Source organism: Carcharodon carcharias, chromosome 14, assembly GCF_017639515.1.
Source record: "Carcharodon carcharias isolate sCarCar2 chromosome 14, sCarCar2.pri, whole genome shotgun sequence".
In the NCBI taxonomy this organism is placed as follows: Eukaryota; Metazoa; Chordata; class Chondrichthyes; order Lamniformes; family Lamnidae; genus Carcharodon; species Carcharodon carcharias.
In genome coordinates, this window is record NC_054480.1 from 96,052,374 (window position 1) to 96,629,089 (window position 576,716).

Below are 576,716 nucleotides of genomic sequence, written 5' to 3' on the forward strand. Positions count from 1 at the left end.
TGGAGCTCTCTCCCTAACAGCACTGTGGGTATATCTATATCACATGGACTGCAGCAGTTCAAGAAGGCAGCTCAGCACCACCTTCTCAAGGGCAACTAGGGATGGACAATGAATGCTGGCCCAGCCAGTGAAACCCACACACCAAAAATGAAGTAAAAACTGCAAGCAAATCAAGGTCTGCAGTCAGCACTCACCTATATCAGCCTGGTGATAGATGAAGGAGTGAACGGTGAGGTTCTCTCCTTGAAAGAATTGTTCAATGGGTTCGAAGTAGTAGTTGCCTTTCTGCATTTGGATAAAGCCTTCAAATCGGCCATCGATAATAGAACCATGGCAAAAGGAGCCTGTGTCACCTGGTGTATAGAAAATGAGTCACTTTAGTCAAGCTGTTTCTTGTGTCCCAGCCTGCACAGCAATAATTTTATTTCGAAATAATTTTTGCCTGATTTTAAAGAAAAGATTGGCCTGTTACTCATGGTTACTCCACATGTATCCCTTTATGACACATAGAAAATATTTTGATTTATGATATAGAGTTCCCTTGCATCCTACTTCAACTAACTCCACCAACATATCCTTATGTTCCCCTTCTCCCTCATATGTTTTTCTAGCTTCACCTTAAAGAATATATATAACACATATATACATGTATAAAGTACAGATATAATGCCTTTCATCACCTCAGGATGTACCAAATGCTTCACGGCCAATAAAGTAAAGTCTTTTGGTTTTGTCTGTGCTTGCAGGCCCATCTCCAACCTCCCTTTCCTCTTCAAAATCCTCGAATATATTCTTGTCTCCCAAATTTATCTTTCACGCAATTTCCACCAATCACTCCTGCTACAGAAATAACACGGATGACACGAAAATTGTTGGGATGGTAAATAGTGAGGAGGATAGCCTTAGATTACAGAAGGATATAGACGGGCTGGTCAGATGGGCTGATCAGTGGCAATTGGAATTTAATCTGGATAAGTGTGAGGTGATGCACTTGGGCAGGACAAACAAGACATGGGAATACATGATGAATGGTAGGACCCTGGGAAGTACCGAGGATCAGAGGGACCTTGATGTGCATGTCCACCGGTTCTTTAAGGTAGTGGTACAGGTAGATAAGGTGGTTAAGAAGGCTTATGGGATACTTGCCTTTATTAGCCGAGGCATAGAATGTAAGAGCAGAGAGGTTATGCTGGAACTGTATAAAATGCTGGTTAGGCCACAGAAAGAGTATTGCGTGCAGTTCTGGAATCCGTATTACAGGAAGTATGTGATTGCACCAGAGAGAGTGCAGATTTACCAGGATGTTGCCTGGGCTGGAGAGTTTTAGTTATGAGGAGAGATTGGATAGACTGGTGTTATTTTCCCTGGAGCAGAGGGGATTGAGGGGGGACATGACTGAGGTGTATAAAATTATGAGGGGCATAAATAGGGTAGACATGAAGGAACTTTTCCCCTTGGTGGAGGGATCAATAATCAGGGGGCATAGATTTAAGGTAAGGGGCAGGAAATTTAGTGGGGATTTGAGGAAAACCTTTTTCACCCAGAGGGTGGTGGGAATCTGGAACTCACTGCCTGAAAGGGTGGCAGAGGCAGATACCCTCATAACATTTAAGAAGTATTTTGACGTGCACTTGTAATGCTATAGCATACAAGGCTATGGGCCTAGTGCTGGAAAATGGGATTAGAATAGTTAGGTACTTTGTTTGACAGATGCAAGCTTGATGGGCCAAAGGCCCTTTTTCTATGCTGTAGACCTCTATGACTCAACCTGGATCACTCTCCACCCACAGGTTAATTATTCATTAATTGAATCTTGTGTGCATTAACTTACAACTGCACCTCCAAAGTCCCAACTATTGACCAGCTATTCATCACAACATTTCTGCAGCTACTGATTTGCTCAGCTGCGCCCTGACCTCCGCCTTTGATGCCCTCATCGCCATTAAAAGTGTTACCCTGTCTCCCTCTGGCTGTCCCCATATGCAAGAGACACAAACCTGAATGAATATGGTGATCAACTGGTTTAACCCTCCACAGCCAGAACTGGCTGGATCACATCCAGCACAGTTCCTGCTCCTATCTGTGAAAACTGCTCTCTATTCCAGGATCATCCTGGGATGTAAAGATAACCCAGAAACCTTTTCTCCATTGCAAACTGACTTCTTAAATGCCTCGTCCCTGTCTCCTCCACCCTCACACCAACAAAAACGAGGAGCTCATGGACTTTGTCACAAAGATTGAAATCCTTTGAACAGCTGCCTCTGCTGCTTCCCTCCCTTCCACTATCTGACCAAGGCAAATTATCATTAATGCTCCTCTCTCCCTTAACCATAAACTCACATCTTTCTCTAGTTTCTCTTCTATCTCCCCTCATGCCCTCTCTGAGCTCATCTTGTCCATGACACCCACCTCCTGTCCCCTTGACCCTATTTTCACTAACTTACTGACCACCAACCTTCTCTTCCTGGCTTCCATGTTAGTTGCCATTGTTAATGATTCGCTCTCTTTGTGCGTTGTCCCTCTCTCTCATAAATTTGCCATCATCACCGCTCTCCTCAAAAACCAACCCTTCGTCCCATCGGCCTTGCAAACAACCATCCCATCTCCAACATCCTTTTCCAAGCTCTTTGCACATGTCCCATGTGACTGTGACAAAGATAAACCTTCCCTCCTGTCTGCAGCTTGTGACATCCTTTGAAATGGTTGACCACACCATTCTCCTTTAATGCCCCTCCGTTGTCATCCAGCTGAATGGGACTGCACTTACCTGCTTCCATTTTTATCTGATCAGTCATAGCCAGAGAATCACTTGCAATGGCTTCTCTTCCTGCTCCCACACCGTTACCTCTGGTGTCCCACAATGATCTATCCTTGACCCCTTCCTATCTAAGTGCTGCCCCTCGGTGACATCATCCAAAGGTACAGTGCTAATTTTCACATGTAAGCTGAAGGCATCCAGCTCTACTCTCCACCGCTTCTCTCAACTTCTTCACTGGGTAGAATTGCCCCAGATTTGCACTAAGTGCGGTAGTGGGCGGGAAAATGGATGTTTTACCTGCCGGCCACAATAGCGGCTTCTCACGCCGTATCATTCCAATCCACCACATTAATTATGCATTCCCGGGAAACACGCCATTTCCGTGGCTGCCAGGCTCTCATTCATCCGTCATGCCATCACCTCCCTGCCTCATCAAGTCGGGCGCCATATTTAAAGTGCAGCCGCGTGCACACCTCTCAGTGCTTCCAGCCCACAACTGCTGCACAAAAGACATGGCCCCAAAAGTCAAGAAGACTGCAGCACCCCCCCTCCTAGTTTAATGACACCTACCTCAAGCGCCTGTTGGGCGCAGTGGAGGCCCATCATGTGTCCTCTACCCCCGCTCTGGCCACAGAACGGGCAGCAACGTTAATCCAGCATAAACAGAAATACCTGGAAAAACTCAGCAGGTCTGGCAGCATCGGCGGAGAAGAAAAGAGTTGATGTTTCGAGTCCTCATGACCCTTCAACAGATCTAAGTAGAAATAGGAAAGGCGTGAAGTATAAGCTGGTTTAATCCAGCATGGGAGACGGTGGCAGAGGTGGTCAGCGCCAATGCCCTGCAAAGAAGGACAGCCACCCAGTGCCAAAAAAGGATGAATGGCCTCCTCCGTTCCGCCAGGGGCCGTCACTCTTCTCATCACTCCCAACTCACACTCTCACAAACCCAACACATGTCCACAGGGCCCTCACTCACTGCTGGTTCAAGGGACAACACCATTCACTCTTTCACACACACCATCATTATCCTCATCCCGTCCATGGGACCACCCACACAAGCCAGGCATACTTATCATCATGATACACTCCCCCCATCTCTATCTATGCAGGACAAGCTAGTACACAACAGGAGGGAGAGGTCACAGACTGGCAGAGGAATGTCTGAAATCAAGGCCCTCATGGACTTTGAAAACAGAGCCATCCAGCTGGCCAGCGAGGATCTGGACCGGTCCTGTGCTGACGGTGAGGTCGGTGCTTCTCTACCAAGTGAGGCTCCAGCAGTGCAACATCCATCAGACAACCATACTGTGAGTGATGCATCCTGTTTCACAGGCCACTGCCATGTACTAATTATCTCCCCTTGCTTTCGCAGGCACATCTGCCAAACAGCCAACAGAGTCCATGACCCAGGGCCTCCAATAAAGCCCTGAAGAAACCTCTGAAGAGGAATCTGGAGGCACCCTCCCTGAAGTCCCATCACACTGCTCACCCAGACCCTCCACCAGTGCAGAGACACACACCTCGGTAGGACTGCATCAGGATTCAGAGGGAGGTGGTGGCATAGTGGTATTGTCACTGGGCTGGTAATCCAGAGACCCAGGGTAATGCTCTGGGGACCTGGGTTTGAATCCCACCACGGCAGATGGTGGAATTTGAATTCAATAAAAATCTGGAATTAAAAGTCTGATGATGACCATGAAACCATTGTTGATTGTTGTAAAAACCCATCTGGTTCACTAATGTACTTTAGGGAAGGAAATCTGCCATCATTATCTGACCTACATGTGACTTCTACATGTGACTCCAGGCCCCCAGCAATGTGGTTGACTCTCAAATGCCCTCTAAACAAGGGCAGTTAGTGATGGGACGCCCACATCCCAGGAATGAATAAAAAAGAAAACAATCTACCTGATCCACAGCAGGCGGAGGCAGGGACTTCCCAGGTCCCCAGCACTCAGAGGCCAGAACGTTGTTGAGTCCGAGTCAGAAGACGAGCCTCTGGACTCGGTCATGTCACAGTTTCTGGAGCTGCAAAGGCAAGCTCAGGATTACCAGGAAGGGATGTCCTCTGCACTCCTCAGATTGCAAGGCACAATGGAGGAATCTGTCTGTCTTCAGGCTGACATGATAATACTGGCATTTCAACACATCAAGGTCAACACTGGCAGGATGGCAGCCGCCATGGAGACCTTGGTCTAGAATGTCTTTCCTGCACTGCTGCGTGGGCTTTACTCCATCGCTGATGCCGTAGTTGGCCTCCAACAGTGTGTATACGAGAGGGGTGTGGGACAGCTCAATCTCACTCCAGCTACCCCTTCTCCTCATGGAGTCAGCAAGGGGCCCTCAGGCACCTACAGGGAGGAGGATCAGCAGGTGCACACCCTGGGGCCATCCACTCAGGTGACTCTGGGAGTATCTGGCCCATCCAAATCCCCTCTTCCCGTGAACCCAGCAGATCCAGCTCCACAGGCCGAGGAGGGTGCCACTGCCACACAGCAGGACCTCGAAAGTAGGCCAGGGCCCTCCAAGTCTCGGCCCTCCAGAGGACGCCCACCAAGGTCAACACAGACAGGGTGTCACAGTCAGCAGGCTGCCTCTACCTCCACTGTGGTTGTCCAGGGAGCGCCAAGATGTAGCGGCAGGGTTAGGAAGGTTAAGAAGATGTAGTTGCACATACAGCCTGGGCACGGGTGTTAATCACTTGTACATAATGTTCACAATTGTAAATAAACTCCCAAGAATGCCTTCCTGCCTGTGGCTCCTTGTTCTGATGAGCAGTGTTCATGTCACTCAGATGTGAAACTTTTCTGCACAAGATAAAGGCAGGTGTCTCAGTCCAGGGCCTCTCCCCTGTGCTTTGTGCAGCCTTCAGACCAAAGTGATGGTCCAGCCTCACACTCCCTGGAAACATTACTGATGCCTGCAACTTAGCTGTGCTGGTCATTGCTGCCAGAATGTAGTGGGCAGGCACCACAGAGTTCTCTCATACTCTCTGTGTGCTCTGAGCACCTTTAAGGTGGGGCTGGCCCCCAACACACCAGCATCTGTGACCAGTGAAGCTGTGCTCCTGAAGGAGTCAGGTGCTGAAGGCAGACAAAGGATCAGATGCTTTTAAAGTTTCATGGCTGTGTCTCTATTATATGACCCTGCTCACAGAGCACAAGCGAGCTGCCCTCGGCCAGCCAGGAGTCAGACATTTTCAGAGGCTGTGTGAAGATCTATGGAGTGTCCTCACTGCATCTTGTCATCACCCTCCTGCAATCGAGTGACAATTAGGACCTCCACTGTATCTCCATGACAGGAGTGTTATCACAGAGGGAATGTGTGCTACCATAAGCCAAACTGGAGCCAAACGTTCACAAATGAAATTTGTGAATCTATGGAGCCTCCTCAATGCATGAAGTCATCATCCTCCACAAATCTAGCAGCTATGAGGGCCCCCTGAGTGTACCTGGCTCATCTGGCTAGTGCGATGGCCTTGTTGCCATCATCATCACCTTTGAGGGCCTCCTCACCCTTATCCCCATTGACATCCTCCTCATTGGAGGAGACCTCCAGCTCCTCCATCTCCTCCTCAGCCAGATCTCCTCCCTATTGCAGCGCCAGGTTGTACAGGGCACACAAGGCAACAACGATCTATGGACAAATTGCAGGGCTCCACCAGACCAGTCCAGGCACTGGAACCTCATCTTCAGCATCCCGATGGTTTGCTCCACCAAGGTGCAAGTTGCAGCATGAGCTTCGTTATACCTTCACTCTGCTGCAGTCTGAGGCTGCCGCATGGGTGACATCAGCCACGGCCTCTGTGGGCAGCTCTTGTCTCCGAGGAGCCAAACCTGCAGGATCTGCGGACCCTGGAAGATGTCAGGGATCTGTGACTGACTGAGGATGCAGGAGTTGTGCACAGTCCCTGGAAACCGTGCACAGACCTGCAGGATGCGGTTGTGGTGATTGCACACCAGCTGCACGTTCAGGAAATGGAAGCCCTTGTGGCTGACATAGTTGACCACGTGTTGCGATGGAGATCTGAGTGCTATGTGAGAGCAGTCGATGGCATGCTGCACCTGTGGGAAGCCCGAGATCTGGGTAAATCCAATTACTCTTGCATCCTGGCTGTCCAGGTCCTGGGCCAAATGCGCAAAATTGTTTGCCCTCATGAAGATGGCATCCGTAACCTCATAGATGCATTTGTGGGCGGATTGTGATATCCCTCAGAGGTCACCTGTGGAGCCCTGAAAGGAGCCACTGGTATAGAAATTGAGCACCACAGTCACTTTCACAGCCACTGGCAGTGGATGCCCTCCATGTCCCCGTGGCACCAACTCCAGCAGCAGGTGGCAGATGTGACCGACCAGTTCTTTAGACATGAGCAGTCTTCAGCGACACTGGTTGTCGGTCATCTGCAGGAATGACAGGCACTGTCTATAGACCCTGGGTCTAGCTAGGCACCGACCAGCGACGGCAGCAGAAGAGACTTGAGGAAGGAAGGGGATGGGTGACCACCAGGCAGTCCAAGAGAAGCAGGCAGGTAGTTCAGGAGTCCCCTGGGGTCCCACTCACAAATCGGTATTCCATTTTGGAAGCTGGTTCCAGGGAGTGCAGACAGAGCCAAGCTTCTGGCACCACCTGCAGCCTATCTGTACAGAAGGGGAGGAAGAGCAATAGTAATAGGGGATTCTATAGTCAGGGGAACAGATAGGTGCTATTGTGGCCATCACTGTGACTCCAGGATGGTGTGTTGCCTCCCTGGTGCCAGGATCCGGGATGTCACTGAACAGCTGCAGGGCATCCCGAAGGGGGAGGCTGATAAGGCAGAGGTCATGGTACATTTTTGGTACCAATGACATAGGTAGGAAGAGAGATGAGGTCTTGCATCAAGAATTCAGGGATTTAGGCAGTAGACTAAAAAGCAGGACCTCTCGGGTTATAATCTCTGGATTACTCCCAGTGCCACATGCTAGCTAGCTCAGAAATAAGAGAATAGCACAGATGAATATGTGGCTTAAGAGTTGGTGCAGGAGGGAGGGTTTTAGATTCCTGGATCACAGGGACCGTTTCTGGGGAAGGTGGGACCTGTACAAGTGGGATGGTCTACATCTGCACCAGAGCAGGACTAACATCTTTGTGGGCGGGTTTGCTAGTGCTATTGGGAGGAGTTTAAACTAATTCGGCAGGGGGAGGGGACACAGAATGTTAGCAGAATAGGGACACATCATAATACAGTAAAAGAATCAAATCAGAGGGAGTACAGCTGCATTAAGTTTCAAGGGAGTAAGGCAAAGCTGGATGGCCTCTACTTTAATGCCAGGAGTATTACAGGTAAAACAGATGAGTTAAGGGTGAGTATTGACATGTTGTGATACAGTAGCCATCACAGAGATGTGGTTGAGGGAGGGGAAGGATTGGCAGCTCAACATCCCGGGATATAGAATCTTCAGGTGAGACAGGGGAGGGGGTAAAAGAGGAGGAGGCATTGCATTATTAGTTAAGGAGTACTGCAGTAAGGAGAGATTATATCTTGGAGGGGGCAACGAATGAAGCGTTGTGGGTAGAGCAAAGGAATAAAAAAAGGGCAGCCACATTGTTAGGTGTTTATTATAGACCCCCAGATATAGACCCACTGGAAGATGTCAGGGATCTGTGACTGACTGAGAATGTGGGAGTCATGCACACTCCCTGGAAAATCGAGGAGCAAATTTGTGCACAATTCACGGAGGTATGTAAAAACAATAACAATAGGGTGATTATATTAGGTGATTTCAACTTTCCTAACATCAATTGGGATAGATGTAGTGTTAAGGGCTTGGTTGGAGTGGATTTCTTGAAAAGGAGAACTTTTTAGGTCAATATGTAGAGGGTCCAACAAGGGACGGCATAATGCTGGACCTAATTCTGGGGAATGAAGCCGGACAAGCAGCTGAGGTGGTGGTGGGCGAGCATTTTAGCGATAGCGACCACAACATGGTACAGGTTAAGTTTGTTATGGACAAAGAAATCGACAAGTTGCAAAAAAATGTTTTGGATTGGAGGAGAATGGATTTTAGTAAAATAAGGCAGGATCTGGCCAAGGTAGACTGGGAACAGTTACTTGTGGGGAAATCTACAGAGGAACAGTGGGGGGCATTCAAAAAGGAAATGGGGAGGGTACAGGCTGAACATGTTCCCTCTTGGGTGATAGGAAGGAGTAACAAGCCCAGAGAACCATGGATAACCAGAGATATTCAGGATACATTAAGAAGGAAAAGAGAGGCTTTTAACAGGTACAAGGGGAGCAAATCAGTGAAGGCATTAATGGAGTACAGAAAGTGCAGGGTGGAGCTTAAGAAAGCAATTAGGAGAGCAAATGGGGGATATGAGAAAGCTCTGGGTGGTAAAAGTAGGGAAAATCCCAAGATATTCTATAAGTATATCAATAGGAAGAGGATAACCAGGGAAAGAATAGGGCCCCTTAGGGAGCAAGGGGGGAATCTATGGGTGGAGCCAGAGGACATCGGTAGAGTGTTGAACAAATACTTCACATCCGTCTTCTCCCAAGAGAATGAGAATGAAGGTATAGAACTCAGGGAGAGAGACTGCGGGGTTCTTGAGCAAATTGATATAGGGGGGTGACAAGGTATTGGAGGTGTTGGCAGGCTTAAAAGTGGACAAATCTTCAGGTCCGGATGATTTGTGTCCCAGACTGCTGAGGGAGGCAAGGGAGGAGATTGCAGGAACTCTGACCCAAATTTTTAATTCCTCCTTGGCCACGGGGAAGGTGCCAGAGGACTGGAGAACAGCTAATGTGATTCCTCTATTTAAGAATAGTTGTAGAGATAAGCCAGGAAACTGCAGAGCAGTGAGTCTCACGTCAGTGGTAGGGAAACTACTGGAGAAAATTCTGAAGGAGTGAATCTATCTCCACTTGGAGAGGCAAGGTTTGATCAGGACAAAAACAGAATTACCTGGAAAAACGTAGCAGGTCTGGAAGCATCGGCGGAGAAGAAAAGAGTTGATGTTTCGAGTCCTCATGACCCTTCGACAGAACTGAGTGAATCCAAGAAAGCGGTGAAATATAAGCTGGTTTAAGGTGTGTGTGGGAGTGGGGGGGGTGGGGGGTGGGGGGGGGGGGGGGGGTGGTGGTGGTGGGGGGCTGGTGGTGGTTTGGGTTGGGGGAGAGAAGTGGAGGGGTTGGTGTGGGTTGTAGGGACAAACAAGCAGTGATAGGAGCAGATGATCTGCTTCTATCACTGCTTATTTGTCCCTACAACCACACCACCCCCTCCAGTTCTCTGCCCCCCCACCCCCCCCCCCCCACACACACACACACACACACACACACAAACACACCTTAAAACAGCTTATATTTCACCCCTTTCTTGGATTCACTCAGTTCCGTCGAAGGGTCATGAGGACTTGAAATGTCAACTCTTTTCTTCTCCGCCGATGCTGCCAGACCTGCTGAGTTTTTCCAGGTAATTCTGTTTTTGTTTTGGATTTCCAGCATCCGCAGTTTTTTTGTTTTTATCTCAAGGTTTGATCAGGTCAGCATGGCTTTGTCAGAGGGAGGTCATGCCTAACAAATTTGATTGAATTTTTTGAGGAGGTGACCAGGTGTGTAGGTGAGGGTAGTGCAGTTGATGTAGTTTATATGGATTTCAGCAAAGCCTTTGGCAAGGTCCCACATGGGAGACTTATAAAGAAGGCAAATGCACATGGGATACAGGGTAATTTGATAAGATGGATTCAAAATTAGTTGTGGGAGACAGAGGGTGATGACAGAAGGCTGCTTTAATGACTGGAAGCCAGTATCCAGTGGCATACCACAGGGATCTATGCTGGGTTCCCTATTATTTGTCATTTATATAAACGACATAGATGACTATGTGGGGGGTAGGATTAGTAAGTTTGCAGATGACACAAAGATTGTCCGGGTGGTTAACATTGAGGTTGAGTGTCTTGGGCTATAGGAAGATATAGACGGGATGGTCAAACGGGCAGATAAGTGGCAGATGGAATTTAACCATGAAAAGTGTGAGGTGATACACTTTGTACGGAGTAACTTGACAAGAAAATATTCAATGAACGGCATGACACCAGGAAGTTCTGAGAAACAAAGGGACCTTGGTGTGTGTGTCCATAGATCTCTGAAGGCGGAGGGGCATGTTAGTGGGGTGGTGAAAAAGGCACATGGGGCACTTGCCTTTATCAATCGAGGCAAAAGTAGGGAGGTCATGTTTGAGTTGTATAGAACCTTGGGGAGGCCACAGCTGAAGCACTGTGTGCAGTTCTGGTTGCCACATTATAGGAAGGATGTGATTACACTGGAGGGGGTGCAGAGGAGATTCACCTGGATGTTGCCTGGGATGAAACATCTAAGTTGTGAAGAGAGGTTGGATAGACTTGGGTTGTTTTCGTTGGAGCCGAGAAAACTGAGAGGCGACCCAATCAAGGTGTACAAGATTATGAGGGGCATGGACAGGGTGGATAGGGAGCAGCTGTTCCCCTTTGTTGAAGGATCATTCACAAGGGGACAGAAGTTCAAGGTGAGGCGCAGGAGGTTTAGGGAGGATGTGAGGAAAAACTTTTTTACCCAGAGAGTGGTGATGGTCTGGAATGCGCTGCCTGGGAGGGTGCTGGAGGCGGGTTGCCTCACGTCCTTTAAAAAGTACCTGGATAAGCACTTGGCACGTCATCACATTCAAGGCTATGAGCCAACTGCTGGTAAATGGGATTAGGTAGGTAGGTCAGGTGTTTCTCACGTGTTGGTGCGGACATGATGGGCTGAAGGGCCTCTTCTGCACAGTGTGACTCTGTGATTCTGTGATTCTGTCTCGCTGTTGCTCCCCAGCAGTGTGTGTGGGAGCCACAGCCGCCACTTCTTCCTGAAGGTGCTGCTCCTCCCTCTGCACAGCCAGGTGCCTCCATCGCTCCGTCATCGTCATTCTCTGTTCCCCATAAGGCATACAGCTAGGTCACTAGGCTCCGTGCTCCTGATGTACTCCTCCTGCAGGATGAAAGAGCCTGGGTTAGCTTGATTGTACTAAGAACATCTCCTGGTTAAGTCTGAAGGCCCCTTAAGGCATCCTGGACAGTGCTGGCCACCACTAGGATGGCCAGGGTTTAGTGCGCTGCATGGCTGCCCGAAACCCCACCCACCTCTGCCCCACTCCACCTGACTGATTGGTAGCAGCTTTGCCCACTGGACTGCATGCTGTGCTCCCAGCTCAGGCACAGGCATTCTCCTAACCCACACTGCAAGGCTGCAATGTTAGCTTGAACCATGGAGACTGGTTTAAACCAGGATGATGATATTGTGAGGGGCTGAAAGCGCCTCCACCAATGACTGCTCCACGGCCGGTTTTAGCAAGAGATTGTACAACATGCCCAGTCATCCAACTGTTCTGCAGTCCACTAAAGTGCTCATTAGTTTGCAGTCTGTGCCCGAAGGGTGAAAAGCTCTGGTGCATTTATTGGCACTTTCAGGCCTCTGTGTTGCTTGAGTGAGCAGATAAGCTAGAGGCCTGACTCCACGCATGTCAATGTGGCTGCGTCTGAACTGTCTCAGCTGCACAGGAATGGTTGCTTTATGCAAGGTTTCCCTAATGTGTGGCCACTTCCCTCTGCTCCCCCACCACCATCAACCACAGGGCAGCCCTTGCCCCCACCCACCGCGCTTCAACCTTGAAGACCAACAGGGGACCTTCGTGAGCACAGTGCAACGTTACTGTGCACTCACCTCCGAGTTCCCCTCAAAGCACAGCCTGCCAAGTGCACACTTTGTAAATGCAGCTGTGAAATACATCGGCATGCAATCACACCAGTGTGCTCAGATGATCCAGTATTAGGGGATGATTCCAGTGAGCTGGGCTTATAATGATATGCAGATGTATTACATGTATTACAATGAAATTCCCAATGTCTGACTGGGAAACGCAGCTGCCATTGATGGGCAGAGTGGACAATTGCAAACTTGTTTCACGACATCATGAAACCGATTCTTGGCCTTCCTGCCATATTGTCCACTCACACCGCTGAACACACCCAACACCAGCGGACACAGAAAATTCTGCCCACTGTCTCTAAATTATCAGATTGCTTATCCAACATCCAGGACTGGATTCACAGAAATTTCCTTGAACTTAATACTGAAGACTGGAGCCGTTATCTTTGGTCTTCATCACAAATTCTATTCCCTGACCATCAATTTTATCCTTCTCCATGGCAACAGTCTGAATCTGAGGCATTCCATTCGCAAACTTGATGCTGTGTTTGAGCTTGAACTGAGGGTTGGATATCACCAGGGAATCTATGTAGATGGTCTAATACCATGAGAAGCGATGCTACTGGAATGAATTTTTCTTTCAATGTATTTGAAGCCTCTCTGTTCATTCACAACATGTAGTATCTCTCCATTGAGTTTATATATCATTTTCCTTTCTACCTTCCTGCCTGCCCATTCCACTAGCCTGTTTATATTCTATTGAAGTCTTTTAAAGTTCTCTCTAGAATTGTGTTCAGAGCCAAGATAAGGGTTAGGCTTAGGGTTAAGAGTTAAATCTAGGGTTTCAATTCATGGTTTCAGTTCCCTGAGGAAATGCTTAATAAATGTTGCATTTTGACGTCAGTCAGTCTTTGTGATTTTTGGGTCCTCAGGTGATTCAGCAGGCTAATCCTGGAGCCACAGGTCTTTGGGCAGCGAGAACAAGAATAGCCCTGAGGAAAGGAGGGTTCTGAAGCCAGGACTCTGCTCTCTCTTTGCGCTTACGTCACTTCTTCACAGCAGAGTTTATGCAGTCAGTTTCCGACAGTGTTGCAGCTTGTTGGATGAGGGGCCACCACATGGTACGGTTTGTGGCAAGCTCCTCCCTGGCACCAATTTTCAATGAGGTCTTCAGGGTGACACTAAAATATTTTCTCTGTCTTCCTTCACATCGGGTGCCATCCTTAAGTCATGAAAAGTGGACCTGCTTCAGAAGCCAATTATTTGGCATGCAGGTGCAGTGACCGGATCAGTGGAGCTGATTTCACATGGTCATGGTTGTGATGCTGGAGGAATTGGCTTCGGTGAGGATTTTGGAGTTTGTTCACCTGTCTTCCCACTTGACTTTGAGTATCCTGCAGAGAAACCACTGGTGGAATTCTCCGGAGCCCATTCATATCGTATATGGTCACATTGTGTCGTATATCGTCATATTGTCTCGTATATGGTAACATGTATATTGTTGTTGTATATTCTGTTGTTATATATTGTCATATGATGTTGGTGTTATTGTTGTGGGTGTAAATATCTAGTTCATGGTCATGTAAATATTTGAGAGATAATTTTTAGTTCTGGGAAATGTAAACTTGTAATGGGTAAAGGTTCAAATGCTGGGCTTTAGAGCTTGCCAGAACATCTCAAGAAATAGCCAGTTCAAAAAGTGAACTCATGTTTGTTTAATAAAGTAAGAATAAAAGAGATGGAGCTATAACACAGCAGACAGGCTTACTTGGCTAAAAAGAGCTGGAAACATGATGTTTGCAAAGCTTGCAAAGAAGAGAATTCCAGTGAGATGTTTTTGTTTTAGGAGTTAGAACTAAATTAGCTTAAAAGCATTTAGTGAACCCTGAAAGGTTGTAAAACCCATTTACTTCGTCAGGTCAAAGAAGAAATTGTAAATGAGGGATAATTAACCTAAAGGTCAGTTTGAGGACATCCCAGAGCAGGCTACATCATCATGGAGATGGGTGGAGTTTAGGGAAGTTCTCTGGTTTCAATGGTGCTGGGCATTTTCTGGAAAAGATAGTAGTAGTTTGGACCTCATGTGGTTTGCAGCTCACTGAGAGAAGTAAATGATAGTTAGTTAGGACTGCATTGTAAGCAGAGTAAAAAAAAAACAAACGTCATCATTGCCTGCATGGAAAGTGGGTGAGGCTTAATCTCAGTTTGAATTTTATGAGGGAACAGAAGCTATAAGACTGTCTAGTTTGAAGCTAGCAGAAGAATCTACAGTGGTCCTCACAGTCTTGTGCCATTGAAAAAACCAAGCAGATTAACTTGGAAGTATTAAAAAGTAACCAGAATAAGGGACTGAGGTATCTACAGCCAAGAGAGGGTCAATGAAACTTTTACCTCTGAGTATAGCTGGAGCTGGAGAGAATTCTCCAGAGGACTGGAGCATACTTATGGGCGGTCTCAACAGAAATAAATAACTAAGATTGACGTCTCTTATAAGAGAATTCTTGGGTGAAGTATAGAGTAAACCTGGGTGTATAACATGTAGTTATAAGCTATAAAGTAATGTTAACAATCAAATTTGTGTTGTTTAATTCTTTTATATACAATAAAGTTTGTGTTTTTTTTCAAAAAGTGAAATCTTGTGAAGTAGTTCTATTGATTAAAATGAGGTGTTTGGATTTCTATTTAAACGTTAATGATCCCTAACTGGATCATAATGTTGTAAATCATCATATATTATTATATTTTATAGCTTGTTGTTGTTAATCAGCATATACTGTCATCATCATATATTGTCATATGTTGTTGTATGTTGTTGCTAATTGTCATATTGCCATATGTTGTTGTGTTTTGTACACAGTTCTTCTTAGGAATCTCTGAAATTACTTGATGGCTGTTAATTTCCTGGAGCTGCTCCTACTCCTTTGTCATTACTTCACCAGAATTCTGATGGAAACCTGTTTATTCATAAAGAAGGTTTCTGCCAACCTTCCTGCAGAGTTATGGAAATGGAATGGGAGCAGCTTTGAGGTGATTCCTAGCTGATGTTATGAAACCTGCTGATGGATTGTGTAATGAATTGACGTACCAGACAGGTTTCAACAAGAAACAGATAAACTTTATTAAAGAGAGCTTTTCAAATGCTACATGCTTGAACAGGATCCTCGACAGGAAGCCCCACATCCTGGATTACCAGTGCTTAGGGGTCATTGGTCAGAGCCTCCAAATGCATCACATGACCCCTGGCAGACAGTAGGAGAGGGTATACCTTCAGTAACTACATTTTCTCTCCTTTTTTTCACAGTTCCTATTTACAGAGAACATCTGAATATCCAACAACATATACATACATACAAGTCAGGTGATTAAAGATCAAGTCTCTGAGGCATTTTCCTTATTTGGTTAGAGTGGCATACCTCTACCACTTGAGGTTCTTCCACAGGGTCAACATGATCAGGATCTGCAGCACCAGATGCATCATTAGAAAGTGGCCATTGCAGGTTAGGCAACTCTGCAGTGACATTGGGTATGTCTATTCTAGATCGATCTGTCACCTCAGGTGACAGATGGTTGGTTGTTGGAATTGTCAGGAAAATATAGTAATTTTCAATATTATTAGGATAAATTGTAAGGTAGGAATTGTGTGTGTTTGTTTGCGGGGGACTTAATTGAATTAAAGATAGCTAGTCTGAAGGCTTTGATGTATCAGGAGAGAAGCTAGGTTTGAAATGTTAAATAGGTAAATGTGGCTGAAGTTTTAAAATGTGAGGTGTAAAGGGAAAATTTGCATTTTTAGATAAACCAGAGTAATTTGAATTTCAAAAGAGGTGGTGAAATGTTACACTTAGCCAGAAGAAGCCAAACAGTGTGTTTATTTTTCCCAAAGCTTACTGATAAAATTGATACTATGAATGATTTTTATTGTTAGAAAGGTAGGGTTGAAAAGACTTATTGGGACAATGGGATTTACATTAAAAAGAGAGAAACCTGTATAAAGGAGATGAGGTTGTGTAAGAAGAAGGAATTATAAGATCTAACAAGTTTTGAAAGCCTCCGGTCTCTAAGCCTCAAGTTGCTGTCTACACAAACTGAAGTGAAGAAAACTCACTTTGAATTTGACTGTTCAGTGTATTGTGTTACTTTGCCTGGGTCTTTTAAAATTTATGTGTCTTACTGTTGCCTTAACGGAGGTGTAACTGGGAGTTAGATTAACTAGGCGAGCTAGTAGTTATCATGGTAGTAATACATAAATCTACCTATGTGCTTAAAATCTTTTTTATTAATAAAGGCCTAATTTAGTTTTGTAAGAAACCTATAAGGCTCCGTGGTCTTATTACTATTGAATTCCAGGCGCATATCTCAAAATAAATACAAATTGTAAAATAGTTGTGGCAGTTGTTTCAAGATTCCCTGTGGGATTTGAACAACTCAGCATTTACTATCCTCTGTGCCATAACAAAATTGGGGGCCCTTTGTGGGATATATTTGAAATTCCTGGATTGGTTTGGAGTTGGTGATTTTAAGGTTACGAGTACGAGAAGCACTTTGAATTCAGGAGTTGGCTTGAGGTTTTCTTTTAAGTGATGAGGCTGCAATATGGCTTTGGCAGTTGCTAAGACTTGTCTGAGAGTTGAAGTTATAACTTTGGTTGATTTACAAAAGGCAAATAAAGCTACGTTAATGGAATTGGCAGATAAGTTACAGTTAAGGTTACCTGAAGGGGTAAGGAAATCAGTTACAATTGAAAGTACAGCACTGCATTTGAAATTGGAAGGAGTACCTGAGAGATTGAGTTCTCCAAAGGGTGTTTCATTGGAATGGGCTCAATTTCAGTTGTAAACGATAAAAGCTTGAGCTAGAGGCAGCAGAAAAAGGAAAGGAAAGAGAAAGGGCATTTTAAATGGAACAGGTAGAGAAAAAGAGAGAGACAGAATTCCAGCCTAAAATGCTGGCAGTTTAAAAAAAGACACCAAGAGGTGAGAAAGGATTTATTTCCAAATCAGAACCCAGTGGCGAGATGTTTAAGTTTGTTCAAGCTCTTCCAAAGTTTGAGGAAAGAGGTGTTGAAGTATTCTTTATTTAATTTGAGAAGAAGGCTAAACAGGTGAAATGGCTCAAGAAAACTGGACATTGTTGTTACAATCCAGGTTGGTGGGTAGAACACATGAGGTTTATGCTTGAACTCAGCATTTACCATCCGCTGTGCCATAACAAAATATCTCCATATCCTGAAGATGGTCCACATGTTTTTGAACAATTCTGTCTTTCAGATAAGGGACCAGTCTCTGAGACAATGGTACCAGGAACCCAACGAAGTCTACTTCCAAAATTTTGCACAAAAACTATGTCTCCTATTGTGAATCTGCGAGCTTTGTTATGAATATCGTGATTCAATTTTTGATTACTGATTCCTCTCTACCTTTCCCTCTAAGGTTGGAAACACCAGACTTAACCTTGCATATAGGCGGCATTTCATCAGTAATTCAGACATAGTTGAATGAGACGTCGTACAATAATTGAGAAGAATATGGGAAAGTTGAGTTTCTCGAGTGCCTTCTGATAACCTCTTTGTTCCAGATTTGAAAGTTTGCACAGCTCTCTCAACTAGACCATTTGATGAGGGATGATATGGGGCTGTTTTAACATGTCTGATTCCATTTAAACTCATGAATCTCGGAAACTCTACTGGTAAAGACTGTACCGTTATCAGAAATGATGATTTCTGGTAGGCTATGTATGCTAAAACAATGACACAGTTTCTTGATAGTTGTGCTCAATGTCAGTTATCTGACTCCATACACATCCATCCATTTAGAATGTACCTAAGAATGGTCCTACATAATCGCTATATAGTCTAATCCAGGGTCAACCAGGCCACTCCCACAGATGCAGTGGAGCTTAAACAGGCAACTTCTGTTGTTGCTGACAATGGAAACAGTGCTTGACCAGGCTTTCAATGTCCTTGGCAATGTCTGACCACCAGACATAGCTTCACGCAAGTATTTTCATCTTTGATATGCCTGGATGCGCATTGTGAAGCTCTGTCAAGAATGGTTCTCTTCCTTGAGAAGGGACGATGACTCTTGATCCCCACAAGAAGATTCCATCTTGACAACTTAACTCAGTTTTACGGGCATGGACTGGTTTACTCTCTTCAGACACTGGTGAATTTGACCACCCATGCAATACAAGGTCTCTGACTTTCAACAAAATTGGATCTCTGCTCGTCCAATTTCTAATTTGCTTTGCACATACAGGCGAAGAATCCAAGAAATTCAGTACAAGGACAATGTCTTGTGGCACTGGAGCATATACAATGCTACCTGGTAATGAGAGATGATTGAGTGTGTCCGCATTTGCAATATGCAAATCAGGACGGTGCATAAAGGCGTATTCATATCCAGATAATATCAAAGCCCAACGCTGTATTTTTGCTGATGCTAAAGGCGGAATGACCTTATCCTCATTGAATAAATCCACTAATGTTGTATGACTGGACACAATGGTGAAGTGTCATCCATGCAGTTACTGGTGGGATTTCTTCACTCTGAATATCACCGATAAACCTTCCTTTTCTACTTGAATAACCCTTTTCGGCTGTGGAGAGGGTTCTGGAGACATAGTCGATTGGCCTTTCTGATCCAATCTGTCTTTTCTTCTGTTTGCCACAGGATTTTTTCTTGACCTTCATTTTGATTTCACAGTCGGCCAAATTTCTCTCCAGTGAAATATTAACTTGGTTCAGTTCGGTATTTGAGTTACCCATGGCTTCGTTATCCACTCACATCTTGGAAAGTTCTACGATTTTTCCTTCTAATGCCTCTTTTGTTTCATTCAGCTGATTCTTCAGCTCTCCTGCCTCTTTCTCGTATCTCTTGGCTTCCTCCAGGAACATTGAACATTGTTGAGTCTTCTCAGTTTCTTCAGTTTGTTCAGAGTGGCACTAAGTTCTTTCTGTTTCTCTTCATGATTTTCCAGAGGAACCAACTCTGACCTGAGGGATCCTTGCAGCATGTGACTGTCCTTCAATTCTCCTGACTCATCCTGAAATACTCTTTGTCGTATTTCCTCAGCAGTTCAGGAACTCCTCCTGTTTTCAGGTTGAGCTTAATTTTTTGTAACCAGTCTCGGCCCAGAAGACTAGGTCCTTCACCTGTCACTAAGATCTCTGGGAGCTCAACTGTCTGTTGCCTCTAAGACACAGGTACTGTGGCGCTGCCATTTACCTGTATGGATTCTCTAGTGTATGTCTTCAATTGAGCAGTTGCCCACTCCAGATTCAGTGGCTGGGTACCTTCGTTTAGGTATTTAAATGTGTGTTCTCCCACCACTGTGGTTGAGGCTCCTGTATCTACCTCCATTATTAGTGGCTTCTCATTAACTTGGATTGTGACAGTGATAGGTTCGGTTTTTACAGCAGTGATGTTATACAGGGAATAGGTGTCAGTATCGGCAGCTTCAGGTTCTGCTGTATTTTTTAATTCAATCATGTTGGTTTGCTGTTTTATGGGCTGTTTTGATTTCGCCCTACATTGCTTTATTACATGACCTTTCTTATGGCAGTAACAGCTTTCTGCCTCCTTGAATCTGCAGGTATCCAGTATGTGGTCACCCCCACATCTATAACAGATTAACCTTGGAGTCACTGCTGAAGTGTTTCTACTAGGCCTTTTAGCATTTCTAATACCAGACCTTGCCTCTTGCTTTGCTGCTGTGTCTCTGGTTTTCACGCCATGCCCAGCGGTAGGTTCCTGCCCCACATGAGGAACAGCGCCATATTGCACATTCTGTAAAGCCTGTGAGTCTCTCACAGCACTTTCCATGGCTAGTGTTATTTCCAGGGAGCACTTCAAATCAATGTCAACCTCTGCATTTAAACGGTGCTGAATGGCGTCATCGTGAACTCTGCAAACTAATCAGTCCAGCAGCATATCACTGAGTGTGTCTCCAAAGTTGCAATGCTCAGTCAACTGCTTCAACTTCGCTATATAAGTTATGATGGACTCTCCCGAAGCCCTCATTCAGGAATTAAATTTAAACTTCTGCATTATTACGATAGTTTCAGCTGAAAATGTGTTTTCACAAGGTCTACTAATTCACTAAAGGACTTAGAATTGGGCGCGTTCAGGGCCGTCAGGCTGTGGATGAGGTTGTATGTCTTGGTACCACATACACTCAAAAGAATTACATAGAAACATAGAAACTAGGAGCAGGAGTAGGTCATTCAGCCCTTCGAGCCTGCTCCGCCATTCATTATGATCATGGCTGATCATCCAACTCAATAGCCTGCTCCCGCTTTCTCCCCATACCCTTTGATCCCTTTCGCCCCAAGAGCTATATCTAACTCCTTCTTGAAAACATATAATGCTTTGGTATCAAATACTTTCTGTGGTAACGAATTCCACAGGCTCATCACTCTCTGGGTGAAGAAATTTCTCCTCATCTCAGTCCTAAATGGTCTACCCCATATCCTCAGACTGTGACCCCTGGTTCTGGACTCCCCACCATTGGGAACATCCTTCCTGCATCTACCCTGTCTAGTCCTGTTAGAATTTTATAGGTTTCTATGAGATTCCCCCTCATTCTTCTGAACTCCAGTAAATATAATCCTAATTGACTCAATCTCTCCTCATATGTCAGTCCTTCCATCCCAGGAATCAGTCAGGTAAACCTCCACTGCACTCCCTCTATAGCAAGTACATCCTTCCTCGGATAAGGAGACCAAAACTGCACACAATATTCCAGGTGTGGTCTCACCAAGGCCTTGTACAATTGCAGCAAGACATCCATGTTCCTGTACTCGAATCCTCTGGCTATGAAGGCCAACCTACCATTTGCCTTCTTTACCACCTGCTGTACCTGCATGCTTACCTTCAGCGACTGGTGTACAAGGACACCCAGGTCTCGTTGCACATTCCCCTCTCTCAATTTATAGTCATTCAGATAATAATCTGCCTTCCTGTTTTTGCTACCAGAATGGATAACCTCACATTTATCCACATTATATTGCATCTGCCATGCATTTGCCCACTCACTCAGCTTGTCCAAATCACACTGAAGCATCTCTGCATCCTCCTCACAGCTCACCTTCCCACCCAGCTTTGTGTCATCTGCAAATTTGGAGATATTACATTTAATTCCCTCATCTAAATCATTAATATATATTGTGAATAACTGGGGTCCCAGAACCCATCCCTGTGGTACCCCACTAGTTACTGCCTGCCATTCGGAAAAAGACCAGTTTATTCCTACTCTTTGTTTCCTGTCTGCCAACCAGTTTTCTATCCATCTCAATACACTACCCCCAATCCCATGTGCTTTAATTTTACATGCCAACCTCTTATGTGGACTTTGTCGAAAGCCTTCTGAAAGTCCAAATAAACCACATCCACTCGCTCCTCCCTCATCAACTTTACTAGTTACATCCTCGAAAAATTCCAGTAGATTTGTCAAGCATGATTTCCCTTTCATAAACCCATGCTGACTCATTCCGATTCTGCCACTGTTTTCCAAGTGCTCAGCTATTAATTCTTTTATAATGGACTCTAGAATTTTCTTCACTACCGACGTCAGGCTGACTGGTCTATAATTCCTTGTTTTCTCTCTGCCTCCCTTTTTAAATAATGGGGTTACATTAGCAACCCTCCATTCTGTAGGAACTGTTCCAGAGTCTCTAGAATCTCAGAAGATGACCACCAATGCATCCACTATTTCTAGGGCCACTTCCTTAAGTACTCTGGGATGTAGATTATCAGGCCCCGGGGATTTATCGGCCTTCAATCCCACCAATTTCCCCAACACCATTTCCCTACTAATACTGATTTCTTTCAGTTCCTCCCTCTCATTAAACCCTGCGTTCCCCAACATTTCTGGTATGTTATTAGTGTCCTCCTTTGTGATGGCAGAAACAAAGTATGTATTTAGTTGGTCAGCCATTTCTTTGTTCCCCATTATAAACTCCCCTGTTTTTGACTGTAAGGAACCTACATTTGTCATCACCAATCTTTTTCTCTTCACATACCTATAGAAACTTTTACAGTCAGTTTTTATGTTCTCTGCAAGCTTACTCTCGTACTCTATTTTCCCCTTCTTAATCAATCCCTTGGTCCTCCTTTGCTGAATTCTAAACTGCTCCCAATCCTCAGATCTGTTGTTTTTTTCTGGCCAATTTGTATGCCTCTTCCTTGCATCTAATACTATCTCTAATTTCCCTTGTAAGCCATGGTTTGGCCACCTTTCCTGTTTTACTTTTGCGCCGGACAGGAATAAACAATTGTTGTAGTTCACCCATGCGCTCTTTGAATGTTTGCCATTGCCTATCCATTGTCTTCTGCTTCTCCTACACAATAATTTTGTTCACTACAAAATAAAAACCAAGGTGTTCTACATACTGGCTCCAGTCGCATTGTAAGGATCGATTCTGCCGAAGAGTGGCATGACTGGTGAGCATTCTTTTCTTTTTTCTTAAGATTCAATGTACTCACAGTAACAAGGTGAGGTGCAGCATTGGAGCTATTTTACCCTCATCGCCCAGTGCTATGACTGATATACGGACAAGTTTCAACAAGAAACAGAAACTTTATTACAGAGAGCTTTACAGATGCTATATGCTTGAACAGGATCCTCAACAGGAAACCCCACCCCCAACCCCAAGCCCTCTGAATTACCCGCACTTAGGGTTCATTGGTCAGAGCATCCAGGAACTTCACATGACCCCTGATAGACAATAGAAAAGATTATACCTTCAATTACTACAGATTGTATCAGATGTGTTTAGTGATGGATTTTTAACGGGCAAATCTGGATCTGTTTCTTCTCACAATCACTTTGTGCATGAGGTGGGCCCTGCATGGCATTAATTGGGGCAAATGATCGCTTGGATTATTTCTGTTCACCATCTTTTGAAAAGGATAGAGGCACTGGGGAAGATGCAGACAAGATTTACAAGGTGATAACCAGGTATACATATCAGGAAAGGGTCGACAAGCTGGGTCCCTTTTCTCAAAAGAAGAAGGCTGAGGGGTGACTTAATAAAGGTCTTCAAAATTCTGAAAGGTTTTGATCAAGTGGATACAGAGAGAATATTTCCTCTTGTGGGGAAAAGCATAACTAGATGCCGTCAATTTGGGAATTATCCAATGAGTGTTTAGAATGTGGAACTCGCTACCACAGAGTGAACCAACAAGCATTTAACGGGAAACCGGACAAATGCATGAGGGAGAAGGGAACATTTGGCTACAATGGCAGATTTAGATGAGGAAAAGTGGGAGGAAACTCAAGTGGAGCATAAACAACAGCATGGACTGGTTGGGCTGAATGGCCTGTTTCTGTGTCATTTATTCTATGCAATATAACATTTAATGCATTCATATGATGATTCTGGCCCCTGTTAAATCATTTAAAGTAAGTGGGGTAACTTCTATATTAAAAAGAGAAAAAAGGAATGTCACACGGATGTGCTAAGTGTTCATTTACTAATTCACAGGACAGTGGTACCTTTACATCATGATCTTCATGGTAAAAACAGAGGACAATCAGTTTATAAACTAACCAAGTTACCTTGCAGATCCCCGGAATAGATGTGGGAGAGGTCAGCATATTCCAAGCCACTTTCAGTTTTAATCCTAAAATCTTCTGTAAACATACTTGAATCTCTTTTCAGTCTAAGGTGAAATTTCCTGGAATAGAGATGTAAATGACTTGTTCAACGTGAGATGGTGGCTCACTGTAAACCTTTTTCAATATTAGTTACCAATTTGTAGATCCACAGGCGATACAGACTCCGTTGAATGTCAACTGAGGCGTTTAACCAGAACATAGGGAGAGATGCCCAGGCCATTGAACCTACTCAATCCACCCGACAGTCTACCCTAAGCAGTGAGTTTACAGACACGTGATGAAAAACCAGTGACTGAGGGTCACAGAAATACATCCAAGTTACAATCCAGAAATAGACATCCCAAGCAACCTGTGTCAGTGTTACCCTCCCACATGAATAAATTTCTCATTTCATTTGTATCCCTTTTTCTTTCATCCACTTCTGCAATCTAATCTTCAAAAATCACTCTCACTCCACATCTGAAGGGTGCTCCACTCTCCTAGATGTCAGCTGTGGCTCAATGGCAGCATTTTTACTCCTGATTCAGAAAGGTGTGGGTTCAAGTCTCACGTCAGGAATGTGATCTGAATCGGCATTCTCCTACGATCTGAGGAAATGCTACACTGTTGGATGTGCTGTCTCAGGATGTGCCAGCCCTCTCAGGTGGATGCAAAAGCTCCCAAGGCACTATGGGAAGGGAGCTCTGGATTTCATCCCAATATTTATTCCTCAACCAGCCTCTTAAACAGATTATCTAGTAATGATCACATTGCTGCTTGTGGGATCTTGCTGTGCACAAATTAACTGCCACATTTCCTACATTACCACAGTAAATACACTGAAGAACTGCGGGTCAGCTGGAAGTTTTAAACAGTGCTATTGGGATACATGTTCTACTTTCTTGATGCCCCTGTGAAAAAAGCAGAATATTTTCTAGATGGGAGCTGTGACATTTGTGAAGCAGAGATGGGGTCAATGAATTTAAATTGTCTAAGAGGTCAGTGGTAATGCTGCTCATTTTGTAGTAGGCACAGATTTCACTTCTGGCAAGGTGCAACTCACCCAGCTGCTATTGTGAGTGTCAGGCAATGAGTAACGGGCTGTCCCAGGTAACACGTTAATGAAGTGAGACCTCCACTGCGAGGTCACCCTGCTCCTGATAATACAGGTATTGTCGGGTGGGGGAAAATGAGGTTCCCTAATGAAATCTCCATTGTGCCCCTTGTTTCACAACTGAAGTTTCAAAGAAATCTCCATGAAACAAGAAGTCACTGATGTACAGCAGAGAGGAAAGGCCAGAAGGAAAGGAGTGTTCCAATGGAAAGAACAACAAATCACCAGATCCCAATGAGGAGACTTTTAACAGTACAACTAATGTCTCCTAGCAATCAGCAGGGCTTCTCCTGTAATGGGCGTGGTTTGAGTTCGAGTGGGGGAACACTTGGATAAGAGTGATCATCGTATAGTAAGGTTTAGATTATTAATGGAGAAGGGCAAGGAATGATATAAAATAGAACGTCCAAATTGGAAGAGGGATAATTTCAAAGGGGTGAGAAGGGATCTAGTCAGGATAAAATGGAACCAAAGGTTGACAGGAAAAACTGTAACAGAACAATGGGTGCTCTTTCAGGCACAAGCTAGGTAGATTCCAACAAGGACAAAAATCAGGGGAAACAAAAACAGAGCTTCTTGGATGATGAGGAATAAGGAATTAGAAGATTATGATGAAACTAAATAAAAAGGGTTTTTGATGCAAGTCCGGTGAATTATACAGTTGAGAACCAGGTCAAATACAATAGGTTGAGAGGGGAGGTGAAGAGGAAAATAAGACTAGCAAGGAGAGAGCATGAGAAGAGAATGGCTGTTAACATAAAGGGGAACCCAAAAATTCCAGCATGTAAATAATGTCAGGAATGTTGGATTTTACAAGATGATTATGTTTTAAAATGTCTCCTTCAGCTTAAGGTGAATCAGAATGTTCTGGGTGGGAGGATGATGGTCATACTAAATCTGTACCTGGTGACAGGCTCACCTGATCTTGTTATCATAGGGGCAGAATTGGAGATTTAAGGATCAAGAAGTCACCAAAATGGGCTTTGCTGGTGAAAGTTGGTTCTGGAATACTTGAGCTGAGTGGAATGATTTTCAAAGGGCACTGGGGGATTCAAGCTGATGTGGTTGGGAGCAGTGAGCCTACTGGAAAACTGGGAGTAACTTGGGACAAAGAAGGTGATTTATGCTTAGAGGTGCAGGACCAGGCTAGAATACTTAATGAGTACTTTGTATTGGTGTTTACTAAGGAGGAAGAATCTGACAAAATATCAGCAGAAGTGGAGATAGCAGAAGTAATGGATTGCGTGAAAATTTAAAGGGAGGTGGTAATGGAAAGGATGGCTATGCTTAGGGTGGATAAGTTACCTAGTTCAGATGGTTTGCATCCCAGGTTGCTGAAGGAAGTGGATGTTAAAATAACAGAAGGACAAGGGAGGAAAAAGTGTCATCCTTATTCAAAAAAGGATGTAAGGACAGTCCTAGCAACTACAGGCTGGTTAGTGTAGCATCAGTAATGGGCCAGGCTTCAGAAACAATAATCAGGAAAAAAATCAACAGGCACTCGGAGAGGTTTGAGTTAATTAAAGAGAGCCAGCATGGATTTGTAAAAGGCAGATCATGCTTAACTAATCTAATTTAATTTTGCTGAAGTAACAGAGAAGGTTGATGAAGGGAGTGCAGTGGATATTGTCTATATAGATTTTAAGAAAGCATTTGACAAAAGGCTGGTTAACAAAATTTAGGCTCATGGAATAGGAGGGTCAGTGTCCAATTGGATAAAAACGAGTCATGGTAAATAGTTATTTTTCAGACTGGAGGATGGATACGATGGTGTTCACCAAGATTCAGTGTCAGGACCACTGCTTTTTATGATGTATATAAATGACTTGGATAATGGAATACAGATCAAAATTTCAAAATTTACCAATGATGGCAAATTTGGGGGAGTGGCAAACGTGGCAAACAGTGAGGATGATATGAATCGCCTACAACAGGATATAGATAGGCTAGCAGGATAGGCAGACAAGTGGCAGATAGAATTTAATAAAGAGAAGTGTGAAGTGATGCATTTTGGCAGAAGGGACAGGGAGAGACAATATAGACTTAATGGCAAGTTCTAAAGCGTGTACAGGGATAAAGAAGCCTGGGGTGTATGTGCATCGATCTTCTGAAGGTGGCAGAGAATATTGAGAGAGTGGTTAGCAAAGCATATGGGATCTTGGGCTTCATAAATAGAAGCATTGAATACAAATGTACGACATACAAACTTACAAACAAGGAACAGGAGTAGGCCATTCAGGCCTTTGAGCCTGCTGCGCCATTTAATAAGATCATGGCTGATCTGATAGTAATCTCAAATCTGTATCCTGCCTATCCCTGATAACCTATCACCCCCTTGCTTACCAAGAATCTATCCACCTCTACCTTAAAAATATTCAGACTCTGCTTCCACTGCCTTTCCAGGAAAACAGTTCCAAGGACTCATGACCCTCAGAGAAAAAATGTCATCCCGTCTCCATTTTAAATGGGTGACCCCTTATTTTTAAACAATGACCCCTTAGTTCTTGATTCTCCCACAAGAGGAAACATCGTCTCCACATCCACCCTGTCAAGTCCCCTCAGGATCTTATATGTTTCAATCGTCACCTCTTACTCTTCTAAATTCCAGCAGATACAAGCCTAGCCTGTCCAACCTTTCCTCATAAGACAACCCACCCATTCCAGGTATTAGTCTGGTAAACCTCTGAACTGCTTCTAATGCATTTACATCCTTCCTTAAATAATACTGACCAATACTGTACACACTACTCCAGGTGTGATCTCACTAGTGCCCCGTACAACTGAAGCATAACCTCCCTACGTTTGTGTTCAATTCCCCTCGCAATAAACAATAACATTCTATTAGCTTTCCTAATTACCTCCTGTACCTACATACTAACCTTTTGCGATTCATGCACTAGGACACCCAGGTCCCTCTGAACCTCTGCACCTCTCACTATTTATATAATATGCTTCTCTTTTCTCCTTCCTGCCAAAATGAACAATTTCACATTTTCCCACATTATACTCCATTTGCCTGATCTTTTCCTACTCACTTAACCTATCTATATCTGTTTGTAGCGTCCTTATGTCCCCTTCACAACTTACTTTCCTACCTACAAAAGCAGGGAAGTTATGCTGAAGTTTTTTAAAGCTCTGGTTTGGCCAAAACTAAATATTGAAGCCAGTTCTGGTTACCATAGTTTAGGAAGGATGTGAAGGTCCTTTAAAGGGTGCAGAGGAGATTTACCAGAATGGTTCCAGCAATGAGAGAAATTAACTACACAATTAGGTTGGAGAAACTGAGGTTGTTCTCTTTGGAGCAAAGAAGGTTGAGGGGAGATTTGATAAGAGTACATGATTATGACCGGTCTGGATAAGGTCAACAAGGAAAAGCTGTTCCCATTAGAAAGATTTGAGGTTTTGGACAACAGATACAAGGGGAATATGAGGAAGCACTTTATACGCAGAGAGTGATAGTGACCTGGAACTCACTGTCCAATGGGGTAGTGGAAATGGAAACAATCAATGATTCCAAAAGGAATTTGGACAGGCACTTCAAGAAAATAAACCTGCAGGGCTATGGGGATCAAGCAGGTGAGTGGCACTGCTCTGCAGACAGCCACCATTGACTCGATGGACAGAATGGCTGCCTAATGTATCAACTGCATTACCCCCATCAATCCTCTCCATTAGAGGTGGTTAGTGCAAAACCAGCTCTGTTCCTCTGTTACACTAAATATCATCTGCAGCAAGATAACTTGTAGCAACATTTGGCATAGAGACAGAGCACTGAAAGTGGCTTTCCTGATAATGAATCTTTCCTGTCACACTCAGGAGGATATCTCACATCAGGCTGCCTGCCGTGCACACCTGTACCAAGCAAGTGACAAAGGCTGCATTTGCAAGGACAGAGCATTTATGTTTGAAGGAACTAGAATACAAAGGTAAAGATGGGATTTTTTAGTAATTTAGAGCCTTGGTCAGACCTCTTCCGGAGAACTTTGTCAATTCTGGGTGCCTTTTATTCATATCGGTTGATTCCCATTCCTGCTATAAAGCTGACAAGTTCAGTTTGGAAAACTGCAGTTGAACCCACAGCCTTTGAGGGAGAAAATTTCAAATGTTCACCAATGTGTGTGTGAAACAGTTCTTCTTAATTTCACTCCTAAATGATCTAGCATTAATATTAAGATAATGTCTTGGATTCACTCAAGAGGCATTCTCTCTTTCTCTCTATCTACCCTTTACCATTTAGACACCTTAATTAGATCATCCTTTCATCCTCTATCAGAGAATAAATACAAGCCACATTTAGGCAAATTTTACTCATAATTTAACCCTTTTAGCCCTGGTACCATCCTGGTGAGTCCCCTCCAAAGGCAGGTAATTCCTCCCGACGTGCAGTGACCAGAGCTGAAATGCGGTACTCCACATGGGATGTGAATGGCACCAGTCCTTGCTGGACACCTCTCTTCGGTGGAACAGTAACATCAGGTGAAGGTTAAAGAATATTTAAGGATAGTTAGACACTCTGTTAAAAGCTCAGTCAGGCTGGGTCAGTCTGCTGGACACAATGTTCAAAGTGAGGGAAGAACTGTACCTGGCTGAAAGAATGATGAGAGTTCAGGCAAGGGATGAAGTTTCCTTTTACAAGAAACTTAACCTTAGACTGTAACACTGGAATTGCATTCCTGGAGCAGATTGAAGCAATGATGCTCAGATTCCTGTCACTGCAGTTATTTCTCACTTTGGAACTGGACAGTTTAATAAGCAATGTACCATATGGTAGCACACAGACATTTCTCCAGAGGAAAGCTCCCTCATTTTCTCTCTTAGCATTTTATTCCTGAACCTTTCGGAGAAGTTCCATAGATATTGCGAAAAGTCACAAGTAAAGTTCCCAAGTGTCTGACCTGTTTCCCAATATCTTCTGAGTAAATGGCAAGATTTCATTATTCAGCTACTTCTTTTAGTTTAAAATCTATTGCAAAACAGTATCAACCGCCTCCTTGTTTCCCAGAAAGAGACAATCCTCCCTTCAAAGTGACCCTGCACAAGTCATGTCAGTCGCAGAATGTTTCTGCTTTCAAGGCCAGGTCAAGTAAACAAGTAAAGATCCCAAGCTACTGGGAGTTGCGCTCCAGTGTAAATGTGTCAGTGCAGAACCTCCAAACTGTCCAAGTCAGAGATGCTGTCCCAAATTCTGGGGGAGGCAATTGTCAGTGTCTGGTCAAGCTCTGTATGACATGCCCCTGTGCCCTTGTTTCTTGACAGGAGGTTCCCACGAGTCTGAGACCCAAACAAGCTGAAGAAAAGCATTTTCTTTGGAGCCTTCCAATGACAATATTAAAGTAGAGAACTGGACGCTTCAGATGAACTCAGGACAGGTCACGAATATTGAAGTGAATTCTACTGAAGCCTTTTGAAAGTTTGAGGAGAAATTTCCTCGGTTGTGGAACAAGCCCCTCAACTGGAATTTAAAGGGCTGGACTAAATGGGGCACAATCCCAGTGGGACAGAGATTGCATATTCCAGGGAGGTGAAAACCACCCCATCAAGTCCTGGAAATTACAGGGCCTAAATGTTTAAAAAATATTCCTCCGTTTTCATCACAGGATCAATTGGCAGGTGAAAGCAAAATATTGCGGATGCTGTAAATCTGAAACAAAAATAGAAAATGCTGGAAAAACTTAGCAGGTCTAGCAACGCCTATGGAGAGAGAAACAGAGTTGATGTTTCAAGTCCATATGACCCTTCTTCAATTGGTAGGTGGTTTAGTGATGAGTACCAATGTATTGTCCAGTTCTATTCCTATTTGATTTTTCGGTAGTAGTTTTGATATAATTGAGTTGCTTGCTTGATCATTTCAAAAGGCAGTTAAGAGTCAATCACATTGCTGTGGGCCTACAGTCTCATGTAGGCCAGACTGGGTAAGGACAGCAGATTTCCTTCCCTAAAGACATTAGTGAACCAGATGTTTTTTTTTAATGAAAATCCAGTAACTTCATGATCATCAATGATGAGAATAGATTCCAACTTTCTTCATTGAATTTAAATTCCCCCAGCTGCTTTCATGGGGTTTAAAATCATCCTGAGCATTAGTCTAGGTCTCTGCATTATTGTCCACTAACATTACCATTATGTTCTTGTGGCCTAATGCTGGCAAGAGCGACAGATAGGCTCCTTATACTGAGGTGGATAGTTAGGTGAATCAATAAAGAAAGACTTGCATTTATATAGCACCTCTCACAACATCCCAAAATGTTTTGCAGTCAGTTAATTTGAATGTTGTAATGTAGGAAACACAACAGCCAATTTGCACATAGTAAGATCCCACAAACAGCAATGTGATAATGACTCAATAATCTGTTTTAGTTGATAGTGCTTGGGGGGATAAATATTGGCCAGGATTTCTTCTCTGCTCTTCTTCATAATAATGCTGTGAGATCCTTTACATCCAACTAGGGAAGGGGCAATACTGGACCTGGTATTAGGGAATGAACCTGACCAGGTGGTCGAAGTTTCAGTAGGGGAGCATTTCAGGAAAAGTGACCATAATTCAGTAAGTTTCAAGGTCCTGGTGGATAAGGATAACAGGTGTCCTTGGGTTAAGGTGCTTATTTGGGGGAAGGCTAATTATAACAATATTAGGCAGGAACTGAGGAATCTAGACTGGAGGCAGATGTTTGAGGGCAAATCAACAACTGACATGTGGGAGGCTTTCAAACGTCAGTTGATAAGAATCCAGGACCGACATGTTCCTGCTAGGATGAAGGATAAACATGGCAAGTTTCAGGAACCTTGGATAACAAAGGATATTGTGAGATTAGTCAAAAAGAAAAGGGAAGCATCTGTAAGGGCAAGAAGGCTGGGAACAGATGAAGCCCATGGAGAATATAAAGAAAGTAGGAAGAAACTTAAACAAGGAGTCAGGAGGGCTAAAAGGGGTCAGGAAAAATCACTGGCAATCAGGATTAAGGAAAATCCCAAGGCCTTTTATATATATGTAAAAAGTAAGAGGGTAGCCAGGGAAAGGGACAGAGGTGGGAATCTGTGTGTGGAGCCAGAAGAACTGGGAGAGATACTAAATGAGTACTTCTCATCAGTATTCACCAAAGAGAAGGACTTAGTGGTCGATTTGTCTAGGGAAGTGTGTGTAGATAGTCTGGATCATGTTGAGATCACAACAGAGGAGGTGTTAGGCGTCTTGAAGAATATTAAGGTGGATAAGTCTCCAGGGCCAGATGGGATCTACCCCAGAGTACTGAGGGAGACAAGGGAGGAGATTTCTGGGGCCTTGAAAGAAATCTTTGTATCCTCACTGGCTATGGGTGAGGTCCCAGAGGACTGGAGAATGGCCAATGTTCCATTGTTTAAGAAGGGTAGCAGGGATAATCCAGGAAATTACAGGCCGGTGAGCCTTACTTCAGTGGTAGGGAAATTATTGGAGAAGATTCTTTGTGACAGGATTTACTTCCATTTGGAAGCAAATGGGTATATTAATGAGAGGCAGCATGGTTTTGTGAAGGGGAGGTCGTGTCTCACTAACTTGATAGAGTTTTTCGAGGAAGTGACAAAGATGATCGACGATAGAAGGGCAGTGGATGTTAACTACATGGATTTCAGTAAGGCCTTTGACAAGGTCCCTCATGGCAGACTGGTACAGAAGGTAAAGTCGCACGGGATCAGAGTGAGCTGGCAAGATGGATAGAGAAGTGGCTTGGTCATAGAACTCAGAGGGTAGCAGTGGAAGGGTGCTTTTCTGAATGGAGAGCTGTGACTAGTGGTGTTTCATAGGGATCAGTGCTGGGATCTTTGCTGTTTGTAGTATATGTAAAGGATTTGGAGGAAAATGTAACTGGGCTAATTAGTAAGTTTGCAGACGACACTAAGGTTGGAGGAGTTGCAGATAGTGAAGAGGATTGTCAAAGGATGCAACGGGATATAGATCGATTGGAGACTTGGGCGGAGAAATGACAGATGGAGTTTAATCTGGACAAATGTGAGGTAATGCTATTTTGAAGGTCTAATACAGGTAGGAATTATACAGTAAATCGCAAAACCCTTAAGTGCATCGACGGGCAGAGAGATCTGGGTGTACAGGTCCACAGGTCACTGAAAGTGGTGATGCAGGTAAATAAAGTAGTCAGGAAGGCATATGGCATGCTTGCCTTCATTGGCAGGGGTATTGAGTATAAAAGCTGGGAAGTCATGCTGCAGCTGTATAGAACCTTGGTTAGGCCACACTTGGAATATTGCATGCAATTCTGGTCGCCACATTACCGGAAGGTATATGGAGGCATTCGAAAGGGTGCAGAGGAGGTTTACCAGGATGCTGTCTGGTCTGGAAGTTATTAGCTATGAGGAGAGGATTGTTCTCACTAGAGCAACGGAGATTGAGGGGCGATTTGATAGAAGTTTACAAAATTATGAGTGGCGTGGACAGAGTAGATAGTCAGAAGCTTTTTCCCAGGGTGGAAGAGTCAATTACTAGGGGACATAGATTTAAGGAGAGAGGAGAAAACTTTAGAAGAGATGCGCGGGGCAAGTTTTTTACGCAGAGGGTAGTGAGCTTCTGGAACTCATTGCCAGAGGAGGTGTTGGAAGCAGGTACGATAGTGGTGTTTAAGAGGCAGCTTGACAAATACATGAATAGGATGGGAATAGAGGGATACGGACCCCAGAAGTGCAAAATGTTTTAGTTTGACAGGCAATATGATTGGCGCAGGCTTGGAGGGCTGAAGGGCCTGTTCCTGTGCTGTACTTTTCTTTGTTCAATCCACCAGTGGGCCAATGAGGCCTCAATTTAACATCTCATCCAAAAGACAGTGCAGCAGTCCCTCAAACCGCACTGACATGTCAGCCTGAATCATGTGTCTCTGGAGTGGGACTTGAATCCAGAACTCCAGTATTTCAGGGGCAATGCTGGGAAAATATTTTTTATACACCCAGAAAATGTTACACACTATTTCAAAAAATGGTGTAAAGATAATCCTAACAACTACAGGCCAGTCAGTTTAACCCACGTGGCATGGAAGCTTTAAAAAACGATAATTTGGACAAAATTAGTAGTCACTTGGGCAAATGTGAGTTAATTAAGGACAGTCAGCATGGATTTATTGAAGGCAAATCATGTTTAACTAGATTACTTAAATTCCTTGACGAGATAACAGAGAGGGTTAATGAGGCCAATGCTGTTGATGTAGTATACATGGACTTCCAAAAAGGTGTTTGATAAAGTGACACACAACAGACTTGTGTGCAAAGTTAAAGCTCATGGAATAAAAGGGAAGGTAGCAACATGGATACAGAATTGGTTTAGTGAGAGGAAACAGAGAGTAGTGGTTTATGGATGTTTTTCAGGCTGGAGGAAGGTTTGTAGTACAGTTCCAAGGGGTTGGTGTTCAGACCCTTGCCCTTCCTGATATATATTAATGATCTAGACCTTGGTGTACAGGTCACAATTTCAAACTTTATGAAAGATACAAAACTTGGCTGTATTGTGAACTGTGAAGAAAATTGCTCAGAGCTTCAAAAGGACATATACAAGTTAGTGGAATAGACAGACAAATGGCAGATGAAATTTAATGCAGAGAAGTGTGAAGTGATTCATTTTGATAAAAAGAACACAGGGAGACAATACAAAATAAAAGATACAATTCTAAAGGGGGTGCAGGAGCAGAGGGAGCTGGTGTATGCGTGCATAAATCATGAGAGGTTGAGGGAGCGGTTAATAAAGCATCATCAGTAGGGACACAGAGTACAAGACCAAGGAAGTTATGTTAAACCCGTTTAAAGCACTGGTTCGTCCTCAACTGGAGTATTGTGTCAATTCTTAGCAATGCTCTTCAGGAAGGATGTGAAGGCATCAGAGAGGGTGCAGAAAACATTCACGAGCATGGTTCAAGGGATGAGAAACTTAGTCACATAGAAAGATTGGAAAAATTTCCTTGGAGAAGAGAATGTTGAGAGGAGATTCAATAGAGGTATTCAAAACAATGAGGGTTCTGAACAAGGCAGATAGAGAGAAACTGTTCCCATTGGTGGAAGGATCGAGAATGGGCGGGCAAAGATTTAAGGTAATTGACAAAAGAAGCAATGGCAACATGAGGAAAATCATTTTCACACTGTGAGTGGTTAGGAACTGAATGCACTGTCTGAGAGGGAAGTGGAGGCAGGGTCAATCAAGATGATCAAAAGAGAATTGTATCATGATCTGAAAAGGAAAAATGTGCAGTGTTGCGGGGAGCAGGCAGAGGAGTGACACTAGGTGAATTGCTGCCTCGATGGACCAGCACAGGTACAATGGGCCAAATGGCCTCCTGTATTGGAAACATTGCGGACCCTATCTCATTTGTCCAAATTCTTAAAATTGTGAACTGTAAGAGATATCATGAACATCCACTTTACAAACTGTCGATGCAGCAATACCCTGAGTCACTCATCACATTGTAATATACCCAGAACCTGAACACATTGCAAATGTACACAGACCCTGCAATATACCCAGGCACTGATCAAGCTGCAATATCCAAACATCCTGATCACACAGAAATATCCGAACACCCTGATCACACTGCAATATCCTCATACCCTGATCACACTGCAATATCCTCATACCCTGATCACACTGAAACAAACTCAGACCCCGATCACACTGCAATATCAAAAGACCCTGGTCAAACTACAATATCCTCAGACCCTGATCAGACTGAAATATGCTCAGAGCCTGATCACACTGAAATATCCTCAGAACCTGATCACACTGAAATATCCTCAGACCCTGATCACACTGCAATATCCTCAGACACTGATCACACTGAAATATGCTCAGAACCTGATCACACTGAAATATCCTCAGACCCTGATCACACTGCAATATCCTCAGACCCTGATCACACTGCAATATCTTCAGACCCTGATCACACTGAAATATCCTCAGAACCTGATCACACTGCAATATCCTCAGACCCTGATCACACTGAAATATCCTCAGAACCTGATCACACTGAAATATCCTCAGACCCTGATCACACTGCAATATCCTCAGACACTGATCACACTGCAATATCCTCAGACCCTGATCACACTGCAATATCCTCAGACCCTGATCACACTGCAATATCTTCAGACCCTGATCACACTGCAATATCCTCTGACCCTGATCATACAGCAATATCCTCAGACCCTGATCACACTGCAATATCCTCAGACACTGATCATACTGCAATATACTCAAACCCTGATTGCACTGAAATATCCTCAGTCCCTGATCACACTGAAATATCCTCAGACCCTGATCACACTGCAATATCCTCAGTCCCTGATCACACTGAAATATCCTCAGTCCCTGATCACACTGAAATATCCTCAGACCCTGATCACACTGCAATATCCTCAGTCCCTGATCACACTGAAATATCCTCAGTCCCTGATCACACTGAAATATCCTCAGACACTGATCACACTACAATATCCTCAGACCTTGATCACACTGAAAGATACTCAGACACTGATCGCAATGAAATATCCTCAGACCCTGTTCACATGGAAATATCCTCAGACACTTATCACAATGAAATATACTCAGACCCTCATCACGCTGCAGTATCCTCAGACCCTGATCATACCAAAATATCCTCAGACCATGATGACACAAATATTCGTACCCTCATCACACTGCAATATCCTCAGACACTGATCATACTGCAATATACTCAAACACTGATTGCACTGAAATATCCTCAGTCCCTGATCACACTGAAATATCCTCAGACACTGATCACACTTCAATATCCTCAGACCCTGATCACACTGAAATATCCTCAGACCCTGATCACACCAAAATATCCTCAGACTCTGATCACACTGAAATATCCTCAGACACTGATGACACTGAAATATCCTTGGACGCTTATCTCACTGAAATATCCTCAGACCCTGATCACACTGCAATATCCTCAGACACTGATGACACTGAAATATCCTCAGTCCCTGATCACACTGAAATATCCTCAGACACTGATCACACTTCAATATCCTCAGACCCTGATCAAATTGAAATATCCTCAGACCCCGATCACACCAAAATATCCTCAGACTCTGATCACACTGAAATATCCTCAGACACTGATGACACTGAAATATCCTTGGACGCTTATCTCACTGAAATATCCTCAGACCCTGATCACACTGCAATATCCTCAGACACTGATGACACTGAAATATCCTCAGTCCCTGATCGCACTGCAATATCCCCAGCCCATGATCAAAATGAAATTGCGTCAGACCATGATAACACTGAAATATCCTCAGACCATGATAACACTGAAATATCCTCAATCCCTGATCACATTGAAATATCCTCAGTCCCTGATCACACTGAAAGATCCTCAGACCCTGATGATGCTGAAATATCCTTAGACCCTGATCACACTGCAGTATCCTCAGACCCTGATCACACTGCAATATCCTCAGAAACTAATCACAATGAAATATCCTCAGACGCCGATAACACGGAAATATCCTCAGACCCTGATCACACTGCAATGTCCTCAGACGCTGATGATGCTGAAATATCCTTAGACCCTGATGATGCTGAAATATCCTTAGACCCTGATCACACTGAAATATACTCAGTCCCTGATCACACTGAAATATCCTCAGAACCTGATCACACTGAACTATCCTCAGACCCTGTTAACACTGAAATATTCACAGTCCCTGATTAAACTGAACTATCATCAGACCCTGATAACACTGAAATATCCTCAGAAACTAATCACAATGAAATATCCTCAGACACTGATCAAACTGCAATATCCTCAGACACTGATCAAACTGCAATATCCTCAGACCCCGATCACACTGTAATATCCTCAGACACTGATCACACTGAAACAAACTCAGACCCCGATCACACTGCAATATCAAAAGACCCTGGTCAAACTACAATATCCTCAGACCCTGATCACACTGAAATAAACTCAAACCCTGATCACAGAACAATATTTCCAGACCCTGATCACATTACAATATCCTCAGACCCTGATTACACTGCAAGATCCACAGACTCTGATAACCATGAAATATACCCAGCCGCTGATCAAACTACAATATACCCAGACCCTGATCAGACTGAAATATACTCAGACACCGATCACACTGAAATATCCTCAGACCCTGATCACACTGAAATATCCTCAGACCCTGATCACACTACAATATCCTCAGACCCTGATCTCACTGAAATATCCTCAGACACTGATCACACTGAAATATCCTCAGACCCTGATCACACTGAAATATCCTCAGACCCTGATCACATTGAAATATCCTCAGACCCTGATCACACTACAAAATCCTCAAACCCTGGTCACACTGAAAAATGCAACCTATAATATTCTCAGATGGGGTCACACTGCACACTGCAATATGTTCAGATGTGATCACACTGCACACTGCAATACACTCAGGTGTGATCACACACTGCACACTGCAATACACACAGGTATGATCACGCTGCACACAGTAACATACTCGGACCTAGATCACAGTGCACACAGCAATATACTCAGCCCCTGAACTCACATGTGCACTGTAATATACTCAGACCCTGATCACACTGCACACTGCAATATACCCAGATCTGATCACACTGCACACTTCAAAATACTCAAACCTTGATCACACTGCACACTGCAATATACTCAGTTCTGATCACACTACACACTGCAATATATTCAGATCTGATCACACTGCACACTCCAATATAGCCAGATCTGATCACACTGAACACTGCAATATACTCAGATCTAAGCACACTGCCCACTGCAATATACTCAGACCTGATCACACTGCACACTGTAACATACTCGGACCTTGATCACACTGCACACTGCAATATACTCAGTTCTGATCACACTGTACACTGCAATTAACTCAGACCCTGATCACACTGCCCACTGCAATATACCAAGAGCTGATCACACTGCACACCACAATATACTCAGTCACTGATCACACTACACACTGCAATATACTCAGAACTGATCACACTGCACACTGCAATATACCCAGCTCTGATCACACTGCACACTGCAATATACTCAGATCTGATCACACTGCACACTGCAATGTACTCAGATCTGATCACGCTGCACACAGTAACATACTCGGACCTAGATCACATTGCACACAGCAATATACTCAGCCCCTGAACTCACATGTGCACTGTAATATACTGAGACCCTAATCACACTGCACACAGCAATATATTCAGCCCCTCAACTCACTGCATACCGTAATACACTCAGATCTGATCACACTGCACACTGCAATACGCTCAGACCCTGATCACACTGCTCTCTTCTATATACTGAGATCCTGATCACATTGCACACTGCAATATACTCAGACCTGATCACACTGCGCACTTCAATATACTCAGATCTGATCACACAGCACACTGCAATATACTGAAACGCTGATCACATTGCACACTGCAATATACCCAGATATGATCACACTGCACACTGCAATATCCTCAGACCCTGATCGCATGGAGATATACTCAGACACTGATCGCACTGAAATATCCTCAGACCCTGATCAAACTGCAAAATCCTCAGACCCCGATCACACTAAAACATCCTCAGAACCTGATCAAACTTCAATACCCACAGACCCTGATCACACTGAAATATCCTCAGACCCTGATCACACTGAAACATCCGCAGAACCTGATCAAACTTCAATACCCACAGACCCTGATCACACTGAAATATCCTCAGACCCTGATCACACTGAAACATCCTCAGAACCTGATCAAACTTCAATACCCACAGACCCTGATCACACTGAAACATCCTCAGAACCTGATCAAACTTCAATACCCACAGACCCTGATCACACTGAAATATCCTCAGACCCTGATCACACTGAAACATCCTCAGAACCTGATCAAACTTCAATACCCACAGACCCTGATCACACTGAAATATCCTCAGACCCTGATCATACTGAAATATCCTCAGACACTGCTAACAATGAAATATCCTTGGACCCTCATCTCATTGCAATATCCTCAAACCCTGATGACACTGCAATATCCTCAGACCCTGATCTCACTGAAATATCCTCAGACCTTGATCGCACTGCAATGTTCTCAGACGCTGATGATGCTGAAATATCCTCAGACCCTGATCGCACTGCAATATCCTCAGACCCCGGTTACGCTGAAATATCCTTAGACCCTCATCACACTGCAATATTCTCAGACCCTGAGCACGCTGCAATATCCGTAGACACTGATAACACTGAAATATCTTCAGTTCCTGATCGCACCACAATATCCTCAGCCCATGATCACAATGAAATTGCGTCAGACCATGATAACACTGAAATATCCTCAGTCCCTGACCACACTGCAATATCCTCAATCCCTGATCACATTGAAATATCCTCAGTCCCTGATCACACTGAAAGATCCTCAGACCCTGATGATGCTGAAATATCCTCAGACCCAGATCGCACTGCAATGTTCTCAGACACTAATGACACTGCAATATCCTCACACCCTGATGATGCTGAAATATCCTCAGACCCGGATCGCACTGCAATGTTCTCAGACGCTGATGACGCTGCAATATCCTCAGACCCTGATCAGACTACAATATCCGCAGAAACTGATGACACTGCAATATCCTCAGGCCCTGATCACACTGCAATATCCCCAGATCTGATCACGCTGTACTCTGCAATATACTCAGATCTGATCACATTGCACACTGTAATATCCCCAGATCTGATCACACTGTACACTGCAATATACTCAGATCTGATCACACTGCACACTGCAATATACTCAGATCTGATCACACTGCACACTGCAATATACTCAGACCTTGATCACAATGCACACTGCAATATTCTCAGTTCTGATCACATTGTACATTGCAATATACTCAGACCCTGATCTCAGTGCAACCTATAATATTCTCAGATGGGGTCACACTGCACACTGCAATATGCTCAGATGTGATCACACTGCACACTGCAATGCACACAGGTATGATCATGCTGCACACTGCAATATATTCAGAACTGATCACACTACACATTGGAATACACTCACACCCTGACCACACTGCACACTGCAATAAGCTCAGACCCTGATCACAATGCACACTGCAATATATCCAGAACTGATCACACTGCATGCTTCAATATATTCAGACCGTAATCACACTGCAAACTGCAATGTACTCAGTTCCGATCACACTGCAATATAATCAGACCCTGTTCACACTGCACACTGAAATATACCCAGATCTGATCCCACTGCACACTTCAAAATACTCAGAGCTTGATCACTCTGCATATTGCAATATACTCAGTTCTGATCACACTGTACACTGCAATATACTCAGACACAGATCACACTACACACTGCAATATACTCAGATCTGAACAGAGTGCACACTCCAATATACCCAGATCTGATCACACTGCACACTGCAATACACTCAGATCTGATCACACTGCACACTGCAATATGCTCAGATCTGATCACACTGCACACTGAAACATACTCGGACCCAGATCACATTGCACACAGCAATATACTCAGCCCCTGAATGCATTGCGCACTGTAATATACTCAGACCCTGATCACACTGCACACAGCAATATATGTTCAGCCCCTCAACTCACTGCATACTGTAATACACTCAGATCTGATCACAATGCAATACACTCAGATCTGATCACACTGCACATGGCAATATGCTCAGACCCTGATCACACTGCTCTCTTCAATATATTGAGATCCTGATCACATTGTACACTGCAATATACTCAGATCTGATCACACTGCACGCTACAATATACTGAGACCGTGATCACATTGCACACTGCAATATACCCAGATATGATCACACTGCACACTGCAATATCCTCAGACCCTGATCGCATGGATATATACTCAGACCCTGATCAAACTGCAAAATCCTCAGAACCCGATCACACTGAAACATCCTCAGAACCTGATGAAACTGCAATATCCACAGACCCTGATCACACTGAAATATCCTCAGTACCGGATCACATTGAAATACCCTGAGACCCTGACCACACTGCAAGCTCCTCAGGCACTGATAACACTGCAATATCCTCAGACCCTGATGACACTGCAATATTCTCAGACCCTGATCACACTGCAATATCCTCAGACCCTGATGACACTGCAATATTCTCAGACCCTGATCACACTGCAATATCCTCAGACCCTGATGACACTGCAATATTCTCAGACCCTGATCACACTGCAATATCCTCTGACCCTGATCACACTGAAATATCCTCAGTCCCTGATCGCACCACAATATCCTCAGCCAATGATCACAATGAAATTGCGTCAGACCGTGATAACACTGAAATATCCTCAGACTCTGATCACACAGCAATATCCTCAGAAACTGATCACATTGAAATATCCTCAGATCCGGATTGCACTGCAATGTTCTCAGACACTGCAATATCCTCAGACTCTGATCATACTGCAATATTCTCAGACTCTGAGCATACTGCAATATCCGCAGAAACTGATGACACTGAAATACCCTCAGGCCCTGATCGCCTGCAATATCCCCAGAGCTGATCACAATGTACACTGCAATATACTCAGATCCTGATCACACTGCAATATCCTCAGACCAGATCAAACTGCAGTATCCTAAGACCCAGATCAAACTGCAATATCCTCAGACCCCGATCACACTGAAATATACTCAGACCCTGATCACACTGAAATATACTCAGACCTTGATCACACTGAAATATCCTCAGAACTTGATCACACTGAAATATCCTCAGAACTTGATCACATTGAAATAACCACAGACCTTGACCACACTGCAAGGTCCTCAGGCACTGATAACACTACAATATCCTCAGACCTTGATCACACTGCAATATCCTGAGACCCAGATCAAACTGCAATATCCTCAGACCCTGATCACACTGAAACATCCTAAGACTTGGAGCAAACTGAAATATCCATAGAACCTCATCACACTGAAATATCCTCAGACACTGATAACACTGAAATATCCTCAGACCCCGATCACACTGAAACATCCTAAGACTTGGAGCAAACCGAAATGTCCATAGAACCTCATCACACTGCAATATCCTCAGACCCTGATAACACTGAAATATCCTCAGACCCCGATCACACTGAAACATCCTAAGACTTGGAGCAAACTGAAATATCCATAGAACCTCATCACACTGAAATATCCTCAGACACTGATAACACTGAAATATCCTCAGACCCCGATCACACTGAAACATCCTAAGACTTGGAGCAAACTGAAATATCCATAGAACCTCATCACACTGAAATATCCTCAGACACTGATAACACTGAAATATCCTTGGACCCTCATCTCACTGCAATATCCTCAGACCCTGATCACACTGCAATATCCTCAGACCCTGATCACACTGCAATATCTTCAGACCCTGATCACACTGCAATATCCTCAGACCCTGATCACACTGCAATATCCTCTGACCCTGATCACACTGCAATATCCTCAGACCCTGATCACACTGCAATATCCTCTGACCCTGATCATACTGCAATATCCTCAGACCCTGATGATGCTGAAATATCCTCAGACCCTGATCATACTGCAATATCCTCAGACACTGATCACACTGCAATGCCGGAAAGACACTGATGACACTGAAATATCCTCAGTCCCTGACCCCACCACTATATCCTCAGGCCATGATCACAATGAAATTGCGTCAGACCGTGATAACACTGAAATATCCTCAGACCCTGATGACGCTGAAATATCCTCAGACCCTCATCACACTACAATATCCTCAGACACTGATCACACTGCAATATCCTCAGACACTGATCACACTGAAATATGGTCAGTCCCTGACCCCACCACTATATCCTCAGGCCATGATCACAATGAAATTGCATCAGACCGTGATAACACTGAAATATCCTGAGACTCTGATCCCACTGCAATATCCTCAGTCCCAGATCACACTGCAATATCCTCAGTCCCAGATCACACTGCAATATCCTCAGTCCCTGATCACACTGCAATATCCTCAGTCCCTGATCACACTGCAATATCCTCAGACACTGATCACACTGCAATATCCTTAGACCCTGATCCCACTGCAATATCCTCAGTCCCTGGTCTCACTGCAATATCCGCAGAAACTGATGACACTGAAATATCCTCAGGCCCCGATCGCACTGCAATATCCCCAGATTTGAACACACTGTACACTGCAATATACTCATATCTGATCACAATGCACACTGCAATATACTCAGATCTGATCACATTGTACACTGCAATATACTCAGACCCTGATCACACTGCTCTCTGCAATATACTCCGAACCTGATCTCAGTGCAACCTATAATATTCTCAGATGGGGTCACACTGCACACTGCAATATGCTCAGATGTGATCACACTGCACACTGCAATACACTCAGGTGTGATCACACTGCACACTGCAATACACACAGGTATGATCACGCTGCACACTGCAATATACTCAGATCTGATCACACTGCACACTGGAATACACTCACACCCTGATCACACTGCACACTGCAATAAGCTCAGACCCTGATCACATTGCACACTGCAATATACTCAGAACTGATCACGCTGCATGCTTCAATATAGTCAGACAGTAATCACACTGCACACTACAATATAATCAGACCCTGTTCACACTGCACATTGCAATATACTGAGAACTGATCACACTGCACACTCCAATATACCCAGATCTGATCACACAGCACACTGCAATATACTCAGATCTGATCACACTGCCAACTGCAATGTACTCAGATCTGATCACACTGCACACTGTAATATACTCGGACCTATATCACATTGCAAACAGCAATATACTCAGCCCCTGAACTCACATGCGCACTGTAATATACTCAGACCCTGATCACACTGCACACAGCAATATATTCAGCCCCTGATCTGACTGCATACTGTAATACACTCAGATCTGATCACACTGCACACTGCAATACATTCAGATCTGATCACACTGCACACTGCAATATACTCAGACCCTGATCGCACTGCACACTTCAATATACTGAGAACTTGATCACATTGCACACTGCAATATACTCAGACCCTGATCACACTGCAAAATGCAATATGCCCAGATCTCATCACACTGCACAATGCAATATACTGAGACGCTGATCACATTGCGCACTACAATATACCCAGATCTGATCACACTGCGCACCGCAATATACTCAGGCACAGATCACACTACACACTGCAATATACTCAGATCTGATCACACTGCACACTGCAATAAACTCAGGTTCCAATCACACAAAAGACTGCAATATACTCAGATCTGATCACTCTGCACACTGAAACATATTCGGACTTAAAGCACATTGCACACAGCAGTATATTCAGCCCCTGAACTCACATGCGCACTGTAATATACTCAGACCCTGATCACACTGCACTCTGCAATATACCCAGTTCTGATAACACTGCACACTGCAATATACCCAGTTCTGATCTCACTGCACACTACAATATACTGAGATCCTGATCAGATTGCACACTGCAATATACTCAGACCCTGATCATACTGCACACTTCAATATACTGAGACCTTGATCACATTGCACACTGCAATATACTCAGACCCTGATCACACTGCACACTGCAATATCCCCAGATCTCATCACACTGCACAATGCAATATACTGGGACCCTGATCACATTGCGCGCTACAATATACCCAGATCTGATCACACTGCACACTGCAATATACTCAGATCTGATCACACTGCACACTGCAATACACTCAGGTTCCGATCACACAAAAGACTGCAATATACTCTGATCTGATCACTCTGCACACTGAAACATATTCGGACCTAAATCACATTGCACACAGCAGTATACTCATCCCCTGAACTCATATGCGCACTGTAATATACTCAGACCCTGATTACATTGCACACAGCAATATACTCAGCCCCTGAACTCACTGCGTACTGTAATACACTCAGATCTCATCACACTACAATATACTGATACCCTAATCACACTGCACACTGCAATACAATCAGACACTGATCACACTGCACACTGCAATATACCCATATCTGATCACACTGTATGCTGCAATATACCCTGTTCAGATCACACTGCTCACTGCAATATACTGAGACCCTGATCTCACTGCACTCTGCAATGTACTGTGATCCTGATCACATTGCACACTGCAATACACTCAGATCTGATCACTCTGCAAAATACTGAGACGCGGATCACACTGAACACTGCAATATACCCACACCATTTCACACTGCATGCTGCAATATCCCCTGTTCAGATCTCACTGCACTCTGCAATATACTGAGATCCTGATCACATTGCACACTGCAATATACCCAGATCTGATCACACTGCACACCGCAATATACTCAGGCACAGATCACAATACACACTGCAATATACTTAGATCTGATCACACTGCACACTGCAATAAACTCATGTTCCGATCACACAAAAGACTGCAGTATACTCAGATCTGATCACTCTGCACACTGAAACATATTTGGACTTAAATCACATTGCAAACAGCAGTATACTCATCCCCTGATCTCACTGCATTCTGCAATATACTGAGATCCTGATCAGATTGCACACTGCAATACACTCAGATCTGATCACACTGCACTATACTGAGACCCTGATCACACTGCACACTGCAATACAATCAGACCCTCATCACATTGCACACTGCAATATACTCAGACCCTGATCACACTGCACACTGCAATATCCCCAGATCTCATCACACTGCACAATGCAATATACTCAGACCCTGATCACATTGCGCACTACAATATACCCAGATCTGATCACACTGCACACCGCAATATACTCAGGCACAGATCACACTACACACTGCAATATACTCAGATCTGATCACTCTGCACACTGAAACATATTCGGACTTAAATCACATTGCACACAGCAGTATACTCATCCCCTGATCTCACTGCATTCTGAAATATACTGAGATCCTGATCAGATTGCACACTGCAGTACTCTCAGATCTGATCACTCTGCAATATACTGAGACGCTGATCACACTGAACACTGCAATATACCCACACCATTTCACACTGCATGCTGCAATATACCCTGTTCAGATCTCACTGCACTCTGCAATATACTGAGATCCTGATCACATTGCAAACTGCAATATACTCAGTCCCTGATCACAATGCACACTGCAATATCCACAGATCTCATCACACTGCACAATGCAATATACTCAGGTTCAGATCACACTACGGACTGCAATATACTCAGACCCTGACCACTCTGCACACTGCAATATACTCAGATCTGATCACACTGCACACGACAATATACTCAGATCTGATCACACTGCACACTGCAATACACTCAGATCTGATCACACTGCACTATACTGAGACCCTGATCACACTGCACACTGCAATACAATCAGACCCTGATCACATTGCACACTGCAATAGACCCAGTTCTGATCACACTGCACACTGCAATATACTGAGACCCTGATCACACTGCACACTGCAATAGACTCAGACTATGATCGCACTGCACACTGCAATATACTCAGGTTCGGATCACACTACGGACTGTAATATACTCAGACCTAGATCACACTGCACACTGCAATATACTCAGAACCTGATCACACTGCAATATCCCTAGATCTGACCACACTGCACACGGCAATATACTCAGACCCTGATCACACTGCACACTGCCACATACCCAGATCTGATCACACTGCACACTGTAATATACTCATGCTCAGATCACACTACACATTGCAATATACTCAGATCTGATCACACTGCACACTGAAACATACTCAGACCTAGATTATATTGCACACAGCAATGTACTCAGCCCCTGAACACACTGCAAACTGTAATACACTCAGATGTGATCACACTGTATACTGCAATATACTCAGTCCCTTATCACACTGCACACTGCAATATACCCAGTTCTGATCACACTGCACACTGCAATATACTCATGCTCAGATCACACTACACACTGCAATATACTCAGAACCTGATCACACTGCACACTGCAATATCCCCAGATCTCATCACACTGCACAATGCAATATGCTCAGGTTCAGATCACACTGCGGATTGCAATATACTCAGATCTGATCACTCTGCACACTGAAACATGCTTGGACCTAAATCACATTGCACACAGAAGTATAATCAGCCCCTGAACTCACATGCGCACTGTAATATACTCAGACCCTGATCACACTGCACACAGCAATATACTTAGCCCCTGATCTCACTGCATACTGTAATACACTCAGATCTGATCACACTGCAATATACTGAGACTCTAATCACACTGCACGCTGCAATACAATCAGACACTGATCACACTGCACACTGCAATATACCCACATTTGATCACACTGCATGCTGCAATGTACCCTGTTCAGAATACACTGCTCACTGCAATATACTCAGACCCTGATCTCACTGCACTCTGCAATATACTGAGATCCTGAGCACATTGCACGCTGCAATATACTCAGACCATGATCACAATGCACACTGCAATATCCACAGATCTCATCACACTGCACAATGCAATATACTGAGACACTGATCACATTGCGCACTGCAATATACCCAGATCTGATCACACTGCACACCGCAATATACTCAGGCACAGATCACACTACACACTGCAATATACTCAGATCTGATCACACTGCACACTGCAATAAACTCATGTTCCGATCACACAACAGACTGCAATATACTCAGATCTGATCACTCTGCACACTGAAACATGCTCGGACCTAAATCACATTGCACACAGCAGTATACTCAGCCCCTGAACTCACATGAGCACTGTAATATACCCAGACCCTGATCACACTGCACACAGCAATATACTTAGCCCCTGATCTCACTGCATACTGTAATACACTCAGATCTGATCACACTGCAATATACTGAGACCCTAATCACACTGCACACTGCAATACAATCAGACACTGATCACACTGCACACTGCAATATACCCACATTTGATCACACTGCATGCTGCAATATACCCTGTTCAGAATACACTGCTCACTGCAATATACTGAGACCCTGATCTCACTGCACTCTGCAATATACTGAGATCCTGAGCACATTGCACACTGCAATATACTCTGACCCTGATCACAATGCACACTGCAATATCCACAGATCTCATCACACTGCACAATGCAATATACTGAGACACTGATCACATTGCACACTGCAATATACCAAGATCTGATCACACTGCACATCGCAATATACTCAGGCACAGATCACACTACACACTGCAATATACTCAGATCTGATCACACTGCACACTGCAATACACACAGATCTGGTCACACTGCACTATACTGAGACTCTGATCACACTGCACACTGCAATACAATCAGACCCTGATCACATTGCACACTGCAATAGCCCAGTTCTGATCACACTGCACACTGCAATATACTGAGACACTGATCACACTGCACACTGCAATACAATCAGACTATGATCGCACTGCACACTGCAATATACTCAGGTTCAGATCACACTACAGACTGTAATATACTCAGACCTAGATCACACTACACACTGCAATATACTCAGAACCTGATAACACTGCAATATCCCTAGATCTGATCACACTGCACATTGCAATATACTGAGACCCTGATCACATTGAACACTGCAATATATCCAGATATGATCACGCTGCACACGGCAATATACTCAGACCCTGACACACTGCACACTGCCACATACCCAGATCTGATCACACTGCACACTGTAATATACTCATGCTCAGATCACACTACACACTGCAATATATTCAGATCTGATCACACTGCACACTGAAACATACTCAGACCTAGATTATATTGCACACAGCAATATATTCAGCCCCTGAACTCACTGCACACTGTAATATACTCAGACACTGATCACACTGCACACAGCAATGTACTCAGCCCCTGAACACACTGCAAACTGTAATACACTCAGATGTGATCACACTGTACACTGCAATATACTCAGATGCTTATCACACTGCACACTGCAATATACCCAGTTCTGATCACACTGCACACTGCAATATACCCAGTTCTGATCACACTGCACACTACAATATACTGAGATCCTGATCAGATTGCACACTGCAATATACTCAGACCCTGATCGCACTGCACACTTCAATATACTGAGACCTTGATCACATTGCACACTGCAATATACTCAGACCCTGATCACACTGCAAAATGCAATATGCCCAGATCTCATCACACTGCACAATGCAATATACTGAGACCCTGATCACATTGCGCACTACAATATACCCAGATCTGATCACACTGCACACCGCAATATACTCAGGCACAGATCACACTACACACTGCAATATACTCAGATCTGATCACACTGCACACTGCAATATATTCAGGTTCCGATCACACAAAAGACTGCAATATACTCAGATCTGATCACTCTGCACACTGAAACATATTCGGACTTAAATCACATTGCACACAGCAGTATACTCATCCCCTGATCTCACTGCATTCTGAAATATACTGAGATCCTGATCAGATTGCACACTGCAGTACTCTCAGATCTGATCACTCTGCAATATACTGAGACGCTGATCACACTGAACACTGCAATATACCCACACCATTTCACACTGCATGCTGCAATATACCCTGTTCAGATCTCACTGCACTCTGCAATATACTGAGATCCTGATCACATTGCAAACTGCAATATACTCAGTCCCTGATCACAATGCACACTGCAATATCCACAGATCTCATCACACTGCACAATGCAATATACTCAGGTTCAGATCACACTACGGACTGCAATATACTCAGACCCTGACCACTCTGCACACTGCAATATACTCAGATCTGATCACACTGCACACGACAATATACTCAGATCTGATCACACTGCACACTGCAATACACTCAGATCTGATCACACTGCACTATACTGAGACCCTGATCACACTGCACACTGCAATACAATCAGACCCTGATCACATTGCACACTGCAATAGACCCAGTTCTGATCACACTGCACACTGCAATATACTGAGACCCTGATCACACTGCACACTGCAATAGACTCAGACTATGATCGCACTGCACACTGCAATATACTCAGGTTCGGATCACACTACGGACTGTAATATACTCAGACCTAGATCACACTGCACACTGCAATATACTCAGAACCTGATCACACTGCAATATCCCTAGATCTGACCACACTGCACACGGCAATATACTCAGACCCTGATCACACTGCACACTGCCACATACCCAGATCTGATCACACTGCACACTGTAATATACTCATGCTCAGATCACACTACACATTGCAATATACTCAGATCTGATCACACTGCACACTGAAACATACTCAGACCTAGATTATATTGCACACAGCAATGTACTCAGCCCCTGAACACACTGCAAACTGTAATACACTCAGATGTGATCACACTGTATACTGCAATATACTCAGTCCCTTATCACACTGCACACTGCAATATACCCAGTTCTGATCACACTGCACACTGCAATATACTCATGCTCAGATCACACTACACACTGCAATATACTCAGATCTGATCACACTGCACACCGAAACATACTCAGACCTAGATTATATTGCACACAACAATATATTCAGCCCCTGAACTCACTGCGCACTGTAATATACTCAGACACTGATCACACTGCACACAGCAATGTACTCAGCCCCTGAACACTTAACAAACTGTAATACACTCAGATGTGATCACACTGTACACTGCAATATACTCAGTCCCTTATCACACTGCACACTGCAATATACCCAGTTCTGATCACACTGCACACTGCAATATACCCAGTTCTGATCACACTGCACACTACAATATACTGAGATCCCGATCAGATTGCACACTGCAATATACTCAGACCCTGATCGCACTACACACTTCAATATACTGAGACCTTGATCACATTGCACACTGCAATATACTCAGACCCTGAGCATACTGCACACTGCAATATCCCTAGATCTCATCACACTGCACAATGCAATATACTGAGACCCTGATCATATTGCGCACTACAATATACCCAGATCTGATCACACTGCACACCGCAATATACTCAGGCACAGATCACACTACACACTGCAATATACTCAGATCTGATCACACAGCACACTGCAATATACTCAGGTTCCGATCATACAAAAGACTGCAATATACTCAGATCTGATCACTCTGCACACTGAAACATATTCGGACCTAAATCACATTGCACACAGCCGTATACTCAGCCCCTGAACTCACATGCGCACTGTAATATACTCAGACCCTGATCACACTGCACACTGCAATATACCCAGTTCTGATCACACTGCACACAGCAATATACCCAGTTCTGATCACACTGCACACTACAATGTACTGAGATCCTGATCAGATTGCACACTGCAATATACTCAGACCCTGATCGTACTGCACACTTCAATATACTGAGACCTTGATCACATTGCGCACTGCAATATACTCAGACCCTGATCACACTGCACACTGCAATATCCCCAGATCTCATCACACTGCACAATGCAATATACTGAGACCCTGATCACATTGCACACTGCAATAGCCCAGTTCTGATCACACTGCACACTGCAATATACTGAGACACTGATCACACTGCACACTGCAATACAATCAGACTATGATCGCACTGCACACTGCAATATACTCAGGTTCAGATCACACTACAGACTGTAATATACTCAGACCTAGATCACACTACACACTGCAATATGCTCAGAACCTGATAACACTGCAATATCCCTAGATCTGATCACACTGCACATTGCAATATACTGAGACCCTGATCACATTGAACACTGCAATATATCCAGATATGATCACGCTGCACACGGCAATATACTCAGACCCTGACACACTGCACACTGCCACATACCCAGATCTGATCACACTGCACACTGTAATATACTCATGCTCAGATCACACTACACACTGCAATATATTCAGATCTGATCACACTGCACACTGAAACATACTCAGACCTAGATTATATTGCACACAGCAATATATTCAGCCCCTGAACTCACTGCGCACTGTAATATACTCAGACACTGATCACACTGCACACAGCAATGTACTCAGCCCCTGAACACACTGCAAACTGTAATACACTTAGATGTGATCACACTGTACACTGCAATATACTCAGATGCTTATCACACTGCACACTGCAATATACCCAGTTCTGATCACACTGCACACTGCAATATACCCAGTTCTGATCACACTGCACACTACAATATACTGAGATCCTGATCAGATTGCACACTGCAATATACTCAGACCCTGATCGCACTGCACACTTCAATATACTGAGACCTTGATCACATTGCACACTGCAATATACTCAGACCCTGATCACACTGCAAAATGCAATATGCCCAGATCTCATCACACTGCACAATGCAATATACTGAGACCCTGATCACATTGCGCACTACAATATACCCAGATCTGATCACACTGCACACCGCAATATACTCAGGCACAGATCACACTACACACTGCAATATACTCAGATCTGATCACACTGCACACTGCAATATATTCAGGTTCCGATCACACAAAAGACTGCAATATACTCAGATCTGATCACTCTGCACACTGAAACATATTCGGACTTAAATCACATTGCACACAGCAGTATACTCATCCCCTGATCTCACTGCATTCTGAAATATACTGAGATCCTGATCAGATTGCACACTGCAGTACTCTCAGATCTGATCACTCTGCAATATACTGAGACGCTGATCACACTGAACACTGCAATATACCCACACCATTTCACACTGCATGCTGCAATATACCCTGTTCAGATCTCACTGCACTCTGCAATATACTGAGATCCTGATCACATTGCAAACTGCAATATACTCAGTCCCTGATCACAATGCACACTGCAATATCCACAGATCTCATCACACTGCACAATGCAATATACTCAGGTTCAGATCACACTACGGACTGCAATATACTCAGACCCTGACCACTCTGCACACTGCAATATACTCAGATCTGATCACACTGCACACGACAATATACTCAGATCTGATCACACTGCACACTGCAATACACTCAGATCTGATCACACTGCACTATACTGAGACCCTGATCACACTGCACACTGCAATACAATCAGACCCTGATCACATTGCACACTGCAATAGACCCAGTTCTGATCACACTGCACACTGCAATATACTGAGACCCTGATCACACTGCACACTGCAATAGACTCAGACTATGATCGCACTGCACACTGCAATATACTCAGGTTCGGATCACACTACGGACTGTAATATACTCAGACCTAGATCACACTGCACACTGCAATATACTCAGAACCTGATCACACTGCAATATCCCTAGATCTGACCACACTGCACACGGCAATATACTCAGACCCTGATCACACTGCACACTGCCACATACCCAGATCTGATCACACTGCACACTGTAATATACTCATGCTCAGATCACACTACACATTGCAATATACTCAGATCTGATCACACTGCACACTGAAACATACTCAGACCTAGATTATATTGCACACAGCAATGTACTCAGCCCCTGAACACACTGCAAACTGTAATACACTCAGATGTGATCACACTGTATACTGCAATATACTCAGTCCCTTATCACACTGCACACTGCAATATACCCAGTTCTGATCACACTGCACACTGCAATATACTCATGCTCAGATCACACTACACACTGCAATATACTCAGATCTGATCACACTGCACACCGAAACATACTCAGACCTAGATTATATTGCACACAACAATATATTCAGCCCCTGAACTCACTGCGCACTGTAATATACCCAGACACTGATCACACTGCACACAGCAATGTACTCAGCCCCTGAACACTTAACAAACTGTAATACACTCAGATGTGATCACACTGTACACTGCAATATACTCAGTCCCTTATCACACTGCACACTGCAATATACCCAGTTCTGATCACACTGCACACTGCAATATACCCAGTTCTGATCACACTGCACACTACAATATACTGAGATCCCGATCAGATTGCACACTGCAATATACTCAGACCCTGATCGCACTACACACTTCAATATACTGAGACCTTGATCACATTGCACACTGCAATATACTCAGACCCTGAGCATACTGCACACTGCAATATCCCTAGATCTCATCACACTGCACAATGCAATATACTGAGACCCTGATCATATTGCGCACTACAATATACCCAGATCTGATCACACTGCACACCGCAATATACTCAGGCACAGATCACACTACACACTGCAATATACTCAGATCTGATCACACAGCACACTGCAATATACTCAGGTTCCGATCATACAAAAGACTGCAATATACTCAGATCTGATCACTCTGCACACTGAAACATATTCGGACCTAAATCACATTGCACACAGCCGTATACTCAGCCCCTGAACTCACATGCGCACTGTAATATACTCAGACCCTGATCACACTGCACACTGCAATATACCCAGTTCTGATCACACTGCACACAGCAATATACCCAGTTCTGATCACACTGCACACTACAATGTACTGAGATCCTGATCAGATTGCACACTGCAATATACTCAGACCCTGATCGTACTGCACACTTCAATATACTGAGACCTTGATCACATTGCGCACTGCAATATACTCAGACCCTGATCACACTGCACACTGCAATATCCCCAGATCTCATCACACTGCACAATGCAATATACTGAGACCCTGATCACATTGCACACTGCAATAGCCCAGTTCTGATCACACTGCACACTGCAATATACTGAGACACTGATCACACTGCACACTGCAATACAATCAGACTATGATCGCACTGCACACTGCAATATACTCAGGTTCAGATCACACTACAGACTGTAATATACTCAGACCTAGATCACACTACACACTGCAATATACTCAGAACCTGATAACACTGCAATATCCCTAGATCTGATCACACTGCACATTGCAATATACTGAGACCCTGATCACATTGAACACTGCAATATATCCAGATATGATCACGCTGCACACGGCAATATACTCAGACCCTGACACACTGCACACTGCCACATACCCAGATCTGATCACACTGCACACTGTAATATACTCATGCTCAGATCACACTACACACTGCAATATATTCAGATCTGATCACACTGCACACTGAAACATACTCAGACCTAGATTATATTGCACACAGCAATATATTCAGCCCCTGAACTCACTGCGCACTGTAATATACTCAGACACTGATCACACTGCACACAGCAATGTACTCAGCCCCTGAACACACTGCAAACTGTAATACACTTAGATGTGATCACACTGTACACTGCAATATACTCAGATGCTTATCACACTGCACACTGCAATATACCCAGTTCTGATCACACTGCACACTGCAATATACCCAGTTCTGATCACACTGCACACTACAATATACTGAGATCCTGATCAGATTGCACACTGCAATATACTCAGACCCTGATTGCACTGCACACTTCAATATACTGAGACCTTGATCACATTGCACACTGCAATATACTCAGACCCTGATCACACTGCAAAATGCAATATGCCCAGATCTCATCACACTGCACAATGCAATATACTGAGACCCTGATCACATTGCGCACTACAATATACCCAGATCTGATCACACTGCACACCGCAATATACTCAGGCACAGATCACACTACACACTGCAATATACTCAGATCTGATCACACTGCACACTGCAATATATTCAGGTTCCGATCACACAAAAGACTGCAATATACTCAGATCTGATCACTCTGCACACTGAAACATATTCGGACTTAAATCACATTGCACACAGCAGTATACTCATCCCCTGATCTCACTGCATTCTGAAATATACTGAGATCCTGATCAGATTGCACACTGCAGTACTCTCAGATCTGATCACTCTGCAATATACTGAGACGCTGATCACACTGAACACTGCAATATACCCACACCATTTCACACTGCATGCTGCAATATACCCTGTTCAGATCTCACTGCACTCTGCAATATACTGAGATCCTGATCACATTGCAAACTGCAATATACTCAGTCCCTGATCACAATGCACACTGCAATATCCACAGATCTCATCACACTGCACAATGCAATATACTCAGGTTCAGATCACACTACGGACTGCAATATACTCAGACCCTGACCACTCTGCACACTGCAATATACTCAGATCTGATCACACTGCACACGACAATATACTCAGATCTGATCACACTGCACACTGCAATACACTCAGATCTGATCACACTGCACTATACTGAGACCCTGATCACACTGCACACTGCAATACAATCAGACCCTGATCACATTGCACACTGCAATAGACCCAGTTCTGATCACACTGCACACTGCAATATACTGAGACCCTGATCACACTGCACACTGCAATAGACTCAGACTATGATCGCACTGCACACTGCAATATACTCAGGTTCGGATCACACTACGGACTGTAATATACTCAGACCTAGATCACACTGCACACTGCAATATACTCAGAACCTGATCACACTGCAATATCCCTAGATCTGACCACACTGCACACGGCAATATACTCAGACCCTGATCACACTGCACACTGCCACATACCCAGATCTGATCACACTGCACACTGTAATATACTCATGCTCAGATCACACTACACATTGCAATATACTCAGATCTGATCACACTGCACACTGAAACATACTCAGACCTAGATTATATTGCACACAGCAATGTACTCAGCCCCTGAACACACTGCAAACTGTAATACACTCAGATGTGATCACACTGTATACTGCAATATACTCAGTCCCTTATCACACTGCACACTGCAATATACCCAGTTCTGATCACACTGCACACTGCAATATACTCATGCTCAGATCACACTACACACTGCAATATACTCAGATCTGATCACACTGCACACCGAAACATACTCAGACCTAGATTATATTGCACACAACAATATATTCAGCCCCTGAACTCACTGCGCACTGTAATATACCCAGACACTGATCACACTGCACACAGCAATGTACTCAGCCCCTGAACACTTAACAAACTGTAATACACTCAGATGTGATCACACTGTACACTGCAATATACTCAGTCCCTTATCACACTGCACACTGCAATATACCCAGTTCTGATCACACTGCACACTGCAATATACCCAGTTCTGATCACACTGCACACTACAATATACTGAGATCCCGATCAGATTGCACACTGCAATATACTCAGACCCTGAGCATACTGCACACTGCAATATCCCTAGATCTCATCACACTGCACAATGCAATATACTGAGACCCTGATCATATTGCGCACTACAATATACCCAGATCTGATCACACTGCACACCGCAATATACTCAGGCACAGATCACACTACACACTGCAATATATTCAGATCTGATCACACAGCACACTGCAATATACTCAGGTTCCGATCATACAAAAGACTGCAATATACTCAGATCTGATCACTCTGCACACTGAAACATATTCGGACCTAAATCACATTGCACACAGCCGTATACTCAGCCCCTGAACTCACATGCGCACTGTAATATACTCAGACCCTGATCACACTGCACACTGCAATATACCCAGTTCTGATCACACTGCACACAGCAATATACCCAGTTCTGATCACACTGCACACTACAATATACTGAGATCCTGATCAGATTGCACACTGCAATATACTCAGACCCTGATCGTACTGCACACTTCAATATACTGAGACCTTGATCACATTGCGCACTGCAATATACTCAGACCCTGATCACACTGCACACTGCAATATCCCCAGATCTCATCACACTGCACAATGCAATATACTGAGACGCTGATCACATTGCGCACTACAATATACCCAGATCTGATCACACTGCACACCGCAATATACTCAGGCACAGATCACACTACGCACTGCAATATACTCAGATCTGACCACACTGCACACTGCAATATACTCAGGTTCCGATCACACAACACACTGCAATATACTCAGATCTGATCACTGAAACATATTCGGACCTAAATCACATTGCACACAGCAGTATACTCATCCCCTGAACTCATATGCACACTGTAATATACTCAGACCTGGATTACATTGCACACAGCAATGTACTCAGCCCCTGAACTCACTGCGTACTGTAATACACTCAGGTCTCATCACACTGCAATATACTGAGACCCTAATCACACTGCACACTGCAATACAATCAGACACTGATCACACTGCACACTGCAATATACCCATATCTGATCACACTGCATGCTGCAATATACCCTGTCCAGATCACACTGCTCACTGCAATATACTCAGAACCTGATCACACTGCACACTGCAATATCCCCTGTTCAGATCTCACTGCACTCTGCAATATACTGAGATCCTGATCACATTGCACACTGCAATACACTCAGATCTGATCACTCTGTAATATACTGAGACGCTGATCACACTGAACACTGCAATATACCCACACCTGATCACACTGCATGCTGCAATATACCCTGTTCAGATCTCACTGCTCTCTGCAATATACTGAGATCCTGATCACATTGCACACTGCAATATACTCAGAACCTGATCACACTGCACACTGCAATAGCCCCAGATCTCATCACACTGCACAATGCAATATACTCAGGTTCAGATCACACTACGGATTGCAATATACTCAGACCTTGATCACACTGCATACTGTAACATACTCAGGTCTGATCACACTGCACACTGCAATACACTCAGATCTGATCACACTGCACTATACTGAGACCCTGATCACACTGCACACTGCAATACAATCAGACCCTCATCACATTGCACACTGCAATATATCCAGTTCTGATCACACTGCACACTGCAATAGACTCAGATCTGAGCACACTGCACACTGCACACTGCAATACACTCAGATCTGATCACTCTGCAATATACTGAGACGCTGATCATACCGCACACTGCAGTACAAGCAGTTCCTGACCACACTACACACTGCAATATACTGAGACCCTGATCACACTACACACGGTAATTTACTGTGGTTCCGATCACAATGCACACTGCAATATACTCAGACCCTGATCACACTGCACACTGCAATATACTGAGACCCTGATCACATTGCGCTCTACAATATACCCAGATCTGATCACACTGCACACTGCAATATACTCAGAACCTGATCAAACTGCACAGTGCATTATCCCCAGATCTGAACACACTGCATGGTGCAAAATACTGAGACCGTGATCACATTGCACACTGCAATATACCCAGATATGATCACACTGCACACTGCATTATACTCAGACCTTGATCGCAATGCACACGGCAATATACTCAGATCTGATCACATTGCACACTCCAATATACTCCAACCTGTGTACTCAGACCCTGATCACTCTGTACAGTGCAATATACTCAGTTCTGATCACACTAAACACTGCAATACACTCAGATCTGATCACACTGCAATATACTGAGACCCTGATCACACTGCACACTGCAATACAATCAAACCCTGATCACATTTCACACTGCAATATACCCAGTTCTGATCACACTGCATGCTGCAATATACTGGGACCCTGATCACACTGCACACTGCAATGGACTCAGACTATGATAGCACTGCACACTTCAACATACTCAGACCTAGATCAGAGTGCACACTGCAATATACTCAGCACCTGATCACATTTCACACTGCAATATCCCTAGCTCTGTTCACACTGCACAATGCAATATACTGAGACCCTGATCACATTGAACACTGCAATATACTCAGATCTGAGCACACTGCACAATGCAATATACCCAGGCTCAGATCACACTACACACTGCAATATACTCAGATCTGATCACACTGCACAATGCAATATACTCAGGCTCAGATCACACTACACACTGCAATATACTCAGATCTGATCACACTGCACAATGCAATATACTCAGGTTCAGATCACACTACGGATTGCAATATACTCCGACCCTGATCACACTGCATACTGTAACATACTCAGGTCTGATCACACTGCACGCTGCAATACACTCAGGTTCAGATCACACTACGGACTGCAATATACTCAGACCCTGACCACTCTGCACACTGCAATAGACTCAGATCTGATCACACTGCACACTACAATATACTCAGATCTGATCACACTGCACACTGCAATATCCCCAGATCTCATCACAGTGCACACTGCAATATACTCAGACTATGATCGCACTGCACACTGCAATATACTCAGGTTCAGATCACACTACAGACTGTAATATACTCAGACCTAGATCACACTAAACACTGCAATATACTCAGAACCTGATAACACTGCAATATCCCTAGATCTGATCACACTGCACATTACAATATACTGAGACCCTGATCACATTGAACACTGCAATATATCCAGATATGATCACGTTGCACACGGCAATATACTCAGACCCTGATCACACTGCACACTGCCACACACCCAGATCTGATCACACTGCACACTGTAATATACTCATGCTCAGATCACACTACACACTGCAATATATTCAGATCTGATCACACTGCACACTGAAACATACTCAGACCTAGATTATATTGCACACAGCAATATATTCAGCCCCTGAACTCACTGCGCACTGTAATATACTCAGACACTGATCACACTGCACACAGCAATGTACTCAGCCCCTGAACACACTGCAAACTGTAATACACTCAGATGTGATCACACTGTACACTGCAATATACCCAGATCTCATCACACTGCACACCGCAATATACTCAGGCACAGATCACACTACACACTGCAATATACTCAGATCTGATCACACTGCACGCTGCAATATACCTCAGGCACAGATCACACTACACACTGCAGTACAAGCAGACCCTGACCTCACGGCAAACTGTAATATTCTCAGATGGCGTCACACAGCACCCTGCAATACACTCAGGTGTGATCACACTGCATACTGCAATACACTCAGATCTGATCACACTGTAATATACTGAGACCAAGATCACACTGCACAGTGCAATACAATCAGACCCTGATCAAACTGCACACAGCAATATACCCAGTTCTGATCACAGTGCACACTGCAATATACTGAGATCCTGATCACACTGCACACTGCAATATACTCAGACCCTCATCACACTGCATACTTCAATATACTCAGACCTTTGTCACACTGCACACTGCAATATACTCAGACCCTGATCACACTGCACACTGCAATATCCCCAGATCTCATCACACTGCACAATGCAATATACTGAGACCCTGATCACATTGCGCACTGCAATAGACCCAGATCTGATCACACTGCACACCACAATATACTCAGGCACAGATCACGCTACACACTGCAATATACTCAGATCTGATCACACTGCACACTGCAATATACTCAGGCACAGATCACACTACACACTGCAATATACTCGGGTCTGATCACACCGCACACTACAATACACTCAGATCTGATCACAGTGCAATATACTGAGACCCTGATCACACTGCACACTGCAGTACAAGCAGACCCTGACGCACTGCACACCGCAATATACTCAGATCTGATCACACTGCACGCTGCAATATACTAAGACCTTGATCACACTGCACACTGCAGTACAAGCAGACACTGATCACACTGCACACTGCAATGTACTGAGCCCCTGATCGCACTACACACTGCAATATACTGAGGTCCTGATTACATTGCACACTGCAATATACTCAGAAACAATTCACACTGCACAGTGCAATATCCCCAGATCTGATCACACAGCACGCTGCAATATACTAAGACCCTGATCACATTGCACACTGCAATATATCCAGATATGATCACACTGCACACTACATTATACTCAGACCCTGACGCACTGCACATCGCAATATACTCAGATCTGATCACACTGCACACTGCAATATACTAAGACCTTGATCGCACTGCACACTGCAGTGTACTCAGACCATGATCACTCTGTACACTGCAATATACCAGACCCTGATCACACTGCACACTGCCACATACCCAGCTCTGATCACACTGCACACTGTAATATACTGAGGCTCAGATTACATTACACACTGCAATATACTCAGATCTGATCACACTGCACACTGAAACATACTCAGACCTAGATTACACTGCACACAGCAATATATTCAGCCCCTGAACACACTGCGCACTGTAATATACTCAGACCCTAATCACACTGCACAAAGCAATGTACTCAGCCCCTGAACTCACTGCATACTGTAATACACTCAGATCTGATCACACTGCACACTGCATTATCCCCAGATCTGAACAGTCTGCACGGTGCAATATACTGAGACCGTGATCACATTGCACACTGCAATATACCCAGACATGATCACACTGCACACTGCAATATACTCAGACCCACATAGCAATGCACACCGCAATATACTCAGATCTGATCACACTGCACACTCTAATTTACTCCGACCTGTGTACTCAGACCCTGATCACTCTGCACAGTGCAATACACTCAGTTCTGATCACACTGCACACTGCAATATACTCCGACCCTGATCTCACAGCAAACTGTATTATTCTCAGATGGAGTCACATTGCACATTGCAATACACTCAGGTGTGATCACACTGCACACTGCAATACACTCAAATCCGATCACACTGTAATATACTGAGACTCTGATCACACTGCACAGTGCAATACAATCAGACCCTGATCACACTGCACACTGCAATATACTAAGACCTGGATCACACTGCACACAGCAATGTACTCAGCCCCTGAACACACTGCAAACTGTAATACACTTAGATGTGATCACACTGTACACTGCAATATACTCAGATGCTTATCACACTGCACACTGCAATATACCCAGTTCTGATCACACTGCACACTGCAATATACCCAGTTCTGATCACACTGCACACTACAATATACTGAGATCCTGATCAGATTGCACACTGCAATATACTCAGACCCTGATTGCACTGCACACTTCAATATACTGAGACCTTGATCACATTGCACACTGCAATATACTCAGACCCTGATCACACTGCAAAATGCAATATGCCCAGATCTCATCACACTGCACAATGCAATATACTGAGACCCTGATCACATTGCGCACTACAATATACCCAGATCTGATCACACTGCACACCGCAATATACTCAGGCACAGATCACACTACACACTGCAATATACTCAGATCTGATCACACTGCACACTGCAATATATTCAGGTTCCGATCACACAAAAGACTGCAATATACTCAGATCTGATCACTCTGCACACTGAAACATATTCGGACTTAAATCACATTGCACACAGCAGTATACTCATCCCCTGATCTCACTGCATTCTGAAATATACTGAGATCCTGATCAGATTGCACACTGCAGTACTCTCAGATCTGATCACTCTGCAATATACTGAGACGCTGATCACACTGAACACTGCAATATACCCACACCATTTCACACTGCATGCTGCAATATACCCTGTTCAGATCTCACTGCACTCTGCAATATACTGAGATCCTGATCACATTGCAAACTGCAATATACTCAGTCCCTGATCACAATGCACACTGCAATATCCACAGATCTCATCACACTGCACAATGCAATATACTCAGGTTCAGATCACACTACGGACTGCAATATACTCAGACCCTGACCACTCTGCACACTGCAATATACTCAGATCTGATCACACTGCACACGACAATATACTCAGATCTGATCACACTGCACACTGCAATACACTCAGATCTGATCACACTGCACTATACTGAGACCCTGATCACACTGCACACTGCAATACAATCAGACCCTGATCACATTGCACACTGCAATAGACCCAGTTCTGATCACACTGCACACTGCAATATACTGAGACCCTGATCACACTGCACACTGCAATAGACTCAGACTATGATCGCACTGCACACTGCAATATACTCAGGTTCGGATCACACTACGGACTGTAATATACTCAGACCTAGATCACACTGCACACTGCAATATACTCAGAACCTGATCACACTGCAATATCCCTAGATCTGACCACACTGCACACGGCAATATACTCAGACCCTGATCACACTGCACACTGCCACATACCCAGATCTGATCACACTGCACACTGTAATATACTCATGCTCAGATCACACTACACATTGCAATATACTCAGATCTGATCACACTGCACACTGAAACATACTCAGACCTAGATTATATTGCACACAGCAATGTACTCAGCCCCTGAACACACTGCAAACTGTAATACACTCAGATGTGATCACACTGTATACTGCAATATACTCAGTCCCTTATCACACTGCACACTGCAATATACCCAGTTCTGATCACACTGCACACTGCAATATACTCATGCTCAGATCACACTACACACTGCAATATACTCAGATCTGATCACACTGCACACCGAAACATACTCAGACCTAGATTATATTGCACACAACAATATATTCAGCCCCTGAACTCACTGCGCACTGTAATATACCCAGACACTGATCACACTGCACACAGCAATGTACTCAGCCCCTGAACACTTAACAAACTGTAATACACTCAGATGTGATCACACTGTACACTGCAATATACTCAGTCCCTTATCACACTGCACACTGCAATATACCCAGTTCTGATCACACTGCACACTGCAATATACCCAGTTCTGATCACACTGCACACTACAATATACTGAGATCCCGATCAGATTGCACACTGCAATATACTCAGACCCTGAGCATACTGCACACTGCAATATCCCTAGATCTCATCACACTGCACAATGCAATATACTGAGACCCTGATCATATTGCGCACTACAATATACCCAGATCTGATCACACTGCACACCGCAATATACTCAGGCACAGATCACACTACACACTGCAATATATTCAGATCTGATCACACAGCACACTGCAATATACTCAGGTTCCGATCATACAAAAGACTGCAATATACTCAGATCTGATCACTCTGCACACTGAAACATATTCGGACCTAAATCACATTGCACACAGCCGTATACTCAGCCCCTGAACTCACATGCGCACTGTAATATACTCAGACCCTGATCACACTGCACACTGCAATATACCCAGTTCTGATCACACTGCACACAGCAATATACCCAGTTCTGATCACACTGCACACTACAATATACTGAGATCCTGATCAGATTGCACACTGCAATATACTCAGACCCTGATCGTACTGCACACTTCAATATACTGAGACCTTGATCACATTGCGCACTGCAATATACTCAGACCCTGATCACACTGCACACTGCAATATCCCCAGATCTCATCACACTGCACAATGCAATATACTGAGACGCTGATCACATTGCGCACTACAATATACCCAGATCTGATCACACTGCACACCGCAATATACTCAGGCACAGATCACACTACGCACTGCAATATACTCAGATCTGACCACACTGCACACTGCAATATACTCAGGTTCCGATCACACAACACACTGCAATATACTCAGATCTGATCACTGAAACATATTCGGACCTAAATCACATTGCACACAGCAGTATACTCATCCCCTGAACTCATATGCACACTGTAATATACTCAGACCTGGATTACATTGCACACAGCAATGTACTCAGCCCCTGAACTCACTGCGTACTGTAATACACTCAGATCTCATCACACTGCAATATACTGAGACCCTAATCACACTGCACACTGCAATACAATCAGACACTGATCACACTGCACACTGCAATATACCCATATCTGATCACACTGCATGCTGCAATATACCCTGTCCAGATCACACTGCTCACTGCAATATACTCAGAACCTGATCACACTGCACACTGCAATATCCCCTGTTCAGATCTCACTGCACTCTGCAATATACTGAGATCCTGATCACATTGCACACTGCAATACACTCAGATCTGATCACTCTGTAATATACTGAGACGCTGATCACACTGAACACTGCAATATACCCACACCTGATCACACTGCATGCTGCAATATACCCTGTTCAGATCTCACTGCTCTCTGCAATATACTGAGATCCTGATCACATTGCACACTGCAATATACTCAGAACCTGATCACACTGCACACTGCAATAGCCCCAGATCTCATCACACTGCACAATGCAATATACTCAGGTTCAGATCACACTACGGATTGCAATATACTCAGACCTTGATCACACTGCATACTGTAACATACTCAGGTCTGATCACACTGCACACTGCAATACACTCAGATCTGATCACACTGCACTATACTGAGACCCTGATCACACTGCACACTGCAATACAATCAGACCCTCATCACATTGCACACTGCAATATATCCAGTTCTGATCACACTGCACACTGCAATAGACTCAGATCTGAGCACACTGCACACTGCACACTGCAATACACTCAGATCTGATCACTCTGCAATATACTGAGACGCTGATCATACCGCACACTGCAGTACAAGCAGTTCCTGACCACACTACACACTGCAATATACTGAGACCCTGATCACACTACACACGGTAATTTACTGTGGTTCCGATCACAATGCACACTGCAATATACTCAGACCCTGATCACACTGCACACTGCAATATACTGAGACCCTGATCACATTGCGCTCTACAATATACCCAGATCTGATCACACTGCACACTGCAATATACTCAGAACCTGATCAAACTGCACAGTGCATTATCCCCAGATCTGAACACACTGCATGGTGCAAAATACTGAGACCGTGATCACATTGCACACTGCAATATACCCAGATATGATCACACTGCACACTGCATTATACTCAGACCTTGATCGCAATGCACACGGCAATATACTCAGATCTGATCACATTGCACACTCCAATATACTCCAACCTGTGTACTCAGACCCTGATCACTCTGTACAGTGCAATATACTCAGTTCTGATCACACTAAACACTGCAATACACTCAGATCTGATCACACTGCAATATACTGAGACCCTGATCACACTGCACACTGCAATACAATCAAACCCTGATCACATTTCACACTGCAATATACCCAGTTCTGATCACACTGCATGCTGCAATATACTGGGACCCTGATCACACTGCACACTGCAATGGACTCAGACTATGATAGCACTGCACACTTCAACATACTCAGACCTAGATCAGAGTGCACACTGCAATATACTCAGCACCTGATCACATTTCACACTGCAATATCCCTAGCTCTGTTCACACTGCACAATGCAATATACTGAGACCCTGATCACATTGAACACTGCAATATACTCAGATCTGAGCACACTGCACAATGCAATATACCCAGGCTCAGATCACACTACACACTGCAATATACTCAGATCTGATCACACTGCACAATGCAATATACTCAGGCTCAGATCACACTACACACTGCAATATACTCAGATCTGATCACACTGCACAATGCAATATACTCAGGTTCAGATCACACTACGGATTGCAATATACTCCGACCCTGATCACACTGCATACTGTAACATACTCAGGTCTGATCACACTGCACGCTGCAATACACTCAGGTTCAGATCACACTACGGACTGCAATATACTCAGACCCTGACCACTCTGCACACTGCAATAGACTCAGATCTGATCACACTGCACACTACAATATACTCAGATCTGATCACACTGCACACTGCAATATCCCCAGATCTCATCACAGTGCACACTGCAATATACTCAGACTATGATCGCACTGCACACTGCAATATACTCAGGTTCAGATCACACTACAGACTGTAATATACTCAGACCTAGATCACACTAAACACTGCAATATACTCAGAACCTGATAACACTGCAATATCCCTAGATCTGATCACACTGCACATTACAATATACTGAGACCCTGATCACATTGAACACTGCAATATATCCAGATATGATCACGTTGCACACGGCAATATACTCAGACCCTGATCACACTGCACACTGCCACACACCCAGATCTGATCACACTGCACACTGTAATATACTCATGCTCAGATCACACTACACACTGCAATATATTCAGATCTGATCACACTGCACACTGAAACATACTCAGACCTAGATTATATTGCACACAGCAATATATTCAGCCCCTGAACTCACTGCGCACTGTAATATACTCAGACACTGATCACACTGCACACAGCAATGTACTCAGCCCCTGAACACACTGCAAACTGTAATACACTCAGATGTGATCACACTGTACACTGCAATATACCCAGATCTCATCACACTGCACACCGCAATATACTCAGGCACAGATCACACTACACACTGCAATATACTCAGATCTGATCACACTGCACGCTGCAATATACCTCAGGCACAGATCACACTACACACTGCAGTACAAGCAGACCCTGACCTCACGGCAAACTGTAATATTCTCAGATGGCGTCACACAGCACCCTGCAATACACTCAGGTGTGATCACACTGCATACTGCAATACACTCAGATCTGATCACACTGTAATATACTGAGACCAAGATCACACTGCACAGTGCAATACAATCAGACCCTGATCAAACTGCACACAGCAATATACCCAGTTCTGATCACAGTGCACACTGCAATATACTGAGATCCTGATCACACTGCACACTGCAATATACTCAGACCCTCATCACACTGCATACTTCAATATACTCAGACCTTTGTCACACTGCACACTGCAATATACTCAGACCCTGATCACACTGCACACTGCAATATCCCCAGATCTCATCACACTGCACAATGCAATATACTGAGACCCTGATCACATTGCGCACTGCAATAGACCCAGATCTGATCACACTGCACACCACAATATACTCAGGCACAGATCACGCTACACACTGCAATATACTCAGATCTGATCACACTGCACACTGCAATATACTCAGGCACAGATCACACTACACACTGCAATATACTCGGGTCTGATCACACCGCACACTACAATACACTCAGATCTGATCACAGTGCAATATACTGAGACCCTGATCACACTGCACACTGCAGTACAAGCAGACCCTGACGCACTGCACACCGCAATATACTCAGATCTGATCACACTGCACGCTGCAATATACTAAGACCTTGATCACACTGCACACTGCAGTACAAGCAGACACTGATCACACTGCACACTGCAATGTACTGAGCCCCTGATCGCACTACACACTGCAATATACTGAGGTCCTGATTACATTGCACACTGCAATATACTCAGAAACAATTCACACTGCACAGTGCAATATCCCCAGATCTGATCACACAGCACGCTGCAATATACTAAGACCCTGATCACATTGCACACTGCAATATATCCAGATATGATCACACTGCACACTACATTATACTCAGACCCTGACGCACTGCACATCGCAATATACTCAGATCTGATCACACTGCACACTGCAATATACTAAGACCTTGATCGCACTGCACACTGCAGTGTACTCAGACCATGATCACTCTGTACACTGCAATATACCAGACCCTGATCACACTGCACACTGCCACATACCCAGCTCTGATCACACTGCACACTGTAATATACTGAGGCTCAGATTACATTACACACTGCAATATACTCAGATCTGATCACACTGCACACTGAAACATACTCAGACCTAGATTACACTGCACACAGCAATATATTCAGCCCCTGAACACACTGCGCACTGTAATATACTCAGACCCTAATCACACTGCACAAAGCAATGTACTCAGCCCCTGAACTCACTGCATACTGTAATACACTCAGATCTGATCACACTGCACACTGCATTATCCCCAGATCTGAACAGTCTGCACGGTGCAATATACTGAGACCGTGATCACATTGCACACTGCAATATACCCAGACATGATCACACTGCACACTGCAATATACTCAGACCCACATTGCAATGCACACCGCAATATACTCAGATCTGATCACACTGCACACTCTAATTTACTCCGACCTGTGTACTCAGACCCTGATCACTCTGCACAGTGCAATACACTCAGTTCTGATCACACTGCACACTGCAATATACTCCGACCCTGATCTCACAGCAAACTGTATTATTCTCAGATGGAGTCACATTGCACATTGCAATACACTCAGGTGTGATCACACTGCACACTGCAATACACTCAAATCCGATCACACTGTAATATACTGAGACTCTGATCACACTGCACAGTGCAATACAATCAGACCCTGATCACACTGCACACTGCAATATACTAAGACCTGGATCACACTGCACACTGCAGTGTACTCTGACCCTCATCACTCTGTAAAATGCAGTATACTCAGATCTGATCACACTGCACACTGCATTGTACTCAGTTCTTATCACACTGTACACTGCAATATACTCAGACACTTATCACACTGCACACTGAAATATACTCAGACCTAGATTACATTGCATACTGCAATATATTCAGCCTCTGAATGCACTGCGCACTGTAATATACTCAGACCTAGATCACAGTGCACACTGCAATATACTCAGACGCTGATCACACTGCACACTTCAATGTACTCAGACATTGATCACACTGCACACTGCAATATACTCATACTCTGATCACACTGCACACTTCAATATACTCAGAAATTGATCACACTGCACACTGCATTATAATCAGACCCTGACGCACTGCACTCCGCAACATACTCAGATCTGATCACACTGCACACTGCAATATACTAAGACATGGATCACACTGCACACTGCAGTGTACTCTGACCCTGATCACTCTGTAAAATGCAATACACTCAGATCTGATCACACTGCACACTGCATTGTACTCAGTTCTTATCACACTGTACACTGCAATATACTCAGACCCTTATCACACTGCACACTGCAATATACTCAGTCTCAGATCACACTACACACTGCAATATACTCTGATCTGATCACACTGCACACTGAAATATACTCAGACCTAGATTACATTGCATACTGCAATACATTCAGCCTCTGAATGCACTGCGCACTGTAATATACTCAGACCTAGATCACAGTGCACACTGCAATATACTCAGACGCTGATCACACTGCACACTTCAATATACTCAGACATTGATCACACTGCACACTGCAATATAATCATACTCTGATCACACTGCACACTTCAATATACTCAGAAATTGATCACACTGCACACTGCAATATACTCAGAATCTGATCACACTGCACAGTGCATTATCCCCAGATCTGATCATAATACACACTGCAATTTACTCAGGCACAGATCACACTACACACTGCAATATACTCAGATCTGATCACACTGCACACTGCAATATACTCAGGCACAGATCATGCTACACACTGCAATATACTCAGACCCTGATCACACTGCATTCTGTAACATACTCAGGTCTGATCACACTGCACACTGCAATATACTCAGGTTCAGATCACACTGCACACTGCAATATACTCAGGCACAGATCACACTACACACTGCAATATACTCGGGTCTGATCACCCCGCACACTCCAATACACTCAGATCTGATCTCAGTGCAATATACTGAGACACTGCTCACACTGCACACTGCAGTACAAGCAGACCCTGATCACACTGCACACTGCAATGTACTGAGCCCCTGATCACACTACACTCTGCAATATACTGAGGTCCTGATCACATTGCACACAGCAATACACTCAGAACCTGATCACACTGCACAGTGCAATATCCCCAGATCTGATCACACTGCACACTGCAATATACCAAGATGCTGATCACATTGCACACTGCAATAAACCACGATATGATCACACTGCACACCGCAATATACTCAGACCCTGACGCACTGCACACCGCAATATACTCAGATCTGATCACGCAGCACACTGGAAATATACTAAGACTTTGATCACACTGCACACTGCAGTACAAGCAGACCCTGATCACACTGCACACTGCAATATACTGAGACCCTAATCACACTGCACACTGCAATACAATCAGACACTGATCACACTGCACACTGCAATGTACTGAGCCACTGATCACACTACACACTGCAATATACTGATGTCCTGATCACATTGCACACTGCAATATACTCAGAACCTGATCACACTGCACAGTGCAATATCCCCAGATCTGATCACACTGCACGCTGCAATATACAAAGACCCTGATCACATTGCACACTGCAATATACCCAGATATGATCACACAGCACACTGCATTATACTCAGACCCTGACGCACTGCACTCCGCAACATACTCAGATCTGATCACACTGCACACTGCAATATACTAAGACATGGATCACACTGCACACTGCAGTGTACTCTGACCCTGATCACTCTGTAAAATGCAATATACTCAGATCTGATCACACTGCACACTGCATTGTACTCAGTTCTTATCACACTGTACACTGCAATATACTCAGACCCTTATCACACTGCACACTGCAATATACTCAGTCTCAGATCACACTACACACTGCAATATACTCAGGCACAGATCATGCTACACACTGCAATATACTCAGACCCTGATCACACTGCATACTGTAACATACTCAGGTCTGATCACACTGCACACTGCAATATACTCAGGTTCAGATCACACTACGGACTGCAATATACTCAGATCTGATCACTCTGCACACTGAAACATACTCGGACCTAGGTCACATTGCACACAGCAATATACTCAGCCCCTGAACTCACTGCATACTGTAATACACTCAGATCTGATCACACTGCAATATACTGAGACCCTAATCACACTGCACACTGCAATACAATCAGACACTGATCACACTGCACACTGCAATATACCCAAATCTGATCCCACTGCACGCTTCAAAATACCATGTTCTGATCACACTACTCACTGCAATATACTGAGACCCTGATCTCACTGTACTCTGCAATATACTGAGACCCTGATCAGATTGCACACTGCAATATACTCAGACCCTGATCACACTGCATACTGTAACATACTCAGGTCTGATCACACTGCACGCTGCAATATACTCAGGTTCAGATCACACTACGGACTGCAATATACTCAGGTTCAGATCACACTACGGATTGCAATATACTCAGATCTGATCACTCTGCACACTGAAACATACTCCGACCTAGATCACATTGCACACAGCAATATACTCAGCCCCTGAACTCACATGCGCACTGTAATATACTCAGACCCTGATCACATAGCACACTGCAATATACCCAGATACGATCGCACTGCACACTGCAGTGTACTCAGGCACGGATCACTCTGCACACTGCAAAATACTCAGATCTGATCACAATGCACACTGCAATAGACTCAGATCTGATCACACTGCACACTGCAATATACTCAGATCTGATCACAATGCACACTGCAATATACTCAGACCTTGATCACACTGCACACTGCAGTGTATTGAGACCCTGTTCACTCTGCACACTGCAATATCCTCGGTTCTGATCACACTGCACACTGCAATATACTCAGGCTCAGATCACACTACACATTACAACACACTAAGATTTGATCACACTGCACACTGAAATTTACTCGGACCCAGATCACATTGCACACGGCAATATACTCGGACCCAGATCTCTCTGCACGCGGCAATATACTCATATCCTGATCACAGTGCACACTGCAGTATACTCAGACCCTGATCACACTGCACACTGCAATATGCCCAGATCTGATCACATTGCACACTGCAATATATACAGATTTGATCACATGGCACACTGCAATATACTGAGAACCTGATCACACTATCCACTGCAATACAATCTGTCCCTGATCACACTGCACAATGCAGTCCACTCAGGTGTGATCATACTGCACACTGCAATATACTCAGACCTTGATCACACTGCACACTGCAGTGTATTGAGACCCTGTTCACTCTGCACACTGCAATATCCTCGGTTCTGATCACACTGCACACTGCAATATACTCAGGCTCAGATCACACTACACATTACAACACACTAAGATTTGATCACACTGCACACTGAAATTTACTCGGACCCAGATCACATTGCAAACGGCAATATACTCGGACCCAGATCTCTCTGCACGCGGCAATATACTCATATCCTGATCACAGTGCACACTGCAGTATACTCAGACCCTGATCACACTGCACACTGCAATATACTCAGATCTGATCACATTGCACACTGCAACTTTTACAGATTTGATCACATGGCACACTGCAATATACTGAGAACCTGATCACACTGTCCACTGCAATACAATCTGTCCCTGATCACACTGCACAATGCAGTCCACTCAGGTGTGATCATACTGCACACTGCAACATACTCAGACCTTGATCACACTGCACACTGCAATATACTCAAATCTGATCACACTGCACAATTCAATATACTCAGGCACAGATCACGCTACACACTGCAATATACTCAGACCCAGATCACACTGCACACTGCAATATAATCAGATATGATCACACCGCACACTGCAATTTACTCAAATCTGATCACACTGCACAATTCAATGTACTCAGGCACAGATCACGCTACACACTGCAATATACTCAGACCCTGATCACACTGCACACTGCAATATAATCAGATATGATCACACTGCACACTGCAATATACTCAAATCTGATCACACTGCACACTTCAATGTACTCAGGCACAGATCACGCTACACATTGCAATATACTCAGACCCTGATCACACTGCACACTGCAATATAATCAGATATGATCACACTGCACACTGCAATATACTCAAATCTGATCACACTGCACACTTCAATGTACTCAGGCACAGATCACGCTACACACTGCAATATACTCAGACCCAGATCACACTGCACACTGCAATATAATCAGATATGATCACACTGCACACTGCAATATACTCAAATCTGATCACACTGCACACTTCAATGTACTCAGGCACAGATCACGCTACACACTGCAATATACTCAGACCCTGATCACACTGCGCACTGCAATATAATCAGATATGATCACACTGCACACTGCAATATACTCAAATCTGATCAGACTGCACACTTCAATGTACTCAGGCACAGATCACGCTACACACTGCAATATACCCAGATCTGATCACATTGCACGCTGCAATATATACACATCTGACCACACTGCACACTGCAATATACTGAGACCCTGATCACACTGTCCACTGCAATACAATCAGACCCTGATCACACTGCACAATGCAATCCAATCAGGTGTGATCATACTGCACACTGCAACATACTCAGACCCTGATCACACTGCACACTGCAATTTAATCAGATATGATCACACTGCACACTGCAATATACTCAGATCTGATCACACTGCACACTTCAATGTACTCAGGCACAGATCACGCTACACACTGAAATATACTCAGACCCTGATCACACTGCACACTGCAATTTAATCAGATATGATCACATTGCACACTGCAATATACTCAGTTCTGATCACAATGCACACTGCAATTTACTCAGTTCTGATCACAATGCACACTGCAATATACCCAGACCTTGATCACACTGCACACTACAGTGTACTAAGACCCTGATCACTCTGCACACTGCAATATACTCAGATGTGATAACACTGCACACTGCAATATACTCAGTTCTGATCACAATGCACACTGCAATATACCCAGATCTGATTACACTGCTCACTGCAACATACTCAGTTCTGATCACACTGTACACTGCAATATACTTAGATCTGATCACAATGCACACTGCAATATACTCAGATCTGATCACACTGCACACTGCAATATACTCAGACCCTGATCACACTGCATACTGTAACATACTCAGGTCTGATCACACTGCACACTGCAATATACTCAGGTTCAGATCACACTACAGACTGCAATATACTCAGATCTGATCACTCTGCACACTGAAACATACTCGGACCTAGGTCACATTGCACACAGCAATATACTCAGCCCCTGAACTCACTGCATACTGTAATACACTCAGATCTGATCACACTGCAATATACTGAGACCCTAATCACACTGCACACTGCAATACAATCAGACACTGATCACACTGCACACTGCAATATACCCAAATCTGATCACACTGCACGCTTCAAAATACCATGTTCTGATCACACTACTCACTGCAATATACTGAGACCCTGATCTCACTGCACACTGCAATATACTCAGACCCTGATCACACTGCATACTGTAACATACTCAGGTCTGATCACACTGCACGCTGCAATATACTCAGGTTCAGATCACACTACGGACTGCAATATACTCAGGTTCAGATCACACTACGGATTGCAATATACTCAGATCTGATCACTCTGCACACTGAAACATACTCCGACCTAGATCACATTGCACACAGCAATATACTCAGCCCCTGAACTCACATGCGCACTGTAATATACTCAGACCCTGATCACATAGCACACTGCAATATACCCAGATACGATCGCACTGCACACTGCAGTGTACTCAGGCACGGATCACTCTGCACACTGCAAAATACTCAGATCTGATCACAATGCACACTGCAATAGACTCAGATCTGATCACACTGCACACTGCAATATACTCAGATCTGATCACAATGCACACTGCAATATACTCAGACCTTGATCACACTGCACACTGCAGTGTATTGAGACCCTGTTCACTCTGCACACTGCAATATCCTCGGTTCTGATCACACTGCACACTGCAATATACTCAGGCTCAGATCACGCTACACATTACAACACACTAAGATTTGATCACACTGCACACTGAAATTTACTCGGACCCAGATCACATTGCACACGGCAATATACTCGGACCCAGATCTCTCTGCACGCGGCAATATACTCATATCCTGATCACAGTGCACACTGCAGTATACTCAGACCCTGATCACACTGCACACTGCAATAAACTCAGATCCTGATCAGATTGCACACTGCAATACACTCAGATCTGATCACTCTGCAATATACTGAGACGCTGATCACACTGAACACTGCAATATACCCACACCATTTCACACTGCATGCTGCAATATACCCTGTTCAGATCTCACTGCACTCTGCAATATACTGAGATCCTGATCACATTGCACACTGCAATATACTCAGACCCTGATCGCACCGCACACTTCAATATACTCAGATCTGATCACACTGCACACTGCAATATACTCAGGTTCAGATCACACTAAGGACTGCAATATACTCAGACCCTGATCACACTGCATACTGTAACATACTCAGGTCTGATCACACTGCACACTGCAATATACTCAGGTTCAGATCACACTTCGGACTGCAATATACTCAGGTTCAGATCACACTACGGATTGCAATATACTCAGATCTGATCACTCTGCACACTGAAACATACTCCGACCTAGATCACATTGCACACAGCAATATACTCAGCCCCTGAACTCACATGCGCACTGTAATATACTCAGACCCTGATCACATAGCACACTGCAATATACCCAGATACGATCGCACTGCACACTGCAGTGTACTCAGGCACGGATCACTCTGCACACTGCAAAATACTCAGATCTGATCACAATGCACACTGCAATAGACTCAGATCTGATCACACTGCACACTGCAATATACTCAGATCTGATCACAATGCACACTGCAATATACTCAGACCTTGATCACACTGCACACTGCAGTGTATTGAGACCCTGTTCACTCTGCACACTGCAATATCCTCGGTTCTGATCACACTGCACACTGCAATATACTCAGGCTCAGATCACACTACACATTACAACACACTAAGATTTGATCACACTGCACACTGAAATTTACTCGGACCCAGATCACATTGCAAACGGCAATATACTCAGACCCAGATCTCTCTGCACGCGGCAATATACTCATATCCTGATCACAGTGCCCACTGCAGTATACTCAGACCCTGATCACACTGCACACTGCAATATACTCAGATCTGATCACATTGCACACTGCAACTTTTACAGATTTGATCACATGGCACACTGCAATATACTGAGAACCTGATCACACTGTCCACTGCAATACAATCTGTCCCTGATCACACTGCACAATGCAGTCCACTCAGGTGTGATCATACTGCACACTGCAACATACTCAGACCTTGATCACACTGCACACTGCAATATACTCAAATCTGATCACACTGCACAATTCAATATACTCAGGCACAGATCACGCTACACACTGCAATATACTCAGACCCTGATCACACTGCACACTGCAATATAATCAGATATGATCACACTGCACACTGCAATATACTCAAATCTGATCACACTGCACACTTCAATGTACTCAGGCACAGATCACGCTACACACTGCAATATACTCAGACCCTGATCACACTGCACACTGCAATATAATCAGATATGATCACACTGCACACTGCAATATACTCAAATCTGATCACACTGCACACTTCAACGTACTCAGGCACAGATCACGCTACACACTGCAATATACCCAGATCTGATCACATTGCACGCTGCAATATATACACATCTGACCACACTGCACACTGCAATATACTGAGACCCTGATCACACTGTCCACTGCAATACAATCAGACCCTGATCACACTGCACAATGCAATCCAATCAGGTGTGATCATACTGCACACTGCAACATACTCAGACCCTGATCACACTGCACACTGCAATTTAATCAGATATGATCACATTGCACACTGCAATATACTCAGATCTGATCACAATGCACACTGCAATTTACTCAGTTCTGATCACAATGCACACTGCAATATACCCAGACCTTGATCACACTGCACACTACAGTGTACTAAGACCCTGATCACTCTGCACACTGCAATATACTCAGTTCTGATCACACTGCACACTGCAATATACTCAGATGTGATCACACTGCACACTGCAATATACTCAGTTCTGATCACAATGCACAATGCAATATACCCAGATCTGATTACACTGCTCACTGCAACATACTCAGTTCTGATCACACTGTACACTGCAATATACTCAGATCTGATCACAATGCACACTGCAATATACTCAGATCTGATCACACTGCACACTGCAATATACTCAGATCTGATCACAATGCACACTGCAATATACTCAGACCTTGATCACACTGCACACTGCAGTGTATTGAGACCCTGTTCACTCTGCACACTGCAATATCCTCGGTTCTGATCACACTGCACACTGCAATATACTCAGGCTCAGATCACGCTACACATTACAACACACTAAGATTTGATCACACTGCACACTGAAATTTACTCGGACCCAGATCACATTGCACACGGCAATATACTCGGACCCAGATCTCTCTGCACGCGGCAATATACTCATATCCTGATCACAGTGCACACTGCAGTATACTCAGACCCTGATCACACTGCACACTGCAATAAACTCAGATCCTGATCAGATTGCACACTGCAATACACTCAGATCTGATCACTCTGCAATATACTGAGACGCTGATCACACTGAACACTGCAATATACCCACACCATTTCACACTGCATGCTGCAATATACCCTGTTCAGATCTCACTGCACTCTGCAATATACTGAGATCCTGATCACATTGCACACTGCAATATACTCAGACCCTGATCGCACCGCACACTTCAATATACTCAGATCTGATCACACTGCACACTGCAATATACTCAGGTTCAGATCACACTAAGGACTGCAATATACTCAGACCCTGATCACACTGCATACTGTAACATACTCAGGTCTGATCACACTGCACACTGCAATATACTCAGGTTCAGATCACACTTCGGACTGCAATATACTCAGGTTCAGATCACACTACGGATTGCAATATACTCAGATCTGATCACTCTGCACACTGAAACATACTCCGACCTAGATCACATTGCACACAGCAATATACTCAGCCCCTGAACTCACATGCGCACTGTAATATACTCAGACCCTGATCACATAGCACACTGCAATATACCCAGATACGATCGCACTGCACACTGCAGTGTACTCAGGCACGGATCACTCTGCACACTGCAAAATACTCAGATCTGATCACAATGCACACTGCAATAGACTCAGATCTGATCACACTGCACACTGCAATATACTCAGATCTGATCACAATGCACACTGCAATATACTCAGACCTTGATCACACTGCACACTGCAGTGTATTGAGACCCTGTTCACTCTGCACACTGCAATATCCTCGGTTCTGATCACACTGCACACTGCAATATACTCAGGCTCAGATCACACTACACATTACAACACACTAAGATTTGATCACACTGCACACTGAAATTTACTCGGACCCAGATCACATTGCAAACGGCAATATACTCGGACCCAGATCTCTCTGCACGCGGCAATATACTCATATCCTGATCACAGTGCACACTGCAGTATACTCAGACCCTGATCACACTGCACACTGCAATATACTCAGATCTGATCACATTGCACACTGCAATATATACAGATTTGATCACATGGCACACTGCAATATACTGAGAACCTGATCACACTGTCCACTGCAATACAATCTGTCCCTGATCACACTGCACAATGCAGTCCACTCAGGTGTGATCATACTGCACACTGCAACATACTCAGACCTTGATCACACTGCACACTGCAATATACTCAAATCTGATCACACTGCACAATTCAATATACTCAGGCACAGATCACGCCACACACTGCAATATACTCAGACCCAGATCACACTGCACACTGCAATATAATCAGATATGATCACACTGCACACTGCAATTTACTCAAATCTGATCACAATGCACACTTCAATGTACTCAGGCACAGATCACGCTACACACTGCAATATACTCAGACCCTGATCACACTGCACACTGTAATATAATCAGATATGATCACACTACACACTGCAATATACTCAAATCTGATCACACTGCACACTTCAATGTACTCAGGCACAGATCACGCTACACACTGCAATATACTCAGACCTTGATCACACTGCACACTGCAATTTAATCAGATATGATCACACTGCACACTGCAATATACTCAAATCTGATCAGACTGCACACTTCAATGTACTCAGGCACAGATCACGCTACACACTGCAATATACCCAGATCTGATCACATTGCACACTGCAATATATACACATCTGACCACACTGCACACTGCAATACAATCAGACCCTGATCACACTGCACAATGCAATCCACTCAGGTGTGATCATACTGCACACTGCAACATACTCAGACCCTGATCACACTGCACACTGCAATTTAATCAGATATGATCACACTGCACACTGCAATATACTCAGATCTGATCACACTGCACACTTCAATGTACTCAGGCACAGATCACGCTACACACTGAAATATACTCAGACCCTGATCACATTGCACTCTGTAACATACTCGGTCTGATCACACTGCACACTGCAATATATTCAGGTTCAGATCACACCACAGACTCCAATATAATCAGATCCTGATCACACTGCACACCGCAATATATTCAGGGTCAGATCACACCACAGACTCCAATATACTCAGATCCTGATCACACTGCACACTGCAATATATTCAGGGTCAGATCACACCACAGACTACAATATACTCAGATCTGATCACACTGCACTCTGAAACATACTCGGACCTAGATCACATTGTACACAGCAATATACTCAGATGCGCACTGTAATAAACTCAGGCCCTGATCACTCTGCACACTGCAATATACTCAGTTCTGATCGCACTGCACACTGCAATATACTCAGACCCTGGTCACACTGCACACTGCAATATACCCAGATTTGATCACACTGCACACTGCAATATACTCAGATCTGATCAAATTGCACACTGCAAAACACACAGTTCTGATCACACTGCAATATACTGAGGCCCTGATCACACTGCACACTGCAATTTAATCAGATATGATCACACTGCACACTGCAATATACTCAGATCTGATCACACTGCACACTTCAATGTACTCAGGCACAGATCACACTACACACTGCAATATACTCAGACCCTGATCACATTGCACTCTGTAACATACTCAGGTCTGATCACACTGCACACTGCAATATATTCAGGTTCAGATCACACCACAGACTGCAATATACTCAGACACTGATCGCACTGCACACTGCAATATATTCAGGTTCAGATCACACCACAGACTCCAATATACTCAGATCCTGATCACACTGCACACTGCAATATATTCAGGGTCAGATCACACCACAGACTGCAGTATACTCAGATCTGATCACACTGCACACTGAAACATACTCGGACCTAGATCACATTACACACAGCAATATACTCATATGCGCACTGTAATAAACTCAGAACCTGATCACACGGCACACAGCAATATACTCAGATCTGATCACATTGCACACTTCAATATACTCAGGCACAGCTCACGCTACACACTGCAATATACCCAGATCTGATCACAATGCACACCGCAATATACTCAGATCTGATCACAATGCACACTGCAATTTACTCAGTTCTGATCACAATGCACACTGCAATATACCCAGACCTTGATCACACTGCACACTACAGTGTACTCAGACACTGATGACTCTGCACACTGCAATATACTCAGTTCTGATCACACTGCACACTGCAATATACTCAGATGTGATCACACTGCACACTGCAATATACTCAGTTCTGATCACAATGCACACTGCAATATACCCAAATCTGATTACACTGCTCACTGCAACATACTCAGTTCTGATCACACTGTACACTGCAATATACTCAGACCCTGGTCACACTGCACACTGCAATATAAACAGATCTGATCACACTGCACACTGCAATATACTCAGATCTGATCACAGTGCACACTGCAAAACACTCAGTTCTGATCACACTGCAATATACTGAGGCCCTGATCACACTGCACAGTGCAATACAATCAGACCATGATCACACTGCACACTGCAATATAATCAGACCCTGATCACACTGCACACTGCAATATAGCCAGTTCTGATCACACTGCACACTGCAATATACTGAGATCCTGATCACATTGCACACTGCAATATACTCCGACCCTGATCGCACTTCACAATTCAATATACTCAGACCTTGCTCACACTGCACACTGCAATATACTCAGACCCTGAACTCACTGCATCCTGTAATACACTCAGATCTGATCACACTGCACACCGCAGTACACTCAGATCTGATCACACTGCACACTGCAATACACTCAGCCCCTGATCATTCTGCACTCAGCAATATACTCAGACCCTCATCACATTGCACACTGCAATATACTGAGGCTCAAATCACACTATAAACTGCAATATACTCAGATCTGATCACACTGCACACTGAATCATACTCGGACGCAGATCACATTGCACACAGCAATATCCTCAAACCCTGATCACACTGCACACTATGACATATCCAGATCTGATCACACTGCACACTGTAACATACCCAGATCTGATCGCACTGTACACTGCAATAAATTGATACACTGATCACACTGCACACTGTAATATACTCAGGCTCAGATCACACTACACACTGCAATATACTCACATCGGACCACACTGCACACTGAAATATACTCGGGCCCAGATCACATTGCACAAAGCAATATACTCAGCCCCTGAATGCACAGTGCACTGTAACATACACAGACCCAGATCACACTGCCCACAGCAATACACTCAGCACCTGAACTCACTGCGTGCTTTAATACACTCAGATCTGATCACACCGGACACTGCAATACAATCAGACCCGATCCTGTTGCACACTGCAATATACTCAGACTATGTTCACACTGCACACTTCAATACACTCAGACCTAGATCACACTGCACACTGCAATATACTCAGAACCTGATCACACTGCACCCTGCAATATCCCCAGATCTGATCACACTGCACAATGCAACATACTGAGACCCTGATCGTACTGCACTCTGCAACATACCCAGATATGATCACACTGCACATTGCAATATACTCAGACCTTGATCACACTACACACTGCAGTTTAATCAGACCCTGATCACTCTACTCACTGCAATATACTCAGACCTTGATCACACTTCACACTGCAGTGTACTCAGACCTGGATCACTTTGCACACTGCAATATACCCAGATCTGATCACAATGCACATTGCAATATACACAGATCTGATCAGAATGCACACCACAATATACTCAGGCCTTGATCACACTGCACACTGCAGAGTACTGAGACCGTGATCACTCTGCACACTGCAATATACAAAGTTCTGATCACACTGTACATTGCAATATACTCAGACCCAGGTCACACTGCACACTGCAATTTACCCAGATCTGATCACACTGCAATATACTCAGATCTGAACACACGGCACACGGCAATATACTCAGATCTGATCATACTGCACAATGCAATATACTGAGACCCTGATCACACTGTACACTGCAATACACCCAGATCTGATCACACTGCTATATACTCAGGCACAGATGACACTACACTCTGCAATATACTCAGATCTGATCACACTGCACACTTCAATATACACAGATCTGATCACACTGCACACTGCAATATACTCAGAGCAGATCACACTGCATACTTCAATATGCTCAGATCTGATCTCACTGCACACTGCAATATAATCAGATGTGATCACAGTGCAAACTGCAATAAATTCAGATCTGATCACACTGCACACTTCAATATACTCAGGCACAGATCACGCTACACACTGCCAAATACTCAGACCCTGATCACACTGCACACTGTAACATACTCTGGTCTGATCACACTGCACACTGCAATATACTCAGGTTCAGATCACACCACAGCCTGCAATATACTCAGATCTGATCACGCTGCACACTGAAATATACTCAGACCTAGATCACATGGCACATATCAATATACTCACATGCGCACTGTAATATATTCAAAGCCTGATCACACTGCACACAGCAATATATTCAGATCTGATCACACTGCACACTGTAACATACTCAGGTCTGATCACACTGCACACTGCAATAAACTCAGACACTGATCACACTACACACTGCAATATACTCAGATCTGATCACACTGCACACTGAAAGATACTCGGACCCAGATCAGATTGCACACCGGAATATACTCAGCCCCTGAAAGCACTGCGCACTGTAATATACTCAGAACCTGATCACACTGCATACTGCAATATACTCAGACGTTGATCACACCGCACACTGCGGTGTACTAAGACCCTGATCACTCTGCACACTGCAATATACTCAGATCTGATCACACTGCACACTGCAATATACTCAGACCTTGATCACACTGCACACTACAGTGTACTCAGACCCTGATCACTCTGCACACTGCAATATACTCAGATCTGATCACAATGCACACTGCAATATACTCAGACCCTGATCACTCTGCACACTGCAATATACTCAGATCTGGTCACTCTGCACACTGCAATATACTCAGATCTGATCACAATGCACACTGCAATTTACTCAGATCTGATCACAATGCACACTGCAATATACTCAGACCCTGATCACTCTGCACACTGCAATATACTCAGATCTGGTCACTCTGCACACTGCAATATACTCAGATCTGATCACGATGCACACTGCAATATACTCAGATCTGGTCACACTGCACACTGCAATATACTCAGACCTTGATCACACTGCACACTACAGTGTACTCAGACCCTGATCACTCTGCACACTGCAATATACTCAGACCCTGATCACTCTGCACACTGCAATATACTCAGACCCTGATCACACTGCACACTGCAATATACTGAGGCTCAAATCACACTATAAAATGCAATATACTCAGATCTGATCACACTGCATACTGTAATACACTCAGATCAGATCACTCTGCACACTGCAATATACTCAGATCTGATCACACCGCACACTGCAATCCATTCAGATCTGATCACACCGCACACTGCAATCCACTCAGATCTGATCACACCGCACACTGCAATCCACTCAGCCCCTAATCACACTGCACTCTGCAATATACTCAGACCCTGATCACACTGCACACTGCAATATACTGAGGCTTAAATCACACTATAAACTGCAATACATTCAGATCTGATCACACTGAATTCTGCAATACACTCAGATCTGATCACACCGCACACTGCAATCCACTCAGCTCCTAATCACACTGCACTCTGCAATATACTCAGACCCTGATCACACTGCACGCTGCAATATACTGAAGCTCAAATCACACTATAAAATGCAATATACTCAGATCTGATCACACTGCATACTGTAATAGACTCAGATCAGATCACACTGCACACTGCAATATACTCAGGTCTGATCAAAATGCACACTGCAATATACTCCGTTCTGATCACACTGTACACTGAAACATACTCGGACGCAGATCACATTGCACACAGCAGTGTACTCAGACCCTGATGACTCTGCACACTGCAATATACTCAGATCTGATCACACCGCACACTGAAACATACTCGCACCCAGATCACATTGCACACAGCAATATACTCAGCCCCTGAACACACTGCGCACTGTAATATACTCAGACCCTGATCACACTGCACACAGCAATATACTCATCCCCTGAACTCACTGCATACTGTAATACACTCAGATCTGATCACACTGCACACTGCAATATACTCAGCCCCTGAACGCACTGCGCACTGTAATATACTCAGACCCTGATCACACTGCACACAGCAATATACTCAGCCCCTGAACTCACTGCATACTGTAATACACTCAGATCTGATCACACGACACACTGCAATACACTCAGATCTGTTCACACTGCACAATGCAATACACTCAGATCTGATCACACTGCATATTGTAATATATTCAGGCTCAGATCACACTAAACACTGCAATATACTCAGATCTGATCACGCTGCACACTGAAACATACTCAGACCTAGATCACATGGCACATATCAATATACTCACATGCGCACTGTAATATATTCAGAGCCTGATCACACTGCACACAGCAATATATTCAGATCTGATCACACTGCACACTGTAACATACTCAGGTCTGATCACACTGCACACTGCAATAAACTCAGACACTGATCACACTACACACTGCAATATACTCAGATCTGATCACACTGCACACTGAAAGATACTCGGACCCAGATCAGATTGCACACAGGAATATACTCAGCCCCTGAACGCACTGCTCACTGTAATATACTCAGAACCTGATCACACTGCAATTTACTCAGCCCCTGAACTCACTGCATACTGCAATACACACAGATCTGATCACACTGCACACTGTAACGAACTCAGGTCTGATCACACTGCACACTGCAATAAACTCAGACACTGATCACACTACACACTGCAATATACTCAGACCCTAATTGCACTGCACACTGCAATACAATCAGACCCTGATCACACTGCACACTGCAATATACTCAGACCCTCATCGCGCTGCAGACTGCAATATACTTAGATCTGATCACACTGCATACTGCAATATACTCAGACGTTGATCACACTGCACACTGCGGTGTACTAAGACCCTGATCACTCTGCACACTGCAATATACTCAGATCTGATCACACTGCACACTGCAATATACTCAGACCTTGATCACACTGCACACTACAGTGTACTCAGACCCTGATCACTCTGCACACTGCAATATACTCAGACCCTGATCACTCTGCACACTGCAATATACTCAGATCTGGTCACTCTGCACACTGCAATATACTCAGATCTGATCACAATGCACACTGCAATTTACTCAGATCTGATCACAATGCACACTGCAATATACCCAGACCTTGATCACACTGACACTACAGTGTATTCAGACCCTGATCACTCTGCACACTGCAATATACTCAGACCCTGATCACTCTGCACACTGCAATATACTCAGATCTGGTCACTCTGCACACTGCAATATACTCAGACCTTGATCACACTGCACACTACAGTGTACTCAGACCCTGATCACTCTGCACACTGCAATATACTCAGATCTGATCACAATGCACACTGCAATATACTCAGACCCTGATCACTCTGCACACTGCAATATACTCAGATCTGGTCACTCTGCACACTGCAATATACTCAGATCTGATCACAATGCACACTGCAATTTACTCAGATCTGATCACAATGCACACTGCAATATACCCAGACCTTGATCACACTGACACTACAGTGTACTCAGACCCTGATCACTCTGCACACTGCAATATACTCAGTTCTGATCACACTGTACACTGCAATATACTCAGACCTTGGTCACAATGCACACTGCAATATACCCAGATCTGATCACACTGAATTCTGCAATATAATCAGATCTGATCACACTGCACACTGCAATATACTCAGATCTGATCACACTGCACACTTCAATATACTCAGAGCAGATCACACTGCGCACTGAAATTTACTTGGACCCAGATCACATTGCACACGGCAATATACTCAGCCCCTGAACGCACTGCGCACTGTAATATACACAGACACTGATAACACTGCACACTGCAATATACTCCGCCCGTGAACTCACTGCACATTGTAATACATTCAGATCTGATCACACCGCACATTGCAATCCACTCAGCCCCTAATCACACTGCACTCTGCAATATACTCAGACCCTGATCACACTGCACACTGCAATATACTGAGGCTCAAATCACACTATAAAATGCAATATACTCAGATCTGATCACACTGCATACTGTAATACACTCAGATCTGATCACTCTGCACACTGCAATATACTCAGATCTGATCACAATGCACACTGCAGTTTACTCAGATCTGATCACAATGCACACTGCAATATACCCAGACCTTGATCACACTGACACTACAGTGTATTCAGACCCTGATCACTCTGCACACTGCAATATACTCAGACCCTAATTGTACTGCACACTGCAATACAATCAGACCCTGATCACACTGCACACTGCAATATACTCAGACCCTCATCGCGCTGCAGACTGCAATATACTTAGATCTGATCACACTGCATACTGCAATATACTCAGACGTTGATCACACTGCACACTGCGGTGTACTAAGACCCTGATCACTCTGCACACTGCAATATACTCAGACCTTGATCACACTGCACACTACAGTGTACTCAGACCCTGATCACTCTGCACACTGCAATATACTCAGATCTGATCACAATGCACACTGCAATATACTCAGACCCTGATCACTCTGCACACTGCAATATACTCAGATCTGGTCACTCTGCACACTGCAATATATTCAGATCTGATCACAATGCACACTGCAATATACTCAGATCTGATCACACTGCACACTGCAAAACACTCAGTTCTGATCACACTGCAATATACTCAGACCCTGATCACACTGCACACTGCAATATACTCAGATCTGATCACACTGCACACTTCAATATACTCAGAGCAGATCACACTGCGCACTGAAATTTACTTGGACCCAGATCACATTGCACACGGCAATATACTCAGCCCCTGAACGCACTGCGCACTGTAATATACACAGACCCTGATCACACTGCAAACTGCAATATACTCAGCCTGTGAACTCACTGCATATTGTAATACACTCAGATCTGATCACACTGCACACTGCAATCCACTCAGCCCCTAATCACACTGCACTCTGCAATATACTCAGACCCTGATCACACTGCACACTGCAATATACTGAGGCTCAAATCACACTATAAACTTCAATATATTCAGATCTGATCACACTGCACACTGTAATATACTCAGATCAGATCACACTGCACACTGCAATATACTCAGATCTGATCACACCGCACACTGCAATCCATTCAGATCTGATCACACTGCACACTACAATATACTCAGGTTCAGATCACACTACAGACTGCAATATACTCAGACCCTGATCACACTGCATACTGTAACATACTCAGGTCTGATCACACTGCACGCTGCAATATACTCAGGTTCAAATCACACTACGGACTGCAATATACTCAGACCCTGACCACTCTGCACACTGCAATATACTCAGATCTGATCACACTGCACACTACAATATACTCAGATCTGATCACACTGCACACTGCAATACACTCAGATCTGATCACACTGCACTATACTGAGACACTGATCACACTGCACACTGCAATACAATCAGACCCTGATCACATTGCATACTGCAATATACCCAGATCTGATCACACTGCACACTGCAATATACCCAGATCTGATCACACTGCACACTGCAATATACCCAGATGTGATCACACTGCACACTGCAATATACTCAGTTCCGATCACAATGCACACTGCAATATACCCAGACCTTGATCATACTGCACACTACAGAGTACTCAGACCCTGACCACTCTGCACACTGCAATAAACTCAGTTCTGATCACACTGCACACTGCAATATACCCAGATCTGATCACACTGCACACTGCAATATACTCAGACCCTGGTCACACTGTAAACTGCAATATACTCAGATCTGATCACACTGCACACTGCAATATACTCAGATCTGATCACACTGCACCCTGCAAAACACTCAGTCCCTGATCACACTGCACAATACAATATACTCAGACCCTGGTCACACTGCACACTGCAATATACCCAGATCTGATCACACTGCACACTGCAATATACCCAGATCTGATCACACTGCACACTGCAATATACTCAGACCCTGGTCACACTGCACACTGCAATATAACCAGATCTGATCACACTGCACACTGCAATATACCCAGATCTGATCACACTGCACACTGCAATATACTCAGATCTGATCACACTGCAATATACTTAGATCTGATCACACTGCACACTGCAGTATACTTCCACCATGGTCCTGGCTCGACTTGAACGTGCTGAAAGGATGCACACATCATCAGCTCTCTCCAATGCAGCAGCTTCAACAAAATATTTCAGTTTTCAAAGGCCCCAGAATCCAGGCAACCACTTTCTAGCCTCACCTCACTTAGAAAGAAGCTTGCTTTTCCTTATTCATTCTCAGGATGTGGGCAGCATTTATTGCCCATTTCCAATTTCCCTTGAGGTGGTGTTGGTGAGCTGCCTTCTTGAACCGCTGCAGTCCATGTGGTGTAGGTATACCCACAGTGCTGTGCGGAAGGGAGTTCCAGGATTTTGACCCAGCGACAGTGAATGAATGGCCAAAAAATTTCCAAGTCAGTATAGTGAGTGGTTTGGTGGGTAACTTCCAGGTGGTGGTGTTACCATGCATCTGCCGCCCTTGTCCTTTTGAAGATAGCAGTCGTGGGTTTGGAAGGTGCTGTCTAAGGAGCCTTGGTGAGTTGCTGCAGTGCATCTTGTAGATGGTACATACTGCTGCCCTTGGTGGTGAAGGGAGTGAACAGTTGTGGGTGGGGTGCCAGTCAAGTGGGCTGCTTTGTCTTGGATGGTGTTGAGCTTCTTAAGTGTTGTGGGAGCTGCACTCATCCAGGCAAGTGGGGAGTATTCCATCACACTCCTGACTTGTGCCTGTAGGTGGTGGACATGCTTTGGGGAGTCAGGAGGTAAGTTACTCGCCGCAGGATTCCTAGCCTCTGACCTGCTCTTGTTGCCACAGTATTTATGCAGCTAGTCCAGTTCAGCTTCTGGTCAATGGTAACCCCCAGGATGTTGATAGTGGGGGATTCAGTGATGGTAATGCCATTGAACATCAAGGGACAATGGTTAGATTCTCTCTTGTTGGAAATGGTCATTACCTGGCATTTGTGTGGCGCAAAGGGCCTGGGAAAGATCTTGTGACCATGGGGGATGAGTACAGTAGGGGTAAAGTGAAGAGTAGGAAACTGGGGCAGTTAGAAGTTATGAATTGGCTTTAGAAAATAAAATCTCTTTGAGTCTATACATTTCAGAATTCGTTATTGTGATTGGAACATAGTGACTTGGCTGAGTGTGTGAGTTGTTAATTGTGGAAATCTGGGCACCACTGGCAAGGTCAGCAGGTACTGCCCATCACTCAGATAAAAGCCAAATACTGCGGATGCTGGAAATCTGAAACAAAAACAGAAAACGCTGGAAAAACATTTCTCTCTCTCCACAGATGCTGTCAGACCTGCCGAGTTTTTCCAGCATTTTCTGTTTTTGTCACTGCCCATCATTCATTGCCCTGAGAAAGTGGGAGCTGACAATTTCTAAAACTAACAGAATCAACACAGCTTATAGCTACCACATGAAACTGGCACCTGTGAACAATCGTGCTATCATTTTTTTAAAAATATTATTCAGTGTGGGTCACATTTTTTGAAAGATTTGTGGCAAAGAAATGGAGCAATACCTTTGGTGAGCAGAGAATTCCAGGTGGATGAATGGCTCCTTTTCATGGGCAGAGGGCTTTGCACAATGATGCTGATAGCGTACTGAACCCCTGTCATACGATAGACCCTCATATCATTTGATAAATGGATTCAGCCTTGCTCCAGACTGCCCTAGAGGAGACAGAGAGTTCCAAATCATGCAGATACTCAGACATAGATTAGCAGACCAGGAACTTGAGATTGATAAAAACGTATTAAATTTGATTATACACTCCTTAGAGTCACTATTTCTATCAGGAATCTTAGTGGCATCTCAACAGGATTCCCCATTGTTTAAGGAGCCAGTCACATCTGCAGCTCCAAACTTCAACCATCAGTTGATGCTTCCAGTTCCACAGCTTTCTGCTCATTATCTCAGTGGGTAAGCTTTGCTTTTGTATTTTAATTTTAGTTTTCGCTCTAATTTTAGGCTATCATAACTTTCAGTCTTCTATTCCCATATAACTTAAATGAGAGAAATGTTATGTACACCTGTAAATCTACCAGTGGCCATTATAACTGTACATCTGTTCACCTACCTGTATCCATTGTGACTGGACCTACATCTGCAGTTTTTTTATTCATTTACCGGATGTGGGTATCGCTAGCTAGGCCAGCATTTATAGCCCATTCATAATTGCCCTTGGTGGTGGTGAGCTGCCTTCTTGAACCGCTGCAGTCCATGTGGTGTAGGTGCATCGACAGTGCTGTTAGGAAGGGAACTCCAGGATTTTGACACAGCAACAGTGAAGGAACGGTGATATTTTTCCAAGTCAGGATGGTGAATGGCTTGGAGGGGAACTTCCAGGTGGTCGTGTTCTCATCTATCTGCTGCTCTTGTCCTTCTAGGTGGTAGTGGTCGTGGGTTTGGAAGGTGCTGTTTAAGGAGCCTTGGTAAGTTCCTGCAGTGCATCTTGTAGATGGTACGCACTGCTGCTACTGTGCGTCGGTGGTAGAGGGAGTGAATATTTGTGGATGTGGTACCAATCAAGCGGGCTGCTTTGTCTTGGATGGTGTCGAGCTTCTCGAGTGTTGTTGGCTCTGAACTCATCCAGGCAAATGGAGAGTATTCCATCTATTCCTGACTTGGGCAGGCTTTGGGTGTAGAGTGAAGAGTTAACATCAGAAGCATACATAATGCCAGTTTAATAATGATGTCAGATCACATGATTGAGAAGTAAGCGAGATTTGGAAGGAGGAGAAGCTCCAACCTGGTGTAGAGGTCCAAATTTGTAAATACTTGCTATAAATAAAGAATGATGGTTTTGAGAAACTACAGATTCAAGCAGCATACTTTGGGAGTATAGACAATCCCCAAAGCCCCCATCTAAACCCTGACCACACAACAAAACATGGTGGCAGTGAGTAAAAGACTCAGGGAACCTTAAAAAGAATATAAATGACTGGAAAGAAAAGAGATCCTTGGACTGTAACTACTGTTTAAATATTGGAAATGTGGTGATCAATTTCTATACAGCAAGATCCCATAAACACAATGTGATAATAACAAGATAATCTGTTTTTATTTGTGATGGTTGAGCAATAAATATTGACCAGGACATTGGAGGGGTTGTTCCACTTTGAATTGGGGCTCTTTCACATCCGCTTGAGCGGACAGACAGGGCCTTTAATGTCTCACCTGAAACACAGCATTTTTAACAATACACTTTAAACTTGTATGCAAGACTCAACTAAGACTAAATACATACTTTGGTTCTGTCTTCACAAAGGAGGGCACTAATAACATACCAGAAATGTTGGGGAACACAGGGCTTAGTGACGGGAGGAACTGAAAGAAATCAGTATTAGTAGGGAAATGGTGTTGGGGAAATTGATGGGATTGAAGGCCAATGAGTCCCCAGGGCCTGATAATCTACATCCCAGAGTATTTAAGGAAGCAGCCCTAGAAATAGTGGATGCATTGGTGGTCATCCTCCAAGATTCTATAGACTCTGGAACAGTTCCTATAGATTGGAGGGTAGCTAATGTAACCCCACAATTTAAAAAGGGAGGCAGACAGAAAACTCTGGGGAATTATAGACCAGTCAGCCTGACATCGGTACTGGGGAAAATTTTAGAGTCTGTTATAAAAGATTTAATAGCTGAGCACTTGGAGAACAGTGGCAGAATCGAATAGAGTCAGCATGGGTTTATGAAAGGGAAATCATGCTTGACAAATCTACTGGAATTTTTCAAGGATGTAACTAGTAGAGTTGATGAGGGGGAGCCAGTGAATGTGGTTTATTTGGACTTTCAGAAGGCTTTCGACAAAGTCCCACATAAGAGATTAGTGTGTAAAATTAAAGTGCATGGGATTGGGGGTAGTGTATTGAGATGGATAGAAAACTGGTTGGCAGACAGGAAACAAAGAGTAGGAATAAACTGGTCTTTTTCCGAATGACAAGCTAGTGAGGTACCGCAGGGATCGGTGCTAGGACCACAATTATTCACAATATATTTTAATGATTTAGATGAGGGAATTAAATGTAATATCTCCAAATTTGCAGATGACACAAAGCTGGGTGGGAAGGTGAGCTGTGAGGAGGATACAGAGATGCTTCAGTGTGATTTGGACAAGCTGAGTGAGTGGGCAAATACATGGCAGATGCAATATAATGTGGATAAATGTGAGGTTATCCATTTTGGTAGCAAAAACAGGAAGGCAGATTATTATCTGAATGACTATAAATTGAGAGAGGGGAATGTGCAACGAGACCTGGGTGTCCTTGTACACCAGTCGCTGAAGGTAAGCATGCAGGTGCAGCAGGTGGTAAAGAAGGCAAATGGTAGGTTGGCCTTCATAGCCAGAGGATTCGAGTACAGGAACATGGATGTCTTGCTGCAATTGTACAAGGCCTTGGTGAGACCACACCTGGAATATTGTGTGCAGTTTTGGTCTCCTTATCTGAGGAAGGATGTACTTGCTATAGAGGGAGTGCAGCGAAGGTTTACCTGACTGATTCCTGGGATGGCGGGACTGACATATGAGGAGAGATTGAGTCGATTAGGATTATATTTACTGGAGTTCAGAAGAATGAGGGGGAATCTCATAGAAACCTATAAAATTCTAACAGGACTAGACAGGGTAGATGCAGGAAGGATGTTCCCAATGGTGGGGAGTCCAGAACCAGGGGTCACAGTCTGAGGATATGGGGTAGACCATTTAGGACTGAGATGAGGAGAAATTTCTTCACCCAGAGAGTGATGAGCCTGTGGAATTCTTTACCACAGAAAGTAGTTGAGACCAAAACATTGCATGTTTTCAAGAAGGAGCTAGATATAGCTCTTGGAGCGAAAGGGATCAAAGGATCTGGGGAGAAAGTGGGAGCAGGCTATTGAGTTGGATGATCAGTCATGATCATGATGAATGGCGGAGCAGGCTCAAAGGGCCGAATGGCCTACTCCTGCTCCTAGTTTCTATGTTTCTATGAACCCACAACCTTCTAACTCAGAAACAAGGGTCTTACCAATGAGCTTAGACTCACAGTTTACTTTGAATTTGGGACTGTTTTCTGCTGAGGGCTCATGGTTTGAAAGGGCACAAGACCCACAGCATTCCCAATCCACATTTGCTAAGTCCTTTTAAAAAAACCTACCCTTCTGGGGTGACTGGCACAATGCCCTTTAAGGAACGCTGTGCAGGCCACGTGATAACCACACTTTCCCGAATGCAATTTTCCTAGGGCCGATTGCATTCGGGGTAGCGTAGGTTTATAAAGTGGGCCTCAAATAGACAGTAGGCCCCTAACTGCCTGACGTCTATTTCAGGCATTTTCCTCTCTTTTGTTGCTTTTAACAAGATAGTGGCTGGGACACTTCTGGAATGTAATAAGCACATGTGCCCTACCTGCCATATTGGATGCTTGGGCACCTGAGCAACAGGTACAACAACATCGATTTTGAGAGTCATGGATTCCATTTATCCTTTTGATGATCTTATCTCCAGGCTCTTTCATCTTTAATGACCAAGCTCTCACTACTCATCTTCTCCACTTAGAATCTCACCACTTGGTGTGCATTTCCTTAATCTTCCAAAATGTATCACTGCAAAATTTTCTACACTAAATTGCACACCGACCCATGTAGAGAATGGTCTACAGTATATCTGCCATAACCCAGAGTGGGAGCTTCATTCTGAATCAAATCTATTGCTGAAGGACTTGGTATTGACATGGGGGGCCCTCCTTGGAAGAAATGCCCCATACCCCAACAATGAAACATCCTGAAACATTACGACAAAATTTATCAACTTATTGCAAATTAGACTTAAGATTCTCTGTTTTAATCCTGCTGAAATTCCTTCCATTCCTGTCATCAAGTCCATGCTCAGACAGGTCCCCCTCTCTCTCTCCCTCTCTCTCTCTCTCTCGGAAGAGTTTGAAGCTTTACTGAGTGAGGATTTTCAACATGTTTTACAGCCTCTTTTGGATTAGAACAAAACACAATGAAACTTTCCTTACCTGGAGGTGCTACAATGGAATAATCAATAGCATGGACAATCAGAGGGATGAAATACATGAATATCCACATGTTCTTTAATTATTGTCCTGTCACCAAACTGATAACTCTCTCAGCTGGTCTTTCAGACTCGTGTCTAGAGAATGAGTCTGATGGAATTTGATAAACTCAGTGGTATTGGATTTGAAGTCTCTGTTGTGAATTGTAGTGGGTTCAATGCAGTTCGTCCCCCCAAGAGCTGGTGCTGCAAAGACTGAAGAGCCTCTGATGGGACAGGAAGAAAAGATCAGTTTACCCTGACTTTTTGTCCATAGAGCCAAGTGCGCAATTGCAAGCACAAACATGCATTTAGGCAAGGCATCCTCAGCGTGTACATGTACACAATGTTGTGCATGTGCCCAAAGTTAGACTATTATAGAACGAGAATGAGAGACTTGCATTTGTATAGCACCTTTCACAGCCTCAGCACATCCCAAGGTGTTCACTGCCAATGAAGTACTTTTAAAATGTTACTGATGTAATGTGGGAAATGTAGCAGCCAAAATGTACACACCAAGCTCCTACAAACAGCGATGATAACGATCAATAATTTATTGCAGTAGTATCAGTGGAGGAATAAATATTGACGAGGAGCATAACTTCAAAATGCTGTCATGGGATCTCTCATGTTCAGCTAAGGAGGCAGACGGGGGCCTCATTGTAATGTCTTATCCTAAAGGTGAAATCTTCAGTAGTGAGGAATTCATTCAGTACCGCACTGGGGGTTTGGGTCTATTTGAATTTATTCATCATCTGAATGGATAGACAAGTGGACAATCAGTGGGACAGATTCCCGAAGAAGATGGTGAGAGCAGTTAGCATTGATCCATTCAGATGCAAATCAGGTAGATTTATTTCACAAAATAACATTCTGGACACAGTATATGAGTAAATAGAGTAAATGCCGGGACTGATGTGTGCATGGGATCCAGAGTGCAGTCGGTGGGGGAAGGCATGTTTAAGGTGGTGGATGGAACATTGATTAACCAGGCAACATTGAGTGTTGCTGCACCCACCAGGGAACTGGAGACTATTCCATCACAATCCCGACTTATGTCTTGTAGATGGCAGAAAGATTTTGGCACATCAGGAAGTGAGCCAATCACCACAAGATTCCTAGCCTTTGACCTGCTCTTGTAGCCATAGTAATTATATGGCTAGTCCAGTTCAGATTCTGGTCAATGGTAACCTCCCAGGATGTTGATAGTGGAGGATTCAGTGATGGTAATGCCATTGAACATCAAGGGACAATTGTTGGATTCTGTCTTGTTGGAGGTGGTCATTGCCTGGCAATTGTGTGGCATGAATGTTACTTGCCATTTGTCAGCCCAAGCCTGAATGTTCAACAGGCAGACACAGACAGTACCTGAGTCCTGAATGGTGCTGAACATTGTGCAATGATCAATGAACATCCCCACTTCTGACCTTATGATGGAAGGAAGGTCATTGATGAAGCAGCTGAAGATGGTTGGGCCGAGGACACTACCCTGAGCAACTCCTGCAGTGATGTCCTGGAGCTGAGCTGAATTGTCTCCAACAACCACAACCACCTTCCTTTGTGCTAGGTATGACTCCAACCAGTGGAGTGTTTTCCCACCGATTCCCACTGACTCCAGGTTGATTAATACACCTTGGTGCCACACTCAGTCAAATATAGCCTTGATGTAAGGACAGTCACTTTCAATCAAGCACAACAGCTTTTAAAGAGCTAATGATCAAACAAATCACCAATGACAGATCAGCTACATTTGATGAAGCTCCTTCTGAGGGGTGACAGTAAGAGACCCTAAGATGGAGGGAGTTTGTTTTGTAGCCAAAGGCCCAAGTGATACTGGATCAGCTTAGATCAATGCCTGGAACTATCCCCTCAGTCTCACCTGGCCATCAAACCTGGATGCAGGTGAGGGAGAGTCTGCTTAGTCTCATTGGGCACAACTGGATGAATGTTGCAATGCTGCCTTACATCTTAACAACGCTTTTACTGTAAAGCTAGCAACAGCATCACTGGGCGACAATACAGCACCGTACAACACTTCACCTATATCTCTAAGCCACAGACGCTCCCAGATATTAACTATGCATTCTCCACCGCTGCCACTGCTATTCATGTCTATTCTGTGCCCCATTAAATGTCCAAGCAATAGAAGGGTAAAAGTCTTGCATTTCTATAGCACCTTTCACCACCTCAGTACATCCCAAAGCACTCGACAACCAACGGTAGCTTTTGAAGTGTAGCAGTATAAAACAGTGCTTACACTAGAATGAATGAACTGTAACTTTTTCTGACAAGGTTATCTATGAGAGAAGTTCATAGGAGCTTCACATTGTTCAATGTATTTGACTAGTGGGTCAAACAGTGAGGTAGCAGCTTTAAAAAGAATACGGCATCACAGACAGCAAATTCTGACATTTATTTGAAAGTGGACGTGTGCACTCACAATAGTCAAATTTCCAATGCTGCTCACCTCATCGGTATTTTTAGTGCAAAGTCCAGGCTTGAAAAAATGCCAAGATTGCTATAATTACACAGACTCACCCTTTCTCTCAGAGTCTTTACTTTATCAAGTTCCTTTTTCCTACCGGGTTGCAAGGAAAGACAACACAATTATCAGCACCTCCAGTCTAACCTCAGCTCCCACTCACCTCTTTATGAGGAAAGTATCCTAGTACTTGTGGTTCTGTAAGTAATGAAGGGGGAGGTTGGAGCCTTCTCGAAGCTTATAGATAGTACTATCTGCTTCTCTTCATTCTCTTGTAATGACTCAATCACTCATTCACACTCAGGCAATAGATGCCACAATATAGAGCTGTATCAAGAGGTGAATTCCTGCCTACATGTTATCAATGTTTCTTTATCTGTTTCTCCAGTTTGCAATTAGGGGAACCCAATGATCAGCCTCAACTAAGCATCTCACTGTACCCTGCAACCCTAACTCTTAAAGTGCCAGAACATGTACCATGGGATCAAACTCCAGAAGGAAGGAGAAGGCATATAACCTGGTAGCCAAACTACTCACACCTCAAAGTGAACCTTGCCAATGTCCATGGAGTCAAGGAGATCCTTTCACTATCATGGCAATGGAACATGCCTTTGCCAGTAAGGGTCCATCTAGAGTTAGCTTTCACAGTTATATTTCACATGCCACAGCATTTAAAACAAATAGAGGATCTGAAGGGCTGAGGAGAGGAGCTCAGTCAGTGAGGCAAACAGGGGTCAGTAAACCAAAGACAGTAAAAGATGGAGTGGGTAAGGTCATTTAATGTCACTAATTCTGTAATTAGTGTGTCTAAGGCCACGGTAACATTTGGAAAATCACAGTATGATTAGATATAGTTAACACAGTTATATGAAAGGGAAATCATGTTTTACATTTTATGGGACCTGAGCAACGTTATCCTAAGTTCAAATCATAATGCATTTTCTTCCTTAAACTCATAGAACAAGTTCTTCTGGAATGAAGCATTAATGTTGAGGTTCACTGACTAAGAAGGGTAGGAATGCTCATGGTGATCACCCATGAATGAACTGAGATAAAGACAGCAAGCGGAAATATAAAACCCCATCAAATCCTTTTATCAAATAGTGATGCTTAAGAATTTGATGGAGAAGGTTTTAACTAAGTCACTGAGTCACGCTTTGTCAATCAGCCCCTTTATTAAAACCTTTGGCATCTTGCCTTAGACCAAACATTAATTTTAAAAAATTACTCCTTGTGCTACGATATCTTCATGGGATACCAGATGAATGATCAGACCCAGACAATTACTCAGCAAGAGATGTCAGAATGTTGTTTCTCAGACTGCTGGGCAAAGAAGGCTGCCAAACCAATCAAATGAAACAGAATTCCCCGTGTGAGGGAAGTATGCTAGCAAATCTCCCTCTTGGTAATGTTTGTACTTAATTGAAGGAATTGTTTGTCTTTTAGTTGTGTTTGTTATAGTGCACACAATGGTAGGTACACCTGGATGACTCATCACAACACCATTGGTGGTGGGAGGAATGAATAGCAGGCATTGCAATGTCACCCATATCCACACCAGAAGCTGCGGTGTTGCCATTACTCTTTAGGTCTTACCTTTAGACATTACCAGGGTCGCCAAATGTCACTAAATTGGGACAATGGAAAACACAAATGACAAATTTGGTTAAAAAACTTTTTATCACAGTTATGTTTGTTGTAACAGGCTCAAGGAGGTTATTACATCACCTCTGCAAAAAGTTAGTATATCATTCTGATATTCATTAATTTCAAGATGCCAAGTGAAACTGTCGTGATAATTTCTAAGAGTCTTAAGATTTTAATACTTTACATGTAATTCCAATATAGTACTTGTATGGACAAACTACACTGTAGATGCTGACTGATTTACTATTAAACCAATTTTTTGAGTTTATTGTCAGAGCATTCTCAAACTGGGAACTATCAAGAGCTGACAGAAGCCTGAGTGGTGAAAGGCAAAGAAGTGAGGGAAACAGTGAGTGAGTTACACCTCAAACATTCCCTAGAAAAATCTAATACAGGAAGAGAATGCCTGACAGCCAACAGAGACACTCGAAAGCTGACTGTGAATTCTGAAGAGTACTGGAAGCCATTGCATGGGTTTGGGCTGGAACAGTCCTTGGCATCTCACATCCAACACTCCAACTCTTGTCTAGACCCTCCCTTCATAAACCTCTTTGTTAAAGCCAATCCAGTACCTTGAACTTCAGAGACCCAGACTGCTGAAATGTCTAATAGGACAGTGAGGATGGACTGAACGCTACTTTGAAATATTTCACCTTTGCAAGTTTCAAGAATGGAGAAAAGTCTGCTGACTTTATAATAGGAACAATGGCCTGCATTTGTAAAGCACCTTTAATGTGGATAAACATTCCACAGAATTGGAATCAGATAAAAATCAACACTAAGCCACATAAGGACAGGTGACCAATAGTTCAGTCCTCCTTGACTGTCTCCTTGTAGGTGGTAAGGAGGACATTAAAGGTGGAGACAGGGAGAGAGGCAGAGAAGTTTAGGGAAGGAATTTAGGTAACACTCTCCACTGGTTGGATTCATATCTAGCGCAAAGGAAGATAGTTATGGTTATTGGAGACCAATCATCTCAGTCCCAAAGCATCACTGCAGGAGTTCCTCAGGGTAGTGTCCTAGGCCCAACCATCTCCAGCTGCTTCATCAATAACTTTCCTTCCATCATAAAGATATGGGGATGTTCATTGATGATTGCACAATGTTCAGCACCATTCTAGACTCCTCAAATACTGAAGCAGTACATGTCAAAATGCAGCAAGACTTAGACAATATTCAAGCTTGGACTGTCAAGCAACATCGCACCACACAAGTGCCAGGCAATGACCATCTCCAACAAGAGAAAATCTAACCATCGCCCCAAGACATTCAATGGCATTACCACCGCTCAATCTCCCCCTTTAGAATTGTACCCTTTATTTAATATTGCATCTCCACATTCTTCCTATCAAATTAAATCACTTCACATTTCTCTGGCACTTGTCTGCCCATGCCACCAGCCTTGATATTTCCTTTCGAAGTTCTACATTACCACCCTCACATTAATCTCTGATTGAGAACTTCTCATTAACCTTCTCAGTGCTGAACTACACATTAATCCTCTCAGCACTGAGAGAGAGAACCACCCATTAACCCTCTCAGTGCTGAGAGAGAACTACACATTAACCCTCTCAGTGCTGAGTCATGCATTAACACTCTGTTCACTAGAGTTTAAAGACTGTTTACTGATGTTATGAATGTAATGGAGATTAAATCAAAATGATTAAAGATGTTTCTAGTATTGTGTGATGATTTTGACATTTGGGTATCTAGTGTGTGTGAAAACTCAGCATCTCAACTCTGAACCTCCCAAACAATCTACAGCAAGATCCCCACAAGTAGACTTTCTTTTTGCCTGACATGGGGAGCATATCCTCTCCCAAGCTGCCCCACTCATGAGCTAACCAATTTATCAAAGGAGTTCTTCAACAGTAGTTAAGCCCCTAATTTACATGTTCACAGGGCTTGGACACCTAAATACATAGGTCCCACAACTTGGCAGTCGGACTAACACTAGCACAGACTAGGTGATTGCTATCCCAGTGCTAAACTAGTCTGCTTCATGTGCTTTCTGCCCAAAAGTAGATACAATGCACACCAACATCTACACTATCTCTGGGGAATCCTGGGGGTGGTTGAAAGGAACACAATGGGTTATGCCGGATACTCTGCCCCTCTACCCATGCATCCAAAACATGGTGGTAGGGACATTCACCAAAACCTTCTCCTTATTCCTGAAAGCCCACTAAGGCCAATAGTGGAAGTTCCCAGTGGGCACCAATGCCAAGCTTGTCAATGTTGGTAATCCTCAATTTCTGAAAGAGCTTTTATTCCTCCTAATTTGTCATAATTAACTTTGGAAGACAATCCAAGAGAAAAAGGAAGAAAGGGATTATCTTAGTCCAGATTGATTGAATCTTCCTGTACTATGTTGAAGATGTTAGCTCAATAGTGCTTTATAGATAGATAATGGCTACTTGCAGGCCTGGACCTGGTAAGTGAAGGAGGCCTAAGTCCTCAGTAATGTTGCCTGATTGTTGTTAGATAGAAGGCTGTGTGCTGTTTAGGTATAGCTGCAGATAATGCCTTGGACATGACTACTGAACTGGGAGTGTCAGCCTGGGTTTTGCCAAACCCCTGGAGTGGACACCATGACTGTCGAACTCAGGGGTGGGAGTCCTATCCCTGAGTCATGGCTGACACTACATATGAATGTAGACAATTACTCGTCAGTCAGGCCAGGAAAACAAATGAATAAAAATCCAATGAAAAATACATTTAAAACTGATCTCCTGAACCAGGTAGCCTCTTTTATCTGATGAGTGATATTGAGTGAGGACACAAAGCAGGGATTAAGTGCAGAGTAAAACCACCTCTACTCTTGAGTGGAAATGTGTCTAAACTTCTTTACTTGATGACTGCACTTAATATGAGTTATTCTTGTGGTAGCTTTGATAACAATGTGAATCCATATTGTGTTTCCTGTCATCAACACATGAAGATTTGGAAGTTTCGTGTTTACTAGAAACAATAGGCCGGATTTTTGCTGGATTTCCTGACTAGTCTGAACCCGTCTTAATAGAAAGTGTCCCTTCAGAACCAATTTTCACTCTGGGCTGTGGGGGGGATGGAGGTGTCCACAGGGCAGCTGAGAGCCAAGTCAGGATGATTAAAAAGCCCCAACTCGGTTCTCTATGCTTTAGGCCCTTTAGACCTCACAGTCCATCAACTCCCATGCCCCTCATGCCCTCCATGTCAACTCATGCACCCCTACCCACCACCTTGGCCCCTTATGGGCCCCAGGCCAAATTAATGCCAACTCTCATCCACCCTACTGAATATCCATCATGGGCAGACTGCAGCAACCATGTTAGGATGAAATAAAATAAAAATTGTAATACAGCCTTCAATATGTTAAAAATAATCCCATTCAAATGTTTAAAATCTCAAGTGGTTAATCTCTTAGATAAAAAAGCTTCTATTCATAAACTGTCTTTGATGTGGGGCTATCATTTAAGAACCTCTTTGAGCTGCCAACCAAACTGTGAACCCAGAACCACTACCATCAGCTGCTTCTCCCACCCCCACCCCACCCCCACAAATGAGATCATTATAGCCTACAGAAAGCAGTGAAGCATTCATGAAAAGCCCCTAGGGAAATGTTAACAGCCATTGTACCTGTTAGAACAGGGTTTTTTTTAAACACCTCTCACTTACAGCAGCTTTTTAAAAAAATTTATCAGGGTATTCAAATGACTTCAGATCATGACAGTTATACAGTCCACCTTTCAAGAGCTTTTATATCTATTCCATAAATTCATGACACTCACACCACAGGTTAAGGCTCTAGCAACAACCAAAATGGGGCGTGTTTGAACTCAGCACTGAGCTCAAATGACCCTGGCCCTGCTGAGTTTGTGTCTCCCTCACGCGTGAATCACACCCCATCCCCTTTTTCCTACCGATGAAAGCTGTCTGTCGGAAATGGGGGTGGGATTTTTGCATCCAGGTTCTGCCTGCCATTTTGAAAGTTCCTTGGAGTCTCCACAACTCTGAAAATCCAGCCTAATGTGAACAATATAAGAGCCACTGAATAAGTGACTACAGGGTCCTTGAAGGCCAATTGCAAGTATTATTGAAGGAAAGTCACAAATGACATCTAATATGACCGTGACAAGGGTAAAATTTCTCTCCTTACCATTCGTGACTTGTCTACAGCCTTTGACATATTCAAAGCTGCTCCACTGTCATTGAACTGGGTGCGACTGCTCACCCTACTTTCATTCTTATCTATCTAATCGTAGCCAGTGTATCACTTGAAATCTCTTCTTATGTTCCCCAAGAATCTATCTTTGGCCCCCTCCTATGAACATAAGAAATAGGAGCAGGGGCAGGCCATACAGACCATTAAGCCTGCTCTGTCATTCTGTATGATCATGGCTCATCTTCTGCCTCAACTCCACTTTCCCACCCACTCCTCATATCCCTTCATTCCCTGAGAGACCAAAAGTCTGTCCATCCCAGCCTTAAATTATTCAGTGATGGAGCATCCACAACCCTCTGGGGCAGAGAATTCCAAGAATTAACAATCCTTTGAGTGAAGAAATTTCTCCTAATCTCAGTCCTAAATAATCAACACCTTATCCTGAGACTGAGTCCCTGTATTCTAGATTCCCCTCCCAGAGGAAACAATCTCTCAGTGCCTATCCTATCAAACCCCTTCAGAATGTTGAATATTTCAATGAGACCACTTCTCATTCTTTTAAACTCCAGAAAATATAGGAAAGAATAATACAAAAGCAGAATACCACAGATGCTAGAAATCCAAAATAAAATCAGAAAATACCAGACACACTCAGCAGGTCAGACAGCATTTGAGGAGAGAGAAACAGAGTTAACATTTCAAATCAATGATGACACTCTCCACAGATGCTGCCTGACCTGAGCATTTCCATCATTTTCTTTAGTCCGGAGAATAGGGGCCCAGTTTACTCAGCCTGTCATAGGGTAATCCTTTCATTTCAGGGGCCAATCTAGTGAACCTTCACTGTACTGCTTCCAATATAAATATATCCTTCCCTAAATATGGAGGCCATCTGCTCATGGTATTCTAGGTGTGGTCTCACCAAAGCCCTGTACAATTGCAGCAAGACTTCTTTATTCCTGTACTCCAATCCCCTTGTAATAAAGATCAACACACAATTTGGATACCTAATTGCTTGTTGTACCTGCATGCTAACTTTGCGTTCCTTGTATGAATAGACTCAAGTCTCTCTGAACATCATCACTTAAAAGTTACATGCCTTGTTAAAAATATTCTGCTTCTTTATTCTTATAACCAAAGTAAATATTCTCACACTTCCCCACATTATCATCCACCTGCTACTTTGTTGCCCACTTACCTAACTGGTCTATATCTCTTTGCAGCCTCTGTGATCTCCTCACAGCTTGCATTCCTACTGAGCTTTGTCGCAAACTTCACCAGCAAACTAGATATACTATTTTCATCTAAGTTATTAGCATAGATTGTAAAAAGCTGAGGCCCCAGCACTGATCCTCGTGCCACTCCACTAGTTACAGCCTGCCAACTTGAAAATGCTGTTTATCCCTACTCTTTGCTTCCTTTTAAACAATCCTGTATCCATGCTAATAAATTACCCCCAACTCCATGAGCCTTTATTTTGCATATTAACCGTTTGTGTGGCACCTTATCAAGTGCCTTTTAGAAATCTAGGTATACTACATCCACTGGTTCCCTTTTATCTACCCTACTAGTTAGATCCTCAAAAATCCTAAAAAAAAAAGTCAAACATGATTCCCCTTTCATAAAACCATGTTGACTTTGTCTAATCATACTATGATTTTCAAAGTACATTGTTAAGACTTCCTTAATAATAGATTCCAGTATTTTCCTGAGGACTGATGTCAGGTTAACTGGCCTGAAGTTCCCTGTTTTCTCTCTCCCTCCTTTCTAGGGCCATTCTAGAATCAAGGAAATTTTGGAAAATCATAATCAGAGCATCCACTATCTTGGCAGTTACCTCTTTTAGGGTGTAGGCGATCAGGTCTTGGTAATTTGTCAGATTTTAGTTCTTTAAGGTTATCAATTTCTCTGCTGATATTAATTCCCTTACATTCCGTATTCTTATAATCCTCTTGGTTACCCTCTGTTGCTAGTATGTAACTTGTGTCTTCTACTGTGCAGTCAGACACAAGATGTTTGTTAATGTTTCTGCCATTTCTTTATTCCCACAATAATTTCTCCTGTGGTAAGAGCACTTAGCTTCCGGCAGAGAGGCAGAGAGGCAGACCTGCAGGAGATATACAGCTAGGGAGCGGATAACTACAGCCCAAGGAGCGAGGCACTTACCTTCCAGGAGGGGGTTCTTGGAGCGCCCTGATTTTATAAAAAGTGAACTGACATCACAGGAAAGTCAGAACTGAATACTGGTTAGCAAGTGGGTTCATCTAGGGACTGCAGCCAGAGCCAAGTTGGTTGGGTGGCACAGGCGGCTCAGCTATATAGGGGGTATGAGGAAGTCTGGAAGAGCAATAGTGATAAGTGATTTTATGGGGGAATAGACAGGCATTTTTGTGGCTGTAGACTTGAATCCAAGATGGTGCATTGCTTCCCTGCAGCCGTGGTCCACATTGGTACAGAAAGAGGGATGTGGTCCTGCAGTCGGGATTTAGGGAACTAGGTAGGAAATTAGCAAACAGGACCTCAAAAGTAGTAATCTCCAGGTTACTCCTGGTGCCACATGCAAGTGAGTGCATAAATAGGAAGGTAAGACAGATGAATGCATCATTGGAAAGATGGTGCAGAAGGAAGGGCTTTAGATCCTTGGGACATTGCGATAGCTCTGGTGGAGATGGGACCTGTACAGTTTAGACAGGTTGCACTTGAACAGAGCCATTTTGCTCATGCTGTTGGGGAGGGTTTGAACTAATTCAGCAGGGGTGTGGGAGCGAGGAAATAATATCAGAGAGGAATACCAAGGTGCACAGAATACTGGAAGAGAAAGATAGCATTAGAATAGAGAATAGTAACTTAATAGGTGGGGTCAGAGTAAAGGAGAAACCAATAGAGTCTAAATCAGGGTTACTGTGCATATATGCGAATGCAAAGTGTGTGCCAAATAAGGTTGGTGAGTTACATGTGCAGATTGCCATGTGGAAATACAATGTTGTTGGGATAACAGAGACCTGGTTCAAAGAAGGGCAAGACTGGGTGTTAAATATTCCTGGATACAAGATGTTCAGGGAGATAGGAATGGAAGAAAAGAGGGAGGGGTGACAACATTGATTAAGGAGAGCATTGCAGTGCTGGAGAAAGAGAGTGTCCTCGAAGGGTCAAAGACAGAATCTATTTGGCTTGAGGTAAGGAATGAAAAAGGTACAATTACATTGATCGGTGTAGTCTATAGGGCACCAGCTAGTGGGAAGATGTAGAGGAACAGATTTACAAGGAAATTACAGAGAGTAGTTATAAAGGGGGACTTGAATTATCCAAATATAGACTGGGATAATAGTAATAGAAAGGGCTCTGAGCAGCAAGGGTTCCGAGAGTGTGCTCAGGAAAATTTTCTACAGCATTATGTGCCCAGTCCAACACAAAAGGAGGCACGGCTAGACTTGCTTCTTGGGAATGAGGTGGGCCAAGTGGATCAAGTGTCAGGAGAACATCTAGGGACAGTGATCACTGTATCACAAGGGTTAGGGGCAATGGAAAAGGACAAAGAACAGTTCAACGTGAGAATTATTAACTGAGGGAAAGCCAACTTCAATGGGATTAGAATGGATCTGGACCGAATACATTGGAGTCAAAGGTTGGCAGGAAAAACTGTAGCTGAACAATGAGCTATCTTCAAAGAAGAGAGAGTTTGGGCACAGACAAGGTATATTTGCTTGAAAGGCAGGGGGAGGGTAAACAAAGCCAGAGCTCCCTGACAAAGAGGATAAAAATTAAGGTAAAGAAAAAGTGTGTTTATAACAGGTGTTAGGTAGAAAATACAATTGAAAACCAGGTTGGATGTAGAATGTTCAGAGGGGAGGTGAAAAAGCAAAGAAGGAGCATGAAAAGAGACTGACAGCCAATATAAAAGGGAATCCGGAAGTCTTCCATAGGCCTATAAATAATAAGTGGTAAAAGGAGGAGTAGGGTAGCTGTGGCATGTCCATCCCAGCATCGTCCTGAGGTCCTCAGCATCACAGATGCCATTCTTCAGCCAATTCAATTCACTCCACATGATATCAAGAAACAGTTGAAGGCACTGGATCCTGCAAATGTTATGGACTCTGACAATGACATCTTCCAAGCTAGGAATCCTGTGGCGAATAACTCACCTCCTGACTCCCCAAAGCCTGTTCAGCATCTACAAGGCACAAGTCAGGAGTGTGATGGAATACTCTCTGCTTGCCTGGATGAGTGTAGCTCCAACACGCAAGAAGCTTGACACCATCCAAGACAAAGCAGCCCGCTTGATTGACACCCCATCCACAAACATTCACTCCCTCCATCACTGACGCAGTAGCAGCAGTGTGTACCATCTACAAGATGCGCTGCAGAAATTCATCAAGGGTCCTTCAGCAGCACCTTCCAAACCCATGACCACTACCATCGAGAATGACAAAGGCACCAGACACATGGGAATATCACCACCTGGAAGTTCCCCTCCAAGCCACTTATCATCCTGACTTAGAAATATATCACCACTCCTTCACTGTCGCTGGGTCAAAATCCTGGAACTCCCTTCCCACCAGCCCTGTGGGTGTACCTACACCAGATGGACTGCAGCGGTTCAAGGAGGCAGCTCACCACCACCTTCTCTAGGGATGGGCAATAAATGCTGGCCCAGCCAGCGACACACACATCCCGTAAAAAGAATTTTTTAAAAATTAGGCTGTTAGATGATGAAATGGGCAAATTACCAGTTTTCCAAAATCTTTGAAGGCTGAATTTTGGAGCTTCTGGTAGGTGTGCACATTGCCATCATAGCCTCAAATTCCCAGAAATTGACCCAAATTTCCTGCCCTTAATGTCAGCCTTCACTCAATGGCAACACTCCTACCTTGGAGTAAGACACTCTCAATCCCACTCCAGAGACTTGAGTGCATAATTCAGGCTGACACTCCAGTGCAATGCTGATGAGAGTGCTGCATTGTTGGAGGTGTTTTTTTTTGGATTTGACATTAGACCAAGAAACATTGGAAGAAGGACATGGGAGCTCTTTCTGTTAATGCAATTTAACCCTCAAACATCATAAAACCTAAACAGATATCTGCAGATTCACCAGAATGCCATTTGTGGGACCTTGCTGTGCACTAGATGACCCATTTCCTTACATTTAGTTGGCTATTAAGTATTTGGGGGCATCCTGAATCAAGTACAGAAGAAATAGGAGTAGATCATATGTCAAGCCTGTCCCACCATTCAGTACAATCATGGTTGATCGTGGGTTTCAATTCCATTTTCCCACCTATTTCCCATATCCCTGGATTCCCTGAGGGACCAGAGGTCTATCTCAGTCTTAGATATATTCATTGATGGAGCATCCACAATCCTCTGGGATAGAGAATTCCAAAGATTCACAATCCTTTAAGTAATTTATTCTCATCTCTTTTAAATGATTAGCCCCTTACCCTTAGACTGTCTCTGTCACATTTTAGATTCCCCGACCAGCAGAAACAACCTCTCAGCGTCTATCCTGTCAAATCCCTTCAGAATCTTGTATGTTTCAATGAGATCATCTCTCATTCTTCTAAAATCCGGGAATATAGGCCCAATTTACTCAGCCGCTCATCATAGGCCAACTCCCTTATCCCACGGATCACTTTAGTGTACTAAGTTGCTAAACAACTTTGGTTTTTACTTCTGATTTGTAGCATTTTTTGTTTAAATTTACAATCATTTTATTTTCTTCCATTAATTTTTGTCTCAATTAAATTGAAAATATCAAAACAGCTGCCACACTCGCTCCCATTCCAAACTCTCCCTAACCTTTCTTTCAGCAGAGAGTGATTGAAATATGGAATGCTTTGCCACCCCAAGGCAGCGATCATTTCATCCTCTTTTGAGAGAGAGCAAGGGGCAGGGAGATTCATTTTGAGGTGCTCTAGCAAAGAGCTTTGCACAAACATGATGGATTGACATTGTGTGCTGCAAGCTATGGCTCTTCAGTGAATGGAGATTATGATGCAATTTTGAGTGAGGTGCAGATTAATTTTTACTAGCAGAGATTGAAATTGGTACAACCATATGGGGCTTAGAAGGCATCAGGGGAAGGGACATCATTTTTTACCCATCTGGGCTGCACCAGGTCTTGAAGCTAAGCTGCAGCTTGCAATCTCACTTTACTGATAAATTCCTATCAGAAAAATGAAGCTTTCATATCTACCAACTGGTCTCACTTCCAACTTTAACCTCCAGCATCGAAACGCTAGATTCAGTAAGAAGTTACGCCAAGGTGTGATAAACAACGTTTCGAGTCAACGTCAACTCTATTCTTCTCCGCCGATGCTGCCAGACCTGCTGAATTTTTCCAGGTAATTCTGTTTTTGCTTATGGTTGCTTGTTGCACATGATGGCTTCAGTTGACAATCTGATACTGGACACTGAATAGTGCACCTACAAAACCCACAATCCTACTGCATTATTGCATCGAGAATAATCAGTTGGGCCAATCCATGGCGGGGTCCATTGGTACATAATGCTTTGCTCACCACAAACTGATAGCATGAGGAAGCCCTAAGTAAGTGTAACATTATCCAAGGATGTGTTTACAGTAACTTCGGACAGATAATTGGAATTTACCCTTATTAGTTCTGGGAAATAAGTTTTGTATTTTTTCATAGTCAACATCATTACTCAATGTCAGAGATAACAAGGAATGTAAACAAAAATTCCCTTTGCACTGTCCCATCAATCACACCCAAGTCAGGCAGAAGGCTCCTGAAAGTCCATCAACATGCCTTAGTTCCAACGTTAGAAAACAGCTCTTTACCGTTCACTAGTAGATCCACCCTGTAGCCCTTCTGAGTGGAACTGATTAACTGATGAATTACACAGCTCTGTACTGTTGAACCACACCCACTTAAAACAGGGTTTGGATTGAAGTCATTTTATTTACAGCCCTAAAGAACGACTAGAGACTAGAGGGTTGTTTGCCTTCACCCTACTCAGTTATAAACCTGTGTAAATTCTGTAAATGTTTTAATCCCTTCTAAAAAGAGTTCGTATATATGGTTCAGGAAAGGGTTGAAGGTTACAGTTCTAAGTTCTGAAGAGTTGATAATTCCTGGTCATTACGTTGGCCCTATTATAGCAATCTCTCATGATATTGTTGGATTCAACACATTTATTGTAAGGAATGAGAGTTTCTTTTTACTCAAAGTATTATTGGTGGATATTCAGCTCCTTCAGATGAGTAGATAATGGGCTATCAATTTGATTGCAATGCCTTTGAAGCCTCCATTGTGGTAGGTAGGAAACGTACTCTCTACGAGGTGGAAGTGCACTGTCCACTATACTGGTGCAGGGCTTGTAACCGAAAGAGATATTACACTCTTTGTATATTCAAATAAAGAGCCAAACTCCTGTTTAAAGATCCCTTTGCAATCCTGAGGCAATCAGGAAAACCAGGCCTGCATGCAGCATAACGGTGGCAAACAAGGTGCTTAAAAATTTTCCACAAATGTGGAGAAGGGAGGAGATGGGAGTGCTTACCCAATCCTTCAGATAGAGGCCATTGTCACTGAAAGCCCTACCTCCTCTGATTCCCCAATAATCAGTACCAACCACTATCTACATCACCCCACCGCCCCAACCCATCCCAAACACCACAGCTTCCTCCCAACCACTGCTACCACCCCTTTAATAATTTACCAGGAAAGTTGCCGGTGTTTCAGTGGTGCGATCTCTCAGTTGCCCTTCATTGGCCAGTGCCTGTGGTGCTATTAGGTCACGGACTCAATAATAGTGAAGCCTGAGACCCTGTACCAAGTGCACCTCATGCCTATCCAAAGCACAGAAATCACTTTGGGCATGCTCCCTCTAGGGCAATGACAATAGTACAAGCTGATGAAGTTTTTATTCCATCAGGTTGGCTGGATTTGAAATCAAATACCAGAAAGTATTAGGTAGTTAACTCTGAATTTCAGGTCAGAACATTCTACATCAGAGCTTGATAAACTTTTATTTCATCTATCCACATCACGCAAGTACTGATCTGATGCCAGGTCTCTGGCAAAGGCACACTCTCAGCTGCCTGGATATGTCAGAATGTGATCCCAGGGAGGCACTAGACCATTGCTTGTTGCAGAAGTGTAAGGGTCAGGGGAACGAACTGGTGATCCACTATCCTGGCTCCATGTACTGGTGCCACTCTGAGAAGCCAGGGATTTTCATTGCTTGTTCCATGCTTGGGTACTCTTCGTGGAATAGAAAATGCTTTTGTATTTGCACCGGCTCCATTATCTACTACAAAGCCAGACAGATCTCCCTCTGTTCCCCCAGCAGAAAAAACATTAATTGAGCATAATTCTCAGCAGCTGCTTTTGAAACTGGTTTCATATTTTAACTATCTTCTCCCTTGACTTGGATGCAATTGTCATTTATGGGTGAACTTTCAAGATCTTCCTCCTCCCTCCCCCATTTGTTTTCCTCCACAAAGTGCTGCAACATGTTCTCACCATTCAAGAATATGGCCATTCAGGTGTCAGCCTCCAACTGGCAGTTGCTAGGAAGTAATGTGCTCTCAAGATCTTGAAATAGAGGGAGCTGAAGAGCTAGGAGTTTAGGAAGAATATTCAAGACAGAGGGTAGCTAAAGGCATTGCTACAAAAGGAGGGGGACTTCGTGACAGGATTTACTACCATTTGGAAGCAAATGGGCGCATCAGTGAGAGGCAGCATGGTTTTGTGAAGGGGAGATCGTGCCTCACTAACTTGATCGAGTTTTATTGAGGAAGAGACAAAGATGATCGACGATGGAAGGGCAGTGGATGTTATCTATGTGGATTTCAGTAAGGCCTTTGACAAGGTCCCTCATAGCAGACTGGTACAGAAGGTAAAGTTGCACGGGATCAGCGGTGAGCTGGCAAGATGGATACAGAATTGGCTTGGTCATTAAAGACAGAGGGTAGCAGTGGAAGGGTGCTTTTCTGAAATGGAGAGCTGTGACTAGTGGTGTACCGCAGGGATCAGTGCTGGGACCTTTGCTGTTTGTAGTATGTGTAAATGATTTGGAGGAAAATGTAACCGGGCTCATTCGTAAGTTTGCAAATGACACTAAGGTTGGAGGAGTTGCAGATAGTCAAATGATACGAGATATAGATCGGTTGGAGACTTGGGCGGAGAAATGGCAGATGGAGTTTAATCTGGACAAATGCAAGGTAATGCATTTTGGAAAGTCTAATACAGGTAGGAATTATACAGTAAATGGCAGAACCCTTAAGTGCATCGACAGGCAGAGGGATCTGGATGTACAGGTCCACAGGTCACTGAAAGTGGCAACGCAGGTGGATAAGGTAGTCAGGAAGGCATATGGCATGCTTGCCTTCATCGGCAGGGGTATTGAGTATAAAAGCTGGGAAGTGATGCTGCAGCTGTATAGAACATTGGTTAGGCCACACTTAGAATATTGCGTGTAATTCTGGTCGCCACATTACCAGAACGATATGGAGGCGTTGGAGAGGGTGCAGAGGAGGTTTACCAGGATGCTGCCTGGTCTGGAAGTTATTAGCTATGAGGAGAGGTTGGAGAAACTTGGATTGTTCTCACTAGAGCAACGGAGATTGAGGGGCGACTTGATAGAAGTTAAAATTATGAGTGGCATGGACAGAGTAGATAGTCAGAAGCTTTTTCCCAGGGTGGAAGAGTCAATGACTAGGGGACATAGATTTAAGGAGAGGGAAGAAAACTTTAGAGATGTGCGGGGCAAGTTTTTTACGCAGAGGGTAGTGAGTGTCTAGAATTCGCTGCCAGAGGACGTGGTAGAAGCAGGTACGATCGTGGTGTTTAAGAGGCAGCTTGACAAATACATGAATAGGATGGGAATAGAGGGATACGGACCCCGGAAGTGCAAAATGTTTTAGTTTGACAGGCAATATGATCGGCACAGGCTTGGAGGGCCGAAGGACCTGTTCCTGTGCTGTACTTTTCTTTCTTTGTTCTTTCTAAAGGAAACAGGATTTTACAAATTAGAGTTGAAGGATCAGAGTATTGTAGGGCTATCAGTTTTGGAGAGAGTGGGGTGGGGTAGGGTCAAGGGCAGCATGAGAATTTTAAATTTGAGGTGTTGGGTGATCTGGAGCTAATGTAGATCAGTGTGGGGGTGGGGAAAATGGGCAAGTGGGATTTGACGTAGGATAGATACAGATAACAGGAGCTGGAGTGCACATGATGAAGGATGGGAGGATGGCAGGGAATAATCAAGTCTGAAGGTACTAAAGTTGTTTATATCACCCTTCCAGTGGCTGATGAGCTGAGGTAGGGAAACAAGTAGATGGTTGTTCCAGGTGAAAATAAGGGGTCTATGATAGAGATGAATTTGACAAAGTGCCATATTGATTTGTTAACAAAACTTAAGCTCATGAATTTAAACAGACAGTGGCAATGTGAATACAAAATTAGCTAAGGAACCAAAAGCAGGGAGTAGTTGGTTTTCAGACTGGAGGGAAACATATAGTGTGATCCCCTCAAAAGCCAGCATTCAGACCACTTTTTTTTGATTATATATGTTTATGTCCTGGTCTTGGTTGTAAAGAGCATAATTTCAAATAAAACAGAAAACTCGTAAATGTAGTAACAGACTTCGGGACACAGACTAGAGAAATGAGCAGATACATGCAAATGAAACAATGCATTTTGCTAGGAAGAATGAGGAAAGCAATATAAACTAAATGGTATGACTTTAACATGGTGGTCAGAAAGACCTGGAAGGTGGGGTTCACATACAAACATTTTCGTGGTTGGCAGGACAAGTTGACAAGGCTATTAAAAAGGCATACAGGATCCAAAGTAAAAGAGCAGGCATAAAATAAAAAAAGGAAATAATGCTAAACCTTTATAAAGCACTAGTTAGGCCTCAGCTGGAGCATTGTATTCAAATTCTGGGAATGACACTTTAGGAAGGATGTCAGGCCCTTGGAAAGGATACAGAGATTTACCAGAACAATACCAGGGATGAGGAACTTCAGTTACGTGGGGAGACTGGGAGAAGCTAGGGATGCTCTCCTTAAAGCAGAGAAGGCTAACAGAAAATGCAACAGGTGTTCAAAATTATAAAGGGATTTGATAGTGTAAATAAGGATCAGTAATCAGAGGTCACTGATTTAAGATAATTAGCAAAACAGTAGAGGGGAGATGAGAAAATTTTTTACACAGCCAGTTACGATGATCTAGAATGTGCTGCCTGAAAGTGTACTGGTAGAAAATTGAATATTAATTTTCAAAGGAGAATTGGATATATGCTTTAAAAAGAAAAAAAATGCAGGGCCATAAACAGGAATGGGAAAACTCTTCAGGCACTCAGAACAGACACGATGGGCCAAATGTCCTCCTCCTTTGCTGTAAGATTCTATGATTGGGTGAAGAGAACTCTTGTACTGCACTAAGTGAAGATTGGGTGAATCTGTTTTAATTAATGCTGATGAAAAATAAAGTTTCCAGGTCATTGTAAATGTAACTAACTGTTGAAAACAAATCGTTTGCTTATGGATGACCTTGACAGTCACTCCTCCTAGCTGTCCCAAATGCAAAAGGAATCCCAGGGGGTATTAATGGAGGAAAATGGAAATGCACACCAAGAAAGCATTTATATTGTGTCTAGTTTTCCTGTTTGCAATTTTTACCATTATATTAATATATAACTTCAGTATTTAAAAAAAGGTGACAGGAAAATGTAACATTATCAAGCATGCATTTATATTAAAAATTACAAGGAAATAGTTGGCCTTTTCATCTGCTAAACATAAAATAAGAGGTTACTAGTCAGGTTATGTGCACCACTTCATGGGTACTAATTTAATCTCTGCACCATGTGCACCCAAAAAAGTTTACATAAACCCTGGCTTCTGTCCCTTCTGGAAAAAAATAACTTGGACTTCAAATTTAATTTATGGATGGTCTTTTAGAGTGAGGGTAAAATAAGATTGGCAACTTTTCTTCAAGGACAGTTAAGAAAATAAGGAGGCGAATCTGGATTTATTCTCTGTCCTTCACCCGAATTCAGACAGATTGAAAAGGACACCGCATGGAAAGGGTTTGGGTTTTCAGCCAAAATAACAGCAATTCAAGCTAGTCGATGTTCATTCCAAAATGCTGAATGTATATTGCAACAAGAAAATGTAACAACTTTTATATTCTTTACTTACCTACATTTAAGATTTGACTCTTCTCTTCAATCAAAATGCCAATGTGATTGCCACATCACCTGCTGGCACATGTTTAGTGGACAATTAAACACGGCACATAGGATTCCCAGGTGACAACAGATTTTGAAAGATTTATAGTTGTCTTGTATGTCAGACAGCCATAGAATTCAAGTAATATCAGTAATCAATGCACTACATGACTTCAAACACGTGATAGAAAAAGGCAAAAATGAATTTATCGATTCTTTGTCAAGACACACTCATCTAACAAAACAAATTATTAATTACAAAGTGAGAACTAGTCACTTTGAAACATACAGTTTAAATACTTCAAGACAATAAACAAAAGTCGACTACAGATTCTTGAAACAAATACTAAAAACATTTTCTTCGTGTGAAGATATTGAAACCATTTTAGTAAGGGCGCTGGTAACCTCCTGAAGCACTTCCTCCTGACATATTTAGTCCTGACATCATTTGGTTCGAGCGGTTATCGAATGTCATGGAGCCTTGTTGGTAACCCCCTTGCATGTAGTTCCCTTGACTGTGAAAACCAAGGATTACAACAGGTTATTTATGAAGGTAAAAATACAAAACATAATTTCTGCTCTAATCTAAGGCTGTGAGAGACAAGCAAGCAACAAGAGTGCGAAGATAGCATATGCCCAGAGTCCAAGGACATACCTTTAGAAAACTGGAGACAGAAACTGGCAACAACTTTACTGAACCCACAACTACATGAATGCAGCACAAGTCAATCAACCCATCATGCTTGTGCTGTTAGCACCATGTTGGATCTATTCTCAAACCAGTTCCTTGCATTCTTCTAAGGTAATTATTTTGCATGTTTAATTAATTTCATATTAAATGCTGTGACTAACTCAGCTTCAAACACACCTTGTGATTATGCATTCAGGTCCTAATGATCATGTGTGTGAATTCCTCAACCCATTTGTTCTTTTAGTATGAGTTCTCGTCTCATGCCTCCTTGTTTCAGATTCAATGAGCAATGGAATTACTTCTTTTTCTCTATTTCCTCACTCAAATTGGTTCAAAACAATGAAAAGGTGTTAGATCCTCTCAATTTTCTTGGCACTAATGAACACAATCCTGATTTTTCCCAAGTTCCTCATTATAACACCTCATTCCGATATCTGAGAATCTGAAAATTCCTTCAGGTAGGCTTCATTAATAAAAGCTGGTAAAGCTACCTTCAGTCAGCTCACCACAACCAGAGTCCTCATCTGGGGTGGGGAGAGGGCATGTGGGGTTGTAACAAACATCAGTAGGTGGTTTGGGGAGTGCAGCATTGCGAGGAATATGTTACTGAGTAGGATGGAAGAACCTTTCACTGGGCAAGACTCCACATGGTCATGGAGTTTGATTATCCTAACAGCAGAGAAGTGTTGTAACATGCCACCCTAATCTTTGCTTATGACAAGTGTTGGCGGTGCCCAGGGCTGCACTAGACAGGCAAGAGCCAGACTTGGTATTAATACTGACTGCAAGTTCTAAGGAGGTACTGGCATCCTAACAGGGGATCGGTGTAAAGAATACTAAAGCTACTGACAGCAACTTTTTATGTCCTTGTTGTGCACTGCCATCCAGTGGATTGAATAGGAGCTGCATGCTAACAGATAGCGAGAATAGCATTTTTTAATCACAACACTGCTTACTTACAAGCATAACTGTTGCTGTAGGCAGCTGTTAACACTTGAGACTGCATAACCCAGGCCTTTTGAAAGCTTTCTGAAATGTAATGCTGAGACCATAGCAATATTTATAACAGGCACAATGGTCTGAATAGCCTACTGTATCATTCAGCGTGGAGGATAAATGGACGGAGATACCCTAAAACAGATCCTTGCAGCCATTGGCTATTTCTCATCAATCCTGGAACGAGTGGCTGAGGGGCAACAACAGGTGGTGGAATGGTGGTATTGTCACTGACTAGTAATCCAGAGAACTAGGGTAATGCCCTTGGGACCTGGGTTCGAATCTCACCTTGACAGATAGTGAAATTCGAATTTAATTAAAAATGCGGAATTAAAAAGTCTGATCAAGTCCAGTCCATAAAACCATTGCCGATTGTTGTAAAAATCCATCTTGGGGCACTAATGCCCTTTAGGGAAGGAAATCTGCTGTCCTTACCTACATGTGACACAGCAATGTGGTTGACCCTTAAATGCACTCTGCATGGAATGGGCAATAACTGCTGGCCTAGCATTTTTAAAAAAGTCTAATATATTGGGAATTTGATAGATTTGGTAAGTGTGAGAAACTTTTTTACCCAGAGTGATTAGAATGTGAAAATGGGGAAGCAGCAGAGGCCGCTAGCAAAAAGGAACTAGATAAATACAAGTGGCAGAAAGGAGTATAATGATATGCTGATAAATAATTCGTGAAGATAAAACACCAGCATATATGTTTCTGTTCTATAAAAGGCTATCTAATTCTGCTCTGTTGAGTCCTTAAACCATTCCTTTACTTATGCCAGTGCTTCACCTTCAATTATATGGGATTTGATCTTTACTACTAGTTTATGTGGCACTCTAATCAATGCTTTTGAAAGTTCATTCATAAATCCATACACTACTTTGTTTACATTTGGTAATGTTAAGCTCTCGGTTACTTAAGGGTGATTTATTCTTCGCAGTTCTGTGTTAAGTATTTCAGTTGGCCTGGTTTAGCTTTCCCTTTTTGAACAGAAGTGTTACATTTTCCATCCTCCAGTTGGAATGAATTTCTAAATGTTATGCACTCCCACCAATGCCCCTACCCAGCTTCTTAGAAGCCTCTAATGACAGGTATGAAGCGTTTCAACAGCACAGAAACTGAGTGCGTCCGGACAGAATGTTATAGTTTTCAACCAATTTTTGGATTTCATGTAAATTACATTAATGAGAAAGTTGTAAGGGCACAGTGCCACATCCAAAAGTCATATTTTGAGACATTATTTATGGTATTTTTTCTGTATTTTACATGCCTGTAGTCATCTAATGGTTTCTTAAGCTTAATTAATTATGCTCCATGAGGCAAGGAAGAGTGGGGTGAACAAGGAAATGATTCCTATTCACACAAAAATAACAGTTATTGCTTCCTAATTTGCTTTGCCTTCCTTTGATCGCAAACTTCGGTACCCATACTTTCTCTTTTCATAGCTGTGCCCCTAGCTGCTTAATTTTCTTTCACAAGTCCATCGTATCTCCACTTTATTCTTGGGATGTAGGCAAAGGCATTCTCTGTCAATCCCTAAATGCAGATGGCATTAAGAATCAACCATATAGTGAGGGACAGTGGACCCATACCAGGTAGGGGTGGCAGTTTCTCTTCCCTTAAGAAGATGACTGACTCAATTAGGATTATACGACAACCCAACAGCTTTTCAGTCATTTTCTAATGCCAGCCCACAAATTACAGAAGTCACTGAATTCAATTTCACAACTTGCAATGGCAGAACTTATAGGAGTTGCTTGTCTAGTATCCTAGCCACTATGTGCATCTTTCACATACTGCTGTACTGAATTTTAATTTCTACCTTTAGGGAACTTAGCCAAATTCTGCTTGGTCAGAAGTGGGAATCTGGGAGGTGCTTCAGCACACATGGGAATAACAGAAATCAAAGTTTGGGCCTGGGCTGTGAGGTAAGGCTGATTCTGGACTCAAGTCGAAACTATATGGGAGCAAAACAAGCACCAAGGGTTAAAGATGAGAGGGTGATCCAGTGGTACAGAAAGAACACATCTGTGATGCTGTCAATTATGTTTAGGAACAAACCAGGAGCATCCGAATCAGCGGAACATCAAGATGCTGCTGCAGGCTGACAGCACAAGCTTCAGTCAGTGTCAGATTGGCTGAGTAATGCATTTCATAAATGCTGATTCTGCTACTGATCTGTTATTTGAAGGAGTATTACACAAATCAGCCAATTGCCCAGTCCTGAAGTTGATGACCTTAGTTGCCAGCTTCATGTTCATGGTTTACCTCAGCATCTTTCTGTGCTCCTGACCGAGGGAGTGCGTTTGGAGTTTAAAAGAGGCAGGACAGCATCAGGTGGGAACAGGATCCAGACATGCAGAAAACAGTGAAAAATGGGCCTCTCTTAAAACTGTTATAAGGTAGAGATCCACTGTATCTGTACAGAACCGAAAACCTTACAGAGCAAAGCTTAGACAGGACAGAACAAAAGTCACAAATAGGTCAGGCAGAGAACAAAAGAGAGGCAGAATGAGTGAAAAGCCCTTGGAATTGGTACTGAAGAAAGATTAATATCCTTTTCTAACGATATGACTGGTCCATGCTGTCACATGATTCTCTTAATGTGGCAATTAGAAATACTGTGACACCGTGCATAGCAAACTGCGTCCTTTCAGCTCTTCAGGTAAATGTGGTCCGGACTACACCAAAGTCTTCCATCACTGGCAGTCGGGAGAGCACTGGAAAACAGCACACACTCTTTTCACTTTCCAATTGAGGAGCATACCTAACTTATAGGTAAAAGCTTATAAGAGCATTACAATTATTTATGTCTGATAGAGGAAATGGTCCAACATAAAATTAAACTGGAACTTGGATGAAAGTGTGGCTGGGTGGTGGTAATTTGGCATAAATTGACAGCAAAATTATGGAAAGAGTACCGGGATGCACCAGAGAAATTGCAAACTTGATTTAGAGTCAGATACCAAAGCTGTCATGTGTGAAATACCTGCATATAAAGTGGAACAGTACTAGACAGGCAGGCAGAAACATTAAAAGGAAAAAAGTACTCAACACAGGAAGGGTTAAATTCCAGTTGTGCTTATCCATATTGCCAAATATTGAATAAAACACATGGACAGAAACTTTATCAAGTCAGACTCCAAGGATACGAGAGTCAGCGTTTTAGTAAGGCCTTAGCTGGCCAATGTTCTTAAGTGGAGCCAAGAAGTGATTTTTGTGCTACTTACTTCTGCAGTCCTCCTCCACCTCCTCTCTGCATATTGTAACCTGTCCCAGATGGGCCAGACATGCCCCGATCGCCACCTGCAACAACAGTAAGTTAGTGACTAACCTTCTAACACTCAATTAGTCATTCAAAAAACATGCAAGCACTTCAGGGAACATATAAGGATAGTAAACCACAAATTACACCTAAATTAAACAAGGCCCAACAAATAGCTACAAGATTCCAGATTTCCACCAGAATATTTCAACCTTTACTTTGTTGTATTATACAACTTTACAACACATTGCTAATTAGCCATCAATAATCTTTTATCCCAAGTATCACCACTGCAACTAACAAATTATTTGACCAGATATATTTGATTCCAGCCCTGCAATGAAATCCACTCAAGGAGTATATAATTAAAATAAAATCTCTGGGTCACTGTGGCAAAAGAGATTCCACATAGTCTTCATTCTGTGCATAATATGCACCCGCTGTACACCGCAGCAGCATAATTTGACATGGCAGAAGGGAGACCTGCACATAGCTGCTACTTGCCAAGTTATATATAACCTGCACAACGATACCAGTTACTTTTGATCTTGAGTGTGTTTCCCCTCTGCGGAGTCAGTTGGATGGCTATGAATGTGGGGTGTGGAGGTACGTGATTTAACCATCTTTCTTCCCTCCATTTTCTAAAAGTAGGTCAGTAAATTAAAAGCAAGTGCCAAAATTCAGGGCTGATCAGACACAGATGCCATCATTTATTTACTGGTTGGATCTGAACAGTGGATGAGCTGCCTTCTTGAACCGTTGCAGTCCTTGTGGTGTAGGTACACCCACATATATGCAGAATATGGTCTTTGCAGAAAGGACTTTAAATTGAATATCACATCATCCACTTGCTCTGAACCCAGTTCCCTTTCAGATGGATTTCCCAGTCAGCAGTTCACATATTGCCATTGTCAACTGTGGACGAGTATGGCACACAAACCACCATCAGGATGAATGCAACATGATTCAACCTCAGGCACCACTTTCCCAATCCCTGGTGATGCTCATAGTGGGGAGGGGAGGGGAAACAAAGGCAAGAGATGAAAATTGTCTCAATTTCAGCGAAATATCTTGCAAATTCTTTTTTGCCCTATTAAACAAGCTAGCTCCAAGAAGCCATGGTCACTGATGACAAGCCACTGGAATATACATAAATCACCCTCTACCACATGTCCAAATTTCTTTAGCCACACAGGATTTACCATCTCTATTCTTTGAGCTGGGCCCAAAGGTCAGAGACAGCTTATCTCGTTTCACTGCTGACTTCAATAATCAAAAATATCCATTAAACATTCATGAATAAATGGAACACACAATGATGTATTTTAGGGGAAACAAAATAAGCACAAGGCAGAAGGGATTAGAAAGATGGCAGGATGAAGCGAAGAGGGTGGTAGGGAACTCATGTGCAGTATTAATGCTGGCAGAGACCACTTGGGCCAAATGGCCCATTTCTGCACTTAGACTCTATATAACTCTATGCTTAACATACTTTGCTGTCACTGCTTCCTTCATTAGGCTAATCTCCCTCAGCGGATTGATATTTTGTTTTATTTGACATATATGTAAACATACATATAAAAGCAGAAAAACCACTGAGTTGCCCAAAATGTCTCTCACAATATTGGATCCTGCCAGGGTAGCAACCGGAATTTCTCAACTTAGAGAACTCTTGGCTTCTACAGTACAGGATATCTGTTGACATAGTTGTGCTGGTTGGCATCACACATGGGTTATCAATGAGTCAGGATATGGGGTAAACCAAAATCCCTGCACTTCAAAACATACTGCAGTAATGGAAGTGCTTGAACCTTTAAAATATTTTTTATTCATTCACAGGACGAGGGCATTACTGGCTAGGAATGAAATCGGACAGAGCACCCGGCATTGACCTAGGCATCGGAAATGACCACGGCAAACCCAGCCCTGTCAACTCTGCAAAGTCCTCCTTACTAACATCTGGGGGCTTGTACCAAAGCTGGGAGAGCTGTCTCAGCCAGAAGTAGTCCATAGTCATACTCTCGGAATCATATCTTACAATGTCCCTTTTGGGAGCTATGCTTGATTCTGCCTGCACCACACTCAAAAAGTGCATTCCAGATCCTAATCACTTGCTGTGTAAAACAACTTTTTCCTCACTTCACCCTTGGTTCTTTTGCCAATCACTTGAAATCTGTATCCTCTGATGTTTCAGCTCTTCTGCCAGTAGGAAAAAAATTCTCTCTATCCACTCTGGCAAGTCCCCTCAGGATTTTGAACACCTCTAGTAAATGTTTCAAGCTTCTTTTCTCAAAGGGGAACAATACCAGCTTCTCCAATCTAGCATCACTGGAACCATTCTCACAAATCTTTTCTACAATCCTTCCAAAGCCTTCATAACCACCCTAAAGTGCACAGTCCAGAACTGGACACAATAAATACTCTAGTTGAGACCGAATTCATCATAACTTCCTTGCTTTTGTACACAATGCCTCTAGTTATAAAGCCCAGGTTCTCACGTCTTTTTAACCACATTCATAAACTACCCTATTAGCTGCACTGTCAGATATGCTGTCTTTCAGATGAGATGTTAAAGTGAGGACCCATTTACTCTCTCGCTAGGATGTAAATGTTGCACTATTCAAAGAGTAAGGTAGTTTAGCCTCGGTGTCCTGGTCAAAATTTATCCCTCAACCAGCAACATTGACAAAGATCTGGTCATTCTCATGTTGTTTGTGGTTCTTCATTGTGCGGAAAGCAACTGCCACATTTCCTACATTGCCACAGTGATTTCACTTCAAAAGTGCTTTGTTGGCCGAAAAACACTTTGGGATAACCTGAAGTTGTAAAAACTACTGGCTTTTTTTAAACCAATTTATTTTAAAAGGAAAGCTCTAGCAGACACAAAGGTCCATGCCAGTTCTACAGTCTCATTCTACTGCTCCATCCCTGTAACCATGTAAGTTTATCTCCAAAAAGTGTCCATCCAATTTTTAAAAAATAATTCATCATCTCTGCTTCCACCGCCACCACCACTTAAGCAGCAACTTGCTTAACTGGGAGTCAGCGTAGGTCAGCAAGCACACAAGGCTGAGGGTGTATGGAAGTTGGAGTGAATTAAGATGAGCAGCAGGATTTTGGATGGCATCAAATTTACAGAGGACAGAATGAGGTAGGCCAGTGAGAAGTACATTTGAATAGTCAACTCAGTGACGCATGTACCTTTAGTACTGCCCTGTATCTAAATGTAAACACTGAGTTTAGTCTCTAGGAATCATATCTGGTGTATGCAGTTTTCACAGTAGAACAGACTGAAACTATGCTGGGAATTACCTGTGAAGTCCAGTATGCAAGTTACTATAGTCAAGGTTGATATCATATCTGGAACACGCCATCTCCACAAGGGAGACAATACATAATCAACCTCCTGAGCATAAAGGAAACGGATCCTGTTGACAGCAAGTGCTGTGAAATTACTGGACACGGATTTTTTTCGTAAAGGACTGAACTCTACCTGGGTATGCACAGGAGGGTTGCTGCTGGCTCAAGTTGACCTTTAGTCTGTCAGTTGAGCAAGAGAGCTCTTACAAGGAGCCTGGTTGTATATATGCCATTCTCTCAAAGCATCAATGTTATGCCCTTTAAATTATAGCAGCTGTTCTACTAATCTGCCAAAAACACATTTCCCACTGCAGGGTAGCTGCAAAAGACGCTGCTGCAATTTTTCAAGGGGACAAAAACACAGCATGGCAATCCGTAAGGAAGCTCAAGCAAAGCAAGGGATCACGTGGCTTTTTGCTGCAATGAGCAGCCTCCATTTGGGCGATCAGTGTGACAGAAAATATCCCCATCTGTTTTAGCAACTGCCTGGAACTTGAGTGGCCAACTACAGAGCATTCTAGGGCTTGCTGTTTGGAAGTCAGGGCCATTCCAATGGAAAATTAGCAAGGTTAGCATCCCATCAAGGTAAATTATTTTAGACATAACTTTGCTGTTTCTTTGTGTGAAGTATCGAAATAAGATAGAAACCACAAATTTATCAAGTGATAAATGCTATTCTCCATGACAAATTTCAGGAGCTTATCCTTTTTTCTAAAATACCCATTCATTGCTCAATTATGGTCATGTATATGATCTCTACAATTGAGGTCAAGGGGTTTTAGCATGCGACCATCAAAAACATGTATTTAGGTGGAAGCTTTAGCGTAGTAAAAAAAACTTCCCATGATACTTAAATCAGATAAAATCTGACACTGAGCCAGATAAGAGAATATTAGAACTGGTGAGCCTGAGCTAATGCAAAAGGCTAAGTATTAAATGAGTGCCTTAAAGGAAAGCGAGGTAGACAGGCACAGTGGTTTACAGAGGCTCTTGAATTAAGTCCTGTGTAGCTGAAGGCACAGCTGCCAATGGTGGAGAGCTGAAAATCAGTGATGTGTTGCTGGCTGAATTGAAGAAGTGTGAGATGTTGAGACTTGTAAAACTGAAGGAGCTTATAGAGAGAGTGCAACTCTGTTTATGACCCTTAGGTTATCAAACAGGTGGCTGAAGATAAATGATTATAGATATTCTGATCTCATCAATATTTTAAAGTTTATAGATAGTAGTTTCATTACATATGTCAATGCCAGAATACCTTCCTGGCAGTTATTAAAGAAAATAACTTCTGCCTCCTGGTTATTAAATTTACGGTGTTTTTATCCTGAGTCAAGAAATTCTAAAAGGCCATCTTCGTTGACTTACATTTTATCCTACCCACAGTTCTTAAATCAGCCATTCTGCCTTATTTTCAGCAAAAAGCTAAAAAGGGGAATATATACATCCTCCAAACTACTACATACTAGCTGATGTCCCACAACTGCTCTTGGCAAATAGACCAACAGACATATGTTCAGCTGAAGAAAAAAAAAGTGAATGGGAACAACTCCAAACAAGTATTTTTTTTTTTCTGTAAGGCATTCTGAATTTTTAAACCAGCTGCATTCATTTTATTTACAACATGAATAGCAGTTCTTGCATTAGTTTGGTGGGATGTTCTGAAAAAATCCTGATTTAAACATGCATATTTAAGTAAAACTTTTTGTGATACTAGGTGTTGCACAAGATATATATGAAGAAAATGCACAAAATCACTCTAGTTTTTCTGTCTGATGTGTTTGCTGCCATTTGCCAGATCCTAAACAGATGGCGAGTAAAGTAACGGTTAAGGTGAGCTGTTTCTCCCATATTAAATACACAAGGTCTATTATGTATGGGTATATAGAAACGCAACTTATCAATTACATAGAATATACTGCACAGAAACAGGCTATTCAACTCAACCAGTCCATGCAGCATTTATGCTGCACTCCAGCCTTAATCTACCTGTGGTGTGTATAGGGAAAACACTATTTACTCAGAACTCAAAAGAATGTACCTCGTTGTCTCTGGGAAGACTTCTTTCTAAATTTTCTCAATGAAGGTGTGCTATACTGTAGTAGTGCGGTAGTGGAGGCAGAAACTCTCAATTCATTTAAAAGGTGTCTGAGTATACACCTGACATTCTGTAAACTCAAGGGCTACAGACCAAGTGCTGGAAAATGGGATTAGGTTGGATGGCTAGTTTTTTGGCCCGTGCAGACACAATCAGCAGATGGGCCTCCTTCTGTGCTGTAAATTTTTCAACATTTTCTAAATATTTGAAAAGGAGAAATGTGCAGGAATCTGGGGAGAAGCCAGGGCAGTGGCATTATGTGAATTGCTCCTTAGGAAAGCCAGCAAGGGCACAATGGGCCAAATGGCCTCCTTCTGTAAAGATTCTATTCTATGCTCCCTCACCCATCATCCAGATCCTTTACAACAAACCTCAGCCTCATTAACTACATGGCATGATATCCACAGCTGAGGGCAGGGAACATGACCTACCAGTAATGCACATCAAAATAGGGACATGGCCATGACATTTTCTGACAATATTTTGAGGCCAATTTTCCTGACAGTGGACTCCAAATTACCTTCACTGTTTAAAAGACAAGTAAAGGCTGCACTTTGACAGGTCAGCAAACATGCTGACAACAGAACATTTACACTCCTGTACCTTCTTAAAATACATTCCAACCACCTATGGCAGTACAGTTGCTAATGGGTCAGTTTAATCTCAGCAAAATATGAGTCTGAATCTGTGTTATTGTCATGGGGGAAAATCAGCAACACTATATTGATATTCAATATAATTAATTTTGATAGCCTTCTTCAGAGAAGTCCATAAAGCTGAACTGTCTCAGCATTTACCTACCATAGCTTCCTTAACTACCCACTCAATTCCATTCCCTATTCCATTTTATTTATCAAACATTTGCCTATTTTTCTTTTCAAAGTAATTATCCACCCCTGTAGCTGGTGTGACATTCCATCTCGCAAGTCTCTGGGTCTGAAAAGCTTCCAAACATCTCCTTTCATTATTCTGATGATGGCCTTAAGTTTATGCGCTCTGGTAAACCAGCTCACTGACCAGTGGAATTAGCTCATGTGTATTTAACTCAAATCCCTCAATTTTTGAGTGCATTCAGGTCACTTTCCCTTTTAAATATTAAAGTATTAACAATGGCTTCTTTTGAGTTTTTTTAAATTCTTTCATGGGATGTGGGTGTTGCTGGCAAGGCCAGCATTTGTTGCCCATCCCTAATTGCCCTTGCTAGGTCATTTCAGAGGGCAATTAAGAGTCAACCACATGGCTGTGGGTCTGGAGTCACACGTAGGGCCAGACCAGGTAAGGACAGCTGATTTCCTTCCCTAAAGGACATGAGTGAACCAGATGGGTTTTTACGACAATTGATGATAGTTTCATGGTTGCCATTACTTTATATTCCAGATTTATTAACTGAATTCAAATTCCAATCTGGTGGGACTTGAATCCACGTTCCCAGAATTTAGCCTGGGTCTCTTTTGAGTTACCAAGCTATAGATGCTGCCTTTGCAAGATGCAAGTAGTAAAAACACTTTCTTTCTTCACATTATTCAGAAACATAATTAGTCATGTTTTTACCTTGCCAATGATCCCTTGACATCATTCCACTATCCATGCTTCCTTGCCAGGAACGATCATGAAATCCATCCATCTTCCGGCTGCGATCAGTATTCCAATCTCGGTTCAAAGGGCTAAGGAAAAGAATAAACCTCTCAATAAATATTAACCAAAAGTTAGAGGGTGCATGTTTAGGTCAAAGCCTCGCACTACTCAATACTGAATAACAGCAAGACACAAGGTGAGACAATTATTGATCAGAAATAATGCCCTCTATTTAATCAGTACATGTCTCTAATATGCTTCATAAATAGAGGCTCTTATAAGGTCTGCTGAAATAGTTTGCTCTTTCTGCCACTGCAGATTAACCAGGAACATTCTCCATTTGCCAGAGATTTCTTGTTTATTGGTGGCCTTTTTGTGGCCATCAAGGTGAAAAAGATCATTTTGAGGAAATGGAAACATTTTTCCATCGGTTCAGCAACAAGCACACCCAAATAAGGAGCTACCTCTATTGGTGCCCTACCAATGTGCTCGGTCCCCACCTCAAGAACACATTGACTCAATTCCACCGCTGATGCTCCTATCCCCAGCAAAACCTTCACAGCCTCTTCTGATAAGGCCCCTAGTCCATTCCCTCAAATCCAAGGGAATGTACATGGTACACAACTGGCTTCATCATCTACAGCCGTGCCTGTGAGCCATTTGCCACCCTCTGCCACCCTGTGCCAAGGTGAAGCGTACAGCAGCATACTGCTTATGTTAGATTAGTAATCCAGGAGCCTAGACCAATGATCCAGAGACATGGGTACAAATCCCACCATGGCAGTTGGGGAATTTAAATTTAATTAGGTAAAATTTAAAAAGTCTGTAATAAAAAACTAGCATTGGTAATGATGACTACCAGATAATTGCATAAAGCCACCTAGTTCACTGATGCTCTTTAGGGAAGGAAATCTTCCATCCTTACATGGTCTGACCTATATGTGACTCCAGACCCACAGGAATCTGGTTAACTCTTAAATGCCGTCCGAAATGGCAAACAAACCATTCAGTTGAATTCACCATCTTCTCAAGGGCAATAGGGGATAGACAATAAATGCTGGCCTTACCAGTGATGCCCACATCAGCTGAATAATTAAAAAATGATGTCATGTCGTAGTTGGACAAGCTTCTGCATAGTGAGGGTTAGAAGCCAATTATGTTGCACGTAGAGACCAATGACATGGAATGAGTAGAAGTCTCCTGCAATTAATTTAATATGCAGTTCCTGAAAATCTAAATAAGAGGCCCTCTGAAATACAATCTGTGGATTACCACCACACCACGTGCTAGACAGTATAGACATGTGAAGGTGTGGCTAGAGGCAAAGAGGGAAGGATTTAGTTATTTAGGACATGAGGGTGAGTTCAGGGACGGAGAGGCTAAACTGCATTGGCACCAAAATACTGACAGAGAAGGTAAATAAAACAGAAGGAAGGATTTAAACCAGTTTGGCAGTGTAAAAGCAACAGACAGCACAGTTATAGGAAGCGTGCTGAGAGTAGGGAATACTCAGTAGGTCAAGAATGGCATTAGATTGAGGAGGGGCAAACAGGATGAATAGAAGCTTAAATGGAGCTTAAATAATTTAAATGGAGAGAGACTGCAGAACTCTGAGGTACAGAAGAATCTGGGTGCCCTGGTACATGAATCATAAAACTTTGGTCTCTTTATTTAAGGATATAAATGCATTAGAAGCAGCTCACAGAAGCTTCACTCGACTGATACCTGGGAATGGGGGGTTATCTTATGAAGGAAGATTGGACAGGCTGGGCCTAAGTCCATTGGAGTTTAGGAGAACAAGAGGTGATCTTATTGAAACATACAAGATCCTGAGGGAACTTGACAGGGTGAATGCTGAGAGGATGTTTCCCCTTATGGGAGAAACTAGAACTAGGGGACACAGTTTAAAAATAAGGGGTCTCCCATATAAGACAGGAATGAGAAGAAATTTTTTCAGAGGGTTGAGTATCTTTGGAATTCTCTTCCCCATAGAATGGTGGAGGCAGGGTCATAGAATATTTTTAAGGCAGAGGTAGATTGACTCCCTCATTAGTCAAGAATCTAAGGTTATCGGGGGTAGGAAAAATGTGGAGTTGAGGTTACAATCAGATCAGCCATGGTTTTATTGAATGGAGTAGACCCGAAGAGCTGATTGGCCTACTCCTGATAATTCATACATACATAAGTTCCAGAAAGAATTGTCAAGCAATGAAGGTCAGTGGCTTAAACAATGTACTTAAAGGTAATACACAAATAAATTAGGTTACCTGGCACTATCCTGAACACTGAAATGCAGGGACACAGGAGTAATGTGTGCCCATAAAATATCTACAGCAGATAAGATATTTGTAACAAGGTGTTATGACTGAGGATAATGGGCGGGAAGGAGAAGCAGCTGGTTGCAGCAATCAGTTACAGGTCACAGATGATCTCGTGGAATTCCAATTTCATTTGCTCCACAGTTGGCAGCATTACCTTCAGCTATCTAGGCCTCAAACTTTGACATTTCTTCCTTAAGCCTCTCCACCCCTCACTTCTCCTTTAAGATGCTCCTTAAAACCTACCTCTTTGACCAAACATTTGTTTAAATATTTCCTTCTCTTCTTTGGTGAATATTTTTTTGTTTAATTATAATCCTGTGAACCATCTCAGGACACGAACATGTTAAGGTGCTCTATAAATTCAAGTGGTTGTGCTGTTCAAACAGATTAGGGAAGTAAATTTGATAACAATTCTGATTGTCATAGGGAATTTTAATCTACTGAGAAATTACTGGTAGGAGGAATAAACTAGAGATGGCGGAGCAATTTAATGTTAGGAAAGAGTGACCATAACAGAATCAAGTTTAGCACTAAACTCACCACGGATAAAAAGAGTACAACAAAGTCTGCTAACTTTAGGAAGGAGGATATTTGGGGCAGTGAGGGAGCAATTAATACAGCTGAACTGGAATGGATTGCCAGAGGAACTAAAGGGAAACTGGTAAACACAAATTACAAAGCCAACCTGCATGGGCAGCAAAGTAAATGGTGCAAGGAAAAAGGGCAAAAATGAGGCCATTCCTGAAATACGGATCTTCAGTATAGGCAAGAATGAGAGGATGGTAGACAAAAAAACCTGCTAGGCCAGGCAATAACAGATAATGAGATTAGGACTGAGGGAGCACAATAAAAACAATGGAAAAGGTAAATGCATCTGACAGTATCATACAAAAACAAAGTCAAATTCCACAAGTACACTGACACCACCTCTCTGACCCCTCTGCTGACTTGGATTTGTCACACTGCTTGTTCAACTTCTAGTACTGGATCAGCAGGAATTTCTTCAAATTAGATATTGTAAAGACCAATGCCATTACCTTTGGTCCATGCTGCAAAAACTGTTGCCTAGCCATGTTTGCCTTTTGACTGAGGTTAAACTGGAGTATTCATAATCTCAGTGTACTTGGGTATTTAGCTAAGTTTCCCATCCTCAAGAAAGCCTATTCCCATCTCTAACATCACTCGATTCTTACCCTGCCTCAGCTCAATTATTTCAAAGCTCCCTAGGCCGACCTCCCACATGCCACACTCTAAACTTGAGCACATCAATTATTTGGGTAGATTGGAGAAGCTGGGGCTGTTCTACTTAGAAATGGTTGAGAGATTTGATACAGGTGTCAAAGTCATGCGGGGTCTGAACAGAGTAAATATAGAGAAACTGCTCCCATAGGCAGGAGGGTCGAGAACCAGGAGTCAAGGATTTAAAATGACTGGGTAAGAAACCAAGGCGACAGAGGAAGAAATATCTGGAATGCACTGCCTGAGTGTGCAGTGGAAGCGGTTTGAATCTTGGCTTTCAAAGGGGAATTGTGTTATTGAAGGAGAAAAAAATGTAGGACTACAAGGAAAGAGCTGCAGAGCGGGGCTATCTAAATTGCTCTTGCAGAGGGTTATCATGAACACAAAGGGCTGAATAGCCCCCTTCTGCGCTGTAACCATTCTGTTATTCCATTCGAAGATTTTACATTCAAAACTCTTGAAGCCCATATCCTAACTCGCATCAAGTCTCATTCCTCTGCTCGTTGACTTACACTGACGTTCATTCCTGCAACACCTCAATTTGAAAATTCTTATCTTTGTATTCGAAATGCTCCATGGCCTCGCCTCTCTATCTCTGTAACCTCTTTCAACCCTCCGCAATCTGAGCTCCACCAATTCTGGCCTCGAGTATCTCCGATTTTAACTGCTCCACCAATGGTAGCTGTGCCTTTAGCTGCCTAAGCCTTAAGCTCCAAAATTCCTTCACTAAGTTTCTTCACCTCTCTACTTGTCTCTCCTTTATACCATTCCTTAAAACCTACCTTTTCAACCAAGCTCTTGGTCTAGTCTCTCTCTTGATATGGCTGAGTCAAATTATAGTGTTCCATGAGGTCCTAGAAAGCTTCTACTATGTTAAAGGCACTATATAAATTCAAGTTGTTGTTGATGAAAGGGGGCATCAAGGGACAACACCACCTTTGAAAAGATGGGGCAATGATTTCAGGTACATAGTACCATTTCTCATGGAACAACTTGCTTACTCTCTCCCAGAACAGAAGGTTGATTTTCAAGGAAATAACAGCCTGTTCCAGCAAAAAAAAATTTATAAGGAAGTGACAGGAAGGTTGATGATGCCAAGAGGCGCTAAGACCACAGGACCAGATGACCTGAACCCAGGGATACTTAGGGAAATGGTCAAAAAAACTGGCTTAATTTTGGTGGGGGTCTTTAGTGAAATATTAGAATTAAGAGCTGCACAGACTGGAGAGAATGGAACAAACCACCTATTTTTAGAAAAGGGAGAAAGGGTAATCCTGGAAATCTCAGGTCTGTAAGTCTGATGACTATAATTGGCAAAATGTTAAGGGTATCCAAAGAGGTATTGTGAAACATCCAAAGAAGTAAGAAATCATCAGTGCAAGGCAGTAGGTCTTATGGGGTTGGTGGGGAGTGGATGGTGGGTGATGCGATAATACTTGTTAGGATTCTTTGAGAAGGTATCACAACTTGTGAATAAAGGAAATTTTACAGACACTGTTTATTCAAACTGCAAGAATTTTAATGTAGGACTGCACTCAGGGTTGGTCCTCAAGATAGAAGAACACAAAATATATAGGCTGTTACATATGAAGGGGACTGGCAACTGTTTGTGCCAAGAGAGCCAGAGTGGCCATATGTGGAGTGGCAGAAATAATTAACAGGTTCTCAAAGGGTCATTGTTTGAAGCGGAGACAAAAAAGAAACTGTCAAATGATGCAGATGACACCAAGAAGCAGCAAATACTACCAGACTGAGCAGATGTACAGGAGTGAGACAAATTGGGGCGTTGGACTGAGAAATGACAAATGAAATTCAGTGTCAATGTGATGTGGCTAGGGAAGGAAAATAAATATTGAAACTACTAAATTAAATGGAAATGATGTAGGAAAGAAATGAAAGCCAGCAGTGATTTATTGAAGGCAAATCGTGTTTGACTAATTTGATTGTGTTCTTTGATGAAATGAGAGAGAAGGTGGGTGAGTGTAATGTGACTGATGTTGAGTATATGGCATTTGATAAAGTACCTCATAATCAGCTTCTTAGCAAAGCTGACACCCATAGGCTTGAAGGGAAAGTGATTGCTTTTCAGATGGGGGGACTTAGGCTGAGTGTGCAGTGGTTATCTCCCAGATATTGGTGTTGGGACCAGGAGCACAGGCTGGTGATAAGGGCAGACGGGCACTAAATAGTTTAAAAAACCAAGACTCCGTTGGGGGGGGGGGGGGGGGGGGGGGGGGGGGGGGGGGGGCGGTGCACACAGGATGGGTGTGGTCTTTGAAGCTGCCAGGACAAGTGGGAATATGGCAAATGGAAAACTTGGTTTTAGTATATACCAAGTATTGTGAGGGACATAGTACAAAAGCAAGTAAATTTTACTAAATCTTTATAAATCACTGGTTAGGTCTCAGTTGGTGTATTGAGGCCACTCTTGGCACTTCACTTTAGGAAGAATTCCAAGGCCTTTTCAGGTGCTGAGATTTACAAAAAATGGTACTAGGATACAGGACTTCAGCTATGAGCAGCGACTAGAGGAACTGGGCTGCTTCTCACTTACAGCAGAGAAGGTTAACGAAGATTGAATAGGTATTCAAAATCATGAAAGATACAGTAAATAAGGGGAAATTGGTTCCAGTGCCGGAAGGGCTAGTAAGCAGAGATGACAGATTTGAGATAACTGGCAAAAGAACCTATGGCAGCATGAGGGAAAATATTGTTACGCAGTGAGTTATGCTGAGGAGGAACAAACTGCCTGAAATAATGGTGGAAGCAGATTCAATAATAACTTTCAAAAGTAAAATTTACTGAGCAATGGTGGGGACAAGGGGTGGGAAAGAATAGAGGTGTGGGGAAAATTGGATAGCTTTTTCAAAAAGCCAGAGCAGGCACGATGGGCCAACTAGCCTCTTTCTGTACAGTATCATTCTACGATTCTAACATGTGAAAAGGATTCGGAGGAATTAGTGGATAGATTCCTAGCAGTCTGTACAAAGTACAATAGTAGTATTTAGGATTGTGGGCTTTATGTCACACAGAACATCATAAAAATCAAAAGATTTGATATATATATATATATATATATATATATTTATATTATATTATCTCCAAATACAGTAAAATAAGTAGTTCTGGTAGTTCTAGGGGTATTCAAGAGCATTAAAATGCTCTGAGTTGAATTCTGAGAATCTGTTCATTATGGCCCTGAGAGTGAGGGAACATGGGATGAAAGACAGAAAAGGGAAAGTAAATGAGCTAATCAGATACATGCATGGGCTGGTCAATGTTTGGAAACTGACTGCCCAGTGCAACAATCTAGACTTATATGTGCATCTGCGAAAAGAAAACATCAACTGAGGGATGCTGCTGAAATGTGCATTGTAACTTTGAACTCACCGGCTAGCCATATGAACCAAAATGATCTTTTCTGATCCTGGTCATTCCTACGTTCCAGTACTATGTCCCACACAATACTTGGTAAAGACTAAAGTGTGGTATCCTTGTTTAAAAATGGTATCAAAGTCAGTGAAAAGAGATCCCAAGACCCTTGACTCACTGCAATTTTCCATTCCAAAATAAACCACTTTCACATATCAATATGATGGATCAGTAACAGAATCACGCAGTGCAGAAGAGGCCCTTTGGCTCATCGAGTCTGCACCGACATGTGAGAAACACCTGATCTACCTACCTAATCCCATTTACCAGCACTTGGCCCATAGTTATGAATGTTATGACACGCCAAGTGCTCATCCAGGTAATTTTTAAAGGATGTAAGGCAACCCGCCTCCACCACCCTCCAGGTAGCGCATTCCAGACTGTCACCACCCTCTGGGTAAAAAAAGTTTTTCCTCACATCCCTCCTAAACCTCTTGCCCCTCACCTTGAACTGACCCTCGTGACTGACCCTTCAAATAAGGGGAACAGTTGCTCCCTATCCACCCTGTCCATGCCCCTCATCATCTTGTACGCCTCGATCTGGTCACCCCTCAGTCTTCTCTGCTCCAACGAAAACAATCTCTCTTCATAACCTAAATGTTTAATCTCAGGCAATCTCCTCTGCACCCCCCTCCAGTGCAATCACATCCTTCCTATAATGTGGCGACCAGAACTGCACACAGTACTCCAGCTGTAGCCTCATCAAGGTTCTATACAACTCCAACATGATCTCCCTACTTTTATAATCTATGCCTTGATTGATCAAGGCAAGTGTCCCATATGCCTTTTTCACCACCCCACGAACATGCCCTGCTGCCTTCAGAGATCGATGGACACACACGCCAAGGTCCCTTTGTTCCTCAGAACTTGCTAGTGTCATGCCATTCGTTGAATACTTCCTTGTCAAATTACTCCTTCCAAAGTGTATCACAGGAGCATCAGAATGTTAGAATTAAATCTTAGCAGCATACTGTGATAATTTTATTGCAGAGATGTAATTCAGTGATTAAAACTACAGTAAAATCTGTCTCCAAATCTTCTACTTGAGTTAGCATCACAAGAATTTTACTCAAATCTGATTCCTAACAAAAATCAGTGACCAGGAATACTCCAACGTCCAACCAAACTCACCATTAAAATACACAAACAGATGCAAGGTAATCGTCCATTTTCATTTGTAACTTTACATTACTTATTGCACACAAGTACTAACAAACCAACTGTACATTCTGATACAGTACTGCAGGAGGTTGTCATTTGGTCCAAAGTCTGCACTGGCTCTTTCGAAAAGTAATCGAGCTAGTTGCACTGCCTTGCTCTTTCCCCAAATATCTCTGCAATATTTTTTCCTTCAAGTATTTATTCAATTCCCTTTTGAAGGTTATTATTGAATCGGTGTACACCGATCTATCAGGCAATGCATTCCAAATCCTAAACTTGTGTATAAACGTTTTTCCACATATTACAACTGGTTCTCTTGTTCATCACTTTAAACCTCTCCCCTCTGGTTATTAACCCTTCAGTCACTGGAAACAGTTTCTCTTTATTTACTGAACCCTTTAGCATTTTAAACACTGGTCAAATCTCCTTGGCCTTCTCTGCTCCATGGAGACCAGCCCCAACTTCTCCAGTCTATTCAAGTAATTATACTCTATTCCAGTACACCTCTTCCCCACACCAGAGCCTTCACAGCTTTCCTAAAGTGTGATGCCCAGAACTGTGGCCTAACTAGTATTTAATTAAGGCTTAGCACACTGTCCCAGTTTTTGTTCTTTACCTCAATTCATATGGCCTGAGATCCAATATGTGTTATCTGTTGCTTTAAATTGCTCTGTCACCTGTAAGATATTTGCACAAACATCCTCTTTGCTCACCTCCATTAAAAATTGCAACATTCAGCATGAATTGTCTTACTAAAATGTATCACTTCACACTTTCCTGCATTAAATTCCATCTGCCAAGCAGAATAAATTTGCTTTTGGACTGAAATAGTTCAAATTTTAGCACCATTTCTGGCTATAACCAGGGTGAATATTGCAGGTTTGCCCTTTACAAAACATGTACGATTATAAATTCTTTCCCTTCTAAATTTCATGAATTACTTCCCTCATTTCTCAGCTCCTGAAGGAGTCAGTACCAGGGGTAACAGTTTGACAGATGCTGAGAGTTAAAACAGTTCATGCTGGTAGTCTAATTCAATCCAACCAAGCTCAGTGACATCCTCAACAAGCAGATATCGATAGAGGAAACCAAAACCAATACCCTGACCTGGGTTTTGAAGTAATTTCAGCACTCCACTGATGCCTGGCTAAGATCAGCTGGCTAAGCAGTGACTAAGAATCAAATCCTGGACTTTGTCAGTCTGTATGCTGCAACACAGTTTTTTTTTGTCAGGGCAGCTATCATCTTCCAGTGATCTGAAAAGCAAATTGAAACCATATTTACCTATCATCATAACGCCTTTTCAGAGTTTGCTCATAGCGCATCTCACGGAAAAGCTCTTCCTTCTCTCGGCGTATTCGCTCCTGTTCTCGCCTCCTCTCCTGTGGGGAAGGGACACAACAGTGGTATAAACGAATACATGCTTCATGACAGTACCTCCTTAAAGCTAACCTGCATGTGAATCATGTCATTTTTAGTAAGATTAATAGGGATTCTACTGTTCCTGGCTCAATATTTGTACCTGTCCAAACCAGTTCGGAAGGAACTTCAAACTTTTAAAAGTACCAGTAAATCACCACATGCTAATTTACAATATTCTCCCAGCCTTCCTTTCGCCCCATTCATTTTCAGTTGGTGCCGTTCAGATCCTTATCCAAGTATATCAATCTTTATGAACATTATTGCTTATCATCTATTAATACTGCTGAAAAGAGAGACATATGCCGAAGCTTTTCATTTTGCACTTATCAGGACAAACACAAGAATGCTAAATTCAAACAATCACAACAATTTATACCACAAGAGAAAACGGATGCTGATTTGTTGGCAAGTTGACTGGCTGGCCAAGCGTTGCCATGGAAAAAGCAATATGGAACTACTGGCTCCTCAAGCTCCTGGGTAATTCAAAAAAGGCACAAGGCTTGAACTGATGTTTGCAGAGAACGGGTCCCTATGTACAAATGTATGTCGCTTCTCACAAACATAAATGAGCCCAACTACTCTATTCCTTCTGTATTTTATTACTAGTCAAATTCCACTACACCGCTCATAATTTTCCACTCTAATTCTTTCAGAAAACCCGTTTTTCACCATCTTCCGCTTCTTTTTTCTCTCTATCTACCTGGCTTTCAATTATTCTTTCTCCATTTCTTACCTTTCAATGCCAATATAAGCCTGCAGCCAGACTGTGAGTGGTGCAGAAATGGTCTCGTCCCTTTCTCTAATTATGAAGCCATACTTCTATTCTCTTGCATTAGCATAATTCTGAAATTCCCTTCAGAATAGCCCAACTGCCATGGAAAATTATCACATTATAGACAAGGACCTCATTCTCATGACAAATAGAATGGTAATTGAAATAGCATACGCTAGTCCGGGGGGGGAGGTGAGAGAAGATGATCATTAGTATGGTGCTTTGGGCATTCTATCATAGAAAGGACAGCAAATCTACAGATCACATACGGTACTGATTCACCAGGACGATGCCAGGGATGGAAAACTACAGCTACAAAGCTCATGATACTGGGACTTTTCCCAGTGGAATGAGGAGGTTAAAAACATAGGACTTAGGAGTAGGCCATTCGGCCCTTTGAGCCTGGAGCATGAGATCATGGCTGATCAGGTTGTGGTCTCAATTCCACTTTCCAGCCTGCTCCCCATAACTCTCAACTCTCATACTTATCAAAAGTCTGTCTAACTCTGCTTTGAATAAATTCGATGACTCAGCCTCCACTGCTTTCTGGGGAACAGAATTTCACAAACTACCTTCTGAGAAAAGATGGACAAAAGAAAAGTTAGCAGATTTAATAGATATTTTTGAAACTGAGGGATGCTGTTCTTTCCTTTTTCATTCCCTATCATTTTTGAATATTTCATAGCAAGGAATGTTTAGTTCCCACTTCCCTCTGGATGAGGCCAAGTTTCTGTTCTTATTATATCACGTTAGCACCTCGAATTCCTCAGGTTAATGTATATTGCATGGTGTTTGCAAACAAGGATAGGGTTTTTTAAAACATTTAATCTTAGGATGAGAGCCAGCATGAGAGCCCATCTCCAATTGCGCTTGAGGTGGTGGTGGTGAGCTGCCTTCTTGAACCACTGCAGTCTGTTGGGTGTACACACACCCATAGGGCTGTTAGGGAGTTTCAGGAACTTGGCCCAGCAATAGTGAAGGAAGGGTGATAAGGGTTCCAAATCAGGATGGTACTTGGCTTGGAGGGGAACTTGCAGGCGGTGTTTTTTTCATGCAAAGGAGCCTTGGCGAGTTGCTGCAGTGCACCTTGTAGATGGTACTCACTGCTGCCACTGTGCACAGGTGGTGCAGAGTAAATGCTGTCTTGATGTCAAAGGCAGTCAATCTCACTGCGCCTCTGGAATTCAGCTCTTTTGTCCATGTTCTGACCAAGGCCATGAACAAATCTGGAGCTCAGTGGCTCTGGTGGAACCCAAACTGATCAGTAAGCAGGTTGTTGCTGGGTAAATGCTGCTTGATAGCATTGACAACAATTTCCATCACACTACTGACGATTGAAAATAGACTGACACGGCGATAATTGGCTGGATTGGACCTGTCCTACTTTTTGTGGATAGGTTGGGCAATTTTCTGCATTGTCAGGTAGATGCTGTTTTTCCTAATCATGCACCTTTCCATTTAGACAACTGTATGTTTTCTCAAAATCTGCCCTTTAGTTTCCTTTCCTTACCCCTTCTATAAGCAATCTTTCTCTTTCCAGTGCCTCTCGCTCCAGTCTCTCTCTTTCAAGACGCATCCTCTCAATCTGCAGTCGGTCTCGTTCCCTTGCCAGCATCTCTCTCCCTTCCCGTTCCCGTCGGCTTTCTCGCTCCCACATCTCACGTCCTCTGCTGCGAAAAGAAAATAAACTCATCAGGATTCATAGAATCTTAAGGGCAGAGGAGATCATTCAACCCATCAGTTCTTTGAAAAATTATCCAATTAGTCCCATTGCTCCATTCTTTGCCCATAACACTGCAAAATTTTCCTTTTCACATATTATCCAAATCCATTTGAAAATTATTACTGAATTTGCTCCCGCCGCCCTTTTAAGCTGTGCGTTCCTGATCACTGGCTGCATATTTTTTTTTGGATTTGCCAATTACTTTAAATCTGTGTCTTTTAGTTACTGACTAGTTATTGGAGAAATATGAGGTGATGCACTTTGGCAGAAGGGATAGGGAGGCACAATATAGATTTAATGGCACAGTTCTAAAGAATGCAGGAACAGGGAGGCCTTGGGATTCATACGCACAGATGGCAGGACATTGACAGAGGAGCTGGCAAAGCATAAAGGATCTTGGGCTTTGAAATAGAGGCATTGAGCACAAACACAGAGAAGTTATAAAGCCCTGGTTATTGCATCCAGTTCAGGTCACAAAACTTTAGGATGTGGAGGTCCTTATGAAGGTGTAGAGATTTATCAGAATGGTTCGAGGGATAAGGGAATTTAGAGTCACAGACTCAAGAGTCATAGAGGTCTACAGCACAGAAAAAGGCCCCTTAGCCCATTGAGTCTGCGCCGGTCAAACAACTATTCTAATCCCATTTTCCAGCACCAGGCCCATAGCCTTGTATGCCATGGCATCGCAAGTGCACATCCAAATACTTCTTAAATATTATGAGGATTTCTGCCTCTACCACCCTTTCAGGCAGTGAGTTCCAGATTCCTACCACCCTCTGGGTGAAAAAATTCTTCCTCACATCCCCTCTAAACCTCCTGCCCCTTACCTTAAATCTAGGCCCCCTGGTTATTGATCCTTCCACCAAGGGGAAAGGTTCCTTCCTGTCTACCCTATGTCCTTCATAATTTTATACACCTCAATCATGAACCCCTCAATCCCCTCTGCTCCAAGGAAAATAACCCGTCTATCCAATCTCTCCTCATAATTAAAATTCACCAGCCCAGGCAACATTCTGGTAAATCTCCTCTGCAATCACTCAAGTGCATACACATCCTTCCTATAACGTGGATTCCAGAACTGCACACAATACTCCAGCTGTAGCCTAACCAGCATTTTATACAGTTCCAGCATAACCTCCATGCTCTTATATTCTATGCCTCATCTAATAAAAGCAAGTATCCCATATGCCTTCTTAACCACCTTATCTACCTGACCCGCTACCTTAAGGGACCGGTGGACATGCACACCAAGGTCCTTGGTACTTCCCAGGGTCCTACTATTCATCTTGTATTCCCGTGCCTTGTTTGTCCTGTCCAAGTGCATCACCTCACACTTATCCAGATTAAATTCCACTTGCCACTGATCAGCCCATCTGACCAGAGTGTAGATATCTTCCTGTAATCTAAGGCTATCCTTCTCACTATTTACCACCCCACCAATTTTCTTGTCATCCACCAACTTACTGATCAACCCTCCTACATTCAAGTCTAAATCGTTTATATATGCCACAAACAGCAAGGGACCCAACACCGATCCCTGTGGAACCCCACTGGACACAGACACCCAGTCACAAAAACACCCCTCAACCATCACCCTCTGCTTCCTGCCACTCAGCCAATTCTGCATCCAATTTGCCAAATTGCCTTGGGTCCCATGGGCTCTTACCATCGTTATCAGTCTCCCATGCGGGATCTTGTCAAAAGCCTTGCTGAAGTCCAAGTAGACTCCGTCAAATGCATTCCCCTCATCTACACACCTGGTCACCTCTATGAAAAATTCAATCATATTGGTCAGACATGACCTCCCCTTAACAAAACCATGTTGACTGTCCTTGATTAATTCCCATCTCTCCAAGTGTAGATGAATTCTGTCCCTCAGAATTGCTTCCAATAGTTTCCCCACCACTGAGGTTAGACTAACTGGCCTGTAGTTCCCTGGTTTATCCCTTCGTCCCTTCTCGTACCACATTGGCTGTCTTCCAGTCCTCTGGCACCTCTCGTGGCCAGAGAGGTGTTGAAAATTATTGCCAGTGCCCCTGCTATCTCCTCCCTTGCCCCACTCAACAGCCTGGGATACATTTCATCCAGGACTGGAGATTTATCCACTTTTAAGCCTGCCAGACTACTTAGAACCTTATCCCTTCCTATGCTAATTTCTTTAATTATATCACAGTCCTTCTGCCTGATTTCCATACCCACATTTTCCCTCTCACCAACACAAAGTATTCATTTAGAACCCTACCTACGTCCTTCCGTCTCCACACAAAACTTACCATTATGTTCCTTAATGGGCCCTACTCTTTCCCTAGTTATCCTCTTACTCTTAATGTACTTTTAAGATAGCTTTGGATTTTACTTTATTTTACCTGCCAATATTTTTTCATGCCCCCATTTTGCTCTCCTAATTTACTTTTTAAGTTCCCCCCTACACATTCTATACTCCTCTAGTGTTTCCGCTGTTTTGAGCCCTTGGTATCTGCCATAAGCTTTCCGTTTTCCTCTTTAACCAATCCTCTATATCCCTCGACATCCAGGGTTCCCTGGATTTGTTGGTTCCACCCTTTATTTTTACTGGAATATGTACTCTCCCTATTTCCTTCTTGCATGAGTCCCAGGGCAGATTTACCCAAATGTAGCTGCTCCTGGTCCATTCTGGCCAAATCATATCTGATCTTATTAAAATCAGCCTTCTCCCAATTTAGAAGTCTGATTTCTGGCCCATCCTTGTCCTTTTCCATAACAACCTTGAATCTAACGGAGTTGTGATCACTATCTGCAAAATACTCCTCCACTGATACCTCTATCACTTGCCCAGCTTCTTTCCCTAAAATTAAGTCCAGGACCTTCTTGAATAACAGTACCACATTGGCTTATTCAAAAGTCTACACTCCTGTACATATGTCTCTTGTAGAACCTTCTTAAAAAGCTCTCCTGGACGCATTTTAAGAATTCCGCTCCCTCTAAACCTATCACACTATGACTAACCCAGTTAATGTTGGGCAAGTTGAAATCCCCCACTATTACTACCCTACTATTTTTACACTTCTCTGAAATTTGCCTATATATCTTCTCTTCTATTTCTCTCTGACTGTTTGGGGGCCTATAGTACAGTCCCAGCAATGTGATTGCTCCTTTTTTGTTTTTCAGTTCTACACATTTATTAAGGTTAGGCGAAGCTGAGATGGTTTCCCTTGGAGCAAGGAAGATTGAGGGGAGGTTTGATAGAAGTGTTTGTAACAGGTTTAGGTAAGGTAGAAAAAGAAACATTGTTCCCATTAACTGATTGTACACAGATTTGAGGTCTTGGCAAGAGATACAATGGTGATGTGAGGAAGAACATTTCTACACAGCAAATGGTAAAGGCCTGGAACTTGCTGCCCATGAGGATAATGGAAGTGGAGATAATCAATAATTTCAGAAGGAAATTGGATGGGCACTTGAGGGAAATAAACTTGCAAAGCTGCAGGCAGAAAGCATGGGAACGGGACTGACTGGACTTCTCTACAGAGTGTCGGCATAGACAGGGCCCTCAACCGTGTCTGGCCCATCTCCCGCGCATCCGCCCTCACGCCTTCTCCTCCCTCCCAGAAACATGATAGGGTCCCCCTTGTCCTCACTTATCACCCCACCAGCCTCCGCATTCAAAGGATCATCCTCCACCATTTCCGCCAACTCCAGCATCTTCCATTCACCCCCACCCCAGCGGCATTCCATAGGGATCATTCCCTCCGGGACACCCTGGTCCACTCCTCCATCACCCCCTACTCCTCAAACCCCACCTATGGCACCTCCCCATGCCCATGCAAAAGATACAACACCTGTCCCTTCACATCCTCTCTCCTCACCGTCCAAGAGCCCAAACACTCCTTTCAAGTGAAGCAGCATTTCAATTGCATTTCCCCTAACTTAGTCTACTGCATTCATTGCTCCCAATGCAGTCTCCTCTACATTGGAGAGACCAAACATAAACTGGGCGACTGCTTTGCAGCATTCCGCAAGAATGACCCAGACCTCCCTGTCACTTGCCATTTTAACACTCCACCCTGCTCTCTTGCCCACATGTCTGTCCTTGGCTTGCTGCATTGTTCCAGTGAAGCCCAACGCAAACTGGAGGAACAGTACCTCATCTTCCAACTAGGCACTTCACAGCCTTCCGGACTGAATACTGAATTCAACAACTTTAGGTCTTGAACTCCCTCCTCCATCCCCACCCCCTTTCTGTTTCTTCCCCCTTCCTTTTGTTTTTTCCAATAATTTATATAGATTTTTCTTTTCCCACCTATTTGCATTATTTTTAAATCTTTTATGCCCTGCTAGTCTTTCCACCCCATCCCCACTAGAGCTGTACCTTGAGTGCCCTACCATCCATTCTTAATTAGCACATACGTTTAGGTAATATCACCAACTTCAACACCTCTGTGTTCTTTTGTCTGTGACATCTTTTGATTATCTGCTCCTATCACTGCTTGCTTGTCCCTACAACCACACCACCCCCCCCCCCTCCACTTCTCTTCCCCACCCCCCCAAACCAGTTTATATTTCACCCCTCTCCTTATATTCACTCAGTTCTGTGGAAGGGTCATGAGGACTCAAAACGTCAACTCTTTTCTTCGCCACCGATGCTGCCAGACCTGCTGAGCTTTTCCAGGTAATTGTTTTTGTGTCGGCATAGACTCCTTCTGACTCGATAACTCTAACAGGCTGTGGGTGCTGGGGTTCACATGGGGCTTTCAAGTCTGAGATTGACAGATTTTTGCTTGCTAAGGGTATCAAGAGATATGGAATCAAAGGTAGATGGAGGGAGTTAGGCCAATCAACATGATCTCACTGAATGGCAGAACAGGCTTAACTGGCTAGAGTCTACACTCCTGTACGTTTGTCTCACTGCCTCCTACATTATTCTATATTTGAGTTGGAAGATCTTTATGTAGTTGACAATTAAGAGATAAAATGCAGTCAATTTGCATATTTTCTCCAAGATCACTCTCAGCATGAAGGCACTGCTAAGTTTTCACTCTTGCTACAAAGCATGCTTAGTTTCTCAACTTATTTTGCAACCACAGAAAGCCTTTATTGTCATCTAGGATAAGTGCTGCAACTCAGTCATACACAAACTTCTGCCTTTTCTTGTGAGAGAGTGCAGCAACTAACTTTATTCACTTGGCTATACTAGTGGCCTGTACTGTTATACAGCCCCACCATTTAACGGGCACACCTGTGAGAGTGCGATTTACCCACTGTACGGAAACAGGGCAACACAATGGCAGTGCTCTATAGAGATTCCCAACCAGGAGGTTTTTAAGTTGGTTTGTCTCAATATAGTCCCCCATGTGTTGCTTTTTCTCATCAGTAGTCTACCCTGTGTATTCCGATGACTGGAACAGTCTCAGATACAAAGACAAGCTCTCTCTGTTCGACGCAGTGAGTGGTCTGACAGACAGGTGGTGCTGAGTGGGAAACTTACAGCAGGTGGGGAGGCATTCTGAGCCAGTTACAGCTGAACACAGCCTAGCCTCCTGGACAGACACAGGTTCCTCACATCACTGGAGCCTGAAGGGAGCAGCACGTGATGAAAGTTCAACTTTTATTTTGAGTATTATTAATTGCAATGTGATTGGATGAGTTCCTCTGCACATCGCTAGCTGCTGATTTATCTGAGTGACTTTTTTTTTCTTAATTGCTTCTAAGTTCACAGAAATAAGTCACTTTTAACTATTAAATAAAATAGAGGGGAATCAATCTCCCTGAAAGCTAAGCTAGTCTCTGTGCCTGTGACAAAACTGTAATAAATCAGGGTCCGATGTGATTTTCTCATTCAACTTCTTCAGCCTGAGTTAATAAAGACACTATTACAGTTGTCCTCATGCCTCAAATCCGGAGCTTCATATTCATGGGAATATGCGGCTGCAACAGACATTATATCCTTTGATGATGCCACTGGCTAGTTATGAAGCGGTAGAGAGAAGAAAATGTGGGGGTAGTGGGGGGGCTTGCTGTGGTTGTCACTGAAAGAGTTATGGCAATGAGGTTGAGTGGGTAGAGTTGCTTAGGGTCCTGTTTATTTCTCCATTTTTCTCGCAATGTCTAATTGTAATTATTATCATTCCCCAATGAATCTCTGAAACCTTCCAAATTAGAAATATTTAAGACAGCAAGTAACGTATGAGACGAATAATGTTTCTTTATTGAACAAACTAGTTAATGTTAAAGAAGCAATGAAATCCACAATAACTACTGCGGATAACAAGCTTGTAATCTCATCCTTAGTGGCATAGAAAATTGCTAAAGCAAAAAAAAACAATTGCTGAGGAGTTGGTATTGCCATGTGAAATTATAAGGGAAATGTTTAGAGAGCAGAAGAGCAAGGACAAACTGAATAACTGCAAGATGTAAGAACTCAATGTTTTGCCCAGGGTTAAAGAGTTGATGCATTCAAGAGGGAACCTTAAGTCTGGAAAGTTCCTGCCTATGAATGGACTACAAATATGTTTGAATCCCTGCATTCAAGGAAAAAATGTTCTTTGTTGAGGTAATAAACTACATGAGGCAGTGGCATAGTGGTATTATCACTAGTAATCCAGAGACCCAGGGTAATGCTCTGGGGAACCAGGTTTGAGTCACGGGTTTGAATCAATAAAAATCTGGAATTAAAAGTCTAATTATGACCATGAAACTATTGCTGATTGTTATAAAAACCCATCTGGTTCATTCATGTCCTTTAGGGAAGGAAATCCTTACCTGGTCTGGCCTATTCTGACTCCAGGCCCACAGCAACGTGGTTGACTTTTAACTGCCCTCTGAAATGGCCAAGCAAGCCACTCAGTTGCATCAAACCACTATAAAGAGATAAGGAATGAAACCGGACAGACCACCCAGCATTGACCTAGGCACCGGAAACAACAAAGGCAAACTCAGCCCTGTTGACCCTGCAAGGTCCTCCTTACTAATCCTAACACCTGGGAGCTTGTAACAAAACTGGGAGAATTGTCTGACAGACTAGTCAAGCAACAGCCTGGCATAGTCACTCTCACAGAATCGTACCTTAAAGATGATGTCCCAGATTCCACCAACACCTTCCCTGTGTGTGTGCTGTCAACGTCCGACTCCAGACCCCATGAAGTCTCATGGCATCAGCATCCCCACCACCGCAACCCATTCCAATAAATGCCGGCCTAGTCAGTGATGCCCACACCTCGTAAATTAATTTTAAAAGTTTCAAGTCCCTTGCGTGAGAATACTGAAGCTAAACTGCCTCCCTCTTTAGAAGAGCCCACTAACATTTCAGGCTGCTCCCTCTGAACTAAATGCTGCTGGAGATGTTTTGTTGAAACTGCTCACATACATACAAATGAGTAGGCCACTCTGCCCTCAAGCCTGCTTTGCCATTTAATAAGATCATCGCTGATCCGATTGTAACCTCAACACCACATGCCTGCCTATCCCCATTAACCTTTCGCCCCCTTGTTATTCAAGAATCTATCTAACTCTGCCTTAAATATGTCCAAAGACTCTACTCCCCTCACCTTTTCAGGAAGAGGGTGCCAAAGGTTCTCAACCCTCAGAAAAAAATTCTCACCTGTCTTTAATGAGCGACCCTTTATTTTTAAACAGTGACCCTTAATTCTAAATTCTCTCATGAGGAAACAGCCTCTCCACATCCACCCTCTCAAAGACCCCTCAGGACCTTGAAGGTTTCAATTAAGTTGCCTCTTGCTGTTCTAAATTCCAGTGGATACAAGCCTAACCTGTCCAGCCTTTCCTCATAAGACAACCTGCCCATTCCTAGTATTAGTCTAGTAAACCTTCTCTGAGCTGCTTCTAACGCAGTTACATCTTCCTTTAAAAAAGGAGACCAGTACTGTACACAATACTCTGGATGTGATCTCACCAATGCCCTGAAGCATAACCTCCCTACTCTTGTAATCAATTCCCAGCAGTGCTGGTGTTGCTTCTTCCACAACACTGAAATTATCGGTCCCGTTTAGTACAATCTGCTTTGCGAAACTGGACCTTCAGTAATGACACCAACTAAAACAAAGTACTAAGCCAGTAAGTTTCGCATGAAGTAAAACAAAAAGTAAGATAGTTACTTGGTAGTGGAGAACTTGCATATTGCTGCAAAAGGACACTTTGCGGCTTTTTGCCTTGCACTCATCAGGACAGGTGCAAGAATACCAAATGTTAAAGGGAATAACAATTTATACTGCATGAGGAAAGGGTGCTGATTGATTGGCAGGTGGACTCTGATTGGTCAAGGCATTGCCCTGGAGAAGGCAACAGGGAACAGTTAGCTTTTGTTTAAATACAAAAAAGACATGTTGACTTTGATTCATGGAGGCATTGCCATGGGGAATGGATCAGGGAACAGCTGTCCCCTGCACTTTTGAACCTTTTTCATTTGAATAAAAAGGTTGAAAATACTTGTTCTACTTGCAGGGGACAGGATGGGCCGGCCAGACATTCCAATAATTGGTGGATCCCATCAAACAGCATGTCCCTTTAGCTATTTAAAACAGGCAGAGTTATTGACTATACTCAACCAGCCTGTGCTTGCAATACTCAGAATATAGCATCCATCATTAGATGTGAGTCTGTGATTGGATAGCACTTACTGAACAATTTGAAGTGTGCTAAGAATTATACCAACCAGTTTAAGATCATCAGTTGAGCTCACAATGTGGCTCACTTTCGCTTGTTAGAAGCTACATATATTTACATGCAGGGTCCTGCCCTCTGCAAACAAAGAATATGCCCAGGAATTGCACCATTTTCAATTGAGCAAAAGCACGAGGGACAACTGTTCCTTGCCGTATTTCTCATGGCAATGCCTTGACGAGAGCCGACTTGCCTTTTTCGAGTTTAAAAATAACTTGGGGGAATAACTGTCACCTGGTGCATTCTCCACGGCAACACCTTGACCAAAGTCCACTTGTTAACCAATCAGCATTCTTTTATCATGCAGTATAAATTGCTGCTCCCTTTGAAATTCAACATTCATGCGTCTGTCCTGACGAGTGCAAGGCGAAAAGTTTTGATAGCAATAAAACATTAAAATATATTCAAACGTACTATCTGCATAACTAATTTTCATACTGAAAAGATTACTAGTGTCACAGTGAGCCTCCAGATTTTGTTTGTAATATGGGAGAGATCCTGGGAAGCAAAGAAGTTGATAATCCCTGCTCTACTATACACTGTATATCACTACTGAAGAAACCAAAGACTATCCAAATCGTAATCCCACACCATTTATAACAGATTAGAACGATTTAAATAAACAACTTGACATTAAGGTGTTACTTCTATTTATTCTTGCATTCAGTAGATGTTAATGAGGTGTGAACACAGCTGTTAACTTATAAAATAAGTTGAGCTTTCTGCTAAAACACAACCCAAATTGACTTTCATGCAAATGGTTAATGGCTTTCGCTTTTTGGTTGATGTAAGCAACTGCCCCTTTTAGTGGCTGGATATTTGTGGGGGATGAGATTGTAGTTTCAATAAAAGGTCTGCAGGAAATGTGTAAACACCATTCTATGAAGTTTCTGCATGTCATCCAAAGTTACAGCAGCTGTAACTCAGATGTTTCAACCCCACTCTAGCAAACACTGATGAGCTTCATTGTCGCCTTTTAACATTGCTACCTTAGCTGTGTGCACTTTCAGCTTTTGTGTTATAAACGTAGGGCAAAGCCCAAGTACAATCTATGAGCTGAGGAGAGGCGGTGGGGTGGGGGGGTGTGTGTGTGTGTGTGTGTGTGTGTGGGTGTGTGTGGGTGTGTGTGGGTGTGTGTGGGTGTGTGTGGGTGTGTGTGAATGAAATGATGGGGGTGGGAGGGTGAGGAATGCGATTTGACGAAGTTCTCAGTACTCCTGATATCTATTTTGAATTGCTTGTCCCTCAGACATTACATTGTGTTCTTAATGTGCAACTGCCCCTAAATTAACATGCAGAATTGCATCATTTTTCTCACTCAGAGCAAGGGAGTAGAGATCATCAATTCAGCAAGTTGAACTGACCTGTGTCGCTCAATTTCCCAGAAGTCTCTCTTATAGTCCCAATGGCGTTCTCGCTCTCTCAGTGCGATCAGTTTATCAAAGGATACGAAGTCTCTTCCTCTATCTCTACTGTGAGATCTTCTGTGACGACTCCTGGACCTTGTCTGTTTTCCAATAGAAATAAAGTAATTGAGGGTTAACTCCAGCCTAAGACTGAATTCATTGGCACTCTAAACCCTACAGTTGTGCATGTTATTTTGAACAATGATCTAAGTCTTCTGCAATTTAAGTCCAATATAACCATGTCAAACCAGCAACGCATAATCTGACTTTGGCTGATACATCATTTGCAAAAAGCACACCACCTGAAGTAAGTGGACAATATCCCATGACTCCTGTCAGCTTTGCTGTCCAACGGAATACTAGATATTTTGCACTTCAAGCCAGCCGCTGAGTGACTTAAAGCCAAGATTGCATCAAAACCAACAATAATCATAAACATCTGATGAAGATAATCCCTACCATCTTTCAGATGAGAAATTAAATCAAAGCCCTGTCCACCTGCCCTCTTTGATGGATATAAAAGATCCCATGGCATTATTCAAAGAACAGGAGAGCTCTACCTGGTCTCTGGTCCAATATTTAGCCCCCAACCAATATCAATAAAACAAATGAGGTCATGTACCTCACAGCTGTTTATGTGACTCACATGTGCTGCTATGTGCAAATTGGTTGCTACATTTCCTACATTACAACAGTGGCTACACTTCGAAAAGGTACTTAATTGATTGTAAAGTGCTATGGGATGTCCTGTGGTCATGAAAGGGAGCTGGCGAGAAGAGGGCCGCGAGACAGGGAGCCGGCAGCACCTAGGGGAACGGGCAAGTGGAGGGCCCCGAGGCAGGCAGTCAGTCAGTCCATTCCAGTCTGTGGCTCCAGAACAAACTGCCCATGTTCTGAGAAAAAACAAGTTTGATGTCACAGGAAAACAGGTAGTTGATTGGGTGGTGAATATTCCTCTTGTCTATCTTTCAAAAAACCTGGGTAATTTTAGTAATTGGAAGGTTTTATTAGTAGGGGAAGCTTTACTAATAGTAATAAAGCTTATTAGACTGGCTGGTGAGTTTATTTCCCACTTATCTTTGCTAGCACATCTCAATTGGGGCAAATAGAACATTTATCGAAATAATATAAGCACAGACAGAAGTAGAGAAATTAATTTAAATTTATCAGTAAAATGATTAAACTTTTAAGAAAATGGCAGGGCAGGTGATGTGTGACAGCTGCAGAATGTGGGACTCATGGACACCAGCATGTTTCAAGGTTCAAGGCAAATATGCCTGCAGTAATTGTCTGTTGCTGGAGCTACTTTGGCTCAGTCATTGAGCTGGAGGCTGAGCTGCAAACACTGCAATACATCGTGGAGGGGGAAAGTTACCTGGACACTGTTCCAGGAGGCAATCATATCCCTTAGGATAGGATGGCCTGATTTGGCCTATGGTCAGGGACAGGAGGGTGTGTCTGCTAGCAAGGCAGGTAAGGGGACTGAGAAAGAAGAAGTGGAGGAGCCTCTGCCTTTGCAATTGTTCAACAGGTCTAAGGTTCTTACAGCCTGTATGAAAGAAAGTGGGGGCTGCAGGGTGAATGATTAAACTGACCATGGCACCATAGTGCAGGAAGCCAAGGGGGAGTTAATAGGAATGTAATGGGAATGTTAATAGAAATAGGTAGTCAGGAACAGAACAGTCAGGGGGACAGTTCTCTGCAGCCAAGAAAGAGAGTTCAGAAGGCTGTGCTGCCCGTCTGGTGCCAGGGTTTGGGCCATGTGCGCTGGGCTGGAGAGGAGCTTGCAGTGGGAGAGGGAGGATCCAGCTGTTGTGGTCCACGTAGGTACCAACGACATAGGTAGGTCCAGGAAAGAGATGGTTCTTACAGAGTTTAAGCAGCTTGGGCTAAAGAGAAACTCAAAGATAATAATCTCTGCATTATTACCAGGGCCATGAGCAAACTGGCATAAAGTAAGTATGATTAGAGAGATTAATGTGTGCTCAAAGGCAGGTGTGGGAGAAGTGGGTTTCAATTCATGGGGGACTGGCACCAGTACTCAGCAAAGTAGGAGCTGTACCGTTGGGATAGTCTTCACCTGAATCGTACTTGCACCAGTGCTCTAGTGAGTCATATAACTAGGACGGCAGAAGGGCTTTAAACTGAACAGTGGGGGCAAGGGATCATGTGAGAAAAGATGTGATAAATTCAGAGAGGGCAAGAAAGCAAGGGAAATGACAATCAGTGTGTGGCAGGAAGGGACAGAGCATGCAAACTTAAGCATTAAAGTAACAACTTTAGGGAATAGTGACCATATGAATTTTACATGAAGTTTTAAAGTGAGTTAGTTCAATTTGAAGCTAAGATCTTTAATCTTGTTAGGAAATAGAGATGGGTTAACTAAGATATATGCGTTTGTGTGTTAAACTGAAAAGTATAATTTATATTTTTTTTATTTGTGGGTTAAAAAGTGAAACTTGGGATCTAGTTTAATTTTATAGTGGAGACAGCAGGTCTAAAGCTCTGTTTGTATATCTGCATTTCTAAGGAATTTTATGACTGTGGAAGAGAAATTAAAGCAACAGGGGTCCAGAGAGGGTGACCCACATCCACAGAGAGAGGGAGAGGGAGAAAGCAGCAGTTTGTGTTCAGTTGGAAGAAGGTACCAGAGCAGGCAGGGCATGAAAAAGGACATAACAAGTCTCAAACTAAAGAAGAAAGTGCCCAAATCCAAGGGAGTGGAACAGGGAAGGTCCCAAGAAGACCCGCAAGTCAAAGGAAGGGCTGGAACATGAAAAAGGTCCTGTCAAGTGAAGTTAAGAGTGAGGAGCAGAGGAAGGCTCCAAGCTTTAAGGAAGAAGGGCTGCAGGAAGGACATTTAAAGCAAGAATGGTTTGTGATAAGTCAGAAGAACGAAAGAGACAGTCTGTAATTCTTTACCATGGGCATGTGAAGCAGTGCTGTACTGTTGAATGCTGAGTCGGTAAGAGTGCATAGAAGAAAGCTTGAATGCATGTCGTGGCCCAGGGGAGAGGAAAATCAGGAGGAGAGTTTGAAACTCTGGAGGGGGGCCCTTTTGGAAGGCATCTGAGAGAAAACGTCAGTTTGGGAGAAGATTTCAAAGCAAGTTCTTTGTAAGTGGAGATTGGAAACCCCCATGTGTGAAAGGCAGAGTTCAGAGAGACTGATTAGCTCATGGTGTAACAAGCGTCGGTGGGGGGGGGTTAGTTGAGGAGAGATGTGTTTGGCAGGTCGCCTAGTGGTTTACATGGGCAGTGTACTTACTGTGAACAATTGTGAGTATAAGATAGCTTTCGTAACTTGTCTTATTCTTACAAATCTGCATACATCTGTAAAGGTATAGTTGTGAGCGAAGGTGTATTGTAATATAGTTCATCTTTTCTTGTTAAATAAATGTTTTATTCTTTTGTTAAAAGTTCATCAGCTGGCTATTGTTCAGTAGCCACTCTCCACGTAACTAAACAAAAAAAAAAGTTAGGATCCATTAAGCCGGGTTCCACCCCAGGATGAGGCTTGTCCAGTAGTAACATCAGCTGACAAAATGAATGGGCAAGAACAAGGCAGATGGACTATAATGTGGAAAAATGCAAAGTTATCCACTTTGGTAGGAAAAACAGAAATGCAGAGTATTTCTTAAATGGTGAGAGGTTGGGAAGTGCTGATGTCCAAAAGGATCTGGGTGCCCTTGTTCACAAGCCATCCGAAAGCTAACCACAGAACCATAGAAAAGTTACAGGAAGAGCTACATTCAGCCCATCATGTCTGCACAGCCAAAAAAAAGAGAAAAAAGTAACTAGCCGCTCATTTTAATCCCACTTTCCAGCAACTGGTCCGTAGCCTTGCCAGTTACAGCATTTCAGATGAGTTTAAAATGTGTTGGGCATTTCAACCTCAACTACCAACTTAGGGAATGAATTCCAGACACCCGATGACCCTCTGGGTGAAAAGCTTTTGCTCATATCCCTTATAATCCTTCTACCAATCACCTTAAATTGATGTCCTCTGGTAACTGACCCCTCAGCTAGGGAAAACAAGTCTTTCCTGTTTAGGCATCTCGATTAGGTCACCACATAGCCTCCTCTGTTGTAAGGAAAACAACCCTTGCCTATCCAATCTTTCTCATAGCTGCAACTTTCAAGCCTTGGCAACATTCATGTAAACCTCCTCTGCACTCTCCAGAGCAATTTTGTCCTTCCTATAATGTGGTGACCAGAACTGAGTACACAATTCCAGCTTGCGGAACAGCTTTATACAGTTCTATCATTACATCCCTGCTTTTGTGTTCAATAGCTCCCCAAATAGAAGAAAGCATTCCATATGCTTTCTTGACCACCTGTCCTGCCAACTTCAAAGACCTGTGGACATGCACTTGCAAGGTGTCGCACTTCCTCAGACCCTCTCAATAGCTTCCCTTTTAGTGAGTATTCCCTTCACAAAAGAATTACCTCGCACTTTTATGGATTGAATTCCATCTGCCACTTCTCCACCTGCTCAACCAAACCACTGATGTCATTCTGGAGTCGACAACTAACCCCTTCACTATCAATTGTGGCCAATTTTTGTGTCATCTGCAAATTTCCCAATCATGCCTCCTACATGCAGATACAAAAAGCAATTAGAAAGGCAAATTGTATGTTTGCATTGACTGCCAGAGGATTAAAGTGCAGGAGTAAAGATGTCTTGCTGCAGTTGTATAGAGCCTTGGTGAGACCTCACCTAGAATAGTGTGTGCAGTTTTAGCTTCCTTACCTAAGGAAGGATATGCTTGCCATAGAGGGAATACAACAAAGATTCACCGGACTGGTTCCTAGGATGGCGGGATTGTCCTATGAGAAAGTTTGAGGAGACTGGGCCTGTATTCTCTAGAGTTTAGAAGAGAGGTGATCTCATTGAGACATACAATATTCTTACAGGGCTCAACAGAGTAGATATAGGAAGGATGTTACTTTTGGCTGGGGGATCAAGAGCAAGGGGACAAAGTCTCAGAATAGGCCATTTAGGACTGAAATGAGGAGGAATTTCTATGCTCAGAGGGTGGGGAATCTTTGTAATTCTCTACCTGAGAGGGCTGAGGAGGTGTTGTCATTGAGTACGTTCAAGGCAAACATTGATAGATTTCTAGATATTCAAAATATCAAGGGATATGGGGATAGCGTGGGAAAATGACATTGAGGTAGATCAGTTATGATCTGGTTGAATGGCGAAGCAAGTTCGAATGGCTGAATGGCCCACTCCTGCTCCTATTTCTTATGTTCTTATATCAATACAAATTCATTTCTTCTTATATCCACCTATGCAATCTAATCTTGATCATTGACATAGATTCTGCCCTAACCACTAACCCTAGAAGTTAATGACAACACCCATAACTCTGAAGGCTTTTCTCTTGTCTATTTCTCTGGCATTTAATCTTGTATGTTGTTTGTTGAACGTACTATTTATAAGAGATATTAGTTTTGGGTCTTCACAACAGAATTTTTTTTTTGAAAAGTCAATCAGAAACAAACCGCACCTATACTTAAAGAAAACATGCTTACAAAGGGAAAGGAATCAAACAATTTCAGCCTATGTCACATTGTGTTTGATCTGGAAAACCCTGGTGCCCAAAAATGACAAAATTAAATTCAGCAGCCCTAAACAAAGAACGATACGCAAGATGTTGCAACTACTCAGATTAGCTCAACATGATGCTCCTCTACACTTCAGGTCACAGGAACTATAGTGACAGGGTGGCAAGTATGCCTCTCACTCCTTTCAGCTGCAGCATACTGCAATCCAGGCAACCAACAATGACCCTTTGCATTCAGCTCCTGTAACTGTAAAACCAGAGTGCTTTTGTATGGCTCAAGGACCCACCCTTCTTCTTTCTCGACTTCTTCTTCTCACCGAGCCTCGACTTCCTAGAGAAAAATCAGAATGGAAGGCACTCACTGAAAATGCAATCACTCCTGTGCTTTTTATTCCACACCAAGCTTGACTTATGGTATTTATTGGGCACACAACGCAGTTTCTCACTCTTAATGGGTGATGGGTTGTGAATTAACAGCATCAAAATAAACAGATTTTTGCTAGTAGTGCTAAGTTATTCAGTCTGGAGGGAGATACACAGTGGTATCCCCCAGAGATGGATATTCAGGTCACTGCTTTTTTTTTTATGTATATACTGTAATGATCTGGGCTTAAATATACAGAGCATAACTTCGAAGTTTATAGGTGATACAAAACTCAGAAATATAGTAAACAATGAGAGCTTTGACAGATTTCAGGACACAGGAAAACTGGTGAAATGGACAGATATACAAATTGAAATTTGATACAGAGAAGCGCAAAATTATATATTTTTTCAGGAAGAATGAGGAGAGACTATATTAACTAAATGGTTATATTTTAAAAGGGGATGCAGGAAAACAAATCAGGGGGTGTATTATACTAATATTTGACAGTGACAGGATAAGTTGAGGCTCTTAAAAAATATGGGATTCTTAGCTTTCTTATACTGACAATATTGTACAAAATTAAAGTTATGCTCCTTCAAAAACATCGCCCAAACCTGCAACCTCTAACGCTTAGAAGCGCAATGACAACAGATGCACAGGAAAACCTCTTCTGGCAGTATCTTATCAAGTGGCGACACACACCAATGGACACATGGCCTGGATCATAGGAATAGGAGGTGACCACTTATCCCCTTGAGCCTGTTCTGCCATTCATTTAGATCAGGTTTGAGCTGTATTTTAACTTAATCTACCTGCCTTGGATCTATAACCCTTAATACCCTTGACAAAAATCTATCAATCTCAGTTTTGAAATTTCCAATTGACCTAGTCACAGCGTTTGTGTGAAGAAGTGCTTTCTAACATCAACTCTAAACAACCCCAGCTAGAATTTTAAGATTATGCCTCCCTGATCTGGACTCTTCTGCCAGGGAAATTAGTTTCTCTCTATTTTATTCGATCAAATCCTTTTATCTGAAAGCCTCAACTAGACCACCTCTTCATTTTCTGTTTTCAAGAAAATACAACCCTTCTTATAATTCAACCCTTTTAGCCCTAATATCAATCAAACCTGTTACTTCAATTGTATCATAATAATGAATTCAGCCACAATACCAGATTTCATCTCACTGCACCAGCATTGGAGAAAGCCCCATTTTTAAATAAAAATAAAAACTTTCCTGTAGAAATCTGATGATTATACTTAGGGCACCCATTACTCTGGCCACTGAGACTACACAGAATTTGTCCTGTGCTGATTTTCTCCCCATTTTCTTCCTGTAATTCATTGGATGGCTACCTATTGTTCTAGGTTTAAATAATGTCAGTTGACATGGAACTTCTATTCCCCATTATTGGAAAATGCAAGTCACCTCTGGTATAGTTTATATACTAGGCAGGCAACTCAATTATCTAACCCACCTAATTTCAGCTTCTTAATTAGTTCACTTTATCCAAATCACTGTTCTCAGCTCAACTGATCGAAGAGCAGCTATCAACAGTGACCCCCCCTTCATTCAGAAGGTACAAGTCAGGAAACTGATGGAATTTTCTCTACTTGTTTGGCTGAACGGGACTGTAACAACATGCAGTTGAGCAGCAGAAAGGAAGACCCAGAGGCAATTACCATCAGTTAGAACAGCTATACAGCCTGTGTCCCCCAGAGCAGCCGACTTCTAATAGAAATCAAAGTCTGACATCACAGGAAAGCAAATAAGTGGCTGGTTGGTGGATATTTTGCTTATTTATCTTTTAAACTCATTTTTGACTCACCTTTGGGGAGCAGAGAGAACTTGACCTCCGGGAGACACCTCGACTCAGAAGCAGATAAATGAGAGGGCGGGGCTCAGGGCCTTCGCTTACCTTCAAGGAGCAGAGAGAACTGGACCTGACCTACTGGGGAGCTCGCTGAGTTTCAAACAAAAAAATCACTGACATCACAGAAAAACCATAAGTTTATTGACTGGTGAGAAACTGCTGTTAGGGAGTGTCTTTAAATAGCTTAAACTTAGAGAAATATGATTTTTAAATAAGTAGCTTAGATTTAAGCAAGAAACACAAGCAAGAGGGAAGTAAAGTTAGGTCATGGCCAAGTAAAATAAAGTAATATAAGTAAACCAAAGTAAAATAAGTTAACATAAGTTAAGTTTAGGCATGAAAAGGGCAGCTCAGTTGTGTGGACTGTGCTTCCTGTAGTACGTGGGAAGTCATGGATGCTACCGGTGATCTAGGCAACTACATGTGCAGCAAGTGTCACCAGTTGCAGAAACTTGAGCTCCGGGTTTCGGAGATCGAGCAGCAGCAAAAGTCACTGTGGCACATCCGTGAGGCTGAGAGCTACGTGGATAGCACATTCAAAGAGGTAGTCACACTGCAGCTTAGGAGCGTGGGACCTGCTCACTAATTGATTTTCCATTTTGGATACTGTTGAGGGACTTGGTTCCTCAGGGGAGTGGAGTCAGAGCCAATTTTGTGACACCCAGGCGGCTCAGCTGTACAGGAGGGGAGGAAGAAGAAAGGAAGGGCAGTAGTGATAGGGGGAAGAGACAGGCATTTCTGTGGCCGTAGACATGGATCCAGGATAGTATGTTGCCTCCCTGGTGCCAGGGTCAAGGATGTCATGGAGCTGCTGCAGGACATCTAAAAGGTACCTGGATCTGAACCTGAAGTGGTGTTACCTACAAGCCTACAGACCAGGTGCTGGAAGGTGGGATTAGAATGGGTGGCTAGTTTTTCTTATGCTGGCCCAGACACGATGGACTGAATAGCCTCTTTCTGTGCCATAACTTTTCTACGGTTCTATGCAGAAGCTAAATATCATTCAAAACAGTCCACCTTGAATGATACTTTCTCTTCCAGCAATATGCCATCACTGGCATACTGTTGCTGCAGCCTGCTCTGACGACAAGGTGCACTGTGGCAACTCGCCATAACTCCTGCCATACCACCTCCCAAACTGACAAACCCCAGCAAATAAAACAATCAGCAACTGCTTAAGATCACCAACTCCAATTCACATACCATTGTGATGTGGACATGTGTCAGTGTTCCTTCTTCAGGTCTGGCAGCATCGGCAGAGAAGAAAAGAGTTGACGTTGAGTCCTCATGACCCTAGTTCTATTGAAGGGTCATGAGGACTCGAAACGTCAACTCTTTTCTTCTCCGCTGATGCTACCAGACCTGCTGAGCTTTTCCAGGTAATTCTGTTTTTATTTTGGATTTCCAGCATCTGCAGTTTTTTGTTTTTATTCCTTCTTCAGAGCTGGGTCAAAAGTTTGGGACTCCCTGTTAATTGCATGTTAATTGGATTTAATTGTATGCATACAAACATACAAATTAGCAGAAGGCCACTCAGCCCTTCAAACCTGCTCTGCCATTCATAACCTCAAATCCATATTCCCACCTACCCCTGATAACCTTTCACTCCCTTGCTTATCAAGAATCTACCTCACTCTGTCTTAAAAATATTCAAAGACTGCACTTCCACCACCTTCTAAGGAAGAGTTCCAAAGGCTCATGACCCTCAGAAAAAAATTCTCATCTCTGTCTTAAATAGGCAACCCCTTATTTTTCAAGTGACCATTAGTTCTAGAATCTCCCACAAGAGGAAACATCCTTTCCACATCCACCCTGTCAAGACCCCACAGGATCTTACATGTTTCAATCAAGTTGCCTCTACTCTTCTAAACTCCAGGAGCAGGTGGTAAGCATTAACTGCTGCCTCTATAAAAAGGAACAGATTAAAACTGTGGTGGTTGGGTGAAGAAATGTTTGCAATGTGCATCTCAGTAAAAAGAAAAATGCTTGTAAAGGTGTGCAAAGATTGGCTCCTGTTCTATCTTTCACCACCTAGCTTTCTGGAATATAACACTCTTTAGATGACAGCATTTTAAGAGCATCTTCACCACATGATTCATGAAGGTTCACCACCACCTTCTCAAGGGCATCTAAAGATGGACAATACATGTTTCCTTGCCAGCAATGGTCACATCCTGAAAATGAAAAAGGCCAGGTGTCTAGAATTCACTAGAAGACCAGAGAAAAGACTCAGGTTACCCAACTGTACTTCCATCCCCTGTGCTGATCTTCTCTTCAATGTTTTGTGAAGTTGTAAGTTTACTGGTAAACTTTGTGCTCTGCACTTTTATACATTTATTCATGAAGGATAAAAATTATTTAATTGGGGCACCAACCCTCAGCAAAGACAGACTGGCCTGATGCTCCAAGAACCTTTAGTCAAAAGATTAAAGTACAAGTACAGTATCCACTTATATTCACTTGAGTTTAGACTGTTGAGGGGTGATCTAATCAAGATATTTAATACTGAAGGATTCAATGAGAGAGAAAGAAGAACTAATTCCTCTTATGGGCAAATCCAGAACATGAAAACATAATGCTAAAATTAGAGCTAGCCCACCTAGACGTGATATCAGAAAGCACTTTTCACACAAAGAGTAGCGAATATCTGAAACTCTTACCCATTTTTAACCCCCACCCTAACAAAAAGGCTGGGGATAGTCAATGCAAAGTTAAGTTGGAGATCACTCAGAGTTTTGTTTGCTAACAGTATCACAGTTTATGGTACCAAGGCAGGGAAATGGAGTTGATGTACAGTTCAGCTATCAGTAATTGAATGGCGAGAGGGACAGAATGGCCTACTGTTTCTTACATTTCATTAATGATCTTTCCAGGCAGTAAAGAGACTTTAATCAATAATGAGTTTCAACCTCAGAGTAAAAGAGTAACATGCTAACCCAATGCACTGCCCATCTAACTCTCCTCATGCACATTTTCCTCAGCCTCCCTTACTTGAGTGTGATCTGTATCCGTCATCATCCATTTCTCTCCTTCTGTCTTTCCTCCCATCCTCCTCCAATTTTTTGGAGCCTCCTCGGTTGTCTTTCCTGTCATCCTTTTTTCCATTCACAGATGATCTGAAATGGAATCGGACTGTTTGACCAAGTCTCATTGACAAATACTTCAGATACATTCTCTTAATACGTTATGTAAAGGCAGAGCAGGGTAAAGTATTTCATATGCAATACAGAGCTTATTTACAATTCAGTGGCAGAATAGCACCGATTGAAAATTCCTGACCTCCATTAAGCTATCAAGACTGAATGAAGGATGGTGGCAGTGTACCAATTAAAAACGGTGCATTCAGGAAGCAGTGGGCATCCCTTGGAACTGGTTATGGGTGTGCAACCGCCCTTCTGTACTGGGCAGGCCATGCAGAGGGGGGCATTGGCACCGGTGACACTCACACACCAAAAATTCTGGACTGATCTGCTGTGCTTGGTACATTTCTGGACAGTCCTACCTCATCAATCAAGATTTCTTGCAACGAAGCTCAGACAAATAGACAGGGCTTCATCTCATCTCTACAACAAGCAACTTCAGGCACTGACTGCTTACCACTGCAGATTTTACAGTACACTGGCAGAAGATTCCTAGTCACCTTAAAAGACAAAATCTGAGATGTTTAAAAGAAAATTATTTTTTTGCAAGCAACTCTATTACATGTAGGTGGTCTAACTTGGACAGGAATAAACCTTCCAACATAAGAATCAGAGAAGCCCAACACATTTAAAAAATATGAAACCCATCCTTAGGGTCATTAGCCATACTAGTGAGTAAAACTTCCCACCTACATGAAGGCACATTAAGAGTTCAGGCAGCAGGCCATATTTTCAAATGTGAATAAAAAGAAGCCATAAAACTCCAGTCCTTTGCAGGAGATGTTTTGGATTGATGGCATTTTTTTCCCTTTTGTTATGATCAACCACTTGAAGTCCTCAGATTCAGGAGGAAGCTTTTCAAGTAAGCAGACTAATTGTCCTGCAAACTGACATGTCCACAGGAAATGATGTGGATCAGCAGCCCCCACAGTCAAGGAATGTCAATGTGCAGGTATCTGAGCTGGAAACCATCCGTAATGGTCCTGTTTTGTTGTGTGTTTAGCCAGGCCTGGCTATGGAGTGTTGTCCATTAGGAACCGAACAAAGTGAACAAAATGATTTTGTTACGAGAATATTGCTTCTTTTTTCAAAAAGAAAGTGCATGCAGGTGCACCACTCACACAAGTACACATAACTAAATGCACATACAACATCACATGCGACAACAGTGCACGCACACAGATGCAGACTTACATTTATATATCCTTAGAGTAAAATGTGCAAGGTATTTCACAGGAACTTTATCAAACAAAATCTGACACCAAACTATCTAAGGAGATATTAGGGCTGATGAGAACAAAGTTGGGTTTTAAGGAGCACCCCAAAGGTGGAAAGAGGGGTAGAGGGAGAGAGATTGGGACAAAACTCCAGCTTGTCACCTAGGCAACTGAAAGCATAATTACCAACGGAGAAGTGATTAAAATCAGGGATTCACAAGAGGCCAGAAATGGAGGTGCGCAAGCTATCAAAGGTTAGTAGAAGGCTATCGGTAGGGAGATATATGGCCATGGAGCAGTTTGAAAACTAAAATGAAAATTTTACGAGGCCGGAAGGGAGCCAACATAGGTCAGGACAAAAGTGATGAATGAACAGGATGTCACAGTAAAGCTTTACTATCTGACAGCCACATACTTGTTCTGCAAAGCCCTGGATAGAAACCAAGCGCAGGAGCATAAGTTGATTCCTTTCCTCCCTAACCTGGGGTAAAACGGCTATAGGTATTACTCCATGCTGGCTAGGGTTGGTATTACTCCATGCTGGCTAGGGTTGGCTAACTCAATGCGAACTGGGCATCAAACCTAGCATCTTCCCAGTCTGTAAGCTGAGTTAGTCACTGGATAAGTTAGCTGTCACTTTTGAGGGAATCTGTATTGTTGGGTTCATGGGTTGTTTGGACTATAATTCCTGGTTCCAGTGCAAGTGTGGAGAGTAGCGGGGGCCAGGCCGCATACGCTCTGTTCCAGTTTTTCTTTTGACAGCTGCTCGGGCATGGCTTGAAATTATGTTTTTTTCTGCTGGAGAGTCCAAGCTAAGAGCCTGGTTCACATCGCATTCGGTTCCGCTGGCGGTCAGAGGCCATCGGCCCCCAGGCCCTACTGCAGAACAGAAGCTGCAGGGCTTGGCCATCCTGACAGCAGTGCGCATGCACGAAGGATTGCGTGAAAAAAAAGACCACGGATTAGGTTACCGCGTGTAAGTAAGCCCATATGACAGGAGCAGACTAAGATGAAGGTCAGCTCCACGCAGCTTAAGTGCTGCCGTGAGCTCCATGCTGCTGAGAGCACTGGGGTCAAAGGCCCCAAGTACCGCATTTGCTTGGTGTAGCTGGGGAAACTGGAGCTCAGAGAAACCTAGTGCCAGCTCAGTGAATCTGACTGTTGGTGCAAAGGAAAGCCTGGGGACAGTGGTGTTTTACTCAGAGTAGCTGGTGAGCTGGAATTGTGCCAGTAATTAGATGCTGGGATGCAGCCTCGGGGATCCAATGGAACACAGTCTAGCAGAGACTGAGCAACTGGGAGGCGAGCAGCTGTTGGGCAGCCCAAGTTGCAGTGGCCGCTGAGGGAAATCAGAAACTATACCCTCGAAAGAGAGCTGAAATCCCTCTTCAGAAAGACAAAGTTGAAAGGATTTTGTGACTCAGTGATCGTTAATGTCTGGGTGGGCTGTTGAGAAATTCATTCTATGTGTCTTGGTTGTGCCTGCTGCTTAATGTGTGCTGTGTTCGGCCACAGCTTACCTGTTAATTATGTTTACTTCATATTAATTCTTGGATGTACAGACAGTGTCGACTGCTTGTTTTGCTGACTTTTGTATAGTAAACTCTCTTATCTTTGTTTAAAACCATGGAATTTTGCGGCTTTCTTCTCTAGTAGCTGGGATTTGAAATTTTGTCTACTTTACAACAAAAGCTGCTGGTCCCTAACTGGATTGTAACAAAATTTTGGTGGTCCGGGGGGGTCTGGTCTGGTCTGGGATCATAACATTTAGAAACCAAAAACACCTTCAGATGAAAAAAAAATAAATCACTCCAGGATTTCAGAGATTCCACTGAAGTCAATTTCCTTCAAAAGTCAAGATAAGCCCAAGATGAGGACAATTAGGGATTGGAAATATAACAGGAATCAACAAAGTGGAATGGAAATTTCTAAGAATATTTTCCAACCATCAGCCATAGCAACATCAGAGTCTCACAATGGGTGTAAAAAATAAGCACTGGTCAGGATATGCAACTCCTGCACAGCATGAGATCAATAGAAGACTACAGGATCTTTTCTTAGGATCACATTAAGCAAAGATTTTGAAGGAAATTTGCCTCTATTTGACAATGGACTGGTTCCAGTGAATGTATAAAGAATAAAAGAAATGAGGAATAATTTCTGTAGCTCAAAGCTACTTGGTAAAACCAAACAGTAGCTGTCGGTAAAGGCACTTACTTGTCTCTAGATTGATCGCCATCATTCGCACTTCTTCGGCTGGAACTCTGTTTGGAGACCTTCTTCACATTCCCTACTTTCTGCTCTGTGCGCTTCTTACAGCCAGGTTCACTCTTGGCCTGAAGAAACAAACAGCACACTGTAACTGTATTTTCATGGAACGGCTATTGCAGTGGATTGCTCAATCATGCACCACATTCATTATTTCCATCTCCAAGTGGAACCCAACATTTCTCCAAATAAAATCACAAATCCAACATATTACTTGGTTCCTATTGTACATGCCACCTCCCTTCCATCTACCTTCTTCTACCCATGCTGCTCAGCATTTGGCTGTTCCGGGGTACTTGTGACATTCACTACATTCCTTCAGGAAAGCGCCAGGTATTTTGTGCAAGAATACATGTCCTTTTTAAACTGAGATGAAAAGGTCATCTTTGGAATCTTTGCTTTCACCACTTAGAGGTTCTATGAAATAATTTCGATGTTCTTGTATATTTCAATACGTTTAAGCTATTGGTCCACTTATAGTGTGTTAATTCCTATTGCTGAATATTAGGTTTGCAGAAAAAACACTGCCTTTTTAAAAAAAAAATCACACAAATCTAAATAAAAACTTGCGTGAAAGAAAAATTATAGCCATTGAGCATTACTTCAGAATTGAAAATAATCATTATCCATCTTGTACCATCTTGACACTTCAAACAATGGACACTCTTCACACACTACTAGAACTTAGAGCTGTACTTCTTGGTTGTTTCATGTCAATTAACAGAATAATTGAGTGCTGCTTTATTTGGACAGAGAGGCTCCACTCAGCTATCTGGCATACAGGAATTTACTTCAGTTTCATATCATAAGAAATAGGAGGCCAGTCAGCCCCTCAAACCTGCTCTGCTATTAAGATCATAGCTGATTTGATCATTGCTTTAACTCCACTTGACCAAAAATCTAACTCAGCCTTGAATATATTCAATGACCCAGTCTTCACTGCTCTCTGACGAAGAAAATTCCAAAGATTAACAGACCCTTGGAGAAGAAATTCCTCATCTGTCTTAAATGGGAGGCCTCTTATTTTTCAACTTTGCCCCTAGTTCCAGGTTCCCCATTCTGCAGTCTCTTTCCATTTAAATAATATTCTGTTTGGTTTAAACTTGTTAACTGCAAGAAAGCTGAGCATTTCCATCTTTAGTTTTATAACTTTTCTGAATAAAACTGGCTCTTATTGAGCCTGTAAAAAGGAAAATTACAGTGCCTGGCTCTCCAGTTTTCAGCAAGTGCAAATAGGTGAGGTGCTCAAAGCTGAAAGGGTACATAGAATGGGCTTCGAAGTAAATATCATGAAATTTATGCAGGGCCTGACTCCATAGGTCAGAAATTGTAGGAGCGGAAGCAGAGGATTCCATGCGATGGGAATTTACTGATGTGACCTGGCTGGCCTGGGAGCAGGGAGCCATGTTGCCATCACCTAGCTTAATATCAATATGCAAATTTTTCTGGATATCTAACATCTGAATTCCTCAAGAGTCAATTTGAACTGGTCTGTGAAAGATGCCAGAATAAATGAGATGTTGAGACGCCAAGTGATGACAATAAACCAGATGCTGCCTTTCCAGAAATATCTCTCTCACTCACAAACAACAACTTCATTTACAGAGGCACACAAAGTGCAGCAAAGTAAAAATCTCAACATGCCGGCTAACAGTTCCCATTAGTACTTTATTTGTGCTCACCATTTCCACAGTGATGGTTTGTCCATTTAGTTCAGACTGATTCAGAGAGTTGATGCTTTCCATTGCCTCCTCGGGTGTCAACATGGTTATGAACCCGTAGCAGCGTGCACCAGGATTACGAGCATCGGTTACCACTTTGGCACAAATAACCTGCATAAAATTTATCAAGTGCAGGAGACACTAGTGGTTTTTCCAAGGAAATATTGTTACATGAAGTCATTTTTGGCTGTTTAAATGTTTACATGCAAGCCAATATTTTATGTAAAGCAAATACTGAAGTTCTCAAACTGTTGGGCTCATCTAATGTAAACAGGTACAGGTGTAATCTCACCTTAAAGAACGGAGACATAGTTTGACGTAAATCTAAATTATTGCAACCATGTCAAAGCAAGCTTTCATTTTTAATTGGCTAAATGGCCAGTTTCCATGCCGCAATTTCTATGACAGTACATTGCTGCCCAGCAACTATATCCTTTCCAACCATGTCGCCCTCAACAGCAACATTCCCTTCCATTCACCAATTTTAGCATGACTTGCATTTATATAAGCACTTTATTGTATTTCTAAGAAACAATTCAGAGTAGTCACGTATCATGCAGCCCGACCAATCTTTTGCCAATAATATCAGTTTACATTCAGCTTTCTTCAGGTTGCTTGCTATCTTCGTTCCTCTTTTTGTACAACCATACAGTCACTAAATTTGGTCTCTTCTACCCTTTCAATGCAGTAATGAAATCATGACTCCCATTCCTGGTCTTAGACCCATTAATTTCAAATGGAGCTCTTAAATTTGCTTCTTTCTTAATCTTTTCTCAACTAAAGCTCAAATCCATCGAACACGAAGTCTGATTCTAAATTTGAATGCAATCCTCCAGCATTTCTCACACTGCTGGATTTCAGACATTAAAAAAAACTCCTTTCATCTTCAGTCTGTCTCTACATCACAACCTTGTCTGTTTTATTAATGTTACTACATTTACTCTCCTGTTCTTCCCGTGCTATAGTTTCACTCCTTCACATTTTCAATGTAATAAATAGCCAGGACTAATTGCACCATCTCCTACTCTCTCTCATTCTCTCCTAAAACCTCCAAGTTATGAAAAGTTTGCCCTTCAGTTGGCTTCTTTCAATTATAAAGCTCAAAGTTAGAAGCTGATCTCACCTACCTACTTCGTTTTTGATTTCACTCTGGTAAAATGGTGTCCCACATAATGGCCCTTTAATATTATCTCTTAATGAATAAACCTCAAGGGATTATATTTGACATTTTGGTCTCACTAAGCTTCAAAAAATATCAGAGATCTATAATATTAATAAATAAGCTGTCATCTTTTTAAATTTCTCCGTGGTTCATACAACACTGGACATGGCACAATCACTGCTCTGCTTTATTCCCTTCAAGCTGATGTGTTGCTGTTATCGGTGGCCAGTCCTACACAGGATCTAGGTCTTAGAATGGACTGGAGCACTGTGTTATTACAGAGAACATGAAGGAAAACAAGCGAGATCCAATAATAATTCAACAGCCCTGTTGGTTTTACTCTAGTCATATTATAAAATAACAGCTTTTAAGCATAAGCTATCTCTGAATACAGTGACACCATCCTTCTCGTTTTGCATCTCATTTGGATATTTCAGCTCCAATGAGCTGTCAACAGTTAGATATCATTAAGTATCTGCTTGACAGAATTAATAGCGCTCATGATTCAGAAGGTTGAGAGTTTAATCCCTACTAAAGGACTCAAGCACATGCTAGGCTGACACTTAGGCGCTGTACCAAGAGAGTACTGCATTGCTGGAAGCACACCTGCTATCTGCTCAGGCGGGCAGTGAATATCCCAAGCACCATTCAATGATTGAGGAGTTCTGGGTCCTGGTCAACATTCCTCCCTCAACTCATAGCACCAGCACCAGAATAACATATCGTGTATCTGTTTTCTCGTTTGTCAGATCTCGCTAATTGGTTGCTGCACATGCTTAAGTAACAATAATCGTACTTGAAAAAGGGTATCCATTGGTTGTGAGCCATCTTGAGAATGTGGCAAACAATATGTAATTACAAGCTCCTCTACCCACCTTCCTTAACAGTAACAACATGAAAACTCATTCTCACCTTGCCATATTTACTGAAGAGATTCTTCAAGTCAGTTGCTCTGGTAGCCGAGGACAGGCCACTCACCCAAAGGTTCTTGCCTGGAGTGTCCAAAGCTCTCCCTACATCAAAGGAAAATGCTCATTCATAATTACTTAACAAGGGAAAAACTGGTGCAATAGATACATAGAGAAAAACTACACAACTTTAGCACTTCAATACTGAGATCAAGAGTAGTCTGCTCCCTCCAACTGTAACAATCTCTGTCCCACACACATCTAAGATTGGCAATATAGGGAAAGAATCTGCTGCAATTCAAAACATCAAATATATGGAAACCTGGGGATTGCACTCTGTGCTTTACTGTGCTTTACAGCATGGGGCACCTGGCCTCTGTCCAGTGCCTCAAACCCATCAAATGTTGTAAAGCTCAGGAATATGGGGAGAATGGAAGCACAAGGCCCAGGCCTAAAAAATCATTTATCCATGAAACTCTCTAAAAAAAAAATGCTGCGGTAGTACAGGGATCTGCGTGCTAGCATTAAAGGATAAATGGGACAGTCACAAGGGCTTTAAACTAGTAAATGGGGAGAGACCTCAAGTGGAAAAGGTGGTATAAATAATCGTAAAATAAATGAGAAGGAAGAGAGTAGAGTAACAGTCAGAAATTGTGTTGGACCCTACAGGTAATGGGAAAACTAAAGTAACTGAATCAGGAGTGCGATATAAGAAGTGTGCATGAAAAAACATCACAGAAAAAGAACAAGTTAGAGTGCATGGCCCAAATAAGCATTCTTTATACCAAAACATGGATTATAAGGTACAAATTGAAATACAGGTACAAATTCAACTCTCAGGATACAACTTGGTAGCCATTACTGGAGCATGGTACCAAGACCGGAAACTGAATATACCAGGTTACAAGATCCAAGATAGGGAAAATGTAGAAGGGGAGAAGTGGCCTTCGTAGTGGAGGATGGAATCATTTCTAAGTTAAGGTGGAGGGAGAGATAATGAGCAGTAAGCAGGCAGAGACAACTTTTACGGGTAGAATTAAGATAGAAAAAGATTTAAGGTTGCAGTGAGAGTTGTGCACAGGCCCCCTCATATCAGCTGTGAAGCAGCAGAATGATTAATGCAGAGATGAGACAAGCATGTAGAAAAGACAGAGCACTTTTAACGAGGGATTTCAATTTTCATAAAGATTGGGATAAGCAGATGAGCTCATGTCTGAAAGGTAGAAAACTTGGAGAACGTTCAGGTTAGCTTTTGTCCTGGAACCGACTAAGGGTTAGGTCATAGTAGCTTTAATAATGAGCAATGAGCCAGATTTAGTTAACAGTTTAACAGCACGTGAACATTGAACTCAGCCATATTGAATGCTATTAGATAAATGTGGAGAAACACGATGCAGGTAGTAAAATTCCAAATTTAAGTGAAGCTGATTTCAATGAGTTGAAACAGAAATTATCCACAGTGAACTGAACAAATCTGTTAATGAAAGAAACAAAAGATCAATGAGAGGTGTTCAAAAGATAATTTAATGTGATAAGGGGCAGGGGCTTCACCTGCAAAAAAAAAATAGCCAGGGATGACTAAAGAGGTGAAACTAAAGCCATGGTTAGATCACACCTGGAGAACCGTGCTCAGTTAGGGCACACCTTAGGAAGGAAATACTGTCCTTGGCTGGAGTGCAATATAGATTAACAAGAACAATAACTGGTCTCCAAGGACTATGAGGAATGTTATACAAAGCAAGGGTGCAATCCATGAAATTTAAAAGATTAAGGGGTGACATGATCTAAGTTTTCAAAACATTATGGACAATTGATAGGGTAGAGAGAGAGAGATACTGTTTTCTCTAGCTGGGAAATATAGGACTGGGTTGGGGGGGGGGGGGGGGGGGGGGGGGGGGGTGGCAGCGCAAAGGATTGAGTCAGGCCTCTCAGGAGTGAAATTAAGTAATACTTCTACAGGCAAACGGTGGTAGACATTCAAAACCCACACCAGTGAACAGAATGTTGGGTCAATTGTTAAATTTTGAATCAGAATAGTTATGGTACAGGAGCCACTCGACCAATCAGGCATGCGATAGTTCTCTTCAAGAGCAATTGAGCTAGTCCCACTTCCGCATTTTCCCTGTAGCTATGAAACTTTCTACCTTCATATGTTTACCCAATTCCCTTCTGGAGTTATGTTTGAATCTGCCTGCACCACACTCTACGGAAGTGCATTCCAGATCCTAATCACTTGCTACATAAAACAACTTTTTCCTCACTTCACCCTTGGTTCTTTAGCCAATCACTTGAAATCTATATCCTCTGGTGTTTCAGCTCTTCTGCCAGTGGGAACAATTTTTTGCTATCCACTCCAGCAAGACCCCTCAGGATTTTGAACACCTCTACTAAATCTTTCAAGCTTCTTTTCTCTAAGGGGAACAATATCAGCTTATCCAATCTAGCGTCCCTGGAACCATTCTCACAAATCTTTTCTGCACTCTCAAAGCCTTCATATCCACCCTAAGGTGTGGTGCCCAGAATTGGGCACTATGCTCCAATTGAAACCAAACCAGTATTTTATAAAGATCCATCATAACTTCTTTGCTTTTGTATGTAATGCCTGTAGTTACAAAGCTGTTTCCCACATGCTTTTTTAACCACATTCACAAGCTGCCTTGTCAACTTCAACAATTGGTGCAGCTATGCTCTCCCCAACACCAGCACACCTCCATTTCTCTATTCCTACATTCCTTTTAGAACAGTTTATATTGCTTCTACTCAGTCTTCCCACCAATATTTAATAATTCACACTCCTCTGCATTTAATTTCATCTGTCACGTGTCCACCCATTCCACCAGCCTGCCTTTATCCTCTTCAAGTCTATTACTATCCTCCTCCTCAGTTCACTATACTTCCAAGTTTTGTGTCATCTGAAAATTTGAAATTGTGCTTAGTACACTCAAGTCCAAGTCATTAACACAAGGAAAAGCATGGGTCCTAATCCTTGGGGATCCCCACTGTACACTTTCTTCCATACTGGAAAAGAACCTTTCAACATTTGTCTCCTGTCATTCAGCCAATTTATATCTGTAGTTTTTGATTAACCAAAAAATATTAAGGGACATGGGCCAAATGTAGGTGTATGGGGTTAGATCACAGATCATCCACGATCTCACTAAGTGCCACAGAACAGGTTCGAGGGGCTCAATGACCTATTCCTGTTCCTACGATTTGTCTGTCACCGAACTCTCACAGTTAGGTTCCTGAAACATTCATGATAATTGTTTTGGTACCAATCAATCTTATTAAAACTGCGAAATGCATAAATGTAACAGTCCAAGAAATTATTAGAAATGAAAAGGCACCCACTTCACATTTAGATTTGGGAACAATCCCATTATATTGGAAGTTGGCAAATGTTACACCACTTTTCAAGAAAGGAGGGAGGCAGAAAACAGTGAACAACAGGGCAGTTAGCGTAACATCAGTTGTAAGTACAATGCTGGCATCTATTATTAAGGAAGTCCTAACAATGCACTTACAAAAGCATAGGATGATTAGAACAAGTCATTATGTATGGTTTTACTAAGGGGAAATCCTGTTTAACAAATTAATTAAGAGTTTTTGAGGATGTAACTAGTAGGGTAGATAAAGGGGAACCAGTAGATACAGGATACCTGGATTTCCAAAAGACATTTGATAAGGTGCCACACAAAAAGTTAATAGGCAAGAGCTCATAGATAAAAGCAAAATACTGCAGATGCTGGAAAAACTGAAATAAAAACAAAAATAACTGGAAAAGCTCAGCAAGTCTGACAGCATTTGTGGAGAGGAAGACAGAGTTAATGTTTCAAGTCCGTATGACTCTTCATCAGAGCTCAGAGTTGGGGATAATATTTTAGCATGGGTAGAGGATTGGTTAACAGATAGAAAGCAGGGAGTGGGCATAAATGGGGTTTTTTCAAGTTGGCAGGCAGTGAGTAGTGGAGTACCGCAAGGATCAGTGCCAGGGCCTCAGCTATTCACAATTTTATATAAATGGCTTAGCTGTAAAGACAGGGTAATGTAACTAAGCTTGCTGATGATACCAGGCTAGGTGGAAAGGCAAATTGTGGGGAGGACACAGGCTACAAAGAGATATAGACAGGTTAAGTGACTGGGTAACAAGATGGCAGATGGAGTATAAAGTAGAGAAGTATGAAGTTATTCACTTTTATTGTAAGAATAGAAAAACAATTTTTTTTAAAAAGGTGTGAAACTTGTAAGTGTTGATATTCAAAGAGACTTATGTGTACTTATACAAGGAACACAAAGTTAGCATGCAGGTGCAGCTAGCAATTAGGAAAGCAAATGGCATGTTGGCCTTTATTGCAAGGGGATTGGAGTACAGGAATAAAGAAGTCTTGCTACCCCCAAAATGTTGTTACAATCCAGTTAGGGACCAGTAGCTTTTGTTGTAAAGTAGACAAAATTTAAAATCACAGCTACTTACTTAGAGAATAAAGCCTCAAGATTCCACATCTGGAATATTGTGCATAGTTCTGGTCTCCATATTTAAGGAAAGATATATTTGCATTGGAGGCGGTACAGTGAAGGTTCACTAGATTGGTCCCTGGGATGAGTGAGCTGTCCTTTGATGAAAGGCTAAGTAAATTGGGCCTATCTTCTCTGGAGTTGAGTAGAATGAGAGGCAACCTCAGTAAAACCTAATGAATTCCGAAGGCATTTGATAGGGTAGACGCTCAGAGATTGTTTCCACTGGTTGGGGTATCTAAAATACTGAGGCACAGTCTCAGGATAAGGAGCCATTCATTTCAGACTGAGTTGAGAAGAAATGACTTCACTCAAAGGGTTGTGAATCTTTAGAATTCTCTACCCTAAACGGTTGTGCATGCTCCATTGTAGAATACGTTTAAGGCTCAGTTAAGACAGATTTTAGCAGAGAATTAAGGGAAATGGGGAGTGGGCGCAAAAGTGGAGTTGAAGCCCAAGATCAGCCATAATCATACAGAATAGTGGAGGAGGCTTGACAGGTCATATGGTCTACTCCTGCTCCTATTTCTTATGATCACATTATACCATTGTTCAGTCTGATAAATAGAAAGGTATCCTGGAAATTTCCTGAGTTGCTTCACTGGAAACATATTGCAAAAGCTCGCAACTCCATCATCCCATCAACATCAGATGCCAAATTTCCAATCAACTCAACAAGCTGTACTGAATCCTAAGCCTAACTCATCAGTCTTAGTCTAGATATTAAGCAATCCTTATAAACAGCACATAGTTAATAGGAAAGAACAGAAAAATATTACATTTTCTGAAGTACAAAAATTACCCCCCCACCTCCATATTTTGTTATGGTAAACCAGCAACAGACGGGAACAAGATGTTCCTTTCACCCAGCGATCACTGGTCATGTGCCACTAAGACAGATGGAAGCTGCCCACAATTTCTTGAGTGGAAATTGGCTGATCAAAAAAGGACCATTTAAAGGCTGAATGAGGGAGTGGAAATAATCTAGGCGAGTCGTGTGGAGAGAAAAACAGACAGATTCGATAAACCAAAAGGGCTGTTTCTGTGTTCTAATATTTTCTGCTTCCGCATCTCTGCTGCCTTCTCACCAACATGTTCACTCAGAAGGACATTACACCTCAATGCTGGTTGCTTCAAGGAAGTGTTAAGGCAAATTAATGGAAGTGAACAGGAAGTACAAGTTGGGATATCTGTTCCACCATTCTATATTTTATTTACCTCAGACATAACAAAAAAGCAGATCAGTAGGTCTGATAAGACACTGGAGTTTAAATCCTAAAATTTGCAGGACCATCAGGCCCTAGCCCCTCTTGCCACCAAGGACAATACTATTTGTCAAAGTAACCCACAGGTTACACCCGGCTGCATTTGGCAAAGGAAGCGAATATTTTTGTTTGAAGTCATCCAATCTTTTGAAACAGAAAAACGCATGCCACACAAACACCCTCTGGCCCAAGCCTCTTGAAGCACTGGAACAGGAGTCAACATCACTACAAACTCTTCTCTTGCCAGGTAAAAGAAACTCTAGCCCTATGAAAATGTTGCTTTAAATAACAAATTGTTAATCACATCAATGACACTCCAAATCACACAAAGTTCATTTTTAAAAAACCTGGTCAGATTCGAGCAATAATCTTTTAAACTCAGCTAAATTTATATTGCCTCCTGCCTATAACATTTTCATTGTCATTAAACTGATATTATAGAAGGTTAGGATTAGCGACTAACTAACTGCAAGGATAATGAGTTGTAATTTTTAGTATTTCTTCAATATTCTGACCATATTTGTTTTAGTTTACTGAATATATGGCTGCTGAATACTATGCAAAACATGAAGCATAAATTGGAGTGGTGTGAGAAGAGGGGTAAGGCAAGCTGACTTGGATTATATTTGTAGTCTATGAGTTACCTTTCTCCTGATTTACTGCATTCTTGGAATCTTTTGCATCCTCTGAGCTAAAAACACAAATGTGGATTTCATTAGACATTTAGAAACAAATAAATAATTTCAAGAGACATCAAGCACCAACATTTCCACGAAGTCTACAAGATAAATTCTCCAATACCTACCCATTATTACAGCTACCATCAGCTGTACATCAATGTGAATGAAACACTTACAAACATGTTGTTTGCAGAGGTGAACATCAATGATGCTTTAGACCCAGCTTTAATCTGATCTGTATAAGAATTGCCTCAATTATATTTTGAAATCAGTGAAGAGTGTACACACAGAGCAAAATCCCCATTTGTAAGCAGTCTTGCAGGTTGGAGGAGAGTGCAAAGAATAAACAAAAGCAGCCTCTAACGATATAGGGGAAAGATTATAAGAGCTTTTAAACAAAAATAAAATCAGGATTAAAATTACCACCACTGCGCAGGACACTTCATCAGACAAGTTTACTGGAATCATCTTAGCATGAATGAAAATCTTGTCTAAAACTAAGAAACAACAAACCTCTTCTGATCACTGCCCTCTACAATCGAAGGTTCTTTCTTAGCTGCTTTGTCAGAACCTTCATCTTCTGGTTTCATTGCATTGTCTGTACATTCCTCAGGTCCAGACTGTGGCTCTTTCTCAATGCTCTCAGCCTCCGTCTTTTCTACTTCATGCTGGCAACTTTCCATCTTGTTCTCACTGTCAGTTGTATCCATCTTCTCAATGTCCACCTTTTCCTTGGTAGGCTGCTGACAGTCCATCTCCATCTTGGGTCCATCCACATGTACTGCACTATCCACGTCCAACGTATTGTCCTCCACTTGAACCTTGGTTAGAGTGCTATTTTCCTCTTCTTTCTGGTAGGCATCCATATCAATCATATATTGCATCAATAGCTGTGGATCTTCAGGGGGCTTCTCCTCTGTAGGAACTGAACTACAAGTTTCCCCCGAATTCTCAGCTACATTCTCCTTTTCTAAGGGATTAATGGAATAGAATAGCACAAGGTTTAATGACAACATTTATAGCAAGTATACACGTGGAGCTAGTATGTTCCCCTACCCTCGAATCCATTGAGAGATTGGAAAACTGAGGGAACATGAAGGATACTGACAGTGTTTAGTGTCACTTTCTCACTTATTCAACTGTAATGTCACAAACGATAGGATAATTGCTCCAGATGTTAACAGGAGCATTTCAAATGGTCAGAACTAAAAATATTTACTCAATTCCTGTAAGCTGAAATGGAATGCCTGGATTGAGGATCCAGAGATTCAACATTTTAACTCCTCAGATACCCTATTTGTAGGTTGACATTTTCATTATAAAACAAATGATTCTCCGTTGTACAACTGACATACAGGACGGCACTACACAAATGTGGTTTACCAGTCCGAAATCTTCAGCTCTTCAATGTAAAAAAAACACACACACAAAATTCAAAAACATTCCAAATGATTTCAAACTGTTTCATTTCCTTACTCTCTTACACAAACTCCTCCAATAAGTTAGCTAACAAATTTGTTTATGATTTTGTAAGACTTAAGAGATAGTTTTATCCATTCTATAAGGCTTCTGTAGTTTGGTATACTTACACATACTATCAAATCTGTAATCAAAAGCACAACTGGTGAAGTGTTGAAATAGCTTTGAAACTCAAGCATATAATCTGGGTAAGCCATGTCTGAAGCTTGATCACCAGTAGTGGTTTCCTACCCTTGCTGTCACCCACAAATGCTAAACATATTGCCTCTCCACCATTTCCTTGAACTCTTTGGTATAAACTTCTCTTGCCCCACAGAGTCAAGTACTAATTTTGTTTCCACTCACCCCAATTGGCCACAAGATTTCTTAACCAGATATTTCTAGGTTTAGTTTTTTTGTTCTCCCGTCCCCCACTGCCAGCTCCCAGTTTTGATCACTTCCATAGGATAGCAGAGACACTGGAAACTCTGGTGCTGGAAGTAGCCAAAACTTGGCTGTGCGGTAGCACTCTTTTCTTCAGGTCAGAAGGTTATGAATTCAAGCCCCACTCCAGAGACTTGAGCACATAATCCAGACTGAAATTCCAGTATTGTACTGAGGGAGTGCTGCACTGTCAGAGGTGATATTAAACCATGGTCCATCTGCTATCTCAGATGGACAAAGTATCGCATGTCACTATCCTTCAAACATCATTGAAATAGATTATCTGGTAATTTATCTCATGGTTATTTGTGCAGAAATTAGCTGCTGCATTTTCTACATTACAATAGCGAATGTCTTCAAAAGTACATCACTGGCTATCAGGTGCTTTGGGACATGCTGAGTTTGTAAAAAGTGTCATGTAAATACAATCTCCCTTTCAGCCTAAAAAACTGACTCATACTAATAATGGACAACATTAATCTCCACTCATCTTTTAACAAACACAGTTATACAGCACCACCTGTACTGAATATCTAAAAGTGACAATTTTTCTAAGAATAAAATGTTAGTGATTAAAACAACCTGCTTAACTCAAATGGGAAGCCATAGTAAACAGCAATCGGTCACCTTTTGAAGGCTCAAAACATCAACTCAGCATTACCAGTCATCACTATAAGATGTACTTAATAGCTCCCCTTCAATTTCCCCTCCTCTCCTGGCCATTCTACAAAGTCTAATGCTTCATCCTTGACACTGATCAGCTGATTGGAGTAGAGGAAGGCCAAGGTTAATCCAAGGTTCTCTCTAACTTCACCTACACATGAAGGTTCAGTATCATATCATCTGCCAACTGGCAGCTTGAACAATCATCAAAACAATTGGGTCAAGGCAGCCAGAAAGGTTATGAATTCAAGCCCCACTCCAGAGACTTGAGCACATAATCCAGACTGAAATTCCAGTATTGTAATGAGGGAGTGCTGCACTGTCAGAGGTGATATTAAACCATGGTCCATCTGCTATCTCAGATGGACAAAGTATCGCATGTCACTATCCTTCAAACATCATTGAAATAGATTAAGAATGGGGCACCTAGATAAAACCCAAGTGTGGCTGAATTTACAAGGAATGTACAACAACGAACCTAACATTTTCCTTCTGGGCGAGAGAAGTGAAAAGCAATTTTGCTATGAGAATCAAATTCAAGGGTATATTCTCTCATCCCCTTTATATGACAGCTTGGCTAGGAAATCATGGGTATGGCTTATTGCATGCTGATCTACATACACAGGGGCCAATCATTGCTAAGAGGAATTATTTAACCCAGATATTAAAAAAAATGTATAACTGTTTACTTCCTTCTTGCAAAATTTGGGCTGTGGTACTTGCTCACAAATAAATACCAAGGGTATTAAGTGATATGGGGATAATGCAAGATTCTGTAAACAAGTTATAATATCAGATACATCTTATTGAATGGCATAACTGGCTCGAGAAATCAAATGGTCTACTCCTGTTATTTCCTGCTTTAAGTACTTTATTGCAGTTTCAGACCCACTAACAACTCAAAATCCCACTTTTGTATTGATAAAAGCAATACATCAACTTTGCCAACTGTCTGTTGTTGAAAACTGAAGAACATTTGTGCTAAGCTGTCTAAAAGCAACCATGCAGTAAAAGCCTTGCAGCATAATTATCCAAATGGACAGATCGCCTCAGTTTTCCATTCTTCCTGTAGCTGTATTATTCCTCAAGTGACCAGTGCTATAAAATGCTGTTACACTCACTACTATGTTTTGAGAGAAAAAAGGGGGCAAATGGGAGAGAAGTATTTAGTAAGAAAGTTACAAGATGATCTTCAACAATACCTGATTCTTCTAGTACCACTTTAGTTTCCTAAAAAGAAGAAAAATATAAACGCATTAGAAATAGTAGCACTATATGCAGTACTATTTATTTAATAACACATACGAACATATGAATAGGAGGCAATTGACCCCTCAAATCAGCTCCATCACTCAATAAGATCATGGCAAGTCCAATTGTGGCCTCAACTCCACATTCCGCTTACCGTCCAATAACCTTTGACTTCTTCATCTACCTCTGTCTCAAAAATATTCACTGACACTGCCTCCACTGCTCTCTGGGGAAGAGAGCTCCAAAGGCACCAAAAGCAATTTCCCAGTTTAAAATAAGCCATCCTGGATGCAACCATGCAGCCTGTTTCATCAATTAACTAATGTAGGGGGGATATTTCCAAATCTTAAAAAAAAACATGCTTGCAGGTGTGGCCTTACTTCTTTCCTTTTTTTAATAAAACGTTGAACTAAAATGATGTTTATTAGATGTAAAAGGAGCAGGTTTCCCTCTCAGGGGCAAGATCTTTTTACATTTCCAAGCTTTGGAATGAATGACATAGCATTGATAAACTTCAGCTTCCAAAATCCAGTCCTCATTGAAAGCAATGAGGGATTAGGCTTTGCTCAGCAATGCAATGTCAAGCATCCAAAACATGATGGCAATGACTGCCCAGTGAAATAAAATGCAGATGTATATTCAAACTGACATTTCGGAAGGCCATTGTAGGAACTTCGCTTGGAATGTTATTTTAATTATATGAGAATTCTTATGTCATCTCAAGGAGAGTAAAAACAAATTCCTATATCAGAACTTGTACAACAATTCAAAATTGAGGAAGTTACGCTTCAATTGCCTAAGCTTTGGTCAGAACCCTTCTGGAATACTTCATTCAGTTTTGGGCATCGCACCCAAGGAAGAATATATTGGCCTTGGAGACTGTGTGGTGCAGATTTGCTAGAACGATACTGACAATTAAACTAAGAGGACAGGTTCTTAAGATCATAAGTAGTAGGAAAAGTAGGTCATTCAGTCCATTGAGCCTGCTTCAGCATTCAATATCATGATTGTGACCATAACTCTACTTTCCTGTCTGCTCCCCATAACCCTTAACTCCTTCATCAATCAAAAAGTGATCTAATTCAGGTCGCATTGGTTTGACATTATCTTCTGTAGTCAAGGAAATGCAAGTGGCAATCTGATCAAGATAATCTATATGGTAGATAAACTATTTTCCTTGATGGAGGGAAAAGTCTAGAACCAGTGGGCAGAGTTTTAAAACATGAGCCCTTGCCCATTTCGGAGTGAAATCAAGAAACAATGTTTTCATAGGGAGGGCAATAGAAATCTGGAACTCTCTGCACAACACCTCCCCCCACAACCCAATGAGTGCATATACTTTTAAAAAAATCATTCAAAAAATGTGGTTGTCATGAAGGCTAGCATATTGCCTATCCAAAATTACCCTTGAGAAAATGTTAGTGGTTGCCTTCTTGAACTACTGCAGTCCATGTGGTGTAGGTACACCCACACTGCTGTAAGGAGCTGCAGGATTTTGATCCAGTGAGTGAAGGAACAGTGATATAGCTCCAAGTCAGGGTGGTATGTGGCTTGGAAGGTAACTTGCAGGTGGTGGTGTCCCCATGTCATTGCCCTTCTAGGTGGTAGAGGTCACACATTTTAAAGGTGTTGTTGAAGGAGACTTGGTGAGTTGCTGCAGTGCATTATGTAGATGGTATACACTGCACCCACTGTGTGTTGGTGGTGGAAGAAGTGAATGTTTCGGTTGGTGGATGGGGTGTCAACGAAGCAGACTGCTTTGCCCTGGACGGTGTCAAGCTTCTTGAGTGTTGTGGGAGCTGCACTCATCCAGGCAACTGGGGAGTATTCCATCACACTCCTGACTTGTGCCTTGTAGATGGTGGACAGGCTTTGGGGAGTCAGGAGGTGAATTATTCATGGCAGGATTCCTAGCCTTTGACCTGTTCTTGTAGCCACAGTATTCATATGGCTAGTCCAGGTCAGTTTCTAGTAAATGATGATCCCCAGGATGTTGATAATGGGGGATTCAGCAATGGTAATGCCATTAAATGTCATGGGGTGATGGTTAGATTCTCTCTTGTTGGTCATTGCCTGGAACTTGAGTCTTGAATTTCACTTGCTATGCTGCAATGACCATGAACATTGGTTGCCTCTTATCAGCCGAGCTTGAATGTTATCAAAGTCTTGCTGCATGAATGCAGGCACTGCTACGAGGAGTTGCGAATGTTACTACTAAACACTGTACAATCATCAACAAACATTCCCACTTCAGACCTTATTTTGAGAGGAGGTCATTGATGAAACAGCCAAATATGTTTGGGGCTAGGACACTACCCTGAGAAACTCCTGCAGCAATGTCCTGGGACTGAGATGCTTGACTTCCAACAACCACACCAATCTTCCTTTAGGCTAGGTATGACTTCAACCATTGGAGCACTTTCCACGGATTCCAACGGACTTGCAATTTTGCTAAGGCTCCTTGATTACTTCACATAAATCTCTTAAATCAGTCATCACCACTTTGCTGATGATGACTGATCGACAGTAATTGACTGGATTAGATTTGTCCTGCTTTTTGGTTACCAGTGCTTAGCTGGGTGACAATTATGTGTTTTCAAGACTGAGACAGATATACTTGTTAGGTAAGGGTATCAGAGGATAGGGAGGAAAGACAGTTAAAGCAGCCATTATAAAAATGAATAGCTGAGCAGACAAAAGGCCTGAATGTTCTTGTATCCAGATTTAAGATAAAGGTGCATTCCATCAAATAATTATGATATACCTAACAATAAACAAAACAATCTATTCAATCTAAAATATCTTTCACCTAATCATTCCTCAAAGAATGTTACATAAGAATGATCTAATGAAGTTCCATCTTACTTCAGCAAGCTGCATTGGCTCCCCCTCCGCTGAATCTTCTGGTGTCCTTTTCAGTTCCTCAACCAGAAAATATTCACAACATTAGCCCAAACAACAATGCTACACAGTCTGCAAGATCAACTGTGGTTCAATTCACAGACTTTACAATTTAAGTCTCCACTTTCCCTCGCCCTTTCCTCATCCAAAGGTAGAATTAATGTCTGGTCTTGACCCAAAAATATCAGGGGAGAATTCTAATATCCAAGTGGATGGGGGCGATGGGGGGGGGGGGGGGGTTTTTAAAAAAATACATGACGGACAAGCAGCCCACAACCTAGCTGCCACCAGTTTTAATGGAGGAGGGTGACCAAGCCGTTTGCAGGTGGTAGATCACTCACCAAAATATCTTAAGGAGGCTGCATGCCTCCATTTTAAGAGAATATTTATTTTTAATAACTGTAAGCTGGGTTTCCTGGGCCTCAAGCAACCCCCACCCTGACCTGAAGGATGGGGAACAGGGCATTTTCATTAAATAAGTGCCTTATCACTCAATGAGGGCGGACAACAGGAGTGTTTTCCCCCAGCCTTCAAGCTGCCTTGTTTATCACACCTCCCCGTCACCCCCACCGCCCTGTTCAAACCCTCCCCGTTCCCAGATGTTCAACCACCCCTCCGCCCCTACAACTGATGTCTGACCCCTCTCAATCACGATGCTGGGCTTGCCTCCAATCCACTACCCTTCCCACTGCCTTCCAGCCCAAAAGCCTGCCAACCTGATAAGCTAGCTGGCTGTTGAGTGGAAAAACTGCATAAAATATTTCCAAGTCTTGTCCAATTGGATTTTCCATCAGCAAATCCTTCCCTTCTCACACTTCAGCGGTAATATAAGGCTATTGGTTTCACGAAAAATTCATAACCAGCTTACTTTTTTAACTGAAGTCAAGTCTGGAATTTGCTTGTGGCCCTTGTCCACATCACCATCTGCATGTCCTGTTTCTGAAATGCCCATTTCTTCTGTATCCTGTACCTGGTCAGCATATGCTTCAATATCCTCCTACAGTGAAGGGAAAATAATTGAGTCAAGAACCATGTACTGCTGGCCATGCTGCAATCCCAAAATCCAGCAGCAATTAATTGTGGGATGTAGATTCTTACAAATTGCCTACATTTGGTTACTGCGTTGGTCACTTAGCTATGTGCAAACACTACTGGGGAGTGGAGAAACAAATAGAAAGGCTGCTCCATTCTGCTCTCAAGACACCTCAATATTAAGTTTAGAGCAGCACAGCTGATTCCTGAAAATACATTTTGAGCCTCCCTTCCTCAGACCCCAATACATAGGGCAGGCATGGCAGGCAGGCCTGGGAGCTTCCGCGAAATGATCCGCCGCCCACGATCGGACTCCGGCCGCGGTTTCACACTGGCTCTTCAATTAAAGCGTGAAACACACACTGACAACCTCAGCGCTGCCGGGTGTGGGCGGGAGGAGTGCAAGTGCAGAAGCTTGCGCACGCGCTGGAGTGCGCTCAGAGAAAGCTCCCTGAAGTCACAGAGCTGCCTCAGGGAGCTGAGGATTTTTAACATGAAAAGTAAAGATTTTAAAAATAAGGAAAAGGGGCATGTGAAAAATGAGTTAAATTTTTTTTTAAGTCACTATTGGAAACCTCCATGGATGAGGTTTCGCAACAAATGCAAAGGCCACCTGGCCTATTCGCCTGCCTGCCAACCTTAAGGTTGGACGGGCAGTGAAAAATTCAATTTAATTAATTGATTAACGGGCTTAACAGGCCTCTTAATTGTCAGCGGGCGCACTGCTGACTCTCGCGTGCGCATGCCCGCCAACCAAAATATCACGCGAGTGCACGATGACATCGGGATGCTTGCCCAACATCATCGTGTGCTATTTCACACTCATGCCTCAGGCGCACACCCTCACGCCAAGCTGAAAATCCTGCCCATAAAGACTTTCATTAACATGACTGGACTCTCATAACTATAACTGTACAGGGTATTGTCTCTAGCCACACCGCATCATGCCATGGATCATCGATTTGTAACTGTACACATTCTTGTGGCAATTCAAGTGGCAATTCCATTGCCACTAACCTGATCACCTAACTGCCTGAGGCTGAACAAGACTGTTCAAAACCTTGGAGTCATATTTGAGCCCCAAGATGAGCTTCCAACCACATGTCCTAACCTTCAATAAGACTGCCCATTTCCTCCTCTGTAATAGCATCTCACCTGCACGCTTCTGCACGCAGCTCACCTGCTGAACCATGCTGGGACCAGTGTTCTGGCGAGTCGCATAACTAGGGCATTAGAGAGAGCTTTAAACTAAATAGTGGGGCATGAGGGATCAAGTTAGGGAAAGTGTCTTAAATTAAAAGGAGAGGATAAGGCAAGAGAGCAAGGTAGAAATATGGGAATTGATAACGAGTGTGGTCAGAAGGGACAGAGCGTAAAAACTTGAAGAGCATGTCAACAGACAAAGCTAGAACAATAAAAGGACAAATTAAAGGCATTTTAATGCTGCACACAGCATTCAAAATAAGGTAGATGAATTGACGGCACAAATGGAAGTAAACAAATATGATCTAATCGCAATTATGGAGACATGGCTGCAGGGTGACCAGAGCTGGAAACTGAATATTCGAGGATATTATTTAGGAAGGCTAGGCAAAGGGGAAAAGGAGGCACAGTAGCCTTGTTAATAAGAACATAAGAAATACGAGGAGTTGGCCATTTGGCTCCTCAAGCCTGCCCTGCCATTCAATAAGGTCATGAATGATCTGCCCCAGGCCTCAACTCCTCTTTCGTGCTAGCTCCTCATAGCCCTCAATTCCCCAATATTCAAAAAATCTATCTACTTCCTCTTTAAATACTTACAGTGATCTAGCTTCCACAACTCTCTGGGATAGAGAATTCCAGGCATTCACTACCCTCAGAAGAAATTCTTTCACATCTCAGTTTTAAATGAGTGTCCCCTTATTCTGTAACTATGTCCCCTAGTTCGAGATTCCCCCTACTAGTGGAAATATCTTCTCAACATCTAGCCTGTCAAAACTCCTCAGAATCTTGTACGTTTCAACAAGATCACCCCTCATTCTTCTAAACTCTAATGAATAAAGGCCTAACCTGTTTAATTGTTCTTGATAAGTCAACCCCTTCATCCCAGGGATCAGCCTAGTGAATATCTTTTGAACTGCCTCCAATGCCACCATATGCTTTCTTAAACACGGGGACCAAAGCTGTACACTGTACTCCAGGTGCGGCCTCACCAATACCCTGTACAGTTGTAACAAGACTTCCCTATTTTTAAACTCCAACCTCCTAGCAATACAGGTCAAATTCCATTTGCCTTCTTAACTACTTGCTGCGTCTGCATGCTAACTTTTTGTGTTTCGTGCACAAGAACACCCAGATCTCTCTGTGCTGCACTTTTTTGGAGTGTCTGTCCATTTAAATAATAGTCTGCCTTTTGATTTTCCCTACCAAAGTGCATGAGCTCACACTTTCCTACATTAAACTCCATCTGCCAAGTTTTTGCCCACTCACTCAACCTGTCTAGATCCCCTTGCAGATTCCTTGTCTTCAACACAACATGCCCTCCTACCTATTTGTGTATCGTCAGCAAATCTGGATACATTGCACTCTGCCCCTCCTCCAAGTCATTAATATAGATAGTAAATAATTGAGGCCCCAGGACTGATCCTTGTGGCACTCCACTAGTTACGTCTTTCCAACCTGAAAAAGACCCATTAATTCTGACTGTCTTCTGTGTGTTAACCAATCCTCAATCCATGCTAATAAATTACCCCCAATACAGTGAGCTCCTATCTTGTGCAATAACCTTTTGTGTGGTACCTTATCGAATACCTTCTGGAAATCCAAGTACACTACATCTACCAGTTCCCCAGAGTTGATTGTGATATCTAAAAAGAACTCGAGAAAATTTGTCAAACATGATTTCTCACAAAACCACGTTGACTCTGTTTGATTGTGTTAAGCCTTTCTAAATGTCCTATTTCTTGCTTCATAATGGACTCTAGCATTTTCCCACAGACAGATGTTAGGCTGACAGGTCTATTGTTTCTGCTTTTTGTCTCCCTCCTTTCTTGAACAGGGGCGTCACATTGGCAGTTTTCCAATCTGCTGGGACCCTCCTGGAATCCAGCGAGTTCTGGAATATTTCCACCAATGTCTCCACTACCTCTGCAGCCACTTCCATTAAAACCTTTGGATGCAGGCCATTAAAACCCTTGGATGTAGGCCATCAAGTCCTAGTGACTTGCCTGCCTTTAGTCCCATTAGTTTGTCAAATACTTTGTCCCTCGTGATAGAAACTGTTCGAAGATCTTTCCTCCCATTAGCCCCTTGCTTACCTGATATCTTTGGGATGTTTATAGTATCCTCCGGCATGAAGACCGATGCAAAATATTGGTTTAAATTGTCTGCCAATTCCCTGTTCCCCATTATCAATTCTCCAGTCACATCCTCCAAGGGCCCCAGGCTCATTTTGGCCACTCCCTTTCGTAGAATGGATGAGATCAGTATAGTAGTGAGAGGGGTCCTTAGACTGAGAGATCAAGAAGTAGAATCAGTTTGGGTGGAGCTAAGAAACAGCAAGGGGCAACAAACACCAAACATTGTGGTATACTGTGCCCTATAGCATGAGAGGTGCACGCAACAAGGGTAATACAGTTATCATAAGGGACTTCAATCTACAGTCAGACTAAGTAAACCGATCAGCACTAATGCTGTGGAGAGCGAATTCCTGAAGTGTATACAAGATGGTTTTCTAATATAGTATGTTGAGGAACCAACTACAGAATGGGCTATTTTAGATCTAGTATTGTGTAATGAGAAAGTGCTAATTAAGGATCTCGCTGTAAAGGAACCTCTACCAGTGACCGTAATATGATAGAATTTTACACTTAAGTTTGAAAGTGATGTAGTTCAATCCGAAACGAGGGTCTTAAATCTAAACAAAGAAAACTACGAAGGTGTGAGGGGCAAATTGACTCTAGTAGACGGGGAAACTACATTAAAAGGCATGACAGGCAATGGCTTGCATTTAAAGATTTAGTACTTGGTTTACAACAAACTTAAATTACTTTGAGGCGCAAAAACCCAGCAGGAAAGGTGACCCAACCATGGCTATCAAGACAAGTTAAAGAGTGCATTAGATCAAAGGAAGAGGTATTTAAGTGGTGAACAAGGGTAGCAAGCCTGAGGATTGGGAGCATTTTGGAACTCAGCAAAGGAGGACCAAGAAACTGATGAAGAAAGAGAAAATAAAATATGAAAGAGAAACATAAAAACAGACTGTAAAAGCTTCTATCGGTGTGTACAAAGAAAAAGATTAGCAAAGACAAATATGGGCTCACTGCAGGCAGGGACAGGAGAGTTTATAATGGAGAATTAGGAAATGGCAGTGACACTAAAGAAAGACTTTGTATCTGTCTTCATGAAGGAAAATACAAAAACCTCCCATGAATCCTGGAGAAACAATAGACTAGCGAGAACTGAAAGAAATTAGTTTTAGTAAAATAAGTGTTGGGAGAAATTAACGGGGCTAAAAACTGATAAATTCCCCTGGACCTGATGATCTACATCCCGGAGTAGTGAAAGAGGTGGGTGTATAGGCAGTGGATTCATTGGTGGTCATCTTCCAAAATTCTACACGTTTCTGCACATTGGAAGGTAGCAAATCTAAGAAAGGAGTGAGAGAGAAAACAGGGAACAACAGACCCATTAGCCTGACATCAGTATGAGGGAAAAATGCCAGCATCTATTCCAAAGGATGTGATAACTGGGCACTTAGAAAATAATGGTTGGATTGGGCAGAGTAAACATTGATTTGTGAAAAGGTGATCAAGTTCGACAAACCTGTTGGAAGTTTTTTGTGGATGTAACTAGCAGAATAGAAATGGGGAACCAGGGATGTGGTGTATTTGATTTTCAGAAGGCTTTCGATAAAGTCCCACACAGGAGGATAGTAAGCAAATATAGAGTGCATGGGATTGGGAATAATATCCTGGCATGGATTAGTGATTAACAGACAGAAAACAGAGTAGGAACAAATGGGCCATTCTCAGGTTGGCAGGCTGCGACTAGTGGGGTACCACAAAGGTCAGTACTTGGGGCTCAGTTATTCATGATCTATATCAATGATTTGGATGTGGAGACCAAATATGATATTTCTAGATTCACTGATGATACAAAACTAGGTAGGAATGAAAGTTGTGAGGAGGATGCAAAGAGGCTTCAAGGGGATTTGGACAGACTAAGTGAGTGGGCAAGAACATGGCAGATGGAATATAATGTGGAAAAATGTGAAGTTAGCCACTTTGTTAGGAAAAACATAAATGCAGAGTATTTCTTAAATGGTGAGAGATTGGGAAGTGTTGGTGTCCAACGGGACCTGGATGTCCTTGTTCATAAATCACTGAAAGCTAACCTGCAGGTACAGCAAGCAATTAGGAAGGCAAATGGTATGTCTCTTGAATTCTCTCCCCCAGAGGACTGTGGACATTGAGTGTATTCAAGACAGAGTATTGATAGATGTCTACATATTAAAGATAAAGGGATATGGAGATAGTGCAGGAAATAGCGTTGAGGTAGATCAGCCATAAATGGCCTACTCCTGTGCTATTTCTTATGTTCTAAACCTTCCATCCACGACTTTATTATCTCTAGACTTAACTATTCCAACGTACTCCTTGTCAGTCTCCCTCATTCTACCTTCCGTGAACTTCAGGTCATTCAAAACTCTGCTGCCAACGTCCTTACTTGCATTAAATCCTATTCACCCACTGCCCCTCTGCTCGCTGACCTACATGGTCTCTGTTTAAGCAACCACTCGATTTTAAAATTCTCATCCAGCCCCACCACCCACTGAGATATCTATATGCTTGAATTCTGGCCTCTTGAGTATCCATAATTTTCATCCCTACACAGCTTAAGGCATAGCCACCAATGGTAAAGGGCTAAGTTCTGGAATTCCCTCTCTCAATCTGTCTCTCTCTAATTCCTTTAAGACACTTCATTGTTACTTTGACAAAGCTTGTTGTCCATTTCCCTAATATCTCCTTGTGTGGCTCGATATTAAATTTTGCTTCACTATTCTCCTGTGAAGTACCTTGGATGCTATATTACATTAAAACTGTTGTATAAACATGAGTTACTGCTGTTCATCCTTCAGTTGAGAGTGGGCTAACAAGTTTGTTATTATACTTCCACCATAAGATGGTGTGGAAACTGTGGAAACCCAGTATTACAAGGCCTATTATTGTGACACATTCTTGAGGTGGCACTGTAACTTCTCTGAAAATAAGCCTAGCTAAAAGAACAGCTCATCAGAGATCTGGTATATGTCCATCAGAAATAGGAGGGTAGTGAGTAGAAATGTCTTAAATATGTCCAAGGGTGGCCTTAAAATGGACCTTTCAGCAATCCAACTAAAGTCAAAGATTGCAGAAGCAGTTAATGGCAAGCGCCCTGGATGCTTCAAGATAGCAGCACAACTATGAGAGTAGAAGCTCTTTTACCTTTATCAGTCATTTCCAACCAAGTGGTCAAAATTAAGACACACTCAGGCTTGTCAAGGTTAAATGACTGGGCCACCTTAATTTGCGTAGTCTGGGGATGCGATTTAAACAAAAAATGAAGGAACTCTGCACAAACTGACCTGTGGGACCTAACTCCTATTTAAACTCCCTCTCTGCAGGTATATATAGCCGGGGAAGATCGTGTTGTATTTAATGGGAAGTCTTACTATTTCCCAAACAATCACAAACTTGCCTGTCAGTACTTAAAACATTCTAGCCTTAGGTATGTCCCCTTGAGGAATAATTAGGAAAGTCTAAAAACAGAGTCTGAAGTGAAACTGAAGTCGAAGGAATTTGTTTTGTGAATCAAATGTACAAAGTCAGCCAGGAAAAATCAAAATTAGAACCTCGGTCAAGTAAAGGAGTAAAATAGTGACAGAGATCAGTTAACCACAGGGGATGAGAGAAGTATTAAGAGCTCCATTAGTCAGAGACAACAGTTAAACTAATAAACTACATACGCTTAAGAGACAAGCTCTTGATAACAAGGGCTATCAAGAAAAGAGGAATAAGATCATAATGACAGATTTATCATACCAACATATTAATAAACACAAACTTGGTAGACAGAGACACGACTAACTCAAAGAACCAGGTTATACAAGCTCCTGAAATCTTTGCTAAATGTTGTAAACTTATCACAAAAGTAACAATCTAGGCTCTTGATACACCCAACTGACTCATTGTTCAAGGTTGTTAGCTTGTCAGTTATAATGTTATCGTAACAAACCTTGTTGGCTTCATATTAATCATGGACACGGCAAAATATCAACTCTTAACAGGTACAGCTGTTGATGCTGAGTTACAGTAAAAAGTTTGAACTGCTTTTGTAACCTTATATTAATTCTGTTGGTTAATATCTCAGTACCTTGTGTATTATTTAACATTAGGATGTTACCATTTGTAATTTCCTAAGTGAGTTAATAAAGAAATGTTAGTTCACAATTTCATGGTGTCACTTTTTCTAAAAATGTTGAGGTAATTCACTCAAAAGCCTATAATTATCCGATAGGTAGCTGGTAGTGTAAATGTTAACACCACCGGGGCCAGATGATGTCAGCCAGTTCAATGAGCCAAATTCAGGCATCTGTAGCGTTCCTCTAAATAAGATATGCTTAATTCCTAGATTGATCTTTGCCAAGGAGTTAAAGTGAAGAGGTTGGATACATCTCGTACTTTGAGATATTAAACATATGGCCCATGAGGTGGTTATAAAAGTTCCTATGGCATTCTTTGAAGAACAGGTTGTCACACCCAACATTTAAGTCCTCAAAAAATAGACTAACCGATGATTCACCACTCTGCTGCTCAGCAAAGAGAATACACAACAAACTCAAAAAGTTAGCTGTGCTGTTTAACTGTGCACAAAGTGGCTAACACATTTGCATACAAACAGCAGTGACCACGCTTTAAAACTGTTAAACTGACTGTAAAGCACACAGTAAAGGATCTACATCTTTGACATTTCTTGTAGGATTTATTGGCTTACTGATCCCAATGATCTTACTTTTTGTTTCTACATTCAATACCTTAAGTGTAGATGGAAAGGGAAAACTGAAACAAAATAGTGAGGAAGCAAGATAGCAATGACTGCAATACAGAGTTCACATTCGCAAAAGGTGAGACAGGGTGCACATACAGGACAACAGTACACAGGAGTCGAATGGACAGCACCCAATTGTAGAAGTCAAAAGCAAAAGTGCGCAAGTGGGATAGAGTTTCAATCATAACTAGGAGGCATACAGTGAAAATCTGTAAACATGTACAGCAGATAAAATCAAAAGCGAGCACAAAGGGAGGGAGGAAGAGAGTCCAAGAGAGAAGCTTTGTTTCTCAATTCAAAAATCACAACCCAAGTTATCTAGGAATCCAAATTACTTTAGCATTAAATTCTTATGTTACTTCATTAAAATTACTGCATAATTCAATAATTTAATATAAAAAAAGACTGAATTACCTGCAGCAGACTGTATATTAGGATCAGATTTTAACTCCCACTACAGGGCAGAAACAGAAGCAGGTGGGTGCAGAATTTCACACCAATGGCCCTGTATCAGTTCCCCAACCTCAATCGCATCCCCGGGCCATTTTCCGAGATGGGCGGGGGTGGGGGGCAGCAATGGAGGCCAAGCAGCAAACGCCAATTTTTATTTTAAAAGTGGAAAAGTTAGAGAGAGGATACTTGCATTTTGGGGCGTACTCTTCCTCAACTACCTACAAGAGCATCCTGCAGCTACTCCACGCTGGGGGGGCCACAGCATCCTTATATAGACGGTGAGGTCACCCTGACCTGACCAAATTGGGGAAAATCACAAGTGAGCAATTGTTAAACAACGTGCAGGCTTCTAATCTCCCTTTGAGCTTGACGGCAGGATCCTGAAACCCACAGGAAAATCATGTCCCTAACTTCAACCAGAGGTATATTTTAAAATTTCTGCCACTCATTGAAGGTGGTTTCTGGTCTGTGACACTATCAGTTCTGAGTACACCAGAGAGAAAAAATCCCAATTCTTCCAATAATTGAACACCCTGTTGAATGCCAACCCATGAAAATTGACCAGTAAACATAGCATGTATAATATAAACCACCTATAAATGAAAATACTGTTATTTACCTCTGGAAAACATTTGCCAGAGAGAAATACAGCTTTATTTTGAGCCTGAGGTAGCTTAATTTGTTTTATTTAACAACCTCAAAACAACATAAACCTTGAACTTTATCTAGGCTAACTTTACCCATCAGAGGTAAAAGCAAAAAACTGCAGATGCTAGAAATCCAAAACAAAAACAAAAATACCTGGAAAAACTCGGCAGATCTGGCAGCATCTGTGGAGAGGAGCACAGTTAACGTTTCGAGTCCGCATGACTCTTCAACAGAACTAAGGAAAAATGAAAAAGGGGTGAAATATAAGCTGGTTGGGGCGGGGGAGACAAGAGCTGGATAGAGGGCCAGTGTTAGGTGGAGATAACCAAAAGATGTCACAGACAAAAGGACAAAGAGGTGTTGAAGGTGGTGATATTATCTAAAGGAATGTGCTAATTAAGGGTAGAAAGCAGGGCGAGCAAGGTACAGATAGCCCGAGTTGGGGTGGATGGGGTGAAGGAATCGAAAAAGGTATGTTCTGGGAGTTTTCTGATTAATGACAAGATTTGCTGTTTGTTAGCCCCTGAACTGCAATCCTACTTTCTATATGATGGACACATGTAAACAGGGAGCCTTTCTATGGTTTTAAAACATTTTGGACAAAAATACAAAAACCATAAAAAGTATAAAATGTCGAACTTTTTGTGGTGGTTTTTTAATATGAATTTAATTGAGCCTATGGTTTTAAAACATTTTGGACAAAAATATAAAAACCATAAAAAGTATAAAATGTCGAACTTTTTGTGGTGGTTTTTTAATATGAAAGCCAGCATAATAAACCAGCCATGTGCTGAGTTACTTTCTCTCAATACTACCCATACAGGCTCCATAAGGTAAAACAGGAACTCTTAAACTTACTTTAGTCAAGGCTTGTTAAACAGTGCAGAATCAATAACCTCATTGTCTCTGGACAGTTCACTTACAAAACACGTGCTGAGTATTTCATCAGTCATGTGCCTTCCCTCTTCTCTCGTGTAGCAGTGCAAGCAATCTCTAATTAACATGTGGCACTGCTCACAATAAATCAGAGCTTGACGGGAGCTAGTCCAGTGACAATACCACTGTGCCATCGCCACCCCCTGAAGTTCAACCCCCATCTTTGTTTAGATGGTGAGCTCATCCTGACCTGGCCAAATTGGGCAAGATCACAAGTGAGTGATTATTAAACACAACGTACATGAAAAGTTCATTTTAATATGTTTTAAAGTGTCAGTATTCTGCCTTTGCAGTCTGCCTAAAAGCAGCTTTACCATAACAGGTACTGCTATAGTCCAGAAGTGCTCAGCTTACCTAACTTTAAACCATGCAGGCAAGATGAATACTTGTTAACTGCGTTACTGGGCCGTAACTTTGGCAATTGAATCTACTGGAAATTTACTTACCTGGAAATCCAGGTCATCCTATGTCGCTTGACCTTCCGACTCAGAGATCCATTACTGCTGCTCATTCCCAGGGCCTACCGCCGAGGGGAGCTTGGTTGCAGGTAAAGAAGCCACGCCCAGCAGCCAAAACCAGGTAAGTTTAAAGGTCAAAGCCAAGATTAAAGGTCTTTGACAAAGCAGGGAGATGGTAAGTGGGTGGAATTTAGGGAGTGGGGTTGGGTCAGTAGAACAGTTATCCAGATGTTAGAAGTGGTTTTAATTCTAAGTTTGTCTGGGTAACTGTTGCTCTATGGCAGTTGGAAACATCCAAAGGTTGCAATTCAAATTGAATTACTGGATGGTTCCCAGTTCAGGGCATATGCCCAAACTAAGTTTAAACTTCCTGGGCATTTGCCATGCAATCCTTACCTGGGAACCTTGGTAGGGCGGGGGATGTCCCCCAGGTATGCTGCCCTACAGCTCTGAAGTTACAGCCCATTGTGGCAAGTAGTTCCAATTACATAATGCCTTTTAATATTAAGCAGCTTGGGAGTTTTTCCTCTGTTGTACTCAGAACTGCTACAGTCAGAGACTAGAAACCTCTGATTGAAATTGGGACAGGATTTTCCTTGGTCTTAAGGACTCCCATCAGGATCAAAAGGAGATCAGAAGTCTGCACGGTGTGTTTAATAATTACTCACTTGTGATCTTGCCCAATTTGGCCAGGTCAGGGTGAGCTCACCATCTAAATAAAGATGGTGGTTGAACTTCAGGGGGTGGCGATGGCACAGTGGTATTGTCACTGGACTAGTAATCCAGATACCCAGGGGAACGCACCCGGATTTGAATCCCACCACGATATATGGTGGAATTTGAATTCAATAAAAATCTAATGAGGACCATGAAACCACTGTTGATTGCTGTAAAAATCCATAAGGTTCACAAATGTCCTTTAGAGAAGGAAATCTGCTGTTCTTACCTGGTCTGGCCTACACGTGACTCCAGACTCACAGCAATGTGGTTGACTCATAAATGCCGTGAGCAACTCAGTTGTATCAAACTGCTACAGTCACAAAAAACGGAATGAAAACGGACAGACCACCCAGCATCGACGTAGGCACCAGAAATGACATCAGCAATCTCCACCCTGTCGGCCTTGCAAAGTCCTCCTTATTAACATCTGGGGGCTAGTACCAAAATTGGGAGAGCTGTCTCACAGACTAGTCAAGCAACAGCCTGACAGTCATCCTCACGTAATCATATCTTGCAGATAATGTTCCAGACACTGCCATCACCATTCCCTGGGTATGTCCTGTCCCACCAACAGGACAGACCTAGCAGAGGTGGCGGCACAGTGGCATACAGTCAGGTGGGTGTCGACCTGGGAGTCCTCAACATAGACTCAGGACCCCATGAAGTCTCATCTGGTCAAACATGGGCAACATCCTGCTGATAACCATCTAGAAGGACAAGGGCAGCAGGCACATGGGAACAGGAGGAGGCAGAGAAGGATCATCCACTTGGCACTTCTGGTTGAAGAGAGTTGCAAGTACTTCAGCTGGGCTCCTCCATCGAGGATGGAGATATTTGTGGAGTCTGCTCCTCCTGTTGGTTGTTTAACTGTCATCAACATTCACAACTGGATACGGCAGGACTGCAGAGCTTTGATCTGATCCACTGGCTGTGGAATCACTTAGCTCTGTCTATAGCATATCACTTCTGTTGTTGAGCATGCATGTGTTGTAGCTTTACCAAGTTGGCATCTCATTTTTAGGTGTGAATGGTGCTGCTCCTGGCATGCTTTCTTTCATTTCTCATTGAACTGGGGTGTCTTTCAGGATTACCACTAAGATTTCCCACTCGGATAGTCCTAAACCTGGATCAGGTGCCACGCTTACTGGTAATGGTAGAGCATGGGACATACCGGGGCATGAGGTTACAGATTGTGGTTGAATATTATTCAGCTGCCACTAATGACCCACAGTGCCTCATGGATGCCTAGTTGAGCTGCTAGATCTGTTCTAAATATATCCCATCAGTATGGTGGTAACACCACACAGCATAATGGAGGGTGTCCTCAATGTGAAGGCGAGCCTTCATCTCCACAAGGACTGTGAGGTGGGCATGCCCATCAATACTGCCATGGACAGATGCATCAGCAGTTGGTAGATTGGTGAAGGCAAGGTCCAGTAGGTTTCTCCCTCTTCTTGATTCAACTGACACCTGCTGCTGACCCTGTCCGGCAGATAAGTCCTTCAGGGCTCAGCCAGTTTGAGCACTGGTGAAGCTCTCGAGCCATTCTGACTGACAGGAACTGAAGTCCCTCACCAGAGTACATTGTCCCTTTTTTATCCTGAGAGTACTCAATATGGAGGAGCAGTGATTCACCAGCTGAGGTAAGGAGGAGGTCATAATCAGCAGGAGGTTTTCATGCCAATGTTTGACCTGATGCCTTGAGACATCATGAAATCCCCAGTCAATGTTGAAGTCTTCCACGGCCACTCCCTCCCAACTATGTACCACTATGCCGCCACCTTTGATGGATCTGCCATGTCATTGTAACAGAACATTTTTTAAAATATGCATTCACGAGGTGTAGGTACACTCACCCATCGAGCCTTCAAGAAATAAAACAAGCATAATAAAACATCACCAAAGTTTGAATGCTTGTTTTGGAAATGTACTACAAGGTGTCATACACTGCCGCTAATCTTCAGTTGTGAAACTGCACACAGATCCAGAATAAGATAGATCTTTTTTAAAAGCCACTGAGATAGATAATTTGGAACAATTGTACATTCTATTCATAAAGCTGTACACAACTCTTGTGACCAACCTTCAAAGTTGACCTTTTATGCTCAAGTAGAGGAAGGGACAATGGAGTGCATCATGGCAAAGGCAGGAGAAATTTTAACTAAAATATTTGAAGGAACGTCTTCAAAAATATAACTGTGGAAACGAAACATGGAGTGCAAGTAGTCAGTTAGGTGTGAATAACTATTGCTATGAAACAGTTATTTGAAATACCAGTGCTGTGAAATAAGAGCATAAGAAACAGGAGCAGGAGGCCATTTGGTCCCTCGAGTCTGCCCCGCCACACAATAAGATCATGATTGATCTGATTGTAGCCTTAGCTCCATTTTCCAGTCTGCCCACCATAACCTTCAACTCCCTTGTAGATCAAAAATTTGTCTAACTCAGCCTTGGATATATTCAAATGTCCCAACCTCCACTGCTCTCTGTGGTAGAGAATTCCGAAGACTAATACCCTCTGAGAAAAAGTTCCTCCTCATCTCCATCTTAAATGGTAGACCCCTTATTTTGAAACTACCCCTAGTTCTAGATATGCTCAGAAGCGAAAACATCCTCTCTGCATTACTCTGTCAAGCCCCTCAAGATCTTATGTTTCACTTGCCTGCTTTCCACCAAAATCATCATCTGCATAGTCTTCGGTCTCACAACCCTCAGCTCTGCATCCTGAAGAACAAACACATAAAAAACAAGGTAATTGCATTTTTATTTTCCAGGAGTAATCATGTCTTATTGTGAGCTGGATAATGGAGTGCACTAAAGCTACTAACTAGTTCGGGACAAAATCAAGTCACTTAGACAAATGCAGGTAATTAAGGAAAGCCATTAAGGGAAAATCATTCTTAACTAATTTGCTGGAGTTTCTTGAGAAGGTAGCAGAGAAGGTTGTTGGAGGAGACACTGTTGATGTGGTGTATATGGATTTTCAAAAGGCATTTGATACAATGCCACAAAACAGACTTGTGAGCAAATTTCTACCTCATGAAAGAAAAGGAAGAATAGGCACTTGGATAAGAAACTGGGCGAGTGACAGGAAACAGTAATGATTAATAGATATTTTTCAGATAGGAGGAAGTTCTGTAGTGGAGTTCCCCAGGGGTCAGATTGGGACCCTTGCTCTTCCTAATATACATTAGTGACCTGGGCTGTGGTGCTCAGGGCATGATTTTAAAATTTGCAGGCGATGCAAAGATTGGAAACATTGTCAACTGTGATGAGGATAGTTTTAAACTTCAAAAGGGTGTAGACATGTTGGTAGATTGGTAGACAAGTGGCAGATGAAATTCAATTCAGATAGGTGCAACGCGATTCATTTTGGCAGGAAGAATATGGAGAGACAGTGTAAAATAAAGAGGAACTCTAAAGGAAGTGCAAGATCAGAGGGATCTCGGTGTATATGTACACAAGTCATTGTTGATGGCAGGGCATGTTGAGAGCAGTTAATTAAGTATATGGTATCTTCTGCTTTATTAATAAGGCATTGAGTACAAGAGTAAAGAGATCATGTTGAACTTGTATAAGACACTAGTTAGGCCTCATTGGGAGCACTGCATCCAGTTCTGGGCACCAGACTTAAGGCTGTGAAGGCATTGGAGAGAGTACAGAGGAGATTGATTCCCAGGTTAAAGAACTGTAGCTAAGACAATTTGAAGAGGTTGGGACTATTTTTCTTGGAGAAAAGGCTGAGAGGTGACTTAATAGAGGTATTCAAGATCCTGAGGGGCATGGACAGGCTAAATAGTGAGAAACTGCTCCCCCTTAAGGGAGCATCAAGAACAAGAGGGCACAAATTCAAATTAATTGGCAAAAGGAGAAAAAGTGATGAGGTTGGAGTCTGAAGCGAATTCCCTGAAAGGGTGGTGGAGGCAGTTTCAATCAAGGTATTCAAAAGGGAATTAGATTGCTATCTGAAAAGAATGTGCAAAGTTACGGTGATAAGGCAAGGGAGTGGGACTAGGTAGAATGTTCTTTCAGAGAGCCAGTTCACGCTTGATGGGCTGAACGGCACTGTAAAGATTCTGTGAACTGCTGACTGCTGCCAGTTGGGCATAAATGTAACCCATACTGATTCAAAGTATCCTCTTCTCCCAATTGCAAGGGTGCCAAGGATCGCCAATGTAGGAAGAGGAACTGTCTACTGAAACTAACAGGATCCTTAAAAACTTCCCACGCTTCAGTTCAACAAGCTAACATAAAAAATACCTTAGTAAAAATTATCTGTATCTTGCAAGTGTATTTTTCTCCTACCTTTGCCCATTTTCTTTGATGTTCTACTGCTGGGGGTCTCTGAGCCAACTGAAATTTCATCAGGATTTCCTCCTTCCTCTTGTATTACCTGAAGACAGCAATCAAATCATTAGTAAGAGGCAAAAACAAAAAATGTATACATCATATTCCAGAAACTAAGAGGTCAGGTGCACCTAATAATGATTCCAGGAGATAGATTTCAGCAGGGCCATAGGTACAAATATCAGATCCAATGAAGAAAATAGGGGAAAAGAAAGTTGATGAGAAAATACCAGCGGGTAACATAAAAAGAACCCAAAAGTCTTTTATAAACATAAAAATAAAAGGGCAGTCAAAGGAAGGGTCGGACTGATGAGGAACCAAAAGGACATCTTTGGAGCAAACAGCATGGCTAAAGTACTAAATGAGTCTTCACAAAAGAAGAGAATGCTGCTAATGTAGCAGTAAAGCAGGAAGTAGATTTAGAACATACCCTAAATAGGATAAAAATAGGTAAAAAGGAGGTATTTCAAAGGTTGGCATTCCTTAAAGTAGAAAGGTCACCACAAGGCCAGATGGAATCCATCCTAGATTACCAAGGGTTGTAAGAGTGGAAATGGCAGAGGCTCTGTTCACGATCTTTCCATCCTCCTTCTATACTGCTGTGCTGCAAGAGGACTGGAGGATTGCAACCATTATTTTATTCATTTATGAGATGTGAGCCTCGGTGGCTTGGCCAGCATTTATTGCCCATTCCTACCTGCCCTTGAGAAAGCCTTCTTGAACCCCTGCAGTCCATGCAGTGTTGGTACCCCCAAATTGCTGTTCGAGACAGAATTCCAGGATTTTGACCCAGTGACAGCAGAAGAACGGCGGTATATTTTCAAGTTAGGATAGAGAGCAGCTTGGAGGAGAACTTGCAAGCAGTGGTGTTCCCATGTGTCTGCTGTCATGGAGTGTTACAGCACAGAGGATATTGGTAGTGGGGGATTCAGTGATGGTAATGCCATTAAATGTCATGGGGCAATGGTTAGATTCTCTCTTGTTGCAGATGGTCATTGCTTGGCACTTGTGTGGCGCGAATGTTACTTGCCACTTGTCAGCCCAAGCCTGGATATTGTCCAGGTCTTGCTGCGTTTGGACATGGACTGCTTCAGTATCTGAGGAAGCATGAATGGTGCTGAACTGCGTGCAGTCATCATTTTCCCTTACAGTGAAGAAATTTCTCATCTCAGTCCTAAATAATCATCCCTTTATCCTGAAACTGCCAGCTTGTTTTAGGTTCCCCAACAAGCTCACCCACCCCCCACAAACCCTCCCCCATCCATTCTCCCTGCTCCGCCCCCACACCTTCCCCACCCCCCTCTCCCTCCACCACACCCAGCCCCATCTACGCTCCCACTCCCTCCCCACCACCGACTTCCCCCTCCCCTGTCAGCCCTAATCCCCCCTCAGCCCCCACCGTCTCCATCCCACAACCTCTCATCGCCCTATCTCCAAACCTCTCCACCCTCTTCCCCCCTCTCCAACCACCTTCCCCTCCCTCCTCAGCCCCCTGCCCAACCACCCTCCCTTCTCCGCCCCCACTCCCTGCCCCCTTCCCCACCCCTTTCCGGCCCCTTCCCCAACCCCCTCTCCACCCCCTTCCCCCCTCTCCGCCCCCCTCTCCACCCCCTTCCCCACTCCCCCCCTTTCCCACTCCCCTCCCTTTCCCACTCCCCCACCCCCTCCCCCTTCTCCGACCCTTACCCACCCCTCTCCACCCCCTTACCCCCTCTGTCCCCCAAACCATTACCCTCTCCCCTCCTACCCCCGTCCCTCCCATACCCGCTGGTTCCTCTGCCCCCCGAACCTCTCCGCCCCCCCCCCCCCCCCACTCCTTCCACCCCCTACCCGTTCTGGCCTCCGAACCTCCCCGCCCCCATACTCTTTCCACCCCTCTCCACCTCCTCCACCCCATCTGGTCCCTCCCCCTGCACCCTCCCGCCCCCATCTCACCTCCCCTTACCCCCTCCTGTACCACCCCCATCTCACCTGCCGGAGACGCTCCGTCAGAACGCTTTTGTTTCCGTTGGTATCTAGATTTCTCTTTTTCAACTCTGCTTTCAAATCCACCACCCTGAGTTCGGTGATCCTGCGTAGGTCACCCTCGCTAACGGAAACTCCGTCCCCGCTCTCGTCCGCCATTGCAGCCTCCCCGCTCACAAACAGCAGCTTCAAAATGGCACCCGGACTCCCTGCCACTCGGTCGGTAATGCGCATGCGCTCCGCCCTGTGAAGCGTCGCCACTGCGCAGGCGTCAAGCTCCCGACTCTTGGCCTCTGCAGATATTTGGACAATGCCTTCTCACCGTGTTCTCTGCCTAAAGACAGCTCCTTGACTCATGGCAGACTTTTCATGTCTCTATACCCTAATCCATTCTTTCAATTTGCCAATAATTTCCTTAAGTTTTCAAGCCATCCAACATTGATGTTCTCTTTTTTCCACTTCTGCTTTGAATCTTACAAGTCCTCTCAAAATCTGCCCTGCCCAGACCCCTCTGCCTTTTCGTAATTACGTTCAGTAAATCTCTTACAAAAACAGAATCACCTGGAAAAACTCAGCAGGTCTGGCAGCATCGGCGGAGAAGAAAAGAGTTGACGTTTCGAGTCCTCATGACCCTTCGACAGAACTTCGAAGGGTCATGAGGACTCAAAACGTCAATTCTTTTCTTCTCCGCCGATGCTGCCAGACCTGCTGAGTTTTTCCAGGTGATTCAGTTTTTGTTTTGGATTTCCAGCATCCGCAGTTTTTTTGTTTTTATCTCAGTAAATCTCTTTGTTCGTTCTCTCTCCCCAGCACTTCATCATTTGTTACTTTTTCTGCCCAGCTGACCCTTTCCATTCTCCTCCAACCCTACATTTCAAAGCTACTTAGCAATTTGGTCTCCTCTTTCTATAAAGTCCACATTTCATTTTCATGCAAAACAACAGTCCAAATCAAACTCTTTATATGTCCCTTTTTGAATTTGTTATTTATCTTTCCCATTAGTAACCACCTCTTCTTACTAAATATAGTCTTTCCCATTGCTATCCTTGTTCTTGTTGCTTTGTTACATCTTCTATCTGCAGATATTATCCTTACTAAATATTGGAATTCTTGCACCTGCCCTAGTTCTTTTCCTTCAATGAATATATGAATATTTCTTGATGATTTTGAGATTTGCACCACTTTGGTTTTGCCAATATTCACTTTCATTCCAAAGTTCATGCCTGTTGTTATTAGTTTATCCAATGAGTGCTTGCTACAAATGCTTTGTCATCTGTGAATCTAATTGATGTTATCATTTACTCCCCAATCTTAACACCAGGTTCCGTGTCTTTCAACGCTTCTTTGATCAATCCTTCTGCATGGACATTGAAGAAGACTGGTGATAAACAACACACTTGTTGAACTCCTCTTCCAATTACACATGGTTCTGATTTTCTATTGACTACTCTTACTGTTGCTGTTTATCCCATGTACAGATTTCTTATGAGTCACCTATTTCCCCAGTTAGCTCCAATGCCATACAGCACTGTCAAGAGCTTAATCCAATCAATCTGATCAAATGCTTTTGAAAATCTTCAAAACAACATATCCAGGAGAAAAAAACAGTTCGGACCAGTACTCGTATTTCCCAATTTTTACTGGTGTTCCACGTTAAGGATAGTTCCTCTCAAAATTCTAAACTGTGTTCAGTCACTAATCTTGAAATGCCAAATGCTTCTCTCATCCCTCTTCCTAGCTGGAATTCAAACTGGTTATCTCCAACATAGTCCTGCGCCTTCCCACCCACTCTCTTTGTTACAATTCTCAGCACAACCTTCAATTCATGAGCAATCAGACTAATTGAACAAAATTCAAAACAACAGCATGCCTTTGGCTTCTCTCTTATTGTCTGCATGAAGTCCTCTGGCCATTCTCCTGAGAAGTAAACAACTTAAATGTTTTTAATCAACTCCATAGGTACTTAATCTATTCCAGCTGCTTTTCCAGTTTTTATCTAATTTATTACTGCTCATACCTCACTCTAATGTTTCTGGTCCAATTAAATCGATGTCAACATTACTCTGTTCTTTTAACTGAATCATTTCACTTTTTACATATAGTTCTTCAATATACTCCTTCCATCTTTTTCTTATTTTGTCAGAGTTTGTTAATAAAAAACTTGCATTATTCTCTACTGCTGTTGTTTTCAGTCCTTTAAACTGAGTGCCACTGATTTCCTTTGCTTTTGCATATGAGGTCCACCCATCCTAGTCGATCCAATTATTTGAGTATATCATACTGTCCTTTTAACCATTGTTCTTGTGCCTTTCCTGTTTCTCTTCTTAACTCGTTATTCTAGTGTCTGTATTTCAGCTTGCCTTCTTCAATATTGATATTCTTCCATTTTCTCCTTTCTTCCATCTTTTGCAACATTACAGTCATAACCTACGGTTTGTTGATCCTTTATCTTCTGATAAATCCTGTGCTGTTTTCTCTCCTTTCATGACAGATTCATTAATTTGTTTCCATTGCTCATTTGTGTTGGTGGTATCCTTGTATTTTCAGGCTAGTGCCTCACTTACTTCATTTGAAAATTCTTCGTTTACTTCTTTCAGCCTCTCGAGGTTCCACTGTTTTCTATGGATTCCACCTTGGACATTCTTCAGCTGGAATACTGTTTTAATTTTCAAGTGATCATAATGTGAGGTCGTATTGGCTCCTGGTTGGGAACCTCTGTCAAAGGACAGGTGTGGTTGCACTTGGCACAGGAGGAAGTGAGCCCTCCCAAGACACCATCCAGCAAAATCCTTATTTTTATATATATATATAATATATATATATATATACAAGCTGGGTAATATTCAAAGAATAGAAATGTGGAATGTACGAACAATGGACAGAAAAGCAAAACTAGAAAACCTAAAGCAAGAAATGGAAAAGAAGAAATTAAGCATCTTAGGATTATGTGAAATACAATGGACAATAGAAGGCAACTTCATGAGTGATGAAATGGAAATGATATATTCGGGGAGAAGCATATGATAGAATTGAAAAATTAATTGAACAGGAGAGCGGGAAAAGCTACGGGAAGAGCTATGCAATTTTTTTTTATTATTCATTCTCGGGATGTGGGCTTCATTGGCTGGGCCAGCATTTATTGCCTATTCCTAGTTGTCCTTGAGAAGGTGATGGTGAGCTGCCTTCTTGAATCGCTGCAGTCCATGTGGTGTAGGTACACCCACAGCGCTGTTAGGGAGGGAGTTGTAGGATTTTGACACAGGGACAGTGAAGTAACGAAGATATATTTCCAAGTCAGGATGGTGAGTGACTTGGAGGGGAACTTCCTGGTGGTGGTGTTCCCATCTATCTGCTGCCTGTGTCCTTCTAGGTGGTAGTGGTTGTGGGTTTGGAAGGTGCTATCTAAGGAACCGTGGTGAATTCCTGCAGTGCATCTTGTAGATAGTACACACTGCTGCTACTGTGTGTCAGTGGTGGAGGGAATAAATGTTTGTGTATGTGGTGCTAATCAAGCGGACTGCTTTAGCCTAGGTGCTGTCCAACTTCTTCAGTGTTGTAGGAGCTGCACTCATCCAGGCAAGTGGAGAGTATTCCATCACACTCCTGCCTTGTGCCTTGCAGATGGTGGACAGGCTTTGGGGAGTCAGGAGGCTAGTTACTCATCGCACAATCCCTAGCCTCTGACCCGCTTTTGTAGCCACAGTATTTATATGGCTAGTCCAGTTCAGTTTCTGGTCAATGGTAACCCCCAGGATGTTGATAGTGGGGGATTCAGAGATGGCAATGCCAGTGAACATCAAGGGGCAATGGTTGGATTCTCTCTTGTTGGAGATGGTCATTGCCTGACACTTGTGTGGCTCGAATGTTACTTGCCACTTGTCAGCCCAAGACTGGATATTGTTCAGGTCTTGCTACATTTGGACATGGACTGCTTCAGTATCTGAGGAATGGCGAATAGTGCTGAACATTGTGCAATCATCACCGAACATCCCCAATTCTGACCTTATGATGGAAGGAAGGTCATTGATGAAGCAGCTGAAGATGGTTGGGCCTAGGATACTACCCTGAGGAACTCCTGCAGTGATGTCCTGGAGCTGAGGTGACTGACCTTCAACAACCACAACCATCTTCCTTTGGGCTAGGTATGACTCCAGTCAGTGGAAAGTTTTCCCCCGATTCCCATTGACTCCAGTTTTGCCAGGGCTCCTTGATGCCACACTCGGTCAAATGCTGCCTTGATGTCAAGGGCAGTCACTCTCGCCACACCTCGCGAGTTCAGCTCTTTTGTCCATGTTTGAACGAAGGCTGTAACTAGGTCAGGAGCTGAGTGGCCCCGGCGGAACTCAAACTGGGCATCAGTGAGCAGGTTATTGCTAAGCAAGTGCCGGTTGATAGCACTGTTGATGACTCCTTCCATTACTTTACTGATAATGGAGAGTAGACTGATGGGGCGGTAATTGGCCAGAACAAAAACAGAATTACCTGGAAAGACTCAGCAGGTCTGGCAGCATCAGTGGAGAAGAAAAAAGTTGATGTTTCGAGTCTTCATGACCCTTCAACAGAACTGAGTGAAATTAGGAGAGGAGTGAAATATAAGCTGGTTTAAGGTATGGGGGGGTGTGGGGGGAGAGAAGAGGGGGTTGTGGTTGTAGGGACAAGCAAGCAGTGATAGGAGCAGATAATCAAAAGATGTCACAGACAAAAGAACACAGAGTTGTTGAAGGTGGTGATATTATCTAAACGAATGTGCTAATTAAGAATGGATGGCAGGGCACTCAAGGTACAGCTGTAGTGGGGGTGGGGTGGAATAAGACTAACTGGGCATAAAAGGTATAGATTTAAAAATAATGGAAATAGGTGGGAAAAGAAAACACTATATAAATTATTGGAAAAAACAAAAGGGAGGGGGAAGAAACGGAAAGGGGGTGGGGCTGGAGGAGGGAGTTCAAGATCTAAAGTTGTTGAATTCAATATTCAGTCCGGAAGGCTGTAAAGTGCCTAGTCGGAAGATGAGGTGCTGTTCCTCCAGTTTGCGTTGGGCTTCACTGGAACAATGCAGCAAGCCAAGGACAGACATGTGAGCAAGAGAGCAGAGTGGAGTGTTAAAATGGCAAGCAACAGGGAGGTTTGGGTCTTTCTTGTGGAGAGACCGCAGGTGTTCTGCAAAGCAGTCGCCCAGTTTGCGTCTGCTCTCTCCAGTGTAGAGGAGACCGCATTGGGAGCAACAAATGCAGTAGACTAAGTTGGGGGAAATGCAAGTGAAATGCTGCTTCACTTGAAAGGAGTGTTTGGGCCCTTGGATGGTGAGGAGAGAGGAAGTGAAGGGGCAGGTGTTGCATCTTTTGCGTTTGCATGGGGAGGTGTCGTAGGTGGGGGTTGAGGATTAGGGGGTGATGGAGGAATGGACCAGGGTGTCCCGGAGGGAACGATCCCTACGGAATGCCGCCGGGGGTGGGGTGAAGGGAAGATGTGTTTGGTGGTGGCATCATGCTGAAGTTGGTGGAAATGGCGGAGGATGATCCTTTGAATGCGGAGGCTGGTGGGGTGATAAGTGAGGACAAGGGGGACCCTATCATGTTTCTGGGAGGGAGGAGAAGGCGTGAGGGCGGATGCACGGGCGATGGGCCGGACACGGTTGAGGGCCCTGTCAACTACCGTGGGTGGAAAACCTCAGTTAAGGAAGAAGGAGGACATGTCAGAGGAACTGTTTTTGAATGTAGCATCATCAGAACAGATGCGATGGAGGCGAAGGAACTGAGAGAATGGGATAGAGTTTTTACAGGAAGCCGGGTGTGAGGAGCTGTAGTCGAGGTAGCTGTGGGAGTCGATAGGCTTGTAATGGATATTGGTGGACAATCTATCAACAGAAATTGAGACAGAGAGGTCAAGGAAGGGAAGGGAAGTGTCAGAGATGGACCATGTGAAAATGATGGAGGGATGGAGATTGGAAGCAAAATTAATAAATTTTTCCAGGTCCCGATGAGAGCATGAAGCAGCACCGAAGTAATCATCGATGTACCGGAGAAAGAGTTGTGGGAGGGGGCCGGAGTAGGACTGGAACAAGAAATGTTTCACATACCCCATAAAGAGACAGGCATAGCTGTGGCCCATGTGGGTACCCATAGCCACACCTTTTATTTGGAGGAAGTGAGAGGAGTTAAAGGTGAAATTATTCAGTGTGAGAACAAGTTCAGCCAGACAGAGGAGAGTAGTGGTGGATGGGGATTGTTCGGGCCTCTGTTCGAGGAAGAAGCTAATGGCCCTCAGACCATCCTGGTGGGGGATGGAGGTGTAGAGGGATTGGACGTCCATGGTGAAGAGGATGCAATTGGGGCCAGGGAACTGGAAATTGTTGATGTGACGTAAGTGTCAGAGGAATCACGGATGTAGATGGGAAGGAACTGGACAAGGGGAGAGAGAAGGGAGTCAAGATAACAGGAAATGAGTTCAGTGGGGCAGGAACAGGCTGACACGATCGGTCTGCCGGGACAGTCCTGTTTGTGGATTTTGGGTAGGAGGTAGAAGCGGGCCATCTGAGGTCGGGCGACTATCAGGTTGGAAGCTGTGGGAGGCAGATCTCCAGAGGAGATGAGGTCAGTGACAGTCCTGGAAACAATGGCTTGATGTTCAGTGGTGGGGTCACGGTCCAGGGAGATGTAGGAGGAAGTGTCTGCGAGTTGACGCTCAGCCTTCGCGAGGTAGAGGTCAATGCACCAGACAACAACAGCACCACCCTTGTCAGTGGGTTTGATGACAATGTCAGGGTTGGACCTGAGAGAATGGAGTGCAGTAAATTCAGAGAGAGACAGATTAGAATGGGTGAGAGGAGCAGAGAAATTGAGACAACTAATGTCATGCCGACAGTTCTCAATGAAAAGATCAAGAGAAGGTAAGAATCCAGAGGGAGAGGTCCAGATGGAGGGAGAATATTGGAGGGGGGTAAAAGGATCCGTTGAATGGGGAGAGGACTCCTGCCCAAAGAAGTGAGCCTGGAGACGAAGACGGCGGAAGAAGAGTTCAGCATCGTGCTGAGCCCGAAATTCATTGAGATGAGGGCATAAGGGTATGAAACTAAGTCCTTTGCTGAGCACTGAACGTTCAGCACCAGAGGGGGGGACGGTCAGGGAGTATAGTGAATAGATGGCCGGGGCTGGGATTGGAAGATGGGGTTGGGATGGAGAGACAGGCAGGGGTGGAGGGTCCTAGATGGGTGTTGGTGTCGATGAGTTGTTGGAGCTTGCGTTCCTTAGCACTTGAGAGAAAGAGAAAAAGTTTCTTGTTGAGGTGTTGGATGAGATGAAGAATAAAATGAAACTGGGGGCACGCGCAGCTTTGAAAAAGGGTGCGACGGTGCTGCTGGAGGGAGAGGTCGAGTGTGTTCATATGGTGGTGCATGGCACTGAGTGTGGATCTCAGAAGGCAGCGGGTAATTGGCGAGGTTGGATTTGTCCTGCTTTTTGTGTACAGGACATACCTGGGCAATTTTTCACAGAGCCAGACAGATGGCAGTGTTATAGCTGTACTGGAACAGCTTGGCTAGGGGCGCGGCAAGTTCTGGAGCACAATGTCTTCAGTATTATTGCCGGATGGTTGTCAAGGCCCATAGCCTTTGCAGTATCCAGTGCCTTCAACCGTTTCTTGATTTCACATGGAGTGGATTGAACTGGCTGGAGACGGGCATCTGTGATGCTGGGGACCTCCAGTGGATCATCCACTCAGCACTTCTGGCTGAAGATTGTAGCAAATGCTTCAGCCTTATCTTTTGCACTGATGTGCTGGGCTCCTCCATCATTAAGGATGGGGATATTTGTGGAGCTACCTCCTCCAGTGAGTTGTTTAATTGTCCACCACCATTCACTACTGGATATGACAGGTCTGCTGAGCTTAGATCTGATCCCTTGGTTGTGGAATCGCTTAGCTCCATCTATCATTTGCTGCTTATGTTGTTTGGCATGCAAGTAGTCCTGTTTTATAGCTTCACTAGGTTGACACCTCATTTTTAGGTATGTCTGGTGCTGCTCCTGGCATGCCCTCCTGCACTCTTTATTGAACCAGGATTGATCCCCTGGCTTGATGGTAATGGTAGAGTGGGGGATATGCTGGGCCATGAGGTTACAGATTGTGTTCGAGTACAATTCTGCAGCTGCTGATAGCCCACAACGCCTCATGGATGGCCAGTCTTGAGTTGCTATATCTGTTTGAAATCTATCCCATTTAGCATGGTGGTAGTGCCACACAACACGATGGAGGGTATTCTCAATTTGAAGGCGGGACTTTGTCTCCATAATGACTGTGCGGTGGTCACTCCTATCGATACTGTCATGGACAAATGCATCTGCAGCAGGCAGGTTGGTGAGGATGAGGTCAAGTATGTTTTTCCCTCTTGTTGGTTCCCTCACCACCTGCCGCAGACCCAGTCTAGCAGCTATATCATTTAGGACTTGGTCAATTCGGTCAGTAGTGGTGTTACCAAGCCATTCTTGGTGATGGACATTGAAGTCCCCCACCCAGAATACATTTTGTGCCCTTGCCACCCTCAGTGCTTCCTTCAAGCGATGTTGAACATGGAGGAGCACTGATTCATCAACTGAGGGAGGGTGGTATGTGGTAATCAGCAGGAGGTTTCCTTGGCCATGTTTGACCTGATGCCATGAGACTTCATGAGGTCCGGACTCGATGTTGAGGACTCCCAGGGCAACTCCCTCCCGACTGCATACCACTGTGCACCACCTCTGCTGGGCCTGTCCTGCCAGTGGGACAGGACATACCCAGGGATGGTGATGGTGGAGCCTGGGACTTTATCTGTAAAGTATAATTCCATGAGGGTGACTATGTCAGGCTGTTGCTTGATTGTTATGGGAGTTTGGAACAACATTATTGGAGAAGGAAGAGATGACAAAAAAATGCGTCTTGGTAATAGAAATGAGTGAGGCCAAAAAGAACAGGACTCATGATAACAAACACATGGTTTGGGGCATCATAAAGTAAAAGAACATACATGGAAAATGTCTGGCAATACAGGAAGATTTCATCTGGACTGTATAATGGTGAGGCAAAGAAACAGGGATTACGTTGAGAACAATGTACTGTATCACACAGAAACAGGCCTTTCAGCCCTTCCTGTCCATGCTGGTGTTTATGCTCCACTCAAACATCCTCCTACCCTTTCTCACCTAACTCTATCAGCATAACCCTCCATTCCCTTCTCCTCATACACCTGCCTAACTTCCCCTTCAATGTATCGACCACTTCCCTTCCTGGCAAGTATAATTTGGCATTTCTGGTGTCATCCTTGCAAACTTTTTTATACACCCTCTCCCCTGACTATTTATTTTATATAATATGTCCTTAGATAAATAGATGACCAACATAGAGATGCATATGCTAGTCACTGCAAATAGTTCCACATCCGCACCATGCTCTGGATACAGAAATTTCTTAAGAATTCATGATTCTGAGTAAGCAAAGTATACCAGCTGTGGTCTAATCGCAGGAGAATCTTGAATTAGGGGACATTGTAACAAAATAAGGGGCCTCCCATTTAAGATGGAGAGGAAGGGGGTCATTAATCTGTGGAATTCACTTCCTCAGAGAGTAGTGGAGCCTAGGGTCAGTGAATATATTCAAGAATGAGTTGGAGAGAATTTTAATCGATAGGGGAATTGAGGTTTATGAGGGAGGGTGGCAGAAAGTGGACTTAAGACCATACAATCAAATCAGCCATGATCTTATTGAACAGCAGTGTCATGAAGCTATTAAATGTATATATTATTCAAAATTATTTTTTTTAAATAGAGGTTTAGTCTGTGGGTGTGTCTTAATTGAATTAAAGCCAGCTAGTCAGGGTGCTTTGATGTGTACTAGTTTTGAGATGTCAGAGAGGTAGAGTGCATTTGCATTTTTTGAGTAGAGCATTGAAGAAGTGGGGTGAAATCTGGCGCCTAGCTAGCAGAGACCAAGCTATATGTTTATATTACTAATAAAATTGGTACTATGAAAGGGGTTTTATTGTTAGAAGAGTTGCAGTTTAAAGAGGCTGGTGATCCAATGAGAATTTACATTCAATGAGCTGTGCTAGTTATAACGGACTGTGTGTGCAGGGCAGAGGCATTGTAATTTCAAAACAGCTGTAAGCCTACAACTGTTTGAAGCACAGGAACCAAAGTGAAAGGAACCTCATTTTGAATTCGTAAGGTGAAAATGCTTTGCCTGCTGTCTGGTTAAGTCTATGGGTGCTGTTGCCTTAATGGAGATTAATTTGGGAATTTGTCGAAAGTTATGATAGTAATTTGTAGCCATGTGTATATATTTAACTTGTGTAAATTAATAAATGTCTCATGTATTTTAATATAAAAACTCTCGAGAACTGGTGATCTAATTCCTGAATTTAGAGCTGCATCTCAAACATACAAAAATAAAAATATAGGTTATGACAGTTGTTTAAAGTTTCCCTCTGGGATTTTTCAATAACCCAATCTTGACAACTGCTGGATCATAACAAGCAGAGTAAGCTTGATTGGAGGGCCAAATGGCCTAATCCTGTTCTCATTCCTTATGAGATTTACAATTTCCTAGTTCTACAATTTCCTGGTTCCTGGGTTTTCTCTTACACCTTTCTTAAATAATGGAGTTACATTTTCCAATCTAAAGGGATAATTCTGGAATCAAGAGAACTTTGGAAGATCATGGCTTTATAGTCCTGGATTGAAACCCATCAGGCACGAGAGATTTGTTAGACTTCAGTGTCATTATTTCGCTGACATTGTATATTTGCTGCTGGACAAGAAGATTGATCCAGAAACCTTTACTAAGTTACATATTTATTATTTTTCATAAAATGAAAAGCACGGGAACTTTGAAACAGAAATAGAAAAAAAAATGGAAACATGCAACAGGTTAGAATCATAGAATCCTAGAGCCTTACACAGATTATACCTGTGCTGGTTAGCATATGCCAGTTGTTAGTAAATACAGATTCTTTGAAAGCTATCCAATTTACTCCCACACTCTAGATTTTCCCCACTAACTCTGCAATTAAGTTCAATTTGTCTTTTGAAAGTTCTTATGGAATCTGAGTGCACCACATTTGGTGCATTCCCAATCTTAAAGTGTGAAAAAATATTCATCAAAATATTCATCACTCCCTTCCAGTTCTTTTGCAAATGATTACTGATCCAATTATCAGAGGAAATAATTTCTCCCTACTTGCTTTATCAAAACCCTCCATTCAACCTTCTCTGCTGTGATATGAACAAGCCCAGCTTCTCCAATCCTCCATATTTCATCCCTTGTATCATTCCTGTAAGCCTCCTTCTACCGTTCCCAAGGCCTTGACATACTTCCAAAAGTATGGTGTCCAGAGCTGTAAACAACACTCAAGATGAGGCCTAATCAGTGATTGGTAAAAGTTAAGTATGCCTTCCATGTTTTTTTATATTCAATGCACCAATTTACAAAGACAAATGTCCCATATAATTTCATAACTGCCTCCTCAACTTGCTCTGTCACCTTCAAAGATTTATGAATACGCACCCCAAGTCCTTCTGCTGTTGTGCTCCCTCAAAACAATTTAGATTAAATTGCTTCTTCACATTGTTCTTCCAAGGCATCACTTTACACTTACCCACATTAAACTGCTTCTGTTAGGTGCATGTCCATTTCACCAATCTGTTTATGTCCTAATGTGCCTGCTAGCCTGACCACTATTTACTGCACCACCAGTTTCATATCATCTGCAAACTTTATCGTGTTGTATAGAAGTGACCTGAACTTGGGTATAGGAGTACAATTTTGAACAATGGTCATAACCATGATCTCTGGAGAACCCCACTGTACACTTCTGTCCAGTAAGAAAAACATCCATTCATTGCTGGTCTCAACCTGCTATCTTTATCCAATTATCTACCAATGTTAATAGCATTCCTTTCATCCCATGTCTTTTTCAAATAAACCTATCATGGTCCGTTGTCAAATGCCTTTTGAAGGGCCATGTATATGGCTGCTGCACTACCTTCATCAGCCTCCTCTGTTCCATCATTAAAGGCCTCAATCAGCTTTCTCAGATACCATTTGCTTTTAACACACCCAGGCAGACAGTCTCTTATTAACCCATACTTTTCCAAGTGAGAATTAATTTTGCCCTTGACAATATCTCGTAGTTTTCTCACCACTGAAGATAGGCTGACTGGCCTGTAGTTACCAGGTATATCCCTCTCCTTTTTTTATAAAGTAAGGTTGTATCATTTACTCCCATATCAGAGTAGAATTGAAAGATTATAGTCAGTCTGCTATCTCCACTTTTGCTTCCTTCAGCAACCTAGAAGAACAACCCCAGCATTTCCAACCTAACCTTGTAACTAAAAACCCTTCCTTAATAATAGATTCCAACATTTTTCTGATAACTGACGTCAGGCCTGCAGTTCCCTGTTTTCTCTCTTCCACTTTACTTGAATGGTGTTGTTGCATTTACTAACTTTCAATCTGTTCTAGAATCGAGGGAATTTTAGAAAATCATAATTTTATGCACGTTATTTCTGCAGCTACCTCTTTTAGAATCATTGGATGCAGGCCATCAGGTCCTGGGAATTTGTCAACTTTCCAGCCTCTATTTATGAAGCCTGAGATCCCATATGCTTCAATAACCACTCTCTCAATATGCCCTGACATCTTCAAGATCGATGCACATGCCTCCATCCCTGTACTATCTTCAGAATTCTGCCATTAAGTCTATATTGCCTCTCCCTGTCCCTTCTGCCAAAATGCATCACCTCATATTTCTCTTTATTAAATTCCATCTGCCACCTGGTTGCCCATTCTGCTCACCTATCCATGTACTGTTGTAGGCAATTCAAAGCGTCTTCGCCATTTGCCATTCCTCCAAGTTTGATTTCATCAGCAAATTTTGAAATTTTACTCTGTATTCCATGATCCAAGTCATTTACATGCAGCTAAAATAGCAGTGGTCCTAGCACTGACCTTTGGGGAACATCACTGTCACCATCCTCCAGTCCAAAAAACAACCATCTATCACATCTCACTGCTTGTATACAGACCCTCCTATTCCATAAGTCTCACTTTTGTTAACCAGCCTTTTATGTGGTCCTTCGTCGAATGCTTTCTTAAAACCCACTGCATTCCCTTCATCAAAAACATCAATTAGTCAAATATGGTCTGCCTTTTCCAAATCTCTGCTGGCTACCCTTAATTAACTCAAACCCACATGGAATGCAGCAGTTCAAGAAGGCGGCTCACTACCATCTTCACAAGGGCAATTATTGCAATAAATGCCTAGCCAGTGACGTCCATACTTCATGAATGAGTTAAAAATCAAATCTCTCCAAGTGCCTGTTGATTTTTTCCCCCTGATTTTGGATTCCAAAACCTTACCTATCCCTGGCCTTTAATTGTTAGGACTGTCCTTACTCCCTTTCTTGAATAAGTGTGTCACATTTGCCAGCCTCCAATACCCCATATCTAGGGGAGATTGAAAGATTAAACTAAAATGAAGCCATTAAACTAAGATTAGGCTGAAAGATTAAGCCCTTCTGCCATCTCCACCCCTCTGGTGACTGGATGTATAGTCACTCCCTCCTGCCAATCATCATGTCATGTGATGTACTGTGGGGGCTCCGACCAGTGAGTTCTTAAAGCGGACAATCCGTGGGGTGGGGCTTTTCTGATGAGCGATCTGGTCAAGGGTGCAAACACTAAAAATGTCTCTGTAATAAAGTTTAACCATCCTTAACAAAACCAGTCTGCTCTACACAGTCATCACAACCCCCACTTCATTTAATAAGCTGGGATGCAAACCATCTGGACCAGGTGACTTATCCACCCTATCCATTGTGTCACAATCACGTAAAAGGCGATCCCCAAAGTGATCTGTGACCTAAGAAATTCTGTAGCCCCCTTTTTTCAAATTGCAAATGATTCAATTCAAAAATAATCAAGAGCAAAGCTTTAGTCTTCAACAGGATAAAAGTTAGTTTATTGCAAAAACACAGCTGTAAGTTACCCAAGTAAAAGTAATAAAGTTACTAACTGAATACATATGAAGATTTTTTTTTACTCATTCATGGGATGTGGGTGTCTCTGACTAGGCAAGCATTTATTGCCAAGTGTAATTGTCTTTGAGAAGCTACCTTCTTGAACCGCTGCAGTCCATGCATTAAATGCAGATAAGAATAGAAGATACTTATAAAGATGAAATTCAGTTCAGTCCTTTAAAATATTGATGCAGGCCCATAGCGTGCATGTGAATTGTTGGTTGTCTGGAGTGAAGGGTTGAAGTTGAAAAGTTTTGATCATCAGCTGTGATGGCTTCTTTGTTGAATATTTGGAGGTTTGCTTTTTCAGGTGGACTCAGCAGCTCAGCAGGTTTTTGGCAGAGAGACGTTTCCTATTCCTCACTAATTCTATGGTTAAGGCACTTGCAGATTACCTGGATTCTTTCGGCCAAACAGTGGTTGATTTCTTAATAGCGTTCTCTTTGTCCTTCCTTGGCCAAGAACCCTCTCTGATGTTGACTCTTAGGATTCTCCTTGGGGGTTTTGCACCCTGCCACCAAGATGGCTTCTTACAGCCTCCTTCATGCAATTCAAAACCACAAAAATGGCTGCTATGTTAATTTTTAATAAGTCATTGTTTCAAATAAGGAAGTTAATTACGCTGAAGTCCTTTGCTGTCCCTTCCTGTCTCCTGTTAGAAGCCAAAGGGTTCTCCCACCTTTTAAAAGATTCAGTGGACATCCCTGGAGGGGGCTTTGCAGTTTAATCTTCGTAGCCAGCTCGAGAGATAACTCTAGAAACAAACACAGAAAGATGCCAGGTTGGCAGTCCACACTTCCATTTTAAAAAAAGGCTTTTAAATTCAATGTAAAAGTTTGAAAATAGAAATATACCTTTAAAAACCTAATACTCCTCAGCAGGAGCATTGCATCCAGTTCTGGGTGTCGCACTTTGGGAAGGATGTGAAGACATTGGAGAGTGCAGAAAAAATCATGAGAATGATTCCAGGGACGAGGCACTTCAGTAATGAAGATAGATTGGAAAAGTTGCGACTATTTTCCTTGGAGAAAAAAAGGCTGAGAGGAGATTAGATAGAGGTGTTCAAAATCATGAGGGATCTGGTCAGGTAGATAGGAAGAAGCTGTTCCCCACTCATGAAAGGGTCGAGAGCGAGAGGGCACAGATTTAAGGTAATTGGCAAAAGAAGCAAAAGCGACATGAGAAAAAACATTTTCACATCGTGGGTGGTTACGGTCTGGAATGCACTGCCTGAGAGTGAGGTGAAGGCAGATTCAATTGAAGCATTCAAAAGGGAGTTAGACTGTTATCTGAAGAGGAAGAATGTGCAGGTTATGGGGAGAAGGTGGGAGAATGGCACCAGGTGAATTGCTCATTCAGTCAAGTTGACTCCTCCTGTGCTGTAACAATTCTGTGAAAAAGTTGTCCTTAGAATCTCTAGTATCATAATTACGGGTTCATGACAAATGCCTCCACCATTTCCACTCCTACCGATATTTAGTCAAATTCCTCTTCCTTAGTAAACACCAATACAAAGAACTCAATATTCTCGCCTTGCCTTGCACCCCTAAGTATACATCACCTTCTTTGTGCATAATAGGATCCATTCCATCTCTTACTACCCACCTACTATTTATATGCCGGGAGAAGAATTTTTGGTTCCCTTTTATGTTGACTGCCATACTATTCTCATATTCTCTCCTTGCCAGTCTTATTTTCCTTTTGACCCACCCTCCCACAAACATATTGTCTCTGAGTTGGTTCCCACTTGAACAATTCACCTGACGTGCATCATACCCCTTCCTTTACTGTTTCTTCATAATCTCTATCTCCTTTGTCATCCAAGAAGCCCTGTTTTTAGCTCCCTTACCTTTCATCCTTGTTGGACTATATCATCCACTGTTGAGGTGCAGTTTTTCCTGCCAGTCTCTGATTCCATTTTATCCTCAAAACTATTTCTCCTGCCTAACATATGTTGCCCAGGTCACGCCATTGTAGAGGAGTGCACTGAGGATGAGGGTTTGGTTGACTCGCAGTTTAGTGTTCTCAGTCAAGCTGCTGTTGTTCTATGCTCTCCTACTCAGCTTAGACCTAACAGCAGCTGCTGTTGAACATCAAGTGACAGATTGCTGGTGATCGTAGAGCCTAGATATGTGAAGCTATCAACAAACCCCTGCATCACATTGTCAATACTGTTAAAAGGCAGTATGGCATCTATATCTGCCTTGATGTGTAACCATGGGTAATTGGCTTCACTATGTTTTCTTCCTTATGTTTCCAGTTCACTTATGTTCAATCTCTCCTCCAATCACACAAATTAGTTATCTTCCAGCTGGGTATTTTTGCCTTGGTTTTTATTTTATCCCTTTTCATAGTTACTTTATAGTTAATTACATTATGATTGCCATAACCCAGTTATTCTCCTGCTGACTAGCCCCACCACCCCCCCCTTCTCATACCACTTCATTCTTCACAATGTGATGTAGCATTGACTAGGCCAACATACTCAATAAGATGAAAGCATTAAGATAAAAGCAAAATACTGTGGATGCTGGAAATCTGAAATCTCATCTCATGTTCTATATATCCTCTGTACATTCCAGTTAGCACAACTTTAGTGTCAACTTTTCCCAATCTGAAGTCTTGTGTTTTGAATACATTCTCCTGAGATCACTGGCAAGGTTGGATGATCCATCTTGTTAAGTGTAATGGGAACAAAAAATGCTGCAAAAACTCAGCAGGTCTGGCAGCATCTGTGGAGAGAGAAGCAGAGTCTTCTTCAGAGTGTACAGAGGATATATACAATATGAGATGTTTAAAGTGTTAATAACCTGATAGAAACAGTTAATAATCTGAAAATAGTTTCAAGAATTCCCACATGACCAACCGGAAATCCTAATATAGGCCAAAGCGTCAAGTTGAGTGATACGTATTTCATCCAATAGGAATGCGTTGCTAGGACAGTGACGTAAACTAGAGACCAATCAAATCCCAGGGTCGGGCGCTCCTGTTCACGGAAGCTGCCTTACGTCATTGTGATTGATGGCCCCACGGATTAATGCGAAGTAGATATGTGTGCGTGACGCAATACGTACAACCAATAGGTTGACACGTTGGAGCGCAGGGGTGGGGTCACCGAGCAGCCGATGACGCGGGTGGAGATCGGTAGCAACTGTTGCCTTGAGAATAAACGCCATAGTCACGGTAGCCGTGGAGACTGTTACCCACCAACAGCTCGGGCCCGCAGCAAGGTGAGCATCGCTTCCCAGTTAGAGTGAGGCCTGGGCCGCCTCTCGGGTTCGGACTCCAAGCCTCGGGGAGGGGGAGCTGGGGAGCGGGACGGGCTCTCCGCCTTCCCCGGGAGCCATGTGCGGCCCCGCGCTCTGTTTACCGCGTCCGCCGCAAAATGGCGGGTTCACCCGGAGCGGCTCCCGGGCCCGAGGGTGGGAGGGTAAGGGGGTGGCCTCGGGGTGCGGGGCGCAGGAGGGGGTTGGGGGTTTGGGGGTGGGGGTGGGGGACTCGGTGCGGAGCTTCCTGCCCGTTGTCCCCATGCCCGGAGTGGTGCCTTGGGGGTCCGTCCCCGCCAGCGGCCTGAGCCCCGATTCCAGCAGCAGGAACGGGTCAGTGGAATGTGGTGGGGGGTTAGAGCGGACTCTCTCTGTCCCAGCGCAGTAAATTCTCCAATGATCCACCTGGCGAGGGTGTATTGTCTCTCTGAGCGTGTCCAACATCAGATAACAGAAGCTGGGAAGAGAGGTTTCTGTGACCTGCGCCAGTGACACTGGGAGCAATTGAAGCTCTTTCTAGTGGTGTCCAGACTGAAAGATCATGGGCTTGATGGACACTTGTCATCAATTTCTCTATCTCTGGGTGATTCGTGAAGAGCTGCTGCTCCCTTCAATTACAACATGAGGAAGTGGTTTAAAGAAGCCCTGAAGTAATTTATTAAAGACTAGCCGTTCTGAGGTTTCTCTAGGACCCGTTTGGCTTTTGTTAACTCCACAGTCTGATGTGTTTCTTGCTCTGTTTTTTTGTTGTTGTAGAGAATTGTTTAGATATGCCTTGTTTGTGATTTATACAAAACAGGTGCTGTAAAAACTTTTTTTTATTAAACTAGTGAATCTACCAGGATTTTCTCAAGTTAAATCAGTGTCCTGTGTAATGTGAGGAGATGAATGTTATACAGCTGTAATTCAGAAAATCAGTTTTTATATTTAAAGGTTTGGGGGGCAAAGAGCATTGTTTAATACTAATTGTTTAGGAATTGTCTATTGGAAGATCAAGGTTATTAGGGTAGATGAGAATGTGGAATTCAAAACACAAGCAGATCAGCAATGATTTTGTTGAATGGCGGAGCAGGCTTGAGGTCTGACTTCTGCTCCTATTTGTTATGTGCTTAGATACTTATGTTGAGGGGTGACATTTCATGGTTACAAGGCAAGAGCAATGAAGACAGATGGGCAATAAGCACGGCCTTGCCAGTGACACTCCTTCCATGGAAAAAAACTACAGCCTTTCCTGAAAATTTTGTTTTCAACCTTAGTTGTTATGTGGCTAAATGTCAAATTGGGGAACAGTGTTGATTGAAGTATTTGAGGGGTCTGTGCTGCAGTGTTAACCTTAAATTAATAATTTAGTAAATTGATCCATCTAGGCCTTCCTGGGCATTTTGTCAGTATGTCCCCTGTGCTGTGAGCTTTCAGAAAGTGATGGAAAATAGGGTGTGCAGCTGCTGATTGTGTTTGGATAAGGGAAATGGCGAGGGAATGGTGAAGTTCGTGGGTAGTGTGATTTTTAAGTGTGAAACGTTTTATTGTATTTGGTGAGTTGGGTGAGGGTCAGGTGGCTCTGATATTTTGTGGTTGAATACACTTGGTTGCTTTTTAAAGATGGTGTGAAATATGGTGCCTGGAATCTGCTAGGTTGAATCACAATTTATATCAATGACTTGGATGAAGGGACTGAAAGGTTGCTTTTTTTGCTAACAAAGTTAGGTAAGAAAGTAAGTTGTGAGGAGATCATAAGTGGCCAGAACTTCCAGGGAGTGGCAATCACAAATGGATTGCTACTTCGCTCCTTTTTATATACCCAGGTCAGCTGGGCCTAGTGATAAATGTGCAGTGGACCTGGTTCCCAAGGCCTTCCAGCACAGAGCAACGATGTTGGGGGAAATACAGCCACGCTGCCATTTTATGGCATTAGCTGCCATAAACCAGTTTAAAGGATGCTGCCAGATCTGCTGAGTTTTTCCAGGTATTTTTATTTTTGTTTTTAAGTTTAAAGGTTCCTGTGTTTAAAAGCATTTTGAGAAGCCAGGAAGAAGGTAAGTGGGTAAGATGGGTTGGGGGGGGAGGGGTCAGTTGCAAGGAGTGGGTGGTGGTTCGGGAGTATTAGTCAGAGGGTGTTGGTGGGGTGAGGGGGGTAGGGTGCAGTTGGCGGGTCAGGAGTGTAAGTGGGGAGTCGGGTTGTCGATATATTTACCCAGGAGTTAGGGGTGGTTTTAATCTTAACTTTTCCTGGGTAACTATTCTGTGAAGAGAGTCAGAGCAGCCTGATTTAAAGTGGAGTTTTGGAGGACTCCCATTGCAAGGTTCCTGGTCAATTCCTGTAATTTCCATACAGCCTTTGTGTGGGACCCACCCCTTGGAGATCCACAAGCAAGTTCTGGGGTGCAATGCCCTCCCACCCACATCCCCAGTCCAAGATGGGAATTTTTTGGTCAAAGGATTTGGGCAAAAAATTTGGCAGATAAAGTATAATGTGGGAATATGTGAACTTCTCCACTTGGACTGGAAGAATAGAAAAACAGTATACTAATTAAAGGGGCAGAGATTGCAGACCTCTGAGGCAGACAGTGATCTGGGTGTCCTTGTTCATCAATCACAAAAAGTTAGTATGCAGGTACAGCAAGTGTTTAAGAAGACAAGTGGAATGTTGTTGTCTCTTGCAAGGGAAGTGGCATATAAAAGTAGGGATGCTTTGCTACTGTTATACAGAGTGCTGGTGAGGTCACTAGAGTACTATGTACAGTTCTGATCTCATTATTTAAGAAAGGATAGGAAGGCATTAGTTCGGCCAACGTTCACTAGACTAATTCTTGTGATGTGGGTTATATTATGAGGGAAGGTTGGACAGCCTGGGCCTGTATTCACCTCAGTTTAGAACAAAGAGGGATGATTTTGAAGCATAAGATCCTGAGGGACCTTTGAAGCTGAAACGATGTTTCCTGCTTGCGGGAGAGATTAGAACCTAGGGACACAGTTTAAAAAATGGAGGTGAGGAGAATTTTTTCCTGAGGGTTGTGTCTTTGGAACTCTACCCTCCAGAGAGCAGTGGGGGCTGGGTTGTTGAATATTTTTAAGGCTCAGTTCGATAGATGTTTAACTAACGAGGGAGTCCAAGGTTATTGGGGATAGTGGGGATAGTGGGGAATGTGGAGTTGAGGCCACAGTCAGATCAGCCATGATCTTATTGAACGGTGGAGCAGGCTCAAGGGACCGAATTGCCTATTACTGCTTCTAATGTGTATGACAGGCAAAAGAGTTATAGAGTGTAAGGTCACATTTGTTGGAATTCTTGAATAAGATTGGTTTAGGGCAAAGCCACCAATTTTATGATTTTTGTGCAATTATGGGAACTTAGCATGCAAAGTCCAAAATGCTAGTAAAATCCTTTTTCAGTTTCAAAACAATTGCCATGGTTGAAAAGATTATCTCAGGTCCTGCAATCTCCCCGGTGAGGGGTTTCTGTGACACAAATTAAGATTTCTTTCCTTGTGCAAATGCAAAAACACAAGCTAGATGCAAGATTAAGTAGTATGAAGAATTTTGGTCAGATATTTGACAAGTTTGCTTGCATTTCATTGCCAAACAACATACCTAAGCCGTTCATTATTTAGTTAAGTTGGACTTGGGATCCCTGAGTACCAGCTTTGTAACTATGCTGAGGTGCTTCAGGGATTCTATGAATTACTTCATTTTGTATAAATGTTCAGCTTCTGTTCAGATTAAGCAGTTTGATATGGGCTGGTGGCAAACACAACCTTGCAGTAGCTGTTACTTGTGATTTGTGTAGTGTCTGAATATTTCAGTGTCTTATCCAAGGAGCTCTCTTTCTGGGTTAAGCTTTCTAGAAAAGGTGAGAACAAAACATAGTTGGATATTTAACACTTTTTGAGTATTGTTTTGCATCTTGGGTGAAGCCACACGCTGCAGCCAGTGAGTGTCTTTGGTGGGGCCTAACCTGAGAGTTGTAGTAGCGGGAATACTTGTTCTTGGTCTGAAGTCAAAAGGTGGGAGAATACGGTTGAATAATGTACAAATCTGTGAACGAAACATCTTGAGTACTTGAAGCCTAAACTTTTGTGTCTGACTGTGACTAAAAATGTATAGATTGAATTGCAAGAATAAAATTATAGCTAAGTTTGTGTGTGCCTGCTGCTGAACAACCAGAATAACTTTTGATGGCGATTTAGAGCTCAGAAGCCCTTGTAGTGGAAACATGCTGGTGCACTGAGTGACCAATCACTTTCGAGTCTCCTGGGGCCTGAGTGCAGACTGTTGAATGCTGATGACTGGGTTCACACCGAGTCCTGGCACATGTGAGCAGCCAGTTTTTTTGAATCTTTTGATTTCATCATTTCAAGCTGAAACTATTAACATGCATCCCAAATATGCATTCATATTCCATTAATGTACCATAGTTGTTGACTCCCAATATAGAAAGACACTTCCATTTGCCACCCATGATATGAAAATTTGGCTGGAGCATTCATATGCAGTTCAAGTTTGAGATTGACTTGCTGTGTACTGACTTTCCTTTTCATGTGGGTCCCCAAGTATTTTATTCTTGGGTAAAAGCAAATTACTGCGGATGTAGGAAAGCTGAAATAAAAAGCTCTGAAGAAGGGTCATACGGTCGAAATGTTAACTCTGTTCCCTTCTCCACAGATGCCAGACGTGCTGAGTTTTACCAGCATTTTTTGCTTTTATTCTTGGATGTCTGGTCTTGCCAGCTATTAAAATGATTCTGAACTTAATGAGATAATCTGGGACTTTGAGGTTTGATTGTTGGAAGCAAGTATGTATCTTGATCTTGTCCTTTACATTATTTTTATATTTGTGTATATTTTGAAGCATTCTTGGTTTTCTAGGTTAAATGTTTGCTTTTATTGGTTTGTTTGGAAATACCTGAGTAAGTTTTCCAATAGCCTGTACAATATTGTCCCTTATATTGACTTTACCTGATATCTCTGTTAGAGAGTGTAGGCAAAGAGCCCACCATCCAAGGAGCTAAGTGGCCAAACCACCTTCGGTTTGGATCTTCACCATCACCCCTGCCCATCCCATTCCTGGCTGGTACACTGCAGGCCTTGCAGCTCAGATTGGGAATTGAGCAGAGTGACCCTGAAGCCTGCAACATTGCCATAGTGCAGCTGTTAGTTTTGTTGTTAGCTTGAACTTGTTTATGTTGATGAAATCCTGATGATGGTGGGGTACAAATGGACCTCTCATGTTTGGGGAAATAATTTGAATTCCACCCAGACTGATGAGAGAGATTAATAATTTCCAAAGCGTTACTCTGTTTCTCTCTCCACAGTTGCTGCCAGACCTGCTGGGTGTTTCCATCAGTTTATTATTTCACATCTCTAGTACCTGCAGTATTTTGCTTTTATTATTTATGAGACTTTCTTCCCTTCGCTGGTTTGAATGGATCTTGATGGAATTAATTTAGCATGATCCTTCTGAATTTGTACTGTACCCTTTCCATTGCTTCAGTGTTCAGTCTGTACCAGACACTGCACTGAATGTTTTAATACAGGTGATGGGCATGATAGCCTTGTAGTTGTGTAACTGAATTGGTGATCCAGAGGCCTGGTCTAATAATCTGGAGAGATGAGTTTGAATCCCACCAAGGATATAAATTAAATAATCTGAACCTAATATCAGTAAGAAAACCTACAGTCCTTATTTGATCTGACCTACATGTGACTCCAGTCTCTCAGCAATGTGATTGACTTTTAACTGCCTTCTGGAATAGCCTACGTAGCCACTCCGTTGTATCAAAAACTGCTGCATAAAACTTTAATCCACATGGACTGCTATGGTTCAAAAAGGCAGTTCACCACCTCCATCTCTCGGGCAATTGGGCATGGGTGATGAATACTGGCATCCCTGGCAACGCTAGCACTTCTTGCCCAACATTCTGTGAAGGAGGAAAAAGAAATCAATTTATTTTAATATTTTTCATCTACCATCACTCATAATTTGAGAATTATGTATTACAACTTATTGGAATCCCAACCTCTTCACATCTTTCGACTGAGTGTGCATTCCTATTCCATGGTTTTTCTCCCAAGATGTGTTCCTGTATACTTCACTGCTTTAAATTGCACTTACCACCTGTCTGTCCATTTCTCCTCTCTAGTAGACTTTGCAAGTGCCAGCTGTGGTTCATTGGCAGCGTTCTTACTTCTGAGTGAGAAGCCTGAGCCCCACTCCAAGACTGAAGTGCACAATTTAGGCTGACACTTGGAGTATTTCACGCAGTTCTGTTCACCATAGTATAAAAGGGACATAATCTTTAGAATGATTGACATAAAGGGAGTTGGTGTATTTGGTGACCGCTTTCGTGCCTTTGGAGATGGTGTGTTTGGCCAGTTCCCTTGGCGGCATGAGGTGGCCGGCACTCAGGATCTCCCTGACTGATATAATATGGCACTTGTTGTAGTGAATGAGGTGTGAAGCCTCTGAGGTGATGTACTCAAATGTTGACAGCAAAGGAATTCATAACACTCATGGCCTTGGATGAGATCCTGGTTGAAGGGTGGACCTGGGTCAACACCCTGTGCGCCATGTGGAATAGCTCTACTTGTGAGATTTCCTCCGTTTATTGGGCGGCTTCTTGGTGAATTTAGTCAGCAACTACTTTGACTTGCGGGTGCACTGCCCTTAGCCACATCCGCCACCTCAGGCATTCCACTCGACTTGGACCAACTCAAGTCAGATAATTTTTGAGCTCAGTTCCTGGAGTACGACTTGAACCCAGAACCTGAGGACTGGGATGAGGAGAAATTTCTTCACCCAGAGAGTGGTCAGCCTGTGGAATTCGCTACCACAGAAAGTAGTTGGGGCCAAAACATTGTATGTTTTCAAGGAGGAGTTAGATATAGCTCTTGGGGAGAAAGTGGGAGCAGGCTATTGAGTTGGATGATCAGCCATGATCATGATGAATGGTGGAGCAGGCTCGAAGGGCTGAATGGCCTACTCCTATTTTCTACGTTTCTAACCTTCTGACTTCAGGTCAAGAGTGCTAACAGCTGAGCCACAGCTGAAAACCTTTGGCCGATGTTTGGAGCAAGGACTTGCCTCCCCGTCAGTGAATTGAACCCTGGTCTCCCGTGTGACAGGCAGAGACACTAACCAGCACTGTGCAGAGAAGATTTACAAGGGTAGTATCCAGAAATGCCTGGGTATACGTACAAGGAAAGGTTTTCTGCCTGGATCAGTGCTTTTCTTTTTAGTTTGCTTTCTTCCTCATTGTCAAACCTGCTTTTGCATCATCAGCAATTTTGCAGTTATGTTTCCCACACCCAAATCCACCTCATCTATTCACCAAGAACAAAGGTGGACTGAGCACTTGCCCTTGGGATCCACCACTTACAACCTTCCTCTAATCTGAGTGACCGTCTATTTACCTTAGCAGCATGGCTGACTGAGGGAAAGCTACATTCTGTGGAAGAGTCATACGGACTCAAAACGTTGACTGTGTTCCTCTCCGCAGATGCTGCCGGACCTGCTGAGTTTTTCCAGGTATTTTTTTTGTTTTGGATTTCCAGCATCCGCAGTTTTTTGCTTTTACTCTTGCACTATATGGTTGAAGCTTTCTAACAAGCCTCCTGTATAACACCTTCTGAAAATTCTTATACACTGCATCCCATGTATTTGTCCACAATCAGGAGAACTTTTATCTAATTTCCAAAAACATTTAAATTTGTTACATACAAACCATGTGACTTACCCAAGTTGTTACAGCAGTGCTGTATAGAATCTAGTTTCAGTAATTATTCCTCTCTGCAATTTTATCCTTGTGACTTTTCATTAACACCCATTTGTTTGCTATTTCTGTAATGAAATTATTCTTTTTAGGAGTGTGATTACAACTGATTGGCATTCTTCTGTGTAATTTTGCCTGAGGAAGAGTTGGGCTCTGTTAATACCTTGCATGCTGTTTTGCGACGCAAATTCATACTGACTTGTTTGCTGTTTACATTTGCACTATTTTGATTGTAGAAAATGGTATAATTAATGTGTGTATCACTCATTAATATCTTGTCATTGTTTAAAGCTAGCCTTCACAGCCTTAAATCCAAATCTACCATCATGAACAGGTTCCACATTATCTTATCTATGTATGTGCTGATTTGAGTAACCAGTCAATTTGGAGTTTAGTAAAGACTGTGTATGACTCTCTCAGGTTGTCCTGCTGCGACTAATGCTGACAGTTCTGCACAGGCTGTAATGTAAGTGACTGCTGCGTCTTCTAGCCTAACATTTTGCCTTGCAAACAATGTGGAGACATAAGTACTAGTCATTTCTTTTGGCAAATGCCTAATTAATTTTATCTTTAATTCCAGCAGATTTTCTAACACAATTTTTGTTTAGGAATGGGTGGGTAGTGTTACTTCAGTGTATAGCTGCACCTTTTCAATATTTTTACTCTGCAAAACCATTTCTTTTTATTAAAACTGTACAACATTGTTAATGGGCAAATAATTCTCAGATCGCCCACAACACAAGTGAATAAAACCTCATTCCTATGTTACTAAATTCAGGGTGCATGCCAGTTGCTGTTTATTCTGTTCCTTTTCTGTTTCTTTGGGATGTGACTGATGGCAAGGTGTTTGCAGATCCTCTTCAAAATTCACTGTGGCATCAATGTGTGACAATCTCAATATCTAACACTTAATGCTTCAGCTTTACAAGGGCTGCAGTCATCAATCAATCATTTTGAAGAGCAATTTCAGTTGGCCCTCTACTAACATTAAAAACTTAACAGGGTTATATGGCTGGCTCCACATCATTCTCTGCTAATGAAAGCAGCAATCCTTACATTAGTGAGCAAATACTAATTAAGTTTTAATTCTGAGCATTACATTTTAGGCATGATGTTGAGGGCTTGGAGAGGGTGTAGAAGAGATTTATGGAAGTGAGAAGTCTTTTCTCTCAGGGTTGTTAGTCTTTGCAATTCTCTTTCCCTGGAGGCAGGGACATTGAATATTTTTAAGGCTGAGTTAGACAGATTCTTGATTGATGTGGGAGTCAAAGGCTAGGCAGGTTACAATCTGATCAGCCATGATACCAAATGGAGCAAGCTTGAGGGGCTGAATCGCTGCCGCCTTATTTGTGTGCTCATAGCAGAAATGGTTAAGGGGGAAGATGTGACATAGGTGTTACAAATCATGAAAGGTTTTGATAGCATAAATGAGAAACTGTTTCCAGTACCAAAATAGTCTGGAATCAGTGTACATGGATTTAAGGTGATTGGCAAAAGAGCCAGGGGTGACATGAGGAAATACTTTTTACAAGTTGTCATCTAGAATTTGCTTCCTAAAATATTGGAGAAATTGAGCCTTGAAGTGGAAACAACATAGATGAGGGTTTCAGCAATGTCATTTGAGGAATGGGCTAGATTCTGTAGGTGGCCTTGCAGATTCACCAGATGTATGGTCTGAAGCTCACCTCTGCCAAATGTTTCATCGCGTGCTCATCAATGTAAAATAGGTTACTGAGGGTTTTGAGGGAAATCAGGAAATAGCTGCATTGGTAAACAATTGGCTCAAGGTGGGTAGCTGTCGAGTGATCAGGGAACCAGGTAGCAAGCAGACCTGAAAGAAAATGATTTTGAGCCTTGCACATAGTAAAGAGGAGCTTTGAAGTGTTTGGGGGTGAAACAGCCATTTTCAGCCCTACTCCCATCACAATGGTGTTGAAGCTGTATATTTAGTTCAGTTAAGGTCCTGGTCACCTACACCTTAGGCCGTAGATGATGGAGGCGTTCAGGGAATGCAAAGGAGATGGCTTTGTTTTCTCTTGTTTGAGATAGTCATAGCCACTCAAGTACAAGGTAATGTTACCTACCACTCATCAACTGAAGCCTGGGTGTTGTCCAGACCCTGCTTTAGGCTGGCATGGATTGCTTCGTTACTGGGAGAGTTATGACTGGAGCTGAAGAATGGTTATTAATGAAGCAAATGAAGATGATTAAAGCACACCAAGTTTTAGATTGTTTCCCAGTCGTAGACTCTCCCACCAGCAGAAATAGGTTATTTCTATCAATTTTATCTGTTCCCCATAATACAAAAATATGAAATAAAAGAAAGAGTAGGCCATTCGACCCCTCGAGCCTGCTCCGTCACTCAGTAAGATCATGGCGGATCTGTTTGTGTTTCGAATCCCATATTCCTGTATACCCCTGATAACCTTTGATTCCTTTGCCTATATGAACTTCAAGCAGATATCCCTTAACTGTATAAATTCCAGGGAATACAGCCTTCCATCTACAATTTAGCGTTTGCTATGTGACCAATTGCACTTCACTAAAAAATTTTAACAATCCAATCTTAACAACTGTCCATCAGCTGGAACAATATCCAACTTTGACTTTGTAGAAAAATGAAAACTGTTGCATCGTGTTTCACTATTTTGACACAAAGAGAATGAAAGCCTTGACGTGAAAATAAATCCTATTTTATAATACGCCACATCTTACACATCATCTTCAATGCATCATCTCACCTTTCTCTCATCTCCCATCTAACCTTGTGTCTCTCTCTCTGAAACAATAGAAACAACTTGCATTTATATAATGCTTTCAGTGTGCTAAGTACCTCAAGGTGCTTCATACAGGCATAATCAGACAAAAATGGGCACAAGCCAAATGAGTTATGACTTGCTGCCCTAAAGGTGTGAAATGTGTGATATAAATGCAAACTGCTTGTCCAAAATGTGTTGTGCTTTACATAAATTGGTTTTTTGAGTGTGGTGACTATCACTTCCTCACAGCTAACTCTCCCAATACTGCCTGAATAATCTCTCTCATATGAAAATGAATGCAGCAGTGCCCACATTCCACACTTAGTCACTACCCATTTTGTTTAGTTTTCCCTCCCATGTGTTTGGGAATGTTACAGTTCATTCAGAGCCCAAGTTGCAATGGCAACTGCACTTTACATGTATGTTATAGTCTGGAGCTATAGATAGTGATGGTAGAGGCTTAAACGCTCTTTCCACCACATGGTTGACCAGGAATCTCTCTTCTGCTCTTACCACCTGCCACTGGAGTGTGTTGGAAGGATTTCTATGTTGATACTCAACCTGTTTGTGGCTTTAAGTCCTGGGGTGGGACTCTAAACTGGAGCTTCTGGCTCAAGAGGCAGGGATGCTACCTACTGCATCACAAGATCTCCTGCAACATGTCTAGCTGATAGCAAAAATACAATAACTTTTTAGCTTGTTTTATGTAATGAATGTGACAGTGCAGCCAATGTGCATTCAGTCCCAAACTACAAAGCCACAAACATCATTGGAGAAATTATCCTCAAACCTTATTGTACTCCCAAATCCTGCTCTTAAGCCAATTTTCATTTTCCTGGTTGACTTCAAGCTTACTCAGAATGGATGCACCTGTACTCAGCTTCAGTGTACTATGTGTTTCAGAGCTCCTGTGGAAGATTTGAAAAATCCCTGATGAAGTTGTGCTGTGTTGCCATCTTGGCTAATGGAGTAATGTTAAAATTGTGCTTCATTTTTGCTCTAAAGGTACGGTCGAATTATTTACAGTTGGCACTTTACTTGCCTGCTGTGGTTTCGTACTCTTACTGTATATCAATGTTGGAAAACGGCCAGTGTGTAAGAAAGAGCAAATTTCCCAAACCCTTGTCCTGCTTTAGTTTTGATGTGATGGCAGATTCTGGAGCCACCTGAGAGTGTATCGTGACTCACTTAGATCTGCATTGCTGGTGAATTTCATGTTTTTCAGGAATGAATTCTGAAACTGATGAAGTTTTTGTTTTGTTTCCTCAGTGGGGCTATTCCTGTTAATTTTAAATGCTAGAAAATTTAATGTGCAAGTGAGCTTTTGATTCAAATAATTAAATTGTCATTGAATACCTTGAGACAGAAGTACTGCCAATCATACCAACAAAAGCTGTTTTTGGATTTGAAGTGTGAAATTGCTCGTTCTTGATTTGCATGGACTGTGATGCAATTCCAGAGGGAAGAGGAGATCATTTTGAAACCATGTGCATCATGATGTCCTTGAGCTATCTTTCAGTGCTTCTGGATGTTTATATTGTGCTGAGGCTTTTTGCTTCAGATCTGATTGGACTCTTGCTGTTTATTTTGGTGGCTGCAATATATATATATATATATATATATATATATGGCTTATGATTGGCAGATATCACAGATTCCTTTGTGGTAACTGATCCAAGCTGTAAAAAGACTCCATTTAGCGTCTTTCATGACTGCCAGATATCTCAAGCTTGCAGACCAATTAAGTTTTTTTGGAAGTGTAGCTATTATTGTCGTGTAGGAAATATGGCCCCACAAATGGCAATTGATCATGACCTGTTTTTGTTATTTGAGATTAATATCGGCCAGGATATCTTCCCTGCTCCTCCTTGAAATAGTGTAATGGGTTCTTTTACTTGAGAGGGGCCTTGGATTAATACCTCATCTGAAAGACAGCACTTCAACAAGGCAGTGCTCCTTCAGTACTGCAGTCAAGTGTCAGCTTTGATTTTTATGCTCAAGTCCTGGAGTGGGACTTGAACACAGAACCTTGTCATTCAGAGGCGAGAGTGCTACCAACTGAACCACAGCTAACATTAGAATGTCTTAGAATTACTTATCTCCTGCAGTGCGCTTTTTCCAACTCTGTTTCCACTGATTTCTTTGTTTTTCTCTTCATTACATGGAGCACAGTCTCTCCCCTTTGAGAAATGTCTTGCTGGTCCCCTAAGGCTTTGAATACTGTAGATTATGTTAATTCTAATCAATAGCTTTTCAGTGCAGCCACACTAAGGCAATGTATAAATGTGACTGATTTAGTTTTAATTGTACTGAAATGGTCATCTCTCTATCCAATAGTCATCAAATGAGGGGGGTATAAAAGTTTGCTCTACCACAGCACATGGGTTGCATGTCCTGACTTGTTTCTGAAGAGCTTTTGAGGGTTACCGCCCAGTTCAATTCTAATAATTTAACATGCAGCTAAACACGATTAGCTTTTGTGATGCAAAGGTGAAGAGATTTCTGCTCCTTTGCAACTCTGCATGGGGCCTGCAACCTGCCTCATAACATTCCACCCATTCAATGTTAGATTTTGAACAAGTAAGGTGATTACCGCTTTCCCTTTCTTTGCCCCTCTCTGCTCAGCAGAATTCCTATTCTTCTTAATCTGACTGAACCTCACTGTGAGTTGGGCAAGTTGACCACTTAATCTTTCAGTTATTGACAGTCAGGACAATAACATATTTTAAAACGTATTCACTAATTCAAACAGTTTGTCATCCTACCCCAGTGTTCAGCAATTGTGTACATGTGGGATGTTTCCTAGGCCTGTGCCTTTTATTTGGAGATTGATACTACATACCAAGATGGAGAAATTTAAAATTAACCATTCTTATTGTAGTGACCAGGTGACCTCAAAGGTTTTGATTTATATGATATGGTGCTTTCTTTGAGCACTCTGAATTGCAATACACCTATTTAAGATTTAGTTTAAGATAAACAAAGTTCTCATTGAGAATGTGCTCCGAACTATCCCTCTGTTAGCATTGCATTTAGCTTTATCCAGACAAATTATGGTTGCTTGTTCCGTACATACATTGCTGCTTCTAGTGGAAGTATGGAAAGAGGCTTCCCTATAAGATCTGCTCTGAAAGCTTATTTTTATGTTGGTGTCTATTTTGTATGCTATTCATCTTTGTGTTTACTCCCAGACATCGGTCTCCAGTTTAATGCTGCAGTTTGTTGTTTTGGATAAGCTTGGTTTATTTAAAGCTGAACCTCCTAAATGGAAGCTTTTCAGGGTCACATTCTGGCTTTATACTAGGCATTCTGGAGTGGGTTGCTTATTACTAATATTAGTCCCTGATGATGCATAAAATAGGCAACCCAATGGCAAGATTCATAATCAGTTGATTTTCAATCCTTCTTTTCATGAAGATCCAATAGTTGGAGTGTAATATGTCTTTTGAAAGGTTATTGTTAAAGTATTCATGTCATTTTATTTGGCTTGTTGCTTCCAATTCTCATTTCCATCACCCCAGCTGTCATCAGGGCATTCAACCGTGTGGTCCATACAATTTGGTCCCCACACAATGTCTGCAGAAAAATCTGCACATGAACACATTTTCCAGCAGGGAAGATTGAATAGTGACTGGGAATTGGAAAGCAGCTGGTCCCTCTCTGGCACAGTGTAGTTAGGATCAACAAATGATCAATTAGATTTTAAAAAGAAATTCATAATCATTTCGAGTTAAACATTTAAATTTCAACATGTTTATAAAGCTCGAATGGATGATCCTAGCCTTAATATGACCATTGAGTCACAGGGTACTAGGTTAAACCACATGTATGTTGTAACTTTCTTGCTGCCGGTACCATCTGTGTTTTCCTCTATTGTAACAGGTGTTGGAGTTTAATTTTAGATGGGTTGAATCCATCATTAAAATAGCAGAGAGGGAATCAAATATTAACAAGTTGGGCATTGGTGCCAAAACTGGCTATTGTGTTTTTAAAATTGCCATATTTATATATCAGTCCAAATGCCATCTTATAAAATAGTATTCATTACTATTTCAGCATGAACGCTTTTTATAAGCTGCTTTGAGAATATTTTATGCCAGTCCCTATAAAATTTTCCCAAGCTTCAAGCTATTTGTAGTGCAGGTAGTTGACAATTCAGTTGGGACATTGTTCTAATAAAGTGGATTTAAAAATCATTAACTTCTCCTTTTGAGCCACCCCCATCCCCCCACCACATTGCTACCCTGTGACAGTACTGAAGCACTGTGATTGCTAGGTTATGCAATATGTTTTGTGCTTTAAATAAATATGTTGGTAAAGTACAAATGCAAAGCAAGTCTCAACAAATGGGTTTTTGTTTCAGAAGTGCTGTCTGCCCTTCATGGATTTTCTATCTAGTATCATTTTTATTACATTGCAATAAATACCAAAACATAGGTCAAATTGATTTGGAGCCCAGCCTCCTTATGACCAGTGTGCAGTATGAGACTTGCACATTTCAATTACAAGGATGAGCTGTTTTAAATTGCTGAGCTTAATTTTTGTAGGTAGATTGGAAGCTTTTTGCTGCTCCTTTAAAGTGAGCAAGTTAGGAATGAAGAAATCCCATGCATATTTGGCATAATTGGTGAAATATTAATGGGTATTTAGTTAATGAGGAGTAGAGGCAGGATTTGGGGTATAGCATTGTTTGGTTTCCAGAGTATTCATTGAGTAGCCTGGCAACTAGCTCCTAGAAACAGAAGTGGACTCGGTCTCCCATGGCAACTGCTGTGATTTAGCAAACAATGTGAGCTAGCACAAACATAGCAGCCACTTTGGCTTGATTTTAATTGAACATCTGTATGTGTTTTTCTGTGATTAAATGGTGTTTGTTACACACACCAGTGATGCATGTCTGAAGGTAACCCTCATTATAGAATATGTTGCAAAGTACAGATAAGTATTCAACCAAATAAAGGTGCACACTGTGCCAAACCATCAACTTTTGGTAAATGAGCACCAGATTTTCAGAAGATGCAAGGCTGGTACTTGCTGTTTTGGTGTACTTTATCCAGAACTGGAACAAAATATTAAACTTCTACAACAACCTTGCTTCATCTCTGATCATGAAGAGCACTTCTTCCTGTTTTACACTTTATTGGCAGCCATCTCCAACAAAGCAAGCTTTGCAACACCTTTCTCTCTCTCTCTCTCTCTCTCTCTTATTACAATAACTAGTGTGGATTGTGCTATGCAATTTTAATTGCAATGCAAGGTAAGAATTAGGGTTGGACAGAAATGGGTCTGTTGTAGCTGGGGTAGAGGGGATATTATATTACTGGAATCCCCTTTGATTGTACAATAAGGAACTTTTTTTCACTAATAGCAGTTGTCAAAAATTTTGCAGCTTTCTAAAATCATGTCATGGATGTGATCATACACTTACCACAGACCATGCTTCAACTGATGATTTAACTGGGTGATGATGCTGCCTACTTCAGTGCAGATCAGGAAGGCCCAGGTTCAATTGTTAGACTGCACTAAGTGAGCTGAGAAGCTATGATTGGTCTCAGCTCCCTGGCACAGCAGGAGCTGGGAATGGGCAGATCAGTCAATGTTATTGCTCCTGATGCCTTGCACTGATAATGTAAATGGTTGAGGACAGAGTTGGGCTGCGTTTTGAAGCCCTTTACAGCTGAATGCTCAACTGAAATTGCTGAAGGCTTGATAAAGTGCCACATAACAGGCTGGTGAACAAAGTTAGAGCTTGTGAAATAAAAGGGACAGTAACAACATGGACCTGAAATTAGCTGAATGACAAGAAACAGTCATGGTTAATTGTTTTTTGGACTGGAGGGAGGTTTATCATGGAGTTCCTTAGGGGTCAGTGTTGGAACCCGTTCTATGTCAAAGATTACGACACAAAATAAGAGCTCATGATGTAGGGGGTAATGTATTAGCATGGATAGAGGATTGGTTAGCAAACAGAAACAGAGTATGCACGAATGGGTTATTTTTGGGTTAGCATGGTGTAATGAGTAGAGTGCTATCGGGATCAGTGCTGGGGCTTCAACTATTTACAATCTATATCAATGACTTAGATGAAGGCATCGAATGTGTGGCTGTTAAAGTTGCTGATGACACAAAGATGGGTAGGACAGTAAGTTGTGAAGAGGAAATGAATCTGCAAAGGGACAGCAGTTAAGTGAGTGGGCGGATATTTGGCAGATGGAGTATAATGTGGGGAAAATGTGAACTTCTCCACTTTGGCAGGAAGAATAGAAAAGCAGTATACTATCTAAATGGAGAGAGATTGCAGAACTGGGGCACAGAGGGAACTGGGCGTCCTGGTACATGAATCACAAAGTTAGTATGCAGGTACAGCAAGTGATTAGGGAGGCAAATGGTTTATGTCGTTCATTGTAAGGGGGAATGGAATATAAAAATAGGGAAGTTTTGCCACAGTTGTACTTTGGTGAGACCGCATCTGGTGTACAATTTGGGCTGCTGATTTAAAAAGGGACATAATTGTACGGGAAGCAATTCAGAGAAAGTTCACCTGACTTATTCCTGGGGTGAAGTAGCTGCCTTATGAGGAGAGGTTGGACAGGTTGAGTACACTGGGAGTTTAGGATGAGAGGTGATCTAATTGAAACTCCTCAGGGGACTTGACAGGGTTGATGCTGAAAGGATGTTTTTCCCCCTTGTGGGAGAGACTAGAACTAGGGGACACAATTTAAAAATAAGGGGCCTCCCATTTAAGAAGGGGGTGAGAAATTATTTCTCTGCAGTTGAGTCTGTGGAATTCTCTTCCTCAGCATGGTGGAGGCAAGGTCATTGAATGTTTTTACAGCAGCATTAGATTCTTGACTAATGATGGAGCCAAAGGTATAGGGGGTAGGCAGGAAAGTGGAGCTGAGGCCACAGCCAGATCAGTCATGATTGTGTTAAATGGGCAGAGCAGGCTCAAGGGGCTGAATGGCCTACTCCTCCTAATTCAGGTGGCAGATGAAATTTAATGCAGACAAGTGTGAAGTGATTCAATTTTGGTAGAAAGGATTTGGAGAGATGAGAGAATTCAGGATACAATTCTAAAGGTGATGCAGGTTACAGAGGGACCTGGATAAATCATTGAAGGTGGCTGGGCAGGTTGAGAGTGTAGTTGAGAAAACATAAGGCAAGCTGGACTTTATCAATAGGAGCATAGAGTACAAAAGCAAGGAGGCTATTTTAAACTTTACTAGAATGTAGGTTTGGCCTCACCTCAAGTATTGTGCCCAGTTCTGGGCACTACACTTTATGAAGGCTTGAAGAGAGTGGAGAAAGGATTCATGAGAATGGTTCCAGGGATGAGGAACTTCAGTCATGTAGCAAGATTGGAGAAGTTGGGACTGTTTTCCTTGGCAAAGAGAAGGCTGAGAGGAGATTTGATAGTGTTCAAAATCATGAGGCCTTTGGAAAGATAGGGAGAAACCGTTCCCATTGGTGGAAGGATCAAGAACCTGAGTGCCCAAATTTAAGATACCATAAATCATGGCATATAAGTTGACCCAGATATTTTGCTGGCCCCAAAAATCATGTTCTTGCATATACCTGGTGTAGAAGCCTACCCCCTTTTTCAGCCACATGTTATACTTACACTAGTGGTCAGCCTCTATTTTTCAGCCCACAAACAGATGTTTTGCTTACCAGTACCTTTATAACTGGGCACAAGGGATCAAGCAGGTGCCTTGGACTATGTTGCAATGATGCTTGGGAGTTTAAGACATGGCTTCAGATGCTGATAATATTTCAAAATGGCAGCCACCCACACCCATGCCGGAATCACTTTCTCCTCGGCCTATGTGTCGACCTGCCCAATTTGGGAGCGGTTTTGAAGCTTCAGCTGTTGATTTATATGTTGACACCTATGGTAATTGGCAAAAGAAGCAATGGCAACATAAGGAAAAATGTTTTCATGCAGCAAGTGGTTAGGACTTGGAATACACTGCCTGGCCTGAGTGTGGTTAGAGGCACATTGTATTTAGGCATTCAACAAGGAATTAGATTTATTATCTGAGAAGGAAGAATGTAGGGCTATGGGGAGAAGGTGAGGAATTGGCACTAGGTGAGTCGGTCCTTCAGGGAGCCAGCACAGACACAGTGGCTTCCTTCTGTGCTGTAACTATTCTATGATTCTGCGATTGCAACTCTGGATGGCGATGGACGCCAATAGATCCCTACCTCATGGCTGGCAAAAGCATTTCAATCACAGATATGACATTAAACTGGTGACCTGACAACTACTTCGTAAACTTTTAACTTTGACTCATTCTGACTTAATCCTAATGTAAATACCTAATGTAAAATTGCGATGAGAATTATACCAGTGTTAGGTGGCCAGCACTTGTTACATGTTATTTTGGGCTATGCTGAGTGGAAGGTTTGTGCAAAGACAGCAAGGTGTCACAGTTGCTAATATGTAGTCAGTGCTTATTACTAAAGTGACCCTTTGGGCTTCATTGTCAGGGTCACGATGACCTTCTGAATCATTGGTGTTTTTGGTGGGATATAAAAGAGGATGTCCCTGATCTTGTATGAAGTTTCTACAAACCCCGTCCCATCATTCTCCGAGTCAGTGATATAACCTCCAAAACTCCAAATGTACTCAGATCTCTCAAAATTACCATCCACATAGTAAATGTTTGTTGACAGATTAATTCTTCGTGAAAAAAAATTACTGCCTGTCACTAGATCACTTTACCCATCTAAACTGGCTTTCTATGGATGAGTATGCTGACATTGCAGATTTCAAGCAGTTGCTTCTTGGAATGCAATTCCTGGACCTTCTTCTGCATTGAGCAGGTATTCACATTGCACCTTGGATTTACTTCAGCTTGCCAGCCCTATTGCAGGGAGGCCCCCAAAAAACCTCTGGAACTGGTCCTGAGACTTGCAGGTCTTGTTTTGAGTGCTTTAGATATGCTTCATAGCCCAATCTTCTGGCACCTTGTGTCTCTGCCAGTGAAAAGGGTAAAGAGACACTGTTTCTGACTGGAGGGGTAAGAGAAATGTGATTCTGGCAGATTTCTACTCTGCTGAATGTTATTTAGATTTGGAACATCTATTGCTGAATGTTACGTAGATTTGGAGCATCTGTTGCAATCAGCCAGGCCATTGATAGATCTTTGCATATTTACATTGCAGTCTGCATAATTTTTACTAAGATAGAAATCACTTTATGTGTAGAAGTTGAAACTGAATTAAAATTGGCTTAAAAGTAAGGATAGTTTTCAATCAAGGGCTTCAATTCCCTTTTCCCGCCCCTTACCCTGAGACAATGTCCTGTGTTTTAAATTCCTGACTGGCGGAAACAATCTCTCAGCATCTACCCTATTAAGCCCCTTCAGAATTCTGTAGGTTTCAATGAGATTGCTGCTCTTCTAAATTCTGGAGAATGTGAGCCCAATTTATTTAACCTTTCATCATAGGACAGCCCCTCATCCCCAAGACTAATTTAGTGAACCAAGTAGTTAGAATTTTCATTTTGGAAGCAAGAGTATGGGAGATTTATTTATAATAGGCTTCCACTAACCAGGTTTTGAATTCTATTACTCTATTTGTCAGGTGATGTCAGCAACAATTTGGCCGACCACTTTAGCATTGCGAGGCATCTCCACTGTTTTCCATGTGGTTGTAGAGATGGATTTGTTACCAGTGGATCTAGACTGATTATAAACTCTTCATGCTCCAACAAGATATAGTAGAACAGGTGATCGCTACCAATATCTCTCTATAGCAAGACGCTGGAGGTTTGTATAAGTAAGTCAGAGTTAACTAACTATCTCTCCTGGCATCACCTGCAATGCTGCTTAGCTTGAACAGTCCTGGCTAAGCTATTGAAAATTTATTGTGCTGAAACACTGAACTGCATCTTGAACCAGCACAGTGCGTAACCTTGTGTTCGTGTAATTGTTTTCCTACTGTTACTGTGGGGAGAATATGGGTTCAAGATTTCAGGGTCATTAACTACCTTTTGAGAAGCAGCTAATAGCCCATCCCAGCCATCAGCTTAAAAAGCTGACTTGTCAGGTTGTCAATGTATGTCTCAGCTTGTTTGATATGAAAATCTTTCTTTTTACTGGGATTGAAGGTCATTGATATAAACTAGATACACAACCTGGAGACTTGAAACCCAAGAGGTTAACTGGAAGGAGAACTGAAAGTTGATAGAACTAACTTCTTCCCTTGCCATTGATCGCAAGCAAACTTGAAGCAACATGGGTTGATGGTTTTAGGATAGAATTTCTAGGTTAGAATTATTTTGTGCCCTAAAAAAAATAAAGCAAGCTGCTGAATCCAACTTCTCTATTTTTCTGAAAAGAGCTTTCTGGCTCTTGTTTTGAATGAAGGTGAATTTTTCTTTAGGCCTAGTTCTAGCAATTTGTTTTTGACCAAATGCTTTCCAGAGTATTCCTGTCACTGCATTTATAGAATTGCCAAAGTTTGAAATGAGTGTCACTTGTATTAAAGTAGGTCAGTAGGACTTGATCACTTCTTCCCCACTGAGATTCTTATATTTAGGATTTTAACTCAGTAAACTGCTGTGCTGCATGACGCTGATCACTGTTGTTTTGGGTGATTTGCTGTGCCTGACTGTATTCTGTAACTTACCTGTTTCCAATCTCCTCTAATGTGTATCTGGTTAAGGCTGGGGAAATTTGAGGAATAGCATTGATAAGATTATAATCAATTGCTGCCTCCATATTGGAAGCAATCAGTCAGGTGGGTGAGAGAGATAAAAACAAAAAAAACTGCGGATGCTGGAAATCCAAAACAAAAACAGAATTACCTGGAAAAACTCAGCAGGTCTGGCAGCATCGGCTGAGAAGAAAAGAGTTGATGTTTCGAGTCCTCATGACCCTTCGACAGAACTTGAGTTCGAGTCCAAGAAAGAGTTGAAATATAAGCTGGTTTAAGGTGTGTGTGTGGGGGGCGGAGAGATAGAGAGAGAGGTGGAGGGGGGGGGGGGGGGGGGGGGGGGGGGGGGGGGGGGGGGGGGGGGGGTGCGGGGGGTGTGGTTGTAGGGACAAACAAGCAGTGATAGAAGCAGATCATCAAAAGATGTCAAGCACTGATTTCAGCTCCGCATTCTTGATCCTGAAAATTACATTTTGATGCATGCCATCCTTTTATTCCGTGATCACTTTTTGGATTAGTAATTAAAGAATAATTAAAACAAAGATAAACCTTTTCTTGGGGTCAAAGCCAACATAGTCTGAATGACACTGGTAGTACATTTATTTCACGTTTCTTAGCTATTTTAATAGATGTTACTAATGGAGTCCATACAGATAGTCTTATTTCCATGTTTGGAATATCTAACTTTTCCAGGACGCACTATTTTTACCTCTGAAAGTAGAATTTTAATAGACACCAAAATGCACAAAATAGTGTGGAAGATTTTGTGGGGATAACCACAGATTCTCCCAGGATACCAATCTCACCCTTGAGCATTCATCCCCTTTCAATTTCACAACTTGCCATGGTTGCAAATTGAACTTTTATGTACCTTCATATACCATGGATATTTTTCTTTGCAACAAAATTGACTAAATGTTGGGTACACATGTTGAGGTCATTACTGGCCTAATGTCCCATTGCATTTAAAGTGCAAACTCTACTTTTATTCAGGGCTCCTGAATTATCATCATTGAACCAGAGGACACAACCTACACATGAAGTACATGGTGGTGAGGTGGAGGGGGATGGGGGGAAATGTGGGGGGAGATAAATTCAAAACTGACCTAGGAAACAGTATATTAATAAGTTAGTTGTCAATTTAGAGATTTGTTTCAGAAAATAATATTTTGGAATGCAGTATATGAGTAATTTGGGACATGATGGCAATGTAGCAGGCTTCGGAGGAACAGGTGACTTTAGACTTCTGGTTAACAGCATGAGATATAGGAGATGGAGTAGGCCATTTGGCCCTTTGTACCTGCTGCACCATTCAGCTACGATTGTAGATGATTTATTTCATATCCACCTTCCTTCACTATCCCCATATCCCTGGATTCCCTTAGTACCCAAAAATCTGTTGACTTCTGTCTTAACTGTACTCAATGATTGAGCATCCACAGCTCTCTGTGGTTGAGCATTTGAAAGACTCAGCCTTTGAATGAAGAAACTTCTCCTGTCCTAGTCCTAAATGGCTGACCACTTTTGACACATTCAGATGACACAAAGCTGGGTGGGAGGGTGAGCTGTGAGGAGGATGCAGAGATGCTTCAGTGTGATTTGGACAAGCTGAGTGAGTGGGCGAATGCATGGTAGATGCAGTATAATGTGGATTAATGTGAGGTTATCCATTTTGGTAGCAAAAACAGGAAGGCAGATTATTATCTGAATGGCTGTAAATTGAGAAAGGGGAATGTGCAACGAGACCTGGGTGTCCTTGTACACCAATCACTGAAGGTAAGCATGCAGGTGCAGTAGGCAGTAAAGAAGGCAAATAGTATGCTGGCCTTCATAGCCAGAGGATTCGAGTACAGGAACATGGATGTCTTGCTGCAATTGTACAGGGCCTTGGTGAGACCACACTTGAAATATTGTGTGCAGTTTTGGTCTCCATATCTAAGGAAAGATGTACTTGCTGTAGAGGGAGTGCAGCGAAGGTTTACCAGACTGATTCCTGGGATGGCAGGACTGACATATGAAGAGAGATTGAGTCGACTAGGATTATATTTGCTGGAGTTCAGAAGAATGAGGGGGGATCTCATAGAAATCTATAAAATTCTAACAGGACTTGACAGGGTAGATGCAGGAAGGATGTTCCCGATGGTGGGGGGAGTCCAGAACCAGGGGTCACATTCTGAGGATATGGGGTAGACTATTTAGGACTGAGATGAGGAGAAATTTCTTCACCCAGAGAGTGGTGAGCCTGTGGAATTCATTACCACAGAAAGTAGTTGAGACCAAAACATTGTATATTTTCAAGAAGGAGTTAGATATAGCTCTTGGGGCGAAAGGGATCAAAGGATCTGGGGAGAAAGCGGGAGCAGGCTATTGAGTTGGATGATCAGCCATGATCATAATGAATGGTGGAGCAGGCTCGAAGAGCTGAATGGCCTACTCCTCCTAGTTTCTATGAGACTGACCCCATATTCTAGATTCTCCAGCCAAGGGAGAGATCTCCTCAGCACCTACCCTGTCAAGCCCCTTAAGAATTGTATATGTTTCAATTAATTAATCTCTCTCTATCATCTCACTCTTGTGCTCACTCACTCCCTCTCCTAAACTATAAGAATTATAGGCCTAGCCTGCTCAATCTGCCAGGCCAATCTCCTCATCCCACAAACTAGTATAGTGAACATGTGTATGCCCTAGGGTAAGGCTTACTACTCTTTGACAACTTTGATCTAATTCTATCAAGTTTACAATCTTCAACTCTTGTTAGTAATGTTTGGACTACTTTTTCTGTGGGGTTTTTGTGTCTCAAAGGAGTGTATATTTTTGGTAAATTATGTATTTATTCTTTAAATGTCAGCCATTGCTTCTTTATTATCATCTCAGCAGAGTTTACAAACTATCTTGGTCACCTTGCCTCTCACGGCTATGCACTTTGCTTCATTTAGGTTTAATACCCTAGTTTTGCAACTTGACTAAATTTTCAAACTCAATATAAAATTCTTTGATACGATCACTCTTCCCTAGAGGCCCCTTTACCAAAAGGTTATTAATTAAGCCATTCTCATTTCACACTGTTAGATCCAAAATAGCCTGTTTTCTAGTTGGTTCCTTGGCATATTGCATGAACTTGTTCCCCGCACAATTACTACAAATGTGGTTTGTCCAGTCTATGCAAAGATTAAAATCCTCCATGATCACTGTATTACCCTTAATACATTCACCTTTAATTTCCTGATTTATACATCGCCGTACACTACAGCTACAATCTGTGAGCTATTCAAAGCCTCCTTTCCTCCATGCCCCCCCCCACCACAAATGTTTTCTGCCCCTCGCTTTACTTGTCTCCACTCAAATTGATTCCACACCTTGATTTATCTGCCCATAGTATCGGTAGGAATGACCACTACGCAGTCCTTGTGGAGACAAAGTCCTGTCTTCTTAATGGGGATACTCTCCATCGTGTCGTGTGGCACTACCACCATGCTAAATGGGAGAAATTTCAAATTGATCTAGTATTTCAAGACTGGACAACCAAAAGGTGCTGTGGGCCATCAGAAACAGAATTGTACTCAGCCATAATCTGGAACCTCATTACCTGGCATATTCCCCACTCTGACATTACTACCAAGCCAGGGGATCAATCCTGGTTCAATGACGAGTGCAGGAGGGCATGCCAGGAGCAGCACCAGGCTGTTTAGCACGCGAGTAGTCCTCAGCAGCAAGTGATGGACAGAGCTAAGTGACTCTACAACCAACAGATCAGATCTAAGCTCTGCAGTTCTGCCACATCCAGTTGTGAATATTAGTGGATAATTAAACAATTCACGGGAAGAAAAGGCTCCATAAATATCCCCACCCTCAATGATGGGAGAGCCCAGCGCATCAGTGTAAAAGAAAAGGCTGAAGCATTTGCAACAGAAGCCAGAAGTGCTGAATGGATGATCTATCTAGGCCTCCTCTTGAGATCCCCAGCATCACAGATTCACATTCATTCGATTCATTCCAAGTGATATCAAGAAATGGCTGAAGACGTTGGACACTGCAAAGGCTATGGACCCTGACAATATCCTGGCAATAGTACTGAAGACTTGTGTTCCAGGACTTGCAGTGCCTCTAGCCAAGCTGTCCCAGTACAGCTACAACACAGACACTTACCCAGCAATGTGGAAAATTGCCCAGGGATGTCCTGTACACTCAAGCAGGACAAATCCAACTGGGCCAGTTACCGCCCTAACAGTCTACTCCCAATCATCAGTAAAATGATGGAAGGGGCCGGTAATAGTGCAATCAAGCAGCACTTCCTTAGCAATAACCCACTCACTGGCGCTCAGTTTAGGTTCCGCCAGGACCTCTCAGCTCCTGACCCCCTGACAGCCCTGGTTCAAACATGGACAAAAGAGCTGAACTCCAGGGGTAAGGTGAGAGTGACTGCCCTTGACATCAAGCAGCATGTGACCAAGTGTGGCATCAAGGAGCCCTAGGAAAACTGGAGTCAATAGGAATCGGTGGTGAGGGGGAAACTTTGCTGGCTGGAGTCATACCTAGCACAAAGAAAGAAGGTTGTGGTTGCTGGAGGTCAAGCATTTCAGCTCCAGGCCATCACTGCAGGAGTTCCTCAGGGTAGTGTCCTAGGCCCAACCATCTTCTGCTTCATCAATGACCTTTCTTCCATCTTAAGGTCAGAAGTGGGTATGTTTGCTGATCACTGCATGATGTTCGGCACCACTCGTGACTCCTCAGATGCTGCATTTGGACATGGGCTGCTTCAGTAAGACCTGGACAATATCTATGTTTGGGCTGTCAAATGGTAAGTAACATTTGTGCCACACAAGTGCCTTCTCCAACAAGAGAGAATCTAACCATTGCCCCTTGACATTCAGTGGCATTGCCACCACTGAATCCCCCACTACCAGCATCTTGGCGGTTGCCATTACCAGAAAGTGAACTGGACGAACCATATAAAAACTTTGGCTGCAATAGCAGGTCAGATGCTAGGAATCCTGCCACCTGACTCCCCAAAGCCTCTCCACAAGGTGCAAGTCAGGAGTATGATGGAATACTCCCCACTTGCCTGGATGAGTGCAGCTCCAACAACACTCATGAAGCTTGACACCATCCAGGACAAAGCAGCCCGCTTGATTGGCATCCTATCCACAAACATTAACTCCCTCCACCACCAATGCACAGTAGCAGCAGTGTGTATCATCTACAAGATGCACTGCAGGAATTCACCAAGGCTCCTACGGCAACAACTTCTAAACCCATGACCACTATCATCTAGAAGGGCAAGGGCATCAGACACATGGGAACACCACCACCTGGAAGTTTCCCTCCAAGTCACCATCCTGACTTGGAAATATGTTGACATTCCTTCACTGTTGCTGGGTCAAAATCCTGGAACTCCCTCCATAACGGCACTGTGGGTGCATCTACACCATGTGGACTGCAGTGGATCAAGGCAGCTCACCACCACCTTGAGGGAAATTAAAGATGGGCAATAAATGCTGGCCATATACCATGAATGAATAGGAAATATTGATAGAGATTGATTGTAATGATTAGTCAGCAACTCCCTTGTTATTTTATCATGTTTTAATTTTTTTTCATGGGATGTGGGCGTGTTGCCAAAGCCAGCATTTATTGCCTGCCCCTGCTTGCTCTTGAAGGTGGAGAGGGGGTGTTTTCTTGAGCTGCTACAGCCTCAGCGCTGTTTGGTAGGGAGTTCCAGGATTTTGACCGAGCGATGAAGGAACAGCTGATATCATTCCAATTCGAGCTGGTGTGTGATTTGCAGGTGAATGTTCAGGTGATGGTGTTCCCATCTGCTCCCCTTGTCCTTCTAGGTGGTAGAGGTGGCGAGTTTGAAAGGTGATGTTGGAGGCTTGACCAGTTGCTGCTGTGCATTTTGTGTATGGTACACACTGCTGCCACTGTGTGTTGGGGGTGGAGGGAGTGAATGTTTAAGGTAAGAGTTGGGTGTCAATCATGTGGCTGCTTTGTCCTGGATGGTGTCAAGCTGCTTGAGTGTTGTGGGAGCTGCACTTATCCAGGCAAGTGGAGAGTATTCCATCATACTCCTGACTTGTGCCTTGTAGATGGTGGACAGGCTTTGGGGAGTCAGGAGGTGAGTTACTTGCTGCAGAATTCCCAGCCTCTGACCTACTTTTGTAGCCACAGTATTGCTGTGGCTGGTCCGGTTCAGTTTCTGGTCAATGGTAACGCCCAAGATGTTGGTCATGCCTTTTCAAATTGAAGGGGAGGTAGTTAGATTCTCTCTCGTACGAGATGGTCATTGCTGGTACTAATGTGGAGTGAATGTTACTTGCCAACATTCAGGCTTGAGTTGATCAGACCTTATGTGGACATGGACTGATTCAGCACCTGAGGAGTCATGAATGGCACTGAATATGGTGCAATCATCAGCAATCAGTGAACATTTCCACATCTTTATGATGGAAGGAAGGTCATTGATGAAGCAGCTGAAGATGGTTGAGTTCTGTTGAAGGGTCATGAGGACTCGAAACGTCAACTCTTTTCTTCACCGCCGATGCTGCCAGACCTGCTGAGTTTTTCCAGGTAATTCTGTTTTTGCAGTGATCATAATGTGACTGAATTTTACAATCATCTTAAAGGATAGAAGATTGTGTCAAAGACTAATATTTTAAACTTAATTAAGGGTAATTATGAGAGCATGAAAGCAGAGGTAGCTAATGTGAAGTGGCAAATGAGGTTAAGGGATAGGTCAACAGAGATGCAGTGACAGACATTTAAAGGGATATTTCAGAATACACTGGAATTTTTATTCCAATGAGGAGGAAAAATTCCAAGGGAAGGACTCATGATCTGCGGTTAACTAAAAAAATTAAAGATAATTTCAAAATTAAAGAAAAAAACATCTGCATAAAGCAGCGTAGGTCAGAACATTAGACAGAATATAAAGAACAGCAAAGAATGACAAAAAGATTAAGGAGGGAAAAATTGGAGTATAAGAGGAAGCTAGCTAGAAAAATAAATACATAGTAAGGGTTTCAATAGATATTTGAAAATGAAAAGAGTTAACCAAGGGAGTGTTGGTCCTATAGCAAGTGCATCTGGGGAATTGATAATGGAAAGTAGGAAGAAGAGCAGATGAATTGAACCGGTATTTTGCATTTGGTTTTCACTATAGAGATGCAAGTAACATCCCAGAAATAACTGTCAAATCAGGAAATGGAAGGGAGGGAGGAACTCTGGAAAAATTACAATCACCAGGGAAATGGTAAGAAGTAAATTGTTGGGGGTGCAGGCTGACAGATCCATAGGTCTGGATGAGCTCCATCCTAGGATATTGAAAGAAGTGGCTAGTGAGATAGTTGTTGCTTTGGTTTTAATTTTCCAAAATTCCCTAGATTTGGGGAAGGTTCCATTAGATTGGAAAATAGCAGATGCAATTCTTCTATTCAAAAAGGGAGGGAGCCAAAGCAGGAAACTACAGGCCAGTTAGCTTAACATCTGTCATTGGGAAAATGTTAGAAGCTATTATTAAATATATTATTGCTGGGCACTAAAAAATTAAAGGCAATTGAGCAGAGTCAACATGGTTTTGTGACAGGGAAGTCATGTTTGACCAGTTTATTCTTTGAAGGAGTCACGTGCTATGGATAAAGGGGAACCAGCGGATGTACTGATTCCCAGAAGGCATTTGATAAGTTGCCACATCAAAGGTTATTGCGGAAAATGAAAGCTCATGGTGTTGGGATAATATATTGGCATGAATAGAAGATTGGTTAGTTCACAGGACACAAAGTAGGACTTTTTTGGTTGGCAGTGTATAACAAGTGGTGTGCCACAGGGATCAGTGCTCGGGCCTGAACTTCTTACAATTCATATAAATGACTTGGATGAAGGGATCGAAGGTAAGATTGTGAAATTTGCTGATGACACAAAGCTAAGTAGGAAAGTAAGTTGTGAAGAGGACATAAGGAGGCTACAAAGGGAAATGGGTTAAGTGAGTCGGCAAGGATCTGGCAAATGTGGAATGGCCCGTTTTGGCAGAAAGAATAAAAAAATTCGATGGTGAGAGATTGCAGAGCTCTGAGATTCAGAGGGGCTTGGGCGTCCTAGTGCATGAATCTCAAGGCCAGTATGCAAGTAAAGCAAGTAATTAGGAAAGCTAATAGAATGTTATCATTTATTGTGAGAGGAATTGATTACAAAGGTAGGGAGGTTATGCTTCAGTTGTGCAGGGCACTGGTGAGACCACATCTGGAGTATTGTGTACAGTATTGGTCTCCTTGTCTTAAGGAAATATGTAAATGTGTTCTGAGAAGGTTTACTAGACTAGTACCTGGAATGGGGGTTTACCTTATGAGGAAAGGCTGGACAGACTAGGCTTGTTTCCGCTGGAATTTAGAAGAGTAAGAGGTGACTTGATTGAAACCTTAAGATCCTGAGGACTCTTGATAGGGTGGATGTGGAGAGGATGTTTCCTCTTGTGGGAGAATTTAGAACTAGAGGTCACGGTTAAAAATAAGGGATCAATCATTTAAGACACAGATGAGGAGAAATTTTTTGAGGGACATGAGTGTTTGGAATTCTTCCTCAAAAGGCATCGAAGCAGAGTCTTTGAAGATTTTTAAGATGGGGCTAAGATAGATTCTTGATTAACAAGGGGGGTGAAAAGTTATCAGGGGTAGGCAGGAATGTAGGTTTGAGGTTACAATCAGATCAGCCATGATCTTATTGAATGGCGGAGCAGGCTCAAAGGGCCAAGTAGCCTAGTCATAATTCGTTCTATCAATGTTTGTATGCTTTATGGCATCCTAAATTGTGAAAGAAGCTTTAAAAATGAAGTTGTTACTTTCAAGCTTCGTAATCACTTGGCAGTCTGCTGAATTACAAATCAATGTTGAAATCATGAAAAAAGCTACAATATGTATTTAATGTTTTATTGTACAGAATTAGTCTCTGGCCTGTAACTGACCACAGATCTCAGTAGTTCTGTGCCACTACTGCATGGATAGTCTGAAAACAGCTGCAATCTTTCTCAGACTAATGCCTTGTTTGTCTTTTCACAGAAACTAGCATGCAGAGTTCAGAGGGTGCATCCGACTCGGCATCGACTGTGACCCTGCGGACATCCGCTGCCGGTCCACCATCTGTGCAGGCTGCTGTGGTACAGCAAGTGGCAGCACCACAACAGGTGCGTATCTAGAGCACTGACATCACTGAGACCCTGGACATCCAATATTGTATTTGAAAAGAACGATGTAGGATGACAGATCTGTCCAGTTCCAAAAACTCTTGCCTCTCAAATATCTATTTAATTATCCTTCAAATCTTTCCTTGCTATCTGGCTTCCTATACAGTGTTAATTGTATAAATGAAGGTTGAATCTAAAAGTTGGTGGGGGTGGGGGAGCATTGGGGACACTCATTCGATAATTACCTGCGCAAATATGAAGGGATGCTTATTGTCACTAGTGTGGTTGTTGTACGGCTATGAGCTACAAATTTGTAATGTTTAACTTTCCAAATGACTTTAAAACAGAGTAAAGATTGACTTTTGGTCTCTGTCACCAACTGGCTATAAAAAGTTTTGCATCGTAACAGAGAATGGTTGCCTACAGGTGAAGATTCGAAAGAATCTTTAAAAGGAGGATTGCAGTCCGATTTAGCTTTTGTGAAGACTGGCTGAAAGCGAATGTAAATTGTCAGAGCATGAATACCCACTGATGTTCTTGGAGTCTGAATCTTGTGGAAGAATGAAGCGAATGTGTGAAGGGGTTATGTTTTCACCACCTCCCCGCCCAGCCTCCAAAGAGGAAACAAGGTATGTCCCTGGCATTGTCACTGCCTAAAATTAGAAAAGTATTTTGTGAGCTGGAAGCCCATCAGTTGGATACTGAGGAAGGTTTGGCTCTTCTGAGGTTTCATGGATGAAATGTACCAGGAAAACGATCTAGTTGATGTTTACGAGCCGTGGACAGAGATTTTGCAAGGTGGCTGGCCATTCCATTGGAGGAATATATCATGGACATTAATAGACTACATGAAAGATCGCATAAATTGAATTTGGTGATCCTTTGTTCAGTTCTTGCATTCGAATTGCAGATTTGTGCTGCGGTGTCGCTTATTGACAGATTCCTGGTCTTAACTGGGTTCATTTCTCAGAAAGAGACTCCCTTCTGGAGCATATGTCTGCTGCGTTGGAAAAAAATCCAGGGGAAGCCGTCATTTCCAGTAGCCTTGTGGTACAAATGGGAGATTCTACAGTGCCACAAAAGTTGGGGGACTCTATGGTTGTGGTATTTCCAGATCGTCCAGATACTGGACACAGGCACCAGCACAAAAGAAGAGTGACAGACAAAAGGAATGAGAATGAAAGCACTTTTAGCAAACCTGGATACCACAACAGACAACAGGATTGGAGCAGCAATAGTAGGTGAATGAATCCCAGGAGTGCCCAGGGAACAGTTAACAGGTGCTTCAGATGTGACTGAAAATATCGTAATGCAATTAACTGCCCAAAGTGGAACAATGGGGCTCTTGGAGTGATGCTTGGCACAGAATTTGGAGGCTGAAGATGATAACGATTAGTCTGAAGGAATTGTACTCGTCACAGGAAGCTTTAGTCTGGTAATTAGTATATTAGTCCTGGATTCATTTAACAATACGGTCTTAGTAGGTGCACCTTGACAGTATGTGGAACAGATCGGCTAAAATATTACCTAGATTTACTCAGTAGAGAGGATAGTAAGCCACTGTATTAATACTGATGTGGTCTCTAGTGAGATACTTTTGCTATTAACTAAGCCTCCCATGAAAAGGCATAAATGAAACTGGACATGGAGCATAATAAAGCAATTGATTTTGGGTAAAACGCTGATCCACTGACTTTCCAATCAGGGCATTATTATATACCTCTAACAAAGCCTGGCATCTGTAATCACAGTATTAGAGAAGTAATAATGTCATCAAGTAGTAATCAGGGAGAAAAGAAACAAATTGTCTTCAAGCTGCACAGACAATTTGCTCACCCTTGTCAAAGATTACAACTTTAATGGGGCAGTTGCCATGGATCTAAGAAATATTTTTCATTTTACATTTTGGACATGGCAACCAGATTTTGTCTTTCAACAGTAGTACATGGGAAGGGCAGAAGGGTGATTGTAGATAAAGTCATGAAGAAATGGATAGGGACCAGACTTGGGACTCCAGCTAAATTTCTGAGTGGAGTCCAGTGAATGGATTATTGTGGGACATGCAGGAGAAGTTACTGGAAAATTTAAATATTGGTTAAATGTTCAAGATGATGGCCAAGAAGTGACATGCAAGGACTGGCAAGATCAGGTAAAAGAATGGAAAATAAAGCAAAGTACAAGATCTAATAGTGGGTCTGAGAGTGACTTGCACTGGAAAATAATCACTTACTGAAGAAGGTCCCTGACCAGGCAAAAGAAGGAGCTTACAATAATCGTCCTGAAAGACATCGAAGTAATGATCAACCCTAGCTCAATGAGGAATGCAGGAGATCATGCCGGGGCAGCACCAGGAATACCAATAAATGAAGCGTCAATATGGTAAAGTTACATGCAAAAACAAAAGCAGCATGCAATAGCCGATGCCAAGAGATCCAACAATGAGTGGATCAGATGAAAGCTCTGCAGTTCTCCACATCCTCTTGTGAATAGTGGTGAACAATTAAACTAACAGGAGGAGGCTCCACAAATATCCCGATCCTCAATGTTTGGGTAACTCAGCACATCTGTGCAAAATGCGACTGAAACATATGCAACTGTTCTCCACCAGAAAATCCATCTCTGCCACCCCCTGAGGTCCCTAGCATTAAAAAACCCCAGTCTTCAGCCAATTCAGTTCACTTTTTAAAAAATTCATTCATGGGATGTGGGTGGCTAGCTCAGCAGTTATTGCCCATCCCTAATTACCCTTGAGAAGGTGATGGTGAGCTGCCTTCTTGAACCGCTGCAGTCCATGTGGTGTAGGTACACCCCACACTGCTGTTAGGGAGGGAGTTCCAGGATTTTGACCCAATGACAGTGAAGGAGCGGCAATATATTTCCAAGTCAGGAGGGTGTGTGGCTTGGAGGGAACTTCTAGTTGGTGGTGTTCCTATGTGTCTGCAGCCCTTGTCCTTCTAGATGGTAGCGGTTGTGAGTTTCGAAGGTGCTGTCTAAGGAATGATGGTGAGTTTCTGCAGTGCATTTTGTCGATGGGGGACATTGTTGCGTTGATGGTGGAGGGAGAGAATGTTTGTGGATTGGGTGCCAATCGAGCAGGCTACTTTCTCCTGGATGGTGTTGATCTTCTTGAGTGCTATTGGAGTTGCACTTATCTAGGCAAGTGGAGAGCATTGTGTCACTCTCCTGACTTATGCCTTGTAGATGGTGGAAAGGCTTTGGGTGGGCAGGAGGTATTACTCGCCACATGATTCCTAGTCTCTGATCTCTTGTAGCCAGAGTATTTATATGGCTAGTCCAGTTCGGTTCCTGTTCAGTGGTAACCCCAGGAGGTTGATAGTGGGGGATTCAGCAGTAGTAATGCCATTGAATGTCATGGGGCGATGGCTAGATTCTCTCTTGTCATTGCCTGGCACTTCTGTGGCATGAATGTTACATGCCAGTTGTCAGCCCAAGCCTCGATATCGTCCAGGACTTGCTACATTTGGGCATGGACTGCTACAGTACCCGAGGAGTTGCGAATGGTGCTGAACATTGTACAATCATCAGCGAACATCCCCACTTCTGACCTTATGATGGAAGGAAGGTCATTGATGGAGCAGCAGGACATTACCCTGAGGAACTCCTGCAGTGATGTTCTGAAACTGAGATGATTGACCTCCAACAACCACAACTATCTTCTTTTGTGCTAGGCATAACTCTAAATATCTGTCTTTTAATGTTATTTTGGGCAGAGTTTTTCCCTTGGGCAGGCTCGTGCCCGACCTGAGCGTGAGTAGAATAGTGCATGATGCCTTTGGGTGAGTATCCCGATGTCATCATGCACACTCGCGATCTTTCACTCGGAGGGCACCCGCCATTAATTCACAGGCCACTTAAGGCCCATAACAATGCAATTGTCTGAGATTTTTGTTGCCCGAGTGATTTACTGCTCGTCGCATGGGCAAAATGGGCAGGCTGCCAGGAGACGTTTCCTCAAACCTCATTTGAGGGCAGGATAAAAAGCAGCATGGCCAGTGTGAGTAGTGGGCTGTTTTGGAGATAGTTTGCAACTGGTTGCTTATTGGTACTTGGCAGGCTCATCTCTGTCTGGGGCTTCATTCTTAGCATTTCCAGGCCTCGTTTCAGGACTCATTGGTGTCTGCCAGGCCCCTGGAGGACTCAGACCATGTGGACCCTTCCAGGTATCAGACAGCCTTCCTTTACCCTGGTAATGGGGTTTGCGGTCTCTTCTGGATGCACCTCCCCTGAGAAGGAAGAGAGGCAGAAGGGAGAGGAGGCCACATGCAGCTTTTAAGGAGGGACCTGTGGGAGGAGAGACGCAGGGCCAGTAGGTAGTTCAAGGTGGAAAGGACCGCAGAAGATGTCACTATCTTGCCAGGGTTTACAGACGGCGATGCAGCTACCTCAATATGTCTGAGGTCAAATGCCGAAGGAGGCTCCGCCTCTCAAGGGAGACCATCACTTCCATTTTTCAGATGATTGGCCTGCGATCAGCTCCGACTGTGTGGTTGGATACCCCTTGCCAGTGGCTCTGAAGGTCACAGTGGCCCTCAACTTCCATGCCTCTGGCTCTTTTGAGGGCTCAGTGGGGGATCTGGTGGAGTCTCAAAGTCATCTGTCCACAGTTGTCAAGCTGGTGACAGATGCTCTGTTCAGGTGGGTACTGGCCTTTATTCTTTACCGTGTGGGCGAGGACAGCCAGGCTGAGTGAGCCCAGAGGCTTTGCAGCGATTGCTGGGTTCCTTCATATCCAGGGTGCCATCGACTGCACATGTGGCCGTCAAGGCTCCTTTGCTAACAGGAAGGGATTCCACTCCATGAACGTGCAGATAGTGTCTGACCACAGGCTGAAGGTTCTGCAAGTGTGAGCAAGGTAATCTTGCAGCTCCCATGACACTTACATCCTGAGAGACTCCAGGTGCTGAGGCTCTTCGGTGCTCCAGCTTGACTGGCTAGATGGCTGATGGGTGACAAGGGCTATCTGTTGATGAAGTGGCTCATGACACCTCTCTGCCACCCAAGGACAGAGGCAGAGAAGCATTACAGTATGAGTCATGGCTCCACAAGGGCGGTGCTGGAGAGGGCCAACAGCCTTCTTAAGATAAGCTTCTGATGCCTGGACCGTTCAGGGATAGCACTAGAACACTCCCCCAAAGCAGTTGTCTGTGATTGTGGTTGCATGCTGTGCTCTCCACAATCTGGTGCCAGCATGAGGGGACCCACTGGAGGAAGATGATCTTGAAGCAGCTGCACAGGCCACAGATGATGAGTCCAGTGGTGATTCCGAAGATGAGCATGGCGAGGAGAACACTGAGGGCGTGGAGCCAGACCTCGGTAACCTCCAAGGAGGCAGAGACACCAAAGATGCCTTGACCCAACGCTCCTTCAGCGAGGCTACCAAAGATCAGCTTCAATGCATGCCAGGGCTGCCGCCTCCATCCCAGATGTCTGAAAGGACCCTTTCATTTGAACACAAAGAACACTCAGTACCTGTACAATTAAGTTCAGAGCCATGTATGTCCAGCATTACATACTGTTGTTCCTCACACCAATGAAGTAAAAAGGTGAAGCATACTCGGGCCATGATGACTGAACCAGGTTTATATCATTTTGACTAGTACAGACTATTTACATCAACCTCTCTGGTCTTAAGTCCCAGACCAGTAAACATTAACGAAACATAAATTAATGTAAAATCACCCATGACCTGTCCCTCTTGTGCTCATGTTGTCTTTAACTTATGCTTGTGAGTGCTATTACTAGGTGCTCCCCATCACTGGCACCAGTATTGGAGCCACCCTGCTGCCTTGTTGGCCTTGATGACCTTGGCGGTCGTTCTCTGGCCAGTGGAGCCTGTGCTGGCCCTGCCTGGGAGGGAGCAGCCAGTGCCATGCCTGTATCTCTCCAGTTGCCGCAGCCTCATCAGCAGCCACGATCACTGGTAGAGGGGCAGAGGAGCTGCTGCAGTCATCCGGAGCGCCCTGAAAGGAGCCCACAGAGATAACCGACAGTCCGTGTGCCAATGTAAGGTCGCTGTGGACCTCCCTGCACACCATTGATGGATGAGCATCTAGCTGAAATACTGGGTGCCTCTCCATCTCCCACACGGGCACTGACCAGCTGAGATCAGTGCCTGTGTGAGGGCTTGCAGGTCTGAGCGCAACCCAGGAACCCCTCATTCTGGCCCTGGAGCTGCCTCTCCATGAGAGCTGCCACTCTCTCAATGGAAGAGGTAGTGCGCTCACCCATGACGGTCAACAGCGTTCGTGCTCCGCATGGACTCCTCCATCATGGAGACCATGGCACACAGACCCTCATGGATCTCCGCCAGATGTTCCCGCACATCTCACTGGACATCCAGCATCTACTGCCTGGACGATTCCAGAGGCTCGTCATCAGCCTTAGATAGAGCATCGTTTGGTCCCCAGCATTCCTCTGACTGTGGGAGCCCTGGGTGCACTCTGCATGATAAGTGAGTGTGAAGCGTACTCACCAATGTGTGTTGAGATACTAGCTGCTGAACTAATGCCCACCGAGGTGCAGGTATCTGCACTGGTGCCTGCTTCAGAGAGCGGGTGTGACACAGGTGACAGTGATGCCCAGTGGTCCTCTGGCGTTGGGGTGGCCCTTCCGGGTCTGGATGGGATGCCTGCTGGCAAGCCTAAAAGGGAGAAGAACGAGATCATTAGTTAAAGTCATCATACTGTCACTGCGCATGCCAGGCACCATGGTGAGACAACAGAGATCTGTATCACAGTGCCATCATCTTCCACCGATCAATGGAGACGCCAGGTTCGAGGCTCACATCAGTGAGGAGACTGCATAATCCGAACGTCTCACCTCTGTGTGCTGTGCCCTGAGAGGCACCCCTGCCTCTCCACACCTGGTTGCATGGGGAGCGTGCTGGCTCTCCAGCTCAAGGGCACCCTGCTCGAACCAGGAGAGCAGCAGCTGGTTGGGTGGGCCTCCACATGTCGGTGCCTTCTCTGCTTGGTTATGGCTTGTCTTCTCATGAAAGGATAGAGAAGCATTGATAAGTCCACTCTCTACCTGTGGCGCCATTGCAACCTGGCCAACCCCAGCTGAGGAACACCTCACAGGGCACATCCGAGTGCTGGCCCTTGAGCCGCAAGGCACTTAGTCCAAGCAGCCAGTGGCCATCTCCTTGGGTCAGCACTGACAGTGGCACTCGGACTGTAGCACTGCTGAGGTCCATGGGGGATGGTTGAACCTTAACACTTCTGGACACTGACCCATGCCAACATGGCACTCACCCTTCTTCAGCGCAGCAGGCCATTGAAGTGCTTCTGGTACTGCACCCATGTGTGCCACGCCACATCATGGCTTGTCACCCGGGCTGCTACCTGTTCCCATGGCCCCTTGGTGAGGTACGGTGGCCGCCGCCTCTTCCTATCCCTGGAGACAGGGGTGTCCCTCCTGGCAGTCACCTCCTCCAGCAGGATGGCGAGGCACTCGTGGAAAAAGTGGGGGCCAAGTGCCCACCTGCCCTGCTCTCCTGCTTGGCTTTTGCTGCCGCACTCGAGTGCATTGTCAGAACGGCAGCCAGACATCCTCCCGACAGCCTTTCTGGGCCGCCTTTATACTGCCCGCCGGGTCGCCATTGGACCTGGTGGCTAACAGGCCCCTGCCCCCGCTTGGCCCTTCCTGGTTAGTGACTAAAAGCGTTTTACACTGGCGGGCCTTAGTTGGCCTGCTAGTGTGAAATCGCAGTTAGGGCCCTATTTAGGGCTGTGGTTGGTTTCACAGCTGCTCCTGGGCCTGCCTGCCTGAGGGCAAAATTCAGCCCTTTGTATGTGCTTTGCGAACATGCACTCTCATGCCTCAGTTCTTATATTCACTTTAAAATTGTTTTTCTATTGCTTCTCCTCGTTCCTCCATCTTAAATGCATCACATCACACTTGCCTGCACTAAATATCATCTGCGATGTGTTTGCCCTTTCCACCAGTCTATCTAGTTCCTTCTGACATTTACTACAATTGAATTTTGTCACCTGTAAGCTTTGAAACTTTTGGCCTCTCCATCTAATCATTAATATTTATATCAAAAGCAGCTCTGACCTGTGGTGAATACTGTTATGCTTCATTCCAGTCTGAAAAGTTCACTATTACTCTCAGCATAAGTATCTATTCTGCCACTTCCCCTTTAATCCCATGGGCTTCACTTATTCTGGCAAGCCTATTACGTAGTACTTGATCAAATGCCATTTGAAAGTCCAATTCTCTACCTACCACACATGGACAAATTCAAGAACCACTATCTCCTTAAGGGCAATTAGGGATGAGTAAGTAATGCTGGCCGTGCCAGGGATGCTTATGTTCTAAGAATGAATTTTAAGAAAAAATTGTGAAGCAGTTGGGGCTTGTCGTTTTTGGGTACTAACTACAAATTGCTTGGTTATTTAATGACCTTTGGGTTCCTACTCAGTACTCATTTCTTATTGCTTAATGTTGGGTTCAGTATTACTGCTTGGGTGGATTCTTGACTACTTCCTGTAACAATCCAGTTTTTCTCTAGGGGTGTGTTAATAATGCCCTGATTTCTTTAATCGTCTGTCATTGTGTGATCTAATTGTATTGCAGATGTCACACATGTAAAATATCTTTGGTTTAAAGTTTTCTGCCTCTGTCATGAACTATTAAAGGAAAGACTTTATCTAGCTTCTTAACACAGGTAGTAGCCTATGACTTTGCAAAGAAAACCACTTGGTGGAAGGTAATAATGGTGACTGTTCAAATGTGGAACATTTGATTCAAATGTAGATTCCTAACTGAAAACCTCAGCAAAGTGGGGCAAAAAATGCAGCGTCCATGTTTGTTTTGCATAATTTCTGGTGTCTTTCGTTTTATGTGGAGGTGTTTTGTCTATTTGCACTTGTATTGATATGACAGATGACATTTATAAAGATCAGCACAGGTTAGTTTATTAGTGGCAGTTATTAAGAAGGAAAACAAAAACAAAATTACCTGGAAAAACTCAGCAGGTCTGGCAGCATTGGCGGATAAGAAAAGAGTTGACGTTTCGAGTCCTCATGACCCTTTGACAGAACTAGGCGAATCCCAGGAAGGGGTGAAATATAAGCTGGTTTAAGGTGGTGGGGGGGAGGTGGGGTTGGGTGGGGGGAGAGAAGTGGAGGGGGGTGGTGTGGTTGTAGGCAAATGCAGTGATAGAAGCAGATCATCAAAAGATGTCACAGGCAGCAGAACAAAAGAACACATAGGTGTCGAAGTTGGTGATATTATCTAAACGAATGTGCTAATTAAGAATGGATGGTAGGACAATCAAGGTATAGCTCGAGTGGAGGTGGGGGGAGCATAAAAGATTTAAAAATATTTTAAAATAATGGAAATAGGTGGGAAAAAGAAAAATCTATATAATTTATTGGAAAAAAACAAAAGGAAGGGGGAAGAAACAGAAAGGGTGGGGATGGAGGGGGGAGGTCAAGACCTAAAGTTGTTGAATTCAATATTCAGTCCGGAAGGCTGTAAAGTGCCTAGTCGGAAGATGAGGTGTTGTTCCTCCAGTTTGCGTTGGGCTTCACTGGAACAATGCAGCAAGCCAAGGACAGACATGTGGGCAAGAGAGCAGGGTGGAGTGTTGAAATGGCAAGCGACAGGGAGGTTTGGGTCATTCTTGCGGACAGACCGCAGGTGTTCTGCAAAGCGGGCGCCCAGTTTACGTTTGGTCTCTCCAATGTAGAGGAGACCGCATTGGGAGCAACGAATGCAGTAGACTAAGTTGGGGGAAATGCAAGTGAAATGTTGCTTCACTTGAAAGGAGTGTTTGGGCCCTTGGACGGTGAGGAGAGTGGAAGTGAAGGGGCAGGTGTTACATCTTTTGCGTGGGCATGGGGTGGTGCCATAGGTGGGGGTTGGGGAGTAGGGGGTGATGGAAGAGTGGACCAGGGTGTCCTGGAGGGAACGATCCCTATGGAATGCCGACAGTGGGGGTGAAGGGAAGATGTGTTTGGTAGTGGCATCATGCTGGAGTTGGCGGAAATGGCAGAGGATGATCCTTTGAATGCAGAGGCTAGTGGGGTGATAAGCGAGGACAAGGGGGACCCTATCATGTTTCTGGGAGGGAGGAGAAGGCGTGAGGGCGGATGCGCGGGAGATGGGCCGGACATGGTTGAGGGCCCTGTCAACGACCGTGGGTGGAAAACCTCGGTTAAGAAAGAAGGAGGACATGTCAGAGGAACTGTTTTTGAAGGTAGCATCATCGGAACAGATGCGACGGAGGCGAAGGAACTGAGAGAATGGGATGGAGTCCTTACAGGAAGTGGGGTGTGAGGACCTGTAGTCGAGGTAGCTGTGGGAGTCGGTAGGCTTGTAATGGATATTGGTGGACAGTCTATCACCAGAGATTGAGACAGCGAGGTCAAGGAAGGGAAGGGAAGTGTCAGAGATGGACCACGTGAAAATGATGGAGGGGTGGAGATTGGAAGCAAAATTAATAAATTTTTCCAAGTCCTGACGAGAGCACGAAGCAGCACCGAGGTAATCATCGATGTACCGGAGAAAGAGTTGTGGAAGGGGGCCGGAGTAGGACTGGATCAAGGAATGTTCCACATAACCCATAAAGAGACAGGCATAGCTGTGGCCCATGCGGGTACTCATAGCCACACCTTTTATTTGGAGGAAGTGAGAGGAGTTGAAGGAGAAATTGTTCAGAGTGAGAACAAGTTCAGCCAGATGGAGGAGAATAGTGGTGAATGGGGATTGTTCGGGCCTCTGTTCGAGGAAGAAACTAAGGGCCCTCAGACCATCGTGGTGGGGGATGGAGGTGTAGAGGGATTGGACGTCCATGGTGAAGAGGAAGCGGTTGGGGCCAGGGAACTGGAAATTGTTGATGTAACGTAAGGTGTCAGAGGAATCACGGATGTAGGTGGGGAGGGACTGGACAAGGGGAGAGAGAAGGGAGTCAAGATAACGAGAAATGAGTTCTGTGGGGCAGGAGCAAGCTGACACGATCGGTCTACCGGGACAGTTCTGTTTGTGGATTTTGGGTAGGAGCTAGAAGCGGGCCGTCCGAGGTTGGGCGACTATCAGGTTGAAAGCTGTGGGAGGAAGATCCCCAGAGAAGATGAGGTCAGTGACAGTCCTGGAAACAATGGCTTGATGTTCAGTGGTGGGGTCATGGTCCAGGGAGAGGTAGGAGGAAGTGTCTGTGAGTTGACGCTCAGCCTCCGTGAGATAGACGTCAGTGCGCCAGACAACAACAGCACCACCCTTGTCAGCGGGTTTGATGACAATGTCAGGGTTGGACCTGAGAGAATGGAGTGCAGTAAGTTCAGCGAGAGAGAGATTAGAATGGGTGAGAGGAGCAGAGAAATTGAGACGACTAATGTCGCGCCGACAGTTCTCAATGAAAAGATCAAGAGAAGGTAAGAATCCAGAAGGAGGGGTCCAGGTGGAGGGAGAATATTGGAGGTGGGTGAAAGGATCCGTTAAACGGGGAGAGGACTCCTGCCCAAAGAAGTGAGCCCAGAGACGAAGACGGTGGAAGAAGAGTTCAGCATCGTGCCGAGCCCGAAATTCATTAAGGTGAGGGCGTAGGGGTATGAAACTGGCGTAGGGGTATGAAACTAAGTCCTTTGCTGAGCACTGAACGTTCAGCATCGGAGAGGGGAAGGTCAGGGGGTATAGTGAATACACGGCTGGGGCTGGGATTGGAAGAAGGAACCTGTTGTCAATTACCTAGGGAATGCTGTCTAATATAGATTAGAAAGGAATGATTTAAGGGCTGATTATAAAGTTCCAGTATTAAAAGATGAAAGATTGTTTGCAGTAATGTATAGTGGGATAAAAATCACTGCAATTATTGGTCACTATTTGCAAAGAGGTTTCTGTTTCTCAAACAAGTGTTGGGTGATCCTCCATATGACAGTGACTGAGAGTGACAGTTTAAGCAGTAGCACTCAAGTTTTAAGTACAAGTGTTCTCATGCAAGGTTCTAAGAATTCACGACGAATTTCTTTTTCTTGGAGTAAGTCTGTGTTGCTTCATAACGCTGTGGTGAGGCAACTTGGAACATTCTATTACCTTCAAGTCACTATATAAATACTTGTTGGTGTTGTGTCCTAGGAACTAACTGAAATCCTTTATATTGATGTATTAATAGCTAATGATCAGATGACTTGTAGGATTTAGATGTGTATAGCATTTAGCACATTCCAAAAGATGGAATCTATATGCTTTATATATTTTTTAAATATATCTCTTTACCTTCTTGGGTTTCAAGCAATGTGAATCTGAAAAGGGTGTATCCTCAAGAGTTAACCAACCTAAAAATTAGAATCCCATTTTTGATCATCCAGTAGTAGCCTTTAGCACTCTTGGGTTAAGTGTGTTGTTTCCTAGGGCACATGTTGAGAGTTTTAACATCTTGCATGAATCACTGGTGAGGCTGTATTTGGAATTTTGTGTACCATTTGAGAAAAGTGATCAGCATTTTTTGTCGGACTTGAAACTCTGAATTTGCAGAAAGACTTGGAAAGGGACGAGACGGAGAAATATTTGAGATGGAACATGATTTCATAAATTCTACGAAATGTTGTGAGGGGGAAATAATGCCAATGCTAGCGGGCCTTCTGACTTGGACTGAAAGTTCAGAACCTGACCAGCCCCTCCTTGATAAATCGGTGAGTAAGTACTCTAGTGTAGCACTGAGCCATTCAGACAGGTTTGGTTCTCAGTCTGATTAAACCATAGCAGCAGTGTGAGGACATTATTATTGGTCTTGGAGACCTATTTTTGATCGCCAGCCAGTGAACCTTGTTGAAAACTGAGTGCCTTAAGCTTTTCTGTGATTCTGCCCTCCCCCCTCCCCACAAGCTGAATAGCCTTTCTGGGATCACTCATGAGAAACAGCCACTTGTGCAAGTCATGAGGGGGCCACTAGCATCATTGAACAGTTTCCAAGCATGAGTTATATCTACAGGAGAGGAATGGAAAAAATTGGTGTACCTTTTCTTTAACAAAATAAACCAGAGGCTATAAGGTCACAATGGTTTAGGAGGGCATAGTGGTGTGATTGTACTCCACACTCAATCCAGGGAATGCCAGCTCAGTTCTCACCATGGCAGTTTGAGAATTTTCAGAGTTCAGTATTTTAAAAAGCTGGTATCAGTAAAAGTGACCATGAAGCTGTCAAGATTTTTGTAAAAACTGCATCTGATTCCACTAATGCCCTTTAGGGAAGGAAATGTGCGGTCCATATCATTTCTGCTTTATGTAGCTCCAGACCTACACAACAACTTGTGTTTGTATAGAATCTTCAATAAAACATCCCAAGGTGCTTCACAAAAGTATTATTAAAAATAAGTATGACACTGAGCTACATAAGGTGATGTTAGGTCAGATGACCAGAAGCTTGGTCAAAGAAGTAGGTTTTAAAGTGTCTTGAAGGAGACCGAGGTGAAGAGGTGTATGGAGGGTACTCCAGAGCTTAGGGCCCAGACAACTGAAGGCAGTTTTGGAGTGACTAAAATTCTGAATGCTCAAGAGGCCAAAATTAAAAGGAGTGCAAATTTGTCAGAGGATTGAGGGGATGGGAGATTTTTTTTCATTCATTCATTCATGGGAATGTCATCTTTGCTGCCTGGGCCAGCATTTGTTGCCCATCCCTAGTTGCCCTTGAGCCTTGAGTGCTGTTTGCAAATATTTTGACCCAGTGACAGTGAAGGAACGGTGATATATTTCCAAGTCAGAATGGCAAGTGACTTGGAGGGGAACTTCCAGGTTGTAGTGTTCCCATCTATTTGCTGCCCTTGTCCTTCTAGATGGTAGTAATCATGGGTTTGGAAAGGAGCCTTGGTGAATTCCAGCATTTTGTAGATGGTACATACTGCTGCTACTGTGTGTCAGTGGTAGACGGAGTGAATATTTGTGGATGTGGTGCCAATCAAGTGGGGCTTCTTTGTCCTGGATGGTGTCAAGCTTCTTGAGTGTTGTTGGAGCTGCACCCATCCAGGCAAGTGGGGAATATTCCATCACACTCCTGACTCGTGCCTTGTAGATGGTGGACAGGCTTTGGGGAGTCGGGAGGTGAGTTACTCGCCCCACAGGATTTCTAGCCTCTGACCTGCTCTTGTAGCTACAGTATTTATATGGCTATTCCAGTTCAGTTTCTGGTCAATGGCATCTACTAGGATGTTGAAAGTGGGGGAGTCAGCGATGATAATGCCATTGAACATCAAGGGGCGATGGTTAGTTTCTCTCTTATTGGAGACAATCATTGCCTGGCATGAATGTTACTTGCCACTTGTCAGCCCAAGACTGGATATTGTCCAGGTCTTGCTGCATTTGGACATGGACTGCTTCAGTATCTGAGGAGTTGCCAATGGTGCTGAACATTGTACAGTCATCAGCAAGCATCCCCACTTCGGACCTTATGATGGAAGGAAGGTATTGATGAAGCAGCTGAAGGTGATTGGGCCTCGGACACTACCCTGAGGAACTCCTTTAGTGATGCCCTGGAGCTGAGGGGATTGACCTCCAAACACCACAACCACCCTCCTTTGTGCTAGGTATGACTCCAACCAGCACAGAGTTTTCTCTTGATTCCTGTCGACTCCAGTTTTGCTAGGGCCCCTTGATGCCACACTCGGCCAAATGCTCTCCCCTCACCTCGGGTGTTCAGCTCTTCTGTTCATGTTTGAACCAAGGCTGTAATGAGGTCAGGAGCTGAGTGGCCCCAATGGAACCCAAACTGAGTGTCAGTGAGCAGATTATTGCCAAGCAAGTGTTGCTTGATAGCACTTTTATTACTTTACTGATCAAGAGTAAACTGAAGAGGTAATTTACTGGGTTGGATTTGTCCTGCTTTCTGTGTAAAGGACATACCTGGATAATTTCTCATGTAGCTGGGTCGATGCCAGTGTTGTAGCTGTGCTGGAACAGCTTGGCTAGGCGTATGGAAAGTTCTGGAGCACAGGTCTTCACTACTATTGCTAGATTATTGTCAGGGCCCATAGCCTTTGCAGTATCCAGTGCCTTCAGCCGTTTCTTGATATCATGTGGAGTGAATCAAATTGGCTGAAGACTGGCATCTATGATGTTGGGGACCTCTGGAGGAGTCTGAGATGGATCATCCACTTGGCACTTCTGGCTGAAGATTGGAGCAAATGCCTTATCCTTTGCATTGATGTGCTGGGCTCCCCCATCATTGAGCATGGGGATATTTGTGGAGCCTCCTCCAGCAAGTTGTTTAATTTTCCTCCACCATTCACAACTGCGGCAGGACTGCAAAGCTTAAATTTGATCCGTTGGTTGTGGAATCACTTAGCTTTGTCTATCACTTGTGCTTGGCATGCAAGTAGTCCTGTGTTATAGCTTCACCAGGTTGACACCTCATTTTTAGGTATGCCTAGTGCTGCTTCTGGCATGCCCTCCTACACTCCTCAATGAACTAGGATTGATCCCTTGCTTAGTGGTAATGGTAGAGTGGGGGATATGCTGGGCCATGAGGTTACAGATTATGTTCGCATACAATTCTGCTGCTCCGATGGCCCACAGCGCCTCATGGATGTCCAGTCTTGAGTTGCTAGATCTGTTTGAAATCTATCCCATTCGTACCACAAAACATGATGGAGGATATTCTCAATGTGAAGTCTGGACTTTGTCTCCACAACGACTGTGTGCGGTGGTCACTCCTCCCGATACTGTCATGGACAGATGCATCTGTGGCAGGCAGGTTGGTGGGGATGAGGTCAAGTACGTTTTTCCCATGCTTACTGACCTACACTGGATCCCAGTCATTCTCATCCTTGTTTTCAACTCCTTCCAAATCCTTTATTTATTCCCTGACCACCTGCTGCAGACTCAACCTAGCAGCTATGTCCTTTAGAACTTAGCCAGCTCAGTCAGTAGTGGTGCTACTGAGCTGCACTTAATGATGGACATTTGAAGTCCCCCACCCAGAGTACATCCTGTGCCCTTGTCACCCTCAGTACCTTCTCCAAGTGGTGTTCAACATGGAGGAGCACTGATTCATCAACTGAGGGGGTAGTAGAACCTCATAATCAGCAGATTTCCTTACCCACGTTTGACCTGATGCCATGAGTCCTCGTGGGGTCCGGAGTCGATGTTGAGGACTCCCATGGCAACTCCCTCCCGACTGTATACCGCTGTGCCACCACCTCTGCTGGGTCTGTCGTGTCCCACCGGCAGGATGATGGTAGTGTCTGGGACATTATCTGTAAGGTGACTATATCAGGCTGTTGTTTGATTAGTCTGTAAGACAGCTCTCCCAATTTTGGCACTAGCCCCCGAGATGTCAGTAAGGACGACTTTGCAGGGTCGACAGGGCTGAGTTTGCTGTTGTTGTTTCTGGTGCCTAGGTCGATGCTGGACTGTCCAGCTTTGTTGTAGCGGTTTGATGCAACTGAGTTGCTAGGCCATTTCATAGGGCATTTAAGAGTCATATTGCTGTGGCCAGACCAGGTAAGGACGTCTGATTTCCTTCCCTAAAGGACATTAGTTGGGTTTTTACAGCAATCAACAATGGTTTCATGGTCATCAGTACACATTTAATTCCAGATTTTTATTGAATTCAAATTCCACCATCTGCTGTGTGGGATTTGAACCCGGATCCCCAGAGTATTATCCTGGGTCTCTGGATTACTAGTCCAGTGACAATACCACTATGCAATCTCCTCCCCCTAAATAGGGATGGGAAAGCCATGGAAGGATTTGAAAACAAGGAATGATTGGTTTGCAGTGTAGGTCAGTGAGCATAGGAGTGATAGGGGAATGGGATTTGGTGCAAGTTAAGACTCTGGCAGCAGTTTGACCTCAAGTTTACAGAAAATAGAATGTGGGAGACCAGCCAGGAGTGCATTGGGATATTCAACTCTTACGGTAATGAAGGGTTTCTGCAGCAGATGAGTTGAGACGAGGTGAAGTTGGACAATCTTACAGTGGTGGAAATAGGCAATGTTGGTGATGGCACCAATCAGGTTGGAAGCTCATTTCTGGGTCAGATATGACACTAAGTTTGTGAACAGATGGCTTGAATCTGACTGTTGCCAGGGAGAGAATAGAAGTCAGTAGCTAGGGAACAGAGTTTGGAGTGGGGACCGAAAACAATGTCCTACAGAGGTGGTGGCAGCGAGGTAAAGGTGGGTGTTGTCAGCATACATGTGAAAGCTAACACTGCCTTCAGAGGATGAGAAATAAGAGGGGAAGCAAGGATAGATCCTTAGGGGACACCAGAGAAAATGGTGCAGGAGCAGGAAGAGAGGCCATTACAAATGATTCTCTGGCTCCGATTTGGGTAGATAGGATGGAAGTACCTGAGAGCAATTGCACCCAGCTCGATGAAGGTGTAGAAGTGTATGCTGTGATCAACTATGTCACAGGCTATGGACAGCTCGAGAAGACCAGGAGGTTTATTTGGACATGATTGGTTCATAACTGCCCTCTGAAGTAGCCCAGCAAGCCACCGTAGGGCAGCAAGAAATAGACAATAAATGCCAGCCTTTTCAGCAATGCTTGCATTCAGGAAATGAAATATAAATTTTTCATCAATTGAGATGAGATTTGAAGAATCTTCTCAGTAGTGAATGCAGTATATGCAACAGCATTCCAGTCAAAGTAAAACCAGAATTACCTGGAAAAACTCAGCAGGTCTGGCAGCATCGGCGGAGAAGAAAAGAGTTGACGTTTCGAGTCCTCATGACCCTTCGACAGAACTGGCTTCGGTTCTGTCGAAAGGTCATGAGGACTCGAAACGTCAACTCTTTCCTTCTCCGCCGATGCTGCCAGACCTGCTGAGTTTCTCCAGGTAATTCTGTTTTTGTTTTGGATTTCCAGCATCCGCAGTTTTTTGTTTTTATTTTTGTTTTTATTCCGGTCAAAGTAGTTGTGTTGATTGATCTCTTTTTGAAATGCTAAAAAAGGATATGGCAATGGAGTTGAATTTTAGCTTGCAGGTGCAGCAAGCAGTTAGGAAAGCAAATTGCATGTTGGCCTTTATTGTAAGGGGATTGGAGTACAAGAATAAAGAAGTCTTGCTACAATTGTACCCAGCTTTAAGAACACACCTGGAGTACTGTGCAATTCTGTCTCCATAGTTAAGGAGGAATATACTTGCATTGGAGGTCGCAGAGTGAAGGTTCACTAGATTCATTCCAGGGATGAGAGGGTTGTCCTAACATAGGCTGAGTATGTCGGGCCTATGTTCTCTGGAGTTTAGGAGATTAAGAGGTGATCTCATTGAAACGGGCAAGATTCTAAAGGGCCTTGACAGGGTAAACAGAGAAGTTGTTTCCCTTGGTTGGGGAATCTAGAACATGGGGCACAATCTCAGGATAAGGGGCTATTTGTTTAGGACTGAGATTAAGAGAAATTTCTTCATTCAAAGGGTTATTAATCTTTGGAAAGCTCTACCCCATAGGATTGTAGATGGCCCATTTATTTAAGGCCAAGATAAACAGATTTCTGGTGTCTCAGGGAATCGAGGGATGTGGGGAGCAAGCGGGAAAGTGAGTTGATGTAGAAGATTAGCCATGATCATAGTGAATGGTAGATATTCAAATATTCAATGGCATAAAGCCCACTCTTATTTCGATAAATGAAAAATGATAGCATGCTCCATGGAATGCACTGTTTGTTTTGCGATGTGGAGCAAGATGTATGTTGGTTTCACCTGGGAAGCTTTGACAATGATGGACTCCACAGTCGGTTACATTGTACATGGTGTGCCAAAGGGCAGCTGTGTTAGACCTTGTGTAATGGGGACCAGGTGCACAGAGTTCTCCTAATTAATTGTGATGAGGTGCAATCCTTACTCTTAACAGTGTAATATTTCCATATCCCAACCTGTAGACCCTTCAATCCTCAAATTCTTGATTTGGTCCCAGCTGCATTGAATTTAAGTTGGTTTATTCCCTATGCCATGTCGTGTGGTCACTAGTGATTCCCAATCTCCCTCTCCTTCTCCCTCCCTCTCTCTCTCTCGTTTAAGTCTATTAGCCGCCATCCAAGATTGGGCAAATGGACTCAGATTTCTGATGCTCAGTATCAGTCACTGATTAAATCTAGACAGCGGTGCTGAGACTGTCGACCAGTAGCTTCCAATACAAGCGATAAATATTTTTTTGAATTTGCCTCTAGCAGAACAATTCATCCATTTAAAATAAATTAATTGAAATCTCATCTAAAATAGCAGAGAGAGAACTTTCAGATTCCAGAAATATTCCATGCCAGTATTCCAAGGCATACTTTTCAGGACTGGGTTCAATGTTTAAAATAAATCTGTAAAGGTAACAGATGGTTAATCAAAAATACTATTGTGTGGAGTAGTTGCATGAGTTTGTACCCTTGATTCCTCCTGTGGCAGTTTTTAAAAAAATGTCACTGAAGGAATGTGAAGAGCATACGAGGCATAATCATAGCAGAAACTGAAAAATCATGAGGCATAGGGTAACTGAAAAGCATTCTCAATTTTAATATCAAAGGCCTAGCCATAGGGGTTGCCCCACCCCCTAGACTGGGATTCATTGGTGCAGAATAGATTTTTAAAAATCTTTAAACTTGGACCAACAAATAAAATGAAAAGTTTAACCTTGCATCCTCCACAAATAACTTAAGGAGACAGTAGCTTACCTTTACTCTTTGTTGCCCACAGCGGCTGGTGGTCCAGGCAACAGGTTCTTCTCAGAAAGGAGGCCAGGTACAGCAACTTCAGGTTCAGAGAGTGCAGCAGGTAAGAAAGGGCGATAAACCTGAAGGAGGCAGCTGTGTGACCTAATCTTCCTCCAACCTTCAAGCTATTTTTATTTTTTCCCCAAGACTTTTAGTGCAGCGCTAAAATATAAAAAGTTACTTTAGGGGTGCAAGACTTTGTCTACGTTTTAATGATTTCTACGTCCACTTTTCTCCCCTCTCCCAGTGCCATGATTTGGGGGAGGGAATAGTTTCATGGTTATCAGGTGGCTCCTGACACTCTGTCCAAGATACTGTTCTTCACTTGTGACCTAGATAACCCTTGGGAATTATATGAAAGGAATGGGAAAGAGGCTGAAAAGTAGCTTGACTTGAAGATGGCCTAGGATCATGTAAAATACTGAGTGCTGCAAGATTTCAATCTAGGTTTGGATAATATTTTCTGTATTTGTTTTAGGTCCAACAGGTGCAGTCGGTCCAACATGTTTACCCGTCACAAGTTCAATATGTGGAGGGAGGGGATGCAGTCTATGCCAATGGGACCATGTAAGTGACCCAAGTTTGATCGACCCTACTCTGTCGCCATTTCTGTTTGTCTTGGCAGCTCTTTTTAATCTCACTATTCTGCCTTCTCTCCACATCCCTTAATAACCCTGCTTCTCAAATAAGCTTCTCTGTTTTAAACCCCTTGGTTAACTTTGCACCTAGAGTCAATCTGAAATGTTTCTCCTGAATTAGATTTGAACTGTCTTCAGGTCAAATTCTAATTTTGTGTCCCCTTGTCCTGTACCCCCCATCTACTTGAAAGAGTTGTTCCCTCTGTTTCTTTAATTAAGAATTTCAATCTGATCACTCCTTAACCCCTTCATCTTCAGGGATTGGAACCCAAATTCACTCAAAATAAAAGCGCAATGCTGGTTAACTCGGCAGGTCAAATCAGAATTTGTTTCAGATGGATGACTTTTGCTAGAACTGGAAAAGTTAGAAATGCAACATATTTTTTAAGTAAAAATAAAAATACCTGGGAAAACTCAGGTCTGGTAGCATCTGTGGAGAGAAACACAGTTAACATTTCAAGTCCGTATGACTCTTCAACAGAACTAAGTAAAAATAGAAAAGAGGTGAAATATAAGCTGGTTTGGGGGGGGGGGGGGGGGGGGGGGGAGAGATAGAGCTGGATAGAGGGCCAGTGATAGTACACTGCAAAAGAAAGGGAGGAGGAATGAGAACACAAAGGGAAGGTCTGTGATGGAGTGATTGATGGGAAAGATCCTGACAAAATGAGATGGTGACTGGACAAAAACAGAAGATGGGTTTAGAGGAGGTATGAATGAGAGAGCGCTGAATTGTCATGAACAATTGCTGGCTGGAAAAAACAGGTTATGATCTGAAATTGTTGAACTCAGTTGAGCTGCTGCCAATAACCTAATTAAAAAATGAAGTGCTGTTCCTCAAACTTGCTTTGAGCTTCATCGGAACAATATGAGGCTGAGGACAGAGGTCAGAATGGAAGTGGAGCAGAGAATTAAAATCATAGGTAACTAGTGTTTTGTCTCGAGTTTGGGGTATACATGGGGTCCCTTTATGGTTTTCCCGTCACTCTAAAAACACTACTATAGACTGTTTGTAAAAACCATTCTTGTTTATATACAGATGTGCTGAACTCCCAATAATTATATGTAAGGGAAGAATGAGTCTGAAGCTGGTCTTTTAACTCATACAGGTTTATTCTTCAGACAGCCCAACCAACAGACTCCCAGTTCCTTTTCCCTGGGAGTGTTACAGCTGTACCCCATTTATGGGTGAGCCAATGCCCATCACTTGTTTTAACAATGCCGTTGCCTTTATGTAATTGCCAGTCAACAGGTAATGGGATGTTCTTCATGTCGCCTGAACCACCACAATAATCGCACTGATTTTTGGTTTAATGTCTCAGCTGACTGCTGCTTCTCACCAGTATCATCTAGACTTTGTGCTCTGTGCTGGAGTAGGATTTCAACCCAGAATCTTATAACTTTGGAGGCAAGAGAGTTACCAACTGGGCCAAAATAACATTTGTATAATGCATCAACTGGTAGGGGCAGAGGGTTGATGATGAATGAAAGGTAGTACAAGAGGCTGATGGGTTAGAGTTGGGATTAAAAATTGACTTGATGTTACAATCAGAACCTAAAATGAAAATGATCAAGACAATCAAACAACTAGCAACACGATCCAACTATTGATTCATCAGGTGCCAAAATCCTAGAGCCATGTAACTAAAACACTTGATTCAAGAATCATTTTTGTACTTTAGCTTCTGATTGTGATTGGTCCTTTTATGCATTTTTATTCCACCCTCCCACCCCACAGCAGTATGTGCTGTTTAACGCAAAAGCGGAGATTGTACCCACCTGTGCTCAGCAGCCTGAGATTTGCTACCTTTCATTCATTTTAACATTGTCAAAAATCACAAGCTGAGTCAAAAGGTATCAGTGACTAAACATGCACTTTTAACAATTCAGGAGAAAAAAATCATAGACTTGTACATTGCATTTTCCAATAATTTCTGTTTGGGTTTTTAGGTTCTTTTACACTTTTTTGAGTTCCATGTTGCAGGCTACCCCTGTAACTGAGCCCAGTATCCTGCTGAGTTTTCACTTGCCCGAATGTATAAGTAAAGTATTCTGAGTATGCCCAGAATCATGAAGAGAAATGTATTGCTTATGCTCTAAGCTAGTGACTATCCCGTGCTCCTATAAGATCTTATTTTGAAAACACAGCAGAATTAACACTATATACTCGATTCTGTAACAAATTTTGGGTTCAAAGTCATTGACAGGTCCTATAAGTTGACCTGGCATTCCTTACAATCAGGACTTTACCTTTATTGTTGAATAGCTAATATAGTGTGAGCCAGGCATTGTGACAGTGCAAACCCTTGTGTGTTATTGGAAACTGTAATCTTGCAAATGCTTGATCTGTCTTCTGGAATGCAGATTGGTACTGTCTCTAGTGAGAGAAAGCCAACAATTAATGACCAGTCTGGTTCATTTTACATGTAATAAATGAGCAACCAGAATGGTAAATTTCATTTCTTCACAATATTTCTCATAACGGAAAATAACAAAGCATATCACGTTATTTGGCAAACCAAATTCTCTAAGGATGAGCAAAATCCCCGAAATCAGTCAGAATTTGAACATGGGAACCGGAATAGACCAATTGGTCTCTTGAGCCTAGTCCATCATTCTGTTAGATAATGGCTGATCTGCAACTCAACGCTGTGTTCCACTTTTTTTTGCCTGCAGACTTGTCTTAACAGGAAGCTAAGAAACTTGGCCTCTGCCTCTCTACTGCAGCTTGTCAGGGATTGGCTGGTTAAGCTGCCAATCAAACTAGTTACCAATTTCCTAGGTGTGGGCTCCTTGACTCTGGCTGGCTAATGCCCACAGGCCCTGTAATGACTGGACTTTGCTCCCTAACTGAAACAGCCAAGCCTGATGAAGGGGTTTGGTGACTCCCCATCTGGCCAATATATCACATGAACTTCCATGATTTCCCTAGAGTAGGCAAGACACACCTCAGCAAGTTGGACCTCTGTTTGTCTAGGAAATCATTCTCTAGCAAAGCACCCCTTTAAAATTAGACAGAATTGAAATGTGAGCTATTGTTCCTCCTTTACTTAGATATTCGGTTGTGATTGGCTGGTTGCACTTTCTCCAGTCCCTTTGACTTGTATTATCCATTCTTCTGCTGCTCTGCATACCTCTGTGCTTGGAGTCAACAGATGGAGCCTTCTGCCTGAAATCACATTCCTAGCAATCCTCAGGTGGGAGAAACCCTGAATCCAGTATCATTATATCAACTGAATTCATGAAACTGTCCCGTTTCTACATTTCCCTGGGAAATAATTTTTTAGCGTGAAGCTGTTTTTTTTCACTGCTTGCGAGCCATCACTGAATTCAAGAAACAGGTTAAATCTTTGACAAAAATGTGCCTGGTGTGAAGGATTATTTCCATCGGCAAGCCTATATTTTCCAAAACACAATTGGTATTTTGTGTAATCTTGAAGCTAGTGTGACTCAGTGATTTATCAGCTTCTCAATATATACAGCAACTCCAGACCAATGGACAAGTAATACTATAAGATCACCTGGCACAGCTACTACTATAGATTGGCTTTAAATAAAATTATCAAGTGTTTCTGTTACCTGTTACAAAAAATGTTTTTTCTTGATTTCCAAGCTGTTCTCTGTGGTGTTGCATTTATTTTCACAAGTTAAGTACAGGTGCTGTTAACTCAGTTAGAAAAGCTCCCCCATTGCAGCTGTTTTTTTAATTGATTCCAGGTCTTTTACCTCCAGTGGTCTATCTCAGTACCATGTGAAGAACTTCCTGTCATCAGTCCTAACTTTGCCTTTTACAAATTTAAGTGCATGCCTTAATTACAAGTAATTTTTCCATATTATTGACTGTTTTGTACCTCTTAAGTTTGCCTCTTAAGTTGTTGTTTTCAAGGCATCAGTCCAAGTTTTCCCAATTTTTCTTCACAACTCAGATTGGCACTAAGAACTAGCCCTGTGGATTTTTTTCTGTACTACCTCCAATGTTTGAGTATCTCCTTAGTGTCTCAATTGCTAAAGTATGACAGTGTTTCAAGTGTAGTCTGGCTAGAACACTCTGCAGTTTGGTCTTGACTTATTCTGACTTCTATTCTTTTGGCCATATGGTTCAACATTGACTTTTTCTCTCCCTTGGTTGGACATGTTGATGATCATGTCCAGTAAGACCCCAAAATTTCTTTATGAATGCAGGGCATAGCCTAATCCTAGACTGTATTGTATTTGTTTTTATTCCTTCCTTTCTGCAGTATTTTACAATTATCTACATAAAGCTTCATATGCCACTGCTCTGTTCAGTTACTTATTTTCAACTCATTCTGAAATTTGAGTGCCTTGCTTATTAGTCCATTACTTGTCTAGCTTGGTATCATCTACAAATTTGACCAAGGTGGATTGAGTTTCAGAGAACAGACCATTGACATTAATTAGGGACTATAGACTCCAAGCTTTGATCTCTAAGAAACCTTCTTGGTTGTCACTTCTAGGTGTCAGCTGTGGCTCAGTGGCAGCACTCTCACTTCTGAATCAGAAGGACATGGCTTCAAGCCCATGTCAAAGAATTGTGCACCTAGTATAAGCTGACGCTACAGTGCAGTACTGAGGAAATGTTGCCCCATCAGAGGGTGCTGCTGTTCAGCTGAGGTATTAAAGCAGGCCCTGCTTGCCTGCAGGTGGATATGAAAAACGCCATACACAATTTGAAGAAGGATAGGGGAGTTCTCCATTGTGTTCTCATTGACCAGCTCCACCAAAAAATCTTGTCACAAAAACAGATAATCTGGTTAGGTATCTTATTGAGGGACTTTGTGTACACGTGCTGCTTTGTTTCCTTACATTACAAACTTCAAAAGCACTTTGGCTGTAAGGTGCTTTGGGATGTCCTGAAATAATGAAAGGCACTGTATAAATGCCTTGTATTCTTTCCATTAGTTATTGTTGTTCCTTCCTTCCCCACCACCCCTTCCTGACATAACTTCTTGAATGGAAGAAAACAATCATTTATTAAGTCAGAATATCATCTATTTCCAAGATTTTTCCTGAATCTCCATAGCTTTGAGTTTAACTAAGTCTTTTGTTTGAAAATGCCTTTTGGATGTCCAGCATAAAGTAGGGTTTTCCAAAATTCACTTGATAATTGCTTAAGAAAATAGGAACATAAGTAGGAGTAGACCATTCCGCTCCTTGAGTGGGCTCCACCTGTCAATAGATCATGGTTCACCTGATGCGCTCTTAGCTTCCACTTTCCTGCCAGTTGGCATAACCTTTGACTCCCTTACCAATCAAAAATTGCGAGGTTTACTAGGTTATCGTTGTATGCAACTCCTGAGTAAACTGTAACTAATTCTGTTACTTTAGCCTTGCTTCACTCAAGTGTAATGTGTACCCCTTTATATACTCAGTTTATGCTGATTATGTATTTATCTTTCATGCTCAGTATTATGCCACTGTCCTCTGCCAGAGTAGTGTTAAACAACCTCACCATGATCTATTGTCTGTAATGCCATGTTATACGTGAAATGGAACTCCCTTGGAGTCTTAAATTCTATTCATTAAGCAAGCTGGAACTGCTGTACTGGCAAAAGACTTCAATATTTATTGCTCTCGAGCATGGACTTTAAACAGGGTCTTCTCAACTGACGTCGGCATCTCTTACCCATTGACCAAAATGCCAACTAAAATAGACTTACCGCCTGATACATGAAAAGCCATGGCCTGATGACCAATATTAACAGAAGTTAGAAGTCTAATAATTCGATAAGCTTTGCATTTAGTGTTTGTTCCTAGGAGCTGGAACCCCAAAATAAGTATATAAGGCGTTGTAATTAAATTACTGTCTGATCACACCTCTGAAGAATTTTTGAATGGTCTGCTGTATGGTTTTACAGGGCACTACAAATTTATATAAGGTAAATCTGTGACCTTTTTACTTCAATTCGGCATCACAGAACTGGCTGGAGGTTTGGCTTTCATGCCTATTGGATCACTTAAAATGTTGGCTTGCCTCTGAATTCTACACTACCCTGTCCAATACCTATCAGAGGTTACTCAAACCAAGCCAACTATCAAGGGAACATAGCAGGCTGAGTGAACTAATCATTTTCTTCCTGCTAACTGATCTTGATGGAGTCAGACACAGTAATCTCTGTGCATTTATACTGCTTTTATTAATACATACTTGAACACAATCATAAGATAAAGCATTGAGGACTAAAATAGTACTTAATGTATATTATTAATCGTGAGTCAACCATCATTGGTACAATAATGCACCTCCCCATCCCACCATTTACTGGCTTCTGTTTTAACTATTATAACTGTCCACAATTGCTTTCAGTTTATGTTAATTTTTTGAAGAGGTAACAAGGCGTAGATGGATGGAATATATCTAGATTTCTAGAAGACCTTTGATAAGGTACCACATAATAGACAAATGACTAAGGTCACAGAATACAGAGTTGGGATGAGTAGTAAAATGGATAGCTGGCTGCAAGACTGTAGGGATAAAGGTAGTTATTCAGAGTGGCAGGTGGTGGAAAGTGGGACCCCATAAGGATCAGTACTGGGAGCCTTGTCTATAATTTATATCAATGATTTAGATCTTGAAATCAAAAACGCAATTTCTAAATTTGTGAGCTACATCAAATTGGTGGTATAGTCAACCCTGAGGAGAGGTTTGCAAGAAAACCATAAACTTGAAGAATGGGCTTGTAATTGTAAATTAAATTCAATATAGGAAAGTATGAATATTACATTTTGGTAAGAAAATGAACAAAACTAGAGGTCATCAATATACAGTAGTCAAGAAATTAAATAGGAAATTCAGAGGAAATGTAATGAGAATGTAGAATTTATAGATGCATTGATGGGGAAACTAGATAAGCATGAGATTCTGTGACAGACGAGAAGATGAGAGGAGGCTGAAGAGGAGCATAAATGCTGGCAATTGACTGGTTAGGCCCTGTTCCAATACTGGTCATTCTATTCTATGCAATTCCGCCTTATTTGTCCAGGGTTGTATAAATCAGGTGGTATGCCTTCTATTTGAACACTTGCATTCACATCCAGGCATGCTTCCACGATTAATTTCTGTCTGTAAATCTTGTAACCCTCCCCTAACTTCCCAGATTCTGGCTTTTTCTGACAAATGTTTTTGTGTTTATTCCCAAATAGCCAAAAGCACCATTCTTATATAGTTAATTTTGCAAAGTAAAATCCTTTTACCCACCAATGTATTATATGACTTAAGGTTTTCCATTTTACCATGAGGATTCCCTTTTAGATGCCAGGGAATGATCTGCAAACCAGGCTGGAAACAAGGCAGATGCTTAACTCCCTTCTAATCAAAATGAAACTAATCTTCCAGGATCTACCCCAAATATTCCTGATCTGGCCCAACAATATAGTCCATTTATCCTAAGTATTGTGAATGAACTTCTTACATGAAATGGCTGTCTGTTGTAAGACATTTTTGTGTCAGTGTTCTGAATGTTGTCTGAACTTCTCAATTCTAGCATTTGGGTTTCCTGAAATTCAGTAATATAACTTGGTGCCCCCTATGTTCGGTATTGATCTGCAAACCAGGCTGGAAACAAGGGAGGTTCATTGCCCTCCTGAATGGCCCTGCCTAGGGGGTTCTTTCCCAGTGGCGCTCTCTCCAGTATACCATCACACTATTCATGGGATTTCAAAAGTGTTAGGTTTTCCTTCAATCTTTGTAAGTTCCCTTTCCTCCCGTTTAAATCTCTATAAACAATTAGAATGATACTGAAGAAATTAGGAAGTGGGGGGGCTGCATGTGCTCACATGTGAACCTTTTGGATCTGTGCTGAAACCTGGAGGTAGTACAGTACAATATGGAATTTGTAAATACTAAAATGGGTTGAGAGATCTACTTGTGCAGGGTTGGAACCCTGATCATGACATTCAGCAAGACCTGGGAGGAGTTTGGAGCATTGGGGGGTTGGTAAAATCTGACAGAATTGAATGGGGCAGAGAGGATTAGGAGAGTTGGACCCAAACTGTAGCAGACTCCTGCTGGATCATAAGATCCCGGCCCCTCCACATATCCGGTATTGGCACCACTAGTTTTTGATCTTTATCTTGTTTTCTGCCACTAAAGTGTAAAGATTCAGCTTGTTAAATTTAATTGACAAACTAAGGGCTGAGGATGTCATATCTTGTGACCATCAGGGATATAGAGTAGAAAATTTGAGTTCCCTAATTTTATGAAGTCTTTAATAAACATATACAGGTTAACTTCTAAAACATAGGTTATTTGCTTATGCAGTTTATACATGAATGTTTAGTATCAAAAGTTCAGTGGAATTTTAACCAAATATCAATGGCTATTTTCCAGTCAATCCTTGGCCATTCTCTAAATGGCCATAGCTCAATGGGCAGCAGCTCATCTGTGGTAGTAGATTCCTCTCATGCTCCACTCTCCTTTTCTGCCCTTTCCCTTTTTTTCTTTCCTTTTGTTGTTTGGTTTTGGGAAAAGCAGAAAAACTTTAACATGGGCAGGATGATGGGATTCTACCGTCTACCATTTAACTGTCCAGGTTATAAGATGAGAAATTCTGGAAATTGCACATGTTCAAAATAAATGTGATTTTAAAACTGGCACTTGTTGGTTTAAAAATATCTAGGCAAAACCCAGACTTTTGAGATCAGCTTGGACTTCAAGAACAAAACTTTAATGAAGGCTTTAAAAGCCACAAGGCAATTTAATTAATTAGTTTAATTGTTATTGTGCGATACACAATTTTCAAACATTTTATTTCAGCACATTTCAGTTAAGGAGGGGGTAAATGGTGGATCAAAAATCTTCAGGCAAAGATCGACAAATCTATGCTACATCTGTTGGTAGATGAACCAACTTGTCGTGGACTAAAATGAATAGCAAAATCCTATAAAAATCTGTGTCTGGTACTATTGGATTTGGATACAATCACATTAAAAAGAGTGTTTGACATTGTTAACATGAGTTTTGGACAAAATTATGTTTCTAAATAAAATATGGGTTGGGATCTTCCACAAAACAGCAACCATCATTGGATTGCTACTCCACTTGAACTTCTCCACACCTAGACGCTGCTCTGCATTTCTTGCTGAGTCTTCTGAGCCCAGCTTCTCTGGAAATGTAGAGCACAGCGTTCATTGGAGAACTCTATTGCAGCACTGTGGCATTGGGGGAAGACAAAACATGCCTCTGTTTTACGGCATTAACTGCTGTATGGCAAGTTTACAGGTCCAGTGTGAATGCTCAACAATGGGTAAGATGGCAAGTCAGTGAAGGGATGTCGAGGTGGGGGGGCGGTGGTGGTGGAGGGGAATCAGTCCTGGAGTTGCCCAGGATTAGGATTATATTGGATTTGGAATTTATGTATTTGGATATTATTATCATATTAGGGTTTACAGTTCCTGGATAACTATTCAGGTAAGTAAATCAGAACTATCTGAAGTTTGGCTCCGAGTTGGAGCTGGAGACATTCGTAGAGGGTCCCAGGGAGCAGGGAAATTGCCCTTCGGAAGTTGAAAGTTCGCAGGCAATTCCCACAAAAGTTAACATATCAGATCTTCCGCAGGGTCCCGATGTGCACCTTGGGCCGTATGTCTGGTCTCCTGATAATTTATACACTGGGAGATCTGGGTCAATGATGCAACTGAATATGCCCAAAGGCTGAAATGGTAGAGATGGCAAGCAAAACCCAATCCCTAGCACACTATATGTGGGAGGGCAGGGATGTAATCTGTTGTGGTGATGGAGTGGGTCAGCACTCCAAACCCTTATTTGAAGTGTAGACATTCCTGTAGGAGGTATGTTGCGGACCTAAAATAGGCTCCCAGAGGAAAACAGTGGAGAAATTGCAGCCTGGGTGAACACTACTTTCATTATCTTCAAGAGGCCAGGAACAGAGGTGGAAAAAAAGGTGCACAGATTGAAGAAGTGGCTAAAGCAAGTCCACATTTTGAGACCTTTCGGTTGCATACATGTAGAAACAAAATGCCTCATGCAGGTTCAAAATTCTTTTGACGCTTGCTGAGGTTAAGGGAAACTTATCTGTTCTTGAAAAGGAGAGTTAAGTGCTACTCATGAAGCTGGGATGGCTCCATTAACTTTGAGAATAGCAAGAAATGGTGATTAGGGAGGGGTTGGCGGTGCACAGGTGATTTTATTATATAGAAGCAAAATATTATGGATGCTGGAAATCTGAAATAAAAACAAAAATGCTGGAAAAACTCAGCAGGTCTGGCAGCAGCTGTGGAGAGAGAAATAGAGTTAACCTATTGAACCTTCTTCAGAGCTGGGATGATTTTATTGACTCTCTCTCTCTCTCTCTCTCTTAATGCATACGGGAAAACCAGTCAATCCAGTTAGACCTAGAGTGAAACAACAATCATCTTAAAGTCAGAACACAGCTGACCAGGAAAATAGACTAAGTTGCTGTGGCGTAATGTAGTATGTATTTTTATATTTCTCATATATGTGAAAGAAAATGAAGTAAAGTTAATAAGATTGATTGATTCTGTTACTCTTCATCCACAAGCTCATCAAATAATGAGGCAGCTTAATGTTTTATATCTGGGTTTGTCAACTGTGTTTTCACCCCATCTATTGAAAATTGGAGAACTGTATGTTAGGAACTGTGTGAAAGACACTATACCCAGTACAGAAGGGAATCCTATCATTACACTCTAGGTTACATTATTGTAAAATTAGATAACGGGTAGCATGGGTACATTCCTGATGAGGAGGGACATAGGCACCACTAAGTGTGATTAGTGGTGAAATTGAGTATTTAAGGTAGACCTGAAATTTGTAACGCTAAACTTCAGCTGCTGTTCAAGTTAGTAGATAATAAGGCCCATGTATCCATGTCAGAAAACATTTTGGCTAGTGTGCTGCTGCTCCGTACCAAGCCCTCCACCCACCTTCTAGCTCTTACATTGCTGACCACATATCCCTACTGCACACATTACAGCTGCAACTTCTAATTGAAAAGCCTTCTTGCACACCAGGAATTTAATACAATCCAGTTTCAGGAAGTATGATCACTTAATTATATTTGGGTTGGACAAATATAATCAACAATCATTGCAGATGCTTGTTTAAACTCCAACATGCCAGGCTACTACTATATTTGTATGACAAGATGGTATTTAATACAAGGGAACAGAGCTGATCAGGGGGATGGCTTCAAAACTACTATTGCTCCCAGAGAAGCCACTCTGATATTGTTCCCTATAAGGTCATTGCGAAGGTAAGAGAAAATAAAATCAGAATTCTTCAAACTTTGGATTAGGACCATCTGTATCTTGTGTTTTACTTCCTTTACTCCCACATGGGTAAACAGGCATCCAATATGAACCCTTATCACCTTTCATAAGCAGTCTGATGGATGGTGCAGCTTGGAGGCAATTCTGTCATTGTCAACACAAAACAATAGCCTGCTGGCATTGCTACTGCACCTATATTCCTCCTGCCAACTTTTGAAAGTATCAGCACTGTGCCGCAGATCTCAAGAATTAGTGAGCTTGAAGTCACAGCAGCAGTGAGTCTCAGTGCAAAGTTAAGAGGCAAGAATTAACTCCCCAGATGGTCTGTTGGCTTCCCATAGTTTCCCAAATGTAACAATACAGCTATGTTTCAAGTCCCTGTTATTCAGCAGGAAAAGCTGAACTGCTGACCAATGTATTAGTAACCTGTATGATGTGTGGAGTCAGTGTATTGCCTCATGATAGCTATGCTCCACAAGAATCGGCTGCATGCCGAGATGGTGATTTTGACTGCCATGGCTGTGCCTTCGTTGCCGTTTGGCTGCAGAGGTTTTTGGCAAAACTTGACAAGTGATTCTGTATTGATCCAGAAACTCTGGAGGTAATGGGCCTCAATCATTGGCAAATAGCTATGGGAAGGGCTGCAAGTGTGGTTGGTTGTATCATGGTGAGTTCAACCAGCATAGCTTAGGGTTCAGTGATTTCCCTCTTGTAGCACTCCAGCCAGAACATAGAGTGCTGGTGCACTCCAAATCAGCTCCCATCATACACTTCATCTTCACTTGCTGTTCATCCTGGATTCCCGCCGATTGTACCTCGGTGCCTTGCACGGTCATGGAAGTTGTTATTGGGAGAACTTCTATTTATGTCCCCTCTCCTCTTGTCTGTTCCTGCTGAAGTCCTGTAAATGACTTGATTAGACTGCACTTTGATGAACGGATTTTATATTCCCAAGACTTTTGAAACACGCAAATGCAGTCAATTATGAAAACTATGGGTAGTTTGTCCCCTTAGGCCCTTTTCCAATTCTCCAATTTCTCACTGCATTGATGACTGAGTAAGCTGATAATTTATCCTATGGCATGCGAAAAGCAAAATAATTTGTAACCCAGCACTCTACGCATCAAGCTCTGAGGTTTTCTTGGGCTCAGCTAACATCTGGGGAGGCGATGGTGTAGTGGTATTGTCGCTGGAATAGTAATCCAAAGACCCAGGGTAATGCTCTGGGGGTTCTGGCTTCAAACACTGCTACGGCAGCGGGTGGAATTTGAATCTGGAATTAAAAGTTTATTAATGACCATGAAACCATTGCCAATTGTTGTAAAAACCCATCTGGTTCACTAATATCCTTTAGGGAAGGAAATCTGTCCTTGCCTGGCCTACATATGACTCCAGACCCACAGCAATGTGTTTGACTCTTAAATACCCTCTGAATAAATGCTGGCCTAAAAAAAAACTCCTCGTGATATTCAATGACATTACCACCACTGACTGCCCCACCGTCAATATCATGGGGGTTATTTTGATCAGAAATTGAACGGGCCTAGCCATATAAATACTGTGGCTACAATTGCAGGTCAGAGGCTGGGAATTCTGCGGTGAATAACTCACCTCCTGACTCCCCAAAGCTTGTCTACCATCAAGAAGGCACAAGTCAGGAGTGTGACCACTTGCCTGCATGAGCTCAGCTCCAACAACACTCAATAAACTTGACACCACCCAGGACAAAGCAACCCCATCCACCACATTAAACATTCACTCTCCCCACCACTGACACAGTAGCAGCAGGGTGTACCATATACAAGATGCACTGCAGCAACTCACCAAGGATCCTTAGACAGTACCTTCTAAACCCATGACCTCTACAATCTAGAAGGACAAGGGCTGCAGATACATGGGAACGCTACCACCTGGAAGTTCCCCTCCAAGCCACTCACCATCCTGACTTGAAACTATATCGCTGTTCCTTCACTGTTGCTGGGTCAAAATCCTGGAACTTCCTCCCTGACAGCACTGTGGGTGTACCTACACCACATGGACTGCAGCGGTTCAAGAAGATGGCTCACCACTACCACCACCTCGAAAAGTTAGGAATGGGCAACAAATATTGGCCTAACTCACGATACCCACATCCTGTGAAAGAATTGAAGGTAAAAAGCTCATTCTTTCTGCAAGTTGCACTGCAGTGAGAGCACGAATTCCACTCTGGCACCTCGGCACCATGCTGGAACACAATACTAAATATTTAGTGTCAAACACTCAATGGAATTCCTCACCAGATGATTGGTTTGAAGAAAAGTTGAGTATAAATTAACTCCCTTGATTCAATATACCAGTACATATGTAATATGTTATAAGAGTAAAACTGAAAATATGTAAGCATTCTTATGGCCATTGTCATGGTAATATGTCAGCAAGTACTTGTTTTACTGATGTGGCAACAGTGCTGTAATAAAGTTTTCACTGTTAAGTGATCACTAAATGCAATGCTTATAACATCAACAGTCAGAGACATGAGTGGCTAGCACCTGCCACTAGATGGTGCTATGTTCTGTTTCCCACCAGTTCTTCCAAATGCTTTCTGAAAACTTTGCTGTTTTCCCTCTCAGCAGCTAAAGTTTCTCATCTCCAAAATAACAGTTTAAATAGGGACTGGGTAAGAGCACAGTCAGTAGGACTAATAAGTTAGCTCTTTAAAATAATAGCTCTTTCTGTGCAGTAGGATTCTATGAAACAAAATAAAATACATGCCTTACAGTAACATAATTAAATTGATGCTGCCTTTTGTGTCGTCTTATGCCTTCATGTTTAAATTATTAGTTCAAAGCTTCTACCACTCCCAAAAGCATAGATTTAGATATTTTACTTTGAGCTGGAATGCTGCTAACTGAATTTAGATCCTCTAACCTATCCCTGGCCTTCCCTTTTGTTCCACCTGACCCTCCCCAGCATAAAACCCATCACATTTCTGTCTCGCTTCAGTTCTGAGTCATATTGGACTGGAAACGTTAACCCTGTTTCTGTCTCTACAGATGCTGCCAGACCTGCTGAATTTCTCCACTTTGTTTTAACTAATACTCAGTATTTTAGTTTAAGCTATTTGAAGGAAAACAAGAGTCAAATTTCAAACTTTATTCTGATTATTTTCTTTCTGTTAAAACTGTGACGCAGGAACAAGAAAATACAGTCTACTGTTGTAGTAGCTTTTAATGCTTCTATAAACTTCAGAAAGTGCAATAAGCTGAGAAAGACAATTTAATTTGTTAATTTAAAAAGAATTTGAGTATTTTTGAAGCAAATGGCCTCAGCCATGTCACCATTTTACATTTCCAATCCGAAGATTTTGTTGTAATTACTTTTGACTACCAGACAGCGACAGGACTTGCTTTTCTTTTAGAAATAACTGACAAACCTCCATCAGTTCCACATACTTGCCATCCTTTTGGTAAGAACACTTTCTGGGAACTTCCATTTTTCCTTTTAAAAATATAGATAGCAAACTTGCATGCAGTATTCCAGATGTGGTCTCACCAGAGTGAAATATAGAATTCAAATGATGTCTTTTGATTTCTATGCTGTTGTGAAGTATCCCAACTTTTTTTTTAGCAGCCTTGGAACATTGCATTGATGGTTTTAATATGTGGTCATTGGTGCTTCCATTTTTGTGTATCCTGTTTGTGACATTATGGCTGTGTTTTGAATTATGTTTACAAGTTTCATCCTGCAAGCTTAGATTTATAAAATTATGAGTTGTTCACTTTTTAGTTCATCAGATGTTCGATTTTTTTTTTTCTGCTGTTTTTGCCAGTTCTTTTTAATGATTAATCACTGTTTGTATCCCCAGCCCAGCAGCATCTCATGGCAAGAAACATATGCAAATATGCACCTCTTTCTAATTAGTCCTCCCACCCTGAGCTGGCCTAGCGATGTTTTGCAAATATCATTGTGTTCAGATTCCAAGTGAGATTTGGTATCATGTAAGGTGGAAATTATAGTCTGGAACTCCCTTTTTTCCACTTTTGTTTTTATTGGACGGTTGATGGGCTGAAGCTAGCGTGTAATTAATAATGTGGGAAAGTATATTTTCCAGCAATTAATGATCCAAGTTTCGAAGTATTTCTGTATTTTTCAGTTTTACAGAAAAGGTAAAGTTAACAGCAAATGTAACCCCTTAGTGCAGGAATGGGGAACCCTTTTCTTATCATGGACCATTCACACACAATCAGTTGCGGGCCCCACACACAATAATCAACTTAATTTAGTTTTTTAGAGAGAATACAGAAATGTTCAACTCACTTTTAATGCGATGACTGAATTTGAGTATATTGTTAAATATTATTATATTACATATTATCCAAAGCAAATTCGTAACGATGATAAATGCTATTTTGAAGGTGCTGTTGTCATAGGTCTATATTTTTAGAAACCTTGCTGCGGGCAGGATGAAATTGAGCAATGGGCCGGATCTGGCCCACAGGCCGTATGTTCCCCACCCCTGCCTTAGTGTGTCCCCATGTCCACCCCCCGCCCAATCCTCGCTCGTTTTATAATTAAAAGCCTGTTTTGAGCAAGACAGTAGGAATCTATGTGCATTTGTGGACAGAATGATTAGAAAGCATATTCTGTAATCCAAGAATTCAATTCAATCTTCTAGCATTTATTGTGCAAATTTATACAAATTCTAGATATTCCTGGCTGTTTATCTTTAAATAGAGTGTTGATTGTTAAATAGGTAATGAAAAATATAGTATCGAGAACAACAGGTTGATGTGATGTGTCTAGTGTGTGAGTGAAGAGAGTTAGCATCTTTCTGCTTTTGTGTGCTAGTTTGCTTCTCATTTTCAGCCTACACCACTGGCTAGCAGCGAAATGAAAAAGAAAGCCAAATGTGTAATTCTCTCCCTGTCAGGACACAACCTCTCCCATAGGAAGTCCACAGCTATGCCTCCTCACGGCAACACACAGAAACTGGGTCCCTTGCAGCCCCAGGCTAAAGCTTCTGAGGAACTCTGAGGAGATTTAGCCCTCAGACGTGCAGTGTGCAGGCCCACCGGCATGTGGACATGCCCTAGCCCTCATGAACCAAACTCCCAGCTATGGGGTGAATAGCTCCACTCCCATGTGGCTAGCTCGGGAGAGTTGAAGGCTAAGGGAGTAAATCCTGATAAAAAATCTGGACTGGAGCCCCAAGGCGGAGTGATATGTCATCTTTCCAGAAACTCCTGTATACAAGCTAGTGCCAAACGTAACGCCTTCCATTCTTTTGGATTCAGGTGGGGAGGTCGAGGAGGGACCCTGACATTTGGGTTGCCCAAGGGCCTCATAGATTTTGCACAGGCTTGTACCCTAGAGAGGACACTGTTTCGCTGCAGTGTTAACACAACATGAAAGACAGCAGTTACAAGCGATGAGCTTAACTTGATTGGCATGGAGAACAGGTCTCTGACAGTGGGAGGGAACATAGTGGCCCGCTGGTCAGCCACTGCCCACCTCAAGTTGAGCAGCCTCCCTGACTAGTAAGGTGTTGACCTGCCACTGTCCATCTGCTTCAATCGGTGTTTGGAGCTTAAGAGTCTTTGCTCAAAAAATGATGGAATCCATTGCACCCGGCAAATAAATGAAAAGAAAGAAGATGCCAGATCTTCGATTAGCAAGTTGGAATGTCCGGACCATGTGCACAGAATTGACAGATGACTTGCAGCTGGTCGATAATGCGTGATGACAGCTGTGATCTACATGGAATGGCTGAACATCAACATGGCTTCCCTACGAGAGACAAGGCTCACCAAGAGCGGATCGCTGAAAGAAAATGTTACACATTCATCTGGCAAGGGAGGAGTTCAAATGAAATACATGAACAGGGTGTAAACTTCACTATAAGGATCTTGCTCCTCTTGATGATAGAATCGTCCCAAGTGTGTTCCCTTCACCCACTTCTCAACTCAAACAGGGCCAGTTAACCTTATGAGTATCTATGCTTCAGTGCTGTGCTCCACTGCAGAAGTGGAAGACAACTTCCACGTGGAGCTTGACACTACTATTAGCTGTATCTCTAGATCAGAACATAAATATCTACTGAGGGATTTCAATGCAACAGTGACTGTGGATCATGAGGCATGGTCCTCCTGCCTTGAACATCATGGCCTGGGTAAGAAATACGAACGGACAGAGACTACTTGTGCTTTCCTGCTACCACACGCTTTGAGTAACTAACACCTCCTTTCAGAACAAACCATGCCATAAAGTGTCCTGGAGACATCCAAGATTGGCACTAGTTGGATATGATCATCATCAAACATGACTCTTTGAATAGCATTCTCAAAACACACAGCTAGCACAGCTCTGACTGTGATACAGATCACTCCCTGGTGTGCATCAGGGTGAGGATGCAGCCCTTGAAGTTTTTTTCATTTGAAGTACAAATGCCACCCTCATATCAACATCAGCCATACTGCTTACCCAGATAAAAACCAACAGTCCTGTGACTCAATTGAACAGGCGTTCTCTGGCATCCCCACACTGGTGTAGGAGCGAAATGGAACATACTTCGAGACACTATCTACAATACCACACTCTCAACATATGGGAAGCAAGAGTGGAAAATGCTGACTGGTTCAAGGCTAACATCACTGTGCTAGAACCTATAATTGAAACCCAGCAGCCTACTGGCATTACTTATAAGAGGGAACTGAGTGAGAAGATTCTGAATGCACCAAGGGCCACTTGAAGTGAAGTCCAATAATCTGCAAGGTAGTGTGCTAATGACTACTGGCTACAACTGTACCAGAATATCCAGATATCTTTTGACACCGGAAATGTCAGGGACATGTATGAAGGGATCAAAAAGGCAATATGTGCATCACTAAAGAAAATGCATTGAAAACAAAACGATGGGAGGTCATCATCGACTGCAATAAACAGTTGGAGAGATGGGTGGAACACTACCTTGAGTTGTAGTTCCAGGAGAATACTGTAGACACTAAGAAAACCTGCCTGGCATGGCAGAGCTGGATATCGAACCCACAGTGAAGGAGCTTAGCAAAGCTAAGCAAACCCACTTGCCATGGGCAAAGCTCCAGGTGCTGATGCTATAGCACCTGAGTTCATCAAGCATGGGAAACCGGCACTCCTGCAGCATCTGTACAAACTGCTGGAGGGAGGGGTCAGTGCCCCAGAATATACGTGATGCAAAGGTTGTGACCCTATACAAGAACAAGGGCGACTACAGCAATTGCAGCAACTGTTGAGACATCTCCATGCTGAGCATCGTGGGAAAAGTATTTGCCCGTGTTGCTGTTGTTACACTGCAGATCCTGGTTGAACACATCTACCCCAAATCCCAGTGCGGTTTCAGAACCGGAAGATCTATAATTAACATGATCTTCTCCGTCTAATAGCTGCAAGAGAAATGCCGTGAACAAGGAGGACCACTATATATTACCTCCATCGATCTCACCAAGGTAAAAGCAAAAAACTGCAGACGCTGGAAACCCAAAATAAAAATAAAAATACCTGGAAAAACTCAGGTCTGGCAGCATCTGTGGAGAGGAACACAGTTAACATTTCAAGTCTGTTTGACTCTTCAACAGAACTAAGTAAAAATAGAAAAGAGGTGAAATATAAGCTGGTTTAAGGGGGTGGGGTAGAGCTGGATAGAGGACCAGTGATAGGTGGAGATAGCCGAAAGATGTCATTGACAAAAGAACAAAGAGGTGTTGAAGGTGGTGATATTATCTAAGGCATGTGCTAATTAAGGGTAGAAAGCAGGACAAGCAAGGTACAGATAGCCCTAAGGCTTGGCCTAAATAGCCAAGTGGTTATGGTACTGGGTTTGTAACCCCGAGATCAAGAGTTCAAATCTCACAGTGGCAAACTTTGAAGCAATGTAACTTCATCTGAAACAGATGGAAACGTGTTTGTACTCGAAAGAGTTACAAAATGTACAGACAGCCCTGGTGGGGTGGAGGGAAGGGGTCGAAATAGGCTAAAAGGTAGAGATAAAACAATGGATGGAAATACATTTAAAAATAATGGAAATAGGTGGGAAAAGAAAAATCTATATAAATTATTGGGGAAAAAAGGGGAGGATCGGAAAGGGGGTGGGGATGGAGGAGAGAGTTCATGATCTAAAGTTGTTGAACTCAATGTTCAGTCCGGAAGACTGTAAAGTGCCTAGTCGGAAGATGAGGTGCTGTTGCTCCAGTTTGCATTGAGCTTCACTGGAACAATGCAGCAGGCCAAGGATGGACATGTGGGCATGAGAGCAGGGTGGAATGTTGAAATGGCAAGCCACAAGGAGGTCTGGGTCATGCTTGCGGACAGACCGAAGGTATTCTGCAAAGCGGTCACCCAGTCTGCGTTTGGTCTCTCCAATGTAGAGGAAACCGCATTGGGAGCAACAAATGCAGTAGACTTAATTGAGGGAAGTGCAAGTGAAATGCTGCTTCACTTGAAAGGAGTGTTTGGATCCTTGGACGGTGAGGAGAGGGGAAGTAAAGGGGCAGGTGTTGCACCTTCTGCAGTTGCGTGGGAAGGTGCTGTGGGAGGGGGTTGAGGTGTAGGGGGTGATGGAGGAGTGGACTAGGGTGTCCAGAAGGCAACGATCCCTGCGGAATGCCGCTTTGGGGGGGGGGGGGTGGTGAAGGGAAGATGTGTTTGGTGGTATCTTGCTGGAGTTGGCAGAAATGATGGAGGATGATCCTTTGAATGTGAAGGCTGGTGATGTGATAAGTGAGGACTTGGGGGACTCTATCATGGTTCTGGGAGGGAGAGGAAGGTGTGAGGGCGGATGCGCGGGAGATGGGCCAGATCTCACCAAGGTATTTGATATGTGAGCAGAGGCTGTCTATTTAAGCTGCTGGAGAAAATTGGCTGCCGATTTGAAGCTGCTCAAAGTGATCTGTTCTTTCCATGACAACGTGATGGATAAGGTCAGCTATGACAGGGCAACACCAAAACCCTTTGAGATCTGCCGCGGGGTTAGATAGGGTTATGTTCTGGCACTGACACTCCTTGGCATATTCATCCCTTTGCTGCTACCATATGCCTTCAGGTCAACTACAGAGAATGTCCACTTGCAGAACTGACGGAAAGCCTTACTCGCCTGACAAATGTGCACCAAGTCCTCAGCAGAGAGTAGGTTGACAATGCCACATTAACATTCCATACTGAGGAACACCTGCAGTGGCAAATGGACAGATTCTCTCACACCTGGACAGAGTTTGGTTTTGACCTTCAGTAGCAGGAAGACAAATGTCATGGCCCAGGATGTTGCCATAACTGCCATCTATCAGCGTTGACAATGTGGCACAATCACAGTGATCTGTCACCTGACGTTGAAATCACATCGCGAAAGCTGCTATGTCCAAGCTGAGTGAGAGAGAGTGTGGAACAACAGCAACCTGACTGAGAACATCAAACAGAGAGTCTACCAAACCTGTGTCTTCAGCACACTCCTCTACAGTGGCGAGAATTGGACTACATTATGATAGGCAGGAGAAAAGGCTGAACAGTTTCCATCTATGCTGTTTCTGTCATATCCTCGGATTCTCTTGGCAGGACAAGCTCACCAACTCGGAGGTCCTGGAGTGTGCTAATACCATCACCGTGCACTCATTGCTAAATCAATGACATCTGCGCTGGCTCGGCCACTTTCATTGGATGGATGATGGCCGCGTACCCAAAGACCTTCTGTCCAGTGAATTGGCCACTGGGTCATGACCTCCTGGGACTTCCGTATCTCTGCTACAAGGACACCTTGTAGCAAGCGAGAAATGAGGGTGGTGGACGTTGAAACTGACAGCTGGGAGAGAGTCACCGACGGCTGCCTGGAAACTGACTGAGGAACATTTTTTTTCTTTAATGGAATATGGGTGTCACTGGCAAGGCCAACATTTTTATCCATCCCTAATTGCCTTTGATATTAATTGCTTGCTAGGCCATTTCAGAGGGCAGTTAAGAGTCAACCACATTGCACCCTGGCAGGGCAGTCTCTGCTACATTTGCTGCAGAGGAAGACAGTGGGCTGAGAAAGTGCACGATTCGCTGGTCTGACCTACATGTGACTCCAAACCCAGTCACATGTAGGTCAGACCAGCGAATCGTGCACTTTCTCAGCCCACTGTCTTCCTCTGCAGCAAATGTAGCGGAGACTGCCCTGCCAGAGTGGGGCGCCAGAGCCACACCAGGTGATGTTCAACAGAAAGTTGACCACCACGACACAAGCCATCATCCTAGGTGATGGAAGGCTGCCACCATCTTGAGCTTGCCTGGCCCAATGAGCAATCAATGAACCAATAAAGCAAAGCCTCTAGCACTCTCTCTTTAATCATGAAACCTCCTGATTTCATGTGACCTCCCAGCTCATAATATGAATTGTTATTAAATTGGGAAACAATCTAGGAAGCCTGGATGGGGGCGCTAGGGTTGGAAGAAATGGACAGTTGGAACTTGTGGCAAGAGAGAGGAGGTTGAGGCAGCATACTGGGATTCGATGACAGACTGTTAGCTGAAGATGCAGGCCTTATGGTAAATTGGGATTCCTGTCTTTAACACAAACCATAGATTCTTTTTGGGGTAGAGTGGGCAACTTGAGATTCATATTTATGTTTATATCAAGTAAATGTGGAACAAAACTATTTAGTCTGTAAAGTAGCATTTTGGAAAAAGTAGTGGTGTACATGTCTGTTCGACCGTGCAGTGCTCTATCCCCCCCGTTCGACCGTGCAGTGCTCTATCCCCCCCTGTTCGACCGTGCAGTGCTCTATCCCCCCCTGTTCGACCGTGCAGTGCTCTATCCCCCCGTTCGACCGTGCAGTGCTCTATCCCCCCGTTCGACCGTGCAGTGCTCTATCCCCCCGTTCGACCGTGCAGTGCCTATGTTCTAAGATTTAGAGAAAGTTACTTTTAATCTTGGCGTTTTAAAGCACAGTGCGTCCTCACAAGTTTAGGAAAAAAGGCCTCTAGTCAATTGGTGGTTATTATATTAAGGTGCTTTAACTTCCGATGGAGTGGCAATTGAGTCGGATTGCCCCTCTGCTCGCAATCACTTACTTAGAAATCCAGGTGATCCTATTTCATTTGACCTTCTGATTCAGGTGTAGTACAGCTGACTCCCCAGGCTTAACGTTGAGGGGAGCTTAGCCACACGCCTCTTTTTTATGGCACTAGCTGCTGTAAACCAGGTTAAGTTTAAAGCTCCAGCCAAGCTTAAAGGTCTTTGACAAGCCAGGAGAAGGTTAAGTTAAGTGGGTAGGATTGAGGGGGGGGTCAGGTCAAATTGGTTGTCGGCCCTCGGGGGATGGGTGTCGGGAGTCAGGCCTGGAAGGGGTGGTGGGGGAAGGTGGGGTTGGGAGGCCTGCGGTCGGGGTAAATAGGGGGTTGGGTGCAGTGAGCAAGAGCCCAGGAGGACTAGTGGAGGGTTGGGGTGGGTCAATACAACAGTTAGCCAGAAGCTAGAAGTGGTTTTAATTATTCTAACTTTTTCTGGGTAACTAATGATGTAAGACAGTCAGAACAATCCAAGTATGTAATTTAAATTGCATTTTCAGTGGGTTCCCAGTGTTTAATAGGTGGATATCCATTTACCAAATCAGGCAGCAGAAGACATTCTGTGAATCACAACTGTTTTATTGTTAAACTATAGGTAGTACAAATACCAGTTTCCGCTCTTCCCTTCTGGATCCTTTCCCAGTCCAGAAGCAAACCCGCCCTACTGGGGATAACCCAACTCTTAAGTACAGGCTTTGAGGAGAATCACCTGCTCTCAGTTCACTCTGAAGCTGGTCCTGGTTTACTCTTAAGGGGACCTGCATTTCTGACATTGTCACCCAGTGCATGATAATTGCCCATGGGAAGTTTGAATTCCCCAGGCAATTGCCATGCAATCCTTAGCTGGAAACCTGGGGTGGGGGTCTCCCCAGTGTATCTTTGGGTACCGCCTAGATACACTGCCCTGGAGCTTGGAAGTTATGGCCCGAAGTATTTTTTGCCCAAAAGACTGTAAGCAACAAGCAATTTGTTTAGCTTGTGTTGGTAATTTATAAGTGTCTCATACCTATTATATTGGATAATCTTGTGAACTTTTCTCAGGGTTTGGCAGGCTGTACTCTCCATCTCTGAATAGAAGCAAATAAAAACAAAATATTGCTGAAAAGAGGAACATGTTGTTGAAGCTTTTCATCTTGCATTCACCAGGACAAACACAAGAATGCCAAATTTCAAACAATCACAACAATTTATACCACAGGAGAAAATGATGCTGATTGGTTGGCAAATTGACACACTTTCTCCATGGCATTAATCATAGGCATTCCAAGTTCCTGGGTAATTCAAAAAAAGCACAAGGCTTGAATATATTCCTTTTGTTTGCAGAGAATGGATCCCTGTGTAAGAATGTATGTCGCTTCTACTAGCAAGTGTAAATGGGCCATGTCATGAGCTCGACTGACCATCTTAAACTGGTTGTTAGTGTAGCTATTAGCACACTCAGCATTGTTCAGCAATTGCTGCCCAATTGCAGAACCACATCTAACAATAGACATTTTGTTTTGGTTTTGCAAGCATGGGCTGGTTAAATACATTGCAAACAACTGAAGGAACATGCTGTTTGACTTGATTTGCCAATCATTGGGACGTACAGCCTACGTTGCATCGGCACTGAAATTCATACACAATGTTGCTCAATTATGTGGTAGGCAGGAAATCCTTTTGGACTGATGGTAGCATCCTGTAGGTGGAAAATGCCACTCGCGTAGCCACTGCATTATAGCAGAGTGAAACTTCTTTCTTAACTTGTTCAAATTTTGAAATACTTTAAATAGAAATACAGGGAACCAGGTCCAGTGAAGACTGCAAAGGTAGCCAGGTTCATTTTTAAACAGAAAGCAATGAGGGAAAGCTCCGTCAGGCTGAGGGAGAGATTGAAGAAGCAGATGTGTAATCAATATTATCTAGTTCTTGTGTCAAGGGGAATAGTAGTGAGCCTGCCGAGTTACACTATTATAGTTATCTATGGTTGTCTGAACCTGTCTGAGGCGTATTCCTAAATATAAGATGCTTAGAATTTTTATAGGGTTGATCTGAACCACGGGACATAAGAGAATATCTAAGCCAAGATCATAAAACATACAAATTAAGGGCAGGAGTAGGAGTAGGCCATTCAACAAGATCACGACTGATCTGATTGTGGCCTCAGCTCCACTTTCCTTCCAACCTCATACTCTTTGACTTCCTTGTCAATCAAGAATCTATCTAAGTCAGCCTTAAAAATATTCAATGAGCCTGCCTCCACTGCTCTCTGAAGAAGAGTTCTACAAACCAGTGACCCTCTGAGAGAGGCATTTCTCCTCATCTGTCTTAAATGGGAGACCACTTATTTTAAACTGTGTCCCCTGGTTTTCCTACAAAGGGAAAACGTTCTCTCAGCATCCACCCTGTCAAGTCACAGGATCTTGAATGCTTCAGAAGATCACCTCTCATTCTTCTAAACTCTAAGGGATACAGGCCCAAATTGTCTTGTTAGTGGTACCCAATAAGATATCAATGTTTTCGACATCAGTACATATAGTGCATGTCGTGTCTTAGAAGAGACATATCCCTTCCTCCCCTCAAAGACTGTGATGTATTCCCTGCTTTGTGTGACTCATAACAAGGATCTACTGTAAAATATCATCATTCTTTGCTTTCCAGTAATGCTATTGATTGAACACATATCCCAGACCCATTACTCCTCTTTGCCCCTTTGCTAATGGTAGATTTTTAAAAATTCTGTTTGTTTTCTGTTATTTTCTAGACGTGCAGCGTACTCCTACCCGGAAACACAACTCTATGCACAGAATCCTGGAGCCTCGTACTTTGAGTCACCGGGAAATGCAGTTCAAGTGACCACGGTGGTATCCTCACCCACTGTGGTGCCATCTCACAGTATGGTGGGAACCGTTGGGATTGCAATGGAAGTAGGAGGAGGTCAGATCATTTCGAGTAGTGGTGGAACATATCTCATCCATGGAGGGACAATGGACAACTCCAGACATCCACTCTCTCATGCCACACGCCCATCACCTGGAACTGTGAGGAAACTAGCTTTGTTCAAATGATTGTGAATCCCTGTGTAATTATTTCCTCTTGTCCATCTTTAGCCAGGAATGTGGGATGAGGGGAGATGACTTACCCCTGTTGCCAAGGTGTTGATTGAGGCCATGGACTCTGTTAGAATTGTGGGAGGCCAGATGGTAGTTCAGTTGCATGGGCACATTTTATGTTACACAGTGCTATGAATTTGTAACACCTTTACCGCATTGCTGCTTGTACACCTGCTGTAGACCAGCACAGGGAGCTGACTGCTAATTAATGTGTACTTTCCTTTAGAAGCCCTTATAGAGAAGACGAACCATGTCTTGGGAGTCTGACGACATAGGACAGCACCTGTCTTGAGTTTTGTTTGAGCTAACTGCTAGCCCTATGACACTTCCTGGGACTCAGTCCAAAACCCAAGACAGTTATGTTTTCACTTACTAGATTTCTAAATAATACTAAAAGCTAGCCAGAATCCTTTTAAAGAACTGCTATGTTGGATGCAGTTCTGTCTAATTTTCTTTTGGGGTACTTTTGCATTCTTACTGGTCGGCTACATCAAATCATGGAATCTTGGTGTTAGCTTGATTGAATTTGAGTCAATCTGCTAACCACTGCTTATGATCATAATTAGCAAATATCTGAGTTTAGTAATCTAGAGGTGTGCTACTCAATAAATCAATCAAGGATAATTGGAGACTTTCAAAATGATTGCATGGAATGTACAGTACAGAACCAGTCCATGGTGGTGTTTATGCTTCACTCGAGCCTCCTTCCCTTCCTGATCTAAGTAAATTGGGACAACCCTCTATTCCCTACTCTGTCTTATGCTGGTATAGCTTCCCCTTAAATACATCTATACTATTCACTTCAACTACTCTATGTGGTAGAAAATTCCATATTCTCATCACTCACTAGATAAAACATTTCTCTGAATCCCTATTTAATTTCTTGGTGACTATATTTTATTGATGGTGTTTAGTTTTGCTCCTCCCTACATGTGGAAACACTTTGTGTCTTACTAAAATCTTCCATAATTTTACAGATCGCTATTAGGTCACCCCTCCAGTTTTCAAGGGAAAAGAGACCCCATCTTGATCGTCCTTTCTGGATGGCTGTAAGCTTGCAGTTCTGGTATCATACACTGTCAGACAGCCCTTCCCTTTTTATCGTGTTCTCATTGGGTCCATGTGACACTAGAGACAGCTTCCCCCCCCCAAACTCCACCACCTCACTTAGTCTCATTCTCGTGCTCTTTTTACAATACCCTTTTAATCATCTCGCTTTTCAAACAGACCTTTTGACAGACCCAGTCACCTGCTTTAAAGGAAGTTGCAGCTCGAGTGGACTGGGAAGCCCTATGTACCTCAACATCCAAAAGGATTCAACAAAATTCCACACAAAGTTATACTGTGAGGATTTGGGAAAACTTTGAGAAAGGATAGGATACTCCTTGAGGATAGAAAACAACATGCGGAGGTGGGGAGTGATGAACAAGGTTCATCCTGCAGTTGTACAAAGCCCAGTGTTGAGACCACCGCTGTTTCCAATTAATCAATAACTTGCCTTACTTTTATCAACATGCTTCCTATAAACCACCATATCAAACATCTTTCGAAAATCTCATAAACAATATTCGGAGTTTTCTCCATCAGTTTTTTTTTTTCTGAAAAAACACTGACTAAATTTGTCAGATAGGAGTTGCCCTTTAGAATTTGCCCTCGCTGTTCTCCAGTTACTCAGCAGGTGACTATTACATTTTATTCCATATTATGACTCTAGCTTACCTCTCTGCTGCATTGCATCTCTATTCGGTCCAACCTTTGAAATGTTATTATGTTTATGAAAACCTTTGGTCATTGCCGGTCTCCATTTCCCCCATGGTCTTTCTAATTTTCTCAACTTTCCTTCTGTCTCCTCCACTGTATTTGATTTTCTTTTGTATCTCCTTGAGATTTGTTATTGGCTTCGTTTTAAGTGTCGGTTGTTCAGTGTTTGCTTTATTTCTTGCTGTATTGGAATCTGTGTCCATCCATCTCCTGTTAGAAACTTTCCCACTCTACTCCCTGATGGTTTATCTGGACTGGTTTCCCTTTCTTTATCTCTGCTCTTTCCCATTAATTATCTTTCATCTTTTACCTTTAGGTTGATATTGAGTCCAATGATATGCTTTGGTTTCCTAGCTTTTGCCATTAACTGCTAGCCCTGTGACATTTCCTCGGACTTAGTCTGGCACCTGGACTAAAAATATACTAATCTAGGAAGCAGTTCTAGGCACAGAGTGGCGACCCCCTCTTTTCTGTGTTACTGACATTACTTTTACCCTAACCACTTTAAAAGGGGGACAAAAAAGGATCAGAAAGCTCCAATAGTAAAGCAATAGTGACCACTGGACCATGTACAAGCTGATAAAGAAGCAGGTCAGATATCTCAAGGATGATAATAGAAAAGTGGAAAATGCCACAGCACCAAATCAACATGAGAAAGTCCTAGTGCTGTAACTGCAAGAGAGTCATGAGAGAGCGTAACATGAGATAAATAAATATCTGAATGACCTCTTGGAGGATTGTTTCTAAAATGAGGACGGCACTAATAATATACATCAAAATAGACTGAAAATGGATAAATTTTATAGAACAGCTGGCACATGCCAGCAACGGAGACTAAATAGATTTGAGGAGCACTGATGGACATTTGAGGGAGTAAATGAGCACCGGGGACATTTTGACTGGAAGCATGCAGATGGAGCTCCCATGTTCATGGGAGGCAGAGGAGGTATACCTGAAAACTGGAAGCCCAATAAGCTGACTTCAGTAATAAGTCATCTAATAAATAGCAGCTATGAAAACAATTTAATAAAGGACAGCCAATATGGCTTTTTCTTGACTAACCTCATAGCTGACATCCTAAAATGATGACAGCCAAATAAACTATCAACATCCTAAAGGCCTTTGATAGAGTAATATGCAAGAAACTCCTTTTATAAACAAAGTGAATAACACAGATAATATACAGATGGAAATTAGGAATGGCCAACTGAAAGGAAACAGAAGGTTGTTTTTTTTTATTTATGGGATGTGGGCATCGCTGGCTGGGCCAGCATTTATTGCCCATCCTTAATTGCCCTTGAGAAGGTGGTGGTGAGCTGTCTTCTTGAACCGCTGCAGTCCACAGTTGTAAAGAAAGCTAAGTTAAAAAGGAAATGGACAGGGAGAGGTGCTGGTACCTCCTGGTTCTGGTGTACATTGCTGATGTATAATCAATCTCAATGAAAGGTTGATAAATTTTGAGATGGTAACAAACTAGGGCATGGTGTTACTTCAAGGTGTTGTAGAGAATGTACAGCACAGGAACAGACCATTCGGTGCAACTGGACTAGAACCAAGACCATAGCAAAATAAAAAAGTGCTCAATAGGGCCTGAGTTGTTAATGGTAAATGAAGTTCAGTATAGATGATGTAAAGGTGATTTATTTTTGAAAGTAAAAATAGAGACATGCACTTCATGCATGGAATAGAATTTGCTAAGGGAGAAATTAAAAGAGATTTGGGGTGTTAACTCATCGCTTACCATGTCAGAACACTTAAGGCAGAATTTTCACCTCAGTGGGTCGGCGCGTGCCCGACTCGCTCGAGTGTGAAATGACACGCGTTGACATTGGGCAAGTGTCCCGATGTCAACGCGCAGTTGCACAATAGTTCGGTTGGTGGCCGCGCGCGGGAATCGACAGTGCTCCCGCTGACAATTAAAAGGCCTTTTAAGGCCATTAAAGTATCAATTAAGTTAAATTTTTTGCTGCCCGTCCAACCTTACAGTTGGGGGGGGGGTGCAGGCATTAAAGGCCAAGTGGCCTTTGCATTTTTTTTGGAAACCTCATCCACGGGTGGGATGAAGTTTCGGACATCAAATAAAAATAAAATAAAATTTTAAAAATTTCACTTATAACATGTCTCTTCCTCTGTCACGAGTAGAGACATGTTATAAGTGAAATTTAAAAAAAATTATTTAATTTTTATTTGATGTCGGGGACATGTTTCATAACATTTTTCACATCTTTATTTTTTTTTTTTTAAACTCTTCATCTCCCTCTGTGCCTCAGGGAGATTCTCAAGCGGCACTTGCGCACATACTTGAAGTTCACGCTCACCCCGCTTGCCTACAAACCCTCCCAAACACAGGCTGTGGTGAGCGCTGCCGCTTATGTTTCACGCTGGGCTGGCCTTAATTGACCCCCCAGCATGAAATCGCCTTCCAGCCTTGATCGCAGTCGGCTTCTCACATACCCCTGCCAAGCCCGCCCAACAAGGGCTAAATTCTGCCCTTAGAGATGAAAATAAACAAAGAAACACAAAAGCAAATATATTGTGGATGCTTGCAATCTGAAATAAAAATACAAACTGCTGAAAATACTCAGCAGACCTAGCAGTACTTGTGGAGAGAGAGCAGAGTTAGTGTCTCAAAACACAAAAGAAACCAGGATGCTGGTCGAGTCTCAAGCAATTATGGGTTATTGAGCTTGTGATAAAACCTGTAGACGTTTGGTCTAATCCTCTGTTGTACAAGTGTCAGAGTTGTCATTCGGTGTATTTTCATTTCCTAGTGTTAGTTTGGCTTTGTTGATCATAGTCTCTGTGAATCAGAAATTAAAGCCTCACATGATGGTGTGAGCACATGACAGAGACAGATACCATCCTTAATATTCATCTGCACAAACCAATACCAGCTTAAAGATCTTGTGCTACTACTTAGGATAAGGAGTTATCCTGATATTGTGGCAATTGTGATGAAATCCTTCCATTTAGAGACAGCTAGCGGAAAGTCCAAAATTGTGTTCCCTCATGCAGCGTCTCAGCTTGGTTATAAAGCTGCACTTTTAGAAAGCCATATTTAGTTACCTGCTTCACACAACTGGGAATGCGGCAGGAAATGAAGGTTACAGTGCACTGATAACCCTCAAGAAAAACAAATTAGGTATCGGTTTAATGTTCTGTTTAATTTTCTAAATATACATGTCAATATTTTGTTATATTTTTAATTTTGAAATTTGAAAGTTGTACTAGTTCTGAACACGAGATGGTTGTGTAATTAATACACCTTATTATTCTTTTCACACATTTGTTGGTCAGGATAATAGATAAATTAGCTGCTTTATGACTTGTTAATCTCATGTTCTTTAATCTGAAATGTAATTTGTTCCAATAGATTGAAATGGCAATCGAGAACCTACAGAAATCTGAAGGGATCACAGCCCATAAAAGTACTCTGTTGAACAGCCATGTGAGTATTTACTAAAGTTTTGCTGTATTCCATCCAGTGAATCTTCATAATTCTGAAGTGATTAGCAATTTCAATATTGAAATTTTACACTGAGAATGATTGCAAAAAGCTGTAGGAAAATATCTATGGATCAAGTTATAATATGGTCTTGAACTACTAAATACTGTTCACATGCTCCTTCAGTTCATTTAGTGTAACTGTCCAGAAATGAAGTCTCTGGTTTTGTTATTTACCCATAAATTATGAACCTCTTATGTTCAAAAGGAAGGGCAGAGTAGTCAGTGTTGTTGTTCACAAAAGCAGACTCATTCACACTGCAATAAGATAAAAGCAAAATACTGCGGATGCTGGAAATCTGAAATAAAAACAAAAATAGCTGGAATAGCTCAGCAGGTCTGACAGCATCTGTAGAGAGGAAGACAGAGTTAACGTTTCGAGTCCGTATGGCTCTTCATCAGAACTAAAGAAAAATAGAAATGAGGTGAAATATAAGCTGTTTGAGGGGGATGGGACAGATGGAGCTGGATAGAGGGAACACTGCAACATGGCAAAGGTTTCCCCATCAGTTTTAGAGGTCCTGCAAATGATTTAAACCCCCTATACTGGGGTAATATTGGCCAGGGTTCTGATAACTCCTGTTTGTGTAGGTAGGCACTGAGGATTAAGTTAGACTCTGCTACTATTTCCTCATTTCCACCTCATTATCGATCACCCTGCAGACACTCATTGTCTTGAATCAAATGAAAAACGCTACCCATAAAGCCCTAGCATAGAAGCAACACTTTGGAAGAGGGATTGAAACATTTGGATGCATGTAAATGGCAATTTAAAATGTATATATTTTTGATCCACAGATAGTATGGTTTGGGTTAAAGTACCGTAAACTCTTCACTTAAACTCTTCGACTTGACTCATGACATTGGTGGAGATCCTGGCACTCATTAATGCTGGAGCAATCACTGCTTTAAAAAAAATACTCCTCACTTATTCAGGGCCTACAGCTGAGAGGTCAGCACTAAATGATACTAAGGAAACCATCTGTCCCAAATACTTTTGGCCTCTGTGATTAGACAGCCACTGTTAAGCAGAATCAATCCTGCCTCAGGATATTGATGTGATTCTGCTTGGAGCAACATCTTCAGAATTTTCTAGATTTTGCCAGGGTACTACATAGTTGATTGTGGATGCTCAACACAGTTGATAAGTGACTCCTCAGTTGTTCCTACAAGGCTACTTTGTCACCAGCAAACTCAGTGTCTCCTTTCTGCCCTGCTTGTATCCCAGACATTTCAGGTTCTGAGGATTTCTACCCAATATGGAAGGCATGGACTTGAACATTCCTCCTGGTGATGAGCAAATTGTTGTCCCTTGTAGATTGAATGTCCTGTGGGCAATATAAAGTCTCCTTATTTTGTTAGGTGCCACTGACCCAGGGTCCCCCACTCCTGTCAGCCCTGCCTGTGGTAGCCATACTTGACCAAATCATCTTGCAATGTGCACGTGGGAATTGATGGTGTCTCTTCATTTTCAGTTCCAGGATGCACTGCATAAGTATTGACTCTGAAAAGCACAGAATCAGATGTATCTGCTGCCCTTGTTCTGGTCGGTAGAGGTTGTGGGTTGGAAGGCGCTGTTGAAGGAGGCTTGGCTAGTTGCTGGAGGGCGCCTTGTATATAGTACACATTGTTGCCACTTTGCATCAGTGGTGGAGGGAATGAACATTTAAGATGGTGGGTGGAGTGCCGATCAAGCAGCTTGCTTTGTCCTGGATTACATTGAGTTTTTTGAGTGTTATTGGAGCTGCATTCATCCAGGAAAGTGGAGAGCATTCCACCACACTCTTGCGTCTTGGAGGCGGCACAAAGATTTTGGCACATCATGAAATGAGCCAATCGCCACAGGATTCCTAGCTTCTGACAACTGCTGATGTCGCAGCAGGGATTTCAATTAACATACCCATCCCAGAAACCTAGCCTTTGAGCTTCTATTTCAGTTAGGGACAGTCTCAAAAAATTTCAGGTTTTGAAACCATTTCATCACAACAATCATCGGCAAACATCCACACATCTGACCTTATGGCGGAGGGAAGGTCATTAATGAAGCAATGGAAGATGATAGGGCCTAGACACTACCCTGAAGAACTACCCTGCAATGATGCCCTGAGATGATTGGCATTTAACTGGTCACAGTAATAGTAGTGGAATTGTACATTCTGCTGTTTGATAGTCACGAATCAAATGCTGCATCAACATGGAAGGCAGTCCAATCATGACTGCAGCCCAATCATGAGTGCAGCCAAATGGGCCCTTGTAGCCGGTGAATGTTAGCGTTAGGTGTGGCAAGAATAAGAATAGTGAAACACTGCACTAGCAAAGCAGGCTTGAGGGGCCAAATGGCTCGCTCCTGTTCCTATTTCTTTCTTATCATTCGCTGAATGTTTAGCTTTACACTGTCTGTTGATAGGACTGGCCCAACATAAGCATCTTCTACTCACTTGGCCTAATTGGCTTGTCTGTAGATGTGTGGAGGTTGTGATCTATAGAAGGACGAACACTTTTCTTGCAGGGTAATCTTCGTTCTTTAAGGAACATTCTTCACATACAGTTCTCACCCACCCAGCTCTTCAAACCTTAAAGGGATGCTCTCCCTATATTTTAATTTTTGACAGAAAGTCATAGACCAGGTACAAGTTTACTCCCAACAGTATGGTGGATAAGTTGGATTGGTAAAAGGTTGAAGGCTTCAAGTAATCTTTATTTTCCCATGCAACACAGGAGACAATATTTGAATGTAAAAGTGCACTTTACTTTAACTTAGCGAAAGAGGCTGCGGTGGGCAATACTTGCAAATGCAGCTGCAGTCAAAATTGTTTTAATTGCTTACTATTTAACTCTTAGCAAACTAATCAGAATTTTGTGTGCTTGTATATTAGTGAACTGACCAATAATCAGAGTGTGCTAAAGTTGGTTTAGTTTAACTGTGTACAGTATGAATGGGTGACACACTGTCTCTATTCAATGCAGCTTCAGTGGCTCCTCGATAACTATGAAACTGCTGAGGGAGTTAGCCTCCCCCGGAGCTCCCTCTACAACCATTACCTGCGGCACTGCCAAGAACAGAAGCTTGACCCCGTCAATGCAGCTTCTTTTGGCAAACTGATTCGTTCTGTGTTCATGGGGCTGAGGACCAGAAGACTGGGAACAAGGTCAGGGTAAAAAAAAGATTGCTCATCAACATAAATGCATGTTGGAAATACAGCCTTGTTTGAACTTGGCCTCCAGTGAACCTTTTCCCATGGCAGCATTGTTGAGGTCAAAGTTGCTTTAGCTATTCTGGATCTAATAAAGAGCCAGTTGCTACACTTGACTGTGAGTGATAGATATTTTTGTTTCCCATTGAAGTCTCAGTTTGAACATCAGCCTTGATATCTGAAATTATACAGTGCTCCAATACTTCGCAAAACTTAAAAATCCTAAAGTCACTAATTATGCCACTGCAGAGCAAGTCTAGTAATGTGTTGGCTGAAATTTTGGAGACTAGAATTAAATGGCTGTGCTTAATTGGGAGTACTACAGCACTCATTTGCTGAGAACCTATTTGATATAACTCCAGTATTTCTATTGCAATGACACCTTGAAATATGTTTCAAAAATGAAAATGATTTTTTTGTGCATGTTTCACTTTAGCTGCTCTCAGTGGCATTCACTGTTTATTCCTTCAACTACCTTTAGATTTATATAATTTTCCTGTGTTGCAGGGGAAATTCTAAGTACCATTATTATGGGATTCGTCTAAAGCCCGATTCACCGTTAAACCGTTTACAGGAGGATATGCAGTACATGGCAATGCGGCAACAACCTGTACATCAGAAACAAAGGTACAATCCTAGCGTCCTACCACCTATCCCACACCCAGGACCCCAATCCTCAGCTAAGATAAAATTCTAGCATCCCACCACCCAACCCATGCCCAGGGGCCACAGTGACCCCAGGACCCTGAACCCCACCTCGCCCACATACACACACACATCCCCAACCAAGGTACAATCCCAGAGCCTCACTACTGACACAAACTATCACAAACTAACACCCAAGAACCACAGGCGTCTAGAACCCAAGCAGCCAAGGTGCAATCCCAAGATCCCATTATCCAAACCTCACCCATGGACCCTGGTCCTCTATTTCATGGACTGCATACTGGCGACTCCACTATTAACATCAACCAAACTGTCGTTTCAGGATTAAGGATGGGCCATAAGTGCAAGGTTCAAGGTCATTGCATGATGGTACAATCGCAGCATATAACAAGCTTGATAGTTGTTGAGTATAATTCTAAATAATCGTGGTCAGCACTGATTGACTGAACTTATACCTTTTATGTTTGAAATTGTGTTAACCCCTTGCAGTAATTCAGTTGTTAAGAAAATGAATCAAATAAAGCTATCTTTCAACAGCATTTTAACTTTAAAAAATGGCCTAATTGGCATCATACTTAAAAATGTGTGAAAAACAGTTAGGCTTGGCAATATTTGTATTTGTAAACTGCTTTATTTGAATAACCTAGTGGTTCTAATTGTTTTCTCTCTTGAATTAAAACAAATTGGCCATGTAAGGTAAAGTCACTATTTCTGATATCTTCATATAGTTTCCTTTTTGTAAGTTTTGGTGCTTTTGTCTTTAGGTTTAAACCTATGCAGAAGTTAGATGGTGTAGGAGACAATATGACTGGAAATGGACAACATGCAGCTCCAACAACCCCAGAGCAATCTGTGGCTGCACAGAGCCAACACCACCAGCAGTTTTTGGGTCAGTCAATTAATCTCATACAGTTGGTTTCAGAAGGAGCTAATCCTCTCCAGATTATTGGGGGCCTCATTTTTAATGTGTTGGGTTTCCAACATCATGTAAAGCTGCTTCAACTACAACGCTAATAGAGTGCTCCCACATTGAGATGCTGCTCATATCCTTGGCACTCCAGTTCTTTCCTCATGTTATTGGTTTTCCAACTCTCTCTGTGCTTGCCTTTATTGATTGGCATGCATTAACATTGTGTTAATTTTTTTAGACATAATCACAGATTAAAACCTGAACTGAAATGTGCCACAAGGTTTGTAATATGTTCAAGAGTTGATGATACTATGAATTAAAAAGCATCATATTTTGTGTCTTGTAGCAAATCTGAAACATTGCTAATCAGTCTGGCTGAGTATGACACCTGGAAGTGCCAGTACAGAGACTATAAGCATTAAAGTGATTATGCATAAACATATAAAAACATTTATTTGTTTATTAACATTCTTTAATTATTGTTGCTTCCAATAGATATGTCTCGTGCATTGCCAGAATTTATTGATGCAGAGATTGGTAGCTCTCCTTTGCCGGAGGATATCACACTAAATGAAGTGAAGACATTACAGACTTTGTACAGAGAGCACTGTGAGGTGAGGTATACTGGATGATAGGAGGTTGGGTGCACAGTTGGGAAGAGGTGGGTGCTTCAAATTAAACCCCACATTGTTGCCTTTTCAGGATCAGTGCAGAAGATGATTATTGTGTTCTCATACTGTTTAATGCCCTGCCTTGTTTTGGGAAGTTGGGGTTCTGCTAAAGCTTGTATTAAGTTACGCTTATATCTTATCGTGTAGAGAATCCTTTCCCTGATACACTTTAATGATAAAAGTTTGTGTGTCTCAACATTGCCCAACCTGAACAAAACCTGTACTTTTGAAGTTCAACACAGGCGTATCCCATTAACGAAGGGAAGTTTTTCTTAATTGTTTTGCAATCATGAGGGAAGATCCAATCTTCCTAATATCTCCACTTTTATCAATTTTTAGCCCATCTAGTGTCTCAACTGCTTTCTCTTTTCCTATGACTTTTGCAGCATCTGCTTCCTCAGGGAAGACAGATGCAAAGTACAGGGTACTCATTTAGTAGCTCAGTCATGTCCTCTACTTCCATGAGTACATTCCTTTCTTGGTCCCTAATTGACTTCACATCATCTTAATAGCACTTAACTATTTATATGCCCATAGAAGACTTCTGGGTTCCCTTTTAGGTTAACTGCCAGTCTCTTCTCATACTCTTTCTTTGCCTCTCTGATTTCCTTTTACACTTAACTCTCTGAACTTTCTATATTCAGCCTGGTCTCATTTGTATTATTATCTTCTTCAGCTTACTCTATCTCTTTTGTCATCCAAGGAGCTCTAGCTTTACCCTTGTCTGAATGTACTCTCCTCTTTAAAGGCGCCCATTGTTCTGCTACAATTTTGCCTGTTAATCTTTGATTCCAATTTATGTGGGCCAAATTGGTTCTCACCCCACTGAAACTGATCCTTCTTTAATTTAGTATTTTCACTCTGGATTGCTCCTTGTCCTTCTCCATAACTAAGCCAGCCTTATGGTACTACAATCGCTCTTCACTAAAGGTTGTCACCAAATGTCACCGGTTACTACCACTGTCCACTTGACTCACCTCATTCCCGTGAACCAGATTCAGCAATGTCTCCTTTGTCATTACAAAAGGAAAATACTGCAAAGATTTAAAATCTGAAATAAAAACAAACGCAGGAAATACTCAGCAGGTCAGGCGGCTTCTGCAGAGAAAGAGACAGAGTTAACGTTTCAGGTCAATGACCTTTCATTAGAACTGTTCTGAGGAAAGATCATTGGCCTGAAACGTTAACTCCTTTTTTTCTCTTGACAGATACTGCCTGACCTGCTGAGTGTTTCCAGGACTTCTATTTTTATGCCTCCTTCCCTTTTAGGCCGAAAACATACTGGTCTAGAAAATTCTCCTGAATACTTCAAAAACTCACCTCCCTCTCTGCCCTTTACACTATTGTTATCCCAGTCTATATTAGAATAATTGAAGTCGCACGTTAATACTACTATTTAATTTTTGTACCTCACTGTAATTTCTCTGAAAAATTGTTCCTCAAAATCTTTTATACGAACTAATGAAATAGGAGTAGAAGTAGGCCATTCAGCCCCTCGAGCCTGCTCTACCATTCAATAAGATCATGGCTGATCAGTTTGTGTTTCGAATTCCACATTCCCATTTAACGCCGATAACCTTAGGAATCTTTACCTCTGCCTTAAAAATATTCAATGACCCACCTCCACCATCTTCGGAGGCAGAGAGTTCCAAAGTCTCACAGCCATCTGAGAGAAAAATATTCTTCTCACCTCTGTCCTAAAAGGGCGATCCCTAATTTTAAACAGTGCCCCCCAGTTCTGGACTCTCCCACAAGAGCAAAACATCCTTTCCACCCTTTTTCAACCATTCAGGATCTTTTATACTTCAATCAAGTCACCCCTCACTCTTCTAAACTTCAATGGAAATAAGCCCAGTCTTTCTAACTTTTCCTCATAAAACAACCCACTCATTCCAGGTATCAATCTAGTAAACCTCCTCTGAACTAACTACAATGCATTTACATCCATCCTTAAATAAGGAGACCAAAATTGCACACAGTATTCGAGATGTGGTCTTATCAATGCCCTGCATAACTGAAGCATAACATCCTTATTTTTATCAAAAACAGAATTACCTGGAAAAACTCAGCAGGTCTGGCAGCATCGGTGGAGAAGAAAAGAGTTGACGGTTCGAGTCCTCATGACCCTTCCACAGAACTGAGGGAATATAAGGAGAGAGGTGAAATATAAGCTGGTTTAAGGTTGGGGTGGAGGGCGGGAGGGGGGAGTGGGTTGGGTGATGTGGTTGTAGGGACTGTCCCTACAACCACACCAACCCCCCCCACCTTAAACCGGCTTATATTTCACCCCTCTCCTTATATTCGCTCAGTTCTGTGGAAGGGTCATGAGGACTCGAAACATCAACTCTTTTCTTCTCTGCCGATGCTGCCAGACCTGCTGAGTTTTTCCAGGTAATTCTGTATGTGTTTTGGATTTCCAGCATCTGCAGTTTTTTGTTTTTATCCTTATTTTTATGTTCAATTCCTCTTATAATAAAGGATAGCATTCCATTAGCTGCCTTAATTACTAACTGCATACTAACTTTTTGTGATTCATGCGCTAGGACACCTAGATCACTCTGTACCTCAGAATTCTGCAGCTATTCTCATTTTTTATTCTTCCTGCTAAAATGAACAACTTCACGTTTTCCTACACTATAATCCATCTGCCAAATTTTGGCCCACTCACTATATCTATCTATATTCGTCTGCAACCTCCTTATGTCCTCTTCACAACATAGTTTCCTAACTATCTTTTTGTCATCTGCAAATTTAGCTAACACGCCTTTGCTCCCCTCATCTAAGTCACTGAAATAAATTGTAAAAAGTTTGAGGCCCCAGCACAGACCCCTGTGGGACTCCACTTGTCACATCCTGTCAAACATGAAAAAACCCATTTATGCACACTCTCTGTTTTCTGCAGGCCAGCCAATCTTCTATCCATGCTAATATGTTATCTCTTACACCATGAGCTTTTCTTTTCCTCAATAACCTTTGATGTGGCACCTTATCAAATGCCTTCTGGAAATCCAATTACAGCACGTCAACTGGCTCCCCATTATCCACAGCACATGTTAGCCCTTCAAAGAACTCCAATAAATTGGTTAAACATGATTTCCCTTTCTCAAAACCATGCTGACCCTTCCCAATTACCTTGAGTTTCTCTAAGTGCCCAGCAATAACCTTGAAGATCGATTCTCACACCTTCCCCATGACAGATGTCAAGCTAACTGGCCTTTAGTTTCCTGTTTTCTGCTCCATCCCTTCTTGAATATTTACGACTTTCCAGTCTGATGGAACCTATTCAGAATCTAGTGAATTTTGGAAAATTAGCACCAAAGCATGTACTACTTCATTAGCCTCTTCTTTTGAGACCGTAGAATGAAGTCCATCAGGACCCGGAGACTTGTCAGCCCGTAGCTCCATCAGTTTGCTCAGTACCGCTTCCCTAGTGATTGTAATTTCACCAAGTTCCTCTCTCCCTTCCATCTCCTGACTTATAGCTATTACTGGAATGTGTTTTGTCTATTCTATGGTGAAGAGAGAAGCAAAATATTTGTCCATTTCATCCATCATTTCCTTATTATCTATCATTCACTCCCCACTGTCACTCTTTAGAGGACCAACTCTCACTTTAATTACTCTTTTCCTTTTAAGTACCTGTAAAAACTCTTGCTATCCGTTTTTACATTTCCAGCTAGCTCCCTCTCGTAATTTAATTTTTTTCTCCTGATTAACCTTTTAGTCATCTGCTGTTCTTTATATTCTGACCAATCATCTGACCTGCCACTCATCTTTGCAGTTATATGCTTTTTCCTTAATTTTGATGCTTTCCTCAACTTCCTTCATTAACCACAGATGGTGGGTCCTCTCCTTAGAATTTTCCTTTAAAGTAGGAATATACTTATTCTGAGTATTCTGGAAAATCCCCTTAAATGTTTGCTACTGCTCCTCTGTTGATCTATCCCTAACTTAGTATCCCAATTTACTTCAGCTACCTCAGCTTTCATGCCCACATAATTGCCGTTATTTAAGTTTAAAATACTAGTCTTAGACCCACTCTTCTCCCTTTCAAACTGGATGTAAAAATTCAGTCATATTGTGGTCGCTGCTACCTAGGGGTGTCTTCACTCTGAGATCATTAACTAATCCTGTCACATTATACAATATCAAGTCTAATATAACCTGCTCTCTGGTTGGTTCCAGAATGTGCTGCTCTAAGAAACTATCTTGAAAGCATTCAGTGAACTCCCCATCTAAGCTACTACTGTCAATCTGATTTTTCCAGTTTGTGTTGATTAAAATCACCTGCGAATATTGCTGTCCCTTTATCACAAGCACCCAATATTTCTCCTTGTATACTTTGTCTTACATTGTCGTTACTGTTAGGGGGCCTGTAGACCACTCCCACTAGTGACTTCTTTTCCCTACTATTCCTCATCTCCATCTAAACCAATTCTACATTCTGATCTCCTGAACCAAGGTCATCTCAAACTATTGCACCAGTGAAATCCATTATCAACAATGCTATCCTTCCATCTCTACCTAGCTTCCTATCCTTCTTGATTGTCATATACCCCTCTGTATTCAGGACCCAATCCTTGTCACCCTGCAACACTCGTCCTGGCACGGTTCAGGTGTAGACCGTCCCAACGGTACAGCTCCCAAGTTCCTCAGCACTGGTGCCAGTGCCCCCCAAACTGGAACCCACTTCTCGCACACTAGTCTTTGAGCCATGCATTCATCTCTCTAATCTTATTTGCCCTACGCTAATTTGCACATGGCTCAGGTAATAATCCGGAGATTATTACATTTGAGGTTCTGCTTCTTAATTTGGTTCCTAGCTTCTCATACTGACTATGCAGAACCTCCTTTCTTGTCCTGCCTCTGTTGTTGATACCTACATGGACCATGACGTCTGGATCCTCCTCCTTCCACTGCAAGCTCCTCTTCAGCCCTGAGCAGATCCCCCGAACCCTGGCACTGGGCAGGCAACACAACCTTATGGACTTTCACTCTTTGCTGCAGGGGACAATGTTAATCCCCGAAGCGGCTTGATTGAAATATATAAGATCCTGAGGGGTCTTGACAGGGTGGATGTGGAAAGGATGTCTCTTCTTGCGGGAGCATCTAGAACTATGAGTCACTGTTTAAAAATTAGGGGTCGCCCATTTAAGACAGAGATGAGAAAGTTTTTCTGAGAGTCGTGAGTCTTTGGGATTCTCTTCCTCAAAAGGTGGTGGAAGCAGAATCTTTGAATATTTTTAAGACAGAGGTAGATATATTCTCGATAGCAAGGGGGCGAAAGGTTATCGGGAGTAGGTGGGAATGTGGAGTTGAGGTCACAATCAGATCAGCCATGATCTTGTTGAATGGTGGTGCAGGCTCGAGGGGCCGAGTGACCACCTACTCCTAATTCTTATGTATTACAGTTAAAGTACAAGGGGCCTTGGTGGGCAGATACACTGGTCATCAAATCTGACATTGCAACCATTTATGGCAATTAAAAAAAGACAAATGGGATTCCTTGGATTTATATCTAGAGGCAGAATGTAAAAGCAAGAAGTAATGTTCAATTTGTGCAAGACTGCAAGCTGAAGTTGCTGCCTCCATTTTAACAGATTTGTAGCTGAGTTACTGTCCCAATTATAGTCTTTGATATCTAACTTATAATCAGTTTGTTTATGATCAGTCTTTCTTGGTTTTCATTGATGGAATATCTCCTGCTTTGCCTCTATTTTCAACCCTAGATTTTCAAATTATGCCAAGATAAAGAGAAATTCTTATTTCAGTTACAACTTGGGCAATCTTGTGGTTTGTATGTACATTTTGATAGGGCAATGATCAAAATATTTATTTTACATTTATAGCTATTTTAGGTGCAACAAGTTAGTTTGATCATCAAAAATATTAACTTTTATTTATTTGCATTGTTAGCAATCTAGATAATGGCATCCTTAAGCAGCAGTACTGGTTTTCTGAAAATACATTTCAGTGGTTTGCAATGCTTTTTCTGACATGTAGTTTTAATTACCTATCCCACCCCACATAACAAATGATGGCTTCCCTTACAGGCAATGTTGGATGTTGTAATAAATCTTCAGTTTCATTACATTGAAAAACTTTGGCAAACTTTTTGGCATTCAACTCCTTCACCAAATGATGGTGCTTCTGTCACTTCAGTGAGGTAAGAAAATTACAAAACTTTGTGACAATCCTTTGATTATTTGACTAAACTGGAAGGGCTGATCTTCTAATTGTGAGTTCCTGTCATAGAGCCACCCTTCTGGGAGTCTGCGTTGTCAAATGCTGGTGTACTACCTACAATTAGCCACTAGTTTTAATTGTTGAAAAATCATGGATGCAATTTGTGATTCGGCAGTGTGCCCTCTGGGCTGTACTGAGGAAGGGGAGGTGGTGGTAGTACTGGGCTGTGCCTTTGGGAGGAGGTGGTGCCGCGCCAGACCCTTGCTTGCTTTCTTTTGGAGGCGAGGGATATGTGGTGGGGACATTCTCTTGCTGCACTGCTTTATGTACAGATAGTGTTGAATTGTTTATGACTGAGGTCCAGGGATGTTAGATATATTGCCCTTGTTTGTACCAGGGTTGCAGTTGCTCACAGAATCAAGTGGTGCTGTAAAGGACTGTTGCTTCTAATGGGAGAGTATTTGCATAGGGCTGAGATATAAGGGATTGATTTGAAATTTTCACTTAAAATACATCTACAGGTTACACATGCTGTGATTGATTATCTTTTGTGCTGAGATACACAATCCTGGCTGGAGATGCAAAATATGTCACTGGTTAAGAAGGGAATTGTTCTTTCTAATATATATTCATTCAGGGGATGTGGGTATCACTGGACAGGCCAGCATTTATTGCCCATCCCTAATTGCCCTTGAGGAGGTGGTGGTGAGCTACCTTCTTGAACTGCTGCAGTCCATGTGGTGTAGGTACACCCACAGTGCTGTTAGGGAACGAGTTCCAGGATTTTGTCCCAGCGAAGGAAAGGGGATATATTTCCAAGTCAGGATGGTGAGTGTCTTGAAGGGGAACTTCCAGATGGTGGTGTTCCCATCTATCTGCTGCCCTTGTCCTTCTAGATGGTAGCGGCCATAGGTTTGGAAGGCGTTGTCTAAGGAACCTTGGTGAGTTCCTGTAGCGTATTTTTTAGATGATACACACTGCTGCTACCGTGCGTCACTGCTGGAAGGAGTGAATGTTTGAGTCCTAGAACAGATTTAAAGTTCTTTACCTTTTGAGGAATTTATTTATTCTCAATACTAGTTCCCTAATGTTCAATGTTTGGTTTCAAACTTGGCTTTTGGTTTCTCTTCATGGGTAAAAGGTATATCAAAGATGCTAAATGCCACATTTATCACATGGATCTGCAGCAGTGTGAAATAAGTGGGTCCAACTCAGTTGGCTATATAATGTTGAGTTTCTATTTGCTGTGTTAGTTGTGAAGTTGCTTTCTGTTTCTCATTTTTGTGTAGTGAGGAGGAGAGTGAGGCTGTTTTCCCCAAAGACAAACTCATCAACCTCTGTAAGTTTGAACCCATTATTAAATGGATGAGGAACTGTGATCACGTGCTGTACCAGGCACTGGTGGAAATTCTTATCCCAGATGTACTGCGACCCGTCCCCAGTGAGTAGCTTGTGATTATTGCTCTTTGCTATTGTACTTCTATTTTCAAACCCTCGCAACCCCCCAAACAGTTGACACACTATGAGCTTTTTTAAATTAATTATCTGAATGTGGATGGCACTGATAAGGCTGACATTTATTTCCCATCCCTAGTTTTCCTGAACTGAGTGGCTTGCTGTGTTCTTCAGAGTTCTTCAGACTCTCAACTTGAGAGTCAACTACATTGTTGTGGAACTGGAGTCACAAATAGTAACGACTGCAGATTTACTTCCCTAAAGGACATTAGTGAACCAGTTGGGTTTTTATGACAATCTGACTGCTTCATGGTTACTTACCAACATCAGATTTTTTATCTCAGTGATGATAGTAACTGACTGATCAGTTCCTTTAAGGATCATTTCAGTTACTCTGGATGCACATAGAGGCCTCGGGAGAGACGTGCGAAGTCTCATTATTCTCCAAGATTTTGACTGTGGGTTTTGGAACACCTTTTTTACCCCCTAAGATACTGGATTATCAGAAAACTACCAGCCCCAACTCTGTCAGTCCCTGCAGACCTCAATGCCAGTGGTCACTGTGCTGCCTGTTTGCTCATTGTACTTCACCTGCCTTCCATGCACTGAAGAATGGAAGAACCAAAATAAAGGCTTATGAATTTGAAGAGAATATAAAGCGGACAAGCAGAATGGAAAGTGTTCGATTGAAACTGAAAAAGTTGAATATTAAGTTATAAAGATATACGATGAGGTTCTAATAAACTAAGGAATCTGTAGCAACACAAAAATGAAAATACCTGGAAAAACTCAGCAGGTCTGGCAGCATCTGCAGAGAGGAGCACAGTTAATGTTTCGAGTCCGAATGACCCTTCAACAAAACTAAGTAAAAATAGAGAAGAGGTGAAATATAAGCTGGTTTAAGAGGGTGGGGTGGAGCTGGATAGATGGCCAGTAATAGGTGGAGATAACCAAAAGATGTCACAGACAAAAGGACGAAGAGGTGTTGAAGGTGGTGATATTATCTGAGGAATATGCTAATTAAGAGTAGAAAGCAGGACAAGCAAGGTACAGATAGCCCTAGTGGGGGTGGCATGAAGGAATCAAAAAAAGGCTAAAAGGTAGTGGTAAAACAATGGATGGAAATACGTTTAAAACTAATGGAAGTAGGTGGGAAAAGAAAAATCTATATTAATTATTGGAAAAAAAGGGGGGAGAAATCGGAAATGGGGTGGGGATGGAGGAGAGAGTTCATGATCTAAAATTGTTGAACTCAATAATTAGGCCATCCGGACTGAATATTCCAGCCTAATTATTGAGTTCAACAATTTTAGATCATGAACTCTGTCCTCCATCCCCACCCCATTTCCAATTTCTCCCCCCTTTTTTTCCCAATAATTAATATAGATTTTTCTTCTCCCACCTACTTTCATTATTTTTAAATGTATTTCCATCCATTGTTTTATCTCTACCTTTTAGCCTATTTCGATCCCTTCCCTTCACCCCACCCCACCCCCACTAGGGCTATCTGTACCTTGCTTGTCCTGCTTTCTACCCTTAATTAGCACATTCCTTAGATAATATTACCACCTTCAACACCTCTTTGTTCTTTTGTCAATGACATCTTTCGGCTATCTCCACCTATCACTGGCCCTCTATCCAGCTCTACCCCACCCCCTTAAACCAGCTTATATTTCACCTCTTTTCTATTTTTACTTAGTTCTGTTGAAAAGTCAAATGGATTCGAAACATTTACTGTGCTCCTCTCCACAGATGCTGCCAGACCTGCTGAGTTTTTCCAGGTATTTTTGTTTTTTGCTTTTATCTAAGAAATCTGTAGAATAGGAACATAAAAGACAAATGAAAAAAGTAAGCAAACAGTAAAGAAAAATAATCAAAAGCAAATTAAAATTTATACATCATTTTGAAAGAGGATTAGAGACGGGCTAGTGAAGTAAAAATAAAGATATAAAAACAAAAAACTGCGGGTGCTGGAAATCCAAAACAAAAACAGAAATACCTGAAAAAACTCAGCTGGTCTGGCAGCATCGGCGGCGAAGAACAAAGTTGACATTTCGAGTCCTCATGACCCTTCAACAGAACTAGGTAGAAATTGGAAAGGGGTGAAATATAAGCTGGTTTAAGGCGGGGGCGGGGGTTGGGGGGGTTTGTTGGGACAAGCAAGCAGTGATAGGAGCAGACAAAAGAACAAAGAGGTGTTGAAAGTGGTGATATTATCTAAAAGAATGTGCTAATTAAGATTGGAGAGCAGGACGAGCAAGGTAGCTCTAGTGGGTGGGGTGAAATAAACCTTGGGTGGAATACATTTTAAAAATAATGGAAATAGGTGGGAAAAAAAAAATCTATATAAATTATTAGAAAAAAACAAAAGGGAGGGGGAAGGAACGGAAAGGGGGTGGGGATGGAGGAAGGAGTTCAAGATCTAAAGTTGTTGAACTCAATATTCAGTCCGGAAGGCTGTAAGGTGCCAGGTCGGAAGATGAGGTGCTGTTCCTCCAGTTTGCATTGAGCTTCACTGGAACTATGCAGCAAGCCAAGGACAGACATGTGGGCAAGAGAGCAGGGTGGAAGTGTTAAAATGGCAAGTGCCAGGGAGGTCTGGGTCATTCTTGCGGACAAACCGAAGGTGTTCTGCAAAGCCGTTGCCCAGTCTGTGTTTGGTCTCTCCAATGTAGAGGAAACCGCTTTGGGATCAACGAATGCAGTAGACTAAGTTGGGGGAAATGCAAATGAAATGCTGCTTCACTTGAAAGGAGTGTTTGGGCCCTTGGACAGTGAGGAGAGAGGAAGTGAAGGGGCAGGTGTTGCATATTTTGTGTTTGCATGGGGAGGTGCCGTAGGTGGGGGTTGAGGAGTAGGGGGTGATGGAGGAGTGGACCAGGGTATTACGGAGGGAAATGATCCCTACGGAATGCCACCGGGGGGGGTGAAGGGAAGATGTGTTTGGTGGTGGCATCATGCTGGAGTTGGCGGAAACAGCGGGCGGAAGATGATCCTTTGAATGCGGAGGCTGGTGGGCTGCTAAGTGAGGACAAGGGGGACCCTATCATGTTTTTGGGAGGGAGGAGAAGGCGTGAGGGCGGATGCGCAGGAGATGGACTGGACACGGTTGAGGGCTCTGTCAACGACTGTGGGTGGAAAATCTTGGTTAAGGAAGAAGGAGGACATGTCAGAGAAACTGTTTTTGAAGGTAGCATCATCAGAACAGATGCGACGGAGGCGAAGGAACTGAGAGAATGGGATGGAGTCCTTACAGGAAGTCGGGTGTGAGGAGCTGTAGTCGAGGTAGCTGTGAGAGTCGGTAGGCTTGTAATGGATATTGGTGGACAGTCTATCACCATAGATTGAGACAGAGAGGTCAAGGAAGGGAAGGAAAGTGTCAGAGATGGACCATGTGAAAATGATGGAGGGGTGGAGATTGGAAGTAAAAATTGATAAATTTTTCCAGGTCCCGATGAGAGCATGAAGCAGCACCGAAGTAATCATCGATGTACCGGAGAAAGAGTTGTGGGAGGGGGCTGGAGTAGGACTGGAACAAGGAATGTTCCACATACCCCATAAAGAGACAGGCATAGCTGTGGCCCATGCGGGTACCCATAGCCACACCTTTTATTTGGAGGAAGTGAGAGGAGTTAAAGGAGAAATTTTTCAGTGTGAAAACAAGTTCAGCCAGACGGAGGAGAGTAGTGATGAATGGAGATTGTTCAGGCCTCTGTTCAAGAAAGAAGCTGAGAGCCTTCAGACCATCCTGGTGGGGGATGGAGGTGTAGAGGGATGGGACGTCCATGGTGAAGAGGAGGTGGTTGGGGCCAAGGATCTGGAAATTGTTGATGTGATGTAAGGTGTCAGAGGAATCATGAATGTAGGTGGGAAGGGACTGGACAAGGGGAGAGAGAAGGGAGTCAAGATAGCGAGAAATGAGTTCCGTGGGGCAGGAAGGGGCTGACACAATCAGTCTGCCAGGACAGTCCTGTTTGTGGATTTTGGGTAGGAGCTAGAAGCGGGCCGTCCGAGGTTGGGCGACTGTCAGGTTGGAAGCTGTGGGAGGAAGATCTCCAGAGGAGATGAGGTCAGTGACAGTCCTGGAAACAATGGCTTGATGTTCAGTGGTGGGGTCATTAGTTGTTTCAATTTCTCTGCTCCTCTCACCCATTCTAACCTGTCTCTTTCTGAACTTACTGCAGTCAGTTCTCTCAGGTCCAACCCTAACATTGTTATCAAACCCGCTGACAAGAGTGGTGCTGTTGTTGTCTGGCGCACTGACCTCTACCTCGCGGAGGCTGAGCATCAACTCGCTGACACTTCCTCCTACCTCTCCCTGGACCATGACCCCACCACTGAACATTAAGCCATTGTTTCCAGGACTGTTACTGACCTCATCGCCTCTGGAGATCTTCCTCCCACAGCTTTCAACCTGATAGTCGCCCAACCTCAGACGGCCCACTTCTAGCTCCTACCCAAAATCCACAAACAGGACTGTCCTGGCAGACCGATTGTGTCAGCCCGTTCCTGCCTCACGGAACTCATTTCTCGCTATCTTGACTCCCTTCTCTCTCCCCTTGTCCAGTCCCTTCCCACCCACATCCATGATTCCTCTGTCACCTTACGTCACATCAACAATTTCCAGTTCCCTGGTCCCAACCGCCTCCTCTTCACCATGGACGTCCCATCCCTCTACACCTCCATCCCCCAACAGGATGGTCTGAAGGCTCTCAGCTTCTTCCTTGAACAGAGGCCCGAACAATCCCCATCCACCACTACTCTCCTCCGTCTGGCTGAACTTGTTCTCACACTGAACAATTTCTCTTTTAACTCCTCTCACTTCCTCCAGATAAAAGGTGTGGCTATGGGTACCCGCATGGGCCCCAGCTCTGCCTGTCTCTTTATAGGGTATGTGGAACATTCCTTGTTCCAGTCCTACTCCAGCCCCCTCCCACAACTCTTTCTCCGGTACATCGATGATTACTTCGGTGCTGCTTCATGCTCTCATCGGGACCTGGAAAAATTTATTAATTTTGCTTCCAATCTCCACCCCTCCATCATTTTCACGTGGTCCATCTCTGACACTTCCCTTCCCTTCCTTGACCTCTCTGTCTCAATTTATGGTGATAGACTGTCCACCAATATCCATTACAAGCCTACCGACTCTCACAGCTACCTCGACTACAGCTCCTCACACCCGGCTTCCTGTAAGGACTCCATCCCATTCTCTCAGTTCCTTCGCCTCCGTCGCATCTGTTCTGATGATACTACCTTCAAAAACAGTTTCTCTGACATGTCCTCCTTCTTTCTTAACCGAGGTTTTCCACCCACGGTCGTTGACAGGGCCCTCAACCGTGTCCGGCCCATCTCCCGTGCATCCGCCCTCACGCCTTCTCCTCCCTCCCAAAAACATGATAGGGTCCCCCTTGTCCTCACTTATCACCCCACCAGCCTCCGCATTCAAAGGATCATCTTCCGCCCGCCGTTTCCGCCAACTCCAGCATGATGCCACCACCAAACACATCTTCCCTTCACCCCCCCCGGTGGCATTCCGTAGGGATCATTTCCCTCCGTGATACCCTGGTCCACTCCTCCATCACCCCCTACTCCTCAACCCCCACCTACGGCACCTCCCCATGCAAACACAAAATATGCAACACCTGCCCCTTCACTTCCTCTCTCCTCACTGTCCAAGGGCCCAAACACTCCTTTCAAGTGAAGCAGCATTTCACTTGCATTTCCCCCAACTTAGTCTACTGAGTTCGTTGATCCCAATGCGGTTTCCTCTACATTGGGAGAGACCAAATGCAGACTGGGCGACCGCTTTGCAGAACGCCTTCGGTCTGTCCGCAAGAATGACCCAAACCTCCCTGTCGCTTGCCATTTTAACACTTCCACCCTGCTCTCTTGCCCACATGTCTGTCCTTGGCTTGCTGCATTTTTCCAGTGAAGCTCAACGTAAACTGGAGGAACAGCACCTCATCTTCCGACTCGGCACTTTACAGCCTTCCGGACTGAATATTGAGTTCAACAACTTTAGATCTTGAACTCCCTCCTCCGTCCCCAGCCCCTTTCCGTTTCTTCCCCCTCTCTTTTGTTTTTTCCAATAATTTATATAGATTTTTCTTTTCCCACCTATTTCCATTATTTTTAAATGTATTCCACCCATGGTTTATTTCACCCCACCCCCACTAGAGCTACCTTGCTCGTCCTGCTCTCCAATCTAATTAGCACATCCTTTTAGATAATATCACCACTTTCAACACCTTTTTTTTTGTCTGTGACATCTTTTAATTATCTGCTCCTATCACTGCTTGCTTGTCCCAACAACCCCCCCTCCCCCTTAAACTAGCTTATATTTCATCACTTTCCTATTTCTACTTAGTTCTGTTAAAGGGTCACGAGGACTCGAAACGTCAACTTTGTTATTCTCTGCCGACGCTGTGCCAGATCTACTGAGTTTTTCCAGGTATTTCTGTTTTTGCAAAAATAAAGATACTTCAATTTGAGGCACTGGTTCTAATTTTTGAGACACTTACTAGAATCCTTTCTATTTCTATCACATGATTTTGAATTTCTTCTAGTTCGTGGTTTGAGCACTGCCTGTCTACAGCCGTTTTCTTAAACCAATCTCCTTAAGACCTAGAAATTGTCCCTGTGTTTCTAATTCATTCTTGGAATTTGGGTGGCACCATCAATGTTGCCCTGAAAAGGTGGTGAAACAATTGGGGGACTTGCTTAACATAGTTAAGAAAGCAATCATTTGGTATGGACTGGAGTCACATATAGGCCAGATTGACTAAGAGCAGCAGGACGTGAATTGGTTTGGTTTTTATTATAGTCTGATAGTTCCGTAGAAACATACAGCACAGGAGGAGGCTATTTTACCCACCATGTCATGTGCCAGATACGTATGATTAATCCCACTCCCTTACTCTTCCTCCATAACTGTGCATATTTCTTCTTTTGAAGTATACATCAAATTCTCTTTGGAAAGTTATTGTTATAATTCCAGATCATAACAGGCTGGTTTTTTTTAACGTCTCCTCTTCTGCCCCTGGTTCTTTTAAATCTGTGTCCTCTGGTTATCAAAACCCTGCCAGGGGAAACTTCCTTTCTACTCAAAATCCCTCATAAATTTGAACACTTGTATTCCCGAGTTTGCTGAAAAAAGAGAGATGCTTTCGAAGCCTTTCATCTTGCATTCGTCAATCAGGACAGATCTGCAAGAATACCAAATCTCAAAGGGAACAACATGAGAAGAGACTGTTGATTGGTTGGCAAGTGGATCCTGATTTAGAAAGTTATTCCCAGGGACAATGCACCAGGGAACAATTAATTGCCAAGCTTTTGTTTAAATTCAAACCAGGCGATTTAACTCTGATTGGTCAAGGCATTGCCATGGAGAATGAACAGGGAATGACTGTTCTTCCAAGCTTTTGTTTAGTTGAAAAAGGCGCAATGCCTTTTTGTTCTTTTTGTTTGCAAAGGACAGGGCCCCCTGTGTGTGAATATATGTACCTTCTAGCAGGCAACCCTGATTGTCTCTCTCCTCTCCTCCACCCCCCCCACCCCCCCCAACCACCCCCCCAATCAGCTAGCAGGTTTGAAGGTCCAGGTGCCGTATTTAAATGCCAGTCCAACGCACAATCTCACACTCTCCAGCTCACCAGAGATGTCTGGCAGACAGAAGAGGAAGGCCAAGAGCTTGAAGAGGAAGGCGGCCCCTCACTTCATGCACCAGGCCTGCCGGGCCTTGATCAGAGGGGTGCAGGCAAACAGACAGGTGCTCTATCCCAGGGATGGCTGCAGGAAGCACAGCGGCCTCACCTCCAGCCTGGGAGCAGGTCCACACGGCTGGCACCTGCAGCTCAAGTGCCACCCAGTGCAGAAAGAGGATGAATGATCTCATCTGCTCTGCCAGGGTAAATCATCCTTCAACACCCCCCAATATGAAACTTTCATCATGGCATCATGCACTCAGAGGGCTACTCCCTTCAGGGATCCTTCACAACTGTTAGCGGGCGGTCACATCAACACTCATTCTCCCACCAAGACTTTCACATCACCACCATCCCATCTATCATGTTGCTCACACTTCATCCTCTGGGGGGCGCTTACCACACAAAGGGGACATGCACCTCACCCAACCTCTGCCCCATCCCTTCTCACCACATGCCTTTCTTCTTCATACAGGTCAAGCTCGTGGACAACAGGCACAAGAGAGCGCAGACCAGGGGAGGGACAGCTGGCATCATCGCCCTCACTGAGTTTGAGGAGGCTGCAGCTAAGCTGGCTGGGGAGGGCAGGAATCGCTCCTGTGGAGAAGGGGAGATCGGCCTCTCCCAGCAACTGAGTATGGATCACAGCTCCATCACTTCATAGAATCCTGACATTCACAGTGAGTCATGTGCAGTCTTATCTAGCTCATGCTCAGTAATTGAAACTCTATTTTCCATTTTCAAGGCACCAGCAGACCGAGGCCCCCAAGCCAGTTCAGCACCAGTCTGAGGCCCCAGGCTTCATCTGAAGAGGAAGCTCTGGAAGAACCGTCATGACACACTCACGCACCCTCCACCGGCTCAGGGAGACATATGTTGGTGGGGCACAGATGTAGATTAGGCTTGGGCTCACTTTCAGGAGAACACTTCACTGACACGTCCACAGCAGTCGGAGACAGGAACAGCCCAGGTCTCTGATACTCGGAGGGCTGCTGGAGACCAGCCCACCCGCTCGGTCTGAGTCAGATGATGACCCTCTGGAAGCAGCCGCCAACTGAATGCTGGAGATGCAACAACAGGCGGCAGAACATCAGGCAGAGATTCGACAGTCATTCAGCAGACTAGAGCGAACGATGAAGGAGTCCGTTCGTGTTCTGTCTGATGTTGTGGCTCCAACATGCAAGAGCCTCGAGGTCACCATGGGAAGGCTGACGACCATCGTGGAGACCTTGGTCCAGCAGGTCTTGCCGGATTTGCGCTCAGCCCTGCACTCCATGGCCACACACCCTGGTGGGCGCCATCAAGATGTAAGTGACATGGGGATGAGGCACCTTGACCCCTCTCCAGGTGCACCATCTCCTGCAGGAGTCAGGGTGGGGCCCCCAGGCACCTGCAGAGAGGATGTGTGTCAACCGGACAACCTGAGGACCTCCTCTCAGGAGACTCCAAAGGTGTGCAGCCCCCTCTGCCTGTGACCCCGTCCACTCCAGCTTCCTGGGTTGTCGAGGGCGCTTCTGTACCTGAGCAGGTGACTCTTGTCAGGCTCGGGGCCCTCCAGGCCATGAACCACAGAGGACGTCCTCCAAGGTCATCAGAGACATCAGGATGTAGCAGTCAGCAGGCTGCCTCCACCTCTGCTGCGGATGTCGGTGTGCATCCAGGCATAGCGCTAGAGTTAGGAAAGTTAAGAAAAATTGATGTCACTTTTGGATTATGGGCATGCTAGACACGTAAATAAATTGCACTTTTGTTAATGCATTTGATGGCTATATGAATGTTCCTGTCAACTGAAGGCCTTGTGATTATGTTCTTTGGAATCCTCTTATTTCAAGGTTTAGCCTTTCTCCCACTCAGTTATAGTGTCCCACTGAGAGATTCACATTCCTGTGATGTCAACCTCAGTTGAGCTAGTCTCTACACCCTTGAGAGTTGTCAGGGAGATTTGTTTAAACCTTTACCGGAAGCGCGTGATGTAAGCATTTCTAAACCTTCTTTCTGAAGAAACATCATTGAGTGAGGACAACCCATCAGCATTGATAATCTAGCAGCATGTGTGTCTCCTCAGTGGTAGTGGCAGCAGAAAAGACATGCATGGGAGGAGGAGATCCCTCGGCATGTCCTCACCTCAGTTGCAGCAGTGTTTGCATCATTAGGTTGTGGCAAAGGCTTTAAGTTTTCTCTCGCATCGCTCTTGTTCCTAAATGGACTCTTAGTTCTCAGAGTGAGCTCACTCACAGGACCTCATGGACCAAAGCAAAGATCATGGCCTGGCAATTCATGAGGCCAGAATGTGCGAGTGTGAATGTGGGACTTGTTCCCGCAGCAAGTGGGTGAACATCCCCTGAGATGAAAGTAAATGGCATTGAGGGTTAGGAGAGATATGGCCAATTCCCCCCACTTAACTGCTGACAGGTTCCAGGAAGAGTAAAGTTATCGTATCACGGGCACGTCTTGCCCATCTTCCTCCTCCACGGCACGTAATCACGCTCATACCGACCCTCAGCAGCACATCACCACACCTGAGCTTCCTGGGCCCACGGATCTTCATCCTTCAAATTTCTCTCATCCTCCTCCCGGTCATCCTCTGGCAGGGGTTCACCTCTTTGCATTGCCAGATTGTGAAGGACGCAGCACACTGCGATGATGCGGGAAACCCTGTCAGAAGTGTATTGGAGTGAGCCACTTGAGCCGTCCAAGCAACTGAAGCACTTCTTCAGAAGCCCTATGGTCTGCTCTATAAGGGAGCGTCTGGAGCTGTGAGCAGTGTTGTACTGAGGGCGATGCCAGCGTTTCAGTGGGTACCCTTATCCCCAAGTAGCCATTCCTGCAGACATAATGGCCCCTCGAAAATCTCAGGCACCTGGGAGTGGCTCAGGATGTAGGAGTCATAGCAACTCCCAGGGTGCCAAACGTGCAGTGTGTGCTTCTGGTGATCACACACCAGTTGTACATTGATGGAATGATAGCCCTTGCAGTTTATAAACATTAGGGGCTGCTGCTATGGAGCCCGTATAGCCACATGGGTGCAGTCTATTGCACCCTGCAATGTAGGGAAGTCTGAGATGTTGGTGAAGCTGATGAATCTTGCAGCCTGGCTACCTTCATCCAGAGCAAACCTGACATCATGATGGGCCTTCCTGTAAGGGGCACCTGTCACCTTCTTTATGCATCAATGTGTTGCGGACTGAGAGATGCTGCACAGGTCACCTGTTGACCCTTGGAAAGAAACAGAGGCCAAGAAATTGAGTGCAGTGGTCACCTTCAAAGCCACTGGCAGGGGATACCCTTCAACTCCATGTGGCATCAGGTCTTCATGGAGAATGTGGCATATGTGATGTACTAGAGCTCGGGACAAGTGCAGACGTGCATGGCATTGCCCCTCTCTCATTTGTAAATAGGAGACTCTTGGACAATAAACCCTAGGTCTGGCGATTCATCTCCATTGTCTGGGGGTCTCCTCCTGAACCTCCTGTTCATGCTCTGGCTCTGCTTGACCATGTCCCTCCTGCTGGAGCTGCAGGCTGAGCCGCACCTTCCTCCTTTGCCTCCTCCATTGCATTAGGACCCTGACAAAGGCAGCATTGAGCCCTGGATCCATATCTGCTTTTGCCTTCTCTCTGAAAGGAAATATTGAAGACATTTTTGATTCAAGGGACAAGAAAGTGAAGCTCAGAAGATGACGCATTTGGAGATTGTAAGGGTCCATAGTTTTTCCTGCCCTACTTGCATGGTGGCTGATGCCACCTTGTCCCAGAGGCATTGGCACACACATCGAGGTGACCAAGATCACAGATATGTAACATCTTGAGCCCTGCATGGGATGCTAATGTTTAAGTGAGACGAGTGACCCAACCTAGCTCTGTGCTCCAATATCTGATGTGGCATATTAATGACTAATCAGTCGTTCATGGTCAACGAGTGGATGCCCTTTGACCCATTAGGAGTGTCAAATCTGGTGAACACGTGACAGGTCTTCATTGATGGAATGACAGGGGGTCAATTAGCTCAGCTGGCTGGATGCTGGTTTGTGATGCACAGTGATTCCAACAGTGCAGTTCAATTCCCATACCAGCTGAGGTCATCCTTCTCAACTTCGCCCCTCGCCTGAGGTGTGGTGACCCTCAGGTTTAACTCACCACCAGTCGTGTCTCTGTTGTGAGAGAGCAGCCTATGGTACTCTGGGAATACGGCGACCATATATGATGTAGCTCTGCCTCCTTCAGTATTGCCTGAATTCCCAAATTCTACATTCCTGTTTTACTCTTGAGATGCAGCGACTGATGTGTAGCCAGTGAGTTCTGAGTAGCCCTTTAACCGTGCTAATGAAGCCGTTTGTTTTAAGTGGCTTTCAGTGCAAGGTCTTCCTCCCTTTCTTCCTAAGCAGGCTCCTGCTCACTTCTATGGCAACAGAGGGCAACCCAAGAAAGGCCCTCCCTTGTGTTTGCCCTTCCCTTTCATTACCATTCCACCGCCTTCCCTCCCCTTTGTCCCTCTCCTGTTCATCGACTTGACCCTTGCCCCTCAGCCCACTCCTGGTTGAAGTGCCAGTCTCTGAAAGTGGAGATGTGCAAGAGTACCACAGTCCCGTGGTGGTCCTTGGGACAATGAAAACAAAGAGCAGGAGCTGTCCAACCCTACAGCCCAGCAGAGTGGTGTTCATTGCAAAAAGACCGGCGCAGCGCTAAGGCAGGTATGTTCCACTCACCAGGAAGTTACCAGTGAACTGAGGTCCGACTTGTGCACAGCACCCCTTTTCAAACGGATTTAAGGCCGATGTAATTTCCCCTGGTATGATGCAAGATTGAGAGGCATGGCACGATTCCGGTGAGCAGCTGTTTTAATGAGCATTCTAATGAATACAAATGTCGTTTGTGGGATAACCAAGCTGCAGTGAACACACCGTCAGGAGAATTGCAACCTGTTTTTACGATGGCGGATTTGCAACTTTTTGCCTGCTGCTGGATTCTCCATTCCCGTCTGCCACAAAACCTGCCATGGGAGGGATGGGAAAATTCCACCTGTTGTGTCTTTTTCAACTAAACAAAAGCTTGGGGGCCAACCATTCCCTGGTCCTTTCCCCATGACAATGCCTTGACCAATCAGTTGACTTGCCCGGTTTGAATTGGCTGGCAGTTAACTGTTCCCTGATGCATTGCCATGGCAACGCCTTTACCAATCTGTTCACAGATGCTGCCAGACCTGCTGAATATTTCCAGGACTTTGTTTTTGTTTCTGTAATGTGCCCTCTGGCCTTGTAGAGATGTGTCGCCATGAATGAGCACCTATCCGACTTGTGTAATCTGCTTACTGGATTTAGTCGGTTTTGCACCGCACAACCAAAATCTGATACAAGTAGTGGATATTACCACACAGACCAGGAGCTTTTACAGATAAAACCATTTATAACTTATTTCACAGGACTTCCTGTCCATGTAAGTTTGCTTTCTGAATTGAAATTTGAACTATATCGGCACTTTATAAAGACAAAACCACAGCCCAACATTTTAAAATGGAAAAATCACACAGCAACAACTTTCGACACTCTTGGCTTATCAAGGTGTAGCTCTGTCCGCTAGTGGCGCTGTAGTACAAGTTCCTCCTCTTCTCACCCCTTGACTTTCTTCCTCAACCTCAGTCTGTTTTTTTTTAAAATTAGGATTTGCTGCATTTTTCGAAAATTTAAATATGTATTGATCAGTTTTTTTCTAGTGCACTTAGTGCTATAGTCCAAATTTCATAGAGCACAACATTTCTCCAGCTCCCCCCCATGTTTAGATTTGGTAGAATAGCTGACCCGGCATTAAAGATCCTTCACTAAGTTGCGTTGATGTGATATGTGATGGGTCTCCTATTTGCTGTCCGTTGGATTTGGTTAGCCCAGTGCTGGCTACAGGATTATGGTACTGAGAACTGGAAATTCAAAAATAACAAATGCACACACTCAGTATCTTTTACTATGCCCTATACCACACGCGAGCACTGTGCCATCTCTCCAGACTCCATTATTGCCTCTGTAGAACTCACTGCTGGGAGGAGGGAACTTTGTTCCCATGCCCTGCCCTCGTACCCCTCAACTGAGGGAGGAGGGTAGGAGTGGTCATGCTTGAACAACATCATCTCTTGCAATCCATCAGGTATGCCATTAATTTTTGGTACTACAGGTGCTTTGACTCAAGCTATTCGGAATTTTGCCAAGAGTTTGGAGGCGTGGCTGATGAGTGCAATGAGCGGCTTCCCTCAGCAGATGGTTCGGACAAAGGTAAGGCTGGATATGATCATCTTTATCCAACACTTCTGCCCTTCAAACTGTCCTTAACAAATTCACCCTGTCAGATGTGTTTTCATGGAATGGAACCAAATGCAATTTTTGAGTTCCTTTTAGAGAGTTTTGGAATACTCAAAACCAAATATGTCCCTGTATTTTTTCCTTTTAATTCTGCTTTTACTGTAAACAACTTGAATATTTTCTGTGGGAAAACGAGGTGAAGGGCCAAGGTTATGGACAACACTGGCAAAGTTGGGAAAAGATAGGGCTAAGGCTAAGAAGTAATTTTTGGGTGATTAAGTTGTAGAAAGAGTGCGAGTAAAGAAACCTTAAAAAAAAGTTCCTTATGTGCTCATTCAATATTGACAGTGTTATATAGGGTGGCTCAGGTTCTTGATTTCTTCAGAGCAAAACTTTTTCTTAACTAAAATAAAATGTTAATGCTCATCCTGTGTATCCCATGTCAAAATTTTTAGCTGTTTATCCATGGAAGGATTTAGATATATTTTTATTGAGTTCAATTTATCTTGCAAAGAATAAATTCACAGAATCATCATTGCTGGAGATGTGGCTTAGAATTCCAACACAGTATCTATTCAGATAACTAATAATGATGGCAGTTCACGAAAAAAATCCCAATAAACATTTACATGAGGTGTTGGAGCAGCCCTGCTTGCTTGAACTCAGTAGGAGTCCACGCCTACGAGGATGGACGTTCTTTTTGACTGGCAGTTCAACTGGTCAGTCCCCGACCACCAACCTAGAGAATGGTTGGTGCTCAGTCTGTTGGCTTTCTGCCTAACACAGGAAAATGTACAGATGGTTTTCATTAGTAAAGAAGCCAGGCCAAGAGGGTGAAGGTGCTCTGAATACAGAGCCAAACAAACCGACTTTTCTCATCCAAAGTATGCATAAAGGTCACTAACAGAGACAGCATGGCATACTTTATTATTTGTCATGTTACAAGGAGTGTTAGGGAAATAAGGCAAATAAGTGAGATTTATTGTAAATTTTACATAAACAATATTTGTGAAATATATCAGCCTGTTGATTTGGTTTTGTCTCACTAAAACATTTATCAGACAACTTTTGAAAGATTGAAGGAGTGCACTTGGTAGAACATACGACACTGTATTATCCAACTTCATTGTTACAGCTTTGGGCACACTCATATGACTAGCTATTGGGCAGCAAAGGTAAACCCCTGATCACAGGGGACTTTTAAGGACAGACCAGTGATAGAAACCCCAGAGTTTGTAGCACCAGTAATAGGAACCAAAGCGACTGATGGCGAGGATGAAATTATTTGCCCATTTGATTATTTATTTTGGGGCAAGAGGCACTGACCAATGCACTCATCTTTTTTTTAAATAAAAATGCAAAAAATGTAACCACCTTCAATGCAATTTAGTCTGTAATTGAAGCTGTTTAACACATCAAGCATTATTGAGGAACCAAATCATGATAAAGCCAGCAACTCATTTTATCTGGAAAATACACACAGCACATTGATTATCCCACTTTGATGATAGCTGAGGATATGGAATGAGGATTTTCAGAAGTGGGTGTTGGGAAGTCTTGTTGTGATGCATTGTGAGCAGTAGTTTGTTGATTGGCTAAGTGCTCTATTGTGTTTTTTTTTAAGGTGGGAGTAGTTAGTGCCTTTGCCCAAACATTGCGCAGGTACACCTCCCTGAATCACCTTGCACAGGCTGCCAGAGCCGTGCTACAGAACACATCACAGATCAACCAGATGCTCAGTGATCTCAACCGTGTTGACTTTGCCAATGTACAGGTGAGATCTCTCAGTTAGATTGTTAATTTGCATCATTTTTTCATCAAACCCCCCATCCCTCTATTCTAAACCCCAACACAATTACAGGTAGCCATGGATTTCCTAAGATTGAGGTAATCCATTTAGCTACATCTGTCAACAACCTCCTTCATGCTTTCCTACCTTTACTCATCCTACCCCTCATACCTTAATTTTGTAGTTTCTCTTCCATCTACCTTGCCCTTTTCAAGGTCAACTCTTAATGAGATGCATCATCTACTCCCAAGGCCTTCCACACCCAACTCTTGACTGCCTCAATCTCTTTATTGGCATACTTGCTTAATACTCCCTTTGCTCAAGAAATCCTTTCAAAACTTCTGTCTTTACCCCGCTTCTTCCTCAAAAAAAAAGCTATTGACCCTTACTGCCCCAACCCCAACATCTGTCTCATCTTTAGCCTCCCTCCCTTTCCTCTGCGTGAGTATGATGTAAGCTGCTAACTAGCTGCTATCTCACCCAAAACTCCATTTAACTTTTTAGTCTGTCTTCTGACCACCTCACATTGCTAAAAGCTCTCTGGCCAAAATTATAGGAAATATTCTCTGTGACAGCAACCACAATGCTTTATCCCTCCTGGTCCCTTTCGATTTCTCCACAGCCTTTTACACAGGTAACCATATTGTTCTCCTCCATTGTCCAGTTTGGTCGGACTGCACTTGTATGGTTCCATATTTACTTGTCCCAAAGTAACTAGACACAGTAACAATGTTTTCCATCAGTCTTGCAGTCCCCCAGAGTTTCCCAGAGGCTATTATCCTTAGGCCTCTCCTCCTCCTCATATACATTATCCATAGGCACAGGGTCAGCTTCCCTTTGTACGTGAATGATGTCTATATCTATCTTTCCTCCAATTCCCTTGACCAAATAGCCACCTCTGACCCATCACACTGTCATGTCTGATATTAAGTTGTGGATTGTCAAAATTTCCTCCAACTTGACATCTGGAAGATTGAAACCTTCCATTTCTCATTTCCACTATTAACTCTGGTTCCTTGTCAATGATTCCAACTCCTTCCTGGTCACTCAATTAGGCAGAATCAGGGTATGCTAAATCTTGATCCTTTTTACTGGCAAAACATCGTCACATCACTGTTAATTCCAACTTTTTTCAAAAATCAGCCATCCATAGCCTTCCCTGCACTGAGTCTTGCGCAAAAATCGTCCATAGACACACAGATCTATACCATCTCCCTGTCCTTGGTGCATTGAATTTAAAATCCTATTCCTTACTCTCTGATCTCTGTACACCCTCACCCCACCTTGCTCTTATCTTTGCAACCTGTTCTATTCTTGCATTTGTTCATTCTGCCTTTGATGCTGCAGCACGGGTTTTCTATGGATCTCCTTTCCCTCTCTCCCCATTTTATTAGTGGCAGAATCTTCAGTCGCTTCAGTCCCATTCTTTGGAACTCTCTCAAGCTCCAATGCCCACCTTACAGTTTTCTCTGCCTTGAAGTACATTTTCCAGTCAGATCTCTGGTTTACTCCCTCACCACAACTCACCATCTGTTCCATTATTATTTATCCCTGTGAAATACTTAATGATGCTATTCTACTTTAGGAACTCTGCAGAAGAAATTATTGTTAGTTGCTAAGTAGACACTGCTGTTTATTTAATTGCTTTTCTTAAATTTGCTCTTATTTTACCAACCCTCCTCTCCCCTCCCCACTCCTGAGATGTTTCCATAGATGCCAGCCTCCTTCCTGCTGTTTGGCAGGGAATTCTGATAGTGGCTAGCTAGGAAGTGACCTTAGACAGATTGGCCATTAGTCTTCTTTCAGCTAAGAGGAGGCTCTATATTTAAAATAGAAACAGAAAGTGCTGGAAAACCACAGCAGGTCTGACATCATCTGTGGAGGGGGAAACAGAGTTGACATTTCGGGTCAAATATGACTCCTCTTCAGAACTATTTCTTCAACGGAATTAGTAGCTTGGCAGTATTGTGAAAAGCTCAATATGTCCCCTTTGCTTTCTGCATGATCTCCCATTTCTCAGTGCAAATTGGGAGATACGGTTAGGACCCTTTACTGTGCTAACCAGTTCAACCATTGGTTAGCTCTTTCCATAAGGCTTAAATCACTAATGTTGGCTCAAAACTCAGCATGTGATATCAAGATCTATAAGAGATTCTATCTCTTTATTGATTTGTAACATTTTTTAAGTTAATTAAGTTAATCCCTGTCATTAAAAGGACCTTAATTTAAGGTCCCGCATGGGAGACTGATAACGAAGGTAAGAGCCCATGGGATCCAAGGCAGTTAGGCAAATTGGATCCAGAATTGGCTGAGTGGCAGGAAGCAGAAGGTGATGGTCGGGGGGTGTTTTTGTGACTGGATGCCTGTGTCCAGTGGGATTCCACAGGGATTGGTGTTGGGTCCCTTGCTGTTTGTGGTATATATAAACGATTTAGACTTGAATGTAGAAGAGTTGATCAGTAAATTGGTGGATGACACAAAAATTGGTGGAGTGGTAAATAGCCAGGAGGATATAGACAGGCTGGTCAGTGGCAAATTGAATTTAATACGGATAAGCGTGAGATGATGCACTTGGACAGGACAAACAAGGCATGGGAATACAAGATGAAGAGTAGGACCCTGGGAAGTACCGAGGATCAGAGGAACCTTGGTGTGCATGTCCACCGGTCCCTTAAGGTGGGAGGACAGGTAGATAAGGTGGTTAAGAAGGCATTTGGGATACATGCCTTTATTAGCCGAGGCATAGAATATAAGAGCAGGGAGGTTATGCTGGAACTGTATAAAATGCTGGTTAGGCCACAGCTGGAGTATTGCGTGCAGTTCTGGAATCCGTATTATAGGAAGGATGTGATTGCACTAGAGAGAGTGCAGAGGAGATTTACCAAGATGTTGCCCGGGCTGGAGAGTTTTAATTATGAGGAGAGATTGGATAGACTGGGGTTATTTTCCCTGGAGCAGAGGAGATTGAGGGGGGACATGATTGAGGTGTATTAAATTAAGAGGGGCATAGTTAGGGTAAACAGGAAGGAACTTTTCTCCTTGGTGGAGTCATCAATTACCAGGGGACATAGATTTCAGGTAAGGGGCAGGAGGTTTAGAGGGGATGTGAGGAAGAATTTTTTCACCCAGAATCTGAAACTCACTGCCTGAAAGGGTGGTAGAGGCAGAAACGCTCATAACATTTAAGAAGTATTTGGATATGTACTTGCGATGCCATGGCATACAAGGCTATGGGCCTAGTGCTAGAAAATGGGATTAGAAAAGTTAGATACTTGTCTGACCAGTGCAGACTTGATGGGCTGAAGGGCCTTTTTCTGTGCTGTAGACCTCTATGGCTATGACTAAAGTAAGAACCACTGTGATTTATCTATTTTTACTTTTCCTATTAATGTTATTTTAGTTGAAGTTGATTTACTCTGCCTCAGCGATGGAATTTGAGAGATTATTTGTCCATCGTGCATGGAGGCCTGCAATTCTACTGATGAGCAGGAAAAGATCTACTAATCCATCTGGCCTGTCCCACACAATGAGTGTCAGAGGGCTGGATTTTAGTCCCCCCCACCGGCGTATTTGAAGGCACCGCCCACTCCTGATCTATCTCCCAAATGACTCTGGATGTGGAAGGCGTCAGGCTGACTGCCTGCCTTTAGGCCTATTGAGGCCCTGGCGTGGTCACATTAGGGTCTTAATCTGCCTCTGCCACTATTATATGTGTGGCAGAGGAAGGTGGAGGCAAAGCAGCTTTCATTGCGGGGTCTCCTGTCGGGCAAAGGTGGCGGGGGGGCTCTCCTTTAGGGGTTCCCCAATGCCCACCAGATTCAACTCCCCAACAACCCCTCCCCACCCTCAGATCAGCCGCCCTCTTTTAAGCCTCCCCACCCCTGGCTTCCATAACCCTCCCAGCCAAAGGGGTCTCCCATCCAGGCCCATCTGAAATACCAGACTTAATTCCGAGTCTGGGCTCCATGACTCTTCTCCTTGGGGATGGCCTGTACCCCAGTAGTGGCTCCCCGCTCAATCCTGGCACTGCTGGGACTACAACCTGATTGGCCAGCAGCTTTCTAAAATGGTACTTGCTCCCCGATGGGGTCGGAAGACCCATACAGAATCAATGAAGGCTGCGCCCAGCATATTATCACTGCAGGGCAGCTGGCTTCCGAGTCAGCGGGCTGACAACCGATTTTTCAGTTGGGTGGCGGGGAATACATCTCCCTGTAAAATCCCCACCCCACAGAGTCATTTATGGCACAGAAGGAGACAATTTGGCCCATCGAGTCCATGCCAGCTCCCTGCAGAGCAATCCAACCAGTCCCACTCCACTGCAACTTTATTTCATTCAAGTGACCATCCGATTTCCTTTTGAAATCATTGATTGTTTCTGCATCCACTGCCCTTGTGGGCAGACAGCTCCAGGTCACTATCACTCTCTGCAGGGGTAAAAAAAAGGTTCTTCATGTTCTCCTGTACCTCTTGCCCAAAACCTTAAATCTGTGTCCCATCGTTCTTGTACAATCAGCTAATGGGAGCAGTTTTTCCTTGCCTACCTTATCCAAACCTGTCATAATCTTGTACACTTCTATCAAACTCTGTTCTCTTTTACATAAGGAGAAAAGCCCCAGTCTTTCCGACTTAAAACTGAAATCCCCATCCCTGGAACCATTCTAGTAAATCTCCTCTGTGCCCTCTCAAGGACCTTCACATCCTTCCTAAAGTGTGGAAGTTCTAGTCACTAGAACACATTTGGGGGCCAAACCAGAACTTTAAAAAGGTTCAGCATAACTTAACTGCTTTTGTATTCAATACCTGTATTTATGAAGCCCAAGATCCCATATGCTTTGCTAACCATTCTCTCAATATATCCTGCTGCCTTCAAAGAGTGATTCATGTGCGCCCCCAGGTCCCTGTGTTCCTGCACATTCTTTAGAACTGTGCCATTAAGTTTTTTTACCTCTCCCTGCCCCTTCTGCTAATCACACCAGCAATACATTTACTCTCCGCTGTTTTTCAAAGTATGTTTGTCTTAAAATCAAATTCTTGCCGTATGGGATTTGTTTTGCTGTATTGACAGTCAAATTGGAGAAAAAGATTACGTCATTATTAATGGCCAGACTGTTCAGAAAAAGCAAGTAACATCAAAAAATTCTTATTGAGAAGTGGGAAAAGGATAAGGGGTCAACACTCCAGAAAAAGGAGCAAGATTGAGAAGTGTGTAGAATATATGAAACATTTCAAATGGAATTGGGAAGTTAGAAACATTAGTAACTTTGGAGGGATGTGATATTGTGGCTATAACAGAGACATAGCTTAGGTATGGACAGGACTGGGGATTCCTGGTTGTAATATTTTCAGAAGAGATGTGGAAGGGGTTGGGGTGAAGGTTAGTGAAGGCTCCTATCACAGCTTTAGAACATAAGGAAGTTCTGTTAAGACACAATGCATATGGATAGAAATACTATTTTATAATGGTATTAAGATAGAGGGAGAGATCTGCAGGTGGTTCAGAGAAATATGTAAGAATGTGACAATAATATTGAGTGATTTTAACTAGCCCAAATAGACTGAGATAAAGGTCATGCTTGCCATCATAATGCAGAATGTATTTTAACATCTAAAACTGCTTCCTCAATCCGCCTTTTCCAGGCAAAGAACATTATTTGATTTAATACGGGAAAATGGACTGAGAGAACAATTGGGAAATGGTGAACTTAGTATAGTTAGGATCAGTAGGGTGACGATGATATAATACACTTTAAGATGCTGATAGAGAAGGACATAAGTATGATGAAAAGGTTAAGTGAGTGGGGAAAGTTCTGGCAATTGGTGTATAATGTGGCAAATGTGAAATTGTCCACTTTGGCAGGAAGAATAAAAAAGAAGCATATTATGTAAATGGTGAGAGGTTGCAGAGCTCTGAGATTAAGAGCTATCTGGGTGTCTTAGTGGATGAATCACAAAGGTTAGTATGCAGATACAGCTGGGACATGTGCATTAATTTCAATAAAAAAATTTTCAGAAATTTAAAATCATTCATGAAACCGCATCCTGCCCATAGATGAGGTTCCGTGAAAAATGCGAAGGCCACTTAGGCTTTTCGCCTGTCCACCAACCTTAAGGTTGGATGGGCAGCTCTGTTAATTATTTTAACTGTTAGTTAAATGGCCTTAATAGGCCTTTGACAGTTCGGCGGGTGCACCAAACTGAAAATCTAAATGACGCCGGGGGACACGCCTGACACCACCCCGTGTCATTTTATGCCTCAGCGAGCAGGACTGACCAATGTAATTCCTATATTTAAGAAAAGGAACCAGAACATGCTCAGGGAATAATAGAATAATCAGCTTAACATCAGTGGTAAGAGAAATAATGGGATACTTATCAAAAATGAGAATAAAAGAATGACTAGAAATGAGAAATATAATAATGAATAGTCAGCATGGATTTCAAAAGGGAAAATCTTGCTTTACCAAACTTATTGAATTTTTTGAATTGGTAACAGAGAGAGTAGACAGTGGTAATGCAGTCGATGTAATTTATCTGGATTTTCAAAAGGCCTTCAATATGATGCCTCATAACAGATTAATGAATAGAATCAGAGAATGTGGGGTCAGGACAAGTGACAGAAATTATTGCTCATTGGCTTCAGAATAGAAAGCAGAGAGTGGGAGTAAAAGGCAGTTATTCAGGGTGGGAAGTGGTGTTCTACAAGGATCAGTGCTGAGACCACTGCTGTTCACAATTTACAGTAATGATTTTAGAATCAAAAACACAATTTCTAACTTTGCAGATGAACACGGGGGTATAGTCAATACTGAGGAAGACTTCAACAAATTACAGGAGAACATTAATAAACTTTCAGAATGGGCAAATAGTTGCCAAATGAAGTTCAATATAAATAAATGTGAGATAATACATTTTGGTAGGAAGAATAAGGAGCTATTTATTACTTGGAAGGTGCAACACTAAGTGGGATAGAGGAACAAAGAGATTCTGAGTACAAATACATCAATTTCTAAAAGTTGTGCCACAGGTTAGCAAGCTTATTTCTATAGAGAGGGGGAAGGAGTTTTAGTTCGATGGAAGCCAGCAATGAGGAATGGACCCCTGACTATGATCGGCTCCCAACGCTATTTCACGCTGGCTGCCCAACTAATGGGCAGCCAGCGTGAAATGCGTGCTAAGAGAAGCTCGGCCGACTGAAATATCGCACGAGTGCGCGATGACGTCAGGATGCTTGCCTGACGTTATCATGTGCTTTTTCACGCTCGATCAGGTCGGGTGCTCACCCCCACATGCTCGAGTGAAAAATTCTGCCCATTGAATTGCAAAATAGATAAGCTTTGCTAAAGCATTGAATCTTGCTTAGACCATTCTTAGAGTACCGTGTGCAGTTCTGGTCACTATTTTATAAAAAGGATATAGAGGCACTGGAGAGGGTGCAGAGAAAATTTATAAAGATGATACAGATATGCAAAGGTACACATATCAGGAAAGGATTGACAGGCTGGGTCCCTTTTCTCTTGAATAAAGAAGGCAGAGGGGTGGGCTATTTAGGGGTCTTAAAATTCTGAAAGATTTTGGTAGAGTTGATACAGAGAGAAGGTTTCCTCTTGTGGGGAAAAGCATAACTATAGGCCGTCAATATGAAATAGTCACCAAGAAACCCAATAGGGAATTCAGAAGAAACTCCTTTACCTAGAGAACGGTGAGAATGTGGAACGCACTATCACAGGAAGTGACTGAAGTGAATAGGATAGGTGCATTTAAGGGGAAGTTAGACAACATATGAAGGAGAAGGGAATAGAGGGTAATGATGGTGGATTTAGATGAGAAAAGTTGAGAGGAAGCTTGAGTGGAGCATAACCACTGGCATGGACTGGTTTCTGTGCTGCATATGCTATGTAATCCTATGTTATGTAAAGGAATAGAAGAGGAAAGTGAATGGTCTAAAGGCAATGATGCTGGATTGGGATAAAGCCAAATTAACTGGGCAGAAAAGTTAGCAAACTTGTCGACAGATCAGCAGTGGAATTCTTTAGTTATTTGATAGATTCCTGTATATTCCTATAAATTAACAAGGGGTTGCATGAAAGTATAGAGTTTCATGGAAAGATAAACTTATATTTTAAAAAGAATGCATAAGGCACAGGTGGACCAACAAATCAATACATTATATTTTTGAGCAATATAGCAACTTTAAATCAGGCTGATAATCATTCTTTGATTTTGTTGTGACAGGAGCAAGCATCCTGGGTTTGTCAATGTGAAGAGGGAATGGTGCAACGACTAGAACAGGATTTTAAGATGACTCTACAACAACAGAGCTCCCTCGATGAGTGGGCATCCTGGCTTGATAATGTAGTGAATCAGGTCCTGAAACCACATGAAGGCAGCCCCAGCTTCCCGAAGGCTGCCCGCCAATTCCTGCTAAAATGGTCTTTCTACAGGTTTGTAAGCTGACAGTTGCATTCCTTCTGAGCTCTTTGCATTAAACTAGTAGGACAGGTGAAGAATTGCAGAATGACTTGAACAATATTTGCAAGTAGGCAGAACCATGACAGTTGAAAGCCCATACTAATAAGTGCCTATACCTTGGATGGAAAAGATAGAGGACATAGTTGACATTGTTGAACTTGCCAGGGAAGAGACTGAAGGAGGTCTGGGAGATGGACAGAGCTTGTTCAGTCAGTTACTGCAATGTAGCAGTTAAGGGAGTTTTTAGAATGCGGAGTCATATTGCCAGATCAGTAGACTGTGTCAGGCCATCATACTGAAGCTGCAAGGTGCTCTGGTAAGGTTGCAGCTTGAATACTATTATCAAGACACATAGGCATCAAAGCACTGGAAAAGTAGAGAAGAGCCACAGGGCAGTGTCTGAGTTCTGGAGTTATGAGGGAAAGGTAGAACAATGTTTCAGCTTCAAAAGGAGCCAAATGAGAGGGGACCTTAATGGCATTGATAATATTTTTAATGTTAAAATGGAATTAAAAAAGTGAATTGTGAGTGCTATAAAACTGATACAAGATGGGCTTTATACTTCAGCCCTGAGCCTTTCTTCACAGAGTGACTAATACCTGGAATGTTCTTCAGGTAGAGTGGAGGCAAAATTCATGTCATTCAAGAGACGATCAGACACCGGGGGAATGGAGAAATTGCAGGATGGTAGGATGAGTTAGATGGGCTGAATGGCCTCTCACTTGGGTGCTTAGCTTAGTGACATATAGTGAGTCAGGTACACTCGAATGGAATTAATGTTGTTGGTTATGATATGAGGAAAAGGTTGTGTGATTACTTCAAAGCAGTGCTTTGGAACAAAGATACTTGTACGTTTGAGTGCTGTTCACTGAAAATATACCCTTCTCCTACTGTCGGCCATTATCCTTTTATACATTAAAAAGGAATTAATAGCTGAGCATCCTGGCTCTGACAATTCAACCTCAGAAATTGCAGAATCCCATAGGCTACCATTGGAACTTTGAAAGTAAAAATGTGATGCAAGATTTACAGAGTCATAGAATCAATAAGGCAAAGAAGGAGTCCATAAAGTCCATCGAGTTCATGCCAGTTTGATGTAGAGCAATCCAGTCAGCTTCATTACGCCACACTATCCTCACTAGTGGCTAACTAATTTCCTTTGAAATCATTAATTGTCCCCCACCCCGCCTGCCCGCTCCCTGCTTGTAGGCAGCGAACTCCAGGTTGTACCTGCTCACTGAATAAATAAGTTCTTCCTCCCATCTCCCCCATATCCCTTACCAGAACTCAAATCTATGTCCCCTAATTGGGGTTAGACAGAAAGTTACAATCAGATCAACCATGATCTTATTTGAATATTATACCTATTGTTTAAAAAGGGTGCAAGGTATAGGCCAGATAATTATAGGCCAAAGTCAGTCTGACTTCGGTGGTGGGCAAATTATTAGAATCAATTCTGAGAGTCACGATAATCTGTCACTTAGAAAGGCATGGATTAATCAGGGATAGCATGGTTTTGTTAAGGAAAAGTTGTGTCTTATTAATTTAATTAAATTTTTTGAGGAAGTAACAAGGAGGATAGATGAGGGTAGTGCAGTGGATGTTGTCTACAAAGCTTTTAGTAAGGCATTTGGCAAGGTCCCACGTGACAGACTGGTCAGAAAAGTAAAAGCCCATGGGATACAGAGCAACGTGGCAAGTTGGATTCAAAATTGGCTCAGCAACAGGAAATAAAGGATAATAGTCAACAGCTGTTTTTGCGAATGGAAAGTGGTTTCCAGTGGCGTTTCACAGGGCTCAGTGTTTCTGGTGAATATTAATGGTTTGGACTTAAATATGGGTGGCAGGATTGGGAAATGTTCAGGTGACAAAAATCGGCTGTGTAGTTGATAGTGAAGAGGATATCTGTACACATCGGAATATCATCAATGATTTGGTTGAGTGGGTGGAAAAGTGGCGAATGGAATTCAGTCCAGAGAAGTGTGAAGTAACGCATTTAGGGAGGGAAAATAAAGCAAGGGAATCCTCAATAAATGGGAGGATATTAAGAGGGGTAGAGGAAGTGAGAGACCTTGGAGTGCATGACCACAGGTCCCTGAAGGTGGCAGGACAGGTAGATGAGGTGATAAAGAAGGCATATGGAATGCTTTCCTTTATTGGATGAAGTATAGAATAAAAAAGCAAGGATGTAATGCTGGAACTATATAAAACACTGGTTAGGTCACAGCGGAATTTTGCATCCAGTTCTGGTCGTCACATTACAGGAAAGATGTAATTGCTCTGGAGAGAGTGCAGAGGAGATTTACAAGAATGTTGCTGGGGCTTGAAAATTGCAGCTATAAGGAAAGATTGGGTAGGTTAGGGTTGTCTTCCATAGTTCAGGGGAGACTGAGGGGTGACTTGATTGAGGTATACAAGATTATGAGGGGCCTAGCCAAGAAGATATAATAATGTCTATAATATTATTGGAAATTATTTTAAAATAGTGGTGTTTGTGTCTACGTGTGTGTGTCTTAATTGGATTAAAACCAGCTGGTCTAGAGGTTTTGATGTATAGAGGAGAAATAGGTTTGAAATGGTAATTAGATAAATATAGGGAAATAGAAGGTGAGGTATAAAGGGGGCAATTTGCATTTTTAAATAGACTATTAAAAAGAGCGAGTGAAATATTACATCTAACCATGTGAAGCTCAGAAACAATGTGTTTATTTTTTTAAAGCTTACTATTAAAGTGGGTATTATGAAAGGGTTTTATTGTTAGAAGATTTAAAGTAAAAAGAAACATAGTGACAATGAGAATTTACATTCAAAGAGGCAAGTATGTATAAAGGAAAGTTGTTGGTATGAAGAGGAGGGATTCTAAGATCCAAAGCCTCTAGCCTATAAACCTCAAGTCTGTCTGCAAGGATCCAGAGCTGAAAGAAACTCATTTTGAATGCGACTGTCCAGGGTGTGCTTTGCCAGGTGCCTGTTTAAATGTGTAGCTGAGAGTCAGATTAATTAGGGGATTTTTGTAGTTATAATAATAATTTTGTAGACATATGTACGTGCTTACAATCTTCCTTGTATTAATAAATGTTTCATTTAGTTTTATAAAAAAAACCTCGAGACTTGGTGGTCTTATTACTACTGAATTCAAAGCCTGCATCTCGAAACATAAAATTGTAAAAATGGGGTTATGACAGTTGTTTCAAGTTTCTCTCTGGGATTTGACAACTCTGTCTTTACCATTGGCTGTGTCATAATAAAATAAAGTAGACAGGAAAGACCTGTTCCCCCTTAGTGGAGAGTTCAAATACCAGGGGGGCATACAGGTGATTGGTAGCAGGACTATAGAGGGAATATTAGGAAAAACTTTTTCACCCAGAAGATGGTAGATGCCTGGAATTCGCTGCCCGGATTGGTGGTTGAGGCAAAAACCCTCAACTCATTTGAAAGGTACCTGGATCTGCACCTGAAATGCTGTAACCTGCAAGGCTACAGAGGGGGTGCTGGAAGGTGGGATTAGAATGGGTGGCTAGTTTTTTTCAGCTGGCGCAGACATGATGGGCTGAATAGCCTGTGGTTCTAACTCATGTGCTTTGTTCACTACTCTCTCGACATGTCCTGCCACATTCAAAAATCTGTTCACATGGACCCCTCTTTAAAACTGCCATTAAGATTATATTGCTTCTCCGTATCCCTTCTACCAAAATTCATCACCTCACACTTATCCGTTTTAAATTCCATTTGCCACTTGTCTGCCCATTCTGCTAGTCTATCTGTGTCCTGTTGCAGCCGATTACTATCATTCTCACTGTTTGACACAGTTCCAATTTTTGTATAATCTGCAAATTTTGAAATTTTGCCCTGCATTCCAATATGTAAGTTATTTATACGTATCAAAAAGGCAGTGATTCCAGCACTGAACCTCAGGGGACACCACAGTCTACCATACTCCAGTTGAAAAATCAGGACTCGCCATTTTCTGTTCTTAAGCCAAGTTTTTATTTTTTTATTCTGTGAGCCTCAATTTTGTTAACCAGATTTTTATGTGGTACTTCGTAAAATGTTTTCTCAAAATCCAAATGGACAACATCCATTGCACTCCCCTCACAAAAAAAACACAAAGTGTCACCTGGCGGTGTACTTGATAATTAATAATGAAAACTCCCTTCATCAACCTTCTCTGTTACTTCATCAAAAAATTTAACTACATTAGTTAATCATGATCTGCCTTTTACAAGTCCAAGCTGGCTCTCCTTAACTAACTCAAACCACTCGAAGTGCCTGTTCTTTTTTCCTGATTATTCTTTCTAAAACTTTACCCACCAATGATGTTAAACTGACTGGCTTGTAGCTATTAGGAATGTTCTTACACCCTTTCTTGAATAAGAGTGTCACATTTGGCACTCTCCAATCCTCTGCCTCCTCCCCCATAGCTAGGGAAGATTATGGCAAGTTCTTCTGTTATCTCCATTCCCATTTATTTTAGCAACCTGGGATGCTAGCCGTCCAGACCAGGCAAATTACTTACTTAGTATAGACAGCCTTTCCAGCACATCCTGACGATCAAATTTCATCCCATTCATCACCTCTAATGTCTCCACTTCTACTAATATTTTGTCAGCATCCTCTTCCTTAGTAAACACTGATACAAAGAACTCATTAATTATTCTGGCTTTGCCCTAGACCTCGAAGGATATAATCATCATCTTTGTCTCTCATAGACCCCATCCCCCTCCTCTGACTTCCCACTTGCTATTTACATGGTGGTAGAAAACTTTTGGATTCCCTTTTGTGTTAACTGCCATTCTATTCTCATATTTTCTCTTTGCCAGTTTTACTTTCCTCTTCACTTCCCTGCTCAACATATTGTACTTGGCCTGGTTCTCGCTTGAAGAGTTAACCTGACATAACACCCCTCCTTTTTTTTGTTTCATCATATTCTCTAACTCCCTCACCATCCAAGGAGCCCGGGCTTTGGTTCCCCTGCTTTTCCCTCTTGTTGGAATGTACCCAGCCTGTACCTGAAATGTCGCTTCCTTCAAAGATCACCCATTATTCAGTTAGATTTTCCTGTCAGTCTTTGGTTCTGTTTTATCCTGGCTATATCCTCTCCTGTCCTATTGAAGTTAGCCCTCTTCTAATTTACAATGGTATCCCAGTATCTTTACAATACAGAAGGAGGCCATTTGGTCCATCAAGTCTGCATTGGCTCTCTGAAAGAGCATTCCACCTAGTCCCACTCCCCTGCCTTATCCCCGTAATCTTGCACATTCTTTCTTTTCAGGTAGCAAGCCAATTCCCTTTTGAATACCTTGATTGAACCTGCCTCCTCCACCCTTTCAGGAAGTTTATTCCTTACTCCAGCCACCTCTAGGTGAAAAAAAATTTCCTTACATCACATTTACTCCTTTTGCCAATTTTTTGAATCTGTGCCCTCTAGTTCTTGAGTGAGAACAGTTTCTCACTATTTACCCTGTCCATACCCCTCAGGATGTTGAATATCTCTATCAAGTCTCCTTTCAGCCTTCTTTTCTCTAAGGAAAAGAGTCCCAACCTCTTCAATCTCTCCTCATAGCTACAATTCTTTATCCCTGGAATCATTCTTGTGAATCTCCTTTGTATTATCTCCAAAGCCTTCACATCCTTCCTCAAGTTTGATGTCCAGAACTGGACACAGTACTCCAGATGAGACCTAACTAGTATCTTGTACAAGTTCAACATGACCTCCTTACTCTTCTACTCAATGCCCCTTCTAAGATACTATATGTTTTATTAACTGTTCTCTCAACATGCCCTGCCATCTTCAATGACTTATGTACATATACACTGAGGTCCCTTTGTTCCTGTACCTCCTTTAGAGTTTCTCCCTTTATTTTTTACTGTCTCACCATATCTTTCCTTCCAACATGAATCACCTCACACTTCTCTGCATTGAACTTCTTTGGTCACTTGCCTGCCCAATCCGCCAGCATGCCTATGTCCTTTTGAAATCCAAGACTATCCCCATCACAATTGACAACATTTCCAATCATCTTATCATCTGCAAATTTTGAAATCATGCCCTGCACACCACAATCTAGGTCATTAATGTATATCAGGAAGAGTAAGGGTCCCAACTCTGACCTTTGGGGAACTCCACTACAAACCTTCCTCCAATCTGAAAAACAATCATTTATCACTACTGTCTATTTCCTGTCACTCAGCCAATTTCTTATCCAAGTGCCTACTTTCCCTTTTATTCCATGAGCTAGAATTTTGCTCACAAGTCTGTTATGTGGCACTGTATCAAATGCCTTTTGAAAATCCATATACACCACATCAACAGCATTTCCCTTATCAACCTTATTTGTTACCTCCTCAAAAAACTCCAAGTTAGTTAAACATGATTTTTCCTTAATGAATCCATGCTGGCTTTCCTTAATTATCCTGTACTTGTCTAAGTGACTAGTGTCTCTGCAATTTCCACTTTCATTTCTCTCAGTATCCTTGGATGCATCTCATCCAGTGCTGGAATCTTATGTATTTTAAGCAAAGATAGCCTTTCCAACACCACCTTCCTCTCGATTATAAATTCTTCTAGTGTACTAGTTACCTCCTTTCTCACCTCAGCCTGGGCAGCATCTTCTTCCTTTGTAAAGACAGATGCAAAGTACTCGTTCAACACCTTCACTATTTCTCCAGCTTCCACATGCAAATCCCCTTTTTTGTCCCTACTTTTTCCTTTACTACCCTATTATTATTTACATGCTTATAGAAGACCTTGGGATTTCCTTTTATGCTCGCTGCCAGTCTCTTTCCATGCTTTCTCCTTGATTTTCTTATTAGTTTCTTCACTTCCCCTCTGGTCCTTCTTTATTCAGCCTGATTCTCCATTGTATTTTCTACCTGACATCTGTCGTATGCATACTTCTCCCTTTACATCTTTATCTCTCTCTCATCAACCAGAGTGCTCTGGATTTATTTGTCCTCCCTTTCCCCTTCAAGAGAATATACCTTGACATTGCCTGCAATATTTTTTCTTTGAAGGTGGTCCATTGTTCACCCACTGTCAATTCTCCCAACATTTGATTCTAACTCACTCGACTCATGCATTCTCATCCCATTGAAGTTGGCTTTCCCCCAATTAATTATCTCTGCTCTGGATTGTTCCTTGTCCTTTTCCATGATTAACCTAAATCTTATGACCCAATGGTCACTGTCCTCTAGAGGCTCTCCCACTGAAGTTTGATCCACTTGGGCCAACTCATTCCCCAGAACCAGGCCCAAAAGTGCATGTCCTCTCATTGGACTGGAAACATACTGCTGCACAAAATTATCTTAAACACATTCCAGGAACTCTCGCCCCTTTTTTTTCCCTTTGTACTAGTCTTATCCCAGTCTTTATTTGGATAATTGAAGTCCTCCATTATTAATACTCTATAATTCTTACACCTCTCTGTAATTTCTACTTTAGATTGTTCCTTGCTCTTCTCCACTACTAATCTGAACCTTTTGATATGATGATCACTCTTACTCAAGTGTTCCTGCACTGACACTTGGTCTACCTCATTCTGTAGCACCAGATCCAGCAATGCCTCTTGCCTATCTGGAACAAAAACAGAATGGTCAAGGAACTTTTCCTGAATACATTTCAAAAATTCCTCCCCATTCTTATCCTTCATCATTATCCCAATCGATATTTGGGTAATTAAAGTCCACCAATATCACTTTACAGTATCTCTGATTTCTTTGCAGGTTTGCTCCTCTCCTTTCTCCCTCTCTCTCCCCAGTTGGAGGCTGATAGTGTTATGATATGACAGTTGGTATTTGCCAGGCTGACCAAATCCATAAGGGAAACTTTGCCACTTTTGAAATTTGTATTTATTACAAGAAGGCTTGTGCACTGAAGTCAGAAGTAGATTCCATTACTGCCTTTAGAGATTTTAAAGATTAAAGTAAAATATTTATTGACAAAAGAAAAAATTTAAACACAAACATAAGATTACAGTTACAGAGTTATAACAGTTCCCAAAATTTCTACTTAACCAGACTCTCAAGCACCACCTCCCCAACCCCCCTACATTTGAAAGCAACATTCCAAATTTATGCAGTTATACAGCAATATTACCACAAGTACCCACTGGACAGTGGGCTTCCAAAGGCTTTTAACACAACTTTGGTTAGTGGAACAACAAATGTATGGCTTTTCCCCAAGTCTGTTTCACACAGTCACCTTTCGGGATCTCACAGGGCCACACTTCACACAGCCTTCCATCCTTCTTTAAATGTATTTCTCCTTTTTTGATCTGTAAATCCCATTGTTTCAACTTGCCTTTAGAAGTTACTTTTCTCAGAATATAAAAATCTTTCATGTTATCATTATGGCCAGCACTTTTGGGAAAAATCAACATAGTAACCTTGCCTTATTTATCTTGCCAGTTGTAAACATTTTCCATGCCTGTGTTTGAAAATCAAACACTTCTCCACTTATCTGAAAATGCAAATTTCATTCACACTGTATCTGCTGAGACCTTACCCTAGTTTACTCTTCTCCATTTCAAATGCCTGTTTTACACCTGACGACTTTGATAATTTAAACCTTGCAGTCTAATTGTCTCTAGTTTAATTAAATTAGCCACACCCACACAAACATAAGCCTGCTTTAAAGTATCCCACAGTAACATTAGGAAAATATGATAGTTCCTTGACAATAGAATACCCTCCCACCCCCTGTAATGTGATCACCCCCTTTTTGCTTCTCAACTCTAACCAAATGGATTCAGTCTTTGCCCCCTCAAGGGCATGCCCTCTTTCCAACACTACAATGTATTTGATCAGTACTGCCGCTCTACCTCCCTTTTTCCCTTCCCCATTTTTCTGAACACTTTTTGTATTCCTGAATATTAAGTGCCTCGTCCTCACCATTTATAAGTCAAACTTCCATTATTGCCACTGCATCATATTCCCACACAGCTATTTGTGCATGTAGCTCACCAACTTTATACACCATACTTTGTGCTTTTACATACATGCATTTTAAATCTGTCACTATATCCCACATGGTGGTGATAGGCTTGCTCCTAACTAATATGGTACTACTTCCTTCTCCAGTACTATCCAACACTCTCACTCCTTTATCCACCTAATTCCTCTTTCTACTTCTATATGTTGGTGCCCGTCACCTTACCGATTTAATTTAAACCCTTCCCAACCACACTAGTGAACTTCCCCACTAGGACAATGGTCCTAGTCCTGTTGAGATGCAACCCGTCCCTTTTGAAAAGGTGCCTCCTGTCCCAGAACTGCCATAGTTTAGAGAGAGTACTCACCATCCAGTCATTTGCCTGCTTTCTTGTGACCTCATACTTTGATTTTTTTTTCAAATACGCTCACTCCGTCTCCTGCACTGTTCTCTCTCAGGCTATCTCTCTGTCTCCCATGGATTCCCCTCCACCATTTCTCACTGTGGGTCTGTGACACTATTCTCTCTTGGACTCGCTAGCAGTTAGGAATCACTATCTTCAGCACAGGTATCAAGTTAAAAAGGGCAGGAGCAACTGATGTAGTTCCTGCATCCCGATACCAAGAACTGATTGACAAGTATAACTGAATTCTAAATCTTCATAATGGTTTCTTAAAGAATGTATATATGAATTATAAACCACGCTCCCATTTGTTCCATTTATTTAAAACTCACGGGAGATTAGCGATACTGCCTTACTTTGGTCTAAAGGAGTAATTCTGAAGAATTTATGACACAGGCTTGAAAAGTGGAGTAAATTGGATGGAGTCACCAAGTGCAATGTCAAATATTTCAAAGTGCACCTGGATTAGAGATGCAAAGGCACAGAAGAATTTCCACAATAATTTGAAGAGAGAATTTCCTATTTCATGTTTAAAGATAAATTTTTTAAAATCCAAAAATTAATTTCACCATATTGCCCTGTAAACACTCCACTGTCTTTCAGCATTAAAGCACTATTGATCCAAATAACTTATCCCAATCTAGGCTACCATATTGCAGTTGCAGAAGTTCTCATTGGTAAAGAAAAAAAGGAATAAACGCTACATTGGTTTCTGCCTGCTGGCTTGCTGATCTGCCACTGCACCCAGCACTGTGGCACTAAATCACACAAGTATAGAAGGTGCTAGGTTCAGTCTGTGCTGAGCAGCTGATATCAGCTGGAACAACAGAATCGGACAGAGTCAGCATGGATTTATGAAAGGGAAATCATGCTTGATAAATCTACTGGAATTTTTTGAGGATGTAACTAGTAGAGTTGATGAAGGGGAGCCAGTGGATGTGGTTTATTTGGATTTTCAGAAGGCTTTCGACAAAGTCCCACATAAGAGATTGGCGTTTAAAATTAAAGCGAATGGGATTGGGGGTAGTGTATTGAGATGGATAGAAAACTGGTTGGCAGACAGGAAACAAAGAATAGGAATAAATGGGTCTTTTTCTGAATGGCAGTAGTGGGGTACCGCAGGGATTGGTGCTGGGACCCAGTTATTCACTATATATATTAATGATTTAGATGAGGGAATTAAATGTAATTTCTCCAAATTTGCAGATGACACAAAGCTGGGTGGGAGGGTGAGCTGTGAGGAGGATGCAGAGATGCTTCAGTGTGATTTGGACAAGCTGAGTGATTGGGCAAATGCATGGCAGATGCAGTATAATGTGGATAAATGTGAGGTTATCCATTTTGGTAGCAAAAACAGAAAGGCAAGTTATCTGAATGGCTATAAATTGAGAGAGGGGAATGTGCAACGAGACCTGGGTGTCCTTGTACACCAGTTGCTGAAGGTAAGCATGCAGGTGCAGCAGGTGATAAAGAAGGCAAATGGTATGTTGGCCTTCAAAGCCAGAGGATTTGAGTACAGGAACATGGATGTCTTGCTGCAATTGTACAGGGCCTTGGTGAGACCACACTTGGAATATTGTGTGCAGTTTTGGTCTCCTTATCTGAGGAAGGATGTAATTGCTATAGAGGGAGTGCAGCGAAGGTTTACCTGACTGATTCCTGGGATGGCGGAACTGACATATGAGGAGAGATTGAGTCGATTAGGATTATATTCGCTGGAGTTCAGAAGAATGAGGGGGGATCTCATAGAAACCTATAAAATTCTAACAGGAATAGACATGGTAGATGCAGGAAGGATGTTCCTGATGGTGGGGGGAGTCCAGAACCAGGGGTCACATTCTGAGGATATGGGGTAGACTATTTAGGACTGAGATGAGGAGAAATTTCTTCACCCAGAGAGTGGTGAGCCTGTGGAATTCATTACCACAGAAAGTAGTTGAGACCAAAACATTGTATGTTTTCAAGAAGGAGTTAGATATAGCTCTTGGGGCAAAAAGGATCAAAGGGTACGGGGAGAAAATGGGAGCAGTCTATTGAGTTGGATGATCAGCCATGATCATAATGATTGGCTAGGCAGGCTCAAAGGGCCAAATGGCCTACTCCTGCTCTTAGTTTATATGTTAACAGAGGCTTCAGCATCCTTGGATTTAGCAGGGCAGATCAGCTAATGACCCTTGCTGGTAGTATGTGGCGTGTTGGTGAGGACAGGATTGGGCTCGGATGTGAATACCCAACTCCACTGTGGTGGAATAGCTTTTCAGCACCATCTGGGTGATTTCATGAAGAATGGGCAAAGTGCCAAAGTATTGAGTACCCATGGAATCATATGCCAGAAAGATTCACCAGCACTCTGGGGGAAAAAGGAGGAGGACTGAATGAATTTCTAGTATCAAAGTAAATCGTCCTCTTGATTTTATGTATGAAACTACTATGGTTGTTTAGAAATGTTCACCTTTGCATATCTTCTGTTCCATGTGAACAAAGCTTTTATGTTTTGCTTGTTTTAAGGTGCTCATGTGATGCTTTTATTTCAGTTCCATGGTCATTCGTGATCTGACCTTGCGTAGTGCAGCCAGTTTCGGTTCATTTCATCTTATCCGGCTGCTTTATGATGAATACATGTTTTATCTGGTGGAACATCGTGTAGCTCTAGCGACAGGCGAAACTCCTATTGCAGTGATGGGAGAGGTATGTAAGCGATCAGTTGTGTGGTATTTAATCAATATAAGGCTGGAGGGTTGGTTTTCTGAAGGATGGAAAATTGTACAGGGCTACAGGGAAAAGGCAGAGAATGGCACAAGGTGAATTGCTCTTTCAGAGAGCCAGCACAGACATGATGGGCCAAATGGCACCAGGTGTGCTGTAACCATTCTAGGCATACATTTTTTCAGTTTATTTGGGGAATATTCATGAAAAAATATTTAATTTGTATTTGTATAATGTTTAAAAATGTCCTAAAGTGCTTCATAAAACCATGAAGGAAATTCATACCAAGTCAAAGAAGGAAAAACTAGAAAAGGCTATGGCATTGAAATCAAGTTTGGAGGTGATGAAGATGGGCTGAGGCAGAGGACAATGCAGGAGTTGTTAATGACCAGGAAGGCACATCAAGCTCATGGCAAGGATAATGGGCATTTGTGCTGAGGGAATGTGATTGGATAATGAACAAACATTCTGACAGCATTGAGACAGTGAAGGTGGGGGGGGTGGTGGGGAGGTAGAACTGCATGTGGAAACTGATCCCCACATCTGCGATCACATTGTCAAGGGGCTGTATGTAAATAAAGACAAGGAGTGGACCAAGGATAGAACTTGGGGGAAGAGAAACCAATCTAAGTGACGATCTAAAAACAAAGGCAGGGTTTTTTTTAAAATCAATTTTCTGAGAGAGATTTTTGGGGAAAGGGAAATAAATATCTATGGAAATGTGCAAGACACCCTGCACTCCAGATCCTACAATGTAGTGGGATATCCTGCCCATGTGCCCAAAGATCTGTGCTTCGGGAATTGACCTGTTCAGTCACATGAAGACACATGACAGACCCTAAGTAGACATCATCTTCAAACCACAGGACAGCAACATGACTTTTAAAGTGCCATTTTTGTTTTAGAACTATTGGTCAGTTTAAGTTGAATAGCAAAAATATGAAGCATTCTCCAAGTTACATGAATCTGGACCAGACTGCCAATGAGTTCTAATGCTATTTGTTCTGTTTCTCCTAGTTTGGTGATCTCAGTTCTATATCTCCTCTCCAAATGGAGAAAGGTAAGAATTTTCTGATTGGTTGCTGCCTGTGATATCTCTGAACTTCAGGTGTGGAGATTCCCAGTGCTACACATCTAATTTCATGATAGAAACATAGAAAATAGGAGCCGGAGTAGGTCGTTTGGCCCTTTGAGCCTGCTCCGCCTTTCAATATGATCATGGCTGATCATCTATCTCAATGCTATACCCTTGCTCTCTCCCCATACCTCTTGATGCTTTTAGAGTCTAGAAATCTATCTCTTTCCTACTTAAATATATTCAGTGACTTGGCCTCCACAGCCTTCTGTGGTAGAGAATTCCACAGGCTCACCAACGTCTGAATGAAGAAGTTTCTCCTCATCTCGATCCTAAATGGCCTACCCCATATCCTGAGACCATGACCCCTGTTCTAGACACCCCAGCCGGAGGAAACATTATCCCTGCGTCCGGTTTGTCCATCCCTGTCAGGATTTTATACGTTTCAATGAGATTCCCCACTCATTCTTCTAAACTCCAGTGAAAACAGGCCTAGTCAACCCAATCTCTCATATGACATTCCTGCCTTCCCAGGAAACAGTCTGATGAACCTCCGCTACACTCCCTCTATGGCAAGTATATATTTTCTTAGGTAAGGAAACCAAAACTGCTCACTGTTCCAGATGTGGTCTCACCACGGCCCTGTACAGCTGCAGTAAGACATCCTTGCTCCTATACTCAAGTCCTCTCGCAATGAAGGCCAAGATACCATTTGCCGCCTTAACTGCTTGCTGCATCTGCATGCTTGCTTTTAGTGATTGGTGTACAAGGACACCCCAAGTCCCTTTGTGCATCAACATTTCCAAATTTATCACCATTTAAATAATACTCTGCCATTTTGGTTTTGCTACTGAAGTGGATAACTTCACACTTATCCATGTTATACTGCATCTGCCATATATTTGCCCACTCACTCATCTTGTCTCAATTACTTTGAAGCCTCTTAACATCCTCCTCACCACTCATGTTCCCACTTAGTTTTGTGTTGTCAGTAGACCTGTGGCAATTTGTTTAATTTGAGCTTCTGAATGAAGGACAAGCATTTAATGTTTATTCAAAAATGACTTACATTTTTTCCTACATATATCAATTATTCTTGGATAATGGATGAAGGTTCAATTTAATAGTTTAGCTAAAGTAGTCTTACTGTGTAAACACACAAAGGAATCAGGGTAGGAATAGGATGAAAGAGAGTTTATTAACTTTAATTTCTCAATTGGCCATATCCGTCATCAGGGATGGAAGTTATATTCCTAAGTCTAATTTGTGGCATTTTGTGACTCTGCTTTAAATGAATTTTTGAACAGATGATGGGAGTGGGATGGAAAGTGAGGTGGATACTGATTCAAGAGGCGTGAGTGAGCCTCCTGTCAAACGGGAGCGTGTGGACCTCAACCATTCCCTTCAGGAGCTGGATGTGTCCACTCACCAGGAACTGATGAATTCAATATAATCTATTTGGACTGAAACAATCGAAACCTCCAGTGAAACGTTTCCAGGACTCTGGTTCAGGAAGAATAACCCATCCTCCAGACTTTGGCTGAGGCCTGCTTAAGACCACAAAAACTAAATGTACAAGGTGCCCAAATTAATCCCATGTATCACATCTCCAACCCTCAATGGCTGGATGCAGTGATAGTTGATGTGGCTGACAAGTTATCAGGGCAGTGATGATCCAGCAGGAAGAACAATATCAGCCAAACGAGTCCTTGTCCATTGGAATTAAATAGCTGGAGCTGCTTGGTGTGCAGAGTCCAAGAAAAATATTTTGCTGTGACCATTTTAATACTGAGACAAAAATGGTTTATGTTTTTAACCCTATTTCAAAATTTCTGCTTTATTCATTATTGCAGAACCATTGTTGGGAAATGCGTCTCTGGTGGGAAACGCTCTTCATTGTCAAAAGAAGGTGGGAGTTTAACTGACCACTAATTTGATTATGGCAGGAAACTCAGTGTTCTATTTTTGTAAATACAAGGAAAGGTTTACTTTTGTAATTGTTTATGTATCTTCCCCGCTCCACTGCAATCCAGAGGTTGACAATACCACTCCAGTCTTTCCTTCAGATGTGTTGTGCACGATTCAATTTCTTTTGTTAAAAATTTTAATCTGCACGTGCAAGGAAGTGCGCCCGGCCTGTGGAACTGCACCTCTGGCTGGCCCACTGAGAACCAGGCTCTGCTCCGGGCGCAGCACACCGTCGGGAGTTGACTGCCCATGAGTTGACTGGGTTTGAGGTAGAAGATTAGCAGGCCGAGTGTGAAATCTTGCCTTTCTAACAGTTCACTTCCTTCAGCTGGGAGACTGATTAAATGGAATCATGGACTTATCTGCAGTCTCAGCTACCTCTGGTTAGCAATGAGCATTGAGTCTGAGCTGGGTTAACCTAACAGTTTTGCTCAACCCCCTCCAACATTAGACACTTCGGTTCTATGTGACTTACCGTATAAGCCAGCTCTGGCATACATTTCTCAGCATGCTGTTACTGCGGGAAAATTGCCTTATTTTACCCATTTTCTGGTTAACAATGAGTCTAGCTACTCAATACATTAGCTAGCGATGAATTAATTGCATGCCTTTATTGGGGTATGATTCCATTTTGTGCATCAGGGATACCAGTACATGCATTACACTGTGCCTTAGGGAAAATACTGGGATATTCAATGAAATGTGCCTGCACTGGTCTGAGACCCAGAGACTGTGAACTAATGTTTAAAACCTGACATTTATACTTATTTTTGCTACTGACGGTTCAGTAACATCAAACATATTGCTTACAATTACAATCGCTAAATATACAAAGTAACTGAAGAAAATACCTTGATACTTTGTCTACTTATCCCTCCAGTTGTGTGTCATATATTGCAGTTTTAAAACATATTTGATAGTCTATTGTTAATGGAAGGAAAATTGCAGTTGAGGCCAGAGCGCAGATTCTGGTGTTGACAGCCGTATTTGCTCTTAAACAGGGCATTTTGTTTTGATTTTTGATCATTCACAAGCCTGACTCTGATTGAGACCAGATATGGTAGTCATTGGGACTCAGGAAGGTATGACCTTTTGTGTAGATTTTGTTCAGGTTTTGTGCCAAGTACACAGCTTCTCATCCAGTCATCATTTTTTGATTGTGATTGGATCAATTCTACAAAACTTAACCATCTTACTGGGGCAGCAGCTCTGATTTACATACAACACTGCCTTAGAATGGGTGAACAAACAAGTTTTTCAATCTGGTAATAAGGTCTTTTTTTTTTCCCTCCTGTCTCCATTTCCCAGGCAAAATTCTTTTTGTGTGAAGGTAAATTCAGAGATTCCCACTCCTCCAGTGGGGAGCTGTTTATGAATTGATGCAGTTGGAAAAGTTAGCCTCCATGGTTGGAAATGTGTGGCCCACACACGTATACCCTGGGAGTACAGGATGCTGAATGAAACTTATTGACACAAGTGCACTTTTAGTTTACTACAGTTGTTAAACATTGAGCTTCCCACCCATGAGTTTTCGTGAAGCAACCAACCAGTGTTAAAGCCTTTCTTGGGCCTTTCTCTGCTGTCCAAGGGCATGGCAGACATTTAGCAAGGGAGATGTTGGTGCATCACAGGTTAGTGTCTTAATGTTGTAATCATGACATCACATGGAAAAACTGGCAAGTTTTAATGCTTTGAAATGACCAAGTTTGTGTAAAGATCCAATCTTGTCACTTGATCTTGAAGAATATGTCTGTCTGCAGACTGCTGTATGTTGGTTCACATTCAGTCAATGTTTCAGCTGCTGTCTCTCACCAATTAGCAGTGTTGCCACTTGCACCTGGGAATTTAAACCTGAATCATGGAGCTCAGTCTCGCCATATGAAACTTCTCAAAATTCTGATCTACTATTCATGTATTCTTCTGAACTTAGTCATGGGGTGAAATTTTATGGCCTCTGCGCTGGCAGGATTTTCCAGCCCCGCCATAGCCAATGGACTTTTGAAGAGTTCATTGCATTTTCCAGCCCCGGCCCCGCCCCTGCTGCGATGAGGCTGTAAAATTCCACCCATGAGGTTTTAACAAATGTGCTGAAAAGCAATTAGAGGTTGTAAACTGATGGTGATTCCATTTTGTGAAGCTCATCTGCATGACTGGCTGATTGTGTTAAATATAATCGATAAAACCTTTTTTTTCTAAATCCATTAAATCAGATACCACAACACATCCAGACCTCAGAGGTTTTGCACCAACTCTAAGGTGGAGGTGAATTAAATTAATATATTTGAGATGAATAGTTATCAGAATGGTCTAGTCCGTTTATAGAGGTGAGGGGTTTAAATTGTGCATTGTAGTGGCTTAACTAGAATTTACTGGTCTAAGTGGATTTCACATGAATACCTAGCCCAGAAGTTTTGTTTTAAACCAAAATTTCTCTTTAAATGTTTAATGTTTCTAATCAATTCTCTACTGCTGAAGCTGAGAAAAGATAAATTCAGTGTCGTTTTCCAGGGAATAATTTTGTGTCATCAACTTTGCTTCGGTTTTTAAAAAAAACTGTTTGAAAAATATACTGATGTAAATTTTTTAGATGTATTCTCTTATTTTGTAATACCCAAGTGCTCCCAAAGTAGTTTTTTTTACCTACCTTTGCTGATGAAGAGGATTTCTGTGTTGTAAACTTCTACTTTGTGTAGTGCACAATTTTGCAATAGAGCAAAAATTACCCAAACCAGTTGGCAAAGGGGTTGCATTGCAAAGGTTAAGAGTGGAGGCTCATGATCAATGTGCAAATAATGATAAATGCACAATATCTTTTAAAATTAAAATCTCAATTCATGTGGTATGTTTTTTGGTTCAGTGCATTAGGCATTACTAGCTATTCCGATTGTTTGGAAACTTAGGAACAGGAGTAGATCAGTCAGCCCCTCCAGCATGTTCTGCCATTAAATTAGATAATTGCTGACTGTGGGCGGAATTATCTCCTACCAATAATTGTTTTACGTTGTCGTAAAACCAGATTGCAATCATCCGCTCCACCCATCAATGCGTTTCCCACCACAGCACGTCTGGAACCTAATTTCAATACTTTAGCATCTCATAAGCCTTGCTCACCGACGCCAAACAGCACATAAGCGATGTGCACCTGGCGATCTGCACTTCGTTCGAGACTTTGAGGTTTGTTTGCTTACCTTGCTTCGGGCTGCACTCGTGGTTATCAGTGCCAGGCTTTGCAGGCAGCACCATGTCACTTTTGGGGGGCACTCATGGGCAGGTTTCTACCTACCAGACCAGCCATAAGGCAGAGGTGGCTTTTCAATGGCTGCAGGGTTAGGACTTGTTTGGGGAAGGGGAGTAGTGGCATCAGGCAAGGGAAGAGGCTACAGGGTGAGGGCTGTACTGGGGAAGGTAGGTATGCTGGGGTACATGTTGATCTGTGCAAGTGGCCTCGATGGTGAGTGCTGAGGAGAAAGTCTCCAGAGGAGATGAGGCCAGATGGAGATGGTGAGGGTGTGTGAGAGAGAGTGAAGGCAGAGTCAATATACAGGACACACACACAGGGGCAGAGTCAATACACAGGACACATAGGAAGAGCCAATACACAGGACACACATACAGGGACAAAGCTAATACACAGGACACACACACACGGGAAGAGCGAATATACAGGACACACGGGGTCAAAACCAATACACAGGGCTAGCAGCATAGATGAGGATCATTCATCCTCTTTTGTGCAGCGTTGACACTGACCAGCACTGCCACCGTCTCCCAAGTCGGATTGGTGAGATTGCTGGACCTCCTGTGGCCAGAGTGGGGGTGGAGGACATCACACCAAGCCTCCAAAAGGCATTCCAATGAAGGGTCACTGAACTCTTCTTGGCTTTCAGGGCCATGTCTTCACTGGAGTAGTCCTGGGCTGCAAACATTGATAATTGTGTGTGTGGCTGCAGTTTAAATATGGCATCCAGAGTGAGGTAACGGTTCTCCCTCCATTTGTAAATTTAATGGAGTAATAGAGACCAGTATTTCTCTAATTGTTTAGTGATGCAAATACATCCAGTGTTACCCCCATCTCTGAACAGAAAAGCTGGCTGAGGTGGTGAGTGACTTGGGCTCACAGCAGCAGATTCTTAGGTCGTTCCCTCTACTTCAGTGTCCACAAATCACACCTAGGACTAGTGCAGCCTTTAACATGATGCAGAATTTGGATGACAGACTGAATGATCTTTCATGGTAATATTGAGTGGCACACCATTTTGTAGGATGGACAGTAAAATTAACCAGACAGCTCTTCCTTTTTAATTCATTCCACTCATATTTACTGCAGTGCTCTCTGTGTGGAATTTTTTTTAGACATTAAGCAACTGAAATGTGACTAAGTAAATTTCAAACATTTAAATAAAGGAATGCAGCAGTGCATAGTCCTGGGAGTGAACAGTCCAGCTTGCTACAACACACAGTAAGGTCTCAGGACCATGCATAGGCCCATAGCTGCCCAGGAAAGAGCCTTCTCACTGGATTTGCTTCATATAAATTTATTTATAATAATTGAATTGAATAATTTAAATACTAAAACATGCACATTGTTCACCTGGACATAGCATCAGGGTAAATCTTTACTCCCTGTAGCAATGTGCCTTTTTGTTATAAACTAAAAGTAAACATGAATGTTGTATTTATGCTGCACATTGTTCCTGCCTCTGAATGAAATGATTCACTGCTGAATTATCAAAGCAAGTAAACCTGTGTATTGTCAACTGGTCAATGAGGTACCTGAGTTAGTTTTAATTCCTGTGTTCTGCATTGTCTCATTGGGATTGGGAATTGTTTTGAGATGTATAGATTCTCCTGTTTGCATATTCTTTGTATTTTAATTTGTAAAACTAGAAATTGATTCCATTTGTCTGTTTTTATTCTTTTCATGTAGTTTATCATACCAAGTGACCTTGGTCAGTCTAACTTACAAGATGAAACTGGTTAGGGTTACCTGTAATATGTGTATAAATTGATGTAAAAAATGAAATTCTAACATTTTGTGTATTGTGATTATTATTGTTGGTTTAAAGCTTTCTTGAGATTTGGTACAAATAGAATCGCCTAAAGAAACTTTCTGGGTTTTTTGTGTGTCATCATTCATAAAATCTGCTTCAGATACTTTGCTTTCCAGTTCCCACATGGAAGTGTCTGAATAATTAACTACTGGGAAAAACGGATTAATTTAGCAGCAGCTCCAACAGTTGCACCTTCTAATATGTGGTTTGAAGGTTGCCAGGGCTGAGTAGCATCCCTTGCTCTCCTCCCCCCACCCCCACAGATATCACCATGCACAGCTTCCTGTTATGGCTGCACATCCAAGCCACATCTGCCAGATATTCAATATCCCCCAATTCTCCTGTAAGTAGCTTCCATGTCCCTTATGATCGAGTTTGCTTTCACCATTCAATTGAATAGAAAATAGGAAAAAAATAGGGGGAGTAGGCCATTCGAGCCTGCTCCACCATTCATTATGATCATGGCTGATCATCCAACTCAATAGCCTGCTCCCGCTTTCTCCCCATATCTTTGATCCCTTTCACCCCAAGAGCTATAATCCAACTCCTTCTTGAAAACATACAATGTTTTAGCCACAACTACTTTCTGTGGTAGCGAATTCCACAAGCCCACCACTCTCTGGGTGAAGAAATTTCTCCTCATCTCAGTCCTAAATGGTCTACCCTGTATCCTCAGACTGTGACCCCTGGTTCTGGACTCCCCCACCACCAGAAACATCCTTCCTGCATCTATAGCTATGAAGGCTCTTAAGTGAGCTGGTTTAATCTCCAATTTTACAAGACAGTTTGAGGTACACTTGAAAGAGACTTGGCTGATTACGAATCAACAGGCTGGTTTATTTTATAAAGAAGTGACCTCAGAGCAAAATTTTAGAACAAATCTCATCTACAGTTTATTTTTAAATCCGAATAACATAAAAAAAATCTAAGCTCACCACACTGCCCCATTAGTGGGCTAAATGCATTCTAATGATTCTGAACTTCAGGAGGAAGCTATCCATCATTAAACCTGGAACTTATCGTTATAAAAACAAAAAAACTGCGGATGCTGGAAATCCAAAACAAAAACAGAATTACCTGGAAAAACTCAGCAGGTCTGGCAGCATCGGCGGAGAAGAAAAGAGTTGACGTTTCGAGTCCTCATGACCCTTCGACAGAACTTGAGTTCGAATCCAAGAAAGAGTTGAAATATAAGCTGGTTTAAGGTGTGTGTGTGGGGGGCGGAGAGATAGAGAGACAGAGAGGTGGAGCGGGGGGGGGGTGGTGTTGTAGGGACAAACAAGCAGTGATAGAAGCAGATCATCAAAAGATGTCAACGACAATAGTACAATAGAACACATAGGTGTTAAAGTTAAAGTTGGTGATATTATCTAAACAAATGTGCTAATTAAGAATGGATGGTAGGGCACTCAAGGTATAGCTCTAGTGGGGTTTTTTTTTATAATGGAAATAGGTGGGAAAAGGAAAATCTTTATAATTTATTGGAATAAAAAAGGAAGGGGGAAACAGAAAGGGGGTGGGGATGGGGGAGGGAGCTCACGACCTAAAGTTGTTGAATTCAATATTCAGTCCGGAAGGCTGTAAAGTCCCTAGTCGGAAGATGAGGTGTTGTTCCTCCAGTTTGCGTTGGGCTTCACTGTAACAATGCAGCAAGCCAAGGACAGACGTGTGGGCAAGAAAGCAGGGTGGAGTGTTAAAATGGCAGGCGACAGGGAGGTTTGGGTCATTCTTGCGGACAGACCGCAGGTGTTCTGCAAAGCGGTCGCCCAGTTTACGTTTGGTCTCTCCAATGTAGAGGAGACCACATTGGGAGCAACGAATGCAGTAGACTAAGTTGGGGGAAATGCAAGTGAAATGCTGCTTCACTTGAAAGGAGTGTTTGGGTCCTTGGACGGTGAGGAGAGAGGAACTGAAGGGGCAGGTGTTGCATCTTTTGCGTGGGCAAGGGGTGGTGCCATAGGAGGGGGTTGAGGAGTAGGGGGTGATGGAGGAGTGGACCAGGGTGTCCCGGAGGGAGCGATCCCTACGGAATGCCGATAAGGGGGGTGAAGGGAAGATGTGTTTGGTGGTGGAGTTGGCGGAAATGGCGGAGGATGATCCTTTGAATGCGGAGGCTGGTGGGGTGATAAGTGAGGACAAGGGGGACCCTATCATGTTTCTGGGAGGGAGGAGAAGGCGTGAGGGCGGATGCGCGGGAGATGGGCCGGACACGGTTGAGGGCCCTGTCAACGACCGTGGGTGGAAAACCTCGGTTAAGGAAGAAGGAGGACATGTCAGAGGAACTGTTTTTGAATGTAGCATCATCGGAACAGATGCGATGGAGGCAAAGGAACTGAGAGAATGGGATGGAGTCCTTACAGGAAGCGGGGTGTGAGGAGCTGTAGTCGAGATAGCTGTGGGAGTCGGTGGGTTTGTAATGGATATTGGTGGACAGTCTGTCACCAGAGATTGAGACAGAGAGGTCAAGGAAGGGAAGGGAAGTGTCAGAGATGGACCACGTGAAAATGATGGAGGGGTGGAGATTGGAAGCAAAATTAATAAATTTTTCCAAGTCCCGACGAGAGCATGAAGCGGCACCGAGGTAATCATTGATGTACCGGAGAAAGAGTTGTGGAAGGGGGCCGGAGTAGGACTGCAACAAGGAATGTTCCACATACCCTATAAAGAGACAGGCATAGCTGGGGCCCATGCGGGTACCCATAGCCACACCTTTTATTTGGAGGAAGTGAGAGGAGTCGAAGGAGAAATTGTTCAGTGTGAGAACAAGTTCAGCCAGACGGAGGAGAGTAGTGGTGGATGGGGATTGTTCGGACCTCTGTTCGAGGAAGAAGCTAAGGGCCCTCAGACCATCCTGGTGGGGGATGGAGGTGTAGAGGGATTGGACGTCCATGGTGAAGAGGAAGCGGTTGGGGCCAGGGAACTGGAACTTATCGTGTTGCTTTTTTGTCCTCTTGTTTCTCAGCTGGACAGGATGCCAAGGGCTTGTGTCCAAACCCTCCTCCAGCTGCTATCAAAGCACTCGCTGCCCTCCTTGTAAACCTGTGCTCATCTTTACTGAAAGGTTCAAATGGAGACTGCCTTTCCGACCATGCCGAGCATGCGCAGTTCCAGCGTGCAACTCCGTGACGTCATTTGGCTGCCAGGCAAAGATGGCGCGGCTGAAATCGTCACAGTTGTGCGACGGCGTTCTTTTTAAGGGCACTCGGAAAGAAATGTGAAACTTAATTTGTACTCATCCATTGTGGGTTATTTAGATTATAAAGGGAAGACACAGATTTAATGCAAGACACTGAACACGCTGTTATGATACCATGACAACATGATGGAATGTGTCACAGCTGCTTGTAACCAGAATCCATATAGCTAAAAAGCTTGAAAAAAGTGCATTTTTGAAAGGAATAACTGCCAAGTTGCCCGTGGAACAAGGAGTGACAGGAAATCGTAGGATTTGACTGTGAAAATAGTATTCTGCCATCCTTAAACTGGAGAAAGCATATGGCCAGTACATAAACATTCACAGGGGATTCCCCGAGAGTGTTTGTAGGGAGATGGAGACCCCGAAGAACACTGACCAACCCTGCGTTTACTGACACTCCCAGGAGCTGCCCCATTTTTAATTTGGTGCATGCGCAATTCTTCTGACGTCACTATGCCATGCAGCCCTTGACTGCGCGTGCGCGGAGGAGTTCGGCGCATGTGTAGACGGAGACTGGTGCCCCGGAATGACATTTAGATTCCTACGCATGCGCATACCGCCATCTTGCGTTGCCAGGAGACACGGTGTCAATGAACCTTGTGTCCTGTTGATTTGAGATTTGGACACTATCCCCCCATTCTTCACTTCATCTCAATCCAACCCACATTTCCAAGAAACCAAGAGTAATCAATTTCTCCCGACTAAAGGTATTAATGAATATGGGGCAATGGATATATTTCTTCAAAAAATACATTATAAAATGTAGTAAAAATGCTTTACAGTTCAATTTCGTTCAATACAGAATCTGGCACTCTGACACACTTACATTTATGGGTTATGTTTACAATATGTGTTTTATGCCAAATATTCTCTGGTGCATTGGGCTTCAACCCCTAAGAGTACTACTTTTTTATTCATTTACGGGTGTGGACTTCGCTGGCTGGGCCAGCATTTATTGCCCATCCCTAATTGCCCTTGAGAAGGTGATGTTGGAGCTGCTTTCTTGAACTGCTGCAGTCCATGTGGTGAAGGCACACCCACAGCGCTGTGAGGGAGGGAGTTCCAGGATTTTGACCCTGTGACAGTGAAGGAACAGTGATATATTTCCAAGTCAGCATGGCGAGTGGTTTGGGGGAAACTTCCAGATGATGGTGTTCCCATGCATCTGCTGCCCTTGTCCTAACAGATGTTAGCAGTTGTGAATTTGGGAGCTGCTGTCTAAGGACCCTTGGTGAGTTCCTGCATTGCTTTTTGTAGATAGTTACAATGCTGCCACTGTGCGTCGGTGGCGGAGGGAGTGAATGTGGAAGGGGTGCCAATCAAGCGGGCTACTTTGTCCTGGATGCTGTCAAGCTTCTTGAGTGTTGTTGGAGCTACACTCATCCAGGCAAGTGGAGAGTATTCCATCACACTCCTGAATTGTGCCTTGTCAATGGTGCACAGTCTTCATTCAGAGAGTCAGGAGGTGAGTTACTTGCTGCAGGATTCCTAGCTTCAGACCTGCTCTTGTAGCCACAGTATTTATATGGCTAGTCCAGTTCAGTATCTGGTCAATGGTAACCCCCCCCCCAGGATGTTGATTGTGGGTGTTTCAGTGATGGTAATGTCATTGAAAGTCATGGGGCGGTGGTTAGATTCTCTATTGTTGGAGATGCTCATTGCCTGATATTTGTGTGGCGCGAATGTTACTTGCCACTTGTCAGCCCAAGCCTGGACATTACCCAGGCCTTGCTGCATTTGGACTTGGACTGCTTCAGTATCTGATGTTAGGAAATAGAGGCAGTTTAAGTAAGTTATATTGGTATTTGTGGGTGCTAGGAATGAGTTTTAGCTTTAAAGTTTTAAGTTTGATTTGAATTTTTGTATCTGTGTGTTAAGAAAAGGTCAAATTTCACTTTAAAAAGGTGCCCTCATTTTTAATTAGAGATTTGCGACTTAAGCTAAGGTAAACAAACAAGAGTGGAAGAATTGGACTGTTGCCTAGCAACACGTGCCCAGAGAGACAGGTCCCTCCCACAGACACACACATAGAAAAGCTAGAAACAGCAGTTTGTTTTGGAAGCTGTTGGAGTTCAGCTGGCTTTGAAGATAGCTGCCAGAGAAGCAGCCTAAAAGGGGACAGATATCTAGTCCTAAGCTAAAGAAAAGACACAAAGAATCCAGGGGAGTAGAACAGGGGTAAGTCCCAAGCAGATCTTCTAGTCAGAGGAAGGACAGGAACCTGGAAAAGGACCTGTTAAATGAAGTTAAGAGTGAGGGGTAGAGAGAAAAGCCCCAAGCTTCAGATTTAAAGAGACAAGAGCTGCAGAAGGCAGTTTTAAGGGGGAACCTCTTGCAAGAGGCAAGAAGGTCCAAAGAGACAATTGAAGGTCTGTATCTCTTTGCCATGGGCATATCAGCAGCAGTACTGTTGACGGCTCAGTCAGTGAAAGAGAGTGCATGGGAGACAGCTTGAATGCATGTGGTGACCTAGGGGAGAGGAACATTGAAAGGGGAGTTCAAAAGCCTGGAGGTGAACCCTTGTGGAAGGCATCTGAAAGAAAGCGTCGGTTTGGGAGAAGATTCCAAAGCGAGTTCTTGGAGAGTGGAGATGGGAAACCCCTAAGTGTAAAAGACAGAGTGCAGTTAATCGGGTTTGCTCATGGTGTCACAAGTGTCTGGGGGGAGTTGAGGAGAGATCCATATCATCTGGTTGAGGTGGCATCTGTCGCTTGGTTTCAGAGTGTGGTCTGTCTGACCACAGGTACCAATTGGTACATGGACTGTGTACTTGCTGTGAACATTAGTGTATAAAATAGCTTTTCTAACTTGTGTTATCCTTACAAATCTGTATACATCTGCAAAGGTATAGTTGTGGGTGAAGGAGTATTGTGATATTGTTCATCTTTTCTTGCTTATTAAGTGTTTTATTCTTTTGTTAAAAGTTCATCAGCTGACTTCCATGACTCTGTTCAGTAGCTACTCTCCATGTATCTAAACAAACAAATAAAAGTTAGCATCTATCAATCTGGGCTCCACTCTGGGATCCAGCTTGTCCAGGGGTAATCTCAGCTGGGATCATAACACTGAGGAGTTGTGAATGGTGCTGAACATTGTGCAATTATCAGCGAACATCCCCACTTCTGATCTTATGATGGAACAAAGGTCATTGATGAAGCAGTTGAAGATGGTTGGGCCGAGGATACTACCCTGAGGAATTCCTGCAGTGATATCCTGGAGCTGAGATGACTGACCTCCAACAACCACAACCATCTTCCTTTGTGCTAGGTATGACTCCAACCAGCGGAGAGTTTTCACTTTGATTCCCATTGACTCCAGTTTTTGCTAGGGCTCTTTGATACCACATTCGGTCAAATGCGGCCTTGATGTCAAGGGCAGTCACTCTCACCTCACCTCGGGAGTTCAGCTCTTTTGTCCATGTTTGAACCAAGGCTGTAATGAAGTCAGGAGCTGAGTGACCCTGATGGAACCCAAACTGAGCATCAGGGAGCAGGTTATTGCTAAGCAAGTGCTGCTTGATAGAACTGTTGATGACCCCTTCCATTACTTTACTGATGATGAGAGTGGACTGGTGATGCGGTAATTGGCTGGGTTGGACTTGTCCTGCTTTTTGTGGACAGGACATACTATGATGAGTGAAGGCCTAAGACTCTGGCTTTTACCCACTAAACCTTTCTGGTGGCTGACCCAAGCTTTAGTGTGTCCCTCAGCATGTAGACCTGGACCTTGGAATGAGTCTGCAGCACTCAATCATGGATAGCTCTTTCCTAAGTTTTGGGAAGACCAAAGAGTGTCTTTCAGCAAGTTGATGATCCTCCAGCTACAGTTGATGTTTGTCTTGATGTGTGTCCCTGGGAACAGCCCGTAGAGCACAGAGTCATGGGTTACAGAGTTACTCGGGATGAACCTTGACAAAAACCACTGTATCCCTCTCCTGACCTTTGCGTGTATATTTGGAGTTAGGTCACAACTCAGCCATGTCCTCATTGAATAACAGAACTGGCTCAAGAGACTAAATGGGTACTTCTGTTCCTAATTAACCTCTTGTGGGTTGAATTAAACATTCAAACTTGAAAAGAACATAAGAACTAGGAGCAGGAGTAGGCAATTCAGCCCCTCGAGCCTGCCCCACCATTCATTACGATCATGGCTGATCTCATTTCGGCCTCAACTCCAATTTCCCGCCCTCTCCTCATAACCTTTCAACCCGTTACTAATCAAAAATCTGTCTATCACCTCCTTAAATTTATTCAGTGTCCCAGCATCCACTGCACTCTGAGGTAGTGAATTCCACAGATTCACGACCTTTTGAGAAAAGTAATTCCTCCTCATCTCTGATTTAAATCTACCACCCCTTAGCCTAAAACTATGGCCTCTTATTCTAGAATGCCCCAGAAGGGGAAACATCCATTCTATGTCTATTTTGTCTATCCCCTTTAGCATCTTATATATCTCAATTAGATTTCCTCTCATCCATAGAACCATAGAAAAGTTACAGCACAGAAGGAGGCCATTCGGGCCATCTTGTCCATGCCAGCCCGAGGATACCCAGGTGCCCTTTCTAACACCACCTTCCTGCACCTGGCCCATAGCCCTGCGAGTATTGGCCTAAACTGCTCAACTGCTCCTCATAAGACAAGCCCCGCATCTCTGGAATCAATCTAGTGAATCTCCTCTGAACCGCCTCCAATGCAACTACATCCTTCCTCAAGTAAGGGGACCAAAACTGTGCACAGTACTCCAGGTGCGGTCTCACCAATGCCTTGTACAGTTGCAACAACATTTCCCTATTTTTATACTCTACTCCTTTTGCAATAAATGCTAAAATTCCATTTGCCTTCCTTATTACCTGCTTCCTTATTACTAGCTTTCAGCAATTCATGCACGAGGACAATCAGATCCCTCTGCACTGAAACATTCTGAAGTTTCTCTCCATTTAAATAATGAGTCGCCTTTTTATTCTTCCAACCAAAATGGATAACCTCACACTTATCCACGTTAAACTCCATCTGCCAAATTTTGGCCCATTCACCTAACCTGTCCATATCCATTTGTAAATTTCTTATTTCTTCATTGCACCTTACTTTTTCACCTATTTTGGTGTCATCTTCAAATTTAGCTATAACACCTTCTATCCCTGAATCCAAGTCATTAATAGAGATTGTAAATAGTTGGGGCCCAAGGACTGAACCCTGTGGCACCCCATCCAGAAAAAGATCCATTTATTCCGACTCTGCTTTCTGTTGGTTAGCCAATCCTCTATCCAAGCTAATATATTACCCCTAACTCTGTGTGATCTTATCTTGTGTATTAATCTTTTGTGTGGCACCTTTATCAAAGGCCTTCTGGAAATCCAGATATACTACATCTACAGGATCCCCATTATCCACTTCGCTTGTCACATCTTCAAAGAACTCTAGCAAATTAGTCAATAATTAGTTCCAATATTAGTTACACTGAAACCTTTTTATGGTCAAAATGTCAGAAATGCTGAAATATAACACTCTACTTGTACCAAATCTTGATCTCCCTGACAGTTTATAGAACCAAATGTGTGTGCGCATGCGCGCGTGTGTATGTGTGTCACATTCCCGGACCGCCGCTTCAGAGGGAGCGAGAACAATACAGGTCTGACCCAACGTTCACCTCTGGGTATTGAAGACTGGTCAGACAAGTTGTCAGTCAAAGGTACCAGTGTGAATAGAAGTTAAACCCTGCTGCGGACGCATATGAACCCATTTTGGCTATTCAGCTAAGCACCCTGTAAGGTACAGTGAGTAGAGGTGATCTGCCTGCAGGTAGGCCCTCTGCTCCTCGCAGTTTTGTGCTTTTGTGTTCAGTTGCACATGGGAGCCTCCTATTTTCAATTTCAAGTTGTCTAACATCATCAATCTCTTTCTTGCTCTTGGTCTACATCTCTCTACTCTTCCCACAATGACCTCCTTCAGTAAGTTCTCATGCCTTAGAATATGGCTAGTTGATGATATTCACTGACTAACCTTTACTGCTCCACCCTGTGCCAATGCAAGGGTTTCTGCTACCTTTGGTGAACTTTCTGCCTGGCTGCACCTCCCAACTTTGGAAAATGCATACTTCAAAATGACTCCATTCACAATTGCTAAAAAATAAAATTCCCAAACTCGTGTATGTATCCATGGCCTGCCATGCCTTCAGCCCTCACTCCAGTCTCAGAAGTTTCCAGTCATACTGCTCAGTGCTCGTGCTGCCTCTCAGATGTGCACGCTCTGCAGCCCGCTCCCACACCTTTCGCACATCCTCAACCTACATCACAAGATCATGACACCCAGCCAAGATATGGTCTAGCCTGATCAGAGTTCACATGCCAACCAATCAGCACTCTCTTCTTTACTACAAAAACAGAATTACCTGGAAAAACTCAGCAGGTCTGGCAGCATCGGCGGAGAAGAAGTCCTCATGACCTTTCGACAGAACTTGAGTTCGAGTCCAAGAAAGAGTTGAAATACAAGCTGGTTTAAGGTGGGGTGGGGGGGGGTTGGGTGGGGAGAGAGAGAGAGACTCTCCCCCCCTCCCCAACACACCTTAAACCAGCTTATATTTCAACTCTTGGACTCGAACTCAAGTTCTGTCGAAGGGTCATGAGGACTCGAAACGTCAACTCTTTTCTTCTCCGCCGATGCTGCCAGACCTGCTGAGTTTTTCCAGGTAATTCTGTTTTTGTTTTGAATTTCCAGCATCCGCAGTTTTTTTGTTTTTATCTCTCTTCTTTGCTGTTGGTTTATCTTGCGAATCTATCCTGATGAGTACAAGACAAAAAGTTTCAACAGGATGTCTCTTTTTTCAGCAATACTCAAGTTTTATAATTTACATTTAATGACAAAGTCCAAATTTTGAACCAGGGCTGCAGGTAAGCCACACTTCTCTGGATCACTGTAATGTTCATGTATTTACCTCAAAATTTTTAGACTGAGAGAGAAACAAAGGCTAAATGGGATTGGGAGTTGAGCAGCCAAGAAAACTAAACCAGGCTAGCTAGACAAAGTCAAATTGAAAGATCCAGTGTTATTGTGTCTAAATTGTTCAACTAAATATTGCAGGATGTGGCAACCAGAAAGGATAGGGATGGAAGTGGGGTGGGGCGGGGGTAGTAGGCTGGCTGTACTAATTAACCAACATAATGGCTGTAGAAAATGGGACATTACAACAGAAAACCAGAAACAGAATCCATATGGATTGAAATAAAAGATAGGAAGGGATTGATCACACTAAAAGAGAAATATAATGGACCACCTAACAGTGGAAAGGAGGCGGAGGAAGAAATATGTAAGTAAGTAAAGGACATAGTATAATAATCATGGAAGGTTTTAATGGCCCCAGATAAACGGCAAGAAGAGGCAGCAAAAGGGAAAAAGTAAGTGGAGCTTTAATGGGGGATTTGAACTTACATATCGATTAGGACAACCAGACTAGCACATGTCAGAAAGGTAGTGAATTTCATGAGTGTATTCAGGATCCTCCTATTCCTTCAGGTCCCATGCCCAAGAGAGCATTAGTGATCATGGACTTCCATTGGATTGGTCCATGGTTATGCTTGGCAAAGTACTGCAGTGGTTTGCTATTGCCTTCTGCAGTATGGCTGACCAGGAAACTCTCCCACTCTGACCGCCTGCCATCAAGCATATTGGAAGGATTTACAGGCTGATAATCAACCTGTTTGGTCACATTCTGTGATCATCAAGTCCTGAAATGGGACTTGAACCCAGAGCTTCTGGTCCATGGATAGGGATGCTGCCACAAGATCTCCATGTGTCCAGGATAGTTTTCCGAAACAAAGTGGCCTAGAGGCAACAAGGCGGCAGGCCATAATAGATTTAGCAATGTGTAATGAGCCAAATTTAGTTAATGGCCTAACGGTGCATGAATATTTATCTAATAGTAACCACAGTATGATTGAGTTCAATATCGCGTTTGAAAGGGAAAAATGTGAAGCTAAAATTCTAGATTTCGATAAGCCTGACTTCAATGTGATGAGAGAGAATGTCCATCCACAGTAAACTGGACAAATCTATTCATGGGTAAAATGACAGAAGATGAGTGAGAGGTGTTCAAAATAGAATTTAATATGATATAGAACAAGTTTGTACTTGAGAAGGGTGAGGGTTCTACTTGCTAAAAAAGACAGCCACGGACAACTAAAGAGGACAATTTAAAACAGAAAAAGCATTAAAAAATTCAAAAAAATGCAAATCCCTGCAAATAGGAAGGATACAAGGAGCAGCGATACTGATAATAAGAAGTACAAAATAGGAAAAGAAACTTCCAAGGATATCAAAATCAACAAAAACTACTACGATTGTATTAGGAAAAAGAATGTGGTCAAAAGCACGTGGCGCCCTGAAAACTATGATGTTGTCAGTGATGGGAAGGAAATGACAGGTAAATAATAACTTTGCATCATTATTTACGGTGGAGGCATGTCAGACATCCCAGGAAAACAATTATTGGTTGGGAATAAGTAGCAATATAAGAGTAATGTAGAAAATAATGTCTGTAAAGAGCAACAAACCCCCAGGACCAGGTGGTTTCCATCCCAGAGCTTTAATAGAAGTTGGTGAGAACATTGCAGATACCCTAACTATGATTGTCCAGAATTCCTTCAATCCGGGAACCATTACTTTAGATTGGAAAATTGTGCATAGCACTCCAATGTTTAAGATAAGTGAGAGAGGAAACCAGGCAATTATAGACCCGTTAGTCTAACATCTGTTGTTGGGAAATTACTTGAGTTTATAATTAAAATTGTGTAGTTGAGAACCTTGAAAATTCTCAACTGATCAGAGAGAACCAGCATAGATTTGCAGGGATTAAGTCATGCCTGACAAACCTGATTGAAATTTTTAAAGAGATGACTAAAGTAGTAGACGGAAGAATGTCGATGGATGTTAGTTATATGGATTTCCAGAAGACATTTGATAAATTCCTCATTAGAGACTCTTAACTAAAGCTGAAACCCATGGGACTGAAAGGAAATTATTGACCTGGTTTGGAAATTGGCTGAGCTGCCGGAGACCTATCGTACTCTCATTGGCAGGATGTGTCCTACAAGGATGTGTGCTTAGGCCCCAACTGTTCACTGTGTTTACTAACGACTGGGAAAGAAAGCCACAGGTCCAAATTTGCTGATGACACAAAGACAAGTTACAGTTGTAAGCAGTGTGAATAAAAGCATAAAATTATAAAGAGATACTAATAGATCAAGAGAATGGGCAAAACTGTGGTAAATGGATTTCAACATAGCCAAATGTGAGGTCATCCAACACAAAAACAGAAAATGCTGGAAAAACTCAGTAGGTCTGGCAGCATCCATGGAGAGTCAGAGTCAACGGAGCTGAAGAGAAGTGGAAACATGATTAAATTTATACCGTTTAAGGGGGGTGGGGCAGGTGGAAAGAAGGCCAGCGATAGGTGGGGACAAAAGAGGGATGGACAAAGATGTCATGAGCTAAAGGAGTGTTAATGGTAGTGAATAGCGCTAAAAAAGGTGCTGGTAGTGGCATAAAGGTAAGAAAGCAGAATGTGATAATAGCAGAACAAGGGTAGCATTGTGTGAAAGAACAACATGGAACAAGTAACAGATGGCCCTGTGGTGATGGGGTGGAGAGAGGTGGTGGAGAAAAAAAAGCATAGAAGGGGGGATAAAAAGGGGGATAAAACCACAGATAAATGAATAAAAATAAAAATGGATGAAAAATAAAAATGAATAAAGAAAAAAGGGGACTAGAAAAAGGGGTTAAGATGGAGGAGAAGGTTCATGGTCTGAAGTTGTTGAACTCCCATGTTAAGTCCAGAAAGCTGTAAAGTGCCTAATCGGAAGATGAGGTGCTGTTCCTCCAGTTTGCGTTGAGCTTCACTGGAACATTGCAGCAGACCAAGGATGGATATGTGGGCATGAGAGCAGGATGGTGTGTTGAAATGGGAAGCGACAGGGAGGTCTGGGTCATGCTTGCAAACAGATCGGAGGTGTTCTGCAAAGCGGTCACTCAGTCTGCGTTTGGTCTCTCCAATGTAGAGGAGACCCGCATTGGGAGCAGCAAATGCAGTAGACTAAATTGAGGGAAGTGCAAGTGAAATGCTGCTTCACCTGAAAGGAGTGTTTGGGCCCTTGGACGGTGAGGAGGGAGGAGGTAAAGGGGCAGGTGTTGCATCTTCTGCAATTGCATGGGAAGGTCTATCCCTCCTTTGTCCCCACCTATCAGTGGCCTTCTATCCAGCTCCACCTGCCCTATCCCGCCTTAAACAATATAAATTTCATTGCATTTCCACTTCTCTTCAGCTTGAGGAAGGGTCATACTGACTTATAAAGTTAACTCTGGTTTTCTCGCCACAGAAGCTGCCAGGCCAGCTGAGTTTTACCAGCATTTTCTGTTTTTGTTTCAGATTTCCAGCATCCACAGTATTTTGCTTTTATCTTATGTAAGGTCATCCACTTTGGACCTGAGAAACAGGAGAGGTCCAAAGAGATTTGGGGGTCCATATGTCATAAAAATGCCATATACAAAATATAATCAGGAAAGCTAATGAAATGCTGGCCTTTATATCTCGGGGGATGGAATACAAGCTTTACAAAGCCCTGGTTAGACCACACCTGGAGTTACTGTGAGCAGTCCCTGGCACATCTTTGGAAGGATTTATTACCTTGGAGGACACACAGTGTAGATTTACCAGAATGATACCTGGAGCTCAACGAATCAGCTGCAAAAGGAGATTAAACAAACCATGGCAGTTTTCCCTGAAATTTAGAAGTCATGAGTTGTTTTGATTGAGGTATTCAAGATATTAAGGGGAACAGACAAGACTATAATACAGACAAGGCACAGTCTAAAGAGCCAGATTTATTAGAAGTGGAAACTTTTTTTTAACAAAGCATGGTAGAAATTTGGAATTTTTATGTGCAAATGACAATTGATGCTGGATAAATTATTCATTTTAAAACTAAGATTGATAGTTTTTTTTAACTAAAGTTATTAAGGGATGTGGGACAAATGTGGGCATATGGATTTAAGTTGCAGATCGTCCATGATCTCACTAAATGGTGGAACAGATTCAAGGAGCTAAATCAGGCTTGGCTTGTCCAAACATTTTGTGTGAGGAGACACATTTCAATTTTTTTCTCACTCAAGGGGCCGATGACCAAATTTCAGAAAGAAAAGGTTTTGGCACAACATTAAACATCAATTTCAATAAAATGATTAGGTATGAAAAACAGAAACAACTTGCTGAGCAAAACTAAACCACTGTCAAACCCATTAAAAAAAAGTGAGAAGGTCAGAGTGTGTGCGTCTGGCTCACTCCCAGTCTCAGGGTTTACACACCCACACACAGTCAGCAAGGGTGAGGGTGAGTGAGTGCGCACCCTGAGACTGGGAGTGAGCCAGACACATGCACACCTTCTTACATACACACACACACACACACACACACACACTATCTCTCTTTCTCTCACACAGACACACACTCACTCACACACACTCTCTCTCTTTCTCTCACACAGACACACACTCACTCACACACACTCATTCTCTCACACACACACTCTCTCACACACACACGCTCTCTTTCTCTCACACACACTCTCACACACTCATTCTCTCTCACACACTCTCACATACAAATACACACACACACTCTTTCACACACACACTCTTTCACACACAAACTCTCGCACAAACACATTCCCTCATACACACACACTCACTCACACGTTTGCTCTCACACTCTCTTACACACACATATACTCTCACACACTCACTCATTGACACACACACTCTCCCTCTCTTTCACACCCACACTCATTGACACGCATTCTCTCAAAAACACAACCTCTCACACACACACATACTCTCTCTCACACACACACACATAATCTCTCTCACACACACTCTCCCTGTCTTTCACACACACACTCACTGACATGCATTCTTTCAAAAATACAACCTCTCACTCACACTGCCTCTCACACACACACACACACACTCTCTCTCTCTCAGATACACACATACACACACTCTCTTTCACACGCATACTCGCTCACGCACACACTCATTCTCTCACATCATCACACACCCTCGCTCACAAACTGACTCTCTCACACACACACACTCACAAACACCCCCTTCTCACATACACCCCCTCTCACACACACACACCCTCTCACCACATACACACACTCTCCCTCTCTCACCACACACACAGACTCTCTTGCTCACACACACACACTCTCTCGCTCACACACACACTGTCTCTCTCAGACGTACTCTTTCTCACACACAGACATACTCTTGCACACACTCTCCACACACACCCTCTCTCTCACACAGACTCACACACACACATCACACACATACTCTTACACACACACACACACACACACTCTCTCACATCTACACACATACACACCCTCTCTCACACACACACACACCTGCTGTCTTTCACACACACTCACTCACACACACATACGCACTCTGTCTCACACTTACACACACTCTGTCATGCAAATACACAGTCTCTCTTTCACACTGTCACACACACATTCACACACTCTTTCACACACTCTCTCACACACACACTGTCTCACACATATGCACTCTGTCTCACACACAGTCTCTCTTCCACACACTCTCATACAAACACATTCCCTCATACACACACACTCTCCACACACACTCTCTCACACACACTCTTCTACACACACATGCATACTCTGTGTCACGCACACACTCACTCACTCTCTTACACACTCACGCTGTCACACACACGCACTCACACACACACATATATCTCTCTCACACACACACTATTACAAACACTCACATACAAACTACTACAAACACTCACACACACTCTCACTCTCTCTCACACACACAGACACCTCTTCTGACACACACACACACTCTCTCGCACATACTCTTTCTCCTACACACACTCACACGCATACTCCGTCTCACACACACACACACTCTCTCTCTCACACACACATCCTCCCTCTCACACACACTCCCTCTCACATACACACACACTATTACAAACACTTACATGCACACACCCTCTATCTCACACACACTCACTCTCATACACACACTACTACAAACACTCACACGCACACACCCTCTCTCACATGCATACACTCACACTCTCTCCCTCACACATTCACTCACACACACACTCTCTCAGACACACACACATCCTCTCAGACATGCTCGCTCTCTCACACACATGCTCGCTCTCTCACACACATGCACTCTCTCTCACACACATGTGCTCTCTCTCACACACACGCACTGTCACACACACCCTCTCACACACAAACACCCTGTCTTGCTCACGCGCACACCCTCTTGCTCACACACACATCACGCACTTACTCTCCCTCTCACACACACAATATCACACACACTCTAACAAACATACTCTCTCACACTCACACACTCTCTCAAACATACACACCCTGTCACACACAAACACCGTTTCACACACTCACGCTTATGCACACATCCTCTTGCTCACACGCACACATCACACACACTCTCTCTCTCTCTCTCACACACACACTATCACACACTCTCTCGCACACTCTCACACACACTATCACACACACACACACACACACTATCACAAACACACTCTCACTCACTCTCATACACTCTATGACACAATCTCTCTCACACTATCACACACTCTCCCACACACACTCTCACACAATCTCATACACACTCTCACACACTGTCTTTCACACACACTCTCTCACACACAAACACCCTGTCTCTCTCACACTCACACACGTACCCTCCTGCTCACACGCACACATCACACACACACACTCTCTCTCTCACACACACTATCACACAATCTATCACGCACACTGTTACACACTCTCTCACGCACACTGTCACACTATCACACTCTCACGCACACTATCACACTCTCTCACACGCACACTATCACACACTCTCTCACACGCACACTATCACACTCATACGCACACTATCACATACTCTCTCACATGCACACTATCACACACTCTCTCACACGCACACTATCACACACTCTCACACGCACACTGTCACACACTCTCTCACACACACTATCACATACTCACACACACTATCACACATTCTCTCTCACACACACTATCACACACACACACACTCTCTCACACACTATCACACTCTCACGCACACTATCACACACTCTCTCACACACTATCACACACTCTTTCTCACACACACACTATCACACACACTCTCTCTCACACACACTATCACACACACTCTCTCTCACACACTATCACACTCTCACGCACACTATCACACACTCTCTCATACACTATCACACACTCTTTCTCACACACACACTATCACACACTCTCTCTCTCACACACACTATCACACACACTCTCTCTCACACACACTATCACACACTCTTTCTCACACACACAATCACACACTCACACACACACTCACTCTCTCACACGCACTCACTCTCTGACACACACACACACACTTTCACAGACACACTATCACACGCACACACTCACTCACTCACACCCTCTCAAAAACACAACCTCTCCCTCTCACACACACTCTCACACACATACACACACACTATTACAAACACTCACACGCACACCCTCTGTCTCACACAAACACTCTCTCTCACACGCTCACTCACTCTCTCTCACACACACCCTGACACTCACACACACACCCTGACTCTCACACACACACCCTGACTCTCTCACAATACAACTCCTCTGGCTCACATGCACACACACATACTCTCTCACACACACTCTTTCTCCTACACACACACACATGCATACTCTCATACACACACACTATCTCTCGCACATACTCTTCTACACACTCGCACGCATACTCTCTCACACACACTCTCTTACACACACTAACACCTCCTCTGACTCTCTCTCACACACAGACTCACACATACTCTCTCTCACACACAAACACATTCTCTAAAACACACACACCCCTCACACATACACATACTCTCGCTCACACACACACCCTCTTGCTCGCACAAATACACATTCACTCTCTCTCACACACAAACACACTATCACACCCCCTCTCTGACTCACACACACCATCTCATACATACACACACACCCTCTCTCACACATACACACTCTGACTCACACATTGACTCTGTCTCTCTCTCACACACACACAATCTCATATACACGCTCTCTTGTACAAGCACTCACACACAAACACACACACACGCTCTCTCTCACACAGACACTTCACACACACACACCCTTTCATACCCATTCCCTCCCACACACACTGCCTCTCTCTTATATTCACACACATTCCCTCTCTCACACACACTGCCTCTTTCTTACATACACACGCATTCCCTCTCTTTCACACACTGCCTCTCTCTCTCTCACACACACACTCTGCCTCTCTCTTTCTCACACACACTCTGACTCACACACTGACTCTGTCTCTTTCACACACACACACCCTTTTACCACACACACACTCTGGCTCACACACACTCACACTGTCTCTCTCACGCACACTCTCTCACACACAGACATACTCTTGCATACACACACACACACAACCTCAAAAACACAACTTCTCACTTTCTCACACACTCTCTCTCATTCACATCCGCACACAAATTCTCTCATTCTCTCATGCACACTCATACTTATGTTCTCTTTCTCTCTCACACACATGCTCTTGCACATGCACACACTCTCATGCACACACATCCTCATGCACACTCACACACACACACCCTCTTTTGTTCAAGCACTCTCACACACAAACACACTCTCACACACACACACTTCTAACACACACACTGTCTCACACACACATACTCTCATACACACACTTTCTCTGTCTCTCGTACAAGCACTCATACACAAACACACACACCCTCTCTCTCTCCCTCTCTCACACACATTCCCTCTCTCACACACTGCCCCTCTCTCGCACACACATTCCCTCTCTCACACACTCACACACACACACTCACACACACACACACACACCCACTTTCTCAAACAAACACACTATCGTACACACAAACTCTCTCTCACACATGCACCATCTCTCACACTAACACACACCATTACAAACACTCTCATACACACACCCTCTCACACACACACACACACACACACACTCTCTCTCTTGCATAAACACACACTCACTCACTCTCACACACACTCCCTCACTCTCTCACACACACACACACACACTCACTGTCTCTCTCAAACACACACACTCTCACTCTCACACACATTCACTCATTCTCACACACACTCATTCACTCACTCTCTCTCACACACACTCACTCACTCTCATACTCATTCACTCACTCTCTCTCACACAATCATTCACTCACTCACACACACACATTCTCTTTCTCACACAAACACACTATCATACACATAAACTCTCACACACACCATCTCTCTCACACACACAATCACACACACACAGTCTCACTCACACACACACACACACTCACACATACATGCACACTATCACACATTCCCTTTCTCACACACACGAACACACAAACTCTCTCACACACATCTTTCTCACACACTCAGTCACTCTCTCACACACACTCTCTCTCAACACACACACACCCTCTGACTCTCACATACATACTCTCTCACACACACTCTCCCTCTCATATACACACACACTCTCTCATACACACACCCTCCCACACACTCTCTCTCACAAACATACACTCTCATACACACACATTCTCTTTCACACCCCCTTTCTCTCTCACGCACAAAAACAGAAAAGTAAGGATTGCATGACTTCAGCAATGTCAGTGAAATGAGAGCCATGTTAAATAACTACTTGGCACTGGTATTTACCAATGATGTTAACGTGGTAAACGTGCAATAAAAACAAAGAATGCTGGAAATACTCAGCAGGTCTGACAGCATCTGTGGAGAGAGAAATGTAATTTGGTTCAGGTGGAGTTCAATACCAAAGGGAGGCATTGATATGAATAGTATAGATGCATTTACGGGGAAGCTAGAGAAGCATGAGTGCAAAGGACATTGAGGGCTATGGTCATAGAGTTAGATGAAGCAAGATGGGAGACTTGAGCGGAGAAAAAGCACCTGCATGGACTGGTTGGGCTGAATGGTCAGTGCTTTATATTCTGTGTAATTCAATGAATCATTTAAATGGTTCTGCAGTGATCCTTGACTGAGTTATTGAAGAGTGGCACATCTGTAGATTACTAAACTGGGGATTAGGATCATGAGCTGTGATTGACCCAGTCACTGTATGTATCTTAATATAATGGCAATCACACAGAATTGTTGCAGTGCAGAAGGAGGCCATTTGGCCCATCCTGTCTGCATCAGCCCGCGGAATGAGCAATTCCCTTATTGCCATTCCCCTATCTTCTCCCTGTAAGCCTGCACGTTCTTCCTCTTCAGATAAGTCTAATTCCCTTTTGAGTGCTTCAATTGAACTGTCTCCACTTCACTCTCAGACAGTGCATTCCAGACTATAACCATTCGCTGTGTGAAAAAGTTTTTCCTCATGACGCTTTTGCTTCTTTTACCCTAAATCTGTGTCCTCTCATTCTTGATCCTTTCACGAGTGGGAACAGTTTCTCCCTATCTACTCTGTCCAGATCCTTCATGATTTTGAACACCTCACTCAAATCTCTCCTCAGCCTTCTCTAAGGAAAACAGTCCCAACTTCTCCAATCTACCTTCCTAACTGAAGTTCCTCATCCCTGGAACCTATTGTCCTGAAACTTTTCCCCACACTCTCCAGCGCCTTCACATCCTTCCTAAAGTGTGGCACCCAAAATTGGATGCAATACTCCAGCTGAGGCTGAACCAGTGATTTATACAAGTTCAGCATAACCTCCTTGCTCTTGTACTCTGCCCCCATTAATAAAGCCTAGGATATTAACTGCTCTCAACCTGTTCTGCCATCTTCAATGCTTTATGCACATTTACACCGGTTCCCTCTGCTCCTGCACCCACTTTAGAGTTGCATCCTTTATTTTATATTGTCTCTACCAAAATGAATCACTTCACATTTCTCCTCATTGAACTACATCTGCCACCTGTCCACCCATTCCACCAACCTGTCTATGTCCTTTTGAAGTTCTACACTGTCCTCCTCACAGTTCACAATGCTTCCAAATTTTGTATAATCTGCAAACTTTGAAATTTTGCCCTGCACACTAAGATCTAGATCATTAATTTATATCAGGAAAAGCAAGAGTCCCAACACTAACCCCTGGGGAACTCCACTACAAACCTTCCTCGAGCCTGGAAAACATAAATTGACCATTGCTCTCTGTATCCTGTCACTCAGCCAATTCTGTATCCATGCTACTACTATCCCTTTTATTCCATGAGTTATAACTTTGCTCACAAGTCTGTTGAGTGGCACTGTATAAAATGCTTTCTGGAAGTCCATGTACATTTCACAATTGCATTGCCCTCTTCAACCCTCGCTTTTACCTCTTTAAAAAACCCTAGCAAGTTAGTTAAACATAATTTTCCTTTCAGATATCCATGCTGGTTTTCTTTAATTAACCTGCATTTGTCCATGTGATTGTTCATTTTGTCCTGAATTATTGTTTCTCGACAATTCCCCATCACTGAATGAAACTGACTGGCCTGTAGTTGCTGGGTTTATCTTTATTCTCTTTTTTGAACAAGTGTGTAACTGTTTACAATTTTCCAGTCCTCTGGCACCACCCCTGAATCTAAGGAAGACTGGGAAATTACGGCCAGTGCCTCTGCAACTTCCACTCTCACTTCCCTCAGTATTCTTGGATGCATCTCATCTGGTCCTGGATTCTTATCCACTCTAAGTACAGACAGCCTATCCAGTACCACCTCCTTAACATTTTTAAACTCTTCAAGTGTATTAATTATCTCCTTTCACCGTGGCCCGGGTTGCTAAGATAAATCTAGCTAAGTCTGTGTGATTAAAACAGAGCTGTTTTATGTGATATTAGTTCAACCGTGCAGCGGCTGTGCTAACTCTGAAACTATTCTGATCCTCAAACTGAGCAGTGTTCAGTGTTGTGTAGAGTTTGGTGTCAGTGTTCAGTTCTTGATCTCTGGGGTTTTAAGAGTTAAACGGTTTCCAGCCAAAGTTGTAACTCATGCCAGCTCTAAGAAGCAAATATTTTATTTTTGAGGTTGGTTTTACCGAGGACAATTTGTAATCAATGAATATGGGCAATTCATTCAGCTATTTACAGAGGTACAATCTGACATTTCTTACATTGAGAACGGGTTATTTTCTGGCTTTCTTTATCCCATTACCGGTACTGAAGCTGAGGCGGAAGGATTTTAATAAACTCCAGATTCGGGATGTGTTTCCAAAGTCCAGCACCCAGAGACTCTGAAACTGTGTTAACCCATTCCTGAGCTGGGTGAAGATGCAATGTCAGCAGGAGCCTTCCAGACTGAAATGTCAAATGTTAGGCAGCAAGCCTAACCGGTGCTAGATTCAGGTTCTGCTGATCAGCGACCCCAACAAGAACTGCCTCATTGTCTGGAACCAGCTCGTCCATCTCCCCGAATGACAAAGTGATCACTGATTCAGGAAGGGGGCACACCTGCTCCTCTTTACCCTCCATCGCCATTGTATGTGGCCAGTTTGGCTCAGGGTAGAATCCAGCTTGTTGTAATGTGTAGTCCAGCCGCACAACCCACAGCTTCTGTCCAGACCCGATGAAGACTTCTTACGCGGGGGCTTAGTGCTGAAGGAACAAGGAGGCAGGGCAGAGCAGCACCCATCTGTTCAGCTCTCCAGTCAGCACATTACTCATCTAAATCTGGCTTGGACTAAACTGCTCCGAGCACACACTCAGCACTTTGGGTTAAGCCACCTTCACGTCGACCTGTTTTCTCTGGGACCCTGGTTTTCAGAACATTGGGCCAGTTTTCTCAGAACTCGCTCTTTCAGAGCTACGTCGCCCCTTTCTTTGACCATTGAAGTCCGCTCCAGAGCTCTCAGCTTGGCGTAATAGTCCGAGAACTTGTTAAAAAGCATTGTGATGGGCATGCCGTTCAGAATGATCCCGAAGGAAATACAACCGAATGCAAACACTCGACCCAGCAGGGTTTCGGGGATGGTGTCTCCATAACCCACAGTGGAAATGCTCACCTGCAGACGGGGGGAGAGAATTTAAAAGAAACATCATTAACCTGAAAATTCTTCAGCAGTTCCTGTCTGGTCCCATTCACTATCCTACCTTCCCCATTTTACACAGTACATTCAGTGCTCTCTGTCCGGATGCCCTCTTAATCTTTACAGACAGGTTATAACAGCTGCTCCTCTCCGACTATCCCATTTCCATCAGAGCTCCATCTGCACTCTGTATCTCACAGCAGGCCTGTCCCTAGCTCCAGGGTGTTCGTATATGGGATAGCACTGGAGTCCAAGAATATCAGAATGTTAAATAAACATCTGTTTGAGAAGACTTTAATTGGAGGAAAACCAAAGAACAATATTTGCTGAGGATGATGTTTTAATAAAAAAACAGGGAATGCTGGAAGATCAGCTGGTATCTGTGGGCAGACAGATCTGTGGGGAGTTAATGTTTCAGGTCATTCATGAGGATTCGTATGGAAAGTTCTTGACCCGAAATGTTTTCAGTTATTTCCGCTTTATACACCTAAGTTCATTGGATAGAATCGCCCCATTCTCTCTGCCTATTTTAAAATCAACTATTTTATTTTTGGCAGCATTTACCCCGGGGATCCAAGCTTGCTGCCCTTTACCCATCACTTTGCCCTCTCTCCTTGTTACCTTTCCGGATCCAGCCCTGATGTGACCCGCACCCTTCCAGCTCAGTTTTAGGTTTGAGCTGGTTTATATTACTCCAAACCGTCTGAAGTGTAGCCACCCCTTACAACGGAGAGCAGGATTATACCTCTCCACAAACGGTCACACTCCGGATTGTGAGAGTGGAGCTGATACACGGTCATTGCCCCTTAACCCAACAGCACAGCCCTGGCCGTTTTTGTGAGCTTGGGTTTGATAATTAGACCCTCAACAATCAAAGGGAAAGCTCCAAGGTCCAGCTCGACACCCGCATTCGTCCCAAAACTGAGCCGCAACTTGGCTTCAATTAATTCGCATTGCCACCACACGGATTAACACCACATCCTGGATATAAATTAATGTCTGGTCTATGTACAAAAACTCAGATTGTGATTTTTCGCTTTTAAGCTCTCCAGAATCAATATTGATCTTCAAATCAGAATCTCTACATTTGTATTGCATCCATTTCTTCCTATCATCGTTTCTGCCATTTCCCGTTAACGTGCAGCACTTTTCTTATTGAATCCTGTTTCCCAAATAAACCCTTCCCTCCATTCACCTGCTTCAAACTGGCACCATTTCATTCCCAGAAAGGTCGTCAATCTAAACAAATCTCTCTTTCTCTCTCCCTCACGTTGATCTGGAACATTCTGTCTGTCATTGATCTGAAACATTCTCACTCACACTTTGATCTGAAACATTCTCCCTCTCATTGATCTGAAAGGTTCTGTCTCACGTTGATCTGACAAATTCTCTCTCTCATTGATCTGAAATTTCTCTCTCTCTCATTGGTCTGAAACATTCTCCCTCATGTTGATCTGAAAGATTCTCTCTCACATTGATCTGAAAATTTCTCTCTCTCTCTCATTGATCTGAAACATTCTCCCACTCATTGATCTGAAAGATTATGTCTCACATTGATCTGAAACATTCTCTCAATGATCTGAAACATTCTGTCTCACATTGACCTGAAACATGCTCTCTCTCTCAATGATCTGAAACATTGTCCCTCACATTGATCTGAAACATTGTCCCTCTTGTTGATCTGAAACATTCTCCCTCTCATTGATCTGAAACATTCTGTCTCTCTCATTGATCCGAAATATTCTCTCATTGATCTGAAACTTCCTCCCTCTCATTGATTTGGAACATTCTCGCTCACATTGATCTGGAACACTCTCCCTCATAATAATCTGAAACATTCTCTCTTGCATTGACCTGAAACATTCTCGCTCTCTCATTGACCTGAAACATTCTCGCTCTCTCATTGATCTGGAACATTCACTCTCTCTCATTGATCTGAAACATTCACACTCTCATTGATCTGAAACATTCTCCCTCACATTGATCGGAAAAATTCTCCCTCTCATTGATCAGAAACATTCTCTCTCATTGAACTGAAACATTCTCTCTCTCTCACTGATCTGAAACATTCTCTCTCACGTTGATCTGAAACATTCTCTCTCACGTTGATCTGAAACATTCTCCCTCACATTGATCGGAAACATTCTCTCTCTTTCATTGATCTGAAACATTCTCTCGCATTAATTTGAAACATTCTCGCTCTCTCATTGGTCTGAAGCATTCTCTCTCTCATTGATCTGAAACTTTCTCTCTCTCTTATTGATCTGAAACATTCTCTCTCTCATTGATCTGAAACATTCTCTCTCTCACTGAACTGAAACATTCTCTCTCTCACTGAACTGAAACATTCTCTCTCTCACTGAACTGAAACATTCTCTCTCTCTCATTGATCTGAAACATTCTCCCCCACATTGATCTGAAACATTCTCGCTAACGTTGATCTGAAACATTCTCTCTCACATTGATCAGAAACATTCTCCCTCATGTTGATCTGAAACATTCTCCCTCAAGTTGATCTGAAACTTTTTCCCTCACATTGATCTGAAAGGTTCTCTCTCACATTGATCTGAAAAATTCTCTCATTGATCTGAAACTTTCTCTCTCTCATTGATCTGAAACATTCTCCCTCTCATTGATCTGAAACATTCTCCCTCACATTGATCTGAAACATTCTCCCTCACGTTGATCTGAAACATTCTCCCTCACGTTGATCTGAAACATTCTCCCTCTCATTGATCTGAAAGATTCTCTCTCACATTGATCTGAAAAATTCTCTCTCTCTCATTGATCTGAAATGTTCTCTCATTGATGTGAAACGTTATCTTTCACATTGATCTGAAACATTCTCTCTCTCACTGATCTGAAACATTCTCTCTCACATTGATCGGAAACATTCTCTCTCTCTCATTCATCTGGAACATTCTCCCTCACATTGATCTGAAACATTGACCCTCTCAATGTTCCGAAACATTCTCCCTCTCATTCATCCGAAACATTCCCTCTCTGCCATTGATCTGAAACATTCTCTTTCACATTGATCTGAAACATTCTCCCTCACGTTGATCTGAAACAGTCTCCCTCTCATTGATCTGAAAGATTCTCTCTCACATTGATCTGAAAGATTCTCTCTCACAATGATCTGAAAAATTCTCTCTCACATTGATCTGAAAAATTCTCTCTCTCTGATTGATCTGAAATGTTCTCTCTCATTGATGTGAAACATTATCTATCACATTGATGGGAAACATTCTCTCTCCCTCACTGATCTGAAACATTCTCTCTCACGTTGATCTGAAACATTCTCTCTCACGTTGATCTGAAACATTCTCTCTATCACTGAACTGAAACATTCTCTCTTTCTCATTGATCTGAAACATTCTCCCCCACGTTGATCTGAAACATTGACCCTCTCAATGTTCCAAAACATTCTCCCTCTCATTGATCCGAAACATTCTCCCTCTGCCATTGATCTGAAACATTCTCTTTCACGTTGATCTGATACATTCTCTCTCACGTTGATCGGAAAGATTCTCTCTCACATTGATCTGAAAAATTCTCTCTCTCTGATTGATCTGAAATGTTCTCACTCATTGATGTGAAACATTATCTATCACATTGATCTGAAACATTCTCTCTCTCTCATTGATCTGAAACATTCTCTCTCACGTTGATCTGAAACATTCTCTCTCACGTTGATCTGAAACATTCTCTCTCACGTTGATCTGAAACATTCTCGCTCTCTCATTGGTCTGAAGCATTCTCTCTCTCATTGATCTGAAACTTTCTCTCTCTCACTGAACTGAAACATTCTCTCTCTCACTGAACTGAAACATTCTCTCTCTCTCATTGATCTGAAACATTCTCCCCCACGTTGATCTGAAACATTGACCCTCTCAATGTTCCAAAACATTCTCCCTCTCATTGATCCGAAATATTCTTTCTCTGCCACTGATCTGAAACATTCTCTTTCACATTGATCTGAAACATTCTCCCTCACGTTGATCTGAAACATTCTCTCTCACGTTGATCTGAAACATTCTCCCTCATTTTGATCTAAATTATTCTCTCTCACATTGATCTGAAACATCCTCTCTCTCATTGAACTGTAACATTCTCTCTCTGTCATTGATCTGAAACATTCTCCCTCATGTTGCTCTGAAACATTCTCCCTCACGTTGATCTGAAACATTCTCCCTCACGTTGATCTGAAACATTCTCCCTTTCGATGATCTGAAACAATCCCTCTCTTATTGATCTGAAACATTCTCCCTCTCATTAATCTGGAGCACTCACCCTCACATTGATCCAGAACATTGTTTCTCACATCGATCTGGAACATTCTCTCTCTCGAATCGATCTGGATCATTCTCTCTTTCATTGAACTGAAACATTCTCCCTCACATTGATCTGAAACATTGTCCCTCTCATTGTACTGAAACATTCTCTCTCTGCCATTGATCTGAAACATTCTCCCTCTCATTGATCTGAAAGATTCTCATATTGATCTGAAAAATTCTCTCTCTCATTGATCTGAAACTTTCTCTCTCCCTCTCATTGATCTGAAACAATCTCCCTCTCATTGATCTGAATCATTCTCCCCCACGTTGATCTGAAACATTCTCGCTAACATTGATCTGAAACATTCTCCCTCGTCTTGATCTAAAACATTCTCTCTCACATTGATCTGAAACATTCTCTCTCACGTTGATCTGAAACATTCTCTCTCACGTTGATCTGAAACATTCTCCCTCACATTCATCTGAAACATTCTCCCTCTCATTGATCTGAAACATTTTCTCTCACACTGATCTGAAACATTCTCTCTCTTTCATTGATCTGAAACATTCTCTCTCGCATTAATTTGAAACATTCTCGCTCTCTCATTGGTCTGAAGCATTCTCTCTCTCATTGATCTGAAAAATTCTCTCTCACATTGATCTGAAAAATTCTCTCTCTCTGATTGATCTGAAATGTTCTCTCTCATTGATGTGAAACATTATCTATCACATTGATCTGAAACATTCTCTCTCACATTGATCGGAAACATTCTCTCTCTCTCACTGATCTGAAACATTCTCTCTCACGTTGATCTGAAACATTCTCACGTTGATCTGAAACATTCTCTCTATCACTGAACTGAAACATTCTCTCTCTCTCACTGATCTGAAACATTCTCTCTCACATTGATCAGAAACATTCTCCCTCATGTTGATCTGAAACATTCTCCCTCAAGTTGATCTGAAACTTTTTCCCTCACATTGATCTGAAAGATTCTCTCTAACATTGATCTGAAAAATTCTCTCATTGATCTGAAACATTCTCGCTCTCTCATTGGTCTGAAGCATTCTCTCTCTCATTGATCTGAAACTTTCTCTGTCTCATTGATCTGAAACATTCTCTCTCTCACTGAACTGAAACATTCTCTCTCTCACTGAACTGAAACATTCTCTCTCTCTCATTGATCTGAAACATTCTCCCCCACGTTGATCTGAAACATTGACCCTCTCAATTTTCCAAAACATTCTCCCTCTCACTGATCCGAAACATTCTCTCTCTGCCATTGATCTGAAACATTCTCTTTCACATTGATCTGAAACATTCTCCCTCACGTTGATCTGAAACATTCTCTCTCACGTTGATCTGAAACATTCTCCCTCATTTTGATCTAAATCATTCTCTCTCACATTGATCTGAAACATCCTCTCTCTCATTGAACTGTAACATTCTCTCTCTGTCATTGATCTGAAACATTCTGCCTCACGTTGCTCTGAAACATTCTCCCTCACGTTGATCTGAAACATTCTCCCTCATGTTGATCTGAAACATTCTCCCTCTCGTGGATCTGAAAGATTCTCTCTCACATTGATCTGAAACTTTCTCTCTCTCTCATTGATGTGAAACATTGTCTTTCACATTGATCTGAAATATCCTCTCTCATTGATCTGAAACATTCTCTCACACTGGTCTGAAACATTCTCCCTCACGTTGATCTGAAACATTCTCCCTCACGTTGATCTGAAACATTCTGCCTCACGTTGATCTGAAAGATTCTCTCTCACATTGATCTGAAACTTTCTCTCTCTCTCATTGATGTGAAACATTGTCTTTCACATTGATCTGAAATATCCTCTCTCACTGATCTGAAACATTCTCTCTTTCATTGTTCTGAAACATTCTCTCTCTCATTGATATGAAACATTCTCCCTCACGTTGATCTGAAACATTCTCCATCACGTTGACTGAAACACTCTCCCTCACGTTGAGCTGAAACATTCTCCCTTTCGATGATCTGAAACAATCCTCTCTTACTGATCTGAAACATTCTCCCTCTCATTAATCTGGAACATTCCCCCTCACATTGATCTGGAACATTGTTTCTCGCATCGATCTGGAACACTCTCTCTCTCGAATAGATCTGGATCATTCTCTCTCACATTGATCTAAAACACTCTCTCTTTCATTGAACTGAAACATTCTCCCTCACATTGATCTGAAACATTCTCCTTCTCATTGTACCGAAACATTCTCTCTCTGCCATTGATCTGAAACATTCTCCCTCTCGTTGATCTGAAAGATTCTCATATTGATCTGAAAAATTCTCTCTCTCATTGATCTGAAACTTTCTCTCTCCCTCTCATTGATCTTAAACAATATCCCTCTCACTGATCTGAATCATTCTCCCCCACGTTGATCTGAAACTTCTCGCTAACGTTGATCTGAAACGTTCTCCCTCGTCTTGATCTGAAACATTCTCCCTCACGTTGATCTGAAACATTCTCCCTCACGTTGATCTGAAACATTCTCCCTCACGTTTTTCTGAAACATTCTCCCTCACATTGATCTGAAACATTCTCCCTCTCGTGGATCTGAAAGATTCTCTCTCACATTGATCTGAAACTTTCTCTCTCTCTCATTGATGTGAAACATTGTCTTTCACCTTGATCTGAAATATCCTCTCTCACTGATCTGAAACATTCTCTCTTTCATTGTTCTGAAACATTCTCTCTCTCATTGATATGAAACATTCTCCCTCACGTTGATCTGAAACATTCTCCATCACGTTGACTGAAACATTCTCCCTCACGTTGAGCTGAAACATTCTCCCTTTCGATGATCTGAAACAATCCTCTCTTACTGATCTGAAACATTCTCCCTCTCATTAATCTGGAACATTCTCCCTCACATTGATCTGGAACACCCACCCTCACATTGATCTGGAACATTGTTTCTCGCATCGATCTGGAACACTCTCTCTCTCGAATAGATCTGGATCATTCTCTCTCACATTGATCTAAAACACTCTCTCTTTCATTGAACTGAAACATTCTCCCTCACATTGATCTGAAACATTCTCCTTCTCATTGTACCGAAACATTCTCTCTCTGCCATTGATCTGAAACATTCTCCCTCTCGTTGATCTGAAAGATTCTCATATTGATCTGAAAAATTCTCTCTCTCATTGATCTGAAACTTTCTCTCTCCCTCTCATTGATCTTAAACAATATCCCTCTCACTGATCTGAATCATTCTCCCCCACGTTGATCTGAAACTTCTCGCTAACGTTGATCTGAAACGTTCTCCCTCGTCTTGATCTAAAACATTCTCTCTCACATTGATCTGAAACATTCTCTCTCACGTTGATCTGAAACATTCTCTCTCACGTTGATCTGAAACATTCTCCCTCACATTCATCTGAAACATTCTCCCTCTCATTGATCTGAAACATTTTCTCTCACACTGATCTGAAACATTCTCTCTCTTTCATTGATCTGAAACATTCTCTCTCGCATTAATTTGAAACATTCTCGCTCTCTCATTGGTCTGAAGCATTCTCTCTCTCATTGATCTGAAAAATTCTCTCTCACATTGATCTGAAAAATTCTCTCTCTCTGATTGATCTGAAATGTTCTCTCTCATTGATGTGAAACATTATCTATCACATTGATCTGAAACATTCTCTCTCACATTGATCGGAAACATTCTCTCTCTCTCACTGATCTGAAACATTCTCTCTCACGTTGATCTGAAACATTCTCACGTTGATCTGAAACATTCTCTCTATCACTGAACTGAAACATTCTCTCTCTCTCACTGATCTGAAACATTCTCTCTCACATTGATCAGAAACATTCTCCCTCATGTTGATCTGAAACATTCTCCCTCAAGTTGATCTGAAACTTTTTCCCTCACATTGATCTGAAAGATTCTCTCTAACATTGATCTGAAAAATTCTCTCATTGATCTGAAACATTCTCGCTCTCTCATTGGTCTGAAGCATTCTCTCTCTCATTGATCTGAAACTTTCTCTGTCTCATTGATCTGAAACATTCTCTCTCTCACTGAACTGAAACATTCTCTCTCTCACTGAACTGAAACATTCTCTCTCTCTCATTGATCTGAAACATTCTCCCCCACGTTGATCTGAAACATTGACCCTCTCAATTTTCCAAAACATTCTCCCTCTCACTGATCCGAAACATTCTCTCTCTGCCATTGATCTGAAACATTCTCTTTCACATTGATCTGAAACATTCTCCCTCACGTTGATCTGAAACATTCTCTCTCACGTTGATCTGAAACATTCTCCCTCATTTTGATCTAAATCATTCTCTCTCACATTGATCTGAAACATCCTCTCTCTCATTGAACTGTAACATTCTCTCTCTGTCATTGATCTGAAACATTCTGCCTCACGTTGCTCTGAAACATTCTCCCTCACGTTGATCTGAAACATTCTCCCTCATGTTGATCTGAAACATTCTCCCTCTCGTGGATCTGAAAGATTCTCTCTCACATTGATCTGAAACTTTCTCTCTCTCTCATTGATGTGAAACATTGTCTTTCACATTGATCTGAAATATCCTCTCTCATTAATCTGAAACATTCTCTCACACTGGTCTGAAACATTCTCCCTCACGTTGATCTGAAACATTCTCCCTCACGTTGATCTGAAACATTCTGCCTCACGTTGATCTGAAACATTGTCCCTCACATTGATCTGAAACATTCTCCCTCACGTGGATCTGAAAGATTCTCTCTCACATTGATCTGAAACTTTCTCTCTCTCTCATTGATGTGAAACATTGTCTTTCACATTGATCTGAAATATCCTCTCTCACTGATCTGAAACATTCTCTCTTTCATTGTTCTGAAACATTCTCTCTCTCATTGATATGAAACATTCTCCCTCACGTTGATCTGAAACATTCTCCATCACGTTGACTGAAACACTCTCCCTCACGTTGAGCTGAAACATTCTCCCTTTCGATGATCTGAAACAATCCTCTCTTACTGATCTGAAACATTCTCCCTCTCATTAATCTGGAACATTCCCCCTCACATTGATCTGGAACATTGTTTCTCGCATCGATCTGGAACACTCTCTCTCTCGAATAGATCTGGATCATTCTCTCTCACATTGATCTAAAACACTCTCTCTTTCATTGAACTGAAACATTCTCCCTCACATTGATCTGAAACATTCTCCTTCTCATTGTACCGAAACATTCTCTCTCTGCCATTGATCTGAAACATTCTCCCTCTCGTTGATCTGAAAGATTCTCATATTGATCTGAAAAATTCTCTCTCTCATTGATCTGAAACTTTCTCTCTCCCTCTCATTGATCTTAAACAATATCCCTCTCACTGATCTGAATCATTCTCCCCCACGTTGATCTGAAACTTCTCGCTAACGTTGATCTGAAACGTTCTCCCTCGTCTTGATCTGAAACATTCTCCCTCACGTTGATCTGAAACATTCTCCCTCACGTTGATCTGAAACATTCTCCCTCACGTTTTTCTGAAACATTCTCCCTCACATTGATCTGAAACATTCTCCCTCTCGTGGATCTGAAAGATTCTCTCTCACATTGATCTGAAACTTTCTCTCTCTCTCATTGATGTGAAACATTGTCTTTCACCTTGATCTGAAATATCCTCTCTCACTGATCTGAAACATTCTCTCTTTCATTGTTCTGAAACATTCTCTCTCTCATTGATATGAAACATTCTCCCTCACGTTGATCTGAAACATTCTCCATCACGTTGACTGAAACATTCTCCCTCACGTTGAGCTGAAACATTCTCCCTTTCGATGATCTGAAACAATCCTCTCTTACTGATCTGAAACATTCTCCCTCTCATTAATCTGGAACATTCTCCCTCACATTGATCTGGAACACCCACCCTCACATTGATCTGGAACATTGTTTCTCGCATCGATCTGGAACACTCTCTCTCTCGAATAGATCTGGATCATTCTCTCTCACATTGATCTAAAACACTCTCTCTTTCATTGAACTGAAACATTCTCCCTCACATTGATCTGAAACATTCTCCTTCTCATTGTACCGAAACATTCTCTCTCTGCCATTGATCTGAAACATTCTCCCTCTCGTTGATCTGAAAGATTCTCATATTGATCTGAAAAATTCTCTCTCTCATTGATCTGAAACTTTCTCTCTCCTTCTCATTGATCTTAAACAATCTCCCTCTCACTGATCTGAATCATTCTCCCCCACGTTGATCTGAAACATTCTCGCTAACGTTGATCTGAAACATTCTCCCTCGTCTTGATCTGAAACATTCTCCCTCACGTTGATCTGAAACATTCTCCCTCACGTTTTTCTGAAACATTCTCCCTCTCGTGGATCTGAAACTTTCTCCCTCATTTTGATCTAAAACATTCTCTCTCACATTGATCTGAAACATCCTCTCTCTTTGATCTGAAAAATTCTCTCTCTCATTGAACTGTAACATTCTCTCTCTCTCATTGATCTGAAACATCCTCCCTCACGTTGCTCTGAAACATTCTCCCTCACGTTGATCTGAAAGATTCTCTCTCACATTGATCTGAAACTTTCTCTCTCTCTCATTGATGTGAAACATTGTCTTTCACATTGATCTGAAATATCCTCTCTCATTGATCTGAAACATTCTCTCACATTGGTCTGTAACATTCTCCCTCACGCTGATCTGAAACATTCTCTCTCACGTTGATTTGAAACATTATCCCTCACGTTGATCTGAGACATTCTCCCTCACGTTGTGCTGAAACATTCTCATCACGTTGATCTGAAACATTCTCCCTCACGTTGATCTGAAACATTCTCCCTCTCATTGATCTGAAAGATTCGCTCTCACATTGATCTGAAAAATTCTCTCTCTCTCATTGATCTGAAATGTTCTCTGATTGATGTGAAACATTATCTTACACATTGATCTGAAACATTCTCTCTCTCACTGATCTGAAACATTCTCTCTCATTCATCTAGAACATTCTTCCTCACATTGATCTGAAACATTGACCCTCACAATGTTCCGAAACATTCTCCCTCTCATTCATCCGAAACATTCTCTCTCTGCCATTGATCTGAAACATTCTCTTTCACATTGATCTGAAACATTCTCCCTCACGTTGATCTGAAACATTCTCCCTCTCATTGATCTGAAAGATTCTCTCTCACATTGATCTGAAACATTCTCTCTTATATTGATCTGAAAAATTCTCTCTCTCTGATTGATCTGAAATGTTCTCTCTCATTGATGTGAAACATTATCTATCACATTGATCTGAAACATTCTCTCTCACGTTGATCTGAAACATTCTCTCTCAAATTGATCGGAAACATTCTCTCTCTCTCATTGATCTGAAACATTCTCTCTCACGTTGATCTGAATCATTCTCCCTCACGTTGATCTGAAACATTATCTCTCTAATTGATCTGAAACATTCTCTACTTTCATTGATCTGAAACATTCTTGCATTGATTTGAAACATTGTCTCTCATAGATCTGAAACATTCTCTCTCTCATTGATCTGAAACATTCTCACTCGTATTGATTTGAAACATTCTCTCATAGATCTGAAACATTCTCGCATTGATTTGAAACATTCTCTCTCTCATAGATCTGAAACATTCTCTCTCATTGATATGAAACATTCTCTCTCTCAGTGATCTTAAACATTCTCTCTCTCATTGATCTGAAACATTGTCCCTCACGTTGATGTGAAACATTCTCCCTCACGTTGATCTGAAACATTCTCTGATTGATCAGAAGCATTCTCCCTCTTGTTGATCTGAAACATTCTCTCTCACATTGATCTGAAACATTCCGTCTCTCTCATTGATCTGGATCTGAAACATTCTCTCTCTCATTGACCTAAAAAATTTTTTCTCTCTCATTGGTCTCAAACATTCTCTCTCTCTCATTGATCTGAAACATTCTCCCTCACACTGATCTGACAAATTCTTTCTCTCATTGATCTGAAACATTCTCTCTTTTTCCTTGATCTGAAACATTTTCTCTTTCTCCTTGATCTGAAACATTCTCTCCCTCCTTGATCTGAATCATTATCTCTCTAATTGATCTGAAACATTCTCTCTGTAGTTGATCTGAAACATTCTCTCTCGCAGTGATTTGAAACATTCTGTCTCTCATAGATCCGAAACATTCTATCATCGATCTGAAACATTCTCTCTCATTGATCTGAAAAATTCTCCCTCACATTAATCTGAAACATTCTCTACTTTCATTGATCTGAAATATTCTCTCTCGAATTGACTTGATCTGAAACATTCTCTACTTTCATTGATCTGAAATATTCTCTCTCGAATTGACTTGAAACATTCTCTCTCTCTCATTGGTCTGAAACATTCTCTCTCATTGACATGACACATTCTCTCACATTGATCTGAAAAATTCTCTTTGTCTCATTTACCTGAAACGTTCTCTCTCACATTGATCTGAAACATTCTCTCTCACATTGATCTGAAAAATTCTCTCCGTCTCATTGACCTGAAACATTCTCTCTCACATTGATCTGAAACATTGTCTCTCACATTGAACTGAAACCTTCTCTCTCTCATTGAACTGAAACATTCGCTCTCTCATAGATCCAAAACATTCTCTCTCTCGTCGATCTGAAACATTCTCTCTCATTGATCTGAAACATTCGCCCTCACATTGATCTGAAACATTCTCTCTCACATTGATCTGAAACATTGTCTCTCTCACATTGATCTGAAACATTCTCTCTCTCATTGATCTGAAACATTCTCTCTCTCATTGATCTGAAACATTCTCTCTCTAATTGTTCTGAAACATTCTCTTTCTAATTGATCTGAAAAATACTCTCTCGCATTGATTTGAAACATTCTCTCTCTCATAGATCCGAAACATTCTCTCTCTCATCGATCTGAAACATTCTCTCTCATTGATCTGAAACATTCTCTCTCACGTTGATCTGAAAAATTCTCTCATTGATCTGAAACATTCCCTCTCTCATTGATCTGAAACATTCTCTCTCTCTTTGATCTGAAACATTCTCTCTCTCATTGATCTGAAACATTCTCTCAATGATCTGAAACTTTTTCTCTCTCATTGATCTGAAACATTCTCCCTCACATTGATCTGAAACATTCTCACTGACGTAGATCTGAAACATTCTCTAATTGGTCTGAAACATTCTGTCTCTCATTGACCTGAAACATTATCACTCACAATGATCTGAAAAATTCTCTCTCTCCCATTGATCTGAAACATTCTCTCACTCATTGATCTGAAACATTCTCTCTCTCATTGATCTGAAACATTCTCGCTCGCGTTGATCTGAATCATTCTCCCTCACGTTGATCTGAAACATTCTCTTTCTCCTTGACCTGAAACATTCCCTCTCTAATAGATCTGAAACATTATCTCTCTAATTGATCTGAAACATTCTCTACTTTCATTGATCTGAAACATTCTTGCTTTGATTTGAAACATTGTCTCTCTTAGATCTGAAACATTCTCTCTCTCATTGATCTGAAACATTCTCACTCGCATTGATTTGAAACATTCTCTCATAGATCTGAAACATTCTCTCTCATTGATCTGAAACATTCTCGCATTGATTTGAAACATTCTCTCTCTCATAGATCTGAAACATTCTCTCTCTCATTGATCTGAAACATTCTCACTCGCATTGATTTGAAACATTCTCTCAGTGATCTGAAACATTCTCTCTCATTGATCTGAAACATTCTCGCATTGATTTGAAACATTCTCTCTCTCATAGATCCGAAACATTCTCTCTCATTGATATGAAACATTCTCTCTCTCAGTGATCTGAAACATTCTCTCTCTCAGTGATCTGAAACATTCTCTCTCTCAGTGATCTGAAACATTCTCTCTCTCATTGATCTGAAACATTCTCCCTCACGTTGATCTGAAACATTCTGTCTCTCTCATTGATCTGGATCTGAAACATTCTCTCTCTCATTGACTTAAAAATTTTTTTCTCTCTCATTGGTCTCAAACATTCTCTCTCTCTCATTGATCTGAAACATTCTCCCTCACACTGATTTGACAAATTCTTTCTCTCATTGATCTGAAACATTCTCTCTTTTTCCTTGATCTGAAACATTTTCTCTTTCTCCTTGATCTGAAACATTCTCTCCCTCCTTGATCTGAATCATTATCTCTCTAATTGATCTGAAACATTCTCTCTGTAATTGATCTGAAACATTCTCTCTCGCAGTGATTTGATACATTCTCTCTCTCATAGATCCGAAACATTCTATCATCGATCTGAAACATTCTCTCTCATTGATCTGAAACATTCTCCCTCACATTAATCTGAAACATTCTCTACTTTCATTGATCTGAAATATTCTCTCTCGAATTGACTTGATCTGAAACATTCTCTACTTTCATTGATCTGAAATATTCTCTCTCGAATTGACTTGAAACATTCTCTCTCTCTCATTGGTCTGAAATATCCTCTCTCTCATTGACCTGAAACATTCTCTCACATTGATCTGAAAAATTCTCTTTGTCTCATTGACCTGAAACATTTTCTCTCACATTGATCTGAAACATTCTCTCTCACATTGAACTGAAACATTCTCTCTCTCATTGAACTGAAACATTCTCTCTCTCATAGACCCGAAACATTCTCTCTCTCATCGATCTGAAAAATTCTCTCTCATTGATCTGAAACATTCTCCCTCACATTGATCTGAGACATTCTCTCTCACATTGATCTGAAACATTCTCTCTCTCACATTGATCTGAAACATTGTCTCTCTCTTTGATCTGAAACATTCTCTCTCTAATTGATCTGAAACATTCTCTCTCGCATTGATTTGAAACATTCTCTCTCTCATAGATCCAAAACATTCACCCTCATTGATCTGAAACATTCTCCCTCATTGATCTGAAACATTCTCTACTTTCATTGATCTGAAATATTCTCTCTCGAATTGACTTGAAACATTCTCTCTCATTGGTCTGAAACATTCTCTCTCTCATTGACCTGAAACATTCTGTCTCACATTGATCTGAAAAATTCTCTCTGTCTCATTGACCTGAAACATTCTCTCTCACATTGATCTGAAACATTGTCTCTCACATTGAACTGAAACATTCTCTCTCTCATTGAACTGAAACATTCGCTCTCTCATAGATCCGAAACATTCTTTCTCACATTGAACTGAAACATTCTCTCTCTCATTGATCTGAAACATTCTCTCTCTCACTGATCTGAAACATTCTCTCTCTAATTGATCTGAAACATTCTCTCTCTAATTGATCTGAAACATTCTCTCTGGCATTGATTTGAAACATTCTCTCTCTCATAGATCCGAAACATTCTCTCTCTCATTGATCCTAAACATTATCTCTCTCATTGATCTGAAACATTATCTCTCATTGATCTGAAACATTATCTCTCGCATTGATTTGAAACATTCTCTGTCTCATAGATCCAAAACATTCTCTCTCATTGATCTGAAACTTTCACTGTCGCATTGATTTGAAACATTCTCTCTCTCATAGATCAGAAACATTCTCTGTGATTGATCTGAAACTTTCTCTGTCGCATTGATTTGAAACATTCTCTCTCTCACATTGGTCTGAAACATTCTCTGTCATTGAACTGAAACATTCTCTCCCAATGATCTGAAACATTCTCCTGCACGTTGATCTGAAACATTCTTCCTCAGGTTGATCTCAAACATTCTCTCTCACGTTGATCTGAACCATTCACCTTCTTGTTGATCTGTAACATTCTCTCTCACCTTGATCTAAAACATTCTCTCTCACATTGATCTGAAACATTATCTCTCATTGATCTGAAACATTATCTCTCATTGATCTGAAACATTATCTCTCTAATTGATGTGAAACATTCTCTCTCTCGTTGATCTGAAAGAATTTCTCTCACATTGATCTGAAACTTTCTCTCTCTCTCTCATTGATGTGAAACATTGTCTTTCACATTGATCTGAAACATCCTGTCTCATTGATCTGAAACATTCTCTGTCATTGATCTGAAACATTCTCTCTCGCATTGATTTGAAACATTCTCTCTCATAGAACCGAAACATTCTCCCTCATTGATCTGAAACATTCTCTCTCTCTCCTTGATCAGAAACATTCTCTACTTTCATTGTTGTGAAATATTCTCTCTCGCATTGACTTGAAACATTCTCTCTCTCTCATTGGTGTGAAACATTCTCTCTCTCATTGACCTGAAACATTCTCTCTCACATTGATCTGAAACATTCTCTCTCTCATTGAACTGAAACATTCTCTCTCTCATCGATCCGAAACATTCTCTCCCACATTAACCTGAAACATTCTCTCTCATTGATCTGAAACATTCTCTCTCTAATTGATCTGAAACAGTCTCTCTCTAATTGATCTGAAACATTCTCTCTCGCATTGATTTGAAACATTCTCTCTCTCATAGATCCAAAACATTCACCCTCATTGATCTGAAACATTCTCCCTCATTGATCTGAAACATTCTCTACTTTCATTGATCTGAAATATTCTCTCTCGAATTGACTTGAAACATTCTCTCTCATTGGTCTGAAACATTCTCTCTCTCATTGACCTGAAACATTCTCTCTCACATTGATCTGAAACATTGTCTCTCACATTGAACTGAAACATTCTCACTCTCATTGAACTGAAACATTCGCTCTCTCATAGATCCGAAACATTCTCTCTCTCGTCGATCTGAAACATTCTCTCTCATTGATCTGAAACATTCGCCCTCACATTGATCTGAAACATTCTCTCTCACATTGATCTGAAACATTGTCTCTCTCACATTGATCTGAAACATTCTCTCTCTAATTGTTCTGAAACATTCTCTTTCTAACTGATCTGAAAAATACTCTCTCGCATTGATTTGAAACATTCTCTCTCTCATAGATCCGAAACATTCTCTCTCTCATCGATCTGAAACATTCTCTCTCATTGATCTGAAACCTTCTCTCTCACGTTGATCTGAAACATTCTCCCGGACGTTGATCTGAAAAATTCTCTCATTGATCTGAAACATTCCCTCTCTCATTGATTTGAAACATTCTCTCTCTCTTTGATCTGAAACATTCTCTCTCTCATTGATCTGAAACATTCTCTCAATGATCTGAAACGTTTTCTCTCTCATTGATCTGAAACATTCTCCCTCACGTTGATCTGAAACATTCTCACTGACGTAGATCTGAAACATTCTCTAATTGGTCTGAAACATTCTGTCTCTCATTGACCTGAAACATTATCACTCACAATGATCTGAAAAATTCTCTCTCTCCCATTGATCTGAAACATTCTCTCACTCATTGATCTGAAACATTCTCTCTCTCATTGATCTGAATCATTCTCCCTCACGTTGATCTGAAACATTCTCCTTCGCGTTGATCAAAAACATTCTCCCTCAGGTTGATCTGAAACATTCTCGCTCACGTTGATCTGAAACATTCTCGCTCACGTTGATCTGAATCATTCTCCCTCACGTTGATCTGAAACATTATCTCTCTAATTGATCTGAAACATTCTCTACTTTCATTGATCTGAAACATTCTTGCATTGATTTGAAACATTGTCTCTCATAGATCTGAAACATTCTCTCTCTCATTGATCTGAAACATTCTCACTCGTATTGATTTGAAACATTCTCTCATAGATCTGAAACATTCTCGCATTGATTTGAAACATTCTCTCTCTCATAGATCTGAAACATTCTCTCTCATTGATATGAAACATTCTCTCTCTCAGTGATCTTAAACATTCTCTCTCTCATTGATCTGAAACATTGTCCCTCACGTTGATGTGAAACATTCTCCCTCACGTTGATCTGAAACATTCTCTGATTGATCAGAAGCATTCTCCCTCTTGTTGGTCTGAAACATTCTCTCTCACATTGATCTGAAACATTCCGTCTCTCTCATTGATCTGGATCTGAAACATTCTCTCTCTCATTGACCTAAAAAATTTTTTCTCTCTCATTGGTCTCAAACATTCTCTCTCTCTCATTGATCTGAAACATTCTCCCTCACACTGATCTGACAAATTCTTTCTCTCATTGATCTGAAACATTCTCTCTTTTTCCTTGATCTGAAACATTTTCTCTTTCTCCTTGATCTGAAACATTCTCTCCCTCCTTGATCTGAATCATTATCTCTCTAATTGATCTGAAACATTCTCTCTGTAGTTGATCTGAAACATTCTCTCTCGCAGTGATTTGAAACATTCTGTCTCTCATAGATCCGAAACATTCTATCATCGATCTGAAACATTCTCTCTCATTGATCTGAAAAATTCTCCCTCACATTAATCTGAAACATTCTCTACTTTCATTGATCTGAAATATTCTCTCTCGAATTGACTTGATCTGAAACATTCTCTACTTTCATTGATCTGAAATATTCTCTCTCGAATTGACTTGAAACATTCTCTCTCTCTCATTGGTCTGAAACATTCTCTCTCATTGACATGACACATTCTCTCACATTGATCTGAAAAATTCTCTTTGTCTCATTTACCTGAAACGTTCTCTCTCACATTGATCTGAAACATTCTCTCTCACATTGATCTGAAAAATTCTCTCCGTCTCATTGACCTGAAACATTCTCTCTCACATTGATCTGAAACATTGTCTCTCACATTGAACTGAAACATTCTCTCTCTCATTGAACTGAAACATTCGCTCTCTCATAGATCCGAAACATTCTCTCTCTCGTCGATCTGAAACATTCTCTCTCATTGATCTGAAACATTCGCCCTCACATTGATCTGAAACATTCTCTCTCACATTGATCTGAAACATTGTCTCTCTCACATTGATCTGAAACATTCTCTCTCTCATTGATCTGAAACATTCTCTCTCTCATTGATCTGAAACATTCTCTCTCTAATTGTTCTGAAACATTCTCTTTCTAATTGATCTGAAAAATACTCTCTCGCATTGATTTGAAACATTCTCTCTCTCATAGATCCGAAACATTCTCTCTCTCATCGATCTGAAACATTCTCTCTCATTGATCTGAAACATTCTCTCTCACGTTGATCTGAAACATTCTCCCTGACGTTGATCTGAAAAATTCTCTCATTGATCTGAAACATTCCCTCTCTCATTGATCTGAAACATTCTCTCTCTCTTTGATCTGAAACATTCTCTCTCTCATTGATCTGAAACATTCTCTCAATGATCTGAAACTTTTTCTCTCTCATTGATCTGAAACATTCTCCCTCACATTGATCTGAAACATTCTCACTGACGTAGATCTGAAACATTCTCTAATTGGTCTGAAACATTCTGTCTCTCATTGACCTGAAACATTATCACTCACAATGATCTGAAAAATTCTCTCTCTCCCATTGATCTGAAACATTCTCTCACTCATTGATCTGAAACATTCTCTCTCTCATTGATCTGAAACATTCTCGCTCGCGTTGATCTGAATCATTCTCCCTCACGTTGATCTGAAACATTCTCTTTCTCCTTGACCTGAAACATTCCCTCTCTAATAGATCTGAAACATTATCTCTCTAATTGATCTGAAACATTCTCTACTTTCATTGATCTGAAACATTCTTGCTTTGATTTGAAACATTGTCTCTCTTAGATCTGAAACATTCTCTCTCTCATTGATCTGAAACATTCTCACTCGCATTGATTTGAAACATTCTCTCATAGATCTGAAACATTCTCTCTCATTGATCTGAAACATTCTCGCATTGATTTGAAACATTCTCTCTCTCATAGATCTGAAACATTCTCTCTCTCATTGATCTGAAACATTCTCACTCGCATTGATTTGAAACATTCTCTCAGTGATCTGAAACATTCTCTCTCATTGATCTGAAACATTCTCGCATTGATTTGAAACATTCTCTCTCTCATAGATCCGAAACATTCTCTCTCATTGATATGAAACATTCTCTCTCTCAGTGATCTGAAACATTCTCTCTCTCAGTGATCTGAAACATTCTCTCTCTCAGTGATCTGAAACATTCTCTCTCTCATTGATCTGAAACATTCTCCCTCACGTTGATCTGAAACATTCTGTCTCTCTCATTGATCTGGATCTGAAACATTCTCTCTCTCATTGACTTAAAAATTTTTTTCTCTCTCATTGGTCTCAAACATTCTCTCTCTCTCATTGATCTGAAACATTCTCCCTCACACTGATTTGACAAATTCTTTCTCTCATTGATCTGAAACATTCTCTCTTTTTCCTTGATCTGAAACATTTTCTCTTTCTCCTTGATCTGAAACATTCTCTCCCTCCTTGATCTGAATCATTATCTCTCTAATTGATCTGAAACATTCTCTCTGTAATTGATCTGAAACATTCTCTCTCGCAGTGATTTGATACATTCTCTCTCTCATAGATCCGAAACATTCTATCATCGATCTGAAACATTCTCTCTCATTGATCTGAAACATTCTCCCTCACATTAATCTGAAACATTCTCTACTTTCATTGATCTGAAATATTCTCTCTCGAATTGACTTGATCTGAAACATTCTCTACTTTCATTGATCTGAAATATTCTCTCTCGAATTGACTTGAAACATTCTCTCTCTCTCATTGGTCTGAAATATCCTCTCTCTCATTGACCTGAAACATTCTCTCACATTGATCTGAAAAATTCTCTTTGTCTCATTGACCTGAAACATTTTCTCTCACATTGATCTGAAACATTCTCTCTCACATTGAACTGAAACATTCTCTCTCTCATTGAACTGAAACATTCTCTCTCTCATAGACCCGAAACATTCTCTCTCTCATCGATCTGAAAAATTCTCTCTCATTGATCTGAAACATTCTCCCTCACATTGATCTGAGACATTCTCTCTCACATTGATCTGAAACATTCTCTCTCTCACATTGATCTGAAACATTGTCTCTCTCTTTGATCTGAAACATTCTCTCTCTAATTGATCTGAAACATTCTCTCTCGCATTGATTTGAAACATTCTCTCTCTCATAGATCCAAAACATTCACCCTCATTGATCTGAAACATTCTCCCTCATTGATCTGAAACATTCTCTACTTTCATTGATCTGAAATATTCTCTCTCGAATTGACTTGAAACATTCTCTCTCATTGGTCTGAAACATTCTCTCTCTCATTGACCTGAAACATTCTGTCTCACATTGATCTGAAAAATTCTCTCTGTCTCATTGACCTGAAACATTCTCTCTCACATTGATCTGAAACATTGTCTCTCACATTGAACTGAAACATTCTCTCTCTCATTGAACTGAAACATTCGCTCTCTCATAGATCCGAAACATTCTTTCTCACATTGAACTGAAACATTCTCTCTCTCATTGATCTGAAACATTCTCTCTCTCACTGATCTGAAACATTCTCTCTCTAATTGATCTGAAACATTCTCTCTCTAATTGATCTGAAACATTCTCTCTGGCATTGATTTGAAACATTCTCTCTCTCATAGATCCGAAACATTCTCTCTCTCATTGATCCTAAACATTATCTCTCTCATTGATCTGAAACATTATCTCTCATTGATCTGAAACATTATCTCTCGCATTGATTTGAAACATTCTCTGTCTCATAGATCCAAAACATTCTCTCTCATTGATCTGAAACTTTCACTGTCGCATTGATTTGAAACATTCTCTCTCTCATAGATCAGAAACATTCTCTGTGATTGATCTGAAACTTTCTCTGTCGCATTGATTTGAAACATTCTCTCTCTCACATTGGTCTGAAACATTCTCTGTCATTGAACTGAAACATTCTCTCCCAATGATCTGAAACATTCTCCTGCACGTTGATCTGAAACATTCTTCCTCAGGTTGATCTCAAACATTCTCTCTCACGTTGATCTGAACCATTCACCTTCTTGTTGATCTGTAACATTCTCTCTCACCTTGATCTAAAACATTCTCTCTCACATTGATCTGAAACATTATCTCTCATTGATCTGAAACATTATCTCTCATTGATCTGAAACATTATCTCTCTAATTGATGTGAAACATTCTCTCTCTCGTTGATCTGAAAGAATTTCTCTCACATTGATCTGAAACTTTCTCTCTCTCTCTCATTGATGTGAAACATTGTCTTTCACATTGATCTGAAACATCCTGTCTCATTGATCTGAAACATTCTCTGTCATTGATCTGAAACATTCTCTCTCGCATTGATTTGAAACATTCTCTCTCATAGAACCGAAACATTCTCCCTCATTGATCTGAAACATTCTCTCTCTCTCCTTGATCAGAAACATTCTCTACTTTCATTGTTGTGAAATATTCTCTCTCGCATTGACTTGAAACATTCTCTCTCTCTCATTGGTGTGAAACATTCTCTCTCTCATTGACCTGAAACATTCTCTCTCACATTGATCTGAAACATTCTCTCTCTCATTGAACTGAAACATTCTCTCTCTCATCGATCCGAAACATTCTCTCCCACATTAACCTGAAACATTCTCTCTCATTGATCTGAAACATTCTCTCTCTAATTGATCTGAAACAGTCTCTCTCTAATTGATCTGAAACATTCTCTCTCGCATTGATTTGAAACATTCTCTCTCTCATAGATCCAAAACATTCACCCTCATTGATCTGAAACATTCTCCCTCATTGATCTGAAACATTCTCTACTTTCATTGATCTGAAATATTCTCTCTCGAATTGACTTGAAACATTCTCTCTCATTGGTCTGAAACATTCTCTCTCTCATTGACCTGAAACATTCTCTCTCACATTGATCTGAAACATTGTCTCTCACATTGAACTGAAACATTCTCACTCTCATTGAACTGAAACATTCGCTCTCTCATAGATCCGAAACATTCTCTCTCTCGTCGATCTGAAACATTCTCTCTCATTGATCTGAAACATTCGCCCTCACATTGATCTGAAACATTCTCTCTCACATTGATCTGAAACATTGTCTCTCTCACATTGATCTGAAACATTCTCTCTCTAATTGTTCTGAAACATTCTCTTTCTAACTGATCTGAAAAATACTCTCTCGCATTGATTTGAAACATTCTCTCTCTCATAGATCCGAAACATTCTCTCTCTCATCGATCTGAAACATTCTCTCTCATTGATCTGAAACCTTCTCTCTCACGTTGATCTGAAACATTCTCCCGGACGTTGATCTGAAAAATTCTCTCATTGATCTGAAACATTCCCTCTCTCATTGATTTGAAACATTCTCTCTCTCTTTGATCTGAAACATTCTCTCTCTCATTGATCTGAAACATTCTCTCAATGATCTGAAACGTTTTCTCTCTCATTGATCTGAAACATTCTCCCTCACGTTGATCTGAAACATTCTCACTGACGTAGATCTGAAACATTCTCTAATTGGTCTGAAACATTCTGTCTCTCATTGACCTGAAACATTATCACTCACAATGATCTGAAAAATTCTCTCTCTCCCATTGATCTGAAACATTCTCTCACTCATTGATCTGAAACATTCTCTCTCTCATTGATCTGAATCATTCTCCCTCACGTTGATCTGAAACATTCTCCTTCGCGTTGATCAAAAACATTCTCCCTCAGGTTGATCTGAAACATTCTCGCTCACGTTGATCTGAAACATTCTCGCTCACGTTGATCTGAAACATTCTCGCTCACGTTGATCTGAATCATTCTCCCTCACGTTGATCTGAAACATTATCTCTCTAATTGATCTGAAACATTCTCTACTTTCATTGATCTGAAACATTCTTGCATTGATTTGAAACATTGTCTCTCATAGATCTGAAACATTCTCTCTCTCATTGATCTGAAACATTCTCACTCGTATTGATTTGAAACATTCTCTCATAGATCTGAAACATTCTCGCATTGATTTGAAACATTCTCTCTCTCATAGATCTGAAACATTCTCTCTCATTGATATGAAACATTCTCTCTCTCAGTGATCTTAAACATTCTCTCTCTCATTGATCTGAAACATTGTCCCTCACGTTGATGTGAAACATTCTCCCTCACGTTGATCTGAAACATTCTCTGATTGATCAGAAGCATTCTCCCTCTTGTTGGTCTGAAACATTCTCTCTCACATTGATCTGAAACATTCCGTCTCTCTCATTGATCTGGATCTGAAACATTCTCTCTCTCATTGACCTAAAAAATTTTTTCTCTCTCATTGGTCTCAAACATTCTCTCTCTCTCATTGATCTGAAACATTCTCCCTCACACTGATCTGACAAATTCTTTCTCTCATTGATCTGAAACATTCTCTCTTTTTCCTTGATCTGAAACATTTTCTCTTTCTCCTTGATCTGAAACATTCTCTCCCTCCTTGATCTGAATCATTATCTCTCTAATTGATCTGAAACATTCTCTCTGTAGTTGATCTGAAACATTCTCTCTCGCAGTGATTTGAAACATTCTGTCTCTCATAGATCCGAAACATTCTATCATCGATCTGAAACATTCTCTCTCATTGATCTGAAAAATTCTCCCTCACATTAATCTGAAACATTCTCTACTTTCATTGATCTGAAATATTCTCTCTCGAATTGACTTGATCTGAAACATTCTCTACTTTCATTGATCTGAAATATTCTCTCTCGAATTGACTTGAAACATTCTCTCTCTCTCATTGGTCTGAAACATTCTCTCTCATTGACATGACACATTCTCTCACATTGATCTGAAAAATTCTCTTTGTCTCATTTACCTGAAACGTTCTCTCTCACATTGATCTGAAACATTCTCTCTCACATTGATCTGAAAAATTCTCTCCGTCTCATTGACCTGAAACATTCTCTCTCACATTGATCTGAAACATTGTCTCTCACATTGAACTGAAACATTCTCTCTCTCATTGAACTGAAACATTCGCTCTCTCATAGATCCGAAACATTCTCTCTCTCGTCGATCTGAAACATTCTCTCTCATTGATCTGAAACATTCGCCCTCACATTGATCTGAAACATTCTCTCTCACATTGATCTGAAACATTGTCTCTCTCACATTGATCTGAAACATTCTCTCTCTCATTGATCTGAAACATTCTCTCTCTCATTGATCTGAAACATTCTCTCTCTAATTGTTCTGAAACATTCTCTTTCTAATTGATCTGAAAAATACTCTCTCGCATTGATTTGAAACATTCTCTCTCTCATAGATCCGAAACATTCTCTCTCTCATCGATCTGAAACATTCTCTCTCATTGATCTGAAACATTCTCTCTCACGTTGATCTGAAACATTCTCCCTGACGTTGATCTGAAAAATTCTCTCATTGATCTGAAACATTCCCTCTCTCATTGATCTGAAACATTCTCTCTCTCTTTGATCTGAAACATTCTCTCTCTCATTGATCTGAAACATTCTCTCAATGATCTGAAACTTTTTCTCTCTCATTGATCTGAAACATTCTCCCTCACATTGATCTGAAACATTCTCACTGACGTAGATCTGAAACATTCTCTAATTGGTCTGAAACATTCTGTCTCTCATTGACCTGAAACATTATCACTCACAATGATCTGAAAAATTCTCTCTCTCCCATTGATCTGAAACATTCTCTCACTCATTGATCTGAAACATTCTCTCTCTCATTGATCTGAAACATTCTCGCTCGCGTTGATCTGAATCATTCTCCCTCACGTTGATCTGAAACATTCTCTTTCTCCTTGACCTGAAACATTCCCTCTCTAATAGATCTGAAACATTATCTCTCTAATTGATCTGAAACATTCTCTACTTTCATTGATCTGAAACATTCTTGCTTTGATTTGAAACATTGTCTCTCTTAGATCTGAAACATTCTCTCTCTCATTGATCTGAAACATTCTCACTCGCATTGATTTGAAACATTCTCTCATAGATCTGAAACATTCTCTCTCATTGATCTGAAACATTCTCGCATTGATTTGAAACATTCTCTCTCTCATAGATCTGAAACATTCTCTCTCTCATTGATCTGAAACATTCTCACTCGCATTGATTTGAAACATTCTCTCAGTGATCTGAAACATTCTCTCTCTCAGTGATCTGAAACATTCTCTCTCTCATTGATCTGAAACATTCTCCCTCACGTTGATCTGAAACATTCTGTCTCTCTCATTGATCTGGATCTGAAACATTCTCTCTCTCATTGACTTAAAAATTTTTTTCTCTCTCATTGGTCTCAAACATTCTCTCTCTCTCATTGATCTGAAACATTCTCCCTCACACTGATCTGACAAATTCTTTCTCTCATTGATCTGAAACATTCTCTCTTTTTCCTTGATCTGAAACATTTTCTCTTTCTCCTTGATCTGAAACATTCTCTCCCTCCTTGATCTGAATCATTATCTCTCTAATTGATCTGAAACATTCTCTCTGTAATTGATCTGAAACATTCTCTCTCGCAGTGGTTTGATACATTCTCTCTCTCATAGATCCGAAACATTCTATCATCGATCTGAAACATTCTCTCTCATTGATCTGAAACATTCTCCCTCACATTAATCTGAAACATTCTCTACTTTCATTGATCTGAAATATTCTCTCTCGAATTGACTTGATCTGAAACATTCTCTACTTTCATTGATCTGAAATATTCTCTCTCGAATTGACTTGAAACATTCTCTCTCTCTCATTGGTCTGAAATATCCTCTCTCTCATTGACCTGAAACATTCTCTCACATTGATCTGAAAAATTCTCTTTGTCTCATTGACCTGAAACATTTTCTCTCACATTGATCTGAAACATTCTCTCTCACATTGAACTGAAACATTCTCTCTCTCATTGAACTGAAACATTCTCTCTCTCATAGACCCGAAACATTCTCTCTCTCATCGATCTGAAAAATTCTCTCTCATTGATCTGAAACATTCTCCCTCACATTGATCTGAGACATTCTCTCTCACATTGATCTGAAACATTCTCTCTCTCACATTGATCTGAAACATTGTCTCTCTCTTTGATCTGAAACATTCTCTCTCTAATTGATCTGAAACATTCTCTCTCGCATTGATTTGAAACATTCTCTCTCTCATAGATCCAAAACATTCACCCTCATTGATCTGAAACATTCTCCCTCATTGATCTGAAACATTCTCTACTTTCATTGATCTGAAATATTCTCTCTCGAATTGACTTGAAACATTCTCTCTCATTGGTCTGAAACATTCTCTCTCTCATTGACCTGAAACATTCTCTCTCACATTGATCTGAAAAATTCTCTCTGTCTCATTGACCTGAAACATTCTCTCTCACATTGATCTGAAACATTGTCTCTCACATTGAACTGAAACATTCTCTCTCTCATTGAACTGAAACATTCGCTCTCTCATAGATCCGAAACATTCTTTCTCACATTGAACTGAAACATTCTCTCTCTCATTGATCTGAAACATTCTCTCTCTCACTGATCTGAAACATTCTCTCTCTAATTGATCTGAAACATTCTCTCTCTAATTGATCTGAAACATTCTCTCTGGCATTGATTTGAAACATTCTCTCTCTCATAGATCCGAAACATTCTCTCTCTCATTGATCCTAAACATTATCTCTCTCATTGATCTGAAACATTATCTCTCATTGATCTGAAACATTATCTCTCGCATTGATTTGAAACATTCTCTGTCTCATAGATCCAAAACATTCTCTCTCATTGATCTGAAACTTTCACTGTCGCATTGATTTGAAACATTCTCTCTCTCACATTGGTCTGAAACATTCTCTCTCATTGAACTGAAACATTCTCTCTCCCAATGATCTGAAACATTCTCCCGCATGTTGATCTGAAACATTCTTCCTCACGTTGATCTCAAACATTCTCTCTCACGTTGATCTGAAACATTCACCTTCTTGTTGATCTGTAACATTCTCTCTCACCTTGATCTAAAACATTCTCTCTCACATTGATCTGAAACATTATCTCTCATTGATCTGAAACATTATCTCTCTCATTGATCAGAAACATTATCCCTCTCGTCTATCTGAAAGAATTTCTCTCACATTGATCTGAAACATCCTGTCTCATTGATCTGAAACATTGTCTCTCGCCTTGATTTGAAACATTCTCTCTCTCATAGATCCGAAACATTCTCCCTCATTGATCTGAAACATTCTCCCTCATTGATCTGAAACATTCTCTCTCTCTCCTTGATCTGAAACATTCTCTACTTTCATTGTTGTGAAATATTCTCTCTCGCATTGACTTGAAACATTCTCTCTCTCTCATTGGTGTGAAACATTCTCTCTCTCATTGATCTGAAACATTCTCTCTCACGTTGATCTGAAAAATTCTCTCTGTCTCATTGACATGAAACATTCTCTCCCACATTGATCCGAAAAATTCTCTCTCTCTCATTGAGCTGAAACATTCTCTCTCTCATTGATCTGAAACATTCTCTCTCACATTGATCTGAAATATTGTCTCTCTCTCATTGATCTGAAACATTCTCCCTCTTGTTGATGTGAAACATTCTCTCCCTCATTGATCTGAAACATTATCTCTCTCATTGATCTGAAACATTCTCCCTCACATTGATCTCAAACATTCTCCCCAAGTTGATCTCAAACATTCTCTCTCACGTTGATTCTCTCTCACGTTGATCTGAAACACTCTCCCTCTTGTTGATCTGAAACATTCCCTCTCACCTTGATTCTAAAACATTCTCTCTCTCATTGATCTGAAACATTATCTCTCATTGATCTGAAACATTATCTCTCTCATTGATCTGAAACATTCTCTCTCGCATTGCTTTGAAACGTTCTATCTCTCACATTGGTCTGAAACATTCTTTCTCTCATTGAACTGAAACATTCTCCCTCACGTTGATCTGAAATTCTCTCCCTCACGTTGATCTGAAGCATTCTCCCTCACGTTGATCTGAAACATTCTCCCTCACGTTGATCTGAAACATTCTCCCTCACGTTGATGTGAAACATTCTCCCTCGCGTTGATCTGAAACATTCTCTCATTGATCAGAAGCATTCTCCCTCTTGTTGATCTGAAACATTCTCTCTCACATTGATCTGAAACATTCTGTCTCTCTCATTGATCTGGATCTGAAACATTCTCTCTCTCATTGACCTAAAAAATTTTTTCTCTCTCATTGGTCTCAAACATTCTCTCTCTCATTGATCTGAAACATTCTCCCTCACACTGATCTGACAAATTCTTTCTCTCATTGATCTGAAACATTCTCTCTTTTTCCTTGATCTGAAACATTTTCTCTTTCTCCTTGATCTGAAACATTCTCTCCCTCCTTGATCTGAATCATTATCTCTCTAATTGATCTGAAACATTCTCTCTGTAATTGATCTGAAACATTCTCTCTCGCAGTGATTTGAAACATTCTCTCTCTCATAGATCCGAAACATTCTATCATCGATCTGAAACATTCTCTCTCATTGATCTGAAACATTCTCTCTCACATTAATCTGAAACATTCTCTACTTTCATTGATCTGAAATATTCTCTCTTGAATTGACTTGATCTGAAACATTCTCTACTTTCATTGATCTGAAATATTCTCTCTCGAATTGACTTGAAACATTCTCTCTCTCTCATTGGTCTGAAACATTCTCTCTCATTGATATGAAACTTTCTCTCACATTGATCTGAAAAATTCTCTTTGTCTCATTGACCTGAAACGTTCTCTCTCACATTGATCTGAAACATTCTCTCTCACATTGAACTGAAACATTCTCTCTCTCATTAAACTGAAACATTCTCTCTCTCACTGATCTGAAACATTCTCTCTCTAATTGATCTGAAACATTCTCTCTCTAATTGATCTGAAACATTCTCTCTGGCATTGATTTTAAACATTCTCTCTCTCATAGATCCGAAACATTCTCTCTCTCATTGATCCTAAACATTATCTCTCTCATTGATCTGAAACATTATCTCTCGCATTGATTTGAAACATTCTCTGTCTCATAGATCCAAAACATTCTCTCTCATTGATCTGAAACTTTCACTGTCGCATTGATTTGAAACATTCTCTCTCTCACATTGATCTGAAAAATTCTCTCTCATTGAACTGAAACATTCTCTCTCCCAATGATCTGAAACATTCTCCCGCATGTTGATGTGAAACATTCTTCCTCACGTTGATCTCAAACATTCTCTCTCACGTTGATCTGAAACATTCACCTTCTTGTTGATCTGTAACATTCTCTCTCACCTTGATCTAAAACATTCTCTCTCACATTGATCTGAAACATTATCTCTCATTGATCTGAAACATTATCTCTCTCATTGATCTGAAACATTATCCCTCTCGTCTATCTGAAAGAATTTCTCTCACATTGATCTGAAACATCCTGTCTCATTGATCTGAAACATTCTCTGTCATTGATCTGAAACATTCTCTCTCGCCTTGATTTGAAACATTCTCTCTCTCATAGATCCGAAACATTCTCCCTCATTGATCTGAAACATTCTCCCTCATTGATCTGAAACATTCTCTACTTTCATTGATCTGAAATATTCTCTCTCGAATTGACTTGAAACATTCTCTCTCATTGGTCTGAAACATTCTCTCTCTCATTGACCTGAAACATTCTCTCTCACATTGATTTGAAACATTCCCTCTCTCATCGATCCAAAACATTCACCCTCATTGATCTGAAACATTCTCTCTCACATTGATCTGAAACATTCTCTCTCACGTTGATCTGAAAAATTCTCTCTGTCTCATTGACCTGAAACATTCTCTCCCACATTGATCGGAAAAATTCTCTCTCTCTCATTGAGCTGAAACATTCTCTCTCTCATTGATCTGAAACATTCTCTCTCTCATTGATCTGAAATATTGTCTCTCTCTCATTGATCTGAAACATTCTCCCTCTTGTTGATGTGAAACATTCTCTCCCTCATTGATCTGAAACATTTTCTCTTTCATTGATCTGAAACATTCTCTGTCGCATTGATTTCAAACATTCTGTCTCTCACATTGGTCTGAAACATTCTCTCTCATTGATCTGAAACATTATCTCTCTCATTGATCTGACACATTCTCCCTCACGTTGATCTCAAACATTCTCCCCCACGTTGATCTCAAACATTCTCTCTCACGTTGATTCTCTCTCACGTTGATCTGAAACACTCTCCCTCTTGTTGATCTGAAACATTCCCTCTCACCTTGATCTAAAACATTCTCTCTCTCATTGATCTGAAACATTATCTCTCATTGATCTGAAACATTATCTCTCTCATTGATCTGAAACATTCTCTCTCGCATTGCTTTGAAACGTTCTATCTCTCACATTGGTCTGAAACATTCTTTCTCTCATTGAACTGAAACATTCTCCCTCACGTTGATCTGAAATTCTCTCCCTCACGTTGATCTGAAGCATTCTCCCTCACGTTGATCTGAAACATTCTCCCTCACGTTGATCTGAAACATTCTCCCTCACGTTGATGTGAAACATTCTCCCTCGCGTTGATCTGAAACATTCTCTCATTGATCAGAAGCATTCTCCCTCTTGTTGGTCTGAAACCTTCTCTCTCACATTGATCTGAAACATTCTGTCTCTCTCATTGATCTGGATCTGAAACATTCTCTCTCTCATTGACCTAAAAAATTTTTTCTCTCTCATTGGTCTCAAACATTCTCTCTCTCTCATTGATCTGAAACATTCTCCCTCACACTGATCTGACAAATTCTTTCTCTCATTGATCTGAAACATTCTCTCTTTTTCCTTGATCTGAAACATTTTCTCTTTCTCCTTGATCTGAAACATTCTCTCCCTCCTTGATCTGAATCATTATCTCTCTAATTGATCTGAAACATTCTCTCTGTAATTGATCTGAAACATTCTCTCTCGCAGTGATTTGAAACATTCTCTCTCTCATAGATCCAAAACATTCTATCATCGATCTGAAACATTCTCTCTCACATTAATCTGAAACATTCTCTACTTTCATTGATCTGAAATATTCTCTCTCGAATTGACTTGATCTGAAACATTCTCTACTTTCATTGATCTGAAATATTCTCTCTCTCATTGATCTGAAACATTCTCTCTCTTATTGATCTGAAATATTGTCTCTCTCTCATTGATCTGAAACATTCTCCCTCTTGTTGATGTGAAACATTCTCTCCCTCATTGATCTGAAACATTTTCTCTTTCATTGATCTGAAACATTCTCTGTCGCATTGATTTCAAACATTCTGTCTCTCACATTGGTCTGAAACATTCTCTCTCATTGATCTGAAACATTATCTCTCTCATTGATCTGACACATTCTCCCTCACGTTGATCTCAAACATTCTCCCCCACGTTGATCTCAAACATTCTCTCTCACGTTGATTCTCTCTCACGTTGATCTGAAACACTCTCCCTCTTGTTGATCTGAAACATTCCCTCTCACCTTGATCTAAAACATTCTCTCTCTCATTGATCTGAAACATTATCTCTCATTGATCTGAAACATTATCTCTCTCATTGATCTGAAACATTCTCTCTCGCATTGCTTTGAAACGTTCTATCTCTCACATTGGTCTGAAACATTCTTTCTCTCATTGAACTGAAACATTCTCCCTCACGTTGATCTGAAATTCTCTCCCTCACGTTGATCTGAAGCATTCTCCCTCACGTTGATCTGAAACATTCTCCCTCACGTTGATCTGAAACATTCTCCCTCACGTTGATGTGAAACATTCTCCCTCACGTTGATGTGAAACATTCTCCCTCGCGTTGATCTGAAACATTGTCTCATTGTTCAGAAGCATTCTCCCTCTTGTTGGTCTGAAACCTTCTCTCCCACATTGATCTGAAACATTCTGTCTCTCTCATTGATCTGGATCTGAAACATTCTCTCTCTCATTGACCTAAAAAATTTTTTCTCTCTTTGGTCTCAAACATTCTCTCTCTCTCATTGATCTGAAACATTCTCCCTCACACTGATCTGACAAATTCTTTCTCTCATTGATCTGAAACATTCTCTCTTTTTCCTTGATCTGAAACATTTTCTCTTTCTCCTTGATCTGAAACATTCTCTCCCTCCTTGATCTGAATCATTATCTCTCTAATTGATCTGAAACATTCTCTCTGTAATTGATCTGAAACATTCTCTCTCGCAGTGATTTGAAACATTCTCTCTCTCATAGATCCAAAACATTCTATCATCGATCTGAAACATTCTCTCTCATTGATCTGAAACATTCTCCCTCACATTAATCTGAAACATTCTCTACTTTCATTGATCTGAAATATTCTCTCTCGAATTGACTTGATCTGAAACATTCTCTACTTTCATTGATCTGAAATATTCTCTCTCGAATTGACTTGAAACATTCTCTCTCTCTCATTGGTCTGAAACATTCTCTCTCATTGACATGAAACATTCTCTCACATTGATCTGAAAAATTCTCTTTGTCTCATTGACCTGAAACGTTCTCTCTCACATTGATCTGAAACATTCTCTCTCACATTGAACTGAAACATTCTCTCTCTCATTGAACTGAAACATTCTCTCTCTCACTGATCTGAAACATTCTCTCTCTAATTGATCTGAAACATTCTCTCTGGCATTGATTTGAAACATTCTCTCTCTCATAGATCCGAAACATTCTCTCTCTCATTGATCCTAAACATTATCTCTCTCATTGATCTGAAACATTATCTCTCATTGATCTGAAACATTATCTCTCGCATTGATTTGAAACATTCTCTGTCTCATAGCTCCAAAACATTCTCTCTCATTGATCTGAAACTTTCACTGTCGCATTGATTTGAAACATTCTCTCTCTCACATTGGTCTGAAACATTCTCTCTCATTGAACTGAAACATTCTCTCTCCCAATGATCTGAAACATTCTCCCGCATGTTGATGTGAAACATTCTTCCTCACGTTGATCTCAAACATTCTCTCTCACGTTGATCTGAAACATTCATCTTCTTGTTGATCTGTAACATTCTCTCTCACCTTGATCTAAAACATTCTCTATCACATTGATCTGAAACATTATCTCTCATTGATCTGAAACATTATCTCTCTCATTGATCTGAAACATTATCCCTCTCGTCTATCTGAAAGAATTTCTCTCACATTGATCTGAAACATCCTGTCTCATTGATCTGAAACATTCTCTGTCATTGATCTGAAACATTCTCTCTCGCCTTGATTTGAAACATTCTCTCTCTCATAGATCCGAAACATTCTCCCTCATTGATCTGAAACATCCTCCCTCATTGATCTGAAACATTCTCCCTCATTGATCTGAAACATTCTCTACTTTCATTGTTGTGAAACATTCTCTCTCTCATTGATCTGAAACACTCTCTCCCACATTGATCGGAAAAATTCTCTCTCTCTCATTGAGCTGAAACATTCTCTCCCACATTGATCGGAAAAATTCTCTCTCTCTCATTGAGCTGAAACATTCTCTCTCTCATTGATCTGAAACATTCTCTCTCTCATTGATCTGAAACATTTTCTCTTTCATTGATCTGAAACATTTTCTCTTTCATTGATCTGAAACATTCTCTCTCTCATTGATCTGAAACATTATCTCTCTCATTGATCTGAAACATTCTCCCTCACGTTGATCTCAAACATTCTCCCCCACGTTGATCTCAAACATTCTCTCTCACGTTGATTCTCTCTCACGTTGATCTGAAACACTCTCCCTCTTGTTGATCTGAAACATTCCCTCTCACCTTGATCTAAAACATTCTCTCTCATTGATCTGAAACATTATCTCTCTCATTGATCTGAAACATTCTCTCTCGCATTGCTTTGAAACGTTCTATCTCTCACATTGGTCTGAAACATTATTTCTCTCATTGAACTGAAACATTCTCCCTCACGTTGATCTGAAATTCTCTCCCTCACGTTGATCTGAAGCATTCTCCCTCACGTTGTTCTGAAGCATTCTCCCTCACGTTGATCTGAAACATTCTCCCTCACGTTGATGTGAAACATTCTCCCTCGCGTTGATCTGAAACATTCGCTCTCACATTGATTTGAAACATTCTCCCTCTTGTTGATCTGAAACATTCTGTCTCACGTTGATCTGAAACATTCTGTCTCTCATTGATCTGAAACATTCTCTCTCTCATTGATCTGAAATATTGTCTCTCTCTCATTGATCTGAAACATTCTGTCTCACGTTGATCTGAACCATTCTCTCTCTCATTGATCTGAAACATTCTCTCTCTCATTGATCTGAAATATTGTCTCTCTCTCATTGATCTGAAACATTCTCCCTCTTGTTGATGTGAAACATTCTCTCCCTCATTGATCTGAAACATTTTCTCTTTCATTGATCTGAAACATTCTCTGTCGCATTGATTTCAAACTTTCTCTCACATTGGTCTGAAACATTCTCTCTCATTGATCTGAAACATTATCTCTCTCATTGATCTGAAACATTCTCCCTCACGTTGATCTCAAACATTCTCCCCCACGTTGATCTCAAACATTCTCTCTCACGTTGATTCTCTCTCACGTTGATCTGAAACACTCTCCCTCTTGTTGATCTGAAACATTCCCTCTCACCTTGATCTAAAACATTCTCTCTCTCATTGATCTGAAACATCTCTCATTGATCTGAAACATTATCTCTCTCATTGATCTGAAACATTCTCTCTCGCATTGCTTTGAAACGTTCTATCTCTCACATTGGTCTGAAACATTCTGTCTCTCATTGAACTGAAACATTCTCTCTCTTATTGATCTGAATCATTCTCTCTCTCACATTGATCTGAAACATTCTCTCTTGCATTGATCTGAAATATTCTTCCTCACGTTGATCTGAAACATTCTCCCTGACGTTGATCTGAAACATTCTCTCATTGGTCTCAAACATTCTCTCTCTCTCATTGATATGAAACATTGTCCCTTTGTCCGTGATCTGAAACATTCTCTCTTTCTCCTTGATCTAAAACATTCTCTCCCTCCTTTATCTGAAACATTATCTCTCCAACTGATCTGAAACATTCTCTCTCTCATTGATCTGAAACATTCCCTCTTGCATTGATTTGAAACATTCTCTCTCTCATAGATCCGAAACATTCTGTCTCTCATCGATCTGAAACATTCTCTCTCATTGATCTGAAACATTCTCCCTCACGTTGATCTGAAACATTCTCTCTGGCATTGATTTGAAAAATTCTCTCTCTCATAGATCCAAAACATTCACCCTCATTGATCTGAAACATTCTCCCTCATTGATCTGAAACATCCTCTACTTTCATTGATCTGAAATATTCTCTCTCGAATTGACTTGAAACATTCTCTCTCTCACATTGATCTGAAACATTCTCTTGTTCATTGATCTGAAACATTCTCTCTTGCATTGATCTGAAACATTCTCCCTCATGTTGATCTGAAACATTCTCCCTGACGTTGATCTGAACCATTCTGTCTCACGTTGATCTGAAATATTCTCTCTCACTTGGATCTGAACATTCTCCCTCTTGTTGATCTGAAACATTCTCTCTCTCATTGATCTGAATCATTTTCTCTCTCACATTGATCTGAAACATTCTCCTTTCATTGTTCTGAAATATTATTTCTATCACATTGGTCTGAAACATTCTGTCTCTCATTGAACTGAAACATTCTCTCTCTTATTGATCTGAATCATTCTCTCTTGCATTGATCTGAAATATTCTTCCTCACGTTGATGTGAAACATTCTCCCTGACGTTGATCTGAAACATTCTCTCATTGGTCTGAAACATTCTGTCTCTCATTGACCTGAAACATTCTCTCTCACATTGATCTGAAAAATTCTCATTCTCTCATTGACGTGAAACATTTTCTCTCACATTGATCTAAAAAAATCTCTCTCTCTCATTGATTTGAAACATTCTCTACTTTCATTGATCTGAAACATTCTCGCATTGTTTTGAAACATTGTCTCTCATAGATCTGAAAAATTCTCTCTCTCATTGATCTGAAACATTCTCTCTCTCATTGATCTGAAATATTCTCTCTCTCATTGATCTGAAACATTCTCCCTATTGTTGATGTGAAACAATGTCTCTCTCATTGATCTGAAACATTCTCTCTTTCATTGATCTGAAACATTCTCTGTCGCATTGATTTGAAACATTCTCCCTCTCACATTGGTCTGAAACTTTCTCTCTGATTGATCTGAAACATTATCTCTCTCATTGATCTGAAACATTCTCCCTCACGTTGATCTGAAACATTCTCGCTCACGTTGATCTGAAACATTCACCCTCACGATGATCTGAAACCTTGTCCCTCACGCTGATCTGAAACATTCTCCCTCACGATGGTCTGAAACATTCCCTCTCACATTGATCTGAAAAATTCTCTCTCGCTCATTGACCTTAAACATTCTCTCTCACATTGATATGAAAAATTCTCTCTCTCATTGATCTGAAACATTCTCTCTCTCACTGATCTGAAACATTCTCTACTTTCATTGCTCTGAAACATTCTCACATTGATTTGAAACATTGTCTCTCATAGATATGAAACATTCTCTCTCTCATTGATCTGAAACATTCCCTCTCGCATTGCCTTGAAACATTCTCTCTCTCATAGATCCAAAACATTCTCTGTCATTGATCTGAAACACTCTCTCTTTCTCCTTGATCTGCAACATTCTCTCTCTCATTGACCTGAAACATTCTGTCTCTCATTGATCTGAAATATTCTCTCCTTTTTTTGGTCTGAAATATTCTCTCTCTCTCATTGATCTGAAACATTCTCTCTCACATTGATCTGAAATACTCTCTCTCACATTGATCTGAAACATTCTCTCTCTCATTGATCTGAAACATCCTCCCTCATAGATCTGAAACATTCTCTACTTTCATTGATCTGAAATATTCTCTCTCGAATTGACTTGATCTGAAACATTCTCTACTTTCATGATCTGAAATATTCTCTCTCGAATTGACTTGAAACATTCTCTCTCTCTCATTGGTCTGAAACATAATCTCTCTCATTGACCTGAAACATTCTCTCTCACATTGATCTGAAAAATTCTCTCTCTCTCATTGATCAGAAACATTCACTCTCTCTTTGCTCTGAAACATTCTCTCTCTCATTGAACTGAAACATTCTCTCTCTCATTGATCTGAATCATTCTCTCTCTCACATTGCTCTGAAACATTCTCCTTTCAATTATCTGAAACATTCTCTCTCTCACAGAACTGAAACATTCTCTCTCTCATTGATCTGAATCATTCTCTCTCTCACATTGTTCTGAAACATTCTCCTTTCATTGATCTGAAACATTCTCTCTTGCATTGATCTGAAATATTCTCCCTCACGTTGATCTGAAACATTCTCCCTGACGTTGATCTTAAACATTCTCTCATTGGTCTGAAACATTCTGTCTCTCATTGACCTGAAACATTCTCTCTCACATTGATCTGAAAAATTCTCTCTCTCTCATTGATCTGAAACATTCTCTCTCTCATTGATCTGAAACATTCTCTACTTTCATTGATCTTAAACATTCTTGCATTGTTTTGAAACATTTTTTTCATAGATCTGAAACATAATCTATCACGTTGATCAGAAAAATTCTCTCTCTCTCATTGATCTGAAACATTCTCTCTCTCATTGATCTGAAATATTCTCTCTCTCTCATTGATCTGAAACATTCTCCCTCTTGTTGATGTGAAACTTTCTCTCTCTCATTGATCTGAAACATTCTCTCTTTCATTGATCTGAAACATTATCTCTCTCATTGATCTGAAACATTCTCCCTCACGTTGATTTCAAACGTTCTCCCCCACGTTGATCTCAAAGAATCTCTCACGTTGATTCTCTCTCACGTTGATCTGAAACATTCTCCCTCACCTTGATCTGAAACATTCTCCCTCACGTTGATCTGAAACATTCTCTCTCTCATTGATCTGAAACTTTCACCCTCACGTTGATCTGAAACATTCTCCCTGACGTTGATTTGATACATTCTCTCATTGGTCAGAAGCATTCTCCCTCTTGTTGATCTGAAACATTCTCTCTCACATTGATCTGAAAAATTCTTTCTCTCTTTGATCTGAAACATTCTCGCTCTCATTGATCTGAAACATTCTCTCTCTCATTGATCTGAAACATTCTGTCTCTCATTGATCTGACACATTCTCTCTCTCATTGATCTGAAACATTCTCTCTCTCTTTGATCTGAAACATTCTCGCTCTCATTGATCTGAAACATTCTCTCTCTCATTGATCTGAAACATTCTCCCTCACGTTGATCTGAAACATTCTCCCTGACGTTGATCTGAAACATTCTGTCTCTCATTGACCTGAAACATTCTCTCTCACATTGATCTGAAAAATTTTCTCTCTCTCATTGACCTGAAACATCCTCTCTCTCATTGATCTGAAACATTCTCTACTTTCATTGATCTGAAACATTCTCGCATTGATTTGAAACATTGTCTCTCATAGATCTGTAACATTCTCTCTCTCATTGATCTGAAACATTCTCTCTCACATTGATCTGAAAAATTCTCTCTCTCTCATTGATCTGAAACATTCTCTCAGTGGTCTGAAACATTCTCTCTCTCATTGATCTGAAACATTCCCTCTCTCTTTGATCTGAAACATTCCCTCTCTCTTTGATCTGAAACATTCTCTCTCTCTTTGATCTGAAACATTCTCTCATTGATCTGAAACATTCTCTCATTGATCTGAAACATTGTCTCTCTCATTGATCTGAAACATTCTCCCTCACGTTGATCTGAAACATTCTCCCTGACGTTGATCTGAAATATTCTCTCATTGGTCTGAAACATTCTGTCTCTCATTGACCTGAAACATTCTCTCTCATATTGATCTGAAAAATTCTCTCCTCTCATTGACCTGAAACATTCTCTCTCACATTGATCTGAAACATTCTCCCCCACGTTGATCTGAAACATTCTCTCTTTCTCCTTGATCTGAAACATTCTCTTTCTCCTTGACCTGAAACATTCCCTCTCTAATTGATCTGAAACATTCTCTCTCTAATTGATCTGAAAAATTCTCTCTCTCATTGATCTGAAACTTTCACCCTCACGTTGATCTGAAACATTCTCCCTGACGTTGATTTGATACATTCTCTCATTGGTCAGAAGCATTCTCCCTCTTGTTGATCTGAAACATTCTCTCTCACATTGATCTGAAAAATTCTCTCTCTCTCATTGACCTGAAACATTCTCTCTCACATTGATTTGAAACATTCTCTCTCTCATAGATCCAAAACATTCACCCTCATTGATCTGAAACATTCTCCCTCATTGATCTGAAACATCCTCTACTTTCATTGATCTGAAATATTCTCTCTCGAATTGACTTGAAACATTCTCTCTCTCACATTGATCTGAAACATTCTCTTGTTCATTGATCTGAAACATTCTCTCTTGCATTGATCTGAAACATTCTCCCTCATGTTGATCTGAAACATTCTCCCTGACGTTGATCTGAACCATTCTGTCTCACGTTGATCTGAAATATTCTCTCTCACTTTGATCTGAACATTCACCCTCTTGTTGATCTGAAGCATTCTCTCTCTCATTGATCTGAATCATTCTCTCTCTCACATTGATCTGAAACATTCTCCTTTCATTGTTCTGAAATATTATTTCTATCACATTGGTCTGAAACATTCTGTCTCTCATTGAACTGAAACATTCTCTCTCTTATTGATCTGAATCATTCTCTCTCTCACATTGATCTAAAACATTCTCTCTTGCATTGATCTGAAATATTCTTCCTCACGTTGATCTGAAACATTCTCCCTGACGTTGATCCGAAACATTCTCTCATTGGTCTGAAACATTCTGTCTCTCATTGACCTGAAACATTCTCTCTCACATTGATCTGAAAAATTCTCTCCTCTCATTGACCTGAAACATTCTCTCGCACATTGATCTGAAACATTCTCCCCCACGTTGATCTGAAACATTCTCTCTTTCTCCTTGATCTGAAACATTCTCTTTCTCCTTGACCTGAAACATTCCCTCTCTAATTGATCTGAAACATTCTCTCTCTAATTGATCTGAAAAATTCTCTCTCTCATTGATCTGAAACTTTCACCCTCACGTTGATCTGAAACATTCTCCCTGACGTTGATTTGATACATTCTCTCATTGGTCAGAAGCATTCTCCCTCTTGTTGATCTGAAACATTCTCTCTCACATTGATCTGAAAAATTCTCTCTCTCTCATTGACCTGAAACATTCCCTCTCTCATTGATCTGAAACATTCTGTCTCTCATTGATCTGAAACATTCTCCCTCACGTTGATCTGAGACATTCTCCCTCATGTTAATCTGAAACATCCTCTCATTGATCAGAAGCATTCTCCCTCTTGTTGATCTGAAACATTCTCTCTCACATTGATCTGAAAAATTCTCTCTCTCTCTCATTGACCTGAAACATTCTCTCTCACATTGATCTGAAAAATTCTTTCTCTCTCATTGATCTGAAACATTCTCTCTCTCATTGATCTGAAACATTCTCTCTCTCATTGATCTGAAACATTCTCTCTCTCTTTGATCTGAAACATTCTCTCTCTCATTGATCTGAAACATTCTCTCTCTCATTGATCTGAAACATTCTCCCTCACGTTGATCTGAAACATTCTCCCTGACGTTGATCTGAAACATTCTGTCTCTCATTGACCTGAAACATTCTCTCTCTAATTGATCTGAAAAATTCTCTCTCTCATTGATCTGAAACTTTCACCCTCACGTTGATCTGAAACATTCTCCCTGACGTTGATTTGATACATTCTCTCATTGGTCAGAAGCATTCTCCCTCTTGTTGATCTGAAACATTCTCTCTCACATTGACCTGAAAAATTTTTTCTCTCTCATTGGTCTCAAACATTCTCTCTCTCTCATTGATATGAAACATTCTCCCTTTGTCCGTGATCTGAAACATTCTCTCTTTCTCCTTGATCTAAAACATTCTCTCCCTCCTTTATCTGAAACATTATCTCTCCAACTGATCTGAAACATTCTCTCTCTCATTGATCTGAAACATTCTCTCTCGCATTGATTTGAAACATTCTCTCTCTCATAGATCCGAAACATTCTGTCTCTCATCGATCTGAAACATTCTCTCTCATTGATCTGAAACATTCTCCCTCACGTTGATCTGAAACATTCTCTATCGCATTGATTTGAAACATTCTGTCTCTCATAGATCCAAAACATTCACCCTCATTGATCTGAAACATTCTCCCTCATTGATCTGAAACATCCTCTACTTTCATTGATCTGAAATATTCTCTCTCGAATTGACTTGAAACATTCTCTCTCTCACATTGATCTGAAACATTCTCTTGTTCATTGATCTGAAACATTCTCTCTTGCATTGATCTGAAACATTCTCCCTCATGTTGATCTGAAACATTCTCCCTGACGTTGATCTGAACCATTCTGTCTCACGTTGATCTGAAATATTCTCTCTCACTTTGATCTGAACATTCTCCCTCTTGTTGATCTGAAACATTCTCTCTCTCATTGATCTGAATCATTCTCTCTCTCACATTGATCTGAAACATTCTCCTTTCATTGTTCTGAAATATTATTTCTATCACATTGGTCTGAAACATTCTGTCTCTCATTGAACTGAAACATTCTCTCTCTTATTGATCTGAATCATTCTCTCTCTCACATTGATCTGAAACATTCTCTCTTGCATTGATCTGAAATATTCTTCCTCACGTTGATCTGAAACATTCTCCCTGACGTTGATCTGAAACATTCTCTCATTGGTCTGAAACATTCTGTCTCTCATTTTCCTGAAACATTCTCTCTCACATTGATCTGAAACATTCTCTTTCTCCTTGACCTGAAACATTCCCTCTCTAATTGATCTGAAACATTCTCTCTCTAATTGATCTGAAAAATTCTCTCTCTCATTGATCTGAAACTTTCACCCTCACATTGATCTGAAACATTCTCCCTGACGTTGATTTGATACATTCTCTCATTGGTCAGTAGCATTCTCCCTCTTGTTGATCTGAAACATTCTCTCTCAAATTGATCTGAAAAATTCTCTCTCTCTCATTGACCTGAAACATTCCCTCTCTCATTGATCTGAAACATTCTGTCTCTCATTGATCTGAAACATTCTCCCTCACGTTGATCTGAGACATTCTCCCTCATGTTAATCTGAAACATCCTCTCATTGATCAGAAGCATTCTCCCTCTTGTTGATCTGAAACATTCTCTCTCACATTGATCTGAAAAATTCTCTCTCTCTCTCATTGACCTGAAACATTCTCTCTCACATTGATCTGAAAAATTCTTTCTCTCTCATTGATCTGAAACATTCTCTCTCTCATTGATCTGAAACATTCTCTCTCTCATTGATCTGAAACATTCTCTCTCTCTTTGATCTGAAACATTCTCGCTCTCATTGATCTGAAACATTCTCTCTCTCATTGATCTGAAACATTCTCCCTCACGTTGATCTGAAACATTCTCCCTGACGTTGATCTGAAACATTCTGTCTCTCATTGACCTGAAACATTCTCTCTCTAATTGATCTGAAAAATTCTCTCTCTCATTGATCTGAAACTTTCACCCTCACGTTGATCTGAAACATTCTCCCTGACGTTGATTTGATACATTCTCTCATTGGTCAGAAGCATTCTCCCTCTTGTTGATCTGAAACATTCTCTCTCACATTGACCTGAAAAATTTTTTCTCTCTCATTGGTCTCAAACATTCTCTCTCTCTCATTGATATGAAACATTCTCCCTTTGTCCGTGATCTGAAACATTCTCTCTTTCTCCTTGATCTAAAACATTCTCTCCCTCCTTTATCTGAAACATTATCTCTCCAACTGATCTGAAACATTCTCTCTCTCATTGATCTGAAACATTCTCTCTCGCATTGATTTGAAACATTCTCTCTCTCATAGATCCAAAACATTCACCCTCATTGATCTGAAACATTCTCCCTCATTGATCTGAAACATCCTCTACTTTCATTGATCTGAAATATTCTCTCTCGAATTGACTTGAAACATTCTCTCTCTCACATTGATCTGAAACATTCTCTTGTTCATTGATCTGAAACATTCTCTCTTGCATTGATCTGAAACATTCTCCCTCATGTTGATCTGAAACATTCTCCCTGACGTTGATCTGAACCATTCTGTCTCACGTTGATCTGAAATATTCTCTCTCACTTGGATCTGAACATTCTCCCTCTTGTTGATCTGAAACATTCTCTCTCTCATTGATCTGAATCATTCTCTCTCTCACATTGATCTGAAACATTCTCCTTTCATTGTTCTGAAATATTATTTCTATCACATTGGTCTGAAACATTCTGTCTCTCATTGAACTGAAACATTCTCTCTCTTATTGATCTGAATCATTCTCTCTCTCACATTGATCTGAAACATTCTCTCTTGCATTGATCTGAAATATTCTTCCTCACGTTGATCTGAAACATTCTCCCTGACGTTGATCTGAAACATTCTCTCATTGGTCAGAAACATTCTGTCTCTCATTGACCTGAAACATTCTCTCTCACATTGATCTGAAACATTCTCTCTCGCATTGATTTGAAACATTCTCTCTCTCATAGATCCGAAACATTCTCTCTCATTGATCTGAAACACTCTCTCTTTCTGCTTGATCTGCAACATTCTCTCTCTCATTGACCTGAAACATTCTGTCTCTCATTGAACTGAAATATTCTCTCCTTTTTTTGATCTGAAATATTCTCTCTCGCATTGAATTGAAACATTCTCTCTCTCTCATTGGTCTGAAACATTCTGTCTCACATTGATCTGAAACATTCTCTCTCACATTGATCTCAAAAAATTCTCTCTCTCTCATTCATCTGAAACATTCTCTCTCTCATTGATCTGAAACATGATCTACTTTCATTGATCTGAAACATTCTCGCATTGATTTGAAACATTGTCTCTCACAGATCTGAAACATTCTCTCTCGCATTGATTTGAAACATTCTCTCTCTCATAGATCCGAAACATTCTCTCTCATTGATCTGAAACATTCTCTCTTTCTGCTTGATCTGCAACATTCTCTCTCTCATTGACCTGAAACATTCTGTCTCTAATTGATCTGAAATATTCTCTCCTTTTTTTGATATGAACTATTCTCTCTCGCATTGAATTGAAACATTCTCTCTCTCATTGGTCTGAAACATTCTGTCTCACATTGATCTGAAAAATTCTCTCACTCTCATTGATCTGAAACATTCTCTCTCTCATTGATCTGAAACATTCCCTCTCTCATTGATCTGAAAAATTCTCTCTCTCATTGATCTGAAACATTCTCTCTCTCATTGATCTGAAACATTCTCTCTCTCATTGATCTGAAACATTCTCTCTCTTATTGATCTGAAACATTCTCCCTCACGTTAATCTGAAACATCCTCTCATTGATCAGAAGCATTCTCCCTCTTGTTGATCTGAAACATTCTCTCTCACATTGATCTGAAACACTCTGTCTCTCTCATTGATCAGGATCTGAAACATTCTCTCTCTCATTCACCTGAAACATTTTTTCTCTCTCATTGGTCTCAAACGTTCTCTCTCTCTCATTGATATGAAACATTCTCCCTTTGTCCGTGATCTGAAACATTCTCTCTTTCTCCTTGATCTGAAACATTCTCTCCCTCCTTTACCTGAAACATTATCTCTCCAACTGATCTGAAACATTCTCTCTCTCTAATTGATCTGAAACATTCTCTCTCGCATTGATTTGAAACATTGTCTCTCTCATAGATCCGAAACATTCACTCTCTCATCATTCTGAAACATTCTCTCTCATTGATCTGAAACATTCTCCCTCACGTTGATCTGAAACATTCTCTCTCGCATTGATTTGAAACATTCTCTCTCTCATAGATCCAAAACATTCACCCTCATTGATCTGAAACATTCTCCCTCATTGATCTGAAACATTCTCTACTTTCATTGATCTGAAATATTCTCTCTCGAATTGACTTGAAACATTCTCTCTCTCACATTGATCTGAAACATTCTCTCTTTCATTGATCTGAAACATTCTCTCTTGCATTGATCTGAAACATTCTCCCTCATGTTGATCTGAAACATTCTCCCTGACGTTGATCTGAACCATTCTGTCTCACGTTGATCTGAAATATTCTCTCTCACTTTGATCTGAACATTCTCCCCCTTGTTGATCTGAAACATTCTCTCTCTCATTGATCTGAATCATTCTCTCTCTCACATTGATCTGAAACATTCTCCTTTCATTGTTCTGAAATATTATTTCTCTCACATTGGTCTGAAACATTCTGTCTCTCATTGAACTGAAACATTCTCTCTCTCATTGATCTGAAACATTCTCCTTTCATTTTTCTGAAACATTCTCTCTTGCATTGATCTGAAACATTCTTCCTGACGTTGATCTGAAACATTCTCTCATTGGTCTGAAACATTCTGTCTCTCATTGACCTGAAACATTCTCTCTCACATTGATCTGAAAAATTCTCTCTCTCTCATTGACGTGAAACATTCTCTCTCACATTGATCTGAAAAATTCTCTCTCTCTCATTGACGTGAAACATTCTCTCTCACATTGATCTGAAAAATTCTCTCTCTCTCATTGATCTGAAACATTCTCTCTCTCATTGATCTGAAACATTCTCGCATTGTTTTGAAACATTGTCTCTCATAGATCTGAAAAATTCTCTCTCACATTGATCGGAAAAATGCCCTCTCCCTCATTGATCTGAAACATTCTCTCTCTCATTGATATGAAACATTCTCTCTCTCATTGATATGAAATATTCTCTCTCTCATTGATCTGAAACATTCTCCCTCTTGTTGATGTGAAACAATCTCTCTCTCATTGATCTGAAACATTCTCTCTTTCATTGATCTGAAACATTCTCTGTCGCATTGATTTGAAACATTCTCCCTCTCACATTGGTCTGAAACCTTCTCTCTCATTGATCTGAAACATTATCTCTCTCATTGATCGGAAACATTCTCCCTCACGTTGATCTGAAACTTTCTCCCTCACGTTAACCTGAAACATCCTCTCATTGATCAGAAGCATTCTCCCTCTTGTTGATCTGTAACATTCTCTCTCTCATTGACCTGAAACATTTTTTCTCTCTCATTGGTCTCAAACGTTCTCTCTCTCTCATTGATATGAAACGTTCTCCCTTTGTCCGTGATCTGAAACATTCTCTCTTTCTCCTTGATCTGAAACATTCTCGCATTGATTTGAAATATTGTCTCTCGCAGATCTGAAACATTCTCTCTCTCATTGATCTGAAACATTCTCTCTCGCATTGATTTGAAACATTCTCTCTCTCATAGATCCGAAACATTCTCTCTCATTGATATGAAACACTCTCTCTTTCTGCTTGATCTGCAACATTCTCTCTCTCATTGACCTGAAACATTCTGTCTCACCTTGATCTAAAACATTCTCTCTCTCATTGATCTGAAACATTATCTCTCATTGATATGAAACATTATGTAACTCATTGATCTGAAACATTCTCTCTCGCATTGCTTTGAAACGTTCTATCTCTCACATTGGTCTGAAACATTCTTTCTCTCACTGAAATGAAACATTCTCCCTCACGTTGATCTGAAACATTCTACCTCACGTTGATCTGAAACATTCTCCCTCACGTTGATCTGAAACATTCTCCCTCACGTTGATCTGAAACATTCTCCCTCACGTTGATCTGAAACATTCTCCTTCACGTTGTTCTGAAACATTCTCTCTCTCTTTGACCTGAAACATTCTCTCTCTTTTTGATCTGAAAATTTCACCCTCACGTTGATCTGAAACATTCTCCCTGACGTTGATTTGATACATTCTCTCATTGGTCAGAAGCATTCTCCCTCTTGTTGATCTGAAACATTCTCTCTCACATTGATCTGAAAAATTCTCTCTCTCTCATTGACCTGAAACATTCTCTCTCACATTGATCTGAAAAATTCTTTCTCTCTCATTGATCTGAAACATTCCCTCTCTCTTTGATCTGAAACATTCTCTTTCTCATTGATCTGAAACATTCTCTCATTGATCTGAAACATTCTCTCATTGATCTGAAACATTCTCTCTCTCATTGATCTGAAACATTCTCCCTCACGTTGATCTGAAACATTCTCCCTGACGTTGATCTGAAACATTCTCTCATTGGTCTGAAACATTCTGTCTGTCATTGACCTGAAACATTCTCTCTCATATTGATCTGAAAAATTCTCTCTCTCTCATTCACCTGAAACATTCTCTCTCACATTGATCTGAAACCTTCTCCTCCACGTTGATCTGAAACATTCTCTTTCTCCTTGACCTGAAACATTCCCTCTCTAATTGATCTGAAACATTCTCTCTCTACTTGATCTGAAAAATTCTCTCTCTCATTGATCTGAAACATTCTCCCTCACGTTGATCTGAAACATTCTCTCTCACATTGATCTGAAAAATTCTCTCTCTCTCATTGACCTGAAACATTCTCTCTCTCATTGATCTGAAACATTCTCTACTTTCATTGATCTGAAACATTCTCGCATTGATTTGAAACATTGTCTCTCATAGATCTGAAACATTCACTCTCTCATTGATCTGAAACATTCTCTCTCGCATTGATTCGACACATTCTCTCTCTCATTGATATGAAACATTCTCTCTCTCTCATTGATCTGAAACATTCTCTCTCTCATTGATCTGAAATATTTTCTCATTGGTCTGAAACATTCTGTCTCTCATTGACCTGAAACATTCTCTCTCACATTGATCTGAAAAATTCTCTCTCTCTCATTCATCTGAAACATTCTCTCTCTCATTGATCTGAAACATGCTCTACTTTCATTGATCTGAAGCATTCTCATATTGATTGAAACATTGTCTCTCACAGATCTGAAACATTCTCTCTCTCATTGATCTGAAACATTCTCTCTCGCATTGATTTGAAACATTCTCTCTCTCATCGATCCGAAACATTCTCTCTCATTGATCTGAAACACTCTCTCTTTCTGCTTGATCTGCAACATTCTCTCTCTCATTGACCTGAAACATTCTGTCTCTAATTGATCTGAAATATTCTCTCCTTTTTTTGGTCTTAAATATTCTCTCTCGCATTGAATTGAAACATTCTCTCTCTCTCATTGGTCTGAAACATTCTGTCTCACATTGATCTGAAAAATTCTCTCACTCTCATTGATCTGAAACATTCTCTCTCTCTTTGATCTGAAACAATCTCTCTCTCATTGATCTGAAACATTCTCTCTCTCATTGATCTGAAGCATTCTCCCTCACGTTGATCTGAGACATTCTCCCTCACGTTAATCTGAAACATCCTCTCATTGATCAGAAGCATTCTCCCTCTTGTTGATCTGAAACATTCTCTCTCACATTGATCTGAAACACTCTGTCTCCCTCAATGATCTGGATCTGAAACATTCTCTCTCTCATTGACCTGAAACATTTTTTCTCTCTCATTGGTCTCAAACGTTCTCTCTCTCTCATTGATATGAAACATTCTCCCTTTGTCCGTGATCTGAAACATTCTCTCTTTCTCCTTGATCTGAAACATTCTCTCCCTCCTTTATCTGAAACATTATCTCTCCAACTGATCTGAAACATTCTCTCTCTAATTGATCTGAAACATTCTATCTCGCATTGATTTGAAACATTGTCTCTCTCATAGATCCGAAACATTCACTCTCTCATCGATCTGAAACATTCTCTCTCATTGATCTGAAACATTCTCCCTCACGTTGATCTGAAACATTCTCTCTCACATTGATCTGAAACACTCTGTCTCTCTCATTTATCTGGATCTGAAACATTCTCTCTCTCATTGACCTGAAACATTTTTTCTCTCTCATTGGTCTCAAACGTTCTCTCTCTCTCATTGATATGAAACATTCTCTCTCTCTCATTGACCTTAAACATTCTCCCTCACATTGATCTGAAAAGTTCTCTCTCTCTCATTGATCTGAAAAATTCTCTCTCTCATTGATCTGAAACATTCTCTACTTTCATTGATCTGAAACATTCTCGCCTTGATTTGAAACATTGTCTCTCATAGATCTGAAACATTCTCTCTCTCATTGATCTGAAACATTCTCTCTCGCATTGCTTTGAAACATTCTCTCTCTCATAAATCCAAAACATTCTCTCTCATTGATCTGAAACACTCTCTCTTTCTCCTTGATCTGCAACATTCTCTCTCTCATTGACCAGAAACATTCTGTCTCTCATTGATCTGAAATATTCTCTACATTTTTTGATCTGAAATATTCTCTCTCGCATTGAATTGAAACACTCTCTCTCTCTCATTGGTGTGAAACATTCTTTCTCTCATTGACATGAAACATTCTCTCTCTCATTGGTCTGAAACATTCTGTCTCTCATTGACCTGAAACATTCTCTCTCACATTGACCTGAAAAATTCTCTCTCTCTCATTGATCTGAAACTTTCTCTCTCACATTGATCTGAAATACTCTCTCTCTCACATTGATCTGAAACATTCTCTCTCTCATTGATCTGAAACATTCTCTCTCATTGATCTGAAACATTCTCTCTCTCATTGATCTGAAACATCCTCCCTCATAGCTCTGAAACATTCTGTACTTTCATTGATCTGAAATATTCTCTCTCGAATTGACTTGATCTGAAACATTCTCTACTTTCATTGATCTGAAAAATTCTCTCTCGAATTGACTTGAAACATTCTCTCTCTCTCATTGGTCTGAAACATTCTCTCTCTCATTGACCTGAAACATTCACTCTCTCATTTATCTGAATCATTCTCTCTCTCACATTGATCTGAAACATTCTCCTTTCATTGATGTGAAACATTCTCTCTCTCACAGAACTGAAACATTCTCTCTCTCATTGATCTGAATCATTCTCACTCTCACATTGATCTGAAACATTCTCGTTTCATTGATCTGAAACATTCTCTCTTGCATTGATCTGAAATAGTCTCCCTCACTTTGATCTGAAACATTCTCCCTGACGTTGATCTTAAACATTCTCTCATTGGTCTGAAACATTCTGTCTCTCATTGACTTGAAACATTCTCTCTCACGTTGATCGGAAAAATTCTCTCTCTCTCATTGATCTGAAACATTCTCTCTCTCATTGATCTGAAACATTCTCTGTCTCATTGATCTGAAATATTCTCTCTCTCTCATTGATCTGAAACATTCTCCCTCTTGTTGATGTGAAACTTTCTCTCTCTCATTGATCTGAAACATTCTCACTTTCATTGATCTGAAACATTCTCTGTCGCATTGATTTGAAACATTTTCTCTCTCACATTGGCCTGAAACTTTCTCTCTCATTGATCTGAAACATTATCTCTCTCATTGATTTAAACATTCTCCCTCACGTTGATTTCAAACATTCTCCCCCACGTTGATCTCAAAGATTCTCTCATGTTGATTATCTCTCACGTTGATCTGAAACATTCTCCCTCTTGTTGACCTGAAACATTCTGTCTCAGCTTGATCTAAAACATTCTCTCTCTCATTGATCTGAAACATTATCTCTCATTGATATGAAACATTATGTAACTCATTGATCTGAAACATTCTCTCTCGCATTGCTTTGAAACGTTCTATCTCTCACATTGGTCTGAAACATTCTTTCTGTCACTGAAATGAAACATTCTCCCTCACGTTGATCTGAAACACTCTCCCTCACGTTGATCTGAAACATTCTCCCTCACGTTGATCTGAAACATTCTCCCTCACGTTGATCTGAAACATTCTCCCTCACGTTGATCTGAAACATTCCCCCTCACGTTGTTCTGAAACATTCTCTCTCTCTTTGACCTGAAACATTCTCTCTCTTTTTGATCTGAAAATTTCACCCTCATGTTGATCTGAAACATTCTCCCTGACGTTGATTTGATACATTCTCTCATTGGTCAGAAGCATTCTCCCTCTTGTTGATCTGAAACATTCTCTATCACATTGATCTGAAAAATTCTCTCTCTCTCATTGACCTGAAACATTCTCTCTCACATTGATCTGAAAAATTCTTTCTCTCTCATTGATCTGAAACATTCCCTCTCTCTTTGATCTGAAACATTCTCTCTCTCATTGATCTGAAACATTCTCTCATTGATCTGAAACATTCTCTCATTGATCTGAAACATTCTCTCATTGATCTGAAACATTCTCTCTCTCATTGATCTGAAACATTCTCCCTCACGTTGATCTGAAACATTCTCCCTGACGTTGATCTGAAACATTCTCTCATTGGTCTGAAACATTCTGTCTGTCATTGACCTGAAACATTCTCTCTCATATTGATCTGAAAAATTCTCTCTCTCTCATTCACCTGAAACATTCTCTCTCACATTGATCTGAAACATTCTCCTCCACGTTGATCTGAAACTTTCTCTTTCTCCTTGACCTGAAACATTCCCTCTCTAATTGATCTGAAACATTCTCTCTCACATTGATCTGAAAAATTCTCTCTCTCTCATTGACCTGAAACATTCTCTCTCTCATTGATCTGAAACATTCTCTACTTTCATTGATCTGAAACATTCTCGCATTGATTTGAAACATTGTCTCTCATAGATCTGAAACATTCACTCTCTCATTGATCTGAAACATTCTCTCTCGCATTGATTCGACACATTCTCTCTCTCATTGATATGAAAAATTCTCTCTCTCTCATTGATCTGAAACATTCTCTCTCTCATTGATCTGAAATATTTTCTCATTGGTCTGAAACATTCTGTCTCTCATTGACCTGAAACATTCTCTCTCACATTGATCTGAAAAATTCTCTCTCTCTCATTCATCTGAAACTTTCTCTCTCTCATTGATCTGAAACATGCTCTACTTTCATTGATCTGAAGCATTCTCACATTGATTGAAACATTGTCTCTCACAGATCTGAAACATTCTCTCTCTCATTGATCTGAAACATTCTCTCTCGCATTGATTTGAATCATTCTCTCTCTCATCGATCCGAAACATTCTCTCTCATTGATCTGAAACACTCTCTCTTTCTGCTTGATCTGCAACATTCTCTCTCTCATTGACCTGAAACATTCTGTCTCTAATTGATCTGAAATATTCTCTCCTTTTTTTGATCTGAAATATTCTCTATCGCATTGAATTGAAGCACTCTCTCTCTCTCATTGGTCTGAAACATTCTGTCTCTCATTGACATGAAACATTCTCTCTCTCATTGGTCTGAAACATTCTGTCTCTCATTGACCTGAAACATTCTCTCTCACATTGATCTGAAAAATTCTCTCTCTCTCATTGATCTGAAACATTCTCTCTCTCATTGATCTGAAACATTCTCTACTTTCATTGATCTGAAACATTCTCGCATTGATTTGAAACATTGTCTCTCATAGATCTGAAACATTCTCTCTCTCATTGATCTGAAACATTCTCTCTTGCATTGCTTTGAAACATTCTCTCTCTCATGGATCCGAAACATTCTCTCTCAGTGATCTGAAACACTCTCTCTTTCTCCTTGATCTGCAACATTCTCTCTCTCATTGACCTGAAACATTCTGTCTCTCATTGTTCTGAAATATTCTCTACATTTTTTGATCTGAAATATTCTCTCTCGCATTGAATTGAAACACTCTCTCTCTCATTGGTCTGAAACATTCTCTCTATCATTGACCTGAAACATTCTCTCTCTCATTGGTCTGAAGCATTCTGTCTCTCATTGACCTGAAACATTCTCTCTCACATTGATCTGAAAAATTCTCTCTCTCTCATTGATCTGAAACATTCTCTCACACATTGATCTGAAATACTCTCTCTCTCACATTGATCTGAAACATTCTCTCTCTCATTGATCTGAAACATTCTCTCTCTCATTGATCTGAAACATTCTCTCTCTCATTGATCTGAAACATCCTCCCTCATAGATCTGAAACATTCTCTACTTTCATTGATCTGAAATATTCTCTCTCGAATTGACTTGAAACATTCTCTCATTGGTCTGAAACATTCTGTCTCTCATTGACCTGAAACATTCTCTCTCACATTGATCTGAAAAATTCTCTCTCTCTCATTGACCTGAAACATTCTCTCTCACATTGGTCTGAAACATTCTCTCTCTCATTGACCTGAAACATTCTCTCTCACATTGATCTGAAAAATTCTCTCTCTCTCATTGATCAGAAACATTCTCCTTTCATTGATCTGAAACATTCTCTCTCTCACAGAACTGAAACATTCTCTCTCTCTTTGACCTGAAACATTCTCTCTCTTTTTGATCTGAAAATTTCACCCTCATGTTGATCTGAAACATTCTCCCTGACGTTGATTTGATACATTCTCTCATTGGTCAGAAGCATTCTCCCTCTTGTTGATCTGAAACATTCTCTCTCACATTGATCTGAAAAATTCTCTCTCTCTCATTGACCTGAAACATTCTCTCTCACATTGATCTGAAAAATTCTTTCTCTCTCATTGATCAGAAACATTCTCTCTCTCATTGATCTGAAACATTCCCTCTCTCTTTGATCTGAAACATTCTCTCTCTCATTGATCTGAAGCATTCTCTCATTGATCTGAAACATTCTCTCATTGATCTGAAACATTCTCTCATTGATCTGAAACATTCTCTCTCTCATTGATCTGAAACATTCTCCCTCACGTTGATCTGAAACATTCTCCCTGACGTTGATCTGAAACATTCTCTCATTGGTCTGAAACATTCTGTCTGTCATTGACCTGAAACATTCTCTCTCATATTGATCTGAAAAATTCTCTCTCTCTCATTCACCTGAAACATTCTCTCTCACATTGATCTGAAACATTCTCCTCCACGTTGATCTGAAACTTTCTCTTTCTCCTTGACCTGAAACATTCCCTCTCTAATTGATCTGAAACATTCTCTCTCTACTTGATCTGAAAAATTCTCTCTCTCATTGATCTGAAACATTCTCCCTCACGTTGATCTGAAACATTCTCTCTCACATTGATCTGAAAAATTCTCTCTCTCTCATTGACCTGAAACATTCTCTCTCTCATTGATCTGAAACATTCTCTACTTTCATTGATCTGAAACATTCTCGCATTGATTTGAAACATTGTCTCTCATAGATCTGAAACATTCACTCTCTCATTGATCTGAAACATTCTCTCTCGCATTGATTCGACACATTCTCTCTCTCATTGATATGAAAAATTCTCTCTCTCTCATTGATCTGAAACATTCTCTCTCTCATTGATCTGAAATATTTTCTCATTGGTCTGAAACATTCTGTCTCTCATTGACCTGAAACATTCTCTCTCACATTGATCTGAAAAATTCTCTCTCTCTCATTCATCTGAAACATTCTCTCTCTCATTGATCTGAAACATGCTCTACTTTCATTGATCTGAAGCATTCTCACATTGATTGAAACATTGTCTCTCACAGATCTGAAACATTCTCTCTCTCATTGATCTGAAACATTCTCTCTCGCATTGATTTGAAACATTCTCTCTCTCATCGATCCGAAACATTCTCTCTCATTGATCTGAAACACTCTCTCTTTCTGCTTGATCTGCAACATTCTCTCTCTCATTGACCTGAAACATTCTGTCTCTAATTGATCTGAAATATTCTCTCCTTTTTTTGATCTGAAATATTCTATATCGCATTGAATTGAAGCACTCTCTCTCTCTCATTGGTCTGAAACATTCTGTCTCTCATTGACATGAAACATTCTCTCTCTCATTGGTCTGAAACATTCTGTCTCTCATTGACCTGAAACATTCTCTCTCACATTGATCTGAAAAATTCTCTCTCTCTCATTGATCTGAAACATTCTCTCTCTCATTGATCTGAAACATTCTCTACTTTCATTGATCTGAAACATTCTCGCATTGATTTGAAACATTGTCTCTCATAGATCTGAAACATTCTCTCTCTCATTGATCTGAAACATTCTCTCTCGCATTGCTTTGAAACATTCTCTCTCTCATGGTTCCGAAACATTCTCTCTCAGTGATCTGAAACACTCTCTCTTTCTCCTTGATCTGCAACATTCTCTCTCTCATTGACCTGAAACATTCTGTCTCTCATTGTTCTGAAATATTCTCTACATTTTTTGATCTGAAATATTCTCTCTCGCATTGAATTGAAACACTCTCTCTCTCATTGGTCTGAAACATTCTCTCTATCATTGACCTGAAACATTCTCTCTCTCATTGGTCTGAAGCATTCTGTCTCTCATTGACCTGAAACATTCTGTCTCTCATTGTTCTGAAATATTCTCTACATTTTTTGATCTGAAATATTCTCTCTCGCATTGAATTGAAACACTCTCTCTCTCATTGGTCTGAAACATTCTCTCTATCATTGACCTGAAACATTCTCTCTCTCATTGGTCTGAAGCATTCTGTCTCTCATTGACCTGAAACATTCTCTCTCACATTGATCTGAAAAATTCTCTCTCTCTCATTGATCTGAAACATTCTCTCACACATTGATCTGAAATACTCTCTCCCTCACATTGATCTGAAACATTCTCTCTCTCATTGATCTGAAACATTCTCTCTCTCATTGATCTGAAACATTCTCTCTCTCATTGATCTGAAACATCCTCCCTCATAGATCTGAAACATTCTCTACTTTCATTGATCTGAAATATTCTCTCTCGAATTGACTTGAAACATTCTCTCATTGGTCTGAAACATTCTGTCTCTCATTGACCTGAAACATTCTCTCTCACATGGATTTGAAAAATTCTCTCTCTCTCATTGACCTGAAACATTCTCTCTCACATTGGTCTGAAACATTCTCTCTCTCATTGACCTGAAACATTCTCTCTCACATTGATCTGAAAAATTCTCTCTCTCTCATTGATCAGAAACATTCTCCTTTCATTGATCTGAAACATTCTCTCTCTCACAGAACTGAAACATTCTCTCTCTCATTGATCTGAATCATTCTCTCTCTCACATTGATCTGGAACATTCTCCTTTCATTGATCTGAAACATTCTCTCTTGCATTGATCTGAAATATTCTCCCTCACGTTGAATTGAAACATTCTTCCTGACGTTGATCTGAAACATTCTCTCATTGGTCCGATACATTGTGTCTCTCATTGACCTGAAACATTCTCTCTCACATTGATCTGAAAAATTCTCTCTCTCTCATTGACCTGAAACATTCTCTCTCACATTGATCTGAAAAATTCTCTCTCTCTCATTGATCTGAAACATTCTCTCTCTCATTGATCTGAAACATCCTCTACTTTCATTGATCTTACACATTCTCGCATTGTTTTGAAACATTGTCTCTCATAGATCTGAACCATTCTCTCTCACATTGATCGGAAAAATTCTCTCTCTCTCATTGATCTGAAACTTTCTCTCTCTCATTGATCTGAAACATTCTCTCTCTCATTGATCTGAAATATTCTCTCTCTCTCATTGATCTGAAACATTCTCTCTCTTGTTGATGTGAAATATTCTCTCTCTCATTGATGTGAAACATTCTCTCTTTCATTGATCTGAAACATTCTCTGTCACCTTGATTTGAAACATTCTCTCTCTCACATTGGTCTGAAACTTTCTCTCTCATTGATCTGAAACATTATCTCTCTCATTGATCTGAAACGTTCTCCCTCACGTTGATTTCAAACAATCTCCCCCACGTTGATCTCAAAGATTCTCTCACGTTGATTCTCTCTGACGTTGATCTGAAACATTCTCCCTGTTGTTGATCTGAATCATTCTGTCTCACCTTGATCTAAAACATTCTCTCTCTCATTGATCTGAAACATTATCTCTCATTGATATGAAACATTATGTAACTCATTGATCTGAAACATTCTCTCCCGCATTGCTTTGAAACGTTCTATCTCTCACATTGGTCTGAAACATTCTTTCTCTCACTGAAATGAAACATTCTCCCTCACGTTGATCTGAAACATTCTCTCTCTCATTGATCTGAAACATTCTCTCTCGCATTGATTTGAAACATTCTCCGTCTCACATTGGTCTGAAACTTTCTCTCTCATTGATCTGAAACATTATCTCTCTCATTGATCTGAAACATTCTCTCTCACATTGATCTGAAACATTCTCGCTCACGTTGATCTGAAACATTCTCCCCCATTTTGATCTGAAACATTCACCCTCACGATGATCTGAAAACTTGTCCCTCACGCTGATCTGAAACATTTTCCCTCACGATGATCAGAAACATTCCCTCTCACATTGATCTGAAACATTCTCTCTCTCATTGATCTGAAACATTCTCTCTCTCATTGATCTGAAACATTCTCTCATTGATCTGAAAGGTTCTCTCATTGACCTGAAACATTCTCTCTCTCATTGATCTGAAACATTCTCCCTCACGTTGATCTGAAAAATTCTCTCTCTCTCATTGACCTTAAACATTCTCTCTCACATTGATCTGAAAAATTCTCTCTCTCTCATTGATCTGAAACATTCTCTACTTTCATTGATCTGAAACATTCTCGCATTGATTTGAAACATTGTCTCTCATAGATCTGAAACATTCTCTCTCTCATTGATCTGAAACATTCTCTCTAGCATTGCTTTGAAACATTCTCTCCCTCATGGATCCAAAACATTCCCTCTCAGTGATCTGAAACACTCTCTCTTTCTCCTTGATCTGCAACATTCTCTCTCTCATTGACCTGAAACATTCTGTCTCTCATTGTTCTGAAATATTCTCTACATTTTTTGATCTGAAATATTCTCTCTCGCATTGAATTGAAACACTCTCTCTCTCATTGGTCTGAAACATTCTCTCTATCATTGACCTGAAACATTCTCTCTCTCATTGGTCTGAAGCATTCTGTCTCTCATTGACCTGAAACATTCTCTCTCACATTGATCTGAAAAATTCTCTCTCTCTCATTGATCTGAAACATTCTCTCTCACATTGATCTGAAATACTCTCTCTCTCACATTGATCTGAAACATTCTCTCTCTCATTGATCTGAAACATTCTCACTCTCATTGATCTGAAACATTCTCTCTCTCATTGATCTGAAACATCCTCCCTCATAGATCTGAAACATTCTCTACTTTCATTGATCTGAAATATTCTCTCTCGAATTGACTTGAAAGATTCTCTCATTGGTCTGAAACATTCTGTCTCTCATTGACCTGAAACATTCTCTCTCACATTGATCTGAAAAATTCTCTCTCTGTCATTGACCTGAAACATTCTCTCTCACATTGGTCTGAAACATTCTCTCTCTCATTGACCTGAAACATTCTCTCTCACATTGATCTGAAAAATTCTCTCTCTCTCATTGATCAGAAACATTCTCCTTTCATTGATCTGAAACATTCTCTCTCTCACAGAACTGAAACATTCTCTCTCTCATTGATCTGAATCATTCTCTCTCTCACATTGATCTGGAACATTCTCCTTTCATTGATCTGAAACATTCTCTCTTGCATTGATCTGAAATATTCTCCCTCACGTTGATCTGAAACATTCTCCCTGACGTTGATCTGAAACACTCTCTCATTGGTCTGAAACATTCTGTCTCTCATTGACCTGAAACATTCTCTCTCACATTGATCTGAAAAATTCTCTCTCTCTCATTGACCTGAAACATTCTCTCTCACATTGATCTGAAAAATTCTCTCTCTCTCACTAATCTGAAACATTCTCTCTCCCATTGATCTGAAACATTCCCTCTCTCGTTGATTTGAAACATTCTATCTCTCTTTGATCTGAAACATTCTCTCTCTCATTGATCTGAAACATTCTCTCTCGCATTGATCTGAAACATTCTCTCTCGCATTGATTCGAAACATGCTCTCTCTCACAGATCTGAAACATTCTCTCTCATTAATCTAAAACATTCTTTCTCCTTGATCTGCAACATTCTCTCTCTCATTGACCTGAAACATTCTCTCTCTAACTGATCTGAAATATTCTCTACTTTTTTCGATCTGAAAAATTCTCTCTCGCATGGAATTGAAAAATTCTCTCTCTCTCTCATTGATCACAGTGGTCTGAAACATTCTGTCTCTCATTGACCTGAAACATTCTCTCTCACATTGTTCTGAAAAATTCTCTCTCTCTCATTGATCTGAAACATTCTCTCTCTCATTGATCAGAAACATTCCCTCTCTCATTGATCTGAAACATTCTCTCTGTCTTTGATCTGAAACATTCTCTCTCTCTTTGATCTGAAACATTCTCTCTCTCTCATTGATCAGAAACATTCTCTCTCTCACTGATTTGAAACATTCTCTCTCTCATTGATCTGAAACATTCTCCCTCACGTTGATCTGAAACATTCTCCCTGACATTGATCTGAAACATTCTCTCATTGATCTGAAACATTCTGTCTCTCATTGACCTGAAACATTCTCTCTCAGATTGATCTGAAAAATTCTCTCTCTCTCATTGATCTGAAACTTTCTCTCTCTCATTGATCTGAAACATTCTCTCTCTGATTGATCTGAAACAGTCTCTCTCTCACTGATCTGAAACATTCTCTCTCTCATTGATCTGAATCAATCTCCCTCACGTTGATGTGAATGACTCTCCCTCACGTTGATCTGAAACATTCTCCCTAATGTTGATCTGCAACATTCTCCCTCACGTTGATCTGAAACATTCTCACTCACGTTGATCTGAAACATTCTCCCTCACGTTGATCTGAAACATTCTCCCCCACGTTGATCTGAAACATTCTCCCTTTCTCCTTGATCTGAAACATTCTCTTTCTCCTTGACCTGAAACATTCCCTCTCTAATTGATCTGTAACATTCTGTCTCTAATTGATCTGAAACATTCTCCCTGACATTGATCTGAAACATTCTCTCATTGATCTGAAACATTCTGTCTCTCATTGACCTGAAACATTCTCTCTCACACTGATCTGAGAAATTCTCTCTCTCTCATTGATCTGAAACATTCTCTCTCTCATAGATCCGAAACATTCTCTCTCATTGATCTGAAACATTCTCTCTCTCTTTGATCTGAAACATTCTCTCTCTCATTGATCTGAAACATTCTCTCTCTCATTGATCTGAAACATTATCCCTCACGTTGATCTGAAACATTCTCCCTCACGGTGATTTGAAACATTCTCCCTCACGTTGATCTGAAACATTCTCCCTCATGTTGATCTGAAACATTCTCTCTTTCTCCTTGAGCTGAAACATTCCCTCTCTTATTGACCTGAAACATTCTCTCTCTAATTGATCAGAAACGTTCTCTACTTTCATTGATCTGAAACATTCTCTCTCTCATAGATCGGAAACATTCTCTCTCATTGATCTGAAACATTCTGACATTGATTTGAAACATTCTCTCTCTCATAGATCCGAAACATTCTCTCTCATTGTTCTGAAACATTCTCTCTTTCTCCTTTATCTGCAACATTCTCTCTCTCACTGAACTGAAACATTTTCTCTCTAATTGATCTGAAATATTCTCTACTTTTTTTGAACTGAAATATTCTCTCTCGCATTGACTTGAAACATTCTCTCTCTCTCATTGGTCTGAAACCTTCTGTCTATCATTGACCTGAAACATTCTCTCTCACATTGATCTGAAAAATTCTCTCTCTCTCATTGACCTGAAACATTCTCTCTCACATTGATCTGGAAAATTCTCTCTCTCTCACTGATCTGAAACATTCTCTCTCCCATTGATCTGAAACATTCCCTCTCTCGTTGATTTGAAACATTCTATCTCTCTTTGATCTGAAACATTCTCTCTCTCATTGATCTGAAACATTCTGTCAGTGGTCTGAAACATTCTCTCTCTCATTGATCTGAAACATTCTCCCTCAAGTTGATCTGCAACATTCTCCCTGACGTTGATCTGAAACATTCTCTCATTGGTCTGAAACATTCTGTCTCTCATTGACCAGATACATTCTCTCTCAAATTGATCTGAAAAATTCTCTCTGTCTCATTGACCTGAAACATTCTCTCTCACATTGATCTGAAAAATTCTCTCTCTCTCTCATTGATCTGAAACATTCTCTCTCTCATTGATCTGAAACATTCTCTCTCTCATTGATCTGAAACATTCTCGCATTGATTTGAAACATTGTCTCTCATAGATCTGAAACATTCTCTCTCTCTTTGTTCTGAAACATTGTCTCTTGCATTGATTCGAAACATTCTCTCTCTCTCAGATCTGAAACATTCTCTCTCATTGATCTAAAACATTCTCTCTTTCTCCTTGATCTGCAACATTCTCTCTCTCATTGATCTGAAACATTCTTTCTCTCATTGATCTGAAACATTCTCTCTCTCATTGATCTGAAACATTTTCTCTTTCATTGATCTGAAACATTCTCCCTGACATTGATCTGAAACATTCTCTAATTGATCTGGATCATTCTGTCTCTCGTTGACATGAAACATTTTCTCTCACATTGATCTGAAAAATTCTCTCTCTCATTGACCTGAAACATTCTCTCTCACAATGATCTGAAAAATTCTCTCTCTCTCATTGATCTGAAACATTCTCTCTCTCATTGATCTGAAACATTCTCTCTCTCATTGATCTGAAACATTCTCGCATTGATTTGAAACATTGTCTCTTATAGATCTGAAACATTCTCTCTCTCATTGATCTGAAACATTCTCTCTCGCACTGATTCGAAACATGCTCTCTCTCACAGATCTGAAACATTCTCTCTCATTAATCTAAAACATTCTCTCTTTCTCCTTGATCTGCAACATTCTCTCTCTCATTGACCTGAAACATTCTCTCTCTAATTGATCTGAAATATTCTCTACTTTTTTCGATCTGAAAAATTCTCTCTCGCATGGAATTGAAAAATTCTCTCTCTCTCATTGATCTGAAACATTCTCTCTCTCATTTATCTGAAACATTCCCTCTCTCAGTGGTCTGAAACATTCTGTCTCTCATTGACCTGAAACATTCTCTCTCACATTGTTCTGAAAAATTCTCTCTCTCTCATTGATCTGAAACATTCTCTCTCTCATTGATCAGAAACATTCCCTCTCTAATTGATCTGAAACATTCTCTCTGTCTTTGATCTGAAACATTCTCTCTCTCTTTGATCTGAAACATTCTCTCTCTCTTTGATCTGAAACATTCTCTCTCTCATTGATCAGAAACATTCTTTCTCTCACTGATTTGAAACATTCTCTCTCTCATTGATCTGAAACATTCTCCCTCACGTTGATCTGAAACATTCTCCCTGACATTGATCTGAAACATCCTCTCATTGATCTGAAACATTCTCTCTCTCATTGACCTGAAACATTCTCTCTCTCATTGATCTGAAACATTCCCTCTCTCGTTGATTTGAAACATTCTATCTCTCTTTGACCTGAAACATTCTCTCTCTCATTGATCTGAAACATTCTCTCAGTGGTCTGAAAGATTCTCTCTCTCATTGATCTGAAACATTCTCCCTCGAGTTGATCTGAAACATTCTCCCTGACGTTGATCTGAAACATTCTCTCATTGGTCTGAAACATTCTGTCTCTCATTGATCTGAAACATTCTCTACTTTCATTGATCTGAAACATTCTCGCATTGATTTGAAACATTGTCTCTCATAGATCTGAAACATTCTCTCTCTCATTGATCTGAAACATTCTCTCTCGCATTGATCAGAAACATTCTCTCTCTCACTGATTTGAAACATTCTCTCTCTCATTGATCTGAAACATTCTCCCTCACGTTGATCTGAAACATTCTCCCTGACATTGATCTGAAACATTCTCTCATTGATCTGAAACATTCTGTCTCTCATTGACCTGAAACATTCTCTCTCAGATTGATCTGAAAAATTCTCTCTCTCTCATTGATCTGAAACTTTCTCTCTCTCATTGATCTGAAACATTCTCTCTCTGATTGATCTGAAACAGTCTCTCTCTCACTGATCTGAAACATTCTCTCTCTCATTGATCTGAATCAATCTCCCTCACGTTGATGTGAATGACTCTCCCTCACGTTGATCTGAAACATTCTCCCTAATGTTGATCTGCAACATTCTCCCTCACGTTGATCTGAAACATTCTCACTCACGTTGATCTGAAACATTCTCCCTCACGTTGATCTGAAACATTCTCCCCCACGTTGATCTGAAACATTCTCCCTTTCTCCTTGATCTGAAACATTCTCTTTCTCCTTGACCTGAAACATTCCCTCTCTAATTGATCTGAAACATTCTCTCTCTAATTGATCTGAAACATTCTCTACTTTAATTGATCTGAAACATTCTCCCTGACATTGATCTGAAACATTCTCTCATTGATCTGAAACATTCTGTCTCTCATTGACCTGAAACATTCTCTCTCACACTGATCTGAAAAATTCTCTCTCTCTCAATGATCTGAAACATTCTCTCTCTCATAGATCCGAAACATTCTCTCTCATTGATCTGAAACATTCTCTCTCTCTTTGATCTGAAACATTCTCTCTCTCTTTGATCTGAAACATTCTCTCTCTCATTGATCTGAAACATTCTCTCTCTCATTGATCTGAAACATTATCCCTCACGTTGATGTGAAACATTCTCCCTCACGTTGATTTGAAACATTCTCCCTCACGTTGATCTGAAACATTCTCCCTCATGTTGATCTGAAACATTCTCTCTTTCTCCTTGAGCTGAAACATTCCCTCTCTTATTGACCTGAAACATTCTCTCTCTAATTGATCAGAAAGATTCTCTACTTTCATTGATCTGAAACATTCTCTCTCTCATAGATCGGAAACATTCTCTCTCATTGATCTGAAACATTCTGACATTGATTTGAAACATTCTCTCTCTCATAGATCCGAAACATTCTCTCTCATTGTTCTGAAACATTCTCTCTTTCTCCTTTATCTGCAACATTCTCTCTCTCACTGAACTGAAACATTTTCTCTCTAATTGATCTGAAATATTCTCTACTTTTTTTGAACTGAAATATTCTCTCTCGCATTGACTTGAAACATTCTCTCTCTCTCATTGGTCTGAAACCTTCTGTCTATCATTGACCTGAAACATTCTCTCTCACATTGATCTGAAAAATTCTCTCTCTCTCATTGACCTGAAACATTCTCTCTCACATTGATCTGGAAAATTCTCTCTCTCTCACTGATCTGAAACATTCTCTCTCCCATTGATCTGAAACATTCCCTCTCTCGTTGATTTGAAACATTCTATCTCTCTTTGATCTGAAACATTCTCTCTCTCATTGATCTGAAACATTCTCTCTCGCATTGATCTGAAACATTCTCTCTCTCATTGATCTGAAACATTCTCTCTCTCATTGATCTGAAACATTATCCCTCACGTTGATGTGAAACATTCTCCCTCACGTTGATTTGAAACATTCTCCCTCACGTTGATCTGAAACATTCTCCCTCATGTTGATCTGAAACATTCTCTCTTTCTCCTTGAGCTGAAACATTCCCTCTCTAATTGACCTGAAACATTCTCTCTCTAATTGATCAGAAAGATTCTCTACTTTCATTGATCTGAAACATTCTCTCTCTCATAGATCGGAAACATTCTCTCTCATTGATCTGAAACATTCTGACATTGATTTGAAACATTCTCTCTCTCATAGATCCGAAACATTCTCTCTCATTGTTCTGAAACATTCTCTCTTTCTCCTTTATCTGCAACATTCTCTCTCTCACTGAACTGAAACATTTTCTCTCTAATTGATCTGAAATATTCTCTACTTTTTTTGAACTGAAATATTCTCTCTCGCATTGACTTGAAACATTCTCTCTCTCTCATTGGTTTGAAACCTTCTGTCTATCATTGACCTGAAACATTCTCTCTCACATTGATCTGAAAAATTCTCTCTCTCTCATTGACCTGAAACATTCTCTCTCACATTGATCTGGAAAATTCTCTCTCTCTCACTGATCTGAAACATTCTCTCTCCCATTGATCTGAAACATTCCCTCTCTCGTTGATTTGAAACATTCTATCTCTCTTTGATCTGAAACATTCTCTCTCTCATTGATCTGAAACATTCTGTCAGTGGTCTGAAACATTCTCTCTCTCATTGATCTGAAACATTCTCCCTCAAGTTGATCTGCAACATTCTCCCTGACGTTGATCTGAAACATTCTCTCATTGGTCTGAAACATTCTGTCTCTCATTGACCAGAGACATTCTCTGTCAAATTGATCTGAAAAATTCTCTCTGTCTCATTGACCTGAAACATTCTCTCTCACATTGATCTGAAAAATACTCTCTCTCTCATTGATCTGAAACATTCTCTCTCTCATTGATCTGAAACATTCTCTCTCTCATTGATCTGAAACATTCTCGCATTGATTTGAAACATTGTCTCTCATAGATCTGAAACATTCTCTCTCTCTTTGTTCTGAAACATTGTCTCTTGCATTGATTCGAAACATTCTCTCTCTCTTAGATCTGAAACATTCTCTCTCATTGATCTAAAACATTCTCTCTTTCTCCTTGATCTGCAACATTCTCTCTCTCATTGATCTGAAACATTCTTTCTCTCATTGATCTGAAACATTCTCTCTCTCATTGATCTGAAACATTCTCCCTCACGTTGATCTGAAACATTCTGCCTGACATTGATCTGAAACATTCTCGAATTGATCTGGATCATTCTGTCTCTCGTTGACATGAAACATTCTCTCTCACATTGATCTGAAAAATTCTCTCTCTCATTGACCTGAAACATTCTCTCTCACAATGATCTGAAAAATTCTCTCTCTCTCATTGATCTGAAACGTTCTCTCTCTCATTGATCTGAAACATTCTCTACTTTCATTGATCTGAAACATTCTCGCATTGATTTGAAACATTGTCTCTCATAGATCTGAAACAGTCTCTCTCTCATTGATCTGAAACATTCTCTCTCGCATTGATTCGAAACATGCTCTCTCTCACAGATCTGAAACATTCTCTCTCATTAATCTAAAACATTCTCTCTTTCTCCTTGATCTGCAACATTCTCTCTCTCATTGACCTGAAACATTCTCTCTCTAATTGATCTGAAATATTCTCTACTTTTTTCGATCTGAAAAATTCTCTCTCGCATGGAATTGAAAAATTCTCTCTCTCTCATTGATCTGAAACATTCTCTCTCTCATTGATCTGAAACATTCCCTCTCTCAGTGGTCTGAAACATTCTGTCTCTCATTGACCTGAAACATTCTCTCTCACATTGTTCTGAAACATTCTCTCTCTCATTGATCTGAAACATTCTCTCTGTCTTTGATCTGAAACATTATCTCTCTCATTGATCAGAAACATTCTCTCTCTCACTGATTTGAAACATTCTCCCTCACGTTGATCTGAAACATTCTCCCCCACGTTGATCTGAAACATTCTCCCTTTCTCCTTGATCTGAAACATTCTCTTTCTCCTTGACCTGAAACATTCCCTCTCTAATTGATCTGAAACATTCTCTCTCTAATTGATCTGAAACATTCTCTACTTTAATTGATCTGAAACATTCTCTCTCTCATAGATCCGAAACATTCTCTCTCATTGATCTGAAACATTCTCTCTCTCTTTGATCTGAAGCATTCTCTCTCTCTTTGATCTGTAACATTCTCTCTCTCATTGATCTGGAACATTATCCCTCATGTTGATCTGAAATATTCTCTCTTTCTCCTTGAGCTGAAACATTCCCTCTCTAATTGACCTGAAACATTCTCTCTCTAATTGATCAGAAACATTCTCTACTTTCATTGATCTGAAACATTCTCTCTCTCATAGATCCGAAACTTTCTCTCTCATTGATCTGAAACATTCTGACATTGATTTGAAACATTCTCTCTCTCATAGATCCGAAACATTCTCTCTCATTGAGCTGAAACATTCTCTCTTTCTCCTTTATCTGCAACATTCTCTCTCTCACTGAACTGAAACATTTTCTCTCTAATTGATCTGAAATATTCTCTACTTTTTTTGAACTGAAATATTCTCTCTCGCATTGACTTGAAACATTCTCTCTCTCTCATTGACCTGAAACATTCTCTCTCACATTGATCTGCAAAATTCTCTCTCTCTCACTGATCTGAAACATTCTCTCTCCCATTGATCTGAAACATTCCCTCTCTCGTTGATTTGAAACATTCTATCTCTCTTTGATCTGAAACATTCTCTCTCTCATTGATCTGAAACATTCTCTCAGTGGTCTGAAACATTCCCTCTCTCATTGATCTGAAACATTCTCCCTCAAGTTGATCTGAAACATTCTCCCTGACGTTGATGTGAAACATTCTCTCATTGGTCTGAAACATTCTGTCTCTCATTGACCAGATACATTCTCTCTCAAATTGATCTGAAAAATTCTCTCTGTCTCATTGACCTGAAACATTCTCTCTCACATTGATCTGAAAAATTCTCTCTCTCTCATTGATCTGAAACATTCTCTCTCTCATTGATCTGAAAAATTCTCTACTTTTATTGATCTAAAACATTCTCGCATTGATTTGAAACATTGTCTGTCATAGATCTGAAACATTCTCTCTCATTGATCTGAAACATTCTCCCTCAAGTTGATCTGAAACATGCTCCCTGACGTTGATCTGAAACATTCTCTCATTGGTCTGAAACATTCTGTCTCTCATTGACCAGATACATTCTCTCTCAAATTGATCTGAAAAATTCTCTCTGTCTCATTGACCTGAAACATTCTCTCTCACATTGATCTGAAAAATTCTCTCTCTCTCATTGATCTGCAACATTCTCTCTCTCATTGATCTGAAACATTCTCTACTTTCATTGATCTGAAATATTCTCGCATTGATTTGAAACATTGTCTCTCATAGATCTGAAACATTCTCTCTCTCTTTGTTCTGAAACATTTTCTCTTGCATTGATTCGAAACATTCTCTCTCTCTCAGATCTGAAACATTCTCTCTCATTGATCTAAAACATTCTCTCTTTCTCCTTGATCTGCAACATTCTCTCTCTCATTGATCTGAAACATTCTTTCTCTCATAGATCTGAAACATTCTCTCTCTCATTGATCTGAAACATTCTCTCTCGCATTGATTCGAAACATGCTCTCTCTCACAGATCTGAAACATTCTCTCTCATTAATCTAAAACATTCTCTCTTTCTCCTTGATCTGCAACATTCTCTCTCTTATTGACCTGAAACATTCTCTCTCTAATTGATCTGAAATATTCTCTACATTTTTCGATCTGAAAAATTCTCTCTCGCATGGAATTGAAAAATTCTCTCTCTCTCATTGATCTGAAACATTCTCTCTCTCATTGATCTGAAACATTCCCTCTCTCAGTGGTCTGAAACATTCTGTCTCTCATTGACCTGAAACATTCTCTCTCACATTGTTCTGAAAAATTCTCTCTCGCTCATCGATCTGAAACGTTCTCTCTCTCATTGATCAGAAACATTCGCTCTCTCATTGATCTGAAACATTCTCTCTGTCTTTGATCTGAAACATTCTCTCTCTCTTTGATCTGAAACATTCTCTCTCTCATTGATCTGAATCAATCTCCCTCACGTTGATGTGAATGACTCTCCCTCACGTTGATCTGAAACATTCTCCCTAATGTTGATCTGCAACATTCTCCCTCACGTTGATCTGAAACATTCTCCCCCACGTTGATCTGAAACATTCTCCCTCACGTTGATCTGAAACATTCTCCCCCACGTTGATCTGAAACATTCTCCTTGATCTGAAACATTCTCTTTCTCCTTGACCTGAAACATTCCCTCTCTAATTGATCTGAAACATTCTCTCTCTAATTGATCTGAAACATTCTCTACTTTAATTGATCTGAAACATTCTCTCTCATTGATCTGAAACATTCTCTCTCTCTTTGATCTGAAACATTCTCACTCTCTTTGATCTGAAACATTCTCTCTCTCATTGATCTGAAACATTCTCTCTCTCACTGATCTGAAACATTCTCTCTCTCATTGATCTGAAACATTATCCCTCACGTTGATCTGAAACATTCTCCCTCACGTTGATCTGAAACGTTCTCCCTCACGTTGATCTGAAACTTTCTCCCTCATGTTGATCTGAAACATTCACTCTTTCTCCTTGAGCTGAAACATTCCCTCTCTAATTGACCTGAAACATTCTCTCTCTAATTGATCAGAAACATTCTCTACTTTCATTGATCTGAAACATTCTCTCTCTCATAGATCCGAAACATTCTCTCTCATTGATCTGAAACATTCTGACATTGATTTGAAACATTCTCTCTCTCATAGATCCGAAACATTCTCTCTCATTGATCTGAAACATTCTCTCTTTCTCATTTATCTGCAACATTCTCTCTCTCACTGAACTGAAACATTTTCTCTCTAATTGATCTGAAATATTCTCTACTTTTTTTGAACTGAAATATTCTCTCTCGCATTGACTTGAAACATTCTCTCTCTCTCATTGGTCCGAAACCTTCTGTCTATCATTGACCTGAAACATTCTCTCTCACATTGATCTGAAAAATTCTCTCTCTCTCATTGACCTGAAACATTCTCTCTCACATTGATCTGGAAAATTCTCTCTCCCTCACTGATCTGAAACATTCTCTCTCCCATTGATCTGAAACATTCCCTCTCTCGTTGATTTGAAACATTCTATCTCTCTTTGATCTGAAACATTCTCTCTCTCATTGATCTGAAACATTCTCCCTCAAGTTGATCTGAAACATTCTCTCATTGGTCTGAAACATTCTGTCTCTCATTGACCAGATACATTCTCTCTCAAATTGATCTGAAAAATTCTCTCCGTCTCATTGACCTGAAAACATTCTCTCTCACATTGATCTGAAAAATTCTCTCTCTCTCATTGATCTGAAACATACTCTCTCTCATTGATCTGAAGCATTCTCTACTTTCATTGATCTGAAACATTCTCGCATTGATTTGAAACATTGTCTCTCATAGATCTGAAACATTCTCTCTCTCTTTGTTCTGAAACATTCTCTCTCGCATTGATTCGAAACATGGTCTCTCTCACAGAGCTGAAATATTCTCTCTCATTGATCTAAAACATTCTCTCTTTCTCCTTGATCTGCAACATTCTCTCTCTCATTGATCTGAAACATTCTCTCTCTCATTGATCTGAAACATTCTCCCTCACGTTGATCTGAAACAGTCTCCCTGACATTGATCTGAAACATTCTCTAATTGATCTGAAACATTCTGTCTCTCATTGACATGAAACATTCTCTCTCACATTGATCTGAAAAATTCTCTCTCTCTCATTGACCTGAAACATTCTCTCTCACAATGATCTGAAAAATTCTCTCTCTCTCACTGATCTGAAACATTCTCTCTCTCTCTTTGATCTGAAACATTCTCTCTCTCATTGATCTGAAACATTCTCTACTTTCATTGATCTGAAACATTCTCGCATTGATTTGAAACATTGTCTCTCATAGATCTGAAACAGTCTCTCTCTCATTGGTCTGAAACATTCTCTCTCGCATTGATTCGAAACATGGTCTCTCTCACAGATCTGAAACATTCTCTCTCATTAATCTAAAACATTCTCTCTTTCTGCTTGATCTGCAACATTCTCTCTCTCATTGACCTGAAACATTCTCTCTCTAAATGATCTGAAATATTCTCTACTTTTTTCGATCTGAAAAATTCTCTCTCGCATGGACTTGAAAAATTCTCTCTCTCTCATTGATCTGAAACATTCTCTCTCTCATTGATCAGAAACATTCCCTCTCTCAGTGATCTGAAACATTCTGTCTCTCATTGACCTGAAACATTCACTCTCACATTGATCAGAAACATTCTCTCTCTCACTGATTTGAAACATTCTCTCTCTCATTGATCTGAAACATTCTCCCTCACGTTGATCTGAAACATTCTCCCTGACATTGATCTGAAACATTCTCTCATTGATCTGAAACCTTCAGTCTCTCATTGACCTGAAACATTCTCTCTCACATTGATCTGAAAAATTCTCTCTCTCCCATTGATTTGAAACTTTCTCTCTCTCACTGATCTGAAACTTTCTCTCTCTGATTGATCTGAAACATTCTCTCTCTCATTGATCTGAAACATTCTCTCTCTCATTGATCTGAATCAATCTCCCTCAAGTTGATGTGAATGACTCTCCCTCACATTGATCTGAAACATTCTCCCTAATGTTGATCTGCAACATTCTCCCTCACGTTGATCTGAAACATTCTCCCTCACGTTGATCTGAAACATTCTCCCTCACGTTGATCTGAAACATTCTCCCCCACATTGATCTGAAACATTCTCCCTTTCTCCTTGATCTGAAACATTCTCTTTCTCCTTGACCTGAAACATTCCCTCTCTAATTGATCTGAAACATTCTCTCTCTAATTGATCTGAAACATTCTCTACGTGAATTGATCTGAAACATTCTCTCTCTCATAGATCCGAAACATTCTCTCTCATTGATCTGAAACATTCTCTCTCTCTTTGATCTGAAACATTCTCTCTCTCTTTGATCTGAAACATTCTCTCTCTCATTGATCTGAAACATTCTCTCTCTGATTGATCTGAAACATTCTCTCTCTCATCGATCTGAATCAATCTCCCTTACGTTGATGTGAATGACTCTCCCTCACGTTGATCTGAAACATTCTCCCTAATGTTGATCTGCAACATTCTCCCTCACGTTGATCTGAAACATTCTCCCTCACGTTGATCTGAAACATTCTCCCGCACGTTGATCTGAAACATTCTCCCCCACGTTGATCTGAAACATTCTCCCTTTCTCCTTGATCTGAAACATTCTCTTTCTCCTTGACCTGAAACATTCCCTCTCTAATTGATCTGAAACATTCTCTCTCTAATTGATCTGAAACATTCTCTACTTTAATTGATCTGAAACATTCTCTCTCATTGATCTGAAACATTCTCTCTCACATTGATCTGAAAAATTCTCTCTCTCTCATTGACCTGAAACATTCTCTCTCACATTGATCTGGAAAATTCTCTCTCTCTCACTGATCTGAAACATTCTCTCTCCCATTGATCTGAAACATTCCCTCTCTCGTTGATTTGAAACATTCTATGTCTCTTTGATCTGAAACATTCTCTCTCTCATTGATCTGAAACATTCTGTCAGTGGTCTGAAACATTCTCTCTCTCATTGATCTGAAACATTCTCCCTCAAGTTGATCTGAAACATTCTCCCTAACGTTGATCTGAAACATTCTCTCATTGGTCTGAAACATTCTGTCTCTCATTGACCAGATACATTCTCTCTCAAATTGATCTGAAAAATTCTCTCTGTCTCATTGACCTGAAACATTCTCTCTCACATTGATCTGAAAAATTCTCTCTCTCTCATTGATCTGAAACATACTCTCTCTCATTGATCTGAAACATTCTCTACTTTCATTGATCTGAAACATTCTCGCATTGATTTGAAACATTGTCTCTCATAGATCTGAAACATTCTCTCTCTCTTTGTTCTGAAACATTGTCTCTTGCATTGATTCGAAACATTCTCTCTCTCACAGAGCTGAAACATTCTCTCTCATTGATCTAAAACATTCTCTCTTTCTCCTTGATCTGCAACATTCTCTCTCTCATTGATCTGAAACATTCTCTCTCTCATTGATCTGAAACATTCTCTCTCTCATTGATCTGAAACAGTCTCCCTGACATTGATTTGAAACATTCTCTAATTGATCTGAAGCATTCTGTCTCTCATTGACATGAAACATTCTCTCTCACATTGATCTGAAAAATTCTCTCTCTCTCATTGACCTGAAACATTCTCTCTCACAATGATCTGAAAAATTCTCTCTCTCTCATTGATCTGAAACATTCTCTCTCTCTCTTTGATCTGAAACATTCTCTCTCTCATTGATCTGAAACATTCTCTAGTTTCATTGATCTGAAACATTCTCGCATTGATTTGAAACATTGTCTCTCATAGATCTGAAACAGTCTCTCTCTCATTGATCTGAAACATTCTCTCTCGCATTGATTCGAAACATGCTCTCTCTCACAGATCTGAAACATTCTCTCTCATTAATCTAAAACATTCTCTCTTTCTCCTTGATTAGCAACATTCTCTCTCTCATTGACCTGAAACATTCTCTCTCTAATTGATCTGAAATATTCTCTACTTTTTTCGATCTGAAAAATTCTCTCTCGCATGGAATTGAAAAATTCTCTCTCTCTCATTGATCTGAAACATTCTCTCTCTCATTGATCTGAAACATTCTCCCTCACGTTGATCTGAAACATTCTCCCTGACGTTGATCTGAAACATTCTCTCATTGATCTGAAACATTCTGTCTCTCATTGACCTGAAACATTCTCTCTCACATTGATCTGAAAAATTCTCTCTCTCCCATTGATCTGAAACTTTCTCTCTCTCATTGATCTGAAACTTTCTCTCTCTGATTGATCTGAAATATTCTCTCTCTCATTGATCTGAAACATTCTCTCTCTCATTGATCTGAATCAATCTCCCTCAAGTTGATGTGAATGACTCTCCCTCACGTTGATCTGAAACATTCTCCCTAATGTTGATCTGCAACATTCTCCCTCACGTTGATCTGAAACATTCTCCCTCACGTTGATCTGAAACATTCTCCCTCACGTTGATCTGAAACATTCTCCCCCACATTGATCTGAAACATTCTCCCTTTCTCCTTGATCTGAAACATTCTCTTTCTCCTTGACCTGAAACATTCCCTCTCTAATTGATCTGAAACATTCTCTCTCTAATTGATCTGAAACATTCTCTACTTTAATTGATCTGAAACATTCTCTCTCTCATAGATCCGAAAAATTCTCTCTCATTGATCTGAAACATTCTCTCTCTCTTTGATCTGAAACATTCTCTCTCTCTTTGATCTGAAACATTCTCTCTCTCATTGATCTGAAACATTCTCTCTCTGATTGATCTGAAACATTCTCTCTCACATTGATCTGAATCAATCTCCCTTACGTTGATGTGAATGACTCTCCCTCACGTTGATCTGAAACATTCTCCCTAATGTTGATCTGCAACATTCTCCCTCACGTTGATCTGAGACATTCTCCCTCACGTTGATCTGAATCATTCTCCCGCACGTTGATCTGAAACATTCTCCCCCACGTTGATCTGAAACATTCTCCCTTTCTCCTTGGTCTGAAACATTCTCTTTCTCCTTGACCTGAAACATTCCCTCTCTAATTGATCTGAAACATTCTCTCTCTAATTGATCTGAAACATTCTCTACTTTAATTGATCTGAAACATTCTCTCTCATTGATCTGAAACATTCTCTCTCACATTGATCTGAAAAATTCTCTCTCTCTCATTGACCTGAAACATTCTCTCTCACATTGATCTGGAAAATTCTCTCTCTCTCACTGATCTGAAACATTCTCTCTCCCATTGATCTGAAACATTCCCTCTCTCGTTGATTTGAAACATTCTATGTCTCTTTGATCTGAAACATTCTCTCTCTCATTGATCTGAAACATTCTGTCAGTGGTCTGAAACATTCTCTCTCTCATTGATCTGAAACATTCTCCCTCAAGTTGATCTGAAACATTCTCCCTAACGTTGATCTGAAACATTCTCTCATTGGTCTGAAACATTCTGTCTCTCATTGACCAGATACATTCTCTCTCAAATTGATCTGAAAAATTCTCTTTGTCTCATTGACCTGAAACATTCTCTCTCACATTGATCTGAAAAATTCTCTCTCTCTCATTGATCTGAAACATACTCTCTCTCATTGATCTGAAACATTCTCTACTTTCATTGATCTGAAACATTCTCTCTCTCATTGATCTGAAACATTCTCTCTCTCATTGATCTGAAACAGTCTCCCTGACATTGATCTGAAACATTCTCTAATTGATCTGAAACATTCTGTCTCTCATTGACATGAAACATTCTCTCTCACATTGATCTGAAAAATTCTCTCTCTCTCATTGACCTGAAACATTCTCTCTCACAATGATCTGAAAAATTCTCTCTCTCTCATTGATCTGAAACATTCTCTCTCTCTCTTTGATCTGAAACATTCTCTCTCTCATTGATCTGAAACATTCTCTAGTTTCATTGATCTGAAACATTCTCGCATTGATTTGAAACATTGTCTTTCATAGATCTGAAACAGTCTCTCTCTCATTGATCTGAAACATTCTCTCTCGCATTGATTCGAAACATGCTCTCTCTCACAGATCTGAAACATTCTCTCTCATTAATCTAAAACATTCTCTCTTTCTCCTTGATCTGCAACATTCTCTCTCTCATTGACCTGAAACATTCTCTCTCTAATTGAACTGAAATATTCTCTACTTTTTTCGATCTGAAAAATTCTCTCTCGCATGGAATTGAAAAATTCTCTCTCTCTCATTGATCTGAAACATTCTCTTTCTCCTTGACCTGAAACATTCCCACTCTAATTGATCTGAAACATTCTCTCTCTAATTGATCTGAAACATTCTCTACTTTAATTGATCTGAAACATTCTCTCTCTCATAGATCCGAAACATCCTCTCTCATTGAACTGAAACATTCTCTCTCTCTTTGATCTGAAACATTCTCACTCTCTTTGATCTGAAACATTCTCTCTCTCATTGATCTGAAACATTCTCTCTCTCATTGATCTGAAACATTCTGACATTGATTTGAAACATTCTCTCTCTCATGGACCCGAAACATTCTCTCTCATTGATCTGAAACATTCTCTCTTTCTCCTTTATCTGCAACATTCTCTCTCTCACTGAACTGAAACATTTTCTCTCTAATTGATCTGAAATATTCTCTACTTTTTTTGAACTGAAATATTCTCTGTCACATTGACTTGAAACATTCTCTCTCTCTCATTGGTCTGAAACCTTCTGTCTATCATTGACCTGAAACATTCTCTCTCACATTGATCTGAAAAATTCTGTCTCTCTCATTGACCTGAAACATTCTCTCTCACATTGATCTGCAAAATTCTCTCTCTCTCACTGATCTGAAACATTCTCTCTCCCATTGATCTGAAACATTCCCTCTCTCGTTGATTTGAAACATTCTATCTCTCTTTGATCTGAAACATTCTCTCTCTCATTGATCTGAAACATTCTGTCAGTGGTCTGAAACATTCTCTCTCTCATTGATCTGAAACATTCTCCCTCAAGTTGATCTGAAACATTCTCCCTGACGTTGATCTGAAACATTCTCTCATTGGTCTGAAACATTCTGTCTCTCATTGACCAGATACATTCTCTGTCAAATTGATCTGAAAAATTCTCTCTGTCTCATTGACCTGAAACATTCTCTCTCACATTGATCTGAAAAATTCTCTCTGTCTCATTGATCTGAAACATTCTCTCTCTCATTGATCTGAAACATTCTCTACTTTCATTGATCTGAAAATTCTCGCATTGATTTGAAACATTGTCTCTCATGGATCTGAAACATTCTCTCTCTCTTTGTTCTGAAACATTGTCTCTAGGATTGATTCGAAACATTCTCTCCCTCTCAGAGCTGAAACATTCTCTCTCATTGATCTAAAACATTCTCTCTTTCTCCTTGATCTGCAACATTCTCTCTCTCATTGATCTGAAACATTCTCTCTCTCATTGATCTGAAACATTCTCTCTCTCATTGATCTGAAACATTCTCCCTCACGTTGATCTGAAACAGTCTCCCTGACATTGATCTGAAACATTCTCTAATTGATCTGAAACATTCTGTCTCTCATTGACATGAAACATTCTCTCTCACATTGATCTGAAAAATTCTCTCTCTCTCATTGACCTGAAACATTCTCTCTCACAATGATCTGAAAAATTCTCTCTCTCTCATTGATCTGAAACATTCCCTCTCTCTCTTTGATCTGAAACATTCTCTCTCTCATTGATCTGAAACATTCTCTACTTTCATTGATCTGAAACATTCTCGCATTGATTTGAAACATTGTCTCTCATAGATCTGAAACAGTCTCTCTCTCATTGATCTGAACCATTCTCTCTCGCATTGATTCGAAACATGCTCTCTCTCACAGATCTGAAACATTCTCTCTCATTAATCTAAAACATTCTCTCTTTCTCCTTGATCTGCAACATTCTCTCTCTCATTGACCTGAAACATTCTCTCTCTAATTGATCTGAAATATTCTCTACTTTTTTCGATCTGAAAAATTCTCTCTTGCATGGAATTGAAAAATTCTCTCTCTCTCATTGATCTGAAACATTCTCTCTCTCATTGATCTGAAACATTCCCTCTCTCAGTGGTCTGAAACATTCTGTCTCTCATTGACCTGAAAAATTCTCTCTCACATTGTTTTGAAAAATTCTCTCTCTCTCATTGATCTGAAACATTCTCTCTCTCATTGATCAGAAACATTCCCTCTCTCATTGATCTGAAACATTCTCTCTGTCTTTGATCTGAAACATTCTCTCTCTCATTGATCAGAAACATTCTCTCTCTCACTGATTTGAAACATTCTCTCTCTCATTGATCTGAAACATTCTCCCTCACGTTGATCTGAAACATTCTCCCTGACATTGATCAGAAACATTCTCTACTTTAATTGATCTGAAACATTCTCTCTCTCATAGATCCGAAACATTCTCTCTCATTGATCTGAAACATTCTCTCTCTCTTTGATCTGAAACATTCTCTCTCTCATTGATCTGAAACATTCTCTCTCTCATTGATCTGAAACATTCTTTCTCTCATTGATCTGAAACATTATCCCTCACGTTGATCTGAAACATTCTCCCTCACGTTGATCTGAAACATTCTCCCTCACGTTGATCTGAAACATTCTCCCTCATGTTGATCTGAAACATTCTCTCTTTCTCCTTGAGCTGAAACATTCCCTCTCTAATTGACCTGAAACATTCTCTCTCTAATTGATCAGAAACATTCTCTACTTTCATTGACCTGAAACATTCTCTATCTCATAGATCCGAAACATTCTCTCTCATTGATCTGAAACATTCTGACATTGATTTGAAACATTCCCTCTCTCATAGATCCGAAACATTCTCTCTCATTGATCTGAAACATTCTCTCTTTCTCCTTTATCTGCAACATTCTCTCTCTCACTGAACTGAAACATTTTCTCTCTAATTGATCTGAAATATTCTCTACTTTTTTTGAACTGAAATATTCTCTCTCGCATTGACTTGAAACATTCTCTCTCTCTCATTGGTCTGAAACCTTCTGTCTATCATTGACCTGAAACATTCTCTCTCACATTGATCTGAAAAATTCTCTCTCTCTCATTGACCTGAAACATTCTCTCTCACATTGATCTGGAAAATTCTCTCTCTCTCACTGTTCTGAAACATTCTCTCTCTCTCTTTGATCTGAAACATTCTCTAATTGATCTGAAACATTCTGTCTCTCATTGACATGAAACATTCTCTCTCACATTGATCTGAAAAATTCTCTCTCTCTCATTGACCTGAAACATTCTCTCTCACAATGATCTGAAAAATTCTCTCTCTCTCATTGATCTGAAACATTCTCTCTCTCTCTTTGATCTGAAACATTCTCTCTCTCATTGATCTGAAACATTCTCTACTTTCATTGATCTGAAACATTCTCGCATTGATTTGAAACATTGTCTCTCATAGATCTGAAACAGTCTCTCTCTCATTGATCTGAAACATTCTCTCTCGCATTGATTCGAAACATGCTCTCTCTCACAGATCTGAAACATTCTCTCTCATTAATCTAAAACATTCTCTCTTTCTCCTTGATTAGCAACATTCTCTCTCTCATTGACCTGAAACATTCTCTCTCTAATTGATCTGAAATATTCTCTACTTTTTTCGATCTGAAAAATTCTCTCTCGCATGGAATTGAAAAATTCTCTCTCTCTCATTGATCTGAAACATTCTCTCTCTCATTGATCTGAAACATTCTCCCTCACGTTGATCTGAAACATTCTCCCTGACGTTGATCTGAAACATTCTCTCATTGATCTGAAACATTCTGTCTCTCATTGACCTGAAACATTCTCTCTCACATTGATCTGAAAAATTCTCTCTCTCCCATTGATCTGAAACTTTCTCTCTCTCATTGATCTGAAACTTTCTCTCTCTGATTGATCTGAAATATTCTCTCTCTCATTGATCTGAAACATTCTCTCTCTCATTGATCTGAATCAATCTCCCTCAAGTTGATGTGAATGACTCTCCCTCACGTTGATCTGAAACATTCTCCCTAATGTTGATCTGCAACATTCTCCCTCACGTTGATCTGAAACATTCTCCCTCACGTTGATCTGAAACATTCTCCCTCACGTTGATCTGAAACATTCTCCCCCACATTGATCTGAAACATTCTCCCTTTCTCCTTGATCTGAAACATTCTCTTTCTCCTTGACCTGAAACATTCCCACTCTAATTGATCTGAAACATTCTCTCTCTAATTGATCTGAAACATTCTCTACTTTAATTGATCTGAAACATTCTCTCTCATTGATCTGAAACATTCTCTCTCACATTGATCTGAAAAATTCTCTCTCTCCCATTGATCTGAAACTTTCTCTCTCTCATTGATCTGAAACATTCTCTCTTTCATTGATCAGAAACATTCTCTCTCTCACTGATTTGAAACTTTCTCTCTCTCATTGATCTGAAACATTCTCCCTCACGTTGATCTGAAACATTCTCCCTGACATTGATCTGAAACATTCTCTCATTGATATGAAACATTCTGTCTCTCATTGACCTGAAACATTCTCTCTCACATTGATCTGAAAAATTCTCTCTCTCCCATTGATCTGAAACTTTCTCTCTCTCATTGATCTGAAACATTCTCTCTCTGATTGATCTGAAACAGTCTCTCATTGATCTGAAACATTCTCTCTCTCATTGATCTGAATCAATCTCCCTCACGTTGATGTGAATGACTCTCCCTCATGTTGATCTGAAACATTCTCCCTAATGTTGATCTGCAACATTCTCCCTCATGTTGATCTGAAACATTCTCCCTCACGTTGATCTGAAACATTCTCCCTCACGTTGATCTGAAACATTCTCCCTCACGTCGATCTGAAACATTCTCCCCCACGTTGATCTGAAACATTCTCCCTTTCTCCTTGATCTGAAACATTCTCTTTCTCCTTGACCTGAAACATTCCCTCTCTAATTGATCTGAAACATTCTCTCTCTAATTGATCTGAAACATTCTCTACTTTAATTGATCTGAAACATTCTCCCTGACATTGATCTGAAACATTCTCTCATTGATCTGAAACATTCTGTCTCTCATTGACCTGAAACATTCTCTCTCACATTGATCTGAAAAATTCTCTCTCTCTCATTGATCTGAAACATTCTCTCTCTGATTGATCTGAAACAGTCTCTCTCTCATTGATCTGAAACATTCTCTCTCTCATTCAACTGAATCAATCTCACTCACGTTGATGTGAATGACTCTCCCTCACGTTGATCTGAAACATTCTCCCTAATGTTGATCTGCAACATTCTCCCTCACGTTGATCTGAAACATTCTCCCTCACGTTGATCTGAAACATTCTCCCTCACGTTGATCTGAAACATTCTCCCGCACGTTGATCTGAAACATTCTCCCCCACGTTGATCTGAAACATTCTCCCTTTCTCCTTGATCTGAAACATTCTCTTTCTCCTTGACCTGAAACATTCCCACTCTAATTGATCTGAAACATTCTCTCTCTAATTGATCTGAAACATTCTCTACTTTAATTGATCTGAAACATTCTCTCTCTCATAGATCCGAAACATTCTCTCTCATTGATCTGAAACATTCTCTCTCTCTTTGATCTGAAACATTCTCACTCTCTTTGATCTGAAACATTCTCTCTCTGATTGATCTGAAACATTCTCTCTCTCATTGATCTGAAACATTCTGACATTGATTTGAAACATTCTCTCTCTCATGGACCCGAAACATTCTCTCTCATTGATCTGAAACATTCTCTCTTTCTCCTTTATCTGCAACATTCTCTCTCTCACTGAACTGAAACATTTTCTCTCTAATTGATCTGAAATATTCTCTACTTTTTTTGAACTGAAATATTCTCTGTCGCATTGACTTGAAACATTCTCTCTCTCTCATTGGTCTGAAACCTTCTGTCTCTCATTGACCTGAAACATTCTCTCTCACATTGATCTGAAAAATTCTGTCTCCCTCATTGACCTGAAACATTCTCTCTCACATTGATCTGCAAAATTCTCTCTCTCTCACTGATCTGAAACATTCTCTCTCCCTTGATCTGAAACATTCCCTCTCTCGTTGATTTGAAACATTGTCTCTCTCATTGATCTGAAACATTCTGTCAGTGGTCTGAAACATTCTCTCTCTCATTGCTCTGAAACATTCTCCCTCAAGTTGATCTGAAACATTCTCCCTGACGTTGATGTGAAACATTCTCTCATTGGTCTGAAACATTCTGTCTCTCATTGACCAGATACATTCTCTCTCAAATTGATCTGAAAAATTCTCTCTGTCTCATTGACCTGAAACATTCTCTCTCACATTGATCTGAAAAATTCTCTCTGTCTCATTGATCTGAAACATTCTCTCTCTCATTGATCTGAAACATTCTCTACTTTCATTGATCTGAAAATTCTCGCATTGATTTGAAACATTGTCTCTCATAGATCTGAAACATTCTCTCTCTCTTTGTTCTGAAACATTGTCTCTTGCATTGATTCGAAACATTCTCTCCCTCACAGAGCTGAAACATTCTCTCTCATTGATCTAAAACATTCTCTCTTTCTCCTTGATCTGCAACATTCTCTCTCTCATTGATCTGAAACATTCTCTCTCTCATTGATCTGAAACATTCTCTCTCTCATTGATCTGAAACATTCTCTCTCTCTTTGATCTGAAGCATTCTCTCTCTCTTTGATCTGTAACATTCTCTCTCTCATTGATCTGGAACATTATCCCTCATGTTGATCTGAAATATTCTCTCTTTCTCCTTGAGCTGAAACATTCCCTCTCTAATTGACCTGAAACATTCTCTCTCTAATTGATCAGAAACATTCTCTACTTTCATTGATCTGAAACATTCTCTCTCTCATAGATCCGAAACTTTCTCTCTCATTGATCTGAAACATTCTGACATTGATTTGAAACATTCTCTCTCTCATAGATCCGAAACATTCTCTCTCATTGATCTGAAACATTCTCTCTTTCTCCTTTATCTGCAACATTCTCTCTCTCACTGAACTGAAACATTTTCTCTCTAATTGATCTGAAATATTCTCTACTTTTTTTGAACTGAAATATTCTCTCTCGCATTGACTTGAAACATTCTCTCTCTCTCATTGACCTGAAACATTCTCTCTCACATTGATCTGCAAAATTCTCTCTCTCTCACTGATCTGAAACATTCTCTCTCCCATTGATCTGAAACATTCCCTCTCTCGTTGATTTGAAACATTCTATCTCTCTTTGATCTGAAACATTCTCTCTCTCATTGATCTGAAACATTCTCTCAGTGGTCTGAAACATTCCCTCTCTCATTGATCTGAAACATTCTCCCTCAAGTTGATCTGAAACATTCTCCCTGACGTTGATGTGAAACATTCTCTCATTGGTCTGAAACATTCTGTCTCTCATTGACCAGATACATTCTCTCTCAAATTGATCTGAAAAATTCTCTCTGTCTCATTGACCTGAAACATTCTCTCTCACATTGATCTGAAAAATTCTCTCTCTCTCATTGATCTGAAACATTCTCTCTCTCATTGATCTGAAAAATTCTCTACTTTTATTGATCTAAAACATTCTCGCATTGATTTGAAACATTGTCTGTCATAGATCTGAAACATTCTCTCTCATTGATCTGAAACATTCTCCCTCAAGTTGATCTGAAACATGCTCCCTGACGTTGATCTGAAACATTCTCTCATTGGTCTGAAACATTCTGTCTCTCATTGACCAGATACATTCTCTCTCAAATTGATCTGAAAAATTCTCTCTGTCTCATTGACCTGAAACATTCTCTCTCACATTGATCTGAAAAATTCTCTCTCTCTCATTGATCTGCAACATTCTCTCTCTCATTGATCTGAAACATTCTCTACTTTCATTGATCTGAAATATTCTCGCATTGATTTGAAACATTGTCTCTCATAGATCTGAAACATTCTCTCTCTCTTTGTTCTGAAACATTTTCTCTTGCATTGATTCGAAACATTCTCTCTCTCTCAGATCTGAAACATTCTCTCTCATTGATCTAAAACATTCTCTCTTTCTCCTTGATCTGCAACATTCTCTCTCTCATTGATCTGAAACATTCTTTCTCTCATAGATCTGAAACATTCTCTCTCTCATTGATCTGAAACATTCTCTCTCGCATTGATTCGAAACATGCTCTCTCTCACAGATCTGAAACATTCTCTCTCATTAATCTAAAACATTCTCTCTTTCTCCTTGATCTGCAACATTCTCTCTCTTATTGACCTGAAACATTCTCTCTCTAATTGATCTGAAATATTCTCTACATTTTTCGATCTGAAAAATTCTCTCTCGCATGGAATTGAAAAATTCTCTCTCTCTCATTGATCTGAAACATTCTCTCTCTCATTGATCTGAAACATTCCCTCTCTCAGTGGTCTGAAACATTCTGTCTCTCATTGACCTGAAACATTCTCTCTCACATTGTTCTGAAAAATTCTCTCTCGCTCATCGATCTGAAACGTTCTCTCTCTCATTGATCAGAAACATTCGCTCTCTCATTGATCTGAAACATTCTCTCTGTCTTTGATCTGAAACATTCTCTCTCTCTTTGATCTGAAACATTCTCTCTCTCATTGATCTGAATCAATCTCCCTCACGTTGATGTGAATGACTCTCCCTCACGTTGATCTGAAACATTCTCCCTAATGTTGATCTGCAACATTCTCCCTCACGTTGATCTGAAACATTCTCCCCCACGTTGATCTGAAACATTCTCCCTCACGTTGATCTGAAACATTCTCCCCCACGTTGATCTGAAACATTCTCCTTGATCTGAAACATTCTCTTTCTCCTTGACCTGAAACATTCCCTCTCTAATTGATCTGAAACATTCTCTCTCTAATTGATCTGAAACATTCTCTACTTTAATTGATCTGAAACATTCTCTCTCATTGATCTGAAACATTCTCTCTCTCTTTGATCTGAAACATTCTCACTCTCTTTGATCTGAAACATTCTCTCTCTCATTGATCTGAAACATTCTCTCTCTCACTGATCTGAAACATTCTCTCTCTCATTGATCTGAAACATTATCCCTCACGTTGATCTGAAACATTCTCCCTCACGTTGATCTGAAACATTCTCCCTCACGTTGATCTGAAACTTTCTCCCTCATGTTGATCTGAAACATTCACTCTTTCTCCTTGAGCTGAAACATTCCCTCTCTAATTGACCTGAAACATTCTCTCTCTAATTGATCAGAAACATTCTCTACTTTCATTGATCTGAAACATTCTCTCTCTCATAGATCCGAAACATTCTCTCTCATTGATCTGAAACATTCTGACATTGATTTGAAACATTCTCTCTCTCATAGATCCGAAACATTCTCTCTCATTGATCTGAAACATTCTCTCTTTCTCATTTATCTGCAACATTCTCTCTCTCACTGAACTGAAACATTTTCTCTCTAATTGATCTGAAATATTCTCTACTTTTTTTGAACTGAAATATTCTCTCTCGCATTGACTTGAAACATTCTCTCTCTCTCATTGGTCCGAAACCTTCTGTCTATCATTGACCTGAAACATTCTCTCTCACATTGATCTGAAAAATTCTGCTCTCTCTCATTGACCTGAAACATTCTCTCTCACATTGATCTGGAAAATTCTCTCTCCCTCACTGATCTGAAACATTCTCTCTCCCATTGATCTGAAACATTCCCTCTCTCGTTGATTTGAAACATTCTATCTCTCTTTGATCTGAAACATTCTCTCTCTCATTGATCTGAAACATTCTGTCAGTGGTCTGAAACATTCTCTCTCTCATTGATCTGAAACATTCTCCCTCAAGTTGATCTGAAACATTCTCTCATTGGTCTGAAACATTCTGTCTCTCATTGACCAGATACATTCTCTCTCAAATTGATCTGAAAAATTCTCTCCGTCTCATTGACCTGAAAACATTCTCTCTCACATTGATCTGAAAAATTCTCTCTCTCTCATTGATCTGAAACATACTCTCTCTCATTGATCTGAAGCATTCTCTACTTTCATTGATCTGAAACATTCTCGCATTGATTTGAAACATTGTCTCTCATAGATCTGCAACATTCTCTCTCTCTTTGTTCTGAAACATTCTCTCTCGCATTGATTCGAAACATGGTCTCTCTCACAGAGCTGAAATATTCTCTCTCATTGATCTAAAACATTCTCTCTTTCTCCTTGATCTGCAACATTCTCTCTCTCATTGATCTGAAACATTCTCTCTCTCATTGATCTGAAACATTCTCCCTCACGTTGATCTGAAACAGTCTCCCTGACATTGATCTGAAACATTCTCTAATTGATCTGAAACATTCTGTCTCTCATTGACATGAAACATTCTCTCTCACATTGATCTGAAAAATTCTCTCTCTCTCATTGACCTGAAACATTCTCTCTCACAATGATCTGAAAAATTCTCTCTCTCTCACTGATCTGAAACATTCTCTCTCTCTCTTTGATCTGAAACATTCTCTCTCTCATTGATCTGAAACATTCTCTACTTTCTTTGATCTGAAACATTCTCGCATTGATTTGAAACATTGTCTCTCATAGATCTGAAACAGTCTCTCTCTCATTGGTCTGAAACATTCTCTCTCGCATTGATTCGAAACATGGTCTCTCTCACAGATCTGAAACATTCTCTCTCATTAATCTAAAACATTCTCTCTTTCTGCTTGATCTGCAACATTCTCTCTCTCATTGACCTGAAACATTCTCTCTCTAAATGATCTGAAATATTCTCTACTTTTTTCGATCTGAAAAATTCTCTCTCGCATGGACTTGAAAAATTCTCTCTCTCTCATTGATCTGAAACATTCTCTCTCTCATTGATCAGAAACATTCCCTCTCTCAGTGATCTGAAACATTCTGTCTCTCATTGACCTGAAACATTCACTCTCACATTGATCAGAAACATTCTCTCTCTCACTGATTTGAAACATTCTCTCTCTCATTGATCTGAAACATTCTCCCTCACGTTGATCTGAAACATTCTCCCTGACATTGATCTGAAACATTCTCTCATTGATCTGAAACCTTCAGTCTCTCATTGACCTGAAACATTCTCTCTCACATTGATCTGAAAAATTCTCTCTCTCCCATTGATTTGAAACTTTCTCTCTCTCACTGATCTGAAACTTTCTCTCTCTGATTGATCTGAAACATTCTCTCTCTCATTGATCTGAAACATTCTCTCTCTCATTGATCTGAATCAATCTCCCTCAAGTTGATGTGAATGACTCTCCCTCACATTGATCTGAAACATTCTCCCTAATGTTGATCTGCAACATTCTCCCTCACGTTGATCTGAAACATTCTCCCTCACGTTGATCTGAAACATTCTCCCTCACGTTGATCTGAAACATTCTCCCCCACATTGATCTGAAACATTCTCCCTTTCTCCTTGATCTGAAACATTCTCTTTCTCCTTGACCTGAAACATTCCCTCTCTAATTGATCTGAAACATTCTCTCTCTAATTGATCTGAAACATTCTCTACGTGAATTGATCTGAAACATTCTCTCTCTCATAGATCCGAAACATTCTCTCTCATTGATCTGAAACATTCTCTCTCTCTTTGATCTGAAACATTCTCTCTCTCTTTGATCTGAAACATTCTCTCTCTCATTGATCTGAAACATTCTCTCTCTGATTGATCTGAAACATTCTCTCTCTCATCGATCTGAATCAATCTCCCTTACGTTGATGTGAATGACTCTCCCTCACGTTGATCTGAAACATTCTCCCTAATGTTGATCTGCAACATTCTCCCTCACGTTGATCTGAAACATTCTCCCTCACGTTGATCTGAAACATTCTCCCGCACGTTGATCTGAAACATTCTCCCCCACGTTGATCTGAAACATTCTCCCTTTCTCCTTGATCTGAAACATTCTCTTTCTCCTTGACCTGAAACATTCCCTCTCTAATTGATCTGAAACATTCTCTCTCTAATTGATCTGAAACATTCTCTACTTTAATTGATCTGAAACATTCTCTCTCATTGATCTGAAACATTCTCTCTCACATTGATCTGAAAAATTCTCTCTCTCTCATTGACCTGAAACATTCTCTCTCACATTGATCTGGAAAATTCTCTCTCTCTCACTGATCTGAAACATTCTCTCTCCCATTGATCTGAAACATTCCCTCTCTCGTTGATTTGAAACATTCTATGTCTCTTTGATCTGAAACATTCTCTCTCTCATTGATCTGAAACATTCTGTCAGTGGTCTGAAACATTCTCTCTCTCATTGATCTGAAACATTCTCCCTCAAGTTGATCTGAAACATTCTCCCTAACGTTGATCTGAAACATTCTCTCATTGGTCTGAAACATTCTGTCTCTCATTGACCAGATACATTCTCTCTCAAATTGATCTGAAAAATTCTCTCTGTCTCATTGACCTGAAACATTCTCTCTCACATTGATCTGAAAAATTCTCTCTCTCTCATTGATCTGAAACATACTCTCTCTCATTGATCTGAAACATTCTCTACTTTCATTGATCTGAAACATTCTCGCATTGATTTGAAACATTGTCTCTCATAGATCTGAAACATTCTCTCTCTCTTTGTTCTGAAACATTGTCTCTTGCATTGATTCGAAACATTCTCTCTCTCACAGAGCTGAAACATTCTCTCTCATTGATCTAAAACATTCTCTCTTTCTCCTTGATCTGCAACATTCTCTCTCTCATTGATCTGAAACATTCTCTCTCTCATTGATCTGAAACATTCTCTCTCTCATTGATCTGAAACAGTCTCCCTGACATTGATTTGAAACATTCTCTAATTGATCTGAAGCATTCTGTCTCTCATTGACATGAAACATTCTCTCTCACATTGATCTGAAAAATTCTCTCTCTCTCATTGACCTGAAACATTCTCTCTCACAATGATCTGAAAAATTCTCTCTCTCTCATTGATCTGAAACATTCTCTCTCTCTCTTTGATCTGAAACATTCTCTCTCTCATTGATCTGAAACATTCTCTAGTTTCATTGATCTGAAACATTCTCGCATTGATTTGAAACATTGTCTCTCATAGATCTGAAACAGTCTCTCTCTCATTGATCTGAAACATTCTCTCTCGCATTGATTCGAAACATGCTCTCTCTCACAGATCTGAAACATTCTCTCTCATTAATCTAAAACATTCTCTCTTTCTCCTTGATTAGCAACATTCTCTCTCTCATTGACCTGAAACATTCTCTCTCTAATTGATCTGAAATATTCTCTACTTTTTTCGATCTGAAAAATTCTCTCTCGCATGGAATTGAAAAATTCTCTCTCTCTCATTGATCTGAAACATTCTCTCTCTCATTGATCTGAAACATTCTCCCTCACGTTGATCTGAAACATTCTCCCTGACGTTGATCTGAAACATTCTCTCATTGATCTGAAACATTCTGTCTCTCATTGACCTGAAACATTCTCTCTCACATTGATCTGAAAAATTCTCTCTCTCCCATTGATCTGAAACTTTCTCTCTCTCATTGATCTGAAACTTTCTCTCTCTGATTGATCTGAAATATTCTCTCTCTCATTGATCTGAAACATTCTCTCTCTCATTGATCTGAATCAATCTCCCTCAAGTTGATGTGAATGACTCTCCCTCACGTTGATCTGAAACATTCTCCCTAATGTTGATCTGCAACATTCTCCCTCACGTTGATCTGAAACATTCTCCCTCACGTTGATCTGAAACATTCTCCCTCACGTTGATCTGAAACATTCTCCCCCACATTGATCTGAAACATTCTCCCTTTCTCCTTGATCTGAAACATTCTCTTTCTCCTTGACCTGAAACATTCCCTCTCTAATTGATCTGAAACATTCTCTCTCTAATTGATCTGAAACATTCTCTACTTTAATTGATCTGAAACATTCTCTCTCTCATAGATCCGAAAAATTCTCTCTCATTGATCTGAAACATTCTCTCTCTCTTTGATCTGAAACATTCTCTCTCTCTTTGATCTGAAACATTCTCTCTCTCATTGATCTGAAACATTCTCTCTCTGATTGATCTGAAACATTCTCTCTCACATTGATCTGAATCAATCTCCCTTACGTTGATGTGAATGACTCTCCCTCACGTTGATCTGAAACATTCTCCCTAATGTTGATCTGCAACATTCTCCCTCACGTTGATCTGAGACATTCTCCCTCACGTTGATCTGAATCATTCTCCCGCACGTTGATCTGAAACATTCTCCCCCACGTTGATCTGAAACATTCTCCCTTTCTCCTTGGTCTGAAACATTCTCTTTCTCCTTGACCTGAAACATTCCCTCTCTAATTGATCTGAAACATTCTCTCTCTAATTGATCTGAAACATTCTCTACTTTAATTGATCTGAAACATTCTCTCTCATTGATCTGAAACATTCTCTCTCACATTGATCTGAAAAATTCTCTCTCTCTCATTGACCTGAAACATTCTCTCTCACATTGATCTGGAAAATTCTCTCTCTCTCACTGATCTGAAACATTCTCTCTCCCATTGATCTGAAACATTCCCTCTCTCGTTGATTTGAAACATTCTATGTCTCTTTGATCTGAAACATTCTCTCTCTCATTGATCTGAAACATTCTGTCAGTGGTCTGAAACATTCTCTCTCTCATTGATCTGAAACATTCTCCCTCAAGTTGATCTGAAACATTCTCCCTAACGTTGATCTGAAACATTCTCTCATTGGTCTGAAACATTCTGTCTCTCATTGACCAGATACATTCTCTCTCAAATTGATCTGAAAAATTCTCTTTGTCTCATTGACCTGAAACATTCTCTCTCACATTGATCTGAAAAATTCTCTCTCTCTCATTGATCTGAAACATACTCTCTCTCATTGATCTGAAACATTCTCTACTTTCATTGATCTGAAACATTCTCTCTCTCATTGATCTGAAACATTCTCTCTCTCATTGATCTGAAACAGTCTCCCTGACATTGATCTGAAACATTCTCTAATTGATCTGAAACATTCTGTCTCTCATTGACATGAAACATTCTCTCTCACATTGATCTGAAAAATTCTCTCTCTCTCATTGACCTGAAACATTCTCTCTCACAATGATCTGAAAAATTCTCTCTCTCTCATTGATCTGAAACATTCTCTCTCTCTCTTTGATCTGAAACATTCTCTCTCTCATTGATCTGAAACATTCTCTAGTTTCATTGATCTGAAACATTCTCGCATTGATTTGAAACATTGTCTTTCATAGATCTGAAACAGTCTCTCTCTCATTGATCTGAAACATTCTCTCTCGCATTGATTCGAAACATGCTCTCTCTCACAGATCTGAAACATTCTCTCTCATTAATCTAAAACATTCTCTCTTTCTCCTTGATCTGCAACATTCTCTCTCTCATTGACCTGAAACATTCTCTCTCTAATTGAACTGAAATATTCTCTACTTTTTTCGATCTGAAAAATTCTCTCTCGCATGGAATTGAAAAATTCTCTCTCTCTCATTGATCTGAAACATTCTCTTTCTCCTTGACCTGAAACATTCCCACTCTAATTGATCTGAAACATTCTCTCTCTAATTGATCTGAAACATTCTCTACTTTAATTGATCTGAAACATTCTCTCTCTCATAGATCCGAAACATCCTCTCTCATTGAACTGAAACATTCTCTCTCTCTTTGATCTGAAACATTCTCACTCTCTTTGATCTGAAACATTCTCTCTCTCATTGATCTGAAACATTCTCTCTCTCATTGATCTGAAACATTCTGACATTGATTTGAAACATTCTCTCTCTCATGGACCCGAAACATTCTCTCTCATTGATCTGAAACATTCTCTCTTTCTCCTTTATCTGCAACATTCTCTCTCTCACTGAACTGAAACATTTTCTCTCTAATTGATCTGAAATATTCTCTACTTTTTTTGAACTGAAATATTCTCTGTCACATTGACTTGAAACATTCTCTCTCTCTCATTGGTCTGAAACCTTCTGTCTATCATTGACCTGAAACATTCTCTCTCACATTGATCTGAAAAATTCTGTCTCTCTCATTGACCTGAAACATTCTCTCTCACATTGATCTGCAAAATTCTCTCTCTCTCACTGATCTGAAACATTCTCTCTCCCATTGATCTGAAACATTCCCTCTCTCGTTGATTTGAAACATTCTATCTCTCTTTGATCTGAAACATTCTCTCTCTCATTGATCTGAAACATTCTGTCAGTGGTCTGAAACATTCTCTCTCTCATTGATCTGAAACATTCTCCCTCAAGTTGATCTGAAACATTCTCCCTGACGTTGATCTGAAACATTCTCTCATTGGTCTGAAACATTCTGTCTCTCATTGACCAGATACATTCTCTGTCAAATTGATCTGAAAAATTCTCTCTGTCTCATTGACCTGAAACATTCTCTCTCACATTGATCTGAAAAATTCTCTCTGTCTCATTGATCTGAAACATTCTCTCTCTCATTGATCTGAAACATTCTCTACTTTCATTGATCTGAAAATTCTCGCATTGATTTGAAACATTGTCTCTCATGGATCTGAAACATTCTCTCTCTCTTTGTTCTGAAACATTGTCTCTAGGATTGATTCGAAACATTCTCTCCCTCTCAGAGCTGAAACATTCTCTCTCATTGATCTAAAACATTCTCTCTTTCTCCTTGATCTGCAACATTCTCTCTCTCATTGATCTGAAACATTCTCTCTCTCATTGATCTGAAACATTCTCTCTCTCATTGATCTGAAACATTCTCCCTCACGTTGATCTGAAACAGTCTCCCTGACATTGATCTGAAACATTCTCTAATTGATCTGAAACATTCTGTCTCTCATTGACATGAAACATTCTCTCTCACATTGATCTGAAAAATTCTCTCTCTCTCATTGACCTGAAACATTCTCTCTCACAATGATCTGAAAAATTCTCTCTCTCTCATTGATCTGAAACATTCCCTCTCTCTCTTTGATCTGAAACATTCTCTCTCTCATTGATCTGAAACATTCTCTACTTTCATTGATCTGAAACATTCTCGCATTGATTTGAAACATTGTCTCTCATAGATCTGAAACAGTCTCTCTCTCATTGATCTGAACCATTCTCTCTCGCATTGATTCGAAACATGCTCTCTCTCACAGATCTGAAACATTCTCTCTCATTAATCTAAAACATTCTCTCTTTCTCCTTGATCTGCAACATTCTCTCTCTCATTGACCTGAAACATTCTCTCTCTAATTGATCTGAAATATTCTCTACTTTTTTCGATCTGAAAAATTCTCTCTTGCATGGAATTGAAAAATTCTCTCTCTCTCATTGATCTGAAACATTCTCTCTCTCATTGATCTGAAACATTCCCTCTCTCAGTGGTCTGAAACATTCTGTCTCTCATTGACCTGAAAAATTCTCTCTCACATTGTTTTGAAAAATTCTCTCTCTCTCATTGATCTGAAACATTCTCTCTCATTCATCAGAAACATTCCCTCTCTCATTGATCTGAAACATTCTCTCTGTCTTTGATCTGAAACATTCTCTCTCTCATTGATCAGAAACATTCTCTCTCTCACTGATTTGAAACATTCTCTCTCTCATTGATCTGAAACATTCTCCCTCACGTTGATCTGAAACATTCTCCCTGACATTGATCAGAAACATTCTCTACTTTAATTGATCTGAAACATTCTCTCTCTCATAGATCCGAAACATTCTCTCTCATTGATCTGAAACATTCTCTCTCTCTTTGATCTGAAACATTCTCTCTCTCATTGATCTGAAACATTCTCTCTCTCATTGATCTGAAACATTCTTTCTCTCATTGATCTGAAACATTATCCCTCACGTTGATCTGAAACATTCTCCCTCACGTTGATCTGAAACATTCTCCCTCACGTTGATCTGAAACATTCTCCCTCATGTTGATCTGAAACATTCTCTCTTTCTCCTTGAGCTGAAACATTCCCTCTCTAATTGACCTGAAACATTCTCTCTCTAATTGATCAGAAACATTCTCTACTTTCATTGACCTGAAACATTCTCTATCTCATAGATCCGAAACATTCTCTCTCATTGATCTGAAACATTCTGACATTGATTTGAAACATTCCCTCTCTCATAGATCCGAAACATTCTCTCTCATTGATCTGAAACATTCTCTCTTTCTCCTTTATCTGCAACATTCTCTCTCTCACTGAACTGAAACATTTTCTCTCTAATTGATCTGAAATATTCTCTACTTTTTTTGAACTGAAATATTCTCTCTCGCATTGACTTGAAACATTCTCTCTCTCTCATTGGTCTGAAACCTTCTGTCTATCATTGACCTGAAACAATCTCTCTCACATTGATCTGAAAAATTCTCTCTCTCTCATTGACCTGAAACATTCTCTCTCACATTGATCTGGAAAATTCTCTCTCTCTCACTGTTCTGAAACATTCTCTCTCTCTCTTTGATCTGAAACATTCTCTAATTGATCTGAAACATTCTGTCTCTCATTGACATGAAACATTCTCTCTCACATTGATCTGAAAAATTCTCTCTCTCTCATTGACCTGAAACATTCTCTCTCACAATGATCTGAAAAATTCTCTCTCTCTCATTGATCTGAAACATTCCCTCTCTCTCTTTGATCTGAAACATTCTCTCTCTCATTGATCTGAAACATTCTCTACTTTCATTGATCTGAAACATTCTCGCATTGATTTGAAACATTGTCTCTCATAGATCTGAAACAGTCTCTCTCTCATTGATCTGAACCATTCTCTCTCGCATTGATTCGAAACATGCTCTCTCTCACAGATCTGAAACATTCTCTCTCATTAATCTAAAACATTCTCTCTTTCTCCTTGATCTGCAACATTCTCTCTCTCATTGACCTGAAACATTCTCTCTCTAATTGATCTGAAATATTCTCTACTTTTTTCGATCTGAAAAATTCTCTCTTGCATGGAATTGAAAAATTCTCTCTCTCTCATTGATCTGAAACATTCTCTCTCTCATTGATCAGAAACATTCCCTCTCTCATTGATCTGAAACATTCTCTCTGTCTTTGATCTGAAACATTCTCTCTCTCATTGATCAGAAACATTCTCTCTCTCACTGATTTGAAACATTCTCTCTCTCATTGATCTGAAACATTCTCCCTCACGTTGATCTGAAACATTCTCCCTGACATTGATCAGAAACATTCTCTACTTTAATTGATCTGAAACATTCTCTCTCTCATAGATCCGAAACATTCTCTCTCATTGATCTGAAACATTCTCTCTCTCTTTGATCTGAAACATTCTCTCTCTCATTGATCTGAAACATTCTCTCTCTCATTGATCTGAAACATTCTTTCTCTCATTGATCTGAAACATTATCCCTCACGTTGATCTGAAACATTCTCCCTCACGTTGATCTGAAACATTCTCCCTCACGTTGATCTGAAACATTCTCCCTCATGTTGATCTGAAACATTCTCTCTTTCTCCTTGAGCTGAAACATTCCCTCTCTAATTGACCTGAAACATTCTCTCTCTAATTGATCAGAAACATTCTCTACTTTCATTGACCTGAAACATTCTCTATCTCATAGATCCGAAACATTCTCTCTCATTGATCTGAAACATTCTGACATTGATTTGAAACATTCCCTCTCTCATAGATCCGAAACATTCTCTCTCATTGATCTGAAACATTCTCTCTTTCTCCTTTATCTGCAACATTCTCTCTCTCACTGAACTGAAACATTTTCTCTCTAATTGATCTGAAATATTCTCTACTTTTTTTGAACTGAAATATTCTCTCTCGCATTGACTTGAAACATTCTCTCTCTCTCATTGGTCTGAAACCTTCTGTCTATCATTGACCTGAAACATTCTCTCTCACATTGATCTGAAAAATTCTCTCTCTCTCATTGACCTGAAACATTCTCTCTCACATTGATCTGGAAAATTCTCTCTCTCTCACTGTTCTGAAACATTCTCTCTCTCTCTTTGATCTGAAACATTCTCTAATTGATCTGAAACATTCTGTCTCTCATTGACATGAAACATTCTCTCTCACATTGATCTGAAAAATTCTCTCTCTCTCATTGACCTGAAACATTCTCTCTCACAATGATCTGAAAAATTCTCTCTCTCTCATTGATCTGAAACATTCTCTCTCTCTCTTTGATCTGAAACATTCTCTCTCTCATTGATCTGAAACATTCTCTACTTTCATTGATCTGAAACATTCTCGCATTGATTTGAAACATTGTCTCTCATAGATCTGAAACAGTCTCTCTCTCATTGATCTGAAACATTCTCTCTCGCATTGATTCGAAACATGCTCTCTCTCACAGATCTGAAACATTCTCTCTCATTAATCTAAAACATTCTCTCTTTCTCCTTGATTAGCAACATTCTCTCTCTCATTGACCTGAAACATTCTCTCTCTAATTGATCTGAAATATTCTCTACTTTTTTCGATCTGAAAAATTCTCTCTCGCATGGAATTGAAAAATTCTCTCTCTCTCATTGATCTGAAACATTCTCTCTCTCATTGATCTGAAACATTCTCCCTCACGTTGATCTGAAACATTCTCCCTGACGTTGATCTGAAACATTCTCTCATTGATCTGAAACATTCTGTCTCTCATTGACCTGAAACATTCTCTCTCACATTGATCTGAAAAATTCTCTCTCTCCCATTGATCTGAAACTTTCTCTCTCTCATTGATCTGAAACTTTCTCTCTCTGATTGATCTGAAATATTCTCTCTCTCATTGATCTGAAACATTCTCTCTCTCATTGATCTGAATCAATCTCCCTCAAGTTGATGTGAATGACTCTCCCTCACGTTGATCTGAAACATTCTCCCTAATGTTGATCTGCAACATTCTCCCTCACGTTGATCTGAAACATTCTCCCTCACGTTGATCTGAAACATTCTCCCTCACGTTGATCTGAAACATTCTCCCCCACATTGATCTGAAACATTCTCCCTTTCTCCTTGATCTGAAACATTCTCTTTCTCCTTGACCTGAAACATTCCCACTCTAATTGATCTGAAACATTCTCTCTCTAATTGATCTGAAACATTCTCTACTTTAATTGATCTGAAACATTCTCTCTCATTGATCTGAAACATTCTCTCTCACATTGATCTGAAAAATTCTCTCTCTCCCATTGATCTGAAACTTTCTCTCTCTCATTGATCTGAAACATTCTCTCTTTCATTGATCAGAAACATTCTCTCTCTCACTGATTTGAAACATTCTCTCTCTCATTGATCTGAAACATTCTCCCTCACGTTGATCTAAAACATTCTCCCTGACATTGATCTGAAACATTCTCTCATTGATATGAAACATTCTGTCTCTCATTGACCTGAAACATTCTCTCTCACATTGATCTGAAAAATTCTCTCTCTCCCATTGATCTGAAACTTTCTCTCTCTCATTGATCTGAAACATTCTCTCTCTGATTGATCTGAAACAGTCTCTCATTGATCTGAAACATTCTCTCTCTCATTGATCTGAATCAATCTCCCTCACGTTGATGTGAATGACTCTCCCTCATGTTGATCTGAAACATTCTCCCTAATGTTGATCTGCAACATTCTCCCTCATGTTGATCTGAAACATTCTCCCTCACGTTGATCTGAAACATTCTCCCTCACGTTGATCTGAAACATTCTCCCTCACGTCGATCTGAAACATTCTCCCCCACGTTGATCTGAAACATTCTCCCTTTCTCCTTGATCTGAAACATTCTCTTTCTCCTTGACCTGAAACATTCCCTCTCTAATTGATCTGAAACATTCTCTCTCTAATTGATCTGAAACATTCTCTACTTTAATTGATCTGAAACATTCTCCCTGACATTGATCTGAAACATTCTCTCATTGATCTGAAACATTCTGTCTCTCATTGACCTGAAACATTCTCTCTCACATTGATCTGAAAAATTCTCTCTCTCTCATTGATCTGAAACATTCTCTCTCTGATTGATCTGAAACAGTCTCTCTCTCATTGATCTGAAACATTCTCTCTCTCATTCAACTGAATCAATCTCACTCACGTTGATGTGAATGACTCTCCCTCACGTTGATCTGAAACATTCTCCCTAATGTTGATCTGCAACATTCTCCCTCACGTTGATCTGAAACATTCTCCCTCACGTTGATCTGAAACATTCTCCCTCACGTTGATCTGAAACATTCTCCCGCACGTTGATCTGAAACATTCTCCCCCACGTTGATCTGAAACATTCTCCCTTTCTCCTTGATCTGAAACATTCTCTTTCTCCTTGACCTGAAACATTCCCACTCTAATTGATCTGAAACATTCTCTCTCTAATTGATCTGAAACATTCTCTACTTTAATTGATCTGAAACATTCTCTCTCTCATAGATCCGAAACATTCTCTCTCATTGATCTGAAACATTCTCTCTCTCTTTGATCTGAAACATTCTCACTCTCTTTGATCTGAAACATTCTCTCTCTGATTGATCTGAAACATTCTCTCTCTCATTGATCTGAAACATTCTGACATTGATTTGAAACATTCTCTCTCTCATGGACCCGAAACATTCTCTCTCATTGATCTGAAACATTCTCTCTTTCTCCTTTATCTGCAACATTCTCTCTCTCACTGAACTGAAACATTTTCTCTCTAATTGATCTGAAATATTCTCTACTTTTTTTGAACTGAAATATTCTCTGTCGCATTGACTTGAAACATTCTCTCTCTCTCATTGGTCTGAAACCTTCTGTCTCTCATTGACCTGAAACATTCTCTCTCACATTGATCTGAAAAATTCTGTCTCCCTCATTGACCTGAAACATTCTCTCTCACATTGATCTGCAAAATTCTCTCTCTCTCACTGATCTGAAACATTCTCTCTCCCTTGATCTGAAACATTCCCTCTCTCGTTGATTTGAAACATTCTATCTCTCTTTGATCTGAAACATTGTCTCTCTCATTGATCTGAAACATTCTGTCAGTGGTCTGAAACATTCTCTCTCTCATTGCTCTGAAACATTCTCCCTCAAGTTGATCTGAAACATTCTCCCTGACGTTGATGTGAAACATTCTCTCATTGGTCTGAAACATTCTGTCTCTCATTGACCAGATACATTCTCTCTCAAATTGATCTGAAAAATTCTCTCTGTCTCATTGACCTGAAACATTCTCTCTCACATTGATCTGAAAAATTCTCTCTGTCTCATTGATCTGAAACATTCTCTCTCTCATTGATCTGAAACATTCTCTACTTTCATTGATCTGAAAATTCTCGCATTGATTTGAAACATTGTCTCTCATAGATCTGAAACATTCTCTCTCTCTTTGTTCTGAAACATTGTCTCTTGCATTGATTCGAAACATTCTCTCCCTCACAGAGCTGAAACATTCTCTCTCATTGATCTAAAACATTCTCTCTTTCTCCTTGATCTGCAACATTCTCTCTCTCATTGATCTGAAACATTCTCTCTCTCATTGATCTGAAACATTCTCTCTCTCATTGATCTGAAACATTCTCTCTCTCTTTGATCTGAAGCATTCTCTCTCTCTTTGATCTGTAACATTCTCTCTCTCATTGATCTGGAACATTATCCCTCATGTTGATCTGAAATATTCTCTCTTTCTCCTTGAGCTGAAACATTCCCTCTCTAATTGACCTGAAACATTCTCTCTCTAATTGATCAGAAACATTCTCTACTTTCATTGATCTGAAACATTCTCTCTCTCATAGATCCGAAACTTTCTCTCTCATTGATCTGAAACATTCTGACATTGATTTGAAACATTCTCTCTCTCATAGATCCGAAACATTCTCTCTCATTGATCTGAAACATTCTCTCTTTCTCCTTTATCTGCAACATTCTCTCTCTCACTGAACTGAAACATTTTCTCTCTAATTGATCTGAAATATTCTCTACTTTTTTTGAACTGAAATATTCTCTCTCGCATTGACTTGAAACATTCTCTCTCTCTCATTGACCTGAAACATTCTCTCTCACATTGATCTGCAAAATTCTCTCTCTCTCACTGATCTGAAACATTCTCTCTCCCATTGATCTGAAACATTCCCTCTCTCGTTGATTTGAAACATTCTATCTCTCTTTGATCTGAAACATTCTCTCTCTCATTGATCTGAAACATTCTCTCAGTGGTCTGAAACATTCCCTCTCTCATTGATCTGAAACATTCTCCCTCAAGTTGATCTGAAACATTCTCCCTGACGTTGATGTGAAACATTCTCTCATTGGTCTAAAACATTCTGTCTCTCATTGACCAGATACATTCTCTCTCAAATTGATCTGAAAAATTCTCTCTGTCTCATTGACCTGAAACATTCTCTCTCACATTGATCTGAAAAATTCTCTCTCTCTCATTGATCTGAAACATTCTCTCTCTCATTGATCTGAAAAATTCTCTACTTTTATTGATCTAAAACATTCTCGCATTGATTTGAAACATTGTCTGTCATAGATCTGAAACATTCTCTCTCATTGATCTGAAACATTCTCCCTCAAGTTGATCTGAAACATGCTCCCTGACGTTGATCTGAAACATTCTCTCATTGGTCTGAAACATTCTGTCTCTCATTGACCAGATACATTCTCTCTCAAATTGATCTGAAAAATTCTCTCTGTCTCATTGACCTGAAACATTCTCTCTCACATTGATCTGAAAAATTCTCTCTCTCTCATTGATCTGCAACATTCTCTCTCTCATTGATCTGAAACATTCTCTACTTTCATTGATCTGAAATATTCTCGCATTGATTTGAAACATTGTCTCTCATAGATCTGAAACATTCTCTCTCTCTTTGTTCTGAAACATTTTCTCTTGCATTGATTCGAAACATTCTCTCTCTCTCAGATCTGAAACATTCTCTCTCATTGATCTAAAACATTCTCTCTTTCTCCTTGATCTGCAACATTCTCTCTCTCATTGATCTGAAACATTCTTTCTCTCATAGATCTGAAACATTCTCTCTCTCATTGATCTGAAACATTCTCTCTCGCATTGATTCGAAACATGCTCTCTCTCACAGATCTGAAACATTCTCTCTCATTAATCTAAAACATTCTCTCTTTCTCCTTGATCTGCAACATTCTCTCTCTTATTGACCTGAAACATTCTCTCTCTAATTGATCTGAAATATTCTCTACATTTTTCGATCTGAAAAATTCTCTCTCGCATGGAATTGAAAAATTCTCTCTCTCTCATTGATCTGAAACATTCTCTCTCTCATTGATCTGAAACATTCCCTCTCTCAGTGGTCTGAAACATTCTGTCTCTCATTGACCTGAAACATTCTCTCTCACATTGTTCTGAAAAATTCTCTCTCGCTCATCGATCTGAAACGTTCTCTCTCTCATTGATCAGAAACATTCGCTCTCTCATTGATCTGAAACATTCTCTCTGTCTTTGATCTGAAACATTCTCTCTCTCTTTGATCTGAAACATTCTCTCTCTCATTGATCTGAATCAATCTCCCTCACGTTGATGTGAATGACTCTCCCTCACGTTGATCTGAAACATTCTCCCTAATGTTGATCTGCAACATTCTCCCTCACGTTGATCTGAAACATTCTCCCCCACGTTGATCTGAAACATTCTCCCTCACGTTGATCTGAAACATTCTCCCCCACGTTGATCTGAAACATTCTCCTTGATCTGAAACATTCTCTTTCTCCTTGACCTGAAACATTCCCTCTCTAATTGATCTGAAACATTCTCTCTCTAATTGATCTGAAACATTCTCTACTTTAATTGATCTGAAACATTCTCTCTCATTGATCTGAAACATTCTCTCTCTCTTTGATCTGAAACATTCTCACTCTCTTTGATCTGAAACATTCTCTCTCTCATTGATCTGAAACATTCTCTCTCTCACTGATCTGAAACATTCTCTCTCTCATTGATCTGAAACATTATCCCTCACGTTGATCTGAAACATTCTCCCTCACGTTGATCTGAAACATTCTCCCTCACGTTGATCTGAAACTTTCTCCCTCATGTTGATCTGAAACATTCACTCTTTCTCCTTGAGCTGAAACATTCCCTCTCTAATTGACCTGAAACATTCTCTCTCTAATTGATCAGAAACATTCTCTACTTTCATTGATCTGAAACATTCTCTCTCTCATAGATCCGAAACATTCTCTCTCATTGATCTGAAACATTCTGACATTGATTTGAAACATTCTCTCTCTCATAGATCCGAAACATTCTCTCTCATTGATCTGAAACATTCTCTCTTTCTCCTTTATCTGCAACATTCTCTCTCTCACTGAACTGAAACATTTTCTCTCTAATTGATCTGAAATATTCTCTACTTTTTTTGAACTGAAATATTCTCTCTCGCATTGACTTGAAACATTCTCTCTCTCTCATTGGTCCGAAACCTTCTGTCTATCATTGACCTGAAACATTCTCTCTCACATTGATCTGAAAAATTCTGTCTCTCTCATTGACCTGAAACATTCTCTCTCACATTGATCTGGAAAATTCTCTCTCCCTCACTGATCTGAAACATTCTCTCTCCCATTGATCTGAAACATTCCCTCTCTCGTTGATTTGAAACATTCTATCTCTCTTTGATCTGAAACATTCTCTCTCTCATTGATCTGAAACATTCTGTCAGTGGTCTGAAACATTCTCTCTCTCATTGATCTGAAACATTCTCCCTCAAGTTGATCTGAAACATTCTCTCATTGGTCTGAAACATTCTGTCTCTCATTGACCAGATACATTCTCTCTCAAATTGATCTGAAAAATTCTCTCCGTCTCATTGACCTGAAAACATTCTCTCTCACATTGATCTGAAAAATTCTCTCTCTCTCATTGATCTGAAACATACTCTCTCTCATTGATCTGAAGCATTCTCTACTTTCATTGATCTGAAACATTCTCGCATTGATTTGAAACATTGTCTCTCATAGATCTGCAACATTCTCTCTCTCTTTGTTCTGAAACATTCTCTCTCGCATTGATTCGAAACATGGTCTCTCTCACAGAGCTGAAATATTCTCTCTCATTGATCTAAAACATTCTCTCTTTCTCCTTGATCTGCAACATTCTCTCTCTCATTGATCTGAAACATTCTCTCTCTCATTGATCTGAAACATTCTCCCTCACGTTGATCTGAAACAGTCTCCCTGACATTGATCTGAAACATTCTCTAATTGATCTGAAACATTCTGTCTCTCATTGACATGAAACATTCTCTCTCACATTGATCTGAAAAATTCTCTCTCTCTCATTGACCTGAAACATTCTCTCTCACAATGATCTGAAAAATTCTCTCTCTCTCACTGATCTGAAACATTCTCTCTCTCTCTTTGATCTGAAACATTCTCTCTCTCATTGATCTGAAACATTCTCTACTTTCTTTGATCTGAAACATTCTCGCATTGATTTGAAACATTGTCTCTCATAGATCTGAAACAGTCTCTCTCTCATTGGTCTGAAACATTCTCTCTCGCATTGATTCGAAACATGGTCTCTCTCACAGATCTGAAACATTCTCTCTCATTAATCTAAAACATTCTCTCTTTCTGCTTGATCTGCAACATTCTCTCTCTCATTGACCTGAAACATTCTCTCTCTAAATGATCTGAAATATTCTCTACTTTTTTCGATCTGAAAAATTCTCTCTCGCATGGACTTGAAAAATTCTCTCTCTCTCATTGATCTGAAACATTCTCTCTCTCATTGATCAGAAACATTCCCTCTCTCAGTGATCTGAAACATTCTGTCTCTCATTGACCTGAAACATTCACTCTCACATTGATCAGAAACATTCTCTCTCTCACTGATTTGAAACATTCTCTCTCTCATTGATCTGAAACATTCTCCCTCACGTTGATCTGAAACATTCTCCCTGACATTGATCTGAAACATTCTCTCATTGATCTGAAACCTTCAGTCTCTCATTGACCTGAAACATTCTCTCTCACATTGATCTGAAAAATTCTCTCTCTCCCATTGATTTGAAACTTTCTCTCTCTCACTGATCTGAAACTTTCTCTCTCTGATTGATCTGAAACATTCTCTCTCTCATTGATCTGAAACATTCTCTCTCTCATTGATCTGAATCAATCTCCCTCAAGTTGATGTGAATGACTCTCCCTCACATTGATCTGAAACATTCTCCCTAATGTTGATCTGCAACATTCTCCCTCACGTTGATCTGAAACATTCTCCCTCACGTTGATCTGAAACATTCTCCCTCACGTTGATCTGAAACATTCTCCCCCACATTGATCTGAAACATTCTCCCTTTCTCCTTGATCTGAAACATTCTCTTTCTCCTTGACCTGAAACATTCCCTCTCTAATTGATCTGAAACATTCTCTCTCTAATTGATCTGAAACATTCTCTACGTGAATTGATCTGAAACATTCTCTCTCTCATAGATCCGAAACATTCTCTCTCATTGATCTGAAACATTCTCTCTCTCTTTGATCTGAAACATTCTCTCTCTCTTTGATCTGAAACATTCTCTCTCTCATTGATCTGAAACATTCTCTCTCTGATTGATCTGAAACATTCTCTCTCTCATCGATCTGAATCAATCTCCCTTACGTTGATGTGAATGACTCTCCCTCACGTTGATCTGAAACATTCTCCCTAATGTTGATCTGCAACATTCTCCCTCACGTTGATCTGAAACATTCTCCCTCACGTTGATCTGAAACATTCTCCCGCACGTTGATCTGAAACATTCTCCCCCACGTTGATCTGAAACATTCTCCCTTTCTCCTTGATCTGAAACATTCTCTTTCTCCTTGACCTGAAACATTCCCTCTCTAATTGATCTGAAACATTCTCTCTCTAATTGATCTGAAACATTCTCTACTTTAATTGATCTGAAACATTCTCTCTCATTGATCTGAAACATTCTCTCTCACATTGATCTGAAAAATTCTCTCTCTCTCATTGACCTGAAACATTCTCTCTCACATTGATCTGGAAAATTCTCTCTCTCTCACTGATCTGAAACATTCTCTCTCCCATTGATCTGAAACATTCCCTCTCTCGTTGATTTGAAACATTCTATGTCTCTTTGATCTGAAACATTCTCTCTCTCATTGATCTGAAACATTCTGTCAGTGGTCTGAAACATTCTCTCTCTCATTGATCTGAAACATTCTCCCTCAAGTTGATCTGAAACATTCTCCCTAACGTTGATCTGAAACATTCTCTCATTGGTCTGAAACATTCTGTCTCTCATTGACCAGATACATTCTCTCTCAAATTGATCTGAAAAATTCTCTCTGTCTCATTGACCTGAAACATTCTCTCTCACATTGATCTGAAAAATTCTCTCTCTCTCATTGATCTGAAACATACTCTCTCTCATTGATCTGAAACATTCTCTACTTTCATTGATCTGAAACATTCTCGCATTGATTTGAAACATTGTCTCTCATAGATCTGAAACATTCTCTCTCTCTTTGTTCTGAAACATTGTCTCTTGCATTGATTCGAAACATTCTCTCTCTCACAGAGCTGAAACATTCTCTCTCATTGATCTAAAACATTCTCTCTTTCTCCTTGATCTGCAACATTCTCTCTCTCATTGATCTGAAACATTCTCTCTCTCATTGATCTGAAACATTCTCTCTCTCATTGATCTGAAACAGTCTCCCTGACATTGATTTGAAACATTCTCTAATTGATCTGAAGCATTCTGTCTCTCATTGACATGAAACATTCTCTCTCACATTGATCTGAAAAATTCTCTCTCTCTCATTGACCTGAAACATTCTCTCTCACAATGATCTGAAAAATTCTCTCTCTCTCATTGATCTGAAACATTCTCTCTCTCTCTTTGATCTGAAACATTCTCTCTCTCATTGATCTGAAACATTCTCTAGTTTCATTGATCTGAAACATTCTCGCATTGATTTGAAACATTGTCTCTCATAGATCTGAAACAGTCTCTCTCTCATTGATCTGAAACATTCTCTCTCGCATTGATTCGAAACATGCTCTCTCTCACAGATCTGAAACATTCTCTCTCATTAATCTAAAACATTCTCTCTTTCTCCTTGATTAGCAACATTCTCTCTCTCATTGACCTGAAACATTCTCTCTCTAATTGATCTGAAATATTCTCTACTTTTTTCGATCTGAAAAATTCTCTCTCGCATGGAATTGAAAAATTCTCTCTCTCTCATTGATCTGAAACATTCTCTCTCTCATTGATCTGAAACATTCTCCCTCACGTTGATCTGAAACATTCTCCCTGACGTTGATCTGAAACATTCTCTCATTGATCTGAAACATTCTGTCTCTCATTGACCTGAAACATTCTCTCTCACATTGATCTGAAAAATTCTCTCTCTCCCATTGATCTGAAACTTTCTCTCTCTCATTGATCTGAAACTTTCTCTCTCTGATTGATCTGAAATATTCTCTCTCTCATTGATCTGAAACATTCTCTCTCTCATTGATCTGAATCAATCTCCCTCAAGTTGATGTGAATGACTCTCCCTCACGTTGATCTGAAACATTCTCCCTAATGTTGATCTGCAACATTCTCCCTCACGTTGATCTGAAACATTCTCCCTCACGTTGATCTGAAACATTCTCCCTCACGTTGATCTGAAACATTCTCCCCCACATTGATCTGAAACATTCTCCCTTTCTCCTTGATCTGAAACATTCTCTTTCTCCTTGACCTGAAACATTCCCTCTCTAATTGATCTGAAACATTCTCTCTCTAATTGATCTGAAACATTCTCTACTTTAATTGATCTGAAACATTCTCTCTCTCATAGATCCGAAAAATTCTCTCTCATTGATCTGAAACATTCTCTCTCTCTTTGATCTGAAACATTCTCTCTCTCTTTGATCTGAAACATTCTCTCTCTCATTGATCTGAAACATTCTCTCTCTGATTGATCTGAAACATTCTCTCTCACATTGATCTGAATCAATCTCCCTTACGTTGATGTGAATGACTCTCCCTCACGTTGATCTGAAACATTCTCCCTAATGTTGATCTGCAACATTCTCCCTCACGTTGATCTGAGACATTCTCCCTCACGTTGATCTGAATCATTCTCCCGCACGTTGATCTGAAACATTCTCCCCCACGTTGATCTGAAACATTCTCCCTTTCTCCTTGGTCTGAAACATTCTCTTTCTCCTTGACCTGAAACATTCCCTCTCTAATTGATCTGAAACATTCTCTCTCTAATTGATCTGAAACATTCTCTACTTTAATTGATCTGAAACATTCTCTCTCATTGATCTGAAACATTCTCTCTCACATTGATCTGAAAAATTCTCTCTCTCTCATTGACCTGAAACATTCTCTCTCACATTGATCTGGAAAATTCTCTCTCTCTCACTGATCTGAAACATTCTCTCTCCCATTGATCTGAAACATTCCCTCTCTCGTTGATTTGAAACATTCTATGTCTCTTTGATCTGAAACATTCTCTCTCTCATTGATCTGAAACATTCTGTCAGTGGTCTGAAACATTCTCTCTCTCATTGATCTGAAACATTCTCCCTCAAGTTGATCTGAAACATTCTCCCTAACGTTGATCTGAAACATTCTCTCATTGGTCTGAAACATTCTGTCTCTCATTGACCAGATACATTCTCTCTCAAATTGATCTGAAAAATTCTCTTTGTCTCATTGACCTGAAACATTCTCTCTCACATTGATCTGAAAAATTCTCTCTCTCTCATTGATCTGAAACATACTCTCTCTCATTGATCTGAAACATTCTCTACTTTCATTGATCTGAAACATTCTCTCTCTCATTGATCTGAAACATTCTCTCTCTCATTGATCTGAAACAGTCTCCCTGACATTGATCTGAAACATTCTCTAATTGATCTGAAACATTCTGTCTCTCATTGACATGAAACATTCTCTCTCACATTGATCTGAAAAATTCTCTCTCTCTCATTGACCTGAAACATTCTCTCTCACAATGATCTGAAAAATTCTCTCTCTCTCATTGATCTGAAACATTCTCTCTCTCTCTTTGATCTGAAACATTCTCTCTCTCATTGATCTGAAACATTCTCTAGTTTCATTGATCTGAAACATTCTCGCATTGATTTGAAACATTGTCTTTCATAGATCTGAAACAGTCTCTCTCTCATTGATCTGAAACATTCCCTCTCGCATTGATTCGAAACATGCTCTCTCTCACAGATCTGAAACATTCTCTCTCATTAATCTAAAACATTCTCTCTTTCTCCTTGATCTGCAACATTCTCTCTCTCATTGACCTGAAACATTCTCTCTCTAATTGAACTGAAATATTCTCTACTTTTTTCGATCTGAAAAATTCTCTCTCGCATGGAATTGAAAAATTCTCTCTCTCTCATTGATCTGAAACATTCTCTTTCTCCTTGACCTGAAACATTCCCACTCTAATTGATCTGAAACATTCTCTCTCTAATTGATCTGAAACATTCTCTACTTAATTGATCTGAAACATTCTCTCTCTCATAGATCCGAAACATCCTCTCTCATTGAACTGAAACATTCTCTCTCTCTTTGATCTGAAACATTCTCACTCTCTTTGATCTGAAACATTCTCTCTCTCATTGATCTGAAACATTCTCTCTCTCATTGATCTGAAACATTCTGACATTGATTTGAAACATTCTCTCTCTCATGGACCCGAAACATTCTCTCTCATTGATCTGAAACATTCTCTCTTTCTCCTTTATCTGCAACATTCTCTCTCTCACTGAACTGAAACATTTTCTCTCTAATTGATCTGAAATATTCTCTACTTTTTTTGAACTGAAATATTCTCTGTCACATTGACTTGAAACATTCTCTCTCTCTCATTGGTCTGAAACCTTCTGTCTATCATTGACCTGAAACATTCTCTCTCACATTGATCTGAAAAATTCTGTCTCTCTCATTGACCTGAAACATTCTCTCTCACATTGATCTGCAAAATTCTCTCTCTCTCACTGATCTGAAACATTCTCTCTCCCATTGATCTGAAACATTCCCTCTCTCGTTGATTTGAAACATTCTATCTCTCTTTGATCTGAAACATTCTCTCTCTCATTGATCTGAAACATTCTGTCAGTGGTCTGAAACATTCTCTCTCTCATTGATCTGAAACATTCTCCCTCAAGTTGATCTGAAACATTCTCCCTGACGTTGATCTGAAACATTCTCTCATTGGTCTGAAACATTCTGTCTCTCATTGACCAGATACATTCTCTGTCAAATTGATCTGAAAAATTCTCTCTGTCTCATTGACCTGAAACATTCTCTCTCACATTGATCTGAAAAATTCTCTCTGTCTCATTGATCTGAAACATTCTCTCTCTCATTGATCTGAAACATTCTCTACTTTCATTGATCTGAAAATTCTCGCATTGATTTGAAACATTGTCTCTCATGGATCTGAAACATTCTCTCTCTCTTTGTTCTGAAACATTGTCTCTAGGATTGATTCGAAACATTCTCTCCCTCTCAGAGCTGAAACATTCTCTCTCATTGATCTAAAACATTCTCTCTTTCTCCTTGATCTGCAACATTCTCTCTCTCATTGATCTGAAACATTCTCTCTCTCATTGATCTGAAACATTCTCTCTCTCATTGATCTGAAACATTCTCCCTCACGTTGATCTGAAACAGTCTCCCTGACATTGATCTGAAACATTCTCTAATTGATCTGAAACATTCTGTCTCTCATTGACATGAAACATTCTCTCTCACATTGATCTGAAAAATTCTCTCTCTCTCATTGACCTGAAACATTCTCTCTCACAATGATCTGAAAAATTCTCTCTCTCTCATTGATCTGAAACATTCCCTCTCTCTCTTTGATCTGAAACATTCTCTCTCTCATTGATCTGAAACATTCTCTACTTTCATTGATCTGAAACATTCTCGCATTGATTTGAAACATTGTCTCTCATAGATCTGAAACAGTCTCTCTCTCATTGATCTGAACCATTCTCTCTCGCATTGATTCGAAACATGCTCTCTCTCACAGATCTGAAACATTCTCTCTCATTAATCTAAAACATTCTCTCTTTCTCCTTGATCTGCAACATTCTCTCTCTCATTGACCTGAAACATTCTCTCTCTAATTGATCTGAAATATTCTCTACTTTTTTCGATCTGAAAAATTCTCTCTTGCATGGAATTGAAAAATTCTCTCTCTCTCATTGATCTGAAACATTCTCTCTCTCATTGATCTGAAACATTCCCTCTCTCAGTGGTCTGAAACATTCTGTCTCTCATTGACCTGAAAAATTCTCTCTCACATTGTTTTGAAAAATTCTCTCTCTCTCATTGATCTGAAACATTCTCTCTCATTCATCAGAAACATTCCCTCTCTCATTGATCTGAAACATTCTCTCTGTCTTTGATCTGAAACATTCTCTCTCTCATTGATCAGAAACATTCTCTCTCTCACTGATTTGAAACATTCTCTCTCTCATTGATCTGAAACATTCTCCCTCACGTTGATCTGAAACATTCTCCCTGACATTGATCAGAAACATTCTCTACTTTAATTGATCTGAAACATTCTCTCTCTCATAGATCCGAAACATTCTCTCTCATTGATCTGAAACATTCTCTCTCTCTTTGATCTGAAACATTCTCTCTCTCATTGATCTGAAACATTCTCTCTCTCATTGATCTGAAACATTCTTTCTCTCATTGATCTGAAACATTATCCCTCACGTTGATCTGAAACATTCTCCCTCACGTTGATCTGAAACATTCTCCCTCACGTTGATCTGAAACATTCTCCCTCATGTTGATCTGAAACATTCTCTCTTTCTCCTTGAGCTGAAACATTCCCTCTCTAATTGACCTGAAACATTCTCTCTCTAATTGATCAGAAACATTCTCTACTTTCATTGACCTGAAACATTCTCTATCTCATAGATCCGAAACATTCTCTCTCATTGATCTGAAACATTCTGACATTGATTTGAAACATTCCCTCTCTCATAGATCCGAAACATTCTCTCTCATTGATCTGAAACATTCTCTCTTTCTCCTTTATCTGCAACATTCTCTCTCTCACTGAACTGAAACATTTTCTCTCTAATTGATCTGAAATATTCTCTACTTTTTTTGAACTGAAATATTCTCTCTCGCATTGACTTGAAACATTCTCTCTCTCTCATTGGTCTGAAACCTTCTGTCTATCATTGACCTGAAACATTCTCTCTCACATTGATCTGAAAAATTCTCTCTCTCTCATTGACCTGAAACATTCTCTCTCACATTGATCTGGAAAATTCTCTCTCTCTCACTGTTCTGAAACATTCTCTCTCTCTCTTTGATCTGAAACATTCTCTAATTGATCTGAAACATTCTGTCTCTCATTGACATGAAACATTCTCTCTCACATTGATCTGAAAAATTCTCTCTCTCTCATTGACCTGAAACATTCTCTCTCACAATGATCTGAAAAATTCTCTCTCTCTCATTGATCTGAAACATTCTCTCTCTCTCTTTGATCTGAAACATTCTCTCTCTCATTGATCTGAAACATTCTCTACTTTCATTGATCTGAAACATTCTCGCATTGATTTGAAACATTGTCTCTCATAGATCTGAAACAGTCTCTCTCTCATTGATCTGAAACATTCTCTCTCGCATTGATTCGAAACAGGCTCTCTCTCACAGATCTGAAACATTCTCTCTCATTAATCTAAAACATTCTCTCTTTCTCCTTGATCTGCAACATTCTGTCTCTCATTGACCTGAAACATTCTCTCTCTAATTGATCTGAAATATTCTCTACTTTTTTCGATCTGAAAAATTCTCTCTCGCATGGAATTGAAAAATTCTCTCTCTCTCATTGATCTGAAACATTCTCTCTCTCATCGATCTGAAACATTCCCTCTCTCAGTGGTCTGAAACATTCTGTCTCTCATTGACCTGAAACATTCTCTCTCACATTGTTCTGAAAAATTCTCTCTCTCTCATTGATCTGAAACATTCTCTCTCTCATTGATCAGAAACATTCCCTCTCTCTTTGATCTGAAACATTCTCTCTGTCTTTGATCTGAAACATTCTCTCTTTCATTGATCAGAAACATTCTCTCTCTCACTGATTTGAAACATTCTCTCTCTCATTGATCTGAAACATTCTCCCTCACGTTGATCTGAAACATTCTCCCTGACATTGATCTGAAACATTCTCTCATTGATATGGAACATTCTGTCTCTCATTGACCTGAAACATTCTCTCTCACATTGATCTGAAAAATTCTCTCTCTCCCATTGATCTGAAACTTTCTCTCTCTCATTGATCTGAAACATTCTCTCTCTGATTGATCTGAAACAGTCTCTCATTGATCTGAAACATTCTCTCTCTCATTGATCTGAATCAATCTCCCTCACGTTGATGTGAATGACTCTCCCTCATGTTGATCTGAAACATTCTCCCTAATGTTGATCTGCAACATTCTCCCTCATGTTGATCTGAAACATTCTCCCTCACGTTGATCTGAAACATTCTCCCTCACGTTGATCTGAAACATTCTCCCTCACGTCGATCTGAAACATTCTCCCCCACGTTGATCTGAAACATTCTCCCTTTCTCCTTGATCTGAAACATTCTCTTTCTCCTTGACCTGAAACATTCCCTCTCTAATTGATCTGAAACATTCTCTCTCTAATTCATCTGAAACATTCTCTACTTTAATTGATCTGAAACATTCTCCCTGACATTGATCTGAAACATTCTCTCATTGATCTGAAACATTCTGTCTCTCATTGACCTGAAACATTCTCTCTCACATTGATCTGAAAAATTCTCTCTCTCTCATTGATCTGAAACATTCTCTCTCTGATTGATCTGAAACAGTCTCTCTCTCATTGATCTGAAACATTCTCTCTCTCATTCAACTGAATCAATCTCACTCACGTTGATGTGAATGACTCTCCCTCACGTTGATCTGAAACATTCTCCCTAATGTTGATCTGCAACATTCTCCCTCACGTTGATCTGAAACATTCTCCCTCACGTTGATCTGGAACATTCTCCCTCACGTTGATCTGAAACATTCTCCCGCACGTTGATCTGAAACATTCTCCCCCACGTTGATCTGAAACATTCTCCCTTTCTCCTTGATCTGAAACATTCTCTTTCTCCTTGACCTGAAACATTCCCACTCTAATTGATCTGAAACATTCTCTCTCTAATTGATCTGAAACATTCTCTACTTTAATTGATCTGAAACATTCTCTCTCTCATAGATCCGAAACATTCTCTCTCATTGATCTGAAACATTCTCTCTCTCTTTGATCTGAAACATTCTCACTCTCTTTGATCTGAAACATTCTCTCTCTGATTGATCTGAAACATTCTCTCTCTCATTGATCTGAAACATTCTGACATTGATTTGAAACATTCTCTCTCTCATGGACCCGAAACATTCTCTCTCATTGATCTGAAACATTCTCTCTTTCTCCTTTATCTGCAACATTCTCTCTCTCACTGAACTGAAACATTTTCTCTCTAATTGATCTGAAATATTCTCTACTTTTTTTGAACTGAAATATTCTCTGTCGCATTGACTTGAAACATTCTCTCTCTCTCATTGGTCTGAAACCTTCTGTCTCTCATTGACCTGAAACATTCTCTCTCACATTGATCTGAAAAATTCTGTCTCCCTCATTGACCTGAAACATTCTCTCTCACATTGATCTGCAAAATTCTCTCTCTCTCACTGATCTGAAACATTCTCTCTCCCTTGATCTGAAACATTCCCTCTCTCGTTGATTTGAAACATTCTATCTCTCTTTGATCTGAAACATTGTCTCTCTCATTGATCTGAAACATTCTGTCAGTGGTCTGAAACATTCTCTCTCTCATTGCTCTGAAACATTCTCCCTCAAGTTGATCTGAAACATTCTCCCTGACGTTGATGTGAAACATTCTCTCATTGGTCTGAAACATTCTGTCTCTCATTGACCAGATACATTCTCTCTCAAATTGATCTGAAAAATTCTCTCTGTCTCATTGACCTGAAACATTCTCTCTCACATTGATCTGAAAAATTCTCTCTGTCTCATTGATCTGAAACATTCTCTCTCTCATTGATCTGAAACATTCTCTACTTTCATTGATCTGAAAATTCTCGCATTGATTTGAAACATTGTCTCTCATAGATCTGAAACATTCTCTCTCTCTTTGTTCTGAAACATTGTCTCTTGCATTGATTCGAAACATTCTCTCCCTCACAGAGCTGAAACATTCTCTCTCATTGATCTAAAACATTCTCTCTTTCTCCTTGATCTGCAACATTCTCTCTCTCATTGATCTGAAACATTCTCTCTCTCATTGATCTGAAACATTCTCTCTCTCATTGATCTGAAACATTCTCCCTCTCGTTGATCTGAAACAGTCTCCCTGACATTGATCTGAAACATTCTCTAATTGATCTGAAACATTCTGTCTCTCATTGACATGAAACATTCTCTCTCACATTGATCTGAAAAATTCTGTCTCTCTCATTGACCTGAAACATTCTCTCTCACAATGATCTGAAAAATTCTCTCTCTCTCATTGATCTGAAACATTCTCTCTCTCTCTTTGATCTGAAACATTCTCTCTCTCATTGATCTGAAACATTCTCTAGTTTCATTGATCTGAAACATTCTCGCATTGATTTGAAACATTGTCTCTCATAGATCTGAAACAGTCTCTCTCTCATTGATCTGAAACATTCTCTCTCGCATTGATTCGAAACATGCTCTCTCTCACAGATCTGAAACATTCTCTCTCATTAATCTAAAACATTCTCTCTTTCTCCTTGATCTGCAACATTCTCTCTCTCATTGACCTGAAACATTCTCTCTCTAATTGATCTGAAATATTCTCTACTTTTTTCGATCTGAAAAATTCTCTCTTGCATGGAATTGAAAAATTCTCTCTCTCTCATTGATCTGAAACATTCTCTCTCTCATTGATCTGAAACATTCCCTCTCTCAGTGGTCTGAAACATTCTGTCTCTCATTGACCTGAAACATTCTCTCTCACATTGTTTTGAAAAATTCTCTCTCTCTCATTGATCTGAAACATTTTCTCTCTCATTCATCAGAAACATTCCCTCTCTCATTGATCTGAAACATTCTCTCTGTCTTTGATCTGAAACATTCTCTCTCTCATTGATCAGAAACATTCTCTCTCTCACTGATTTGAAACATTCTCTCTCTCATTGATCTGAAACATTCTCCCTCACGTTGATCTGAAACATTCTCCCTGACATTGATCTGAAACATTCTCTACTTTAATTGATCTGAAACAATCTCTCTCTCATAGATCCGAAACATTCTCTCTCATTGATCTGAAACATTCTCTCTCTCTTTGATCTGAAACATTCTCTCTCTCTTTGATCTGAAACATTCTCTCTCTCATTGATCTGAAACATTCTCTCTCTCATTGATCTGAAACATTCTTTCTCTCATTGATCTGAAACATTATCCCTCACGTTGATCTGAAACATTCTCCCTCACGTTGATCTGAAACATTCTCCCTCACGTTGATCTGAAACATTCTCCCTCATGTTGATCTGAAACATTCTCTCTTTCTCCTTGAGCTGAAACATTCCCTCTCTAATTGACCTGAAACATTCTCTCTCTAATTGATCAGAAACATTCTCTACTTTCATTGATCTGAAACATTCTCTCTCTCATAGATCCGAAACATTCTCTCTCATTGATCTGAAACATTCTGACATTGATTTGAAACATTCCCTCTCTCATAGATCCGAAACATTCTCTCTCATTGATCTGAAACATTCTGTCTCTCATTGACCTGAAACATTCTCTCTCACATTGTTCTGAAAAATTCTCTCTCTCTCATTGATCTGAAACATTCTCTCTCTCATTGATCAGAAACATTCCCTCTCTCATTGATCTGAAACATTCTCTCTGTCTTTGATCTGAAACATTCTCTCTCTCATTGATCAGAAACATTCTCTCTCTCACTGATTTGAAACATTCTCTCTCTCATTGATCTGAAACATTCTCCCTCACGTTGATCTGAAACATTCTCCCTGACATTGATCTGAAACATTCTCTCATTGATCTGAAACATTCTCTGTCCCATTGATCTGAAACTTTCTCTCTCTCATTGATCTGAAACTTTCTCTCTCTGATTGATCTGAAACATTCTCTCTCTCATTGATCTGAAACATTCTCTCTCTCATTGATCTGAATCAATCTCCCTCAAGTTGATGTGAATGACTCTCCCTCACGTTGATCTGAAACATTCTCCCTAATGTTGATCTGCAACATTCTCCCTCACGTTGATCTGAAACATTCTCCCTCACGTTGATCTGAAACATTCTCCCTCACGTTGATCTGAAACATTCTCCCCCACATTGATCTGAAACATTCTCCCTTTCTCCTTGATCTGAAACATTCTCTTTCTCCTTGACCTGAAACATTCCCTCTCTAATTGATCTGAAACATTCTCTCTCTAATTGATCTGAAACATTCTCTACTTTAATTGATCTGAAACATTCTCTCTCTCATAGATCCGAAACATTCTCTCTCATTGATCTGAAACATTCTCTCTCTCTTTAATCTGAAACATTCTCTCTCTCTTTGATCTGAAACATTCCCTCTCTCATTGATCTGAAACATTCTCTCTCTGATTGATCTGAAACATTCTCTCTCTCATTGATCTGAATCAATCTGCCTCACGTTAATGTGAATGACTCTCCCTCACGTTGATCTGAAACATTCTCCCTAATGTTGATCTGCAACATTCTCCCTCACGTTGATCTGAAACATTCTCCCTCATGTTGATCTGAAACATTCTCCCGCACGTTGATCTGAAACATTCTCCCCCACGTTGATCTGAAACATTCTCCCTTTCTCCTTGATCTGAAACATTCTCTTTCTCCTTGACCTGAAACATTCCCTCTCTAATTGATCTGAAACATTCTCTCTCTAATTGATCTGAAACATTCTCTACTTTAATTGATCTGAAACATTCTCTCTCATTGATCTGAAACATTCTCTCTCACATTGATCTGAAAAATTCTCTCTCTCTCATTGACCTGAAACATTCTCTCTCACATTGATCTGCAAAATTCTCTCTCTCTCACTGATCTGAAACATTCTCTCTCCCATTGATCTGAAACATTCCTTCTCTCGTTGATTTGAAACATTCTATCTCTCTTTGATCTGAAACATTCTCTCTCTCATTGATCTGAAACATTCTGTCAGTGGTCTGAGACATTCTCTCTCTCATTGATCTGAAACATTCTCCCTCAAGTTGATCTGAAACATTCTCCCTAACGTTGATCTGAAACATTCTCTCATTGGTCTGAAACATTCTGTCTCTCATTGACCAGATACATTCTCTCTCAAATTGATCTGAAAAATTCTCTCTGTCTCATTGACCTGAAACATTCTCTCTCACATTGATCTGAAAAATTCTCTCTCTCTCATTGATCTGAAACATACTCTCTCTCAGTGATCTGAAACATTCTCTACTTTCATTGATCTGAAACATTCTCGCATTGATTTGAAACATTGTCTCTCATAGATCTGAAACATTCTCTCTCTCTTTGTTCTGAAACATTGTCTCTTGCATTGATTCGAAACATTCTCTCTCTCACAGAGCTGAAACATTCTCTCTCATTGATCTAAAACATTCTCTCTTTCTCCTTGATCTGCAACATTCTCTCTCTCATTGATCTGAAACATTCTCTCTCTCATTGATCTGAAACATTCTCTCTCTCATTGATCTGAAACAGTCTCCCTGACATTGATCTGAAACATTCTCTAATTGATCTGAAACATTCTGTCTCTCATTGTCATGAAACATTCTCTCTCACATTGATCTGAAAAATTCTCTCTCTCTCATTGACCTGAAACATTCTCTCTCACAATGATCTGAAAAATTCTCTCTCTCTCATTGATCTGAAACATTCTCTCTCTCTCTTTGATCTGAAACATTCTCTCTCTCATTGATCTGAAACATTCTCTACTTTAATTGATCTGAAACATTCTCCCTGACATTGATCTGAAACATTCTCTCATTGCTCTGAATCATTCTGTCTCTCATTGACCTGAAACATTCTCTCTCACATTGATCTGAAAAATTCTCTCTCTCATTGATCTGAAACATTCTCTCTCTGATTGATCTGAAACAGTCTCTCTCTCATTGATCTGAAACATTCTCTCTCTCATTGATCTGAATCAATCTCCCTCACGTTGATGTGAATGACTCTCCCTCACGTTGATCTGAAACATTCTCCCTAATGTTGATCTGCAACATTCTCCCTCACGTTGATCTGAAACATTCTCCCTCACGTTGATCTGAAACATTCTCCCTCACGTTGATCTGAAACATTCTCCCGCACGTTGATCTGAAACATTCTCCCCCACGTTGATCTGAAACATTCCCCCTTTCTCCTTGATCTGAAACATTCTCTTTCTCCTTGACCTGAAACATTCCCACTCTAATTGATCTGAAACATTCTCTCTCTAATTGATCTGAAACATTCTCTACTTTAATTGATCTGAAACATTCTCTCTCTCATAGATCCGAAACATTCTCTCTCATTGATCTGAAACATTCTCTCTCTCTTTGATCTGAAACATTCTCACTCTCTTTGATCTGAAACATTCTCTCTCTGATTGATCTGAAACATTCTCTCTCTCATTGATCTGAAACATTCTGACATTGATTTGAAACATTCTCTCTCTCATGGACCCGAAACATTCTCTCTCATTGATCTGAAACATTCTCTCTTTCTCCTTTATCTGCAACATTCTCTCTCTCACTGAACTGAAACATTTTCTCTCTAATTGATCTGAAATATTCTCTACTTTTTTTGAACTGAAATATTCTCTGTCGCATTGACTTGAAACATTCTCTCTCTCTCATTGGTCTGAAACCTTCTGTCTATCATTGACCTGAAACATTCTCTCTCACATTGATCTGAAAAATTCTCCCTCTCTCATTGACCTGAAACATTCTCTCTCACATTGATCTGGAAAATTCTCTCTCTCTCACTGATCTGAAACATTCTCTCTCCCATTGATCTGAAACATTCCCTCTCTCGTTGATTTGAAACATTCTATCTCTCTTTGATCTGAAACATTCTCTCTCTCATTGATCTGAAACATTCTGTCAGTGGTCTGAAACATTCTCTCTCTCATTGATCTGAAACATTCTCCCTCAAGTTGATCTGAAACATTCTCCCTGATGTTGATCTGAAACATTCTCTCATTGGTCTGAAACATTCTGTCTCTCATTGACCAGATACATTCTCTGTCAAATTGATCTGAAAAATTCTCTCTGTCTCATTGACCTGAAACATTCTCTCTCACATTGATCTGAAAAATTCTCTCTGTCTCATTGATCTGAAACATTCTCTCTCTCATTGATCTGAAACATTCTCTACTTTCATTGATCTGAAAATTCTCGCATTGATTTGAAACATTGTCTCTCATAGATCTGAAACATTCTCTCTCTCTTTGTTCTGAAACATTGTCTCTTGCATTGATTCGAAACATTCTCTCCCTCACAGAGCTGAAACATTCTCTCTCATTGATCTAAAACATTCTCTCTTTCTCCTTGATCTGCAACAATCTCTCTCTCATTGATCTGAAACATGCTCCCTCTCATTGATCTGAAACATTCTCCCTCTCATTGATCTGAAACATTCTCCCTGTCGTTGATCTGAAACATTCTCCCTCTCTTTGATCTGACACATTCTCCCTCTCGTTGATCTGAAACATTCTCCGTCTCGTTGATCTGAAACATTCTCCGTCTCGTTGATCTGAAACATTCTCCGTCTCGTTGATCTGAAACATTCTCCGTCTCGTTGATCTGAAACATTCTCCGTCTCGTTGATCTGAAACATTCTCCCTCTCGTTGATCTGAAACATTCTAACTCTCGTTGATCTGAAACATTCTCCCTCTCGTTGATCTGAAACATTCTCCCTCTCGTTGATCTCAAACATTCTCCCTCTCGTTGATCTCAAACATTCTCCCTCTCGTTGATCTCAAACATTCTCCGTCTCGTTGATCTGTAACATTCTCCCTCTCGTTGATCTGAAACATTCTCCTGCTCGTTGATCTGAAACATTCTCCTTCTAGTTGATCTGAAATATTCTCCCTCTCGTTGATCTGAAACATTCTGCCTCTCATTGATCTGAAACATGCTCCCTCTCATTGATCTGAAACATTCTCCCTCTCATTGACCTGAAACAATCTCCCTCTCATTGAGCTGAAACATTCTCCCCCTCACTGATCTGAAACAGTCTCCCTGACATTGATCTGAAACATTCTCTAATTGATCTGAAACATTCTGTCTCTCATTGACATGAAACATTCTCTCTCACATTGATCTGAAAAATTCTGTCTCTCTCATTGACCTGAAACATTCTCTCTCACAATGATCTGAAAAATTCTCTCTCTCTCATTGATCTGAAACATTCTCTCTCTCTCTTTGATCTGAAACATTCTCTCTCTCATTGATCTGAAACATTCTCTAGTTTCATTGATCTGAAACATTCTCGCATTGATTTGAAACATTGTCTCTCATAGATCTGAAACAGTCTCTCTCTCATTGATCTGAAACATTCTCTCTCGCATTGATTCGAAACATGCTCTCTCTCACAGATCTGAAACATTCTCTCTCATTAATCTAAAACATTCTCTCTTTCTCCTTGATCTGCAACATTCTCTCTCTCATTGACCTGAAACATTCTCTCTCTAATTGATCTGAAATATTCTCTACTTTTTTCGATCTGAAAAATTCTCTCTTGCATGGAATTGAAAAATTCTCTCTCTCTCATTGATCTGAAACATTCTCTCTCTCATTGATCTGAAACATTCCCTCTCTCAGTGGTCTGAAACATTCTGTCTCTCATTGACCTGAAACATTCTCTCTCACATTGTTTTGAAAAATTCTCTCTCTCTCATTGATCTGAAACATTTTCTCTCTCATTCATCAGAAACATTCCCTCTCTCATTGATCTGAAACATTCTCTCTGTCTTTGATCTGAAACATTCTCTCTCTCATTGATCAGAAACATTCTCTCTCTCACTGATTTGAAACATTCTCTCTCTCATTGATCTGAAACATTCTCCCTCACGTTGATCTGAAACATTCTCCCTGACATTGATCTGAAACATTCTCTACTTTAATTGATCTGAAACAATCTCTCTCTCATAGATCCGAAACATTCTCTCTCATTGATCTGAAACATTCTCTCTCTCTTTGATCTGAAACATTCTCTCTCTCTTTGATCTGAAACATTCTCTCTCTCATTGATCTGAAACATTCTCTCTCTCATTGATCTGAAACATTCTTTCTCTCATTGATCTGAAACATTATCCCTCACGTTGATCTGAAACATTCTCCCTCACGTTGATCTGAAACATTCTCCCTCACGTTGATCTGAAACATTCTCCCTCATGTTGATCTGAAACATTCTCTCTTTCTCCTTGAGCTGAAACATTCCCTCTCTAATTGACCTGAAACATTCTCTCTCTAATTGATCAGAAACATTCTCTACTTTCATTGATCTGAAACATTCTCTCTCTCATAGATCCGAAACATTCTCTCTCATTGATCTGAAACATTCTGACATTGATTTGAAACATTCCCTCTCTCATAGATCCGAAACATTCTCTCTCATTGATCTGAAACATTCTGTCTCTCATTGACCTGAAACATTCTCTCTCACATTGTTCTGAAAAATTCTCTCTCTCTCATTGATCTGAAACATTCTCTCTCTCATTGATCAGAAACATTCCCTCTCTCATTGATCTGAAACATTCTCTCTGTCTTTGATCTGAAACATTCTCTCTCTCATTGATCAGAAACATTCTCTCTCTCACTGATTTGAAACATTCTCTCTCTCATTGATCTGAAACATTCTCCCTCACGTTGATCTGAAACATTCTCCCTGACATTGATCTGAAACATTCTCTCATTGATCTGAAACATTCTCTGTCCCATTGATCTGAAACTTTCTCTCTCTCATTGATCTGAAACTTTCTCTCTCTGATTGATCTGAAACATTCTCTCTCTCATTGATCTGAAACATTCTCTCTCTCATTGATCTGAATCAATCTCCCTCAAGTTGATGTGAATGACTCTCCCTCACGTTGATCTGAAACATTCTCCCTAATGTTGATCTGCAACATTCTCCCTCACGTTGATCTGAAACATTCTCCCTCACGTTGATCTGAAACATTCTCCCTCACGTTGATCTGAAACATTCTCCCCCACATTGATCTGAAACATTCTCCCTTTCTCCTTGATCTGAAACATTCTCTTTCTCCTTGACCTGAAACATTCCCTCTCTAATTGATCTGAAACATTCTCTCTCTAATTGATCTGAAACATTCTCTACTTTAATTGATCTGAAACATTCTCTCTCTCATAGATCCGAAACATTCTCTCTCATTGATCTGAAACATTCTCTCTCTCTTTAATCTGAAACATTCTCTCTCTCTTTGATCTGAAACATTCCCTCTCTCATTGATCTGAAACATTCTCTCTCTGATTGATCTGAAACATTCTCTCTCTCATTGATCTGAATCAATCTGCCTCACGTTAATGTGAATGACTCTCCCTCACGTTGATCTGAAACATTCTCCCTAATGTTGATCTGCAACATTCTCCCTCACGTTGATCTGAAACATTCTCCCTCATGTTGATCTGAAACATTCTCCCGCACGTTGATCTGAAACATTCTCCCCCACGTTGATCTGAAACATTCTCCCTTTCTCCTTGATCTGAAACATTCTCTTTCTCCTTGACCTGAAACATTCCCTCTCTAATTGATCTGAAACATTCTCTCTCTAATTGATCTGAAACATTCTCTACTTTAATTGATCTGAAACATTCTCTCTCATTGATCTGAAACATTCTCTCTCACATTGATCTGAAAAATTCTCTCTCTCTCATTGACCTGAAACATTCTCTCTCACATTGATCTGCAAAATTCTCTCTCTCTCACTGATCTGAAACATTCTCTCTCCCATTGATCTGAAACATTCCTTCTCTCGTTGATTTGAAACATTCTATCTCTCTTTGATCTGAAACATTCTCTCTCTCATTGATCTGAAACATTCTGTCAGTGGTCTGAGACATTCTCTCTCTCATTGATCTGAAACATTCTCCCTCAAGTTGATCTGAAACATTCTCCCTAACGTTGATCTGAAACATTCTCTCATTGGTCTGAAACATTCTGTCTCTCATTGACCAGATACATTCTCTCTCAAATTGATCTGAAAAATTCTCTCTGTCTCATTGACCTGAAACATTCTCTCTCACATTGATCTGAAAAATTCTCTCTCTCTCATTGATCTGAAACATACTCTCTCTCAGTGATCTGAAACATTCTCTACTTTCATTGATCTGAAACATTCTCGCATTGATTTGAAACATTGTCTCTCATAGATCTGAAACATTCTCTCTCTCTTTGTTCTGAAACATTGTCTCTTGCATTGATTCGAAACATTCTCTCTCTCACAGAGCTGAAACATTCTCTCTCATTGATCTAAAACATTCTCTCTTTCTCCTTGATCTGCAACATTCTCTCTCTCATTGATCTGAAACATTCTCTCTCTCATTGATCTGAAACATTCTCTCTCTCATTGATCTGAAACAGTCTCCCTGACATTGATCTGAAACATTCTCTAATTGATCTGAAACATTCTGTCTCTCATTGTCATGAAACATTCTCTCTCACATTGATCTGAAAAATTCTCTCTCTCTCATTGACCTGAAACATTCTCTCTCACAATGATCTGAAAAATTCTCTCTCTCTCATTGATCTGAAACATTCTCTCTCTCTCTTTGATCTGAAACATTCTCTCTCTCATTGATCTGAAACATTCTCTACTTTAATTGATCTGAAACATTCTCCCTGACATTGATCTGAAACATTCTCTCATTGCTCTGAATCATTCTGTCTCTCATTGACCTGAAACATTCTCTCTCACATTGATCTGAAAAATTCTCTCTCTCATTGATCTGAAACATTCTCTCTCTGATTGATCTGAAACAGTCTCTCTCTCATTGATCTGAAACATTCTCTCTCTCATTGATCTGAATCAATCTCCCTCACGTTGATGTGAATGACTCTCCCTCACGTTGATCTGAAACATTCTCCCTAATGTTGATCTGCAACATTCTCCCTCACGTTGATCTGAAACATTCTCCCTCACGTTGATCTGAAACATTCTCCCTCACGTTGATCTGAAACATTCTCCCGCACGTTGATCTGAAACATTCTCCCCCACGTTGATCTGAAACATTCCCCCTTTCTCCTTGATCTGAAACATTCTCTTTCTCCTTGACCTGAAACATTCCCACTCTAATTGATCTGAAACATTCTCTCTCTAATTGATCTGAAACATTCTCTACTTTAATTGATCTGAAACATTCTCTCTCTCATAGATCCGAAACATTCTCTCTCATTGATCTGAAACATTCTCTCTCTCTTTGATCTGAAACATTCTCACTCTCTTTGATCTGAAACATTCTCTCTCTGATTGATCTGAAACATTCTCTCTCTCATTGATCTGAAACATTCTGACATTGATTTGAAACATTCTCTCTCTCATGGACCCGAAACATTCTCTCTCATTGATCTGAAACATTCTCTCTTTCTCCTTTATCTGCAACATTCTCTCTCTCACTGAACTGAAACATTTTCTCTCTAATTGATCTGAAATATTCTCTACTTTTTTTGAACTGAAATATTCTCTGTCGCATTGACTTGAAACATTCTCTCTCTCTCATTGGTCTGAAACCTTCTGTCTATCATTGACCTGAAACATTCTCTCTCACATTGATCTGAAAAATTCTCCCTCTCTCATTGACCTGAAACATTCTCTCTCACATTGATCTGGAAAATTCTCTCTCTCTCACTGATCTGAAACATTCTCTCTCCCATTGATCTGAAACATTCCCTCTCTCGTTGATTTGAAACATTCTATCTCTCTTTGATCTGAAACATTCTCTCTCTCATTGATCTGAAACATTCTGTCAGTGGTCTGAAACATTCTCTCTCTCATTGATCTGAAACATTCTCCCTCAAGTTGATCTGAAACATTCTCCCTGATGTTGATCTGAAACATTCTCTCATTGGTCTGAAACATTCTGTCTCTCATTGACCAGATACATTCTCTGTCAAATTGATCTGAAAAATTCTCTCTGTCTCATTGACCTGAAACATTCTCTCTCACATTGATCTGAAAAATTCTCTCTGTCTCATTGATCTGAAACATTCTCTCTCTCATTGATCTGAAACATTCTCTACTTTCATTGATCTGAAAATTCTCGCATTGATTTGAAACATTGTCTCTCATAGATCTGAAACATTCTCTCTCTCTTTGTTCTGAAACATTGTCTCTTGCATTGATTCGAAACATTCTCTCCCTCACAGAGCTGAAACATTCTCTCTCATTGATCTAAAACATTCTCTCTTTCTCCTTGATCTGCAACAATCTCTCTCTCATTGATCTGAAACATGCTCCCTCTCATTGATCTGAAACATTCTCCCTCTCATTGATCTGAAACATTCTCCCTCTCGTTGATCTGAAACATTCTCCCTCTCTTTGATCTGAAACATTCTCCCTCTCGTTGATCTGAAACATTCTCCGTCTCGTTGATCTGAAACATTCTCCGTCTCGTTGATCTGAAACATTCTCCGTCTCGTTGATCTGAAACATTCTCCGTCTCGTTGATCTGAAACATTCTCCGTCTCGTTGATCTGAAACATTCTCCCTCTCGTTGATCTGAAACATTCTAACTCTCGTTGATCTGAAACATTCTCCCTCTCGTTGATCTCAAACATTCTCCCTCTCGTTGATCTCAAACATTCTCCGTCTCGTTGATCTGTAACATTCTCCCTCTCGTTGATCTGAAACATTCTCCTGCTCGTTGATCTGAAACATTCTCCTTCTAGTTGATCTGAAATATTCTCCCTCTCGTTGATCTGAAACATTCTGCCTCTCATTGATCTGCAACATGCTCCCTCTCATTGATCTGAAACATTCTCCCTCTCATTGACCTGAAACAATCTCCCTCTCATTGAGCTGAAACATTCTCCCCCTCACTGATCTGAAACATTATCCCTTTCATTGATCTGAAACATTCTCCCTCTCACTGGTCTGAAACATTTTCCCTCTCACTGGTCTGAAACTTTCTCCCTCTCACTTGTCTGAAACATTCTCCCTCTCACTTGACTGAAACATTCTCCAACACATTGATCTGAAACATTCTCTCTTTCATTCATCTGAAACATTCTCCCTCACGTTGATCTGAATCATTCTCCCTCCCATTGTTCCGAAACATGGTTTCTCTGCCATTGTTCTGAAACATTCTCCCTCTCATTGATCTGAAACATTCTCCCTCTCACTGATCTGAAACATTCTCCCTCTCACTGGTCTGAAACATTCTCCCTCTTACTGGTCTGAAACATTCTCCCTCTCACTTGTCTGAAACATTCTCTCTCTCACTGGTCCGAAACATTCTCCCACACATTGATCTGAAACATTCTCTCTTTCACTGATCTGAAACATGCTCCCTCTCATTGGTCTGAAACATTTTCCCTCTCATTGATCTGAAAATTCTCTCTCTCTCACTGGTCTCTTTCATTGATCTGAACCATTCTTTCTTTCATTGATCTGAAACATTCTCTCTTTCATTGATCGGAAACATTCTCTCTTTCATTGATCGGAAACATTCTCCCTCACCTTGATCTGAAACATTCTCCCTCATATTGATCCTAAACATTCTCCCTCTCAATGTTCCGAAACATTCTCCCGCTCATTGATCTGAAACATTCTCCCTCTCATTGATATGAAACATGCTCCCGCTCACTGGACTGAAACATTCCACCTCTCACTGGTCTGAAATATTCTCCCGCTCAGTGGTCTGAAACATTCTCACACACATTGACCTGAAACATTCTCCCTCACATTGATCTGAATCATTCTCCCTCTCATTGTACCGAAAGATCCTTTCTCAGCCATTGATCTGCAACATTCTCCCTCTCATTGATCTGAAACATTCTCCCTCTCGTTGATCTGAAACATTCTCCCTCTCGTTGATCTGAAACATTCTCCCTCTCACTGGTCTGAAACATTCTCCCTCTCGTTAATCTGAAACATTCTCCCTCTCGTTGATCTGAAACATGCTCCCTCTCGTTGATCTGAAACATTCTCCCTCTCGTTGATCTGAAACATTCTCCCTCTCATTGTTCCGAAACATCCTTCCTCTGCCATTGATCTGAAACATTCTCCCTCTCATTGATCTGAAACATTCTCCCTCTCATTGATCTGAAACATTCTCCCTCTCATTGATCTGAAACATTCTCCCACTCATTGGTCTGAAACATTCTCCCTCTCATTGGTCTGAAACATTCTCCCTCTCACTGGTCTGAAACTTTCTCCCTCTCACTTGTCTGAAACATTCTCCCTCTCACTGGTCTGAAACATTCTCCAACACATTGATCTGAAACATTCTCTCTTTCATTCATCTGAAACATTCTCCCTCACGTTGATCTGAATCATTCTCCCTCTCATTGTTCCGAAACATCATTTCTCTGCCATTGATCTGAAACATTCTCCCTCTCATTGATCTGAAACATTCTCCCTCTCACTGATCTGAAACATTCTCCCTTTCATTGATCTGAAACATTCTCCCTCTCACTGGTCTGAAACATTCTCCCTCTCACTGGTCTGAAACATTCTCCCTCTCACTTGTCTGAAACATTCACCCTCTCACTGGTCCGAAACATTCTCCCACACATTGATCTGAAACATTCTCTCTTTCACTGATCTGAAACATGCTCCCTCTCATTGATCTGAAACATTCTCCCTCTCATTGGTCTGAAACATCCTCCCTCTCAGTGATCTGAAAATTCTCTCTCTCTCACTGGTCTGAAACATTCACTCTTTCATTGACTGAAACATTCTTTCTTTCATTGATCTGAAACATTCTCTCTTTCACTGATCGGAAACATTCTCTCTTTCATTGATCGGAAACATTCTCCCACACCTTGATCTGAAACATTCTCCCTCACATTGATCCTAAACATTCTCCCTCTCAATGTTCCGAAACATTCTCCCTCTCATTGATTTGAAACATTCTCCCTCTCATTGATATGAAACATTCTCCCGCTCACTGGACTGAAACATTCTACCTCTCACTGGTCTGAAATATTCTCCCGCTCAGTGGTCTGAAACATTCTCCCACACATTGACCTGAAACATTCTCCCTCACACTGATCTGAATCATTCTCCCTCTCATTGTACCGAAAGATCCTTTCTCAGCCATTGATCTGTAACATTCTCCCTCTCAATGATCTGAAACATTCTCCCTCTCGTTGATCTGAAACATTCTCCCTCTCATTGTTCCGAAACATCCTTCCTCTGCCATTGATCTGAAACATTCTCCCTCTCATTGATCTGAAACATTCTCCCTCTCATTGATCTGAAACATTCTCCCTCTCATTGATCTGAAACATTCTCCCACTCATTGGTCTGAAACATTCTCCCTCTCATTGGTCTGAAACATTCTCCCTCTCACTGGTCTGAAACTTTCTCCCTCTCACTTGTCTGAAACATTCTCCCTCTCACTGGTCTGAAACATTCTCCAACACATTGATCTGAAACATTCTCTCTTTCATTCATCTGAAACATTCTCCCTCACGTTGATCTGAATCATTCTCCCTCTCATTGTTCCGAAACATCATTTCTCTGCCATTGATCTGAAACATTCTCCCTCTCATTGATCTGAAACATTCTCCCTCTCACTGATCTGAAACATTCTCCCTTTCATTGATCTGAAACATTCTCCCTCTCACTGGTCTGAAACATTCTCCCTCTCACTGGTCTGAAACATTCTCCCTCTCACTTGTCTGAAACATTCTCCCTCTCACTGGTCCGAAACATTCTCCCACACATTGATCTGAAACATTCTCTCTTTCACTGATCTGAAACATGCTCCCTCTCATTAATCTGAAACATTCTCCCTCTCATTGGTCTGAAACATCCTCCCTCTCAGTGATCTGAAAATTCTCTCTCTCTCTCACTGGTCTGAAACATTCACTCTTTCATTGATCGGAAACATTCTTTCTTTCATTGATCTGAAAAATTCTCTCTTTCATTGATCGGAAACATTCTCTCTTTCATTGATCGGAAACATTCTCTCTTTCATTGATCGGAAACATTCTCCCTCACCTTGATCTGATACATTCTCCCTCACATTGATCCTAAACATTCTCCCTCTCAATGTTCCGAAACATTCTCCCTCTCATTGATTTGAAACATTCTCCCTCTCACTGGTCTGAAACATTCTCCCGCTCAGGGGTCTGAAACATTCTCCCGCTCAGGGGTCTGAAACATTCTCCCACACATTGACCTGAAACATTCTCCCCCACACTGATCTGAATCATTCTCCCTCTCATTGTTCCGAAAGATCCTTTCTCCGCCATTGATCTGTAACATTCTCCCTCTCATTTATCTGAAACATTCTCCCTCTCGTTGATCTGAAACATTCTCCCTCTCGTTGATCTGAAACATTCTCCCTCTCACTGGTCTGAAACATTCTCCCTCTCGTTAATCTGAAACATTCTCCCTCTCGTTGATCCGAAACATTCTCCCTCTCATTGTTTTGAAACATCCTTCCTCTGCCATTGATCTGAAACATTCTCCCTCTCATTGATCTGAAACATTCTCCCTCTCATTGATCTGAAACATTCTCCCTCTCATTGATCTGAAACATTCTCCCTCTCATTGATCTGAAACATTCTCCCACTCACTGGTCTGAAACATTCTCCCTCTCATTGGTCTGAAACATTCTGCCTCTCACTGGTCTGAAACATTCTCCCTCACATTGATCTGAAACATTCTCCCTCACATTGATCTGAAACATTCTCTCTTTTATTGATCTGAAACATTCACCCTCACAATGATCTGAAACATTCTCCCTCTCATTGTTCCGAAACATCCTTTCTCTGCCACTGATGTGAAACATTCTCCCTGTCGTTGATCTGAAACATTCTCCCTCTCACTGATCTGAAACATTCTCCCTCTCATTGATCTGAAAAATTCTGCCTTTCATTGGTCTGAAATTTCCTCCCTCTCATTTATCTGAAAATTCTCTCTCTCTCACTGGTGTGAAACATTCTCCCTGTCTTTGATCTGAAACATTCTCCCTCTCACTGATCTGAAACATGCTCCCTCTCATTGATCTGAAACATTCTCCCTCTCGTTGATCTGAAACATTCTCCCTCTCGTTGATCTGAAACATTCTCCCTCTCGTTGATCTGAAACATTCTCCCTCTCGTTGATCTGAAACCTTTTCCCTCTCGTTGATCTGAAACATTGACCCTCTCGTTGATCTGAAACATTGTCCCTCTCGTTGATCTGAAACATTCTCCCTCTCGTTGATCTGAAACATTCTCCCTCTCGTTGATCTGAAACATTTTCTCTTTCATTGATCTGAAACATTCTCTCTTTCATTGATCGGAAACATTCTCTCTTTCATTGATTGGAAACATTCTCCCACACCTTGATCTAAAACATTCTCCCTCACATTTATCTGAAACATTCTCCCTCTCAATGTTCCGAAACATCCTTTCTCAGCCTTTGATCTGAAACATTCTCCCTCTCGTTGATCTGAAACCTTCTCCCTCTCGTTGATCTGAAACATTCTCCCTCTCGTTGATCTGAAACATTCTCCCTCTCGTTGATCTGAAACATTCTCCCTCTCGTTGATCTGAAACATTCTCCCTCTCGTTCATCTGAAACAATCTCCCTCTCGTTGATCTGAAACATTCTCCCTCTCACTGGTCTGAAACATTCTCCCTCTCACTGGTCTGCAAAATTCTCCCTCTCACTGGTCTGAAACATTCTCCCTCTCACTGATCTGAAACATTCCCCCTCTCACTGGTCTGAAACATTCACTCTTTCATTGACTGAAACATTCTTTCTTTCATTGATCTGAAACATTCTCTCTTTCATTGATCGGAAACATTCTCTCTTTCATTGATCGGAAACATTCTCCCACACCTTGATCTGAAACATTCTCCCTCACATTGATCCTAAACATTCTCCCTCTCAATGTTCCGAAACATTCTCCCTCTCATTGATTTGAAACATTCTCCCTCTCATTGATATGAAACATTCTCCCGCTCACTGGACTGAAACATTCTACCTCTCACTGGTCTGAAATATTCTCCCGCTTAGTGGTCTGAAACATTCTCCCACACATTGACCTGAAACATTCTCCCTCACACTGATCTGAATCATTCTCCCTCTCATTGTACCGAAAGATCCTTTCTCAGCCATTGATCTGTAACATTCTCCCTCTCAATGATCTGAAACATTCTCCCTCTCGTTGATCTGAAACATTCTCCCTCTCACAGGTCTGAAAAATTCTCCCTCTCATTGTTCCGAAACATCCTTCCTCTGCCATTGATCTGAAACATTCTCCCTCTCATTGATCTGAAACATTCTCCCTCTCATTGATCTGAAACATTCTCCCTCTCATTGATCTGAAACATTCTCCCACTCATTGGTCTGAAACATTCTCCCTCTCATTGGTCTGAAACATTCTCCCTCTCACTGGTCTGAAACTTTCTCCCTCTCACTTGTCTGAAACATTCTCCCTCTCACTGGTCTGAAACATTCTCCAACACATTGATCTGAAACATTCTCTCTTTCATTCATCTGAAACATTCTCCCTCTCATTGTTCCGAAACATCATTTCTCTGCCATTGATCTGAAACATTCTCCCTCTCATTGATCTGAAACATTCTCCCTCTCACTGATCTGAAACATTCTCCCTTTCATTGATCTGAAACATTCTCCCTCTCACTGGTCTGAAACATTCTCCCTCTCACTGGTCTGAAACATTCTCCCTCTCACTTGTCTGAAACATTCTCCCTCTCACTGGTCCGAAACATTCTCCCACACATTGATCTGAAACATTCTCTCTTTCACTGATCTGAAACATGCTCCCTCTCATTAATCTGAAACATTCTCCCTCTCATTGGTCTGAAACATCCTCCCTCTCAGTGATCTGAAAATTCTCTCTCTCTCTCACTGGTCTGAAACATTCACTCTTTCATTGATCGGAAACATTCTCTCTTTCATTGATCGGAAACATTCTCCCTCACCTTGATCTGATACATTCTCCCTCACATTGATCCTAAACATTCTCCCTCTCAATGTTCCGAAACATTCTCCCTCTCATTGATTTGAAACATTCTCCCTCTCACTGGTCTGAAACATTCTCCCGCTCAGGGGTCTGAAACATTCTCCCACACATTGACCTGAAACATTCTCCCCCACACTGATCTGAATCATTCTCCCTCTCATTGTTCCGAAAGATCCTTTCTCAGCCATTGATCTGTAACATTCTCCCTCTCATTTATCTGAAACATTCTCCCTCTCGTTGATCTGAAACATTCTCCCTCTCGTTGATCTGAAACATTCTCCCTCTCACTGGTCTGAAACATTCTCCCTCTCGTTAATCTGAAACATTCTCCCTCTCGTTGATCCGAAACATTCTCCCTCTCATTGTTTTGAAACATCCTTCCTCTGCCATTGATCTGAAACATTCTCCCTCTCATTGATCTGAAACATTCTCCCTCTCATTGATCTGAAACATTCTCCCTCTCATTGATCTGAAACATTCTCCCTCTCATTGATCTGAAACATTCTCCCACTCACTGGTCTGAAACATTCTCCCTCTCATTGGTCTGAAACATTCTGCCTCTCACTGGTCTGAAACATTCTCCCTCACATTGATCTGAAACATTCTCTCTTTTATTGATCTGAAACATTCACCCTCACAATGATCTGAAACATTCTCCCTCTCATTGTTCCGAAACATCCTTTCTCTGCCACTGATGTGAAACATTCTCCCTGTCGTTGATCTGAAACATTCTCCCTCTCACTGATCTGAAACATTCTCCCTCTCATTGATCTGAAAAATTCTGCCTTTCATTGGTCTGAAATTTCCTCCCTCTCATTTATCTGAAAATTCTCTCTCTCTCACTGGTGTGAAACATTCTCCCTGTCTTTGATCTGAAACATTCTCCCTCTCATTGATCTGAAACATTTTCTCTTTCATTGATCTGAAACATTCTCTCTTTCATTGATCGGAAACATTCTCTCTTTCATTGATTGGAAACATTCTCCCACACCTTGATCTAAAACATTCTCCCTCACATTTATCTGAAACATTCTCCCTCTCAATGTTCCGAAACATCCTTTCTCAGCCTTTGATCTGAAACATTCTCCCTCTCGTTGATCTGAAACCTTCTCCCTCTCGTTGATCTGAAACATTCTCCCTCTCGTTGATCTGAAACATTCTCCCTCTCGTTGATCTGAAACATTCTCCCTCTCGTTGATCTGAAACATTCTCCCTCTCTTTCATCTGAAACATTCTCCCTCTCGTTGATCTGAAACATTCTCCCTCTCACTGGTCTGAAACATTCTCCCTCTCACTGGTCTGCAAAATTCTCCCTCTCACTGGTCTGAAACATTCTCCCTCTCACTGATCTGAAACATTCTCCTGCACATTGATCTGAAACATTCTCTCTTTTATTGATCTGAAACATTCTCCCTCTCGTTGATCTGAAAGATTCTCCCTCTCGTTGATCTGAAACATTCTCCCTCTCGTTGATCTGAAACATTCTCCCTCTCGTTGATCTGAAACATTCTTCCTCTCGTTGATCTGAAACATGCTCCCTCTCTTTGATCTGAAACATTCTCCCTCTCGTTGATCTGAAACATTCTCCCTCTCATTGTTCCGCAACATCCTTTCTCTGCCATTGATGTGAAACATTCTCCCTGTCTTTGATCTGAAACATTCTCCCTCTCACTGATCTGAAACATTCTCCCTCTCATTGATCTGAAACATTCTCCCTCTCATTGGTCTGAAACATCCTCCCTCTCATTGATCTGAAAATTCTCTCTCTCTCACTGGTCTGAAACATTCTCCGTCACATTGATCTGAAAAATTCTCTCTTTCATTGATCTGAAACATTCTCTCTTTCATTGATCTGAAACATTCTCTCTTTCATTGATCGGAAACATTCTCCCTCACCTTGATCTGAAACATTCTCCCTCACATTGTTCCGGAACATCCTTTCTCTGCCATTGATGTGAAACATTCTCCCTTTCTTTGATCTGAAACATTCCCCCTTTCACTGATCTGAAACAGTCTCCCTCTCATTGATCTGAAACATTCTCTCTCTCATTGATCTGAAACATTCTCCCTCTCACTGGTCTGCAAAATTCTCCCTCTCGCTGGTCTGAAACATTCTCCCTCTCAGTGGTCTGAAGCATTCTCCCACACATTGATCTGAAACATTCTCTCTTTCATTGATCTGAAACATTCTCCCTCACACTGATCTGAATCATTCTCCCTCTCATTGTTCCGAAACATCCTTTCTCTTCCATTGATCTGAAACATTCTCCCTCACACTGATCTGAATCATTCTCCCTCTCATTGTTCCGAAACATCCTTTCTCTTCCATTGATCTGAAACATTCTCCCTCTCACTGGTCTGAAACATTCTCCCTCTCACTGGTCTGCAAAATTCTCCCTCTCACTGGTCTGAAACATTCTCCCTCTCACTGATCTGAAACATTCTCCCTCTCATTGATCTGAAACATTCTCCCTCTCATTGATCAGGAATATTCTCCCTCTCATTGATTTGAAAAATTCTCCCTCTCACTGGTTTGAAACATTTTCCCTCTCACTGGTCTGAAACATTCTCCCTCTCACATTGATCTGAAACATTCTCCCTCACATTGATCTGAAACATTCTCCCACACATGGACCTGAAACATTCTCCCCCACACTGATCTGAATCATTCTCCCTCTCATTGTTCCGAAAGATCCTTTCTCAGCCATTGATCTGTAACATTCTCCCTCTCATTTATCTGAAACATTCTCCCTCTCGTTGATCTGAAACATTCTCCCTCTCGTTGATCTGAAACATTCTCCCTCTCACTGGTCTGAAACATTCTCCCTCTCGTTAATCTGAAACATTCTCCCTCTCGTTGATCCGAAACATTCTCCCTCTCATTGTTTTGAAACATCCTTCCTCTGCCATTGATCTGAAACATTCTCCCTCTCATTGATCTGAAACATTCTCCCTCTCATTGATCTGAAACATTCTCCCTCTCATTGATCTGAAACATTCTCCCTCTCATTGATCTGAAACATTCTCCCACTCACTGGTCTGAAACATTCTCCCTCTCATTGGTCTGAAACATTCTGCCTCTCACTGGTCTGAAACATTCTCCCTCACATTGATCTGAAACATTCTCTCTTTTATTGATCTGAAACATTCACCCTCACAATGATCTGAAACATTCTCCCTCTCATTGTTCCGAAACATCCTTTCTCTGCCACTGATGTGAAACATTCTCCCTGTCGTTGATCTGAAACATTCTCCCTCTCACTGATCTGAAACATTCTCCCTCTCATTGATCTGAAAAATTCTGCCTTGCATTGGTCTGAAATTTCCTCCCTCTCATTTATCTGAAAATTCTCTCTCTCTCACTGGTGTGAAACATTCTCCCTGTCTTTGATTTGAAACATTCTCCCTCTCACTGATCTGAAACATGCTCCCTCTCATTGATCTGAAACATTCTCCCTCTCATTGATCTGAAACATTCTCCCTCTCGTTGATCTGAAACATTCTCCCTCTCGTTGATCTGAAACATTCTCCCTCTCGTTGATCTGAAACCTTTTCCCTCTCGTTGATCTGAAACATTGTCCCTCTCGTTGATCTGAAACATTCTCCCTCTCGTTGATCTGAAACATTCTCCCTCTCGTTGATCTAAAACATTCTCCCTCTCGTTGATCTGAAACATTTTCTCTTTCATTGATCTGAAACATTCTCTCTTTCATTGATCGGAACATTCTCTCTTTCATTGATTGGAAACATTCTCCCACACCTTGATCTAAAACATTCTCCCTCACATTTATCTGAAACATTCTCCCTCTCAATGTTCCGAAACATCCTTTCTCAGCCTTTGATCTGAAACATTCTCCCTCTCGTTGATCTGAAACCTTCTCCCTCTCGTTGATCTGAAACATTCTCCCTCTCGTTGATCTGAAAGATTCTCCCTCTCGTTGATCTGAAACATTCTCCCTCTCGTTGATCTGAAACATTCTCCCTCTCGTTCATCTGAAACATTCTCCCTCTCGTTGATCTGAAACATTCTCCCTCTCACTGGTCTGAAACATTCTCCCTCTCACTGATCTGAAACATTCTCCCGCACATTGATCTGAAACATTCTCTATTTTATTGATCTGAAACATTCTCCCTCTCGTTGATCTGAAAGATTCTCCCTCTCGTTGATCTGAAACATTCTCCCTCTCGTTGATCTGAAACATTCTCCCTCTCGTTGATCTGAAACATGCTCCCTCTCTTTGATCTGAAACATTCTCCCTCTCGTTGATCTGAAACATTCTCCCTCTCATTGTTCCGGAACATCCTTTCTCTGCCATTGATGTGAAACATTCTCCCTGTCTTTGATCTGAAGCATTCTCCCTCTCACTGATCTGAAACATTCTCCCTCTCATTGATCTGAAACATTCTCCCTCTCATTGGTCTGAAACATCCTCCCTCTCATTGATCTGAAAATTCTCTCTCTCTCACTGGTCTGAAACATTCTCCGTCACATTGATCTGAAAAATTCTCTCTTTCATTGATCTGAAACTTTCTCTCTTTCATTGATCTGAAACATTCTCTCTTTCATTGATCGGAAACATTCTCTCTTTCATTGATCGGAAACATTCTCCCTCACCTTGATCTGAAACATTCTCCCTCACATTGTTCCGGAACATCCTTTCTCTGCCATTGATGTGAAACATTCTCCCTTTCTTTGATCTGAAACATTCCCCCTTTCACTGATCTGGAACACTCTCCCTCTCATTGATCTGAAACATTCTCTCTCTCATTGATCTGAATCATTCTCCCTCTCACTGGTCTGCAAAATTCTCCCTCTCGCTGGTCTGAAACATTCTCCCTCTCAGTGGTCTGAAGCATTCTCCCACACATTGATCTGAAACATTCTCTCTTTCATTGATCTGAAACATTCTCCCTCACACTGATCTGAATCATTCTCCCTCTCATTGTTCCGAAACATCCTTTCTCTTCCATTGATCTGAAACATTCTCCCTCACACTGATCTGAATCATTCTCCCTCTCATTGTTCCGAAACATCCTTTCTCTTCCATTGATCTGAAACATTCTCCCTCTCACTGCTCTGAAACATTCTCCCTCTCACTGGTCTGCAAAATTCTCCCTCTCACTGGTCTGAAACATTCTCCCTCTCACTGATCTGAAACATTCTCCCTCACATTGATCTGAAACATTCTCTCTTTTATTGATCTGAAACATTCTCCCTCACATTGATCTGAAACATTCTCCCTCACATTGATCTGAAACATTCTCCCTCTCACTGTTCCGAAACATCCTTTCTCTGCCATTGATGTGAAACATTCTCCCTGTCGTTGATCTGAAACATTCTCCCTCTCATGATCTGAAACATGCTCCCTCTCATTGATCTGAAACATTCTCCCTCTCATGATCTGAAACTTGCTCCCTCTCATTGATCTGAAACATTCTCCCTCTCATTGGTCTGAAACATCCACCCTCTCATTGATCTGAACATTCTCTCTCTCTCACTGGTTTGAAACATTCTCCCTCACATTGATCTGAAATATTCCCTCTTTCATTGATCTGAAACATTCTCTCTTTCATTGATCGGAAACATTCTCCCTCACCTTGATCTGAAACATTCTCCCTCACATTTATCTGAAAAATTCTCCCTCTCAATGTTCCAAAACATCCTTTCTCAGCCTTTGATCTGAAACATTCTCCCTCTCGTTGATCTGAAACATTCTCCCTCTCGTTGATCTGAAACATTCTCCCTCTTGTTGATCTGAAACATTCTCCCTCTCATTGGTCTGCAACATTCTCCCTCTCATTGATCTGAAACATTCTCCCTCTCATTGATCTGAAACATTCTCCCTCTCACTGATCTGAAACATTCCCCCTCTCATTGGTCAGAAACATTCTCCCTCTCACTGGTCTGAAACATTCTCGCTCTCACTGGTCTGAAACATTCTCGCTCTCATTGGTCTGAAACATTCTCCCTCTCATTGGTCTGAAACATCCTCCCTCTCATTGATCTGAAAATTCTCTCTCTTCAACTGGTCTGAAACATTCTCCCTCACATTGGTCTGAAACATTCTCTCTTTCATTGATCTGAAACGGTCTCTCTTTCATTGATCTGAACATTCTCTCTTTCATTGATCAGAAACTTTCTCTCTTTCATTGATCGGAAACATTCTCCGTCACATTTATCTGAAAAATTCTCCCTCTCAATGTTCCAAAACATCCTTTCTCAGCCTTTGATCTGAAACATTCTCCCTCTCCTTGATCTGAAACATTCTCCCTCTCGTTGATCTGAAACATTCTCCCTCTCGTTGATCTGAAACATTCTCCCTCTCGTTGATCTGAAACATTCTCCCTCTCATTGGTCTGCAACATTCTCCCTCTCATTGATCTGAAACATTCTCGCTCTCACTGGTCTGAAACATTCTCGCTCTCACTGGTCTGAAACATTCTCCCTCTCATTGGTCTGAAACATCCTCCCTCTCATTGATCTGAAAATTCTCTCTCTTCAACTGGTCTGAAACATTCTCCCTCACATTGGTCTGAAACATTCTCTCTTTCATTGATCTGAAACGGTCTCTCTTTCATTGATCTGAACATTCTCTCTTTCATTGATCAGAAACTTTTTCTCTTTCATTGATCGGAAACATTCTCCCTCACCTTGATCTGAAACATTCTCCCTCACATTTATCTGAAACATTCTCCCTCTCAATGTTCCGAAACATCCTTTCTCAGCCTTTGATCTGAAACATTCTCCCTCTCGTTGATCTGAAACATTCTCCCTCTCCTTGATCTGAAACATTCTCCCTCTCGTTGATCTGAAATATTCTCCCTCTTGTTGATCTGAAACATTCTCTCTCTCGTTGATCTGAAACATTCTCCCTCTCGTTGATCTGAAACATTCTCCCTCTCGTTGATCTGAAAGATTCTCCCTCTCGTTGATCTGAAACATTGTCCCTCTCGTTGATCTGAAACATGCTCCCTCTCGTTGATCTGAAACATTCTCCCTCTCGTTGATCTGAAACATTCTCCCTCTCATTGTTCCGGAACATCCTTTCTCTGCCATTGATGTGAAACATTCTCCCTGTCTTTGATCTGAAACATTCTCCCTCTCACTGATCTGAAACATTCTCCCTCTCATTGATCTGAAACATTCTCCCTCTCATTGGTCTGAAACATCCTCCCTCTCATTGATCTGAAAATTCTCTCGCTCTCACTGCTCTGAAACATTCTCCGTCACATTGATCTGAAAAATTCTCTCTTTCATTGATCTGAAACATTGTCTCTTTTATTGATCTGAAACATTCTCTCTTTCATTTATCGGAAACATTCTCTCTTTCATTGATCGGAAACATTCTCCCTCACCTTGATCTGAAACATTCTCCCTCACATTGTTCCGGAACATCCTTTCTCTGCCATTGATGTGAAACATTCTCCGTCTTTGATCTGAAACATTCCCCCTCTCACTGATCTGAAACATTCTCCCTCTCATTGATCTGAAACATTCTCCCTCTCATTGGTCTGAAACATCCTCCCTCTCAATGTTCTGAAAATTCTCTCCCTCTCACTGGTCTGAAAAATTCTCCCTCTCAGTGGTCTGAAGCATTCTCCCACACATTGATATGAAACATTCTCTCTTTCATTGATCTGAAACATTCTCCCTCACACTGATCTGAATCATTCTCCCTCTCATTGTTCCGAAACATCCTTTCTCTTCCATTGATCTGAAACATTCTCCCTCTCATTGATCTGAAACATTCTCCCTCTCATTGGTCTGAAACATCCTCCCTCTCATTGATCTGAAAATTCTCTCCCTCTCACTGGTCTGAAAAATTCTCCCTCTCAGTGGTCTGAAGCATTCCGCCACAAATTGATCTGTAACATTCTCTCTTTCATTGATCTGAAACATTCTCCCTCACACTGATATGAATCATGCTCCCTCTCATTGTTCCGAAACATCCTTTCTCTTCCATTGATCTGAAACATTCTCCCTCTCATTGATCTGAAATATTCTCCCTCTCATTGATCTGAAACATTCTCCCTCTCATTTGTCTGAAACATTCTCCCTCTCACTGGTCTGAAACATTCTCCCTCTCACTGGTCTGCAAAATTCTCGCTCTCAGTGGTCTGAAGCATTCCGCCACACATTGATCTGAACATTCTCTCTTTCATTGATCAGAAACTTTTTCTCTTTCATTGATCGGAAACATTCTCCCTCACCTTGATCTGAAACATTCTCCCTCACATTTATCTGAAACATTCTCCCTCTCAATGTTCCGAAACATCCTTTCTCAGCCTTTGATCTGAAACATTCTCCCTCTCACTGATCTGAAACATTCTCCCTCACATTGATCTGAAACATTCTCTCTTTTATTGTTCTGAAACATTCTCCCTCTCGTTGATCTGAAAGATTCTCCCACTCGTTGATCTGAAACATGCTCCCTCTCGTTGATCTGAAACATTCTCCCTCTCGTTGATCTGAAACATTCTCCCTCTCATTGTTCCGGAACATCCTTTCTCTGCCATTGATGTGAAACATTCTCCCTGTCTTTGATCTGAAACATTCTCCCTCTCACAGATCTGAAACATTCTCCCTCTCATTGATCTGAAACATTCTCCCTCTCATTGGTCTGAAACATCCTCCCTCTCATTGATCTGAAAATTCTCTCTCTCTCACTGGTCTGAAACATTCTCCGTCACATCGATCTGAAAAATTCTCTCTTTCATTGATTTGAAACATTCTCTCTTTCATTGATCTGAAACATTCTATCTTTCATTGATCGGAAACATTCTCTCTTTTATTGATCGGAAACATTCTCCCTCACCTTGATCTGAAACATTCTCCCTCACATTGTTCCGGAACATCCTTTCTCTGCCATTGATGTGAAACATTCTCCCTGTCTTTGATCTGAAACATTCCCCCTTTCACTGATCTGAAACACTCTCCCTCTCATTGATCTGAAACATTCTCCCTCTCATTGGTTTGAAACATCCTCCCTCTCATTGATCTGAAAATTCTCTCCCTCTCACTGGTCTGAAAAATTCTCCCTCTCAGTGGTCTGAAGCATTCTCCCACACATTGATCTGAAACATTCTCTCTTTCATTGATCTGAAACATTCTCCCTCACACTGATCTGAATCATTCTCCCTCTCATTGTTCCGAAACATCCTTTCTCTTCCATTGATCTGAAAATTTCTCCCTCACACTGATCTGAATTATTCTCCCTCTCATTGTTCCGAAACATCCTTTCTCTTCCATTGATCTGAAACATTCTCCCTCTCACTGGTCTGAAACATTCTCCCTCTCATTGGTCTGAAACATCCTCCCTCTCATTGATCTGAACATTCTCTCTCTCTCACTGGTTTGAAACGTTCTCCCTCACATTGATCTGAAATATTCCCTCTTTCATTGATCTGAAACATTCTCTCTTTCATTGATCGGAACCATTCTCCCTCACCTTGATCTGAAACATTCTCCCTCACATTTATCTGAAAAATTCTCCCTCTCAATGTTCCAAAACATCCTTTCTCAGCCTTTGATCTGAAACATTCTCCCTCTCGTTGATCTGAAACATTCTCCCTCTCGTTGATCTGAAACATTTTCCCTCTCGTTGATCTGAAACATTCTCCCTGTCGTTGATCTGAAACATTCTCCCTCTCATTGGTCTGCAACATTCTACCTCTCATTGATCTGAAACATTCTCGCTCTCACTGGTCTGAAACATTCTCGCTCTCACTGGTCTGAAACATTCTCCCTCTCATTGGTATGAAACATCCTCCCTCTCATTGATCTGAAAATTCTCTCTCTTCAACTGGTCTGAAACATTCTCCCTCACATTGGTCTGAAACATTCTCTCTTTCATTGATCTGAAACGGTCTCTCTTTCATTGATCTGAACATTCTCTCTTTCATTGATCAGAAACTTTCTCTCTTTCATTGATCGGAAACATTCTCCCTCACCTTGATCTGAAACATTCTCCCTCACATTTATCTGAAACATTCTCCCTCTCAATGTTCCGAAACATCCTTTCTCAGCCTTTGATCTGAAACATTCTCCCTCTCGTTGATCTGAAACATTCTCCCTCTCCTTGATCTGAAACATTCACCCTCTCGTTGATCTGAAATATTCTCCCTCTTGTTGATCTGAAACATTCTCCCTCTCGTTGATCTGAAAGATTCTCCCTGTCGTTGATCTGAAACATTCTCCCTCTCGTTGATCTGAAACATGCTCCCTCTCGTTGATCTGAAACATTCTCCCTCTCGTTGATCTGAAACATTCTCCCTCTCATTGTTCCGGAACATCCTTTCTCTGCCATTGATGTGAAACATTCTCCCTGTCTTTGATCTGAAACATTCTCCCTCTCACTGATCTGAAACATTCTCCCTTTCATTGATCTGAAACATTCTCCCTCTCATTGGTCTGAAACATCCTCCCTCTCATTGATCTGAAAATTCTCTCTCTCTCACTGGTCTGAAACATTCTCCGTCACATTGATCTGAAAAATTCTCTCTTTCATTGATCTGAAACATTCTCTCTTTCATTGATCTGAAACATTCTCTCTTTCATTTATCGGAAACATTCTCTCTTTCATTCATCGGAAACATTCTCCCTCACCTTGATCTGAAACATTCTCCCTCACATTGTTCCGGAACATCCTTTCTCTGCCATTGATGTGAAACATTCTCCCTGTCTTTCATCTGAAATATTCCCCCTCTCACTGATCTGAAACATTCTCCCTCTCATTGATCTGAAACATTCTCCCTCTCATTGGTCTGAAACATCCTCCCTCTCATTGATCTGAAAATTCTCTCCCTCTCACTGGTCTGAAAAATTCTCCCTCTCAGTGGTCTGAAGCATTCCGCCACACATTGATCTGTAACATTCTCTCTTTCATTGATCTGAAACATTCTCCCTCACACTGATCTGAATCATTCTCCCTCTCATTGTTCCGAAACATCCTTTCTCTTCCATTGATCTGAAACATTCTCCCTGTCATTGTTCTGAAACATTCTCCCTCTCATTGGTCTGAAACATCCTCCCTCTCATTGATCTGAATATTCTCTCCCTCTCACTGGTCTGAAAAATTCTCCCTCTCAGTGGTCTGAAGCATTCCCCCACACATTGATCTGAAACATTCTCTCTTTCATTGATCTGAAACATTCTCCCTCACATTGATCTGAATTATTCTCCCTCTCATTGTTCCGAAACATCCTTTCTCTTCCATTGATCTGAAACATTCTCCCTCTCATTGATCTGAAATATTCTCCCTCTCATTGATCTGAAACATTCTCCCTCTCATTTGTCTGAAACATTCTCCCTCTCACTGGTCTGAAACATTCTCCCTCTCACTGGTCTGCAAAATTCTCCCTCTCACTGGTCTGAAACATTCTCCCTCTCACTGATCTGAAACATTCCCCCGCACATTGATCTGAAACATTCTCTCTTTTATTGTTCTGAAACATTCTCCCTCTCGTTGATCTGAAAGATTCTCCCTCTCGTTGATCTGAAACATTCTCCCTCTCGTTGATCTGAAACATGCTCCCTCTCGTTGATCTGAAACATGCTCCCTCTCGTTGATCTGAAACATTCTCCCTCTCGTTGATCTGAAACATTCTCCCTCTCATTGTTCCGGAACATCCTTTCTCTGCCATTGATGTGAAACATTCTCCCTGTCTTTGATCTGAAACATTCTCCCTCTCACTGATCTGAAACATTCTTCCTCTCATTGGTCTGAAACATCCTCCCTCTCATTGATCTGAAAATTCTCTCTCTCTCACTGGTCTGAAACATTCTCCGTCACATTGATCTGAAAAATTCTCTCTTTCATTGATCTGAAACATTCTCTCTTTCATTGATCTGAAACATTCTCTCTTTCATAGATCGGAAACATTCTCTCTTTTATTGATCGGAAACATTCTCCCTCACCTTGATCTGAAACATTCTCCCTCACATTGTTCCGGAAAATCCTTTCTCTGCCATTGATGTGAAACATTCTCCCTGTCTTTGATCTGAAACATTCCCCCTTTCACTGATCTGAAACACTCTCCCTCTCATTGATCTGAAACATTCTCCCTCTCATTGGTCTGAAACATCCTCCCTCTCATTGATCTGAAAATTCTCTCCCTCTCACTGGTCTGAAAAATTCTCCCTCTCAGTGGTCTGAAGCATTCTCCCGCACATTGATCTGAAACATTCTCTCTTTCATTGATCTGAAACATTCTCCCTCTCACTGGTCTGCAAAATTCTCCCTCTCGCTGGTGTGAAACATTCTCCCTCTCAGTAGTCTGAAGCATTCTCCCACACATTGATCTGAAACATTCTCTCTTTCATTGATCTGAAACATTCTCCCTCACACTGACCTGAATCATTCTCCCTCTCATTGTTCCGAAACATCCTTTCTCTTCCATTGATCTGAAACATTCTCCCTCACACTGATCTGACTCATTCTCCCTCTCATTGTTCCGAAACATCCTTTCTCTTCCATTGATCTGAAACATTCTCCCTCTCACTGGTCTGAAACATTCTCCCTCTCACTGGTCTGCAAAATTCTCCCTCTCACTGGTCTGAAACATTCTCCCTCTCACTGATCTGAAACATTCTCCCTCACATTGATCTGAAACATTCTCTCTTTTATTGATCCGAAACATTCTCCCTCACATTGATCTGAAACATTCTCCCTCACATTGATCTGAAACATTCTCCCTCTCACTGTTCCGAAACATCCTTTCTCTGCCATTGATGTGAAACATTCTCCCTGTCGTTGATCTGAAACATTCTACCTCTCATGATCTGAAACATGCTCCCTCTCATTGATCTGAAACATTCTCCCTCTCATTGGTCTGAAACATCCTCCCTCTCATTGATCTGAACATTCTCTCTCTCTCACTGGTTTGAAACATTCTCCCTCACATTGATCTGAATTATTCCCTCTTTCATTGATCTGAAACATTCTCTCTTTCATTGATCTGAAACATTCTCCCTCACACTGATCTGAATCATTCTCCCTCTCATTGTTCCGAAACATCCTTTCTCTTTCATTGATCTGAAACATTCTCCCTCACACTGATCTGAATCATTCTCCCTCTCATTGTTCTGAAACATCCTTTCTCTTCCATTGATCTGAAACATTCTCCCTCTCACTGCTCTGAAACATTCTCCCTCTCACTGGTCTGCAAAATTCTCCCTCTCACTGGTCTGAAACATTCTCCCTCTCACTGATCTGAAACATTCTCCCTCACATTGATCTGAAACATTCTCTCTTTTATTGATCTGAAACATTCTCCCTCACATTGATCTGAAACATTCTCCCTCACATTGATCTGAAACATTCTCCCTCTCACTGTTCCGAAACATCCTTTCTCTGCCATTGATGTGAAACATTCTCCCTGTCGTTGATCTGAAACATTCTCCCTCTCATGATCTGAATCATGCTCCCTCTCATTGATCTGAAACATTGTCCCTCTCATTGGTCTGAAACATCCTCCCTCTCATTGATCTGAACATTCTCTCTCTCTCACTGGTTTGAAACATTCTCCCTCACATTGATCTGAATTATTCCCTCTTTCATTGATCTGAAACATTCTCTCTTTCATTGATCGGAAACATTCTCCCTCACCTTGATCTGAATCATTCTCTCTTTCATTGATCTGAAACATTCTCCCTCACACTGATCTGAATCATTCTCCCTCTCATTGTTCCGAAACATCCTTTCTCTTCCATTGATCTGAAACATTCTCCCTCTCACTGGTCTGAAACATTCTCCCTCTCACTGGTCTGCAAAATTCTCCCTCTCACTGGTCTGAAACATTCTACCTCTCACTGATCTGAAACATTCTCCCTCACATTGATCTGAAACATTCTCTCTTTTATTGATCTGAAACATTCTCCCTCACATTGATCTGAAACATTCTCCCTCACATTGATCTGAAACATTCTCCCTCTCACTGGTCTGCAAAATTCTCCCTCTCAGTGGTCTGAAATATTCTACCTCTCACTGATCTGAAACATTCTCCCTCACCTTGATCTGAAACATTCTCTCTTTCATTGATCTGAAACATTCTCCCTCACACTGATCTGAATCATTCTCCCTCTCATTGTTCCGAAACATCCTTTCTCTTCCATTGATCTGAAACATTCTCCCTCTCATTGATCTGAAACATTCTCCCTCTCACTGGTCTGCAAAATTCTCCCTCTCTCTGGTCTGAAACATTCTCCCTCTCAGTGGTCTGAAGCATTCTCCCACACATTGATCTGAAACATTCTCTCTTTCATTGATCTGAAACATTCTCCCTCACACTGATCTGAATCATTCTCCCTCTCATTGTTCCGAAACATCCTTTCTCTTTCATTGATCTGAAACATTCTCCCTCACACTGATCTGAATCATTCTCCCTCTCATTGTTCCGAAACATCCTTTCTCTTCCATTGATCTGAAACATTCTCCCTCTCACTGCTCTGAAACATTCTCCCTCTCACTGGTCTGCAAAATTCTCCCTCTCACTGGTCTGAAACATTCTCCCTCTCACTGATCTGAAACATTCTCCCTCACATTGATCTGAAACATTCTCTCTTTTATTGATCTGAAACATTCTCCCTCACATTGATCTGAAACATTCTCCCTCACATTGATCTGAAACATTCTCCCTCTCACTGTTCCGAAACATCCTTTCTCTGCCATTGATGTGAAACATTCTCCCTGTCGTTGATCTGAAACATTCTCCCTCTCATGATCTGAAACATGCTCCCTCTCATTGATCTGAAACATTCTCCCTCTCATTGGTCTGAAACAACCTCCCTCTCATTGATCTGAACATTCTCTCTCTCTCACTGGTTTGAAACATTCTCCCTCACATTGATCTGAATTATTCCCTCTTTCATTGATCTGAAACATTCTCTCTTTCATTGATCGGAAACATTCTCCCTCACCTTGATGTGAAACATTCTCTCTTTCATTGATCTGAAACATTCTCCCTCACACTGATCTGAATCATTCTCCCTCTCATTGTTCCGAAACATCCTTTCTCTTCCATTGATCTGAAACATTCTCCCTCTCATTGATCTGAAACATTCTCCCTCTCACTGGTCTGCAAAATTCTCCCTCTCTCTGGTCTGAAACATTCTCCCTCTCAGTGGTCTGAAGCATTCTCCCACACATTGATCTGAAACATTCTCTCTTTCATTGATCTGAAACGTTCTCCCTCACACTGATCTGAATCATTCTCCCTCTCATTGTTCCGAAAAATCCTTTCTCTTTCATTGATCTGAAACATTCTCCCTCACACTGATCTGAATCATTCTCCCTCTCATTGTTCCGAAACATCTTTTTTTTCCATTGATCTGAAACATTCTCCCTCTCACTGGTCTGAAACATTCTCCCTCTCACTGGTCTGCAAAATTCTCCCTCTCACTGGTCTGAAACATTCTCCCTCTCACTGATCTGAAACATTCTCCCTCACATTGATCTGAAACATTCTCTCTTTTATTGATCTGAAACATTCTCCCTCACATTGATCTGAAACATTCTCCCTCACATTGATCTGAAACATTCTCCCTCTCACTGTTCCGAAACATCCTTTTTCTGCCATTGATGTGAAACATTCTGCCTGTCGTTGATCTGAAACATTCTCCCTCTCATGACCTGAAACATGCTCCCTCTCATTGATCTGAAACATTCTCCTCTCATTGGTCTGAAACATCCTCCCTCTCATTGATCTGAACATTCTCTCTCTCTCACTGGTTTGAAACATTCTCCCTCACATTGATCTGAAATATTCCCTCTTTCATTGATCTGAAACATTCTCTCTTTCATTGATCGGAAACATTCTCCCTCACCTTGATCTGAAACATTCTCCCTCACATTTATCTGAAAAATTCTCCCTCTCAATGTTCCAAAACATCCTTTCTCAGCCTTTGATCTGAAACATTCTCCCTCTCGTTGATCTGAAACATTCTCCCTCTCGTTGATCTGAAACATTCTCCCTCTCGTTGATCTGAAACATTCTCCCTCTCATTGGTCTGCAACATTCTCCCTCTCATTGATCTGAAACATTCTCGCTCTCACTGGTCTGAAACATTCTCGCTCTCACTGGTCTGAAACATTCTCCCTCTCATTGGTCTGAAACATCCTCCCTCTCATTGATCTGAAAATTCTCTCTCTTCAACTGGTCTGAAATATTCTCCCTCACATTGGTCTGAAACATTCTCTCTTTCATTGATCTGAAACGGTCTCTCTTTCATTGATCTGAACATTCTCTCTTTCATTGATCAGAAACTTTCTCTCTTTCATTGATCGGAAACATTCTCCCTCACCTTGATCTGAAACATTCTCCCTCACATTTATCTGAAACATTCTCCCTCTCAATGTTCCGAAACATCCTTTCTCAGCCTTTGATCTGAAACATTCTCCCTCTCGTTGATCTGAAACATTCTCCCTCTCCTTGATCTGAAACATTCTCCCTCTCGCTGATCTGAAATATTCTCCCTCTTGTTGATCTGAAACAATCTCTCTCTCGTTGATCTGAAACAGTCTCCCTCTCGTTGATCTGAAACATTCTCCCTCTCGTTGATCTGAAAGATTCTCCCTCTCGTTGATCTGAAACATTCTCCCTCTCGTTGATCTGAAACATGCTCCCTCTCGTTGATCTGAAACATTCTCCCTCTCGTTGATCTGAAACATTCTCCCTCTCATTGTTCCGGAACATCCTTTCTCTGCCATTGATGTGAAACATTCTCCCTGTCTTTGATCTGAAACATTCTCCCTCTCACTGATCTGAAACATTCTCCCTCTCATTGATCTGAAACATTCTCCCTCTCATTGGTCTGAAACATCCTCCCTCTCATTGATCTGAAAATTCTCTCGCTCTCACTGCTCTGAAACATTCTCCGTCACATTGATCTGAAAAATTCTCTCTTTCATTGATCTGAAACATTCTCTCTTTCATTGATCTGAAACATTCTCTCTTTCATTGATCGGAAACATTCTCTCTTTCATTGATCGGAAACATTCTCCCTCTCACTGATCTGAAACATTCTCCCTCTCATTGGTCTGAAACATCCTCCCTCTCATTGTTCTGAAAATTCTCTCCCTCTCACTGGTCTGAGAAATTCTCCCTCTCAGTGGTCTGAAGCATTCTCCCACACATTTATCTGAAACATTCTCTCTTTCATTGATCTGAAACATTCTCCCTCACACTGATCTGAATCATTCTCCCTCTCATTGTTCCGAAACATCCTTTCTCTTCCATTGTTCTGAAACATTCTCCCTCTCATTGATCTGAAATATTCTCCCTCTCATTGATCTGAAACATTCTCCATCTCATTTGTCTGAAACATTCTCCCTCTCACTGGTCTGAAACATTCTCCCTCTCACTGGTCTGCAAAATTCTCCCTCTCACTGGTCTGAAACATTCTCCCTCTCACTGATCTGAAACATTCTCGCTCACATTGATCTGAAACATTCTCTCTTTTATTGTTCTGAAACATTCTCCCTCTCGTTGATCTGAAAGATTCTCGCTCTCGTTGATCTGAAACATTCTCCCTCTAGTTGATCTGAAACATGCTCCCTCTCGTTGATCTGAAACATGCTCCCTCTCGTTGATCTGAAACATTCTCCCTCTCGTTGATCTGAAACATTCTCCCTCTCATTGTTCCGGAACATCCTTTCTCTGCCATTGATGTGAAATATTCTCCCTGTCTTTGATCTGAAACATTCTCCCTCTCACTGATCTGAAACATTCTCCCTCTCATTGGTCTCAAACTTTCTCCCTCTCATTGATCTGAAAATTCTCTCTCTCTCACTGGTCTGAAACATTCTCCGTCACATTGATCTGAAAATTTCTCTCTTTCATTGATCTGAAACATTCTCTCTTTCATTGATCTGAAACATTCTCTCTTTCATTGATCGGAAACATTCTCTCTTTTATTGATCGGAAACATTCTCCCTCACCTTGATCTGAAACATTCTCCCTCACATTGTTCCGGAACATCCTTTCTCTGCCATTGATGTGAAACATTCTCCCTGTCTTTGATCTGAAACATTCCCCCTCTCACTGATCTGAAACACTCTCCCTCTCATTGATCTGAAGCATTCTCCCTCTCATTGGTCTGAAACATCCTCCCTCTCATTGATCTGAAAATTCTCTGCCTCTCACTGGTCTGAAAAATTCTCCCTCTCAGTGGTCTGAAGCATTCCCCCACACATTGATCTGAAACATTCTCTCTTTCATTGATCTGAAACATTCTCCCTCACACTGATCTGAATCATTCTCCCTCTCATTGTTCCGAAACATCCTTTCTCTTCCATTGATCTGAAACATTCTCCCTCACACTGATCTGAATTATTCTCCCTCTCATTGTTCCGAAACATCCTTTCTCTTCCATTGATCTGAAACATTTTCCCTCTCACTGGTCTGAAACATTCTCCCTCTCATTGGTCTGAAACATCCTCCCTCTCATTGATCTGAACATTCTCTCTCTCTCACTGGTTTGAAACATTCTCCCTCACACTGATCTGAATCATTCTCCCTCTCATTGTTCCGAAACATCCTTTCTCTTCCATTGATCTGAAACATTCTCCCTCTCATTGATCTGAAACATTCTCCCTCTCACTGGTCTGCAAAATGCTCCCTCTCGCTGGTGTGAAACATTCTCCCTCTCAGTGGTCTGAAGCATTCTCCCACACATTGATCTGAAACATTCTCTCTTTCATTGATCTGAAACATTCTCCCTCACACTGACCTGAATCATTCTCCCTCTCATTGTTCCGAAACATCCTTTCTCTGCCATTGATCTGAATCATTCTCCCTCTCATTGTTCCGAAACATCCTTTCTCTTCCATTGATCTGAAACATTCTCCCTCACACTGATCTGAATCATTCTCCCTCTCATTGTTCCGAAACATCCTTTCTCTTCCATTGATCTGAAACATTCTCCCTCTCACTGGTCTGAAACATTCTCCCTCTCACTGGTCTGCAAGATTCTCCCTCTCACTGGTCTGAAACATTCTCCCTCTCACTGATCTGAAACATTCTCCCTCACATTGATCTGAAACATTCTCTCTTTTATTGATCTGAAACATTCTCCCTCACATTGATCTGAAACATTCTCCCTCACATTGATCTGAAACATTCTCCCTCTCACTGTTCCGAAACATCCTTTCTCTGCCATTGATGTGAAACATTCTCCCTGTCGTTGATCTGAAACATTCTCCCTCTCATGATCTGAAACATGCTCCCTCTCATTGATCTGAAACATTCTCCCTCTCATTGGTCTGAAAAATCCTCGCTCTCATTGATCTGAACATTCTCTCTCTCACTGGTTTGAAACATTCTCCCTCACATTGATCTGAATTATTCCCTCTTTCATTGATCTGAAACATTCTCTCTTTCATTGATCGGAAACATTCTCCCTCACCTTGATCTGAAACATTCTCTCTTTCATTGATCTGAAACATTCTCCCTCACACTGATCTGAATCATTCTCCCTCTCATTGTTCCGAAACTTCCTTTCTCTTCCATTGATCTGAAACATTCTCCCTCTCATTGATCTGAAACATTCTCCCTCTCACTGGTCTGCAAAATTCTCCCTCTCTCTGGTCTGAAACATTCTCCCTCTCAGTGGTCTGAAGCATTCTCCCACACATTGATCTGAAACATTCTCTCTTTCATTGATCTGAAACATTCTCCCTCACACTGATCTGAATCATTCTCCCTCTCATTGTTCCGAAACATCCTTTCTCTTCCATTGATCTGAAACATTCTCCCTCTCACTGGTCTGAAACATTCTCCCTCTCACTGGTCTGCAAAATTCTCCCTCTCACTGGTCTGAAACATTCTCCCTCTCACTGATCTGAAACATTCTCCCTCACATTGATCTGAAACATTCTCTCTTTTATTGATCTGAAACATTCTCCCTCACATTGATCTGAAACATTCTCCCTCACATTGATCTGAAACATTCTCCCTCTCATTGTTCCGAAACATCCTTTCTCTGCCATTGATGTGAAACATTCTCCCTGTCGTTGATCTGAAACATTCTCCCTCTCACTGATCTGAAACATTCTCCCTGTCATTGATTAGAAACATTCTCCCTCTCATTGGTCTGAAACATCCTCCCTCTCATTCATCTGAAAATTCTCTCTCTCTCACTGGTGTGAAACATTCTCCCTCACATTGATCTGAAACATTCTCTCTTTCATTGTTCAGAAACATTCTCTCTTTCATTGATCTGAAACATTCTCCCTCACCTTGATCGGAAACATTCTCCCTCACATTGATCCTAAACATTCTCCCTCTCAGTGTTCCGAAACATTCTTTCTCAGCCTTTGATCTGAAACATTCTCCCTCTCGTTGATCTGAAACATTCTCCCTCTCGTTGATCTGAAACATTCTCTCTCTCGTTGATCTGAAACATTCTCCCTCTCATTGGTCTGCAACATTCTCCCTCTCATTGATCTGAAACATTCTCGCTCTCACTGGTCTGAAACATTCTCGCTCTCACTGGTCTGAAACATTCTCCCTCTCATTGGTCTGAAACATCCTCCCTCTCATTGATCTGAAAATTCTCTCTCTTCAACTGGTCTGAAACATTCTCCCTCACATTGGTCTGAAACATTCTCTCTTTCATTGATCTGAAACGGTCTCTCTTTCATTGATCTGAACATTCTCTCTTTCATTGATCAGAAACTTTCTCTCTTTCATTGATCGGAAACATTCTCCCTCACCTTGATCTGAAACATTCTCCCTCACATTTATCTGAAACATTCTCCCTCTCAATGTTCCGAAACATCCTTTCTCAGCCTTTGATCTGAAACATTCTCCCTCTCGTTGATCTGAAACATTCTCCCTCTCCTTGATCTGAAACATTCTCCCTCTCGTTGATCTGAAATATTCTCCCTCTTGTTGATCTGAAACAATCTCTCTCTCGTTGATCTGAAACAGTCTCCCTCTCGTTGATCTGAAACATTCTCCCTCTCGTTGATCTGAAAGATTCTCCCTCTCGTTGATCTGAAACATTCTCCCTCTCGTTGATCTGAAACATGATCCCTCTCGTTGATCTGAAACATTCTCCCTCTCGTTGATCTGAAACATTCTCCCTCTCATTGTTCCGGAACATCCTTTCTCTGCCATTGATGTGAAACATTCTCCCTGTCTTTGATCTGAAACATTCTCCCTCTCACTGATCTGAAACATTCTCCCTCTCATTGATCTGAAACATTCTCCCTCTCATTGGTCTGAAACATCCTCCCTCTCATTGATCTGAAAATTCTCTCGCTCTCACTGCTCTGAAACATTCTCCGTCACATTGATCTGAAAAATTCTCTCTTTCATTGATCTGAAACATTCTCTCTTTCATTGATCTGAAACATTCTCTCTTTCATTGATCGGAAACAATCTCTCTTTCATTGATCGGAAACATTCTCCCTCACCTTGATCTGAAACGTTCTCCCTCACATTGTTCCGGAACATACTTTCTCTGCCATTGATGTGAAACATTCTCCCTGTCTTTGATCTGAAACATTCCCCCTCTCACTGATCTGAAACATTCTCCCTCTCATTGATCTGAAACATTCTCCCTCTCATTGGTCTGAAACATCCTCCCTCTCATTGTTCTGAACATTCTCTCCCTCTCACTGGTCTGAAAAATTCTCCCTCTCAGTGGTCTGAAGCATTCTCCCACACATTTATCTGAAACATTCTCTCTTTCATTGATCTGAAACATTCTCCCTCACACTGATCTGAATCATTCTCCCTCTCATTGTTCCGAAACATCCTTTCTCTTCCATTGTCTTCCATTCTCTTCCATTCTCCCTCACATTTATCTGAAAAATTCTGCCTCTCAAAGTCCCAAAACATCCTTTCTCAGCCTTTGATCTGAAACATTCTCCCTGTCGTTGATCTGAAACATTCTCCATCTCGTTGATTTGAAACATTCTCCCTCTCGTTGATCTGAAACATTCTCCCTCTCGTTGATCTGAAACATTCTCCCTCTCATTGGTCTGCAAAATTCTCCCTCTCATTGATGTGAAACATTCTCCCTCTCACTGATCTGAAACATTCTCCCTCTCATTGATCTGAAACATTCTCCCTCTCATTGGTCAGAAACATTCTCCCTCTCACTGGTCTGAAACATTCTCGCTCTCACTGGTCTGAAACATTCTCGCTCTCACTGGTCTGAAACATTCTCCCTCTCACTGATCTGAAACATTCTCCCTCCCATTGATCTGAAACATTCTCTCTTTTATTGATCTGAAACATTCTCCCTCACCTTGATCTGAAACATTCCCCCTCACATTGATCTGAAACATTCTCCCTCTCATTGTTCCGAAACATCCTTTCTCTGCCATTGATGTGAAACATTCTCCCTGTCGTTGATCTGAAACATTCTCCCTCTCATGATCTGAAACATGCTCCCTCTCATTGATCTGAAACATTCTCCCTCTCATTGGTCTGAAACATCCTCCCTCTCATTGATCTGAACATTCTCTCTCTCTCACTGATCTGAATCATTCTCCCTCACATTGATCTGAAATATTCCCTCTTTCATTGATCTGAAACATTCTCTCTTTCATTGATCGGAAACATTCTCCCTCACCTTGATCTGAAACATTCTCCCTCACATTTATCTGAAAAATTCTCCCTCTCAATGTTCCAAAACATCCTTTCTCAGCCTTTGATCTGAAACATTCTCCCTCTCGTTGATCTGAAACATTCTCCCTCTCGTTGATCTGAAACATTCTCCCTCTCATTGATCTGAAACATTCTCCCTCTCGTTGATCTGAAACATTCTCCCTCTCATTGTTCCGGAACATCCTTTCTCTGCCATTGATGTGAAACATTCTCCCTGTCTTTGATCTGAAACATTCTCCCTCTCACTGATCTGAAACATTCTCCCTCTCATTGGTCTGAAACATCCTCCCTCTCATTGATCTGAAAATTCACTCGCTCTCACTGCTCTGAAACATTCTCCGTCACATTGATCTGAAAAATTCTCTCTTTCATTGATCTGAAACATTCTCTCTTTCATTGATCTGAAACATTCTCTCTTTCATTGATCTGAAACATTCTCCCTCTCATTGGTCTGAAACATCCTCCCTCTCATTGATCTGAAAATTCTCTCTCTCTCACTGGTCTGAAACATTCTCCGTCACATTGATCTGAAAAATTCTCTCTTTCATTGATTTGAAACATTCTCTCTTTCATTGATCTGAAACATTCTATCTTTCATTGATCGGAAACATTCTCTCTTTTATTGATCGGAAACATTCTCCCTCACCTTGATCTGAAACATTCTCCCTCACATTGTTCCGGAACATCCTTTCTCTGCCATTGATGTGAAACATTCTCCCTGTCTTTGATCTGAAACATTCCCCCTTTCACTGATCTGAAACACTCTCCCTCTCATTGATCTGAAACATTCTCCCTCTCATTGGTCTGAAACATCCTCCCTCTCATTGATCTGAAAATTCTCTCCCTCTCACTGGTCTGAAAAATTCTCCCTCTCAGTGGTCTGAAGCATTCTCCCACACATTGATCTGAAACATTCTCTCTTTCATGGATCTGAAACATTCTCCCTCACACTGATCTGAATCATTCTCCCTCTCATTGTTCCGAAACATCCTTTCTCTTCCATTGATCTGAAAATTTCTCCCTCACACTGATCTGAATTATTCTCCCTCTCATTGTTCCGAAACATCCTTTCTCTTCCATTGAACTGAAACATTCTCCCTCTCACTGGTCTGAAACATTCTCCCTCTCATTGGTCTGAAACATCCTCCCTCTCATTGATCTGAACATTCTCTCTCTCTCACTGGTTTGAAACGTTCTCCCTCACATTGATCTGAAATATTCCCTCTTTCATTGATCTGAAACATTCTCTCTTTCATTGATCGGAACCATTCTCCCTCACCTTTATCTGAAACATTCTCCCTCACATTTATCTGAAAAATTCTCCCTCTCAATGTTCCAAAACATCCTTTCTCAGCCTTTGATGTGAAACATTCTCCCTGTCTTTGATCTGAAACATTCTCCCTCTCGTTGATCTGAAACATTTTCCCTCTCGTTGATCTGAAACATTCTCCCTGTCGTTGATCTGAAACATTCTCCCTCTCATTGGTCTGCAACATTCTACCTCTCATTGATCTGAAACATTCTCGCTCTCACTGGTCTGAAACATTCTCGCTCTCACTGGTCTGAAACATTCTCCCTCTCATTGGTATGAAACATCCTCCCTCTCATTGATCTGAAAATTCTCTCTCTTCAACTGGTCTGAAACATTCTCCCTCACATTGGTCTGAAACATTCTCTCTTTCATTGATCTGAAACGGTCTCTCTTTCATTGATCTGAACATTCTCTCTTTCATTGATCAGAAACTTTCTCTCTTTCATTGATCGGAAACATTCTCCCTCACCTTGATCTGAAACATTCTCCCTCACATTTATCTGAAAAATTCTCCCTCTCAATGTTCCAAAACATCCTTTCTCAGCCTTTGATCTGAAACATTCTCCCTCTCGTTGATCTGAAACATTCTCCCTCTCGTTGATCTGAAACATTCTCCCTCTCGTTGATCTGAAACATTCTCCCTCTCATTGGTCTGCAACATTCTCCCTCTCATTGATCTGAAACATTCTCGCTCTCACTGGTCTGAAACATTCTCGCTCTCACTGGTCTGAAACATTCTCCCTCTCATTGGTCTGAAACATCCTCCCTCTCATTGATCTGAAAATTCTCTCTCTTCAACTGGTCTGAAATATTCTCCCTCACATTGGTCTGAAACATTCTCTCTTTCATTGATCTGAAACGGTCTCTCTTTCATTGATCTGAACATTCTCTCTTTCATTGATCAGAAACTTTCTCTCTTTCATTGATCGGAAACATTCTCCCTCACCTTGATCTGAAACATTCTCCCTCACATTTATCTGAAACATTCTCCCTCTCAATGTTCCGAAACATCCTTTCTCAGCCTTTGATCTGAAACATTCTCCCTCTCGTTGATCTGAAACATTCTCCCTCTCCTTGATCTGAAACATTCTCCCTCTCGCTGATCTGAAATATTCTCCCTCTTGTTGATCTGAAACAATCTCTCTCTCGTTGATCTGAAACAGTCTCCCTCTCGTTGATCTGAAACATTCTCCCTCTCGTTGATCTGAAAGATTCTCCCTGTCGTTGATCTGAAACATTCTCCCTCTCGTTGATCTGAAACATGCTCCCTCTCGTTGATCTGAAACATTCTCCCTCTCGTTGATCTGAAACATTCTCCCTCTCATTGTTCCGGAACATCCTTTCTCTGCCATTGATGTGAAACATTCTCCCTGTCTTTGATCTGAAACATTCTCCCTCTCACTGATCTGAAACATTCTCCCTCTCATTGATCTGAAACATTCTCCCTCTCATTGGTCTGAAACATCCTCCCTCTCATTGATCTGAAAATTCTCTCGCTCTCACTGCTCTGAAACATTCTCCGTCACATTGATCTGAAAAATTCTCTCTTTCATTGATCTGAAACATTCTCTCTTTCATTGATCTGAAACATTCTCTCTTTCATTGATCGGAAACATTCTCTCTTTCATTGATCGGAAACATTCTCCCTCTCACTGATCTGAAACATTCTCCCTCTCATTGGTCTGAAACATCCTCCCTCTCATTGTTCTGAAAATTCTCTCCCTCTCACTGGTCTGAGAAATTCTCCCTCTCAGTGGTCTGAAGCATTCTCCCACACATTTATCTGAAACATTCTCTCTTTCATTGATCTGAAACATTCTCCCTCACACTGATCTGAATCATTCTCCCTCTCATTGTTCCGAAACATCCTTTCTCTTCCATTGTTCTGAAACATTCTCCCTCTCATTGATCTGAAATATTCTCCCTCTCATTGATCTGAAACATTCTCCATCTCATTTGTCTGAAACATTCTCCCTCTCACTGGTCTGAAACATTCTCCCTCTCACTGGTCTGCAAAATTCTCCCTCTCACTGGTCTGAAACATTCTCCCTCTCACTGATCTGAAACATTCTCGCTCACATTGATCTGAAACATTCTCTCTTTTATTGTTCTGAAACATTCTCCCTCTCGTTGATCTGAAAGATTCTCGCTCTCGTTGATCTGAAACATTCTCCCTCTAGTTGATCTGAAACATGCTCCCTCTCGTTGATCTGAAACATGCTCCCTCTCGTTGATCTGAAACATTCTCCCTCTCGTTGATCTGAAACATTCTCCCTCTCATTGTTCCGGAACATCCTTTCTCTGCCATTGATGTGAAACATTCTCCCTGTCTTTGATCTGAAACATTCTCCCTCTCACTGATCTGAAACATTCTCCCTCTCATTGGTCTCAAACTTTCTCCCTCTCATTGATCTGAAAATTCTCTCTCTCTCACTGGTCTGAAACATTCTCCGTCACATTGATCTGAAAATTTCTCTCTTTCATTGATCTGAAACATTCTCTCTTTCATTGATCTGAAACATTCTCTCTTTCATTGATCGGAAACATTCTCTCTTTTATTGATCGGAAACATTCTCCCTCACCTTGATCTGAAACATTCTCCCTCACATTGTTCCGGAACATCCTTTCTCTGCCATTGATGTGAAACATTCTCCCTGTCTTTGATCTGAAACATTCCCCCTCTCACTGATCTGAAACACTCTCCCTCTCATTGATCTGAAGCATTCTCCCTCTCATTGGTCTGAAACATCCTCCCTCTCATTGATCTGAAAATTCTCTGCCTCTCACTGGTCTGAAAAATTCTCCCTCTCAGTGGTCTGAAGCATTCCCCCACACATTGATCTGAAACATTCTCTCTTTCATTGATCTGAAACATTCTCCCTCACACTGATCTGAATCATTCTCCCTCTCATTGTTCCGAAACATCCTTTCTCTTCCATTGATCTGAAACATTCTCCCTCACACTGATCTGAATTATTCTCCCTCTCATTGTTCCGAAACATCCTTTCTCTTCCATTGATCTGAAACATTTTCCCTCTCACTGGTCTGAAACATTCTCCCTCTCATTGGTCTGAAACATCCTCCCTCTCATTGATCTGAACATTCTCTCTCTCTCACTGGTTTGAAACATTCTCCCTCACACTGATCTGAATCATTCTCCCTCTCATTGTTCCGAAACATCCTTTCTCTTCCATTGATCTGAAACATTCTCCCTCTCATTGATCTGAAACATTCTCCCTCTCACTGGTCTGCAAAATGCTCCCTCTCGCTGGTGTGAAACATTCTCCCTCTCAGTGGTCTGAAGCATTCTCCCACACATTGATCTGAAACATTCTCTCTTTCATTGATCTGAAACATTCTCCCTCACACTGACCTGAATCATTCTCCCTCTCATTGTTCCGAAACATCCTTTCTCTGCCATTGATCTGAATCATTCTCCCTCTCATTGTTCCGAAACATCCTTTCTCTTCCATTGATCTGAAACATTCTCCCTCACACTGATCTGAATCATTCTCCCTCTCATTGTTCCGAAACATCCTTTCTCTTCCATTGATCTGAAACATTCTCCCTCTCACTGGTCTGAAACATTCTCCCTCTCACTGGTCTGCAAGATTCTCCCTCTCACTGGTCTGAAACATTCTCCCTCTCACTGATCTGAAACATTCTCCCTCACATTGATCTGAAACATTCTCTCTTTTATTGATCTGAAACATTCTCCCTCACATTGATCTGAAACATTCTCCCTCACATTGATCTGAAACATTCTCCCTCTCACTGTTCCGAAACATCCTTTCTCTGCCATTGATGTGAAACATTCTCCCTGTCGTTGATCTGAAACATTCTCCCTCTCATGATCTGAAACATGCTCCCTCTCATTGATCTGAAACATTCTCCCTCTCATTGGTCTGAAAAATCCTCGCTCTCATTGATCTGAACATTCTCTCTCTCACTGGTTTGAAACATTCTCCCTCACATTGATCTGAATTATTCCCTCTTTCATTGATCTGAAACATTCTCTCTTTCATTGATCGGAAACATTCTCCCTCACCTTGATCTGAAACATTCTCTCTTTCATTGATCTGAAACATTCTCCCTCACACTGATCTGAATCATTCTCCCTCTCATTGTTCCGAAACTTCCTTTCTCTTCCATTGATCTGAAACATTCTCCCTCTCATTGATCTGAAACATTCTCCCTCTCACTGGTCTGCAAAATTCTCCCTCTCTCTGGTCTGAAACATTCTCCCTCTCAGTGGTCTGAAGCATTCTCCCACACATTGATCTGAAACATTCTCTCTTTCATTGATCTGAAACATTCTCCCTCACACTGATCTGAATCATTCTCCCTCTCATTGTTCCGAAACATCCTTTCTCTTCCATTGATCTGAAACATTCTCCCTCTCACTGGTCTGAAACATTCTCCCTCTCACTGGTCTGCAAAATTCTCCCTCTCACTGGTCTGAAACATTCTCCCTCTCACTGATCTGAAACATTCTCCCTCACATTGATCTGAAACATTCTCTCTTTTATTGATCTGAAACATTCTCCCTCACATTGATCTGAAACATTCTCCCTCACATTGATCTGAAACATTCTCCCTCTCACTGTTCCTAAACATCCTTTCTCTGCCATTGATGTGAAACATTCTCCCTGTCGTTGATCTGAAACATTCTCCCTCTCATGATCTGAAACATGCTCCCTCTCATTGATCTGAAACATTCTCCCTCTCATTGGTCTGAAACATCCTCCCTCTCATTGATCTGAACATTCTCTCTCTCTCACTGGTTTGAAACATTCTCCCTCACATTGATCTGAAATATTCCCTCTTTCATTGATCTGAAACATTCTCTCTTTCATTGATCGGAAACATTCTCCCTCACCTTGATCTGAAACATTCTCCCTCACATTTATCTGAAAAATTCTCCCTCTCAATGTTCCAAAACATCCTTTCTCAGCCTTTGATCTGAAACATTCTCCCTCTCGTTGATCTGAAACATTCTCCCTCTCGTTGATCTGAAACATTCTCTCTCTCGTTGATCTGAAACATTCTCCCTCTCATTGGTCTGCAACATTCTCCCTCTCATTGATCTGAAACATTCTCGCTCTCACTGGTCTGAAACATTCTCGCTCTCACTGGTCTGAAACATTCTCCCTCTCATTGGTCTGAAACATCCTCCCTCTCATTGATCTGAAAATTCTCTCTCTTCAACTGGTCTGAAACATTCTCCCTCACATTGGTCTGAAACATTCTCTCTTTCATTGATCTGAAACGGTCTCTCTTTCATTGATCTGAACATTCTCTCTTTCATTGATCAGAAACTTTCTCTCTTTCATTGATCTGAAACATTCTCCCTCACCTTGATCTGAAACATTCTCCCTCACATTTATCTGAAACATTCTCCCTCTCAATGTTCCGAAACATCCTTTCTCAGCCTTTGATCTGAAACATTCTCCCTCTCGTTGATCTGAAACATTCTCCCTCTCCTTGATCTGAAACATTCTCCCTCTCGTTGATCTGAAATATTCTCCCTCTTGTTGATCTGAAACAATCTCTCTCTCGTTGATCTGAAACAGTCTCCCTCTCGTTGATCTGAAACATGATCCCTCTCGTTGATCTGAAACATTCTCCCTCTCGTTGATCTGAAACATTCTCCCTCTCATTATTCCGGAACATCCTTTCTCTGCCATTGATGTGAAACATTCTCCCTGTCTTTGATCTGAAACATTCTCCCTCTCACTGATCTGAAACATTCTCCCTCTCATTGATCTGAAACATTCTCCCTCTCATTGGTCTGAAACATCCTCCCTCTCATTGATCTGAACATTCTCTCTCTCTCACTGATCTGAATCATTCTCCCTCACATTGATCTGAAATATTCCCTCTTTCATTGATCTGAAACATTCTCTCTTTCATTGATCGGAAACATTCTCCCTCACCTTGATCTGAAACATTCTCCCTCACATTTATCTGAAAAATTCTCCCTCTCAATGTTCCAAAACATCCTTTCTCAGCCTTTGATCTGAAACATTCTCCCTCTCGTTGATCTGAAACATTCTCCCTCTCGTTGATCTGAAACATTCTCCCTCTCATTGATCTGAAACATTCTCCCTCTCGTTGATCTGAAACATTCTCCCTCTCATTGTTCCGGAACATCCTTTCTCTGCCATTGATGTGAAACATTCTCCCTGTCTTTGATCTGAAACATTCTCCCTCTCACTGATCTGAAACATTCTCCCTCTCATTGGTCTGAAACATCCTCCCTCTCATTGATCTGAAAATTCACTCGCTCTCACTGCTCTGAAACATTCTCCGTCACATTGATCTGAAAAATTCTCTCTTTCATTGATCTGAAACATTCTCTCTTTCATTGATCTGAAACATTCTCTCTTTCATTGATCTGAAACATTCTCCCTCTCATTGGTCTGAAACATCCTCCCTCTCATTGATCTGAAAATTCTCTCTCTCTCACTGGTCTGAAACATTCTCCGTCACATTGATCTGAAAAATTCTCTCTTTCATTGATTTGAAACATTCTCTCTTTCATTGATCTGAAACATTCTATCTTTCATTGATCGGAAACATTCTCTCTTTTATTGATCGGAAACATTCTCCCTCACCTTGATCTGAAACATTCTCCCTCACATTGTTCCGGAACATCCTTTCTCTGCCATTGATGTGAAACATTCTCCCTGTCTTTGATCTGAAACATTCCCCCTTTCACTGATCTGAAACACTCTCCCTCTCATTGATCTGAAACATTCTCCCTCTCATTGGTCTGAAACATCCTCCCTCTCATTGATCTGAAAATTCTCTCCCTCTCACTGGTCTGAAAAATTCTCCCTCTCAGTGGTCTGAAGCATTCTCCCACACATTGATCTGAAACATTCTCTCTTTCATGGATCTGAAACATTCTCCCTCACACTGATCTGAATCATTCTCCCTCTCATTGTTCCGAAACATCCTTTCTCTTCCATTGATCTGAAAATTTCTCCCTCACACTGATCTGAATTATTCTCCCTCTCATTGTTCCGAAACATCCTTTCTCTTCCATTGAACTGAAACATTCTCCCTCTCACTGGTCTGAAACATTCTCCCTCTCATTGGTCTGAAACATCCTCCCTCTCATTGATCTGAACATTCTCTCTCTCTCACTGGTTTGAAACGTTCTCCCTCACATTGATCTGAAATATTCCCTCTTTCATTGATCTGAAACATTCTCTCTTTCATTGATCGGAACCATTCTCCCTCACCTTTATCTGAAACATTCTCCCTCACATTTACCTGAAAAATTCTCCCTCTCAATGTTCCAAAACATCCTTTCTCAGCCTTTGATGTGAAACATTCTCCCTGTCTTTGATCTGAAACATTCTCCCTCTCGTTGATCTGAAACATTTTCCCTCTCGTTGATCTGAAACATTCTCCCTGTCGTTGATCTGAAACATTCTCCCTCTCATTGGTCTGCAACATTCTACCTCTCATTGATCTGAAACATTCTCGCTCTCACTGGTCTGAAACATTCTCGCTCTCACTGGTCTGAAACATTCTCCCTCTCATTGGTATGAAACATCCTCCCTCTCATTGATCTGAAAATTCTCTCTCTTCAACTGGTCTGAAACATTCTCCCTCACATTGGTCTGAAACATTCTCTCTTTCATTGATCTGAAACGGTCTCTCTTTCATTGATCTGAACATTCTCTCTTTCATTGATCAGAAACTTTCTCTCTTTCATTGATCGGAAACATTCTCCCTCACCTTGATCTGAAACATTCTCCCTCACATTTATCTGAAAAATTCTCCCTCTCAATGTTCCAAAACATCCTTTCTCAGCCTTTGATCTGAAACATTCTCCCTCTCGTTGATCTGAAACATTCTCCCTCTCGTTGATCTGAAACATTCTCCCTCTCGTTGATCTGAAACATTCTCCCTCTCATTGGTCTGCAACATTCTCCCTCTCATTGATCTGAAACATTCTCGCTCTCACTGGTCTGAAACATTCTCGCTCTCACTGGTCTGAAACATTCTCCCTCTCATTGGTCTGAAACATCCTCCCTCTCATTGATCTGAAAATTCTCTCTCTTCAACTGGTCTGAAATATTCTCCCTCACATTGGTCTGAAACATTCTCTCTTTCATTGATCTGAAACGGTCTCTCTTTCATTGATCTGAACATTCTCTCTTTCATTGATCAGAAACTTTCTCTCTTTCATTGATCGGAAACATTCTCCCTCACCTTGATCTGAAACATTCTCCCTCACATTTATCTGAAACATTCTCCCTCTCAATGTTCCGAAACATCCTTTCTCAGCCTTTGATCTGAAACATTCTCCCTCTCGTTGATCTGAAACATTCTCCCTCTCCTTGATCTGAAACATTCTCCCTCTCGCTGATCTGAAATATTCTCCCTCTTGTTGATCTGAAACAATCTCTCTCTCGTTGATCTGAAACAGTCTCCCTCTCGTTGATCTGAAACATTCTCCCTCTCGTTGATCTGAAAGATTCTCCCTGTCGTTGATCTGAAACATTCTCCCTCTCGTTGATCTGAAACATGCTCCCTCTCGTTGATCTGAAACATTCTCCCTCTCGTTGATCTGAAACATTCTCCCTCTCATTGTTCCGGAACATCCTTTCTCTGCCATTGATGTGAAACATTCTCCCTGTCTTTGATCTGAAACATTCTCCCTCTCACTGATCTGAAACATTCTCCCTCTCATTGATCTGAAACATTCTCCCTCTCATTGGTCTGAAACATCCTCCCTCTCATTGATCTGAAAATTCTCTCGCTCTCACTGCTCTGAAACATTCTCCGTCACATTGATCTGAAAAATTCTCTCTTTCATTGATCTGAAACATTCTCTCTTTCATTGATCTGAAACATTCTCTCTTTCATTGATCGGAAACATTCTCTCTTTCATTGATCGGAAACATTCTCCCTCTCACTGATCTGAAACATTCTCCCTCTCATTGGTCTGAAACATCCTCCCTCTCATTGTTCTGAAAATTCTCTCCCTCTCACTGGTCTGAGAAATTCTCCCTCTCAGTGGTCTGAAGCATTCTCCCACACATTTATCTGAAACATTCTCTCTTTCATTGATCTGAAACATTCTCCCTCACACTGATCTGAATCATTCTCCCTCTCATTGTTCCGAAACATCCTTTCTCTTCCATTGTTCTGAAACATTCTCCCTCTCATTGATCTGAAATATTCTCCCTCTCATTGATCTGAAACATTCTCCATCTCATTTGTCTGAAACATTCTCCCTCTCACTGGTCTGAAACATTCTCCCTCTCACTGGTCTGCAAAATTCTCCCTCTCACTGGTCTGAAACATTCTCCCTCTCACTGATCTGAAACATTCTCGCTCACATTGATCTGAAACATTCTCTCTTTTATTGTTCTGAAACATTCTCCCTCTCGTTGATCTGAAAGATTCTCGCTCTCGTTGATCTGAAACATTCTCCCTCTAGTTGATCTGAAACATGCTCCCTCTCGTTGATCTGAAACATGCTCCCTCTCGTTGATCTGAAACATTCTCCCTCTCGTTGATCTGAAACATTCTCCCTCTCATTGTTCCGGAACATCCTTTCTCTGCCATTGATGTGAAACATTCTCCCTGTCTTTGATCTGAAACATTCTCCCTCTCACTGATCTGAAACATTCTCCCTCTCATTGGTCTCAAACTTTCTCCCTCTCATTGATCTGAAAATTCTCTCTCTCTCACTGGTCTGAAACATTCTCCGTCACATTGATCTGAAAATTTCTCTCTTTCATTGATCTGAAACATTCTCTCTTTCATTGATCTGAAACATTCTCTCTTTCATTGATCGGAAACATTCTCTCTTTTATTGATCGGAAACATTCTCCCTCACCTTGATCTGAAACATTCTCCCTCACATTGTTCCGGAACATCCTTTCTCTGCCATTGATGTGAAACATTCTCCCTGTCTTTGATCTGAAACATTCCCCCTCTCACTGATCTGAAACACTCTCCCTCTCATTGATCTGAAGCATTCTCCCTCTCATTGGTCTGAAACATCCTCCCTCTCATTGATCTGAAAATTCTCTGCCTCTCACTGGTCTGAAAAATTCTCCCTCTCAGTGGTCTGAAGCATTCCCCCACACATTGATCTGAAACATTCTCTCTTTCATTGATCTGAAACATTCTCCCTCACACTGATCTGAATCATTCTCCCTCTCATTGTTCCGAAACATCCTTTCTCTTCCATTGATCTGAAACATTCTCCCTCACACTGATCTGAATTATTCTCCCTCTCATTGTTCCGAAACATCCTTTCTCTTCCATTGATCTGAAACATTTTCCCTCTCACTGGTCTGAAACATTCTCCCTCTCATTGGTCTGAAACATCCTCCCTCTCATTGATCTGAACATTCTCTCTCTCTCACTGGTTTGAAACATTCTCCCTCACACTGATCTGAATCATTCTCCCTCTCATTGTTCCGAAACATCCTTTCTCTTCCATTGATCTGAAACATTCTCCCTCTCATTGATCTGAAACATTCTCCCTCTCACTGGTCTGCAAAATGCTCCCTCTCGCTGGTGTGAAACATTCTCCCTCTCAGTGGTCTGAAGCATTCTCCCACACATTGATCTGAAACATTCTCTCTTTCATTGATCTGAAACATTCTCCCTCACACTGACCTGAATCATTCTCCCTCTCATTGTTCCGAAACATCCTTTCTCTGCCATTGATCTGAATCATTCTCCCTCTCATTGTTCCGAAACATCCTTTCTCTTCCATTGATCTGAAACATTCTCCCTCACACTGATCTGAATCATTCTCCCTCTCATTGTTCCGAAACATCCTTTCTCTTCCATTGATCTGAAACATTCTCCCTCTCACTGGTCTGAAACATTCTCCCTCTCACTGGTCTGCAAGATTCTCCCTCTCACTGGTCTGAAACATTCTCCCTCTCACTGATCTGAAACATTCTCCCTCACATTGATCTGAAACATTCTCTCTTTTATTGATCTGAAACATTCTCCCTCACATTGATCTGAAACATTCTCCCTCACATTGATCTGAAACATTCTCCCTCTCACTGTTCCGAAACATCCTTTCTCTGCCATTGATGTGAAACATTCTCCCTGTCGTTGATCTGAAACATTCTCCCTCTCATGATCTGAAACATGCTCCCTCTCATTGATCTGAAACATTCTCCCTCTCATTGGTCTGAAAAATCCTCGCTCTCATTGATCTGAACATTCTCTCTCTCACTGGTTTGAAACATTCTCCCTCACATTGATCTGAATTATTCCCTCTTTCATTGATCTGAAACATTCTCTCTTTCATTGATCGGAAACATTCTCCCTCACCTTGATCTGAAACATTCTCTCTTTCATTGATCTGAAACATTCTCCCTCACACTGATCTGAATCATTCTCCCTCTCATTGTTCCGAAACTTCCTTTCTCTTCCATTGATCTGAAACATTCTCCCTCTCATTGATCTGAAACATTCTCCCTCTCACTGGTCTGCAAAATTCTCCCTCTCTCTGGTCTGAAACATTCTCCCTCTCAGTGGTCTGAAGCATTCTCCCACACATTGATCTGAAACATTCTCTCTTTCATTGATCTGAAACATTCTCCCTCACACTGATCTGAATCATTCTCCCTCTCATTGTTCCGAAACATCCTTTCTCTTCCATTGATCTGAAACATTCTCCCTCTCACTGGTCTGAAACATTCTCCCTCTCACTGGTCTGCAAAATTCTCCCTCTCACTGGTCTGAAACATTCTCCCTCTCACTGATCTGAAACATTCTCCCTCACATTGATCTGAAACATTCTCTCTTTTATTGATCTGAAACATTCTCCCTCACATTGATCTGAAACATTCTCCCTCACATTGATCTGAAACATTCTCCCTCTCACTGTTCCTAAACATCCTTTCTCTGCCATTGATGTGAAACATTCTCCCTGTCGTTGATCTGAAACATTCTCCCTCTCATGATCTGAAACATGCTCCCTCTCATTGATCTGAAACATTCTCCCTCTCATTGGTCTGAAACATCCTCCCTCTCATTGATCTGAACATTCTCTCTCTCTCACTGGTTTGAAACATTCTCCCTCACATTGATCTGAAATATTCCCTCTTTCATTGATCTGAAACATTCTCTCTTTCATTGATCGGAAACATTCTCCCTCACCTTGATCTGAAACATTCTCCCTCACATTTATCTGAAAAATTCTCCCTCTCAATGTTCCAAAACATCCTTTCTCAGCCTTTGATCTGAAACATTCTCCCTCTCGTTGATCTGAAACATTCTCCCTCTCGTTGATCTGAAACATTCTCTCTCTCGTTGATCTGAAACATTCTCCCTCTCATTGGTCTGCAACATTCTCCCTCTCATTGATCTGAAACATTCTCGCTCTCACTGGTCTGAAACATTCTCGCTCTCACTGGTCTGAAACATTCTCCCTCTCATTGGTCTGAAACATCCTCCCTCTCATTGATCTGAAAATTCTCTCTCTTCAACTGGTCTGAAACATTCTCCCTCACATTGGTCTGAAACATTCTCTCTTTCATTGATCTGAAACGGTCTCTCTTTCATTGATCTGAACATTCTCTCTTTCATTGATCAGAAACTTTCTCTCTTTCATTGATCTGAAACATTCTCCCTCACCTTGATCTGAAACATTCTCCCTCACATTTATCTGAAACATTCTCCCTCTCAATGTTCCGAAACATCCTTTCTCAGCCTTTGATCTGAAACATTCTCCCTCTCGTTGATCTGAAACATTCTCCCTCTCCTTGATCTGAAACATTCTCCCTCTCGTTGATCTGAAATATTCTCCCTCTTGTTGATCTGAAACAATCTCTCTCTCGTTGATCTGAAACAGTCTCCCTCTCGTTGATCTGAAACATTCTCCCTCTCGTTGATCTGAAAGATTCTCCCTCTCGTTGATCTGAAACATTCTCCCTCTCGTTGATCTGAAACATGATCCCTCTCGTTGATCTGAAACATTCTCCCTCTCGTTGATCTGAAACATTCTCCCTCTCATTATTCCGGAACATCCTTTCTCTGCCATTGATGTGAAACATTCTCCCTGTCTTTGATCTGAAACATTCTCCCTCTCACTGATCTGAAACATTCTCCCTCTCATTGATCTGAAACATTCTCCCTCTCATTGGTCTGAAACATCCTCCCTCTCATTGATCTGAAAATTCTCTCGCTCTCACTGCTCTGAAACATTCTCCGTCACATTGATCTGAAAAATTCTCTCTTTCATTGATCTGAAACATTCTCTCTTTCATTGATCTGAAACATTCTCTCTTTCATTGATCGGAAACAATCTCTCTTTCATTGATCGGAAACATTCTCCCTCACCTTGATCTGAAACGTTCTCCCTCACATTGTTCCGGAACATACTTTCTCTGCCATTGATGTGAAACATTCTCCCTGTCTTTGATCTGAAACATTCCCCCTCTCACTGATCTGAAACATTCTCCCTCTCATTGATCTGAAACATTCTCCCTCTCATTGGTCTGAAACATCCTCCCTCTCATTGTTCTGAAAATTCTCTCCCTCTCACTGGTCTGAAAAATTCTCCCTCTCAGTGGTCTGAAGCATTCTCCCACACATTTATCTGAAACATTCTCTCTTTCATTGATCTGAAACATTCTCCCTCACACTGATCTGAATCATTCTCCCTCTCATTGTTCCGAAACATCCTTTCTCTTCCATTGTCTTCCATTCTCTTCCATTCTCCCTCACATTTATCTGAAAAATTCTGCCTCTCAAAGTCCCAAAACATCCTTTCTCAGCCTTTGATCTGAAACATTCTCCCTGTCGTTGATCTGAAACATTCTCCATCTCGTTGATTTGAAACATTCTCCCTCTCGTTGATCTGAAACATTCTCCCTCTCGTTGATCTGAAACATTCTCCCTCTCATTGGTCTGCAAAATTCTCCCTCTCATTGATGTGAAACATTCTCCCTCTCACTGATCTGAAACATTCTCCCTCTCATTGATCTGAAACATTCTCCCTCTCATTGGTCAGAAACATTCTCCCTCTCACTGGTCTGAAACATTCTCGCTCTCACTGGTCTGAAACATTCTCGCTCTCACTGGTCTGAAACATTCTCCCTCTCACTGATCTGAAACATTCTCCCTCCCATTGATCTGAAACATTCTCTCTTTTATTGATCTGAAACATTCTCCCTCACCTTGATCTGAAACATTCCCCCTCACATTGATCTGAAACATTCTCCCTCTCATTGTTCCGAAACATCCTTTCTCTGCCATTGATGTGAAACATTCTCCCTGTCGTTGATCTGAAACATTCTCCCTCTCACTGATCTGAAACATTCTCCCTCTCATTGATCTGAAAATTCTCTCTCTCTCACTGGTCTGAAACATTCTCCGTCACATTGATCTGAAAAATTCTCTCTTTCATTGATTTGAAACATTCTCTCTTTCATTGATCTGAAACATTCTATCTTTCATTGATCGGAAACATTCTCTCTTTTATTGATCGGAAACATTCTCCCTCACCTTGATCTGAAACATTCTCCCTCACATTGTTCCGGAACATCCTTTCTCTGCCATTGATGTGAAACATTCTCCCTGTCTTTGATCTGAAACATTCCCCCTTTCACTGATCTGAAACACTCTCCCTCTCATTGATCTGAAACATTCTCCCTCTCATTGGTCTGAAACATCCTCCCTCTCATTGATCTGAAAATTCTCTCCCTCTCACTGGTCTGAAAAATTCTCCCTCTCAGTGGTCTGAAGCATTCTCCCACACATTGATCTGAAACATTCTCTCTTTCATGGATCTGAAACATTCTCCCTCACACTGATCTGAATCATTCTCCCTCTCATTGTTCCGAAACATCCTTTCTCTTCCATTGATCTGAAAATTTCTCCCTCACACTGATCTGAATTATTCTCCCTCTCATTGTTCCGAAACATCCTTTCTCTTCCATTGAACTGAAACATTCTCCCTCTCACTGGTCTGAAACATTCTCCCTCTCATTGGTCTGAAACATCCTCCCTCTCATTGATCTGAACATTCTCTCTCTCTCACTGGTTTGAAACGTTCTCCCTCACATTGATCTGAAATATTCCCTCTTTCATTGATCTGAAACATTCTCTCTTTCATTGATCGGAACCATTCTCCCTCACCTTTATCTGAAACATTCTCCCTCACATTTATCTGAAAAATTCTCCCTCTCAATGTTCCAAAACATCCTTTCTCAGCCTTTGATGTGAAACATTCTCCCTGTCTTTGATCTGAAACATTCTCCCTCTCGTTGATCTGAAACATTTTCCCTCTCGTTGATCTGAAACATTCTCCCTGTCGTTGATCTGAAACATTCTCCCTCTCATTGGTCTGCAACATTCTACCTCTCATTGATCTGAAACATTCTCGCTCTCACTGGTCTGAAACATTCTCGCTCTCACTGGTCTGAAACATTCTCCCTCTCATTGGTATGAAACATCCTCCCTCTCATTGATCTGAAAATTCTCTCTCTTCAACTGGTCTGAAACATTCTCCCTCACATTGGTCTGAAACATTCTCTCTTTCATTGATCTGAAACGGTCTCTCTTTCATTGATCTGAACATTCTCTCTTTCATTGATCAGAAACTTTCTCTCTTTCATTGATCGGAAACATTCTCCCTCACCTTGATCTGAAACATTCTCCCTCACATTTATCTGAAAAATTCTCCCTCTCAATGTTCCAAAACATCCTTTCTCAGCCTTTGATCTGAAACATTCTCCCTCTCGTTGATCTGAAACATTCTCCCTCTCGTTGATCTGAAACATTCTCCCTCTCGTTGATCTGAAACATTCTCCCTCTCATTGGTCTGCAACATTCTCCCTCTCATTGATCTGAAACATTCTCGCTCTCACTGGTCTGAAACATTCTCGCTCTCACTGGTCTGAAACATTCTCCCTCTCATTGGTCTGAAACATCCTCCCTCTCATTGATCTGAAAATTCTCTCTCTTCAACTGGTCTGAAATATTCTCCCTCACATTGGTCTGAAACATTCTCTCTTTCATTGATCTGAAACGGTCTCTCTTTCATTGATCTGAACATTCTCTCTTTCATTGATCAGAAACTTTCTCTCTTTCATTGATCGGAAACATTCTCCCTCACCTTGATCTGAAACATTCTCCCTCACATTTATCTGAAACATTCTCCCTCTCAATGTTCCGAAACATCCTTTCTCAGCCTTTGATCTGAAACATTCTCCCTCTCGTTGATCTGAAACATTCTCCCTCTCCTTGATCTGAAACATTCTCCCTCTCGCTGATCTGAAATATTCTCCCTCTTGTTGATCTGAAACAATCTCTCTCTCGTTGATCTGAAACAGTCTCCCTCTCGTTGATCTGAAACATTCTCCCTCTCGTTGATCTGAAAGATTCTCCCTGTCGTTGATCTGAAACATTCTCCCTCTCGTTGATCTGAAACATGCTCCCTCTCGTTGATCTGAAACATTCTCCCTCTCGTTGATCTGAAACATTCTCCCTCTCATTGTTCCGGAACATCCTTTCTCTGCCATTGATGTGAAACATTCTCCCTGTCTTTGATCTGAAACATTCTCCCTCTCACTGATCTGAAACATTCTCCCTCTCATTGATCTGAAACATTCTCCCTCTCATTGGTCTGAAACATCCTCCCTCTCATTGATCTGAAAATTCTCTCGCTCTCACTGCTCTGAAACATTCTCCGTCACATTGATCTGAAAAATTCTCTCTTTCATTGATCTGAAACATTCTCTCTTTCATTGATCTGAAACATTCTCTCTTTCATTGATCGGAAACATTCTCTCTTTCATTGATCGGAAACATTCTCCCTCTCACTGATCTGAAACATTCTCCCTCTCATTGGTCTGAAACATCCTCCCTCTCATTGTTCTGAAAATTCTCTCCCTCTCACTGGTCTGAGAAATTCTCCCTCTCAGTGGTCTGAAGCATTCTCCCACACATTTATCTGAAACATTCTCTCTTTCATTGATCTGAAACATTCTCCCTCACACTGATCTGAATCATTCTCCCTCTCATTGTTCCGAAACATCCTTTCTCTTCCATTGTTCTGAAACATTCTCCCTCTCATTGATCTGAAATATTCTCCCTCTCATTGATCTGAAACATTCTCCATCTCATTTGTCTGAAACATTCTCCCTCTCACTGGTCTGAAACATTCTCCCTCTCACTGGTCTGCAAAATTCTCCCTCTCACTGGTCTGAAACATTCTCCCTCTCACTGATCTGAAACATTCTCACTCACATTGATCTGAAACATTCTCTCTTTTATTGTTCTGAAACATTCTCCCTCTCGTTGATCTGAAAGATTCTCGCTCTCGTTGATCTGAAACATTCTCCCTCTAGTTGATCTGAAACATGCTCCCTCTCGTTGATCTGAAACATGCTCCCTCTCGTTGATCTGAAACATTCTCCCTCTCGTTGATCTGAAACATTCTCCCTCTCATTGTTCCGGAACATCCTTTCTCTGCCATTGATGTGAAACATTCTCCCTGTCTTTGATCTGAAACATTCTCCCTCTCACTGATCTGAAACATTCTCCCTCTCATTGGTCTCAAACTTTCTCCCTCTCATTGATCTGAAAATTCTCTCTCTCTCACTGGTCTGAAACATTCTCCGTCACATTGATCTGAAAATTTCTCTCTTTCATTGATCTGAAACATTCTCTCTTTCATTGATCTGAAACATTCTCTCTTTCATTGATCGGAAACATTCTCTCTTTTATTGATCGGAAACATTCTCCCTCACCTTGATCTGAAACATTCTCCCTCACATTGTTCCGGAACATCCTTTCTCTGCCATTGATGTGAAACATTCTCCCTGTCTTTGATCTGAAACATTCCCCCTCTCACTGATCTGAAACACTCTCCCTCTCATTGATCTGAAGCATTCTCCCTCTCATTGGTCTGAAACATCCTCCCTCTCATTGATCTGAAAATTCTCTGCCTCTCACTGGTCTGAAAAATTCTCCCTCTCAGTGGTCTGAAGCATTCCCCCACACATTGATCTGAAACATTCTCTCTTTCATTGATCTGAAACATTCTCCCTCACACTGATCTGAATCATTCTCCCTCTCATTGTTCCGAAACATCCTTTCTCTTCCATTGATCTGAAACATTCTCCCTCACACTGATCTGAATTATTCTCCCTCTCATTGTTCCGAAACATCCTTTCTCTTCCATTGATCTGAAACATTTTCCCTCTCACTGGTCTGAAACATTCTCCCTCTCATTGGTCTGAAACATCCTCCCTCTCATTGATCTGAACATTCTCTCTCTCTCACTGGTTTGAAACATTCTCCCTCACACTGATCTGAATCATTCTCCCTCTCATTGTTCCGAAACATCCTTTCTCTTCCATTGATCTGAAACATTCTCCCTCTCATTGATCTGAAACATTCTCCCTCTCACTGGTCTGCAAAATGCTCCCTCTCGCTGGTGTGAAACATTCTCCCTCTCAGTGGTCTGAAGCATTCTCCCACACATTGATCTGAAACATTCTCTCTTTCATTGATCTGAAACATTCTCCCTCACACTGACCTGAATCATTCTCCCTCTCATTGTTCCGAAACATCCTTTCTCTGCCATTGATCTGAATCATTCTCCCTCTCATTGTTCCGAAACATCCTTTCTCTTCCATTGATCTGAAACATTCTCCCTCACACTGATCTGAATCATTCTCCCTCTCATTGTTCCGAAACATCCTTTCTCTTCCATTGATCTGAAACATTCTCCCTCTCACTGGTCTGAAACATTCTCCCTCTCACTGGTCTGCAAGATTCTCCCTCTCACTGGTCTGAAACATTCTCCCTCTCACTGATCTGAAACATTCTCCCTCACATTGATCTGAAACATTCTCTCTTTTATTGATCTGAAACATTCTCCCTCACATTGATCTGAAACATTCTCCCTCACATTGATCTGAAACATTCTCCCTCTCACTGTTCCGAAACATCCTTTCTCTGCCATTGATGTGAAACATTCTCCCTGTCGTTGATCTGAAACATTCTCCCTCTCATGATCTGAAACATGCTCCCTCTCATTGATCTGAAACATTCTCCCTCTCATTGGTCTGAAAAATCCTCGCTCTCATTGATCTGAACATTCTCTCTCTCACTGGTTTGAAACATTCTCCCTCACATTGATCTGAATTATTCCCTCTTTCATTGATCTGAAACATTCTCTCTTTCATTGATCGGAAACATTCTCCCTCACCTTGATCTGAAACATTCTCTCTTTCATTGATCTGAAACATTCTCCCTCACACTGATCTGAATCATTCTCCCTCTCATTGTTCCGAAACTTCCTTTCTCTTCCATTGATCTGAAACATTCTCCCTCTCATTGATCTGAAACATTCTCCCTCTCACTGGTCTGCAAAATTCTCCCTCTCTCTGGTCTGAAACATTCTCCCTCTCAGTGGTCTGAAGCATTCTCCCACACATTGATCTGAAACATTCTCTCTTTCATTGATCTGAAACATTCTCCCTCACACTGATCTGAATCATTCTCCCTCTCATTGTTCCGAAACATCCTTTCTCTTCCATTGATCTGAAACATTCTCCCTCTCACTGGTCTGAAACATTCTCCCTCTCACTGGTCTGCAAAATTCTCCCTCTCACTGGTCTGAAACATTCTCCCTCTCACTGATCTGAAACATTCTCCCTCACATTGATCTGAAACATTCTCTCTTTTATTGATCTGAAACATTCTCCCTCACATTGATCTGAAACATTCTCCCTCACATTGATCTGAAACATTCTCCCTCTCACTGTTCCTAAACATCCTTTCTCTGCCATTGATGTGAAACATTCTCCCTGTCGTTGATCTGAAACATTCTCCCTCTCATGATCTGAAACATGCTCCCTCTCATTGATCTGAAACATTCTCCCTCTCATTGGTCTGAAACATCCTCCCTCTCATTGATCTGAACATTCTCTCTCTCTCACTGGTTTGAAACATTCTCCCTCACATTGATCTGAAATATTCCCTCTTTCATTGATCTGAAACATTCTCTCTTTCATTGATCGGAAACATTCTCCCTCACCTTGATCTGAAACATTCTCCCTCACATTTATCTGAAAAATTCTCCCTCTCAATGTTCCAAAACATCCTTTCTCAGCCTTTGATCTGAAACATTCTCCCTCTCGTTGATCTGAAACATTCTCCCTCTCGTTGATCTGAAACATTCTCTCTCTCGTTGATCTGAAACATTCTCCCTCTCATTGGTCTGCAACATTCTCCCTCTCATTGATCTGAAACATTCTCGCTCTCACTGGTCTGAAACATTCTCGCTCTCACTGGTCTGAAACATTCTCCCTCTCATTGGTCTGAAACATCCTCCCTCTCATTGATCTGAAAATTCTCTCTCTTCAACTGGTCTGAAACATTCTCCCTCACATTGGTCTGAAACATTCTCTCTTTCATTGATCTGAAACGGTCTCTCTTTCATTGATCTGAACATTCTCTCTTTCATTGATCAGAAACTTTCTCTCTTTCATTGATCTGAAACATTCTCCCTCACCTTGATCTGAAACATTCTCCCTCACATTTATCTGAAACATTCTCCCTCTCAATGTTCCGAAACATCCTTTCTCAGCCTTTGATCTGAAACATTCTCCCTCTCGTTGATCTGAAACATTCTCCCTCTCCTTGATCTGAAACATTCTCCCTCTCGTTGATCTGAAATATTCTCCCTCTTGTTGATCTGAAACAATCTCTCTCTCGTTGATCTGAAACAGTCTCCCTCTCGTTGATCTGAAACATTCTCCCTCTCGTTGATCTGAAAGATTCTCCCTCTCGTTGATCTGAAACATTCTCCCTCTCGTTGATCTGAAACATGATCCCTCTCGTTGATCTGAAACATTCTCCCTCTCGTTGATCTGAAACATTCTCCCTCTCATTATTCCGGAACATCCTTTCTCTGCCATTGATGTGAAACATTCTCCCTGTCTTTGATCTGAAACATTCTCCCTCTCACTGATCTGAAACATTCTCCCTCTCATTGATCTGAAACATTCTCCCTCTCATTGGTCTGAAACATCCTCCCTCTCATTGATCTGAAAATTCTCTCGCTCTCACTGCTCTGAAACATTCTCCGTCACATTGATCTGAAAAATTCTCTCTTTCATTGATCTGAAACATTCTCTCTTTCATTGATCTGAAACATTCTCTCTTTCATTGATCGGAAACAATCTCTCTTTCATTGATCGGAAACATTCTCCCTCACCTTGATCTGAAACGTTCTCCCTCACATTGTTCCGGAACATACTTTCTCTGCCATTGATGTGAAACATTCTCCCTGTCTTTGATCTGAAACATTCCCCCTCTCACTGATCTGAAACATTCTCCCTCTCATTGATCTGAAACATTCTCCCTCTCATTGGTCTGAAACATCCTCCCTCTCATTGTTCTGAAAATTCTCTCCCTCTCACTGGTCTGAAAAATTCTCCCTCTCAGTGGTCTGAAGCATTCTCCCACACATTTATCTGAAACATTCTCTCTTTCATTGATCTGAAACATTCTCCCTCACACTGATCTGAATCATTCTCCCTCTCATTGTTCCGAAACATCCTTTCTCTTCCATTGTCTTCCATTCTCTTCCATTCTCCCTCACATTTATCTGAAAAATTCTGCCTCTCAAAGTCCCAAAACATCCTTTCTCAGCCTTTGATCTGAAACATTCTCCCTGTCGTTGATCTGAAACATTCTCCATCTCGTTGATTTGAAACATTCTCCCTCTCGTTGATCTGAAACATTCTCCCTCTCGTTGATCTGAAACATTCTCCCTCTCATTGGTCTGCAAAATTCTCCCTCTCATTGATGTGAAACATTCTCCCTCTCACTGATCTGAAACATTCTCCCTCTCATTGATCTGAAACATTCTCCCTCTCATTGGTCAGAAACATTCTCCCTCTCACTGGTCTGAAACATTCTCGCTCTCACTGGTCTGAAACATTCTCGCTCTCACTGGTCTGAAACATTCTCCCTCTCACTGATCTGAAACATTCTCCCTCCCATTGATCTGAAACATTCTCTCTTTTATTGATCTGAAACATTCTCCCTCACCTTGATCTGAAACATTCCCCCTCACATTGATCTGAAACATTCTCCCTCTCATTGTTCCGAAACATCCTTTCTCTGCCATTGATGTGAAACATTCTCCCTGTCGTTGATCTGAAACATTCTCCCTCTCATGATCTGAAACATGCTCCCTCTCATTGATCTGAAACATTCTCCCTCTCATTGGTCTGAAACATCCTCCCTCTCATTGATCTGAAAATTCTCTCTCTCTCACTGATCTGAATCATTCTCCCTCACATTGATCTGAAATATTCCCTCTTTCATTGATCTGAAACATTCTCTCTTTCATTGATCGGAAACATTCTCCCTCACCTTGATCTGAAACATTCTCCCTCACATTTATCTGAAAAATTCTCCCTCTCAATGTTCCAAAACATCCTTTCTCAGCCTTTGATCTGAAACATTCTCCCTCTCGTTGATCTGAAACATTCTCCCTCTCGTTGATCTGAAACATTCTCCCTCTCATTGATCTGAAACATTCTCCCTCTCGTTGATCTGAAACATTCTCCCTCTCATTGTTCCGGAACATCCTTTCTCTGCCATTGATGTGAAACATTCTCCCTGTCTTTGATCTGAAACATTCTCCCTCTCACTGATCTGAAACATTCTCCCTCTCATTGGTCTGAAACATCCTCCCTCTCATTGATCTGAAAATTCTCTCGCTCTCACTGCTCTGAAACATTCTCCGTCACATTGATCTGAAAAATTCTCTCTTTCATTGATCTGAAACATTCTCTCTTTCATTGATCTGAAACATTCTCTCTTTCATTGATCTGAAACATTCTCCCTCTCATTGGTCTGAAACATCCTCCCTCTCATTGATCTGAAAATTCTCTCTCTCTCACTGGTCTGAAACATTCTCCGTCACATTGATCTGAAAAATTCTCTCTTTCATTGATTTGAAACATTCTCTCTTTCATTGATCTGAAACATTCTATCTTTCATTGATCGGAAACATTCTCTCTTTTATTGATCGGAAACATTCTCCCTCACCTTGATCTGAAACATTCTCCCTCACATTGTTCCGGAACATCCTTTCTCTGCCATTGATGTGAAACATTCTCCCTGTCTTTGATCTGAAACATTCCCCCTTTCACTGATCTGAAACACTCTCCCTCTCATTGATCTGAAACATTCTCCCTCTCATTGGTCTGAAACATCCTCCCTCTCATTGATCTGAAAATTCTCTCCCTCTCACTGGTCTGAAAAATTCTCCCTCTCAGTGGTCTGAAGCATTCTCCCACACATTGATCTGAAACATTCTCTCTTTCATGGATCTGAAACATTCTCCCTCACACTGATCTGAATCATTCTCCCTCTCATTGTTCCGAAACATCCTTTCTCTTCCATTGATCTGAAAATTTCTCCCTCACACTGATCTGAATTATTCTCCCTCTCATTGTTCCGAAACATCCTTTCTCTTCCATTGAACTGAAACATTCTCCCTCTCACTGGTCTGAAACATTCTCCCTCTCATTGGTCTGAAACATCCTCCCTCTCATTGATCTGAACATTCTCTCTCTCTCACTGGTTTGAAACGTTCTCCCTCACATTGATCTGAAATATTCCCTCTTTCATTGATCTGAAACATTCTCTCTTTCATTGATCGGAACCATTCTCCCTCACCTTTATCTGAAACATTCTCCCTCACATTTATCTGAAAAATTCTCCCTCTCAATGTTCCAAAACATCCTTTCTCAGCCTTTGATGTGAAACATTCTCCCTGTCTTTGATCTGAAACATTCTCCCTCTCGTTGATCTGAAACATTTTCCCTCTCGTTGATCTGAAACATTCTCCCTGTCGTTGATCTGAAACATTCTCCCTCTCATTGGTCTGCAACATTCTACCTCTCATTGATCTGAAACATTCTCGCTCTCACTGGTCTGAAACATTCTCGCTCTCACTGGTCTGAAACATTCTCCCTCTCATTGGTATGAAACATCCTCCCTCTCATTGATCTGAAAATTCTCTCTCTTCAACTGGTCTGAAACATTCTCCCTCACATTGGTCTGAAACATTCTCTCTTTCATTGATCTGAAACGGTCTCTCTTTCATTGATCTGAACATTCTCTCTTTCATTGATCAGAAACTTTCTCTCTTTCATTGATCGGAAACATTCTCCCTCACCTTGATCTGAAACATTCTCCCTCACATTTATCTGAAACATTCTCCCTCTCAATGTTCCAAAACATCCTTTCTCAGCCTTTGATCTGAAACATTCTCCCTCTCGTTGATCTGAAACATTCTCCCTCTCCTTGATCTGAAACATTCACCCTCTCGTTGATCTGAAATATTCTCCCTCTCGTTGATCTGAAACATTCTCCCTCTCGTTGATCTGAAAGATTCTCCCTGTCGTTGATCTGAAACATTCTCCCTCTCGTTGATCTGAAACATGCTCCCTCTCGTTGATCTGAAACATTCTCCCTCTCGTTGATCTGAAACATTCTCCCTCTCATTGTTCCGGAACATCCTTTCTCTGCCATTGATGTGAAACATTCTCCCTGTCTTTGATCTGAAACATTCTCCCTCTCACTGATCTGAAACATTCTCCCTTTCATTGATCTGAAACATTCTCCCTCTCATTGGTCTGAAACATCCTCCCTCTCATTGATCTGAAAATTCTCTCTCTCTCACTGGTCTGAAACATTCTCTCTTTCATTGATCTGAAACATTCTCTCTTTCATTTATCGGAAACATTCTCTCTTTCATTGATCGGAAACATTCTCCCTCACCTTGATCTGAAACATTCTCCCTCACATTGTTCCGGAACATCCTTCCTCTGCCATTGATGTGAAACATTCTCCCTGTCTTTGATCTGAAACATTCCCCCTCTCACTGATCTGAAACATTCTCCCTCTCATTGATCTGAAACGTTCTCCCTCTCATTGGTCTGAAACATCCTCCCTCTCATTGTTCTGAAAATTCTCTCCCTCTCACTGGTCTGAAAAATTCTCCCTCTCAGTGGTCTGAAGCATTCTCCCACACATTGATCTGAAACATTCTCTCTTTCATTGATCTGAAACATTCTCCCTCACACTGATCTGAATCATTCTCCCTCTCATTGTTCCGAAACATCCTTTCTCTTCCACTGATCTGAAACATTCTCCCTCTCATTGTTCTGAAACATTCTCCCTCTCATTGGTCTGAAACATCCTCCCTCTCATTGATCTGAATATTCTCTCCCTCTCACTGGTCTGAAAAATTCTCCCTCTCAGTGGTCTGAAGCATTCCCCCACACATTGATCTGAAACATTCTCTCTTTCATTGATCTGAAACATTCTCCCTCACATTGATCTGAATCATTCTCCCTCTCATTGTTCCGAAACATCCTTTCTCTTCCATTGATCTGAAACATTCTCCCTCTCATTGATCTGAAATATTCTCCCTCTCATTGATCTGAAGCATTCTCCCTCTCATTTGTCTGAAACATTCTCCCTCTCACTGGTCTGAAACATTCTCCCTCTCACTGGTCTGCAAAATTCTCCCTCTCACTGGTCTGAAACATTCTCCCTCTCACTGATCTGAAACATTCTCCCTCACATTGATCTGAAACATTCTCTCTTTTATTGTTCTGAAACATTCTCCCTCTCGTTGATCTGAAAGATTCTCCCTCTCGTTGATCTGAAACATTCTCCCTCTCGTTGATCTGAAACATGCTCCCTCTCGTTGATCTGAAACATGCTCCCTCTCGTTGATCTGAAACATTCTCCCTCTCGTTGATCTGAAACATTCTCCCTCTCATTGTTCCGGAACATCCTTTCTCTGCCATTGATGTGAAACATTCTCCCTGTCTTTGATCTGAAACATTCTCCCTCTCACTGATCTGAAACATTCTCCCTCTCATTGGTCTGAAACATCCTCCCTCTCATTGATCTGAAAATTCTCTCTCTCTCACTGGTCTGAAACATTCTCCGTCACATTGATCTGAAAAATTCTCTCTTTCATTGATCTGAAACATTCTCTCTTTCATTGATCTGAAACATTCTCTCTTTCATTGATCGGAAACATTCTCTCTTTTATTGATCGGAAACATTCTCCCTCACCTTGATCTGAAACATTCTCCCTCACATTGTTCCGGAACATCCTTTCTCTGCCATTGATGTGAAACATTCTCCCTGTCTTTGATCTGAAACATTCCCCCTTTCACTGATCTGAAACACTCTCCCTCTCATTGATCTGAAACCTTCTCCCTCTCATTGGTCTGAAACATCCTCCCTCTCATTGATCTGAAAATTCTCTCCCTCTCACTGGTCTGAAAAATTCTCCCTCTCAGTGGTCTGAAGCATTCTCCCACACATTGATCTGAAACATTCTCTCTTTCATTGATCTGAAACATTCTCCCTCACACTGATCTGAATCATTCTCCCTCTCATTGTTCCGAAACATCCTTTCTCTTCCATTGATCTGAAACATTCTCCCTCTCATTGATCTGAAACATTCTCCCTCTCACTGGTCTGCAAAATTCTCCCTCTCGCTGGTGTGAAACATTCTCCCTCTCAGTGGTCTGAAGCATTCTCCCACACATTGATCTGAAAAATTCTCTCTTTCATTGATCTGAAACATACTCCCTCACACTGACCTGAATCATTTTCCCTCTCATTGTTCCGAAACATCCTTTCTCTGCCATTGATCTGAATCATTCTCCCTCTCATTGTTCCGAAACATCCTTTCTCTTCCATTGATCTGAAACATTCTCCCTCTCATTGGTCTGAAACATCCTCCCTCTCATTGATCTGAAAATTCTCTCGCTCTCACTGCTCTGAAACATTCTCCGTCACATTGATCTGAAAAATTCTCTCTTTCATTGATCTGAAACATTCTCTCTTTCATTGATCTGAAACATTCTCTCTTTCATTGATCTGAAACATTCTCCCTCTCATTGGTCTGAAACATCCTCCCTCTCATTGATCTGAAAATTCTCTCTCTCTCACTGGTCTGAAACATTCTCCGTCACATTGATCTGAAAAATTCTCTCTTTCATTGATTTGAAACATTCTCTCTTTCATTGATCTGAAACATTCTATCTTTCATTGATCGGAAACATTCTCTCTTTTATTGATCTGAAACATTCTCCCTCACCTTGATCTGAAACATTCTCCCTCACATTGTTCCGTAACATCCTTTCTCTGCCATTGATGTGAAACATTCTCCCTGTCTTTGATCTGAAACATTCCCCCTTTCACTGATCTGAAACACTCTCCCTCTCATTGATCTGAAACATTCTCCCTCTCATTGGTCTGAAACATCCTCCCTCTCATTGATCTGAAAATTCTCTCCCTCTCACTGGTCTGAAAAATTCTCCCTCTCAGTGGTCTGAAGCATTCTCCCACACATTGATCTGAAACATTCTCTCTTTCATGGATCTGAAACATTCTCCCTCACACTGATCTGAATCATTCTCCCTCTCATTGTTCCGAAACATCCTTTCTCTTCCATTGATCTGAAAATTTCTCCCTCACACTGATCTGAATTATTCTCCCTCTCATTGTTCCGAAACATCCTTTCTCTTCCATTGAACTGAAACATTCTCCCTCTCACTGGTCTGAAACATTCTCCCTCTCATTGGTCTGAAACATCCTCCCTCTCATTGATCTGAACATTCTCTCTCTCTCACTGGTTTGAAACGTTCTCCCTCACATTGATCTGAAATATTCCCTCTTTCATTGATCTGAAACATTCTCTCTTTCATTGATCGGAACCATTCTCCCTCACCTTTATCTGAAACATTCTCCCTCACATTTATCTGAAAAATTCTCCCTCTCAATGTTCCAAAACATCCTTTCTCAGCCTTTGATGTGAAACATTCTCCCTGTCTTTGATCTGAAACATTCTCCCTCTCGTTGATCTGAAACATTTTCCCTCTCGTTGATCTGAAACATTCTCCCTGTCGTTGATCTGAAACATTCTCCCTCTCATTGGTCTGCAACATTCTACCTCTCATTGATCTGAAACATTCTCGCTCTCACTGGTCTGAAACATTCTCGCTCTCACTGGTCTGAAACATTCTCCCTCTCATTGGTATGAAACATCCTCCCTCTCATTGATCTGAAAATTCTCTCTCTTCAACTGGTCTGAAACATTCTCCCTCACATTGGTCTGAAACATTCTCTCTTTCATTGATCTGAAACGGTCTCTCTTTCATTGATCTGAACATTCTCTCTTTCATTGATCAGAAACTTTCTCTCTTTCATTGATCGGAAACATTCTCCCTCACCTTGATCTGAAACATTCTCCCTCACATTTATCTGAAACATTCTCCCTCTCAATGTTCCAAAACATCCTTTCTCAGCCTTTGATCTGAAACATTCTCCCTCTCGTTGATCTGAAACATTCTCCCTCTCCTTGATCTGAAACATTCACCCTCTCGTTGATCTGAAATATTCTCCCTCTCGTTGATCTGAAACATTCTCCCTCTCGTTGATCTGAAAGATTCTCCCTGTCGTTGATCTGAAACATTCTCCCTCTCGTTGATCTGAAACATGCTCCCTCTCGTTGATCTGAAACATTCTCCCTCTCGTTGATCTGAAACATTCTCCCTCTCATTGTTCCGGAACATCCTTTCTCTGCCATTGATGTGAAACATTCTCCCTGTCTTTGATCTGAAACATTCTCCCTCTCACTGATCTGAAACATTCTCCCTTTCATTGATCTGAAACATTCTCCCTCTCATTGGTCTGAAACATCCTCCCTCTCATTGATCTGAAAATTCTCTCTCTCTCACTGGTCTGAAACATTCTCTCTTTCATTGATCTGAAACATTCTCTCTTTCATTTATCGGAAACATTCTCTCTTTCATTGATCGGAAACATTCTCCCTCACCTTGATCTGAAACATTCTCCCTCACATTGTTCCGGAACATCCTTCCTCTGCCATTGATGTGAAACATTCTCCCTGTCTTTGATCTGAAACATTCCCCCTCTCACTGATCTGAAACATTCTCCCTCTCATTGATCTGAAACCTTCTCCCTCTCATTGGTCTGAAACATCCTCCCTCTCATTGTTCTGAAAATTCTCTCCCTCTCACTGGTCTGAAAAATTCTCCCTCTCAGTGGTCTGAAGCATTCTCCCACACATTGATCTGAAACATTCTCTCTTTCATTGATCTGAAACATTCTCCCTCACACTGATCTGAATCATTCTCCCTCTCATTGTTCCGAAACATCCTTTCTCTTCCATTGATCTGAAACATTCTCCCTCTCATTGTTCTGAAACATTCTCCCTCTCATTGGTCTGAAACATCCTCCCTCTCATTGATCTGAATATTCTCTCCCTCTCACTGGTCTGAAAAATTCTCCCTCTCAGTGGTCTGAAGCATTCCCCCACACATTGATCTGAAACATTCTCTCTTTCATTGATCTGAAACATTCTCCCTCACATTGATCTGAATCATTCTCCCTCTCATTGTTCCGAAACATCCTTTCTCTTCCATTGATCTGAAACATTCTCCCTCTCATTGATCTGAAATATTCTCCCTCTCATTGATCTGAAGCATTCTCCCTCTCATTTGTCTGAAACATTCTCCCTCTCACTGGTCTGAAACATTCTCCCTCTCACTGGTCTGCAAAATTCTCCCTCTCACTGGTCTGAAACATTCTCCCTCTCACTGATCTGAAACATTCTCCCTCACATTGATCTGAAACATTCTCTCTTTTATTGTTCTGAAACATTCTCCCTCTCGTTGATCTGAAAGATTCTCCCTCTCGTTGATCTGAAACATTCTCCCTCTCGTTGATCTGAAACATGCTCCCTCTCGTTGATCTGAAACATGCTCCCTCTCGTTGATCTGAAACATTCTCCCTCTCGTTGATCTGAAACATTCTCCCTCTCATTGTTCCGGAACATCCTTTCTCTGCCATTGATGTGAAACATTCTCCCTGTCTTTGATCTGAAACATTCTCCCTCTCACTGATCTGAAACATTCTCCCTCTCATTGGTCTGAAACATCCTCCCTCTCATTGATCTGAAAATTCTCTCTCTCTCACTGGTCTGAAACATTCTCCGTCACATTGATCTGAAAAATTCTCTCTTTCATTGATCTGAAACATTCTCTCTTTCATTGATCTGAAACATTCTCTCTTTCATTGATCGGAAACATTCTCTCTTTTATTGATCGGAAACATTCTCCCTCACCTTGATCTGAAACATTCTCCCTCACATTGTTCCGGAACATCCTTTCTCTGCCATTGATGTGAAACATTCTCCCTGTCTTTGATCTGAAACATTCCCCCTTTCACTGATCTGAAACACTCTCCCTCTCATTGATCTGAAACCTTCTCCCTCTCATTGGTCTGAAACATCCTCCCTCTCATTGATCTGAAAATTCTCTCCCTCTCACTGGTCTGAAAAATTCTCCCTCTCAGTGGTCTGAAGCATTCTCCCACACATTGATCTGAAACATTCTCTCTTTCATTGATCTGAAACATTCTCCCTCACACTGATCTGAATCATTCTCCCTCTCATTGTTCCGAAACATCCTTTCTCTTCCATTGATCTGAAACATTCTCCCTCTCATTGATCTGAAACATTCTCCCTCTCACTGGTCTGCAAAATTCTCCCTCTCGCTGGTGTGAAACATTCTCCCTCTCAGTGGTCTGAAGCATTCTCCCACACATTGATCTGAAAAATTCTCTCTTTCATTGATCTGAAACATACTCCCTCACACTGACCTGAATCATTTTCCCTCTCATTGTTCCGAAACATCCTTTCTCTGCCATTGATCTGAATCATTCTCCCTCTCATTGTTCCGAAACATCCTTTCTCTTCCATTGATCTGAAACATTCTCCCTCACACTGATCTGACTCATTCTCCCTCTCATTGTTCCGAAACATCCTTTCTCTTCCATTGATCTGAAACATTCTCCCTCTCACTGGTCTGAAACATTCTCCCTCTCACTGGTCTGCAAAATTCTCCCTCTCACTGGTCTGAAACATTCTTCCTCTCACTGATCTGAAACATTCTCCCTCACATTGATCTGAAACATTCTCTCTTTTATTGATCTGAATCATTCTCCCTCACATTGATCTGAAACATTCTCCCTCACATTGATCTGAAACATTCTCCCTCTCACTGTTCCGAAACATCCTTTCTCTGCCATTGATGTGAAACATTCTCCCTGTCGTTGATCTGAAACATTCTACCTCTCATGATCTGAAACATGCTCCCTCTCATTGATCTGAAACATTTTCCCTCTCATTGGTCTGAAACATCCTCCCTCTCATTGATCTGAACATTCTCTCTCTCTCACTGGTTTGAAACATTCTCCCTCACATTGATCTGAATTATTCCCTCTTTCATTGATCTGAAACATTCTCTCTTTCATTGATCGGAAACATTCTCCCTCAGCTTGATCTGAAACATTCTCTCTTTCATTGATCTGAAACATTCTCCCTCACACTGATCTGAATCATTCTCCCTCTCATTGTTCCGAAACATCCTTTCTCTTCCATTGATCTGAAACATTCTCCCTCTCATTGATCTGAAACATTCTCCCTCTCACTGGTCTGCAAAATTCTCCCTCTCTCTGGTCTGAAACATTCTCCCTCTCAGTGGTCTGAAGCATTCTCCCACACATTGATCTGAAACATTCTCTCTTTCATTGATCTGAAACATTCTCCCTCACACTGATCTGAATCATTCTCCCTCTCATTGTTCCGAAACATCCTTTCTCTTTCATTGATCTGAAACATTCTCCCTCACACTGATCTGAATCATTCTCCCTCTCATTGTTCCGAAACATCCTTTCTCTTCCATTGATCTGAAACATTCTCCCTCTCACTGCTCTGAAACATTCTCCCTCTCACTGGTCTGCAAAATTCTCCCTCTCACTGGTCTGAAACATTCTCCCTCTCACTGATCTGAAACATTCTCCCTCACATTGATCTGAAACATTCTCCCTCTCACTGTTCCGAAACATCCTTTCTCTGCCATTGATGTGAAACATTCTCCCTGTCGTTGATCTGAAACATTCTCCCTCTCATGATCTGAAACATGCTCCCTCTCATTGATCTGAAACATTCTCCCTCTCATTGGTCTGAAACATCCTCCCTCTCATTGATCTGAACATTCTCTCTCTCTCACTGGTTTGAAACATTCTCCCTCACATTGATCTGAATTATTCCCTCTTTCATTGATCTGAAACATTCTCTCTTTCATTGATCGGAAACATTCTCCCTCACCTTGATCTGAAACATTCTCTCTTTCATTGATCTGAAACATTCTCCCTCACACTGATCTGAATCATTCTCCCTCTCATTGTTCCGAAACATCCTTTCTCTTCCTTTGATCTGAAACATTCTCCCTCTCATTGATCTGAAACATTCTCCCTCTCACTGGTCTGCAAAATTCTCCCTCTCTCTGGTCTGAAACACTCTCCCTCTCAGTGGTCTGAAGCATTCTCCCACACATTGATCTGAAACATTCTCTCTTTCATTGATCTGAAACATTCTCCCTCACACTGATCTGAATCATTCTCCCTCTCATTGTTCCGAAACATCCTTTCTCTTTCATTGATCTGAAACATTCTCCCTCACACTGATCTGAATCATTCTCCCTCTCATTGTTCCGAAACATCCTTTCTCTTCCATTGATCTGAAACATTCTCCCTCTCACTGGTCTGAAACATTCTCCCTCTCACTGGTCTGCAAAATTCTCCCTCTCACTGGTCTGAAACATTCTACCTCTCACTGATCTGAAACATTCTCCCTCACATTGATCTGAAACATTCTCTCTTTTATTGATCTGAAACATCCTCCCTATCATTGATCTGAACATTCTCTCTCTCTCACTGGTTTGAAACATTCTCCCTCACATTGATCTGAAATATTCCCTCTTTCATTGATCTGAAACATTCTCTCTTTCATTGATCGGAAACATTCTCCCTCACCTTGATCTGAAACATTCTCCCTCACATTTATCTGAAAAATTCTCCCTCTCAATGTTCCAAAACATCCTTTCTCAGCCTTTGATCTGAAACATTCTCCCTCTCGTTGATCTGAAACATTCTCCCTCTCGTTGATCTGAAACATTCTCCCTCTCGTTGATCTGAAACATTCTCCCTCTCATTGGTCTGCAACATTCTCCCTCTCTCTGGTCTGAAACATTCTCCCTCTCAGTAGTCTGAAGCATTCTCCCACACATTGATCTGAAACATTCTCTCTTTCATTGATCTGAAACATTCTCCCTCACACTGATCTGAATCATTCTCCCTCTCATTGTTCCGAAACATCCTTTCTCTTTCATTGATCTGAAACATTCTCCCTCACACTGATCTGAATCATTCTCCCTCTCATTGTTCCGAAACATCCTTTCTCTTCCATTGATCTGAAACATTCTCCCTCTCACTGGTCTGAAACATTCTCCCTCTCATTGGTCTGAAACATCCTCCCTCTCATTGATCTGAACATTCTCTCTCTCTCACTGGTTTGAAACGTTCTCCCTCACATTGATCTGAAATATTCCCTCTTTCATTGATCTGAAACATTCTCTCTTTCATTGATCGGAACCATTCTCCCTCACCTTGATCTGAAACATTCTCCCTCACATTTATCTGAAAAATTCTCCCTCTCAATGTTCCAAAACATCCTTTCTCAGCCTTTGATGTGAAACATTCTCCCTGTCTTTGATCTGAAACATTCTCCCTCTCGTTGATCTGAAACATTTTCCCTCTCGTTGATCTGAAACATTCTCCCTGTCGTTGATCTGAAACATTCTCCCTCTCATTGGTCTGCAACATTCTACCTCTCATTGATCTGAAACATTCTCGCTCTCACTGGTCTGAAACATTCTCGCTCTCACTGGTCTGAAACATTCTCCCTCTCATTGGTATGAAACATCCTCCCTCTCATTGATCTGAAAATTCTCTCTCTTCAACTGGTCTGAAACATTCTCCCTCACATTGGTCTGAAACATTCTCTCTTTCATTGATCTGAAACGGTCTCTCTTTCATTGATCTGAACATTCTCTCTTTCATTGATCAGAAACTTTCTCTCTTTCATTGATCGGAAACATTCTCCCTCACCTTGATCTGAAACATTCTCCCTCACATTTATCTGAAACATTCTCCCTCTCAATGTTCCAAAACATCCTTTCTCAGCCTTTGATCTGAAACATTCTCCCTCTCGTTGATCTGAAACATTCTCCCTCTCCTTGATCTGAAACATTCACCCTCTCGTTGTTGTGAAATATTCTCCCTCTCGTTGATCTGAAACATTCTCCCTCTCGTTGATCTGAAACATTCTCCCTGTCGTTGATCTGAAACATTCTCCCTCTCGTTGATCTGAAACATGCTCCCTCTCGTTGATCTGAAACATTCTCCCTCTCGTTGATCTGAAACATTCTCCCTCTCATTGTTCCGGAACATCCTTTCTCTGCCATTGATGTGAAACATTCTCCCTGTCTTTGATCTGAAACATTCTCCCTCTCACTGATCTGAAACATTCTCCCTTTCATTGATCTGAAACATTCTCCCTCTCATTGGTCTGAAACATCCTCCCTCTCATTGATCTGAAAATTCTCTCTCTCTCACTGGTCTGAAACATTCTCCGTCACATTGATCTGAAAAATTCTCTCTTTCATTGATCTGAAACATTCTCTCTTTCATTGATCTGAAACATTCTCTCTTTCATTTATCGGAAACATTCTCTCTTTCATTGATCGGAAACATTCTCCCTCACCTTGATCTGAAACATTCTCCCTCACATTGTTCCGGAACATCCTTCCTCTGCCATTGATGTGAAACATTCTCCCTGTCTTTGATCTGAAACATTCCCCCTCTCACTGATCTGAAACATTCTCCCTCTCATTGATCTGAAACCTTCTCCCTCTCATTGGTCTGAAACATCCTCCCTCTCATTGTTCTGAAAATTCTCTCCCTCTCACTGGTCTGAAAAATTCTCCCTCTCAGTGGTCTGAAGCATTCTCCCACACATTGATCTGAAACATTCTCTCTTTCATTGATCTGAAACATTCTCCCTCACACTGATCTGAATCATTCTCCCTCTCATTGTTCCGAAACATCCTTTCTCTTCCATTGATCTGAAACATTCTCCCTCTCATTGTTCTGAAACATTCTCCCTCTCATTGGTCTGAAACATCCTCCCTCTCATTGATCTGAATATTCTCTCCCTCTCACTGGTCTGAAAAATTCTCCCTCTCAGTGGTCTGAAGCATTCCCCCACACATTGATCTGAAACATTCTCTCTTTCATTGATCTGAAACATTCTCCCTCACATTTATCTGAATCATTCTCCCTCTCATTGTTCCGAAACATCCTTTCTCTTCCATTGATCTGAAACATTCTCCCTCTCATTGATCTGAAATATTCTCCCTCTCATTGATCTGAAGCATTCTCCCTCTCATTTGTCTGAAACATTCTCCCTCTCACTGGTCTGAAACATTCTCCCTCTCACTGGTCTGCAAAATTCTCCCTCTCAATGGTCTGAAACATTCTCCCTCTCACTGATCTGAAACATTCTCCCTCACATTGATCTGAAACATTCTCTCTTTTATTGTTCTGAAACATTCTCCCTCTCGTTGATCTGAAAGATTCTCCCTCTCGTTGATCTGAAACATTCTCCCTCTCGTTGATCTGAAACATGCTCCCTCTCGTTGATCTGAAACATGCTCCCTCTCGTTGATCTGAAACATTCTCCCTCTCGTTGATCTGAAACATTCTCCCTCTCATTGTTCCGGAACATCCTTTCTCTGCCATTGATGTGAAACATTCTCCCTGTCTTTGATCTGAAACATTCTCCCTCTCACTGATCTGAAACATTCTCCCTCTCATTGGTCTGAAACATCCTCCCTCTCATTGATCTGAAAATTCTCTCTCTCTCACTGGTCTGAAACATTCTCCGTCACATTGATCTGAAAAATTCTCTCTTTCATTGATCTGAAACATTCTCTCTTTCATTGATCGGAAACATTCTCTCTTTTATTGATCGGAAACATTCTCCCTCACCTTGATCTGAAACATTCTCCCTCACATTGTTCCGGAACATCCTTTCTCTGCCATTGATGTGAAACATTCTCCCTGTCTTTGATCTGAAACATTCCCCCTTTCACTGATCTGAAACACTCTCCCTCTCATTGATCTGAAATCTTCTCCCTCTCATTGGTCTGAAACATCCTCCCTCTCATTGATCTGAAAATTCTCTCCCTCTCACTGGTCTGAAAAATTCTCCCTCTCAGTGGTCTGAAGCATTCTCCCACACATTGATCTGAAACATTCTCTCTTTCATTGATCTGAAACATTCTCCCTCACACTGATCTGAATCATTCTCCCTCTCATTGTTCCGAAACATCCTTTCTCTTCCATTGATCTGAAACATTCTCCCTCTCATTGATCTGAAACATTCTCCCTCTCACTGGTCTGCAAAATTCTCCCTCTCGCTGGTGTGAAACATTCTCCCTCTCAGTGGTCTGAAGCATTCTCCCACACATTGATCTGAAAAATTCTCTCTTTCATTGATCTGAAACATACTCCCTCACACTGACCTGAATCATTTTCCCTCTCATTGTTCCGAAACATCCTTTCTCTGCCATTGATCTGAATCATTCTCCCTCTCATTGTTCCGAAACATCCTTTCTCTTCCATTGATCTGAAACATTCTCCCTCACACTGATCTGACTCATTCTCCCTCTCATTGTTCCGAAACATCCTTTCTCTTCCATTGATCTGAAACATTCTCCCTCTCACTGGTCTGAAACATTCTCCCTCTCACTGGTCTGCAAAATTCTCCCTCTCACTGGTCTGAAACATTCTTCCTCTCACTGATCTGAAACATTCTCCCTCACATTGATCTGAAACATTCTCTCTTTTATTGATCTGAATCATTCTCCCTCACATTGATCTGAAACATTCTCCCTCACATTGATCTGAAACATTCTCCCTCTCACTGTTCCGAAACATCCTTTCTCTGCCATTGATGTGAAACATTCTCCCTGTCGTTGATCTGAAACATTCTACCTCTCATGATCTGAAACATGCTCCCTCTCATTGATCTGAAACATTTTCCCTCTCATTGGTCTGAAACATCCTCCCTCTCATTGATCTGAACATTCTCTCTCTCTCACTGGTTTGAAACATTCTCCCTCACATTGATCTGAATTATTCCCTCTTTCATTGATCTGAAACATTCTCTCTTTTATTGATCGGAAACATTCTCCCTCAGCTTGATCTGAAACATTCTCTCTTTCATTGATCTGAAACATTCTCCCTCACACTGATCTGAATCATTCTCCCTCTCATTGTTCCGAAACATCCTTTCTCTTCCATTGATCTGAAACATTCTCCCTCTCATTGATCTGAAACATTCTCCCTCTCACTGGTCTGCAAAATTCTCCCTCTCTCTGGTCTGAAACATTCTCCCTCTCAGTGGTCTGAAGCATTCTCCCACACATTGATCTGAAACATTCTCTCTTTCATTGATCTGAAACATTCTCCCTCACACTGATCTGAATCATTCTCCCTCTCATTGTTCCGAAACATCCTTTCTCTTTCATTGATCTGAAACATTCTCCCTCACACTGATCTGAATCATTCTCCCTCTCATTGTTCTGAAACATCCTTTCTCTT

General features: G+C 41.6%; 2 protein-coding genes across 13 annotated transcripts; one reads left to right on the plus strand and one right to left on the minus strand.

Moving 5' to 3' along the window:
- Nucleotides 1-119,230: 119,230 nt before the first annotated feature.
- Nucleotides 119,231-203,422, minus strand: LOC121286832 (scaffold attachment factor B1-like). Of its 4 annotated transcripts, none has more exons than XM_041203905.1 (19): nt 203,198-203,422; nt 201,185-201,272; nt 199,542-199,603; nt 185,434-185,562; nt 184,530-184,592; nt 181,616-181,643; nt 178,362-178,818; nt 177,813-177,859; nt 171,393-171,493; nt 169,280-169,429; nt 167,547-167,665; nt 163,964-164,088; nt 159,018-159,061; nt 153,117-153,259; nt 142,885-143,044; nt 140,465-140,562; nt 131,004-131,116; nt 123,966-124,041; nt 119,231-119,563 (listed from the first exon to the last, which is right to left on the minus strand). In XM_041203905.1, exons 1-19 carry the CDS (start codon nt 203,348-203,350, stop codon nt 119,434-119,436), a joined length of 2,286 nt encoding a protein of 761 aa, XP_041059839.1. In that variant the 5' UTR covers nt 203,351-203,422; the 3' UTR covers nt 119,231-119,433. The 4 variants fall into 4 exon arrangements, with proteins under 4 accessions (XP_041059839.1, XP_041059840.1, XP_041059841.1 ...); XM_041203906.1 differs by having other exon boundaries at nt 184,530-184,586; nt 203,198-203,416; XM_041203907.1 differs by lacking the exon at nt 184,530-184,592 and having other exon boundaries at nt 203,198-203,417.
- Nucleotides 203,423-220,352: 16,930 nt separating this feature from the next.
- On the plus strand, nt 220,353-358,089 carry LOC121286840 (DNA-binding protein RFX2-like). Of its 9 annotated transcripts, none has more exons than XM_041203947.1 (19): nt 220,353-220,466; nt 231,933-232,034; nt 250,739-250,863; nt 270,512-270,589; nt 271,007-271,095; nt 296,224-296,500; nt 301,707-301,781; nt 304,805-304,992; nt 305,539-305,658; nt 306,462-306,586; nt 307,103-307,221; nt 313,332-313,444; nt 314,754-314,905; nt 328,757-328,881; nt 330,533-330,682; nt 338,933-339,141; nt 351,036-351,189; nt 352,225-352,267; nt 353,590-358,089. In XM_041203947.1, the coding sequence occupies exons 3-19, from the start codon at nt 250,747-250,749 to the stop codon at nt 353,733-353,735; spliced, it is 2,280 nt and encodes a 759-aa protein (XP_041059881.1). In that variant the 5' UTR covers nt 220,353-220,466; nt 231,933-232,034; nt 250,739-250,746; the 3' UTR covers nt 353,736-358,089. The 9 variants fall into 9 exon arrangements, with proteins under 9 accessions (XP_041059881.1, XP_041059879.1, XP_041059878.1 ...); XM_041203945.1 differs by lacking the exon at nt 231,933-232,034 and adding an exon at nt 240,618-240,812; XM_041203946.1 differs by lacking the exon at nt 220,353-220,466 and adding an exon at nt 240,618-240,812.
- Nucleotides 358,090-576,716: the final 218,627 nt, after the last annotated feature.

Coding starts and splice junctions, on each gene's coding strand:
- LOC121286832 (XM_041203905.1), bottom strand. CDS start 203,350: ATGGCGGACGAGAGCGGGGACGGAGTTTCCGTTAGCGAGGGTGACCTA. Junction 181,644..184,529: donor AGCCAATGCAGCTTGCTGAA/GTAAGATGGAAC, acceptor TCTTCTTTTTAG/GAAACTAAAGTGGTACTAGA. Junction 159,062..163,963: donor CGGATACAGATCACACTCAA/GTAAGGGAGGCT, acceptor ATTTTTCTCTAG/GAAGTCGAGGCTCGGTGAGA.
- LOC121286840 (XM_041203947.1), top strand. CDS start 250,747: ATGCAGAGTTCAGAGGGTGCATCCGACTCGGCATCGACTGTGACCCTG. Junction 270,590..271,006: donor AGGTTCAGAGAGTGCAGCAG/GTAAGAAAGGGC, acceptor TATTTGTTTTAG/GTCCAACAGGTGCAGTCGGT. Junction 304,993..305,538: donor AGACTGGGAACAAGGTCAGG/GTAAAAAAAAGA, acceptor CCTGTGTTGCAG/GGGAAATTCTAAGTACCATT.